The sequence below is a fragment of the Equus caballus genome, chromosome 7 (assembly GCF_041296265.1).
Source record: "Equus caballus isolate H_3958 breed thoroughbred chromosome 7, TB-T2T, whole genome shotgun sequence".
NCBI lineage: Eukaryota > Metazoa > Chordata > Mammalia > Perissodactyla > Equidae > Equus > Equus caballus.
The window spans coordinates 51385154-51936502 of NC_091690.1; the positions used below are offsets into that span (position 1 = coordinate 51385154).

The 551349-nt window shown below is 57.1% G+C and overlaps 21 protein-coding genes and 8 long non-coding RNA genes across 100 annotated transcripts; 14 read left to right on the forward strand and 15 right to left on the reverse strand.

The window, feature by feature from the left end:
* Positions 1 to 3365: 3365 nt before the first annotated feature.
* Positions 3366 to 43617, forward strand: DOCK6 (dedicator of cytokinesis 6). 10 transcript variants are annotated; one of them, XR_011440980.1, is made up of 50 exons: positions 3367 to 3519; positions 8408 to 8495; positions 9046 to 9221; positions 9462 to 9530; positions 9813 to 9942; positions 10718 to 10930; positions 12265 to 12350; positions 13844 to 13910; positions 14042 to 14191; positions 15026 to 15106; positions 15188 to 15341; positions 15800 to 15927; positions 16047 to 16140; positions 16533 to 16695; positions 19633 to 19750; positions 19828 to 19898; positions 20115 to 20253; positions 20340 to 20441; positions 21140 to 21226; positions 21507 to 21738; positions 21997 to 22158; positions 23106 to 23269; positions 24405 to 24509; positions 26394 to 26486; positions 26748 to 26843; positions 27509 to 27649; positions 29992 to 30105; positions 30213 to 30383; positions 30792 to 30931; positions 31019 to 31188; positions 33261 to 33421; positions 33558 to 33740; positions 34075 to 34201; positions 34539 to 34623; positions 34771 to 34867; positions 35002 to 35136; positions 35431 to 35583; positions 35720 to 35878; positions 35961 to 36061; positions 36916 to 37108; positions 37188 to 37331; positions 39578 to 39709; positions 39804 to 39818; positions 41143 to 41268; positions 41364 to 41453; positions 41648 to 41884; positions 42130 to 42352; positions 42437 to 42543; positions 42817 to 42978; positions 43388 to 43617. XR_011440980.1 is itself a non-coding variant. In XM_023645379.2 (50 exons), the coding sequence occupies exons 1-50, from the start codon at positions 3476 to 3478 to the stop codon at positions 43428 to 43430; spliced, it is 6342 nt and encodes a 2113-aa protein (XP_023501147.1). In that variant the 5' UTR covers positions 3368 to 3475; the 3' UTR covers positions 43431 to 43617. The 10 variants fall into 10 exon arrangements, 7 of the variants coding, with proteins under 7 accessions (XP_023501147.1, XP_023501150.1, XP_023501148.1 ...); XM_023645379.2 differs by having other exon boundaries at positions 3368 to 3519; positions 42209 to 42352; XM_023645382.2 differs by lacking the exon at positions 42130 to 42352 and having other exon boundaries at positions 3368 to 3519.
* On the reverse strand, positions 7480 to 14046 carry LOC138925157 (uncharacterized). Its single transcript, XR_011440983.1, has 2 exons — positions 13786 to 14046; positions 7480 to 10044 (listed from the first exon to the last, which is right to left on the reverse strand). It is a non-coding gene; the product is annotated as an uncharacterized lncRNA (long non-coding RNA).
* ANGPTL8 (angiopoietin like 8) lies at positions 16790 to 18481 on the reverse strand. The gene is made up of 4 exons (XM_023645384.2): positions 18151 to 18481; positions 17792 to 17953; positions 17157 to 17266; positions 16790 to 17067 (listed from the first exon to the last, which is right to left on the reverse strand). The coding sequence occupies exons 1-4, from the start codon at positions 18445 to 18447 to the stop codon at positions 17040 to 17042; spliced, it is 597 nt and encodes a 198-aa protein (XP_023501152.1). The 5' UTR covers positions 18448 to 18481; the 3' UTR covers positions 16790 to 17039.
* A 331-nt stretch (positions 43618 to 43948) lies between the features above and the next one.
* Positions 43949 to 67734, forward strand: KANK2 (KN motif and ankyrin repeat domains 2). Of its 4 annotated transcripts, none has more exons than XM_070274077.1 (13): positions 43949 to 44548; positions 45802 to 46023; positions 46948 to 47061; positions 47594 to 48761; positions 57525 to 57692; positions 57786 to 57888; positions 58753 to 58992; positions 59508 to 59595; positions 60002 to 60221; positions 61104 to 61246; positions 63199 to 63399; positions 63477 to 63566; positions 65853 to 67734. In XM_070274077.1, exons 1-13 carry the CDS (start codon positions 43964 to 43966, stop codon positions 65904 to 65906), a joined length of 3396 nt encoding a protein of 1131 aa, XP_070130178.1. In that variant the 5' UTR covers positions 43949 to 43963; the 3' UTR covers positions 65907 to 67734. The 4 variants fall into 4 exon arrangements, with proteins under 4 accessions (XP_070130178.1, XP_070130179.1, XP_023501154.1 ...); XM_070274079.1 differs by having other exon boundaries at positions 44473 to 44548; positions 47553 to 48761; XM_070274078.1 differs by lacking the exon at positions 45802 to 46023.
* Positions 67735 to 73066: 5332 nt separating this feature from the next.
* Positions 73067 to 79536, forward strand: SPC24 (SPC24 component of NDC80 kinetochore complex). 5 transcript variants are annotated; one of them, XR_011440985.1, is made up of 6 exons: positions 73078 to 73272; positions 76779 to 76923; positions 77309 to 77434; positions 77543 to 77619; positions 78431 to 78567; positions 78681 to 79536. XR_011440985.1 is itself a non-coding variant. In XM_005611936.4 (6 exons), the coding sequence occupies exons 1-5, from the start codon at positions 73113 to 73115 to the stop codon at positions 78535 to 78537; spliced, it is 594 nt and encodes a 197-aa protein (XP_005611993.1). In that variant the 5' UTR covers positions 73079 to 73112; the 3' UTR covers positions 78538 to 78567; positions 78681 to 79536. The 5 variants fall into 5 exon arrangements, 3 of the variants coding, with proteins under 3 accessions (XP_001490260.1, XP_014597402.1, XP_005611993.1); XM_005611936.4 differs by having other exon boundaries at positions 73079 to 73272; positions 77309 to 77413; XM_001490210.5 differs by having other exon boundaries at positions 73067 to 73272; positions 77309 to 77413; positions 78431 to 79536.
* A 5878-nt stretch (positions 79537 to 85414) lies between these two features.
* Positions 85415 to 115092, reverse strand: LDLR (low density lipoprotein receptor). Of its 2 annotated transcripts, none has more exons than XM_005611937.4 (18): positions 114834 to 115092; positions 106670 to 106792; positions 105625 to 105747; positions 104042 to 104425; positions 101657 to 101779; positions 100772 to 100894; positions 99130 to 99249; positions 98264 to 98389; positions 96391 to 96562; positions 96076 to 96303; positions 93462 to 93580; positions 93045 to 93184; positions 91667 to 91808; positions 91395 to 91547; positions 90771 to 90944; positions 88758 to 88835; positions 87696 to 87853; positions 85415 to 87105 (listed from the first exon to the last, which is right to left on the reverse strand). In XM_005611937.4, the coding sequence occupies exons 1-18, from the start codon at positions 114898 to 114900 to the stop codon at positions 87070 to 87072; spliced, it is 2589 nt and encodes an 862-aa protein (XP_005611994.2). In that variant the 5' UTR covers positions 114901 to 115092; the 3' UTR covers positions 85415 to 87069. The 2 variants fall into 2 exon arrangements, with proteins under 2 accessions (XP_005611994.2, XP_070130181.1); XM_070274080.1 differs by having other exon boundaries at positions 106670 to 106920; positions 114834 to 115047.
* Positions 112303 to 118624, forward strand: LOC138925158 (uncharacterized). The gene is made up of 2 exons (XR_011440986.1): positions 112303 to 112494; positions 117076 to 118624. It is a non-coding gene; the product is annotated as an uncharacterized lncRNA (long non-coding RNA).
* Positions 118625 to 133177: 14553 nt separating this feature from the next.
* SMARCA4 (SWI/SNF related, matrix associated, actin dependent regulator of chromatin, subfamily a, member 4) lies at positions 133178 to 219002 on the reverse strand. Of its 13 annotated transcripts, XM_070274086.1 has the most exons (36): positions 215728 to 215864; positions 215194 to 215330; positions 202438 to 202690; positions 200289 to 200421; positions 199129 to 199533; positions 198774 to 198872; positions 197584 to 197842; positions 195028 to 195154; positions 194286 to 194459; positions 192386 to 192559; positions 191108 to 191275; positions 190982 to 191032; positions 186106 to 186236; positions 185893 to 185950; positions 176955 to 177076; positions 175530 to 175680; positions 173708 to 173871; positions 170438 to 170504; positions 169378 to 169488; positions 167600 to 167842; positions 165593 to 165706; positions 164845 to 164952; positions 163704 to 163790; positions 162896 to 162942; positions 161215 to 161381; positions 158532 to 158695; positions 156246 to 156473; positions 155897 to 155995; positions 155584 to 155661; positions 154700 to 154918; positions 150152 to 150405; positions 136007 to 136112; positions 135595 to 135696; positions 134787 to 134919; positions 134493 to 134635; positions 133178 to 133674 (listed from the first exon to the last, which is right to left on the reverse strand). In XM_070274086.1, exons 2-36 carry the CDS (start codon positions 215220 to 215222, stop codon positions 133642 to 133644), a joined length of 5001 nt encoding a protein of 1666 aa, XP_070130187.1. In that variant the 5' UTR covers positions 215223 to 215330; positions 215728 to 215864; the 3' UTR covers positions 133178 to 133641. The 13 variants fall into 13 exon arrangements, with proteins under 13 accessions (XP_070130187.1, XP_070130182.1, XP_070130185.1 ...); XM_070274081.1 differs by lacking the exons at positions 215194 to 215330; positions 215728 to 215864 and adding an exon at positions 218924 to 219002 and having other exon boundaries at positions 136007 to 136115; positions 202438 to 202687; XM_070274084.1 differs by lacking the exons at positions 215194 to 215330; positions 215728 to 215864 and adding an exon at positions 217076 to 217240.
* LOC111774290 (uncharacterized) lies at positions 217056 to 254617 on the forward strand. Its single transcript, XR_002809223.2, has 3 exons — positions 217056 to 217193; positions 249836 to 253021; positions 253569 to 254617. It is a non-coding gene; the product is annotated as an uncharacterized lncRNA (long non-coding RNA).
* LOC111774291 (uncharacterized) lies at positions 252694 to 259422 on the reverse strand. The gene is made up of 2 exons (XR_002809224.2): positions 259298 to 259422; positions 252694 to 253006 (listed from the first exon to the last, which is right to left on the reverse strand). It is a non-coding gene; the product is annotated as an uncharacterized lncRNA (long non-coding RNA).
* Positions 256794 to 258550, reverse strand: TIMM29 (translocase of inner mitochondrial membrane 29). The gene is made up of 2 exons (XM_023645401.2): positions 258433 to 258550; positions 256794 to 258339 (listed from the first exon to the last, which is right to left on the reverse strand). Exons 1-2 carry the CDS (start codon positions 258524 to 258526, stop codon positions 257651 to 257653), a joined length of 783 nt encoding a protein of 260 aa, XP_023501169.1. The 5' UTR covers positions 258527 to 258550; the 3' UTR covers positions 256794 to 257650.
* On the forward strand, positions 258626 to 263927 carry YIPF2 (Yip1 domain family member 2). Of its 2 annotated transcripts, none has more exons than XM_023645397.2 (10): positions 258626 to 258764; positions 258916 to 258976; positions 259322 to 259479; positions 259570 to 259650; positions 260851 to 260938; positions 262100 to 262216; positions 262297 to 262463; positions 262535 to 262717; positions 262803 to 262934; positions 263012 to 263927. In XM_023645397.2, exons 2-10 carry the CDS (start codon positions 258946 to 258948, stop codon positions 263060 to 263062), a joined length of 1008 nt encoding a protein of 335 aa, XP_023501165.1. In that variant the 5' UTR covers positions 258626 to 258764; positions 258916 to 258945; the 3' UTR covers positions 263063 to 263927. The 2 variants fall into 2 exon arrangements, with proteins under 2 accessions (XP_023501165.1, XP_023501166.1); XM_023645398.2 differs by having other exon boundaries at positions 262568 to 262717.
* CARM1 (coactivator associated arginine methyltransferase 1) lies at positions 263107 to 301113 on the reverse strand. Of its 2 annotated transcripts, XM_023645395.2 has the most exons (16): positions 300817 to 301113; positions 278089 to 278214; positions 276516 to 276622; positions 275618 to 275722; positions 273427 to 273537; positions 272226 to 272403; positions 270282 to 270372; positions 270085 to 270166; positions 266212 to 266297; positions 265948 to 266037; positions 265464 to 265601; positions 265292 to 265381; positions 265104 to 265216; positions 264934 to 265011; positions 264643 to 264711; positions 263107 to 264518 (listed from the first exon to the last, which is right to left on the reverse strand). In XM_023645395.2, exons 1-16 carry the CDS (start codon positions 301034 to 301036, stop codon positions 264376 to 264378), a joined length of 1827 nt encoding a protein of 608 aa, XP_023501163.1. In that variant the 5' UTR covers positions 301037 to 301113; the 3' UTR covers positions 263107 to 264375. The 2 variants fall into 2 exon arrangements, with proteins under 2 accessions (XP_023501163.1, XP_023501164.1); XM_023645396.2 differs by lacking the exon at positions 264643 to 264711.
* LOC138925159 (uncharacterized) lies at positions 282494 to 283761 on the forward strand. The gene is made up of 2 exons (XR_011440990.1): positions 282494 to 282653; positions 283331 to 283761. It is a non-coding gene; the product is annotated as an uncharacterized lncRNA (long non-coding RNA).
* Positions 301114 to 302518: 1405 nt separating the features above from the next.
* C7H19orf38 (chromosome 7 C19orf38 homolog) lies at positions 302519 to 320397 on the reverse strand. Of its 2 annotated transcripts, none has more exons than XM_023645410.2 (8): positions 320250 to 320397; positions 312327 to 312572; positions 310986 to 311291; positions 309101 to 309193; positions 308392 to 308419; positions 307655 to 307698; positions 306453 to 306490; positions 302519 to 303154 (listed from the first exon to the last, which is right to left on the reverse strand). In XM_023645410.2, exons 2-8 carry the CDS (start codon positions 312355 to 312357, stop codon positions 303005 to 303007), a joined length of 690 nt encoding a protein of 229 aa, XP_023501178.1. In that variant the 5' UTR covers positions 312358 to 312572; positions 320250 to 320397; the 3' UTR covers positions 302519 to 303004. The 2 variants fall into 2 exon arrangements, with proteins under 2 accessions (XP_023501178.1, XP_070130206.1); XM_070274105.1 differs by lacking the exon at positions 320250 to 320397 and adding an exon at positions 320013 to 320169.
* On the forward strand, positions 316640 to 322202 carry TMED1 (transmembrane p24 trafficking protein 1). The gene is made up of 4 exons (XM_001491208.7): positions 316640 to 319594; positions 320261 to 320358; positions 320500 to 320683; positions 321319 to 322202. The coding sequence occupies exons 1-4, from the start codon at positions 319412 to 319414 to the stop codon at positions 321535 to 321537; spliced, it is 684 nt and encodes a 227-aa protein (XP_001491258.1). The 5' UTR covers positions 316640 to 319411; the 3' UTR covers positions 321538 to 322202.
* Positions 322203 to 322725: 523 nt separating this feature from the next.
* DNM2 (dynamin 2) lies at positions 322726 to 401333 on the reverse strand. Of its 20 annotated transcripts, none has more exons than XM_070274092.1 (22): positions 401120 to 401333; positions 374437 to 374510; positions 362464 to 362613; positions 361331 to 361534; positions 358715 to 358813; positions 354900 to 355060; positions 352334 to 352476; positions 349090 to 349225; positions 347638 to 347705; positions 345754 to 345892; positions 344701 to 344787; positions 343093 to 343163; positions 341662 to 341691; positions 339819 to 339870; positions 338925 to 338936; positions 335242 to 335355; positions 330492 to 330601; positions 328161 to 328272; positions 327605 to 327769; positions 325028 to 325260; positions 323948 to 324199; positions 322726 to 323395 (listed from the first exon to the last, which is right to left on the reverse strand). In XM_070274092.1, exons 1-22 carry the CDS (start codon positions 401278 to 401280, stop codon positions 323326 to 323328), a joined length of 2643 nt encoding a protein of 880 aa, XP_070130193.1. In that variant the 5' UTR covers positions 401281 to 401333; the 3' UTR covers positions 322726 to 323325. The 20 variants fall into 20 exon arrangements, with proteins under 20 accessions (XP_070130193.1, XP_070130194.1, XP_070130192.1 ...); XM_070274093.1 differs by lacking the exon at positions 345754 to 345892 and adding an exon at positions 346921 to 347059 and having other exon boundaries at positions 322726 to 323392; positions 401120 to 401332; XM_070274091.1 differs by lacking the exon at positions 345754 to 345892 and adding an exon at positions 346921 to 347059 and having other exon boundaries at positions 401120 to 401332.
* A 2239-nt stretch (positions 401334 to 403572) lies between these two features.
* Positions 403573 to 413665, reverse strand: QTRT1 (queuine tRNA-ribosyltransferase catalytic subunit 1). The gene is made up of 10 exons (XM_014741909.3): positions 412994 to 413665; positions 412686 to 412754; positions 412453 to 412591; positions 407057 to 407135; positions 406846 to 406961; positions 404582 to 404720; positions 404263 to 404338; positions 404039 to 404148; positions 403867 to 403954; positions 403573 to 403784 (listed from the first exon to the last, which is right to left on the reverse strand). The coding sequence occupies exons 1-10, from the start codon at positions 413234 to 413236 to the stop codon at positions 403632 to 403634; spliced, it is 1212 nt and encodes a 403-aa protein (XP_014597395.2). The 5' UTR covers positions 413237 to 413665; the 3' UTR covers positions 403573 to 403631.
* Positions 413666 to 413981: 316 nt separating this feature from the next.
* LOC138925160 (uncharacterized) lies at positions 413982 to 418192 on the reverse strand. Of its 2 annotated transcripts, XR_011440992.1 has the most exons (5): positions 417223 to 418189; positions 416886 to 417062; positions 416276 to 416428; positions 414668 to 414776; positions 413982 to 414113 (listed from the first exon to the last, which is right to left on the reverse strand). It is a non-coding gene; the product is annotated as an uncharacterized lncRNA (long non-coding RNA). The 2 variants fall into 2 exon arrangements; XR_011440991.1 differs by lacking the exons at positions 413982 to 414113; positions 414668 to 414776 and having other exon boundaries at positions 416038 to 416428; positions 417223 to 418192.
* Positions 418193 to 419840: 1648 nt separating this feature from the next.
* ILF3 (interleukin enhancer binding factor 3) lies at positions 419841 to 448896 on the reverse strand. Of its 10 annotated transcripts, none has more exons than XM_023645414.2 (21): positions 448556 to 448814; positions 437959 to 438056; positions 437588 to 437629; positions 436912 to 437141; positions 436581 to 436758; positions 434470 to 434617; positions 433116 to 433207; positions 432640 to 432735; positions 432018 to 432129; positions 431502 to 431599; positions 430822 to 430933; positions 430623 to 430733; positions 430102 to 430301; positions 429574 to 429741; positions 429073 to 429195; positions 428810 to 428986; positions 428560 to 428713; positions 428391 to 428444; positions 424831 to 425193; positions 423968 to 424096; positions 419841 to 423473 (listed from the first exon to the last, which is right to left on the reverse strand). In XM_023645414.2, the coding sequence occupies exons 2-21, from the start codon at positions 437959 to 437961 to the stop codon at positions 423337 to 423339; spliced, it is 2727 nt and encodes a 908-aa protein (XP_023501182.1). In that variant the 5' UTR covers positions 437962 to 438056; positions 448556 to 448814; the 3' UTR covers positions 419841 to 423336. The 10 variants fall into 10 exon arrangements, with proteins under 10 accessions (XP_023501182.1, XP_023501181.1, XP_023501180.1 ...); XM_023645413.2 differs by having other exon boundaries at positions 429073 to 429198; XM_023645412.2 differs by having other exon boundaries at positions 429073 to 429210.
* Positions 448897 to 457315: 8419 nt separating this feature from the next.
* On the reverse strand, positions 457316 to 481125 carry SLC44A2 (solute carrier family 44 member 2). Of its 4 annotated transcripts, none has more exons than XM_023645419.2 (22): positions 480974 to 481125; positions 468548 to 468596; positions 467017 to 467090; positions 466808 to 466892; positions 466139 to 466223; positions 465840 to 465950; positions 465661 to 465721; positions 465454 to 465577; positions 465252 to 465335; positions 465048 to 465160; positions 463579 to 463710; positions 463382 to 463481; positions 463205 to 463297; positions 462947 to 463031; positions 462187 to 462449; positions 462006 to 462100; positions 461207 to 461310; positions 461030 to 461103; positions 460871 to 460941; positions 460618 to 460706; positions 459401 to 459485; positions 457316 to 458956 (listed from the first exon to the last, which is right to left on the reverse strand). In XM_023645419.2, the coding sequence occupies exons 1-22, from the start codon at positions 481002 to 481004 to the stop codon at positions 458835 to 458837; spliced, it is 2130 nt and encodes a 709-aa protein (XP_023501187.1). In that variant the 5' UTR covers positions 481005 to 481125; the 3' UTR covers positions 457316 to 458834. The 4 variants fall into 4 exon arrangements, with proteins under 4 accessions (XP_023501187.1, XP_070130212.1, XP_001915871.2 ...); XM_070274111.1 differs by having other exon boundaries at positions 457316 to 458562; positions 480974 to 481124; XM_001915836.5 differs by lacking the exon at positions 480974 to 481125 and adding an exon at positions 468998 to 469192 and having other exon boundaries at positions 457316 to 458562.
* LOC138925162 (uncharacterized) lies at positions 472041 to 477802 on the forward strand. Of its 2 annotated transcripts, none has more exons than XR_011440993.1 (4): positions 472041 to 472253; positions 472758 to 472999; positions 474212 to 474312; positions 474430 to 477802. It is a non-coding gene; the product is annotated as an uncharacterized lncRNA (long non-coding RNA). The 2 variants fall into 2 exon arrangements; XR_011440994.1 differs by having other exon boundaries at positions 472060 to 472253; positions 472758 to 472985; positions 474430 to 477100.
* Positions 481126 to 487907: 6782 nt separating the features above from the next.
* On the forward strand, positions 487908 to 496180 carry AP1M2 (adaptor related protein complex 1 subunit mu 2). 2 transcript variants are annotated; one of them, XM_001491894.7, is made up of 12 exons: positions 487908 to 488084; positions 489087 to 489243; positions 489443 to 489510; positions 490796 to 490926; positions 491018 to 491165; positions 491255 to 491381; positions 491820 to 491962; positions 492044 to 492115; positions 493667 to 493825; positions 494664 to 494789; positions 495281 to 495356; positions 495749 to 496180. In XM_001491894.7, the coding sequence occupies exons 1-12, from the start codon at positions 488043 to 488045 to the stop codon at positions 495769 to 495771; spliced, it is 1272 nt and encodes a 423-aa protein (XP_001491944.1). In that variant the 5' UTR covers positions 487908 to 488042; the 3' UTR covers positions 495772 to 496180. The 2 variants fall into 2 exon arrangements, with proteins under 2 accessions (XP_001491944.1, XP_005612003.1); XM_005611946.4 differs by having other exon boundaries at positions 487951 to 488084; positions 491814 to 491962.
* A 778-nt stretch (positions 496181 to 496958) lies between these two features.
* CDKN2D (cyclin dependent kinase inhibitor 2D) lies at positions 496959 to 500107 on the forward strand. 2 transcript variants are annotated; one of them, XM_023645429.2, is made up of 3 exons: positions 496959 to 497658; positions 497930 to 498076; positions 499141 to 500107. In XM_023645429.2, exons 2-3 carry the CDS (start codon positions 497936 to 497938, stop codon positions 499498 to 499500), a joined length of 501 nt encoding a protein of 166 aa, XP_023501197.1. In that variant the 5' UTR covers positions 496959 to 497658; positions 497930 to 497935; the 3' UTR covers positions 499501 to 500107. The 2 variants fall into 2 exon arrangements, with proteins under 2 accessions (XP_023501197.1, XP_001491963.1); XM_001491913.7 differs by lacking the exon at positions 496959 to 497658 and having other exon boundaries at positions 497704 to 498076.
* Positions 500108 to 500533: 426 nt separating this feature from the next.
* On the forward strand, positions 500534 to 509372 carry KRI1 (KRI1 homolog). Its single transcript, XM_023645420.2, has 19 exons — positions 500534 to 500679; positions 500778 to 500851; positions 501550 to 501655; positions 501964 to 502072; positions 502402 to 502456; positions 502533 to 502579; positions 502842 to 502938; positions 503013 to 503090; positions 503602 to 503738; positions 504064 to 504190; positions 504294 to 504389; positions 504474 to 504644; positions 505866 to 505941; positions 506055 to 506143; positions 506223 to 506349; positions 506435 to 506565; positions 507332 to 507396; positions 507500 to 507598; positions 508477 to 509372. The coding sequence occupies exons 1-19, from the start codon at positions 500586 to 500588 to the stop codon at positions 508814 to 508816; spliced, it is 2118 nt and encodes a 705-aa protein (XP_023501188.1). The 5' UTR covers positions 500534 to 500585; the 3' UTR covers positions 508817 to 509372.
* ATG4D (autophagy related 4D cysteine peptidase) lies at positions 509011 to 514723 on the reverse strand. Its single transcript, XM_023645424.2, has 10 exons — positions 514359 to 514723; positions 513773 to 513856; positions 513518 to 513691; positions 512944 to 513220; positions 512806 to 512870; positions 511370 to 511500; positions 510459 to 510537; positions 510307 to 510383; positions 510096 to 510215; positions 509011 to 509570 (listed from the first exon to the last, which is right to left on the reverse strand). The coding sequence occupies exons 1-10, from the start codon at positions 514588 to 514590 to the stop codon at positions 509388 to 509390; spliced, it is 1422 nt and encodes a 473-aa protein (XP_023501192.1). The 5' UTR covers positions 514591 to 514723; the 3' UTR covers positions 509011 to 509387.
* Positions 514724 to 529697: 14974 nt separating this feature from the next.
* Positions 529698 to 534291, forward strand: S1PR5 (sphingosine-1-phosphate receptor 5). Of its 3 annotated transcripts, none has more exons than XM_023645427.2 (2): positions 529698 to 529989; positions 532179 to 534291. In XM_023645427.2, the coding sequence occupies exon 2, from the start codon at positions 532197 to 532199 to the stop codon at positions 533385 to 533387; it is 1191 nt and encodes a 396-aa protein (XP_023501195.1). In that variant the 5' UTR covers positions 529698 to 529989; positions 532179 to 532196; the 3' UTR covers positions 533388 to 534291. The 3 variants fall into 3 exon arrangements, with proteins under 3 accessions (XP_023501195.1, XP_023501193.1, XP_023501194.1); XM_023645425.2 differs by having other exon boundaries at positions 529748 to 530012; XM_023645426.2 differs by lacking the exon at positions 529698 to 529989 and adding an exon at positions 530339 to 530769.
* Positions 534292 to 536098: 1807 nt separating this feature from the next.
* LOC138925164 (uncharacterized) lies at positions 536099 to 537796 on the reverse strand. Its single transcript, XR_011440995.1, has 2 exons — positions 537661 to 537796; positions 536099 to 536376 (listed from the first exon to the last, which is right to left on the reverse strand). It is a non-coding gene; the product is annotated as an uncharacterized lncRNA (long non-coding RNA).
* KEAP1 (kelch like ECH associated protein 1) lies at positions 536366 to 546433 on the forward strand. Of its 3 annotated transcripts, none has more exons than XM_023645423.2 (6): positions 536366 to 536891; positions 538839 to 539524; positions 541762 to 542447; positions 543724 to 543929; positions 544469 to 544645; positions 544783 to 546433. In XM_023645423.2, exons 2-6 carry the CDS (start codon positions 538979 to 538981, stop codon positions 544947 to 544949), a joined length of 1782 nt encoding a protein of 593 aa, XP_023501191.1. In that variant the 5' UTR covers positions 536366 to 536891; positions 538839 to 538978; the 3' UTR covers positions 544950 to 546433. The 3 variants fall into 3 exon arrangements, with proteins under 3 accessions (XP_023501191.1, XP_023501190.1, XP_001492331.4); XM_023645422.2 differs by having other exon boundaries at positions 536881 to 537283; XM_001492281.7 differs by lacking the exon at positions 536366 to 536891 and adding an exon at positions 537814 to 538077.
* The last annotated feature ends 4916 nt before the right edge of the window (positions 546434 to 551349 follow it).

Consider the following 551349-nt stretch of genomic DNA (forward strand, 5'->3'; position numbering starts at 1 on the left):
GGAAGCCAGTGGCCTGCCCTGCGGCCCCTCCGGGTCCCGCCTTTGTCTTTGTGACTTAAACTCCCAAAGGCAGCCTGGACCCCCCGCCGCTCCCGCTTCCTTCCCCAGCTCCGGAAGCCACAGGAGCAACAATCTGCCAGGACCCCTGTGTTCTCTGCTCTCCTGACACCGCGCTGCCCCATCGCGGCCTCAGGGGGCACCATCCCCGCTTGACGGATGAGGAAACTGAGGTTCAGAGAGGCCCCCAGCCCCCCAGCCTGGCTGCGGCATCTGAAGCACCAGGGGGAAGGTTTCCTTGAACACGACTGACCCAGGTTCAAGGCCTGCCACTCGAAGGTCGTGTGACTGGAGCCTGGCGGCTGTTCCTCTCTCAGCCTCGGTTTCCCCTCCGGGAGGTCGAAGACCTGTGGGGTTAGCTGGAGCCTGCACACAGGAGGTGCTCAGGAGATGCTTGTGGACTGGATGTCCCTTCCTTCCTCTCCCCCTACCTGAGTACCCTCCCCATTCACCTGTCCTTGTGGCCAGAAGGTCCCCTGCCCGTGGGCAGGAGAGCTGGGGGCAGGGCGAGTGGCCTGGGCCACAGGTCCCCCCATCCCGCTGTGGGCCCCAGGGGACAGCAGGCATCTGCCGTCTCCCCCTTACCCACCCTGGCGCCCTCAGTTTGGGAAGCTGGCTTCTCCCAGCACAGGGGTGGTGGCAACAGTAGGTACCAGGGGACAGAGAAATGTCAGGGTCCCCCGGCCCCTGGACCCCTGGACCGCTCTGCCTCATTCATTCTCTTATCGAGCACCCACTGTATGCACAGCCCTGTGCTGAGCGCTGGGCAGGCGGCAGTGAACAAGGCGGAGAAAATCTTTGTCCTCGTGGAGCTGACACCCAAGTGGGGGAGACGGGCACCACGGAAGCCGGCGGTTATAAGAAAGGGGGTCGGGGCCATGGTGGGGAGACCCAGGGGCTGGGGAGGGGGCGCCCGACCCAGTTTGAACAGGGAGAAAGGAGCTAGGAAGCTTCCAGGAGGTGGGAGATCTGAGGACTGAATACAAGTTCGTTCAGGGAAAGAATGCTGTTCCAGGCAGAGGGCACAGCCTGTGTGAGGGTCTGAGGGCAGCTGCGCCCCCGACATACATGCAGAAAGAGATGAAAGCGGGTGATAACACTGCGCTGATTCAGACGGTGTGTTTCTGGAGCAAGCGCTGAGCCGCGGATCCGGAAAGAGCAGAGAGAGGCCGGAAACGGATACTGACAGAGCGCCAACGATGTGCCAGGCGCTGGGGACCTCCTGGAGACGGGCCACCAGCCCCTGGGACACGGCGTGACGGGGGCCATCAGGGGGACACGCGGGCAGCTGGGATGTCCAGGCTGAGGTTTAAGGGATGAAGGAGTTCCAGCAAAAGGAGCGGGTGGAACAGCATTCCAGGCGCAGGGAACAGCATTGGGCAGCGGCGTGGAGAGAGAAGGTCGTCAGCTCCCTTTCAGCGCTCGCACGTTCAATGTGACAGGGAGTCCGTCCACCCAAGCCCCACCGGCTTCTGGAATCTTCTCAGCCCCGTCTCCACCCAGCACAGTCGCCTCCCACCTGAACCGCACAGTCCCTCCTCCCGCTTCTCACCCAGCAGGCTGTGCTCCCACAGCAGCTAGAGGAGGCCAAAGTCCCCGCCGGGCGGGGCCTGTCTGAGCAGCTGCCGGGTCACCACGGCCCCACCCGGCTGAGGCCACCCGGCCAGACTCTGCAGAGGACCAGCCTCGCCCATCAGGTCCGGCGGCCGGGCAGGGCCTTTGCCTGGAGGCATCTTTGAAGTGGCGTCCCCACCAAGACGGGGCTCCGAGTCCCCTGGGTGGGATCTGATCCCACAGGGCCCGGAGCTGGGTGCTCCCCGGGGCCGCGCCCCCTGCTGTGACTGACCTCGAGCCCTCCTGGAGCAGCTGAGGGAGCAGAGACTCAGAGAGGTAGAGAAGTTTACGCTGGGTCACACAGCCTGGCCCGGATGGGGACCCAGCTGGTGTTTAGAGACAACCACTCTGGGGTCTGGTTCCTCAGGTGACAGATCTGACACCGTTTTGCTGGGTGAATGGGGCAAGCCGCTCTGCCTCTCTGGGCCTCAGTTTCCTCATCTGTCAAAGAGGAAGAGGATGGCACCCACGTGTGGGAAGGGGGACAGCGTGTGCAAAGGCCCTGAGGTGGAGCTGTGTTTGGAGGAACACTGAGGAGGCAGGCAGCTGGAGGGGAGTGATGGAGGGAGAGGGGGCAGGAGGGGAGGACAGGGAGGGGACAAGGGCAGAGGAGCCGGGAGACCCGGTTTGATGGGGGCTGGACCAGAAGGAGGCGAGGGGAGGGGAGAAAGCTGTCAGTCTCCAAGTTTCCTACCCAGCCTGGCTCCCAACAGCCCGAGAAGCGAACAGGGACTTTAGCCTGGGAGGCCGGGGTGAGGGTGACGCGAGTGACAGGCGGAGTCACACCTGGCTGGACCACTCAGGCAGGCGAGCAGGCTGCTGCCACACCTGTGCACGTGTCACAGGCCAGGCCGGGAGCAGCCCCGTGTGCCCTCACTGGCCTGGGACGAAGTGGCAGAGTGGGAGGGTTGCTCCACAATCCAGGCCTCGGTCCTGTGGGTTCAGGGTCTGACACTGCTCCAGGGGGCCGGGGAATGGGAACAGCATGTGCAAAGGCCCTACGGTAGAGCCAAGCCCTAGGATCAGGCAGCTTCAGAGTCTCCCAGGGACATTTTCAGAGCAGGGCTGACAGGGCCATCAGGATGGGTCATCTGCCCGTGTGGGGGCTTGGAGGTGACCAAGAGGTTGGCACATCCAGAGGATGCGTGGGGGCTGGGAGAGGTACAACCGGGCAAAGATGAGACCACACGTGACCCAAGACGTCCCCACCTCCTCCTGCCAGGGGAGGTGGCCCAGCCAGTCCAGCCTCCAGGACTGGCTCCCTCAGGTCCCACGACCAGGTCCTCAGTCACACCCCCCGGGGGCCTCAGAGCCCGACCCTTCCTCCTCCCTCCTCCGGGACAGGGGCGCATCCCCTGGAGGCCTCAGGGAACCCGGGGATCACTCAGGCCCAGACGAGCGCGCAGACACCCGTGCCTCAGTTTACCCATCTGTACAGTGAAAGACAAGAGCGCTCCCTGTGGGTGTCAGGGCCGAGCTCAGGAACGCGGGAGGTGCCCCGGATGGCGGTGACGACGGGGATCCCCCGGCAGAAGCGGCGCCCGCGGCCCGGGGCCCGCGCCTCTCCTCCCCGGCCTCGCGTGGGACCTCAGTTTCCCCTCCGGCCGGCAGGGGCAGCACGGAGCGGCCCGCGCCACCCGGAAGGGCCCCGCCTCCGGCCGCGCCCCGCCCAGCCGGCCAGCCCGAGCCGGGAGGAGGCGGCGGAGGCGAAGGCGAAGGCGGCGGCGGTGGGGACGGGGCGCGGTGACGGCGGTGGCGGCGGTGGCGGCGGTGGCGGCGGTGGCGGCGGGACGCGCGGGGCTCCATGGCGGCCGCCGAGCGCCGCGCCTTCGCGCACAAGATCAACAGGTACGCGGCGCGTCCCCGGCCGCCCCCACGTGTCGCAGCCCCGCCCCGGGGCCGCCCTCCCCTCCCGTCCCCTCCCGTCCCCTCCCCTCCGGCCGGGGCGCTCCCGGGCCACCCCCGTGCCCCCCGCGAGGGTCCCGAGCGCGGGGAGGGCGGCGGGGGGCGCGATGGCCGCGGGGTCCCCTCTGTCCCCCTCGGGGCCGGGGGCGTGGCCGGGGGCCTTCCCGGAGGCGGCGGCGGCTGGAGGGCGGGTGGCCCCCCCGCCATCTGCGCGTCCCCAAAGCGGGGACCCGGGCGTCTGCGCCTCCGCGCGGGCGGGGCCGGGGTGCTCGGGGCGCCGGGAGCCCCCAGCTGTGCGGGCGCGGGGACAGCTGGGGACGCCCCCCCCCCGCCCCCCGCCGGCGTCGCGCTGGCCCGGCGACTGCGTGGAGGCGGTGGGGGCGGGGACGGGGCCAGCTGGTGGGCGGCGGGGGAGGGGCGGGCGCCGGGCGCTGCGGGAGACTAGGGGACCTGGCCGCCGAGCCTGCGCCCCGCTGGGTCCGAATCTGCTCGGGGGACCTGCCCTGAGCACCCCCACCCGGCCTGTGGGTCCGGAGCTGGCTTGCTGGACACCCAAGAAGAGGGTCCCCCGCTTGGGGGACAGATAGAGCCGGGGAGACAGGCGGGAAGCTCCATAAAGTGGACGATATGGTGGTGATAGGTTATGGGGACGCACCAGACAGACAGAGACAGGAGAGGGGACACTTTTTGGTGGGGAGGCGGGTCAGGGAGGCCTGGGTGAGGAGGTGACATTTCAGCAATATCTGATGGAGGAGGCGAGGGAGCGGTCGGTGCCCACATGTGGGGGAAAAGCAGTTCAGACACAGAGAAGGGCGTGTGCAAAGGCCCTGAGGCAGGAGCAGATCCAGTGTGACCACAGATGGACCCGGGGAGGAGAAGGGGACGCTGGGGCAGATGGTGAAGGGCATTGCGGGTTGTAGGGTAGACTTTCACTTTGGCCCTGAGTGAGGCGGGAGCCATGAAGAGTTCTGAACGGACGAGGGACGCAACCTGGTGTCTGGGCATAGCAGTGGGCAATTTTACATTCTGTTATCTCTGCGTCTCTGTCTTGGACCTTTGGCATCTCTGAGCCTGTTTCTTGGCCTCTCAGTCCCTCTGTCGTTGGGTCCCAGCTTCCACTCAAATAAGAAAGAGGGGTCCTGGGTCCCACCTTGGGGAGCAGATGCTACAGAGCCCAGGGTGAGAAGACGAGAGGAAGATCCTGGGGCCCCAGTGAACCACAAGCAAATGGCTCCAGTCTTGCAGCCAGCCTCTGACAAGGTCTCCAGAGGTGTCTGTGTGCTCAGACCTGGGCCACTCTTCACCTCTGCAAAGTAGCTGGGTCCCTCTCGAGGGTCTGTCGTGGGGAGCCCAGGACATGGGCCCCAGATTCCAGAACATTCTGGGAAACCCTGCCTCTTCCTGCTCTCATATTCACAAACGCGTTTTTTAAAAATCTTTTAAAAAAATCGTGCTGAGTCCCCTCCAGAGAGGAGAGCACGACGTTTACAGAATAAGGATAAAGCGCCCGGGTCAGGGTGGGCCGGCCCCACCCTCCTGGGCTGCCACCGAGCTCTGCCCCTCAGAAGTGGGGCTGTTTGGGCTGTTTCGAATGTTCTATAAACGGAAGCTGGTGGGGTGTCGCGCATGGCGGCCCGGCCTTGTGATGTCGGGAGAGGGTTCCTCTGTGGTTAGCTCGTCCTTTTTCATTGCTGTATAATATTCCACCAGCTGTGTGTGTTTCCCCATCTTTCGTCAAGGAACATTTGAGTCCCTTCACTTGGGGGCTGTCGCAATCGGGGCTGCAAGAGACATTCTGGGCCACGTGTTGCCTCTTGAGCATCTATGCCTCAGAGTGGAATTGCTGGCTTGGCATAGCTTCAACTTTTTGGGGGGTTTTTTTGGTGAGGAAGATTGGCCCTGAGCTAACATCTGTTGCCAAGCTTCCTTTTTTTGTTTTCTCCCCAAAGCCCCAGTGCATAGCTGTATATCCTAGTTGTAGATCCTTCTAGATCTTCTATGTGGGATGCCACCACAGCATGGCTTGATGAGCAGTATGTAGATCCGCGGCCAGGATCCAAACCGGGAACCCTGGGCCGCCAAAGTGGAGCGCGTGAACTTAACCACGGCACCACCAGCCAGCCCCCGTATCTCTTCAGCTTTGCTTGGTAACTACACAGTTTTCCCAAGGATGAGGGTTCCCGTGGCTCCGCGTCCTCGCCGGCGCTCATGTTATCTGTCTTTCAAATTTTCTGCCTGTCCCAGAGCGGGAGGCTGGGGGATGAAGAGGAATCTCTTTGGGGTTTTAGGGATTCATATTCTTCCCTCACTTTTTGCACGAGTGGGAACACACGGCATCTGAGGCTTCTGTCGTTCTTGTTGCCAGCTCTCTCGTCCTTCTCCCCTGCGAGGATAGACCTCTGTTAATCTGGCCAGCCTTGGAGTGAGGGCTGCCGTGTCACATGAATTCCCAGTGGTGCCACAGCTTCGTCTTTCCCCTCTAAATTGTCACATGGTGGGGTCGATTTTTCATCTCCGGAGGGTTTGTCTCCTCAGGAGCTGAAACCCACCACGTCATGGTAATCCTAAGGTCGCCTCCTAGAAAAACCCACTCGAATCAGCTCAACGTTTTGCCTCTGTGTGGACGCGGATGCGCACTGCGGCAGGGCGTCTGAGAAAGAGAGGGGCCTGGGGGATGCCCCCGGGGTGGGTCCCGAGCTTCCGAGAGAGAGGGTGGGGCTGCCCTCAGTGACAGGGAAGCTGGTGGGAGGGCAGGTGTCCCTGGGGACGGACCCCCTGAGTCGTCAGTACCGAGATGCTCTTGAAGCCCCAAGACCCCTGGACCCGCTGTGGGGGTGAGTGTGGGGCGGGGAAGGTTCTGGAACCCCTGGTCCTGGCCCTGCTCCCTGTCATGGGCGCTGTGACGTGCCCAACGCCGAAGGGCACCGACTTCGACCACCAGCCGCCCAGGGTTCGGTTCTGGGCCCCACTGCGTTCGCTGTGTGACCCTGGGTGCCCCCAGGCCCTCTCTGAGCCTCACTCATCTCTGGTAGAAAAAGCAAGGCCAGAAACCCCAGCTTCCCAGGATCCTCTTGGGGGCAGCGTGGTGACAGCGAGCCTTAATTGAGCACCGACTGTGTGCCGGGTCCTCCCCTCAGAGCAGCCAATGAGGCGGGGGTGCTGCTACCTGCCGGGAAGTCCAGAGAAGGGGTGTCACCCAGCCACACCGTCCTTGTCCCGCCCTCTCCAAGGCCAGAGGCCCCGCCCCTCCCCTCCCCCTGCTCTGACCCCAGCAGCTGCAGAACAGCTGGCCCCAGGGCACAGCCGGGTCCCCTGTACCGGCGTCTCGGGAATCACCCCCTTAGCCCCCCTGCTTCCCGGCTCCCAGAGGAGGCAGCCCCCGCTTTGGGAGCTTGAGGGCAAATCTCTAATTTTGAACACCCTTGGAATTTTCTAGAAGCTCCTCCCTCCCCCATCCTCCCCGCAGCCTAGAGAAGCGACACTCAGGGGACTGTTGACGACACTCAGGGGACAGTTGACGAGCAAATAAGTGGAATACAGGGCGAGAGGAGAAGTGAGGCCGGGGTCTCAAACTGGGGGTCCCCGCGTCGGAGGGGCCAGGGGCGCCGTCAAATCCCATGTGTTCCACGTGGCTGTGACCTCGGAGGCTGCCCGGTGTCCCCAGTCCTCCGCCTCCATCTGGTCTCCCCGGACCCACTGCACAAGCCCATCCCGTGGGTGGCCCGGCAGCCCGCGGGCCACCCGGTTTGCAGGTTTGCGATCCTCAGTATAGCAGGAAAGTGGGGAGGGGGAGGGAGGGAGGCCCAGAAAGGGTGTGCCACCCGCCCAGAGCCACACAGCTCAGAGGTCAGGGGCCTCCCACAGCTCACAGTGCATTCAAGTAAGTGGGACCAGATTCACTCATTCCATCAGAAAAATGTTTATCGAGCTCCTGCTGTGTACAGGGGCTGGTGCTGGGGCCTCTGTGGGGACCACACGGTCCTCGCTCCTGCCATCCCGGAGGCCACCAGGAGCAGGGGTCCACGCTCCCAGCACAGGGGCTTTGCGCTTGCTGTTCCCTCTGTTGGGCACACTGTTCCCGCAGATTACAGCATGGCTGTCCCTCCTTCCCAGCTCAATAGAGGGTCCGAGGGGTCCCTGTCCCCCTGGACCTGCCCCCCCCCCCCCCCCCGTTCCTGTGCTGGCCCGCCCCCTGCAGATCTTGCCCCCTCACCCTTCTCCTCACTGCCTTCGAAGGCCAGCGAAGATACGGGCGGCCCGGGAAGGCCACAGCCTGACCTTGGTGACCGGGCGTGCTGGCCTTAGACACGGGCAGCCTCTGACTCCCTGAGAACGCGCACGTGTGGAGCGCCCACTGAATGCCAGGCCGCTGCTCAGCTCCACACAGCAGCCCGGGGTGGGGGTGGGGGTGGGGTCAGGGCAGCTCCGGGTGGGTAAACTGAGGTTCAGAAGCAGGAGGCACTTGTCCAGGGCTGGCACAGGGACACTTTCCGGATGGGGTGCAGGAAGCAGGGCCCGTGTGTGGGGGACCCCAGGGTGGGCCGAGGTCCCCGAGATGAGGAAGGGAGAGCCGGGCGTGGCCGGGCAGGACTCAGACCCCTGGCGGGGACCAGGGGGGATGAAAACAGGGCGCTCTGTTCCCCCATCGGCGCTTAGAGGGGGTGTCGGGAGGTCCCCGGCTTGGAGGCGCTGGGGGCCTGTGTCTGTCGCAGCCCCGGCCGCAGGCTGAGGTCTGCGGATCCCGAAGCCCCTGTTCCCCTGGCCCGCCGCCCGCGTTTTCCTCCCGCCGCCCGCGTTTTCCTGCCCCGACGCTCCCTTCCTGTCCCCGCAGGACGGTGGCCGCCGAGGTGCGGAAGCAGGTGTCCCGGGAGCGCAGTGGCTCCCCGCACTCCAGCCGGCGCAGCAGCAGCTCCCTGGGGGTAGGTGTTTCGGGGGCGCCCCCCCCCACCCCGTCCTGTGGGGAGCGTCCCCACTCCTGTCTCCCTGTGCCCTCCTCTCGGCAGCTGCTTCCTGGGGGGAGGCGGCAGCCCTGTGGGTGGTCTGGGGGGAGGGGTCCCAGCCCGATGTGGCCACGCCCCCTGCTGCCTGGACCACCCGGCGGGGGATGCGGGGAGGGGAGGCTGGGGGATGGGAGGACTTCCGGCCGGGGGGGGGGGGGGGGAGGGGGCGGGGCCGCTGGACACAGGGCCTTCGGGATTGTCGCTGTCAACAGGCCTTTCCTTCCACCCTCAGTCCAGGCCTCTCCCGGCACAGGGTGTGACTTCCTGCCTGGAAAGAGGGGCGGGGACAAGCCGAGGAGGGGGCGGGGCGGCGGCTGTCACCGGCATCCAGGGCCCCTCCGCAGCTCCAGCATCCTCCATGGCTCCCACCGCTCCGGAGGCTGGGACAGCACAGGCCCGCGTGCCCCCCTGCCACCCTTCCAGGTCCCCAGCCCCCGGGCAGGGGTCACAGCCGCTTTGCCCCGCCCAGGTCCCCCTGACTGAAGTCGTGGAGCCCCTGGACTTCGAGGACGTGCTCCTGAGCCGGCCGCCCGATGCCGAGCCCGGGCCCCTCCGCGAGCTGGTGGAGTTTCCAGCCGATGACCTGGAGCTGCTGCTGCGGCCCCGCGAGTGCCGGACCACTGAGCCCGGGATCCCCGAGGAGGGGTGCGTCCGGGCCCCGCCCCGCCCTCCGCTCTGTCCCCGAGCCCCCGGCGACACCCCGCTCCCCATCACGCTCCCAGCAGTCCCCACATTCAGCGCCTCGCTCGGCTGTGTGACCTCGGACAAGGCGCCCTCCCTCTCTGAGGCTCCATCTCTGCATCTCTGAATGAGACAGAAGGGCGGGCCCCTGGAAAGGTTAACACGGGGCCCTGCCTTAGTTTACCCCGATTTGATTTGGCGCAGGAAGCTGGATGCCCAGGTGAGGGCGGCGGTGGAGATGTACACGGAAGACTGGATTATTGCCCACAGGAGGTGCGTCTGGCTCGGAGCGGTGTGGGGGACAGGGGACAGGACAGGGGACAGGAGGTGGCCTCTGAACCCAGGAGAGCCAAGTGGGGGGGGAGGGGGTCGGCGTCCGGTCCTTCTGCTTATCTGCCCACCGGCCCTGCACGGGCAGGCGGAGTTCTGCCGTGACGCGCAGGCAGGAAGGATGGGCTGTCAGGCATCCCGCGGGGCTTGTGGGGGTGTCAGGCCACCTCGGGGGTCCCCGGGGAGCCCTCGTCCCCGCTCCCATCCCGCCCCGCCTCCTCCTAGGTACCAGCACCTGAGCGCGGCCTACAGCCCCATCACCACCGAGACACAGCGAGAGCGGCAGAGAGGCCTCAGCCGCCAGGTCTTTGAGCAGGACGCCTCCGGGGACGAGAAGGCCAGCCCGGAGGACGCGGTGAGGGACCCGGGCGGGGTCCCCCAGCCCCAGGGTCGCAGGGGTCGCAGGTGTCGCGGCTCCACATCTCAGTCTCAGGTGGCGAGGAAGGACCCAAACAGCCTTGAACCGAAAAGGCAGTGAAAAGTTAAGGGCCTTCGCTGGCCTGCTGGGTCTGGAGCCTGTATTTTGTCAGCTGACACTTATTGAGCGCCTACTATATACCAACAATAATCATCCGCAGAATTATTGTTTCCACTGTGACTATTTTGAGATGTAGGGGGGGAAACTGAGGCCCTTCGAGTGGGGCTCTGAGACCCAAGGCCACAGGGCTGAGCCGGGATTTGAACCACAGCCGGCCAGCTCTGACCCTAGCCCAGTCTCGGAGGTCAGAGAGGGCCCCGGGCCAGCTACAGCGCCGAGGGAAGAACTCTCCCGCCCCTAGCAACAGTGAGCAAAGCCCCAAGGAAGGCTCTCATTGGCTCAGCCCAGGCGAGTCCTGATTTTAGAGCCAATCCCTGGGGCCGCGGATGCTGTGTTCTGATTGGCCAGATGAGGGTCACGTGAAAACCAGAACTGGAGGCTGACCTCCCCCAACGATGATGGAGGGGGGCTCCCCAGACAGAAGTTTCTAGAAAGAGGGCCAGCAAAGCCCCCCCAGGTGACCCTTGTCGTGGTGACCCCAGACCCCGACCCTCAGATTCCCATCTGTAGAATGGGCCTGAGCACAGTCTCCCCCAAGGGGGATGAAGATGCATCCAGCTGGCGCTCAGTACTTGCGCATCCTCGCTGGCAGGATGACCCCCGGCACTGCTCGGGGTCCCCGGATGACACCCCGCGGAGCAGCGGCGCCTCTGGCATCTTCGACCTGAGGAACCTGGCGGCCGACTCTCTGCTGCCCTCGCTGCTGGAGCGCGCGGCCCCGGAGGACGTGGACCGGCGCAACGAGGCCCTGCGGAGGCAGAACCGCCCGCGCGCCCTGCTCGCCCTCTACCCGGCACCTGATGAGGTGGGTGCCCCCCGCGCAGGCTGGGAGGCCAGCACCCATTCAGCTGCCTCCTATCCCTGTATGTTATCCCACCAGCATTTATTGGGCGCCTACTGTATACTCTGCATTTTTATTCCCTGGCTTTTTATTGGATGCCTACTATAGACTCTTCTATTTATCCAACCAGCATTCCTTGGGCACTTACTGTCTATTTTTATATTTCTTCAACCAATACTTTTTGCACACCTACTGTATAGACATCTCTTTAATCAAATAGAGTTTGATCAACCAATATTGACTAAGCAGCTACTACATATGCGTATATTTATCCATCAACATGTATTGGGCACTTAGTGTATACCCTGTATTTTTATTCAATGGCTTTTATTGGATACCTACTATATACTCCTATATTTATGTAAGCAGCGTTTATTAGGCACCTACTGTATATCCTGTATTTTTATCCAATGGCTTTTATTTATTTTATACATACCCCTATATTTATCCACCCAGCATTTTTTTGGCACCTACTATATGCTCCTATATTTATTTAATTAATATTAATTGTATGCCTAGTATAGTCCTCTGTTCAAACAGCATTTCAGCAACTGGTATTTATTCAGCACCTACCATAGTGCCTATATTTATGCAGGCAACTTTTCTTGGGGGGCGCCTAATGTATTCACCTATGTTTTCATTCAGCCATTTATTGAGTGCTGACTGTGTACTCCTATTTTTATTTAATCAGTACTTGTTGGGTGCTTCATATATATGCCTACATATGTCCAATCAGCATTAACTGAATGCTTTCTGTATACATCTATGTTGGTCCAACCAACTTTTAGTAGGTACCTACTGTGTACCTCTCTATTCAGCTGATGTGTTTGGGTGCCCGCCGCATGGCAGGCTCCAGGGACACAGCTGTGAACAAGACAGAGCCAGTCCCTGCCTTCCGAGGTCATAGTCTGGTGGGGCAGAGACCCTCTACTGGGGAATGACAACCCAGACAGAGCAGTGCAGAGGTTGTCCCTCCCACGGCCCTCTGTGTCCAGCCGCAGGGCCCGTTGCGACAGGGCATTGTGAGCACCCAGGCGAGGTGCTGCCCAGGCCTTGGGGGTCGGGGAGGGCTGCCTGGAGGAAGTGCCAGCTAAGCCGCCACCTGAATGCGAGCAGCCATCAGCCAGAAAAGGCGGAGGGGCGAAGGGCATTCCGGGCAGGGGGAACCGCATGTGCAAAGGCTCAGAGGCAAGGGGCTGCAAGCAGTTTAGTCAGGCCAGGGGAGAGCAGGTCTCAGGCCGCGCCTCCCAAGCCCTTCTTGGAGGACGTGTCCCAGCCGTCCCCTTGGCTCTTGGCAGGACGAGGCCGTGGAACGCTGCAGCCACCCGGAGCCGCCCCAAGAGCACTTCGGACAGAGGATCCTGGTCAAGTGTCTGTCGCTTAAGTGAGTGTCTGACCCGCCGTCCCTCAGACGTGCAGGGGGCCACGTGGGGTACAGTGTGGCGCACACTTGGCGTTCACGCAAGCCATGCAGTCACTGTGCGGCCAAGACCCACGAGGCCACCTGCAGGCTCTTAGGCCTGAAAATAAGACTCCCTTTTCATTATTCAAAGCCACCAATCCTTAAGTGCCAGCTGTGTACCAGCTCTGCTCTCAGCCCCGCATGAACATTACTGCTCTGCTTCACCACAACCTTGTGAAGTGGGCGCAGCTGGGGAAACTGAGGCACAGAGCAGCGACGTCACAGTGCCCGAGATCACACGACTTGTGAGCCCAGGGTCTGGTACTCGCTCTGACGTGTGGACCCGGGCTGGAGGGGGTGCTGGGACCCTGGGCCTGGCTTCCAGCCGCCTAAGGCCCCTCCACACGGGCCTCCGGGGAGCAGCCCACAGTGCGTGGGAATGGAGCCGACAGGATGTGGCCTTGGCCCCCAGCCCGGCCTGCCCCTCCCCACCCTGGTTCCTGCCTGGACTGGGCTGGGAAAGGGAGGCCCCAGTCTGGCTCAAGCACACGGGTTGGGAACTAGCTCATCCAGTCACTCAACAAACACTCATTGAGCGCCTGCTGTGTACAGGACATAGAACCGTGGGATGACCACCCAGGGCCCTCTACGTGGGGAACACAACACACACAAAGGCCGGGAGACATCTGGAGAAGGGAAAATGAGGCCAAGAGGTGGGTGGGGCAGGCCACGCAGGATTTTGTTCTCAGGGCAATGGTGAGCCTTAAATTTTATGTTTTAAGATGCTTCCTTAAAAGGTACACGATGGGGCTGGCCCGGTGGTGTAGTGGTTAAGTTCCCGTGCTCTGCTATGCAGCCTGGGGTTTGTGGGTTCAGATGTCAGGTGTGGACCTACACACCACTCATCAGCCACACTGTGGTGTCGTCCCACATACAAAACAGAGGAAGCTGGGCACAGATGTTAGCTCAGGGCCACTCTTCCTCAGCACAAAAAAAAAAAAAAAAAAAGCATGTGATGGGTGGGGGCTGGTAAGGCCGAGTAAGACAGGGAGGCGACTGCAGGGGCCGTTAAGGTGAGCAAAGACGGGCCTCAGCCCAGGATGGCAGGGGTGGCGGAGACACCCCAGAGAGGGGAGACAGTGAGGCCCCGGAGTCAAGAATTTCAAGATGGGGGTAATTCTTGTGCCAAAAGCTGCCTCCATGCCACCTGAACAAGGGCCACAGTTGCAGGGGGAGCAGCTCTGCGTGAGTTATTTACTGAGAGAAGAAGGGGGGAAGAAAAAAAACCTCAGTGCCTCAGTTTCCCCTTTTGCAAAATGGGACAAGCCTTTACTGCAAGGCTTAAGTGGCGGTTCCATATGGCCCCATGGGAATCAGGTGACCCTCCACGACGCACCAAGGCTGGGCTGGGCCTCACCTGGGAGTGGGGTGTGTGGCCAGCACCGCCTCTGCCAGAAAGCCCCTTTCCCCTACAGGTTCGAGATCGAAATTGAGCCCATCTTTGGCATCTTGGCCCTGTATGATGTGCGGGAGAAGAAGAAGGTGGGAGCCCCTCCTTTTCCCTTCCCCCACCCTGCCCCCTCCTCGTCGCAGAGCAGCGGGCTTCCTGGAGGTGGTGTCCCAGGGCGGCGGGCTTCCTGGAGGTGGTGACCAGCTGCCTCTCGTGCCCCCAGATCTCGGAGAACTTCTACTTCGACCTGAATTCGGACTCCATGAAGGGGCTGCTGCGGGCCCACGGCACCCACCCCGCCATCTCCACCCTGGCCCGCTCCGCCATCTTCTCTGTGACCTACCCCTCGCCAGACATCTTCCTGGTCATCAAGGTGCCCGCTGGGGCTGGGCGGGGGGGTGATCATGGCAGACACCACAGGTGTGGTCCCTGCTCTCCTAGCGTGTCACCAAGGGGGGCAGATCAGGGCTGTCGTGGGGGAAGCACAGGCAGCTCCGGGCCCAGAGGAGGCCCCTGGCCCAACCCAGGTCGGGAGAAATCACCAAGGGCTTCCGTGGAGAGGTGGCCGCTGAGCCGAGACACGTGTAGGGAGCCCGAGGAGAAATGGCGCCCTGGCACATGCGGACCGCCGTCTAAAATGGCTTTTTAAGTTGAGAGTGTTCCAGTTTATCAGGAGAGGAAAGATCTCGTTGGCACATTTGTGTGGGATTTCTGTTTCCAGGAGTGAGCTCAAATTTCCTTTCCCAAAACATTCAGTCAGGTGACACCAGTGACACTAATGGAGCACATCCCGGCAGGCTTCACGGGGGTGTCTGCCTTTAGTCCTCACAGCAGCCCCGGGAGGTGGGGCTTGCCCTGGCCCCCATCTAACAGATGGGGAAACTGAAGCACAGGAAGGGTAAGAGACCTGTTCAGGATCCTACAGCCCCAGAGTGGTCAGGGTTGGGGTCCAGGCCTAGTGGCCTCTGTGCTAACAAAGGAAAAAGTAACTGTAGGGAAAATATATGGAGGCGTGGGTTGGGGGTGGGTTTCAAGGGTGGGTGGGGGCAGCCAGCTGGGCAAGTGGCTGGCAGTGTTCAATCCCAAGGACCGTGGGAGCCATGGGAGGCGCTGGCGCGGGAGCCCCAGCTGGACGGAGTGTCGGGGGTCCGGGGGCTTGGGGGGAGGGTGGGGTTCGCGGCATCTCACGGGCCTGCGTGCCCCGCAGCTGGAGAAGGTGCTGCAGCAGGGGGACATCAGCGAGTGCTGCGAGCCCTACATGGTGATGAAGGAGGTGGACACGGCCAAGGTACCGCGGGGAGGCTGGAGCGGGCCCCCGGCAGGGCGGGGCCTGGGGCGCTGAGCTGGGCGGTCGGGGGTCTCCCCTCAGAACAAAGAGAAGCTGGAGAAGCTGCGCCTGGCGGCCGAGCAGTTCTGCACGCGCCTGGGCCGCTACCGCATGCCCTTCGCCTGGACTGCCGTGCACCTGGCCAACATCGTGAGCAGCGCGGGGCCGCCCGACCGCGACCCCGACTCGGACGGCGGTGAGGGGGCGGGGCCGCCTGGGGGCGGGGCCTCGGGGAGGGTTGGGACCACCCGGGGCGGGCCGGGGGGCACTGGGAGGGGAGGGGCCATCTGGGGGGCGGGGCCGGGGCGGGGCCGCCGGGAGGAGAGGGGCCGACGGGTCGGGGGAGGGGCTACGGGGAGGGGAGCGAGCGCCCTCTGCTGGCTGGACTCGGTACAGGCTGAGTCCCCGCCTCTCATCTCTGTCTCCTCTATCACTGACCCCCCTCCCCTGGAGCACCGCCCCTCCCTCCCTGCCTCTCTCGTCTCTGTCCCCTCCATCACTGACCCCCCTCCCCTGGAGCACCGCCCCTCCCTCCCTGCCTCTCTCGTCTCTGTCTCCTCCATCACTGACCCCCCTCCCCTGGAGCACCGCCCCTCCCTCCCCACTTCTGTCTCTCATCTCTGTCCCCTCCATCACTGACCCCGCCTCCCCTAGAGCGTCGCTCCACCTGGACTGACCGCCGCCGTCGGGGGCCCCAGGACCGCACGAGTAGCGGGGACGATGCCTGCAGCTTCTCCGGCTTCCGCCCGGCCACGCTGACTGTCACCAACTTCTTTAAGCAGGTGTCGTGGCCAGGGGGAAGGGCAGCCAGGGACACCCCCCCATGACTCCTCTGTGGCCACACAGGCCCGGGGGACCCCCCAGCCCCTCAGCCCCGGCTCACGGGGTGGGTCTGGTGCAGGAAGCTGAGCGGCTCAGTGACGAGGACCTCTTCAAGTTTCTGGCTGACATGCGACGCCCATCGTCTCTCCTGCGGCGCCTACGGCCCGTGACCGGTGCGTGGCGCACCCATAAATAAGAGGTGTCACTCATGCTGTCACTCAACAAACCCACCCTGAGCACCTGCTGTGCAAGGCTTTGGGGATCCAACGGTGACCGTGAGAGACAAATTCCTGACTTTAGGGGCTGGATCGCTAATGGGGCCCACAGAGGACAAACAATAGATAAGATGGATGGGGGGTAAAATGGGGGATGGTGGCCACTGGGACGTGGGTCCTAGGGCAGAGCTGATCCAATATGGGGACAAGAGACACAAGTTGAGGGCATCTTCTGGTCTTAGCACCTGAAGGACAGAGCCACCAGAGGGCGTCTGACCCTGAAGCCCAGAGAGGGTGGGGCCCGGCCGGGGGTCACCCAGGCAGGTGCTAACCAGCTGCCCCCTCCTCAGCCCAGCTCAAGATCGACATCTCCCCGGCCCCTGAGAATCCCCACTTCTGCCTCTCCCCGGAGCTGCTTCATGTCAAGCCCTACCCGGACCCCAGGGGCCGGCCCACCAAGGAGATCCTGGAGTTCCCGGCCCGCGAGGTCTATGCCCCCCACACCAGCTACAGGTATGGCCTCAGCGGCCCAGCTCGGTGCTGGCATGGGGGGGTGTTCGGATCTCATGCAGAGGGAGGTCTCCTTTGACACACACAGACACCTGGGGGCGGTGCCACTGCTCTGCTTTAATGGGTGTGTGGGCACAAAGAGGTGCGTGGCCTCTCTCTGCCCCTCCTCGACGGGGCATGTCCTCTGCCTGCGTCCCCATCTGCTCCCATCTCTGCTCCGTGGCTGGCAGCGGGGCCGAGCGCCCTGGCTGACCTGCAGGCCCAGGTGGCTCCTCCCGTGTGGGGCCGCGTGGGGCCTGGAAGCATCTCTCGGCGCGTGAGTAGTCCTCAGGTCCGCCCAGGCAGGCTCAGGCAGGGAGCGCCGCCGTGTGGAGCCTGAGGGGGAGATGAGGCTCAGCCGAGGTGAGGGGGCCCCCGTCCTCTTGCCCTGTGCACCCCATGCCCCCAGCCCCCGCCAGGCTCACCTCTCCTGGATCTGTCGCAGCTGGTGCTCCTGGGCGGCCATCTCCTGCCTCTGCCGCTGCACATGGCCCGTGAGGACCCACACGATGTGGCTCTGCTTGTCGGCGCGGGCCTGTAGGGTCAGCACAGAAACCTCAGCTGGGGGCGCCTCACTTCCCATCCATCCCCCGACCCTGCCCAGCCCCCCCCCATTGTGTTGCGTGACCCTGCAAGTTGCTGCCACTCTCCGGCCTCAACTTTCCTGTCTGTAAAATGGGGATGAAATAGGACTAGCTTCATGGGGTTCTCAGGAGCATGATAGAGATTCTTGAGGAGTACCCAGTGCTGGGGACTTATCGGTACTCAAGAAACGCTGCCAGTTACTCTAATCGTGCGCATTTATTGAGTAACTAAGCGCATGCACCCTGCCCCAGGCTGACTGTTTTGTCTGCGTTGAGTCCTTGGCTCTGCTCTGATGTCTCACGTCAGTTGTTGTCCTTATTTGCAAATGGGGAAACTGAGGCATGCAAAGGGGTGTGGGTTTTGCGATGGCGCTGGAAGGCTGACCTGGGGGAGAGGTCTGTGGGCCTTAAGGTTCAGAAGCAAGTTCTGGCTGGGAACCGGGGTCTCGACTCCCCCAGGGCTGGGAGCCCCTTACCTTTAAGGCCTCCAGTTCTTGGCGGGCGTGTCCCAGCCGGGCGACCCTCAGCCGGGCATCTAGCCCCTGCATGCTCTCCCGCAGCTCCTGCTGTCCCTGGGCTGCCTCCCCCAGCGCCTGGGCTGCGGCCTCTGCTTGCAGCTGTAGAGCATTCTCCTCCGTCTGGTCGATAGTGGTGGGCGTTAGTAGATTGACCTACTTGTCTTTATTTGCCTGGGACTTGCCTGATTCTAACACTGAAAGCCCTCGATTCTAGGAATCCCCTCAGGCCTGGGAAAATTCAGACAGTGGGTCATCCTAGACATAACTCCACTGCAAGACTCCTACCCACCCCGCAATGCCCCAACTGCGATGCCCACCTGCAACTCTGACAGGCTTGCTCGTAGCTCCCGGGCTGCATCCTGGCCCTGGCTGACTTCCTGCCCCAGGAGCCCTAGTGCACGGCCATAGAGGCCCAGGCTGTGCCCGGCCTCCATCAGCTGTGCCTCCGTGGTCTTGAACACGCCGTTGAGGGCCTGGCCCAGCTGCAGGGCCCCGTGGAAGAGGAGGGTCAACTCCTCCTGTTGTGCTGGCTCCTGGCCGCCCCTGGGAGCCGCAGAGACAGGCCGAGCCACTGTTGCCAGGGCGCACAGCAGGCAGAGCATGAGCATGGGCATGGCTGAGGCTCCGGGGGCGCGGCCACAGTGCCACTGCCGCCACCTTTTATGTCCCTACAGCCCCCCCAATTCCTGGTCAATTGTTAACTGGACAACCAGGTGTCCGGTGTTGTGCAAGGGCCTGGTGGTGGCGCGACAGTTGCGTTAGGTGAATGTCCACTTGGGCCACGCTGGGATCACGCCGGCTGGGGCTCAGCCAGCTGTGGGCTGAGGGCACTGGGACAGCATAGCCCAGGCCCCTGGGACCCTGAGGCTCTGAGCCTCGGTTTCCCCCTGGTTTCCCCTGAGCTGTTCCAGCTGCCCGAATGGAACAGTTCCCTCCTACAAGCCTGTGACACTGGGGTCTTTGTTGGTCTGCTCGCGAGCTGGGGGAGCAGGTGTGGGTGGCAGACACTCCCCCAAGGCCACACGGCGTGACTCCAGGACCCACACATGCCCCAGGTCAGCGCTAACTACTCGTTTGCTTCCTGGATGACTGTGGGCTGGTGCCTCAGTTTCCCCGCCTGTCAAAGGAGGTGACGTTAGTCCTGCCTCCCAGGCTGCTTGGGAGAAGTCACTGAGCTGTTTCACGTCGAGTGCTTAGAACAGAGCCTGGCACACAGTCGGTGCCACATTTGTGTTTGGTGCAACTATTGTGGTCATTTACCATCGCTGGTGTTATGAAGGCCCGGTACAGAGGCTCGATGCCCTCATTGTACAGATAAACTGAGGCCCAGAGGGAGGGTGGGGCTGGCACAGAGTTGCCCCTGGGAGAGGGAGGCAGAACTCTGGCTGCAGCCCGGCCCCTACCGCCGACTCGGGCCTCAGTTTCCCCACCTGAGAGACAGGCCACATCACTCTAGTGGCCTCTCCTGGGGGAAGAGCGATCCGGCCCCTGAACCAGGTGAGGGTGCTCGGGCCTGACCGCTGGCCGCCTGGGTCACCTTCTTGGAACCCTGGCCCTGAGCACCCATCTCTCCCCTGCCCTCCACCTCGTCGTGCCCCTTCGTGCCCCCGGAGCCCCCCTCTTAGCTCTGAGGGTGCCCGTCTGTCCGCCACTCTCTGCCACTCCCGTCTCCTGCCCGGTGCCCATCCTCGCCCCTCACCCAGCCTCAGTGTCCCAGCCGCGTGGCCGCTGGCCCTCCCGCGTCCCAGGCCGGGCTGGTTCCAGGGACCTGCCGCTCTGATGCGCCCCCGTCCCCGCAGGAACCTGCTGTTCGTGTACCCGCACAGCCTCAACTTCAGCAGCCGCCAGGGCTCCGTGCGCAACCTGGCCGTGCGAGTCCAGTACATGGCGGGCGAGGACCCCAGCCAGGCCCTGCCGGTCAGTGGTGTGCCGGCCAAGGGGAGGCGGGCGGTGGGGGCATCCCCGGCGGGCCCCTCATGCCACCACCCCCTCAGGTCATCTTTGGCAAGTCCAGCTGCAGTGAGTTCACCCGCGAGGCCTTCACACCGGTGGTCTACCACAACAAGTATGCGCGATGGGGGGACACGGGGACACGGTAGGGACGCAGGGATGCGGTGGGGATGCGAGGGGCAGGGAAGAGGGGAGGGAGGGGCAGGTTCCAGAGCACTAATGGGGGATCCCAGGCAGGGGGCAGAGACAGCACTGGGGGAGCATGTGGCAGAGGGGCTGGGGCACCCAGGAGGAGCCCAGCCCCCACAGAAGCCCTGGCCCGGCTCCCCAGGTCCCCCGAGTTCTACGAGGAGTTCAAGCTGCGGCTTCCGGCTTGCGTGACCGACAACCACCACCTGCTGTTCACTTTCTACCACATCAGCTGCCAGCCACGGCCGGGCACGGCCCTGGAGACGCCCGTGGGCTTCACGGTAAGCCCACCCCCTGCCAGCCTGCAGCCCCCAACCCAGCGCTCCGGGCCCTGCCCGGCGCCCCCTGACCCCCAGCCTGTCCCCAGTGGATCCCGCTGCTGCAGCACGGCCGCCTGAGGACCGGCCCCTTCTGCCTCCCTGTGTCCGTGGACCAGCCCCCGCCCAGCTACTCCGTGCTCACACCGGACGTAAGTACCCTGGACCCCTGCCTCCCATTGCCGTGGCCCCCCAGGAGCACTCCTGCCGCATGGTCCCCCATTCACGGCCCCGCCTTGCTCCCATCAATGCCCCTGGGAGCCGTGCTGGCCTCCATTAGGGCCTCCAGGGCCCTGGCTGCCTCATCACCCCATTATTGCCTCTGCGTGTCCCACTGCCCCCCGTGTGTCCCTCCCTGTCCTCACCGTCCCAGCCTTGTTAACACCCCAGCTACTGCGCTCCCCTCCCCCCACTAGGATTCCCACGGCCTCTGGCTCCAGGCCTCTGCAGCAGAATGGCCTTGCCTGCCCCCCAGTCGCTGCCCCCCAGGAGTACTTCTGGGCTGATTGCCCCCATTCATGCCCTGTCACCCTCCCACTCGCCCTCGAGCTGTTCATTAATGCCCCTGGGACCTTGGGGCCTCCTGCAATGCTGTTCCCTCCAGGAACGTTTACCCCGGGTCTCTGGTCTCTATTCCCTGTTAGCGTCCTGGGCGTCCAGCCTGCCCACTGCACCCCCGGAGTGCTCTGTCCCATGTGCCCCCCCACCCTGGGCTGGGCCGGGGCCAGGGTGCCCGGCTGCTCCCCTAACGGGGCCGTGAGCAGCCCACAGTGTCGCAATGGCCAGCTGATCGGTCACCCCATCTGTGGGGGAGGACTGGCCAGCGCCCACCAGTGCGTCCCGCCCACAGGTGGCGCTGCCGGGCATGCGCTGGGTGGACGGCCACAAGGGCGTGTTCAGCGTGGAGCTCACAGCGGTGTCGTCCGTGCACCCCCAGGTAGTGGGGGAGGGGGCGGGAACCCCGGAGTCCGGCCCTGGGGTTGGGCAGCCATTCCTGCTCCCCAGGGAGGGCTGGCCTTTGGCCGCGGACATGACTTCGGTCAGCTGCTGGGCTCCCAGGGAAGCTGCTGACTCAGGCGGGGGCGGCCGTGTCCATGGCCATCCTGGCTGGGGCTTTGGCCCTCTGTGGCCCTCGTTCGTCCCTTGCCCCCTGTGCAATCCCCGAGGCCTTCCTGGACCCGAGGCTGGCACGGCCGCTCACCCCTGGTCCCCTCCAGGACCCCCACCTGGACAAGTTCTTCACTCTGGTGCACGTCCTGGAGGAGGGGGCCTTCCCCTTCCGGCTCAAGGACGCCGTGCTGAGCGAGGGCACCGTGGAGCAGGAGCTGCGGGCCAGCCTGGCGGCTCTGCGCCTCGCCAGCCCCGAGCCCCTGGTCGCCTTCTCCCACCACGTGTTGGACAAGCTCGTGCGGCTCGTCGTGCGGCCCCCGATCATTGGTGGCCAGATCGGTGAGCCCACATGGCTTCAGCCCTCAGTTTCCCCATCTGGAAAATGGCCCCTCAGTCTGTTCCTGGGTGACCACCTGTAGCCCATTTATCTCTCTGGCCTCAGTTTCCCCATCTGGAAAATGGCCCCCAGCAGCCGGGGTCCAGAGCGAGTCCCCTGGGACTCTTTAATGGCCATATGACCCCTTGAACCCTAAAGTCTCTTCCTTGGGAAGGTAGGAGGCCCTGGACCTTGACCTTGACCCCTGCTCTGCCCGGCAGTAAACCTAGGTCGTGGGGCTTTTGAAGCAATGGCCCATGTAGTCAGCCTTGTCCACCGGAGCCTGGAAGCTGCCCAGGATGCCCGTGGTCATTGCCCGCTGCTGGCTGCTTATGTCCACTATGCTTTCCGGTTGCCTGGCACCGAGCCCAGCCTCCCGGGCGGTGAGTATTGGTGGGAGACCCTGGCGGACAGGAAGTATCTCGGAGGAGATATCTTAGTCAAAAGGAATAGCATGTGCCAAGGCCCTGAGGCCTCACAGGCCTTGATTGGTTTGGACAACTTGTAAGAGACACGGTCTTGCTCACTTTTGCCCTACCCTAGGGGTCTGGTCTTTGTATGCTTGACTGACAGCTGATTTAGCCAGTCAACAAGCGTCTTGGGTAGCTTGAAGCAGGGACTCAAGCTGGGCTGCCTGAGTTTGAATCCCAGCTCTGCCTCCTACAAGCGCTATGACCCCGGGCAAGTGACTTTACCTCTCTGGGCCTGTTTTCCAGTTGTGAGAATGAGGATAATAATGGTACCCCCCCCCCCCGAGGGTACTGGTGATAGTAAATGACATAGTAATCTGTGTGATATGCTTCGTACAGCAAGCATGCAATAAAGTTGGATTTTTGTTTCATGTGCTACATAATTAATAATAACCCCTGGGGCCAGCCCGGTGGCGCAGCAGTTGAGTTCGCACATTCTTCTTCTCGGCGGCCCAGGGTTCCCTGGTTCGGATCCCAGGTGCAGACGTGGCACCGCTTGGCATGCCATGCTGTGGTAGGCGTCCCACATATAAAGTAGAGGAAGATGGGCACGGATGTTAGCTCAGGGCCAGTCTTCGTCAGCAAAAAGAGGAGGATTGGCAGCAGTTAGCTCAGGGCTGATCTTCCTCAAAAAAAAAAAATAAATAACCCCTGATCCCTGTGGGTCCTTACTATGTGCCTGGCACTGTTCTCAGTGTCCTTCAATCTCCCCAAAATCTCTGGGAGGCCACAGCCGTTGTCATACGCATTATACAGATGAGGAACCTGGAGGCTCGGAAAAGAAGCGTGACTCACCAGGAAGGGGCAGGGGTCATCAGGACAGGTGGGCAGGTGACTGACCTCATTCCCTCCATCCTAAGGGGCCCCTCCGGTGACAGTGCAGTCCACCACGCTGGCCCGGGGGCCTGGCCGCCCCGCCAGCCTCTACCTGGCCCGCTCTAAGAGCATCAGCAGCAGCAATCCTGACCTGGCCGTGGCCCCTGGCTCAGTGGACGACGAGGTCTCCCGCATCCTGGCCAGCAAGGTAGGGCAGGGGGGCCCTGGGATCTCCAGCCTCAGTGGCCGTGGCTGCCAGGCGGGTGGGTGAAGGATCTCAGTGTTGACGGAGGACAGGACACAGCACAAGCGACAGCACGGACGACAGCTTGACTCTGCAGCAGGGCTGTCACAGGCTGGGGGCTGCGACTCAGGCTCTGAGCGGGGCTTCACACTCCGAGGCTGACCCAAGGCTGGGTGGCCGGAGCGTGGCCTGGTTGAAAAAGAGCAGGGTATACGTAGTGCAGCAGGTGCATGTATGTGTGTACCCCATGCACGTGTGCATGGTGCATTTACACGTGCACTCCACATACACACGCACTCCATGTGCACATGTACATGGGCTCACACATGCGCACTCCATGCGCACGCATACACACGCACTCCATGTGCACGTGTACATGGGCACACACACACGCACTCCCTGTGCACATGTATACAGGCGCACACACACACACTCCATGCACACATGTACACAGGCACATAAACACCTGCACTCCATGAGCATACGGACATGGGCGCATATCCATATACTTGTGTACACGGGCGCATGTACATGTGCACTCCGTGCACATATGGGTGTGTATACACGTGCTCTCTGTGCACATCTGGATGCAGGTGCATATACATGTGCACTCCATGCGTGTACATACACAGGTGCATATATGCACGTACTCCATGCACATACATACACGAGTGGATATACCCGTGCACTCCATACGCATACGTACATAGGCGCATGTACACGTGTACTCCATGCATACACGCACAGGTGCATGTACACCTGCGCTCTGTGTTCATACCTAATGGGTGCGTATGGTGTGCATGCTATGAACATACTTATACAGGTGCATGTACTCTGTGCACATACAGACACAGGTGCATATGTGTGTGTGTCCCATGCACATACATATACAGGTACGTATACACGTGCACTCCATGCACATACATACACGAATGCATATACACATGCGTCTGTGCATGTGTTTGCACACATATTTCCCAGGTTGTGTGTAGGTGCCCATGTGGCACATGTATGGTCCAGGGCAGTGACCAGGCTTGGTGTTTCAGCTGGTTTCCCGCCCTCTGCCCATGGCTCCTGCCTCTTACCCGTGTATCTCCAGGGCATCGACCGCTCACACTCCTGGGTGAATTCTGCTTATGCTCCAGGAGGCAGCAGGGCTGTGCTGCGCCGAGCACCCCCTTACTGTGGGGCCGACCCCAGACAGGTGCCCACCCCCCTTGCTCCTGCACGCCTGTGACCGCACCTTGGCATGAGCTCTTCCACCTTCCTGGCTGTGGCCGACTAACCTAGGGGGGCTGCCTGAAGGAAGCAGCAGACCCCTCCTGCCTTTGTTTGGGGCTGTGGAGTCGGTATTATAGGCATCTCAGGGTCATCTTAATCACCTTTGGCTGCCACACAGACCACAGCCTCAGGCAGAGACAGAAGAGACAGGGTGGTATGCAAATAGCATGCAAATGATACTCAAATCCAGCCACTATAACCTCACTGCCCGCATGCCCTAATCTCTTTCTTTAATCCACTCTCAACTGTCCCCTTGACATAGCAAGGTGCCAAGGGGGCGGAACTGAGCCTCTGGGCTCCCCGACCCTGTTCCAGGCAGAGAGGGACCCTTCTGGGCAGCCCCCTTTCCTCTGCCCCTTCCCAGGCACCTGGCTTGGGGAGGAGCTTTGCCGACAGACCTGGGTCTGAGTCCTGGCTCTGCCCTGCGCCCCCAGCTCTGAATTTTCAGATGCGGGGAAGACTCAAAGTCAAGTGCTCAGTGCAGCGGTCCCGAGCCTGGGAGGGGTTGGGGCAATGAGGGCGGGATTTGCTGGAGGGGATGGATCCTCGGCCCAGCCTCGCCCCTGAGCGGCCGGCTAGTCAGGGAGATGGACGCAGGTCCAACACTCACGGGTGTGTAAGTGCATGAGTGAAAATGCTTCAAAGGAACAAGCGCAGGACCACCAGCCTCCCTCCGGGTGGTCTGGGGGGCCCCTCTAGGGAGGTGACATTTTTGCTGGAACCTGGAGGGTGAGACAGAGCCTGCAAGAGAAGAGTGGGTGTTTCAGGGAACAGCACGTGCAAAAGGTGGGAACAAACTTGGAGGCCCCTAGGCAGCAAGAGGGGCCGCAGGGGTGGCTTTGCTGCACACTTGGCACCCGGCCGTGTCCCAGCTCTGCACCCATCACCCGGACAACCTGCGCCGCATGGTGGCTGTGAGCAGTGTGTGCAAGGGGACCGTGGGACAGCCTTCTGGGCTTGCTGGGCATCCAGGCTCACGGGCCCTGCCATGCCCCCAGCAGTTTTAACAGGACTTGGCCTTGAAGAACAGATAAGGGGTGACAAGGTGGTAGGAGGGTGGGCGTTCTGGGCAGGAGGTGGCACTGATGCTGGCCTTTGCAGCTGATGGGCCATCTGGTGTGTGCCGAGGAGCCAGGGCGTGTGGCTGGGACCATGGGAGCGGGGGGGCCTCCGGGGTCGAGGCAGGGGCCTGGGCGGGTCTCAGGGCCGCTCCATCACTGGACTCCGCTCCCTGTTGGCGGCCTCACCTCCGGCCCACCAAAGGAGGAGAGGAGAGTGGAGCTTGAGCCCCTACCCATTGCACAGATGGGGACAGTGAGGCCCAGCGAGGCCCCACGCAAGGCTGGAGGGGGCCAGGCCTGGAACCCGGGGCCCGCTCAACTGTCTCACTGCCTCTCATCCCCGTTTCACCTCTGCTGTCCTTATCTTTCTTCCTCTTCTTTCTCCTCTTGCACCTTCGTGCCCTCTGCCTCCTCCGTCCACCCCTGAACTCACTCACTTGCTCACACTCCCCGCCCTCATCCACACTCGTGCTCACCTCGTCTGACCACTCTCTCTCTCCGCCGTCTCCTGTCCACATCCTCTTCATTGTGACTCTCATCTCATACATCATATTCTGCCCTCCATCCACACCCACTCACCTCTATCTTTATTAACACGGCTCCCTCTGTCTGTGCCCCTTCTGCCCGTCCACATGGACACGTCTTTCATCTGTCTCCTTCCAATCGTCTCTCTTCCTTGTCCTCACCACCTGCGCCCACACTAACGTCCCTCGCCATGCCATCCTCTCCATCCCATCCCATCATAGGCCATCGACCACTGTTCTAGCCGACCCTCCTCCTACTTCGAGGGCTCCTCCTTGGCCCCACCAGCCACCCAGCCGAGACCCACTGTGCAGAAGGTAGTGGGAGGCAGGGGGTGGGTGGCACAATTTTGGCCTAGCCCCCAGCAGAGGGGTCCAGAGCTCCGGTCCCCTCTGAGCCCAGCAGGGTCTGGAGAGCTGGGGAAAAGGCACGTCGACCCTTTCTGCCCACCCTCTCCTCCTGCATGGCCTCCCACCGCTCTAACCCCAAGCCCTCTGGCTGCATCCTCCGCTGTCATGGCTCCAGGGGGGTTCGGGACAGGCTCCTCTGCTCTCTGTGACCCCTGCCCCTGCCCCCAGCTGCTTCACGAGGAGCTGGCTCTTCAGTGGGTAGTCAGCGGCAGCACCGTGCGCGAGGCCATCCTTCAACACGCCTGGTTCTTCTTCCAGCTCATGGTGAGACGCCCTCGTCCCTGCTGGGAAGCATGAAGCCCCCAGGGAGACCCTGTTCTTGGGGAGAGAAGCCTCCTGAAATAGCCCCAAGACCCCAGAGAAATAGCCCCAAGAGGCGCCCCCCAAGAGAGAGAGATGAGGGCTACCTAAAGGGATCTCTCCCTGGAGAGACCCCCTCTACCAAGAGAAGACCCCCCCCCTTCCCTCTGAGACTGTCTGGAGTGAGAGACGGCTAACCAGCGAGGAGACCCCTCCAAGAGATATCCCCAGAGAGAGGCGGAAACCCATGTGATCAGACTTGACACCCCCCAAACTCTTCAAGAGGTACCTTGAATGACCCCTCCTGGCTACAACTCACCCTCCAGCCTGCCCACAGACATCGTCCCAGGAGGCCTGCTCTAGCCCCTCCCACACCCCCTCAGCCTTCCCACCGTCCACGCTGCCTGGGACCCACTCAGGCTCTGCCCATGGCCTGCAAGCCCCGCCCACAGCCATCAGGCCCCACCCTCAGCCCTTAATTATGGGGCTTAAGCTCCACCCAGGGCTCCTGATGCCCGCCTCCCTTGCTGCTGAAGCACCAATCAGGACTCCTCAAGCCCTGCCTCCGTCTGGCAGGCCCCACCCACCCACACTCCTCAAGCTCCGCCCCTGCCTCGCCCCACCCCCAGGTGAAGAGCATGACGCTGCATCTGCTTCTGGGCCAGCGGCTGGACACGCCCCGCAAGCTGCGCTTCCCTGGGCGCTTCCTGGATGACATCGCAGCCCTGGTGGGCTCTGTGGGCCTGGAGGTCATCACCCGAGTCCACAAGGTGAAGGGGCGGGGCCTCAGTGAGGGGCGGGGCTCGAGGGAGGATGTAGAGCCAGCCAGGCAGGGGCGGCAATTCTGCCCTGGGCCACCTGGCTGCGAGACCACAAAGCCCATTTGCAGGATCGGCCTGTTCCTTCAGCATCTATTTCTTGAGCACCTACTGTGTGCCCAGTCCTGTGTTTGGTGCTACAGACACAGCTGTGAATAAAAGAGACCAAAATCGTCATCCTCCTGGGGCTGACTTTTAGCGGGAGGCTTGAAGGAGGCGAAGGAGCAATCTAGGTGATGTCTGAGGGAAGAGCAGTCCAGACAGGGGGAACAGCAAGTGCAAAGGCCCTGAGGCAGGACCATCTTGGTCTGTTAGAGGGACAGTGAGGAGATGAGTATGGTTGGAATGGAGTGAGCAGGGGGAGAGTGGGAGTTGGTGAAGGCAGGGGTGTGACAGGGCAGATCCATTAGCCCTTACCACAGTGCCAGTATATAGTAAGTGCTCAATAAATGGACATAGAAGTTCAGAGACCTTGACAATTGTCCAGGTTCTGGATCGCTAATTCCAATGACCGTAGGAGTTAAGCAGGCATTAATAATAATGATAAAAGTAATAATATGGAGCATTTATTGAGTACTTTCTGTGTATCTAAACACTTTAGAGGGATCACATCATTAAATTTTCCCAACAACCCTATGAAGTTAGTGTTATTGTTACTTCCATTTGATTGATGGAGAAACTGAGGCAAAGAATGACTGAGTAACAACTTGAGACTACACAGCTGGGAAGGGGCAGAATGGGGTTTTGAACCCAAGCCACGAGCTCACACCCTCACCACCAGCTTCAGCTGGGAGAGTGGGGCTTATCGTGGCCCAGAGGGTGTGTGCCCATTAGCCGGGGTCAGAATGTCTGATTTTTAAAGAGAAATGGGACTTCTGGATTTGGTAGGAACTTTCTAGATCTTTGAAACACCAGTCCAGCCCCAGCTGGCCCTTGTGCAATCTCGCTCGACCTCTGGGCTGGTCTCTAAGGTCTCGACCTTGTTTCCCTGGAGCCTCCCCAAGGGCCGATATCCCCAGGGGCTGACCCAGATTGTGAGGAAACCCCCCGAGGAAGGGCTCTGGGAAGAACACACCCCCTGAGAAGCAGCATCGTGCAGCTGCTGGTGGGGCATCGGAGAGGGCCACAGCTGTTTCATTCCATCAATTGACAGTTATCCAGCACTGACTGTATCAGGCTCCATGCACAAGGCAGACCCATTCTCTGTCCCATGAGGGCTCAGAGCTCTGGTGGATTTTGTATTTTCTTTCTTGGGTTATGGGGAACTGAGGGCCACTGAGGCTGACTTGTGAGGCCATGGAGTGGCTCATGAGAAAGAACAAGTGCCAGCTAGGCCTTGAAGCCATAAGAGCCTCCTTGCTGTTCCTCACACTTGCCACACACATCCTGCCCCAGGGCCTTTGCACGTACTGTTCCCTCTCCTTAGAAGGCCTTTCTCCCCTCGGCTCTTTCTCATCCTTTGGGCTTCTATGTGTTCTGTTGTCTTCTAAACACATAGAACTGTCTGGAATCCTTTTGTTGATTGTCTGTCTCCCCCTACATGAGAATGTGAGCTAGCTGGACAAGCAGCAGGGACCACGTCTGTCCTATACACAGGGCTTGGTACATAATAGATGCTCATTAAAGGATTGCAGAGGGTGTTATCAGTTAGGGCAGAGGGTAATTTGCTCGAGCACCATCACAAGTGGTTTAAATGAGAGCAAAGTTTATTCCTGAGCATAAGTGGGCTGCGGGGCGCTCCACAGTGTGGGCCTGGCCATCGCGGTTCATGTGGCGGCAGCCACATCAGGTGTTGCAGGCAGTGGGAACCGGAGGACCTTCTGTTTAAGTGGCCACATCCCTTCTCCTTGAATCCCATTGGCCAGAATGTGGTCGTGTGGTTATTCTCAGCTGCAAGGGAGGCTGGGAAATGTAGTCTCTACCCAGCTCTGAGCTCTGGTGGGGGTTTCAATTCTCGGAGAGATGGGGAGAAAGGGTCTAGCAGGGAGTCAGCCCCGATCTGTGTTGTGTTACTGGAATCTAGTAAGAAAGAAAAGAAAATAGTTTCCTGAGCGAATTCCTGTGGAGTGTAGACACCTAAGTGTGGGGATGAAAGGGACAGAGGGAGGAGGACAACCAGGAAGGCTGGGGGTGTCCAGAGCCCGGAGATGGGGGCACGTAAAGAACCCCAGGGTTTTGGGGCAGGAATGCGGCTCCTGGAGGTCTCTGGGGACGCTGGCAAGAGCCAGGCCCAGGGCGGGGACTGAGGCTTGCCGGGGTGTGCGGGCGTGGGCTGACGGGCCCGGTGTCCCCAGGACGCGGAGCTGGCCGAGCGCCTCAACGCCAGCCTGGCCTTCTTCCTCAGTGACCTGCTGTCGCTGACGGACCGCGGCTTCGTCTTCAGCCTGGTCCGGGCCCACTACAAGCAGGTAGGGATGGGCGTGGCAGGAACGGCGCCCTGCGGGTGCCGTGGCGGCTGGTAGGCTTGGTGGGTGGACATTTACAAAAAGTCGCCCGTTGACCCCTTCCTCGGCAGGTGGCCACGCGGCTGCTGTCGGCCCCCAACCCAGTGGCGCTGCTGACCCTGCGCATGGACTTCACCCGTATCCTGTGCAGCCATGAGCACTACGTGACCCTCAACCTCCCCTGCTGTCCCCTGTCTCCCCCGGCCTCGCCCTCGCCCTCCATATCCTCTACCACCTCCCAGGTGGGCTGGCCTCACCCATGGCCCCTCCCCTTGACCTATGACCTCTCACTTTCAACCCATCTTCTAGGGTTTCCTCGTCTCTGTCCATTTCACAGCAAGCTACTGTCCAAGGGGCCTGACCCTTCACCTCTGACCCCTTATTCTTGGCAGTTTCCTGGGAGGACCAGCTTCTAACTTCTCACCCCTGAATCCTAACTCCCAGCCAAGCGTTCCATCTGCTGTTTCTCAGACCCCTGACTTTTGACCCCAGACCCTGTCCCCTCACAGATAGGTTGACCCCAGTCTCTCACCTCTGATCTCCAACTCGATATCCATGTCACCTCCAGATGAGCTAATCCCAATTGCTCACCTCTGACCCTTGAGCCCTGGCCCCCTGCCATTCCTGCTTTCTCGCCCCGCCCCCTGCAGAGCTCCACCTTCTCCAGCCAGGCCCCAGACCCCAAGGTGACCAGCATGTTTGAGCTGAGCGGGCCGTTCCGGCAGCAGCACTTCCTGGCTGGGCTCCTGCTCACGGAGCTGGCGCTGGCCCTGGAACCTGAGGCCGAGGGGTGAGCCCCGGCCCCGGCTGGCCCCGGGGCGGCAGGACGGTCCAGAAGCCACGTCCACTCCGTCCTGAGCACGTCCCTCTCCCGCAGGGTGTCCCTGCTGCACAAGAAGGCCATCAGTGCTGTCCACAGCCTGCTCTGTGGCCATGACGCTGACCCCCGCTACACAGATGCCACCGTGAAGGCCCGTGTGGCCGAGCTGTACCTGCCCCTGCTGTCACTCGCCCGGGACACGCTGCCACGGCTGCACGACTTTGCTGGTCGGTGGGCCGAGGCTGGACGGGGTCGCGATCCAGGGGCCTGTTAATCACACAAGGCTCAGGGTGGGAAAGGTGCGAGAGCAGGGTTAGGAACAAAAGCACGGGGGCTAGGGTCAGAGGAGTGGGTTCAAGTCCTGCCTCCTGGGGCTGGCCCAGTGGCACAGTGGTTAAGTATGCACGTTCCGCTTCTTGGCGGCCCAGGGTTCACCGGTTCAGATCCCGGGTGCAGACGTGGCACCGTTTGGCATGCCATGCTGTGGTAGGTGTCCCATATATAAAGTAGAGACAGATGGGCACAGATGTTAGCTCAGGGCCAGTCTTCCTCAGCAAAAAGAGGAGGATTAGCAGCAGATGTTAGCTCAGGGCTGATCTTCCTCAAAAAAAAAAGTCCTTCCTCCTGGCCCCAAGCAGACCATTCACCTCTCTGAGCCTCAGGTTTCTCACCTATGAAATGGGGACAGTGGTAGCACCAACTACATCCTAGGATTATGTGAAAATGTGGGGAAGTGTCGTACTGGGGTACTGTCAGCCCACGATAAATGGGAGATGTTATTATAACATTTATTATCCTCTAAGAAGAGAAAACATGAGGAGGGGTCGAGGGGGAACATCGGGGTGAGGGTGTTGGGAGCCTGGTGGTCATTCATTCGCTCGTTTGCACGTTCGTTGGCACAACTGAGGGACGTATGTCCAGTGCTCAGAAGCATGGGCCTAGGGTATGTGGATTGATGCCCTGCATCATTTGGGGGAAATTCTCAGTCATTATCTCTTGAATTCTTTTTTCTGCCTCGTTTTCTCACTTCTCTCCTTCGGGGACTCCAATTACACGTACGTCAGACCTTTGATGTCACACGTGTCTGCTGTACCATGTTCTCTTTTCTCTGCTTCATTTGGGAAACCTGTCCTGTGCACGTGTCTTTGAGTTCACTACTTCTGTCCGCTGCTGTATCCGATCTGCTGTCAACCGCATCCTTTGAGTTCTGAATTTCAGATGTTATATTTTTTGGCTGGAAAATGTCCCTTTGATTTTTTTTATAGATGCCAATTCTCTGTTGAAACTCTCCATCTTTTTACCCATTTTTGTGCATCTTTTTCTCTACTTTTGCTTTTAAAGTCCTTGTTTGCTAACTTTTGGCCGTCTCCGTGCTTTTTCCCTCTTATCAATCGTATTTTCCTGCCTCTTCCCATGTCTTGTAATTTTGTGTTGTATTTTGGACATCGTCTGTAAAAGAGCCTTCGGGATGGAAGCATTGTCATCTTCCCCAGTGAGGGTTCCTCTTTCCCTCTTAGGCAGATGGGATATGGGGCCGATCACCCCCATCCAGTGAGAAGCCGAGCTAGGTTAAGCTGGGCTGGAGCTTTAGTTAGACTCAGTCGACCTTTTGTTTCAAGAATCTCTAGGTGAGGCCCATTCTATATTGTTGGCACCTCCTCTCTCTGGTGAGACTTTTTTTTTGGTGGGGAGGTAAGAGGTACTCTTTTGAGATCATAGGTTTTGGATCCAGACTGTTTAGGTTAAAATCCTACCTCTACCATTTACTCACTGTGTGACCCCAGGGAAGTAACTTAACCTCTCTGTGCTTCAGTTTCTTCATTTGTGTAGTAGGGGGGATAAAAGTACTTATCTCATAGGGTTGTTTTGAAGGGTAAGAGTTAATATTTTCAAAGTGCTTAGAACAGCACCTGGCACATAGGAGATGCTCAGTGCCAATGGATGCTGTAATAATAGCAACATCATTTATTATTATTGCTGTTGTTGTTGTCATTGTCATCATCTTTACAATGACTACTCCTGTGGGCCAGGCCGTGTTGTAAGTGTTGAGCATGTAGCAGTGGGCAGAGCAGATACAGTCCAGGCCTCTGTGGATCTTCCCAACAATTACACAGTGAGGGTATCTAATTTCAAGGCCAATAAATGAGCTCTGGGAGTAAATAACTGGAGTCACATCCTGGTCTGGGAGGTGGTATCAGGGAAGGCCTCCCTGAGGAGGTGACATTTGAGCTGAAATTTGAGACAGAGGGATAGCAGTTACCAAGGCCCCATTCTTCTCTCCCTCTGCCCTTCCCCACAGAGGGTCCAGGTCAACGGTCAAGACTGGCCTCGATGCTCGACTCGGACACAGAAGGAGAAGGGGACATTGGAGGCACCATCAACCCCTCAGTGGCCATGGCCATCGCTGGTGGCCCCCTGGCCCCTGGCTCCCGGGCCAGCATCTCCCAGGGCCCAGCGACGGTGAGTACGGGGCTGGCCCCCAGAGACACCATCCACCCCGGTAATCGAAGTTACCCATCGGCCAAGTCTTCTCTTAATATGGAGTAAATGAAAATGGCTCTGTTGCTTCTGCGCCCTGCCCCCTCTCCGGCCCCAGGCTTCCCGCTCCGGCTGTCCCCTGTCTGCCGAGTCCAGCCGCACCCTGCTGGTGTGTGTGCTGTGGGTCCTGAAGAATGCCGAGCCGGCTCTCCTGCAGCGCTGGGCTGCAGACCTGGCCCTGCCTCAGCTGGGGCGTCTCCTGGACTTGCTGTACCTTTGCCTGGCTGCCTTCGAGTACAAGGTTCGAGGGGACAGGCAGGGGACCAGGGCGCAGGAGGCAGGCCGAGCATGCATCTGGGGCTCTGGGGTGCCGTGGGATGGGGCCAAAGGGGTGGACTGTCTTCATGCCCCAGTTCCCAAAGGGAAGGGTGTGGACTGTTTCTGTGCTGGGCCAAAGAGAAAAGGGAGAGTCGTCTTCACGAATAGAATTTGGAAGGTGCCGAGAGCTTGCAGTAAAGGGCAGAACTGTGTCTTCAAGCACAGCGTCCCGAGGTCGGAAAGGGCTGGAAGAAGCAGACAAGGCTAGCCACAGAAAAGGGTCGAGTCAGCCTTGAACCTGTTCTCTGCCCTCCCAGGGGAAAAAGGCCTTTGAGAGGATCAACAGCCTCACCTTCAAGAAGTCACTGGACATGAAGGCTCGACTGGAGGAAGCCATCCTGGGCACCATCGGAGCGAGACAGGAGATGGTGCGACGGAGCCGTGGTGAGAGGGAGACGTCCCCTGCGCATGTCTCCACCCGGCTACTCCCAGCCTGTGTCCGAGGGACCCAAAGACGGGGGCCCATCCCTACCTCTCTGTCCAGCTCACTTTTCTCGGAATGAAGTCCGTGTGTCATCCCCGTACACACGTGTGTCCGTGTTCCCTGTCTGTTGTCACGTGTCATTCCTGTCTGGCTGTGTGCATCCACTCAGCAAGCGTCCACGTCACCCAGGTCCTCACGGGTTATCCCATCTGTGTATCTCTGCCCCCGTGCGCCTCCCCTAATGACCCGCATCTTTATGTTTTTGCGCCTCTGTGGACATGGGCCTCCGCATCTCAGAGAGGAGCCCGTTTGGGAACCAGGAGAACGTACGCTGGCGCAAGAGCATCACGCACTGGAAACAAACCTCAGACCGCGTGGACAAGTGGGTGTGGGTGGGAAGTCATTCCTGGGTCACACCTGTTGACAGAGGATCAGCACCTCTGGGGCAGCCAAGGGAGGGGGAGAGACCTCAGCCGTGGGGTGGGGTCTGCTCCTGAGAGGGCCCTCAAGCCCCTCCCGTCCCCTCCAGGACCAAGGATGAAATAGAACATGAGGCCTTGGTGGACGGGAACCTGGCAACTGAGGCGAGCCTGGTGGTTCTGGATACATTGGAGATCATTGTGCAGGTAGGACTTGATCCAACATCTCCATGACCTCTGATGCTGCCACAGTGCCGTGTGGTCTCTGACTCTGTAATCCCCCTCTTTCTCTGACATCATAACCACCCTGGTCTCTAACGGCTGGATTTCTGACACCCCAGACGGTGATGCTGTCCGAGGCCCGGGAGAGCATCTTGGGCGCGGTACTGAAGGTTGTGTTGTACAGTCTGGGCAGTGCCCAGAGCGCCCTCTTCTTGCAGCATGGCCTGGCCACACAGCGGGCCCTGGTGTCCAAGGTGAGCACCACTTGCCAGCCACAGTTCTAGAAGAATGGTCGCAGCTCATTTATTGAGCAGCTACTGTGTACTCAGCAACTTCATGAGGCAGACACTCGCTCCTTAGCCAGTTTACAGAGGTGGGAACTGAGGATCAGAGGGGCGGAGTCGCTCACCCAGGGTCACACAGCAAGGGCTTCAGCCCACACCTGACTCCAGAGCTGTGCTTGGCCAAACAAGGCGGGACACAGACAGATGCCCCTGAGCCAGGACGGGGAGGGGCTGACCCGTGTGTGTCTCCACCCTGGGGGGCAGTTCCCAGAGCTGCTGTTTGAGGAGGACACGGAGCTGTGTGCTGACCTGTGCCTGAGGCTCCTGCGACACTGCGGCAGCCGCATCAGCGCCATCCGGACGCACGCGAGCGCCTCGCTCTACCTCCTGATGCGCCAGAACTTCGAGATCGGCAATGTGAGTGGGGGCGGGGCGTGGGGGCCCGTGAGGCCCTGGGAGGCCCCGGGAGGGCGGTGGCCGGGGGGTCCTGGCGTGGCAGACGGAGGGGTGAGGGGCCTGGCCCCCAGCTGCGCCCTCCCTCCTGCCCCCGCAGAACTTCGCTCGCGTGAAGATGCAGGTGACCATGTCGCTTTCGTCCCTGGTGGGGACGACACAGAACTTCAGTGAAGAACACCTGCGCCGTTCCCTCAAGACCATCCTCACCTATGCCGAGGAGGACGTGGGGCTGCGCGACAGCACCTTCGCCGAGCAGGTGACCCCGCGGCCCCCGCCCCGCCCCCTCGGCCCGCCTGTCCCCTCCCGGCACCCTCACGGCCGCCGCTGCCCCGCCCCAGGTCCAGGACCTGATGTTCAACCTGCACATGATCCTGACGGACACGGTGAAGATGAAGGAGCATCAGGAGGACCCCGAGATGCTCATCGACCTCATGTACAGGTGAGGCGCTCAGGGAGCAGATGTGTGACGACGTGAGGAGGGAGCCAGGACAAGAGGGCAGTGAGGGGGACAGGTGAAGAGGGGCCAGGAGAGCAGACTGGGGAAGATGACCAGGTGAGCGAGCACATAGGGGAGGGGGCGGGAGAGGGCAGGTGAGCACACAGGGGAGGGGGCAGGGGAGGGGGCAGGGGAGGGGGCGGGAGGGGGCAGGTGAGCAGACAGGGGAGGGGGCAGGTGAGCAGGCAGGGGAGGGGGCAGGGGAGGAGCAGGTAAGCAAGCAGGGGAGGGGGCAGGTGAGAGGGCAGGTGAGCAGGCAGGGGAGGGGGTGGGAGAGGGCAGTTGAGCAGGCAGGGGAGGGGGTGGGAGAGGGCAGTTGAGCGGGCAGGGGAGGGGGCAGGGGAGAGGGCAGGTGACCAGGCAGGGGAGGGGGCAGGTGAGCAGGAAGGGGAGGGGGCAGGGAAGGGGACAGGTGAGCAGACAGGGAAAGGGGCAAGGGAGCGGGCCGGTGAGCAGGCAGGGGAGGGGGCAGGTGAGCAGGCAGGGAAGGAGGCAGGGGGGGGCAGGGGAGGGGGCAGGTGAGAGGGCAGGTGAGCAGGAAGGGGAGGGGGCAGGTAAATGAACAGGTAAAAAGGAGGTCAGAGGAACACTTAGATGGAGATGACAGATGAGAATAAGGACCAGCGAGGGGACAGGCGGGAGAGACAGGTGAGGGGATGGACAAGTTGGGGGGCAGGTGAGGAATGGACAGGTGAGGAGATGGCCTGCTCAGTGGGGCAGATGGTGGGGGGACAGCATGGGGTGGGCGGGGGTCCAGGTGAGTCCCCCGACATCTCCCCCCGCCCACCCCGCTCCAGGATTGCCCGGGGCTACCAGGGCTCCCCGGACCTGCGGCTGACGTGGCTGCAGAACATGGCGGGCAAGCACGCGGAGCTGGGCAACCACGCGGAGGCCGCCCAGTGCATGGTGCACGCAGCCGCCCTGGTGGCCGAGTACCTGGCCCTGCTCGAGGACAGCCGCCACCTGCCCGTGGGCTGCGTGTCCTTCCAGGTGAGCGGCTGGGGGGCGGCGGGCAGGGCATGGCACTTGTGGGGCGGGGACCCAGCTCTGACGCCGCCTCCTGCCCCAGAACATCTCGTCCAACGTGCTGGAGGAGTCGGCCATCTCCGATGACATCCTGTCACCCGATGAGGAGGGCTTCTGTTCCGGGAAGCACTTCACGGAGCTGGGGCTGGTGGGGCTCCTGGAGCAGGCGGCCACCTACTTCACCATGGTGAGGCCCGGGGCTGCTGGGGACGCGGGGTGCAGGCGGGGTGACATCAGGGATCTGCTGATGGGGCAGTACCTGCCCCCAGAGGCTCAGGGTGAAGAAAAGGAGAATTACGGAAAACGAGAATTGCCCTCTTTACTGCCTTTCTCCCCATAAAACCCTTGCCACACTGCCAGGATATAGTAAGCTTTCCGTACATCTAGCTACTATTAAAAAGTGTTTTTGGGGGCCAACCCGGTGGCATAGTGGTTAAGCTCACACACTCTGCTTTGGCGGCCTGCGGTTTGCGGGTTCGGATCCTGAGCTTGGACCTACATACCGCTCATCAAGCCATGCTGTGGCAGCACCCCACATACAAAATAGAGAAAGATTGGCACAGCGACAATCTTCCTCAAGCAAAAAGAGGAAGATTGGCAACAGATATTAGCTCAGGGCCAATTTTCCTCACCAAAAAAAAAAAAAAAAAAAGGTTTTCTATTATAGAAAATTCCAAGCATATGTAAAAGAAAGTTGTACCCCCACCATCCCAACCCCCAGCACTCAAATTCAGCAACCACCTATATTTACCATCCTGTGTCATCTCCTCTTTGCCCCTGGTTTTTTGTTTTTTGTTTGTTTCTTGCTGAATTATTATTTTTTTTTGGACATCTAAAAAGACAAGATTCCGATTTTCATAAATTGATGAAACCGAACGTAACCATTCGGCTGGAGGTTTTTTAAGTCCTGGCTACTTGGTCTGAGGACCAGCAGCATGGGCATCCCTTCGGGGCTTGTTAGAAATGCAGTCATGAGGACCCCAAGTGCTCGGAACCCTGGATTTTCACAAAGTCTCAGAGATTACTGTGCGCATCAGAGTCGGAGAAGTCGCGGCTTAAAACAAATCCCAGATAACACACTGTCACACCCACAGGTTCCTCTCTGTGCAGCCCTGGCTGCTGAAGTACCTTTTATACAACTCTTATCCCGCCTGACCAAGTTTACAGGAATTCTTTAGTACCAGTCCATGCTTACAGGTCCCTGGTTAGCTTAAAGGAATTTTTTTTGTGGTTCGTTTGTTTGAATCAGGATCCAGAGGAGACCCACAATGGCTGGGATGGACAAGTCTCTTAAGTCTCTTTTAATCAAAAAAAGAGAATTAAGAAATGGGGCATCAGTTCCCCTTCTTTTTTTTTTTTTTTTTTTTGCTGAGGAAGAGTGGCCCTGAGCTAACATCTGTGGCCATCTTTCTCTACTTTGTATGTGGGACGCCGCCTCAACATGGCTTGATGACTGGTGTGTAGGTCCACACCCAGGATCTGAACTGGTGAAGCCCAGGCCACCAAAGCAGAGTGTGTGGACTTAACCACTGTGCCACTGAGCTGGCTCCCCAGTTCCCTTCTTTTTGCAAAAGCGGTTTTATGCATTTCTTGTTAGGTCGGTTCCCGGGGAATTTTATTTTCCACGGTTGTAAAGGGGTTTTCTCCTCCATTTTGCCTGTTTGTATGAAAGCAGTTGGTTTTTGTTGCATTTCACTCGCTGCAGAGCCAGGCTTTGTTCCAAGGGCTTTTCTGGCCTGCACGGGGCTGCTCTGTCCCTGTGGTGTCGCTTAGCCTGTTCCTCAGTTCCTTGCATTTCTGGGAACTGGTAGTTAGATCTGTGCCCCACTCCTATTCAGGGTCAGGTTTTCTCGCAAGATTTCTTTTCTGTGGTGCTGGTCCCCCTGGCCATGTTGTTTTCCTTATTGTCACCTGGCTGGAGTCTGACAGTAGACACAGACCTTCTGACAGTCGGTCAGCAAACATTGCAGGGCATCAGCTGTGTGCCAGGCTTGATACGGGCGCTGACGGGGGGCGAAGGGCACTTAGGAGAGGCCACTGCCACACACCAGGAGGCAATTGGACCTGGAGGTCTTGGGGATCAGGCCAGGAGGGCTGACATTCAGGTCCTGGCCCTGGAGGGCCCCTCTGCGTCTCTGAGCTTCAGGTCCCCCTCTGAGGAATAGAAATACTCCAGCTCTCCCCACCAGTGGGTATAGTACAGACACAGCACCTGGTCCACAGTAAGCGGGTAGAGACCACAGAGGGATCTGTAGGGGCCAAGTGGAAAGGCTGGTGCCCCATCTGGGTGGGGGTGGTCAGGGTGGGCTTCCTGGAGGAGGTGATAGAGGATGGCGCCCTGGAGGATGGCTAGGAGTGTAGAGGGAGGGCTGTTCCAGGCAGGAGAGAAGACCCGGGAGGCTGCTGGGAATCCTGACGCGCCCCCACCCCCAGGGCGGGCTCTACGAGGCGGTGAACGAGGTCTACAAGACCCTTATCCCCATCCTGGAAGCCCACCGCGACTACAAGAAGCTGGCCGCTGTGCACGGCAAACTGCAGGAGGCCTTCACCAAGATCATGCACCAGGTGGGCCCAGGGCACCCTCCCAGACCCCACCCTGCGCCCTCGCCCCCTCCCCCTCCCCTGGGCTCAGCTGACTTTGAACTTCTCTTCCCCACAGAGCTCCGGCTGGGAGGTGAGTCAGCCGCTGGGGCCACCTGCCTGGGGTGGGGGGGCCCCCACGACAGCTGGTCCGCCGTGGTCAGGGACCACCAGGGGGCGCTGGAGGAGCACGGCTGCCTGGCCACATGGGCGCAGGGGGCCGTGACGCACCCCCAATACTTCCCCTGGCCCCCCCCCCGCCACACCCCAGATCTGGAGGGCAGCCCATGACTCACCCGGCTGGGCGCTCCCGAGAGTCACCCCTCCCTCGGGCAGGGCCAGCTCGGTCCCTGCCTGCAGGGGGGGCTCCGACACCCTCCCTCTCTGTCGATTTCTCTTTGTCTCTCTGTCTCTTGGGCTCTTTCTATCTCTGTCTCTCTCTCTATCTAGCTCTGTCTTTCTCTCTATCTCTGTCTGTCTGCCTCTGTGTCTCTCTTGTTCTGTCTCTCCCTGTCTCCCCAGCTCCCCCCAGAATCTCTGCTCCCCCTTTCCCGCCTCTCCCCGACTTGCGTCTATTTTTAGGCATCTCCTAGTTTGGGGAGAATGTTCTGGCCAAAGATGGCAGGAACCCAGAGCTGAGGCGGGAGGGCTGGGGGGGGCTGGTGGGGCGGGCGGGTCCCCTCCCCCCCAGATCTCTAGGCTCAGCCCGTGGAATGGTTTCCAGGGGGCCACATAACCAGGACCCTGAGGGTGGGGGCTCTGACCTCTAACCTCTCCCATGACTTTGTCTCTCTGCCCCGCCCCACAATCTCCCGGTGCCCGCCCCTCCCTGCCCGGATCTGCCTTGGTGAGTGAACACGGAGCCCGCCTTCCTTTCTGGTGGTGGCATGACGGGGGCGGGGGGTGGGGGTCCCTCCTTCCCAACTTAGGGCTGTGGGAGGGAGGGGCTGCCCTGGAACAAGGGAGCCAGAGTCTGTCCCAGAGCAAGGACCGGCCGCGCCTCCCTTCAGCCACTCAAGCATTGTTTGAGCTCCTGCTGTATACCCAGCCTTGGGGGCATTGAGGACAGAGCTGGGAGCCACAGTCCTAATTTCACAGTGGGATCCAGACCCTGAAGAAGCACATGAAGCCGAGACGAGAATCAGAAACTGGGGGCTTGTGTTAAATGATAACAAAGATTTGGGGCAGGTGGGAGACAGGCTGGGGAGAGGGAGCGAGGGGGCGGGCAGCTGGCGGTCACCTGGGTCCATGCCCCGACAGTCTCAGGTCCCCTGCCTGTGCCTGTGATGTGACGTTCTTGGGGTCCCCCCGCCCATGCCCAGTCTTCCACACATGGGGCCCGAGGACACTTGTCTCCGGGGCAGGGGGACCTCCAGCGGGGCCCCCCCGGGCAACCACGTCCCTCCCCGCAGCCCCAGCGCGTCTTCGGGACGTACTTCCGCGTGGGCTTCTACGGGTCTCGCTTCGGCGACCTGGACGAGCAGGAGTTCGTGTACAAGGAGCCGTCCATCACGAAGCTGGCCGAGATCTCACACCGGCTGGAGGCACGGCCGGGCGGTGGGGGGGTGGCCGGCCGGGCCGCCCTGGGATGCCGCGGGGGCTGCCCCTGTGCGACCCTGAACCCGCCCTGTGTCCACAGGAGTTCTACACGGAGAGGTTCGGGGAGGACGTGGTTGAGATTGTCAAAGATTCGAACCCCGTGGACAAGGCCAAGCTCGACCCCCAGAAGGTGAGGGCTCCCGGCCATCCTCCCTGGGGGACCCCAAATCCTCTTCCTCAGGGGATTTCCAGGCATCCAGACATACGGAGACCCGGGAACCCCAGACCCGGGGAGCTCCAAAGCCCCTCTCCCCAGGGCCGGGGCCCCACGGGGAGGCCAGCGCGCCCTGGGCTGTGAGGGCTGACCCCTGAGCCGTGTCGCAGGCTTACATCCAGATCACCTACGTGGAACCGCACTTTGATACCTACGAGCTCAAGGACCGAGTGACCTACTTCGACCGCAACTACGGTCTGCGCACCTTCCTCTTCTGCACGCCCTTCACGCCCGACGGGCGCGCGCACGGCGAGCTCCCGGAGCAGCACAAGCGCAAGACGCTGCTCAGCACGGACCACGCCTTCCCCTACATCAAGACGCGCATCCGTGTGTGCCACCGCGAGGAGGTGGGGGGGACCTCATTCCCACGGAGGGAGGCCCAGGGACCCCACACCCGGGATGGGGAGGCGACCACCCAGTCCACCCTCCAGACCCTAGTCTGCAGACTCGAAGCTCTGCCTCCAGACCAGGCTGACCCCGGGCTGGACCACAACCGCACCAAAGCCCCCCAGAGCCAGACAAAGGCAGCTGAGCCAGGAGCCCCCACATCCTGGTCATTACACGGCCCCACGGACCCCTCTCCCTCCCCCAGCGGGCGTCCAGGCTGCGCTGGCTTGGGTCAGGACATCTTCGGGCCCCAGCCAGTGCGTGCCACCTGCCCCGCCCCGCAGACAGTGCTGACCCCCGTGGAGGTGGCCATTGAGGACATGCAGAAGAAGACTCGAGAGCTGGCCTTCGCCACCGAGCAGGACCCGCCCGACGCCAAGATGCTACAGATGGTGCTCCAAGGCTCCGTGGGGCCCACTGTGAACCAGGCAGGGCCCGAGGGGCAAGGCAGGCTGCCCGGGGTTCCCCCGGGGGCCGTGCAGACACCCTCACGAGCCCCTCTCACCCTGCAGGGTCCCCTGGAGGTGGCCCAGGTGTTTTTGACAGAGATCCCTGAAGACCCCAAGCTCTTCAGGCATCACAATAAGTTGCGGCTGTGTTTCAAGGACTTCTGCAAGAAGTAGGCCTGGCCCCCATGACACCCCCTCCCAGCCCCACCGATGGCGTTCTGCCTCCCTGACCCCCAGCACAGCCTGTCTATCAGCTTGACCCCCTATGGCAGCCCCTCTGTACACATCCCCCTTAGGGGGTCTCCTCCCTCCCTGATGCCCACTAAGGTGGCTCTACCCATCAGACCCCCCATTCTAGCTCTTCCCAGGGCCTCCCCCACCTTCCCTCTTGCCTTCCCCCCTGAGTGTCAGCCCCTGAGCCTCTCCTGCCATCTGGCCCCCAGGTGTGAGGATGCCCTGCGGAAGAACAAGGCCCTGATTGGGCCAGACCAGAAGGAGTACCACCGCGAGCTGGAACGCAACTACACCCGCCTGCGGGAGGCTCTGCAGCCACTGCTCACCCAGCGCCTGCCCCAGCTGCTGGCGCCCACTACGGCCAGCCTCAGGTGCCTGCTCGGCCCCCCACCCTAGAGAAGGCAAGAGGAGCCAGGCCAAGACAGGCCCATGGTGGGGCTGTTGTCCACGTACACATCAACACGTGCACTCGCAGCTTTGCACAAGCGAGTGTCTATGTGGATGCAGATGCACAGGCAGGCTCTGGGCAGCCCCTTTGGGTCCTGGTGGATCAGTTTCCAGATCATGTTTCTGAGCCTCAGTCTCCACGTTTGTAAAATGGGCCCAATGCATATCTTTGGTGGTGGATTCCAAGAGAGAATCTGAATCCACAGCTGCATCAGAAGGGATATGAAAGGAATAGGGAAGAGCCTAGAAGGATCTGGAGGAGGAAGAGAGCTGGGGAGGATTGTGGAGTTGGGGGCCCTATGGCCATGTTGACCCACCTCATTCATCCCCCAGGAACTCCTTGCACAGGGCAAGCTTCCGGAAGGCCGACGTCTGAGCCCACGGGGCCTGAAGCCACACCCAGAAGAACCAGCACCCTGGCCTTCCTGGGAGCTCCCCGCCACTGCCCATGCAGTTGCGGGGTGGCCACATTGCACACAGGGCTGGGCCCTCGGTCTGTCTGTTTCCGTCTGTGCGCACTGATCCCTCTTTCCTTTTTTAATTTAAAATGGTTTTTATAAGCAGCCTGTGTGGTGTGGTCCCTGGGGGCTGGGTCACATGGGCACAGTCTGCCCACACACCCTGATCATCGGGGGACAGACACTGAGAACCGATTGGGTGTCAGAGACACAGCAGTGACCACAGTCACAAATTCCTGCCCTGTGGGGCTGACATTCTAGGGGGGAAGGCAACACAAATGACAGTGTCACATGCTGGCATGGGGAATAATAGTAACATTTATTAAAACCCTGGCTGTACTGAATGGCTCCCGGAAAGACACCACCCCATTGATGGCCTTCCTGCCCCAGGGACCTCCATTAGGCCCCTGCCTCCCCGTGAGTCAATCTTGTCAACACCACTCTCAACGCCATGTTAGAGATGGGGAAACTGAGGCACCGAGCAGTTAAAGGCTTGGTGGGACTGCGACTGGAGCCCAGGCCTGAGCACCGCCTGTGCAGCCTGGCGCTGGCCCAGCCCCCGCCCCGCCCCGCGGCGGGCACGCCACCGTGGACCCGGCCTGCGCTGGGCCGCTTCCAGCCATGGGCCGGCAGGGGGAGGGTGACCTCTCGCCGCCGCCGCGCCCGCCCTCCGCGCCCTCCCGGAGCTGGGCCCTGGCCAGCCCCGCCCCCGCCCGCCCCCCCGCGGCGGCCCGGCTGCACCGGGCTGAGGAGGACAGCGGGGGAGACCCCGCCCCGGGGACCGGGGCACTGGGACGGGGCCGGACAGCCCCACGCGCGCGCGCACCTGCCGCCCAGGTGCAACCGCGAAACTCTCGCCTCCCGCTGCGCGGCCGGACCGCGGGCTGCCGAGGGGCGTGGCCGTGTAGGGGCGTGGCCTTCGCGGGGCGGGGCCTTGGGGGCGGGGCGAGCGCCGACGGCCCGGCAGCCGGGCGGCGGCGCGCGGAGGACGCCCGGGCGGCGGGACGCGGGGACGGCGGCGGCCGGAGCGCGCGAGGCGAGTAGGACCCGGGGCTGGTTAGGGGTTCGAGGTTCGAGTCCGGATCGGGGTTCGAGCGTGGTCCCCACCCCCCTCCCCCAGTTCGAGGCGCCACCTCGCCGGCATCTCCGAGCCTCCAACGCCACCGTCTGTGCCCAGACCTCCCCGACTTCGGGTGTCGCGGTGCCCGCGGCTCTGTCCCCTCCCCTGTTCGGACCCCGTCCCCGCTTCTCTCCCCCACCCCGCCCTCCGCGCCTCTGCCCTGCCCCTCTGCCCCAGCGCTGCCTCCCCGCTCCCCCCGCTCCGGCCTCCCCCCTGCTGTCCCCCGCGCTGTCCCCCCGCGCCCTCCTCCGCGGCCGGGCCGCGCCAGGCCCCAGCGGGCGGGAAGGCGGCCGGGCGGCCGGCAGGGCTGGGCCTCGGCCTGGCGGCTGGGCCGGCGTGGGGAGCCGCAGCTGTTTGCCATTAGCCGGGGACCCCCCCCCCCCCGCAGGCCCCGCCCCCTCCCTGCACGGGGCGGGTCGTCCTCCTCGTCCCCGTCTTTGGGGCGGGAAGACCCCAGACACGTCCAGGCAGGTCTGGGAGGGGGGGTTTAGGGAGACCCCGTCGGACATTCGTGTCCCGCCCTGACCCCGCGAGCCTTCCGCCTGTCCCCTCTTGGAGTGTCCTGGCTCCCTTTCTCTCCATCTCTCTCTGTCCTGTGGCCCCCTCCCCGTCCCCCAGAGGTCCCCTAGAGGGACAGGGGCCTCAGCCGCAGACATCCCCCCGCACACTCCCCTCCCCGGCTCAATCTGCTTTCTCCACCTGGAGTCCACCTGCCCACCCGGAGGGCGCTCCGACGGCTGGAGACCCTCAGACCTCAGTCTTTCTGTCTGGGAAATGGGCAGAGGGTTGTGCCGTGGGGGTGGGGGTGGCTGGGCCGGCAGATTCTCCCGCCTGCGGGGCTTACGTTCAAATCCAGGCCCAGCCACCTCCTCCTCCAGGGACCCCGGGAAGTCAGCGCGCATTTCTGTGCCTCCAGATCCCCATCTGTAAAACAGGGTGGTAGCTCGCCGCCTGGTGGGGTTGTCCTGGTGATTATTATAGTCGTTACTGTCATTCGCCCCACCCGTGTCCCTCCAGGGGCCCCCACAGGCTGTTCCAGTCCTGCTCCCTGCCTCCAGTCTCTCTCAGGTCCCCCGTGAATATTTTTTATCACGTCTCCGTTGTGGAGGAGTGAGCCTCCAAGCAGGTGGGAAACCAAAATCCCGATCATCGGGGACCGTGTGTTCCAGGCGTTGAAAGACAGAGAAGTGAGGACAGAGTCGTGGAGGGACGGGGAGAGAGACGTGGAGAGAGGTGCAGAGACAGAGACGTGGAGAGACGCAGAGAGACGTGGAGAGAGATTGAGCGGGAAACACGAGGACAGAGTGAGAGACGAGGACAGCCCGGCTGCCCCTGGAGCCCCCGCCCCGCCTTCATGCCCAGCAGGTGGCCCGCCTGGCCCATCCTCCCAGGTACCCGCTGCCCTGCACCGGCAGTCTGGAAGGGGTCCTCCCATGGTGGGATGGGCTGGGGCCTCTGCAGCAGGGTGTCTCAAGGTCAGACAGCAGAAAGGACTGGCGCAGCTCAGGCAGAGTGCTGGGGACAAAGTTCTGGCCCGACTCCAGGGCTGGGGTGGGGGGCGTAGTGAGAGGCCCTGATTGCCCCTCCCCTTTGCAGCCCCCAGGCGCCCCCTCTTACTTCCTCCCCCACCCCCACGACTTCCCGGGCCACCGCCTGCCTTCTATCTCTGCTGTGCCCCTGAGCCGGACGCGTCCTGGGGGGGCAGGAAGTTCTCGTGCAGCCCAGCAGCGAAACTGTTTATTTTTAGAGAAAATTGTTTCCATAAAGGGGAAAAGGCTTTGCTCCTCCCTGCCTCCCCCCAACTTTCCCTACCCCCCCCCCACCCTGCCTGGCCTGCCCCGGCTCTGTTTTGGGGTCCCCTACCCTGAGCTCTATCTCTCTTTGTGACCCTGGGTCTCTGTCGTCTCTGTCCCCCCCCCATTAGGACCCAGCCCCCTGCCCACCTCAGCCCCCATCTGTCCTCGGAGCCCGCTCATGGCTGGGGCTGAGCGGAGGGGGTCCAGGAAGGGTGGGGCCTGTCAGGCTTGGGGCCCCCCGGCCCAGGGCCTTGTGGAGGCGGGGCTGTGGGAACAGCTGGAGCCTGTCCAGGGGCTGGACAGATGTGCAGGCGGGCCCTGAGGTTGGGTTTCTTTGTTCCAGGCCGCGGGGCCCCCCCATCCCTTTCCACAGTCAGGCTGGGGGTGTGCCTCTGCGAGGGTCCGGGACTCGGGGCGGGAGGGGTTCGGGAGGGGGACAGCTGGGGAGGGGGTGGCCACGTCCCCTCCCATCCCCCTGCAGACTCCTTCTGACTCCCCGCTTGTTGCCCCTCTCCCCAGGTAAGCTGCAGCCCGTGCTGCAGGCAGTCTGACTCAGTCCCCAAGGTGACTCTTGAGGAGTGGCTGCACCCCGGAGGATGGCTCAGGTCCTGCACGTGCCAGCCCCCTTCCCAGGTCAGCAGTCTGGTGGGGATGAGGGCCCTGCGTGCAGTTAGGGGTGGGGGGGGACATGGCTCTGTCCTGGAGGCCGGAGGAGGGACACAGCCCTGCTCTGTGTGGCCTGGGGGAGGGGAGAGGGCTCTGCCCTGGGGTCTGGGGAGTTGGGGAGGGCTCCGGCCCTACCTGAGGATGGGACACCTGTGCTGAGGGCCTAAATGGGGACCACCTGGCTCTGCCCTGGGGGGTCTGATCCGGGAGACAGTCTTTCAGGGAAAGGGGTAGAGCTGAGCGGGGAGACAGGGCCCTATCTGGGGGCGCTGGGAGGGTAGGCACAGCCCTGCCCTCGGGGGTTCTGAGGGGGTGACAGGGCCTTGCCCTGGGTGGGGGACACAGCTGAGTGCCTGAGCGCCCAGTGGGCTCATTAACCTGGAGTCTCCCAGGGCATCCCTCTTGGCCCCAGGAGGGGACAGCAGCGTTCAGAGGCCCCGCATTTCCCCCCACCCCAGGGACCCCCGGCCCAGCCTCCCCGCCCGCCTTCCCTCCCAAGGAGCCCGACCACCCCCCCTACTCGGTGGAGACGCCTTACGGCTACCGCCTGGACCTGGACTTTCTCAAGTACGTGGATGACATCGAGAAGGGCCACACGCTGCGCCGGGTGGCCGTGCAGCGCCGGCCCCGCCTCGGCTCGCTGCCCCGCGGCCCTGGCTCCTGGTGGACGTCCACCGAGTCCCTGTGCTCCAACGCCAGCGGGGACAGCCGCCACTCGGCCTACTCCTACTGCGGCCGCGGCTTCTACCCGCAGTACGGCGCCCTGGAGACGCGCGCCGGCTTCAACCCGCGCGTGGAGCGCACGCTGCTGGATGCGCGGCGCCGCCTCGAGGACCAGGCGGCCGCGCCCCCCGGCCTCGGCTCCCTGACGCCCAGCGCGGCCGGCTCGACGAGCTCGCTGGTGGGCGTGGGGCTTCCCCCGCCGACGCCGCGGAGCTCGGGACTGTCCACGCCGGTGCCCCCCAGCGCCGGGCACCTGGCGCACGTGCGTGAGCAGATGGCAGGCGCGCTGCGCAAGCTGCGGCAGCTGGAGGAGCAGGTGAAGCTGATCCCCGTGCTCCAGGTGAAGCTGTCGGTGCTGCAGGAGGAGAAGCGACAGCTCACCGTGCAGCTCAAGAGCCAGAAGTTCCTGGGCCACCCCGCGGGGGCCCGGGGCCGCGGAGAGCTCTGCCTGGACCTCCCCGAGGCCCCCGAGGACCCAGGGGCGCTGGAGATGCGGAGCGTGGGCACCTGGGTCCGCGAACGGGACTTGGGCATGCCCGACGGGGAGGCGGCCCTCGCCGCCAAGGTCGCCGTGCTGGAGACCCAGCTCAAGAAGGCGCTCCAGGAGCTGCAGGCCGCGCAGGCCCGGCAGGCCGAACCCCCGCCCCAGGCCTGGCCACCGCCGGACAGCCCCGTGCGCGTGGACACCGTCCGGGTGGTGGAGGGGCCACGGGAGGTGGAGGTGGCGGCCAGCACGGCCGCCGGGGCCCCCGCGCAGCGGGCCCAGAGTCTGGAGCCCTACGGGGCAGGGCTGCGGGCCCTGGCGACGCCTGGAGGGGCCGAGAGTCCCCCCGTGTTCCGTAGCCACGAGGTGGTGGAGACCACGTTCCCAGCGCCCGCTGCGGCCCCCGGCAACGTCCACGTGGTGAAGAAGATCAGCATCACGGAGCGCAGTGGGCCGGCAGGTGAGCCCCAGCGGGCAGGGGAGGACGCGGAGGGTCCCTCCTCCTTCCTCTGAACGCCAGGGTCCAGCCCCGGCCCTGGCCTTCCACCAGGCCGACCACTCGGGCCCTCAGAGCCTCTGTCTCTTTCTCTGCATGCCGCCATCTCAATGCTGTAGGGACCATATGGAGAAATTGGATGTCTAAGTGTGTCTCCTCATGTCTAGCGCATTGTGGGTGGCCAGAAAACAGAAGGTTTTTGGGGGAGGGGTCTCAAGGCTGTTGGATTGCTGGGCAAAAACCCCTCGCTGTTTATTAACTAAGTGGCAGGAACAATCTCAGACCAGTTTAAGCAGTGAAAAGGAAATGTATTGTTTCTGTAACTTAGCAACAGCTTCAGGCATAGCTAGATCCAGGTGCTCGAATATCGGGACTCTTTAACTCTCTCTTTCTCCTTCTCTGCACCCTGGAGGCTTCTCCCTCAGGCAGGCAAAGGTGGCCCCACTACTCCAGGCATCTGTTTTTGAAGCTCAGTAGAAAGAGAGCCCCTCAGTCTAAATAGCACCAGTAAAAATCTGAGAGGTGGCCCTCATTGGCTGGTGTGGCCATCGCTGAGCCAATCACTGTGTCCCCCACTGCCTAGCCCAGCATCCTGGGGGCAGAGGAGCCCCACCAAGTCCTGTGGCCAAGTCCTGGGGAGGAAGGGGTGCTCCCTAGAGGAAGTGCTGAGTCCTCATGCCAGGAAAGGGGATGTGGAGTGTACAGAATGGCAGCTGCCCCACCACGACCGCCTGATGCCCCTGGAGAAGCTGCCAGAATGATTCATAATAATGATGACAGCTGTACTTTATCGAACACCAGCCTGGTACTGGGAGCTATGCCAAGTGTTTCACCCACAGAGGACCTCGAGGGGGTGGGCTGTGCAGCCAGGCGACCTGGGTTCAAAGTCCACTTCTTGCTGTGTTACCCTGGGTGAGTGACTTCACCTCTCTGGGCTGCAGCTTTGTATCTGTGAAGTGACATAATAATAGCCCCACGTCTAGGACTCTTGTGACTTAGCGCTCGCAGTAAGCGCTCCATCAGTGCCCGTTGCTGCTCCTGCTGATAATTTTCGGGTCAACTCTGTTGATAGCCGGGGAAACTGAGGCTCAGGGAGAAGTCACACAGCCAGGAGGGGGCTGAGCTGGGATCTGGACCCGGGTCAGCCTGAGCTGCAGGAGGCTTCATCCAGCCTCGAATGTTAGGTGCCAGGAGCCCCCCAGAGGGACCAGAGGGCACAAGCTGGAGGGCGGGCCCAGCTGTGTTTTTGCTTCCCCATGTTCCTGGACAGCTGCGGACACCGCCCCTCCGCTCCGTGTCCATCCAAACACCCCGCCCTGGGACTCTGGCCCCCAGCCAGGCGCCCCGCCCAGCAGCCTCCATTCCAGATGTGCCTCCCGGGGCGGCCAGGGGCCTCCTGCCTGCGGGATGCACGGCCGTAGCCATGTCCCCACCTTTGCAAGCCGCTGCCGCTGAAAGTTCTTCCTCGTCTCTCGCTTACCTCCTGCACGCTGTGGCCGACCCCGTCTCTGCCTGCTTGAGCAGAACTGGAGTGTGTGCCTTCATTCCAGCACCTTCTCGTTCCACGGAGGTTTGTCAAGTGCCTGCTATTTGCCAGACTCTTCTAGGCCCTGGGGGCAGAGCGGTGAATGAGGCAGACAAAATCCCTGCAATAAATAAGTGAAGAAATGGCCTTTCAGAGAATACGCGTTGGTGACAAACAAGGGCATGGGGTGGTTGGTGATTGGATGGGGTCGGGGCTTGGGTTAAAATTCTGGTTCCCTGCTCTCTGGCTGTGTGTCCTTGAGCAAGTTAGTTAACCTCTATGTGCCTCGTTTGCAAACCGGGGGTCCCGACAGCTGGATGTCACCAGATTCACATGAGGCTTCAATGCGTCAGGTCATGTCAAGGGTTCCACGTGGCACCAGCCATGCAGTGGGTACCCAGCGGTTAGCTCTTGGCTCTCTGGCCAAGATGTGACGGGAAGCAAGCAGCCAGGTGGCCAAGAGGTGGGAAGGAGACTGTGCCTCCCAGAGGGGGGCACAGCAGGAGCAAAGGCCCTGGGGTGAGGAGGGGCTTGGTGCATCCAAGGTGTGGAACAATCTGGAAAAGCATGAGGCCGGACAAGCGAGGTCTAGGGAGGCTGGGCATTAGGAGTGGGTCCCGCCAGGCTTGTAGACTGGGGAGGAGTCATATGGGAAAGGAAATGGATGATATGAGGACTTGACAAGTGTTGGGACCATGTGTTCCCTCAGCTGGGTCAGCTCCATGTGTGGGTCAGGGAGGCCTCCCTGGAGGAGGCGGCAAGGAGGAACCCAACTTCTCTGCCATCTAGAATTCTCTCACTGCAGCCAAAGCCTTCTGTTCCGGCTGCCAAAGTTGGGTGGGGCCACTAGAGGACCAGAGACCCCACCAAGGCCCGTACCCCACCTGGCCAAGGCACCGCAGAAAGATGAATGGGCGCGGGGCGGCTGGGCGCGTGCATCCGTACGATTCCTCCAGGCCTTTGACATTCCCTCTGCTCTTGCTCGAGGCATATTCCTGTGAGCGCAATTGATATTCTTCGTGGAAGGTTTGGGGAGGTGGAAGGATCTAGAACAACAGATAACCTGCCCTAGAGCCCAGCACCGCCCGCACGCAGCTGCCGTCCACACTTGTGCTTCTTTCCTTCTGAAATGTTGAAACGCATCACGTGTAGTTTCCAAGGCCCGCGACACAGAGCTGCAGGAATTTGTTCTTGGGCTTTGTTTTAGTTTTAAAAGGATTTCAGCAGCTCTTGCTCTGGGCCAGGGCGTTATTTGGCGCCCCTTTCATAGTTTAGTTCATTTAAATTCCTGTGAGGTGGGGGGTGTTTCTATGCCCATTTTACAAATGAGGAAACTGAGGCACGGGGAGGTTAAGGGGTTCGCTCCTGGTTTCCGAAGCCGGGACTTAAACTCTTTGATTTCTTGGCTTTCACAACATCCCAGCGGCATTTCTTGATGTTCTTAAAAGCTCTTGGGACGTGCTGTTTGCCTTTTAACCGCCATGTCACTCCTGACTGTCCGAGGTGCCACGCAGGCATCCTTCCTCGGGAGTCCCTCGTGTCCTCCGGTCTGTTTTCTCAGGACAGGTTTCTGGAAGGGTATTTTTTGTAGGATGGTGATGTCTGTCACCAAATGGCTTTGCAGTCGCCCTGTGGGCTCGACTCCCTCCCCGCAGTGGGTGGCTGAGTGATGGAATTTTTTTTTTTTTTGAGGAAGATTAGCCCTGAGCTAACATCTGCTGCCAATCCTCCTGTTTTTGCTGAGGAAGACTGGCCCTGAGCTAACATCCATGCCCATCTTCCTCTACTTTGTATGTGGGATGCCTACCCCAGCATAGTGTGCCAAGCGATGCCATGTCCGCACCCAGGATCCGAACCAGTGAACCCCGGGCCCCCGAAACGGAACATGCACACTTAACCGCTGTGCCACTGGGCCAGCCCAGTGATTGGAATTTTTTGAAACTTCTTTTGGACTTAAGGAGCCCAAACCTGAGTTAATCTAATTCTTCACTGATCTGTGCATGAAGGTCTTCACCTTCAGTGCTGAGGGCCGGTAAATATTTTAGGTTTGCAAGCTGGACGATTTTGTTGCAATGACTCCATTCCGCTCAGGTTTGTTCTTTCCAGCTTTATTGGGATATACCTAACGCACAAAAATTGCACATTTTTAACGTATATCTTTTGATGAGTTCGGTGGCTCAGTTCTGCCTTTATAGCCTGAAAGCAGACATAAACGATATATAAATGAATGAACGTGTCTGTGTGCCAATAAGACTTTGTGTCCACGCTGGGATTTCAAATTCATGTGATTTTCATGTGTCTCAAACGGAATCCTCCCTTTAATTTTTTTCCCCAACCATTTAAAAACATAACAACTGTGCCCACGGGCTGTCGTTTGCCAGCCTCTGCTCTATGCCATTCACACCCTCCCATCTCATTTAATATCATTCCTTGCAATCCACCTTCCAGAAGCTTCTTTAGATATTTGAGTGTCCTTGAAAAATATGCCTGGTGTGTGTTTAATTTCCTAAAATGGTATTGTGCTTTAGAAAGAAAAAAAAATCTCCTTCTGTTCCGTATTTTTTCCTCTCTACACACTATTTTTGAACTTCTCACCCTGACGTTCATAAATCTGGTTTGTCACTTTTAATGACCGTGTAGATTTCTGCCCTAGGTATGCGCTGCCCTTTTCTCATCTGATCCCCCCTTGGTGGGCACCTGGGTTACTTCCAGCTCCTGGTGGCTGTGAACTGTGCTGGAGCCACCCTCCTGTGTCCCCTTCTGAGGGACTACTGGCTCACAGGGAATGCACAACTTTGCTCCAAATTTTGACTGATCCTCTCCAGAAAAGTTCCCCGTGTCCACACTCCCACCAGCCACACTTGGGTCCGAGGTGTCCATTTCCCCACCCCACCCCCCCCCGACATATAGCTTATGTATCCTTCTGATTTTGTGTCCATCTGACACTGGGGCAAAGTGGTGTCTCCTTGTTGTTTTAATTTACATTCTTTGATTTCTGGTGAGGTTCATCCTCATATGTATTTAATAAGATCCCTTTCTGGGTCCCTTATTCGTAGCCTTCGTCCATTTTTCTTTGGGCAGAAGTTTCTGGCACATTCTAGAATAGCCACAGCCAGCCCGCTGCCAATTTTTATACAGCCCACAAGCTAAGAATGTTTTTTGTGTTTTTAAGTGGTTGAACGATATGAAAAGAAGAATAACATTGTGTGACATGAGCAAAATTATATGAAATTCAAACTTCTTAGGGCGCAGCCACGCCCCTTCATTTACATACCGCTGACGGCTGCTTTTCCACTCTTGGCGACTGAGACCTTTGGGCCCACGGAGCCAGAAATATTTACTATCTGGCCCTTTACAGAAAAAGTTTGTGACTCCTGTTCTAGAAGATAATCAATCCTTTACTCATGCTTGGTGTTGGAAATACAGCCATGTGCCACGGAACGATGTTTCTGCCAACGAGGGACCGCGTATGTGAAGGTGGTGCCACGAGATTAGTACTGTGTGGCCTGGGCGTGGAGTCGGCTGGCCCGTCTGGGTCTGTGTGTGTGCACGCCATGAGGGTCACACAACGACGACATCGCCTAACGACGCTCTGCTGGCAACTGGTCCCTGTCGTTAAGCGACGCATGACTGTCTTCTCCCAGTCTGTATTCTACCAATTAACTTTGTCTATGAAATTTTCAAAAATCAAACAGAGAGGCCAGCCCAGTGGCGCAGCAGTTAAGTTTGCGCATTCCGCTTCGGTGGCCCGGGGTTCACCGGTTCAGATCCCAGGTGCGGACATGGCACCGCTTGGCAAGCCATGCTGTGGTAGGTGTCCTACATATAAAGTAGAGGAAGATGGGCATGGATGTTAGCTCAGGGCCAGTCTTCCTCAGCAAAAAAGAGGAGGATTGGCAGCAGATGTTAGCTCAGGGCTAGTCTTCCTTAAAAGAAAAAAAAAATCAAACAGAAATCTTCATGTTGGATATAGTTAAACCCATCGTATTTTCCATTTCTTTTCATTTTTAATTTTTTCCAGTTTTATGGAGATATGTGACATATAACATTGTATTTGTTTAAGATGCACAAATTATTTGATAATTGTATATATTGCAAAATGATCGCCACAAAGAGTTTAGTCAATATCCGTCATCTCACAAAGTTACAAGTTCTTTTCCTTGGGATGAGAGCTTTCAAGATCTACTCTCTTAGCAACTCTCAAACTGACAGTACACTGTTATTATTTTTTTGGTGAGGAAGATTGGCCCTGAGCTGACATCTGTTGCCAATCTTCCTCTTTTTTTTTTTTCTCCCCAAAGCCCCAGTACATAGTTGTATATCCTAGTTGTAAGTCCTTCCAGTTCTTCTGTGTGGGACACCGCCACAGCATGGCCTGATGAGTGACGTGTAGGTCTGCACCCAGGATCCGAACCTGTGAACCCCAGGCCACTGGAGTGGAGCGTGCGAACTTAACCGCTCAGCCATGGGGCCAGCCCCCTACAGTGCAATATTATTAACTGTAGTCCCCATGCTGGATGTTACGTCCCCAGGACTTTGTGTTATAGCTAGAAGTCTGTACCCTTTGACCCCCTTCACCGGTTTCCCCACCTCCCACCTCTGGCGACCACCAGCCTGTTCTCTGAATCTTAGAGTTCTGTTTTTTCAGATTCCACATGTAAGCGAGATCATACAGTATTTTTCATATATGGTTTGTGCTTCGAGGAATTTTTAAAGGCCTCTTTCCCCTTCCTGAGGCCCCCCATATTCGGCTCTCTTTTCTTCCTGTAGCTTCGCGGTTGTATCTTCCTATTGATCCCTCACTTATTTTTGGTGTGAGGTGTGAGGTAGGGGTCCGACTTGAGTTTTCTTGGGTAGAGTAGCTGCTTTTCCCAACCTCACACCAGAGAGCCCGCCTTTTCCCACTGACTTGTGGAAACCCTGTCTCCCCGGGGTCCCCGTAGCCTGTGCTGGGCTCTCTCCCTCCTTCCTTCGGCCATGTCTTCTGGCAACAATGCCCGCTGTTTGCATTTGTCGTGGCTTCTGAATATGTTGTCTTCTCTCGTAGGCTGGGCTCCCCATCTCTGCCCTTTTTTGTAGAACTGTCTTAGCTGCTCATGGGCTTGAGTTCTTCTGTGCAAATTTTGGTATCGGTTCACCCCGTCCTCCAGTGGAATAACAATAACAAACGCTATCGGTTTTATTATTGTTGGTGTTATTTTAGCATCGCAGTGTCCGACCTTGACCTCCTCGCTGGAAACAGCCTCCAAGCTTTGGAGGCCGGGCCTGCTTTCCCTTTGGGGCGGAATGGTCCCTGTGCTGCTCTTCCTTTTTTTTTTTTTTAAATTATTTTTGTAATTATAATTTTTAAAATACATATAACATAAAATTGATCATCTTAACCATTTTTAAATGTCCAGTTCCGTGGCATTTAGCATATTCACGTGTTTGCACAGCCGTCCCCACCACCTGTCTCCAGAACTTTCTCACCTTCCCAAACTGAAGCTCTGTCCTCATGAAACACTGACTCCCCCCCAGCCCCAGGCCCCACCCTCCTCCTTCCCGTCTCTGTGGATGTGACTCCTCTGGGACCTCCTGTGAGTGGATTGCACAGTGTGTCCTTCTGTGACCGCCTCCCTTCCCTCGGCGTCATGTTACTCCACCTAATTTCTTGATGCTGACAGGTTTTTATGTCCAAAGCCCTGAGTTTGGGGCGACACTGAGATTCCGAGCTGGCCTGTCACCTCCTGACACATCCACTGGGCCACACAGGGGTATATTGGTTGATTGCTTTGGGGCGAATTTATTGACAAGGTTTAAAAAAAAAAATCAGGAGATTCCCATAAAAAGCCGGCGTGTGCTCATGGGTCCCCACGGATGGCGCTGGAACCGGCCTGGGACTTCATGGCCAAGTGTCCCGTCCATTCCACACGCTCTGCACACACTCTCTGTTCCTCGCTGGAGCCGCGTGTGGCCCTCGGCCTTGAGGAAGTGGTCCCGTGTCTGTCAAAAACAGTCTGAACCGTTGAAGGGCAGTCAGATGAGATTAGTCTGCAGAGCCCATGACCAGTGACAGGAAGGGGACGTCCTGGGGAAGTGGTGACACGGAAGCCACACGTGGCCTGGGGGGACCCGAGTGGGTTCTGAAACTCGGCCAGCCACGCCAAGTGGCCACGCGACTTTTGTTTCGGGCTGCTGGCTGGTGATCAGGGGCTGGAGCCCCCTGCCAGCCCCGCTCCTGGGTGGGCAGTGGGTACCCTCGGGGCCCGGGACCCACACAGTCGCCTTTGTCCTCAGATCAACCTGGGTGTGTGGGGTTTTTTTTTAAATTGTGATAAAATACATATATCATGAAAGTTACCCTTGTAGCCATTTTTAAGTGTCCAGTCCAGCGGCATTCAGTGCACTCCCATTGCTGTGCAGCCACCCCACCATCCATCCCCAGCACTCTTTTATCTTCCCAAACTGAAACTCTGCTGGGGTGCGGCTGAATGTCCATTTTCCAAAAGCCCTTATTGTTTATTTTTCCTGATTTTAAAGTAACACCTGCTTCATGTTAAGTAAAGAAGAAAAAAAATGAGGCTGGATATGAAATAACATCCACAACACAAGTGCAGTTTTACAAAAAAAAAAAAAGGTTGTAATATTGTCTTATTGAAATATAGTTTAGAATTCTCTGGAATTAACAAATGTGTCTGGAGCTCTTGATGCGCAGGCCTTGTTCTCGCCCGATGCCCCAGTTACTTTCTTGAATCTGCACAACTTGCCAGGAAGAAGTAAATGTTAGCTGCCTGAGGCACAGAGAGGTTAAGTGACTTGCCTGAGGTCACACAGCTCTCTCGTGCCAGATCTGAGTCCCTACCATGAGCACCACCCTTGGCTGTAATCAAACCTAGTTTCCAGACAACACTCAGTATGATGTTGGAGGGGGGTCACAAGCCAGGATTGTGGGGTCACAGGGCCCTCCTTGTCCCTCACCGGCTGTGGGACAGGCAACAAACCGAGGTTGGAATCCGATTCTGCCACGCGCTTGCTTGCCGGGTGACCTCGGCAGCCCCCTGTGCCTCAGTTTCCTCATCTGGAATAATCCCACTTCCTCAGGGGCTGGGAAGATTTAATGTGAGAATTAGCCCTCGGAGCTCCTGGCTCCCAGGGGTGGTTCCTAATACTGTCATTGTTTGCTGTTGTCACACACCCTGAGCGCCTCTTTCCTGCGCCTCCAGGGCTCCCACAGGCCCCCGCAGAGCCGTCCTTGTCGCCCCCGGGGTCCACAGCCGCCTCCCTGGCACAGCCCGAGAAGAACTCAGGCCAGGCGCCCACCCGTGACACCACCACCAGGGAGCCCTCCAGGCAAGCGGCCTCGTGTGTGTCGGAGGGGGCCGAGGGCGCAGGTAAGCAGGGTGGCCGCCCGGAGGAACAGGGCGCTGGAGGCCCGGGCACAGGGTCTGGCTTCGGTGACACTCACGACACCACCATCCCCACAGGCGGGCCCCAGGCAGGTGTGCGGTCCATCATGAAGCGGAGAGAGGAGGCCGCAGACCCCGCGGCGCACCGCAGGAGCCTGCAGTTCGTGGGGGTCAACGGCGGGTGAGAGGACCCCCCGACACCGCATGCCCTGCCCTGCGCCCAGCTTCCCCCTCCTGTCCGTTCCGTGGGTCACTCATGCCCAGGACACTCCCAGGACCCTGGGCTGGACCCCTCCCTCGGATCATTCCTGTAACCAAAGCGCAGTTGACAGAGGAGGAAACTGAGGCACAGAGAGGCCAGGTGCCTCGCTGGAGCTCACACAGCTAGTTGCGAGTGAACCCGGGGGTAACTACTGCCCCACACGACCCCTCAGGAGGTGCTAGAGCGCCTGGTACAGGGAGGCCCAGGCACAGACATGCGGGTCCAACCCCCTGGGGTAGGAGCAGTGACAGAGGACAATCAGACAGTGGGGGCCTCCAGGAGGTTCTGCCACCCCCAGGGGTGGCCCTGAAGGAGGGGACAGGCAGGAGCGAGCAGGCGAAGAGTGGAGGGCGCAGTGCAGCATGGGAGCGGGAGGCATGGTGAGCCATGGTCAGGGTGGGGCCTTGAATGCCAGGCCCAGAAGCCTCTGTCCCGAGGTCGCCAGAAGCATGAGGGTCCTCTTTGCGGGGGGGCGCGGGTCTGCATCCAGAACACCTGTGTCACGAGCAAAGCATAGGAGGCACCAAGGGGTGAGAAGGGAAAGCCGTGTCCCCCGTCCCTGGCCGCCCCCCCCAAGCGCGATCACAGTCACAGCTGGCATTTATTGAGCACTTACGGTATACCAGATGCCGTAAGCCACATCCCTGCAGCCCTGTTATCCCCATTTATCAGAAGGGGAAACTGAGGCCCAGAGGAGTCAAGTAGTCAGAGCCCCCCGCCCCTCCCCCACTGCATCCCCGCCCACCTGCAGCGTCTCCCCTACCCCACCCGCTCCCCTCCCAGGTATGAGTCCTCCTCCGAGGACTCCAGCACGGCGGAGAACTTCTCGGACAATGAGAGCACAGAGAACGAGGCCCCAGAGCCCGAGGAGAGGGTTCCGAGTGTGGCTGAAGCCCCCCAGCTGAGGCCCGAGGAGACAGCGGGAGCCAAGAGCAGCCGGGAGGAGTGTCAGCTGTCTCGGGAGTCTCAGCACATGCCCACAGCCGAGGGGGCATCGGGAGCCAACGCGGAGGAGGAGATTCCGTCAGTTTGCTGGGTGGAAGGAATTCAGGCTGGGCTCGGGGGTGACCTCTGCCTCAGCTCCCACCGTTCCTGCCCTCTGAGGGAACCTCTATCAGTCATGCACACTTTAGTCTGAATTAGCAAACAAGCACTTTCTCCTTCTGGGCCTCTGAAGGTCTGGAAGCTTGGATAAAGGGCCTGATAAGGGCAATTTGGGCTGTAGGGGTTAGGATTTAGGGGGTGGGCAAAGTTTGTCCTAAGCCACTCACCTTCTTTAGGACATTTGCCCCACCTGCCCATCCTGTTTATGTCTCTTTTTGTTCCCTGCTGAAAAATCTGCTCTGGGGAAAAGATTTTCCATCTGCCACTGGCCGCTTGGAATAAGCTTTGGGCCGTGCGTCCACTTTGTCTCAGGGTCTGTGTATTCCCCGTGTCTAGCCCCTGGGGTGCAATGTAAAATCGTGGCCCTGGTGGGCACCCAGGAGCCTGAGTTGGGTGCTCCCAAGATGAACTGCCCCCTCGTCTGTCCCTGGCAGGATGGAGCTCAGTCCTGACCTCATCTCCGCCTGCCTGGCCCTGGAAAAGTACCTGGACAACCCCAATGCCCTCACAGAGCGCGAGCTGGTACGTGGGGCCCCTCCTGCCCTCCACCCCACCCCGCTCCACTCGTCCACAGTGTCACCCCAGGATCCAAGCCGGGAGTTTGTGGGGTGCTCAAGTCCCGGGCCTGGGGCGGGGCCAGGAGGTGGGAGAGGGTGCCCCGTGTGGCCTTGGCTCCTGTTCCTTTTGGGGGGCTCGAGGGAAGGGGCTGCTGTTGTGCGGGTCACTTCCGGGATGGGGATGCCCGCGCCTGTCCCTGGGGGGGAGGGGGCAGTCCCTGGGATCGAGGGGTCCACACGCTCCTGCGGAGTCCCCGCTGGGGTGGGGATGCCCCACCTTTGACTCGTCTGGGGCGGGGCCGTCTGTCCCCACGCTCCCCGCCCGGGCTCTGTCGCCGCCCTCACGCCCTGTCCCCGCCGCCCGCGCGCAGAAGGTGGCCTACACCACCGTGCTGCAGGAGTGGCTGCGCCTGGCCTGCCGCAGCGACGCGCACCCCGAGCTCGTGCGGCGCCACCTGGTCACCTTCCGGGCCATGTCGGCGCGGCTGCTGGACTACGTGGTCAACATCGCCGACAGCAACGGCAACACCGCGCTGCACTACTCCGTGTCGCACGCCAACTTCCCCGTGGTGCGCCAGCTGCTCGACAGCGGTGAGCGCCGGCCCCAGGCTTGTGGTCCATGGGGGCGGCGCTGATCTCCCAGCCTGATGGGGGAGACCCTGCCCTCCCAGTCCAATGGGGGAGATGCTGCCCTCCCAGTTCTGATGGGGGTGACGCTGATCTCCCAATCTGATGGGGGAGACGCTGCCCTCCCAGTCTGATGGGGGAGACGCTGATCTCCCAGTCTGATGGGGGAGATGCCGCCCTCCTATGTGGGGAGGGAGATAGCGCCCTATCTGTGGCCGCAGTGTGCTGAAAACGGTAGGCATGGTATTCTAGAAAACACAGGGACCTTCCGCCACCCTCGCATACACCGTGTATAAAGAAGGCCGCACCTCTGGAGCTCTAGTCTGAGAGAGGGGTGTGCCTCCAGTCTGGGATGTGGAGAGAAGACGTGGTCCTCAACTGGGCAGGCAGACTTGCCCCTCCTCAGTCTGATGGGGAAGACAGCCTCCCAGTCTGATGGGGGAGGCAGAGCCCACAATCTGATGGAGGAGACACAGGCCGATCTGAAGGGTGATTGGCTTTTGCAGGTTAACAGGGGAGACAGCTCCCGCTCTCAGCCCTAAATGTGGGTGCCAGTGTCGGGGGCCCCAGTCTGATGGAGGAGGCACAGCGTCCACTTTTAGGAGCCCCTTGTCTAACAGGGTGGCACAATGGACATGGAGATCCCTGGGACAGAAGAGGTTGAAAAGGGAGAAATTAGGTCGCAGCAAGACTGATGGAGGAGACATGAGCCCCAGCACTCCTTTTGAGGGTGGGACAAGCTTCCAGTCTGATGGCAGGATGTGGCCTGGTCCTCGGGGCCCTCCGGCAGCCTGAGGTGGCCCAGCCAGCAGTGGGGTGAGGGCTCATGTGCTCCCGGCCCCCCAGGTGTCTGCCAGGTGGACAAGCAGAACCGAGCCGGCTACAGCCCCGTCATGCTCACCGCGCTGGCCACCCTGAAGACCCAGGATGACATCGAGACGGTCCTGCAGCTCTTCCGGCTCGGCAACGTCAACGCCAAGGCCAGCCAGGTGCGGGCCCTCCCCCTCGTGCGCCATGCCCCAAACCAGACCTCGTTCCAGGCCCGGGGGAGAGTCCCCCCTCCCCGGATGGGGAAACTGAGGCTCAGAGAAGCAGAGTCACTGCCCCAATGTCACAGTAGAGAAACGGGGACATGAACCCAGGGAGTGGCTCCAGGCCCCGTCCTTTTTTTTTTTTTTTTTTTTTTGAGGAAGATTGGCCCTGAGCTAACATCTGCTGCCATTCCTCCTCTTTTTTTTTTGCTGAGGAAGACTGGCCCTGAGCTAACATCCATGTCCATCTTCCTTTACTTTATACGTGGGAAGCCCACCACAGCATGGCGTGCCAAGCAGTGCCATGTCCACACCTGGGATCCAAACCGGCAAACCCTGGACCACCAAAGTGGAACGTGTGCACTTAACCACTGCGCCACCAGGCCGGCCCCTCCAGGCCCCGTTCTTGATGACCCACCTGCCAGGCTGCCTCTGAGGCGGGACCTTCTGGTGGCCAGAGGCCAGGGGTGTGGGATGACACAGGCCTCCGCCTTTCTTAATCTTGTCCCACATCCTCTTGGTGACTCACCAAGCAGCAGCTGGACGCTGGGGCTCCGAGGCGGACAAGCAGGCACCGTCCCCACCCTCCCGAAGCTCTGGCAGCTGCCAGCATCCCCGGCGGCACGGAGGGTCGGAGCGGGTTTGGACGGGGGGCTGTGGGACGCCAGCAGGGCAGTGAGAGGGCAGTGGCAGCCACTCCCGGGTTGGGAATCTCCCATCGCCTGCAGTGAGGAGCGGAGCTGGGGGACTGTGGAGGCGACCAGAGTGTGGACGGCTGTCTGGCCATAGGGGCAGCCGGGACTCCATGGGGACAGCAAGGGGGGTGGGATTTCCAACAGCCTCAACCAGTGAAAGAGAGAAGCAGGGCGCCGTGGTGGCGTCACAGGAGCAGACCCTGCTCACTTTTTTGTTCATTTCATTTTTCTTTAACAAAAATTGGCGGGCCTGCCCGGTGGCATAGTGGTTAAGTTTGCTCTCCGCTTCGGAGGCCCAGGGTTCGTGGGTTCGGATCCCAGGTGTGGACCTACACACTGCTCATCAAGCCATGCTGTGGCAGCATCACACATAAAATAGAGGAAGATGGGCACAGATGCTAGCTCAGCGACAGTCTTCCTCACCAAAAAAAAAAAAATTTTTAGTGGTTTCTATTTTTTTAATTGAGGTGAAATTCACATGAGATTAACCCTTTTAAAGCATACAGTTCAGTGGCGTTTAGGACATTCGCAATCTCATGCAACCACCACTTTTACCTACTTCCAGAACATTCCCATCATCCCAAAAGGAAACCCTGCGCCCGTTAGCGGTCACTCCCCATTCTCTCCCCCCACCGCCACCCGGTGCCTGGCAGCCACCAGGCTGCTTTCTGTCTGCACGGGTTTGCCTATTCTGGACATTTTGTATAAACGGAATGGTATATGTGGGTTTCTGTGTCTGGCTTCCGTCACCGAGCATCGTGTTTGCAAAGTTCATCCGTGCTGCATTTCTTTTTAAGGCTGAATAATCTCCTGTGCTGTACGTATACCGGATTTGTTTATCCATCCATTCACCGATAAACGTGGATTTAATTTTTAGGAGCTTTAACTGACGTACAGAAAAACATGCACATCTTAGCTCCATAAATTTTTACCTGTTTACCTCTGTGAGTGAGAACCTGCTTTAATTGGGCGTGGGGCGCACCTCCCCGAGGAGGGGACATTTAAGCTGAGACCCGAGGGATGAGAAGGAGACAGCAGGAGGAGGGACCAGGAAGTGCAAAGGCCCGGTGGTAGGCAGGATTGGGATACAGAAGGAGGCCAGCCAGTGGGGGTGTGTTAGCATCAGAGGACTTGGGAGCCATGGAAGGTTCCGGAGCAGGGATGCCATGCTTCAGGGCCTGCACGGTCCATAAGCCTGTCCCTTGCTCTGCCCAGGCGGGGCAGACAGCCCTGATGCTGGCGGTCAGCCACGGGCGCGTGGACGTGGTCAAGGCTCTGCTGGCCTGTGAGGCGGACGTCAACGTGCAGGATGACGACGGCTCCACGGCGCTCATGTGCGCCTGCGAGCAGGGCCACAAGGAGATCACTGGGCTGCTGCTGGCTGTGCCCAGCTGCGACATCGCACTCACCGACCGCGTGAGTCCCCACCTGGTGCACCCCCGGGAGGGCGGGAGTGGGTGCAGGGCATTGTCATAGCAATGGATGCCTTCCAGGACGGGAGCACGGCTCTGACGGTGGCCCTGGACGCGGGGCACAGCGAAATCGCGTCCATGCTCTACTCCCGCATGAACATCAAGTGCTCGGTGAGTCTCCATCCGGCAGGGCGGAAGGCGGGGGGTCTGGGGGTGGCCAGAGGTTATGAAGAGCTGATGGCATGTGGCGCCCATGCCGAGGACTTTACCGGCGTACCAGCCTCCACGTGTGGACCCTTTGTGCTGCCCCATGAGGAAATGAGGCTGCACGGTCATGGTCGGCATAACAGTATTCAAACCCGGATCTGTCTGGTTCCGAATGCAAACTCTTTTTTGTTGTTGTTGAGGAAGATTGTCCCTGAGCTAACATCTGTGCCCATCTTCCTCTATTTTGTATGTGGGATACGGCCACAGCATGGTGTGATGAGTGGTGCTGGGTCCACACCTGGGATCTGAACCTGTGAACCCCAGGCTGCCAAAGCAGAGTGTGCAAACTTAACCACTATGCTATCAGGCTGGCCCCTAAATGCACGTTCTTAACCGCCATTTGCTCATTTGAGAAATCTTTACGGAGCATCCGCTGTGTGTTTGGCGTTGTTCTAGGCTCTGCCATCACAGCACCAAACAAAACAAAAAGGTTTCTGTCCTCAGAGAGCAGAATTCTAATCAGAGAGACCTAAGCAAATCAGCGAATCCTAGGCAGGTGATGGTACGTGCTGGGAAGAAATATAAAATGGGGTAAGAAGGACGGCGAGTGTCCAGGCAGCCATTTTAGACCTTGGCAGAGAGGTGACAGTGGAGCCAACACCTGAGGAAGGGAGGGAGCAAGAGTGTGGCTGTCCAGGCAGCAGGAACAGCCAGTGCAAAGGCCCTGAGGCAGGAGTGTGCCTGGTGTGTTTGAGGAGCGTCATGGAGCCCAGTGGGAGGAAGTGAGGGCAGGGAGGTGATGCCACAGATTGTGCAGGGCCTCGTGGGCCCCTGTGAGGACTCTGGCTTCTACTCGAAGCGTGTCAGTGTATTAAAGGCCTCGAGAAGTCTCCCCGTAAGGAAATCCCACCCAACCGCGTCTCACCCAGCATGTCTCCTATTCGACCGCAGAGATCGGGGCCGTTAAAATCACGCCTGTTGGCCACTCTTCTGGAAGCATAATGGGGACAATATTGATAGGTGCTGTGTGCTAAGTGCCTGATGGAGGAAAAGCACATCCTGTCTGATGGAGGAGACAGGGCGCTCCTCATAGGTCCCCAAAACAATACCCTTGTCTGATGGAGGAGCCTATCCCCTGTAGTCTGATGGAGCATGCTGTCCCCTCCAGTCTGATGGAGGAGGCCATCCCTTCCAGTCTGATGGGGGAGGCCGTACCTTCCAGTCTGATGGCCTGTACTAAGTGCCCCCAGACCTGGTTTCTTAAACCCTCCACAATAACCTGATTCGGTTGCATAAAGTCCTGTTATTTCCATTTCTCAGGTGAAGCTTAGACAGGTTCCCTCCCTGGTTCAAGGTCGCACATCCAGGAAGGGTGGAGGCCGCGGGGTCCGTCTGACTCCAGACCTTGGGCAGAAGCCTCACTGCCCCCTCCTCCTCACCCCCACCTTGCACTTGCCCTGGCCTCCCCAAGGCCTGTCTGGGGCTGGGTTTGAGGGCGGCATGGTGGGTGTCATCCACAGAGGCTCCCCACAAGGTCCAGAGAGAGAAGGGCGCTGAGATACGAGCCGCCAGTCTCCTGCCTGCTTCCTGAGGCTCCGAGTTTTTCCGGCTTCATTCCTGGGGTGTCAGGATCCTGGGCCTCAGCCGTGGCGCTCAGGGGATCAGCTCTGGGCCTCAGTTTCCTCAACTGGAAGATGAGGGTGATGGGGCTGGGTGATGCCCTTCTGTCTGATCTGTGGTCCTGAGGGACGAACCCCAACCCTCCATCACTCGCCACCTGGCCCACTGCCATTGCCTCTGTCCTCGTCCCCTGGCCCCCATCCTCACTGCCCTCTCCCATCTGTTTGGAGAAAAAGCCAAAGTCATCCTTGGCACAACCAAGTCCTGCACAACCACCCACTCTCCTTCCTCTCTCCTCGCTCACTCTGCTCCCGCCTCTGGGCCTTTGCACTTGCTGTGTTCTCTTCCTGGCATGCCCTGCCTCCTCGGCTGGCCCCTTGACATCGTTCAGCTCAGCCGTCACCCTCCCCGCCCACCCGCTGTCCACTTTCATCCCCTTCCAGACCTTCCCGCCCAGGAAAATCCTCTCCCGCATTCCTTTGTGTGCATCTCCTCCACAGCATCGCCTTCTTGAGGCCAAGGGACGAGGCCTCTTGTTCACTCCCGGCGGCCACAGGGCCAGCCAACAAAGCTGGCGCCTCGCAGGCCCGGGAAAGGATGCCAAAGGAGGAATTCGACTTCTCGTTTCAGTTCGCCCCGATGTCAGACGATGAAAGTCCTGCCTCTTCCTCTGCAGAAGAGTAGCCGTGAGGGGGCCTCTCCGCGGGGACCAGCCAGCCCCAGCGCCAACCGTCCGTCCCTCCTCCTCCATCTCTCGTCCCCTCCCTGGCCAGCCCCCACTGGTACCCACCAAGGCCCCATCTCAAAGGCCAGTGGGATTTTCTTCTGCTTCCCAGGGGGGCAGCCCCCACAGCGACAACACGCCATCGTCCCGCGGGCTTTTCCCGGCACCCAGTTCAAAGCCGCCCCAGCGCCGGCGGAAGCTGCCTTCTTCCATGAAGTGGCGCCAGGGGCTGATGCTGGGGCGTGGGCTTAACCCTGAGAACCATCGACTGACAATTATGGACGGGGGAAAGGATATGGGAGTTCTGAATCATCGGGGGAGGGGAGAGTCTTATCACTTGTTGCCAGATTTGAAAGTCACTGGAATCGCCTCTATTCCTCTTAATCCTGAATGTTCCCGCGCGCAGGTTGTGTCTAGAGCGGCTTCAGGCCGCCTCCCCCCCCCCCCCAGCCCCGGCTCCCACATTTAATTGTCTGTAATCGCGTCTTGTCCCTCCCCGCAGCCGCCTGCCCCGGGGGGCTGTTCTTGTGGTGTCTTCACAAAACGCATTCTGCCCTGGTCAGCCGGGGCGGGAGCTCAGCGATTTCTGCCCTCCTGCTGCCACCACCCGGGTCCCCCCATTCGGGTGGGGGGCTCAGGACCCAGCAGCCGAGAGGGGCCAGCGTTTCCCCCCTGTCGGAAATTAACCAGAGAAATTAAAGGAGAAATTAACCAGAAACCGTGCCCCCCACCCCCGAGGCCCCGGCCAGGGCTCCCGTTCCTAGAAAAGCCTTCAGACGTGGATCCAGGGCAGCTGCCGAGTCCCCGGGCTGAGAAGCCTGGTGGCGGCCGTCCCTGTCCTCCCCGAGGCCTGTGCTGTTGGCAGAGCAGAGGGCGCCGCAGGCCCCACGTGTGCGTGATTAAAAGCTGGCCGTTCCCGAGGGCCCAGCGCAAACTTAAGGAGACAGGGCTTTGCCGGAAACCAAACAAGGGCCAGCTGGGTCCTTTAACCACCTCCAGGCTTCCTGGGGTTGCCTGGACCCCAGCCTGCTGGAAACGGGGCTCGCCAGACACACGCCGCCCCCCGCCCGGCCTGTCGGGTGCCCAGAAGCTGAGCGGAGTTTCTTTCCTGTTCCTTCCTTTTGTGAACCAAAAAGAAACCAGGGGTGGGTCTTGAGCTTGGACAAGTGCCTTGTGACAGGGGAGTAAGAGCCACTGGGAAGGGGGCCTCTGCCCTCTCTGGGCCGCCAGGGTGGCAGGCAGACCCCAGCAGGACGGAGCGCGTCCCCAGAGCCGCGTCCACTCAGTGAGGCGAAGTGCTGGCTTCTGTCCTGGAAAAGTGGGTTTCTCGGCTCGATGGAGGCTGGCTGTAAGAAGAGAGAGCTTGGATGGTCAAAGGAGACACCCTAGATGGTGTGTGTGTGTGTGTAACTGGAGAGAAAACCAGACCCAGGCTGAGTGACCACTGGTGTCTGACGGAAGGGAGAAGTTTTGAGAAGCGGTACAAGAGTCGTGTGCCCGGGTGTCCAGCCCCGGAGTCAGTGGGTGCGTTTCTTGGAAGCTTCTAGAAGCTTCTAGAAGGATCCCTGCATTCCCTTCCCCCTCGGGCCCACAGGGCTTGGCGTGGGAGGATCCAGGGAGGACCTGCCCCGTCCCAGTTCTCTTCTCACATGTATCCATGACCCTTGACCTCACTTTCTGACCACGGTACGTCCACAAAGACAGTATTACACTTAAATGAAGTATTCCTTTTTGTAATCGTTTTTAGAAAGTAAAGGAATTTAATAAAGCTGCCTTATGATAAGCTGACACGTCTGCATCTGGCCTTTGTCTCACTGTACACCTCCTTCAGCTTTGAAATGGATCTCTTTTTCAAAATGGACTTAATTTGGGCCTGGTCCTGTGGCGGAGTGGTTAAGTTCGCGTGCTCTACTTCAGCAGCTCGGAGTTCACCAGTTTGGAGCCTGGGTATGGACTTACGCACCGCTCATCAAGCCATGCTGTGGTGGCGTCCGGCAGAGAAAACCTAGAAGGACCTATAACCAGGATACACAACTTTGTACTGTACTGGGGCTTTGGGAAGAAAAAAAGAAAGAGGAGGGCTGGCTCCGTGGCCAAGTGGTTCACGTGCTCCGCTGCAGCAGCCCAGGGTTCGGATCCTAGGCGCGGACATGGCGCTGCTCGTCAGGCCACATTGAGGCGGCGTCCCACATCCCACAACTAGAAGGACCTGCAACTAAGATATACAACTATGTACAGGGGGTTTGGGAAGATAAAGCAGAAAAAAAAAAAAGAAGATTGGCAACAGTTGTTAGCTCAGGTGCCAATCTTTAAAAAAAAAAAAGAGGAAGATGGGCAACAGATATTAGCTCAGGGCCAATCTTCCTCACCAAAAAAAAAAAAAAAAAAAAAAAACACCACACACAAAACCAGACTTAATTTGAACAATGTTTAAAGCTACGGAAAAATTACCAGGCCAGCACAATAAACTCCCTTAGGTTCTGCCCTACACATAGCTGGTGGCTACTGTATTGGGCTTCAAAGTTAGAGAACATTGTCATGGTGACAGAAAGTTCTAACAAACACCCACCTTGAACATCTAGGAAAAATCCTTACTGATTTTTTTGCCTCGTGACAAAACAATTGATGCTAATTGTAAAAGGTAAAATTCAAACAATACAGAAACGTGTGGTGTAGCGGAGGGTGCCGTCGTCCCACTTGGTAGAAATGCCTGCCATTGTCAACACTCTGGAGTATCTCCTGCCAAACCTTTTTCTAATAGGTTGGGTCTTAAACGATCTCGTTTTGCTGTTTTATTTTTTATTGGGGCATCATATACATATATTTTGAGTACAAGCCTGTGTTCAAAAGTGTACAGCTCCACGGCTTTCCACAAACTAAACATCCCTGTGTCACCAGCACCAGGACAGGAAGTAGACCATCCTTGGCCCCCCCACCACTCCCCACAAGGGAGATCGATGATGGACGGTCGCCCTCCCGACTTCTCCCTTCCTCATTTTTCCTCTGGCTTTTTCCACCGGAGATGTGGGTGGGTTTTAGAGGTTATTGGAAGTCCCAGAAATTTCACACGAAGTTGTGTGTTTCTGAGCGGAAGGTCCAATGCTCTTGTCAGCTTCCCAAAGGGGTTTGTGAGCCAAGAAGGGGCTTTTGGGGGAAAAAAAAATTGTTTCTCACAATTGCCAGGACCATTTTTTCCTCATCTTTGTTGTCTTGTTCAGCTCAAGCTTAAGACCCCATGGGCCCCCATCACCCAGATTCTCACTTTGCCTTTTGGATGGAGATTTTTGTTTTTAATTGTGGTCAAATACAGATCCCATAACATTTGCCGTCTTAGCCATTTCTAAGCGTCCGGTTCCGGGGCATTAAGCACATTCACATGGTTGCGCAACCTCGCCCCCATCCCTCTCCAGAATTCCTTCATCTTCCCAAACTGAAACTCTGGCCCTGTTAAACAGGAACTTGGCACAGCCCTCCCCCAGCCCCGGCCCCCACCATCCTACGTTCTGTCTCTGAATTTAAGTCCCCTAGGAGCCTCACAGAAATGGAACCACACTGTATTTGTCTTCCGTGTCTGGCTTCTTTCACTTGGCCTAATGTCCTCACGGCTCCTCCATGTTGTAGCCCGTGTCAGAACGTCCCTCCTTTTAACAGCTGAATAATATTCCATTGTCTGGATGGACCCCATTTCGTTTATCCAGCATCCATCAGTGGACACTTCAATTGCTCCCACTTTTGCTTACTGTAAATAATGTTGGGTGTACCATTGTGTCTCCAAGGCCCTGCTTTCAATTTTGGGGGTACACACCCAGGAGGGAGACTGCTGGGTCCTCTGGGAATTCTTTTCTTAATTTCTTGAGGAGCCGCCATATTGTTTTCCATAGACTCTGGACCACTGGACACGCCCACCAACAGTACACAAGGGTTCCCATGTCTCCACCTCCTCTCCAATGCTTGTTATTTTCTGTATTGGGTGTTTTTTTTTTTTTTTTTTTTTTAAATAATAGCCATCCTAATGGCTGGCAAGTGGTTATTGATTTGTCTTTTGGAAGGGAGGTGAATGGCCTTTTTTGACAGAAGCGTTTATATCTGGCAGGCTGCGGTTGTGCAATCTCGCAGCTTATCTCTCGAATGTCCCACCCCAGCTGATAAGAGAGCTATCATTAGCCCACGGCTCAGAGAGGTTAAGAACTTGCCAAGGTCACAGGTACTGCAGAGCCAGACAGAGAACCCACGGTCTTATCTCCTCTTTATTTCACTCTGCACGGGTATATAGTCCACCACCTTCATGCACAGAAGATGAGCCCCTGGCACCAAAGGTCACTCTGCTGATGGTGACAGAGCCACCTCAGCCAGCAGGAGGGTGAGCGAGGCTCGCCTTGAGCACTGAGTCTGGGGAGCAGTCCCCACGCCCAGACATCGATATTTCTGCAGGAAACGATGAAGGTGCCATCACTTCTACATCCACTAGCCACGCCATGAGACAAAGGCCTGGAGCTTCTTCACCTGACAATCTGGGGGTGGCGTTCTGGGGGCCTGAGCCAAAAGCTGCACAAAACCCAACAATGTGTGGATGTTGGGTATGTTTTTCAAGGCAGAGCCTCTCTCATTGCTTTTGTCACATTTCAAAGGGATCTGTGACCTGGAAGAGACTAAATATATGAGTCTTAAGGGTGTCCCCAGCTACATGATCACTGTAAAAATAGAAAAACACAAGCAGCTCCGGGGTCTTGGGAAGAACTCTCTCCTGGAAGCAAGCCCTGAGGAGGAAGGGGCCCCAGGCCTGGGGTTGAGGACTTGTCCGATTCCTGATGCTCACCGAAATCACATTTTCCGACGGCTCCATTGTAGCTGCTTGTCTCCCCCCACTGGCTGTGCCTTCTCAGTCTTGCTGGCTTCTGCTCGTTTCTATGACTTCTACACTTGGAGGGTGCCAGAGCATGGTCCCTGGACTTCCTCCTCACCATACTGTCCCCCAAGGTGATGTCATCTGATTCTGCCTGCACCCCGGCAACTCCTGGATTTTTATCCCCAGCCCAAATGTCTCTGTGGACTCCTATAGCCGAGCAACCACCACATGGACAGCTGCATGTGGCCACATCTCAGGCACTGGGAACTGCCCCCAAATTCCATTTCCTGCAGCCCCTCACCTCCAAGCCTGCCCCTCCCATTCTCAGCCACCAGCACCACCACCCATCCGGGGATTTGGGCCAAACACCCAGGAAGCATCCTCTTCCTCTTCCTCATTCTGTACATCTGGTTTGCCGGCAAGTTCTCTCAATTCTGGATGAGCTGGAGTCCGTCCACTCCCCAGCTCTCTCCTCCTTAACGCCTTCCAGTGCCTCCCGTTCCACCAGAACCAAGCTTCAGCCCTTGGCAACCCTCTCGCTCACTCTTCTCCAGCTATGCCAATCTCCTCTCTATTCCTTAAGCTAAACTCCCTCACCTCAGGGACCTTTGCACCAGCTCTGCCTTCCTCCTGGAGCTTTGTTTCCCAACATCCTTTCATCACTCAGGTCCCAGTTCATATGTCCCCTGCTCAGGGAGGCCGTCCCTGACCACTTGACCTAACGTCACTTCCCACCCCACCCTCTGACACCAACTCTAGTGGCTCGATCCTATGACCCTGATTTCCCACCTTCGTAACAGGTGTTCCTGTCTAAAATGATCCTGTTCATTTGTTTCCTCGATTATTGTGAGGTCTTGCCACCAAAGCAGTGGCTTTCAACTGTTTTTTGTGTGACTTACAGTAAGATACAAATTTCACATGTGATCCAGCAATCCAGATGTTACAGCTGCGTAACAAATTTCCCCCAAATTTACTGGCTTTCAACAATGGCATTGATGTTGCTCACAAACGTGCAGTTTGAGCAGATCTTGCTGGGGACAGCTCGTCTCTGCTCCTCTTGGTGGCAGCTGGGCTGGCTCAAAGGCTGGCGGCTGGAATCATCTCAGTGCTCACTCACTTATTGTCTGGTGGTTGATGCTGGCTTCCGCTGGGCCCTTATCTGGGAGCCTCTTCACATGGCTGGGCTTCCTCACAACGTGGCAGCTGGGCTCCAAGAGAGGGCATCCTGAAACTGAGAGAGAGGGAGACAGCGAGCTAGCACCTGCAAAAGATGCATCCTAGTTTCTGACTTAGGCCTGGAAGTCACACAGCATCCTTTCTGCCACATCCTATTTGTGGCACAAAGTCCTGCTCAAGTTCAAGAGGAGGGGAATGACAGTCTGCCCAAGGATGGGGAGTGGCAAGGTTGCACCTATTTCTGTAGCCAATTTTGGGGAAAACAACCTGCCACTCCCAGGACGCAGACGCAGAGTTGGAGTTTCCCAAAACAATCCTTAACTTTCCATACACAATGCAGTGATTTTTTTTCCCATTGTGTTTTGTAGAAAACGCTGGTCGTGATCTGCTGAATTGATTTCTGCACCTCAGTTTCACAAACATGTCACAAAAGTGAGCCCTTTATTTTCCACTGTTGTAACCCCGAACACAGCATGCTGTTGGGTGCGAGGTGGGCACCTCACCGGCTGGCATCCTATGTGTGATTCACTGAACGCCTATATAGGGCATATTGAATACCGGGTACTGTCCTCACTTAATCCTCACGCCCACTCTAAAGGAGTCACTACTATGGCCCTCATTTTACTGAGGAGGAAAGTGAGGCGCAGTAATTTGCTCACGTAACGCAGCTATTAAGTGGCAAAGCTGAGATTCGAACTCCATCCACCTGGTTGCAGACTCCATTTTGCTATGCGGCCTCCTCTGCAATTTACTTATTTATCATGTTTATGGTGAGACCCCCATGCACTGCAGAACGTTAGCTCCACGAGAAGCAGCCCCCATCTTCGCCCCAGAAGGCCACCTTGCACGCCACCCGCAGGCGCTGGACCTAAGCAGAAATAAACAGCTCCGGCCTCTTGCATCCGCTGACCACCCTGCGCAGGCGCAGCCGGCAGGCCTCCCGGGCGCGCCCCCTACCAGCGCCGATTGGCCGTTGCCGATGACTGACAGAGAAGCCGGCGCAGGCGCACCAGGCCAGACCTGCCGCGGCTCGCCCCCATGGCTGATGACTGACGGAGGATCAAGCCAATGGAAGCGGGGCTCCCCGGGAAGGGGGCGGGACCCCCGGGCAGTTGAATTCGCGCGGGATTGGCCCCGCGTAGTCATGGCGGCTTTCCGAGACATGGAGGAGGTGAGCCAGGGGCTGCTGAGCCTGCTGGGCGCCAACCGCGCCGAGGCGCAGCACCGGCGGCTGCTGGGGCGACACGAGCAGGTGGTGGAGCGGCTGCTGGAGACGCAAGACGGTGCCGAGCAGCGGCTGCGAGGTGAGGCCGGGGCCCGGGCCTCGAACCCCACCCCCCACCCCCGCCGGGCCCCCGCATCCCCTGCCCTCATCCCTGGGGGGACCGGGAGGTGCGCGCTGCCCCCGCTGAGCCTCAGTTTCCCCGCCCGTGAAATGGGCTTCAGGGCACCAGCCGCCTCCCAGGGGTTTAGCGGTGATAGAGGAGCTCCATTCTGGCCCCATTCTGAGCATCCCGCGAGCGGGGGCTGGGGGACCCAGGGTTGCAATTGGGGTGGGGGCTGGGGGACCCAGGGTTGCAATTGGGGCTGGGGCTGGGGGACCCGGGGTTGCATTTGGGGCTCAGGGATCCCAGCATCCCCGATTGCTGAAGTTGTTCAGATGTTCTCCTGAGCACCTGCTGCGTGCCATGCAGAACGCCAGCCCTGGGATGGCAGCGGGGACGAAACAGACAGAAGACCTTGGGGGGTGCTGCTTTGTTGGGGGAGAGGAGAGAGGCTGAAGGAGAAGAATGGGTATGTCGGGGGGCGATGGGCTGCGGAGAAGAGCGAGGCTGTGTAGGAAGGAGCGGGGATGTTTGGGGGCGGGGTCAGCGAAGGCCTTGTAAAGGACGCGGCTGTTGTAGCCGCAAGTCGGAGGTGGGGGAGCCGGCGCTATGTTGCGGGTTAAATGTAAGACACCATCAAATGTAAGACTTTTAAAGGGGAAAAAAGCTCAGCTAGTAAATGTCTTAACACTGAGAGGGCTAGACCCAGCCTCTCCCCAGGGCCTCCAACCTGGATTTCAGCTAATTTATGAGCCCTGTGGTCCCAGCCCAGTGGCGTTAAGTACGCTCCCACGGCTGTGCAGCCATCCCCACCATCCGTCTCCAGAACTTTCTCATCTTCTCAAACAGCAACTCTGTCCCCGTAAACTCCCCATCCCCCTCCCAGCCCCGTGCACCCACCATTCCAGCTGCCGTCTCTATGAATTTGACTCCTCTAGGTTCCCCCTGTAAGTGGAATCAGGCAATGTTGGTCCATGGTGTCTGGCTTCTTTCACTTAGGGCTGTATTCTCGGGGTTCCTGCATGGTGTAGCCTGTGTCCGAATTTCTTTTTAAGGCTTGCTAATGTTCCATTGTATGGAGGACCACCTCTTGTGTATCCGTTTATCCATCAGTGGACTCTCAGGTTGCTTCCACCTCTGCATATTGTGAGTCACGCTGCTGTGAACACGGGTGTACCAGTATCTGAGTCCCTGCTTTCAATTCCTTTTCGTATTTTCCCAGAAGTGGCTCAAATGGTAGTTGGATGTTTAATTTTTGGAGGAACCGTCATGGAGTTTTCCACAGTGGTTTTGTGCCAGGAGTTTTAATGCCTTACATTTTACGAGGACGTGCCCTCTGGGTTGAAACTCGCATGACCTGGGGGCTAGCCCTGGGGTAGCTCAAGAGAACAGTGTTCCTGGCAGAGGGGACTGCAGAGGCAGAGGTCGGGAGGTGAGGATGCGCCTGAAGACTCAGGAGAAAGTGGTAGAAGGTGAGGTCAGCGGGGCCAGACCCTGCCTGGCCTGGGAGCCCCAGGAGGAGTTCGGAGGTAGAGTAAGCATGATGAGTGTCCCCGTCAGAGTCTTCCCCTCTTTTCTCCTCCTCCTCCCTCCTTCTCTCTTCTTTCTTTCCCCCTCTCTCCATCCTTTCTATGGTTGAGGAGAAGATCAGCATGACCCAGCCTGGGTTTTAGCAGAACAGATGGATTGAGGCTAGGGGAATTAGAGTCAGTGTTCTAGGGAGCACGGACTTTGATCAAAAGGATCCAAATTTGAGGGCTGGACCGGTTGTGTAGCAGTTAAGTTCACATGCTCTGCTTCAGGGGCCCAGGGTTCATGAGTTCAGATCCTGGGTGCAGACCTATGCACTGCTCATCAAGCCACACTATGGCGGCATCCCACATACAAAATAGAGGAAGATTGGCTCAAATGTTATGTCAGGGCCAGTCTTCCTCACCAAAAAAAAAAAAAAAAAAAACCACCCCCGCATCCAGTTCAGATCCCAGCTTCGCAGCTCAGTGCCTGTGGAGAGGCCACTGAACCTCCTTGGGCTTCTGTGCTTCACCTCTCAAAGGGGGGGTCTGGGGTTAAGCCACCCTCAGAGGGATGTGGGGGTGCCCTGGGTAGGGGCTCCCAGGTCACCCCGCAGCACCTTGAGACTTGCTTGTCTGTCGGGAGGGTGGGTGGGGAAGGGGCAGGAGGCTGCGGCAGAGAGCCAGACCCTCGCTCTCCCAGCAGGAAGTCAGCAGGCCCCGGCTAGAGCAGACAAACCGAGAAATAGCAGCGTAAGCAGATTATGCAGAAATATGAAGGTCGTTGCCAGAGAAAACAACGAAGAGTTGAAAGTGGCTGCTTCAGGGGCCAGAGAGCCTTCGAGAGGGGCTGCGTGTGTGGAAATTTGCACAACCCCATACAGGCGGTGCTTCGATTGAACATTGACTTCGTGGAGGTTCGTAAACAAGTAAATGCTGGCCCTTTGGGGGCGTTTTCATCTGTGTCTCCTCTGAGGTGGCAGCTTTCTCTGACTCCGTGGGAAGGAGCACGGTGACCTTCTTGCGGTGTTTGCGATCTTTCAGGATGTTTTGTTCAACACGTGTTTATTCTGAGGAGGTGCTGGCGGTGTATGGCGGCTGTGAGACGGCATCTCTGACTCGAGGGAGAAATAGTTGACTGTGGTAGGGGCCGTCATGGAGCAGAGTCCTGCCCCAGGAGGGAGGAGATGCCCCACTGCCTGAGTCGGGCATCTCCCAGGAGGTCTGGAAGGCTGGGAACAGTGTGCTGGCCGCCAGGAACCCCAGGGCGTCCCATAAGGAAGAGCCAAGGCCCAGGATGTGAAAAACGTGGCCTATGAGGCGTCTCTGTGGCCACAGCGGAGAGAGAAGCACATGGTGCGGTGACACAGAGGCAGGAAGGAGGCTGGCGGGGACGGTGAAGTGCCAGAGGTGCCCGGGCCTTGTCCTGGAGACCCTGGGGAGCCATGGCAGGTCTCTGAGCAGGGAGTGACATCACACTGGGCCTCTAATGCAGCCACTCGGGGGCAGAGAGCAGAGAGGGTTGGCAGGTTGGAACCAGGAGAGGCCAGAGAAGCTCTCCGAGGGGGCTGTTGTTGGCTCTGCAGGGACAAGGACTGGCCTCAGGAAGCAAGGGGGACCTGCCAGGCCTGGTGACCAACTGGATGCAGAAAGTGAGCCAGTCCCAGGCTTCTTGCTCAGGCAACAGGCTGGTCTGTGACATTGTGGATGAGACGAGGTGTGCGCAGAAGCACTGGGTTCTATTATCATTATTTTTTTGGTGGATTCAGATGTGTTTCGTGAAATGGAAGCACTCAGGCGAGGTTGGGAGAACCAGCCAGTGGGCGTTTGGAGACCGCACAAGCAGGGCAGGGAGCTCATGGGGACACTGCTGTCGACGGGGTGGTCTAGGCTGCAGGGGGCTCTCCTGGGGCAGGGACAGCCTCTAGGGGGCCTCCCGGGGCGAGGGGTCTCAGCCTTCTCTCCGGCCTGCAGAGATCCTGGCTACGGAGAAGGAGGTGGCCCAGGGCCTTCTGGATGCGAAGGAGCAGGCGCACCGGGGCGGCACTGAGTTGCAGCAGCTGGAGGCCGAGCTTCAGAAGGCCAGCGAGGAGGACTCCCGTCTGAAGGCCAGCCTCCTATATCCTTTCCCGTGCGCACGCAGCCGCGAGCCTCAGCCTGCCCCAGGGGGCGAGAGCTCGTTCACACTGGAAAATGTGCTTGGTGGGGCTGGCCTGGTGGTGTAGAAGTTAAGTTTGCACACTCTGCTTCAGCGGCCCAGGGTTCACAGGTTTGGATCCCAGGCATGGACCCACACACTGCTCATTGAGCCATGCCGTGGTAGCATCCCACATACAAAATAGAGGAAGGTGGGCGCAGATGTTAGCTCAGCGACAATCTTCCTCACCAAAAAAAAAAAAAAATAGAAACGTGCTTGGAGCCGGAGGCCCTGGGCCCAGTGAAGTGGTGGTAGCACAGGGGTAGCCCTCCCTCCAAAGCAAGGGCTCCTTAACTGCCTGCTGCACTCAGCTCACCAGAGAGCTCGAGGAGCTCAGAGACATTGAGGCCGACCTGGAAAGACAGGAGAGGGACGTGGACGAGGACACAACGGTCACCATCCCTTCAGCCGTGTAGGTGCCACCAGCGCATGAGTGAGTGCATGCCCGCGTGTCTGTGTGTGTGTTCATTCCCACAGCTTTTTGTTGGAGTGGACACTGGGGTAACTTTCTCTCCTCCTTTTTGTTTTTGTCCTCGTACAGGTACGTGGCTCAACTTTATCACCGAATCAGCAAGATCGAGTGGGATTATGAGTGTGAGCCGGGGATGGTCAAAGGCAGTATCCTTTGTGGGAAAAGTGGGCCCCTGTGCATGGTGGGCGGGCGTGTAACACGGTGCGGCCGCTGTGGAGAACAGCACGGCAGATCCTGCACATGACACGTGGGATTACCATATGGTCCCACAATGAATGCCACTTCTGGGGATAAACACCCAAAAGGTCGAAAGCAGGGACTCGAATAGCTGTTTGTGCTCCCACGTTCCTAGCAGTGTGGTTTCACAAGAGCCAAAAGGCAGAAGCAACCCAGGTGTCCACCAGCAACTGTGGGGATAGACAAGAAGTGGTCCGTCCAGGCAGTGGAATATTACGCAGCCTTAAAAAGGAAGGAAGTCTGACACATGTTCCAATGTGGACAAACCCTGAGGACATTAAGCTAAGTGACAGAAGCCAGTCACAAAAAGACAGATACTGTCTGATTCCACCCACAGGAGGTCCCTAGAGGAGTCACAGTCATAGAGACAGGAAGTAGAAGGTGGGGGAGGGGGAGTTGGTGTTTAATGAGGACAGAGTGTCAATTTGGGAAGATAAGAAGGTTCTGGAGACGGATGGTGGTGATGGTTGCACAACAATGTGAACGTGCTTAACGCCTCTGAACTAGACACTTAAAAATGCTTACGATGGTAAATTTTACGTTATGTATATTTACCACGATTTTTAAAAAAATAGTGCATTACCAGAGTTGAACTTTGGTTCACCAAAGTTTGTTTGAGTCTCCAAATGGCTGAGGAAAACTTTTTTCAAGGCAGTCTCCCCGCCCGCGGGGCCACGGGGAGGGCCGCGGGGGCTGGCTTCCTTACATCTGTGCCCTCAGTCCATCACGGCCCCAGCGTCGCCCAGCCGCTCCACCTGGATGGCACCCAGCTCTCCAAGAAATTCGTCAGCGACTATCTGTGGAGCCTGGTGGACACCGAGTGGTAGCCAGCAGCCTTGCACGCGGCAGTCAGCACGGTGGGTGCTCGGTGCCTCCGTGCTGGGACCAGCTTAAAATGAAATATTTACCCGTCAATGAGCTTTTTACTGGGTTTCTCCCCCCCGTCCCCTGCTCCCGATTTCGCCCTCAGGCGCTGCCCTGGCCTCGTCTGGGTGACCAGATCGAATGTCTTAACTGTCGCAGGCCCGTGACTTCCCGTCTCTGACAAACACCGGACACACAGCACCGCAGGAAACAGTGACAGCTAGAATCTAGGTCTTGATCACTTGCGATTCAAGTTCGGCCCCTTTTTATCTGTCCCGGGCACATGTTTCAGCGCCACTGTGTACCCAGGACTGTGCGAGGAACCCCAGACACAGAGGCAGGGCACAAGGATCCCCTCGGCCGGGGCAGGAGTCAGCAGCGATCAGGTGCCGCCCTGGAGCCGGAGCGAGTCCAGCGTGCGGGGGACCCTGGTCAGGAGGATCTCAGGGCAGCTTTGGGAAGGATGAATCAGTCGTGAAGAGTGTAAGGGCCCACCCCTGGCTCCAGGCTGTGTGTCAGAGACCACTGGTCACCTCGCTAATATTTGTTCTCCTCCCTCCTTACTAAGGAGAGAGTAACACTTTTAGCTGTTCAGTCAAAACACAACAGTTCCCAGCCTCCATTGCAGCTAAGTTCAGGCCAATGAAATGTAAGTGGAAGTGTTTTGAGTCTTCTAAAAGGATCCTTAAAAGGCAAGGGAGTACACTCCTTTTTTCCCCTCCCCTCCATTTTCTGGAACTTGGGTGTGATGGCTAGAGCCCTGGCAGCCATATTGCCACGCTTAGGGAGGGCACAGTCCTCTAGGGATGATAGGAGCCTGATTCCCTGATGATTGGGGGAGCCGACTATCAGCACTGGACTTTTTGGGGGCGGGGGTCTAAACTATCTTGTGTGTGCTGTTGTTATTTTGTTATTTTCTGTCACAAACTGCCAAAGTAAACCCTCACTGATTCACCACGCAACCCAGGCCTGCGCCAGCCAGTTGATGTGTTCACTTATCCTCCATCCTCAGTGATTGGGGTACGACCAAGAGTGAGAGGCTCGGAGCTCGCCTGCCTGAGGGTAGAGAGTGGGAAGTAGGGTCCCCTCAACACCACTTGCCTCCTGGATACAGCCTCGCCTGAAGCCAGCAGCTTTGTTAGTTATGTGAACCTCTGGGTGTTGGGTTGTGTGCACCTCTGTACAGCTGAGTTGTTCACAGTAAGTGTGATCAGTATTTTTCAGTCAGGGGCATTCTAGGCCGGGGGAGCAGTAAGTTCTAGCAGCACCTGAGCACAAGTGGGCAGTAAAACCAGTCCATTCCGGTGACCCTTGGAGGTCCTAGGGCCAAGAAGGCTGCCTGTCAGGCTCTGGGGAGATGGCCCCCCAAAAGAGAGGTCATTAGTCCGTCTCTGAACTGTAAGAAGCCCAGTCCATTGGGCTCCTGAAGGAAGATTCCAGAACTTCAGAGGCCCTGCTTTCACACCACAGACCTGGCTGTACACGGTCAAGTCAATGTCCACAGAAGGCTTCAGGGGCTGTTTTCATTGTCAGGGTCCACAGAGTCTTTTGTGGCGCGAGATGGGAGCAGAGCCCCCGCTTCATTCCATCGGCCTCCAAAAAGACCTGACCTGGACCAGGGCTCCCCCAGCCCTCGGGCCCTCGGGGCCGGTCATCCTCTGGGGGGGCTGTCCTGGACATCGTAGGACATTTAGCAGCAGCCCTGGCCTGCATCCTCTAGAAGCCAGGAGTGCGCCCCTATCGCCACAACCTGGGGGCCACACACCCCAAGCTGCCCCCCCGCCTTGTGGCTGCAGCCAGAACCAGTCATTCATGCGCCGTGGTCAGCTGGCAGCTGCTGTCACCTTGGTGGCCATCCCTGAGACACAGCCGGCCTCCAGCTGCTCACCCGCAGGAGTGAGGGTGCCGGGGTGGACCTGGCCCAGCTGGGGGTCCTAGGATGGGCGAGGGGCAAATTTCTCTCCAGTTCAAACAAGCTTGCAGGCGCCGCGTGCCTGGCGAGGACACAGGCCTGGGGCTGCTGCAGCCTCCCTGGACCTGTACTCCCTCCCCAGCAGCCCCCCCGCTGTGTGCTGGGCAGGGGGCCAGGGAGGAGCTGGCCTGCTTGGTGCCCGGTCTCCCCAGGAAGAGGGGGCTCCAGGGGCTGCATGAAGCCAGGCTTGGGGGCCGGGTCCGCATCCCTGTGGGCAGCCCCGGGGACTGAGCAAGTGGCTGAGGAACGCGGTGGGCGGCTCAGGGAGGCGCCGAGCCCACAGGGTCGGGAGCGGCCAGGCCCTCGGCATGCCTGCGCCCTGACTCACTGCCTGGCTGGCCGGCCGCCCGGACAGCCTGCAGCCTCCCCACGCCCCGCCCCCGCCTGTCCCCCTCTGAGGGCCGGCCCTGGGGGTGACCAGCTCTTCCCTGGACCCTGGAGGCTGGCCAGAGGCAGGCCGAGCCCTGGCCCAGCCTGCAGGGGTGGGAGCCAGAATCACATCCCCAGCACCGGGGTGGGGGGGGAACCAGTCACTGGCCCCGTGCCTGCGGAACTCAGCCTGGGCCCCACGCCGACCCCCGTTTCTCCTCTGCACCCCCTCAAGCCAGCACCGGCCCTGCGCTCACTGTCCAGCACCATCCCAAACCAGTGAGGAGTTTCCAGTTTACGGATGGGGAAACTGAGGCACAGCATGGTCCAGCCACTCGCCCAAAGTCACAGGACAGTGATGCCCCTGGAGCCTGGGCCTGGCAGGGGGACCCTGGGCTCTGTGGCGGAGCATCTTGACATCTCAAATGAGAAACAGCCCTGGAGGCGGCTGCCCTTGTCCAAGGTCACCCAGGTAGAGAGAGGAAGCGAGGGCTGGAATTCACGCCCGCCCCTGGTGGGGCCCCAAAGGGTGACGAAGGGCCCCAAAGGGTGACGAAGGGGCTGAGGCCCCGGTACTGAAAGTCACTGCTGAGCAGGGGGTGGGGTCAGAAATCCATACCCCTGGCCCGCCTGCTGCCAAGGGGGTACCTGCACAGTGCCCCTCCCCCAAGTGTGGCGGGGAGAGGCTGGGGGACTGGTCATGGGGCACTGACACGATGCTTGGATTCCCGGGCACCCTCTGGGTGTGGCCTGCGCTGGTGCCCCCTCAGGGAGGCCCCAGGCCCTCTGGCGGCCTCCCCTGAGTGACTCAGAAATGTGGACTGGGCGTCTGAGCCCTGCCAGGCCCCACTTCAAGGAGCCACACTCCAGTGGAGGCCATGACGAACTGGGGTCACGTGGGTGCCGTGTGCCCGGTCTGTTTCCTTACAGGGGACAAGACTGAGGCACAGAGAGGTCAAGCTGTTGGTATAAGGTTTCGTAGCTGATGGTGGCAGAGCTGGGGTTTGAACCGGATCCAGAGGCTGTCTCCTAAGCCCGACCTATGAATGAGAGCATCTGTTAGCCATCAACGCTGTCGCTGTTTGTGGGGAGACCGTAGGAGGCCTCAGCCCAGACCTGAGCCTCCAGGGGACAAAGTGTGGAGAGTGATCCAGGCAGAGGGAACAGCAAGTGCAAAGGCGGGCAGTGAAGGACAGCAAAGAGGCCAGCACGGAGGGAACTGCGAGGCCATGAGGCTGGATCACGCCAGGCCTGCAGTCCACAGTGAACCATGGGAGGGTTTTCAGATTCCAGGGGGGCCCCAGAGTTGGGGTGCAGAAAAAGGGAGGCTGATGCCAGCCTCTTGACACAGGTCAGTACAGACGCCCTGCCTAACTAGGGGACCTCCCGCGATGAACCCCCAAGCTCACCCCTCTGTCCAGAGCACAGCTGGGAGGGGAGGCTGGGTGAGCGGAGCAGCCGGGCGGGGAGGGTGGGGCTCGGGAAGGAGGGAGCCCCTCGGCCAAGGGCAGGAAGCCGCGCTGAAACCCGAGCTGCCGGGAGAGGGGCTGGACGGGACCCACGAGTCCTGGGGGCCGAGCCCACTCCCAATGCGCATTCAAAACCCTGGGCGGCTCTCAGGTCCCTGCATGTGCGGGGGGGTGGGGCGGGTGGAGCGGACCCCACCGGGGGAGGGGCGGGCGGCGCAGGGCTCGGGGGGGGGGGGGGGGTGGGCCGCCCCCCTTTCCCCCGCGGACCTGGGCTCAGGCCCCGGGCTCCAGCCTGACTCGCCGCAGGCAGCTGCGGTTTGGGGGGGGGGCCCGCGGAGGACACAGTGGGGGCGTCCGACGGGGGAGCAGCTTCCTCCCACCGCCCAGACCCTGCCAGAGGCGCTTCGCCCTCGGAGACCACGTCCTGGGGGGGGCAGACTGCCCCGCCCCGCGGGACCAGCCCCTTCGGGTGGGCGCTGGACCACGTCCAGGGGTCGCATCTCACCCGGGTGCCATCCGCGCCTTTCACTGGGGACCCCCTACGAGCCCAGGGGACCGCAGCCCGAGAGGGGACCCGCGCCCGGTGGCCCTCCCAGGCCGCCCCCTCCCCTCCGCCCGCGCGTCACACGGCCGCCCTCGCGACCCCGCGCCTGGGAAGGAGCCCAGAAGGTTCTCCGCGGACACCGGACACCGGCCCGCCCCGCCCGCCCCGGGCTGTGCCGCCTTTGCCGCGCGGCCGAGCATGAGCGCGGCCCATCGCCCCATTATCGAGCGCGCGGCCGCCCCGGGCCTGCTGGCCGCGTCCCAGGACCCGGCGGAGGGAAGGACGGAAGTGCCACCCTGTGGCCACCGAGCAGACCGCAGGCCCCGCCGCCTCCCCCGCCCGCGCTCCCAGGGCCCGGAGGGGGAAACTGAGGCTCTGAGGGGCCCGAGCTCGCCCAGCTCCACCCGGCGGCCCGCCTCCCTGTCCCCGCGCCCGGTGGCCGGCTCCTCGGTCGGCTCCTGCTCTCTCCTGATGCGGCCTGTGAGGCAGGGGCCCGGGTCCCGCCGGTCCAGCAAGTGGGGGGCGCTGGCGGGGGCCCCCGGGGAGAGGCTGCGGTCTTTCTCCCTCTCTCTGATAGTGGATCCTCCGCGGCTGCCACACCTCCTGGCTCCAGGAATGTCCCCGCTTCCTCCGCTGCTGCCTATTTCTGGCTGCCTCATTGACCTCCGTTTGCTCTTTTAAAAAGTTATCGTTATTTAGCATTATTTTTAACCGTGGGCCAATACGCATAAAAGGTACCATCTTAACCATTTTTCAGTGCAAAGTTCTGTACACTTGGCATTAAGCACATTCACATGGCTGTGCCACCATCCCCACCATCCATCTCCAGAATGTTCTCATCTTCCCAAACTGAAGCTCTGTCCCCATGAAACACTGACTCCCCCTCCCCCAGGCCCCGGCCCCACCTTCTCCTTCCTGTGTCTGTGGATGTGGCTCCTCTGGGGACCTCCTGTGGGTGGAATCACACAGCATCTGGCCTCCTGTGTCTGGCTTATTCCACTCAGCATAATGTCCTCCAGGGTCATCATGGTGTGGCATGGGGCAGAACTCCCTGCCTTTTTAAGGCTGAGCAAAATTCCCCTGTCTGGCTGGACCACATTTGGTGTGTCCATCCATCCGTGGGTGGACCTCTTGGCAATTGGGGGTCACGCTGCTGTGGACACGGGCGTACAAGTGTCCATCTGAGCCCCAGCTTTCAATTCTTTGGGGTGTATGCACCCAGAAGTACAATTGCTGGATCTGATGCTAATTCTGTTTTCAGGTTTTCGCGGGACCACCACGTTTCCCACAGCGCCGGCGCCCGTTTGCATTCCCCCCAACAGCGCGTAGGGTTCCGATGTCCCCACATCCTCACCGGCACGTGTTATCGTGTTGTGTTCTACGTTACCGCCATCCCAGCAAGCGACAGGTGCCGTCTGGTGGTCGGCCCTATTTCCCCCTCCAGACTTAGTTCCCTGGATTCGGTTCTTTGTGTCCAGTGACCTGCCATGTCCCTGACCCGACCCCACTGATGCGCCGAGACTGTGTGTGGTTTCACTCACCTCCCGACGGGCGGGGGTCCGAAACGCCCGCAAGGCCCGGGCCCGGGTAGAGCTGGGGTGCACGAGAGGACGGGGCGGGGGGTGTGCTGGGTGGCCTGCAGGGCACGGACACCCGTGGCTCTGGCCAGATGTTCCCACGACGGAACCTGGAGCCAGACCCGCAGGCACTTCCGGTTCGTGCTGAGAAATGTCTTCATTTTCTGTATCTTAGCGATGAATTCAATAGCCCCATTTTCATCCTTTGTCTTGTTCTTAAAGAACCAACCACTCCACACCAACCACTCCGGGAGGCCCAAGGTTTCAAGGGGAAGAGTCCTTAGAAAGATTGCTTACAGGCTGATGGGGCCGGGGCGGGGGGGGTGGGGGTGGGGGGGGGTCCCAGCCCCAAATCGCTCTTTCTCCCCCCAGATCCTCACCCGGCCAGTTCTTATTCTTCTGGACTCAGCTCAAATGTCACCTTCTTAGAGAACCCCTCCCTAAATAAAGGAGTCCCCCCCCAGCCTGTCACTTCTCCCTCCCATTGCCGTTTAATATTCTTCTAGAACATTCTTCGAACATATAGTAATTGTGTGTATCTGTTTCCCCTTCCAGAATGTCAGCTCCTTGAGGGCACAGGCTCTCAGGCACTTTGATTCACTGCAGTGTCCCACGTGCCTAGAACAGGACCTGGCACACCACAGGTGCCCAATACCTGTTTGTTGAATGAATGAATGAGCGAGATCCAACAAAACCCTAACTCAGTGAGGCGCCCAGCAGAGCGGGAGGGAGGAAGGAACATGCCCCTAGCTGAGCATGGTGTCACCCCCCGGGGAACTGTGGCGCCCGCCCTGGGAGCCTGCAGCCTGTCCTGAGCTCTGGGGAGACATTCCATTTCCAGATCTTTCTGCGGGGGAGTCCAGCCCATTAACAGACGGAGGAAGGGAGTGAACAAAAGACAAAAGCAGGTTTAAGCCAAATGGTTCATTTAAGAAATTTCATCCCTCACAGGAAGACACTCAGGCTATAAAAACATTCTATACAGCGGTTCCAAAAGCGACACCCACGCCCCCAGCAACCATATATACAACACGGACCCGATTCTCCGGAAAGCGGGGCGCAGGGCGGCACGAATAACCTTTGTACAGAAAGACGAGGCATCTCGGAGACAATGAGCCCCGGGGGGGTCGGCAAGCCAACGCAGCAACTGGGGTTTGCAAAAATAAATAGCTCTTTTTTTCATATATATATAAGTGATAAATGTTTCAACCAATATACAAAGTGCAAATATCACAAAACCCGCCCCCTGCTCTGGACACGGTTTATTTACAGCTTCAGACAGACAACAGGTTTCACAGTTTCCCTCGGTGGGGGGGGGGGCACAGTGTTTCGTGGTTGGGTAGTGAATAATTGACAATCTCCCCCCACCCCCGTCTCTTCGGTCATAAATGCAGCCACACAGGTGACACCTGCAGAAAGAATTTTGGTTTCAGAAGTCCCGTAAAGTAACGGAGCCAAGGGACATGTGGCAGGGCTGGACCGCTGTGCACGGTTCAGATGGTCACCCATCCATGACAACAGTCGTGTCGGGGAAATTAATGGCTCGAGGGCATCTGCATAGACGTGGTGACACTAGCCAGCGTCTCGATCTTGGCTTTGAAGCACTGGGTCACTGGCCCGGGCCCGTCCAAGCAAAGGGAAATAGTGCCAAGCAACCACACGGACGTCGGCTTTACACAGTGTGCGACTCTGGGCTGAAAAGTGCAAGGAGGCCCGGAGGGAGCGGGAGCGGGGCCGGGCCTGGCAGCCCCCCGGCTGGGAGGATGCTGTGGGGGCCGCAGGCTGCCGTCCCCAGCGCAGGGACCCGGTGTCAGGCACTTCATAGAAGATTAAGAGCGATCGGTGGCTCAGGCTGTCTCTGGAAACTGTTGAGGTTTTGTGAATGGCTGGGGCTTAGCCGGCGCCACCCCCAGAAAGCGGGACTCAGCCACGTCGCCATCGATGCTGGAGTCCCCTCCCGGCTTAAGGGGAGGCCACAAACCCGGCTGGATCTTGACCTAGGGGTGGCAGACGAGCAGCAGACTCTGGCCATCCAGCAAGACGTGCGAGGTGGAGGTGGACACGCTCACTCCTGAGTTTGGGGGCTCCGGCTGGAGAAAGGGGGCGCAGTGGCCGCCTGGGGCCCTGTGGGCAGCACCTGCTCCCCGGCGCCCGAAGCCACTTATTTCTCACTCTGTGTCCCTCCGCCCATCAGTCCCTCAGCTGGGGCCAGTGGGAGAGGCTGGAAGGTCAGACGTCCCCGGAGAGGACAGACACGCACCCCAGCTCACTCGGTTTCTCCTCTTCTCCCTCAGATGGAAAGACAGACAGACAGAAGTCCCACCCCAAGCCGTCCCGTGGGCGCCGTCGGAAGCCGTTCTGCCTCCCAGACGAATAAATATATAGAACAAAGTTCTGGCAGGCAGCGCGGCCGCCAGCCGTGCTCTCGGTCGCATCCGTCGGTGAACGAACAGGAGGGCGTCGGGGTCTCAGGAAGGGCTGGGGCAGGTCAAGGGTCCAGGGAGAAAGTCTCTTCCTGCCCTTGACCGATGGCGGTTCCGGAGGCCCGGACTCCAGGCCGAGGCTCACGCCACGTCATCCTCCAGGCTCACCATCTGCCTCTGCCAAGAGGACCAGGAACAGCGGAAGCCATCAGGCCAACAGCCGGTAAACAGGGCCAGAGGCCACCCACGCCTCCCGCCCTGCGGCCCCACCCAGGCCTGGTCCCCTGCCCCACAGTCTGATCCCCTCACGGCCACCAGGGGGCGCTGGTGAGCACCCGAGTCAGGCCACCTCCCTCCTGTGCCAGAACCCTCCATGGCTCCCACCTCACTCAGAGCAAAACCAAGGTCCTGCGGCACCTGCCCCATCCCTTCCCTTCTCTGGTCTCCTCCCTCTTTCTGCTTCAGCCACACTGGCCGCCTCCGTTCTCCTCACACAGTGGGCACAACCCAGCCTCAGGGCCTTTGCACAGGCTATGCCCCGGGCACACCACACACGCCCTGCTCAGGGAGGCCGGCCCCGATGCCCTTATCGACAACTGCGTCCCCGCCCTCCCAGCCCGCAAACCGCTGTCTGACCCCCTTCCAGCTTCTTGTTCTCTGTCAACATCTGGCCTAGGATCTCGTGGCTTACCCACGGTCCCTGTTCCCCCCCCGTGAGAGCACCTCTGGGGGCCTCACGCCCGCTCAGGGCAGACGTGGCCTCTCACCGAGGGGTAGGTGTAGCCGTCCTGGCTGCGGCAGATGTGGACCTCGTCCTCCGTGGTCTTCTGGTACACGGGGTTGTCAAAGTGGATGCTGTTGACGTTCTTCAGCCGCCAGTTCTTCCAAAGGAGGAAGGTCCCGAAGCACAGAACGATGAGCAGCGCTGTGGGGAGGGGTGCCAGTCACCCGCTGCTCGGGGCCCCGAAACCCAGCGGGTGCCCTGGCCTTTTTACTTGTTAATATTCTTTTTCACTTCCCTTTTTTTTTCTTCTTTTTTTTTGGTGAGGAAGATTGGCCCTGAGCTAACATCTGTGCCAACCTTCCACTATTTCATCCATCGGATGCTGCCACAGCGTGGCTGATGAGCGGTGTGTAGGTCTGTGCCCGGGGTCTGAACCCGTGAACCCTGGGTGGCTGAAGCAGAGGGTGTGAACTTAACCGCTAACCACCGGGCCGTCCCCCGTGTTAATATTTTTGTTATGAATTTAAAGCAACATTAGCCCATTGTAGAAAACCTACCTGTGAGCGTAATGCGCCTCTACCTTGAAGACTATGGCCTCGCCCCAAAGACTCCTGATGACCGAGGGTCCCCCAGGTCTCCCCCTAACCACACCTGGGCTACGACTTTTCCAGAAATGGAGTTTTTCTCTAAACACAGGGCCACGACTCACTCTTTCCTTCTGTGTGGACGAGGATGGGGCCGGGTCGCTCTGTGTCATTTAGGGCGGCCCTCAGGGCGGCGCCCCCTGTCCCCTCCCCCCGGGTTCGGACAGGCCCGACGTCCCCCATCGGACACATCAGCTGCCTCATGTTGCTCCCCGTCAGCTGCGAGGGGGCAGGATGGCTACGTCTGTCACATCCGTGTCCCCCATGCCCAGAAGCGGGCTCGGTACACAGCAGGCGCTCAGCTATGTTACATGAGTGAGGCTGGAAAGAGGGGCGCCGTGATGATGAACAGGATGCGCAGGGCTGCCCCGTTCCTGGGAGGAACGGTGGGCCAGAGCCCATAGGCGGGCAGGCGGTCCTTTCTTGGGGACCATGGACCGGGGGAGGACCAGCATGCTTACCGATGGGGAGCACGATGGACAGGGCCCCCACGCCCCGGGGCCTCTCCTCGCCGCCTCTGCCCGCAGCGTCGCCCAGGGCTGCGAGGGAGAAAGGACAAGGGGCGCTCAGATCCAGAGCCAGGGCCACAGGCCACAGAAAACACTGGACGCTTCTCATCGTCCTTCAAAGTTCAACGGAATGTGGAGCGTCCCCCAGATCTGAGATGTGTCACACTGGCCTCCACCAGGGCCTCATTCGTTAGCAACGGGGTCATGGGGTTTGGCTCAGGTTCCCAATGGTTGGTGAGGTCATGGGTGGGATTTTTCAACCTGCTTTTTTTTTTTTTTTTTTTTTTTGCTGAGGAAGATTTGCCCTGAGCTAACATCCATGCCCATCTTCCTCTACTTTGTCTGTGGGACACCGCCACAGCATGGCTATACCACCAGGCCAGCCCTATCAACCTGCTTCTGCATCTGAGGAAAAGGAGCCTGTTCTGGATGGGGCAGGGGCCACCCTCTGACCTGTGATGCTCAGCAGTCCCAGAGCCTGGGTTTGATGGCACCAAAGCCCAGTCCTGTGCCAGCTGTCCCTGGTGGCTGAGAAATACTGCATGTGGGAGGGCGGGGGACCTTGTCACGGAACCACACGCATGCATCTGGGCCAGACAACGGGAGGGTGCTGCCCGAATGAGTTTACAGGCCTCCCACGTGGCCCGTGGGCTGGGCAGCCTGAATCAGCTGTTCCCGGGCCACCCGCACACCGGCGGGCTGTGACTGACATCGCTGGTGATATTCAACCCCTCAGGGTCCCATTCAACCGGCTGCTGTCACTGCGTGTAAGAAGTTTATACCCAGTCCTCTGTTTGCACATATTTAAGAAACCACGTAATAAAAACACTTTCGGGCGGCAGTAGGGTCCTGAGAAGTTTTTCCCTTAAAAGGGCTCCTTGGCGAAATTCGAGAAGCCCTGGATGGGCTTGTGTGTGAAATAGTTGTGTGAGCAGCGCCCGCCCCAGCGAGCAGGGCTCCAGGCCTCCCTCGACCAGGCAGCTCCTCTTTTATCTCGTTTATGGTTGAACAAAGGCTTCAGCCCAGAAAAAAAATTGTCTGAAAATTGCTGATGTGCCTTTTTTTTCTGTCTGGAAAAGTCTATGAACTCTATTTCCGGGCTGCTGAAAAAACAGGTCGCGCGCCCTCTGGTGGACAAAGAGATGAATGGTGGGTCTTCCATTAATTGACTGAGAGCCCAGCTCTGACTTCCGTCCAGGAGGTCATGACCTTGAGGGTGTAGATCATGACCTTTTTTTTTCTTTGCTGAGGAAGATTGGCCCTGAGCTAACATCTGTGCCCATCTTCCTCTATTTTGTATGTGGGTCACAGCCACTGACGAGCAGTGTAGGTCTGTGCCTAGGATCTGAACCTGTGAACCTGGGCCGCCGAAGCAGAGCCCACAAACTTAACCACTACGCCATGGGGCTGGGCCCGAAATACCAAAATTTTTAGGAACACAGGATTCGGACTCTACACTTCCACGATCCTGCCTCATTGGACCGTGGCTTTGATCAAAACAGTATTTATGAGACCAGGGGTTCAGCCCTGAAGGCTACAGTTTGCTGATTTAATTTTTTTTAAATATCACATTAAAATATGATTTGAGCCCTGGATTTTGTAGTTCCCGCTCAGAGGCTGCCTGGAGGGAGGAGTGCCTCACCGGCCTCACCCTGGACCTGGCCCGCTGGGCAGCAAAGGGGCTGTGGTGACATCTCAGATTCCCAGGACGGCGTCTGGAGGACTGTGGGCTAAGCCAACACTGTGCACTCAGGCCCTTCACCCGGGTTAGCCCGTGCAGCCCCGCTATTCCCGGGGGATGGGCAGGTGGGGAAACTGAGGCTGCAGAGATGCACAGGCCCGGGCAGAGACAGTCAGCACAGGAGCCAACAGTAAACCCACTCCACCTCTACACACCAAAGCCTCTGAAGGGGCCCATCTAGATGCGCATCCCGATGAACCCAGCCAGGTGTTCCCAGCCCTTACCTTGATGGGACACCGTCACCGTCTCAGCCGTGGTGAGCTCAGGGCTAGCCATGGACCACGAGCTGGCTGTGTGCTTCGGCCCCACCACCGCCGAGCTGCCCGTCGGCCTGACCGTCGAGCTGGCCACGGGCCTGGCTGTGGAGGGCCCCCGGGTGGTCGCGACAGCTTCAGTCTCTGAAAGAACAAACGTTTCCTGGGTGCCCCAGGGCCCCAGTGCCACGCAGACGACCCTGTGCTGCTCATGACAACAAGCAGGAGGGGAGAGCCATTGGCCACGAAGAAATAACCGAAAACAAATGCAGTGAAAATACAAACCCAGCAATATCTACGTCGTTATTGGATTATCTGTGGCTCAAAAGGGAGATCTGAGTTATGGACACGCTGGCCCCCAGCCTGGACTGTCCCCAAGGACGAGAAGAATCGAGAAGAGGGCCGTCTCCTTGCTCGTTGTCTGTGTCTTAACAGTCACCTCCCGGCGTTCAAGAAAGGCCGACTACGGTTACCCCAGCTCATGAGTCCCCATCTCGGCCTCCCGGGGCCTCGATCCCCCATTGAACAGATGAGGAAAGAGAGGCTCGGGAGGGTCCAGCCGCCAGGGGGACGGAGCAGGACTTGCGCCCTCACCTGTGTGGCAGCTGCGCATGTCCTTGGCCAGCACCAAGCCGTCGGGGCAGGCGCAGGTGAACTTGGGCGAGCGGGGATTGATCTGCGGGGCCGGGAGACACAGGTACTGGCAGCCGCCGTTGTGGAGGGCGGTCCTCTCACACCAGTTCACCCCTGAAGCAGAAGAGGTGGGAGTCAGGGTGAGACCGAGGTCAGAAATTTCTAGAAAATTCCATAAAAATCCTAGGACACCGGCAGGAAAGTGGAGGTTGGGGCGGCCACCTCGTCTTTACCTCTTGGCTGCGTGAGGTTGTGGAAAAGGACAATGTCCTCCGGGGACAACAGGTTTTCTGCCATCAAGTGAATGTCTGAGCCCGTGAGGCGGTTGGCACTGAAAATGGCTTCGTTGATGATATCCGTCCAAAATACTTTATCCTGCGTGGGCATCAAGGAAGACGATGGATCTCATTAGCCACGGGGGTGGGACACAGACCACTGTCTCCCCGTCACCCCGGTCTTTGGGGTCCTCTGGGAAGAAACAGCACTAGGTGGTGGCATCGTTTTTTCTTTCTTTTCTTTTGCTAAAATTTTTAATTGTGGTCAAATACATATAACATAAAATTGACCACCTTAACCAATTTTAAGTGTCCAGTTCAGCGGCATTAAGCACATTCACATTGTTGTGCAGCCGTCCCCACCATCCGTCTCCAGAACTTTCTCACCTTCCCAAACTGAAGCTCTGTCCCCATGAAACACTGACACCCCACCCCCTCCCCCAGCCCCTGGTGCCTCCATCCTCCTTCCTGTCTCTGTGGATGTGAGTCCTCTAGGGACCTCCTGTGAGTGGATCACAGAGTATTTGTCCTTTTGTGACCATGAGGTTCATCCACGTTGTAACGTGGGTCAGAATTTCCTTCCTTTTTAAGGCTGCATAATATTCCCCATGTCTGGATGGACCACATCTTGGGTGTCCATCCGTCTGTCAGTGGACACTTGGGTTGGTTCCGCCTCTTGGCTATTGTGAATCATGCCTCTTAACCCAAAATTGTATTTTATTTTTTGGTGAGGAAGATTGTCGCCGAGCTAACATCTGTGCCAATCTCCCTCTATTTTTGTCTGTGGGTTGCTGCCGCAGAGTGGCTTGCTAAGCCGTGCATAGGTCCTCGCCTGGGATCTGAACCTGCAAAGCCCGGGTCACCAAAGTGCAGCGTGTGAACTTCACCAACACACCACCGGGCTGGCCCCTGAGTCACGCCTCTCGAACACGGGTGTACGGATATCCTGACTGTGGCGCTATTTGGGGCCAGACGACCCACTGTGGGGGGACCCTCATCTCTTTGGAGGGTGTTCAGCAGCATCCCTGGCCTCTCCCCACTGGAGGCCAATAGTAACCCCACTCCAAGTGCAACGAGCAGAAAGTTTCCAGAAGTTGCCAGAGGGCTGCTGGGCGGCAAGATGGTCCCTGACTGGGAACTGCTGCTTTGGACCTTTCAAGACTCTTTTGATAAGAAAATGGAAGTAACTCTAGGTCTAAGACCTCGTCAGAGGCACAGGCTTGAACGAACTGGACAGCGTGTCCCCAGTTAGTGGGACACGCGTGGCGCTCAGTGAACAGCACCTGGCGTGAACTCCCCGGCTCGGAGGCAGTGACCACACGCTCCCAGCCCCCACCTCAAAGACGGCCAAGGAGAAGGGGTGCGCCAGCTTCTTCTTGTCCTCCAAGATGGTCTTCCGGTCCCCGCCGTTGACGTCGATGCTGGAGATGGAGTGGAGCTTGGAGTCAACCCAGTAGAGGCGGCCACCGGAAAGATCTGGAACCCACAGGGGGACGAGGAGAGGTCACGTGTCGATGCCAGAATGGCCCGGCCACTCCATTCCCCGTAGGAAGGAGACCCCGAAGGCCCCAGGGCAGCCGTGCCCAGCAAAGCAGCTCAGACACACAGACAGCACCCCCCGGGCCAGGGCGGTGTGGTTCCAGACGGTCAAACCCTCAGGGGGCTGTGTGGCCTGGTCCAGGCGCGGCCCAGACACTGTCCCCTCTCCTGCAGCCAGTGCCCGGCCCCCAGGGACCACCTCCTGCGAAAGTACCCAGGGTGATGCCATTGGGCCACTGGATGTCCTCCGTCACCAGCGAGTAAATGTCCACGCCGTTCAGACCCCCCTTCTTGATCTTGGCGGGCGTCCCCCAGTCCGTCCAGTACATGAAGCTGGTGGAGAAGCAATGAGAACAGAGGGCATCAGTGGGGAGGGGCCCCCCGCCCACACCCGAGAGCCGCCACACCAGGACCCGAAACACGCCCTCGGGGAGACCCCGAATTCGTCCCCATGCTCCCCCAACCGTGCCTACCCCGGGGCTGCCCCCTGAGGAGCCCTGGCAGGATTCAAGAAGCTTCGTGAACAGATGGAGGTGTTCACCCCAGTGTCAGGACCAGGGCTGTGGAATCTGCATGCTGAACACCGCTTTCCAAGGTCTTTTATGAATTTTCTGTAATTTTTTTTTGCTCTTCAGATATATATATAAAAATTGTGGTAAAATGCACAAGATGTAAAATTGACCATTTAACCATTTTTGGGTGTCCAGTTCAGTGGCATTTCGTACAGGCACACGGCTGTGCAGCCATCTCCACCCTCCGTCTCCGGAACTTTTCCATCTTCCAAACGGAAGCTCTGTCCCCATTAAACGCCCCCACCGGCCCCTGGTCCCAGCAGCTGCTTCCTGTCTCTGTGGCTGTGACTCCTCTGGGACCTCGTTATCAGTGCGAGGACAGTGTCCGTCCTTTTGTGTCTGACTTATTTCACTGATCGTGATGTCCTCCGGGTTCAGAGGCTGTGGCAGGTGTTGAGTCGCCTTCTTTGAAGGCTGAATAACATTCCCCTGCACGGAGGGACCACAATTGGTTCTCCACTCATCCTTGACGGACGCCCGGGCCGCCTCCACTTCTGGGCTATTGTGACTGAGGCTGCCATGAACACAGCATACAAATGATCTATTTATGTCCCTGCCTTCAGTTTTCTTGGGTCTAAATTTACAAGCCTGTCTCCAAGGGCTTTGAAACCTCGGGAGGGACGCCAACGAGCCCCCAGGTAGCCAAATCCCAACGACAACCACATTGAAACTGGCTCAGAGGGACAGCCCACGGGTGGGGTGTGGGAGGACGGGCCCTCGGGGGCCCTCTGGCTGAGGGTCCGGTTTACAACATGTGTTTGGAAGGACAGTCTGATGCTGTGTCGGTGCATTTGCTCCCCGAGCTAGTTATCCAATTTCTAGAATGTTCTCCTGCTGATAAACTGCAACAACTCACTTCAAAGGATTCCCAGCTGCTTTGTGACGTAGGGGGAAAAATACTAAATTTCCATGTGCTGGATAGCAGTTCAATGAATCATGGCTCAGGGGCGACAGGGGGCCAACCCCAGGTGCCAAATGGAAGAGACAGGAGGAGAGCAGAGGGTCGTGGCGGGCAGGCATCCTGGGGAAGAGACACCAGACAGGCCACACACACGCACACATGCACACACACACATGCACACACACACACACGCACGCACGCACATGCACACACAAGCACAGAGTCCCCACCACTTGTGTCTAAGTGGATTTTTTCTAGGCGTCTCTCTCTCCTGGCAGTTGTGGGCTGGTTCACTGGACTGCGTGTCCCTCCACTGGATGATGGCATTAGTCCTGTGGGGGGGGACCTGCCCGGGGCCCATCTTCACCCCCAGTTCGATCCGATCTGACAAGACTGAGCCCTGGATGCCACGTGGAGGCGCCAGATGCGCCTTCTCTCACGTTCCCTCCCAGAAGCCAAAGCTCCCTTTTCTCCAACTATTGCAGCCAGAATAGGCTATCCGCCCGGTTGTCTGCACGCCTCTGGAATTGTGAAATTCCACATGTGACGTGCTGAGGTGGCAGATGTGGTCTGACAGGTGCAAAGTTCGTGGGAGGGAGCCAGGCTTTCCACAGGCCACACTGGTCCCTGTGGGTCCTGGAGCTGCTGAGTCAGCCACAGGCCCCTGCAGACACCCTCCTGGGGGCTCCACGGGGTGGCGACCTCGAAACAACTGTCAATCGACTAACGCTAGACCTGAGGGTTTTTACTTTTCTCCAGTCCTGTCCTGGTAGACGATGCTCTGCCCTTAGATACTCAATCAGAATTGAAATTTCTAATTTCTAATAAGAATTAATTTCTTTTTTCTTTTTTTTTTTTTTGCTGAGGAAGATTGGCCCTGAGCTAACATCTGTGCCCATCTTCCTCATTTTGTATGTGAGTTGCCACCACAGCGTGGCTGATGAGTGGTGTAGGTCCATGCCTGGGATCCAAACCCACAAACCTGGGCCACCGAAGTGGAGCATGTGGAACTTAACCACTATGCCATGGGGCTGGCCCCCAGTATTAATTTCTAATACCGATTTCAATCAGTAGTTTGATTTCTGATTTTGGATTCTCATTCCAAGCCCAGGACTTTTGAGGCTCCGGGTCCATCTCAGGTAACGCAGACATCGAGAGGGACCCACATCCCCCACGACCCCCAAAGCGTGGGTGGGGAAGGCCCGCCCTTCCAGGCCTTGTTCTTTTTGGCTCTGCGGCTCCGGACAGCACCCACCCCACTTGGTCTTGCCCACCTCAGGCACAGACCTTCCACACCACCCGGAGCCCTAACTGGTTCTTCAGCCTCTGAGCCCCTCAGCTTTGGGGACACTCACCCGTGAACAGGGTCCACCACGATGGCCCTCGGCTTTGAGTCCTTCTCCTTGAAGAGTGTCTTTCTCTTCAGCCCCTTGGTGTCGGCCACGGAGACGGTGCCCAGGACGGAGTCGGTCCAGTAGATGTTGCCATGGATCCAGTCGACTGCCAGCCCATCGGGGGCCTGCAGGTCCTCGCCGATGACGGTGTCGTAGGAGGAGAAGCCGGGGGCTCTGTCGATCTGGGTGCTGAGGAGGGAGGAGGGGAGCAGGAATGCGCTGGCACCAAGGGCGCTCATTTCACCCCCGGGCGGCGCGACGTGGGGCCGGGCTCACCTGTAGATCTTTCTCTGGGACAGGTCGGACCAGTAGACCCTGTTGCTGGCCACCTCCGTGTCCAGGGCGACCACGTTCTTCAGGTTGGGGATGAGGCTGGTGTACTCGCTGCGGTCCAGCGTCATCTTCCTCACCTCGTGGCGGTTGGTGAAGAACAGATAAGCGATGGTGCCTGGGGACCCGGGAGGGATGCTCAGGGGCGTGCAAGGGACCCGCACGCCCCCACCCGTCACCCTGTGAGGTCCGGCTGAAGCAGAGATGCCCAACACGGCGTGGAAAGGGCCTCCCTGTGTACGAACTACGAGCTTCTGATGCTCTGACACGCGAGGCCACGGAGACCCCGGAGGGAAGGCCCCTCCCGGGGGCGAGCTGGTTCCTAGACATAGTCAGCGACTTCAAAATGCAAACTAACCAGCCACTGCCCCTGCCTGGTCCCCTCAGGGCCAGGGACCTGACAACCAGGGACACGCCCGGCACCCCAGAGCCGGCTGAAATCATTCCAACCAGCCAATCCCAACGGACACCCTGCCACCTCCGTTGCTTCTGGTGGAAACCACGACAGGGGCTCCTGCCCACACGTCGCCCTCAATCCTTCTGCCTTCTGCTGGTGCTTCCCCGTGTGGCCCTGCGTGGCGCCCCCTCCTCCCGGGAACCGTGAGTGACAAGCTGGCTTGTCAATGGCTGTCGTCTCCTGATCTTTAAAGCCTCACTCTAGCTGAATAATAACACCTATACTTTGAGCCACGTGGGCCCCAGCATTTTACAACTAGAGGATAAGGATCATGTCTCATACGTACAGAGCAAGTCCTAAGGGCAGGGAATTCTGCTTGCTGCTTTTCCTACTCATTTTTCCTCACTGATCCTTACACTCCGATAATGCAACCCCCCTTTCTAGATAAGGGGATTGAGGCTCAGAGAGGGGAAGGGACTTGTCCAAGGTCACACAGCGAGTGAGTGGCAGAGCCAGGACTCGAACCCGGGTTGCCCCAACACTGGGGGCTGAGCTGTCACTCTGACACCAATCTTGACCAACAAACGGACCACTTCTACAACTGACCTCACTCCCAATATCGCTTCCCAGCCCCGGGGTTGAAGACCGTATAGACGCTGAGCCCTACAGACTGGAATGGCAGTGAAGTCTCAAACCCTGGAGGGTTTTATGAACTCAGTCCCCACTTTGCCCCAGAACCGGGACACACACAGGGACATGACGGAGGGAGGCCAGGCAGCTGTCAAAAAGGACGACAACAGGGGACAAAGACTTATGGCCTAAGGGGCCCTTGGGGAAACGGCAGCAGGTTTAAAATATTTCTGCAAAATTGGCCGTCACGGGAATCACACTGCAGGAGCAGAAGATGACACAAAAAGGGGCATTTGCACGACCAGAAAACCCCGCCAGGACGACGCCTCCAAAATCACGGGGTCCTTTGATTTAGCTGATTGTAAGAATTAGCCCTCCGTGGCAGTTCCAACCTAACCTTCAGGTGGCAAAGAGACTCAGCGATTTCCACTCTCTCGTTTCATTACGAGCTCTTCTATTCTGGTCTCTCTTAAATGCACTTGTTTTTGGGGTGTAAGTGCCTTTGGTTAATAACAGCTGGGGGGGTGTGGGCTGTTTGGGGCCACAGCTTTCCACTTCCTGACCCCCGAAGCCCACGGCGGGGCTGGGGGCTGCCAGCTGTCCCCTGTGGGGCCACCCTGGGTCTGTGGAGAAGCAGGACGGTGCGGCAGCCTCCTAGTAAGGCCGCGTCCTAACTGGGCTGCCCTTTCGGGGCCAGAGGCCTCGGCGACAGCTACCCCCGGGTCACTTGAGTCCTTGCGAAGTTCACATGGTGAAATCCCCGTGGCATGGCGCTCCCCTCCCCGTGCTCACCTGTGGCCTTGCAGGCCTTGGTGAGGGGGTCCAGCTGGAAACCCGCCTCACACTCACACTTGTAGCTGCCCTCGAGGTTCACGCAGAGCTGGCTGCAGGCGTCAGGGTCCTGACACTCGTCAATGTCTGCAAGTCGGGACAGAGAAGGGGGTTGGGGGCATCTCCCCCTCTGGTGTGGATGGAGCGGCGCACTCCAACCAAAAGCCGTGCCCCGCAGTGGCAAATGGGGGACAGCACGCCCTCTCTGGGGAAGATCTGAGGCCAGGGTCTCGGTGACCATCGGGCTCAGAAATGGAATCGTGGAAACGGACAAGCGTCATCTCCAGCAATGACCTGACCTCACTGTTCACCTCAGGGGTGCAGCCAGCAGGGCAAAAAATCTTTGGTTGCAGTTTCTTTAATTATTAACCTCAAAAGGCAAGAACCGAGGCAGCCCAGTGGCATAGCAGTTAAGTTCGCTTTGGCGGCCCCAAGGTTCACAGGTTTGCATCCTGGATGCAGACCTACACACCACTCATCAAGCCATGCTGAGGTGGCGTCCACAGAGAAGAACTAGAAGGACCTACAACTAGAATATACAACTATGTACTGGGGCTTTGCAGAGAAAAAACAAAGAGGAAGATTGGCAACAGATGTTAGCTCAGGGCCAATCTTCCTAACCAAAAAAAAAGGGGAGGGGGGAAAGAACCAAGTGCTTCTTCAGGGTCCACTAGACATCCTGTGCATTGGGCATCTCATTAAATCCTCCTACTATGTGAGGTGGGGACTGCTTTCACACCCACTTGACAGGGAAACTGAGGCACAGAGGGTTTGGTCACCACATCCGGGGAAAAGGCTGAGGAGGCCCAGGGCCTGTCAGGAATCACCTTCGCATCTCCGCTGGTCCACCAGCCGGAAGCCCTCGGGACACAGGCACTCGTGGCCGATCTTGAGGTCGCTGCAGATGTGGGAGCAGCCGCCGTTGTTGTCCAGGCACTCGTTAGTCCCTGCACCGGGCGGGGGACACAGATCGGTCACACTCGGGCCTCCAGCCACCCCTTCCCCATCACCCTGTGCTATTTCACCATCTTTATCGCAGTCACAGCAATGACTTGGAGGCCGGCGAAGTAACATGACCCCTAAGAAGACTGAAAATAACTCTTGTCACATGAACGCCATGGAGGAACCTGGAGGACATTCTGCCGAGTGACAGACGCCAGTCACAAAAGGACAAATGCTGTCTGATTCCACCTGGAGGAGGCCCCTAGAGGGGCCAGATCCACAGGGACAGAAAGGAGATGGTGGGCCCGGGGGAGGGGGAGGGGAGGGGAGATGGTGTTTCATGGGGACAGAGCTTCAGTTTGGGAAGACGAGAAGGTTCTGGAGATGGATGGTGGGGACGGCTGCACAGCAATGTGAATGGGCTTAATGCCACTGAAGCGGACACTTAAAAATGGTTAAGATGGTAAACTTTGTTATTTTTTTACCACAATTAAAATTGTTTTTAATTATAAAAAATTAAAAGCCACACACTACTTACTACAGTTACAAATATTAACTAATTTAATCCTCCCTACAATCGTAAAGACAGTTGAACTGCAGCTGGGGAAACTGAGACACGGCCACGTTATATGACTTGCCGAAGATCACACAGCTGGACCGGAAGCCGGGGGGCCTGGCTGCGGACTCTGCCCTCGCCCTCCTCGGCCTCTTGCCCACCTGCCACCTGTTCGTGCACTGCCCGAAAGCTAAGGATGGTTTTTACACTTTTAAATTATTGAAAAGAAATATAAGAGTCAGCCCTGAGGGCCTGGCGGTTACGGTTCGCTGAGCTCTGATTCGGCGGCCAGGGTTCGGGCCCCGGCACAGAACCACACCACCCGTCTGTCAGTAGCCGTGCTGTGGCAGCATCCCACACAGAAGAACTAGAAGGGCTTACAACCAGAATATACAACTGTGCACTGGGGCTTTGGGGAGGAAAAAGAAAAAAAAGAGAGAAGATCGGCAGTAGATGTTAGCTCAGGGCGAATCTTTCCCAGCAAAAAAAAAAGAAAGAAAGAAAAATAGTATTTCAGGACATGTGAAGTTCGATGAAATCCACATTTCCGTGTCTGTGACAGAGCTTTCCTGGGGCAGAGCCACACGCATTTGGTTGCATCGGTATGCGTTTCTATGGCTGTTTTCTTGCTACACCGGCTGAGCTGACTATCTGTGACAGAGCACGCGGCCTGAAAAGTCCAAAGCATCTACACAGCCGTGGATCACAGAGCACCAATGACACTTCCCGGGGGACCCACCGGCCGATCCCAGCAGCCCTGGGACGTGTGAGCAAGGCTGCCCCATCCTATGGATGTGAAAACGAGGCTTAGAAGCGGATCCACTTACCCTCATTGCCCTCACCACCATCTTTCCCCAGGGCCACAGCTCTTATGGGCAGCGGCGGCAGCTGGACCCTCAAGGGACCACGGCACCCATGTCTGGTCCTACCCCCCCCCCAGCTCAGCATGAGCTCTGCACCCCGAGGCTCACCGCATTGCCTGAGGGGCTCGTCCGACCAGTCCTCGCAGTCCCTGGCCGAGTTGCACACCTTGTCCAGGGGGATGCACTCGCCGCTGCGGCACTTGAACTTGCTGGGGCCCTCGCACAGGGTCACTGAGGAGCCAAGAGGAGCGTCAGGCGCCGCGGAGCGCCAGGGGCCTGCTGAGCGCTCGGCAAGAGTCTAATACTGAATCCAGCCAAGAATGTCCGCTGATGGACTCACGAACCAGACATCGCAGTGGCTGACCCCCGTGAACCCCCACCCAGCTTACAAACCGGAACATCGCCAAGAGCAGATGCTGGCCCCGCCCACCCATTTGCACACTGTCTGTGGCTGTTTTCATACCACAAAGCGGAGTCGACAAGCTGCACCTAAGATGTGGCCTGCAAAGCCGGAAGTATTTACTATCTGGCCTTTTAAGGGAAAAGTTTGGGGACCCCTGACCTAGATCATTTTCACAGCCTTTGCTGTCCCATCTGCCACCCTCTGCCATGCCCCCAGAGGTAATGATAATTCTGAATTTGGGGCTTATCACTTCCTTATTTTGTCATTAATAGTTCTATCACACATCTTAATGAATTGCATTAATTATATGGTTGAATTCTCTTCACGTGGAATTGTATTGTACATAGAACTCTGAGCTCAAAGATGTGAGCTCTGGACGCTCGACTTCGTTAAATCTCATAGTCCTGAAATAGGTGCTTTCATTATGCACATTTTTCAGATGAGTGGAAGTGAGGCTCAGAGAAGTCAAGTAACTTGCCCAAGGACACACAGCTGGTGCGGGGCTGACCTAGGAGGCTCCTGCCTCGCCTGGGATGCACCGTGCTCGTCCCCCCAGGCCCAGGACCCCCTCGGCATGGAGCGCAGCTCACCATTGACGCAGCCCAGCTCGTCACTCATGTCCTTACAGTCATACTCCTTGTCGCACTGTCGGCTGCCATGGATGCAGGTCCCGTCGGAGCACTGGAACTCGTCAGGCTGGCACGTGGCCACGGCTGGGGAAAGACAGATACGTGCTAGTTTTTCTCAAGGAGCTCCTTGAAAATTCACTCAAAAGCCACAGACCCAGCCGCCCATGCTCAGCAGACAGCAGTGACGCGGCCCGACCTCGACAGAGGCCGGCCAAGCACATGATGAGAAATGAGAGCAATGCCCTGAGTCTGACACAGCCGTTCAAAGGACAGAGACTGCGGACAGGAAAAGTGGCTATAAGACGACGGACGTGAAAAAAGACATTACAGTTAAAGCTCGGGGCCGCACGGGGTGACTGGATTAGGTCACTGCTGGCCACGGTGCACACGTGGACCTCACGCAAGTTTGTGGAAATTAATAAAAGAAACCTTAACTAACTAGAGCCAGGAAGGCCTGCAGGGGGAGCTCTCATGCCCTGTGACACATCGTCAATTGCACCAAATGGGAAGAGAGGACCTGCTTGCACCTTAGACGCAAAGTAAAACTACTTTACTGGGGAAGGAAGATTTCTCTCCTCACCTGGCAACAGCCCAGCCAATGAGAAATGCTACAGCCCAGCCAATGAGAAATGCCACAGCCCAGCCAATGAGAAATGCCACAGCCCAGCCAATGTAAATAGCACAGCTCAGCCAATGAGAAACACTGCAGCCCAGCCAATGAGAAGCTGTTGCCACCCTGAACTGTTACTTTCCGCCAATGGACTTTCATTTAGAAGAGCCTCCCTCCCCCTTTATCCCTATAAAAGCAGCTCCCCTTCCCTATTTATTGTATTTGCCTATGCCTTGCCTTAGCATGCACGTCCTAAGTTGCAATTCTTTTGGCTATTCCTGAATAAACTCATTTTGTGCCTTTTCAGATCAACAGGTTTTTGCTTTATACTAATTCGTTAAGCCGAAAGTTCACATTTCATGCACTTTCCTGTGGGTCATATTTCACAATAAAATGTTTGCAATTCAAATATTCGATTTCAGGATGTCAGCGAAAAGAGAGAATAAATCTGTGGGCTGAACCATCCCCCCTTCTCCTTTTAAAAACCATGCACATTTTTGGAGCTCTGCGAGTTCAAGCCGAGACTCGCTCAGCAATGATATAAGTAAAAAGGAGAGCAATCCTATTTTGAATCTTCGCACGTGTCTTTGCATTGAGGAAAAAGACAACTGGATGCAACTCTAGCATAACGAGAACTCTGATGACAGCTAAAAAGCAGAGAATGATGAAATTTTTAGTTTTCACAGATGTGTCCTCAGAAGGGCACACAGCCTTTCTGTGCCTCAGTTTCCCTATCTGTAAAGAGTGAGGGAAGCCTGGTCTAAGTTATGGGGATGAAATTAATTTCTGCTAATTTTTAGTATGGATCACATGCAAAGTTATCAATTGTTTTTAAAATGTGACATTTAAAAAAGTTTAATTAGGGGGCTAGCCCTGTGGTGTAGTGGTTAAGTCTGGTGCACTCTGCTTTGGTGGCCCAGGTTCATGGGTTTGGATCTCGAGTGTAGACCGGCATCACTCAAGCCATGCTACGGTGGCGACCCACATACTAAATAGAGGAAGACTGGCACAAATGTTAGCTCAGGGCCAATCTTCCTCAAGTAAAAGAAAAGAGGAAGATTGAGAACAGATATTAGCTCAGAGCAAATCTTCCTCACCAAAAAAAAAAAAATCTAATTATATCTGCATAGTAATTACAATTCTATGAACACTGTGTATGTGGACAAAGACACCAAAGAAACAGGAAAAGGAAAGCATGTTCTAGATTCACAGTGGTTCTCTCTAGCCAAGCGACAACGACGCTTGTTCAAGGAACAGTGACACGGGGCCAATCCAGGGCCACACCTTTTATCTGCACTGTCCCCAGCACAGGCACCACTAAGCATGTGTGGCTATTCAACTAATCAAAATTCAATAAAACTACCGACCCTGTTCTTCACTGTGCCTGCCACCTTGGTCAGCGGCTACTGTGGGGGCAGCACAGACGGGAAACAGGCCCCCATCACAGAAAGTTCCATCGGCGGCCCTGGACTTTCCCAGGCCCGCAGAGGCCAATGCTGTTGCCCATGCTACAGGGGAGAGGACCACAGCGCAGTGAGGTTGGGTCCTTGGCTGAGGGTCACACGGGCCGGATGTCACCAGCCAGGCCTGGAGCCCAGGATCTTTTCTGGAGCAAAATAATACAGGCAGCTGCGCCTTGCGCCCCTTGTGGAAAAAGAAATGTGACTGGAAATGGTTTAACCCCCTAGAGGGGCTATGGGTCCCACACCCGGGACGCACAGGGACGGGGGCCCTACCGCAGTTGTCCTCGTCGGACTTGTCCCTGCAGTCGGGGTCGCCGTCGCAGCGCCAGCTGGAGTGCACACACTCGCCGCTGCTGCAGTGGAACTCGAGGGCCGAGCAGGGGCTGTCGTCGCGCGGGGGCGCCGCGTCCCGGGCCCCGCAGCGCTGCGGCCACTCGTCCGAGCCGTCCTTGCAGTCGGGGTCGCCGTCGCAGGCCCAGAGCTCGGGGATGCAGGCGGAGCTGTTGCACTGGAAGCTGGCGGGGCCGCACGTGGGCGCCGGGCAGCTGGCCTCGTCCGAGCCGTCCAGGCAGTCGCGGTCCGCGTCGCACACGAACTCGCGCGCGATGCACTTGCCGTCGAGGCAGCGGAACTCGTCCTGGGCGCACGTCTTGGGGGCTGCGGGGCACGGGGAGACGACAGCGGCGTCACCGGGCAGCCTCCAGCGCCGGCCCCTCCGCAGATGGGGACACCCAGCCCAGCGGAGGCCCCACCCGGTTAGCAGACCCTGGAGAGGCGGTGCGGGTGGCGGTCACGGGTCCTGGACTGGGAACCACGGCCCCTCCCTGCCCTGCTCTTGTGCCCCCTCTGTGCCTCAGTTTCCTCATCTGTACCGTGTCTCATCATGTTGTGAGGACTGTTGAATTGACAGGTGCAGAGAACTCAGGTTGGGCCGGGCACACGGGAATCACTATTTAAGGGTCTGCTTATGATTAATATTAAAAGAACCCAAAAAGGCGCCCGCTGGTGGTGTTAGCAGTTAAGTTCACACGCTGTGGCAGCCCAGGGTTCGCAGGTTCAGATCCCAGACGGAGACCTCGTGCTGCTCATCAAGCCACACTGTGGTGGCATCCCACATGAAATAGAGGAAGATGGGCATAGATGTGAGCTCAGGGCCAGCCTTCCTCAGCAAAAAGATGAGGATTGGCAACAGATGTTAGCTCAGGGCCAATCTTCCTCACCAAAAAAAAAAAAAAAAAAACAACCCTAAAAGAAAGTGATAATTATAAGAAGTGATGGAGGCACTAACTCACCTTATTGTGATAGTCATTTCGCAATATGTACGTGTATCAAATCATCACATCCTCCACTTTAAACTTACACAAGGTTGTATGTCATTATATCTCAATAAAGGTGGAACGAGAAAAAAGAGTGGCTGGAAAAGAACACTAACCTATTTTATTCTATAACAAAGGAGTGGTTTCATCAGCCACTCATCACGCTGAGACGTGCATTTCTAACGCAAATGAAAGCAAATACGCTTGTTTCTTAAAGACTCTCTTATGGGCTTTTGTGTTTTGTGAACTTGAAGGGTTGATATGATCTTACTTATTTAAGTTTTTCCCAGTTTATTTCTTTTGGAGAGGCTTACTCCATTAAAAAAAATCTACATAGTTGAAAAAATAATAGTAATAATAAATAAAATCAAAGCGCCAAGACGGACACCCCGCTCCGAAGTGCCAGGCAATGGAAGAGCAGCTGATACCCAGCTCGGGCAGGACTCGTGGGGAACAGACTGTGACTGCTGCCCGGAACCTGGTCGGGCCCCACGGACGCGGCCAGGGCGCGCGGGCAGCCAGGCGAGGAACCACACTTACGACAGCCCTGCTCGTCCGATCCGTTCTCGCAGTCCACCTGGCCGTCACATCTCCAGAACTGAGGAATACAGCGGTTGACACGGCCGCCACAGCTGAAGTCTCCCGCCATGCAGGTGACGGACACTGTGGGAGAGACGGGAGCGGGTTGAACTCCAAGGGAAGACCCAACTGCCTTGCAGGTCCTCGCTTTGCAGAGAAGACCCCAGAGAAAGAGGGTGTCCATCCCAATTCCACTTTTCTTGGTCACAAGGAAGGGCATCTAATGGAGCTTGTTAGGGGCCGACCCCATGGCCTAGTGGTTAAGTTCGTGTGTTCCACTTTGGTGGCCCAGATTCACGGGTTTGGATCCCCGGCTTGGACCTACACCACTCCTCAGCCATGCTATGGCACCAACCCACATATAAAATTGAGGAAGACTGGCAACAGATATTAGCTCAGGGCCAGTCTTCCTCAGGGGGAAAAAAAAAGAGCTTATTAAAAAATCAGATGTTAGGTGATATAAGGGTTTTGGAATGAGAAAGAGGTAGTGGTTGCACAGCACTGTGAATGTATTGATGATACTGAACTGGCCACTTTAAAATGCTTAATTTTAATGCTTAATTTTAATTTTAAATGGCTCAGCAGTTAAGGGCACACGTTCTGCTTCGGTGGCCCAGGGTTCACTGGTTCGGATCCGGGGTGCGGACATGGCACGGCTTGGCAAACCATGCTGTGGTAGGTGTCCCACATATAAAGTAGAGGAAGATGGGCATGGATGTTAGCTCAGGGCCAGTCTTTCTCAGCAAAAAGAGGAGGATTGGCAGCAGTTAGCTCAGGGCTGATCTTCCTCAAAAAAAAATAAATAAATAAAATGGTTAATTTTATATTATATGAATTTCACCGCAATTTTTTAAGAAAGAGCCATTAAAGGACAGTTCCAGTAATATGTTCTCTCCCCATCTCCCAGTTCCTGGTTGAACGCATCCATGCGCTGGCCGTTTTCCCCCTCGTCTGTCTCCCACCATCGTGAAAAGGCTGGGGTCCTGTCACGTCCCAGGGGACTCACTGCACGTCTCCGGGGCCTCGTCGGAGCTGTCGCTGCACTCGGCGCGGCCGTCGCAGACCCACTTGTAGGAGATGCACTTCCCGTCCCGGCACTGGAACTCGCGCCTCCCGCACTCGCCCTGCGCTGGATTGCGGGGTGGGGGGGAGGGGGGGCGGAGTCAGACGCGGACCGGAAACGGAAACTCATCTCCGTCTATTTCCCGCCAACCGACAGACTCCAGGAATAGAAACCTATCCGGACCCTCCAGTTCCCTGGAAAAGAAACTCACACCGTAAATTCAATTCATGACCCAGAAGGACAGAGGAGGAGGCCAAGAATGTACCGGAAAGCGAGACGTGTCGACAACGTGTAAGACTTTGCTAGAACAGTTGCTGAGTCCAGAGTCTGGGCCCACGGGGATATGGGAACAACATGTCCGAACTTCCGTGCACACAGATAAAGAAAATTATTTAGCATGTTGCAAACCCATGTTGGAAATAGGGATGAGGGAAATTGACCCTGTAAAAGCATGAAGCTGAAGGAAAACTTGAGCTGCTCTCTCTAGTAGGTAGAGAGAGAATATAAAGAGACAAAAATTAACAGAAATTAGGGGCCGGCCGGGTGGCACAGTAATTAAGTTCGCACGTTCCACTTTGGCGGTGCCGGGTTCGCAGGTTCGGATCCCAGGTGGGGACCTAGCACTGCTTGTCAAGCCACACCATGGCAGCATCCCATATAAAATGGAGGGAGGCTGGCACAGATGGTAGCTCAGGGCCAATCTTCCTCACCAAAAAAAAAAAAAAAAAAAGTTATTTTTTAAAAGTCCTTGAAAGATTACATACATTAGAACACCCCAGTTCTTTAAAAGGAACAATGAAGGGGAATACAGATTTGTGGAACCTCTGGGGGTGAAAAAGACTTTAGGGCTTGAAGCCACGTGAAAGCAAGACCTTAAACTGATGAAGGAAGAGCTATGAGTCTCCAGCTCACCCCATCTTTGGCCCCAATGGAAGAACTGTGGTGTCCACCTAAGTCACTGCCAAGACTGAAGACGGCGGAGAGGCGAAGGGGGCCCACGGCCAGAGGGGAGCAGAAAGAACGGGCCTAGAAGCTTCCATTCCAAGCGTGTGAACCCACGGCCGCGCTCCTTCCTCCCATCCCGTCTCCTCTCTGCCTGTCGATCGAAAGCTTGTCCACAAGCCAGGACATGAGAGCAGCCTGGGGCACTGGATTTCCCCAGCTGCCCCGCCCCGCAAATCCGGTGAGTTACAACACGGTCCAGGCAGCATTCTGCTGCCCCTTTCGCAATGACCCCCGAGGGAGACACATCCTGCCACTGGGCCAGATCCCTTAAACGTTTCACAACCTCAGACCCCAAGTAGTTGCAGTTCCCTCTGCCTGCAGGGCCCCCTCCCGACTCCACCCCTCTGAGGCTGACCCGCCGAAAAACCGGGTTTGGGCCCCCGACCCTGTGAGCTCCTGAAACACTCCTCCTGTCACTCCTGTCACACTGTTTGGAAATCAGCTGTTTGCCCGTGTTCCTGCCAGTCTAGACTTAAACTCCGGGAGGGTGAGGAGTGTCTTTTTAATCCTTTCTGCCGACACAGCCACAGCCCAATGCCTGACAGTCGTTTTGTTCAAGAGGTGGGCGAAAATCAGGGAGGGTCCAGCACCTCGATGGGCAAAGATTCCAGGAAACGGGAGCTCTTCCACCCTCTAGCCTTTAGGAGGGTAACAGGGCAGAACCTGTCAAAATTTAAAGTGTGTGGGGCCGGCCCCGAGGCTTGGTGGTTAAGTTTGGTGGGCTCCAGTTCAGTGCCTGGAGTTCGTGGGTTCAGATCCCGGTGAGGTAACCTACACACCATCAGCCATGTTGTGGCAGCAACCCACGTAGCAAGTGAGGGGAGGAAGATTGGCACAGATGTTAGCTGAGGGCTAATCATCTTCAGCAAAAAAAAAAAAAAAAAAAAAAAGGGACTAAAGTGCAAAGTCCCTGGGACCCGGAAGAAATACTAACACGTGCATCCAGCAATGTTAAGTTCAGAGAGGTCCAAAGTCTTCCTTATAACAGAGAAAAGGAGGGAACAGCTGGTGGCAAGTTAAAATATGACTGCAAATTCTGTGACACTCCCTTCAAAAGAGGAGCCTAATTCACCACCCTTGGGATGTACTCTGGACTTAGTGACTTGCTTGTAAGTGGTAGAAAAAGGCAGACGTGATGAGGTGTGGCTTCTGAGCCTGGATCTTGAAGGCACCGTGGCCCCCTCTGTGATCTCTCAGATTGGACCCTCTCTGGGGTCACTTGCTCTGGGGGAAGCTTGTGACGAGGAGCCCTGAAGAGCTCCAAGCAATGAGGACCCTCCCCCACAAGCCATTGAGTGCACCATCTTGGAATGGAGTGTTCAGCCCCTGTCAAGCCTTCGGATGATGGCAGCCCCTGCAAATATATATGTATATTTTTAAAGTTTTATTTTTCCCTTTTCTTCCAAAGCCCCCTGGTACATAGTTGTGGGTCCTTCTAGTTGTGGCATGTGGGATGTCACCTCAGCATGGCCTGATGAGAGGTGCCATGTCCGCGCCCAGGATTCGAACTGGCAAAACTCTGGGCAGCTGAAGCTGAGCGCATGAACTTGACCCCTCGGCCATGGGGCCAGGCCCCCCTGCAAACATTTTTTTCCCTGCAGTCATCGGATTCCAAATTCGCGAGAGCCTCTGCACCAGAACCGTCTAGCTGGGCTGCTTCCGAACTCCTGACCCGCGGAAACTGTGGGAGGATAAACGCGCGTTGTCTTCAGCCACTCCGTTTTGGGGTAATTTGCTATGAGCGAGAGATCATTAATACACAACCTGAGATGGTGTGTCTGTATCTAAATGTAGATATACAGCTGCGTGTGCAAAATCCATGTACAATGAGGACGCAGCTCCCCTATGGCCAGTGAAAAAGATGTCGGTTATCCTATGTTGTGACATGGAAAGCTGCCCAAATTACCTTGTTAAGGGGAGAAAAATGCGAGGGGCAGAAGAGTTTCTATAGCTGTGTGTCGCATAATGATGTTTTGGTCAACAGTAGACTGAATACACAACAGTGGTCCCTTAAGATTAGGACCAGACAGGGGCCAGCCGGGTGGCGCAGCGGTTAAGTGCGCACGTTCCGCTTTGGTGGCCGGGGTTCACTGGTTGGGATTCCGGGTGTGGACATGGCACCGCTTGGCAAGCCATGCTGTGGTGGGCGTCCACATATAAAGTAGAGGAAGATGGGCACGGATGTTAGCTCAGGGCCAGTCTTCCTCAGCAAAAAGAGGAGGATTGGCAGCAGATGTTAGCTCAGGGCTGATCTTCCTCAAAAAAAAAATAAAAAAGATTAGGACCAGACAACCCAGGTGCGTAGTAGGCTATCCCACCCAGGTTTGGGTAAGTACTCTCTCTGATGTCCCCACAACAAGGAAAGCACCTAACGATGCCATCGCCCAGCAACGCATCGATCAAATGCATGCCCATGGTTAAGCGCTGCACGACTGTCATAGTTTTCAGTGGGTCCTATTTTTCTAAGAAACAAAATCTTATCTGTGTTTCGGCCTAGGAAAGAGTGGCAAGGCGCTCCTTTCATTCCTTTCGGGGTTGTGTGGTTTTCTTCTCAGAATGCTTCGTTCTTGAAATTTTTAAAAAGTAAAGAAAAAATAACGAAGTTCTCGAATACACACGGACAGAGGGGGAAACTGACTTGGCATTTCTGGTAAAGGGGTGCAGGGAAGAAAGCCGGCCCCCTCATTCATTTCTGCTTTGATGGTTCAACCAGCACTTTCTCGGAGCTTCTCCAAGAGGCAGTGTTGTGAGGTGGTTAGACGTGCAGACCTGGGGGTAAGTGACTTTGCAGGCCATGACACTAGGACTGAGCCACTGAATTAATCCTTCTGGGCCTCAGTTCCCTCATCTGGAAGATGGGGGGGAAGGGTGGGCCCTATTCCCAGGAGACTGTTGTTGAGGATTAAAGAACAGAACAGAAAAGGAGCAGGTGACGTGTTCGTTCGATGGAATACAACTCTGCGACAGAAAGGGACAGATGGCTGATAAAAGCCACAGAGGAATCGCTGAAACACTGTGTCTGTGTGTCTGTCTGGCTTCTGTTGCTCAAGAGTCCGAACTCTGATTGCGTTTATGTGAAGTTCTAGTTCAGCAAAACTAATCCAAAAGGATCGAAGTCAGGTTAGTGGCTGCCTCTGGTGTGTGACGCTGGCGAATGAACTAGAAAAAAGCGCAAGGGAACTTTCTGGAAGGCTAGAAATATTCTATATCTTAACGGGAGGCGGTTACACAGAGAGACATTTCATAAAACTCACTAAACTGTTGTTCCCTTAAATATCTGTCCATTTTATAATATGTCAATTAGACCTCAATTTAAGAGGGACGTTCTAGTCCAATGGTCCTGCCAGAGGTCAGGAAACCAGTCAGGCGAGACTATGAGAGATATGAGGGGGGCCAAAAAGGAGGATAGAGCTGATAAAGATGGAGGAATACAGAGTGTTTAGGAAAATCGACAGAACTTGGTAACTGAGTTACGGGGAGGCCGTGCTCCGGGGGCCACAGTGGGGAGCCGAGTGACGAGGAGGATGAGGACACAGAGAGCGGGAGGACGGAAGCGAACGGGTCGGGCTTTGGAATGTGCTGTGTTCACACATCCTGATACCTGCATTGCTCAACTACCGATCCCAACAGATATCTCCCCCCCGGGGGCCTTAGCATACACCCCACGCCCCATTGACTCACAGCTGAATCATAATTGTGCCAAATGGGGGAAATGAGTCACTTCTCTTTGCTGCTGGCACACGGGGTGCGCAAAAAGCGAGTGAAATTGGAGGCCTCTCAGAAAAAAATCAGAAGGAAGTTCAGGCCGGGGGAATCTTGGAGGAGGGGCTTCTGTCATCCCTGTCACCTCCCGCCTCGCCACCACCAGGTGATCTCAAATCTATTGGTCTCATCTCTCAGCCTTTGCAAAGGATCCATCTTAAAAGCAAAATGTGCCACCGGAAATATTGATAACATCTTAAAGACCTTTGAAGAGGGGTAAAGATAAAGAACAATGACTCTTTCCTGGACACCAAGCCTTCCCCTGGCAACAGTTCGCCAAATATTTGCCAGCCACGGGTGACTGAGGGACTCACCAACAGGAAGAGGCTGCCACTACCTATTTTCATCAGAACAGGCCTGCCCACAGCTGCCAACGGCTCCAGACAATGTTTGTATGAAAACTGGGTGGATTTTACTGTTCCGGGCGCAGCCAGACAGCAGTCGGCTGAGAAGTGAGCCTTGCTAGGTGCAAGGTCACTGGGGACAGAGATCAAGACAAGTGAGCGCCGAGTGACAGCACATCAGACGGGTGTGCCCACAGCAGGCAACACCATCCTGAGCAAGGGGACAGAGCTGGTCCTGTTTCAACCCCACAGCCCAAGAAACCACACATTGTTCTCATTTCCTCCCTGTTGTGAAGCAACTTTGGGTGTTCCATGTCACTTTCATTTGAATTTCAGCAAAAGCAAACCAGAGCCCCCTCCCATATGTCCCCGTGCTGAGGACGCTTAAAACGACCTAAGCACGGCACCACCTCAAAATAAATCTCTAAACATAGCCCTTAGATCTCTCGTTACAAGTAACCTGTCAGGAACAAGGTTATCGAAACAGAAAAGGAGAATACACATTTCTGCTTTTTGGCCAGCACACAAATGAGGTGGTAAACGCTTTCGATGTTTTCTTTCCCACGCTCCCGAAGACACTGGTCGTCTGGGAAAATCAAAACTGCAGAGAGAATCTTTTCGTTGAAAACAGAAGTTTACCAGACGCGGCTGGAAATGGTGAGAGATTGATTTACCCGTGCTCTTTTCCAAACTAGGTAACATCAAGGTCACCCCGGGGGTGACCTCCACAGTAGATTGTGCTGCCAGCTGCTGTGGGGAGGGGTGGCCTGTCTCCGACACTGGTCACTGCTAGACAGACAGACAGGCAAAGTGTGGGTACTATGAACGTACTCGGTGTGGCTTGTGAAGGGCCGTCAGAGAGCCGAGCCACAAAAGCCTCTAGAAGTGGGTCTTCTCAGGGGAGGACCCCACAGATCCCAGCAGGACCAGCCTGGAAAGACAGAAGGAGGCATGTAACTCTCCTTAAAGTTTTCAGTCTCAAAAAAGCTCTCCTTTCTTTGGCCCGTGTTGCCCTGGAAGGAAAGGATGCCTTGCAATGTCTGGTGAGCCCCCTGGGGCACATTGCCGAAGCTGACGCGACTGCCAGCAGGAGGCTGTCCTGTCGCTAAGTCTGGGTGTGCCCTTGGCATAGTGGATACCCCACACACAACTCTTCGCTGCTTTTGATCTGGCAAAGGAAAGGCATGGGGTTCAGAGTCCAGCCACTTCCATTCCCTAAGGAAAGGGACATGACGCCCCTCCCCTGCTGCTCCGGGAAATGCTTTGAAGGAGCAAGCCGGAGCGGCCAGGGCTGCCACAAATACACAACTCTGGGGGGAATGACTAGCCGCCAGCTCAGGAGTCCGGGGACGCATCAGGACTCAGAGCCTCCTTGAGCACAGAAAACCGATCACGTCCTCCACCACCCAGCAAGAGAGGAAACTAAAGCAGGCCACCCATCGTGCTCCAGACGTCCCCGCCAGGATTCTCTCTTAGGGAAGGTGGCTGTGAGCGTGTGAAGTACAGGTTAATCCGCTGTCTCTTGACCCAGCCTAGCTCCCTGCGCCTCACACCCTTGGGCAGCCCAACTCTTAGAATAACCGGCTCTGTGGGCCCACCACCTCCCTTCCTCCCCTCCCAGGGGAAACGGATGTGTCACAAGGAGCGATTCCAGTTCAAAGCCACCTCCGGGCCAATGAAGAAAGCTTCCTGCCATTCTGTTGAGCAGCCAATCCCAGGCTGGGCCGGTTCCGAGCAGGAAAAGGACCATTTATCTGTTTTCCAGGGCGAGGTCAGATGCCGCGGGCGGTCACTTACAGCCCCGGGACAACTCAGGATCGCGCACCAACCAGACTCTTGCCCGAGTCTGAGTTTGAAACGCCCTAAAGTGAGAAATCGCCCTGCGGGACCCACTGAGCCTCTGAACCCACAAGACGACCCTCAGGGGTCCCTCTGCTGTCGCTGTCCCGGCCCGGCTGGAGGTCTCCGCGAAGTGCCATTCGCGTCCGACCGAGGGGCGGGAGTTTTCGGAACAGTGTTTCAGCTCAGAAGGAACCGAGGCCCCGAGGGTGGCCCGGGGACCCATCTGCGAACTTGCCCCGGGCGGGTGGAGCGAGGGTGGCCCCGAGGACACAACGGGGACCAAGGCCTTGTCACCGATCCGGGAGGAAACCGGGATGGGGGCCCAGGCGCTCGCCGGCCGCCTCATCACGCTCGCGGAGGCGGCTCCAGGGGACCGGGACGTGTCGCCGCTTTTGGTGACAGGTGCCCGAGACGACACGACGCGTCGCCTTCTTCGCCTCCCGGAGAACCAGGTGCGGGGCGAGTGTCGCGCCAGCCCCGCCCCACTCGTGCGCAAGCCCCGCCCACACCGCGCGCGCCTCCGCAGTTGCCGCCTCCCATTGGCCAAGGGGAGTGGCTCGAGGCTCGCCTGTTCCAATCGCGCCCAATAGGAGTTCGGGGGCGGGGCAGGGGCGGGGCCGGAGGCGAGGCCAGGGGCAAGGCCGGAGGCGGTGGCTCCCGGCAGAAGCGCGCGAGGTCCCGGTGGCGGATGCCCTCCGCCGGGGCCCGGGAGCCCGCGGCGCCCTCGGGAGGCACAAAGCCCGCTTGGCCGCCGCGGGGACAGCCGCCCGTGGACGCGCGCAGGGGAGCGCCCGCTGGGCCCTCCAGGCTGAGCAGCCGGGCTTCGGGTCACCCTCGCCCCTAGGATGACTCCAGGAGGGGGTCCCACCTTCCCCAGAGCTGGCTATCCCGGTACTCCGCTCTGGGGGAGACAAGGGAGACACCTGGGGGGACAGCCGCATCCCGTTTCCCCTGCCTGCCCCAGATCTCCCCCAAACACTCGCGCCCCGCTCTGCGCTCCCTCCAGCCGTTTGGGAAGGACTTCGTGCCATTTTCCCACAAGTCTCCCCAGGATGGAGTCGCTTTTCGCTCTCTCCCCCCAAAAATTGCCAAGGTGCTCCCCGAGTTCAGGAGGCTCATCCCAAACTTGCGCGGGCGCCTGGAGCCAGCCTTACCTGCAGCCCCCGCCGCGACGAGGAGCAGGGCCATGGCCCAGCGCAGCCGCCAGTCCGCGAGCCTCATGCTCCCAGCCTCCGCCAGTAACGCCCCGGCCCGGGTCCCTGTCTGCTGTGTCGGCGGTGGAAACCCGGGCTTCGCGCGGCCCAGCAGCGACTGCACGCGGGGGCCCCGTCATTTGCAGCATTTCAATGTGAGGTTTCTCGCAGGGGGAGGAGTTTGCGGTGGGGTGATTTTCAAATATCTTCGCCTCACTGCGGGAGGAGGAGTTTCGAGAGGAGGAGTTAGGAACGGCCGATGTGACATGGGCCCCTTAACCCCTGAAACCCTGACTCAGATTCCAGCCGCTCCCGGGCAGGCTGCCTCATTTGTCGTTTTGTACCCCAGGAGAATAGGAGTCGTCCCAAACTGGAGCTGCGTCTCCTGAAAGCGCTCCCTTAAATTTTTTTTTCCTTTCTAGGAATTGTGGATAGATTTTCACCGAGTTTAGTCGTATATAATTTGTAGATGGTTCTTCCAAATCACCGTATAAACAGTCATCAACGAGGCATTTAAAAAAAATCCTCAAAAGTCCAGCCCCAAATGGATTTTGTTTTGTGCGAGCCAGCGCTTGAAGGAGGAGCAAAAACGTTTCTAAAGTCAGTTGACCCGATACCTGGAGCCTGATGTAAATACTGATTTCTCCTTTTACGAGAGGGAGTGAAACAGACAGAAAGGCTGTGTCCTCGCCCCAGAGCAAAATTAAAACAAAACAGGGGGCTGTCCGAGTTGGTCCTGATGCTGATGCTCAGGGCCGACGGAGAGCAGCTTTGGGGGACCAGGGAGAGCCATGTGGAATTCGTGAGGTCGCCTGCCAGAAGCCCCTGCCCAGAAGGCACGTGTGCGGATCTTGGCTGAACCCCACAAAAAGTCTGGCCGTCTCGGAGGGGTCCCCCAGGAATGAGCAGAGTCTCTGGGGTCTTACAAACTGAGCTGGGCCAGCGGGGTACTAACCTCTCAGCGGGCCGATGGGGAAGCCCATGAGAGAAGGCAGAAAAGAGGCAGAAAGGGGACAATTGAACCCATAGAAAAAAAACTGGTGATTAATCCCGAGGAAGAAATTTATGAGCACACTTTGGCCCTGAAGAGCCTCAGGCGTGGAATCAGACAGACCTGGGGCGAGCGGATTAGCTTTCAAAGAAGATAATGCCTGTTCCCCTTACTTGGCAGCTTCAGTGTCAGGGTCAAAGGAAATATCAGCCACCGCCTGGGGAAATTGACGAGGATGGGCAAATTCTGGGAGTTGCGACATTTACAAAAGTGTCAGCACCGCCTTCCGCTCCTTCTACCTTGTGCTACATTTTTTTGTGTCTGTAAGAGTTCTGGGTTTGATCGCCCTTCGGAAAAATTACAAGACCGGACAAGCTCAGTGTCTGTTGTGAGTCCAACATTCTGGCCCCAACAGGCCTGGAAAGGATTAACAGAAACGTTTTCCTCCGGGAAGGAACTTAGCATAAATAAGATGTCTACACAGCTAGCTCGACAGAGATGTAAGGGCAGACCTGGAACAGGGCCACAAAAACTCTGCAAGGAACATTCCTCGGGTGCCAAGGCCTGCACAGGGTCTCTGGGGCAGCTGTCCTCAGTTGTCCCTTTGACCTGCCTGCGGAAATCTCCAGGTCCCTTCTGTTCCTGCCATGTGTGGACACGGTGACATGTTGCCCTGAGGACGGGGTCACGCTGTTTCTCCACTTCTACTCCTTGGAGCCTCCGTTTCTTCTTCTGTAACCAGCTCATAGGGCTGTTGCGAGGATTAAGCAAATTGATATACACACAGGCATGCCTCGGGGATGTCGTGGGTTCGGTTCCAGCCCACGGCGATAGGACAGATACTGCAATAAAGCGAGTCACTCGAATTTCGTGGTTTCCCAGTGCGTATAAAAGTTACCTTTACACTCTCCTGTAGTCTATTAAGACTACAACAATATTATGTCTAGAGAAATAATGTGCATCCCTTAATTAAGAAATATTTTATTGCTCAAAAATGCTACCCACCCCTGGAGCCTTCAATGAGTGGTAATCTGGTTGCTGGGGGAGGGTCTTGTGAAAAATGCATTATCTGTGAAGCACAATAAAGCGAGTGCAGCCTGTATATAGTGATTAGAACCAAGCCTGGCACATGGTACACACCATATATGGGTTCGCCTTTTTTTTGGCTGTGTCTGTGTTGCAGCTGCATCTTTTCTTTTTTTCTTCTCTCAGGGAAGACCTTTTGCCTCGGAGGCACTGAAAAATAATCCTTTCATTTGAAAGTTCCTGAGCTGGCAAAGTCACCTGAGACAACCCAGGGTGAGCGTCCTCCTCGTTCTAATGGACGGCCCACCGTTTTGGCTCATTAATTCACCAGGAGGCTCAGAGCCCAAAGGAGTCCAGCCTTTGGGCAGAGGTGAGTCATGGCAGCTGCGATCTGGCCTGTGGCCCAGCAGGCACAGAGAGAGGGTGAATAACTGCGGGAACCTTGGAGCCTTCCGGTAGGTTCGATTAGGGACCCGCCTTGACCTCGCTGCCTTCGATCATCTCCATAAAAACACCCATAAGCCACACGAGGGCAGAGATCATGGTTGCATCTGCAGTGCCTACCTGTGGTAAAGGTTAAATAAATAAATAGAAAGAAAAGAGATTGTTGGGGTGATTGCAACAAGAGCAGAGATGCACTCTCTCTGAATTCCACTTTCGTTGGGATTTTGATAGTTTGGAACTCAAATTTTCTGTTTTTTTGGTGAGGAAGATTTGCCCTGAGCTAACATCTGTGCCAATCCTCCTCTATTTTGTATGTGGGATGCCGCCACAGCATGGCTTGATGAGCAGTGTGTAGGTCTGCACCCGGGATCCGAACTGGTGAACTCCGCGCGCCGAAGCAGAGCGCGCAAACTTAACCACCACGCCACTGGGCCAGCTCCTAGAACCCAAACTTTCTCCTGGGCTGCTAGTCCTTCTTTTGAAACAGAACACCAGACTGGAAAGCAAACCCGTATTGAGGACACGGAGAGAGCCCTGTCAGTGGTGGGGGGAGGGTCAGAATTGACCGAGATGCCACTGTGTCCTCGAGAGCTCCAGGAGAGAGAACAGGGCAAGATGTGTCCTAAGCAATGGGCCCATGCTGTGCCTGAGGATGCCGAGGCCGCTTCCAGTAGGAGAAGTGGAAGGCCACTAGAGAAAAAGGCTGTTTTCACTTAGTTTGAATACTTGAAACATTCCCACAGTTCAAAAGTTAAAAGCCTTTTTCCCAAGATCAGGAACAACACAAGGATGCCCACTTTCATCCCTTCCATCAACATGGTATTGGCAGTTGTAGACAGCGTAATTAGGCAGGAAAAAGAAATCAAGGGTATGCAAGTTGGAAAAGAAGAAGTACGAAAGAAGTTTCATATGTAGAAAACCCTACAGAGCCCACATACACAAAAAACTGTTGGAATGAATAAATGAATTCAGCAACATTGCAGGATATGAAATCAACACACTGGGCTGGCCTGGTGGCGCAGCGGTTAAGTTTGCACGTTCCGCTTCGGTGGCCCAGGGTTTGGAACCCAGGTGCGGACATGGCACTGCTTGGCACGCCATGCTGTGGCAGGCATCCCACGTATAAAGTAGAGGAAGATGGGCACAGATGTTAGCTCAGGGCCAGTCTTCCTCAGCAAAAAGAGGAGAATTGGCAGCAGATGTTAGCTCAGGGCTAATCTTCCTCAAAAAAAAAAAATCAACACACTAAGACAAGTTGCATTTCATACCCTATCAAAGAATAATCCAAAAAGGAAATTAGGCAAACAATTCCATTTACAAAAGCACCAAAAAGAATAAAATACTTAGGAATAAATTTAACCAAGAAGGTGAAAGACTTATACACTGAAAACTAAAAAATGTCCTGAAAGAAATGAAAGAAGACGCAAATAAATGGAAAGACAGCCCACGTTCATGGCTTAAGACTGTTCAGATGTCAATAGTACCCAAGGCAATCTTCAGAGTCAATGCAATCCCCATCAAAATCCTAAAGATGTTTTTGGCCGAAATAGAAAAATCCACCCTCAAATTTATATGGAATCTCAAAAGACTCCAAATAGCCAAAAGGATCTTTTGACACAGGTGCCGAGGCCATACGGTGGGGACTGGACAGTCTTTCCAACAAACGGTGCTGGGAAACGGTGATCTAAGTGCAGAAGAATGAAGGTGGACCCTACCTCACACCGTATACAAGAAGGAACTCAAACTCGATCAAAGACTTGAAGAGCTTTTGAAAGTTTCATAAACTCGTAGAAGAAAACATATGGGTAAAGCTTGATGCCACTGGATTTGGCAATGATCTCTTAGTATAAAAGTATAGGCAATAAAAGAAAAAAGAGATTAACTTGGGCTTCATCAAAATTAAAAACTATAGTGCATCAAAGGTCACTATCAACAGTGTGAAAAGGCAACACATGGGATGGGACGAAATATTTGCACATCCTGTATCTGATAAGGGATTAATATCCTGAATATATAAAGAACCTCTGTGACTCAACAACAAAAAGACAAACAGCCCGATTAAAAAATAGCAAAAGACGTAAATACACATTTCTCCACAGAAGATAGAAAAAATGGCCAATAAGGGCATGACAAGATGTTCAACATCACTAATCATTAGGGAACTGTAAATCAAAAGGACAACAAGACGCCACTTCATACTCGTCAGGATGGCCATTATTTGAAAAAAAAAAAAAAACGGAAACAGAAAATAATGCGTGTTGGTGAGGATGCCGTGAAATCGGAATCCTTGTGCATTTCTGGGGGGATGCAAAATGGCGCAACCACTTTGGAAGACCGCTGGGCAGTTTCTTAGAAAACTAAACATACTCTTACCACGTGATCCAGAAACCTCACTCTTTGGTATTTACCAAAATGAGTTGAAAACTTATGTCCGTACAAAAACCTGCCCACGAATTCCTGTTGCCAAAAATGCGGACTCCCAGCAGTGAATGGATAAGCAAACTATGGTCCATCCAGACAATGGAATGTAAGTCAGTGTAAAAAGAGATGAGGCGCTACTCAGTGGCGCAGTGGCTGAGTTAGCGCTCTCTGCTTTGGCAGCCAGGGTCTCTGGGATTCAGACCCCAGGCACGGACCTACTCACCGCTCATCAAGCCATGCTGTGGCGGCGACCCACATAGAAAAGAGACGAAGCTGGGCACAGATGTTAGCTGAGCGACAATCTTCCTCAAGCAAAATAAATAAATAAATAAATAAAATAAAAATAAAAAGAGATGAGCTCTGAACCCATGAAAAGACACGGAGGAAATTTAAATGCGTGTTACTAAGTCAAAGCAGCCTGTCTGGAAAGGCTCCATACTGTGTGATCCCCACTTGACGACATCCCGGAAACGGCAAAACTGTGGAGACCGCAAAGAGATGAGCGGCTGCGGGGGGCTGGGGAGGAGGGAGGAACAGGTGGGGCAGAGAGGATTGTTCGGGCAGTGATATTGTGATGGTGGACGTGTGTCATTCTACATTTCTCCAGACTCATAGGATGTATGACACCAAGAGGGAACCGGAATGTCACCTGTGGACTCTGGGTGCTAGTGACGCGTCAGTGTCGGTTCATCGATGGTAAAAAGTGCCCCGTCCATAGCGGGGGAGGCTGCGCGTGCGCTGGGCAGGGCCCTGTGGGCGACCTCCGCATTTGCCATTCAGTTTTGCTGTGACACTAAAACTGCTCTAAAAATAGCGGGAGATGCTGAGGAAGAGATGGGGGGAAGCTGGCTGAGGGCGGGGCGCGCGTGGAAGGGGGGGTCGAAATAAAATCGGGACAGACGCCTGAGGCCTCCGCGCCCTTCGAAGGGAGGAAAGTATTTGGGGGCCGCAGAGACCGGGTGTGGCAGGATCCAAGTGGTAAACTGCGCAGATGACTCACTCTGAGGCCTCGGGAAGGGGACCGGAGAGTGGCAGTGGCGCAGGAGTGAAGTGCAAGGCAGGGAGCTCGAGAGCTTGGGAGAGGTGACATCTCTCAGGTTATACTTTATATTTAGCTCACCGGCTGCTTATTAATCGACATGAATCCCGACATAAAAAGTTTGGTCACTAATGGTCCCCACCTTGTCGTGGGTCATGAAATACATCCATGCGAAGTGCATCACTTACAGCCTGCTCCCAGTTGAAGGGTTTCCTGAAGGGTCTGGAAATATCTGGAATGATCTGGAAGACCCCGGAAAGCTTTGGAGGTGTGGGAAGTCTGGCCAGAAGCGGGAAGGGTCGGCTCTCTGTCCCGCTGGCATCACTTCTGTGACCTTGGACACGTCACTTGTCCTTTCTGGTTCTTACTTCCTCATATTTCTTCTTCATTCAACAAACTTTCCCTGAGTGTCTGCCATGTCTCCGGAACATTCTAGGTGCTGAGGACGCCGCAGAAACAAAGATCCCACCCCTGCTGGAGGCGACGTTGTCGTGGGGGAGACAGACAGGGAACAAATCAACCAGATGGTTTCCAGGCATCAAATTCGTGAGACCCTGCAAAGGCGCGGCTCATGTGGGAGATGCCGATTTTTATGATTTTTTATTGAGATTCAGCACACAGACCAGGAAGCACAGACACTTAGGTGTTCGCCTCCAGAGACTTGTTTCATGTTGTCACCTCTGTGTAGCCACCACCTGGAGCAAGATAAAGAATGTCAACAGTGTCCCGGACGCCACTGGGCTGACCTTAGAGTGTGGAAAGGAAGGGGCTTCCCTGGGGATGCGGACATTTCAGGTGAGACCTGGACAGCCAAGACGTGGCTGAGGGAAGGGCACCGTGACAGAGGGAAGAGCAACAGCGAGGTACCTGAGTGGGACTGAGGTTGGAACGTTCCAGCAGGAGGCGGCTGTGGCTGCAGGGGAGTGAGAGGGGCAGGCGAGGGCAGGGAGGGGACGGGGGCAGGTCGTGCAGGGCCTGGTGGGTGGCAGGAGCGACTTTGGCTTTTACTCCAAGTGAGGTGGGAGCCATGGAGAGTTCTGAGCAGAGCAGGGAGGGGGCCTGACTCGGGTGCTCACGGGCGCCCTCTGGCTGCTGTGGGGGGAACAGCCTGAAGGGGTCCAGGACACGAGCTGGGAAACCCGGGAGGAGGAGGTGACTGCTCTGGTCCAGGTGGGACCAGGGTGGGGCCCTGGAGGTGAGGAGGAACTGCCAGACTCGGTTTACCTTTTGGCTGGGCAGCCATGCGAGTCCCAAAGGCCAGGATCAGGTTCTCATTTACCAACAACCTGTCCTTGGTTTGCAAAGCTCTGGGCTGCGGGGCCTCCCAGGCACGACCCCCGGGGGCAGAGCTGGGCTCGCAGCTCCCCGAGTGGCAGGAACAGACTGTACGTCCCTGAATTTTCACAACTGCTGAGGGACCAAAGTTGAGAGACCGATGCGGGCAGAAGCGAAGGTGGCGGGAGGTCTCGACTCCCGTCAAGACTGCAGGTCAGCCATCGGGGTACGAGGAGTCCCCCCGAGGGGAAAGCTGAGCCCCGCATTCCAATCTGAGGAGGCGAGCGGGAAGCGATGCCTTCGTTCTGCGTCCTCCTGGGATGTTGTCTTACAAGGCTGTGTCCCATTTATGGGACCCACTGCTTGTGGGATGAAGAACACAGTGAAATAAACGAGGCACAGAAAGGGTGTGATTCCACCCACAGGAGGTCCCCAGAGGAGGCACAACCACAGACACGGGAAGGAGGATGGAGGGGCCAGGGGCTGGGGGAGGGGGAGTTGGTGTTTCATGGGGACAGAGCTTCAGTTTGGGAAGATGAGAAAGTTCTGGAGACGGATGGTGGGGATGGCTGCACAGCACTGTGAATGAGCTTCAATAGCCAAGACGTGGGACAACCCAAGTGCCCATAGACCGATGATTGGATAAAGAAGATGTGGTGTATATATACCGTGGAATACTACTCAGCTAGGAAAAAGGCAAAATTGCCCCATTTGCAGCAACATGGATGGACCTGGAGGGAATTATGTTAAGTGAAATAAGCCAGACAGAGAAAGACACACACCCGCATGATTTCACTCATATGTGGAAGATACACTCAAGGACAAAGAGAACAGATTAGTGGTTACCAGAGGGGAAGGGGGTGGGGGGTTATGTGAAAGGGGTAAAGGGGCACATATATATGGTGACAGGTCACCACTAGACTATGGGTGGTGAACACGACGCAGTCTGTACAGAAACGATAGGTAATAATGCACACCGAAACTTACACAGTGATATACGCCAATATGACCTCAATAAAGTTTAAAAAAATGGAAGGGACAACAAAAACAACGAAAGAAAAACCATGTGACTGTGCTTAATGCCACTGAACTGTGCACCTAAAATGGATGAGACAGTTCAATTTTATGGTTGTATTTTGCTTGGATTAAAAATAAAAAAAGAGGGACCAGCGGGTGGCGCAGCGGTTAAGTGAGCACGTTCCGCTTCGCGGTGCGGGGTTCGCCAGTTCAGATCTTGCGTGCATGGCAGCGCTTGGCAGGCCACGCTGTGGTAGGCGTCCCACATATAAAGTGGAGGAAGATGGGCATGCTGTTAGCTCAGGGACAGTCTTCCTCAGCAAAAAGAGGAGGATTGGCAGATGTTAGCTCAGGGCTGATCTTCCTCAAAAATAAATAAATAAAAAAAGTACAAAGAAAAAAATGAAGAGGAAGAAGGGAAGGAGGGAGAGAGGGAGAAAGGATGGAAGGAAAAGAAAGGAAGGAAGAAGGAAAGAAAAAAAAAGAAAGAAAAGAGAGGGAAAAAACCCTCCTCCGAAAGCTGGAGCTCCCCCCCCCCCCCCCCCCCGCGCAGGCGGCCTGGGCTCGCAGCGCCGCCTGGCGGCCAAGTGGTCAGTGTCGCTCGGTGGCGCTCAGTGTCGGTCAGCGTCGGTCAGCCTGGTGCGCTCACCCCTCCTTTCCAGGAACCCAGGGCTCCAGGGTGGGGAACCCCGTCGGAAACCCCCCGGGCCCGCCCGCCTCCTGCGCCCCCGCTCTGCCCGGAACTGGGCTCCCCCTCGGCCGGAGGGGCTGGAACTCAGGGTCCTGGGTGGGGGGACCAGACGTGACACCCGTGTCCCAGGTGCAGGTTCCCTGGCCACCGCCAGTGGCGTGCACCCGGAGGGCCCTGCTTTTCTTCCCACAAAACGCAACAGCGACCCTCTTCTCCTTCGGATGCTGCGAGTCAGCATCTTCATCCTCCGCCTCAGCTCGAGGCCGTCCTGACAAAGCGCCCCCCGGACGGAGCAGAAGGGCCTGGCGGGGCAGGGACTTCCCAGGATGCCGCCTCCCGCTGCTCCTCCGGGGGCTGGGGCTGCGGCCACATCCGAGCTCGCGGAGGGGACCACGCTGCGGCCTCTGGCATCCACCCAGGTGGGCACCGGCCACCTCCGCGCGCCGGGCAGGTGGGACCCGCGAGCCCGCCTTCCTCCACCCGCGCGGGCGCATGCGCACGGGGCCTGGCGGGCAGCGCAGGGCAGCGAGCAGGCACGTGGCTCCGGCCTGTGGCCCGGGTGGCGGACGTGAGCCTGGACTGGTCGCCTGGATCTTGGACCAGGAGCAGAGGGTACGACACGGAGCTGGGAGCTGCTGGGAAGGATGGAGATGAGGCTGGGGGCTGAGGCGGACCAGAGACATCCCGGATGGCAGCGCGCAGACGAGGAGGACGTGGACGTGACGACGGGCATCCAAACGACGGCCGCCTGCCCTGTGCCTGCAGGGCGGGGGGCTCCGAGCCGATGGGCAGCCCCTGGGGACAGACGGAGGCGGAGGCTGGCACGGGCGCTGCACAGAACATCTGGGCGTCCAGCGTGAACATCTGGGCCTCCCAGCTCCTGCTGACCCCCTGATGGGCCGGCTCACGGCGGCCTACAGACAGCCAGGCTGAGCTGCTTCAGGGGACGCCCGGCGCCCCAGGGACAGCCCCGGTCATCTTGAAGTGTCCAGCACGGTGGCATTAAGCACAGTCACATGGCTGTGCAGCCATCCCCACCAGCCGTCTCCAGAACTTTCTCATCTTCCCAAACCGGAGCTCTGTCCCCATTGAACACCAGCTCCCTCAGGCCCTGCCCCCACCGTCCTCCGTCCTGTCTCTGTGGACGTGACTCCTCTGGGGACCTCCTGTGAATAGAATCACATCTTGTCTTTCTGTGACCGGCTCATTTCACCTAGTTTAATGCCCTCCAGGGTCATCTGTCGTGTGGCCTGTGTCAGAACTTCCTTCCTTTTCAAGGCAGAGTAATATTCCATTGTGGGGATGGGCCACTTCTTGTTTATCTGGTCGGCCATCAATGGACAGCAGGGTTGCTTCCACCTCTTGGCTCTTGTGAATCAGGCTGCTGTGAACACGTGTGCAAGGACCTCTTTGAGTCCCTGCCTTCAATTCTTCTGAGTTTATACCCAGAAGTGGACTTGCTGGATCATGATGATTCTTTTTTCTTTCCTTTTTTTTTTTTTTTTTTGCTGAGGAAGATTGTCACGGAGCTAACATCTGTGCCAGTCTTCCTCTATTTTATGTGGGACGCTGACACAGCGTGGCTTGATGGGTGGTGCTAGGTCTGCGTCCTGCATCTGAACCTGCAAACTCTGGGCTGCTGAAGCCAAGAGCGTGAACTTAACCACTACCCCGCCGGGCTGGCCCCTGATGATTCCCTTTTTAATCGTTCGAGGAAGCTCCGTGCTGTTTTCCACAGCAGCTGCACCAGTTTACATTCCTTTTCTTTTTTATTTAGAGAGTTTTATCCTGTTTCCAGCTCTAATGAGCCCAGTTAAAGCCACTTTCCCAGATGCCCTTGCAGCCGCCAGCATCCCTGAGACCCAGTTCTGCTGCACGGAGCAGGCGGGCATTTCTGCACCCGTAGGACGACCTTCCCTGCGCCTGTGCAGCCTCGGGCAGGTTCTCCGACTCCCCTGGGCCTGACTTCCTCCTCGGTCAAGTGGCCATGAGGACGGCTCGCTGCTTAGGACAAGCATCCAGATCAATTGAGTCAAGGGCGTTCGCTGGTGTTATTGTTATTACTGTGCGGGGCTGCCAGCCGGTCCCCCGGGAGACCGGGCACCTCGTCCCGGCTTCAGGCCTCCCGTCTCCTCTCTCAGCCTGAACTGAGTGCTGCACACTCGGCCTTGGTGCATGCTGTTCCCTCTGCCAAGAACGCCTTTCCTTCTACTCCCCTCATCTAAATTTAGTGGGCCTTTTGGGGACTTTGCCTGCCCAGCAGCCATTCTCCTGACTTCTGGTCACAAAGGGGAGGGAGGGACCATCTCTCCCTGATCCTCGGGCCATAGCCAGGTCCCTGCCTGCCAGTCTCAAGGGATTGGCCACGTGACCCTGGCCTGACCAGTTAGAATAGTAAATCACCCTCAGCCATAGAGATGGACTCAAGGATGGGCGTGTGACTCAAGCCAGCCAATGAGAGGACAGGGAAAGAGGAGCTCTCTTTCTGTCAGGGTAGCTGAGTTGAGAAGGATGGAGCAATGGGAATTCATTCCGTTTGGGACCACTAGGGGAGGTCCTGCCAAAAGGGAAAGCCCTGAGACAGGGAGGGACAGAGCCACGACATGGAATCCTGACCTCATGGCTAGACCTGAGTACCTTGATACAGCCATGCCTGAAGGCATCCCTGGGTTTTCCAGTTATATATTGCTTACCCCAGGTTGGGTTGAGTTTCTGCCACACTCAACTGAAGTCCCTGGCAGATGAACTCTTTTCCTCTAAGGCTCAGCACAGGTATCACACTTCCCTAAAGCCCCACCGGCCTCTCCTCCTCTGCTGGCAGCTTGGGTGTTCCTCCTAGGCTCTCCCATTATTCCCCTGTGCATCAATATGGGATCGATATTTTCGGTGCCTTTTCCCATCACTAGACTGGGACCTGGTTGAGGGCAGGGACTGCATTCTTGTTCCTGTCAGCATCCCAGCTCCCAGCAGGAGCTCAATAAATAAGTGAACAAATGAACGAATCGTACATGCAATACGTCCTTGAGAAACCTCATTTGATGGTGGGGGTTTCCAAAGGCTACTCAAGAATCCCTTAAAGAATGAAAATTGTTATTTTTATTCATTTAAAATCTCTTGAAAACAAATGAAACCTTTGGCATTCATGTTCATTTTTGTTCTGGAGAAAGGGGCTCTCATTTTTTGTTTTCTTTTTGTGTGTGTGTGAAGATTGGCCCTGAGCTAACATCCGTGCCCATCTTCCTCTACTTTATGTGGGATGCTGCCACAGCATGGCTTGACGAGCAGTGCCAGGTCCACGCCCGGGATCTGAACCTGCAAACCCCAGGCCACCAAAGTGGAATGTGCGAACTTAACCTCTAGCCACCAAGCCAGATTCTCATTGTTCCTTTTGATTCTGAAGTCACCCAAGCTGGTTTGTGCCATTTGCCAACAAGAATCCTGCTTGATCAAACATCTGTCAGATTAAACCAAACCAAGGGAACCCATATCTGAGGCTGGAAAAGCCACAGGTGCCACATCCGCAAACCCTCAGCCTTAATGATCTATTACAACATTCCTCAGAGGTCCATCTAAACGCCATCGTTTTCTTGGATGACAGCACGGGCTTAAATCTGAAAACCTCAGAAGTAGAAAACTTAGAAATTACTGGGAAGCACCAGACACCCAGCATTGATTCACGAGCGTCACTGGTTGTATGTTATTTCTTCCAGTCTCTCTACTCATATACATGTGACGTGGACGTTTTTATAAAATGGGATTATTTTCTCTGCACAATGTGGGAGTCACCAAACTTGTCCTTCTAGGCCCCCCAAATTGCTCTTTTTGTCCCCAAGTGAAGTTCATCGTGGCCAAGGATATCAGGCGGAAGTGTCACCTCCAGGGGGATGCTCTAAGTGTCACTTTCCTGTCTTGGGGACCGTGGTGACGCACATCAAGACAGGGCCTCCACGTTCCTGGGTCCCTAAGTGACCCGAACTGGTCACGTGTGAAGAAAAAAATCACCTTTTGTTGATTTAAACCACTTGTTCGATGGGGCTGTTTGTTACGGCAGCACACACCCAGCTTGTCCTGACCGATACCATTTTTTTTCAACTTTTATTTTGAAATAATTATTGGCGCAAAAGGAGTTGTAAAGATAACACAGAGGTTCCCTGGGCCTTCCCCCGCTTCTCCCAAGGGTGGGGAACATCGCCATACCCATAGTGCTTTATGAGACCAGGAAACTGACGTTAGCACAACACAGTTAACAAGGCTGCAGACTTTACGCGGATTTTATTGACCAACACTAGTTTGTAGCCCATTTCTGCCGCATCTGAGCTCTTCCTGATGCCCACAATATGATGTCTCTTCAGGATGGAACAGAGCAGGTGTCGCCACTGCCTTATTGTCGAGCTCTTTCATCCCCACCCGAACCACGGAAACGATACCCATTCACGTGTCTTCGATGGGCTGACAACCTCCTGAGAAAAAGGTCTAAACATTTTTATGTCACCTTGTCCAGTTGCTGTTTAGAAAGCCGGATCTGTGTGCAGCTGTGACTGAGGGCCCGCCGTCCCATCGCCTTGCCAACAGTGTTATCACTGAACAAGCCTTCACCGATTTGCTAAGAAAAATACTAATGATGAAGTATTTCCTCAATGTTTTAGTTTGCATTTACTCGGTGGTTATGGGATTAAACCTTTTTTTCATGAACACGCTCGTATTTCTTTTCCGGACCTCGGTGGGGCTTCTAAAGATAACAGCAAAGAGGAAGCACTCCTCCACTGTCAGCTTCTTAGTGCGTTTTTTCAGCCAACGAGCTGGTGTTTCTTTTTCGGTTTCCATCCATTCATCTCTTACCCACATCCGCCTCCTGCTGGTTGCTTAGCAACCAGCCTTCAGGGTGTCATGGAAATAAGCTCCGGAAACACACCTTTCTGGGTGCTCCTAGGGAGGGCTACACGCTTCCGCTCCCAGCTTATCAAGGAAGGCGACGAGTGTGGGAAGGTGACATTGGAGACGAGGCTCAGAGGAAGGAGATTCGCAGAGTGAGGCCTTTGGGGAGGGATGCGCATGTGCAAAGGCCGGGAAGTGAGCAGTGTGCATTTCAGTAAGGCGATGGCGGGAGGGCTGCCAGGCTCACGTGATCAGGGCCCCACGTGCACGTGGGAATCGCGAAGTTCAGAAGCTTCTGGCGCGCGGGAAGGCCAGCCTGGTGGGGAGTGAGGGTGAAGGCGGGGAACCAGGGAGGAGCTGACCACAGTGGTCCAGACCAGCGATGGTGGCCCAGGCGGGAGCCAGGGATGGAGCGGCAGGTGGACAGATGGGAGAGGTACTTAGAAAAGGCTCAGCTGGGAGACTGGCTGGGTGGTGGGGCCTGAGGGAAAGGGACAACAGCGGACTTGGATTGCTGGGGCCACTGGGGCCACCTGGAGGTGGGGACATGGGATCAGAATCAGGTGTGGGAGGAGCGTGATGAGCTGGGCTTTGGCCACCTTGTAAGTATCAATGCCCCAGAAGGCAGGAACGGCCTCATTGCAGTAGAAATCTTTTTTTCTTTTCTGCTTCATCTCCCCAACACCCACCCCCCCCGTACACATTTGTACATCTTAGTTGCATGTCCTTCTAGTTGTGAGAAATATTTGAGACCACGAAACAAACTACAAACCAACTGTTCTGTTGAATTAAACACCAGTGAGGAATCAAGAAATGGTTCTTACAATGGACGGACAAGTGTCAGGGCCTCACCAGCTCCCAACTCCATCCACTTATCCCTCGCCCCCAGCGATAATGGCTGTGTGGGATGTGGTGTGTTTGGGGTGTATCCTGATGGACCTTTCTCTAAGTTTACATGGCAGTGCATGGTCCAGAGCCAACATCCAGGGTCTGGTTTGTGCATCAAAAACGGCATCTTGCTGGGCATTTCACTGTGCAGTGTTTTTCTATGCTTAGCAACGCTCTAAAGTTCTTTCCATTAGTTTAATTGGACCTATGTCACTCGAAAAATTATTTTGGGATGTTCCAGTTACAGTTGCTACGTAGTCAATGACCCCACAGCTCAGTGGCTTGAAACACTCAGTTTATTCTCACTCATGGTTCCTGTGTGTCAGGGCGGGTGGAGCAGTGGGGGGTGGCTGGACGCCCCCTCTCCACCGGTGGGCTCGGTGGTCTCTCAGCACGGGCTTGCTTGGGCTTCCTCACAACATGGCGGCCTCCGGGCAGTGGGGCTGTGAGATGGCGGCTGGTGGCTTCAAGAGTGAGTGTCCCAGCGAGCAAGGTGGAAGGGGTGACCCCCACTGGCAGCCACACTGTCACCTCCAGACTCAGGGTGGGGCCCAAGCCAAGCTCAAGGGACGAGAATTGGACTCCAGGTCTCGACCTGCAGCTTCCAGAAGTGCGTGTGGGAGGGAGGGCAGTCCTGTGGCTGCTCGTCACATGTGACACCCCACGCTCCTCCCGACAGCCCCCAGCGCAGCTCCCTCTCCTGCGTGCGCTGGCCCTGCGGACACAGACCTGTGCCCCACTGTTCGACCCTCACCCCCCAGGGGCCTGTGGCACGTCCTGCACCCGGGGCCTTTCCTCCAGATCCAAGCAGGTGCCAGCCCCTGAGGTCGCCTGTGCCCCCAAACCCAGGCTCACCGCTGTGTCGGCCTGGGCGAACGCCTCGTCCCCTCTGAGCCCCCCTTGTGTCATCTGTGACAAGGGAATGATGTCGCCCGCCCCTCGGGGTTGCTGGGAGACATGGGGGAGGGGGGCAGTGGCCGGCAGGGCAGAGGGAGGAGCTGGCTGCTGTCACCAGGAGCCGCGGAGTTGGGGCTGGTGGAGGCCCGTGGTTTGTGGCCTGTGTCACACAATGGCCCCACTGGTTCCAGGACCTTGAGCTGAGGTTAATGTGGGAGCCGAGCCACGTGGCTTGAGGCCCCAACCTCTGACCTCACTCACCATGGCCACGTGGTCCTGGGTCACCATGACGCGCAGGGCTTGAGAGGCACTGGTTCCAGGCCTGGCCACGCAGCATCAGGCAAATGTGTCCCTTCTCTGTGCCTCGGTTTCCTCATCAGCAAGTGAGCTGTGAGCTCACCCCTCGCTTCCTGTGTGTCAGGCCTCATGAGCCTGCTTCTCGCCTGGCCCCTGGTGCCCAGCCCCTCCTTCCAGAGCAACAGCACAACCGCAGCTGGGTACAGGCACCAGAAGAAGGCTGCGTTTCTGTTCCCCGTGCAGCCACATGTGTCATGTGACTGTTCTGGCCAATGGGCACATGAGAGAGACCAATGTGTCAGTTTCCAGAGAGGGTCTCTAAGGGGTGGGTGGGCCTTTCTTCCCCCCCTTTGTTGATGGCTGGAATGTGGAATGGATAGATGGAGCACCAGCAGCCATTCTGGGCCATGAGGTGATCTTGGACATACAGGTGGCACATACTATAGCACTAAGACAGGAGCCTGAGGCCCCAACTCCAGACTCTGACATGAGACAGATCTGAATTCATGTCTAATAAGTCAGTATTATTTTGGATTTTGCTGCCATTCATCAGAAACTATCTCACACACACGCTTTTGTCATTTTCAAATTCCATGTGTATTTTTCGTTCCCTCCCAAGGAACTCATTTTTAAATTGGCCTCATCCTGAAATCAAGGATTTGGTGAGCTGGCTCTCTGTAAACATTAACATAAATCCAAATCTCTGAAAATAAAGTCGAAGCCATTCAAACAAAAGAATGTGCGTTTCCACAATTACGGGTGAGACTCTTAGCAAATCCGCTCCCTAAAAGCAACAATAAACTAGAGGAGCTGTCGGAAACAACCATTCCGGGATTCTGGAGATTAAGCAAAGGCATCTGACAATTAAGAAGCGTTTATTCACAAAAAACGCCTGGGTGGCAGGCACGAGCGGTGGAGTTGGCGGGATGTTCTGCCTGGGTTTTTGGTGCCTGCTGGCCAGGCCAAGCCCTGCAAACACGTAGGCGACCGGACAGGAGTCCAGGGAACGAGACAGCCACAGCCGGCCCCACACAGGCCGAGGTCCAGAACACCGTGTGCACACTCGGGAGAGCCGGAGAGAGCGCCCTGCATGCAGAAACTTGCGCAACCTGCTCGACGGGAGGCCGTGTGCCAGGCTGAGGGACGGGCATGAGCAAGGCAGGTCGAGGGGCAAACCGCCCAAGGGAGCCCAGGGCCACATGCCGGGGCCTTGGACACACGGATTGGAACACAGGCTCCTAGCCATCAGCGGCTGACCGCGAGGCCAGGCCGACCCAGGGGCGATTCGCAGAGGAAGCCACATCAAAATAAAGATGGGAAACAGAAGATGCTTCAAATAAAGGAATGACCCTCCACAACTAATCAAACCAGAATCAACTCTTTACTATTTAAAAAATAAATCAAGGCAAGAAGGGAAACCGAAACCCAGAGATGGGGCACAGTCACCATCAGCTGCCTGCCGTGGGGCAGACAGACCGACTGTCAGTCTGGCAATTACCAAACCAGCAAACCAACCCAGCAGCAGCACGGGTCCCTGTGGGGATTGGAGGTCAGGGCTGCTACAATCTGTTCCTTAAAATGTCCATTTATTTTTCTTTTTTGAGGAAGATTAGCCCTGTGCTAACTGCTGCCAATCCCCCTCTTCTTGCTGAGAAATACTGGCCCTGAGCTAACATCCGTGCCCATCTTCCTCTACTTTATATGTGGGACGCCCACCACAGCATGGCTGCCAAGTGGTGCCATGTCCACACTCAGGATCTGAACCAGCGAATGCTGGGCCACCGAAGTGGAACATGTGCACTTAACCACTGTGCCACCGGGCCAGCCCCATAAAATGTCCATTTTTTGAACAAAAAAGCTGTAAGACATCAAAGGAAAGTGCGACTTATGCTGAGGAAAAACATAGACAATTGGACCCTCTGAGGGGGTCCAGATGTTGGACCTTAGAGCCACCATCATAAACGTGTTTACAGAACTCAAGGTGACTGTCTCTGAAGAATTAAAGGCAAGCATGACGACAACAACTCAGGAACAGAAGACCCTAATGAAGAGCCAAAAATTACAGAAAACAACCCAAAGGAAGTTCTGGACTTGGAAGCCCTGCCCCCCGGGGCCACCACACTGCCCTGGGCTTCCCACGTCACGGCCCTGACCGCTGTGTGTGGCACCTCCTGTCTCCGTGCCCATCTCCCCACCCCGCCTTGGCTGCGGGCAAGAAGGGGGCCGAGCTGCTCGTGCCCTGTGTGACAGGGTCAGGGGACAAACGGAGAATGGCAACAGCCCTAGGAGGGCCAAGAGCCGGAGCTTGTGGTCTGACGGTCCCTCCCTTTGCCTGGGCCTCAGTGCCCTCCGTGTGACAGGAGGACTGGCCCCCACGGGGCTCTGGGGCCCTGAACCGCCACGGCACAGGAAGCCAGGAATGAATCCACCAGAAGGCGAGGCTGTGAGTTTTGCTGTCGGTTTAATTTATTACTGTTTGACATCCAGTGACATTGACATAGCCCGCCGGGCCTGTGGTGCCCGGGCCCCGGCGAGTGTGACCTGTCCAAAAAAATACAGTACGAGGAGTGGACGGCTACAGACATGCATCCACGGCTTCAACTACAGTGACCCCAAACTGCGGCCGCATCAGCACTGCCAGGGAAGGACAAGGAAAACAGGCGTCGCATGGGCCCCGCACGGTTCTGTCTCTCGTTCAAACACTTAATGCGTGACACGCGCTAGCGAGGCCGGGACAGGGCCGGACACAAACAGTCCCAGTCTTCTCTGCCGTATAAATATGGAAGATTCACGTTTATACACTTTACCCCGGGCGGAAACTACCTCTGCTGCTACCCGTTACTGCTACTGGCTATGCTGCCTCGGCCCCGGAGCGACGGGCTCGCGGTCGAGACTGGAATGTCGGCGCTCAGTCTTCCTCGCTGCCACTTCCTGAGCGGTCCTGGAGGGGCGACAGGAGGGGAGCGGTGAGCCGGCTCTCCATGGGTCTATTAACTGAAACCCTGACGTGGGCAGAACCGCCTGCCCGGGTGTAAGTGAGCGCACAGGCTGGAGCCGGGGGGCCTTGCCCTCAGCCCCTGCAGCCAGGGCCAAACCTCAGTGTCACTCAGCTCCTGAGGACGGGTCCCTGGGCCTCCCTGCTCCCTGCTGTGTGTCTGTCCCTGTGCCCCTGACCTGCGGCTGCAAAACCTCCTTGGTCACTCCTGACCACGGAAGATCCTTGCTCCTCCAGATGAACATTCTATTGTTTTTATTTTTATCATCTTTTTTGGGCGAGGAAGAGTGGCCCTGAGCTAAGATCTGTGCCCATCTTCCTCTATAATGTGTATGTGGGACGCCGCCACAGCGTGGCCTGATGCGCCACATGTAAGGTCCACATCCGGGATCCAAACCTAAAAACCCCGGGCCACTGAAGAGGCACACACTTCACGGCTATGCCACCAGGCTGGCCCAGGGGGTCGTGGGATTTGTTGACGCCACCTTGATAAACACCCAGCCCGCCAGGCCTCAGCACGGCAGCCCTGGTGTCTTGGGCTGCTGCAGGGGGAGCAGGGTGGGAGGCCCGTCCTGTCCCCAGACGCCCGCCAGTGCTAGGGGCACTGGCTCAAGGGACACGCGGACTTGGTTTTAAGCCACAAGCCATGTGATGCTGAGCCTCAGTTTCCCCATCTGGGGAGCAGGGCAGTCAGAACGTCTCTCCTCCAATGAGCAGACCTCCCCCGGCCCCCTGCTGCCCCTGCCCGGGACTCAGGGCCTCACCTCCTCCTGCTCCTCCTCACTGTCGTCGTCGCTCACCACCGGCTTGGCCCGGGACCCTCGGCTCGGCCGCCGCCGGGCCCCCTTCAGCCGGTCCTGCGCCTTCTCCTTCCGGCCGAGCTTGATCTTCACCTTGACCGAGCGGGCTGCAGGGGGAGAGAGAAAGAAGGCGGGCGTGAGCTAGGGAGAGCGCGGGGGACGATGGGGCTGTGCGGCCACGGGTCCCCTCCAGCGGGCGTGCACGCCGGCCTCCTGGGCCGCCCCAGCCCGAGCCCCTGGCCCGGCCCCGGGACTCACACTCGGACTCGGAGCCTTCCTCCTCGCCCTCCTCCTCCTCCTCGCTCTCCTCGCCTTCGCTGTCGTCCTCCTTCTCGATTTTCTGCCGCACGCTAGTGAACACGGACTGCAGGACGATGGAGTCTTCATAGATCTGGGCGAGACACGGGGCTCGAGTGGGCCGCGGCTCCAGGGGGACTGCCCGCCCTGCCCAGCCCAGCCTGGAGAGCCCGTGTGGGGCGGGGGTCCCAGACCAAAGGTCAGGTGTGTGCATTAGGAACAGCCGTAGGTTCCTCCCTCCCTTTGAAGAATCACAGGGAGCATCCAGTTTTAAAGGCTCTGACAAGGTCTGCAGTAACATCATAAACACATGTCCCTTGTTTCAGCCAGCAGCCCCCCAAACTATGGCCGTATAATCTCCTTCCCAGGAGGCACCTGTCCCAGACACACTCGGGAAAACTTCGCTAAGTTGAGGTTGCGGGTGTGTATGTGTTAACTCCATCAGAAGGCACATGGCCATGCAACTCCTTTCCAGGGCATCCCGAGGGAATTCACAGTAAAATTCCCACAGATATGCCGATGCTCACAGGGTCCTCCTGGGGCAGAGGACGTGAATGGGGCCGAGCCTCCTGCCTCTCATTTGCTTGTTGTGTTTCTGGTTTCTGTCAGTGAGGACACACACTTTTGTAACTGCTAAGATACTCCCAGTTGTTGGGATTTGTTAGAAATCAGTCAATTCAAAAGGGAGCCAGGGTTTGGGTTGGTTTGGGGCGCAGCCGTGAGGGTGGCGAAGGCTGGCAGTGGGGCCCTGGCCCAGGCGCCTCCTTACCAGGGAGCCCTCCAGGTTGAAGGTCTGTGCGTTCTGGCAGAGCAGCATGACGTCCTTCTCCAGGTCGTTGAGGCTGCGGTACTTGTGGTTGCGGATGCGTTCCTGTGGGCGCGGGAGGAGTGGCCTCAGCTCGGGACCCGCCTCGGGCCTGGGGACCCTGGGACAGGAGGCCCTCCGCCTCACGAGGTCACAGCCGGGGCTCGGGGACCTCCGTGCAGACTCGGAGGCCCAGGAGCCCTGAACACAAGAGGCGCAGGACGAGGCCTGGGCTGTGCGTGACCTCGAAGGAGCCCCAGATGCCGGCCACCCACTGACACATCCCTGGGACCCTCGAGGCCACGAGGAACCCCAAGATCCCACAACCGGGGCCCGGCCAAGGGCCCCCCCCCACGCCGGCATGGCCCTGCGGTACCTTTATCTTCTTGAAGTCCACGGGCTTGCGGATGAGCTCGTAGTACTCGGGCAGCTCCTTGCGGGATGGCAGCTGGATGAAGACCTCGCTGAGCTGGCGTCCACTGCTACTGCAGGGGGACACTGCGTGTCACTCGCGGAGCCCCCGCCTGGGCCGCCCGCCCCCGTTGTTTGAGGGCAGAGAGGGCAAGAAATTCAAAGCAGACCCAGGAGTTATTTCCTGAACACGTACTGTCCCATGCATTCTGGAACCTTCCTGAGAGGCAGCCGTGCGCACAGAGGCCCAGGATGCATCTGAGCCAGGCTCTGCGCTCCCCTGCCCGCCACCCAGGCCCTGGAGGAAGGTCGCATGCTGAACGCAGCCAGCCAGGGCCTCAAAAGAGGTGGCACCACAGCCATCTGTTCAGGACTTCAAAAGCGGGCCATGTCGGGAGCGGTCGGCACTGGGGCTCAGACACCAGTTTGCACAAGCACGTGGCGTCTCTTGCGGGCGACACTCAGGAGCAGCGAACTTCCGAGAATTGGGCAAAAACTGCGGGAGAAAGATGTCTCCCAGCAGGACGCTGATGAAGGACCAACGCTGCTTTCTAGGCCTTTCCACAGGGAAAGCACCTGTTCTGCACAGGAGCAGAAATGAGACACAACTGCCCTCCCTGTTGTGGGCACCTGTGCGCTCGGCCACCAGGTCGCACCACCTGAGCCAGGCTGTGCCAGGGTCAGGAGCTCAGAGGCCTCGTCCCTCCTGGGCCTGCCCGAGGGAGGGAGCAGGGCTTTACGAGCCAAAAGCAGCAGCCTCAGTTTCTCTTTCTGCTCCGTCAGCCTGACGGAGCCTGGTGACCTCGGTGGCTGCCTTGCTCTGCGGGTCCCCATTCACCCAGCCCCGCATGCTCTGGCCATGGTGGCCACGGCTTGACCTATGGATGGCTGGCGCAGCCCAGCGCCCATCCCGGCTCTGTATCCGGGATGCACCACTCCCGCCTTGTTTACGGTCCCCGAGGGCGGCAGTGACAACACGCTGCCAGCCGGGCTTGTGCTGGACGCCCCGATTTCACAGAGCTCCGCTGGGACCGCCTCCTGGAGGCAGCAGCGCGGGCGGTGTCCGCTTGCTGGCGTTTCTGCGCATCCTGAGGCGGGGCTGGACCCGGTCCCGGCTCCCGACCTGCCTCGGCCAACCTGACGCAGCCTCTCAAACTCTGTTACTCCAATTGTTGCGATGAGGAAACTGAGGCTCCCCTCAGGGCTCTGGCGCCCCGTCCTTCCAGGCTGCCTCTTCCGCCACATCTTGCCCCCTGGGGGACCCGAGCGGTCACAGACAAGGGAGGGCCTGCCCCCTTGAGGCCACCACTCCCGCCCCCTCCCCTCCCCAGGGCACAGGCTTCCTTTCGCTCCTGAACACGCTGGTGGGTGGTTTGGCCACAGACAACTGGAATTTGCTGCATTGGTTCCAGAAGCGGACGTGGTGGCTGCTCCACTTGGGAGAAGCAGACGCGGGGGGACGGGAAAGACGTCAGGCCCCTCCGCTCCGGGGTCTCTGTGCCTCCGGCTCAGGCAAGGCCTGGGCCACAGCCCGCCCGCTCCTCACAGCCTGCCCTCCCCGGGAACCTTCTAGGCATAGAGCTCTCGGCTCTCATCCAACGGCAGTCACCCCACTTTCCCGCGGCGCCGGCGGCACTCATTTCACCCCGAGCCAGGACACACCCCCGCAAAGGTGACGTGACAGCAGCTCCCTTACGACTGCAATGCACTCAGACGTTTCTGCTCTATTCCCACCAGAAAGGCCAGCTGTGACCCACTCACCTCACTTCACAGCACGCTCGCGGGCGCAGACCCCCAGCTGGTAAAGCCCTGGCCGCGGCGCCAGGCCAGGCTTGCCCGCTGTGTGCCCCGTGCTCATCCACATGAGCGGCCGGGACTCAGGGTGCGGGGGGCCCTTACAACAAAACTCCCTCTCCAACAAAGAGGTTGTTGGAGAGAGTGAAGCACGGGGGACAGCAGGCTCCTCTTCTAGGCCTCTGGGGGACTCGCGTTCTGGAGGGAGGGGGCCCTGAGCCCTGCCCAACGGCCCTTCCTGGTGACATGAGCCCCGTGCGGCCAGCCTGGAGCTGGGTGCGTGGAGGAGGCCAGGGTGCCAGGACGCAGGGCTTGAAAACTCTCCCCGGAGACAGTGAAAACCCCTTGGGAAGCCACTGCTTTTAGGTGCCAAAGTCTTCAGATGTGGTTTTTTTTTTGTTCGTTTCTTTTTGTGAGGAAGACGGGCCCTGAGCTGACATGTGTGCCCATCTTCCTCTACTTTCTTTGGCTGTGGGTCACTGCCACAGCACGGCTGGTGAGCAGTCTGTGGTCTGCACCTGGGATCTGAACCTGTGAACCCCGGGCCACTGAAACAGAACGTGCAAACTTAAACACTCAGCCATCAGGCCTGACCCCAGATGTCATTTTTAATCCTGGGAAGTGCCCTGGAGAGGTCCCCCACGCACACCAGGGGTGGCTGTGACCAAGAGCCGCCCAGGCCTGCTTGCCAGCCCCTCACGCCCGGGATTGGAGGTGCAGATGCCACTGCCCCCCACCTCACTGGGAAGAAAACCCTAGTCCTCCCGCTGGCTGCCCAGCCCTCCGCCCTCTGCATCCCTCTCTCCACTCCTCAGCCTCCTCAGGGACTGGGACGCCGCTCCCCAGAAGCCCCAGCTTCCGGACACAACGAGCACAAGTGCCACCTCTCCCCGAGGTCCCTGAGACCCGCCCGCCTGCGCACCCCTCATACAGACAACACTCGAGGGGTCAGACAGGGGCGCGGGCTTCCACGCCTGGCGCCCACGCCTCCCAGGAGCACTGGCCTCTGGCACCTGGCTGGCTTGGCCTCTCGAACTTGATTTCACAGGTCCCCAAGGGCTGAGCTCGCAGGCTTGGTGGCCCCTCAGCGCAGTCTGTGAGATCTGCCCGTCAGCGTGCGGAGCAGCAGCACAGGGTCCGAGGCTGCCTCACGCCCGGCTGTGGATACTATAAGCGAGTGGCTGCGGACACTCGTGTCCAAGTGGGGGCCTCGCGTCTCCTTTGGGAAGACACTTGAGGGTGGAGTGCTGGTCACCTCGGGGGACACTCCGCTCACTCCTGGGTGGTGGCGAGCCTTCCTCGTCCCGGCTCTCCGCAGCTGCCCTGCTGCTGTGGCTCCCCCTCGATGGGGCCGCCCCACACCCTGGGTGTGACCTGGGACCTCCGTGTGGTTTGAATCCCCATTTCCTTGGTGAGCGGTGACACTGGTCGCCCTCTCCCAGGCAAGCTGGTTGTCTGAGGGCCCCCTCCGGCAGTGCCTGCTCCGTCGTACTCCCCCTGGAGCGCTCCGTCGGACCCGTTTATTGCCAACACCTTCTCCAGTCTGTGGTGTCTTTTTCCTCTCTGCACGGTGTCTTCTGACGAATGGATTTTAGCTGTTCGTGGGTTTTTTTGGTGAAGAAGATGGTCCCTGAGCCAACCTCTGTGCCAATCTTCCTCTAATTTGTATGTGGGATGCTGCCACAGCGTGGCTGACAAGCCATGTGCAGCTCGGTGCCCGAGATCCCAACCCACGAACCCCGGATGAAGCGGAGCGCTTAACCGCTATGCCACGGGGCTGGCCTCTGGATCTGTTTTCATCCAAGTCCAACATGTCAGTGTTTCCTTTCATACTTGGTGCTTTTCCTGTCCTGTTAGAGAAATCTTTGCCTACCCAAGGTCACAGCGGTCTTCCGCTCTCTTCTAGAAGCTTTGACGTTTTAACCTTCTTACATTACCAGATAGCAGGCTGGTCACCTTGCTTAGATTTTGCCCATAGCAGCTGCACTGCCACATCCTTCGTGTCTGTCTGTCTTCCCCCTCAGAACATGAGCCAGACGCCAGAGGCGCTGCCTAGTTTATTCGCCGCTCCGTCTTGGGCGTCGGAAACAAAGCCTGCTGGACAGCGGTGCTTAATAACCACCTGCCGACTGAAGGCAGACTAGCTCAGGGTGCAAGTCGTGGGGTCACGGAGCACGGCTTGAACCCGGTCTCACCAAGGTTGCCTCTGGCCAAGGGTGCTTCGTCGCCCCCACCCCGAGTGGCACCACCTGGGCCAGAAGACTCCGGCAGTGACTCCGAGGAGCCCGCTGCCCAGAGCGCCCCGCGTGCCCGCAGCACCTCCTGTCTTGGGACACCTGCTGTGGAGAAGCTGACGGGGCAGGGTGGCTTGGACTCCATCTGCAAGCCCTGGCCTCGTCCGGCGGCCCGGCAGGGGTGAGGACGGGAGTGCAGGAGCCAGGAAGGATCCTGAGCTGTCAGGATGAGCCCAGGAGCCCAGTTCAACACGAGGGGAGTGCCCGCCCGGCCTCACGCCTCCAGCCCGGCTGCCCAGGGCTGGGCAACAGCAGCAACACGACGAGGATGACGATGAGGACGCCATTCTCCCGCGCCTCCACGTGAGCCCCCAGGGCAGGCCCTTCCCTCAGCCTCCTGCACCACCCTGTCCCCACCACCACGAGGGGCCAGGGGACATGGGGCGGCTCAGAGTGACCGAGGCCTTGCCTGGAACCTTACTTCCGCCCCCGACTAGCCTGGCGGTAATTTCTCACGGAAGGAGCTTTGTGGCAGTAGTCTAGCCCCATGGGCGGGGGCGCGCAGTGGGGGGCTTGTCTAGTCTTAGAAGACCTTCTCCTTGGGGCCCGGGGACCCTGCTGGGGACCCTTATCATTCACCCGCCCCAAGGGCGCTTGCCTCTCACTGGCAGGGCGCCCTCCCCCGTGCCAGCCCCGGGTTCTGGTGGGGCCGCCCAGCATCGAGCCCCCACCTCTCCCCAGGACTTGGGCCGGACCAGGCACAGCCTTGAGCCCGCCTGGCCGCAGTGACTGGTCCAGGCAAGGGCCTGGGACACAAGCCAGCCAATCGGAGCCCTTCCCTGGGACTTTCCCAGGCGCTGGGATCACAGAGCTGCTCCCCTCTTGGGTGTGAGGCCTCGAGGATGGGGCCCAGAGCTGGTCTTTGGTAAGTCCTCCCCGTGCCCCCGACCAAGGAGTCCCCATTCTGCCCAAGGGGCCTAGAACTAGGTTCCCGACATGCACAGCCCCCAATCCAAATGGACGTGTCTCTTCAATTAGATTACCGGGTTTGTCCTTAAAGCAAAAGCACGACACGCGGAGGAGGAGCAGAAAGAAGCAGGAGGGACTGAGAGCGCCCTGCACAGGACAGAACAGCTCTCAGTACCTAAGGGACCAGCCATCCACAGCCCTCTGTAAGAGGGAGAACCAGAGAGGTTCTGAGAGCTGCCTACAGACACACAGCAAACGCGAGGCAGGCAGGACTCGAGCACAGGTCCCCGAGGCTCCCGCCTTTCCCACTCGCTGCTCCCAATGCAGGTGAGCCAGCTTTTTCTTGAACAGCCACTGTAAATGTTGTTGGCTTTGTGGGTCACACCACATCTGTCACGTCTACTCAATGGTGATATTGTTTCACAAAAGCAGCCACAGGCGATATGTAGGCAATGGGCCTTAGCTGTGTTCCAATGAAACTTCATTTATGAACAACGAAATCTGAATTTCACAATCTCGCGTCATGAAATCATCTTTAATTTTCTCAAAATCATCTGAAAAAAACATTCTTAATTCCCAGGCTGTACATACAGGCGGTGGGCCAGATTTGGTTTGCTGACCCCCGGTGTGAACCCTAAAAACCACAGAAAGGGCGTGTGTATGGGGCAGTGGTAACCTGCTGCCTGGGGCCCTCAATTCCTAATCCTCTGACCAGGGCAGACATTGCAAACGGATCACAGCACCAGCCCTTGAGCCCCAACAGCCTCAGGCAGGCAGAAGCAATCAAGTGAAGATGGCGCTCCAGATGGACCCTACTTGTGGAGCATGGAAGTGGTCTCCACCTGCCTGGAAAGGCTTCCTCTTCGTCCCTCAGCCCTGCTCTCCTGCCCAGAGTCCAGTTCAAACCATCTTCCAATGAGATCTCTCAAGGACACCGGTTAGTCCCGGGGCCATCATCCCTTTTAACTCCCTGCCCGTGAATTGGGACAGCAAATGTCCTAGATAGAAGCAGCTCGAGATTTCAAAACTGCCTTAGCAGAACATTGATCTGAAATGGAAGCTCAGAAGGTCCTGCAGACAGCTGAAAATGAAAGAACGAAACACGTCCAAAAGGTTCTTTATGAGCACAAAATGATTTCCAAGGTGCAATTTTTTGACACATTACAAAGTCAGGGCTGTCTCGAGGGTTAGAAAACTGCGGAATCTGGGGAAGATGCACTCACTTAGAAATGCACAGAGCCTCCGCTCGCCAGGCGTCAGCCCTAAAATGCCAGTCAGAGTGTGGGATTTATGACTGTGCGGTACAGAAAAAATTCGGACTCACGGGCGACTGAAAGAAAACGACATCCACCAATGAAGCCGCCAACGACACGCCTGTGGCCGTCAGCCCTGTGCTCTCAGCGCTCTTCTGGCAAAGGAGCAGAGTGGGGACGCCTCACTGTGGGGTCACTGTGGGGTCAGCGTGCCAAGGAGCCAGACGGGCTGCGGGTTACGACACTGACTTAAGTTTCTAACGAGCCCATGACACATCTCAGAGCGTGTTTCTCAACACCGTCCAACAAGGAAACCCAAATCTCATTCTTCAGAGAGCGTGACATCCCCTCAACCTAGGAGACCACTTAGCCTGAAACCCTCCTTTTGGGGGTGAGACCCTGAGCTTTGGAGAAGGGAGAGGCCCGGCCCAGGGTCACATGGGAAGCAGCAGAAGTGAGGTCACAACCCAGGTATGCTCCCAGCTGCGGCAGCTACTCCCCGTGCGCCTGCTGGCTTCCCCAAGACCCGGAACGCCCCGAGGCTGGTGGTGCGGCCTGCTCTGCTGCGGCAGGCGCTCAGGACACATGGGCTGTGGTGACCAGCACAAAGAACAGTGCCCGTGAGCTGCTCACGGCACTGCGAAGACCATTTCCAAGGACCAGGGAGAAGGGCGCTGGGCCTGCTGGTCTACCCGGAGGAACGGGTCGGGGGTGTCCGGGGGTTGGCGAGCTGGACACTGGGCTGCGGCCGGACAGGGCCACCCACCCCCTCCGCATCTGCCAAGGCCACACACCCACTCTCTGCCTTCCCTCCTGCTAATTGTTAACCTCAGTTAACTTACACCTGACTTATTATTTAACTCTTAACTGATTTCCAACTGGTTTCACCTCACAAGTCCGACGTTTCTCAATTCACCTTTCTATTCTTTTATGTATCTCTTGGCTTAATTTTACATATCTTTTGTGATTTCTCATTTATTCAACCTTGGTTTTGGACCTCTTTCCCCATCCTTTTCCTCTTTCTTGTCTTTTATTTTTAAGCCGTTTTGACTTTTGCGTTTCATGCCTCCTGTCTGAGCTGCTGTCTTCTCTTTTTGTGAACGTTCCTTTACTGCTTTCCCTGTGTGCAGAGGAACAGGCGCTTGCTGAAATGCACGGCACGCTCTAGAAGGATCTCTCCCAGCCTCCGAGGGAGGCAGAGGGCAGAGTGTCAGGCGTGACCCGCTCACCCAATCGGCTCGTCCCCAAGTACAGGTATCCGTTCCAGAGCCATTTTAAGGTTTCATGGACTCCTGGTGTTAAGACCCTTCTAGCCCAGCGGCCCTGCTGTCCTTGGCGTGATCCATCTCTGCTGTGGTGATCGATCCCCAGCAGGGAGGGCAGCCTGGGGGTGGAACCGGAAGGATGACAAACAGGCAGGAGAAGCTGCTTCCAGCAAATTCTGCAGCAGGCTCAGAACCTCAGCCCGGCTCGAGAGCTGCCTGGGCCAATCCTCCCTTGGCCTCGAGCCCCACTGGGCCCTCCGCCCCTGGCATCCATGTTCAGGCCAGCCCGGGCTCGGTGACAGGGACCAGCACACTCACCAGGGCATCTCACCTCGTTGTCCTTGGGCCAGAGCGGGGCCCGGGCAAAGAGTGTGACCCCAGACCTGAATCTGCAGGCGGAGGGCCTTTCTCCTCCCGGAGTGGGCTCCGCACCCAGGGCCACCGGCCTCAAGGCTGGGAAGCGAGGCCTCCCGGGCCCTCAGGAAGGGGCTCCCAGACCTGCCCCCGCCCTGCCCTCCCCTCCTGCAGGAGGGGCCGGGAGCCACTGGAGCCCTTGCGGGGACCTCTACTGCACAAGGCTTGAGGCCGCCGACCTTCCCTGGGGCCGCTACATTGCCCCAGTTTTTCCTGAAAATCAAGGTACAACCTTTCAACCCTGAAGAGCCAAGTGCTTCTGATTTTACCAGGAGTGCGGGGCTCCCGCAGGGCACAGGGACGGTGCTGCCACCACAGGGCTGGCCATGCCCTCTGTCAGCCACAGCGGATGCTGGGGGGTCTCCGGGCTGCATACCTGGCCCACGTTCTCTCATTTGGGGGCTCCTCACCCCACGTAGGGCCTTCCACCTCTGTGCTGCAGAGATGCGCGTGGAATCCAGATCTCTCTGACGCTCAAGGCCCTTAGCCGCTAGAGTCAGCGCCTCCCGGCAGGGGAAGGAGGGCCCCAAGGGGCGGCCTGCACACACCACCACCTTTCTGAGCATCTCCTGAGAACACAGACGCTGTCTTCCGGGACCTGGGCGCCGTGGGGCTCAGGCGACTGGCGCAGACACACCCCCACTGCCAGATGCGGTCCGCACGGCAGCCACAATCCTGCCCCGGGGCTGAGAAGCGCCGAGCTCTCCACCCCGGCCTCGTGAGCAGCCTGAGGGTCCCAGGAGGTCCTGAGGCGCCCTCTTCCTGCAGATGCACTCCTCTGAGAGCTTCCCAGAGGCGCCGAGGGGTGTGCCCTGGAGCATACTTGCCGACTGGCATCTGGACACAGTGCCCCAGTGCCTGGGTCACCAGCCACCGCCCCCTAAAGGATCCAGGGACGAAGACACCAACTGGCGGCACGCAGCCCTGTGACAAGTTCCCAGCCTGACCCAGGAGCCTGTGCCCAACGGGTCTACAAGTTTGGATCTGAAAGTCAAAATCTCTACTTCCAACTTAACTTCTGGTTCCAGTTTCAACTCTGGCTGGTGCCCCACGGGTTTCTCGAGGCAATTTGAGATTTCCAACCATCCAGGAGAAGGTGCCCAGAGGCCCAGAGAGCAGGCTCGTTCCCCCTTGCACATGACCCTGCTCGGCTGCCTGGGGTCCCGGGCCGGCTGTGCACTGGGTCTGCAGGCCTCCGCGCATGCTGTCCCCTCTGCCTGTGCTCATGCGCACTCTTCCTGGAGGCCAGGCCAGACCCCAGGGCTGCCTGTGCCAGCACCTGTCAGTGGCCCGGTATCGGGGTCCCACAGCAGGAAGTGCATTCTCACAGAGGCGACAAAGGCGGAAGACCCAACTCTGGGGGGGGCGCCACTGCCAGGGCACATGGGGCCCCGGGGAGGTGGGCGAGGCAGCCCTGAATCTGAACCCACGGGAAGGGAGCGAAGCTTCCTCATCAGGACATCGCGGGTACGTGCAGGAGGATGGAAACACGAAGGCAATATACACAGAAGCCCTGGTATCTCGACACAACACGGCGGGAAGGAGGTGGAGGTATCTTGAAACGTGCAATCAAAAGCAACATTTGGAGTGGGGCCCGGGGAGGGAAGAGGAACAGGGCAGCAGAGCCGGGCGGAGGCCTGCAAGCCCACTCTCCCCAGGGCCACGGGGGCGCAGACAGCAGCACCACGCCCCCTGCTCGGCCCCCCTCCGAATCCAAGCGATGCCCCCGGCCTGTGATCATTCCTGGGTGGGCAGGAAGAACCGGCTGCAACAATTCATTCTTCCTCGGGAGCCACCGTGAACTCAAATACAGAGTCCAGAGAACTATGGGGTGCTGGAAGGATGGCATTTTTTTTTTTAGATCCAAATGTCTCATTTCCTCTTCTGGAAAGGAGCCACTGGAAGTGTGAGACAAGCAAGGCCACATCTGCTCCCTCCAGTTTGATTCCACTCTGGGTCCCTTTGGGGGAATGGTGGCCAGTTCCTCAGAACCTTCCAGGGGTGTCATACAGAATTTAACCTGGCCCAGACGGAGGCCTGGCCTCTGGCCTTGGCTCCTGGGAGCTGATCTCACAGCCCCTGGAACGTCCTGCCTGACGCCCGGGCGCCTGTTTACCTGGAGGCCTTGCACCGAGACAGACTAAAACTGCGATTCAGGGCAGGGTCGCTGGGCCCCGTGGGGTCAGCGCAGCCCACAGAGGGGCTGGAGACCAGGTGGGCCACGTGGGCACTCAGGCGCGTCCACATGACCAAGTTCCAGTAAGAACTCCGGAAGCCAAGGCTGCCCTGCCTGGCGATGCTCTGTGCGGCTGTCTCACCACGCTGCCAGAGAGCCAGCACTGCGTGCGACCCCGTGGGAGAGGACGGCGAGCTGTGAGCGGAGCCCTCCTGGATGCTGCCCCGCGCCTCTGCCCTCGGCTGACTTTAACCTGTCTCCTTCTGCTGTAATAAACCACAATCGTGAGAAGAACAGCTTCCAGAGAGTTCTGAGAATCCTTCGAGAGAATTACTGAGCCTGAGGGTGGTCTTGGGGACCCCTGAACTCTGCGGTCGGCGTCAGAAGTCAGGGTGGTGTAGGGACTCGCCTAAAGTCACACACTTGTTTTCCTCGTGGTTTCAAGTTTTGTTTGCTAATGTCAAACTGCCCATGAAACAGGTCAACCTTGTGTCCAAACATCATCTTTGAAAGTGTCTGCCATGAGGGAACTGTTCACCCAGGACAGTGCGACTGTTGTCCTGAGTTTCTGTCCTCTGATCTCTTCCTGAGCGACCAGCGGCAAAGCAGAGAGCGAGGGCTGCGCCAGCCTAGGACCCGACACTGCTCAGAGCCGGACGTGGGCGCTTCCTCCGACGGTCTACTTGCTGGCCCACCTGCCCTCCTCCACTGCCCCTCCCAGCCTGAGGAAGGGCTCAGCTCGGCAACGCCGGCCATGCCAGGAGGACGTGCGGCTGAATGGAACCACGCATCCAACCCTCCATCGAGGTGTCCACCCCGTGGCTGTGACCCCGGCAGGGGTGCGCTCCTCAAACGGGGTCTCAGCATCCTGCAACAGAACAGTCTCCACAAGAAGTCATGGACCCCTTGGACATTTGTTGTCTGGTTTACGACCCGGTACTGCATAGGCTGGAAGAACGGTCGCTGGCAGCAGCTAGGGGAGCCGTTCTCTCTTTTGTCACATGACATACAGCTAAATATGCTCAGAAGGCCTTTTCAGTAAGTTGTAGGATGACTGAGAAAGTGGACTGACACTTGACATCTTTTTTAGTGGGAAAATATTCAAGGCCTTCTCAACAAGTTCCTGATGCTGTTTCCAAGTGTCTTTTTTTTGTTTGTTTTTTTGGTGAGGAAGATTGGCCCTGAGCTAACATCCATTGCCAACCTTCCTCTTTCTTTTTCTTCCCCAAAGCCCCACTTCATAGTTGTATATCCCAGGTGTAAGTACTTCTAGTTCTTCTATGTGGGGCACCGCCACAGCATGGCTTGATGAACGGTGCATAGCTCTGTGCCCAGGATCCAAACTGACAAACCCCGGGCCGCTGAAGTGGAGCACGCGAAGCTAACGACTGCCACCTGGCTGGTCCCATGTCTCTGTTCTTTAACCACGGTGTAACGTCATACAGGGAAGTGCACGTATCTTCAGTGTACACCTCGCCGAATGTTTTCAGGCACACACCCAGATCCACAGATGGAATAATCCCAGCATCCCCTCCCTCATGCCCCTTCCCTGCCATCCCCCGTCTCGAGGGAACCACTGCTGGATGCCCATCACTGTGGGTCAGCCTCCGAACCCCCTATAACTGGAAGCACACAGTAGGTACTGATTAGTGCCTGGCTTCTTTCATTCAACAAAAGCCTGCAGATTCTTCCATGGGGCAGTAGCGTGTCTGTTTCCGTTGCTGTGAGAACTCTGCCATCTGATTAGGCCACCACAGACCCATCCTCCGGGGGTGGACACGGGGCTGCTCCGTCTGGGGCCGTCATGGCCGCGGCTGCAGTGAACCTGCGTGTCCCCGTCTTTGGCAGATGTGGGCGCTCGGCTCTCTGGGGTTTGCAGCTGGGACTGGAGCTGCGGGGTCAGAAGCTTCTCTGTCTGGAGGGCTTCAGGGGAGACTGCCAAGAGCTCCCGGAGGCAGCGTGCGGCCCAGCGGCTCCGGCCCTGCCGACACACAGAGGAACCTTGGCCATCCTGGCGGGCAGCGAGGGCACCTCCTCCTCATTTCACAGCGCATCTCCTGATGCTCTGACGTCGACGGAGTGATCCCGAGCTCCGTCTCACGCGCTGACTGGCCATCGGGCCATCACCTGGGAGCTGTCTGCTCACGCCTTTTGCCCATTTGAAAGCTGGGCTGTCTTCTCCCAGCCTGCGGCAGTCTTCAGGCTCTTCATGACGGTGTCCTTTGATGAACACATGTCCTTAATTTTATGAAGTCTAATTGAGGAGTCTTTCATGGCTCGTGGCGTTTGCGTCCTGTTGAAGTCTATGCCTACTTCGAGGCCATGAAGATCTTCTCCCACGTTTTCTTCTACAACTCTACCTTTCACACTTATGTCTAACATGTGTATGGCGTGAGGTGGGGTCAGGGTCACCTTCTCCGTGTGGATATCCAAAAGATCAGGACTTTCTGAAACGTCCCCCGCTCCCCACTGACTTGCAAGGCTCCTCTTCAATTGGATCATTTGAAGGTCCCCTTGCAAGGATATCATTGGGAAAGAAACATCAGGGTCCATCGTTTCCACTGAAGTTTTGCACACTCCGTACTTTAAACAACCGTTAGTCTACTTTTTTCCTTGTGGAATTTGCCTTAAAGGTGAAGTCTGAATTAGTGCAATATCATTTCCTCAGTACTGACGCTAACTACGTTTTTAGACCTAGCAGTTGAACTTGAATGTGTCTTTTTCACTCCGTCATTTGTTTCTCTTCTCCTAATAGAAGACTCTTTCTTTCTGGTTTGAGGAAGATGGTCCCTGAGCTGCCATCTATGCCAGTCTTCCTCTACTTTATGTGGGACGCCACCTCAGTGTGGCTGCCGAGGGGCGCTAGGTCCGTGCCCAGGATCCAAACCCACGAACCCTGGGCTGCTTACCCAGGGCCGAGCACACAAACTTAACCATCATGCCACCAGGCCGGTCCTAAAAGATGCTTTTTAAAGGGCCATCTGCATCTTTTATTTGAGTACAATCGTCACCGCCCCAAAGTTCCACGCTTGCTAAGCGTCCCTCCAAACGACGAATGTGGGCTCATGCCTCGACGCCTTTCCGTCCGACAGACTGAAACTCCCCCTTCCTTTGCTTCTCGACCAACTGCAAAGCATTAGCATCAAATCGATCTGTAAACCCTCCGGTTACGGGGACAGCCATACAGCCAGTATGGACCAGAAAGCGGACTGAGACACCAGGGAGGGAAGGAGGAGCCGCGTGCTGGGCAAGGAGCAGCTGTGCCCCGGCCACCTCCCGCAGCCCACACGTCCGCCCTGTGTGGGCGGAAGGCACACTTGGCCCCTTGGGGGCTGCAGGACAGCCAGCGCTTCCTTCCTAGCATTTCCGTGGCCCTTGTGATCCGGAACTGGATCCACGGCAGCCGACAGCATGGCGTGTCCTGTACTCAGCGTGTGTGAGGGCAGAGACCCAAGGCCTGGGGCGGAGCCTGGCCTGTCTTCTCAACGTGTGGCTGCCCCGTGATGGCCAAGGGAGACCAAGAAGGCTTGTCACCCGAGCGTGGGGAGAGGGCACCAAAAGTGGGAGGGTCAGAGGAGGAGGCCGCTCACTCTCTGCACCAGCCACGCCGCCTCCCCACCACGGCCACACGGGCGCCCATCACAGCACAGACTCTCCTCTCCTTCCAGCCGCCCCGCCACTGGCCGAACCCACCGGCCCCACTCTCCCCGCAGCCGCTCCGCCACTACGCCCCTGCTCGAGCACACCTGCCTGACCTCGTCCCTCAGGGCGCCTCTCCAGCGCCACATTCCTGCCTCGACCTCCCCACCATGCTTTATTTTCCCTCCCCACAGCCGACACGGCTTGTATGCTTCTAGAACATGAATTCCACGAAGGCAGGGGCCCTGAGAACAGAGACTCAGCCACCATCTGGGCAGCAACCGAACCGACAGGGGCCCACGGGCAACGGAAGGCTGGGCAGGTCCCCCCAGGACCCCCGGCCCAGCTGCCCACCCCTCGGCTTACCTGTCCTTGTACTTGATCACGGCATCCACGATCTTCTTCATCTTCTTGGTGAGGTTGGGTGGGTTCGGGGAGAGCTTCTCGGCGGGCGGCCGCCCACGCTTCTTCTGCTTCTTGCTCTCGTCGTCCTTGTCGCGGCTGCGGGTGCTGGTGGTCGGGGTGGAGGAGCCGGCGTCACTGTCCCGCTTGCGCTTCCGCGACGACTTCTTCTGCCGGACCTCCTCTTCGATCTCCTCCAGCGTGCCCTCCTCGATGGCCTTCAGGGTCAATAGTGGTAAAATAGGACAGCCAGCACCGAGGTCGACAAGCAGAGGCCGCGGCGCGAACCCGGGGGCCCGGCTGGGGCGGGACGCGCACGGGGGTCCCCTGGGCTCCGAGAGGGCATGAGAGGCCAGCTCTGCGCCCCCAGCACACGCCGCTCCCCCCCCAAGTCAGTCCTAACACATAAATGGGTGCACTTCACAAATCAAGGAGTCACATCCTCATGTGCGGAGCCCGAAGAGTGAATCCCGCCAGCCCTCCACCTGGCAGTGACACTGGCAGCACTCCCACCCTAGACCCGCCGCATCTTTTTAAAACTGCGGCAAAACACGTAACAGAAAAGTGGCCACTGTTAAGTGTGCAGTTTGGTGGCATCAGGTCCATGGACACTGTGTGCAGCCATCACCGCCATCCACCTCCGGGGCTCTCCCCTCCCCCCATGCCACGTGCACAGGGCAATCAGACCCACGCACCCATCGTGACTCATGTTTTTGCTTACTATAGCCTGGGGATGTTTCCTGTCGTTCTTCTGCAACAGAATTTGTAAGGTCTGTTTATTTCATCGCATAACAGGCCTTAATGGAACCTTTCCCTGTTCCTGAGCATTTGGGTGGGTTCCATTGTTTTTTGGGGGGTGGGGACCATGCTAAATAAAGCCACAACCAACAGCAGTCTTTCCTGCAGAGAGATTCCAGGAAGTGAAACTGCTGACTCAAAAGACAGGAATGGGAACAATATTAACTTTAAAATAATCTTAATTGACTAATTCTCAATGATAACTAACTTGCACGTTTTATCCCTGGAAACAAAGGGACGGGCAGCCAGGTCTCCCTGGGAGCGTGGAATCAGGAAGAAGGCAGGGCCCAGTCCTGAAGGATGTGCCTCGCATTCAGTGGCTGTGACTATCAGCCGGGCACAGGGCTGGGCACCGAGGACACAGGGCTGAGCGGAACCAGATGGGCAGCGATCACACGGACACGCCACAAATATGGTGACAAGTGGGTCAAGCGCCAGGAGGGAGGCTCTGATGGTGGAGCCAGTGTGTCCTGGTCAGGGATCGGGGAGAGCTTCCCGGAGGAGGGGGCACTTAAGCTGAGATCTGGAAGGCAGTGGGAGGGAACGGCAGCCGGGTCAAAGGAACAGCATGGAGGTCACACGGCAGGCAGGAGGGACGGAAAGAATCGACATGTGGGAGGGCATGCACTGTGAGCCCAGGGGGCACAGGGGGTCGAAGAGTGTCCCCCAAACTCACATCCACTTGGAACCTCAGGATGTGATCCTACTGGGAAACTGAGTCTTTGCGGATGTCATGACTTAAGGATTGAGATTAGACCACCCCGTATTAGGGTGGGCCCCAAATCCAATGAGAGTGCCCTTAGGAGAGGCAGAAAAGGCCACAGAGACGGGGGGCGAGGCTGCTGAAGACGGAGGCAGAGACTGGAGCGATGCTGCACGAGTGAAGGAGCTGGGGCCACCACAAGCTGGAAGAGGCATGGAAGGGTCCTCCCTTCGAGCCCTCGCAGGGAGCACAGCCCAGCTGCCACCCTGACTGTGGACTCTGAGCCTCTAGAGCCAGGAGAGAACTAATTACTGCTGTTCTAAGGCCCCAGTTTGTGGTAACTATTAGAGCAGGCCCAGGAATCCACACCAGTGTCCCTGGATCTGTGGCCCAGACATGCAGGTCAGGCAGCAGGACAGGAGCCTGGAACATTCTGACGGGTTTTGGTACATACGACATCAGGGTGGCTGCCAGTTACACATCCACCGCTAAGATAGCCTGTCTGGGCCAAATGCATTTCCTTTTTGCTGAGGAAGATTGGCCCTGAGCTAACATCAGTGCCCATCTTCCTCTATTTGGATGTGGGTCGCCGCCACAGCATGGCTGATGAGCAGTGTGTAGGTCCACCAAAGTGGAGTGCGTGAACTCAACCATTACACTACTGGGCCAGCCCCACACATATTTTTCAACTAATGTAAATTCCGTTGAGTATGACATACAAAAAGGCATGTGCTCAATGGGGAAAGGAGAGTCTTTTCAACAAATGGCGCTGGGACAACTGGACATCCACATGTGAAGGAATGAAGTTGGACCCGACCCTACACCATCCACAAAAATTCACTGCAAAAGGATCACGGACCTAAATGTAAGAGCTGAAACTCTAAACGCTTGAAATAGAACACAGGGGTGAATCTTCATGACCTCGGACTTGGCAATGGATTCTCAGACATGAGACCAAAGCAGAAACAAATAGAGAAAAACAGATAAACTGGACTTCATCAGAATTAATCACTTCTGTGCTTAAAAGGACAATATCGAGAAAGTGAAAAGACAACAGGATGGGAGAAAATATTTGCAAATCAGACCTCTGGTAAGAGACTTGTGGCCAAAAAGCATGTGAAAAGATGCTCAACACCACCAGCCACTGGGGGAGTGCAATTCAGAACCACAATGACGGACCACTTGATGCAGCTAGAATGGCCACAACTAAAAAGAGAAGTAAGGGGCTGGCCCCGTGGCGTAGGGGTTAAAAGTTTGGTGCGCTCTGTCTCAGCAGCCCAGGTTTGCGGTTCAGATCCCAGGTGTGGACCTACACCACTTGTCAGCCATGCTGTGGTGACGTCCCACATACAAAATAGAGGAAGACTGGCACAGATGTTAGTTCAGGGCCAATCTTCCTCAGCAAGAAAAAGTAAAAAGACAGATAGAAAGTACTCGCAAGGAATGTGGAAAACCCTCCTATGCTGCTGGTGGGCATATAAAATGGTGCAGCCACTCTGGAAGTCTGTTAGTCCCTCAAAAGGTTAAATGACAATGACCACTGGATCTGCTTCTAGGTATATACCCAAGAGAAATCAAAAAGGATGTCCTCACAAAAACCCACACACGGATGTTCACAGCAGCACTATTCACAATGGTCCCGAAGTGGAACAACCCAACGTCCATCACCTAATGACTGGTAAACAGAACATGGTCTGGCCACACAAGGGACTATTATTGAGCCAGCAAAAGGAACGAAGTTTTGATACATGCTACGATTAACCTCTAAAACATTCTGGAAAGTGAAGGAAGCCAGACACCAAAGGATCACATGACGTGTGACTTCATTCATACAAAATGTCCAGAATTGGCAAGACTCTCGAGACAGAAAAGGGCCCACTAGAGGCCGAGGGAAGAGGCTGGGAAGGGAGCTGAAGGGGACAGGGCTCCTGTGTGGGGTGTCAGGACGTCCTAACGCTGATCTGGGGTGACGGCAGCACAAGTCTGTGAAAATGCGAAAACCAGTGACCTGTACACCTCAAATGGGGGACTTCTGGGGTATATAAATTACATCCCCAAAAAACAGAAGTGTGCACAAAAATTACTACATTGTTAGCTACTTTTGAAAAGGCACCTGCTGTCTCTAAAACGTAGGGTTGGTGACACCCCGGGAGCTGGAGTGGCGGTGGGGCCCAGGTTCCTTGGGAAGAACAGGGGTGTTCTTCCTGGCCCTGGCGCCCCGGGCTGATGGCTGGGGAACGGGACACCCCGCCCGCCCACCCCGTGGTTCGCGGGGCCCCTGGCACATTGCAATGGCCTCCCTTCATGCACAGCTCAGCAGGCGCGCGAGTCGGGGGCTTCGGAGCTGCCAGCAGGGGGCTGGGGCCACCGGGCCACGCAGACTGAGGCGGCACTGGGGCCGCACTTGGTCCAGAGGGGGCCCAGGCAAGCACCACCGCTCATCTGGGTGTGGAACTCAGCAGGGCAGAGCTGCTTTCTGGGAAGTGTGGCTTCAGGGACCACCCAGGGCTTGGTTCTTACTTATCACCTGGGCGCTCGGAGCCCTGAGCAGGGGAGGGTCTGATTCGTCACGTGACCCCATGCTGACCCTGGTGCCAGGCGCCCCGCAGGGGCAGGGGAGCAGGGATGAGGCGGGAGGGCCTAGCGGGCATCTGCAGCCCTGTGTCAGCTGTGTGCCGCTGTGAGGCCGGCTACTAGCTGCTGGGGACGCGCTTGCGGCCCCCAGAGTAGCCACAGCCCCGACCTTGGGGGGCTCCCTCTCCCTCCACAGCCGGGTGGGTGTCCAGCTCACGGGGCAGCTGCCGGCTGTCGCACCCCTGGCAGGGTGACCTGGCGGTCACCAACTGATCACTGTGCCTTCCCTCTCACGGACTCAGAGGTGACACCGAGCATGGTCCGTAGGCACCCGTCCCTATGTTAGAAGCCTCGCTGCTGTTCGTGAGAACGACCAAGAGAAGCGGCGGGCAGAGGCCCGGTCACGCAGCCCCGCCACGGCCCTCGCCGGCATGTACCTTGAGCCACTGCTTCTCGGTCAGCGAGTCGCTGTAGTCCACCTCCTTGCGGTGGCGGGAGCCGCGGCCAAACATCTTCTCCTCCTCCTCCTCGCAGGTCAGCCGCTCCACCTCGGCGTCGTCCTTGATGATCCACGAGGGCAGCTCGTCCTCCTCCATCAGGCGCGGCTTCCGCTTGGGGTTGCGCGCCTCCTCACGCCTGCGGTCCAGGTCCATGCGCTGGGGCGCGGGAGGGGACAGAGGGAGAGAGGCGTCAGCACAGCACAGCCAGCGGGCACATGAGGGGCACGTGGACAAGGGGCTGCGTCCCTGCCGCGGGGACCGACGTGCAAACAGCACTGGGCAGTCAAATAGCAGCCCTGGGGTCTGTGCTGGCCGTGCCGGCCCGGCTTCGACAGCAGACCCCGGCTAGGGGAAAATGGGAAAGGAGGGGAAGGTCACAGAAGAGGAGCCGAAATGGGATGCGGGCGCGAGGCCTGCCAGGGCAGAGAGCCCCTCTCTGACCCCATGCCGCCAGTGGCTTGCCCCGCAGGGAAAAGGATCTCTATGACCGAAGCCCTGATTTGCCCCTTGGACTCGGCCAGTGTTAACTCCCCATCAGCCATCGGACCCGGGAGGACAGGCAGTCGGTGGGACTGAGGGCCACAAACGGGTCAGGGGATGTGTGCATGCTGCACATGAGCACACGTGTGTAAGAGTGTGTGTGTGTGTGTGCGTGTCCCGCCATCTCTACGACACGCCAGGAGGTGGCGGCCAGGGAAGGAAGACGGGGCATGAGGAGGGCTGGTGGGGCCACCCCGAGGGCTGCCCCAGGTTCCGGGACCCGCCACGGACACTCGCGTGGCTAGGAGACCGCTCGGCTGTTGCCAGGGCGGGGCGCTCACCATGAAGAGGTCGAACTCCTCCTCGTGCCGGGCGATCATCTGGTTCACCGTCTCGTCGTCCGGCACCTCATCTTCTTCCTAGAAGACGGCACAGGGTTAGTGCGAGGGCGGCGGGCCGGGCTCGGAGGCGAGCGGCGGCGCTCCGTGGGAGATGAGCTGGCGGTCCAGGGCGGCTGCGGTGGACGGGAGCCACGCGGCAGCGAGAGGCACACACGCACACGCACACGCACGCTCCGTGGGGTCGGGCCCTGCTGGCCGTCTCAGCCGAGAAGCCGAGGATTGAATGGGCGTGGAGACTGAACGACCCTCTCACCTTTAGAGGTGGCTCCTCCAGGTCGGGGTTGACGCCCGCCGGCGGAGGGGCAGTGTGGGCGAGGCTGGCACTGCCGCTGCCCGCGCTGCACTGTCTGCTCTGTGGATAAATAGAGGACTTCAGTCTCCAGGGCTGTCAATCCGGCGTCTTTCACCAGCAGTTTAGAAAAAAAAAACCACTTCAAAGAAAAAGCAAGTACTCATCCTCTTTCCTTTCAGCCCACACTCCCTTTACTCCAAAGGGATGCAAAAAAAATAAGAGTGCAAAAAAGGCAAAAAAACAAAAATGAAAGCCGCTCATGCGTCCACCACTCACGCCGGGGAGGGGTCGGGGCCGGCGCTGCCCTCACCTCGTCCTGCTCCTCGTGCTCGAGAATGGCCTGCAGGAAGGCGCGCCGCTCGTGGCTGGAGGACTTCTGGTCGAACATGCCGGCCTGGATCACCTTCTGGTCGACGTTGAGCTTGTACTTGGCGGCGGCCAGGATCTTCTCCTCCACGCTGTTGACGGTGCAGAGCCGTAGCACACGCACCTCGTTCTGCTGCCCGATGCGGTGGGCGCGGTCCTGCGCCTGCAGGTCCTGGGGGAGAGACGCCTGTCAGTCCCGAGCGGCTCTTTGGGTCTTTAAGGGGAACTCGACCTCGCGAGGCCATCAGGAGGCGGGGACCTTCCGCTTCTTGGGCGCCTGCCTCGGGCCTGGCCACTCCACCTGCCCCACCAGCAGCTGCACGGGCTGGACGCTCGGGGCCATGGCCTGGAGGCTGCGCGGGGACCATCTGCCCTGAGGCCCTCCAGCCCAGCTGTCTCAATGGGAGTCAACAGAGACTCGGGACAAAGCGCAGGTTTGGAGCGCAGCCCAGGGGAGCGCACTGCCAGGCAGTTCCTATCACGACTGCAGGGGCCCCTCGCCCGCCCAGGAGGGCCCTGTGCTCAGCGCCGCCGTACCCCAGGGAGGGCAGCCTTTACAGGATGGGACCAAAGCTACAGCAGCATGGCAACTCCTGGTTCGCCATGCTCGCTACTTCCTCACTGTGCAACCCAGGCCTGGGCCGAACCTCTCTGAGCCTCAGGATTCGCTCTGGGCCCCCTCGTGGCCACGGTGTGCATGAGAGAAGCGGATGGGCGCTGGGTGCTCGGCCCAGGGCCTGGCGTGGAATAAGCTCTGACAGTGGGAGCCGTGTGCCACCACCTGCATCATTGCCCAGCACAGAGCCAGGAGGGCTCCCGCGACATCCTTTGTCAGGGCCCAGCAGGTGTGTGGGGCTGAACTTGAAATTGGCCCCCAGTGGGGGCGGCACAGGCCACACCTGGTGGGGGGTACAGGAGTGCCTTGTGTCCAGGCTGGGCCCAGGCTTGGCCAGGGGACTTCGTGGGGGGGCCAGCGCCTGATAAGGTGCCCCGGCCCTGAAGTGAGCTTAGTGGCCTGAAGCCTCCTAGTGTGGTGGAGGCCAGGGGTCCTGGGGGCCTCCGCCTGAGGTCTGCCTTCTAATGGGGGAGGCATGCCTGACCACCGCTCAGGAAACTGGCCATCACATGGTCCAGACGGGACCCACTCCCCATGTTGACGGGAGGAAGGGACACTAGCAACCACCCGGGGCATGCATCAGATGGGCTATAGTTTACATGCTGCTCATCAGAGCTGCCAGGCCACGTGGAAGGGCACGCTCGCACCCTGTGGATGGCAGAGAAACCTCAGGCAGCCCGCTGGAGGTCACTTCAGTAGAAGCAACCAGAGTATGAAGGGCGCACGCTGTGGGCTGAGCATCCCACCGCTCAGGGGTGACGTGGCTGGGAGCTCTCCGAGGGGCTAGTGGTCATCCCAAGAAACAGAAACCCAGACGCCCACCAAGGGGGCTACGGAAGAAGTCTGGGGGCCATAACGTGCCAGGACAGCTGGCAGCTGCCGAAATGGCTGGTGGGGCCCAGTGTGCTCACACGGAGAGGCGAAACACTTCGGCTGCTAAAGGGAAACGACGCGTGCCAGAACATGCCATCGTCGTGGCAAAGGCAGGACACGCGTGTGCACACAGGCAGAGGTGGGGTAGCTCAGAGCAGAGCAGGACTGGTGGGAGGGAAAAGGGACTCCAGCTCGCGCTACTCCGAACTGTTAGTATTCGCATTTCTTAAAGAACAAGAATGTATTACTTTTATGATAGAATGCACGGACGGTTAAAAACGTACTTAAAAACTGCTGTATCTATAAAACACCGTATTCTGTGCCTCCTGGCACGGAGCCCCGTGGAGGGCATATGGATAAAAAACAAGAGAATCAGTGCACGAAGTATGCTCTGAATGTTGTTTCAGAAGCGCCCGTGGGAGCGAGCTGGCACAGAACACAGCCCACAAGGACCCGGTCACGCAAGCAGCGACCACGCCCTCAACCAATAGGACCGGGTCTTGTCCGCTTTCTTTACGCTTTTACGCTATCCAGGCCTTTTTTTTTTCACATAACAACGGAATGTATTTTTTTCATAATCAAAACAAAAATTATTTCGTTTTGAGAGCCAGAGGAAGGGAACCCTCTCTGGGCTTCTCTCCGAGGCTCGGGGGCTGGGGGTGCTGCCACCACAGGCTCCAGGGAGCCGCGGGCATGACAACGTGGCATGGCCCGAGGCTACAGACCCCGGCCCGCTCCTACCTGGTGGGGGTTCCAGTCGCTGTCGAAGATGATCACAGTGTCGGCCGACTGGAGGTTGAGGCCGAGCCCGCCGGCGCGCGTGCTGAGCAGGAAGATGAAGTACTCGGAGCCCGGCTCATTGAAGGTCTTCAGCAGCATGCCCCGGTCCTCCGCCTTCGTGGTGCCTGCCAGTGCGGGGGACAGGTTCAGCAGGGCGACCAGGACGGGCTGGGGGGTTGGGGTGGCAAGCAGACAGCTTCGGAGAGCAAGGACAGTGCTCACATGGGTCCCACAGGGGCCACCTGAGCCACGGCCACACTCGCTCAACACGCAGCCATGAGCTTCCATGAGTGAGCAACTTGGATTAACAACAGTGACACAACTGACGGCCACTCCCCCTACCAGGAGATGACACTGAGCCCCAACTGGCCAGCTGCATGTCCCCATGTACAACAGGGCCACAGTGGGACTAAGCAAGGCGGGCACTGGAGCACAGCGCCTGAGCCCAGCCGACGCCCAGCCAACAGGGCCGGCCCATCAGTGGTGCTGTCACCACCCCTGCCCGGCTGCTCCCCGGGAGACATCGGTCCCCACACCCCGCAAATACATGGAACAAGAACCCAGCCAGCGGCCGAGCGCCTGCCCTCGAGCCTCCCGTGACGGGCCCTCTGGGTTCACTGAGAAAACTGCCCTAGGCAGACACCCTGGTGTCTGGGATCTGGACTCGTGTCCCTCTGGGCAGGACCAGCTCCCCTGCATTGAGTCGTGGGGACTCACATGTGACAGCCTAGGACACAGTCCTCAGCATCGTGAGCATCACAGGGACAACTAAGTTTCTCGGGCTGCCATCAGTTCAGAGCAAAGGGACCTCTGGCAGAATCGGGCATCATTTTTGGTGATGAAACGCCACTCGCCTACACACCTGATGCACCGTGCAGAGGTCTGATGCCCACCGGACCCCAGGCTCCAGATGCGCCCGCAGCTGCCCCAGCCCTGAGGAGGGGCCGAGACCTAGAGGGGCAGGGCGAGGCCAGGTGGAGGGGCCCGCCTCCCGAGACGCCCGGGCTGCGCCCTCACTCTTATCCCTCTGCCACTTGGTCTACTACACTGTCACGGAGCCCCCACCCTGCGTCGCTCTCTATCGCACCTTCTACCCACATGGCAGCGACCGTCAGAGGCACCAGGGACGCACCGGTGGCCACCAGAGCCCCCCTCCTTAAGGAGAAAACCCTCGTCATAAAGAGAAGCGGAAAGACGGCCAGCGGACAGGCGCTGGGGGAGAAGGGAACGTTCTCCCCTTGAGGCCTCTCCTCTGGGGGCTGGGCGGTGACACGGACAGGGACTGGCACTCCTAAGGGCCGAGCCCCGAAGGACGGGCGAGGCAGCCGGAGAGGCCCGGCCATGCCGGCCTTGGCAGGGCTGTGGTTCTCAGCACCCAAGCTGCAGGAAGTACCTGAAGGAGGCGGGGGCGCAGGAGGACCCCCGAGCAGGCCTGTGTTTGGATGGCGCGCCCCGGACGGAACCCCAGAATGGGCACAAGGCAGCCAGGAGGGTGGGGGCTGGCCGGGGTTGGGAGGGCAGCACCCAGAGAGAGTCAGCCCAGCAGCCACAGGCCCAAGGGCCAGGAAACCGCAGCTCCCCAGGACAGCCAGCGAGACACAGAATGGGGCCCAGGGGCTCGGGGCACCTGGCCATAGAGCCACACCTGGCTGCGAGCCTAGAGAAGGCTGAGAAATCAGGGGGAAAGGAAGCTGTTGACCCGTGTCTACCTCAGCGGCTCCCACGCTCACCGTTCTCCCCAGCTGTCTGAGAGGGAGGGAGGGGACACCCTCCAGGCCTTCCTGGCCCGGTGACACGTGTGGGACCACGTGTGCTGCCTGCTGCCAGCGTCTCACTCAGCCCCTCCTCCCCAGAGCTCTCACGCACTGGGGAAGGCAGAAACACAGGACTTTCTGGGAAAGCACAGGGTAGCAGCCGGTGCTGTCCCCAGGGGAACCGTCACCCCCACAGCAGCTGCTTCCCGCCCTCTTTCCTGTTACTCCCAGTGCTCACGGTCCCGGCACTGATAAGCCTGACCACTGACAGCTCCACAGCACCCCCGGCAGTGGAGAGATAGGCACGTGGCTCACAGCAGCCTAACGGGAGCTAGCCCCCCCCGAGCTCTGGTGGCAAAGGTGGGTTGCCTCTCTGTTGGGGACACTGAGCGGGGGAAAAGAAGCCTGGAGAGGATGCCTGACAATGAAGCCAAAATGGAGGACAGTGGAGCCAAGAGCTGGAGAAAAGCCCCTCCAACAACATCTGGACACCTGGATCCAGCTGTGTCTGAAACCTGAGGATCACTGTGTTTTGCTTTATGCCCACAGGATATGGGTTCCTGTCATTTCTGATCAAAACAGGGCTGTCGGATACTCCTTAACCATTGGTCCCACTGGAAAGACCACAAGCCACGTGTTGAGGAGACCTGTGTCAGATTCAGCTCGGTCACTCTCCCAGGCTGTGGGCCCTGATCCAGCCTACACACTCCCAGGGCCCTCCCTCCCAGTCCTGCAAGCCTGTCACTGAGCCTGCTGCCCTGCTCACTCCTGCACCAGCCCTGGAGGCTCTGAGCCTTGTCCTGCCTCGTGACGGAGGGCTCACGGGCCAGAAGCTTGGGTAGCAGTGGGTAACGCAGCCCCTCAAACGGCCCTCTCTCCGGCACACTCACCATCGAGCCTGAGGTATTTAAAGCCGCGATACGCGAAGTAATCTTCCATGATCGTCATGAGGGAGGTCATCTGACAGAAGAGCAGCACTTTGTGGCTGGTGGCACGGAGTTTCGGGAGAATTCTGTCGAGCAGCTCAAACTTCCCCGAGGCTCGGTACAGGTCCAGCCTGGCAGGGGAGGGTGGGGGAAAGCACCCAGTGTCACCCACGGGACTGTGTCAAGGACGAAGCCCCCCCCACCTCAGGCTGCCCTGAGCTGGCCGGGTGGCTGTCCTCAGGCTCCAGGGGCCCTGAAGGGGCTTCCTGGGCGGACCTACACCCCACAGTTCCAGCAAAGCCGTTTCAACCCAAGTGGAATAAACAGGCACCCCCTTGAGATGTGTGGCCCCCTAATCATCGTCCCACTCGGACACTTAAGAGTGAGAGGACACGCGATTTCCATGACTCCAGGCCAAGCGGCGTGGACGGGGGCTGCCCCCTTGTCCCCTCCTATTACAGAACTCCCAGGAGCAAAGGCTGCCCCTGGAGAGAGCCCATCATGCACTGCACGCAGGGCCGAGGGCCACCGCGGCTTCTCTCATTCACTCCGGTCAGCCACCCCAGTTGAAAGATGTAGAAACTGAGGCTGGACGACAGTGGGACATGGCTGCTGACATGCCAGGGCCAGAACTCGAATCCAGGTCTGTGGGGTCCTATTAAGCAATTTGGTATGAAAAAGACAGCAAAAGGGGCTGGCCCGGTGGCATAGTGGTTAAGTTTGCACACTCCACTTTGGTAGCCCAGGGTTCACCAGTTCAGATCACGGGTGCAGACCTACGCACCACTTGTCGAGCCATGTCGTGGCAGCGTTCCACAAATAGAGGAAGATGGGCATGGATGTTAGCTCAGGGCCAGTCTTCCCGCCTCCCGCCCCCAAAAAGAAAAAACACCACAGCAAAAGACCTTTCAGTTCCTTCACACGGTGCCTCTGCTCTGGAGAATGCTTTAACGTCCCAGAGAAATGACGGTGGCACAGCCACAGTGCTCTTAGCAAGGCCGCCTGAGGTGGTGACAGTGAGAGGCAGCATGCACGCTCAGCCCAGGGCCTCAGCACAGCCTGTGCTGCACTGCGTAAGCAACTCTGGGAAAACTTGCTTAGGGCCAGGTGGGCAGCAGGCCACACAGAGTGTCCCTCTGTTAGCAGACAGGGCTGAGGCTCAGAGTAGTCAAGAAAGCAGTCAAGGGTCACAGAGCCCGGAGGTGGCAGAGTGGGGGCTGGGAGCCAGGTCTGCCTCTCGGGGTTAATGGCGGTCAACTCTAAAAGGTAGAAGGTTTTTATTCTCCTCTGGGTTGTTCATATTTTCTAATTTTTCTGCCAGCAATATAGTTCCTTTGAAATCGCACAAATGGGGGCCGGGCAGTGGCAGAGCAGTTAAATTCGCGTGCTCCCAGCATGCTTTGGCAGCCCAGGATTTGAGGGTTCAGATCCCAGGCACAGACCTACCCACTGCTCATCGAGCCATGCTGTGGTGGCGTCCCACATACAAACAGAGGAAGATTGGCACAGATGTTAGCTCAGGGCCAATCTTCCTCACCAAAAAATAAAAGAAATCACACAAATGTAACTAAAACCATCCAAAAACAAGTGAGAACCACTAGAACGTGGGCCATCTGCCCCCCCACCCAGCCGGAAAACTTCTCACCCTTGGACGATGCCGCCGGTAAACCCCAAGTGCTCGGAAAAGGACTCCTGGAACAGAAGGAGAGATGAGTCAGCTCGGGGCAGCACTGGCCACTTGCCTTGCGCCCCTGAGCCCTCTCGCCAGTGCTCAGCCATTGCCCACTGTGGCTCCGAGGCCACACAGGCGCTGAACGCAGCTTTTCTGTTTCTCGGCCACGCCCTCCCTCGTGCTCCTCCAGCGAAGGAAAGGAGTCACAGAACAACGCTCTGAACCACCAAAACGAGCACGAGGACGGCGTGCACCAGAGCCCGTCCTTGGAGCCTGAACTGGGATCCCAGGGGCATCGGGGGACTTGCAACAACCCCAAACGGCCATGCCAGAACAATACGGACACACATGCCTCTCAGAAGCAAGAATCCAGATCCCCAAAGGGCAGTGTGGCCCGAAAAGGTCCTGACCCAGGGGCTTTATGGAAAATCGAGGCTGCTTTCGACACACTGATCCAGGACGGCCCCCACATCCCCGGGCAGGGAGAGCTCGTGCAGCGAAGAGGCAGCAAGACCCCGCCCGGTGGGAAAACGACCCCAAAAACAGTCTGGATGCTTCCGTGGTTATCTGAGGTGGGCTTCCACTTCTGTCCCCTATTGCCCTATGCTGTTTGCATTCTGTATGGTTAAGTACTTGCAAACAGAAAATCAGTACTAAGAGACAGATGTGCAGACACCAGCTACTCAAATACGAAAGGTGCCGTGTGGAGGCCACCAGGGCGCGGCGAGGCGCTGTCTGCAGGCTGGGCAGGAACGGCTGCCCCGAGGGCCCACAGCCTCACCTCGATGTGCTGGAACATGTAGGGGTGGTTGCAGATCTTCCTCAGCTGCATGATGGTGTTCATCAGGGTCTTGGTGCCGCCCTTGCCCTGGGGAGGACAGAAGAGAGGCTCCCAATGGGCTCTTGTCCCAGGGGCGGGTGGGGGCAGGCGCAGGCGGCAGAAGCTTCTGGGGGTGTGGTTGGAGGCAGAGAAATCAGGAGGAGGGGCAGGCTCCTGCGGGGGCTGCAAGGCCCGAATCAAGCCCTGGGGGAGCAGAGACGGCCTTGCACCCTGGAGGGGGCAGGGTGGGGAGGGCCCGTCGGGACTGGCAAAGAGCTGAGGCTGACCCACGACTGCCTGGTGAGGCCAGCGTCGTCCTGGGCAATGGGAACCTAGGGGACCGCGGCCGCTGCACCATGATGACTTAGGAGGCTGGCTGGTGACAGGGGAAGGGAGGACACAGGCACGGGTGGGGACCAAGGGCCAGAAGTAAACCAGGCATCAAGCTGCGGCAACAGCTCAGGAGAGAAAGGGCCCGAACGAAACATCGAGAGGAAATGGGGAGGCAGGGCCAAGCTTGGGGCTCGGGGCGCAGGCCTGAGGGACCTGAGGGGACAGTTTCAGTCCTGGCGAGGGGAGCTGGGCCAGGGGGGCCTGGGACCTCAGATCAGCCCCCCTGCCCCACCCCTCTCCATGGTAAGCACCCCGAACTTCACTTGATAACAAGGTGAAGGGGGTCGGGGGCCGCGGCTGTGGAAGCAGCTCTTTCCTGGCTGGGCAGGTGGGCTCACTAGAACATTCTAACACTGCCGGGGTCGGCGCTGGGCTCCACGCTGCCCAGTGACACACACTGAGAAGCCAGCATTTCATGAGCACAGAGGACACCAGCCAGTGGCTGACTGGGAAGGTCTGGGGGACTAAGTGGCCCTGGAAACGGGCCAGGAGCCTCTGCCCCCACAGCAAGGCCGAGCCTGTTCACACCAGCTGTGACCGACGCCACGGCTATCCAGTGCCCTCGGGGTCACGACCAGATCGGGCCTCGACTGCAACCAGGACCCCAAGCAGGCAGATGGCCCGATGGTGACAGCGTGCTCACGACCGCACACCCGGCTGCCCCCAACCCGCCCTCCTCGGATGGCCTGGGGGGAGGGCCTAGACCGACCTTCTTGTCCTTCTCGGAGCCATCGGTCAGCAGCACGCCCTTGGCCTGCATGTGCCGGTAGAGCACACGCTGCAGTGCCGACATGTCACACTTGATGACGTACTCCACCTGAGGGGACATAGCACCGGTCAGCGCGGCTGGGGGCCCTGAGCCGAACCCCACCCCCCACGGGCTCTGATCTGCGAGCCTCTCAGGCACCCTGGGACCCGGGCTGGGCGCTGAGGGGGCACAGGGAGCGACAGTCAAGAGCCCCCACGGCAGGGCTGTGGTGCTACACCAGGGCAGAGAGCATGGAGAGCACCTGGGCCCGAGGGGCAGTCGGGCCCCTCCCGGGGCCTCTCCACAGAAGGCCAGGAGACAAGGGCAAGGACAGCTGCAAGGGCAACTGTGGCCAGCGGCCTCAGCCCAGTCAGCGGGCAGGGGACGGGGCCCTGGGGGCTGCTGGGTGGCTGAGTCGCTGAGCAAGAACCCAGAGTCAGCCTGCGGTGGGGCGCAGCCCAAGCGAGCCACGGCATCGGGCCCACGATGAGAGCAGGTGGGATTCTGTGCTCCAGCCTACACGCCCGACTTCCGCTTTAGAGACCTGGTGGGTGGGAGGCCGTCCCCAAGCTGTATCACCCCAGAATGCCGAGGCCAGGGCCAAGACACCATGGGCCCTGGGCCAGCAGAGAGCCACCCGCTGGACCATCCTGGGGAAGCCCCGCGCACGCAGCATCGTGGCTCCTTCCGCTCATAACTGCCCCCTTACCTTTTCGGGCAGCTGAGCCTCGACTTCCTTCTTGAGCCGCCGGAGCAGGAAGGGCCGCAGCACTTTGTGGAGGCGCCGGATGATGAGGATGGTTTCCTCCTCGTTCAGGTCCACCTGGCGGCCCGAGACACACAAACCGAGCGTCACCTCCAGGGCTGGGAGGCGGGCACGTCACGGGGGGGAGGTTCCTTTCTAGACTGCCTTCTGCTCTGCGGGCCCTGGCAGGGCACCCTGTTCCTTCCAGACCTGCAAGGATCTGGGACCTTCCAGGGAATTCCTGGGACGTGGAGCTGAAGGTCCCAGGACGCCATGTTTCATAGGCCTTACACAACACAGCAGGACGCTGTGTCGCTTCCCCCAAAGTAACACAGACTTGTGTGTCTGGAAACGCGCCAAGGTCCCAACGACAGCTGGACAGCACGGGGGGCCCTGGGTATGAGACATTTGGGATAAACTAGATGGTTCTCATGGAGGACTCTGTCACTGGGAGCCCCATGACCTCTCTCATTTCAGCCTTGGTGGAATGGAGAGAAAAAAAGACCGTGCTCCCAGCTTGCCTGCTACTCTGATAAAAAGGTAAATTAAAACAAAATTTGTTTCTAAGTGAAAAATAACAGGACATCTGAATTTTTCTTCCATGGGCCCCTGATAATTTCTTGGCAAAGCTTTCACTCAACTTGAAAATAATGAAACTACAGCACTTGCTCCCAGCTCTCAGGATGGCGGTCCTGGGAGGCTAAAAGTGGGACTCCTTTCTTAAGAAACTCTCAGAAAGGCCTCAGTCCCTTCAGGAGGGCTTCGGCCTCAACCCATGCCAAGGAGGGGGTGGCTCATGGAGGATGCTGGCAGAGGCCCCCCTGTCACATAGTGTGGTGGCCGCAGCTGTCCTGCATCTGTCTAAGGAAAACCTCGTAATTGGAACTCGCTGGCTGGGGCCCATGGATCAGCAGCCCCAGGCGGGCTCAGGCCACTTAACCTCTTTCAACAAAAAACGCAGCTGGCCTGCTGACAGTGCCACCCACCGTCACACAGACATCAAGGGACACTGACCACAGCACTCTTTGAAAACAAAATATACAGGGGCTGGCCCTGTGGCTGAGGGTTGGAGTTCTGTGTGCTCTGCTTTGGCAGCCTGGGTTCGCCAGTTTGGATGCCCAGCACAGACCTACACCCCTCATCAGGCCATGCTGTGGAGGCACCTCACATACAAAAAATAGAAGAAACTGGGTCAGCCCCATGGCGTAGTGGTTAAGTTCATGTGCTCCACTTCGACAACCTGGGTTTGCAGATTTGGATTCTGGGTGTGGACCTACACCACTTGTCAGTCACACTGTAGGAGCCCCCATATAAAGCAGAGGAAGACTGGTGCAGACATTAGGTCAGGGCTAATCTTCCTCAAGTAGAAAATACAAGGAAGATTGGCAACAGGTGTTAGCTCAGGGCTAATCTTCCTCAAGCAAAAAGAAAAAAGAGGAAGACTGGCAACAAAGGTTAGGTCAGGGAGAATCTTCCTTGCCAAAAAAAATAATAATTAAAAAATTTTAACAAACAAACAAACCCCAAATATACAGAATCTGGCCATGTTGTTCTCTTGACTGGAAACTTCCGAGCCTCCTGCGGCCGTGAGAGTGGAATCTGAACCCCCAGAAAGGACTGCCAGCTGCATCTTCACACCCTTGCTCCTTGCTGGCCCCACAGCTGCCTCGGGGTCACATTCCCGGAGGTGGCCTCCCTGTGCCTGGGGGCTGGAGCAAGGGAGTCCTGAGTATCCCCTGGGACCCACTCATCATCTCCGCCCTTCTCTGGGGCCCTCGTGGCTCCTGCAGCCTCGGGCGCCAGGCAGCCCCGCTCCATGAAGACATGGCCTCCAGCCCCGGCCTGGCCCACTGGGGTGGGCACTCAGCGCACACCCGCGAGAGATGCCAGCTGACCCAGGCCGCCCATCAGGCCCGGCTCCTCCGCAGGCAGCCCACGCCCCCGGCTTCCCACGCGGCCCCGTGCTCCCACCTTCTCCCCGGTCATGGCGAAGGGCGCGTTGAACCACTGCTCGAAGGTGCTGCAGCTCTTGAAGATGGTGGGCAGCAGGAAGTTGAGGAGCGCCCAGAGCTCGGGCAGCTTGTTCTGCAGCGGCGTGCCCGTCAGCAGCAGGCGGCGCGGGGCCACGTAGTGCGTGTTGAGGACCTGCGTCAGCTTGCAGTGGTGGTTCTTCATGCGGTGGCCCTCATCCACGATCATGTACTTCCAGCGGATCTGCGGGCCCGAGAGCAGGGTCAGGGGTGGCGGCCGGCCCCCGCCGAGCGGGACGCACACAGCCATGGGGGGAGGGCAGCAGGCGGCAGAGCGCATGGAGATGGAAAACATGGGTGTGACCACGTCCCCTGACAAGGGACTGGCTGACTGAGGGACAGTCACATCACGTGGCCTCTATATAGCACAGGATGAGGACAGACACACAGACAGGGAGACGCGTCCGGAAGCTGCTGTCAGGCGTTCACGGTGCGGTGCAGAAAGCACTTTGGTTTCCCCCCAAAATTATATGTACTAGTATACTGCACAGAAAAACACGCCAGATAACACACCTCTCGCTGACCAGAGACGGCCTGGGGCTGCGGCCCAGGGCCTGTCGTCGGCTACGTGTCAGCTGGACACGGTGCATGTGAGTGCGCAGGCGGGAGCCCCAGAGTTAAAGCCGCACTGAATTGGGGTGACGAGCCCCAGAGACACCCTGCGCTTCCTCTCCCCCCTCCCAGGGACGCGGCGAGGCCTAAGTGATGCGGTGCCCGTCGGTGCCCCGGACGGAAAGGGCAGAGCTGCCCGGAGCAGGGGCCCAGCAGCCACTCCCATGAGGAAGCCCCATCGCAGGGCGCTGATGTACATTAAAGCCATGGTCAGAGAAGCACGGGATTGTGGGAGCCCCATCCTTGGGCGCGGGATGGGCCCGGCTTTGGACCAAGTCAGAAGGGTGAGCCCAGAGCGGGAGAGCCTGCACATGGGACGCCAGCTCCCTGGTCTCGGTTTTCCCATCCATCAGCTCGGGGATGCATGTCCAGCACCCAAAAGCATCATGACAAGCCCTGAGAGGCGTGGAAACGTGTACACATCTCCTCTATCCCACATCACAGACCGCGCCCCTCCCCACACCAGGACACGAGCTTTTGGTGGGAAAGGGACCATGCCTGCTTTACACACGGGTCCCAGCACATGCTCAGCAATTCACTGATGGCCTCACTAGAGCTGCCTGCACAAGTGTGTCCGTGAGAGGCTCCCAGGCCTGCGCAGACCCCCAGAACGTGCTGACCCGGCAGCCCCGGGCAACAGCGCATGGGGCCTCGGAGGGCCCGGCCCCCAGTGCTGAACTGCTCTTACTACATGGGCTGTGGCGGGACACACCCGCCAGGGAGGGAGGGCTGGGGCCTGGGGAGGGGCAGAGACGAGGCGGGATGGAACACTGCAGGCAGCGCAGACGGGCCAGCAGGCACCATGGTGACAAGGCTCTTTGAGTGAAGCCCGGAGAGGAGCTGGTCCCCTTGCGGCACAAGACAGCCCCATCTCTGGAACCGGCCCGGGAACTGTCAGAGAGGCACACTCGGGTCAAGCCTGGGCCGGGTCATTCACATGCCCCGAGCGGCCGTCTCTGCCACACAGGCATGAATCACTGAGAAATGACTCACAAGGGGCTTTGAGAAGACGGGAGGCATGATGCTCACAGGACAGTGCTGGCTTGGGCGGGCCCGTGGGCTCCCTGACAGCACTGGCCGGGCAGCCATGCACACGGGGACACTCACCTTGGCAAGGATGTGCTTGTCTTTGATGATGTACTCGTAGGTCGTGAGCAGCACGTTGAACTTGCCGCTGCGCAGCTGCGGGACGAAAGCGCGTCTGGCTGCCGGAGAGCCCTGTAGGGAAGACACGCCCGGCTCAGCTTCCAGGCCAGTGGCTGGGTGCTGGGCTGTCCCCCAACCCTGACGTGCCGACTGCTAACCGCAGCGAGTGGGGAAAGGCGTGTGGGCCACTGGGCGCTCTGGGCTGCTGCCTGTGCCACGTCCGCCCCACCCTGCTGGCTGTCAGCTCCCCTCCTGTTCCTGGGCCCCATCTCAGGCCCCCACACGAACGCAGGCCACAGGGAGCGCTCCCCGACGGCAGCTCCAGCCGCTCCCCAACTCGCCCTACCCTGGCCCTCCCCAGCTCCAGGCCCCGGGCTGTGAGCCTCCTCCAGGCTCGTGTTCCAGGCAGACTGATCTTCCTGGGAGCCCGAGCTCCTGCCAGAACGACTTTCGGCTCCTCGAAGGTGGCACCAAGTTCTCCCCCCACACGCTGCTCCCCATGCTGGGACCCCCTGCTCCTCGCCATGGGCTGAGAGCCTGGACCCCCAGCCCACGGCCAGGGCCACCGCCCAGCTCTGCCACCTTGTGGCTGGGTGAGGCCTCAGTTTCCCCACCAGGATAACAGGCACAATTAGCCCCATTTCACAGGGTGACCTGATCTAGGCACGGCCCTCAGAGCAGCCGTGCACAGGGTCCACGTCCCCTGTCACAAAGCGGCCCATAGGGGACACTCAGCAAGTGCCTACATGTGAACAGCTGTTCACCAAAGGTCAGATGAGAACAGCATCTTCTAGTGAATGCACGAATGTCCCCATATCCCACAAACTGAGTCCATGACTCTCTCAAGAAGCAAGCATCAGTCCCAACAGGAAATCAAATGAGCGATCTGGAGGCCGCATCCCCAGCACAATCCACGTGCACACACACATGCTCATGTCATGGACGCCAGCCACGCCCTCTGTGCCCAGCCACGCCCTCTCCCGCCCCCCAGGCCACGTCCCTCTCCCATGCCAGGACCTACCTTGTAGGACACCTTCACCACAGAGGGTGCCCACTTGTCAAACTCGTATGCCCAGTTTGACAGCGTCCTGTGGGGACAAGGAAGGGATGGTCAGGTTCCAGCTCTGTGGTCAAGAGCTCAGTGTCCACACCTTGGTCCATGGGGAGGAAGGCCGATGTGGCTGTGACCCTCAGAGCTGGCAGAGTAACTGGCCGCCTGAGCAAGGAGGGAAGGTGCCCCAGTGGGTGAACAGGGACGCGCAGAGGAGGCAGTGGGTTCAGGGACAGCCATCGTTGGGGGAGGAGGCTGGGTCGCCTGGGACGGAGCTGGGCCCCGTAGACCAGTCCTGTCACCACGCGGGGTGACAGGCCTGTGAGAATACGTCATAGGCTGTGCACCTGCTGCCAGGGAGAAGGCACACACTCAGTGCCTCGCGTCAGGGTCCGAGCCAGGCTGGGGACAATGCTGTGGAGCCCTGGGGATGCAGGAGACACCACAGGTTCTCTGTGCCACCTCAAAATGGAATGGCAGCACTGCAGGCCCTGCCCAGGAGGGCGCCCGCCCCGTGGGCTGAGCAAGGCCAGGAAGAGCGCGGAGAGACAGGCAGTGCTGGAGGTGGGGTGGGCAGAGGGCAGGTGACGGGGGACAGTCACCGGGACTATGTGACAGCCTCAGGAGAGGGTGACGGTGAGGAGAAAGCCCAGCTCAGAAAGGGGTGGGCTCCAAAGGGGTGGGACGTGGAGTTTCCGGTGGGGGAGGGAACTCGCTCAGGAAGCCTGGACTGGGGGGTTTGTAAACAGAGGACTCAGCCTAGCGGGAGACACTGCTCGTGGCTCAGCCAGCTCCTCCCTCCGAGACACTACTGAGTCCGGTGCTGTGTCCACCTTGCACCAGAGCTCCCAGGCTCCCCAGCAGCCAGGGCCAGCCAGGTGGCCACAGTGGGAGCCAATGAGATGGAAGCATGAGTTGCACAGGGAAGCTCTGGAAGGGGGGTGGGGAAGGTGGAGACTCAGCTGCCAGATACTCCTGCTGCCCCTGGCTGCCCATCTCGCTGGGAACCCAGATGAGATGACGGATGCATTGCAGCCATCTTGCAACCATGAGGCTAAGAAGCCTGAGGGCAGGAGTTACATGCTAAAAATGAGCAGAAAACTGCAGAAGCCTGGGGCTCGGCACCCTGAAGCCACTGGGCCCGCCTCAAGTAGCCTGGCTTTGGGCTTCCCCTTACTGAGGATCAGCAAGATGGCCCTGGTTCAGCCACTGAGGGCTGGCTTCTATCGTAGGGAGCAATGGGGGACGGTTGGGGCAGCAGAGGGAAGCTATCTGGGACTTGCCACAGTGATCCTTTCAGGCAAGATTCATCTGACGGATGTGGCAAGTGCTGGAGACAGGATGATGAGAAATGGGATACTGACAGTTCCTAATTGCCTTCCCACAAGACACTGACGAACTGCGAAGGAACACTCAGGTTTACGTGGGGAAACCAGCAGGCACCACATAAGCAAGAGCGCAAAGTTACTCTCCCCTGTGCTGGGGCCTCCCAGCGCCTCGTGCCTCCTGAGGCGAGGCCCCAAGAGGGCACGGCACCCCTGCTCGGGATTCTTACCAGCATGGCAGAAGCAGCATGTCACACAAACACAATCTGAGGAACAGCCTACCAATGGCCTGAGTAGAACTCAAGTGGCAAGATCACAAAGGGTGAAGAAGGACCGGGGAGCTGTCAGAGCCGTGGCACAGGGATGTGACAACAAGAGGTAACGTGGAATCCGGGGCCAGAAAGGGCCATGAGCGGGGAAAGGGACAAGACCCGAATCAAGTCTCCAGGCTCGTGAACAGCGTGAAGTCACTGTTACTTTCACGGCGTTGAGAACTGTCCCGGGCCTAGGAAAGATTTGGGAAGCCGGGGGAAAGCTACAAAGGAATTCTTTACGCTGGTTTTGACTTATTTATAAGTCTGAAATCATTTCAAAATGAAAAGTTAAAAAACCCCCGGCTGCATAACGACACGATGGAGAGCCATTCAGGGGGTGAGACGGAGAGAGGGGACTTGGGCCGTGGGAAGGCTGGGGGACACCACACAGACAAGTGCAGTGGGCGAGGAGGCTAGGCCACCTGTCACCGGGCGTGGGACCTGCTGTGACAGGGTGGACACAGCTCTCTGTGAAGACCCAATCCTACCCAGGCAATCCACTTTACATTATCATGGGGAAGGGAAGGCAGGAGGAAGAAAGGCCCTTCTCCAAGTAAGTGCTGGGAGGGCCTTTTCCCAGGAGGCAGGGCACAAGCGCCCGGCTTCCCGGTCTCCCCTCCACGGCTGATCTGAGGCTGACGTGTCCCCGCTGAGCACGGGTCCAACATAAGGGGGTTCCCCTCGGTCAGGCCCAGTGCACACACAGGCCTGGCCCCACAGGAACAGACCAGCCCCCAGGCCCTGGACGGGTTTGGTGCCTAACTTGAGACCTGGGCTAGGTCAGTGAGAGCCAGCCCTGGGGCTTCCAGAACAACCTGGGGCACGTGACCCATTTTGTGGCCCATCCTGAGCCGGGAGGAGGGATGCCCAGAGCGGCCCGACGAATCCTGGCCCCTGAAGTGGGGCCCACTGGGAAGAAGAGGCCAGTGGCGCCCAGAGGTGCTGAGTGAGAGGCAAAGTGGGAAGCGGAAACGGCGTTCGCTCACAGCGGCTTCACTGCATTCTTCTACTGGGAGGTTATCCGGCCCCTGCAACAACCTTGTGTGGAACAGGCTGGCTGTGGGGCTTGCAGAGGACCCCGAGGACATCCTGCGAGAGCTGTCCCAATGGGGGTGACGGATGGGCATGCTGTTGCCCGCCCTTCTCCCACCCTGCCCCCTGAAAGCAGAGGCAGGCTGCTCTCGGCTGACCCGTGTCTCCCGCAAGTTCACACGAGGAAGCCCTCACCCCCAGGACCTCAGGATGTGTTTGGAGACGGGCAGTAAAGAGGTAATCAAGTTCAAGTGACGTCACTAGGGTGAGCCCTAAGCCAACACATCTGGGCTCCTCATAAGGACAGCAAATCGGACAGAGCCATGCACAGAGGGAAGCCGAGGTGAAGATGGGGGAAGGCGGCCACGTGCAGGGCGAGGCGGGAGGCCTCAGGAGAAACCAGCCCCGCTGCCACCTTGTCCTAGGACTGCGGCCTCCGGGAAAATGCCACCTGTCACGGAAGCCACTCAGGCCTGGTGCTTGGTTAGGGCAGCACGACAGACTATACACAGGCGTCAGAGCGAAGGCTGGGGTGCGAGGGAGCCCGGGCCCGGGGGAGGGCGACTCACGAGAGAGGCACTATGATGAGGAAGGGCCCGTTGATGCGCTTGTGCTCCATGAGGTACGTGATGAGGGCGATGGTCTGGATGGTCTTCCCCAGGCCCATCTCGTCGGCCAGGATGCCGTTCAGGTTGTTGTTGTACAGCGACACGAGCCACTCCAGGCCTTTGATCTGTGTGGACAGAGGCAAGCGGCTGGGACTGAGGCCCGGGGCGACTCCAGAGCACCCCCGGGCTGCAGAGACTCGCAAAACCAGACCCAAGTTCTGCCCTAGTCACCAACCGTGCGCGGCCATCTTCATTTGGTATTTGGCTCTGACTCGGCCCACTCCTTGTCTGCCTGAGGCCCCTCCTCAGCTACCATTCCTATGAAATCGCAGGGCTGCTGTGCTAATAATACATGTATATACAATTTCTTTTTTGGGTGCACATTTTTTTTTTGGTGAGGAAGACTGGCCTGAGCTAACATCTGTTGCCAATCCTCCTCTCTTTGCCTGAGGAAGATTTTTGCTGTGCTAACATCTGTGCCCATCTTCCTCCATCCTGTATGTGGGACACCACCACAGCATGCCTTGAAGAGCAGTGTGTAGGTTCTCGCCTAGGATCTGAACCTGCAAACCCCGGGCTGCCGAAGCAGAGCGTGCAACTTAACCAGTATGCCACCAGGCCGGCCCCTCCAGTGCACATTTAGACAGCTAAGTTTCTAAATGTTAGAATGTCCATCTGCCTGACACCAAGCCATGCTGCACTCAGGGACAAACCTGCCTGCACCACGGGACAGTGGATGTGGGAAAGCATTAGGCTTCACGACTGCCTCCAAACACCATTTCAAGATTCATGGAGAGCCTGCCAGAGCCGAGGAGCTTTCAGAAATACAGGCAATTAGAAGACTGTTTTCAAACTGATATGACATCATGAGGGAAAACTCGGGAATTTTCGTAACAGATTAAGGAAGTAAGTTCTGGCCAAGTTCTGATTCCTTTGCTTACACTGGCCTCCCGAAATTTCCACTGGTCGCTGGATTCACCTCTTTGGAACCTGGTATCCACGTGGAGGTTCTGAGAGTTCTTTCAAGGGAAGTCATGGCACAGGAGTCACAAGCACAGGGGAACCAGGGAGCCATGGTCTCTGGCTGGACATATCCCAACTGGCTCCTGGGAGCTGATGAAGGAGCTTGGCGGCAGTGGGGCCAGAGGAAAAGAAATTTCTACCACGAGCAGCTCCACTTCCTGGCTGTTCTAGGCCAGGCCCTGACGAAGAGCTTTAAAGCCATCGTCACTTCAGCCTCAAGAAGGACCTGCCGGAGCGGTCGCTGCCCCACTTCCCAGAAGAAATGGCTGAGTCCAGGGCTGCTGGCTCCTGACATCTAACCTCTCACCCTTTGCTGCATCACACTGCACAGAGCTCAGGGAACAGGAATGAGCACACGGGCCCACACCTGGGGCCCGTCCTGGCATGGCCAGTCCCAAGCTGTGTGATTCTGAGGCATCGCTGCACCTCTCTGTTCCTTAGTTTCCCCCACATAAAATGCAGAGGACGGTGGCGCCCACTTCAGAGTAGGTGGGGATTCAGAGGCTAACAGCTTAGAAAGCGCTCCTGCTCTACCTGGCACCCAGCAGACACTGATCTCTTGCAGTTTCATTTCCTCCTGGTGACTAACCTGACAGTGTCTCTGCCTTACAGATGGGGAAACTGAGGTTCCGAGGGAAGAGCGACTTGCCCAAAGACAGAATGGAATGAGAACTCGGGTCTGCCTGACTTCCACAGCCACCCACCGCCCGGGAGCCCCTCTCTCGAGACCGTGACGTGGATGTGGCCCCTCCAGCCTCACCTGGTACTGCTTCAGAACGCCGTTGACCATGAGCGCCGACTGCTTGTCCACTCTCTCAGTGACAGCATGGGCCACTGCGTAATAGGACTGTAGGCCGCGAGCGAGGGCCTGGGACACACCGTACTCATCATCAACATCCTGCTTGGCATTCCTGGAAGCAAAGAGGACCGCCGTGTGAGGACACACATTCCTATTTCTAACAGTGTGCTTCTGACACAAGGCTCCTCAGAGCGGCCCTTTGTGCTCGATGGCCTGTGACCCGAGCAGTAAGGGGACAGCCTGAGCACAGGCAAGACAGCAAATACTGATCTGAGGCTGGCCTCCCAGGCACCGCGGGTCCCTGCTCCACCTTCCCAGAGCAGGAACCACGTCACTGTCACATCACAGGAAGAGTGTTACTTGCGGCCAGAGGCTAGTCACGGGGCCGGTTCTCTCTACTGAGAGTTCATGAGTCCAAGGGGAAAATGCACTGACGGCCTCACACAAACCCAGAACCAGTTCTGCTTTGGCTGGTTTGTGATCCAAAGAGGAATTTTTAAAAAAAAAGGGCTGTAAACCGTTTACGTTTACTGACGTGACAGACACACGATCCCACTCATGTCACACTGCTTTATGCCGTGCTGTGCTTTCTGGTTTTACGTCTTCCTACAAATCTTTCACGGCGGGCTCTGCGTTTTCCCAGCTCAGTGGGGTTTCTCCTGCGCATCTCTTCTGATGGACAAAGGCCCGTGGCTGTTCCACTGGGCGCCTTCACGCCCACAGCTTACAGCACACCCTCCATCCTCTGTTCAGGGGCACCCACTATCCGTACACGAGCCACGACGAGATCAGCCTGTTAACTATAACTGTGCTTACAGAGCACGAGGTAAGAAATAAGCTACCCGGTGCCCGCCACCAGGCACAGGCCACACAGACAGGGGTGTGACAGGCAATGCCACACTGCCAAACGTGCAAGAGTGACAACGCTCTCCTGACACAGTGACACAGGATGGCCCCTGAGAGAGCATCCGGTGAAAAAAGCAGGGGGCAGAGCAGTGTGCTGGGACAACTGTGCAAGTGAAAGACAAACAGATTCACGTGATGCTTACTGATGCACAGGATGTTTCTGGAAGACTATGATGATGGAAAGAGCTTCCTCCTGGGAGGCGCGAGGGTGGGGCGCCTGGGGAACTGAGACAGGCAGCCTTTTGTGGTGCCCCCACTACCTCTGAAGCCCAAGACGAACCATGTGAATGGAGGGAATATTACTAACTCCCTAAAAATCCATGCCGTTTGAAGCACAGCTATTTGGGCTGTTTGTGGGCTCACATTGGCTGCCGGCTGGATGGTGCAGATTGCGTCCAGAGAGAGCCTGGGGTTCTAAGGATCCCGCCGGTGCCACTGCAGGGAGCTGGCGGTGCAGGAGGGAGTGGAGGGGTGGCTTACTCAATGATGTGCCGGGCGTCCACCTCAGAGACGTCGTCGCTGTCTGGATCTGGAATCTTCTTCTTCTCCTCCACGGGCAGCGTGGGAGGCTGGGCCGGCTGCGGCTGCTCCTCCTCCTCCTCCTACCAAGAGACAAGACCTGTCACCTCATGTCTCCCACAGGGACAGGCAGAGGACTCCCGGTGGGGGGACAAACTTCTGGGAGCAAGTGATGCTTCGACAACCCTCACATCTTCTTCCCGTCCCCGAATGTGCTGTGACTCTTAGCATCTTTTTTTAATTGCTCAGGATGCTACTATCAGTTTCCCTAGCCCAGATTCCAGATGCTTCCTTTTAAGGGTATTTTGTACTTTGTTGCTCCCGGTAGATTCCTCATCCTCCTGCACCCATTACGCAATTACTACACGTTTATTCAATATTCACCCAACCTACTGAAGCAGTTTTTCACTTGATTCTCATGGATTTCTCTGAGTATTAAACATTTTAGAGCCAATTTTCAATACCCATTGCTCCCCATTTACTTTTTTACTAACATGGCTAAAATGGCTAAAATATGTCGAATAATACTGGTGATAACAGGCATCCTGGTTACTAAGAGGTTTTCTATAAACCTGTAAATTAAGTATGAGTGCTGTGTTTCATTAAAAGGAGTTTTCTGCATTGACCAAGCAGATGATACAGAGATTTCACATGACATATTGATAAAATACTCATGAATGCATTTCCCAATCAATATCAAACCATCCTTGTATTCCAGCACAAATCATACAAGATGCCAGCGGATTATTTTCTTTATGTATAACGGAACTGCCATAAAACTAAAAACAAAAGTATCTGTAATTAATCTGCTAAATAATTCTAATAAAAATCCAGTGGGATTTCTCTTGGAGGATGTAATATCATTTTATAGGTCATTTGGAATAGTGAACAAGTGATAATAGCACAAACATTTTGGGCAAAATAACATATAACTGGTACAGGCTTATCCTAACTGATATTACCACGTCTGGGATTAAAACAGAGGTGGGACTTCTGGCTAAATCCAAGTGGGGAGGTCAGCCAATTCTCTCCTCAAAAGGCAACTTTAAAACTGGACAAGGGCCAGCCCAGTGGCACAGCGGTAAAGTTCACACGTTCCGCTTCTCGGTGGCCCGGGGTTCACTGGTTCGGATCCTGGGTGCGGACATGACACCGCTTGGCAAAAGCCATGCTGTGGTAGGCGTTCCACATATAAAGAAGAGGAAGATGGGCATGATGTTAGCTCAGGGCCAGCCTTCCTCAGTAAAAAGAGGAGGATTGGCAGTAGTTAGCTCAGGGCTAATCTTCCTCATAAAAAAAAAAAAGCTGGACAAAATTGGCAAAAGTAACATTTCACAGCTCTAAGAGCTGAGAAGCATTAATGCTAGAAAGACCTCTGAACTTCAGCTATGAAGAGTGGGAGCTGGCAGTGTTCCTCCTTGGGGGGCTTCCATCTCTCCTCCTCCCAGCTCCGTCATGAAGGTTCTGCCAGGGTGGGCAGGCCATGAGGACAGGCAGCTGAGTCAGACAGGGACTCAGTTACTTCGTAGCAGTGGGCGATGCCCATGTCAGCAGGACTGCTGGTGGAGGTGAGGACCTCAGCCGTGGCTGGGAAAGCACACCATTGGCTGTAGCTGTGCACGTGTGCAGAGGGAATGAGAAAGTGCCAGGCAGAAAGAAAAAGCCAGGGCGGACTTGAAAATGGCGAAACTTGCAATCTGCGCCCCTGGACCCAGCAATCCATCAGCAGGAAACAGAAGCCTCGCTGGCTCTGGGTGTCTGAGCACAATCTCTGCCCGCTCTCTGGGTGACTACTAAGTTACGAAGAAACAGGGCCCACTCCTTGAGAGCCAGGACTAAAAGCAAAAACGACAATAAAACAAAAAAATAAATGGAGCAGAGAAGTCAAAGGCAGCACACCCCACGGGCAGACAACTGCATGGAGTTAGCCCAGGCAGGTTACTCAACACACACCACCAACAAAACCCCTGCGGGAGTCAGAATCCAGAGTGGCGAAAATAGCCTGCCACCAAACATGACGAGACAAGCAGAAGCGGAAGAAAGCGTGACCGGTACTCAGGTAACAAGCAGTTGAACCCGTCTCTGTTCCCAGATGCTGGACTCAGCATAGAACCTTCAAAGCAACTGTCACCACAAATATGTCCAAAGAACCCAAGGAAACCATCTGTCAGCACGATCCATCAACACGCAGAATCTCAACACAAGACTGAAAAGATAAACTCCCCACGCTCGATGGAAAACATGAAACAGTCAAGAAACTGAACAAGCACCGAGGAGAAACACAAAGAGAAAGTTCACAGCCAACTGCGAAAAGCCAAAGACGAATCGAAACGCTTGAAAGCAAGAAAGCGGAAAGCGAGTCCTCAAGCAGAGGCACAGCAACACAAGCAGTGGCTCCATCCTCGCGAAACAAGAGGCCAGAGGCAGCAAACGACGTGCCCAAAAGGAACAAGGCTGCCAACGCAGCATTCCGTGCCCAACTAAACTATCTTCCAACGTGAAGGCTAAAGAAGTACATTTCAGCCAAACAAAGAGAATTTGCTGCCAGCAGACACATTATCATAAATGCTGAAAGCAAGTCGTTCAAGTTGAAAGGAAAGGAGAGCAGATGGTAACTCAAATCCAGGAGGGAAAATAAAGAGCAGGAGACGGTAAATACATGGATCAATATAAAAGACTCTAAAAATAAGTTTTCCTTCTTTCTTCTCTACTAACTTCTTTGGAAGTCATTACATTATATAAAGGATTAATTAAAAGACTGTACTGTTGGGTTTATAACATACATAGATGTAACGTGACAACAACAGCACAGAGGAAAGAGAGCAAATGAAACTACATTGCAGTAAAGTGTCTATATTTTACCAGAATGGAGTTAGCAATAAATTAAAATATATATTGTAATCCCCAGAGCAAATACCAAAAAAAAAAAACACTAAAAAAGTATAGTAAAAATAAAAACCTACAGAAAAAATAGAATGGTACAACAAAAAATATCTAATGCAAAAGGCAGTAAAGGAGAAAGAGAGGGACAAAAAAGACAAAGGAAAGAAAGAGCGGGGGCCGGCCCGTGGCCGAGTGGTTGAGTTCGCGGGCTCTGCTTCGGCGGCCCAGGGTTTCGCCGGTTCGGATCCTGGGAGCGGACATGGCACCACTTGTCAGGCCACAGTGAGGTGGCGTCCCACATGCCACAACTAGAAGGACCCACAACTAAAAATACACAACTATGTACTGGGGGGCTTTGGGAGAAAAAGGAAAAGTAAAATCCTAAAAAAAAAAAGCATTTAAAAAAAAAGAGCAAAACGGCAAATGTAAACCAAATCACATCAATAATTATATTAAATGTGAAACATCTGAAACTTAAAAGGCAGACCCTGTCATACTAGATAAAAAAGCAAGATCTAGTTTCTGCTGTTTCACATTCAAATGAACAGATAGGTTTAAAGCCAAAGAATGGAAAAATATACACCACGCAAATGGTAATCATTCGAAAGCTGGAATAAAGAGCAGGAGACAGTAAATACATGGATCAACATAAAAGACTCTGAAAATAAGTTTTCCTTATCAGACAAAACAGACTTTAAAAGAAGAAACATTACTAGTGACAAAGACAGATATTTAAAAATGATAAAATATAAAATACACCAGGAAGATATAACAATGAAATCTACCTACTAACAGAGCATCAAAACACGTAAAGTAAAAATTGACAGACAATTCAACAAAACTCATTAGGATTTTCCTACTTCATTCTCAACTGACAAAATCAGCAAGGACACACACACGTGACCTGAACAACCCCATCCACCAACTCAACCCAACCACTGTCCACAGAATGCTCCACCCAAGGCTGCAGAGCTCTTTAAACATGAACATGAAACATTCTCGAGGATGCTAAGCCATAATGTGAGTCTCAATAAATGTAAAATTATTAAAATCATACAGGGGCCGGCCCCGTGGCCAAGTGGTTAAGTTCGCACACTCTGCTTCAGCAGCCCAGGGTTTCGCCGGTCTGGATCCTGGGTGCAGACATGGCACTGCTCATCAGGCCATATCGATGTGGCGTCCCACATGCCACAACTAGAAGGACCCACAACTAGGATATACAATTATGTGCTGGGGCTTCAGGGAGAAAAAAAAAAAAAATCACACAAAACATCTTATACCACAAGAGAATTAAGTCAGAAATCAAAAGCAGAGAAAAATCTGGGAAATTCTCAAACACTTAAAATTTAACAAAACACTTCTAAATGACCCAAGGGTCAAAAAAATCATAAGGGAAATTAAAAAATATTTTCAACTGAATGAAAACAAAAACAACATATCAAAATGTATGGGTCGCAGCTTAAGCAGTGCTCAGCAGGAAACTTACAGCTTCAAACGCCTACAACGGCAGAAAAGAAAAGGTCTGCAATCAATAACCTAAGCTTAGACTGACCTGTAATAAATGAAAGACAAATCACTAAACTACCAACATGAACAATGAAAAAGGTATCACCACCAACCCCACAGAAATACAATAAGGAATTACTATAAAAAACTTTATGCCAACAAATAACTAAGAAGAAGCAGACAAATTCCTAGAAAGACACAAATTACTAAAACTGGCTCAAGAAATTTAAAAATCTGAACAAAGCCTGTAACAGCTAATGGAATTAGTCATTAAAAATCTTCTCACAATGAAAAGGCCAGGCCCAGATGCCTTCACTGTTGAACTCTATCAAATATTTTAAGATTAATACTAATCCTTCACAAATTCTTCCAGCAAACAGGAGGAGGGAACTTTTCTTAATCCATTCTATGAGGCCAATGTTAACCTAATATCAAAGCCAGACAAAGACATTACAAGAAGAGAAAACTACAGCCCAGAATCCCTCAAAAATACGGATCTAAGATCAGAAAGGCAGGGATGTCTGCTCCTGACACTCCTACTCAACATCATACCAGAGGGTCTAGCCAGTGCAATAACGGCAAGAAAAAGAAATTAAAGGCACAGAGACAGGAAAGCAAGTAGTAAAATTGTGTTTATATACAGATGACATGATCCTGTATGCGAAAATCCAAAGGAATCTATCAAAAAGAAGAACCCCAAAACCTATCAGAACTAACAGTATGAGTATAAAAAGTTCACAAGAGACAGTATCAATATTTTAAAAAATCAATATAACAAAACCTGTATTTCCGTGTAATGGCAACAAAATATCCAAAGATCAAATTAAGGAAACAATTATATTCATAGTAGTATCAAAAAGAATAAACTATTTAAGAATAAATTTAACAAAAGAAGTGCAAAACTATATACTGAAAACTACAAAACACTGCTAAGAGAAATTAAAGATGATCAAAATAAATAGAGAGACATTCCACATTCACGGGTTGGAAGACTAAATATTATTAAGATGCAATTCTCCCCAAATTGATCTATAGACTCAATGCAATAATCCCAACAAGCTTTTTGTAGTAACTGATGTGCTGATCCTATTTACACAGGAACGGAAAGGATCTAGGACAGCCAATAAGAGCAACGAAGGTGGAGGACCAACGCTTCCTGATTTCAAAACTGGTCATAAGCTACAGTAACCAAGATAGACGTACAGACCACTAGAACAGAACTGAGTGAGAAACAATCCCTTACGCTCACAGTCAACTGATTTCCCACAAAAGTGCCAAGACTATTCAAAAAAGAATTTTTTCCTCAATTGGTGCTAGGTAAAGTGGATATCCATGTGCAAAAAACTAAACTCAGACCTGCACGTCAAGACCATACAGAGATATCAACCAATTATGACCCTAAGTGTAAGAGTTTAAACTATGAAACTTCTAGAAGAAAACATAGGAGACAAATTTTCGTGACTCTGAGTTAGGCAAAGAGTTCTTAGATATAACACAGAAAGCACAATTCACAAAAGAAAAAAATTGATAAACTGGAGATTATCAAAACCTTTTGCATTTCAAAAGACGTTGCTGAGGGAAAAAAGGCAAGCAGCCTGAGAGAAGATATTGCAAATTTTGTATCTGATCAGGGACATGTACTAAGAATATTATAAAGAATTCTTACAACTCAATAATGAGATGACAAACAACCCAATTAAAAATGGGCAAACGGGTTGAATAAACTTTCACCATAAGCACATGAAAAGATGCTCAACATCATTATCTACTTGGAAAATGCAAGTTAAAGCCACAATGATGGGGCCGGCCCTGTGGCTGAGTGGTTAAGTTCACACACTCTGCTGCGACAGCCCAGGGTTTCGCCAGTTCGAGTCCTAGGCACAGACGTGGCACCACTCATTGGGCCATGCTGAGGAGGCATCCCACATGCCACAACTAGAAGGACCCACAACTAAAGATACACAACTATGTACCGGGGGGCTTTGGGAGAAAAAGGAAAAATAAAATCTTTAAAAAAAAAAAACCAAAAAAACCCACAATGAGATACCAGGATGCACCCACCAGGATGGCTATCATCAAAAAGACAGAGAATACCAAATGCTGATGAGGACGTGGAGAAACTGGAACCCATGAAATAGTCCCAGCACTTTGGCAAACAGTTTGGCAGTTCCTTAAAAAGTTCAACTTACCATACGACCCAGCAATTCCATTTCTGGGTATCTACTAAGAGGAATGAAAACACACATCCATATGGAGACACGTAGGGGAACGCGCACAGCAACATTCTTCATGAAACCAGACAATGGAGACACCACGAAGGCCCATCAGTCAGCGAAAGGACAAACTGGTCATCCAGACATGGAACACAACTCAGGAACGCAAAGAACGAACTCCTGATACACAGGACCATGTGGATGGACCTCAGAACACACTAAGTGAGGGAAGCCAGACACAAAGTACCACAGGCTGTATGACTCCACTTATATGAAATACCGAGAAGAGGAAAATCAGTGGGGACAGAGAGCACACCAGTCGTTTCCTGGGGCTGGGGGAGGGGGCTGCTGGGGTGACAGAAATGCTCCAAACCAAGTGTGGTGAAGACCGCACAGCTCTGCGAATTCACCAACAATCACTGAACTGAATATGGGCATATCTTAACAACGTAAATTATACATCCATAAAGCTGCTAAAAAATACAACAAAAGGTTATTGGCCTAAGAATCAGCAGAAGGTTAAAAGAAACTGGGGGCTGCCCCATGGCCGAGGGGTTAAGTTTCCGTGCTTTGCTTAGGCGGCCAGGGTATCCCTGGTTTGGATCCTGGGTGCAGACATGGCACGGCTCATCAGGCCACGTTGAGGCGACGTCCCGCATGCCACAACTGGAAGGACCCACAACTCTAATAAACAACTATGTACTGCGGGAACTTGGGGAGAAAAAGCAGGAAAAAAAAAAAGAAGATTGGCAACAGTTGTTAGCTCAGGTGCCAATCTTTGGGGGAAAAAAGAAAAGAAACTGAACAGGCAGTCCTAAAAAGACTCCAGTGGATATAAAAATTGAATATATCAAGTTTAAAAAACATCACAGTCAACGGGGAAGGGATGACTAATTGGTCTGCCAATTCTCTTAGTCCCACGGCTGGGGGGTCTGGTTAGAGCTACACCCCGTGCCTGACACCAAATAAATTCTGATGACCTAAAATGGTAATAAAGGGGAGCAAAAACAGGAGAAACCAAGAAAAAGATACAGGTGAACACTAGAGCGCTTAAAAATTCAGTTAACGGATCAGCCCAGTGGCTGACGGTTAAGTCCAGATGGTCTGCTTCAGCAGGCGGCCCAGGTATGAGGGTTCAGATCCTGGGCGTGGACCTACACCACTCATCAAGCCACGCTGTGGCAGCAACCCACATACAAAATGGAGGAAAATAGGCAAAGACGTTAGCTCAGGGCCACTCTTCCTCAACAACAACAACAAAAACAAAACAGTTGAAAAACACAACTGATTAGAAGTGTGTAAATGAAACAAACCATTCACAGAAGAAATCTAAATTATCAGCAGCCCCTGAAAAAATGTTTAACTTCTTTTTTAAAAATGTATGGAGGCAGCAAAGGTTTTTAAGGAACTTAAAACAAAACCTTTTTTTTTTTTTTAGATTGGCACCTGGGCTAACAACTGTTGCCAATCTTCTTTTTTTTTTTTTAAAGATTGGGACCTAAGCTAACAACTGTTGCCAATCTTTTTTTTTTTCTTTCTGCTTTATCTCCCCAACCCCAACCGCCTCCCCCCCACCCCCACCCCCGGTACATAGTTGTATATCTTAGTTGCAGGTCCTTCCAGTTGTGGGAAAAAGAAAGCCTTTCAAGACACTCTCGCCCCAGCTGAAGGAGGCGTGAAGGCGAACACCCTTCTGGATGCTAACCGTGTGGCAGGAACAACGCCCCGGGCATCGACGCTGCATCCCGGGCTCCCTGAGTCCTCTTTCCCAAGGATGCGATCCAGGACGGAGGCGCAGGGAGGAGCAAGGCCCTGCAGCAGAGCTTTGTCAACCAGGGACAAAGCAGCTCTCACCTTAAGGTGGCAGATTAAGTGAGTCACAGAAACGCACAGTAAACGCGACCATTTCTGCTGTTTGGCAGCACGGGCCGGAACGGGTGGACGTGCACGTGATCTAGCGTTCAGACCGCAGGCCGACTGTCTTAGGGGGCCGCTGCTAAGCACTTGAAATGCAGCTAGTGTGACCGAGGACTCGAGTTCTAAGTCTATTTAATTTGACTAACTGAATTTCAAACAGAAACAGGCATGCGTGGCAGAGGATACTGAACCGGACAGCGCAGGCCAAAAGCACAACTTCCAGCCGGGCCTGGGGCTCGGCTGCCCCTGCCCCCCTGCGCCACCAGACGCCCAGCAGCCAGAGCGGGCGAGGGTCACAGAGCGCAGGCAGGTGACAGACACAGGGGGAGGCCACCACAACAGAGCACCGGGGGCCTCGAAAGCCGGACATGGACTCTCACCTCCTCCTCTTCGTCAGAGCCGCTTTCCTCACTGTCAGATCTCGGGGCCACCTCATACCTGGAAAAAACGTTAGTGTTTTAACAGACGCCTCCCCAGAACAGGCATGATTCACCTTCCTTAGCAAACCGGCCAGTTTCTAGATGCACGTGAGGTCGCCCCCCAGCCAGCTCCCCGGGACCCAGGCGGCGCAGACCCTGGCAAGGCCCACTCACCCCGGGTTCATCTCGAGCCAGGCCTCCAGCTGCCCGGCTTTGGGGGCGTCGGTGCCCGTCAGGATCTTCCCGCTCTCCACGTGGATCACTTTCACGGGCAGGTCGCTCATCTGGCTGGTCTCGTCCAGCGGCTGCAAAAGAGTCGAATGTGTGACTCGAGGTTCCGGGGTCTCCAGACCTCGGGCATCCAGAAAAGAACAGAGCTCACCATGGTCAATGAGGGACATGCCCACCCAATGCCACACCTGGAAATCGGCGCAGGAATGTGGCCAGTGGTTATGAAAACGGGTCAACTGCATTTCAGTAAAAAGATTCAGTCAAAATCTACAGCCCACTGACGACAGCTGTGTCTCTGAAGTAACTGACAGACACGTCTTCCTTTTCATGTAGATAAGACACTCACAAAAATGCAAATTCGAGACTACAGGGTGTGGACACTCCGCCTCCGTCCCCCAGCCTGCCAGCTGCTCTCACAGGCGTACCCTTCCAGATCCATTCCACGCATAAGAAACCAGGACTGGTTTTCCTCTTTTTTACACAAATGATTATACTATTCACATTCTTCTGGCCCTTGTTTGTCCATTTACACAGTATTTGTCGACTTCATCAAGGGTGCTCACTGTTTTTTGGAAAAGAGCTAACTAGACTATTTGAAAAATAAGACTGCGAACTGCCTCCTAGCAACGAATATGGAATTCCTCGATTTCTCAGTTTCCAACTTTGGATGAGCATTTCCCCCTTCCAACTTCCTGGAGAAAACCTTCAGGGTGAGGATGACGTTTTTGGTTTGAACTTTTGTCTGCATCTTCCAGGAACTTATACCTCGCTTCCTCCCTCCAAGGTGTCACGGTCCACACCGCCCGCACAGCAGAATGGGATGGGTCAGCCTCCCCCAGCAGCGGCCCCCGTGAACGGTGACAGCGACCCCACCGCACACGCAGGCTCTGTGGACTGCCTCAACCCCTGACTCCCACCCCAGGCTCCCTGGGAGAGTTAAGGGTGCCGATGCTGCCACCCCCCACCCCCAGAATTCAGATTCAACTGCTCTGGGGATTTTTACAAGCCCCCCAGGGGGTTCAGATGGCCAGCCAAGGGTGAGAAGCCCTGGCAGAGAGCAAGGCCAACGGACAGCCACCACTGATGGACGCTCTGTTACTACACTGGAGCAGCAGCCACAGCGATTGCCCAACAGAATTCCCTGAACAGCACGTTCCTGCTGCACGACGGGCCCGGATGGCCTCAGGAGGGCTTTGCACTACAGTTAAATGCCAACTCACATACTTCTGAACTCAAGATAAGGTTCTAAATAAATCACACATAATACATGTGTATTTGAGCTCATCACCAATCATCCACCTCCGGGAATCTGGCCTCCAGGGAAAAGTGTGCGTCAGCTATGGACTGGACTGTCCCTCCCAAACGCAAACGCTGACGTTCGACTTCTCAATGTGACCGTATTCAGGGGGCCTTTGGGGGTCACTGGAGTTACATGAGGTCGTGAGGCGGGGCCCTCACGATGGGATTAGTGCCCCAAAACACGAGACACCGGAGCTCGCTCTCTCCCCCAGGTGAGGACAGAGAGACGGCAGCCATCTCCAAGCCAGGAAGCGAGCCCTCACCAGGAAGCCACCTTGATCTTGGATGTCCAGCCTCCAGAACTGTGAGCACCAATGTCTGCTGTCTGAGCCCCGGCTGTGACACTTTGTCACCGCAGCCTGAGCTGAGTCAGACAGCACCAAAATGTCACGTCCCAGGAGGCTCACTACAAAGACGTGAGCAAGAGGCAAAAAGGAGGGCAGAGAAACAGCCGCCAGGGGAGGAGGTGGACGGCGGTGCGTGGGAGCCGCTCAGGCAGGATCTTTCTAGCAGCCGCGCCTGGGAAGCGGCCTTAAGCAGCTATCAGTCTGCATGACAAAACAGAGTCTGACACATCAACACAATCAAACCAAAAGAGAACTAACGGCTGGATGTGGAAAGTGGCCCAAGACGTTCCACATGGGAAAAGTCTAGCGAACGTCTACACTGACTCAAACGGTTCCAAAACCAAACAAAGAGGAGAGAAGCATAAAGATTTCTGGAAGGACAGAGCAGGCATCAGCCAGGGATCACATGCGTGCCTGTGAGGGGAGCTGCCAAGGGGACTTCAATTTTCACGTCACCGTTTAAACGTTTTGTACAAGTATCACTTTTCAGTGACGTTAGAAAGAGTAAGGTTAAGTGCACATGAGCTAACGTGGGCAGATGTCAGAGACACAATGCAGGGTTGGAAAAAGAAAACCATCGGGTGGGGTCCAGCCCCGCGGCTGAGTGGTTAAGTTTGTGCATTCCACTTGGGCAGCCGTGTTCATGGGTTCCGATCCCAGGCAAGGACATACACACAGCTCATCAAGCCAGACTGTGGTGGCGTCCCACATACAAAATAGAGAAGATTGGCACAGATGTTAGCTGGGCAACAATCTTCCTCAACAAAAAAAGAAAGAAACAAAATCATCAGGTGGCACGTGCACAGAAAAAGCCAGGAACAAACACCCCCACGGTTTCACGGTCTAATCTGGGAAGTGGGGCTGAGGAGGGTTTGGGGAGGTGGCAGAGGAAATGCTTCTCATTCACACACCTCACTTTTATATCTCTTTCTTTCAAATGAGCATATTGAGAATGGCTGCCCTCAGGAGGCAGGCAGGAACGCTGCAGAAAAGATGGGCGAGTGGGGACAGCAGCCCCGCTCTGAGGGGCCACTGTGGACGGTTTTAACATTTGGAACCAGGCTAGTGCTTCACATACTAAATCAATCAGTGACGAGTAAATAAACACAAGCAAGAAGATGGGGGAAACCATGGTAACGGGGCGCTAAAGGGGAGAACTAACCCACCTAACTCCTGTGCACAGTATTTGGAGCACAGACCCTCGGGCTGAAGGACCCCCACAGCCCGGAACCCTCGCCAGGAGGCTTCTTTTGCAGACGGTAAGCATTAGCGACTCCGAATGTACATTCGTGTTCTAGGATCGAGCAGACAAGAAACTGTGTCACGGGCCAGCCTCAGTGGCTTAGTGGTTAAGTTTGGTGTGCTCTGCTTCGGTGGCCTGGGTTTGATTCCTGGGTGCACACCTACACCAGTTGTCTGTTAGCGGCCACGCTGTGGTGGCGGCTCACATAAAAAAGTAAAAAAAAAAAGGAAGATTGGCAAAGGACGTTAGCTGAGGGCAAATCTTCCTCAGCAAAAAAAAAAAGAGAGAGAGCGAGAGAGAAGCAACTATGTTGTAGGTAACGGGAACCAGGTTTCAGGCTGTTACAAATATGGAAAAGAAGGACAGAGGAACCCTGCGGTACTGGATTAGAATTGGAGGTAGAGTGTGACCTCATGGTTTTTTAGGACATAACCAGCAACGCGGATGTGATGCACACATATGTCTACCTCCTAGGGCCGTCTACCGAGAGGGGCTCGTGGCAATGAGCACGCCTAGATCTTGGTTTCTAAACACTCCTTTCTGATAAAAGGAACAGGGCTCCTTGGAGAAACGGCTGACCGGGGGCTCAGGCAGGGAAAGCAGATGAGACTGGGCCAGTCTGGAGTGCGAGGAAGTCAGGAAGCCCTCCAAGAACAATGGGGACACACCAAAAGGACACAGGAGCCAATATGGAGGGACCCCTGCTGACCCAAACTGGAATAATGTGAGCATCAAAACAAATAAGGATAGTACAGGATTAAACTAAGTAAATCCATTAAACTAAGGAAGAATCCACGAGTAGGTACCCAGAGTTGGCAAACTACAGCTCACAGGCCAAACAGAAAGAGAAAGGTTTTCCCACCTTAGAAAGCCAGCTAGTAAGTGCAGAAGGAATTGCGGGGACAGATTGTCACTCTGTCACCAGGCTGGCAAACCTGCCGCAGGCGGAGACCACCAATCCGGGACGCTGAGCCCAGAGGGCGGGGGTCTGAGCAGCTGCGCCGCGTTCACATGGTCTCCCGTACGTCCCCAAGAGGTACTCATGAATTACAAAAGGAAAACCTGTAACTGCATAGCGGAGACGCCCTGGCGGATACCGAGGGATCAAGGTCAACCTCACCAGTGACGGAAGAAATGTCCCAGGTTCTCCTGATGTGACGCACGGGGAGGGACACAGCGTCATGTCAGGGTCTTCCCGCCAAAAACACGTAACATGCCCGAATCTAATCTAATCCTGAGGAAACATCGGTCAAGCCCGCAGTGAAGGCCAACGTCGGAGATGCCAGGCTGTGCTCTGCAGAAATGCCAAGGCCAGAGGGCAAAGACAAAGCGAGGAGCTGCTCAAGGTCAAAGGGGACGGAAGGGAGCGTCACTGAGCGCCACCATGAGCCGCGTTTGCTGCTGTGAGGGACGCTGTGGGGACAGGCGGCCAAACCTAGTGAGGGCTGCAGATCGGCCCACAGTGTCACATCAACGCTCATTCTTGGTTCTCACCATCGCACAGCCACGGAAGAGAATGACCTTGCTTTAGGAAACACACACTGAGACACAGAGGAAAGGCCCTCACGTCAGCATCTGACTCTCCAGTGGTTCAGGAAAGAATGATGTCGCGTGACAAGAGGGAAGCTGGGTGAGGAGCATGCGGGGGTCTCTGTACTGTCCCCAGACTGCTCCCATGAGTCTGCACTGACGTTAAACTACAAACTGGAAAGTAACATCATGCGCATAGAAAGAGGTCTGGAAGGAACCACTGCTGGTCAAGAACATGCCTCCAGGAGCAGGATCGCAGGGGGCAGGGGAGGCAACACCTGGATTGTCCATGGGCGTCCACGGCCCTCGTAACTTACACAGAAAATGAGACTTACAGGCAAGAGAGCTAAGCGATGGGGCCGGGGCTGGCCTTCCCCGGGAAGGAACCCCGCCTCCTCACCTCGCCGTCGGGGCCGATGGCCGGCGTCTGTCCTTCTGCGTTCTCCGCCTTCTGCAAGGAAAGACACACACGGTCACCCAGAGCCGGCCGGGGGTGGGGTGGAGGGCGCATCCGGGCCCCACGCACCTTCTTCCTCTTCTTCTTCTTCTTCTCCTTGGCCACCTGCGCGGCCTTGTGCTGCCGCACGAGCTCCGTGAGGTTGGCCACGTACTCATCCGTCTGCTGCAGGAGGTAGGCCAGGCGCTTGTCCTTCTTCTGGTCGATGAGCTTCCGGTATCCCTCCTCGTCCTCCGCCTGCAAGAGCGTGCGGTTGCGGTGCCAGCTCGCGAGACCAAGGCCGGCCAACCCGGGCTCGAGGCACCCACTGTGGTTGTCGCCAGCCAGCCAGCGGAGCCGCGGCAAGGGAGCCACTGTGTCACACGCAGGCCCTTCACATAACTATCGACTCCAGTCATACTTCCCAACTCCTACCCAGCGCCAGGGCCCACGGGGACCAGCTGCACAGAGGTGGGCCTGCCAGGAGCCATTTAGAGAGGCCAAGAGCAAGTCCTGGTCCCTCTGGCCACAAACACATCCCAGATCCAGATGCTTCCCTCCACCTGGTCCAAGCCATGTCGTTCCCACAGACAAGCCCCTCCCAGCTTTCTGAAAAGAATCAACTGGGTCACATCACCGCCCCCAGCACCCAGCCTCCGACAGCTCCCCACAGGTCCAGAACGACATCCAAGGCCATCCCTGTGAGCTGCCCGTGGGACTCCACCTCACTCCTGCCCCACACCACGCTGTCACAGGGGTCACCTGCTGTGCCCTGCCCTGGCTTTCTCCCACCTCAGCCCTGACCCTAGGTTCCTCTCTGCCTGGGAGGAGTTCCCGATATCTGCACATCCGTAGTCACACCCACCCTTCCAACCCCCACCCCACCCTCAGCCTGCGGCCTTCTCTTCAGTGTACCTTCCACCATCCCAAACTGGCCTGTTTCCCCCAGGCACCTGTCTCCCGGGCCAGCACGAGCCCCAGAGGGCAGGGACTGCATCCTCCTTACTGCTAGGGCCCCTGTACACATGGCAGCTAGTGGCCCAGAGCGGCTGTCACTATCCACCCAATTAGAGAACCATCACAAACAGTCGCTAGACACATGGGGTGGGGGTGGGGAGTGGGATCACATCATCAGGGGCTCTCCCAGCCAGGAGGGAGTGCCATCTCCATCTTCCAGAAAGAGCAGAGCAGCCAGCTCAGCGGCCGGAGGCCACACGCTCACTCTGAAGGTTGGCGTGGCCGGGCAAAGGGCTGCGGGCAGGTAGGCCAGATCCCCAACCCGTTCTCTCTCTCTGTCCCACCTCCAACGCCGAGCACGACGCTGGCGCCTGGGGCACACGCAAGGGCCCAGGCTGGGGGCAGAGTTACCATGAGCCTCCGCATCCTCTCCTTCTCGATCCTTTCGTTCTCCTTCTTCTGCTCCCGCTCCGTGTTGGCGTGGTAGGTGGCCACGGCCTTCGTAAGTTTCTGGATTTTGCCAGTGACGGATCGATGATACTCTTTGAAGTCCTTGGCGTGCTGAAGAATGCTGTTGAGGTACTCCTGCAGGCACGCACACAGAAGGGCACACTGATGACCCACAGGAGTCACCGGAACCTTCCCCGGGGGAGACAACACCTGAAAGGCGGCTTGTTTCTAATCGAGAGGACACACTCAAAACAACCCCGACACACTGTCCCTGAGGCTAGGAGCTCTCTGTGTGAGGAGAGACTCGGGGCCGGCGACTGCGTGGTGAGAAGGGGCCACCTCGTGCCCAACACATGGAATGGTCACCTCGCCGGGACAACCCAGCCCCAGACATTAATGCCTCAAAATACTCCCACCCTCCAACCAAGTGATTCCACTGCCAGGAACTTATTTTAAGGAAACAGCAGAGATTGGCCCCAAAACTCAAGGATAAGAACGCCTAGCCCAGTGTCTTTTCTTTTTTTTTTTTTTTAGCTTTTTCTCCCAAATCCCCCAGGTACACAGTTGTATATTTTAGTTGTGGGTCCTTCTGGCTCTGCTACAGGGGACACCGCCTCAGCATGGCCTGACGAGCGGTGCCATGTCCACGCCCAGGATCCGAATCAGCGAAACCCTGGGCCGCCAAAGCGGAGTGCACAAACTTAACCACTCGGCCACGGGGCTGGCCCATCCCAGTGTCTTTTCTAACAAAGAAAAGTCGAGACTGGGCCACACATGGCCAAACAGGGCCCTGGATACATAAATTACCAGAAGCTGGACGTGCTGAGATGGAAGACAACATAGACGTTAAAAGTCACACGTCAACAACACTAAAAAACAGGTCAGTGTGCAGGTATTTGTGTGTGTGTGTGTGTGTGTGTGTGTGTGTGTGTGAGAGAGAGAGAGAGAGAGAGAGAGAGAGAGAGAGAGAGAGAGAGAGAGAGAGGGAGGGAGGGAGGGAGGGAGGGAGGGAAGAAGACTGGCCCTGCTGTCACCAATCTCCCTTTATTTTGTGTGGACGCCACCACAGCATGGCTTGATGAGCGGACCCCAGGCCACTGAAGTGGAGCATGTGAACTTAACCACTATGCCACCAGGCCAGGCCCACAGGCCTTTCTTTTAAAGGCAGCTTTTTAACTTTTGATTACTTATGTATACAAAAAAAAGTTGGAATGACATACACCAAAATGTTAACCATGGTTAACAAGGAGTGTTGACATTTCTTATTATTTTAACTAGACCTGTAATAGATACTGACTGGAGGAAAACTTTAGAAAATATAAATGAGCAAACAAGAAAAAGAATCATCCCCAAATCCTACTTGCGTAGATTCTGGTCTCCTTGACAGATCTTGTAAAAACTTACGTTGGATCAGGCCCTCTTCTACTCAGAACCCTCTATGGCTCCCAGCTCACTCAGAGGGAAAACCCAAGTCGTCCCCTCAGCCCACAAGGCCCTGCTTGCTCTGCCTGTCACCTCCCCATCCTCACCTCCTCCCACTCTTCCCCTTGCTGCACTCTGGCTACACCGGGATCCCTACTTTTCAGAGGACACAGGGGCACATTCCAGCCCCAGGGCCTTTGCACCTCCCTCCCTCGGGTCTTGGACCTTCCCCGACCATCCTATGTGAACAGCTCCTCGCTCCATCCCTCTCTGTCCCTGTTCTGTGTTTCTTCACCTCCCCACATGCTGTATGTGCATCTGATTGTGGCCTGTCTCCCCCCACCGCTTGGTTTTGTCCACTAACGGATCCTTAGTGCCTAGAAGGAACACAGACCAGACCCGCCAGGGGGCGAGCCGTGACCACCCCGGTGCGCCGCACCTGGTGCTTCTGCCGGCGCTTGCGCTCCTGCTCGATCTTCTGCTGCTTCTCCAGCTTCTCGGTGATGCGGGCCTCGCGCAGGGACTGGCGCTTGCTGCGCTTGTAGGCCTTGGCGTTGAGGGCCGTCTCGAGGGCCGTGTCCCTCCTCATGCACACCACCACCTCCTGCCGCAGCTGGAGGAAGCAAAAAGAGGTCAAAGTGGTTGTGTGCACGCCTCTCTCGTCCACACAACACGCACGATGACGCAGCGCAAGCTAGGCAGCATGCCGCTGCTTCCAGACAGGTCCGTTCGAAACGCCGTAAGCACAAAAGCCTGTGCGGAGGGTGACTGGGAGGCACCATGGGCGGGGACAAGCATGGCCAGGGACAGCTGCTTCTGGACACCCAGCAGAAGGCCCTCACAACCCTCGCAGGCCTCCAGATTAGCCTTAACCTCAGCCACACACAGGACATCTCTCACGGGCCAGTCACGAGTGCAGCGCCCTCAGACAGACCTTCTCACGTCTGCCCCTTCAAACTGGCAACTGCCGTCTTCGGGAGACCCTCACTTGCTCATCACAAAACCCGCACGTCCCACCACGGTGCAGGATGTGGGGAGAGAGGAGGGGACAGCGCGCTCGTGAGCGTGGGAGGGCGGGGCTGCTTTTACGGCCGAGGGCCACTTAATAAGGGCCCGGCGAGCAGCTCGGAGCCCAGGCAGCCGCGGCAGAGGGCCCTCCCAGAGCCTCGGCGCGCACCCACCTGCCTCTGGAAGTTCAGCAGCCTGAGGGCCTTGAGCTCAATGGTCGCTTTGGTTCGCAGATCCCCGGCCAGGGAGCCGGGAAGGTTTTCAAGTTCCTGAATGCGGTGTGCGATGCGAGCCTGCAGCCTGGGGCGGGGAAGCAAAGAGGACAGGTGACGAGAGGTCTCTGTTTACGAGGAGGCCCCTGCTCCCTCTCCTGGGGCGGGGAGGGAAAGAGGACAGGTGACGGGAGGTCTCTGTTTACAAGGAACCCGCTGCTCCCTCTCTTGAAAGACGGAGCCTCAGAAGAATCCAGGCCTGAGGGAGGCAGACGCTGGTCAGGAGGCAGGCGACGGCTCTGAGAAGGACGGCAGCCACAAGGCGGGATACATACAGAAGGCACGGCCCCAGAGGACCCGGGGACACAGCCTACAGGACACTGAGAGGGCGGCGCTGCTGGCTTATGCCATTTCAGCAGCGCAAGGCGGCCCTGGAGTCGGGCGGGCCAGGGTCTCCATCCCAGCCCTGGGGATCTACTTGGCCCGTGAGCTTCAGGGGCCTCACTTATAAATGGGGGAGAAACCTCGGGGCTCCCTACAGCTTGGTCTGAAGTTCGTATGGGCTAATGCCCTTACTGAGTCCTTCCACGTGTAGTTATTGAGCGCCCACCATGTGCCAGGGGCCGTTCCAGGGGTGCAGCCTCAGCAACCAAAGGACTAACAGGGCTGTTTGTTGCTCCCATGGAGCTAACAGTCTTTTCAGGAAGACGGGCCATAAGGGAGTGAAAAAATTAAATATCTATGGTAATTCCAGAGTGGCAAGTACTTTGAGGAGGGAGCTGAAGGGGAGAAGGGTGGGCAGGGCCTCTGTGAGGAGGTAACCTCAGCAACGAGGCCTAAATGAGCACAGAGTCATGCACAGCCTGTGCAAAGGTCCTGGGGTAGGAACAAGCCGAGTCTGTTGAATGAAAAGAAAGAAGAGGGGCTGGCCCAGGGGCGTAGTGGTTAAGTTCGCACTCCGGTTTGGCAGCCCAGGATTTGCTGGTTCAGATCCTGGGCGCAGACCTGGCATTGCTCATCAAGCCGTGCTGAGGCAGTGTCCCACATAGCAGAACTGGAAGGACATACAACCAGGATGTACAACTATGTAGTGAGGCTTTGGGGAGAAAAAAAGAAAAAGAGAGGAACAGTGAGAGCAGGGTGAGTGAGGACACAGTGTTGGGCAGGGGCCGAAGAGAAAAGAGGTTACTGGATGGATGATGAGAAGCCAACAGCGGGATTTGACCCGGGGAAGAGATCTAACGCAAGTTAACTGCAAAGAGACTTCCAACTGCTGTGTAGGAAACCGCGCACAGGCAAGGCTGCGAGCAGGGAGCCGGGAGGAAGTGAGGACCAGGTGGCAGGGTCAACAGTGGGGACAAGGGCAATGTTCCCGGGTGGGGAGAGGGGAGCAGAGAGGGCTCACCAAGAGGACACAGAGGATGAGGGAGGGGGAGCAAGGGTCACGGGCTGTAAGGTCTGTGGCCCGCTGAGCTGCTGGCTGACAGATGCATGGGGACAGAGACAGGAGGGGAAAGCGGCGGACATGAGGACATCTGGACAGGCCACTTCAGGCCTGGAGGGGGCGCCCGGGTACAGAGGCTGGAGCTCCGGGGCCCGTCACAGTGGAGAGCCCTCTGGAGACGGTCATCAGGCCACATGCTGCATCTGGGGCCATCCGGGAACGAGGCACGGCCCTTACCCTGACCGAGGGAGGCCGGCCACAAGCAAGGTAGTGCGGAAGTGGAGGGAGGGAAGGTGCTCAGGGACAAATCCCAGGGCCCCAGCAGTGCGGGACAGGGGTACAGACCCATGGTGCGCCAGGCGGCTCGCCAGCGCCTGGCGCCCAGGAAACCTGGGCAAAGCGGCCAGCAGCTAGCGATGTCTGAGAGGGGTCCACTGCGAAAAGTCCCCGTTTCAGGGCTGGTGTGCCCAAAGTTGGGTGACACGCGGTGTTGGCGAGGAGGAATGGCACTTTCAGTCCACCCCCACCCGTGCGACGTCCGCTGAGGGCGGGTGCGCAGAATCCACAAAACTTCCCGGGCTCGGCCCCCGTCCCTTCCAGGGCTTTAATTCCGTGTGCACACACACACGTGTGAAATGAGAGACATGCAAGCGTATTCACCACGATGCCGTCTGAATGAAAGATCAGGAAGAACCTGACGCCCACTCAGCCAGGCCCGGCTAACTAAACGGCGGTATGGGCACCGGGTAGAACGCCCTGCAGCCTGAAGAAAGGAGAGAGAAGCTCTTTCTGGATGGAGGGTGATGCTCTCCAAGACACGTCGCTGAAGGAGGAACAGTGCACACGTCATGCACCACTTGGGGACAATGCGGCCACCTGTAGCTGTCTGCCTACCTACAAACAGACGGCAGTTCTCTGAAGGATACACACCAACTGGGGACCCGGGAGTCTGGGGACAGAGGCGGGAGGGTGACTGCTTGTGGTGCACCCTGGTGGCCTTTAGAGCTGTGAACCACACTGACGTGTGTCAGGGCTGGCCCAGGGGAGGCCTGGAGCGGCACTGGCGCCCTCACCTGTACTCCCGCTCCTGCAGGATCTCCACGGGGTCCAGGCCCCGCGGCTTCTGGATGGGCGTGATGCGGCTCTGCTTCTGGTGCAGCGGCACCATGGGGGCGGGCTGGGCCGGCTGCCCCGGTGACTGCGTCTGGGGTGGCATCACAGGGGAGGCGGCAGGCGGGACGGCGGGGGGCGCGGGCGAAGGGCGGCCCGTCGGCTGGGGGGGGATCAGCTTCTGAGGTGTGCTCGTAGGGGCAGCAGCGTTCGCCATGGGCCCTGGGGGGAGGCAAACAGGCACAGTGGTGAGTTCTGGGTCAACTCCAGGTGCAAATGAGAAGCCTGCTGGGTGCTCACTGCCCCAGGGACAGACAAACTTGTCCTCAAGGCTGCGAGGCTGCGCTGGCCCCCTCCCACTGAGCTGCCACGCAGCTTGTCACTCAGGGGTCTCGGGCTTCGAGCCCCCTCTAGATCTCAGCCTGCGTAGCCCCTCCCAGAAGCCCCCACTCATCCAAGGCATTGGCTCACAAGTCTGCTCAGCCACAGCCCACCTGGGTTTGGTCTTTCCGGGCTGTGGCCTCACCGGACCAGCACTTTTTTCCATCTACCTTGTTTCCAACCAAATCCTGTTTAAGTGGCTAGCTCATTAATGCCCATCGCTAAAACTCAGGCTCCAAGAGAGTGACGAATGAGTCCCAACAGACGTGGCCCTCACATACCTACCGACCACTATGCTGTACCCTGAGCACAGAATGCACACGGTCAGATGGAGCCCTGAGCCGCCCTGCCACCCTGCCTGCCTCCCACAGCCTTGGGCGTCTTCTCAGGAGGGAAGTGGGTCTGCTGCGACCTCCAGGGCAGAGGCCCCGTGTCCCGAAGGATCGCGTCCTTCACGCCCTGCCTCACAGCCCCTCCTGTGAGTCACAGAGACCAGCTCATTTGGATCCTTCTCTGCTTGTCATTGGTTTTAAAGACACCCCAGGATCACCAAGACCCACAGGACAAGGGGAGGCAGGAATCGCAGACTGGAACCAAACCCGAACCTCTGGGAAGCGACCAGGGACAGGTGAGACCCCAAGAAGACAGGAGACAGAAGCGAGGCCTTGTCCTTGGCCCTCTCTCTCTGACCAGGCGCATCTCAGGGTCTGCACAGCACAAGCTCGTGACGGGACTCAGGGCACAGATGTGTCACCGAGACCGAGGGACGTACCTTCAGGCCAGGGCTTCGGAGGGCCTCCGGGGGGCTGGCCCGGCATCCCCGGGGGCACACCTGAGGGTCCGGGGGGGGGCATGTTGGGCCCTCCCATGCCTACACACAGGGAGAAACACACAAGAGGAGAAAATGCATCCTGTGTTCGCACCTGCAACCACTGCCCTGGGCAGCCCTCCCAGGGGCCACCCCCAGAAGCCCCTCCGTGTGGCATCAGGGGACAGGGCGGCTGGAGAAACAGCGTTCACCACAATGGCAGCCAGCTCTGCCCGACACTGCTGCCCAGACGCTAGCAGTTCACCCCGCCCCCCCCGCCCCCCCGCCCCCCCGCCGGGCTGTGGACAGCGGGCCTTACCGTGAGGCCTGCTGTAATTTGGAGGTGCTGGGCCAGGACCAGGCCCGGGGCCGGGGCCAGGGCCAGGGCCGGGTCCCGTGGCGGACACAGAGGGTGGAGGTAGTGTTGGCATCTGCTGCTGCATCCCGGGCATGGGCCGCTTGCCCTGCACGGCCATCTGCAGGTGATCGGGGAGGGGCTGTCCCCTGGCCAGCATCTTATACGCCATGATCTGAGCTCGGAGCTGGTGCAGCTGGTTCTGGTTAAACGGGGTCGGGCCCCGGGTCTGCTGCCCCAAAGCCTGTGGGTCAGCACCATCCAGCGGGGCCCCTCCGGGCCCAGATGACATCTGTGGGCCCGAGGACGGGCCGCTGGCTGGAACCGGACTGGAGGCATGCTCGGAGCCACCCAGCGGCGAGGGGTAACCTGCAGGGAAACAGGTCCCGGGGTCACTCAGCAGCACAGTGCAGTGATTTTTAAGGCCACGATGGCAGCCTTCCCACCGGGCTTACACCAGCTCCTATCCTGAGACAGGGGACAGCCAAACCACTCCGTTCTCATGATTCAACCCCGAGGCACCCGGAGGGCACCCACTTGCAGCCTGACCAGTGGGGGCGGGGCTGGTTTGGTTTGGCCCAACTTCAGAGTAAGATGCCGACGGCCAATGCTGAGATGGTCCACAGATCCAGGCCTTCTCAGGACTGCCCTCCTGCCCTCAGGAAGGCCAGGCCCCCTCCCTCTTTCCGTTCCCTGTGGGGCCCCAGGGCTTCCACTCCCTCGACTCCACCACTCCCCAAACCTCCCCCCTGGGAAGAGCCTCTGGAAGGCTTTAAGGCCGAGCCCGGGGCCCCAGGCCGAGCTTCTGACTCAGCTGCTCTGCAGTGGGGCCCGGGAGTGTGCACTGCCAATATGCTCCTGGGTGGCCCAAGGAGCTGCCCTGCCCAGCCCTAGTCTACACCCGGCGCTGAACACGGTTCCCCTCCACCAGTGTCCACTTTTCTGGGGCTGCTCCAAGCCAAGGCGGCCTGAACAGAGCACAGCCAAAGCTCAAGCTCAACAGCCCGTCGTGGCAGGGTCTCCCACGGGACTAAACGCTCCCTGGTCCCCTCTGAATCCATCTGTGGGAGGTTCGATCAGGAAAATGACCCCAGGACCCCCAAGGAAGGGAAACGAAACAATACCTTGGGAGTGCTGGTCCATGGGGCTCGGTGGGGGCCCCATCCCGGCGTGGCCCCCCGGCCGCAAGCCCATCCCCTTCATCTGGTTGTAGCGGGGGTCATCCGACATGCCCTTCTCGTGCATGGACTCCATCGGCTGCGAGGGGAGAGCGACAAGGCAGGATCAGCAAGGTGGACGGGAAGAGGCGGCAGGGCAAAGCGCTGCCCGAGAGGAGTTCAATGTCACCGACATGTCCGCCCAACGTCACCACGGCATTTACTGAATCGCCAATACGACCATGCGGCTTAGCCTCAAGCTGTGGTCCTGACGTCTACTTAGGAGCAAAGCAGAGACATAAAATAATGCCACCCAGTGGAGGGTGATCGCCTGCAGGACTGGTGGTCGGAGGCGAGGGGACAGCTGGACCGGGGCGCCCCAGGAGGGCAGGGAGGCAGTTTCAGACTGCCAAATCCCCAGCAGGAAAGGATATGAGCTCCTGGTGAGGGACACGGGGCTCCCTGCTCATCGTCACAAGAAGGATCAGGGATCCTCTTTGGATCAGGGATCAGGGATCCTCTTCTTTGGGGGCTGTAAATCAGGGAGACAGAAAGAAACTGCTGCCCGGGAGCATGGTACCAATGTCAGATGTGCTGGGACTGGACATGGGCCTCCAGCATGCTGGCTGGGAGGGAGGCTGTCCTGTCCCTCCTGAGAGGCACTGTCAGACCCTGACGGAAGGACGACATCGACTGTCCCTCCTGAGGCTCAGCACTCCCCCTAAGGGAACGGCTGGTGACAGGGACACTGTCCCAGACCCTTCCACGGGCACTCAGCTTGGCCCTGGTTAACGCCCATGTCCGGACATCTCTGGGGACCTACAGTCTAATGGGGGTCCAGGAAAGAGGAGTAAGAGGGGCCTGGCTGGAGCATGAGGGGCAGCGGCACGGGCAGGGGAAGGGGGCCTAGGGTGCCGACCCAACCCCTGGGTGGAACCTGCCCTCCGCTTGCTCTTCCCTGGGCTGGAAGTGCTGCCCAGCCGGCCTGCCTCCATGCGGGTGGAGCTCTGTGCAGGCAGGGGTGTCTCGCCACCTTGAGACCCCGCTCCAAGGCTCCTAACGCTGGGCCAGGCCTGCGGCAGGCGCCTGACAGGTATGTGTCAAAGGTGTGTGAGCGATTCCAGGAGGAAGAAACAAAATGGGCAGAGAGGGAAGGGTGGGGGGTCATCAAGAGCTCCCAGGAGGGAAGTGACAGACGGATACTGTACTGAAGCTGACAGGAGTATACGGGAGGAGGGAGAGTGGGGGCCGCCCTGCTGTGCTGGGGGCCGCCGAGGCGGCCCAGGCCTGGGGCATGGGGAGCGATGAGACGGCTCTGCCACCCCCCACTGAGGGGCCATCTCTCCGAGCCCCTGCTCCTCGTCCGTACAGTGAGCACTGTACCCACCTGTACCTCACGGCTGGGGTTGGGGAACAGCCAGTGGAACTGGGTGCTGACATGTGGACAGCCCTGGCAGCGGGGTGGAGGGTCGGCAGACCCACTCCCCCTGCAGGTGCCCCGCCCACATCTCCCACCACAGGAGCCTCCCAGGGTCCCGGAGGCTTGCAAGTGTCCCCTTTTCCTGTAGATGCTAATACATAGAAGAGGGTACGACCTCGTTTCCTCCAACCACCTCCCAGGAACAGAGAGAGACAGGAAAATTATCTGCAACCCTGCTCAGCTCAGCTAAGTGGTCAGACGGTGGGAAGCGGCTGCAGGACGGAGCAGGACGGAGCGGGGCAGAGGGTGAGAGTTACGTGGGAGCGCAGAGCAGCCTGCGTGGAAGACCACATGCCCCGTAAGCCTTCTGTTAGGGATTTAGACATTTAAGGCATGAATGAAAGCACACTTCAGAGTCACGTGACCGCAGCGCCCACGGAGAATCGGGTGCAGGAGACGGGACCGGCGGCTGGCCCGCAGCAGGGCCCAGGACGTGCCCTCGGCCTCTTGCCTCTGATGGTGTAGAGCCAGCTGGTCAGAGCGGTGGGCACGGGGGTGGTGTGTGAGCCAAGCCAGGCCAAGGGGAGGTCTCCGCAGGCCACCTCCAGCTAGGAGGCCCTCAGGCCAGAGGCCACCCCCGGCAGCAGGGCTGGGGGCAGCAAGGCGCGCAGGGGAGAGGGGCGCAGGGCTCCCTACCTTGTGCATCTGGTGCATGTTGTCCTGAGGGTACCCTCCAGGCCCCTGGGTCGGGATGGGGTGTCCTGCTGAGGGAGGCCCTGGGCTGGGCCCCATCATGCTGTGGGCAGAACCTGGTGAGGGACCAGGGCTGGGGCCCAACATGGCTCCAGGGGAGGGGCCGGGGCCTGGGGAAGGGCCCGGCCGAGGAGTTCCGCCCAGGGGTGGGTCTGGAGTGGACATCTTCACGGAAGCTGCAGACAGTGGTCTCCTGCTGGAAAGAAGCCCCGGTCAGTCTGGGGGTCAGGGCCATCAGGTGGACGGGTCAGGGCTGGCGCGGGATGACCGCACGGTCAGGTCAGAAGCACCCATTTGAAGGGGAGCTGGTGTCTTTGACACGTGACCCTCTGCCACCCAAACCTTTCTCCTCCATTCCTCTGGGTGGAGGTAACACATCAGGCACATGAAACCAGATCCAAGTCCCTGGGGAGGGGAGGGACTCGGAGGCGGGGGGGGGGGGGGGGGCACAGATCAGGCCCGGGTGATACTGCCCCACCTGGGGCTTCGCTTCCCCTACTAGCTTTCTGCTCACAAGGTCCACGCAGCTCTAATGCTTGCTCACATTCCCACCCAACAAAAAAGCAGAGCAGGACCGAGGCTGGAAGCCTGTGCAGCAGGCTGGGCCTGCATGGGAGTGGGCCTTCCCAAATTCAGCCCAGACACAGACTCACAGCAAGTGACGCTGGTTTTCCTTTAAGGCAGTGAGACCAAGCTTCCTTTGAAATAAGTGCATTTAAGTTTAAAAAGCAGGCTCGTTCACAGAGAAGTATTACATAAGAACAGCACCCCGATATCCCAGCTACTTCGAGAGGGATACTGCAGAGTCTAAAGTGTGACCAACATCGCAGTAGGCTAAGGACGGACCCCCAGAACTATGGCCCACAAGATCCATGAATAAGCTAAAAAGCATCTGGCAATGTTGATAAATTAAGCTCGCTCTGCCGGGACGGTGAGCAGATGCACTTTATGAATGCTCCTACGATAAGGTGCAGCGTTGAGGGGACCCTTAGTCTGCTGGGCAGTCAGATGCGGCCTTAAACACAATGCTCTTTAGGTTAAGAACCTCTTCTACGAGGAGGGAGTGATACATTCTCAGTGCTGAAATCTGGAAAACACAGAGAGAACACGGAATCTTCAAACCAGCCATCATCGCATGGGACACGGAGCCCCATTGCTCGCGGCCCCACGGAGTCCTGGCCTCCATGCGCCCAACAGGAGGCGTTGGGGGGAGGGTGGGGGCTCCTCACAGGTGCTCAGAGCCCCCCAGAGCCGTGAGGATGGAGCCAGCCACCCCGGCAGGCGCTCAGGATGGAGAGCTGCCCTGGGTTGCCGCTGGGACCCCGCCACAGTCAGCGCCTCCCTTCCAGGCTGTTCCACGCACAGACAGACGCTCAAGAGAATTACTCAGCACATTCTAGGCGAGCTTTTCTTCACAGCATCACACCTGTGATCATTTTCATCATTTAATAGTCTTCAAAACACGAATTCTAGCGGCTCCACAGCGTTCCCTCATCCTGATTCATCCTGAGTTATTTAAAAGCCCCTCTCTCAGTGGCATGTCACAAATCTGGTTTTTGTTTCTGTGGCCTTTTTGATTTTTGGAAGGAATCTCTTTGCCCCTAAACTTTACTGGGCACTTCTGGTTGTAAGGATAAATTCCTCAAGTGTAGGAACATTTTTAATTCTCCTGATTAAGAATAAAAAAGACTGAATTTGCGGCCAGCCCCATGGCCGAGTGGTTAAGTCCACGTGCTCCGCTTCGGTGGTCCAGGGTTTCACTGGTTCGGATCCCGGGCGTGGACCTGGCACCGCTCATCAAGCCATGCTGAGGCAGCGTCCCACATGCCACAACTAGAAGGACTCACGACTAAAGAAAACACAATTATATACTGGGGGGATTGGGGGAGAAAAAGCAGGAAAAAACAAAAAAAGATTGGCCACATTGTTAGCTCAGGCGCCAATCTTAAAAAAAAGAAAAAAAAAGACTTCATTTGAAAGGTGGGAATATTTTCCTGGAAAAGAGATCAAAGCCCACACTTCCTTGTTCCAGTTTTCTGACTAAATAATTGGGGCAGAGGATCAGAAACCTCAGCAGGGCAGGGACCGCTGGCCGGCGCTCCAGCCAATCCTTAACAGAAGGGACAGCGGCCCAGCCAGGAACAGGCCAAGCATGCGAGGGCGCCCCACCAGCCCCTGGGCGTCCCCGACTCCCTCCGCAGCTCCTGGAGCCTCCGTGCTGGACGTTAAATAAACCCCAGGGGCGCGGGCAACTGGCGTCTGCTCGCAAGCCCCGCCCCGCAAACCCCAAACCCAATAAGCTCAGGGTAAATCACACTTTAAAAAGAACAAATTCAAGGCAAATTCATTTGGGAGCACACTCGGACCTGACTCAGCTCCACGTGCAGAGTCACACGTTTTGCTACAGAAAAAGGATCCTGCTTGATCCCCAGCCGCCGCCGGGTCCCATCGGCCTGGGCCCCCAACTTCCCTCACTACAGTGCTGACTCTGGAGTCTGAAACCTCTGGTCCAGGGCTGTGTCCCCGGGGAGGACACACCTGCAGTCACACTTCACAGGTGGCAAGTCAAGTGACACGTCTGAGGACACGGCTGTGGCCGGGAGGGGGACACGGCTCCTCGGGGCTCCCCTCTGGGGCCACAGAGCACCACAGCAAGGTGGGAAGAGGGCCGATGCCCTGCAAATACTCAAGGAATCATGCAGCATCCGGCGGCTTGTGGTTTCCTTCTCACCTGGCGGGCTCTAAGCCAAGCCAGTGACACTGACAGCAAATACAATCCCGCCACCCAGGGAGCAACACCTCCCACTCTAAAGGCAGCCATGCTGACACACAGACACTGGGAAGTGACTTTGGAATGATGGCTCAGCATCCTGAAGGCTTCGTGTCACTTCACACTTCGTGTCAGACCCTCTTCCAGCTTCTTCCATCACACCTCGTGGTGCCTCCAGAATTAAGTGCCTCCGCTTACAGAAGCATGAACTTCATCACAACATACAGAAGCTCACCCAACACACGAGAGGGCATTGAAAAAAACTTTCATGCCGAAATCCAGCAACGACCACTTCTGAGAAGCACGGGGTTTCACGACTTGCTTATTTAAATTGCATTTGCTTGTGAAGCTGCAGGCTGCGCCGAGGCAGGTAAGTGTGCAGAGCCACTGTCAGTAAACGGATTGAAAGCTCAGACACACACGGGGAGTGACAGTAAAGGGGACCCAAAAAGTGCAGGCACAAAGCAAACCGTCCGTGGGGGGCACAACAGAACCGGCTCTCAGTCCTCGGCACAGTGCAGAGGAGGGAAGTCCCACTGCACTGACTTGCACTAGGCTGTGGCACAGCTCAGGCCCCGATTGCAGGCACAGCCCACGACTCCTAGAGCAGACACGGCACTCACACCACCCCAGGAGGCCCCGGGCCCCCACCAGTCAGGACCACCCTCCCCGGGGACCTCTGTCCGACGACTGCTGCAGATCAGTCGCACCTGTCACGGAACTGCATCTGAAGAGAGAACCACACAGTACTGTCGTCTGGCCCATCCATGTTACTGGGGACAGCAGTCACTCCTCCTCCTCTATGTGACTGTGCTCCTGCTCATGGACGTCGTGCTACCAGGTCTGGGCTGGCGCACAAAGGTGCTGAGAACAGTGTCACTCAGTGGCGTGGGTGCTCCTCCTCTTGGGGCGTCCGGGGTGGAAACGCTGCTCTAGGCAGACGTGAATTCAGCTCTGGGAGACGCTGCCAGTTTTCCACACCAGGAGCACAGCCCTACACGCCCGCCGCCCCAGCTACAGGTGGGCGTTCTGGGGGCTCTACATCCACACCGACCCTGGGGTGCTCAGTCTTAACCTGTAACCGTCTGGTGAGTGTATAATCGCCTCTTTTCATGGCTTTAGTTTGCACTTCCCTGTGACTAATGGAGATGAGCACCTTCCCACACGAGGACCGGCCACTGAGCCCCCCAGTCAAGGCGCTCCGTCTCCACTAAGGTTTTCCTGGGGAAACGTGGCCGCAATTACCGTCTCCCAGGCTGGCTTGCCTTCACGCTCTCTAAATGGGGTCTTGGGATGAAGACACGTTCTTTATTTTAACGACGTCCAACTTACCATGTTTGTTCTGTTATGGTTAACGGTTGTGGGGTCCGTTGAAGAAACCTCTGTCTACCTGGGACGTAGTAAGAAACAGTGATTCGGTCTCCGCTTTCAGTTCCTGACACAGAGCTTCCAGAACCCTTGTAACTTCCTAAGTGATGGGGTGACTGAAGCGTCTTACACTGAGCCCCAAAACCCCTCTGAATTTGCCGGGTGACTGGAGACAAGAGCGTCCTGTTTTAACGAGGCGACTCTTGCCGGGCTCCTGGATGGCTTCAGGATGGGGGTTGGTCACCAGGGCAGAGCCATGGTGAGAAGCTTGGAACTTTCAGCCCCACCCTCATCCTCCGGGGAGAGGAGGGGCTGGAGATGGAGCTAATCCATAGTGCTTATGAGAGGAAGCCTCCATAAAAACTCTACACCACGGGGTTCAGAAAGTTCTGGATTGGTGAACAAATCCACAGGCCCGGAGGGTGGTGTACCCCAAGCCCATGGAGACAGAAGCTCCCACAGTGGGGACACTCCAGACGCCGCCCATGTACCTCTTCACCTGGCTGCTCATCCATATCCTTCATAACAAACTAGGAAACACAAGGCAATGTCTCCTTGAGTTTTGTGAGCTGTTCTAGCAAATCATCAAAACTGAGGAGGGGGTTGTGGGAGCCCCTGGCATGCAGCCAAGCTGGACAGAAGAGTGGGGAACCTGAGGGCCCACTACTTGCGACAGGCATCTGACGTGGGCCCCGGGAAGTCCAATGGGACTGAGCCCTTCACTGTGGGGTCTGCACCAACTCTGGGTAGTTAGTGGCAGAAGTGAACTGCTGCACACTCGGTTCACGTCCACAGAAACTTGGAGAATCGCGTGGTGTGGGAAACCCACAGGTTCAGCATCAGAAGCAGTGTGAGCAGAGGAAACAAGCTTTCCTTTCCTACCTCCAGGTCATGGGACAGAGGAAGAGGGGCTGTTTGAAAACCCAGGGGGACTGTCACTTGCCCCTGCCTCCGAGTGAGGGACACCTGCTGAGGATGTACCAGTCACAAAGAAACCACAGGGAGCACGACCCGGCCGGAGAGGGGAGCAGGGCTGAGGGCCCGCTGGTGGTGAGGACCCGGACCGACTCCACACGGAGGGAGCATCCTTGGCCGGCCAACAGAGGGGTCCCTGAGGCTCAGAGGCCACATGGCGGGTCAGCAGGCCACCGCCACAATGCCACTTGCTGCAGTGCAGCCCGGACTCCGAGCACAGACTGCCACCTGCCACCGACATGATGCAGAATGAGTGACCTACCCTCCTCTGTTGGCTGGAGTTGAGGCCGTCCGACCCTCAGGGTCACAGCCAGCATCACTCGAGCCAACACATGCGAGGCCCGTAGAGGCGGGAAGCGCCACCACACTGTCGGTGAAATCAAGGTCCCCATGCTGACTGAGCAGTTGCTTACTGATTGTCACCACTGTCCTAGAAGTGTCATGTAGATTAAGTCCTTCGCTCCTCCGCTCCCCAGAGAGATGAGCAACCTGGCCACACGGGTAACCACTCTGGAGAATCCGCTTCCTAAACTTAGCCTCCCATGGGACAGACCTCAAGGAATGCTCATGTCCCGCAGGGCTCGCTCACTCGCTGGGGATCCCAGGCTGCTGTACCCCGAGGCAGAGGTGGCACAGGCTGCTGTGCTGAGGGGAGGAGCAGCGGCTGCCCGAGACCTGTGCAGCCACGGCCCACGAGGAGCAGCTGACAAAGTCACGAGGTCCAGCCTGGCAATGGATGGGCAAGATCTGGACTGCTGCAAACTCTCCCTTGCCCTCTGGGTCCCTCTGCCACACAGGCGGTGTCTTAGCCATCACCAAGCTCCTTTCAGCCGTCACCCTTCCTGAGGGGCGGGGGGTGGGCCAGGCCCTGCGGAGAGCTGCAGAGGCTGCGGGATGGGTACCACCGCGCTCAGGGAGACGCCTACCCAGGAGGGCCGGATAGATTCTGCCTGGAATTTCAGGAGAGGTGGGATGGGAGGCAAGGAACGCCCTTCTCTCTGGCCCCTTCTTCCCCCGTCACCAGACACCCCTACCCTTTCTATACAGGAAACTAAAGATCTGGCATTTTCAGCAAATTCCTTGGGTCCCCAAGGTCATCCTAAGGCCTTGGGGATTTCAGGGGGCTCCCGTGGCGCTGCCTGGACTCCCCAAGAACACTGAAACCCTTCTCAAACCAGACAGCCACCTCAACAGACAAGGAATATGAAGGACAAGGGCACGCAGAGGCCAAACCAGTATCACCACCAGCGCATGTGTCCTTGTCCGGGAGCCTAAGCAAGACGCATGTGGCCGTGGGTCAGTGTGTTTCGGGGGAAGTTCCATGAGGAGAGGGCGGAGCCTGGAACCAGGACAGTAACGGGAAATAAAACGACCCCAAGGCAAGAATCGAAAAGCCGAAGGTGAAGATGTTCAGGAGGCCTCGAGATGAAAACAGACTCCCAGGTTCCAGGCGCACAAGGGTCTGCAAGTGACCTGGCCATGTCACCTCGATTTCTCTGAGAAGCACCCCAACTGCCGAGCAGTCAGAACCGCCACAGGATCCATGCGGCAAAAGTTGTGGCACCTCTGAAAATGAATGGGGGGGGGGGGGCCAGCCTGGTGGCGTAGTGGTTAAGTTCATGTGCTTCACTTCAGCAGCCAGGGCTTCACAGGTTCGGATCCCAGGCATGGACCCACACACTGCTCATCTAGCCATGCTGTGGCAGCATCCCACAGACAAAATATAGAGGAAGACTGGCACGGATGTTAGCTCACTTTCCTCACCAAAAAAAAAATTAAAATTCGGGGCCAGCCCGGTGGCGCAGCGGTTAAGTTCACACGTTCCACTTCTCGGTGGCCCAGGGTTCACTGGTTCGGATCCCAGGTGCGGACATGGCACTGCTTGGCACGCTGTAGGCGTCCCACATATAAAGTAGAGGAAGATGGGCACAATGTTAGCTCAGGGCCAGGCTTCCTCAGCAAAAAGAGGAGGACTGGTAGTAGTTAGCTCAGGGCTAATCTTCCTCAAAAAAAAAAAAAATTAAAATTAAACAATGAATGAGGTAGCTCCGTGCACACGGACATGGAAGATGGTCCAAAATGAAGCCGGGGAAAGACAGCAGCATGAACAAGAGCTGTGCTTGGCTTGAGCCTCACTTTGTTCAAGATAATAATAACATACATGTGCTAAAGTGAGCACAGAAACCAGCCCAGAGAAAACGCACCAAACGACCGTGGCAGTGCCACAGCTCTGTCTGCAGGCAGACGACGGGGAGCCCGCACTCTCCACATCACAGATGGGGGTGTTTGTGACAATAAACATCTATTACTTTTGTCATCAGACTTTTAAAAAACACTTTGCAAGAAAAGAACCTAGGTCAGAAAAACACCCAGCAAGGATGCCCAAGAAGTGCCTTTATGGAAATAAAAGAGAAAGACGAAAAGGATTTAGGACTGCATTATTTCCCATGCAACTTTCAACTTCATCAAAATGATCATTTAAAATAGAAACATCTGTCGATGTTAGAATGCGGAACCAGAGTGCTGGAGGCCCACAGGTCTAGTTTCTGCTTTCATACCACTCTTTGCGTTTCTCTTATCACAGAGGACGGCAATGGCCAGCCACTGCCACGGGACAGACAGCTAACAGACAATCAGGACCGTGGGAAATCTCCCTGCTGGGATTATGGGTTTGTCTTGTTTTCATCTTGCCTGAACCCAGCATTCTACTGCAGTCTGGCCCCAGGATATCTGCTATTTTGTTTTTTGGGTGTGGAGAAATTCGCTCACAGACATGTCACATGGGCAGATACAATGCTGCGGTCAAGTCACGGCAGGGTGCTCAAACCGGTCAACCGTCAGAGGTGTCCGTGCAGGACAGCTTTGCCAAACCAGCCCTGTTTGTTACATTTAAACTACAAAAGGAAGGGCCGCCCGATGGCGTAGTGGTTAAGTTCACACGCTCCACTTCGGCTGCCCGGGGTTCACAGGTTCAAATCCTGGGTGCGGACCTACATACTGCTTATCAAGCCATGCTGTGGTGGCATCCCACATACAAAATAGAGAGAGACTGGCGTGGAGCTTAGCTCAGGGCCAATATTCCTCAAGCAAAAAGAGGAAGCTTGGCAATGGACGTCAGCTCAGGGCCAATCTTCCCCACCAAAAAAAAAAAAAATTTTAAAGAAACCCTACAAAACGAGACCCTCCCAAACACACACCCAATACTCTACTAAGAAAACCCTCCACGCCTGGTCTGATGGTGAACCTGGAAGGCCGTGAGGGGTGGGGCATCTGTGGGCTCAGGGAAAGTGTGGAAATGGCTTAATCAATCCAGAAAAGGCGCTCCCCCAACTCTGGCTGCTCTGTGGCATTTTCCTCGCAATATAACTAAGTAGCAACACTTTGCCCTACATTTAAAAGGGAATACATTTCAGAAAGGAAAAAACCTGTCATGATGGTAAATTACAATGTCTCCTCCCTACACCTGGGAGGCAGGAGGCAAACTGTTAGCAAGTATCATTTTTAGCCCTGGGACTATGTATCATTTTATTCATTGATTTCTCCCCTCGCACCCTTTGTAACATTGTCACTCCCTGGAAACCACTGGAGAGCACCTCCCTGACAACAACCAGGTTCTCTGCCCTTGGGGAGTTCGTGCTCTAACCCAGGAGGGAGATGGAGCGTCTACACCATGAGAATACGAGCACTACCCTATCTAGCCACTAGACAGCTGTTTTTCAAACTCTTTTGACTGTGATCCAGAGTTGGCCCAACACAAACACACCTCAGGTAGCTGTAACCAGTGTGACAAATCTGTCCACACGCCTGCAAGTCACAGGAACCCTGGATCCACTCTTCCCCTCTGTGGAGGCTGGGGCCGCCCCACAGGACGGATGTCACAGCCCACTGCCAGGGCTGTCATGGTGCCTGCTGTACCCTCGACACCAGCCCGTGGAGAGGGCTGGAGAGAAGCGCCCCACGAGAGGCACGCACAAAGTATGGGAGCAGCCAAGGGTGGGCGGGGAGGCGCCGCCCCCACACCTGCCAAGCATCACCTGCGACAGGCCCGCCCAGCCACCGCCATGCCAGCCGAGCACTGACTGTGCTGAGCAGGGCTCCAGGCGCCGAGCAGCCCCCAGAGAACAATGAAGTCCCTGCCTGGTGGGACTGACAGCTGAGGGACAGGGACGAGCACACAAACAGGACCCGACGTCATGCGGGGGGCAGAAGTACTATGAAAAAATAATCCAGCAGGGTTAACAGTCCAGTCGACAAGAGGCACTCTTTCAATCACGGTGGACAGGGATGGTCTCAGTGACGGGGACAGAGCAGAGACCTGAAGTGAAATGGGAGCCACATGGCTACCTATGGCCAGAGGGACTGGCAAGTGCAAAGGCCCTGGGGTGGGACCCTGCTGGAGTGCAGCAGGAGAGAGGGGTGTGGCAGCAGATGAGGTCAGACATGGGCCAGGGCACGGATCACTGGTGACAGGGGTGAGGAGGTAGGAGTCTACTGAAAGGCAATGGGAAACCACTGGAATGTTCTGGGCAGGGCAGTGACACGGTCTGATGAAGGTTTTCAAAGATTTCTCCAGATAGGCTGATGGAATGGACATGAGGGTGAGAGGAGGAGAGGAGTCCAGGTGACAAGGTGATTAGCAGGGCCTCCGCTGGCACATGCCGTGTGACATATCAAAGGTCTCCCTTCCCTGGGGCTCAGGGGCCCTGGAGCCAGGCTTGGCAGAGCCCAGTGGGCTGCACTGCAGCCCCAGCCGCACCCCCTCGGTTCACTACTGCCATAGAGGTGCCGACTGGGGAGACGACGAGAGGAACGGGGTATTTTCTGCTCAGAGAGGTTAAATCACCTGCCTCCAGTCTTTCTGCTCGGCGGCCGTCGGAGGCAGCTCCCAGGGCGTAGCGAGAGGCCCCTGGGCTGCAGCGCCGCATCAAGACAACGAGACCACCCCCTGCGCCACTTTACTGGTGCTTTTGCGGCAGGTCAGGGTGGCACACACCAAACCCTGCTCTGAGTCTCCGCCTGCACCAGGTGAGGGAGCAACTGCCACGCGGGCCACCTGCTTCCTGAGCAGTGGGGTACGACCTGCCGGCGGAACTTCAACCACCCCAGGGAGCCATGGCGAAGGCCACGGCTACTAAAAGCGGGGCTGTCCGCCTTCACCACACTCACGGCTGGTGCCCTGCAGCCTGAGCGACAACTCAGACTGTTCCCAGGGACAAGCGTTCCCAGTCACAAATGAACGTGTGGCCCTTTGGCAAAGTAACCCAGGCCCAAAGCGAAGCTCTGGAAAACAGTGTGGGGCGCAGAGGCCAGGACGGGGCCAGGGCTGGTTTATGCTTAGCTACCATTGACCTGTGATCTTTTCTTTTCTTTTCTTTTTGCTGAGGAAGATTCACCCTGAGCCACCATCTGTGCCAAGCTTCCTCTACTTTGTATGTGGGGTGCCACCACAGCATGGCTGACGACGGAGCAGGTCTGCACCCCGGATCTGAAGCTGCAAACTTGGGCCACTAAGGCAGACCATGTGGAACTTTAACCACTCGGCCACGGGCCGGCCCCTTACCTGTGTTCTTAAGAAAGCCCCTTCCTGGAGGGAACTGGAGGGAAATCAACGCATCCCCTCTCTTCCCTCTGCCCTGCGAAGTCTAACCCCCCAACAAACCCAGCTACACTGGCCTGCCCTCCAGGCCCTGGCCTGTCCACGAAGATGTTCGAGGCCAATTTCTCATACCCCACAATCCACAGCCTGAGGAATTAATACCAGCAGCATACAGCTAACAGAAAACTCCAACCAAGACGTCACCAATTGTCTGAATAAGCCTAACCCTCCTCCTTAGCAATACCTGCAACCGACAGCAACGGCAGCTCTGCTGGCCTCAGACTCCATCCTGACACCCTCGCCCTCTGACATGCCCCCACCAGGCCAGCAGCTGCCACCTTCCTTTCAGAGCAGGTTCTGCACATCCCTTTAATTCTATTTTTTTTTTAACTTTTATTCTCTCTTAAGTCTTCCACCAGTGTTAGTTACAGGTGATGAGGGAAATATGTGAAACAGAAAACGAACATTGGCTGGGAGCCGGCCCTGTGGCTGAGTGGTTAAGTTTGCGTGCTCCGCTTCAGCGGCCCAGGATTCACCAGTTTCGCTCCCGAGCGCAGACCTACACACTGCTCATCAAGCCACGCTGAGTTGGCTTCCCACATAGAAGAATTAGAATGACTTACAACTACATACTGGGGCTTTGGGGAGGGAAAAAAAAAGGAAGATTGGCAACAGATGTTAGCTCAGGGTCAATCTTCCTCACCAAAAAGAAAAAAAAACACCTCCCATCCTATGGAGGTGAGGAAAAAAAAAAGAAAACAAACATTGGATATTTTTCAAAACTCATGCCACCAAACATACATCCTTCTTTCCAATGCCTTATGGTGAAATTGCAAAGCACACAATTTTTAAATATTAAGGAGAAAATGGAGGACTTGATTCCTTTGCTCCCGCTTTGAAAACATAGACAACTATTGCAAGGGGGCAAAAATAGATTCTGTATGTCACCCCGCCAGGGTGTTGCAGGCACCCTCATGACAAGAGCTACCAGGGGCTCAGCCCCACATGCCAGGCACTGTCCTAAGCGCTGTGCCTTCGTCATTTGTCACTTTGTCGTTGTTGTTTAGTCCTTGCAACCATCCTCCGAGCTGGGTACTATTACCATCCCCCTTTGCAAATAAGGAGACGGACATGAGCAAAGGAGCACAGGGCCTTGTCTGCCTGGGTGCAGCCGCCCCCCCCCCGCCCCCAGCAGAGCCGGCTCCTGGCGGGCACTCACTGCACACTGGTTCACTATGTGAACGGGGAATGCGCAGCCGGGCCTTGTCTTGCACAACTCCAGGGGGCGCCGTTCACGTTGTGTTCTGTCTGTGGTCGGGGTGAATGGGTCCTGCTGTGCCATGGCAGCCCCGATGACCAAGGCCAAAATCTGCTGGCACATCTGACTATTTACTACGGGCCGGGCACTGTCACCCCATTTCTCTGAGGCCCCAAAAGGGAAAGTGGAGAAGCCAGGAGTCCAACCTGGACAGCTGACTGGAGAGCCCCTGGTGAGGAAACGTCCCGGACCTCAGTTTCTTCACTGGCAGAACGCTGTTCTCACCAGACATTCACCCAAAATACCTATCCTCCCACGCTCCCACATGCGACATCTGCTAAGACCCCGAGCTGGGCTAGGGTTCCCTCCCAGTGTTTTGAGGGTCCACCAAGAGTGGCAAAGGCATATAAACAAGGATGCAAACATGCTGGGGTGCTTTCCACAGACAGAAAGAGTCTGGAGACCATGGCACTGCCCTCTGCCACAGCTCTGATGACGTCCGTCACCCCTGGCTCAAAACCCTAAAAGATCGACGTCTCCTGAAGGTTGGACACAAAGTGACTTCAGGTGGCACATGGAGGAACATTTACTATTGTCATAATTATGTATGCACTGATTTTAAAGAAAATCAGAAAAATATATGTAACTGGCACATCAAACCTGGGCTTCCTAAGATATCAAATGACTGTAATAAATTTTTAGTTTAAACAGATTATTTAGAAATATACATACACACACAAAATGAGGAATGTTAACTTCATCCAACGTTATCTCGCTCAACCCTCTGGACAAGAGTGTGGAGCGGCGTCACTGTCACATCTGTCTCACGGATGTGGGACCTCCTGGTCAGTGCCTCCACGGAGGTCAAGCTAGGATTGAGAGCTGGTCGTGAACCCTGAGAGGTGATTCCAGGACAAGAAGTCCCCACCGCCACCTACACCAACCGCCCCCCAACCCGGGGGGGATGAGGTGTGGCAAACGCCGGCCTGGGAAGTCAGAAACCCACAGCAGCAACCCACGGCCACTGCTCACGACCCAGCCCCAGTCCTGCACCAGCACTTCAGACCCACATCAACTCGATGCTCCAAGGCCCCTGCTCATTCGTGCAACGATGTCCGCCAAGGGCCTACCGTGGGCCGGGCCCAGGGTGCACTGTGAGAGGCCAGGGAGACACCAGCTCTGCTGCCGGCCCCCCGAGAAGAACGGATGCGTAATTACAAACTGGGGTAACTTCTACATGGGAAAACATCACGTGATGGCACGTACAGCAGAGACGAACAACATGGTCCTGGGCGGTGGAAATACAAGCCGGGCCATCCTCCCTGATACTGAATAAAGGCCCTCTCTTCCATGCAGCCTCCTTGATTTCTGGTCCCTCCACTCCCACCGGCATCCACTGCGTCCTCTCAGAGAGGGGAGGGAGAATTAAATGACAGGGCGAGGGGAGTGGTTCCCACATTTACAGCCTGTTCCCCTATAAGACTGGAGGGGCTCCACAGGCCTCCAACCCCCAACCATCTCACACCCAGTAGGGACTCAACATATATTTGCTGAGCAATGACCAGACAGTAAGAATACTGTTTCCCACTCGCCAGGAACCATTTTACAGGCTTTCACCAACTCCCGTGGTGATATTATCCCCATTTCACAAAAGAGGAAACACAGAGGTTCAGAGAGGTCAAGCTATTTGCCTAAAGTCACACAGCCAAGTGACGTACGATGCCGGGATGCAAACTCGAATCCTGTCTCAATGCAAACTGAAAACTTGTTTCAAATTCCTCCCAAGTGGCTCTCACACCTCTTCCCTACTTTCCCCAGGGATTCACTGGGGGCGGGGGGGGGGGGAACCAAAACTAGTGTTTTCAAGCCCGGCACAAAACACTCTCCCAAAAGGTCCACGTTTTAAATAACAGCCTTAATCTAGAAAATCAACCGGGAGGAATGGGAAAGGATGCAAAATAAAAACAATGCTTTCAACAGCCAACAATTTCCCCCCTGCTTTCTCCCCCACTTGCTGCCCACCCCCCACTTCAGGGCAAGCATTTTGAAGTCACTACTTGCAAGATTCCGGCAGTTATTTCTCTTTCCTTGAAAATATTGACTATGTGACTTTTTTAAAATAAAATTTTAGGGCAGCTCATGCTCGTGTCCAGTTGATGCTGGACACACCCGGGGTTCTTCCTCCCGAACCCCGATCGCGGCCTCGCCAGAAAGGCAACGTTCGCGTCGGACCCGGGACAACGCAGCCAGCAAAGCCCCGAGGCCGGGCTGCTGTCGCGGCCGCGGCGGGGACGGCGACCGGGGGCCGGGCAGCCGAGGGGGCCGCGAGCTTTGTCCGGCACCCCCGGCGAGAGCGCGCACGGGGGGCGCGCGGCCTCCACGCGGCCCGGGCCCCCACCCCGCCGGCCCGCGGATACTGCAGCCGCCGCGGCCTCGCGACGCTGGGGCCTGCCCCGCGCGCGCCGTCCCGGCCAGGCTTCTTGACCCTCGGGCGCCGCCGTACCCCGGCCCCGCTCCGGGCGCCAGCGGCCCCCTCCCCCCGCGGCGCCCCGGCTCCATTCAAACCGGCCTCCCGGCCCCGCGCCGCGCTCCCCCCGCGGCCCGCCTTCCTTACCGGGAGCTGCCGGCGCCGTCGCCTTCCCAGCGCCGCCCCCGCCCCTCCGCGCGGGGCCGGGGGCAGAGTAGGCGTCTCGCCTCTCCTCACGAAACAAAGAGGCCGCCGCCGAGCGAGGGTAAGCCTCGCGCGCGCGCCCGCCCGCCTCGGCCGCCCCCCCACGCCGCCCGCGCCCCCGCTGCGCGCGCACCCGCCGGCTCCCCTCCCCCCACCGCCGGCCGCTCCCGCTTCCGCCGCCCGCCCCGCCGCGTGCGCGCGCGCGCCCACCCTTCCGCTCCCAGCGCGCTTGCGCGGCCGCAAGGGGCTTGGGGGAGGTGGGCGGGGCGAGAGAGGGCCTGCGCGCCCGACGCGCCTCCCCACTGGGTCCCGGACGGTCCTGCGCCTGCGCCCCGGGGTGTCCGGCCTCCGCACGCCGCGCGTCCTCACGCCGCCGAGCATGCGCAGAGCGGGCGCCACTGCGGCGGCAGTGGGAGATTGGGGGATGGGGCTGGGTGGCGGTGGGGTCTGCGGGGAAAGGATGGCGGAGGGGCCTTGAGACTCGGCAGCGAGGACGGGAAGCTGGCGTGAGGGCGGGAGGCGGGCAAGGTGGGCCGGGGATGAACACGGGCGGGCTGGGCAGCCGCTTGCATCCCTGGTTGGGGGGGTGGCGAGGCCCGTCCGGCGAGACCGGGCGGGGCCTGACTGCGGCCGCCTTTTCTGCACAGCCTACCGGAGGCCATTCATTAGCTCAGCACGTGGTTATTGGCCTGCTGCGGTGGCCCAGGCGCAGGTGCTGGGGCCCGAGCAGACGCATCGCAGCCGCTGGGGCGCTCACGATCCGGTGGGGGAGACAGAGGGGAAGGAGGGAAAATGCATTGTGTTGAGATGGCGACTTCAGGGTCGTGGGCATTCTCAGTGGGGCAGCCAGGGGAGGCCCCGTGCGAAGAAGACGTTGGAGGCAAGACAGAAAGCTGTGCGGGAGAGAGCCTTGTTGCAAGTGTGGAGGCCCTGTGCCTCCGGGCCTCTTCTCTGTGATTTGAAAGTGTCGCCAGCACCCCATGGGAGAGCAGCACAGGATGGAAAAGCGAGGCCAGGGCAGCACGGATGTTCTCGTGAGGTTAAAGAGAGAGGGTCCACGGACGGGCCAGATGAGTGCTCTGAACTGCACGAAAAGGTCCCAGAGGAAAAGGCGGGAGAGATTCTCGAAGGGGTCTCGTCCTCGTGTCCAATGCTGTTGAGATGTCAAGGATGAGAAAGACAGGGCAAGGACACTGGGCCCAGGCACTGGTGACCTTGGCCAGCTGGGTTTTGGCAGCAGGGGTGGAGGAAGAGGTCAGATTGCAGAGCGGAGCGCATCCGAGAAAGCAGAAGCGTGTCAGAGGTAGGGACAGGCCTCCAGGAGCAGCTGCCTGGGGAGGGGGAGAGAGAGAGGGCTCAACACCTCCCCCTTCTTGCCACCACCATCAGCCTGGCAGTGCAGCTCCAAGCCCCTTGCAGCACCCACAGCACCCTCCCGGAAGGGCAGCAGCCCCAGTGATGCAGCCGCTCGGCCACCTTCCTTCTTCCCTGCGCCCCTGGCTCCCAGAACAAATCACTGGGCCCCTGAGTCTGCAGCCTTTAGGATGTTCTCATGTGGTCATCTGGTGTGCAGAAACCTTTATGAGACCCAGGCTGCTGTCCCACAGGATACTCGGAAGGGAGAAAGGAGCACATTCCAGAATCTCCCACATTTTCCACCGCCGTCACCTTTAGTCCCGCAGCCAGACAAGCGCTCCCCGAGGTCAGGCCCCACCCCGTGTGACTGTCTCTCCCGCTGCTTCTGGCCGGCCTGCCTGCCCTTCCTGATTTCTCAGGTCGCAGCTGACTCACCGCCTCCTGTTTGATCACTGCCTCCTTTTTCCCCTTCCTTCACATTTCTTGGGTACCCTCTTGATCGGCTGTCTTCCTCCCCTCAATTTAAATGGCAAAGATATTGTCAGTTTTAATCACTAGGGATCCCCAGCATCTGGCGTAGTGCCCCCCTCCGCCACGTACTAGATACTTTAAATTTTTTCATTGAAAGAATAATAGAGACCGACTGTCTGGTGAGTGTGTCCCACACTTGCGTCAGCAGTTGAATCTACCCACGTCCAAGGTGAGTGAGTCACTTGAAGCATAGAGCAAAGATCTGGGTTTCAAACTTGACTCCCTTATTAGTATCTGGGGGATGCCGAGCAAGTCTATGGGACTCGTCTACACGTCTGTTTCTTCACCTGTAAAATGGAAACAATAATGGCACCCGCCTCCCCTGGTGGTTATGAGGAATCGGTGAAAGCAGGCCACCTGGAGTTCTCTGAACCTTGGCTCCTAATGTGATGCGCAGTAAACGGGCACGTGGGATCCAAACCTCGCTCTCTGTCCTTCATTCAAGTAATATTTCTTAAGCGCCCTCACCACGCTCCGCACTGAGCTGGTCCTAGGCCTCCAGTGATGCGCCGAGCCGGCAGCGTTCCTGCCTGTGGAGCAGACAGTCCATGAGTTCAGTTGACTGTCTCCCGTATTGATCACACTAACACATGATAGGAAAATCGAAGTTCAGTGGAAGAAAAGCCCAGGGGGCAATGAGATCATAACATGGGGCCTTCCTGGGATGAAGAAGTCAGCTCATCCTCTCTGAGGGAGAGGCATTTATGCCAAAAGCCAAAGGAGGAGGGCACTGAGTAGAGGAGACAGGATGTCCCAGGACTCTAAAGAGGAAAAGAGCCTAGGGACAGAAAAAGGCCTGTGTGGCTCAAAGGGGGAGGCCAGGAGCAGCCACACTGGGCAGGGCCCTGTGGGCTGTGGTGAGGATCTTGAGCTTTTTCTGGAGCACAGTGGGAAGCAGTTGAAGGGCTGTAATCGGGAGAATCCCATGGCTGCAGGGTGGAGACTGGGCTAGTGGGGAAGGAGAGGAGGTGGGGAGTCTCTTTGGGCTGTTGCAGTGGCCCAGGGTGCAGAGGGGGATGGCCTGACTAGCACGAAGGCTCTGGAGGTAGAATGGATGAAATGGGAGGAGTGGACGGACTCCAGCTTTCTCTGCAGCTGGGCCAGTGGGGACATGGATCCTCTGGCAAGAAAGTATCCAGAGTCCTGTTTGGACAACACGTCTGTTGGGAGTAACCCTATAGGCTGGCCATTTATGGCTATATGTTGAAATCCCTGTTTAAGCAAAATTGATGCCTTTAGTGCTTATGTTTATGTCTATGATACATTGCAAGTTAATTTTTTTTCCCTCTCCAAAGCCCCAGTACACAGTTGTAGATTCTAACTGTAAGTCATTCCAGTTCTTCTATGTAGGATGCCACCTCGGCATGGCTTGATGAGTGGTGCTAGGTCCATACCCAGGATCCAAACCAGTGAACCCCAGGCTGCCCAGGCAGAGCACACAAACTTAACCACTAAGCCACGGGGCTGGCCACATGAGTTAATTTTTGTGTAAGGGATGAGGTAAGATTGAAGTTCATTGTTTTCCATGGGGATATCCAGTTTTTCCAGCACCAGTTGTTCCAGACTGTCCCCAGTGAATTATCTTAGTGCTTTTGTCAAAAGTCATTTGACTGTTTAAGTGTGAATCTGTTTCTGGAGTCTCTGTTCACTAATCAATGTGTCTCCCGATATGCTAAGACCACACTGTCTTGATGCCTGTAGATTTATGTCATCTTGAAATCAAGTAGTCCTCAAACTTTGTTCTTTTTTTTTTCACTGTTTTGGCTACTCTAGGTCCTTGGCGTTTCTGTGTAAATTTTAGAATCAGCTTGTCTATTTCTACCCAAAACCATGATGAGATTTTGATTGGGATTGCATTGAGTCTGTAGACCAGTTTGGGAACCATCTTAATAAAATTAAGCCTTCCAATCCATGAACATGGTATATCTCTCTGTTTATTTAGGTCTTCTCTAATTTCCATTAAACGTGCTCTTTTCGGGCCTTTCGTACTCCACTGTAGGAAATGACAAGTGACTCGTGTCAAGGTCACGGGGACCTACGTGTTGCTGGCTCTGGGGGTCAGTTGGCAACAGTGGACACATTCCCTCTTCAGCGCAGTCTCCTCGCGTGGCTTCCAGGGCACCACACACCCCTGGGTTTCTTCCCACCCCTTCACCGGCTCCTTCCCAGGCTCCTTTGCCACTTCCTTCTCTTCATACTGACCCCTTAGCAATGAACTGCCCCAGGACTCAGACCTGGGGCCCCTATCTACAGTCACCTCCCTGGCTTCCAGTCTGATGACCTTAAAAAATCATCTGGCTCCTAGGTATCTATCCAAAAGGATTAAAGACAGGTACTTGAAGAAATACTTGTAAACAAATGTTCATCGTTGCTGCTATTTATAATAACCAAAAGGTTGAGTCCAAATGTCCACCAGCAGACGAGTGGATAAACACACTGCAGTCTCTCAGTCAGTGGAGTCGTCACCCATCAAAGGCAGCGACGTCCTGACATGGGCTGCAGTGTGGGTGAACCTCGAGAACATGCTGAGGGAGTGGAGTCAGACACACAAGGCCACATGTGTGAGTCATGTCCAGGACAGGCAGATCCAAGCAGATTGCCAGGGACTGGTGTCGGGGAGGACTACCTAACGGGTACAGGGTTTTATGTGGGATGGTGAGAATAGTTTGGAACTAGACAGAGGTGGCGCTTACACAGCATTGTGAATGTACTGAATATCACTGAATTCTTCATGTTAAAATATTTAACTTTATGTTATATGAATTTCACCTTAATTAAAAAAAAATCTCCATGCTGGCCAGCCCAGGGGCATAGTGGTTAAGTTCCCGCACTCCGCTTTGGTGGCCCTGGGTTCAGTGGCTTGGATCCTAGGCACAGACCTACACATCACTCATCAAGCCATGCTGTGGCAGCATCCCACATACAAATAGAGGAAGACTGGCACAGATGTTAGCTCAGGGCCAATCTTCCTCACCAAAAAAATAATAATAATAAAATTAAATAAATAAATCTATATGCTGAGGATTTCCGAATCTTTCTCTCCTGTCTGGACCTTACCCTTGAGCTCCAGAAAACTGCCTCTCAGACACCACCACTTGGATATTTAATAGGAGTTACAACTTCGGTTCTATCAAGTTCCTCTTCTGCTTAAAACCCTCCAGTGACTCCCATCTTGCCAAGAATAAAAGGCAGAGACCACGAAGAGAATGAGAAGCCAAGCCGCAGACTGGGAGGAAACACTTGAAAAGGCACATCTGATAAAGGACCATTATCCAAATATACAAAGAGCTCTTAAAACTCCGCAAGAAGAAAATGAATAACCCAATTAAAAAATGGACAGGGGTCGGCCCGGTGGCGTCATGGTTAAGTTTGTGGGCTCTGCTTCAGCAGCCTGGGGTTCACAGGATTGGATCTTGGGCATTGACCTACATACCACTCATCAAGCCACGCTGTGGCAGCATCCCGCATACAAAGCAAAGGAAGATGGGCACAGATGTCAGCTCAGGGCCAATCTTCCTCACCAAAAAATAAAATAAAAAAGGACAAAAGACCTGAACAGACACCTTACCGAAGAGGATGTACAGATGGCAAATAAGGGTATGAGAAAATATTCCACATCATATGTCACTAGGGAATTGCAAATTAAAGCAACAATGAGATACCACTGCACACCTATAAAAAAGGGAGAAATCTAAAACTGGAAACACCAAATGCTGGTGAGAATGCAGAGCAGCAGGAACTCATTCATTGCTGGGTGGGAATGCTGATGGCCCAGCCACTTCACAAGATGGTTTCACCATTTCTTACAAAACTAAACATACTCTTACCATGTGACCCGGGAACCCCACTCCTTGGTACTTACACAAAGGGGGAGGAAAGATGTCCCCACAGAAACCTGCACGGGGACGTTCTGATGGCAGCTTTCTTCATAATTGCCAAAACCTGGGAGCAGCCAAGACGGCCTTCAGTAGGTGAACGGATAAGAAACTGTAGTCCACCCAGAAAATGGGATATCGGCGCTAAGAAGAAATGAGCTCACAAGCCAAGAAAAGGCGTAGAAGAACCTTAGATGTACATCAGTAAGCAGAAGAGGCCCATCTGAAAAGGCTTGTTTGTGCTGGATGATTCCAGCTCTGTGGCCTTCTGGAAAAGGCAAAGCTAGAGACAGTAAAGAGATGAGTGGTTTCCAGGGATGGGAGGTGAGGGGGGAAGACGGGCAGAGGACAGAGGGGTTTCAGGGCAGTGAGACTGTTCTGTGTGACCGTGTGATGGTGGACGCGTGTCATTCTCATTTGTCCGAACTCGGGAACCCGAGCGTCACCTGTGGACGCTGGGTGATGACGCGTCCCGGGTTCATCAGTGGTCACAAGCCGTCCCCTCCGGCGGGGATGTTGACGGAGGGGGAGGCTGTGATAGTGGGCAGGGAGTGTGTGTGGTAACACTCGACGTTCTGCTCAGTTTTGCTGTGAGCCTAAAACCACTCTAAAAAATAAAGTTTATTAAAAAAAATATAAACAAATTTAAAAAGCCAGAGCCAGTCCTCACAGAGGCTACAGGCCTTCGCTCCCTCCCGGACCTGATCTCCGACTATCCTTCTCCTGGCTCATCCCTCTCCCGTCACTGGCCTCTTTGCTCACTAGTCTTCAGACCTAGGTCCTGCCCCAGGGCCTTTGCCCAGGGGCTCCTGACACCTGCCTGGCTCCTAGAGGCCCCGTGTAATGCTGCAGACGCCCCTCCTGCATTCCCATTTATTTAGTCTGCGCTATTCGTCTGCCCTGCTGGACTGTCAGCTCTGGGTCTGTCTCCATCACCCACACCTCCCCAGCACCTGGGACAGCACCTGGTGCCTGGTGCGCGGAAGACAGGATGAGTGAGTGCATGGGCACCACGGAGGGAGTCTCAGGGTGACTCAATGCTGCCTCCTCGTACGGAATGAGGGTTTCCATTGACGAGATGCTTCCTGAGGCCTCGGGGTTATCCCCCAGCCTCTCAGATGCCAGGAGGGAGAGTGACCAGGCCCTGGCCTGGAGTCACATCGTCAGGCTCATCTCATGCGCAGCGCCCAAGGCACCTTCCGATTGGCTGCCTGGGGCAATGGCAGCTGCCACTCCGCCTTCCCAGGTGGGAAGCAGACTGTGAGGTGCGGGGAAGGGTGCTGTGAATGCAGGGGGTGCGGAGGAGACCAGAGGTTTGCGACATCCCTCCCCACATGGCGAAAATAACCTTCCCAGTTGGTCTTAGCCCTCTCAGAGCCTGTGTCCACGTCCACGTCCTTGTGTATCTGTCACCTTGTTAGGTGGGAGTTTGTCATATTTTTTGGGTGGCTCAGAGGACGTGTTAGGGTTCTCCAGAGATACAGAATCAATAGGATGTTGGATATACATATATATGCACCCTATTGATCCTGTTTCTCTGGAGAAACAGAACATATATATATAAATAGAGAATATACATATATATCTGATAGGTAGGGAGAGCTTTATTTTAAGGAATTGGCTCATGCGATTGCAGAGGCTGGCAAGTCAGGGAAGAGTTGATGTTGCGGTCTCGAGTCCGAATCCTGCAGGGCTGGAAACTCAAGCAGGGTTTCTCTGCTACAGTCTTGAGGAGAATTGCTGCGTCTTTGGGAAACCTCAGTCTTTGCTGTTAAGACCTTCAACTGATTGGATGAGGCCCACCCAGGTCATGCAGGGTCACCCGTTTTACTCAACTGGTTTCAACATTATAATCACATCTAAAAATCTACCTCCACGGCAACACCTAGGCTGGTATTTGACCAAACAACTGAGGGCCATGGCCTAGCCGAGCTGAGGCATAAAATGAACCATTACAGAGAAGAATGGTCTTCTCTCTTTTGACTCAGTGTTGAGGGCTTGAAATAAAAAGCTCACGCATGTCTAGTATGTGCAAACGTAAAACGCACCCTCTTCCTTTGCTGCTGTAAAGTGAAGACTCTTTCAATAATCTCTTCAGATCTTTCTTGGAAAATGAAATCATTTATTAACCAAATGTGTATTTATTCCACAAACATGACCTACTGCCCTGAAAAATGGGCCTCACAAGAAAACGATTTCCCCAGATGAAGCAATGAGATGTGTAGTGTGGAAAACAGGAGGAGTCCTGCTAAATTACAAGCCCAGAGCAATGGCAGGCAGCCCTGGCTGTAATTCAACACAGTAGACAACTGGCATGTCACATAACGCTTGCACTAAAGCATGCCACTGCCGGCAACCACAAGGAGAAGGCTAACCACCCACATTTGTCATAATTTTATGGATGTTTTATTCTTACTCCAGGATGTTTTATTTTAGGTTGAATTTATTAAGCTCTTCTAGGACACTAGTCCTGAATTGTTACACTTTGGGCTTCAATCAAGAGTAATCAGGGGCCGGCCCGGTGGCACAGTGGTTAAGTTTGCACATTCCACTTTGACAGCCCAGGATTCGCTGGTTCGGATCCCAGGTGCGGACATGGCACTGCTCGTCAAGCCATGCTGTGACAGGCATCCCACATATAAAGTAGAGGAAGATAGGCACGGATCTTAGCTCTGGGCCAGTCTTCCTCAGCAAAAAGAGGATTGACAGCAGATGTTAGTTCAGGGCTAATCTTCCTCAAAAAAAAAAGTAATCAACAACAATGGTTTATATATATACACGCACCGTACATATAATTTGGTCTAGGCTTCATATATTTAGACATTTCACCAAAGAGGATAGACAGATGGCAAATAAGCACATGAAAAGGTGTTTAGTTAGTATCACTAGCCGTTAGGGAAATGTACATTAAAACCACAGTGAGAAATCAGACCTCTCAGAATGGCTGGAATAAAAATCAGCGACAACACCAAGGCTGGCGAAGATGCAGAGAAACTGGACCACGTGGGAATGCACAGCAGGTGGGGATGTGAATGGTCAAGCCGCTCAGAAGACAGTTGAGCACTTTCAGAAGAAACTAAACAGACAGCTATCACACGGCCCAGTAAGTGTACTCCTGGGCGTTTATCCTAGAGAAACGAAAACGTGTTCACACAAAAACCTGTGCATGAATGCTCACAGCAGCTTTGTCTGTAACAGCCCAGGAAGAACCGGAATCAGCCCGGGTGTCCCTCACAAGGCGCGTGGTTAAACAAACTGCGGTCCGTCAGCACTGTGGATACTACTTGTCAATCAAAGCAAGCGAATGCAACAATCTGGACGAATGACTCTCTAGGGAATTACGCTGAAAAAAAAAGACCAATTACAAAAGGTTACATACTGTCTGATTCTGTTTCTGTAACACTTTGAAATGGCAACATTTTTTCATGTTGGAAGACACATTAGCAGTTGCCAGAGGGAGGTGGGTGTGGTTGTAAACGGGCTGAACTAGGGCTCCAGCGGTGTTGGAACTGTTTGCTGTCTTGACTATGGGGGTGGATACGCAAACCCACACGTGATAAAATTGTTTAGAACTTAATACACAGGTGCACACAAATGAGTACAAGGAAACCTGAAAGAATCGGAACAAGAGCAATGAATTGTCTCAGTGTCAATATCCTGGCTGTTATACGTCAATAGACCTGGGGGAAAAAACATAGCAGAAAAGTATATGTAGATATCCTGGCTGTGAGACTGTATATCGTTTTGTATTTGGGGATTCGAATAGATATTTGCACACCCATTTTCAGAGCAGCCTGTCTCTGAACATCTTGTCTACTGTAAATGTACAGCCAATAGCCAGTATATTTACAATATACAAACATACTCTAAATATACATCGACAAAATGTGCAAGTAACCCAGGTGTCCATAGACAGATGAATGGACAGTGTAGTATATACAGACAATGGAATATTATTCAGCCGTAAAAAGGAAGAAAATGCTAGGGCTGGCTCAGCGGTGCGGCCGTTAAGTTCTCATGTTCCACTTCGGTGGCCTGGGGTTCACTGGTTCAGATCCCCGGTGCGGACACGGCACCACTTGGCACGCCATGCTGTGGTTGGTGTCTCACATATAAAGTAGAGGAAGATGGGCATGGATGTTAGCTCAGAGCCAGGCTTCCTCAGCAAAAAGAGGAGGATTGGCAGCAGATGTTAGCTCAGGGCTAATCTTCCTCAAAAAAACAAAACCAAACAAAACAAAACCGGGGGCGTGGGTGGGAAAGGAAGGAAATGCTAACATGTTACAACATGGATGAACCCTGAGGACGTGATGCTCAATGAAATAAGCCAGACACCAAAGGACAAATAGAAATTGCAACATGGCTACCAGTCCTCTGGGGATGTTGATAGTTGGGGGTGGGGGTGGGGGGTGGGAAATCTCTGTACCATCTGCTCAGTTCTGCTGTGAACCTAAAGCTGGTCTAAAAACTAAAGACTATTAAAAACTAGAATGTGCAACCCCAAATGAACCCTAATATAAGCCAAGGACTTGAGTTAATCATCGTGTATCAGTATTGGTTCTGTTGTAACAGATGTTCCCCGCTAACACAGGACGTTACTAACGGGAACCTGCAAACTGTAGGGCGGGGGCGGGGGCAGGAGATATTTGGGAACTCTGTACTCTCTGCTCAATTTTCTGTAGTCCTACAACTTCCGTGAAACCTAAAGTCTATTTATTTATTTATTTATTTATTTATTTAGTGATTGGCACCTGAGCTAACATCTGTTGCCAATCTTCTTTTTTTTCTTCTTCTTCTTCTTCCCAAAGCCCCCCGGTACATAGCTGTATATTCTAGTTGTGGGTCCTTCTACTTGTGCTATATGGGACACCGCCTCAGTATGGCTTGATGAGCCGTGTCATGTCCGTGCCCAGGATCCGAACCCGTGAAACCCTGGGCCACCGAAGCAGAGCGCACGAACTTAACCCCTCGGCCACGGGGCAGCCCCCTAAAGCCTATTTATATATGTTCATGATCCTCACCACGCCCTATGACGTGTCTCCTCCCATCGCCCACGTTATTGTTGGACTGAGGCACAGAGGGGGTAATAATCCACCCCAGGTCCACACAGCCCTGGCAGAGCTGGCATGATTTGCACCAGGCAGGTGATCACTGGTGTCTGTGCCCTTCACCCTGCGCCCTGCGCCCTGCCGTGTGCTGCAGAGGACCGAAGGAAAAGCAGAGCCAGAGACGGGGCAGGAGCCTGCCCTGTCTGCCGGTGGCATGGGGAGCCATGGAGGGGAGCGGACCCTGGGTGACCGTTGTCACTGTGCAATGGGCTGTGACAGGCAGTGCTGGGCGGGGGTTTTAGAGGGTCAGTCAGCGTTCTCCCAGGAGACAGAGCCGATCGGAGGAGCATATAGAGACGCGCTGTGGACTGAATCGTGTCCCCCTGGATCATATGGTGAAGCCCTAACCCCGAATGTGACTGTACTTGGAGATGGGCCCGCAAGGAGGTAATTAAGGTTTAGTGAGGTCGTGGGGTGGGCCTCGACCTGCTAGGATTAGTGTCCTTATAAGAGGAGACACCTGAGGGCTCCATCTCTCCATCTCGCTCTCTCTCACTTTCTCCAATCCCCCCCCCCCCCCCCCCGCTCTGCCCTGTGAGCACACGGCAAGGAGGTGTCTCTCTAGAAGCCGTGACTATGAAAGTGAATTTTCTGGCACCATGATCTTGAACTTCCCAGTCTCCAGAACTGTGAGAAAATAAATCTGTTGCTTCAGCCACCCAGTGTATGGTGTTTTGTTAGAGCAGCCCGAGCTGACTGATACGAGCTTGATTTTTAAGGAATTGGCCCAGGTGACATGGAGGCTGGCAAGTGCAGAATTGGCAGGCTGGAGGCCCAGGGAGAGCCAGGGCTGTGGGTGGAGCCCCAAGGCCGCCTGCTGGCAGAATCCCCTCTTGCCTGGGGAAGGTCAGTCTTTTGTTCTATCCAGGCTTTCAACTGATCGGACGAGGCCCACCTTTGATGAAGGGCAGTCTGCTTTACTCAGAGTCTACTGATTTAAATGCATCTCAACCAAAAACACCATCAGAGAAACATCTGGAATCACGTTTGACCAAATATCTCTGGGCACTGTGGCCCAGCCAAGTTGACACATAAAATTAACCCTCACATCACCAAAACAGACTGGAAATGTGCAAGCACCAGGGCGTAGTTCGCTGGACACTCTCTGAACATCTTTGGTGTGGAGATGCTGACAAATTCAGTCTTCGTCCCCGGGCTGGCAGAGGGCTCCGCCTTCTCCCCTTTGCCGGGGTGCAGCTGGCCACAGGGGGTGTAGTCTGAGAACGTCCAAACTGCAGCCCCTCTCCCCCGTCTGCCTGGGGGTAAGCAGCAGGTGGAGGTTGGAGTTTGGCCCACACGGACCCATTTTCTCAAGGGCTTCTTAGAAGACGATCTAAGGCTGAGGGTCTCAGCCGCAGCGTCCCTGACGTTTGGGGTCGAATAGTCCTCTGTTGGGAGCCGTTTCATGACTGGGGGGGCTGAGCAGCGCCCCTGACCTCTAGCCACCACTGAGGGCCGCAGCCTGGGCTCACTCCCAGGTGCCACCTGGGGGCTCGGGCCTCTGTGTGGCCTTCCCTGCAGAAGCTCGCTCGGGGCCGGGGCCCTAGGCTCCTGTTCTTTCTCTTCTTTTTGGTGCTTTGCTGTGGCTGGCCACCACGTCACTGACCATCCCACCGTCCGGCAGCTGCTCACATGATGGTTTGGGCGGCAGCCTTGGCCACAGCAGTCCCCTCCAGCCTCCAGCGGGGGGTCTAGGAGCAGCGAGGACCCTTCAGAAACCTCTGCCCCCTTCCCTGGCCCTGCCCTGCCCTCCCTGCATCCCCTGGGTGCCAGTTCTAGGCTGTGACACCCCCCACATCTGGAGATCTGCGCACTGATGGGGACAGAGGCTGGGCCGACCGGGCGGGACCATCTTTGCGTGTTGAACTTTCAGGACTTTATCCATCTACAAGACAAACTCAGGAAGATTCACTGACTCGTATTTAGTGCTGAGCTACTAGTGCAAAGTGTTCCATGTTTATGTGACTTCAGAGACTTTCGTGTGAAAAACAGCACCCTCCCCCCAGCGTCCAGCATCCGGGTCCAGCCCCGGGGGGCGGGGGGCAGAGTTTGTTATTTATGCATCTGCTCTGTAGGCTTATAGGTCCCGAATCCTGGGCAAGGTTTCAGGATGCCTTTAATACTTTTTGAAATAGAAGTACTTCCCATGAAACAAAAATCACCCCCCCCCCCCCGAGTTCTGACAACCAAAAAATGTCTGCAGACACGGCCAGATGTCCCTTGGAGGACAAATCATCGCCCGTTGAAGAGCACTGATCCGGGCAGCTTCTAACCATCCTCTGCCTTCACCTGCTCATGGCCAGACCATACGGGAGTGACTCGTCACCCCAGCCCCGGGGGTTTGTACACACACACACACACACACACACACACACACACACACACGCATGGCCAGTGGACTCTGCCCCAGGGCGTGGGGGTGACAAAACCCCAGGTGGTTGTCCCACTGGCGCTCTCCATCCGCCTCCTGTCTGCCCCTCCCCTCCCTTCTCCTCCCATCGTCCGCTGCCCTCATTCTGCAGCGCAAATTCAGCCTGGGAGTGGCCTCGGCGGGACTGTGGCAGAACAGGTTGTCCAACCCTGAACTGGAGAAGGGACGACCTGTCTGCCCAGGGAGCCAGTGCTGGGAACCCACCGCGCGTGCGCTCCCGCCAGCAGGGTGACCTTGGGGACACTCGAGGGTGGGGCCTCTACGCCTCTGCCTCTCCCAGGGGAAAGGTTCCCCTGTCCGGGTTTATCGGCCTCTTAGTCTCGCTGGGGCTGCTCCAGTGTCTTTGTGAACTGGTGACACACTTCCAGGAAGGCAGAGCGGCCTCTTACCACTCGGAAGTGACAACCGGCTCACACCCATTAGCGTGGCGACTACCAAGACAACAGAAAACGATGTGGGCGAGGATGGGGGGACATCGGAGCCTTTGGGCACCGTCGGTGGGAAGGTAAAATGGTGCAGCCGCCCTGGAGAACAGTGTGGAGGTTCCTCACAAACCGAGAAGTAGAATTACCACAGGATCTAGCAATTCTACTTTGGGGCATATAATTTAAAAAGTGGAAAGCAGGGGCTCACAGAGATATTTGTACTACCATGTCCACAGCAGCGTGACTCCCAATTGCCAAGAGGTGGAAACAGCCCAGGCGTCCATCACAGATGGATGGACACGCAGAATGCAGTCCAGCCAGACAGTGGAAGTTTGTTCAGCCTTAAAAAGGAAATTCTCTGGGGGCCGCCCCCGTGGCCGAGTGGTTAAGTTCGTGCACTTGGTGGCCCAGGGTTTTGCTGGTTCAAATCCTGGGAGTGGACATGGCACTGCTCATCAGGCCATGCTGAGGCGGCGTCCCACATGCCACAACTAGAAGGACCCACAACTAAAATATGTAACTATGTACCAGGGGGCTTTGGGGAGAAAAAAGGGGGGAAAAAAAAGGCGGGGAGTTCTGCCCCATGCCACACCATGATGACCCTGGAGGACATTATGCTGGGTGGAATAAGCCAGACACAGGAGGCCAGATGCTGTGTGATTCCACCCACAGGAGGTCCCCAGAGGAGCCACATCCACAGAGACAGGAAGGAGAAGGTGGGGCCAGGGCCTGGGGGGCGGGGGGGCGGAGATGGTGTTTAATGGGGACAGAGCTTCAGTTTGGGAAGATGAGAAAGTTCTGGAGACAGATGTGGGTAGTGGCTGCACAGCAATGTGAATGCACTTAATGCCACTGAAGTGGACACTTAAAAATGGTTCCAACGGTAAGTTTTCTGTTATGCATATTTTACCCCGATTAACAAAAAACCCTCATACGCCGTAAGAAATGCAGATCGAGGGGCCAAGCTCAGCCGAGCGCAGCCCGGGTCCCAGGCCCAGCGTGGTGCCTGCTGAGACGGGCGAGTCCGTGCGCAGGGCCGCAGCCCTGGGTGATGCCGACGGCTCCCATGGCCCCGGGGCATCCTGCAGACTGTGCTCCGGCTGAGATCACGACAGCTGTGTTTGCAGGGGACGTGCAGGTCCCCATCACGAGGCTGTCGTCACCGGCCCTTCTGGGATCAGTGCCGAGTCCCACAGGACAGGATGGGTGTGAAAGCCCCGCGGTCCTGGGTCAGCGCTCACTCACGGTGCCACCCTGGAGCCGGCCTACTGAGAGCGGCCCACGGCTGGTGTCCTTTCACCATCACCTGCTGGGCCCTGTGATGTGTTGTTATCAGACATGGCCAAGTGGCCTGCCTGGGCCCTCCCAGACTCCCCAGCGTGGCTGGATTTAGATGCTTTTCCGAATTTAAATCTCCTAGGAGAATAAAGTGGAAGAAGCCATGGATTATTTTTGCCCGGCAAGGTGAACACAGCGTTTCTTGCTTCTGAAATCAGAGCCTCTGGGATCTTCTTAGGCTGGAAGGACTGGACCAGTGGCTGCATTCACCCAAGCTCAAGTCCTTACAGTGGCCCACAAGGCCCGCTGCCCTCACCCCCGCCAGTCCCCACTCACTCGCTCACTCCAGCCACACTGGCCTCCTAGCTACTTCTCCAGCCTGCCAGGCACAGCCCTACCCCAGGGCCTTTGCACCTGCTGTCCTTCTACCTGGAGCATTCTTTCTCCAGATGGCTGCTCCTCCAGCTCTTTCAGACCTTGGCTCCAATCTCACCTCTCTGGACACCAGATTTAGTATTACAGACCCTCCCAACTCCCTTACCCTGCTTTTCCATTCCTCCTAGCACTTCTTCCTTCCTGACGCACTCTCTGCTTTCCTTATTTACTCCGCCTGCAGCCCGTCTCCTCTGGCCCTCATGCCCCCTCCACCAGCACTTGAGCCCTGAGAGCAGGTGCTCGGTGAACACCAGTCAAATAATTCACCTGAGCCACCATCCACACCTAGGGTTAGGATTTAAAAGGTGTTTGGCAGGTGAGAAGGATTATCAAAGTGTGAGTGATTTTTAATTAGTTTGAAGTTCGTACATTATATAAAAACAGAACAGGCTGGCCCGTCAGTCAGCTGCAGCACCGCCCTCCGTGCTCAGGCCGCACGCTCAGACCCGTCCTCACCTCCTCGGTGTCTCCCACCTGCTCCTCCGGTTCTTCTGGAAACTGTAGTGGTCCTGTCCTGGGATGTTGTGACGCACAGTAAGAAACACACGTTGGTCTTCCCCGTCTCTGGCAGAGAGCTCCTAGGACCCTTGGAATATGCGAGAAGATGAGAGCGATGAGAGAGTCTTGATATTCAGAGCGAGCCCCTTTCCACCACCCCTGAGTTTATGTTAACGAGGTGACGAGTCGAAAGCCCTGAGGGATGGGGCTGGTTGCCATGGGAACCCTCCTTGTGACTAGAGGGTTGGAACTGTCAGCCCCACCCCCTCACCCCCGGCCTCCCAGGAAGGGGACCCGGCTGGAGGGTGAATCAGTCCTGCCTGAGTAGTGAAGCCTCCTTACAAAGGACGGGGTCAGTGGGATTCTGGGGCGGTGAACCGATGCAGCCCCACACTCCATGGGGACAGAGGCGCCTGCGTTCAGGACCTCGCGCCCTGTGTGTCTCTTCACATGGCTGTTGGTTCATATCCTTCCGTATCCTGTAATCAGCCAGGAACCTAGTGAGTGAAACGCTCCTCTGAGTTCTGTGAGCCACTCTAGCAAATTAATTGAAGCTGAGGACACGGGCCCGGGAACCTCTGCTTTACAGCGGTCGGTCAGAAGCACAGGTGACAGCCTGAACTTGTGATTGGCATCAAAGGGACGGGGAGGCAGTCTGCTGAGACAGAGCACTTAGCCCATGGGGCTGATGGCATCTCCAGGGGAGTGGGGAGCGCTGTGGGTCTTGTTCTCAAAAAACTGAGCTTGTGTCATGAAACGACGTTCTACGTCACTGATCATCAGGGAAATGCAAATCAAAGCCACACTGAGATTTCACCTCGCACATGTTAAAATGGCCATTATCAGCAAAACAAAAAATAACAAATGTTGGAGAGGGTGTGGAGAAAAGGGAACCCTCATCCACTGCTGGTGGGAATGCAAACTGGTGCAGCCACTATGGAAAACAGTATGGAGACTCCTCAAAAAACTGAAAATAGGGGCCAGCCCGGTGGTGCAGCGGTTAAGTGCACATGTTCCACTTTGGCAGCCGAGGGTTCGACAGTTCAGATCCCGGGTTCAGACATGTCACCGCTTGGCAAGCCATGCTGTGGTGGGCGTCCCACATATAAAGTAGAGGCAGATGGGCACGGATGTTAGCTCAGGGCCAGTCTTCCTCAGCAAAAAGAGGAGGATTGACAGCAGATGTTAGCTCAGGGCTAATCTTCCTGAAAAAAACATAAAACTAAACTAAAAATAGAACTACCATACGACCCAGCTATCCCACTACTGGGTATCTACCCAAACAATTTGAAATCAACAATCCAAAGTAACATGTGCACCCCTATGTTCATTGCAGCACTATTCACAATAGCCAAGACATGGAAACAATCCAAGCGCCCACTGACTGATGATTGGATAAAGAAGATGTGGTGTATATACACAATGGAATACTACTCAGCCAGAAAAAAAGACAAACTCATCCCATTTGCAATCACATGGAAGGACCTGGAGGGAATTATGCTAAGCAAAATAAGGCAGTATGAGAAAGACAAACACCAGATGATTTCACTCACATGTGGAATATAAACAAGTACTGGGACAAAGAAAACAGTTCAGTGGTTACGAGGGGAAGGAGTGGGGGTTGGGCACGGGGGGTGGTGAGGGGAACACTTATGTGGTGACAGTCAAGAAATAATGTACAACTGAAATCTCACATCGATGTAAACTGTTATGAACTCAATAAAAACAAAACAACAACAAAAATGACATACTGGAAAAAAATCAATCAAACACAAAAGAAGGCAATCATGGAGGAGTTAAAGAAGAAAAAAACATAGAAAATACATAGAAAAAAGGAGTCCTCTGCATCTCTCAGCAAACGTTTCTCCAGCGTTGACCGTGGCTGACACGGGTTAACTTGCAGAAGTTTCTGTCGTCCTCGGGTGCATCGTCCTCCCGCCACATGGACCTGCGACAACACGCACAGATTATCGCCAACCAGGAAAGTGCACCCCGTTTCGGTGCTCTGAGTTTGTCCTGGCGTTTCACTAGTAGGAGGCATTAATGGAATTGTTCCATGATTGATTGAGTCATTGCCCACGTGACTCGATCTCCAGCCCCCGCTTGGCCCAGGCCCCATCCAGCTGATCAGTGGTTGGCCTTCCTGGCGGGGCGATCACCCACCCTGAGTCATGGCCTTGGCATTACCATCCTGGGACCCACCGTGAGTCATCGAGTTGGTGTAAACTGTCGGGTGTGTTCCAGGGGGCCCACCGTGAATACCCATTCCTGTCACTCAGGAGTCCCAGGGGTGAAGAGGCCGCCTCCCAGGAGCCAGGACAGAGGCCAGGCCTCCCTGTGGGTGATTCCGCCCTGTACCGTGTTGTACCTCAGTTTACACTTTATCCCAATAACAACTTCTCCACTAGATCAGCTGTCATAAAACTGTAGGACATCAAAAACAGAGAGGACTGTAAGAGCGGCCAGAATGAAAACAACAATCACACTGACCACGGACATTGCGAAAGTGACACTGGAGGCCAGAAGACGGGGAATCCTGTCTTCAAGGAACTGATTTTCAAAAACCAAAGTCAAGGGGCTGCCCCGTGGCCGAGCGGTTAAGGTCACGCTCCACTTTGGCAGCCCAGGGTTTCTCTGGGTCGTATCCTGGGCACAGACATGGCACCGCTCATCAGGCCATGCTGAGGCGGCGTCCCACATGCCACAACCAGAGGCACACACAACTGGAATACACGGCTATGCACTGGGGTGGCTTTGGGGAGAAGAAGAGAAAAAAAAAAAGACTGGCAACAGATGTTAGTCCAGGTGCCAACCTTTAAAAAACAAAAAACTGAAGTCAACTTTGTGCTAAAGACAGCTTTTCAAGAACACAGTGAAGTCATTTTCAGGCAAATAAAAACTGACAGAGTTTGCCACCAGCAGACCTTCCTCCAAGGAAATTCTAGGGCCAGCCTTGGTGGCCTGGTGGTTAAGTTCCGTATGCTTCACTCCGGGGTCCCAGGTTCTGTTCCCGGGTGTTGACCGACACCACTTGTCAGAGGCCAATCCGTCGTGGCAGCAGCTCACATACAAAAAGAGGAAGATTGGCAACAGATGTTAGCTCAGGGCGAATCTTCCTCAGCAAAAAAATTTAAAAAAAAGAAATTCTAAAGGGTGCTGTTCAAGCAGAAGAAAATTGATCCCAGAGGGAAGAGCTGAGAGCCAAGAAGATATGTTGAGTGAAAAAAAGTGGTAAATGTGGGTAAATCAAAATGAATGTTGAATTTGAAATACTAGTAATAATGCAGTATATTTTGAGGTTGAAAAATAAACAGTTTAGTTTTTTGTTTTTGTTTTTGTGGTGAGGAAGATTGGCCCTGAGCTAACATCTGTTGCCAATCTTCCTCTTTTTGCCTAAGGAAGGCTGGCCCTGGGCTAACATCTGTGTCAGCTTTCCTCTATTTCGTATGTGGGACCCCACCACAGCATGGCTTAGCGGTGTGTAGGTCTGAACCCAGGATACGAACCCACGAATCCCAGGCTGCCAAAGTAGAGTGCATGAATTTAACCAGTATGATACCAGGCCAGCACCTGGAACTAATTTTTTTTAAAAAGTCCTATCATAGCTTGAGTTCACCAAATGTTTCTCCAGCAAAGGAGACAGAGCACGTCCCGACGTCTCTGTGTCAGGTTGGAGATGCGACATGAGGGTCCCAGTGGAGGAATCGCTGTCGGGCCTCCTGTGACAGGTGCTCTGAAGGCAGTGTCTGACGAGAGGCTGGGCCCTGGGAGGGCTCCCCCTTCGAATGATGCTGCAGGTGACAGCTGTAGAAGGAACAGGAGTTCAGGCAAAGGTGGGGACCCGTGGGGGCTGTGAGAGGGGACCGGCCTCAGCACGCCGCTCTCTGGGAAGATGAGAACTCGGAGCGTCCGAGCTGTCGAGCGTCAGGAGTGGGCTCGCAGCTGGCCCCCCTCTTGCCCCGGCTGAACCCTGTGTCCGGCCCCGGGCCAGCCCATGTGCGCAGGTGTGTGGCGCTGCCTCGCGTGGCTGAGCGTGTGTGCAGGGGAGCAAGCCGTTTGTTTCTGTTTTAAGAAGACAGATGTCGTGCTGGAGCACAGAGCGTGGAGAAGAACCAGCTTGAGCATCGCTGCCGCCTCCGAACATGATACCGTCTGCCGTACAATTCTGGATACTTCCTCTGTGGCCTTGAATAATTTTTTTTCTTTCTTTTTTTTTTTTTTTTGAGGAAGATCAGCCCTGAGATAACATCTGCTGCCAATCCTCCTCTTTTTACTGAGGAAGACTGGCCCCGAGCTAACATCCGTGCCCATCTTCCTCTACTTTATATGTGGCATGCCTGCCACAGCATGGCTTGCCAAGAGGTGCCATGTCCACACCCGGGATCCGAACCAGGGAACCCTGGGACACCAAAGCAGAACGTGCGAACTTAACCGCTGCACCACCGGGCTGGCCCCCAATAATTTCTAATTTAACAATATGTTCTCAACAACACCAGTCATTAGGGAAATGCAGATCAAACCCACAAGAAGATACGACTTCACAAGCATACTTTTCTCTTAATTGTGGTGAAATGCACATAACATGAAATTTGTAATCATAATCATTTGTAAGTGTCCACTTCAGTAGCATTAAGCACATTCCCGCTGTTGTGACACCATCCCCACCATCTGTCTCCGTGACATTTTCATCTTCTAAAACTGAACCTCTGTCCCCAGTAAGCAGTCACTCCCCATTTCTCCTCCCCCAGCCCCCGGCCTCCACCTTCTACTTTCTGTCGCTATGGATTTTCCTGTTCTACATATTTCATCTAAGTGGAATCAAGCAGTATTTGTCTTTTTGTGTCTGGCTTATTTCACTCTGGGTTCATCCATGGTGTAGCGTGGGTCAGAACGTCCTTCCTTTTGAAGGCTGCATAATATTCCACCGGATGGACGGTCCACATTTTGTGTGTCCAGTCATCTGTCAGTGGACATTCGGGTTCCTTCTACCTTTTGGCCGCACAGGTTCAAAGCAGCATTATTCGAGTCCCTGCTTTCAGTTCCTTTGAATCTATACCCAGCAGTGTCATTACTGGATCATCCAGTAATTCTGTTTTCAACTTTTTGAGGGACCACCAGCCTGTCGTGCACAGCAGCTGTCATCACATCTGTTTTTGTTGTCTTCTCATCAGAGCGAGTGATGCTGGCTGCCACGTCTGATAACGATAGAGATTTCCCTTGAGATGGGTGACAGTGAGCGCACAGAAATGAAACTCAAATTCTGCTCAACAGCCTGGGTTTATAACCCACAGCGGCGTAGCCCCCTGCTCTGCCTTTACTCCAGGTTGGTTTGTGGCCCAAATATGAAATTTCACGGTGGGCTTTTTCTCTTCTTTGCTTTATTTGTTTTCTTTTGCATTTATACTTAAAACTAAGGTGCAAACATTTCTGCTTTATCCTGCTGTTACTCCAGAACAAACATTCAACAAGAGGGTAGCCTGGAAGGTTTGCTGACATCCTTTCTGGTGATTTTGCATATTCCCTCTTCATGATGGTTCCAGGAGATATTTGCTGATCTGGCAGTGGAAACACAAACTAACACAGACTTTTTGGCAGTCACATATCCTAGGAGCTGCTGGCATGTTAATTTGTACACTCTTTTCGCCAGGATAATAGCTCCCATGACTGCAGCTAATAGAACCAGGCCCAGCCGTCTCCATGGTAACCTTGCACCGTATCAATGTCACATGCATCCCTCTGAGATCATGGTTCATAGGACCAGTCTCAGTCGTCTCCATGGTAACATTGTACCCTCTCAACATCCCAGCATCCCTCCAAGAACGTGGTTTCACAGGGACCAAGGTAGAGCCGGGGTGGGAGGAGATACTGGCACATTTTCTATCTCCATTTCAACAATTTCCATCTCGGTAGGTCAAGTTGACAATGTTTGAAGAACAGAAAGGCTCATATTGGGCCTTGACTCTTTTGCAAGGCAGCCTTTCAAAGCAGAGCTTCAGGGAGCAATGGCCTGAAGTCACACAGGTGAAGGGACCTTCCGCTGACCACATGTCACCGTGGAACAGCCTGCAAGCTATGGTCGCAAGAGCAGAAACAATTAGGAATCTTACTCTTTGAAAAAGTAGCACTGTGATGGCAAGAAGCCTAAATATAATCTACGGCCACTGGGACCTAATGCCTGGCGTCTAGTAGGTGCCAACTGTTGATAGTGAGTGGGCAGGATTTGCTATTTGCATCAAATCGGGCTGTAACTGTGCGGTCACCTCAGAGTCCTCTCTACAGAACATAAGGGGCAGGACGTAGATTCTTTCATTTAGCTACAAATAATGACTGTCTCAATCCGTTCGGGCTGCTCTAACACAATACCAGGGACCGGGGGACGTGTAAACAACAGAAATTTAGTTCTCACAGTTCTGGAGGCCCGGAAGCCCAAGATCCAGGTGTTGGCAGCTATGATGTCTGGTGAGAGCTCTCTTCCCAGTTTATAGAGGGACATCTTCTCGCTGTGTCCTCACATGGTGGAAAGAGAGGTAGAGAGACCTCTCTGGGGTCCCTTTATAAGGTGACTAATCCCGGTCGTGAGGGCTCCACTTTCCAAAGGCCCCACCTCCAAATGCCATCACATTAGGGGTTAGGATTTCAACACATGAATTTGTGTGTGTGTGGCGGGGGGCACAAACATTCAGTCCATGACATTGACTGCATGTGTCCTGTGTGCAGGGCACTGGAGAGGTGGTGGTGGACAGAGAGACAGACCCCGTCCCTCAGCTCTTCGTCCATTGCGGGACATGGACAGAGAAAACATCAATGAGTACTGGGAGCAAAACAAAGCAGGGCAAGAGACTGGAGAGTGATCTCAGACAGCGCGGTCAGGAAACATCTTTTTAAAGAGGTGATGCTGAGCAGGGCCCAGAATGAAGAGATGGAGCCAGGCAGGTATATGGGAGGTGTGTGTGGGGGAGCTTTCAGGCAGAAGAAGCAGCAAGTGCAAAGGCCCTGAGGTGTGACTGCACTTGGTGTTCTTATGTTCAAGAAGAGCTGGAAACTCATGAGCAAGGGGTGGGGAGAAGTGGGAGATGAACCAGGAGGGGCTTACAGAACACTGTGAAGGCGTTCATGGTTACTGGACAATTTGTGCTGCACTCATAAACACCTGGAAAGCACTGAGCAAGTGTTGAGGGCTGAAGAAAAGGAGACCATCTTGGCTTTTTTCCTCTAATGTAGTATGTGATAAAAACTAGTTACCTTAGGGGCTGGCCCTGTGGCCTAGTGGTTGAGTTCAGTGTGCTCTGCTTTGGCAGCTTGGGTTTGGTTCCCAGGCATGGACCTACACCACTTGTTGGTGGCCATGCTATGGTGGGGACCCACATACAAAATAGAAGAAGACTGGCACAGATGTTAACTCAGGGCTAATCTTCCTCAAGAAAAAAAAAAAAAAAAGATGGGCTGGCCCAGTGGCACAGCGGTTAAGTTCACATGTTCTGCTTCTCAGCAGCCCAGGGCTCACCGGTTTGGATCCCAGGTGCAGACATGGCACTGCTTGGCAAGCCATGCTGTGGTAGGCGTCCCACATATAAAGTAGAGGAAGATGGGCATGGATGTTAGTTCAGGGCCAGTCTTCCTCAGCAAAAAGAGGATTGGCAGCAGTTAGCTCAGGGCTAATCTTCCTCAAAAGAAAAAAAAGAGGAAGATTGGCAACAGATGTTAGCTCAGGGCAACTCTTCCTTGGCAACGAAAAAAAATTAGTTACCTTAATTGCTTTCTGAACAAGATGGAGAGAGGTTTTTGTTGTTAAAGTTTTCATTTCAGGAGTTTTTTTGTTTTTTACTTTTTAGGCTAAAACGCATGGTCTCACTTTAACTCATGTCATCTGACGGAGTCTTCCTCCACCTACCTCCCACCCCCAACCCTTGTATCTTCTTAAGTAACTTATTAACCAGGAAGCCCCAGGTGATGTGCTCTGTAGAGGGTAACTAATGTAGAAGCATTGCCAGCGCAAGCAGGAGCTGTGGTTAAGACCTCCGGCTCAAACCAGACTATCTGGGTGTGAGTTCAGGTCCTGCCACTTGCCTGTAAGATGGGGCCAAAGGGACAGCAAGAGTACTTGTATGAACAAAATGGGAATATCAATAATAAAGAGATAGAAAACCTAAAAAGAAACCAAAAAGAAGTTCTAGTGCTAAAAAGTACAATAACTGAAATGAAAAAGTCACTAGAGGGATTCAAAGGCAAATTGGAGCAAGCAGAAAAAAGAATCAGCAAACTTGAATATAGGACAATGGAGACAATTGAGTCCGAGGAACAGAAAGAAAAAATATGGGAGAAAATTGAACAGAGCCTAAGGGGTCTGTGAGGAACCATCAAGCATTGGGCCAACATACTCACTGTGGGAGTCCCAGGAGGGGAAGAGTGAGAGAAAGGCGCAGAGAGAATATTTGAAGATATAATGGCTGAAAACTTCACAAATTTGATGAAAGAAATGCATATAGACATCCGAGAAGCTCAAGGAACTCCAACTAGAATGAACTCAGAGAGACCCACAGCAAGACACATTATCATGAAACAGGTGAAAGACAAAGAGAGACTCTTGAAAGCAGCAAGAGAAAAGCAACTCGTCACATACAGAGGCTCCTCAGGAAGATCACAAGCAGACTTCTCATCAGAGAGCTCAGAGGCCAGAAGGTGGTGGCCTGATACACTCACAGTGCTAACCGAAGAAAACTGTCAACCAAGAGTCCTATATCCAGCAAAACTGTCCTTCAAAACTGAGGGAGAAATTAAGACCTTCCCAGATAAACAAAAGCTGAGGGAGCTCATTACACTAGACCTGCCCTGCAGGAAATGCCCAAGGACGTCCTGCAGAATGAAATGGAAGGGCACAGGCAGTCCCTGGAAGCCATATGGAGACATGAGGGTCCCAAGAAAGGCAAATACATGGGCAATGACAAAAGCTAGTATTGTTGTAACAATGGTTTGTAACTCTACTTTTGTTTTCTACATGATTTATGAGATTAGTACATTTTTGTATATGTGTGTGAGGAAAATTGGCCCTGAGCTAACATGTGTTGCCAATCTTCTTCGTTTTCTGGCTTGAGGAAGATTGGCCCTGAGCTAACATCTGTGCCCATCTTCCTCTATTTTATGTGGGATGCCACCACAGCATGGCTTGATGAGTGGTTCTAGGTCCACGCCCAGGATCTGAACCTGCGAACCCCGGGCCCCAGAAGCCGAGCGTGTGAACTTACTCACTATGTCATCAGGCCAGCCGTGAGATTAATACATTTTTTAAAAAGTCAACTATTAGTCTAAAAGCTGGTATTATTATAATGTTGATTTGTAACTCTATGTTTTGTTTTCTACATAATTTAAGAGACTAGTGCATTTTAAAAATTATCAGTTTATATTTTTGGACACACAAGGTATAAAAATGCCATTTTGTGATGTCAACAACTGAAAGAAGTAGGGATGGCTATAAAGGAGCAGAGTTTCTGTATGTTATTGACGTTAAGCTGGTATAAACCCAAATTACAGTGTTCTAACGTCAGCATGTTGAATGTAACCCCCACGGTAACCACAAAGAAAACTATAGAATATACATGAAAGGAAATGAGCAAGGAATTTAAATATTTCACTGCAAAAAATTAGCTAAACACAAAGGACAGTAATGCAGGAAATGAGGGATGACAAGCTCTAAGGTATATAGAAAACAAATACCAATGTGACAGAAGTAAGTCCGTCCTTATCAGTGAGCCTTCAGAAGGAAGGAAATTCTGACACAGGCTACAGCATGGAGGAAGCTGGAGGACACTGTGCTGAGTGACAGAAGCCAGTCACAAAAGGACAAATACTGTCTGATTCCACTCACAGGAGGTCCCTGGAGGAGTCACATCCATAGAGACAGAAATTAGAAGGAGGGGCCAGGGGCTGGGGGGTGGGGGGAGCTGGTGTTCGATGGGGACAGAGCTTCAGTTTGGGAAGATGAATAAGTTCCGGAGATGGATGGTGGGGATGGCGGCACAGCCACGTGACTGTACTTAATGCCGCTGAATTGTGCACTTAAGAACGATTATGACTGTGAACGTTATGTGTACTGTATGTCACCACGATCAACAAAAAGTATGTGAGAAAGAAAAAGAAAGAAGATCTGTCAAACCATGAAAAGACATGGAGGAGCCCTAAATGCCTGTTGCTCAGTGAGAGGGGCCAGCGTGACGACACTGTGTAGCATATGATTCCAACCACATGACGTTCCGGGAAAACACAAAACTGGAGAGACAGTAAAATGTCAGCAGTTGCCAGGAGTTCAGGGGGAGGGAAGAATGGGGGGAGCACAGGGGACTGTTAGGGCTGTGAAACTATTCTGTGTGACACTGTAACAGTGGATAGACATTGCTATTTGTCAAAACCCGTGGGGCACCAGCCCGGTGGTGCAGCGGTTAAGTGCATACATTCCACTTCAGTGGCCCAGGGTTCACTGGTTCGGATCCCGGGTGTGGACATGGAACCACTTGGCAAGCCATGCTGTGGTAGGCGTTCCACATATAAAGTAGAGGAAGATGGACACGGATGTTAGCTCAGGGCCAGTCTTCCTCAGCAAAAAAGAGGAGGATTGGCAGCACTTAGCTCAGGGCTGATCTTCCTCAAGAAAAAAAAAGAAAGAAACCTGTGGAACTGTACACCACCAAAATGAACCCTAGTGGAAAATGTGGGCTGTAGTTAATAGTAATGTCTTGATATTGCTTTGTCACAAATGTCCCACACTAGGGCAAGATGTTAATGATTCGGGAACCTTAGGGGGTTGGATTATATGGGCGATGTCTGTACTTCCTGGTCTATTGTTCTGCACATCTAAACTGCTCTAGAAAATAGTGCATTAATTCTTGCAAAACGCAGGTCCCACCCCAAATGTCCAGCACCAAGTCCTGCTCTGTAGCAGGGCCCCAGGTCACTGACCTGGTGGTCTCAGCCCACACTGTTTCTTCCCCCCGGGATACCCCTACTTACCCTTGCTGCCTCTCCCACCCGGGCTGTGCTCCCCAGAAATCTCCCCCTTCATGATCACTGGGCCCTCTGCTTCTGGAGGCAGCTGGTGATCTGGGCGAGCTGTTGTTCTAGGGTCTGGGGAGCCCCAGTGTCATGGACGTGGGCAGGAGCTGGAATTTTTTTCCTTGTTTTTTGGTGAGGAAGATTGGCCCTGAGCTAACATCTGTTGCCGATCTTCCTCTTTTTGCTTGAGGAAGATTCTCGCTGAGCTAACATCTGTCCCAATCTTCCTCTATTTTGTGGAATTTTTTAAAGTCCCCTTTTGGGTCAATTTCTCTTGGCCCAGCCTGCTCTGGATTCACCAGAATGAGCTGATGTCATTTCCCTTAAAAAGAGGTGAGCGAGAGAGACCAGGAAATAAAGAATGAAAAAGACTTAAAAGAGTTCCAGCGTCACTCAGGTTTCCATGGAGACACTTAAATGGCTTTAAATGCCTGCGTGGGAACCCACCGGGACCCCTCTGCTCACATCGGAAGGCAGCTCCCTCTGCCGCTGGCAGCAGCCGCCCAAGGAGATGGCGAGACGGAGACGGCGCCCTCCCTAGTGGGTCCCTCAGACCAGAACGAAACAACACGATCCCCAAGCCATTGCCCCTCCTGCTGGGCCCTGGCTTCTCACCCAGCCAGTGACAAGCATCCTTGGGCCAGGGACGGTGGCACCAGGCTGCTGGGAGATCAGCCTCGGGCCCTTGTCCCCCCTGCTCCTCCCACCACCGCGCTCGTCGCTGGGGATCCAGCGGGTGCTTCGGTTAGTTTCTTTGGGGGCAGGATTCTGGACAGACCCCATCAATGCCGAAGCAAGAAGACTCCCTGTCAATTCAGGGGAAACATCTAGTCGTGAAACGCTGGTTTTTATTCCAAAGGAAGCAAGTCCAACTTAATTTGCCCCACGAGGTTTCCAGATCAGTCCTAGTTCGGGGCAAAGACCAGATTGAGCCTCGCGCAGGCAGCGGAGGGTCAGAACACAAGGGGAAATGGCCAGGCGGCCCGCGACAGGAGAGGGACCTGGCGCCCTCTGCTGGCCACCACGCCACCTGCCGTGCCCGGCCGAGGCAACTCTGATGCCACCGGGATGCCCTTCAACAGGCGAATAGATAAACTGTGGTGACCCAAACAATGGGATATATGTACTGACAAAACATGAGCTATGAAGTGACATCAAGACACGGAGGGAGCGTAAGCGCGTATTACTGAGTGGAAGATGCCTCCTGACCCCAGCTCTGACGCTCTGGAAAAGGCAGAGCTGTGGCGACAGGAGAGCCCAGGGGTGGCGGGAGGGATGAGAGGCGGAGCACAGAGGGCTCCTGGGGCAGTGGCCCTACTCTGTGTGAGACTGTGGTGGGCACACAGGACCCTACGCCTTTGTCCAAACCCAGGCAAGGTGCAAGACCAAGAGCGACGCTCGTGTCAGCAGGGGGCTTCAGTCAGTCATCGTGAGCCACTCTTGGCTCATCGGCTGGAACCAATGTTCCCACTGAAGCAAGAGCTTAACAGCAGGGAAATCTGGGCGCGGGGAGAGGGCGTCTGTGGGGACGGTCTGTCTGCTCGGTTTTACTGTAAACCTAAAACTGGAGTCTATGGAAAAAACCCAGCTCTATTGGGGTGTAACTGACATAAAACCGACACAAAAGGACGGATACTGTATGACTGTGCTCACAGGAGGTCCCCAGAGGACTCACATCCACAGAGGCAGAAAGGAGAAGGAGGGGCCGGGGGCTGGGGGAGGGGAGGAGGGGGTTGGTGTTTCATGGGGACAGAGCTTCAGTTTGGGAAGATGAGAAAGTTCTGGAGACGGATGGTGGGGATGGCTGCACAGCAGTGTGAATGTGCTTAATGCCACTGCGCTGGACACTTAAAAATGGTTAAGATGGGGGCCGGCCCCATGGCCAAGTGGTTAAGGTCACGTGCTCTGCTTCGTCAGCCTCGGGTTCACCAGTTCGGATCCTGGGCACGGACCTGGCACCGCTCATCAGGCCATGCTGAGGCGGCGTCCCGCACAGAAGAGCTAGAATGACCTACAACTAGGATATACAACTACATATTGGGGCTTTTGGGGGAAAAAAAAAGGAAGATTGGCAACAGATGTTAGCTCAGGGCCAATCTTCCTCATACACACACAAAAAAAGCATTAAAAAATGGTTAAGATGGTAAATTTTGTTATATGTATTGTATTTTACCACAAATTTTTAAAAAAGCTTTGAGGGGGGAAAAACAGAAATCTTACAATAATTTGAAGAAACTATGGGAAAATCTCTTTCTGAACCCTGCGTGGGAAAAGCCTTTCTAACGATGGTTCTAAAGCTAGAAGATAAAATATTGATAAATTCATCTACATAAAAATAAACTGTGTCCAACATAAAAAACTACCTGGAAAAAATATTTACAGCTCCGGCCACAGGAAAGGCCTCACATATTCGTGTGAAGAGATCTCATCAAGAAGGCAAGAGTAACAGCCCCAGAGGGAAAGGGCCAAAGGATGTGGCCGGTCATTTCACAGAAAGTGAGTCTAAGCCAAACCCCAAAACACAGGTGACTGTCAAGCCTGTGAGGAAATGCCCGACCTCCCTGTAAAAGAAATGCAAGATGAAACTACAATGAGCCACCAGTTTTCAACCATCACGTTGGCCAAATCCAAAAGCCAATCTTAACCATTTTTAAGTGTCCCGTTCAGTGGCATTAAGCACATTCCCATTGTTGTGCAGCCATCCCCACCATCCATCTCCAGAACTTTCTCATCTTCCCAAACTGAAGCTCTGTCCCCATGAAACACCAACTCCCCCTCCCCCAGCCCCTGGCCCCCCATCCTCCTTCCTCTCTCTGTGGATGTGACTCCTCTGGGGACCTCCTGTGAGTGCGGTCACACAGTATCTGTCGTTTTGTGCCAGACTTATTTCACTGAGCATAATGTCCTTAAGGCTCGTGGTGCTGTAGCGTATCGCAGAATTTCCTTCCTCTTTAAGGCTGAATAGTATTCCATGGTCTGCATGGACCACACTGTATTCACCCATTCCTTTGCAGATGGACCCTTGGGCTGCTTCCGTCTTTGCTACCGTGAATAACGCTCTTATGAACGTTAGTATACAGGTACCTGCGTGCCTGCCTTCAGTTTTTGGTCACACACCCAAAAGCGGAATTGCCCGGTCGTGTGGTTCTTCCACACTTAATCTTCTGAGGACCCGCCCTGACTTTCCACAGCAGCCGCACCATTTTACATTGCCACCCACAGTGCACCGGGGCTGCAGCTTCTCCCCATCCTCGCCGACACTTGACGTTTCCCGGTGTGTGGATTACAGCCGCCCTAACGGATGTGAGCGCACACATCTTACAACCCAGCAACCCCACTGCGGGGGGCCGATCTTCACCCTCTTCCGAAACTAGCTTTTGTCAGGTCATCGCACGGCCTCGCCACCCCTGCCGGGGGCTGCCTCTCAGTCTCGCTCTCTTGTCAATGACCGTGGGATTCCATAGGGAGGATGGACCTGGCTTTATCTATTGTTTCCTCGTGGGCGTTTACACTGATTTCAAGTTTCAGGCGTTGCCACACTGCAACAGTGTACCCTTTATGTGGCTATTCCAAGAAACACAGTCTTCAAAACCTACTTGGAGAAAACCAGCGCTCACTCTTTAATTTGCTAAGCGCCACTAAAAGATCAGGGTCTGGCTATTTGCTCTCAAATCATGGTTGCATGAGGGCTCTTGCAAAGACACCTGGTCTCTGAAAACTCTTCTCCAAAGTAATAGAGCTTTGGTGCCTGGACCCAAGATCCTGCTTTAACGTATCCACTAAGAGGATGAAGGTAGTAGCATCAGGCTCATCTTTGACTCCAGCCTGTGGGTCCCCAGCGCCCCCGGGCTTGGGCAGCGCTGAGCAGCCAGGGGCCGACCTCCTCGGGGGGAACTGCGCGGCCGGCCAGTGACTTCGCTGTGTTCCCTAGAACTGCTCCCAGTTTGTCTGATGTTCTAGATTTTACTGTGCAAAACTTAAGCGACGCAAATCGTATAAAGACTAACGCAAGCAACACCCGTGTACCCACCACCCAGCTTTGCCAATATAGCTGGTCCCCAGCGTGCCCCGGCCCTGTGTCCTGCCCTGCACCCCCCAGGGACAGCGACTGTCCTGGTCTGGTGGGTAGCAGCCCTGGCTTGCCTTTGGGTCATTCCAAAGAATGGGTTTTGAATGGGTTTCAATTTTGTGTTTTGAATGCGAGGCTTTCTGACTTTATTGATCCTTTCAATAACATGATGTTCTCTCTAAAACAAACAGAACCCTGACTGCGGGAGTGAGTGAAATTTTAACGTGAAAGGGCTGGTTCCCTCCACATATTCTTCAAGGCTCCCCTGTAGACCGCTCGGGGTGACGACCTGGGGAGGACGTCGTCCTCTCCTCTCAGCTGTGTGTTGGCTTGTCCCTCTGATGTTGACAAGTCCATTCATCACTGTCGTCCGTGTGTTTGGTTGTGTTCTGTTTCTTTCCTTTGAACATTTGCTGTCTTTGGTGCTGTTTGAACATGCTTTTAACTTTGGATAAAGCCATTGTGCCACACGCAGTAACTTCCGCTTGCCTTTATTTGGGCCCGTGTCCTGTCGGGTCAGGTGCAGAGGCATGCGGACCGGGTTCACTTGTCCTCACTGCCAGACAGCGCCTGCTGCTCTCAAGGTTTGTGGCCCCTGCAAATGCGTGTGGTGGAGTGCTCGCCCCCAAAGGTGATGGGGAGGCCTTTGGGAGGTGACGAGGTCATGAGGGTGGGGCCCTCAGGAATGGGATTAGTGTCCCTATAAAGGACCCCCCAGAGAGCTGCCTTGTCCCCCACCATGTGGGGACACAGTGAGAAATCTACAACCAGGAGAGGGCCCTCATCAACTGTGCTGGCCCTCTGAGCTCAGACTCCCGGCCTCCGGAACGGTGAGAAATCAAATTCTCTTGTTTATCCATCCCCGGACTGTGGTGTCTTATTAGAGCAGCCCAGACGGACTGACAGCACCCAGTGTCTGGATGCACTGCCCGCTATCTAGCCTCAGCTTACGGACACTTCAGCACTTGCTCTGGACAGTGCTGTATCCGGGCACACCCGGGGCTTCTCCAGAGACGCGTGCGCATGCTCCCAGCAGCTGAAGATGCACGCGCCAGAGCTGCCCGTCCACCCTGTGTGCACGGTCCCCAGGCAGCTGCACCGGCTTACACTCCCCTGGCTGTGAGAGCTCCTGGTTCTCCACCACCCGCCCCGCACTGGGGATTGTCAGATTTTTACTGGTTGCCAATCTGATGACCATGCGGTGGCATTTTTGTCGGGAGCCCCGGGCTAGTTTTCCAAGCTGACCCAAGTTGGCCTGGTGCTCAGGGGAAACTGACTGAAGAGTCAGGACAGGGCGGCCCCCGGCCTCCGCGTCACCAGTTCCATTGTTTCATCTGGGGCCACCAGAGGCTGGGAACTGAGGCCTCTCCCTCCATCAAGAACTCGAGGATCCATCACTGAACCAGCTGTTGGAAACCAACTGATTGTCTCTTAGCGTTTCTCGTGACATCCTATCCAGCGACAGCCTATTGCTGGGGGCCTACCTACCAGCTTACTTGTGTAGATTTTGTTCCGTTGATTTCCTGCCTTTAGTTTTATTAAACAAATATATTTTGAAAAGGCTCTGGTCAAAGTCTGGAAGAACATGTTAATGGGGGGATGGGATTATGGGGCCTAATTTCTTTCACTAATTTCTGTATTATTTTGATTTTAGGCAGCAAGCATATTGCTTTGGGGAAAAAGGAGAGTTAAAAAAAAAACTTAATGGAAGAGGATAGCAAGGAAATGTCCTACACGAGCGTTCACAGCAGCACCGTGCCCAACAGCCCAGAGCGGGAAACGAGCCAGATGCCTGTCCGTGGACACATGGGTAAACCCGCTGAGGCACATCTGGACCATGGAATATTCTTCAGCTGTAAAAGGAAGGAAGTTCTGAGACACGCTACCACATGCACGACCCTTGAAGACATTATGCTAAGTGAGAGAAGTCAGACACGAAAAGCCACATATTGTAGGCTTCCATTCATGCGAAATGTCCAGAATCAGAAAATTCACCGAGACAGATAGCAGACTGGGGGCCGATGGGGCTGGATGGACGGGGAGCAGAGTGCCTGCTTAAGGGGCCGGGCTTTATTTTGGGGTGATAAACACGTTTTGGAAGTAGACAGAGGCGGTGGTCACACGGTGTGAATTCTAATTACCACTGGATCCATCGCCCTGTGGTTAATTGGATGTTATGTGAATGTGACTGCAATAAAAATAAACAAAAAAGGACGACTTGCAGCCTCACCAGCGCCGACCACCCGAGTATTTTTCCTTATTCAAAGCGAGTCGCATAAGGGAAAAGGGGAGGGGCGGCGGGGGACGCCTGGGACAGCTCTGCCAAAGGCAGCAGCTCCAGGAATGCTTGGCGGGCCCTCCTTGGCGGCCTAAGACGTCTGCAGTGCCCCTGAGAGTGTCGGTTCCAGCTGACCCCAGGACACGTCCCGGCTGCGTGCCCCTGATCGGGTCTCCCCTGGCCCGGAGGTGGCTGTCCCCACAGGTCCCGTTGGTAATGATGAATGGCTGTTCGGAAGAGCCGTTCTGGTCTGCCACCAGCCGGGGAAGGGACACGGCACCCTTGCAGCCACCCTTGGGGAAATCTCAACAGGGCCAGTTGGGGACTCCTCCCGTGGATGGCGGCGAGTTCTCCAGAAGCTCCACGTGCTGGGTCTCGCTGAGTCAGCGGCAGCATGTGTGGGACGCCCGGGTCTCACCGGTTCCGAGTAAGATGGCAGCACAAAGGCACCGGGCTGCATGTCAGGGCCCCTGATGCCATGACTGATTCACGCATCGATCAGCTGACAAACCTCTTAGAAGAAAGCTGACAGGAAACCTAACGGGACGGACAGTGGGACAACCAGACATGGTATTTGTCCCGACGTGACGCAATCGGAGGCAACGGCACCCACTAGGCAGGAACGTGCTGGAGCAGTTGAACACGATCCGAATCAAGACTCTGGAGTAGTGGTGCTCAGACTGGAATGTATATGGGCAACACCTGGCGACATCTGAAACCTGTGGTTGCCTGGGACCCAGCCGGCGACATGGACTTCACGGCCTGGAGAGTTCAGGTCCCCAGGCGGCCCCGATGTGCATTCTGAGCTGAGACCTGATAGAGGGACCACGGGGCTAGAGGGACAAGTTGCATGTCACGAGCTGCCAAATCCAGTGTGCACATCTCAAGGCGACCGCACCCATTTCTGCAACAGGTCAAAGGTACGTGTGCGGGGACCGTCTCTAGATGAAAAGGGACTTAAACGACACAACCACCAAATACAATGTGGGGACCTCGTGTGGATCTGGATTAAAACAAAGCAAAGTGTAAAAAGACGTTTTTGAGACTATCGGAGAAATGTGATCATGGACTGGTATCAAATGACACTGAAGAATTATTGTGAATTTCGTTAGGTGTGACAATCACGTTGTCATTACGTTAAAAAATGATACTGAAATCATAGGGGTGAGAGGACATGATGTTGGGGATTTGCTTTAAAATGCTTCAGCAGGGGCTGACTCAGTGGCACAGAGGTTAAGTTCATGTGTTCCACTTCAGCGGCCCAGGGTTTCGCTGGTTCAGATCCCAGGTGCGGACGTGGCACCGCTCGTCAGGCCACGCTGTGGTTGCGTCCCACATAAAACAGAGGAAGACTGGCACCAGATGTTAGCTCTGGGCCAATCTTCCTCTCAAAGATAAACAAAAAATAAAAATACCTCAGCAAAGAAAGGAAAAACTGAGACAACTGACACCAATGTGGCACACTCTTAATTGTTGAATTGGGTGATGAGTTATGGGAGGTCAGACATCCTTGTGTATGTTTGAAACTTGTCATACAAAAGAGTGTCAGAACGCTGTGAGCTGTCCCCAGACCTTACAGTCCTACGGGTTCGGCCTCTTCTTTCAAGTGTCTCCCAAATAAGTACCTGTCACATGACCAAACCTGGAGGATGGCGATGGGCTGAGAGTCAGCAAAACGCCAGAGCCTGTCGAGGCCCCTCCACCTGTGGCCGTGAGCATCACCTGCAGAAGCGCTTGTGGCATCAGCAGGGATCATGGCCGGGGCCAGGGCAGGCGGCGAGGTGAGGCCTGATGCAGACTTTCAGGAGGCCCCTCTCAGGGCAGCCCCTGCCCTGCCTGGCCCTGGGAGCGAGGGTCTCCTTAAGTCCCAGCCCTGGGCACTTGCCGCCATCCCCTGGTGCAGGGCCTAGCGCGCTAGGCGCCTCAGGACCACTCCCAGACAGTAGGGAGCTGGGCCAGCGCCCAGGCCAGCCAGGCGTCCGGGAAGCAGCAGGGGACATCTCAGGGGACAGGCCACCTCTGCGGACGGCAGGTGCAGGCCCACAGATGCATGTGGCCCCTCCCTCGCTGCCAGGACCGCGCTCCTCCCGCTGCCCAGCGCACAGTGGGCCTGAAGCCTCTGCCCGCCTCGAGGGGCACAGCAGCCAGCCCGGAGTGCCCACCGGGGCCCACGCCTGGAAAGCTGAACCGATCCAAGCAACTAAAGAGAAAGTTTAAAGAAAGAGAGGCCTGAAAACGTTCGTATTCAATCCAAGTGTCTTTTGGCTCCAGGAGATGGGCACGCTCTGCTCCATGGCTTTTCTCCTCCACGTCCTGAGCACTCCCCCTGGGCGGCCCTGGTCCCCGCAGTTCCCGCGGCCGGGTTGCCCATCTTGCAGAGCACAGCCCGTGGGGCGTGCATTCTGGGCTGGCGTCTCCGCACACCGCGGACCGTGATGCCCACTGGGTCCCACGTGCTCATATGTGCTTCCAGATTGTTCTTACAACTCGAGCGGAATCATCGCCATTTACAGAAAAGGAGCTTGGGGCGCGGAGAAGCTGCTTCACCTGTAAGTGTGAAAGGTGAGATTCAAACATTTTCAGAAAATACACAATACAGTATTATTAACTACAGTCACTATCCTGTACGTTACACCCTCAGGACTGACTTATCCTCTAACTGGAAGTTTCTACCTTTTGACCCCCTTCACCCATTTCGCCCACCCCCGAGCCCAGTAGTCTGGCAACTACTAATCTGCTCTCTGTCCCTGACCTTGTTTTTCTTTCTTTAGATTCCACATGTGAAATCTTTTGATATCTGTCTTTCTCTGTCTGACTTATTTCACTTAGCGTAATGTCCTTAAGGTCCATCCATTGTCACAAAGGCAAGCTTTTGTTCATTTTTATGGCTGAATGATATTCTGTTGTCTATGTAGACCACATTCTCTTTAAACATTCCTCAGTCGCTGGAGCCTTAGGTTGTTTTCGTGCTTCATATGTATAGTAAATAATGCTGCAAGGAACATGGGGGGCATGTAGCTTTTAGAGTTAGTGGTTTTGTTTTCTTCAGATAAGTATCCACAAGTGGAATTGCTGGATCATATGGTACTTCTTTTTTTTATTTTTTTAGGAACCTCCGTACTGCTTTCCAGAGTGGCTGCCCCAATTTACACCCACCAGCGGTGTATGAGAGTTCCCTTCTCTCCACATCCTCACCAACACTGACTTCTTGTCTTTTTTTTTTATTATTAATGTTATGATAGATTACAACCTTGTGAGATTTCAGTTGTACATTATTGTTAGTCATGTTGTGGGTACACTGACTTCTTGTCTTTTTGACAACAGCCATCCTAACAGTTGCGTGAGCTGAGATCTCACTGTGGCTTTGATTTGCATGTCCCTGATAAGTGATGTCGAGCACCTTTTCATATACCTGTTGGCCATTTTGTATGTCTTTTTGGGAAAAATGTCTATTCAGAGCCTCTGCCTTTTTTTTTTTTTTTTTTTTGCTATTGGGTTGTATGAATTCTTCATATATTTTGGATATTAACTCCTTAACAGATATGATTTGGAAATATTTTCTCCCATTCTATAGGTTGCTTTCTCATTTTGTTGGTTTCCTTTGCTCTGCAGACGCTTTTTAGTTTGATCTAGTCCCACTTGTTGATTTTTCCTTTGTTGTCTCTGCTTTTGGTGTCAAATCTAAAAAATCATCACCAAGATCAGTGTCAAGGAGCTTACTACGTGTTTTCTTCTAGGAGTTTTATGGTTTCAATTCTTTTTTTTTTTTTTTTTGAGGAAGATTAGCCCTGAGTTAACATCTAGCCAATCCTCCTCTTTTTACTGAGGAAGACTCGCCCTGAGCTCACATCCGTGCCCCTCTTCCTCTACTTTATATGTGGGACGCCTGCCACAGCATGGCTTGCCAAGCTGTGCCATGTCCACACCCGGGATCTGAAACGGCAAACCCTGGGCCGCCGAAGCGGAACGTGCGGACTTAACTGCTGCACCACCGGGCCAGCCCCAATATGGTTTCAATTCTTACATTCAAGTCTTTAATCCATTTTGAGTTAGTTTTTGTGTACGGTGTAAGATAGTGGTCTCATTTCATTCTTTTGCATGTGGATGTCCAGCTTTTCCAACACCATTTATTAAAGAAACTTTCCTTTCTCCATTGTATGTTCTTGGCTCCTCTGTCGTAAATGGACCATATAAACGTGGGTTTATTTCTGGGCTCTCGATTCTGTTCCATTGATCTGTGTGTCTGGTTTTGTGCCAGTACCATGCTGTTGTGATGACTATAGCTTTGTAGTATATTTTGAAATCAGGGCGTGATGCCTCCAGCTTTGTTTTCTCAGGATTGCTTTGGCTATTCATGGCCTTTTGTGGTTTCGTACAAACTTTAGGATTGTTTGTCCTATTACTGTGAAAAATGCCATTGAAACTTGATAGGGATTGTATTGAATCTATAGATTGCTTTGGGTAGTATGGACATTTTCATAGTATTCTTCCCATCCACGAGCACGGAGTATCTTTCCATTTAGCTCTGTCTTCGATTTCTTTCCTCAATGTCTTAATAGTTTTCAGTGTCCAGGTCTTTCAGCTCCTTGCTTACATTTATTCCTAGGTATTCTTTTTGATGTAGTTGTAAATGGGACTTTTTCAATTTCTGACAGCTCGTTATTAGCGTATGGAACACAACAGCCTTTTATATACTGATTTTGGATCCTGCAACTTTACCGAATGTTTTAGTTCTAAGTTTTTGGTGGGGTCTTTAGGGTCTCCCATATATATCACGCCACCTGCAAAAAGTCAGTGTGTTACTTCTTCCTTTCTGACCTGGATGACTTTTATTTCTCTTTCTTGCCTAACTGCCCTAGCCCAGCTCAGTCACAAAGCCGCTCAGTGTGACAGCTGAGATTCAGACCCTACGTGAAGGCACAGTTCTTCCTGCCCAGACCCGGCCCCTACGGCAACGGAGGCAGTCTGTCCACTCTGCTGTCTCCGGCACTGGGCAGGGCTGGGAGCAGGGGCCTCTTCCCCTGGGTTGGCCAAAGGATGGGGAGCCAACCCCAGACTGCTACCTCCTCCCCAGCAGGACAGACCAGCTCCCACCCACCCACACTGGGCATGTGCAGTCCTCATGTAACTCCTCCAACATCTGCTGATGCTGTGGGGTGTCTGCAGCTCAGAAATGAACAAGGAGACCTGGACCCGACCTTTGGGAGCCGTCTATGTCCCAACACTGCGGGCCCATCTGACAGCTTTTGTTTGTGCCTTACACCAAACTCAGGAGACCAGAGCTACTAGAGAGGGGAGCAAAAATATAGCAGGATTCTGAAGGGAAAGGCTGACCCTCCAACCAAACATAAAGCCACGTGGGCTTCAGGCCTATCCTACGCCCCATGATTCCCATGAACACACTGAGAGCTGTTTAGTTTTTTGCCAACCACCGTTCTGAGCTTCACAGCCACAGGGAGGCTGCACGGACACACCCTGGCTGAAAGGCAGGAGGGGCCCTGAATAACGGACTCCAGCAGTGAAGGTGTGCAGTCCTCTTTCCATGCTTCTGATCGCAGCAAGGAACAAGTCTCACGCTGATGCCAGTGTGTCTCACTCCTTCCCTTGCAGTTGGTTAATCTGTCTCTCTTGAACAAAGATGTCAGGATTTAGGTCCAGAGCCTTTGGCAGGTAACGGTATAGGATTACAATTCAGTATCATTTGGCTGTTTTCATTGCATTTTTTTTTTTCTGGCGAGGAAGATTGGCCCTGAGCTAACATCTGTTGCCAATCTCCCTCTTTTTCCTTGAGGAAGACTGTCACTGATCTAACATCTGTGCCAATCTTCCTCTATTTTATATGGGACGTTGCTACAGCGTGGCCTGATCAGTGGTGCTAGGTCCATGCCTGGGATACGAACCTGTGAACCTTGGGCACCTGAAGCAGAGTGCACGAACTTAACTACTATGCCACCGGGCTGGCCCCTGCATTTCTTTTTTATATTCACTTATTTCTGTATTCAATTTTATGTATGGCTACCGATAACAGCATTTAATAATTTGTGGCAGGATGTTGTTAGGATCAAAGATAGTGCCACGAGTCTGAGGAATAAGTCACAGGGCTGGGAGTTAGTTTGAATCATGGCCCTGCCACAGCCTTGGAAAAATAAGGGACTTTTTGAACCTCACATTTTCCTTTGTAAAATGCAGATCTTAACTTATAAGATGCTCCCTTCCCCCAAAGGTAATGCTATGAAAATTACCATGTGTCCAATATACCCATAGTATGAATGAACAGTCCAGACACCAAAAGTTAATAGCAAAACGCATGAACACAAGCATCACAACAAAGATGGCTGTTTCACCTCCTGGTTTTATTAAGTACCCACGGGCCACCTAGGTGACAGAGATATTTCATTCCTGCAATATTTTAGTTTCAAAACTATGATTACCATAACCTAGCTATGTATGCTAACATTCCCTTACAGAGGATTCCGTTTTCAGGGTTAAATGTAACATAACCAGAATCTATGATTCCATATAGAGTTCCACATCAGAAAATGCTTTATTCCTCCAAGTCACTTTAACATCACCCTCAATACACACATGGTAAAAGCAGGCATTTTCTTTTTTTGCAAAAAGTTTCCCTTTGAAACCCACGTAGTCATACCAATGTCCATCTCTTGGTTTGGTATTGCTTATGTAACACGGTTCCATTTCGGGGAAGCCAGCGGAAGGGTACCCAGAATGTCTGTATTATTTCCCCAGTTTCCTCCGAGACTATAATCATTTCAAAATAAAAAGTTAAAAAAAACCCAAACATGTTACTCATAGGAATAAATAAACATTTCAGCTCCAATTTTAAACGGAAATCGGAAAGGTCTTAGGAGAGCTTGGGAGTCCCCCCACAAATAGGACACCTCAGTCGGGGGGACTGTGCGGCCAAGCAGTGACAAAAAGGCTCAGTTATGAATAAGGCTCATTACTGACTCCGGCAGTGGAAAACACACGGCCACGCCACTCCGCTCCGCCCAAGTCCTCGACCCAGACGGCTCTGGACCGGCTTCAGGGAACAAGGAACAAGGGGAGAGCGAGAAAGGCCCCTAATTTGGGGAACCCAGCGAGACCACACTCCGCACGTAGCTGATCTCCGTCGCTGCCTTCGAGGCGCCCTCCCACCAACTGCCCCATCCCGGGGTCTCCCCCGGGGTCTCATCTCGCGCCCTCCGGCGGCAGCAGAGAGTCGGCCTGGCTCAGGGCGAGCTGCTCCCGCTTCTCCTTCTGCAGGACCTGCTCCTCCCACAGCGCCTGGTCCACCTGATCGTCCGTGAGCACCACCGGCCTGTACTTCTCGTCGAAGAGCCGCTCGTTGGCCTCGGAGCGCAGCTGCTGGGGCCCGATGACGCGCAGGTGCGCCGGCAGGTGGAGGAACTCGTCGTCGTTGATGTCGCAGTCGCGCATGCGGGCCCCGAGCACCCACCAGCGGCCCGCGAAGCCCACGTCCAGCACCCGGGCGGGGAAGTCGGCCCAGCGGGGCTGCAGGTAGCGGCAGCGAGCCTGGTAGAGGCTGGTCTGGGCGTCGAAGGGCGCCTCGTAGACCAGCGAGCAGAGGCCCAGGCTGGCGTGGCGCAGGCGCCCGCGGCCCCGCAGCCAGAGCAGCCGCTGCACGTGCGCCTCCGAGGCGCGGTTGCGCGTGGCCGGCGCCAGGAGCAGCAGTGTCCCCGACGCGTCGAGCAGCGCCTCCTCAAAGGCCGCCTCGCCCGGCGCCAGCGCGCAGCAGGCCGCCGCGCCGCCCAGCAGCCCTGCGTACGCGGCCGCGCGCACCGGCCGGGCCCGGGCCGCCGCCGCCGCGTCCCCGCAGGCCTCGGCGTAGTCCCGGAGCAGCGCGCGCGCCCAGGCGCCTGCGGGAGAGACGCGCCGTGAGAGCCGCCCACCGCCGCAGCCCCCGCCCCGCCCCGCCCCGCCCCGCCCCGCCGCCGCCTGCCGCTACTCACCCAACCGCGCCCACACACCCGGCTTCGCGGCCTCAGTGCCGCCCGCCTCCCCGCGGCCTCGGGACCACAACCTCTTCAGAGCGGCCGTCGCCATCCTCTTCCGGCTTGGCGTCCGTGTTCCGCAGAGAAACGCCAGGGAGGCGAAGGAAAAGGCCCGGGGAGTCTCTCCTGCGCAAGCGCCGACATTGCCGGAAGTGGCTTCCCGCCGGAAGAGGATAGGAAACGGACCGACGCCGGATGTTGCTGTCCGGTCCGAGAGCTGACGACTGCTGCGGGCAGGCGGGCCGCGCAGGCGCAGAGAGCCGGGGCCGCGCCGGCTGGAGCCGCCGCAGGTGAGCGGGGCGGGGTGCACCTGCGGGGCGGCGGCGCGAGTGCGAGGCCCGGTGGGCGCAGTTAGCCGCCAGGCCGGGCGGGCCGAGGGAGACACTCCAGGAGGGGCGCCGGGCGGGGCGGGGGGCGGACCTGATTGACCTCTGTCCTCAGAGCGGGATGCGGTGACGCCCCCGAGCGACCATGGCAGCTGCGGACGAGCTGGCCTTCCACGGTGAGTGCGGCCGCGAGCCGGCCCGAGCCCCGACCCCGGCCGCTGGCCACACCCTCCCATCCAGGGCCCACCTCGGATCTAAGCCGGACCCCAGGCCGCTGTGAACCCGACCCAGGCAGGAAACCCATCCCCAAGGCGACCCCCGCTCCAGTCCCGAGCTCCCATCTCTAACCCGAGCCCAGATCTGATCTCTCCCAGAACTAGCCCTGAGTTGCCGTTCCCTGATAGGAGGGAGGGGACACACCTTCCCGCTCCCCAAAATTGAGAAGCCACGCCCCCAGAGGCGCTGTGGGCCAAATTGTCTTGACCCCCCAAACATACCTGTGTCCCGTTACTTCTCCATAGAGTTTGAGGAAGCCACCAATCTGCTGGCCGAGACTCCAGAGGCAGCCACCACCAGCAGAAGTGAGCAGCTGACTCCGCAGGGACACGTGGCTGTGGCCGTGGGCTCAGGGGACAGCTATGGAGCTGAGGACGAAGTGGAGGAGAGTGACAAGACCGCGGTGAGTCACGGAAGCCCCTGTGTCCTGCCTCCGTGCAGCCCCCGGCTGAGCCCGGCCGGCGGGCGGGCACTGAGAGCCGGCGCTGTGCAGCTCCTGCAGGAGGAGAAGCAGCAGCCCGGCTTCTGGACCTTCGGCTACTATCAGAGCTTCTTTGACGTGGACACCTGGCAGGTCAGGCCCGGGAAGCTGGCGGATGGGGCTCCGAGTCCTGCTTGGGGTTCAGCCACTGTTCACTGATCACCAGGCCCTGGACAGGGTGCTGGCGATACCCGACGGAGAAGAGTTGCTGCCCAGGCTGGTAGAAGGAACTGGTGCGCTGTGAGGATTATGGTGTGACTGGGGCTGTTGGGAACATGGGGGACACATGTGATCTGCGGGGATAGAGAAAGGCCTCCTGGAGGAGGTGAGGAATTTGCTGAGACCTAAAAAAGGAAGACTTAGCCGGGCAGAGTGGAGGGAAGCATGAGTATGTTCCGGGCACAGGGAACAGCATGAGAGAAGATGATGAGAGAAGGTGTGAACTGTCGCAGGAGCGATCTGTCACTCGATCTGGTTGGAGGTGTGGTGGGGGGGGGAGACCGGCAGGCAGAAGCCAGGTCAGAAGGGGCCTTGTGAGCAATGGGAAGGAGTTTGGGTTTTATCCTGAGCGTGCCAGGGAGTCATGGAAGGGTTTAGAGTGGGCGAGGACTGAGTGGAATGAGCAGACGTGCATCGTGGAGCGTCGAAGGTGGGTCGGAGGCCCCAGGCTGAGGTGGGAGATGATAAACCAGGGCTGTGGAGCAGGGACATGTTGGAGAGAGGTGTAGGGAGGGGATGCCCAGGACCTGTGACTGTCCTGGGGCTGGGAGGGGAGGCAGTAAGGACAGTCTTGGGCCGCCGAGCCAAGAGGAGGGGGAAGCGAAGAGGAAGGTGGCAGGACCGGAAGACTCCTTCGGGGTGGGACACTGGGGTAGTGAGTGGGGACTAGCCAGAGGGAGGGGCTCCAAGCCATGGGAACAGCTCATCAAAAACCCAGAATGGGGCCAGCCCTGGTGGCCTAGTGGTTAAGTTTGGCACACTCCACTACGGCAGCCTGGGTTTGGTTCCTGGGCGCAGACCTACACCACTCATCTGTCAGACGTTGTGCTGTGGCAGCAGCTCCCGTACAAAAAAAAAGAGGAAGATTGGCAATAGATGTTAGCTCAGGCAAATCTTCCTCAGCAAAGGAAAAAAACGGGAAGAGCTGAGACCTTTCAGGCAGTGTGGAGAGAGGCGGTGGGAAGTCAGCAGAGAAGGAGCCTTTAAGGTCCTCCCAGGAGCATGGCCCCTTTCCTCTGTGGGCGGCGAGGAGCCCTGGGTAGGCTTCCATCCTGGCCCGACCTTGCCCCCCAGGTCCTGGACCGGATCAGAGGCTCGCTGCTGCCCCGGCCTGGCCACAACTTTGTACGGCACCGTCTGCGGAATCGGCCGGACCTGTATGGTGAGTGAGGTTGCGCATTCAGCTCATTCGATTATTCAGTCAGCAAACGTGGACCGAGTGCTAGGCCCAGATTTCCAGCTGAGGCGAAAGCAGAGATGCTCACGGAGGCTGTAGAACTTCCATCATGTTCAGTGACATCGAGACACACGCGGTGGCAGAGGGCGACAGGGCCGGGAAGAGAGGCTAACAGTTCTGAGGAAGAGAGTTGCCGTTTTGCGTGGCTGGTGGGGGAAGGCCCCTCTCAGGAGGGTGAGGGAGTGACCCTTGCTGGTGTTGGGGTGGAAATGCAACTGAACTGCAGGACAGCACTGCCCCTGGGGCAGAGCGAGCTGCTGGGAGGTGGCAGAGGTGACAGGACAGTGGCGCAGGCTGTGGTGAGCATGGAGAGTGCTCTCAGGGCCCTCTGGCTACTGTGGGGGTGAGTGTGGCAGCAGGGGCCCCAGGAGGGGCAACGCTGTGTGCAGGGCGCCCCGGGGAGGCCGCAGACGACGAGCAGGTCTGGAAGTTTCCGTTAGCAGGACTGGCTCATGAGCAGTGGCCGGTGGGAGGAGAGGTGCCGAGGGTGGCCCCCAGGTTCTTTGCCTGGACTGCTGGCAGGAGAGAGCTGCATTTATGATGGGAAAAACTGGGCAGGTTTGCGGGGAGAGGGCGCCTGGGGGGTGGCGTGGGAGACGCCCCCATGGAAACGCTGACTGCGAGCCTGCGGTTCAGGGCAGAGGCCCGGCCTCGGGGTTTGGCGTCCTTGGCACAGAGGCGGCACGAAGCCCTGATGCTGCACGAGATCACCCAAGGGGGGACAAGGCAGGAGGAGGGCGGAGGGCTGCCCTGGGTGGTTCCCCGTCACAAGAGGGGCCGGGGAGTGGAAGGGGTCCAGGACCTGCCAGTGAGATGAGACAGAAACCAGGTGGAGAGGTTTCCAGAAGGAGAGGGATCATCCAGCCACATCAAAGGCTGTAGAAAGGCCGAGAAAGATGAGGACTGCTGAACACCAGCACTGGATTCAGCCACCACGTCGTCGCTGGGATCTGGGCAAGCGTCGGGGTGATAGACGGTGCAGGAGGCAGCCTGAAGCTCGGGAAGAGGCTGGGGTTCCAGCACGGTTGACGTGGGACAAGTCTGCTGTCTGCGGAGCCCGGGGCCCCTGACCACACCCTCCCGCAGGCCCCTTCTGGATCTGTGCCACGCTGGCCTTTGTCCTGGCCATCACGGGCAACCTGACGCTGCTGCTGGCCCAGAGGAGGGATCCCTCCATCCACTACAGCCCCCAGTTCCATAAGGGTGAGTACCGCGGGCCGGGCACAGCCCCTGGCGGGGTCAGAGCTGCGGGCCCGGGGCTGACGGCCCGCCTCCGCCCGCAGTGACCGTGGCGGGTGTCACCATCTATTGCTACGCCTGGCTCGTGCCGCTGGCGCTGTGGGGCTTCCTGCGGTGGCGCCAGGGCGTCCGGGAGCGCCTGGGGCCCTACACCTTCCTGGAGACCGTGTGCGTCTACGGCTACTCCCTCTTCGTCTTCATCCCCACCGTGGTGAGTGGGCCCGGGGTCGGGGGCTGGGTGCCCTCGGGAGCACCTGGGAGCCAGCTGCGTGTCACCCCCAGGTCCTGTGGCTCATCCCTGTCCCGTGGCTGCAGTGGCTCTTCGGGGTGCTGGCTCTGGCCCTGTCAGCCGCCGGCCTGGTGTTCACCCTCTGGCCTGTCGTCCGCGAGGACACCCGGCTGGCGGCGGCCGTGCTGCTGTCTGTCGTCGTGCTGCTCCACGCCCTCCTGGCCCTGGGGTGTAAGGTGCGGTCCGGGCTGCTCTCGGCCAGGCCTTGGGGTGGCGGGTGGCTCAGTGGTCCCGACGCTGACTCCCGGGGTCTCGGTTCAGTTTTACTTCTTCCAGCCGCTGCCTCCGGCGCACGTGGCACCTCCACCCCGGGCCACGGCTCTGCCCCCAAGCATACTGCTGCCACCCACCTCGCCATGGTCCGTGGCTACCCCGGATGGCTGGAGCCTGCAGGTGAGGGGCTGTTCCCAGCGGGGGCTGGGGGCTGCCGGTCTCCCTGAGGGGCCACTCCAGGAGTCCCTCTCTTCCAGGCCCAGCACGAAAGGACGCTTCTGCCTGCCCTACCCACCCTCAGACCATGAATGAAGGCCCCCTTGACACCTCGAGATGACTCCGCTCCTTTCCAGACTTTTCTTACAAAGCAAACACTTTTATTTTCTATGCAAAGGTGATTCAGAGAATTGATATAAAGGCGGGAGGGGGGCAGCCAAGCAGGGAGCGTCCAGGGCACTGTCACCCGAGGGCCACCTGCTTCCCCTGACAGGCAGGGCAGCTCCTCTGGGGCGCCAAGTGACCAGGGCCTGGGGACTCACCTGAGCGCCACCACACGGAGTTGGGGGTGTTAGAAACGGGGCAGGAGAAGAAAATGGCCTGTGCTGAAACATACATTTCCTTTTTATTTCATTTGGAGGGACAGGTCCCTGCCAGGCCCCTTCCCAGGCTGGGGGGGCCCAAATGCCATCTTAGTAGTGGGGACTGGAGCGTCTAGGAAGGTTGAGGGAGACACACAGGCCTGACATTAGCTACAGGAAAGAGGACGCCTTCCACAACAGGTCCATGAGGTTTCTGTGTCTGCCCCGGGCCGCCACGGTGGCCCTGCCCGCCAGGCCCGGGGCCGCCTGCTCTCGCTCTTGGCGGGGTGGGGGTAGGGGTGGAGGGTAGACCTGCAGGGGCTCAGGGACAGGACAGCAGCAAGAGGCGGGGCCTAGGACGGAGGGCCTTCCCGACTGCCGGGCTGGGTTGTACATTCAAGTGTGAGGTGAACCCTTGGGGGAGGGGGCCCGGCCTGCAGACCCGGCAGGGCCGCCACCCCCAGAAAGCCCGCCCCCGACGGAGCCTCTGGGTCAGGAGGGGCTGCTGGCTCGGCCCGGCCGGCCTGCTTTCTCAGAGGGGCTGTGGATTGACACTGGTTCTTTTCGTAAAAAAATAAAATTAAAAAAAGCAGCACGTCACGCCCATGGTGACCAAGGCCTGGGAGTGGAAAGGGAGGCCCCGCCCAGCCAGGATGGCCCTCCCACAGGGGACGAGCCAGGGCAGGCGCCCAGGGGCCAGGCGGGGTGACAGCTGTTCCCCCACCGCCACCGGCAGCTGTCAGGCCCAGATGCGGCAGATGTCAAACCCAGGTCAGGGTGGAGAGGGCAGGAGGGGGCCGAGGGCTCCCACGACATGATCTCGTGTAAAACATGGCAGCGACACGCACTCAGGGCCAAGAGGTGGGTGGGCAGTGGGGTGGGGGCAGCGGCGACAACGACATCGTGTAAAAAAGTGTCCGAGTTCCCATAGCAAAGAGGGCTGGGGCCGGGGGTGGGGCTCCTCCAGGACGGGCGCGCCGCCGCGGGGGCGGCTGGCTTCATTTGGTTTCCTGGTGCTGGCAGTCCGTCTGTCCCGCGCAGGTCTAGCTCCCGTAGTGCATGGTGTTGGTCGGGATGGACATGGGTGAGGCCATGGAGATGGCGGGGCCACCCATGGTGAACTGGCTGTTGACCGCGTAGTGGGCGCTGGAGCCGCCGCCGCCGCCGCCCTGGGCGCCCGACGAGCCTGTGGGGCGGCCGTGGGCACTGAGCGGCCGCTCTGCCCTCCCCGCCTGGACGCGCCGCAGAGAGAGAGAGCGAGCGAGCGAGCAGGCGAGAGGGCGGCGGCCCGGCTCCCCCGCCCGCGTTACCTTGGACAATCCCCGTGCTCATTATGGAGCCCATCCGCGAGTGCGTGTGATTGACAATCCCCGTGTTGGCTGCGCAGCGAGAGGGAGAAGGAAGGAGGGAGACAGGTCACCCGCCCGGCCTGCCCCAGCCCCGCTGCACGGTGGGCACCCCAGGCCGGGGTGCAGCGGCGGCAGAGCGAGGCAGAGAGCAAGGGACAGGGGCCTGAGCCGGGAGCCCCAGGAAGAGGAAGAGAGGACACCAGCGACCGTATGCAGACCCAGCCCCGCCGCCCCCAGCCCCGGGACACTCACCCAGAGGAATCAGGTTGTTGTGGCCCACGCTGGAGCCGCCGGCGATAACACTGCTCAGGTCGTAGGCGGTCGGCATCCCTGTACCCGGAGAGGGAGGTGTCAGGGGTGGGGACAGTGGCGCACTGGCAGGGGTGACCCAGACATGGCCCGCGGTCTGCCCGCCCGCTCACCGGCCACGGCCATCCCGCTGCTCAGGTTATAGGTGCTGCCCGTGTTCCACATGTTCTCCGACGGCGACGTGTAGTGGGAGCCGGGTGGGGGCGAGGGCGTCGTCCCTGTGTATCTGCGGCAGAGACGGACCGTGGGTAGGGCCGGCTGCGCCGGAAGGGCGCCCCCCGAGCAGGCGCGCCCCGCCTACCTGAAGAAGGGGTTCTTCAGGTCCAGGAGGTTGCTGGATTTGGAGCCCGTCTGGTCCACCTGGGCCACAATACTGATGTCGTAGCTCTGTCTGCGGACGGGGCAGGGGAGGCGACCGCGAGTCAGCTGGCTGGACGGCCCCCGCCTCCCCCGGCCCCGGCGGCAGCACGCACCTTTTGTTGGCAATAAGCAGACATGTCCCTGAGAGCGTGTCCCCAGCCTTGGCGAAGAGTGGCGACTGGAACAGGCACCGGACCTGGTACCAGTGGGTCAGTGGCTCCGTCGGGGCCGTGGACAGCCACACGGTCATTCTGCCAAGCAATGACAGGCAGATGCTTGATGGGGCCGGAGCCACCACCCTGTGCACCTTGAGCTCTCTCCAGGTGCCTGCCCCCTCTGGCCGGTCCCCTGGGGCCCTGGAGCTGAGTCAGGCTGGCCGCCAGGCTGTCCCAGACACACGGCCGCATGCATGCCGCCCTCCCCGCCCCCCAACACCCTCCCCAACAGTCTTGCTGGAAGGCGAGCTCGCACTGTCTTTTGGAAGGGACAGGGGAACCTGGAGGAGTCATGGCCCGCTCTCCCAGCCCCTGGCTCGGGGTCACGACTGCAGGGAAGTCCCCAGGCTGGGCCCAGCACGCTCTGCTCGCCCACACTCACATGGAGCCGATGAAAGCGACGTCAAACCAGAAGGCCAGGCCGTGCACCAGCCCGGAATGCAGCATGTGGAATTTGAATGGGATTTCTATCCTGGGAGCAAAGGGCAGCATGAGCCACAGGGGCTGCCAGGCGAGGAGGGGTTAGCTGGGGGCAGGTCCTGGGGTACCACCCACATGCCCGGGGGTGGCAGAGTGCCCCGGGGAGCCAGAGGCCCTGACCCCTGCACAGCTGGGCCTGGAGGGCAGGCCTGGGCGCCATCGGTACCTGTGCAAATCTCCTTCTTTGGCTTCTAAGAAGTTCACCGTGTACTTGACAGACTTGGCCATCAGGATCCGGATGTCAAATGTGTCCTGGGAGAGACCACAGGTGTGACCTGGCTTTGGGTGCAGGGGCCAGTGAGGAGGGGAGAGCCCGGCCCCTCCCTGAGTCTGGCCATGGCCGCTAGGCCACTGGGCTAAAACCAGCTTGCCCTCGCCAGACCTGCTGGGGGAGGATGAACTGGCACGACACCACAGAGGGCAGTGGGATGGCAGCTCTCAAGTGACAACTGTTTACACACACTCAAGACTTGGCACTTCCACTTGTGGGAGTGTAACCTACAGATGAGTGTGGATGTGCATAGGCTTACACGCGTAATCACAGACTAAGGAGCGACACGTGGGTACCGTAGAATTAAGCCAACGGTGGCCCGTCTATAAAAGCCGGTGTGCGCGTGCAAAGGACGAAGAGGCTCCTTATGAACAGACGGGGAGAGATCTCTGAGAGGAATCATTAGCAAATTCACAAAAAAAGCAAGTTGGAGAACTGAGTGCTGACGTCCACTCGCAGCTACGATGGAGATTTTAGATCAGACTACCACTCCTGCCAAGAGCTACACGAGCCGAATGAAACACAGAGGAGGAAACAGCCCCAGCTGTGTGAAGGCGTTGGAGAGCACCTGCAGCAGCCGCGGCTTCGGGGCCAAGGTCCTAGAGAGAAGGGCGATGCTTCTGGCTCGAGCCTTTCCCCTTGGGGTGGGCCCTTGCAGGGGCCTCCCTGGGTGGGGAAAGCAACATGGGGCGCAGGGGGCCAAGACGCGAAGGAAAGAGGAAGTGTGGAAAAGGAGGTGGACATTCTGCATGCCATCTCACTGGGCGGCATCTGCCAATGTCTGGGGTGGGGTTAGAGAAACCCAGCAGAGACGGCTCTCAGACGCAACAAAGCCACAGTTGAGCAGCGTGTTGCTGCTGGGAGGCTGGGACGCGGGGCCCTGTGGACCACTGGGCGAGCTCACTGCGAGCGTGAGGGCCACGCCCTAAAGTAGCGGTTCTCAAAGCGCGGTCCCTTCAGAGCAGCCTCAAGGCCAAAACTGTTCATAACACTAAGATGTTTTCTGCCTTGTTCATTCGTTAAGGCAAAGCTGACATTACCACAGACTGAATGCGGAACAAATCCAACTGTCTTCTATTAAGCCAGAGATTAAAAGATTTGCAAATTAAAAATGCAACTATTCTCACTGGAAAGTTTTGGAAAATATGTATTTCTTAAAAATGGTATTTATGGGGCTAGCCCAGTGTTGCAGTGGTTAAGTGTGCATGTTCCACTTCAGCGGCCCGGGGTTCACCAGTTTGGATCCCGGGTGGGGACATGGCACCTCTTGGCAAGCCATGCTGGGGTAGCTGTCCCACATAGAAAGTAGAGGAAGATGGGCACGGATGTTAGTTCAGGGCCAGTCTTCCTCAGCAAAAAAGAGGAGGATTGGCAGCACATGTTAGCTCAGGGCTGACCTTCCTCAAAAAAAATGATAAATAAAATAAAAATTTTTAAAAATGCTATTTATGTTAACATGTAATGGGTTTACTGTTATTTTTAAATGAATTAAAATAAGTCAAAATGAATAAATGAATAAAAATATGTCTTTTTAGAGCCAGCCCTGATTGCCTAGTGGCTAGATCTGCATGCTCCACTCTGGTGGCCCAGGTTCGGTTCCCGGGAGCGGAACCACACCACTCGTCTGTCAGTAGCCATGCTGTGGCAGCTCACACAGAAGGACTTATAACTAGAATATACGACTGTGTACTGGGGCTTTCGGGAGGAAAAACAAATACGTATTTTTAAGTTTTTTGGGCTCAGTTTTTAATACCAATAGATACTAACGGTATATCAATAGATATACTGGATTAGATATAATGGTATACCAATAGGTATATCAATAGATATAACACACATTCACGAAAGTTCTTTGGGATCCTCCATTTTTAAGAACGCAAAGGGGCCCCAAGACCAAACAGTCTGAGAACCCTTGCTCTACAGGGAAGCTGGAAATAGACCAGCCAAGCGGAGCCTGAAAGCAGCCCCCACACACCTCAGTGCCTGCCAGGCCCGTGTGCTGCGTCCATGTGGCCGGCACTGCCTGAAGCACCGCCAGCCTGGGAGGGAGCCTCCTGCAGGGCTGCTCCAGTGCTCGGTACCAGGCACAGCGAGACAGAACCAGAGATGGAGAACCAAAACCCAGAGGATGAACAGAAGACGGGTACACTTACCATTTACCCAGATACTGAAGTCATCAGAGACTTACAATTACTGTGTGCAAGAAAAAAGGTGGAAAAATGGAGAATTTCAAGGAGAACCGAAATAGTGAAAAATACACAAAATGAAATTCTATAACTGAAACTAAGAAAATCAGATTAGACACAGCGAAAAGAGGACTGGAACTGGAAGGTGCATCAGTAGAAAATAAGAAAATGAAGCAACTGAGAGAAAAATGGATGGAAGATACAGAAGAGAGTGTAAGAATCATCTGAGACTGCTGAAAAGGTCTAATGTACACGGAATCAGAGTCCCAGAAGGAGAAAGAATGGGGCACGGGGAGGGTTTAAGGACATACTGCCCAAGAGCTTCCCGAAACTAATGAGAGACGTCAGGAGGGGGAAACAAGAATATATACCTCGTTAAAACAAAAGAAGGCAAGAAAAGAGTTAAAAAGAAACAACAGTCAGAATAAACAGAAAAATGGTAAGATGACAGATTTATACCCATATACAGACCAATAATTACATTAAATGTAAATGGTCTAAATATTCTAATTAAAAGATAAAAAACATCAATCTGGTTAAAAAACAGGACTCATATATATGCTGCTTATCTGAGAGAAAACTTAAGTAATAAGGATACAAAAAGGCTGAAAGTAGAAGGATGAAACAATATATTGTACAAAGGTTAACCAAAAGAAAGCCAGAGTAGCTGAACTACTATCAGAAAAAAAAGGAGACTTTAAGGCAAGAAGTACTCCTAGAGATAAAAAGAGGCACTTTTCATAATGACAAAAGGATCAATCAACAGGAAGATATAATAATCCTAAACCTGTATGCGCCTAATAACATAGTGTCGAAAAATATAAAGCAAAAACCAGCAGAACTAAAAGGAAAAATAAGTTAGTGATAGGACAAGTAGATCAAAAAGTCGGCAGAGAGAGAGACTGGACCGACACAATTCCCAGCTGTGACCTAATGGCATTAATACCACACTGTTCTCAACAAGTGACTAATACACTTTTTTCTCATGTACACACAGAACACACACCAGAGAGACTACACACTGGGTGTAAAGCAACTCTCAACAAATTTCAAAAGACTAAAACCATACATTGTATGTCCTCTGACCACAGAGCTAGTAAGAACTGTATGCTGATTATGCTATCTTTTGAGAGGAAAAAACGTCCAAATATCTATCTATTTGTATATGCACATTTAGGTAGAAAACTTCTGGAAAGACAGACAAGAGATACTGTTTGCCTCCCAGAAGGAGGACTGTGTGGCTGGGGACAGAAGTGGGAGGCTTTCCCCTTGTAAGTTTTTGGTTTTTGAACCTTGGTCTGTGTATCACTGTGAAAACCTCAATAACTAAAAATCCATCACCATCAGTCCACAGGCTGATCCACGTGTCTGGGGTCCATGTGTCTGGTGACAGCTCGCATGTACCGCGTGCTTCCCATAAGCTGAGTGTGTTACCTCCAGCATCCTCTGTGCTGGGGCGGAAGTGAGAGCTCCGAGAGGGGCAGTGGCTTCCTTAGGGATGCACAGCTTGCTCCCCTCGCCTCACCCCAGAGGAGGGCCATGTCCCACACGAACTGCGACAACGCCCGGGCGCCCCACTCACCACCACAGGCTGCCGGAAGTACTCGTCCACCGCGGCGCCTCGGAGGGCCGACAGGTCCACGCCGTGGAAGGAGGGCTGGTACCTGTGGGAAGGCCCGCCCATGGCGAGGTCACCGGCAGCTCGTCCGGCCCGTGTCTCAGGCCCCACGGAGGAGGAGGACAGGCGGCCGGCCGAGCAGGCGGCCCCGGCGCACTCACCAGAAGTTGGCCTTGGTGAACTGTTCCATGTAGAGCTGCTCGTCCGTGAAGGGTGCCAGGTGGACGTCACCGATGGTGGGGAACATGTTTCCTGGGAGCGAGGGGCAGGCAGGGTGCCAGTGTCAGGGTGGGACATCCCGCAGGGCCTGGGAGAGCCTCTAAGGGGCCCAGGACCCCCCACCCTGGGCCTTCCTGGCCTCTCATTCATTCATTCATTCATTCATGTGACACAGAGGTCCTGAGTGCCTGCTCGCCAGTGGCCCCAAGGAGCACATGACCTGCAGCACCTCCCTCAGCCTGGACAGCCAGTGGGGAGGCACGAGGCCCGCCGTGTGGCCCATTACCGGGGCAGGGAGGCGGGAAGGCTCCCCGAGGCTCGGGGGAAGTGAGTGGCGCCCAGGGTGTGGCCAGGACTTGGGGGCCTGCCATCCACAGGGCAGTGCCTCCCAGGCACTGTTTCCCTTGGACACCCGGGCAGCCGGGACAGCGAGGGTGAGCCCCAAGCTACGCCTGCCGTGACCTCAGCTGGGGCCACAGGCTGGTGGGGATCTGGCCGCACCCCCACCACAGGGACTGCCCAGGCTCTGGCAGGCAGGCGGGGGCCGCTTGGGCCTCCATCAGTGTGACTTAACGCACAGACAGATGAGTCCGGGCCAGCGGCGGGAGAGCCAGGCTTGGGAGGCCCCGGTCACCTGGCCACCAGATGTGGGCCTCCCCGTCCCTCCCTCCTCTCTGCGGGGGAGGGCCCTGAGGCACTAGCGGGAATCCGCCTTCTCCTTGAGCCAGAAGCCTGGGCTGCAGCCACTGCGGAGGATGGAGACGCTCCCTCTGGCTGGAGGCCCCCTGCCAGCCTCTGGGGCAGCCCCCAGCCCTGAATCCCCCCAAAGAGCTTTCTGAGATTGACTGGAGCCACACTCCCGCAGGCTGGGGCAGCGCAGGCCTGGGCCTCATCCTGGGCAGGCTGCTTGACCAGCAGGGTCTGTCCTCACATCCTGTGAGGAGCAGGCCACTCTGCTGGGGCCGCATCCCCGGCCCAGCCTGGCCCACGGGCAGGGTGGGATGGGAGGAGAGCGAGTCCAGGACAGTCCCCGGGCGGCCTCACTTTCCACACTCACGCCCAGGACGCAGGACACAGACACAGCACACAGCCGTGGGGAATGGCAGCCACCAGCCCCCCCAGGGAGGCGAGTGCGGGCAGGGCCCTGCAGCCTGCATCCAGGAAGGCTAGAGGGCTGAGGCGGGGGCCCCCCACAGACCCACCCACCCCCGCCCGCCACATACCCCGGCGGGAAGTCTGCCGGCTTCCCACGCTCTGCCCCTGCTGCTGCCCTAGCCAGTGACCCCGTGCCCCATGCACACACGCACACACACAACTCCTTGCTTATACATTAGTACTCAGACAAACCCAGAAGCGAGCAGAGAACCGACACACACCATGCAGATGCCCAGGGCTGTGCAGACACCCAGGGCCGTGCAAAGACCGCCCCTCCCAGTGACCCAATGGCCCAGGAGCACAGACAGGCAGGCAGCCACAGATGGGCACACTGGACAGCTGCCCCCAACACACGAGGACCCCCACCCCCGTCTCCCTGAGGGCCAGGTCCACAGCTGGGGATGAAGGGAGAAAGACGACAAGTCAGCCCCTCGGGAAGGGGCCCCCACGACTTCCCTGCAGCTTCTATACCACCACCTTCCTGCCAGACACTGTCCCCCAGACACCAGGGCACGAGATGGCAGGGGTGGCCCGAGGCTCTCTGGAGGCGTGAGCAGCCCAGGCAGGAGGCTGTCTGGCCTGCTTTGGGGTAGGGAGCGAAGGCCCAGACGACCCTTGCACCGCAAGCCGCCGCCGAGGCCAGCAGGCAGCCGGACCACAGTCGTGCCGGAGGCGAAGCGCCCAGGGCCTCTCCAAAGGTACCCTGGGCCCAGCAGCCAAGGGCTACTCACCGCCAGGCCGCAGGTACTTCTTGGCGTGGAGGTAGCTCTCGAGCATGCGCTCGTTGAAGAGCATATAGCCCATGGGCTCCGAGATGATGATGTCCACCTGCTCGGGCAGCGAGACCTCCTCCACCTTCCCGGGGATGACCACGATGCGGTCGGTGAGGTTGTTACTCTTCACCAAGACCTGCGGGCGGGCGGGCGGGCCAGGGACATCACTGGGAGTCCCTGCGCCCACCCGCCATGGGGCCGTCCACATGTGGCCACCAGACGCCCTCTGCCTCCCTCGTCGGATCCTAACCACAGCTGCGATCAGCCGGGCGCCCTAGGAGCTCGCGGCGGCCCCAGCCCTCTCCTGGCTGCCCTGCCGCGGCTGCCCGCCCCTGACATCAGCTTCACCCCGCGGGGACAAGTGCTGACGGGAGCAGAGACAGGGGCGGGAGACTTTGCTCCAGCCACCAGAGCAGAACCTGGACACACCGTCCCGCCCAGGGATTCCAGGGCCAGGAACTTGTCCTGGGGACAGTCACGCAGGGCAGAGGTGACAGTGTGTCAGCATTCAGTACAGCGCTGGTCTGCAGAGACTGCGAGCAGCCTAAGTTCGCCAACACTCTGTGTCTACACAAAAGATGCTCTGCAGCCACGGGGAGGAGCGAGGAGGCTCCATACGCGGCAACACAGTGGAGACAGCAACGCGGGGCCGAGACGGCAGGTCGGCTGGGAGCCGGGGCAGGGTGCGTGGGGGGCGTCTTCACTCGTTACCCTTTTGTAGCTTCCAGGTTTGGAACCTTGTGGATGAAGGTTTCAGTGCATTTTTCCCCAAAGAGAAATGGAAATGACAGCGGACACCCATAAAATGAAATCCTGAGGTGAAATGCATTTTGCAAACGTGGGAAGTGGGGTGCAGAGAGGGTGACCGCTGGCCCGGGGCCTGTGTGACTGCACAGTCTACCCCCTGTAGGCCCAAACCACCCCTGAACCCCGTGGGTGACCCCCAGTCATGGAGGGGACATGGCCCCAGGGTCAGCAAGCCCCTCTCCCTCCCAAAACCATTCAGTTTGGGGGACAAGAAACTCAAGTAGAGAAGTGATGTCCCCAGCCTCCCCTGATCTGGGGGCAGGTCTCCTGGGGCCTCCCAGCAGGGCTGGCTTCCCCAGGCTGGGAGAGGACAAGGACGAGGACGGGCCGGGAGGCCCCGCAGGCCGCTGACCTCGGCATGCTGGGCCATGGTGCTGGCCTCCACCGCATAGATCTTCCTTGCTCCGGCCTGGGCGGCGAAAAACGACAGGATCCCAGAGCCACAGCCCACGTCAAGGACGATCTGGGGAGGTGGGGTGGTGAGAACAAGACGCCAATGAAGGGACAGACATCACCAGTCTGAGCCCTGCCAGACAACCCCACTGGGTGTGCCCCGTGCTGCGAGGAGCACACGAGCCCCAGCTCTGGGTCTGAGGGCAGCAGAGCGGGACTCGCACAGACGGCGAGGACGGGAAGCCCATTACACACTCTCGGACCCGAGAAGGAATGGTTTGGGCTGTGGGTTGATGCAGCATGGGGGACAGGCTGTCACTAGTGTCACGGTGCCCAGAGTCTCTCTGGGAACAAGCGCTTGCTAGGTAAGGGCATTCTGAGCCCGGCTGTGTGACCACTGAGGCTTGGCCCGACCAGGCAGGCCCACCTGGAGGGCACCAGGTGGGCAGGCTCCGGCTCCAGGCCCCACAGGGCGTCAGCACGCTGGGAGGGGCCCCCGGGCCTCTGGGTCAGCTGGGCTGAGGACCAGCTTGGCAGCTGAGTGTGTGCTCCCGGGACCTCTGCAGCCCTCGCAGGGACAAAAGGGGCCCAGGGGCCGTGGGCGGAAGCATCTCCTGGCTCCGTGCTGACCCTGCCTGCAGAAGTGGCCAGTGGCTTGGCTGGGCGCCCCCTGAAGAGCTGCCGGCCCCTGTGCCGTGGGCTCTTGGAAGAGTCCAGGCCGGGGCATGGTAGACTGTCCCACGTTCTGGATTCGTCGGATTGCTTCCTCACAAGCAGCATCAGGAGAAAAGTTTCTGGGGTGACAGGCACGCTCTAACAGAGAACTGCTCTAGGCGCAGAATGAGCGCCCGGGGGTGCTGGGACCGTCACATGGGGGCCTCGGGGAGCCCACTGGAGCTCTAGGTGAGCCAAGGAAGGGATGTCTGTCCTGGGGGAGCTCGCAGGGACTTCGCTGAAGGAGCGTGCCCCTCCTGGGGCTCAGCGTGGCCTGCTCAGGAGGCCACCCGGCCCGGCGAGGACAGTGCCTCCCCAGCTGTGGGCTGGGTCCTGAGGGGATTCCAGCACTGCTGGGGGCATGACCAGGGCACCGGCTGCTGAGGGCGCGGACCTGTGGAGAGCCCTGACACACGCTGGGAAGGCACAGGCTCCCGGGGGGTCCAGAGACTCCAGGCCGTGGGAAGAGAGGGAGTAATCGCTCACCTCTGATCACGCATACTCTGCCCTGCTCGCTCCTTCTAGTCACGAGTATGCGTCACTCGGCAACGTTAAGATTTTAAAAGGAACCGGGGAAATAACTAGGTAAATTACACTACATTCATGGGACTCAATAATAAGTCCCAAGACGTCCCACTAGGCGGGGGAGAAGTATTTTGCAAGAAGAGCACATAAACTACAATCCCATTTTGTGAAAAAAAAAAAGGTTGAATGAAATAACTCAAAAATATATACACTGGCAGCCAGCCCGGTGGCGCAGTGGTTAAGTTCGCATATTCCGCTTCTCGGCAGCCGGGGGTTCACCGGTTCGGATCCCGGGTGCGGACATGGCACCACTTGGCGTGCCATACTGTGGTAGGCGTCCCACACATAAAATAGAGGCAGATGGGCACGGATGTTAGCTCAGGGCCAAGCTACCTCAGCAAAAAGAGGACTGGCAGAGTTAGCTCAGGGCTAATCTTCCTCAAAAAAAAAAAAAAAAAGCTGGTACAGTCATGCACCGAATACTGACATTCGGTCAATGACAGACCGCGTATCTGAAAGTGGGCCCATAGATGAGTCCCACGGAGCCTGGGTGTGTAGGGGGCTGTCCCAGCCAGGCTGGCGTAAGGACGTGCTGTGATGTTCACACAAAGACAAAATCACCTAACACATTTCCCAGAACACAGCCCCGCTGTTAAGCGATGCGTGACTGCATACAATGGGGAGAAACCTGGAAGCGACCTTCACTGCTGCCCGCGGTCATTCTGGAGGGAAAGGACAGACCTTCCATGGCTGTATTAGACACCCTGGGTCCCGACACAAAGATTTTGCTTTTGTAATCCGAAAAAAGTAAAAATAAAGTCAATGAGCAAAAAAAACCTGGAGACAACTGACAGCGAGGTGGGCACGGCGGGCAGAGGCGTGGGGGGCGGGGCGCCTGCGGAGCCACTCACCTTGTCCTTGAAGTCCGTGTGGTTCTGCAGGATGGCGCGCTGGTAGGTGCCCGTGCGCACGTAGTCCTGCATCATGTTCTGCTGCTGGGACAGGTAGCCGTAAAACTGCAACAGACAGGCACCAGTGGCACAGGGCGACAGACACAGGTGGCCGAGGCCCTGGCCGGCCAGCGACATGGGGGCCGCCTCGGGCAGAAACTTCCATCTAGAGGCCGTCTCCCCGCTACCGCCAGCCTGGCCCCCAGGAGGGACACCGCCCACCGTCACCGTGTCCAATGCAGCCTGGAGCTGGAAGCCAATCGGGAGAACTCAAGACTTGCCCTGGGCGGGGTTCTGAGATCAGGGGCCCCAAAGAAGCAGATCTGACAGAACCCAGAACTCAGAGCACCAGGTGAACGGGGTGCTGGGGTCTCTGTAAGACGACAGGCACTGGGAGGCGGTGTGGCCTGGGCGGAGGCCCGGGCCTCGGCATCGGGCAGACCTGGCCTCCCACCTTGGCTCTTGTGCATAAGAGCTGTATGACTTGGAACAAGTCTGAAGCTCCCTGAGCCTCAGTTTTCTCATCTGTAAAATGGGGACAATAAGAGTCCTTCCCTCCTCGAGTTGTCGGGAAGGAGGCGAGGCCTCCGTGTGTCTGACGCGTGTGGACCAGCGCCGGCCGCCCCACCCGCTGCGGACGTTCCGGCCACACTCGCCTTCCGCACAGTGCTCTCGGCTCTGAGCAGCAGCTGCACTCTGATCCTTGCAGCAGCCCCTGGGCAGGCACTGGCGTGTCCATTTCACAAACACGGAAACTGAGGCCCAGCGAGTGGAGGAGCCCTGCCCGAGGGGACGAGCTGGTGGGGGCAAAGCCAGGCTGGGCAGCCGGTGGCCCTGGGCCACGGCCGCAGGGACCCACCTGGAAATACTGCACGGCGGAGGACTCCTCGGTGCGCTCGCTGAACACCGAGCGCTCCAGGGTGTGGCCCCGGCAGGTCTTCAGGATGTTGTAGAAGGAACAGAAATCTGCAGGGGAGAGCTGGGTCATGCGCAGCCGTCGCAGGGGCACGGGGACCAGAGGGACCGGGGACCCTCTCTCCAAAGAGGTGCACACCCGACTTTTCCACCTTGAGCACATGCGACATGACGATTTCTTTTTCCCAAATATTTAAATTTGGACAAGAAGAAGGGCAGCCGAGCCTGCCATGTGGCTGCTGACACGGGAGGAGGCAGGTGTCCGCACTGGGGGCCGGGGTGCTCCACAGGGTGGGTGGCGGCGGGCCTGGGCGCTTCCTTGTCAAAGGAAGTGCGGCGAAGCCTCCGGAGGGCACACGCCCGCTGACCCGGGCACAGAACCTCTGGGCTTCGTCCCAGCAAATAACCACTAGCCCACCGAGCGGCTCACAGCGTGTCTGTGCGTGGCAGTGGACACAAGGGACGCCATGCCTCGGTGACAGTAAGAGGGGACTGAGAAACAGTCAGAGACGCCATCACCGTGGGTCTGCAGGACTGATGGTATGCGGCCCTTTAAAAGGAACTGTGTTTATTAACACAGACGATGGCTGCTGAATTGCATCAAGCAATTCAAAATCCAGAGAGACAGGAGGAGGTGGGGCCAGGGGCTGGGGAGGGGAGGGGGAGCTGGTGTTTAATGGGGACAGAGCTTCAGTTTGGGAAGATGAGAAGGTTCTGGAGCCGGCTGGTGGGGACGATTGCACAACAATGTGAATGTCCGTAATGCCACTGAACTGGACACTCAAAAAGGGCTCAAATGGGAAGTTTTTTGGTACGTATACTTCACCACAATTTAAACAACAGATAGGATCGAAAGGGGAAAAAGCAAAATGCAAATATTCACACAGTAGAAAAAGACTAGAGGGGGCCAGCCCCGATGGCCTCACGATTAAGTTCGGCACACACTGCTTCGGCGGCCTGGGTTCAGTTCCCGGGCACAGACCTACATACCGCTGATCAGGTCATGCTATGGCAGCATCTCACATACAAAACAGAGAAAGATTGGCACAGATGTTCACTCAGGGCCAATCTTCCTCAGCAAAAACAAACACATACTAGAGGGATCTAAGCCACCAACTTCCAATGGTTAACCCTGGTGGTGTTTCCTCTCTCTTTTTTTTAACAATGAACTTAAGTTATTCCTGGAGGAAACGGGCTGTAGGGCTCAGGTCCCTTCAGGGGTCTCCAGCCCTGGTCGTCCCACTGCCCCCACTGCTGCCCCTGCCCCATGCCACCAGCAGCGCTCGCTGGGGCTCGCCAGCCCCTCCGTAACCTCATGTGTCCACTCGTGTCCCGTACGCGCGTCTGCTCAGCACCTTCCGGTGGCTTCTCTGCGCTCCGCCCGCCCCAGCCCCTCGTCCTGCCCATCCTCCAGTGTCGGCTGGGCCCGGCCCAGACCCTGACGGCCTCCTCCAGGGGCCGGGGCTCTGGGAGGAGGGAACAGGGGCCAGGCCCGCGGGGCGGGAGGGGCATCGTACCGTTGGGCGTGGCGAACTGGATGAGGACGCTGTTGCAGCCGAGCGTGATGATGAAGGACTGCTTGCCCACGCGGCTGCACTCGGTCTCCCGGGACACGGAGCACTTGAACACGCACACGTCTTCATCTACAATGACAGAGGCGGCGTGAGCCACAGGTCCCCGGCCGGCCACGAGGCTCTGCTCAGCCGCCTCTGCCTGAGCCATGTCCCTGCCACCCTCACCCACTCCTCTCGGCTCCCAGATTCTTCCGGGTGCTGTGAAACCGCCCTGCACGCGCTGCTGCGTGCCCTGCCTGTCAGCCCTCGCTGAGGACGAGGGGGTGGCCGAGCAGGCGACAAGGACGCAGGAACAATGCCTGCGGGACAGGAGGCCGGGTGTGCCAGGGCCACCAGGGCTGTGACGGGGGTGCCAGGCGCTGTGCGGCCCAGCGAGGCCTCTGGGCCCAGGGGCGCCTCTGCCAGGACACTGCCTCCTGGTGCACCTCCTGGCGCCAGGCCCCTGTGCACCCAGCGGGCACTGCGGTAGGGAGACATAGCCGCCAAGGGCAAGGTTTGCAGGGTCAGAGGGTCATGGGAGCCGCTTCCCAGCTGAGGGAGGCGGGCATGCATCTGCCAATCCTTCTGGGTCACATGGGGTATCACTGGCCTTCATAGCTGGGGGAGGGTCAAGAGGGAATTCCCAGGGCCCTTTCTAGGTTCTCCGGCTGAGCCCTTCCTCCCTGTCCTGGGGCAGCATAGTGACCGTGAGCCTGGCCGCTGGAGGACAGCCTGGGCTCATGCCCCGTCCACGCCACTCAGTGTGTCCCTTGACCTCCCTGAGCCTCGGTTTTCTCATCTACCAAATGGGACTGACGGGGGGGGGCAGGCAGAGGGCCCAGCACATGACAGTCCTGCATCCCGCGCGCGCCGCCACGACTGTTTCCAGTCATTCCTTCAACGAGCACGTGGTGTGCCCAGCTCACCAAAGCGGGGCACTGAGTGCCAGCAGGAACAGGATGAACCACACGACGCTGCGGCCCTGAGGCAGTGCAGCGGGCAGACGCCGCGTTGGTGTCGTGTTCTTGGCAAAAACGTTACCCTGGTCCCATCACAAGGGGACAACAGCCATGGCCAGGTCACGGGGACAGTCTGCAAGACAACCTGGCTTGTCCCCTCTAAACGGCAATGTCAGGAAAGACGACCATTGCTGGGAAGGGTTCCAGAGTGAGGGAGACAGGAGCCGCGCCCGTCACATGCTGAGTGACCTGGGACTGAAGCCTGACGAGACGCTCTCCAAAAGCTACGGAGGCCACGTGGAGAAATGTGAGCGTGGACTACAGGTGCGGTCATTTTAAATGATGTGATGACAGCATTGTGGTCTGCAGAAGAACACCCTTATTCTTAGGAGACTCGCGTGGAAGTATGTAGAGAGAATTCTCGTGATGTCTGCAACTTATGCAGACAATGACGAAATAGATGCATGGAGAGAAGCACGTGTACAGATGGGCAGAAGTGTTCCCAACCGCCCCAGGAGAGCCAAAGCAATCTTGAAAAAGAGCAAAGTTGGAGGACTCACACTCCCAGGTTTCAAAACTTACTACCAAGGTGCAGTAATCAAAACAGAACAGCATGGCCAAAGAGAGACAGAGATCAGTGGGACGAACTCAAGAGTCCAGAAGTCAGCCCTGTCGTTTACAGTCAGTTGATTTTTAACAAGGGTGCCAAGAGCATCCAACAGGGAGAAAATATTCTCTCCCACAGCTGGTGCTGGGACGAGCGCTCTCCACGTGCTTCTGCAGGGACCCCTACCTCACACCACACACACAACCCAACTCAAACGGGTCAGGACCTAAATGTACGAGCAGCAACTGTAGAACTCCGAGAAGAAAGCACAGGGGCAAATCTTCAGGACAGTGGGTTTAGCAAAGGACTCCTAGATTCGACACCCAAAGCAAGAGTATCAAAACAAAAACTCGATAAATTGGATTTCACCAAAATCAAAAACTTTTGTGCATCAAAGGACACTATCAAGAAAGTGAAAAAACCTACTGGACGGTGGAAAATGTTTGCAAAGCACATACCTGAGAAGGATCTAGCATCTGGAATATATAAAGAACTCTTAACAACAAAAAAGATAAACAGCCCGAGTCAAAAAGGGGCTAAGGGGGCTGGTCCCGTGGCGTAGAGGTTGGGTTCGGGGCACTCTGCTTCAGCGGCCCAGGTTCACGGGTTCGGATCCCAGGCACGGACCTACACCACTCCTCAGCCACACTGTGGCGGTAACCCACATATAAAAAATAGAGGAAGACTGGCACAGATGCTAGCTCAGGACGAATCTTCCTCGACAACAAGGGGCAGAGGACTTCAACCGACATTTTTCCAAAGAAGACACACAGATGGCCGAGAAGCACGTGAGAAGATGCTCACCATCGCTAATCAGCAGGGAAATGCAAATCAAAACCTCAGTGAGCTACCACTGCACACCCACCACCATGGCTGTAATTTAAAACCAAAAAGGGGAAAAGAACAAGTGTCGGTGAGAGATGGGGAAATCGGAACCTTCACACCCTGCTGGTGGGAACGTAAAATGGTGCAGCCGGCATGGAAAACAGGTGGTTCTTCAAAAGTTAAACATAGAATTACCGTTTGACTCAGCAACCCCACACCAAGGTACAGACCCAAAGAACTGAAAGCAGGTACTCAACACACACTCGTATGCAAATACTCAAAGCAGTGATGTTCACAAGAGCCGAAAAGTAGAAGCAACTCAGATGCCCACCAGCCGAGGAGCGGCTAAACCAAACGTGGTAAAACCATACAAGGGCATACAATTCAGCCACAGAAAGGCAGGCAGTCCTGACACTCGCTACCACGTGCATGGACCTCAGAAACACGCCGCCAAGGGAGAGAAGTCAGACACAAGAGGTCACACATTTGTGATCCCACTTAAATGAAACATCAAGAAATCGGTAAGTCCACAGAGACAGAAAGCAAATTGGCGGCAGCCAGGGGCTGGGGAGGGAGAATGGGAGCGATTGCTTCATGGATACAAGGTCTCCTTTTGGGGTGACGACATGTTTTGGAACAGGACAGAGGTGACGGTTACGCAATACTGTGAGCGCACCAAACAGCACTTAATTACACACCCTGCGCGGGTTTGTTTAACACTATGTAAATTTTATCTCAATAGACAAAGATCACCGTTCGATGTGTGAATCTGGAGCTGAAGGGCCTCAGGCTGTGCACCGTGGCCTTGCTCTCCGCCTGTGTAGTCTGAGCACTGGGCCGGGGCCAGGCCGTGGAGGAGGGCTCCTGGGCCACAGCGGGGCACGGTCACCCTCCTGGCCACGGATGGGAGGGAAGCGTGTCCTGGCCACCACGGCCCCAGGCTCACCCACAGGGGACCCAAGATAAGGGGCTGCCAAGTCCAACAATAAGCAGGTCCCAGGAAGGGACCCCACACCCTGGCATGGTGGCCATGCCCACACCCCTCCTGGGGCAGGAGATAAAGCCGATCTGTTGGCTGCGCCAGGGTGACAGTGAGACCAGAGAAGGCCTCTGTTTACGAAGCAGCCTGGCAACCCAACCAGTTGCCCTGGGCGCCCCCTGCCACCTGGCGCCGGGCAGGCGACCACAAGAACCTGTGGCTGAGCGCAGGCTGGCTGCGTCCAGAGGGGCTGGGCTCAGGCCAGGGAGGCCAGCGCCGAGGGTGACCTGACCCGTCCAATCACGGCAGGGGCACCCACCACCCAAGGAGGCAGGCTTTCGTAAGAGTCACGGCTATGCCACCCCCAGGCCAGCCCCAGGCACCCAGGAGACGCTCGGTAAATATCTGACAAACCAAAATGAAAAGCTGGACCACATTCCTAGAGCTTTTCAAAGCTTCAAGAGAAGCCCAAGCTCTGGGGCTGGCAGTGCAGGCCTGGCACGACCATACTCCTCGCTCATCAGTCTCTCCCCTCCCCAGCCCTTCCCTGCGGGCCAGCTCCGGCCTTTGCACATGCTGTTCCCTCCCGCCGTCCCCCCTTTTGCCAGGACGAGCTCTCAGGACGAAGGGCGGTGGTGCCCCTATCTGCCAGTGGACAGCACGCACAGGGCTCTGCTCACTCAGTGGCCTGGGGCCCCCGAGGCCGGGCAGAGCTGGGATGCACACCCCACCTCCTGGCTGTGGATGGCTCCCAGGGGAGAGAGCTTGCCCCCCAGAAAGTGCCTAGGGCCCAGACCCCACGGGGCCTGGACCCAGCAGTGGTGGTCAGGTCCCCCCAGCAGCGCGGCCCTGGGGGCCAAGAAACCGCCTGGCAGCCTGGAAGGTGGGCCCCTCCCTCTCAAGTCACCATGACATTCAGCCATCAATGGGTGACCCTGAAGAGGCGGGAACTTGACTGTGTCCGGACTCCAGGAACCAACCAGAGAGCACCCCCCTATTCTGGCAGCCGGCGTGTCAGGAGCTGTGGACACACGGCCGGCCCAGGGAACCAGGCAGCAGAGAGGGGCTGGCGGGCCACTGGACCTCGAAGGGGGTTGTGGGCCAGAGGCTGTGCCAGGCTCCCGGTTCCTCTCTCTGCAGTAGGACGCACAGGCTGGAGGTGGGCAGAGCAGAGGCTCTCCTGAGGCGGGGTCCAAATGGGGGGCAGGGAGAAAAGGACTCCAGACTGGGAGCATCCATCACGCCAGGACTGTCTGCCCCACTTCCAGACCCCGCCGGGTACCGTGAGCTGGCCTCCCACCCGCCACGCTGCCAGTCTGTCCTGCAGAGGCTCTGGGTGGGGGGTGAAGGGCCACCACGGCCAGGGCCAACCCTGCAGGGTGAGCAGTGCTTGGGACCCCGGGAGGACAGGAAACCACCCCACCTGGCTTGCTCCCGGGAAGCAAGGCTCCCGAGCACCCATGTCATGAACCCCAGTCCCCATGGGGAGCTGGGCCCGGCACTCGCCCACACTCCGCTGAGCCTGGGATGGGGCTGAGATGTCAGACCATGAGGACCAGCACTTTCCAGGGCCAGGCTCTGTTCCTGCGCTTTCCCCTGACTCCTCATAGCACCCCTGGGAGTATCTACTGTTACCGCCCTGTTGGCTCGAGGAACCGGGGCTCAGAGAGGTTAGGTGTTTCACTCAAGGTCACACAGTGAGTGAGTGGCCGAGCTGACTGCTCCAGGGTTTGGGCTCCTAAGTAACGTGCTGGACAACCTCTCTGTGCTTCCAGGAGTGGGGATGGCCAACTTTCTCTGTAAAGGACCAGAAGGTAACTATATTTGGCTTTGCAGGCCATATAATCTCTGCTACCATGACTCAACTCTGCCAGAGGCAATAAGTAAAGGAGTGAGCGCGGCTGACTGCCAGTAAAACTTCGCTTACCAACGCGGCCGAGGCATCTGGAACCACAGGCGCAGAGAGGGGGGCACGAAGCTCCCTCTGCACGCGCTTCCTCATGTGCTCACCGGACACTGGGAAGCGGAGACGCCCTCCCCAGCCCAGGGGAGGCGGGAACAGCCGGGTGGCCCGAGTGACAAGGATCCCCAGGTTAGGGGCACGGAGCCAGGGGAACACGGACACTGCAGGGGGCTCGAGATGGCACCTGACCCAGCCCGGGGGAGAGACCAGGAACAAACTCTCCAGTGAGAGGGAACAGCACGTGGAAGGCAGAGGGAAAAGGGGGCTGTGATATTCACATTTATAATAAAAAATAGGTATTCGGTCTTCGTCCCAATTCCTGGCATGGAGCTCCTAAAACTCGGGGAATTTCCTGCTAAGAGCCATGCAGGTGTCTTTTGTGACTCACAACGAGCCCCCTCAACCCTCAACCACTGCAGGTTGCTCAGAAGCACAGGTGACAACCCAGACTTGCGATCAGCGGGGGTGGGGGATGGTCCTGCGGGACTAAGCCCTCGACTGCAGGATCCGACGGCCTCTCCAGCTAGTGTCAGCACTGAGCGGAACCGTAGGACACCCAGCTGGCGTCAGACAAGCGCGTGGTGTGGGGACACCCCCAGCGCCTGGTGACAGTAAGTGTTCTGCGTGAGAACTGAGAGTAAGGGCGACACGCAGGAGGAGCGTTGCCCTGGAGGGGCCCAGGAGGGAGGAGGGAGCAATGGGAACAGCGGGGCTGGGAGTCTGCCCCACAGCCACAGGCAGCACTCTGTGGGACCCCCGTGCTGGGTGACAGGAGGGTGCTGGGTGACAGGCAGGCGATGGAGACAGGGCAGGCAGCAAATGAGTGAGGCTGGGACACGGGCGCCTCTTGGGGACAGACTGCCTGCTCCCCACCCACACAGAACCAGCCCCCCGCCATCCCCTCCTGCCCATGGGATCCAGGACAACAAAACTGGCGGACCCTGAGGCACAGGGGCTCCTAGGTCCCAGGCTTGAAGGAAACGCCCTGCTCGCCACCCCACTGCTGGGCCTGACCTGGGCGAGGCACCCAGGTGGGCTCAGCAGAGCTGGCTGACTCGGAGAGGTGGACACAGGGCGCCCTGTCTCAGGCCCTGACCAGATGGTCCCAGGGGATGCGCCGAGCCTCCAGTCACCTCCTAGCCACAGTGTCTGCTGCGGTCTCCCACCTGCTCACACCCCTCCATGGTTTCCCAGAGCCTTCTGGAACAAGTCTAAACTCCTTAGAGGGTTCAGGAGCTCCCTGCCAATGTCTGCAGCCTTGTCATGCCCCGTCATCTCTCTAGCCAAGCCACATTGACTTCGCCATGCCCCGAGACCACGGACAGAGGATGTCTCTCCAGGCTCTGTGGCTCCTGAGACCTGGAACACCCTTCCCCTCTTCTCCTGCGTCCCTGTCACCTCCTCCAGGAGGTCCTCCAGCACCCACCCTTCTCGCCCCCCGACGACCAGGTGAGGCACAGACGAGGGCTCTGCATGCGGCCCGCACCTGTGGGATGCCGACCCACATGGCGGCCTCGGGGCCCGAGGTATGGGAGGCCAGCCCCTCCCCTACAAGCAGGAGGCAGCCAGCAGGGCTCCAGGTGCGCAGACCCTGACGGCGTGGTGGCCTAGGGAAGGTCACTAACTACTCAAGGCGCTGGGCACTGGGGGGGCCGCACGCTACCGTTCCCCCTCGCTTCTGGAAAGAACAAAACAAGGGCCCTTCAGGCCGGGCAGACCTGGCTCAGAAGGGCTCAGTGGAAAAGGACAAACGCTGGAGGCAAACTCTCCTCCCGCGGAGCCTTCCATCCTCGCGCAGGGTGAGAGCCGCTCCTGGCCTCGTGGGGAGCAGAGGGGGAGGGCCTGACGGGAAAGGAACCCCCGGCTCCGGAGGGAAAAGGAAAAAAAAAGGCCACATTTCAAGTCCTTGCCTCTCTGGCGGGAAAACAAGCAGTGCCACCAAAGGAGGAGTAATGAAAGCTATTTATCTTGGCAGACCTGGGGGGAGTCAAAGCGCTCGTGCGAATGGGAGGTCTCTTACTCAGTCGCCTCCTACCGCCAAATAAAACATGGCTGCTCAGCTTCCAGAGGAAAATATTCCACGGGAGAGAGGAGGGTCAGGTGAAGCGGAGGACGAGGCATGGAAAGATCTAGATGCTTCCCTCTGCCCACCCAGCGGCATCCTCTGCTCGGGGCCATCGGCTCCCCAGGCAGCTGTGTGCCGAATGTGGGCTCTGGGGCCAAGCAGCGACCAGACTGCAGGGTGACAAGAGCTGGAAGGAGGGAACTCGGGAGTATGGGGGCGACAGACTGCCCCGGGGAGACGGTGACATCCAAGTGGAGCCAGGCCCTGGGGGATGGAGGGCTTGCCCTCCGGGAAGGGCCCGTCTCCCCGAGGCACAGGCCCCACTGCCCTGGGTGGCAACGTGTTGTAAACTCTGCGCAGGAAGCTTCCTCTGTCCCTGTGAGGCGTGCGCCCCAGGGGCCAGGACAGGGAAGAGAGCATCCCGGCTGACCCAGCAGGCAGGCCAGGCAGGCCAGGGGCTGGATGATGGGCCTCCAGGAAGGCCACACCTGCCCTTCTTCAGCTGTGTGGCCCTGGGTCTCGGTTTCCTCATCTGTCCAATGGCAGTCATGACACAGCCCCGGGGCTGAGAGGACACACCCACGCAGAGGGCCTGCCTTCACCTCTGAGCTCAAGAGCCCGTCTGGGAAACGGGGACCAGACCCCTCGCTGCCGTGAGGGTCCCCGGAGATAACGGAGGCAGCAGGAAGTGTACTGAGTACTTGGGGACCGGGAGCAGCCACTGTCCCCGTCCTCAGATCAAGGCCAGTCTCCGTGTCAGAAGAGACTCCCACCCCGGGAATCCTCACCCCGCCTGGCCTCCCTCGCCGGTGTAACCCGAGCCGGCTGCTCCTGCGCTGTCCTGGGAGATGCTCTGGGCAGCAGCTGCCACACACTGCCCAACCCCGGGTACTGGGTGACCATGAGGTCACCCTGGGCTCCTCTGCCCGGCCCTGGCCAGGTGAATCCCAGCCCCTGACAAGCCCCTGAGCCCGTGTACTGTGGCACCTCTTCCGGGCAATCGGTTGGTCAGACCTCCGTCCAGAAATCCCCTTGCGGGGTCTTACCCTACAGCGCTGCTTGTAAAGGTCATACGCAGACACAGGACCCCTCACAGTGGCAGAAAACCTATATCCCCTGCGAAGGAGCAAATGAAGGTGCGGCCAGTGAAGACACCGACTGCCCCGCTGCTAGGGACAGAACATATGCACAACAGGCACAAAAGCGACAGAGGTCGGGGAGGGGCCAGGCGCACTGTGTGCCTGGGGCTTGTCTAGAAAGAAACACAATAAAATGACTTGGGTGGCTGCCCCTGGAAGGTCCTTCTCGGTGGGCATGCTCCTCTCCCACTGTGCAAACTGCAGAACTCAGAGCCCGGTGGGCTCCTGGGGAGAGATTGATGCACGCATGCCTGAAAAAACTGTGCAGGAAGGTCACACCAGAGGACCAGCGGGGTCGGGGACAGGCCGGGATCCAGAGGGAGGAAGACACGGAACTTTTGCACTTCTGCCCTGTACACGAAAGATAACCAGACAAAAGGCACTCGGGACGGGCGAGGCCTGGGGTCTACTCAGGCCCATCTGGTCCTCCTAGTGAGCAGGTCTGACTAGGTGCCCCCCCAACCCTGCTGGATGGTGGAGGGTGGTGGCAACATGCCTGTCCTCTGCTGGGGAGGCTCTGTGACCAAAGGACCCTCCGAGGGCTGGGATGGAGGAGGGGCAGACAGCCAGGCCAGGGTTCCCAGGGCCACCAGTGGCTCAGGTTTCTTCAAGCCCGGGGCATCACAAGTCCACATTCCAGGCAGCTGTCACCCGGGAAAGCCCTGTCCTGCGGGGAGGCCACCGGGAAGGGGGAGGTACCGCTCTCAGAGTGAATCCAGGCTCTGCCACCTGGGCCCTCACCCCCCGGCCCCCAGCCTCCTCTTCCCTGTCTAGAAAAACAAAATAATAACGCATCGTTCACTGCTGTCATAAGACCTGACACACCGCGGGGCCAGCCCGAGAGCCACGAGCGCACAGGGCCCCCATCTCCGCAAGGCACCCCGGCCAGAGGCAAAGACCGAGAGAGGAGTCCTGGAGAGAATTCTGGACACAAGGCCACACTGGACCCAGACTGGGAGTCTGGCCCTGTCCCCCAGCTGACAACTGGACCAGCACAACTAGAAGGCTCTCGGGGGCCTCAGGGACCCAGGAGGAGCCATCTGGCCCAGCTGGAGAGCCACCAGCTTCCCACAGCTCTTGGGAATGTCTTGTTTTGGGCTCCAAAGGCTCCTGGCTGGGTCTTCAGGTCGCCTCAAAACGGCCCCTTCTGAAGGCGGAGCACCAGCGAGTGGAACACGGGACCCCCCTAGGGGAGACGAGCTGGGAGGGGGCAGCGTTCTCTGGGCAATGTTTTATTTCTGAAGGTGGGGGTGGCAGCGCACAGGCCTTCGCCACTCTACCCTTCATTCCTTTAAAACTATTTCACAACAGCTCCACAGCCAGCTGCCTCTGCTGGCACGTTGGGGTCCCGGGTTGGCAATTTACGGGCAGCTCACAAAGTCAAAAAGTTCAATCTACTTTAAAAGGGGCCCTGCGAATACAGGTTTCCCAGGAGGACGAGTCATTTCCAAAGTCACCCAGTGACAGGGTGACAGGACACGGGGGGGGGGCAGGGCCGAGGATGGAAGAGGCCCCCAGTCCCAGAGGTAGCCAGGCAGCCATCTGGGGGGGCAGGGACCCCTCCAGGGTTTCCTGTTGGTATCTGGGGAAGGTCCCCAGCACAACTGGGGCCACAGGCCTGCCTGCCTACTGCAGGACCTGAACTTGGAAGCCAGCTGGAGCTGCTTCTGGGGGTGGCACCCCAGGAACGGCCAGGCAGGCCCTCTGCGCAACCCCGGGGCTGACCCCAGGCTGGAGGAGGGCTGGCCCCCTCCAGCACTGGAGAGCCCCAGAGCTCATAAATCAGCAATGGCTTCGGGAGCAGAGGCTGGGGGGTATCCTGCAGGGGGCCTCTCCGTGGGGGACCATGGGGGACAAGGAGGCTGGCTCTGCCTTAGGGGATTGAAGGCTTCAGGTCCTGCAGGCCTGGTCTGGAGGGGCCTGAGGGTGAGTCGAATTGTGGGGTGTGCGGAAGGGCAACCCCGAGGACAGGTGGACCAGACAAAGAAGGCCTGGCTTTGCTGGAAAGCCTACTGGGGGCGCCGGCTGGGCGGGAGCTGTTACATGCAAATGCTCCCCGTCATGCTAATGAGCGCAGCCCAGGCCTTTGTGAGCCACAATAGGGCCAGCAGATGTGTCGGGGCCTCGCCCTGCACGGGGAGCTTAGCGGATAATCATGGGGGGCGGGCAACAAACCGGCCGCCCCACTGGCCTCCATCACCCAGTCTTTCTTCTCTGGCCGTGACTTTGAAGCAAACAGCTAATGCTGTACAATGCTCCCGGCCACCTTCCAGGGCACACTTAGCTCGGTTTCAAGAGGGGAAACTGAGGCACACAGAGCCGACATGCTGGGAGCAGCTAAGCCTGGGGAACCGGCAGCTTGGGGCAGATTGTGCCCCAGCCTTCAGGAGGAGAGCTGGGCCCGGGAGGCTGTCAGGGCTGCACTAGGGCGCTGGGCAGGATGTGGGCTCTGGGCCCGGGCACAGCCAGGCCTGGCTGGCTGACCACGGCTGGCAGGCGCGTCCCGGTGAGCCTCACCACCACAGGGAGGTACTGATTCTGCTCTGAGTGTCAGCAGGGTCCCCACCACCCGCGACACATGGCAGGAGCTGAGCAAGCCGAGGCGGGCAAGGGAGGCCCCTGGCAGAGGGGACGCTTCGGGAGGCCTGGGGGGCCGGGTTGGAATGAGGCATGTCCGGGAGCAGCAGGAGGACCCCAGGCTGTGCAGGGGGACCCAGCCTCAGAGCAACCAGTTGGTCCCTCCATCTCTGGCTCCTGCACTGTTCAGTGCCGAAAGCAGAGCTGTTCACAGGTCTGAGCATCTTGAACGTGGCTCCCAGGACGGGGCTGCCCTCGGCCAGCTGAGGGGCCTCAACCTGGGGACCGGGGTGGCTTCAGAGAGCCCACACGGGAAGAGGTGGGGGGACGGGGCAGGGTCAGCCTCGGTGGAGACCGAGTGATGCAGGAAACCAGCCTGGGGGCTGAGGCTGACCTGGGGCCCGTCTTCACAGAAAAGTTTTGACCACTGGCCCAGAGGTGACACAGGATGTCCTGTGGCTGCGGTGCTGCCGGAAGGGCCTCCGCCAGGCCCCTGGGGCTCCGGGAGACCCTCTGTGCCCGAGGCCGGCCTCGGAGAACAGGATGTTTGAGTTAGGAGGACGGGCTGCACCAGATGTGACTCCAGATGTGGCACAGGCGGGAGGGGACCAGAAGGGAATCAGCAACCAGACAGGAATGAGGAAAGACTGGCTTTGGGTTCCAGAGGAGGCCAGCAGCGTCACTGCCCTGATACAGGACAAGGACCAGAGGGGCGGGGGGTGGGCCCCTCCCCACGCCAGGGGCTGAATCTCCGTTTACAGCACTGACCCCTCGGCAGGGCTGAGTGGAGGCCCAGAGCCCACAGGGTTGGCATCGTGACTATGCCACCCACCTCTCAGCGCCTGTTTCCTCGCTTATAAAATGGGCAGGGAGCTGGAGCCACTGCGCCTCCCCGCGGGGCATGTGTGGCTTGGGTGGCAGAGAACGGGCTGGTCCCACCCCGACTGGCACCTCCACCGAGCGCCCTTGTGCCAACTGTGCGCAGCGGCCAGGTGCCCCTCGGGGCTGCTGGGATGGGCAGGCGAGTGAATGAACGTAAAGCCTGGCGCGGCGCCCCAGGCACACGCTCGCTCAGCGAACAGCAGTGACGGTCGGCCCTGCAGGCGGTAATAACCAGGGCATGGGGGGGGGAGGTGTGCGAGGGGACTCAGAGCCAGCGTGCCTGCCCCCACATAGGGACCAACCTCCGGTCACATCAAGGGCTCCAACTAGAGCCAGGCTCTGCGAGGACGGGGGACCCCCCCAGGGCACACGTGGAAAGTCTGGAAGTTCGGCCTGCCTCTGCTCTCCCCTCCAGCTCACAGAAGAATGTGGCAAATTCTCTGGAATGTCCCTCTTGGGTCTGCAAGAGGCCCCCCAGTCTGTCTTTGATTATTTATTCCCATGCCCGGGGTGGGGGTGGGGGAGGGCGGGCAGGGGTCACAAGAGCACCCTTTTTCATTAGAGCACCGATCAGCCAGGGTCCTGCCTCCATCCCCCCCCACCCCCGTCTCCCCGTGCTGCGCTGTGGGGCAGCTTTCCGAACGTAAAACCACTCTGTTCCGACACGGGCACCGCATCCCACCTCCAGCCACGGAACACAATTAGCGGGGGAGCAAAGCCAGCAAGGATCTTAAAGAAAAACAGCCCTGAGCCACTCTTGCCAAAGCCGTGGGTGATGAATCGCTTAAAAGAGACAGACAAAAAGAGGGCATAAAGGGGGCTCTCCCCTCTGTGCAAGGACGGGGGGTGGGGGGAGACAGCCCCCCCACCTTGACCAGTCTGGACCTGTTTTTGAGAATGTTCCGCCTGGCAGAGGGGACAGACCGGCCTGATGGGACAAAAACTACCCAGAGGCCACGGGACAAGTTCTAGGTCTGGCTTTGGGTGGCGGTTACGCAGGGGGACACAATTGTCAAATGCACCGAACGGCACACCTACGACCTGCGCATCGGTGCGTGCTGACAAAGCAGCGATTGAAATAAATAAGTCATCAGAAGAATAACCCACCAGAGGAGACACATGGGGGCCAGAGTCCCCACATCCAACCCCTGCAGGCCTGGGTGGAGCCTGGGCTCAACTGTCTCCACGTAACTGGTTTTCGGGGAACAAAGGGAGGGGGGTTGGGGAAGTTGGGGACTCCGACTCTTCAACCAGAAGTCAGAGCTGCAAAGCATGACAAGCATCCTGGCAGGTGCCGTGTTTCTCAGGTCAATGGCAAAGGTGCCAAGGGCCCGGCCCCGCACTGTTACCGGGACCCTGACCCTCAAGCTTCCCAAGCAAGTCCCGGAAGTGAGAGAACGGGAGGGCCACCGCACAAAGCCGCAGGGGCTCCCTCCTGAGTCATCCGGGACCAGAGGAGGCTCGGGCAGGCTCTCTGGAGGCCACCTTAGTACCCTCCCCAGCTGCAGCAGAACCTGTCCCAGGGTTTAGGATCAGCCCCTGCCCTGGGCCACATCTTCCCTTCCAGACCTCACAGCAGTTCAGGAGACCAATGACACATCACACCGTGTGCCTGTCACCATTGTGTGCGCTGGGCCAACACCCGCCCTCAAGACCGCCAGGAGGAAACTGAAGTGAGAAGCAGGGTCACTCAGCCAGGGTCACAAGGTCAAGTCAGGGCCAGGCCCCACAGCCCAGGCTGCTCCTGACCTCCAGCAGCTTCTGCCCCACCGAGGGCTGCTGTGCTCTGGGAAGAGGAACAGAAGACACTCCAGCCATGGAATGCCAAGTGCCTGTCCCTCGGCCTGCCGGAGAGACGGGGGACCAGGACAGCAGGAGGGACGACCTAGAGACACTGCCGACCCCAGCTGCCCCAGGAGCAGGCTGGCACCCCAGCTAAGCCACTGCCTACTTGTCCCCACAGCTTCCCTCCTTCCCCCTCAACTCTCTCTCTGGCGGAGGGCCTCCTGTCCCCGCTTAGCTCCGCGGCTGCCACCCTCTCCTTGCTGCCTCCGGGCCACTGCCCATCCAGGGGCGCCATGGGGTTCTGCGGCCGCCCCCTCTCTGCTCCCCAAGACCAGGAGTGTGCTGGGGTGGGGATCGCACCTGACTTGTGCAGGGCTGTGCCCACAGTCCAGGCACAGGTGTCCGCCCTCGCCAAGGCCACCTGGCACCAGCTAAGACCCTCCATGGACCCCACCGCTGCCAAGGGAGCTAAGAGTCGGGAGACGAAGTCATTCACCCAAGATCACCCCGCTAGGAAAGGAGAGGGGACAGATGTGGGCTTGAGCCAGGACACAACCACAGGTGTCACCTCCCTCCCCAAGACCCTGGAATACACGCCAAGCCCATTGCTGGGGCCGCCCCTCCTCCGGGCCGCCCTGCTCCAGCCCTGCTGGCCGCTGGCTGCCCTTGACCGCGCTGGGCCCACAGGCTCACTCCAGGAGCGGCTCTGCCCGCCTGCCGGCCAGGGGACGTTATTTTAAGCACTTTACTTCCACTAGCTCACAACTCACGCTGACTCTCCAAGGTAGATGCTATCAAGATCCTTGTTTGACAGTCGAGGAAACTGAGGCACAGAGAGGACACGCAGATGGTGAGGCATGGAGGTGGGACTTGGCCCCAGGCCCCACTGTGCCTTCTCCTGGAGGCTCCAATGCCCGACCCTGAGCGGGGGGCCACCTCTGACCACCTCCCACCCCGTCCTCCCCCTCTCCCACCCCTCCCCCAGCATCCTCAAGCCTCAGCTCCTACCACTAAGCACTAGGTGTTCAGGTGACTGCTGACAAGGCCAGTCACACCCCTTCCCCTCCATAAATGGGGGACCCTGTGCTCGTCTCCAGTGTCACTGTATCCCCTGCTCCTAAAACAGTCTCTGGCACCCGGCAGACGCTCAGCAAAGCTGTGCTAACTGTTTCAAGTCAGAGGAGCGGCATCCACCGCAATAAAAAGATGCAAGTCCACTCTCCACCCGTGTTTCCAGGTGAATGAATGAAAAGCGGGGTCGGGTCTCCCCATCCTTGAAGAACTGATGGTGGGCCTTGCTGCCCTGGCTGAGGCCGGCTCCCCATCCTCCCCCAGACCTGCCATCTGGCCATGTCCCCTCTCCCAGCCCAGCCCTCCAAGGGGGCTGCCCCTGCGGATCAGAACCCACTGACCTCCCCTTGGCTCTCTAGCTCGCTCTGACCTTCCTCTCACTCCTGCCCTTTCAAAGCCCATCCAGGCCCCGCCTCGCTCACCAACCACCCCCGCCCCTTACAAGCCAGGGCATCCACTTCACCCCGCAACCTGGCGCTGTCCTCCAGAGCTGTCAGCCCTGCTCTGCTCAGAGAGCCCTTCGAGGGGAATCAAAGGTGGGGGATCTTCTTCGGGGGGGCTACGGCTCGGTGAGTGGCAGCCCAGGGGCCCCAGGTCCCGTGGGATGAGGGCCAGGCCCTAGAGCCTCCCTAGACAGCTGGTGAAAACATTTTCCTAGCATTAAAATGGTTTCCATAACAACAACAAAAAAGTGGGGGAGCCATTCCCCAGAAAAACGCATAGAGAACCAACAGCAACGCCACGCACAGTTTACGGGGTGCACACGGAGCCAGACACACAGAGGGAAGCATCCTACGTGCTCCCTTCAGAGAGGGGCCACTGTCATCCCTTTTCTACAACCAAGGGAGCTCGTCCGAGGTCATAGCCACCGACTTTTGTCCTATGCAAAACTGCATACAATTTCAGGGGCTCATGGGACCCCCTAGGGCCATCCACAACTTCAGGTTAAGAGCCTTTGCTCTGAGGTGCCTGACCCCCCCACCTGGAGCAGCTCCGCCTGGCCCAGGCCTGGCCCTCCACCTGTCCTCCTGGGATGGGCATCTCCCCGGTTCCTGAGCAGATCCAGACATAGTTCCCTCACCGCCACCAAGGGCTCCTGGGCTCCCCAACTCTGCACCATCTGACCCAGGCCAAGGCCTGGCACCTACAATCATGTACGAGCTCACGCCACACTCCTCCTTCAGGCAAAAGACCCTGCACGCCCACCTCGTCCAGACCCCCACATGTCGTGCCCGCGCCTGCCCACCAGGCACCAGCCCCTTTCCACCTGCGATCTCACAGATGGGCCTGCAACAACCCCAACGGGGCTCCCCGTACCTGAAAGACACGGGCCCAGAGTGTTTCAGAAACGAACCTTCTGGATTTTTACAGAGGCAACAAGGTACAGAGAAGGCAAGTTATCCCCACAGAGCACGGGCAACCCCTGAAACCAAGCCCGCTCTTGCATGAAGTGTGTTGACTGTCCTATGACACTGGGTACGCAGAATTACGAGGAGCCCCGCGCAGCAGCTCGGGTGGGATTCCGCTGACTGAAGAGCTAGATTTTACTATCAAATGAGTAGCGAGTCCACTCATCAGAACTTCTGGATCTCCCAATTGCCAGTGAGGGGCTGGGAGCCTCGGGGGCGCAGGTGGAGGTGAGAAAGGGGAGGGGCCTGGAGGTGGCAGGGGCGGGGCCCAGGACTGGCGGCCAGGCCAGCTCAGGACCTGGTGGTTCATAGACATGCCTTTCTATTTTAAGATATGAGACACCACAAGTCAGAGGACAAATGGCCACTGGCGAGAGGCCTCTGTGTCGGGGTGGCGGCAAGCAGGGAGGGGACGCTGGCCAGCTGGGGTGGCATGCCCCTTCTGAAGGCGGCACCACTAGCCAGCACAGCCTCAGGGCTGCAGGCCCAGGGTTGCCAGCCCTTCTGATTTTTCACAAGTACAAAGTCAGATTTTGGTGTGAAATCACCCGATTAAAAAAATATCAGGAGTCTACTTTTATTTTCACCACATAACCAAGCAAACCCTGCAGGCAGGTCACCCACGATACCCGGCCACGGGTCAAGGCCTCTGCCACTCTGTCCCCAAGGCCCTGGGCAGAATTCACTTCTTGTTCCATAACACAACTGCTGGCCCTCCGACACGCTTCTGAGGCAGGCTAAGGTGAAACTACTCGGTTACATGCCTGTTGTGTTCTCTAGTCTGGAAGCTTCCACAGGCTTCTCGCTCCCTGCTCCTGTCTACACCGTAATGTGCTGCTGGAAGAATCTTCAGAAATACCATTTTTATCATGTCAGGCAGGCAACACCTGACCATATACAGGAAAAGGCCCTGTCACTTGTAAAATGTGACTCGTGCCCAACCTTGTCACAACTCCCCTTGGCTGCTGCTCCACTCCTAAGAGGGACCCCTCTGCTCCAGGTCAGGCTGCTGTCCTCACCCCCACCCATGTAAGCACCTTTCCACAGACCAGGAATATCCCTCCCAACACTCTGGCTACGTCCTCAGCCTCCCCACTGTGGCCAAGGCTACCGTCTCCCAGTGTCCATTCTCCCTTTCTCCCAGAAAGAGAAACCCTGACATTAGCTGAGCACATGGTCCCTTAGACTAAAAAACTACATTTCCCAGCTTCCTTTGCAGCTGGTAGTGGCCATGTGACTGCATTCTAGCCAATGAGATGGAAGCAGACGCACCCAAAGCCAGCTTCTGGGAATCTTCCTCACCAGACACCTGGCCTGTGCCCTTGGCACTCTGTCCCTTCCTTTACTCCGCTGTCTGGAAAGCAGGGTGCAATGGCTGGACTCTAGCTGCCACAGTGATCCTCGATGACAAGAACACAGCCAAGGAACGGCAGAGAGGGGTTAGCTGGCAGGACCTGGGTCCGTCCGAGGACGTCCTGAAGCAGAGCCTGCACACAAGCCCTGTCTGCCAGCCTCCAGACTTCAGCATAAGAGCAGAAGAAAGAAAAGGCCACCTTGTTTAAGCCATTGCTACTCTGGGTCCCTGTTATGCACAGATCAGTGGAATCCTGACCACCTTTTGTCGCTGAACCACTCTGCAGTAAGACAGCGGGTCCAAGAGCCGCGAACGCCAAAGCCAGCTCTGCTGCCTGCCAGCACGTCGCCTGGTGGAGCCCTCCCGCCTCTGTTTTCCATGAATAACACAGGACTGGAGTCCCTGACCTGCCAGGACTGTTCTAAGGACTAGCGGTAACACACAGCCAGGGCCACACCTGTCAGGCTAACTGGCCACACGGTCCAGAAAGTGTACTCGACCTGGCCTGAGCGACCAGGACACGCCACCATCAAAACAAACATGGACACAGAGAAGGGCTGTTCCTTTCTCTTGAAGCTGTGGCGGGTCTGGCAGCCCGGGGGGTCAGAGGGGGGCGGCTCCACGTCCCCTCCCACCCCTGCCCGCTTCATTCACGGACCCTGGGGGCCGCGGGCTGCTTCTGTCGGGGTCAGAGCCAATATTTTCGGTTTTGCAGGACACTATGGTCTCGGTGAATATTCTTCTTTGGGTTTTTGGTTTTTTAAATCAACCCTTCAAAAATGTCCAAACCTCCCTTAGCTCTTTTTAAAAATAAGCTGCAGCCCCGGTTCAGCCCATGGGCCCTGATATTTCCTGTTATCCTTCCCCCAGCTGCCCCAGGGTTGAGCATTTGAGTCTGTGAACACATGTATGCAGAGCCTGGTACACAGTAAATGCTCAATAAATGCCAGCAGCCAGGAGCAACCTGCAGGCCACTGAAAGGTGACTGGCCTTCCAGTGGTACCAACTTTCTCGATTGTGGCCCCAGATTGACGCTGAATGTCCTAAAGGCAGGACCCACGACAAACTTCTGTCCCCCTCCCTGGCCCCTGCATCAGGGGGGTCCCAGGCAGGTGAGTGAAGGAAGTCACGGGCTCCCGATCCTGCGGCAGCCCGCCATTCTGCACCTTGTCTTCACAAAGGGTTTTTCTCTGGGGTTTCCACAGCCTGGCACGCCCCCCCAGACTGAAATTTAGCCCCTGTGGGAGTCGGCCCTGCTGTACGTCCTTCCCAGCCAAAGGGGTGGGGACTGCAGAGAACCAGCCAAATCGACTCACACTGACCAAGAAAGAAAAGCGACACAGTCATCTCCAGAAAGGCCGCCACGGACTGGGGAATTGAGAGTCTGTGCTGCTCTCCCTCCACAGTGGGCTTGCCGGAGAAGCTGCTTTCTTCCGGGGGTGGGTGGGCAGCCCATGTCCCAGAACTCCGGAGGCCGTGCCAAAGCCTCCTCGGGCCCAGGTTGCCTGCACCTCTGCCCAAAGAAGACGGCCTGGGTTTGGGAGCTGCCATGTGGCCAATGCCATGGACGCAGGCCAGGGTGACTCCAAATGGCAAGAAGGGCTGGGGGGGGTTACCGTGCCCTGCGGGGTGACTGGGACAGAGACTTGCACAGCTGTCCTTTCCCACGTGGAGGGCAGACATCAAGGAACAGGGCCTGTGTCCGGCTCCTCACACCCACCTCCCGGCGCTTCTGCAGGAGACACAGGTGGCAGCTCAGGGGTCCCTCTCCCACCTGCTGGGGGTGTGAGACAGCTGCACAGCCCTGCAGCATAAGGGGCTCCCTTCTAGAAAAGCCACTTCACCAGTCCACACCAATAACATTGCTGTCAATAATACCTACAGAGGGGCCGGCCCCGTGGCGTAGTGGTTAAGCTCGGCACACTCTACTTCAGGGCCAGGGTTTGCGGGTTTGGATCCTAGGCACAGACCTACACCACTCATCAGCCACGCTGTGGCAGCGACCCACATGTAAAGTGGAGAAAGAGTGGCAGAGATGTTAGCTCAAGGCTAATCTTCCTCAGCAAAAAAAATAAAAAAAGAAACTATAGAAATACCTACGGCTTACTGCCAGGCACTCTGCCCCACACCCCCATGGTCCACTTCACCCACCTTCCCAGGCCCCCAGAGGCACGACTCTCATGGCCGACAAGGAAACCGAGGCTGTGTACAGGTGAGTGTTGCCACAGGTAAGGATACAGGCTCAGGAGGTGGAATGCTAGTTCAAGCCCACATGGCTGGTGCACCACTCCAGGCAGGCTCCACATTCAGAACCCTCGCCAGCACCCAAGGGCACCTCGGGCTCACCTCCCACACGGCAGGCACCGGGAGATCCCTGCGGGTGTCCTGGCCAACCCTCCTGTCCCCACCCACACAGAGACTCGAATCCCGGGGTTCTGGAATCACAGGCAGCACACAGGACCCCACCTTGCAAGGGGCAGATGAGCAGAACATGGCTCCTAACCAAAGCATTCGGGTCCCAGAAGGTTCCAGGTTGGAAAATGCTGAGGCCAGGAAAGGAAGCTCATCCTGAGGGAAGATCTCAAGCCCCTAGCAGCCAGGTCGCCCCCTAGTCATGAAGGGGTGCTCCTCCCTAACCTGTCCAGCTGCCACATCCCCGTGCATTGCCCCTGTGGCTGGACCACCTCTGCCCTTTCCCAGGGGACTGTCAGCCAGCACCCAGCGCTCTGGGAACCAGGCGGGAGCCACACGCCCCAGCCAAGGGACTTTGCACTCCCCAACCTTGGCACACTTGAGAGCAACCCCTCCTCGTGCACCGCGTGCTCCAGGCCGCTCAGGAACCAGGGCCGCCTTGCCCTGAGCAGTCACCCAGCCAACCTGGAGGCCATCGCCAGCTCGTAATGGGAGCAGGTGTTCCCGCCAAAGACGCGTTCGTTCATTGAGCAAACACGCTGTGCCACACAGTCCTGTCATCCGCCCATTCCACCAAGGGGGAAACTGAGGCACAGAGACCCACAGCGCCGGACAGGGTACCGGTGTGGCCCACGTTGTAGACTCTAAAACATATGCCCAAGCCCTAACCCCCTAGAACCTGTGAAAGTGACCTTCTCTGGAAAAATGGTCCCTGAAGATGTAATTAAAGCTCTGAAAAATAAGATCATCCTGGATTTAGGGTGTGCCCTAAATGCAATGACAGGTGTCCTTAGAGGAAAAGAGACAGAGGCACAGGGGAGGAGCCATGTGGAGACAGAGGCAGAGATGGAAGACCTGCTGCCACCAGCCACGCGACGCGTGGAGCCAGCGGAACCTGGCAAAGGCAAGAAACGCTTCTCGTCCAGGGCCTCTGCAGGGAGGGTGGCCCTCGTGACACTCATGTCAGACTTCTGGCCACGACTTGGGAGAGAGTACATTCCTCTGGTTGGAAGCTACCAAGTGTGTCCCGGCGGCCCTGGGAAACACACACAACCAGCGTCCGCCGACACTGGAACTCACACCAACATTATCCGAGCATAAAGGGGAAAAATCCTTCAACTTCTGAGGCTGGATCAGCCCAGACGGAGAATCGCAGTTTGGGAAATGCAGCCTTTCTCCTCTTTGCGAACGCGTCAGTTATGAGTTATCTCGAGAAGTGTTAGCTTTCCCACAAAACAAAGACACAGAAGCCAAAACTCTCCTGGAGAAAAATGTGAAGACTCAGGGAGATGAGGTGCGGAGTCTACGAGAACTCTCTGTCCTGTCTTCCCAAGAATTCCATAAATCTAACGCTGGTCTAAAATCAAAAACAGTTTATTTACAAAAGAATAACTGACCCTCCGGGAACTCCTTTGAGGATCGGCCCTGGGACCCTGGTTTGAGAAACGCGGCCCGACTTTACCCTGTTCCCTGCTGACGGTGGCCGGCTGCTGGCCATTCTGCGGATCTGGGGGAGCCTGCTGAGAGTAAGAGGCTGCTTCAGCATCTGTCCTGGGCCCTGATGCCCGCCCGGCACACTTCTCCCCTCTCCACATCTGGTCCCAGAGAACCAAGCTCTGCCCCAGCAAAAGACACAGCTCCTTTAGTTGAAATTTCCCAAGTTGAGGTGGGGGGAGAACCCTGTGTGAACAACGGCTCCGCGCACTTTCCTTCCAACACTGCGTTCTCAAAGCAGCCAAATATTCACCCAGGAAAGGCCTCCTCTTGGCCCCCAGAACATCAGCGTAGGAAACCCTGAGCCACACAGCTGAATGAAACAGAGTAGCAAAATGTGAACGGAGAACTCGGGCATCAGAGAACAGATCGGCGAGAGGAACAAGAGAAAGAAAAAGGACCAACTACAAAGACTCGGGGTCGTTGGCCAAGCCACTTGTGATTTCTTTTTTCCACGGAAACGTCAGTTGTGAAATTAGCTTGTGAACAGATACCCAGCTTCTCACATCCCCCAAAAGGAAGATCGGGGGACCGTGGCGGCGGAGGGGGCTGGGTTGCCTCTTACTCCGGAGCCAGGCATCAAGACGGGGCCCTCCCCGCCCACGTTTCCACCAGGGGCCCTCTCCCCAGATCTAGAAGTTTCCCAGTCGGGGGGTCCGCAAAGCCAAGTCCTCCAGATGGGTGGAACCGGGTCTTCCAAGCCGCCCCAGACTGGGGACCACGTTCTGACTGTCCGTAGCCGTCCAGGGGGCCCCTGAGATGACCAGAGGCTGCCCACGCCCCCCTCCTCCCCGCTGGGGCGGCCACACCCGACCCCCCGACTCCCACCTCCCGCACACCCCGGCCCCCTCCCCTGCCCATCCCCTCACCCCGGCTTCCTCCCGATTCACCTTCCACTCTCGGCCCCCCACTTCCTGCCCACCCCTCCCAATCTCGGGGCCCTCACTCCCCGTTTCCCGCTTCCCTCCGTACTCCGGCCACCTCCGGCCACCACGCACGCCCTCTTTTCTCTCTGTCCCTGACACCGTCTCCCCGCACCCCTCTCTTGGGACCCCCGCCCAGCTCCCCGGGCTCGGCCCCACGGACCCAGGCGGGCCCCCCGCTCCGGGCGCCCCGCCCGCCGGCCTCGTGCGCAGCCCCCGCGCCGCCGCGCCCGGGGCCCCGCACTCACGGCTGTAGAGGGCGATGCCCGCCGCGTCCGGGCCGGCGCGCACCTCGAGGCGCAGCGCCTGCTGCTCCGCGTGCCGCTGGATCTCGCCGTTCGCGTCGCCGATGGTGAGGAGGCGGGCGCCGGGGAACACCGACACGGCCGAGCAGGGCCCCGCGCCGACCGGGCCCGCCACCCCCGCGCCGCCCGCGCCCGGGCCCGCCGCCGCCGTCGCCGCTGCCATCTTAGATCCGGCTCCAGGCCCCGCCGCCGCCGCCGCCGCCGCCGCGCCCGGGCCCAGGCCGCCGCCGCCGCCGCCGCCGCCGCGCAGGCCGAGGCCGACGCCGAGCCGGGCAGCGCCGCCTGCCGGCCACCCGCGCCTCGCCGCCACAGCCACCGCCACCGCCGCCGCGGCCCGGCCCCGCGGCGCTGCGCCCCCTGTCGGCGGCCCTGGCGCGGGGCGGAGCGCGCGGGGGGCGGAGTCGGCCCCGCCCCGCCCCGCCCCGCCCCGCTCGCACCGTCGCCGCTTTGTGAGGTGGCGCCGCCGCCCGGGAAGAGCGAGGGCGGAAGCGTACGTCAGGGGGCGGAGCTCCGCCGCGCGGACACGCCCCTCGGCCCGGGCCCCGCCCCCAGCCCTGCGCGGCTCGAACCGCTGCGCTTCGTAAGGTGGTGCGGCTGCGGGGTTCGGAGGCCGCGGGGCGAGAGCCCGCGTCAGGGGGCGGAGCTAGGCCGCGAAGACACGCCCTGGACCCCGCCCCGCGCCAACGGACGCGCTTCGTGAGGTGGCTCCCGGGCCCGGGAACCGCGGGGCGGGTCTGAAGCGCGCCGGCTCCGACACGCCCCCGAGGCCGGGCTCCGCCCCCTGGCCCCGCCCGGCTTTGTGAGGCGGCACGCGGAGGGGCGGGGCCCAGCCGCGGCGAGGCCCCGCCCCCATTCCGGTCCTGCTCCCTCCCATTGGGCCTCGCTTTGTGAGGCACCTCACTCTCCGGGAGGGCCGGAGAGAGGGGCGGGGCCAGGAGCTAGGGACACGCCCCCAGCCGGTGGCCACGCCCCCAGGCCGCAGGGCTGGGAGCGCAGTTTGCGGTGGGTCTCCGCCTCTTGCGGGGCGTGAGCCCCCTGGGAAAGCCCCCTCCCCCGCGCTGACCGCGCCTTCTCTCTTCGGCGTCATCTCTGTCCCCTTCCCGCAGTGCCCTCCTCCTGCACCCTCGGCCTTCACTGTCTCCCCCACGGAACATTCTTGGGCCCCTCCCTCTGGTCCCCTGGCTTAGCCCCTTCCCTCCCCCAGTCACTCTCCCTTCCCCCGAAGATGGCTGGCCAGTGAACCCAGCAGCAAGGCCGAGTGCCCCTTTGCTCCACACACACACTCATCTTCCCTCCAAGTCCCCCTCCACTGCTCCAGGCCCCATTCCTTTTGCGGGGACGCAAAGAGGCTTGCGGCCACTTTCCGTCTTGCCCACCTCCTGCCCTCCCCTGGACCTCCTCATTTTCTACTCCTCCCCGGGTCTCTCTGCGCCCCCATCCTCATCTTTCCACCTCCTGTACCCACCAATGCAGGGACTTTAGCAGAGTCCGGGTGGCGCTGCCCCCCTCCCCACACCCCGACGGCCCTCCCCATACACCACCCTGGCTGCGGGCAATGGAGGGGTGCTCCCCTCGCCCCCAGGCATCCAGCGATTGGCCCCCGAGGTCCCGGGCTTGAAGGATTACAGTCCACAGAGGCCTTGGGAACAGCTCAACACGTGTTTTAGTTAATAACTTAGGCAGACCAGCAGGGCAGACACGCAGGACACACCCCCAGGTACCCCATGCTCCAAAAACCCAGTCGGGTTGGCCAAGTCAGATGTGGGGGCGGGGTGGGGTGGCAGGGTGGAGGGAGTGGGGGGGGCGGGATGGAGGTGGGGGGCGGTGGAGGGGATGGATATGTGTCCTTCCCTCGTCGTCTGAGAAATGGGGAATCCAAAAAGATTTCCTGCTTTCTGTCCAGCCTCCAGGCCAATGCCGGTGCCCCGGCTCCCACTCCTGCTCCTCTGTGAGGTAGGTCCCAAGGCCAGGGGTCCCCTTCATCTCCTCTGTTCAATTCCCTGAGAAAGAGGCAGACGGAGCCCTCCAAAGTAGGTGGAGGGACCTCGGGTGCGGCGCACCGGCCAGCTGAAGGGAGATGGCTGAACGGGGGGCGCACAGATGTAAAGAGACGGAGCCCCGATCCTCGGCCTCACTGGCAGCCCCGGAAGGTGCTGAATTCTCGGGGCTCCGGCGAGGATGACGTGGAAGAGGGCCTGTTCTGGGACTCAGAGTGGCCAGGCGTCACAGCAGAGCCTGGGCGAGCATCCACGGTGGCTGCATCTTCTTCTGAAGTCATTTTCTTTGTTTGTGGAAGAAAAATAGAGAGCGAGCTGATTTGGGGTTTCAGGATCTAGGGTTTCCCCGTGTCGTGGCCTGAGACTCCCCCAGGCCATCAGATCTCATCTCACCCCCCAGACACAGGCACCCACAGCTTCAGGTCCCTGATCCTGCCTTCTGTCCTCATGCCTCCCTCGCTGCTGAACAGGGGACCAGACACCCTGGGTTCAAATCTCAGCTCCACCTCGTCCTAGTGGTGTGACCTCAGTCGAGTGACTTAACTCCTCTGTGCCTCAGTTTCCCCTTTTGCACCATGGAGAGAAAGTTAGTACCTCTCTCCTGGGGTTGCTAGGAAGCATGAAGGAATTAGATAAAGAGCCAAGTGTTAAGTGAACAAAGCGATCACTACCATCTCCTTCTCTCCCACTCCCTCTAAACCTTCCTCAAAAGTCCACCCCCACCTCCGCCGTGGAGCCTCTGGCCCTGAATGCCGAGCCAGAAGTGATGAACTTGATAACACTGAACTCAGCTGATGAGAGCAGCCTGGGGTTCCACTCCCAGTCCCGCCCGCCCCTCCCCAGCTGGGCAAGCCCAGTGAGACCCATAACCAGCTTCAGTGTCCTTGTTCGTTAAAACAAACAGTCAAGTCCACCTCATAGGGTGTCATAAAGTGACTAGAAGACTTTCAGTGCAATAACACAGTACAGCTGCTTCGTTTCTGTTGTCTCAGCCGACAGCACAGCTTTCCGATGCTTCAAAAAGAAACTGGAATTGAAAGCAGGGACCCCAACAGATACATGCATCCCCATATTCAGAGCAGCATGACTCACAATAGCCAAAACGAGGAAGCAACCCAAGTGTGCACCAGCAGACAACTATGGTCCAGACATACAGTGGAATATTACGCGGCCTTAGAAAGGACTGAAATTCTGACACGTGTTACAACACGGATGAACCTTGAAGACATTATGCTGAGTGAAAGAAGTCAGTCACAAAAGGATCAAAGTTGTATGGAACAGAATAGACAAACTCATAGAGACAGGAAGGAGGAGGTGGGGCCAGGGGCTGGAGGCGGAGGGGGAGTTAGTGTTTAACGGGGACAGAGCTTCAGTTTGGGAAGATGAGAAAGTTCTGGAGACAGATGGTGGGGATGGTTGCACAGTGAGGGGAATGTACTTAATGCTACAGAAATGGACACTTAAAAATGGCTCAAATGGTCAATTTTATGTATATTTCCCCACGAGAAAAAAGGAAACTAGAAAAGATGACTAGAATTTACTGTTAAGGAAAAGAAACACTGTGCGTAACCGTGTGGCCGGCACGCTAGCACGTGTGTTCAAGGCTGAGGATAGAGACGTGCTGTTTTCACCGTGCTGGCATTTTCGAGAAGCTCCCAGGTGGTGGGGAGACCAGTGGGTGGAGAGGGCTTAGTAATCAAAGAAAACTTTACTGTATATACATTTTGACATATGGATGTATTTCATCTTCAAAAAAATTTTAATTAAAAACATATTTTTAAAGTCACCAAGACTAATACTGAGAAATGTTATTTCTCTCCTTGCTGTTCTGATTTCCATTGTTTCATGCTTTAAAAAAAAAAAGGAAAAATCGCCAGACTGGTGCCTTGAGCAGTGTGGCTTCTCAGAGAAAGTTTTAGAATTTGCCCTGCCTGCCGGGTTTTTCTTGACAGCTCAGGGTTTGTTCCCGGAGCTGAGCCCTCAGAAGGCTGAGCAGGCGGGAGCGAGCCCCTTCGCTCCCACCTTCTGCGGCCCAGCGCCTGGGGGCCGATCTGAACGTCCCTGCTCCCCCGCCGGACTCCACACTCACGGCTCCATCCGCTCCTGCGCATCCCCGGGGAGGTGGCCCGTCACCCGTCCCTCCGAGCCGGCCCATTCCCAGGCCTCTGCCACGCCGCCTCCTTCTCCCTCCGCCCACTCATCCAACCGAAAGTCAGCGCATCGTTTCCCACCCGCTGAATCCACCCGACCTGCATCCGGGGTTTCCTCCAGCTCCGCTGCCGACTCGCTGGATCAAACCACCCGCCGCTGCGCGCGCCTGGACCAGCGCTGTCGCCTCCGCCGGGGTCCCCCGGCTCCACGCCTCCCACGGTCTATCCTCCCCGACGCCGCCAGAGGGCGCCCGGGAGCACCTGACTCGCGTCACAGCCTCCTCGGCTCCCAACCCTCCTGGCTCCCACCTCCTCCGGGGTAAAAGGCAAAGTTCTCCGCGGGGCCCCCTTGATTCCTCCCCCTGTTCCACCCCAGCTCTACTGGGCCGGGCCAAGAACGTGTCCTGGTTCTGGATCAACCCTCCGCAGCCACCTCTGGGACATCCTGGATCTCCCATCTAGGTGACAAGCGAGCGTCCCGGTCCCTCCCACCCAGGCTGGCATCGTCTGTCTCCTGCACAGAAATCACAAGCTCTGAGGAAGGAGGGGCCGCGTCTGGTTCTGTGCAGACCCCCAGAGAGGGGCTGGTGAACCGGTCCCACCCTCCCCTGGCCCCCCATCATGGTGCCCCGAGCCGACTCCACCCCAGGCTCCCTGATGGCAGTCCCGAAGCATCCACGTGTCCAAACGGGACCTCTGAGGCCATCGTGAGGGAGGCCACCTGCACCGCAGACCGATACCCTCCTCTCCGTGGAGAGGAGCTGGCTGGTCAGTTCCTTGATCCGTGGTCTCCAGGGGTCACATATCTCCAATTTAGTAAAAAAAATTATAATAAAGTACAAACCCTAAGTCCACCCCACGATGCGGCTGTGCAGCGGAGTCCCAGAGACCCAGGTTCACATCCCAGCCGGGACACCGTGTGATCGGGGGAGCAGCATCCCTTGCCGAGGGGTGGGGATGTGGTGAGACCCCGCCCCCCAAAAGGGAAATGCACAACTGGGACATTCCAGCGGAAGTCCTTGAAACTGAAAACCACAGTAGGCTTTTCTTTCTACCAGGAGGGGACCACAGTGTGCATCAGACTGTCACAAATCTCCATGACCCCAAAGAAGCCACCAGGTTGCCCTGAATCCCCTGGTACCATTCTGGGGGGCTGGCCTGAGTACAAAGCCGGCGCTGACCCCGACAGCAAGCACCCCCGGGGGGCCTGCCCCTTGCCACACGAAGGCCTGGACAGCGTGGCCACCTGCGATCCCCGGGGACTTGTCAGAGCCACCTCTCAGCTCGCAAACCATCCCTGCTCAGTGATTCCGGGCTTTTCCCGGTCCCCGAAGCTCAGAGACAACAGGTCGACCCAGCCGGGGGTGGTCCGCGCCCTCCCGTGGTGAGGACAGTCGGCAGAAAACCAGGACCAAGAAACGGAAAGACTCACCGACGAGATGGCAAACAGGGAGTTATCAAAGGACATGTCTGCAACAGAGAGAGAGGTCAGTTTAAACTCCCTGCTCACCGCCCGCGCCGGCCCCGCTTCCGAGCCCACGGGCCGCCGGTCCCCCGTCGGGAAGGGCATGGGGTCCATCTCCCAGCGTCCTCTTTGCTCCTTCCAGCCTGATCTGCAGGGAGCACCTTGCACCGCTGCAAACGGAACCGTGTACCTCTTCCCCTCAGAGCCCTTCTTCAGGGGCCCCTCGCTGCCCCCCGGAAAATGGGTGCCTTGTCCCAACTCCAGTTTCTGGAACACCCCTCAGCTCCTCCCCCGCCCCAGGCTCTCCCCGAGTCGCCCACTCTTCACCCAGCCCCGCCCTGCTCCTCCCGCAAGTCTCTGCTTAAACATCACTTCCTCTGGGGACCACCCTCCCAGCCCCAGACAGGGTCCGGCCCCCCCATCAGCTGTTTCCCTACTGGAATACGGGGCTTGGCGGCAGAGAGCGCCTCTGTCCTGGTCATCGCGAGAACTCCCCCTGCCCTCAGCTCTTAGCACATAGTTGGTGCTCAATAAATGTGTGAGCCAGCGAAAGAAGTACAGAGAATGGAGCTCCTCCGCTTGGGGTCCCTTCGCGAGCATCGCACATCCCCGACTGGCTGCCTCCCTCTCGCCCCCTGGTGGAAGCCTGCAGAACGACACGCTCGGGACCACAAGTGGGGCCCCATCTAGGGCGGAGCCTGGGGGACCAGACAGGCGAGGTCTGTGCCCCGTGGAACGGACCATCCAGCGGTGGAGGCGAGTATGACGTATACAGCAGGCAACGATAACTTCAGTGTGTTTCTACTGGGGGGTACGGAGATGCCAGGGTGCTGGGGACCTGTGGCTAGAAAGCGCAGAGCCTGCCTAGGGAGTCAGGGAAGGCTTCCCGGAGGAGGTGGCCTGTAGCCTGAGGCTGGAGGGAGGAAGAATGTTCTAGGCAGAGAGCAGAGGGAGTGAAAGGCCCGAGGATGAGGCAAAGAGAGAAGGCGAGAGGTCAAACCTGGGGGCGAGGGAGGAGGGGAGAGAGCAAGGGGAGGACGGGGTGATCTTGACCCTCGGGGAAGTGAGCGGCCCCAGAAGAGGTTCGGTAGCCAGAAATGAGACCCCATACGGTTCTGAGGTGGTGACCCTGCCCCGGCGGGGGACCGCAGCCCCGAGGAGACACAGACCTGTGGTGTCGAAGTTCATCTGGGCCCAGCAGGACTCTCGCTCTCTGCAAAGGGATGGGAGAAGAGTGACGGCCCGCCCACTGCCTGATCCCGGGGAGCCCTGGCCCTCAACTTGGCCTTGACCCTCCGCCCACCCTCGCGTCCCCCCTGAACCCCCTCAGATGGAAATTCTCTTGCAGGAGCCCCACAGCCAGCTCAAGTCTGTCCCCAGGGCTGCTGCGGGCTCTCTGCCACCAGACAGCGGGGTGTCCACCCCTCTCTCAGAGGGAGAAACTGAGGCTAGAGCCAGCTGGGACATCCTGATGCCCAGCAGCCTGCAGGCTGCAAGGTGGGCCCGGCACAGCCCCCGGGGACGCCACTTGCCTCCTGCCACCGTGGATTTCTGGAGTCATTACGATCATTTGGGGCAGCTGGTGGTCAAGGGACGTGGGGAGGGCTCGGCCACCTGCTCCCTGTGTGATGGCCTGAGCCTCGGTCTCCTAGTCTGTCAAATGGAGCTATTTAGGGTGTCTATTCCCAGGCCCGCTGCGAGGATAACGGGAGCCCCGGCCACAGAGTCCCCCGCATACCATAGGCGTCTCATAAATGGCACCTGTCCCTCTTGAGCGGCCCTCCCACCAGCGCCTGCCTGTCCTGGGACCAGGTGGCCCTGTCTGGAACCGCCTTCAGGAAGCTCCTGCGCCGGGCCTCTTTCTCTCCCCAAAACACCCTGGGAGGGGCCCCAAGGCCCGGCTCACCTTTTCTTCTGCAATTTTTTGACTTTAACTGGGAACAAAAAATAAATAAGCATTTGTTAGATTTTGGCCCTGGTTGCAAAGAAGCCCAGAAACCACCACCTGCCCACCACCTCCCCCCCACTTCCTCCCCCCCACCTCCTCCCCCCGATGCTGGAAACTTCTCCCGCTCAACAGGGAGCCTGAAAAAACATTTCCCCCAACTGCATGAGCGATGGGTGTTGCTAAGACCTCTGAATAAGGCTGTGCATGTAAAGTTGTTTTAAAAAAATCTATTAATAAATTATATAAGTATTATATTAATTGTATAATTAATTAGTTATATTAATTTCAGGGCGTGGGCGAGGCCGATGGGGAGTTGGTGTTTCAGTCTGGGGAGATGAGAAAGTTCTGGAGGTGGATGGTGGGGAGGGTGGCGCAGCCACGTGGCTGAGCTGAATGCCGCTGAGCGGCCGCTCAGAAAGGGCTCAAATGGTCAATTTTATGTGGTGTAGATTTTATCACAGTAAAAAGTGTCTATCTCCATTTCTGCTGCCCACCACCCTCATCGCACTTCTGGAGGGTTCTTCCTTACTAAGTTTTGGAGTAAGCCCTTCCCAAAGGATACGCCTCCGTGTTCCTAAGGCACGGGGTGTGAGTGTGAGGGCATTTTCACACCCCAGGGGTTGCACACTGGCAGACCGTGGGCCATGCTTTCTCTGCCTGCTGTTACCTTTCCGGACCACCACGGCCAAGGTCACCAGCCCAGCGAGGAGGAGGAGGGCTCCAGCCAGGCTCAAGGAGAGCACCAGGATCCTAGTGGACCCTAGAGAAAAGTGGGGAGACAGAGAGTCAGCAGGTCATGGAGTTGGGGGGGGGACACCTGTCGTTCCTCCAGCCCTCCCCCCGTACCTCCAACCATTTGGCTTCAGTGTAGCTGGACCCTGGGGCTCTAGCAAACCTTGTGTCTGGCCGGTTAGCATAGTCCCTCCCCCTAGCCATTGTGATTGGTTCAGGGATGGGCATACGGCCCGAGCTGAGCCAATGAGAGCTAATTCTGGGACTTTGGTTAGACCACTGGGAACAGAGTTTTACTCCTCTGGGCAGCATTACAAAGCTGGAAGGATATCCATCTGAAGCTGCTGGGCATGATTTTGACACCGTGAGTGGGGAGGCCTGCCTGAGAATAAGACACAGAAAAAAGCAGAGCTGAGAGGTAGTAAATGATTCCTGACATCTTTGAGCACCTGGATCCAGCCATGCCTGAAGCCAGTGCTGTCAATTAACTTCAATTCAGTGAACCAAGAAATCCCCTTTTGTTGCTGAAGCCAGCTGGAGTCAAGTTTTCAGTTCCTTGCAGCCTGAAGAGTCCCGCTGGTTTCAGCCTGGGCACCTGGAGGTCAGATGACATCCATGCCCAGCCACAAAGTGGACTCTGAGGCCCACACAGAGGTCAGCCAGAGGAGCGTAAAGCCTCACTCTACAGTTTACTTCTCTGCCAAAGACCCGGCTGCCCCCTCCTGGAGAGCGAGGGGTCTCCCGGGGAGCTGGGAGGAGGCGCCCTGACCCCAGTGGAGGTGAGCCCGGCGGGGACACAGACACACACTGTATTCTCACAGTGTTAGTACTTGTTCATTCATTCACTGGGGCCAGGACGGCTGTTGTCGCCTCCCCCCTCTGAGACCACAGGACCCAGGTGGGAGAAGAGGCCCTTTGACGGTGGAGCTCAAGGACACAGAGACAGTTCTGTCATCACCACCTGGGGGCCTCTGCTGCTGGCAAAGCGCTCTTTGCAGCTGGAAAATTCTGATGGATGGGGACACAGAGATCCTCGGCGCCAGCTCCCTGCCCTCGTCTTCCCTGTTTTCCTCCTTGCTCACTATTCCTCACTATTCCAACGGCTGTTGGGGGCACCTCCGTGTTGCTCAAACACTCTGGGCGGGCTCAGCCTCAGGGCCTTTGCACAGCCTGCTGCCTCTGCCCAGAACACTCCTCCCCAGACCCCAGGTGCCTGGCTCCTCGTCATTCAGGTCTTGGCTCTAAGAGAGGCCTTCCCTGGCCACGCTCCTCTGTCTGTAAAATGACTCCCTTCGCCAGGCCGTGTTTCATCCCTGCCACTCTCCTTGTCCCCTGCTGGCAGACTGAATATGTCTCGGACTCCTCGTTATCGTCTGAGCCCATCTCCCCGGAATGTCCGCTGTGGGAGGGCAGGGACATCATTGTCTGTTTCATTTGCTGCGGAATCTGCGGTGCCAAGGACTGTGCCCAGTGCCCACGAATGTTCTGTGGCCGGGAGGGGAGGGTGCAGCCATGGCGAGGTTTAATGCCTGATTTTGGAGGCCCATGGAACCCCAGCTCTGCCACCTGCCAGCTGTGTGACTTTAGCAGGTCCCTTCATCCCTTGTGCCTCAGTCTCCCCACTCACAAAATGGGGACACTTGTTGTACCCATCGCACTGGATGACCGTGACGATTAAACAAGGAAAGATGAGGACGTCCTGGCCAGTTGGAAGCCTGGCTTGTCCTGTGACGACTTCCAGGCGGGAGGAACAGCACGTGCAAAGGCTCGGCGGTGAGAAAATGGGGCCCGGGGCAGCGGGGCCCCTGGGAGGGCCTTACCTGGGGGGATGTCCACGGTGTCGCTGTGCTCCGACAGCTGGGGCCGCATGTGTTCGCCGAGCACGCCATACTGGCAGTTGAAGGGTCCCCGAGAAGGGTCCCTGCTGCTGCCACTCAGGTTGAAGGTGACCTTGAACTGGTCCGCGGGGGCCTGCAGGAGCTGGACCACATGCTCCCCTTGATACAACGTGAAATTGGCCCCTGGGTAGCCCTCGGGGGCCTCGCACTCGATGTAGATGGGGTCCTCTTGGCTGCTGGGATGTGGGGACACCAGCAGAATGGTCGGCGCTGGGATCGCCAAGGAGCCTGTGAGATGCGATAAGGGAGGCCAGGTGGCTAGGTGTTTAGAGCGGAGGCTGACCTGGCTGTGCAGCCTCGGGCAAGTAGCTCACCCTCTCTGGGCCTTGGCTTTTATGTACCCCTGGAGGCTAGTGGTCCCTACCCCACTGAGATGCTGAGAGGATGGAGTGCCTGGCACCAGGTGAGGGGTCGCTGCGGACGAGTCACTCTAGGATCATCACAGTGGTTATTACACAGCAATGCAATGACCCTCATTATTTCAGTCCACAGCACTGACTACAGGCCAGGTCCTGTTTTAGGCGCTGAGGATGGAGCAGTGAATGAGACAGACAGACAGACACGCCTGCCTCGGGGAGTGGACGCTCTCGAGGAGACGAGGAATGCTGTGCTGCGCCGCAGACACAGTGATGGGAAGGCTGTGCTGGGTGGCGTGTCCTGAGGAGGTGACAGAGGCAGAGTGGGGGACAGCGTGCCAGGCAGAGGGAACAGCATGGGCAAAGGCCCAGAGGATGGTGGGGTGTTCAAGGAGGCCGGGGTGGCTGCAGGGAGGAGCGGGGGCGGGGGGGAGAGGGGAGGAGGGGAGAGCAGAGGGAGGTCTGTCTTGTTTCCCAGGCCGGGATGAGGAATTTGGGGCTCGGGGTACAGCTTCCTGCAGGAGGGACCAGCGGCCCCCGCGCTCCGGGGCACAGTGTCTGGTGCAGGCGAGGGTCCTCCAGCCTTCCTGGCCCAGACCCCACCTCGCCTCCAGCAGATCGTCCTGCGGCCCCAGCCCCAGAGGCCAAGTAGCGCTGAGTCACAGGGCGTGGGCCCCGCTGTCACCTGCGCGGTGGCAGTTCTGATGCCCTTGACCCGGGGGTGACAAGGAGCCGGAGCGGAGACAGCCGGGCTCCTTGGGCCTGTCCGAGGCCCTGGGGCGAGTGGGTCAGGGCTCCCTCCTCCAGGCCCCGGGCCGGCAGCCCCGCGCTGGTTTCTGCCCCCAGAGCGGAGGCCAGGTGGGGGGAGTGGGGAGGGGGCCGGGGGTTCCAGGGGGTGACAGCTCACCGGCTGCAAAGAGCAGGACGGTCCAGGGCATCTCTCCTCCAGAGTGTGGCCAGGCGACCTGGCTGAGGCCAGCTCCTCCTGGGCCAGAGCAGCGAAAGCAGAACCGGGGCGGATTCAAGGGTTTCCTCACTGGCAGGAAGTTGCACACACACACTTGGGCATCGACAGGGACACTCTGCTGTCCCCACCCCTTCCACGGCCGCACAGCAGATCCTGGCGCCTCTCTGCGGCTTGGTGGCCACGGCTCTGCAGATGGGACGGAAAAAGGGGCCAGATGGTCGGGGGGGGGGGCATTTATTTTTTTCTCCCCCAAGAGAACTCCTGGGCATGAGGAAGAGTAAGGACTGCGGGCTGTTTGAGATGCTCATGCCCACGACACTAACCACGGCCCACCCAGGGCCAAAGTTGAAACTTGTGGGGTGGAGGTGCTTGGGCATGGTGTTTACGGCTTGGCCTCTGTGATCTCAGGCAAGACATGGTCCTTCGTTAAGCCTCAGCTTGCTGTTCTGTAGAATGGGGCTAAGAGTAGCAGATATTACATCCAAAGGACTCATGAAGTGCAATGCTTAGTGGGGAATGAACGCTCCCAATGTGAAGCCACAGGGAGGAAAAGCTTCAGGTTCCAAGAGAAAAGCTCCTTTCAACCTCGGGTCCTTTGCACATGCTGTCTCCCCTGCCCGGGGCACAATGCTATCAACCTGGTCAAACCCCACTTCTCATTCGGGTCTCAGCTTAAATATCACTTCCAGGAAATCTTTCCAGATCCCTCTGGACTTAGAGAAATCCCCTTGCTGAATTCTCCCCTGGTGCCTTGTCCCTTGCTTGTATTGCAATTAGCATGCTTGTCTTTTCAAGGAATTTGTCCATTTCATCACAGCTCTTGAGCTTATTGGTATAAAGCTGTTTGTGTCCCCTTGCTAGCCTTTTAATGTCTGTAGGATTCGTAGTGATGTCCCCTCTTTCGTGCCTCGTAATAATAATTTGTGTTTCTTCTCCTTTTCTCTTGATGATTCTTGCTAGGGGTTAATCAGCTTTATTAATCTTTTCAAAGTACCAACTTTTGGCTTTGTTGTTTTTCTCTATTCTCTGTTTTCTATTTCTTTGCTTTTGGCTCTCATCTTTATTTTTTTCTTTCTTCTAGTCACCTTGCATTTCATTGGCTCCTCTTTTCCTACCGTCTTAAGGTGGAAGCTTAGATCATTGAGTCTAAACCTTTATCTTCTAATATCAGCATTTAAAACCATACATTTCCCTCTAAGAACTGCTTTACCTGCACCCCACACGTTCTGATATATTGTGCTTCACAATCATTAAATTAGAAACATTTTCTTATTTCCCCTGTGAATTTTTTCTATGACTCATAGAATATTTAGAAGTGTATCACTTAATTTCTAAACATTTGGGCTTTTTTTTAAACATTTTATTTTATTTATTTATTTATTTACTTACTTACTTACTTTTTCTCCCAAAGCCCCCCGGTACATAGTTGTGTATATTTAGTTGTGGGTCCTTCTAGTTGCGGCCTGTGGGACTTTGCCCCAGCGTGGCCTGATGAGTGGTGCCATGTCCACGCCCAGGATCCAAACTGGCGAAACCCTGGGCCGCCAAAGTGGGGCGCACGAACTTAACCACTTGGCCATGGGGCCCGCCCCCATATTTGGGCTTTTGTGATAGCTTACTATTCATGGTTTTTAATTTAATTCCTTTGTGGTCAGAGAATACATGCCAGTATTCTCTGACCACAAAGGAATTAAAACGCCGTATAATTTCAATGCCTTAAAATGTATTGGTACTTTTCGTATGGCCCAGCGTGTCTGGGTCCACATTCTCTGAACACGTGAAATGAAAGTACACTCTTCAGCTTGTTGGTACAAATCCAGTAAATATGAACTCGATAAGTCAAGGTTGTTCACAGAACATGCTGGAATTTATTGAATTCATCCAGCTCGTCCTCTAGGAAGGGATGGGGTCTGTCTGGTCTCCTGCAGCTTCCCATTGCCCACCACTGAGCTTGGCACACAGCGAACCATAAATATTTCTTTTTAAATTTTTTAAATTGAGGTCACATTGGTTTATAACATTATAAATTTCAGGTGTAAATTTCAGGTGTATATCATATTCCGACTTCCGTATAGACTGCACTGTGTTCACCACTGAGAGCCTAGTTGTCACCCGTCACTGTACATATGTGCCCTTTTACCTCTTTTGCCTTCCCCATCCCTTTCCCATAAATATTTGTCGAGGGTCTGACTTGAAGGCTGAGAAGCACACATTGGGTCTATTTTTTTTTTTTTTTGAGGAAGATCAGCCCTGAGCTAACATCTGCCAATCCTCCTCTTTTTGCTGAGGAAGACTGGCCCTGAGCTAACATCTGTGCCCATCTTCCTCTACTGTATATGTGGGATGCCTGCCACAGCATGACTTGATGAGCGGTGCCATGCCCGCACCCAGGATCCGAACCGGCGAACCCTGGGCCGGCAAAGCAGAACATGCGCACTTAACGGCTGCGCCACCAGGCCGGCCCCGCTCCAGGTCTATTTTTGTAGCTCTGTCTTGCATGTGTAGGAGACATACTCCTGGATTATTTATTCCACTGACTGTTTACTGAGTGTCACCAGGAGCCCAGAACAGTGCTGGGTGTCAGGGACGCCGTGATGCATGAGGCAGCTCCCTTCCTCCAGGACTCCAGAGTTTGGTGTGCAAGTCAGACAAGCAGCCGAGAGTCCAGCTGGTGAAGCGCTACGATGGAGGCAGCCACCGAGGCGGCTCTGAACCAGCTTCAGCAGCTTCCAGGAAGGCTTCCTGGAGGAGGTGGTATTTGACTCTAAAAGCCTGAGAAGGAGATTCTGGGCATTCTAGCCAGAGGAATAATATGTGTGAAGGGCTTTGGATGTATGTGAGGACTTCGTCCTGGGAGCATCTAAAATGGGGCAGGAATCCATAACCTGGAATTTCGGATTCAGAAAAACAGCCACACAGACCTGTACCGGTCAGCTATCACCGAGACGCACCCTTAAGAGGCACGATGAGGAGTCAGTGGCAGGGGGAAGGGAACTCAACAAGGGGTGGGGACTCCCTGGGGTCCAGGAGCCAGTCTGCAAACTCCCCATGGTTGTTCGAAGCCCAAGCTGCTGTGAGGCCAACGCTACAAAGGGAAGGGGGATCCCACATGATGTGGCCTGTGCTGAGCGCTCCCCACCCCATCTCCCTTTTGCCCCTGGAACCCTCGGAGTGCCTCTGACCTCAGGGCACTGTTCTCTCTGCTGGCCTCCTCTCCCTTCTACTTCGAGTCTCAGCTACCATGCCACCTCCTCAGGAAGCCCTCCCTGATTTCGCCCGGGCAAACCGAGCCACCCCCCTGCCACCTAGCATTTACTTCTTAGTGCCTACAGCTTCCTGAAATCCTCTTAGTGCTGACCTTGCTTGTGTCTGGTCTGGCTCCCACACTGAGATGACAGCTCCACGAGGATGTGGACAGTGTCTGTTTTATTCACAGTGTCAGTAAACATTTCTTGAATACTTGGAGAGTGTGTTTGTTTACTGGAGAGAAACAAGAATCACCCATTCAGAATCCAGACTTCAGCGAAAGTGGCGGAGTCTGTAACTCGAAGGGCTTGTCCCTCCAAGGAAAAATTGACAAATCGAGCAAAAATGGTCAGAATCAACTTTATCGGAACTCAATAAAACAGCCAAAGGGTTACGCCAGCCAAGCGAATGCTGAGTTGAGAAGAAGGCAACGTGAACACGGCAGGAAAGGTTCGCCGCGTTCTCCCCGCTCTGCCCTCGTCTCCATCCAGCAGGGCGGATGGAGGTCTGTGCTCCCAGGATGGGGCCCTGGTCCCCGGCTGCTGAGGGAGCAGAGCGGCCCTCATTCTCACAGGATCGTGTTCCTCTGTCCTGACATGTCTGGGGGCTGCTGCAGGACTGTTTGAGACGCCCATCTGTTGAACTCAGAATGCGTTCCTGCCAAACACCGTAAGGCACAGGAGGAACCCACAGTTGCCTGGGACAAAAGATGGCAACTGCGGACAACGACAGACGTGGCAAAAGCTGGAAGAAGAAGTTTCTCTGGGTAGTTAGGGCATTCAAAAGCACCCATATATACTGAGGAGTTTAGAATGCAATATGCATGTCGAGGGCAGGACAAATGCTCAGAGGAGGCCCGAGGAGACCCTAAGCTTTCATCTCTGGCTGATTTCCAGGCTTGGTGCAAACAGGAAGCGAAAGCTATGGCAGAGTTGTAAACGCCCGGGCGAAGCATTGAAGAAACACCGGCTTAGATCTGTAGAGAGCATAAGAGGATCTTCTTTCTTCTTTTATTCTTTTTTTTAATTATATGAGTTGCCCTTTCTTTTATGCTTTTTTTTTTGGCTGAGGAAGATTGGCCCTAAGCTAACATCTGTTGCCAATCTTCCTCCTTTTTTTTTTTTTTCTCCCCAAAGCCCCAGTGCATAGTTGTATATCCTAGTTGTAAGTCATTCTAGTTTTTCTATGTGGGATGCCACCACAGCATAGCCTGACGAGTGGTGCGTAGGTGTGGGCCCAGGATCCGAACTGGTGAACCCCAGGCCACCAAAGCAGATTGTACAAACTTAACCCCTTGGCCACAGGACCAGCATGAGGGGATTTTCACTGTTCCTTGTTGCTTTCTTCCTTTTTTCTCTCCCTAATATATAAATAACTCATAACTCAACAACAAAAAGACAAACAACCCAATTTTAAAATGGGCAAAAGACTTGAATAAACCAAAGAACACACACAAATAGGCAGGAAGCACATGAAAAGATACTCAACATCAGGGAAATGGAAACCAAAACCACAATGAGATGCCATTTCACACTCCTCAGGATGGCAATAATAAGAAATACAACGGAAACTAACAAGCGCTGATGAGGATGTGGAGAAAGTGGAACCCTCATACGCGGTTGGTGGGAATGTAAAATGGTGCAGCCACTGTGGCAAAGATTGGCAATTCCTCAAGAAATTAAGCATAGAATTATCATGACCCAGCAACTTCCTTCCCACGCACAGAAACAGAAGACCAGAAGCAGACACTCACACAAATACAGTCATGAGCCGCATAACAACGATTCGGTCAAAGACGGACCTCATATATAGGGACTGTGATCCCATTAAGATGAATATCTTGTAGCCTGGGTGTGTCGGAGGCTGGACCGTCTAGGTTTGTGTAAGGGCACTCTATGATGCTTGCACAAGGACAAACTGCCTAGCGACTCATATCTCCGAATGTATCTGTCACTAAGCGATGCATGACTGTACATGTACACACGTGTTCTTAGCAGCACGATTCACAACAGCCCAAAGGTGGAAACGACCCAAATGTCCATCAACAGGTGAATGCATAAAATGTGGTCCATCCATCCAAGGGAATACTATTCAGCCATAAAAAGGAACTGCGTGTTGATAGATGCCAAGGTGATGAAACTCGAAACATCATGCTAAGGGAAAGAAGTCAGACACGGTCACATCTCCATTTATACAAAATATTCAGAACCTACTGGATTTACTAATCCACAGAGGCAGACTGGCGGTGGCCAGAATCTGGGGTGAGCAGGACTGAGGAATCACTGCTTAGCGGGCACAGGGTTTCCTTTGGGGCGGGATGGAAATGTTCTGGAAGTGGTGGTTGCACACCCTCGTGAATGTACTAAATGCGCCGAGTTGTCCACTTAACCGTAGTTAATTTCACGCCACGTGACTTTCACCTCATTAAAAAAAAAAAGAATCACCCTTTCTCCTCGGCTACTTCAAAACGTCGGAGGACAAACACCTGGAGAGAAATGCAGTACGCGCACGACCTCACACAAACGCTGACATTACGAAGTGGTGCTGTTTGCCCAAGTTCTCGGGCCGCGGGAAAGAGCTGACAGCCACCAGCTGTGTTTGAAGAGTCACTGTCACCAGCTGCCAGCTCCTCCCCGGCCTATCTTTAAAGACTCAACATTTCCGTCTAAATATTTTTTCTTGCCTTTACATGGAATCACCAGGTAAAGCCCATTCCTCCAAACTTCTTTGCCTGTCTGTCCGCTTCCCCGAGGGAGGTCGCCTCCAAACCCTCTAAGCACCTGCGGGAGAGGTTAACTGGGGGGCGACGAACCTGGACCCTAACACATGATATTCACTGAGCGCCCGCGACGTGCCAAGCACTGAACCAGCATCCTCTCACTTAGTCTTCACAGCAGCCCGATGAGGCGGTTGTAGCGTCACCCCCATTTTACAGATGAGAACATCGAGGCCGGCAGGGTGACTGCGAGTAAAGGGCGGGGCGAGGCCACGTGGCTCCCAGGCCCACACTCTCCGCGCCTCGCTTCTCTGCGGACTCTGAGCACCTGGGCTGTCGTGTTCCTCACCCTGGACCGCTCCGATCACTCTGTTTACCCGCCGGCCCCCGAGTTTGAGACCCTTGCGTGAAGGGTGGGCCACGCCCCTCTGCGGACTTCCTATGGGCCAGGCCTCGTCTCACTCAGTGCTCACCATCCCCAATTTACAGACGAGGAAGCACATAAATGATGGTGGTAAAGCGCAAAAGCAATGAGGCGTCGACCTCAAATCTGGGCCCACGTTGATATGAAAGGTCTCCGCCCCGCCCCACCTGAGCCTTTTTATAGGCCGGCCCTACGGGTCGCGCGCAGGCCCATGCCCAGCCGCTATTTTGGATCTGCTCCATCCACACTGCATCGCCAACGGTCGTCGCGCGCGGCGTACCATGGGAAAAACCGTAGAGAGGCGCCTTAAAAAGACTCGGCCGCTTCCACCTTAGTTGTCTTAACTTTTGCCTGAGAAGAATGTACCACCATGGTACTTATTTTTGTCATTTTCCCCCACCAGCGGTTGAGACCAGAAGTGGACATCTGTCAGAAAGACTTCCCTAGAAGGTTGAGTGTTTTTAGGCGCATCAGGCATTCATTCGGGCAGCTAGACTCTCAGGGGGTCCTTCACTCTTAGCTCTGCTGGTTTCGCACGACGGGCAGAAGCGGCTGCCAATGAGCTCCGCCGAGTAGCAGAGGGGGCAGGGCTAGCCCTTAAAGGAGCCGCGACCCGTTAGCAGACCGAGGGTGACCCGGATGATGGCGGCCGGCGCGGCCCTAGCCTTAGCCCTGTGGCTACTACTGCCGCCAGCGGGGGTGGGAGGGGCAGGGCCCCCGCCGATCCAGGACGGCGAGTTCACGTTCCTGCTGCCTGCGGGGAGGAAGCAGTGTTTCTACCAGTCCGCGCCGGCCAACGCCAGCCTCGAGACCGAGTACCAGGTAGAGGGTCGCGGGCCCGAGAGCGAGCGGGGCCACGGAGAGGGGGCGTGGCCACGCGGCCGAAGCGAGGCGGGCACTCCAGAGGGAAAGGGGAGGAGCCCGTGCGTAGGAGCGCGGGGGCGGAGCCAGGGGAGCGCGACGGAGGGGGCGGGGCCAGCGCGTGGGAGCGGAAGGGGTGGGAGCAGTGGAAAAAGGCGGGTCTAGAGGGAGGCCGCCCCAGGGGGCGGGGCCACCGGAAGGAGAGGGAGTCTCCAGAGTGGAGGCATCTCGCGCGTGGGCGTGGCCAAAGAAACGGGGTTGCGTGGATTGTGGGAGTTGGTGGGCGTGTCCAGGACGCGCCCCCCGAAAGGGCGTGGCCAATATGACGCTTTCCCGGGGGTGGGGCTAAGGGAAGAAGGCGGGGCCTCTTTTGCCTTACTTTGGGCGTGGCCAAGTCAGGGCGTGGCCAGGTAAACGTCGATCGAGAACTTCGGACAGGGACGTGGCCAGATGAAAGAGCGGATCCCGAAGCTGTCTTATCAATGGGCACGCGGCCGAGGCGAGGGGCGGGGCCAGAAGGACCGGTTGGGGCAGGACTGGGTTCCAGGGGTAGGTGTCAGGCTCAGGTAGGCCCCGAGTCCCGCCCTTGTTCTACCGTAGCCCTCCGCCCTCTTACCTGCCACCCAGGTGATCGGAGGAGCCGGGCTGGACGTGGATTTCACGCTGGAGAGCCCTCAGGGCGTGCTGCTGGTCAGCGAGTCCCGCAAGGCAGACGGGGTGCACACGTGAGTTCAGTCCGCTGCCTGCCCTGCTCGGTTACAGCCCTGCCCCGCCCCAGCGGCCTCGGATTACCGCCCTGCCTGCCTCGCCAAGTCCGCCTGGCTGGCCGCTCAGGGTCACGTCTGTGTGTCTGTCTGCCTGCCCAGGGTGGAGCCCACGGAGGCCGGGGACTACAGGCTGTGCTTTGACAACTCCTTCAGCACCATCTCGGAGAAGCTGGTGTTCTTCGAGCTCATCTTTGACAGCCTGCAGGACGATGAGGAGGTGGAGGGCTGGGCAGAGGCCGTGGAGCCCGAGGAGATGCTGGACGTCAAGATGGAGGACATCAAGGTGCGCCAGGCACAGCCGGGGCCACTCCTCCCAGATGGCTGGCATTGGGCAGCAGTGTGCCCCTGCCCTGCCACCTTGACTTGGGTCCCCCTTGGCCTGACCCAGCCTCCCCTACATATTGGTGCTCCCAACTTAATTCGAAAGTAGCAGCCCCCAGTTAAAATTACAGCACATTTCTAGGTGTAAACCTTGTTTTAAGGGCTTAAATAACTCCCTAAATCTCCATAACCACCCTATAGGTAGTGTGCTCTAATTATTCTCCATTTACAGTTGGGGAAACTGAGGCACAGGATGCCTAAGTAACTCTCCAAAGTCCACACAGCCAGCAACTGGCAGAGCCAATATTTGAACCCAGACAGTCTTGCTTCAGCAGCTGCTACTTATTAACCACTAGTAAATACATTCCTTATACTTATTTAAGCATTCAATTCTCACAGCAATTCTGAGGCCCAGAGAGGTTAATTAACTTGCTCACAGTCTCACAGCCAGGGAGTGGCAGAGTGAGGATTTAGACTCAGGCAGGCTGGTCACAGAGTCCGTGTTCCCAGCTGTCTCTGCCCCGTCCCCCCAAACACGAACTCTCACCCCATCCCGCAGGACAGAGGCCTGACCCTCCTTCTCTCTCTGCCCCCTAGGAGTCCATCGAGACCATGAGGACCCGGCTGGAGCGCAGCATCCAGATGCTGACGCTGCTGCGGGCCTTCGAGGCGCGTGACCGCAACCTGCAGGAGGGCAACCTGGAGCGGGTCAACTTCTGGTCGGCCGTGAACGTGGCCGTGCTGCTGCTGGTGGCCGTGCTGCAGGTCTGCACGCTCAAGCGCTTCTTCCAGGACAAGCGCCCTGTGCCTACGTAGCCCCCGCCCCGGAAGGACGACCAGGAGACAGGAGGGGAGCGGGTGCACGCGTGTGAGATTTGGGGTCCCTTCCCCAACTTAGTCTCCCATGGGCCAGGAGGCTCTGTGGTCTGGGCGTGGAGGGGGCCCCCTGGCAGGCCTGGCCCTCCGGGAGGGGGCTCAGCGGCTGCGTCTGTGTTCCTGGAGATGGTGCGTGGGGGCTCCGCCGCGTTGGAACGGACCCCGTGGATCTGCCGGCCCTGCCCCTGTCCCCTCCTGAATGTGCCTTAGCCCGAGTCTTCAAGGGGCACCGGCCCTGCTCGGTGCGGGACAGGCCTAGGAGGCAAATGCCCTTCCCCTACCGGCCCTGGCTGCTTCTGGGCCCCGCGCCTTCCTTCCTCTCTGGTGGCTGCTGCCTGGGCGCCTGCTCGTGCCAGGGGCTGGCAAGAAGATGCGGCCGAAGTGTTCTCGCCAGGATGGTTGCTTTATTCACAGGAAGGGCCCGGGTCCCTCGGCCCAGCGGAGGGCAAACTGGGTGTGAGGTCAGACCACCTGGCCCTCCCACCCTCCAGCAGGGGCCCCAGACAGGGCTGAGGGGTGGCCGGCCAAAACCTGCACAGGGCTCATGGAACAGAGGGCGGTCTGGCCTGGGCACCGGAGTCAATAAATTATGGTCAAAAAATCCCAGAGCTTGGTGACTGGGGCTCAGGGACACCAGCCGGGACAGCTCTGTCCCCAGGGGGCAGCCAAGCAGGCGGGAGGGGTCTCCACGAAGCTCAGAAGAAAGGTTGGGCAGGAGCCGATGGAGGTGGTCGCCTGGGCACAAGAGAAAAATCAAAAAGCCAACTTCAACCGTGTCCCCAGCTGGGCCAGAAGGCCTGGGCCCCTGAGAGGGCAGAAGGGGACCGGGGGCAAGTCCTCAGGACTGCGGGGGTGGGGAGGGGGCCTGCCGGCCAGCGCAGTGTCTGGGACACAGCCAGGCCTGTGTATGTGGGGGCAGTGGGGGCGCAGGGAGGACCTGCCCCCACTAAGGGAAGGAAGTGGCCTCCCCTGTAGAGCATGGTTCCCTCCAGAGGCAGCAGAGCCCCCATGAGTGAGGGGTGGGGACCACGTGGGAGGGACAGGGCCCTCCGCAGAGGCCTGCTGGGGGCCGGTGCGCAGCCCACGCCCTCAGTCTGAACGCAACACAAAAGGCCCAGCAGCCGCCGCCAGAAGCTTCTTCCCTTTATTTTAGTTTATTAATAGGACAGAGTGCAGGCACTTACAGTGGTCAAACCGAGCGAGGGGTGAGCGAGGAGGTCTGCTCAGCGAGGCCGCCTGGGGCCCACCCCGCGGGGAGCCCAGAGGCCCCACCCACTCAGCCCTGAGCCCAAGAAGCCCTGGGGACCGGGAGGAGGGGCTGAAGGAGGGGAGAGCGAGGACGGCCAGGGCCGAGGGTCGCGGCCCTGGCAAAGGCACCTCCGGCAGCCAGGGCCAGGCTGTGCTCGGCCCAGGAAGGAATATGTACAACTCGGGCAGGGCCGGCGCCACCGTGGGAAGACCGGGCACAGGCGCCCCGGGTGCCCAGGGTCAGAGGCCTGGTCTACGCGGGCTCTCCCGGCTGGAGAAGCGGCCCACCCCAGCCCGGTCCTCGTTCAGGATGGCTCTCGGGGGCCGCTCCCTCCTCGGCTACCCGGGCCCCCCTCCCACAAAGTGCAACGCCCGGCTCCCGGCCCCGCCCGGTGCCGTCCAGCTGCGGGGAGCCGCAGGGAGCCTGGTCCTGGGGGCGCCCAGACCACCGAAGCTCCTGCCCGAGCGCACGCCCATGGCCTAGTCGAGCAGCGACGGCTCGGCGGGGCGGATAATGGTGGGCCGGCTGGGCGCAGCTGGGGGTCTTCTGCTGCAGAGAGAATACAGACACACAGGGAGGGGAGAGCAAGTGAGGCCGAAGCAGGGCAGGCCGAGCACCCAGGCCCCCAGCCCGCCCCAGGGTGCCCCCGGTGCTGGATGCTCCGAAGCCTGCGGGGGCTAGGAGGGAGGCTGCCAAGCCCAGGCGTTGGCCCCCGTGGTCACTTGCTTGCTCCGCGACCCTGAGCAAGTCCCCCACCCGCTGTGACCTCAGAGGCTGTGACCTCAGGTTCCTCGGGGGAGAAATGCGGAGAAGAGCCCGGCCCGCAGGGCGGGGTGAGGTGGGGCAGGGGGAGCCATGGCTGAGCATGTGTGTCCTCAGGAAGGAACAAGGGTCAAAACCAGAAGGGGCCCCGTGTGAGGGGTCCCGAGCTGTGGAGGAGCCACCTGCTCAGGCAGAGGACACCCCGACTCCGCTGCTCTGTGAGTTTGGGCAGGTGACTTGGCCTCTCTGGGCCTCAGTTTCCCCACCAGCCCACTGGGGATGCGGTGGCAGGGTGCAGGCTGCTGGCTCTGGAGGCAGGTGGTGGGGGGCCAGGCTTACCTGGGCACTCCTGGGGGGATGCCGGGTGGGATCCGTGCCGGCCGAGATGGGATCTGAGGCGGGGCCGAGAAGGGGTCATTGTTGGCGAACACGCTCTGGGGGCCTGGCCGGGACGGGATGGGGGGTGCCGAGAAGGAGGCTGCTGCGCCCACGGGCACGGGGATGAGGGGGGGCCCCGGGGTGGGGCCCCTCACTGCGGGGGGCCGGCCCGGGGGGTGCATGCTGGACACGGGTCGGCGCTGTGGAGTGGGGCTGCGGAGGAAGGAGACAGTGTGAGCTGGCCGCGGGGGCCTCCTCTGTGATGCGGGCTGGCATCCTCCATCCCCCCAGACCTACTAAGTGACGGCCGTGCTCCCACCCGAAACCTGAGCCAGGGCCCGGCACCTGTCCCATGTCCCTCTGCCCTCGCTCCCACAGGCATCGCTCTCTCACAGATCCTTCCAGAGTCCAGCCCCGCCCTCCAAATCAAGTCCAAGTGCCCTCAGAGGCTGCAGGGCCCGCGGCCCCATGGCTCCCCCTGGTCTGGGCGCCCCACTCCCCACGCTGGACGCTGTGCCCCCTCCCTAGGGAACTCCATGGCTCAGAGGTTTCGGCAGGGCTGGCACCCTCTACGAGATTTTCCTGACCGACCCTCTCCTGCCGCCACCTGCCCCGTCACTGGTTAGGGGTCCCCGCTCGATGCTCTGAGCTACCCGCACCGGTCTCATTTCCATCTAACAGCTCTGGGGTGGCCGTGGGGAGGGAACATCCTGGTTAGGGCCTCTGGATCCTCCCCACCCCCACCTCTGGCGGGGCTCTGTGCTCCAGGACCCGCCGCTGGCGTCCCTGGGCCTCCTGCCTTCTCTGGTTTCCATCTGGGCTTAACCCATGGAAGGCACCAGAAGACAGCCGAGCCTTAACCCTTCTCTCTGGGCCCATCAGGCCTAGGTGGGGCAGCAGCTCCCCCTGGGGGTGGCCCGGGCACTGCGCCATCCGGGGTCGGGCTCCTCCGCCCCACCCACATCTGGGGGACACACGGCGGGAGTTGGGGCCCCGCAGGCGGCAGCCCCTGCAGCACACGGGTGATCAGGCTGTCCGGACCTGTGGCTGCTGGCGCTCTGGAGCCAGGTGTCGTCGACGGGCGGGGGCACGGGCGTGGACACGGTGCTGGTGCTGATGTCCCCGATGATGCTGAGCGCCTCCTTGAGCGCGTGGTACATGCGCAGCATGTCGTCCCGCCGCTGGGCCTGGTCGGCCGACTCCTCCATGAGGCTGCTCTGGTCCGACGACGAGTACAGGTAGGCCAGCAGCTCGTGGTGGATGAAGGCCTTCGTCTGGGGGAAGGGGCGGCGAGGTCAGCGCGTGCCCCACACTGACTGCGGACCCAGACGGCCACGCGCCTGGCTGCACACTCGGGGGTGGGGCGCTCTGTCTGTGACTTACTGTCGCGCACAGACGATGTTTAGGACATCCCACCCAGCTGTCTCCCGAGTCCCTCAGGGGCACTTTCAACTGTTCTTCCAACCTGTCTCCCGAGATGCTTACTACATTTATTCCGAGACTCTTCCCTCTTTTGTTGCTATCTTTTCTCCTGTTGTATCTTCAAAACTGGCTTTCTTAAAAAACTACTAGTTTCTGTTCATTAATCTGATCCTTTGTTCCTTCCTGAACCCTCCTGCGGCGTATGGTACTTTCCTGGGGTTTCTAGTACCCGTGTTCGTAAGTACACAAGCTCCTACGAACAGGGACAGTGTTTCCCATTCGTTGTCAGTGTTCACGCCTCTGAATTATTTTTCTTGTCTGCTTTGGTCAGTAACTCTATGAGAAAGTTAAAGGAAAGTGGAGACGGCCCCCTTGTCCCTGATTTTAGAGAAGATGCTTCTAGAACCCCACCATTAAGCTTAAGACCAGGGCTTTGAGACCCACGTGCACAGATTCAATGGCTGTGTGACAGCCCATGACAGAAGGCCCCTGCTGGGCCTGGCCTGGTGGTTCGCCGGTTCGGATCCCGGGTGCGGACATGGCACCACTTGGCAAGCCATGCTGTGGTAGGCGTCCCACATATAAAGTAGAGGAAGATGGGCACGGATGTGAGCTCAGGGCCAGGCTTCCTCAGCAGAAAGAGGACGATTGGCAGTAGATGTTAGCTCAGGGCTAATCTTCCTCAAAAAAAAAAAAAAAAAAAAGGCCCCTGCTACAGTTGCCTTTTTAAGAACATACTGTCAGCATCTGCCAAGATGACCATGCTCGATAGTTCTTGATGTGGGAACCATGTGAATGCATTAGCAATTCAAACACTTAAATTCTGAAAAACCGGTAAAAGGGAAAATAAAATAAAATCTGAAAGTACCAAAAAGTACAGGGAGAACGGCTTTGTCTGCTCTGGCCTCCTTTGCCCTAGGTTCTAGGAAGCAACTGCTCTTGCCAGGTGCTTGTGCAAACTTTCAGAGATTTCTATGCATGTATAATTTACACATATATATATTCTCCTCCCTTCCTACACAAATGTATATTCTGTTACGCTCCACACCTTTTCCACTTAACAATGAAAGTTATTACAGACCTGGAGACATCCCTCATTCTTTTTCTTTTTTTGCAATAGAATGGATATTAATTAAATGGATTCTACTAAATGGCGCGATTTCCAGTCTTTGGCCACCACAAAACAATGCTTAAAAGAATAACCACGCACGTGCTCATTTTGCATGAGGGCAAGTGTCTCTGGGGGAAATTCCCGAGTGGAGCCGCTGGGTCGAGCACAGACACGTGAAATTTTGCAGTTGCAGAACCATATGCATCATGACTCCCACCCCTGGGGGAGGCCATGCCAGGACACCCGTGAACCCTAACACTGAGGAGGAGACGGCGAGGAACGGAGTGGAAGGGACGAGACTTGGGTTTTTGCGTGACATCCTGCCATATTTACAGGGTTGACAGTCCCAACACAAACCCAACCTGGTCTACAGGCTTTCTAAGTGCCTGGTGCCGAGCTGAGGGCCTCAGGGGCGAAGCCCTGAACCCTCCCAGCAGCCTGGAGCCGAGACATGAGTGCAGCTGTGTTTCACCACAGAGGAGCCTACAGCCCTGAGAGGCCGGGAGCCCTGGGGGAGGAGGTAATGCCCTGAGTGAAGGCGGGCTGGGCCGCAGGCCACCAGGAGGCCACAGCTCGGGGCGGAACCAGCCTGGGGTTGAGTGCCACCTCCCACTCTTCTGAGTGACTCAGGGCAGGTTTCTTGACGTCTCTGGGCCTCCATTTTCCCGTCTATAAAATGGGGATGAGAGCAGTCCCTCTCTCAGGGTTATCATAAGGCTGAAAACATTTAGAGAAAGCAAACATACATGGTGTTTGCTTCAACTAACTGATGAAATGGGAGTGCAAGCCCCGTGGGGCCTGCACTTCCAATTTCCCAGCAGGCTGGGAATCCTGATTCTGATGTTTAAAATGTGGTGAGTCTTTTTTTTTTTTTTTTTCCTGAGGAAGACTGGCCCTGAGCTAACATCTGTGCTAATCTTCCTCTATTTTGTATGTGGGTCGCTAACACGGCATGGCCGCCAACGAGGGGTGTAGGTCTGCAACCGGGATCTGAACCTGGGCTGCCAAAGTGGGGTGCACCGAGCTTTCCTACGGACTGTGTGGGGGCAGCTCTGGGCCGGGTCCTCCCCAGGATGGGCACTCACGTTGTTGATCATGAGGTGCATGATGGTCTTTGGCATGAGGTCGCGGATGGACTTGTTGATGATGGCCACGTACGAGTCCACCAGGTTGCGGATGGTCTCTACCTGCCGCTCCAGCTGCGGGTCCATGGAGAACGTGTTCTCCTGGGCTCCGTCCTCGTTTTCCGCCTGCACAGGGAGCAGAAGCATGAGGGGTGACTGGCCTGAGGCGAGCAAGGGGACCCCCTTCTCTGGGAACTGCTTGCGCTGTCCCACCCACAGCCGACCCGTGGGGCTGGTCCCTGACGGCCGCGTGGGCACTGTGGGGCCCTGCCGGCCCCTGGACGAAGCGGATGGGATCCCAGGCCCTGTGCCTGCCTGTCCTTGGCTTCAGCTGCAGAACCTTCTGGGCCCCGAGAACAGGCCCCACTCCCACTTTTTCTGCTTCATGTGCTCAGGAGGGTCTGGGCCACATGCCCTCAGAGTTCTGGCAAACACGCCTGGAAATGACCCACCCCTGCCTCTCGCAGGTGGGGTGAGCTCCAGCCGAGGTGAGTCAGGCGGGTGGGCAGCCCCTTACCTGGTCCTTCTCGGGGTAGACCCCGGCTCGGAGGAACGAGGCCTTCCAGCTGTCCACGTCCTCCTGGGAGTCACAGGCCAGCTCAATCTGCCGCAGGTCCTTGTAGACGTTCCTGTGGGGGGGGCGGCACTGCTGACCCTGCCTGTGGGCCCGGCGGGCGCAGGGAATTCACGCCTGACCCAGGCACTAGTGCCCGGGACCCCACTGGGCAGATGGGAGCAGTGTGTTGGCGCCCACAGCACCCAAAACCGTGCCGAGAGCAAGGCTCACGCTCAGCAACGTCGGATCTAGCAGCATCCGGGCTGTGTCGATTTTGTGGGCTCAGGCGACCCCTCTCCTTCCCCTGGGAGCTGCCCGTTCCCGCCTCCCTGCTCTCCTGTGGGGGCCCTCCAGAAGCGGCAGGTGTCCCATGACACCCTCCCTGGGTGGGGGCTCCCATTGAGGTGTTTTCAGAGAGGCCACAGCGATGTCCAAAAGAACTTTGCGGGATGGCGGAAACATGCTCTGCCTGTGCTGTCCACCGTGGTGGCCACAGTCACAGGTGGCTTCTCTCTGAGCACGAGGAAGGGGCCAAGGGCCAAGGAAGTCAATTTAAAATTCTAATTTCCATCAATTCCTATTTAAATAGCCACACACACCAGTGGCTACTGCCCTGGACAGTGAAGGTTTAGAACGTGTCAGATTCCTGGGGGCTGGGGGTGTTGGGCCGTACAGGGATGGGACCTGGACTCCCAGCAAAGGCTTCTGAGATGCTGGGCAAATGTGTCTGTGGGCCCAAGAGGGGTGCGGAGCCACAGGTTGGAGGAAATTGGATGGACAGTAACCAGAGCTTGCAGACAGTGTCCTACAGGCCAGGAACCGTGCCACACGCACACTATCCCGATTCACAGGGCAGGTGTGGCCACGCCATCTCAGCCTTTGAGCAAGACCTGGGTTTGAGGTTAGGCATGGCCTCACAATGGGGCTCTGGCGAACCAGTAGTCAGTGAGTGGCTGCCCTGAGAGACTTCTAGAAGGAGTCACTTGGAGAGGGGCATGCCTTTGTTGCTCCTCTTCCTCCTTCCTGGAACATCATCATGATGGCTGGAGTTTGGGCAGCCATCTTGGACAAAGAGGAAGAAGGCTGAGGAATAAGGAGGGGCGCCTGGGCCTGGAGGCCTATGGAGCTGCCCCCCCTGCCCTCGATGGTAAAGTCTAAACTTGATTTACATAAAAATACCAAACTCTGATCTTGTTTCCACTACTCTTATTCCTGGTTTCCTGAACTCACTCCTAAATGATGTATCAGGTAGTATCTTCACCCCCCTGCACAGTGGCTCACAGGGCCAGGAAGGTGGGACAGCTGCTCAGTCACACAGCCAGGAAGAGCTTCCCAGCAGGCTGTCCCACCTCAGAGCCCAGGGTCGCCAGTGCACCATGGGGGGTGGGGGGGTGGGGAAGGAGGAGTCTGAAAGAGCTATAAAGGGTTTTGGAGGCAGCAGGTGGCCAGCCTGGGGCTCAGAGCTTTAGGCCAGGACAGAACTTCTCTCATGCAAACCAGGAGGCTCGGCTGGAACTGGGGGGTGGGGATGGGCAGTGGGGCAGTTGGTCGTGGGATCAGTGGTGAGGACGTCAATGCCTGCTGGCCGGTCCTTAAAAGTCACCAGGCCTGGGCTGACCAATACCCCTGACTCTGTGGTCCCGGTTCCTGAATGGGGGCAGGTGTGAGTCCGGGCAGGGCCCCTGGTCCCCGCTCGGCTTCCTCCTGCTCTCGGACCAGCTGCCACCCAGGTCTCTCCCTGAGCTGAGGAAGGCGTCTTGGCTTGTGCTCGTGTCTCCCACCAGTGCCCCACGGATGGACTCACCAAGGGCCTTCTGGGTCCTTCTCTTCTCTGTCTACACTCGCCCAGGGATTCGGCCCAAACACCAGACCCCTGTACCACCCAGCTGCCTCCCTGATGCCCCTGGTGTCCCAGCAGAGCCCCACCCAGCCTGACTGTCCCAGACCTACCCTGCCTCCGCCCTTCCCACTTGCGGGAGCTCAGGGTCGCCGGTGAGGCCTCTCACCCACCCCGACCAGGCGGAGCTGGGTCGGCTCTGTCTGAGTCTACCAGAATCCCCCACTTCTTCCAGGGCTCCCTTGGGTCCAGCCCCAGCAACATCACCCTGGTCTCCGGCCCCCCTATTCTGCCCAAGGCCACCAGAGGGCGCCGTGTGCACAGAGCCGGGTGCCCCCTCCTCTGCCCAGAGCCCTCCCTGCGCACCCCCTTTCTGGAAGGTGAGCCCCAGGCGGGGGTTGTCCGAGGCGGAGTCTGGCGGCCTTCACACCCTCCCCTCTGGGCCCGGGGCCCACCTCTGCTCTGTGTTGAAGATGGCGAAGACGTGCTTGTTGGACATGAAGCCCTTCTCCACGTCGCGGATTTTGAGGTTGTCCAGAGGCAGCATGTACTTCTTCTCTTTCTCCTGAGGGCAGAAAGGGAGTGGTCATGCCGGGCTGTTTCACTGAGGACCTGCGATGCCCCGGATGGGACCCCACCTTGAGGGCCATCACCAACGCTGGTTACTCTACTTGGATTAACTCACCTGCTACCACCCTCCCTCTTGATTGCGCTGCCTTGGCCATGCTGGCCTCCGTGATGCTCCCTGCACATCCCAGAGGGCTTCCACCCCAGGGCCTTTGCACAACTGGGCCTCTGCCTGGAGTGGCCCTCCCCGCAACGCGCCCAGGGCTCCTTCCTGGCCTCTGTCACATCTCTGTGCACAGGGGACCCTCCTGGCACGGCCCGCCCTGACCCCACCCCACACGCTCTCACGTCCCTCCTTCCCTGACATAACACAACACACCACGTAGTGACCTGAGTCACCCTCTGTCACCCGGACTGACTCGTCACTTCCTGAGGGCAGGGCAACTGTTTTGGTCACAGCTGACACATGGTGGATGCTCAGAACGGGCCAGTTCTGACTACCCCGAGTCCAACCCCTTCTCCCCTCCAGGCCGAGCAGATGGAACCGTCAACTCGGCTATGGCTTCGCAAGGAGCCCGAAAGCGAGTCACCACTGCGATCCCGCTTCACAGAGAGGGAGACTGAGGCACGGGGGGCGGGTGGCAGATGGGGGCGGCGCAGGGATTTACGCCTGGGCAGCTGCGGACAGTCCCGGAGCTGGACAGCAAGGCCCCGCTGAGCCGATGCCAGAGCCCCAAAGCTGCAGAGGGGTCCCTGCTTCCCAGGGGCAGCCGCGTTCAGGAAGCGCCCAGCGAGCATGGGGCAGGGCGGCCCTGATGGTGAGTGCAGGGCTGGCAGTCGTGTTCCAGAGCCCAACGCTCACCCACCGCCATTGGCTTGGCACCACGGGGCTGGGCCTGCAAGCGCATCACTGCTAGTCCTCACAGGCGCTGTGTGTGTGTGCGCGCATTAACCAGGTTTCCTAAATCAGGAACGAGAGGACAGCGTCCGGGCCCCCTGCCCCCCATGCCCACCTGGCCCACAGCAGCTCTCAACGACCACGCGCAGCTGCTCATCCACCAGCTCACGGAACTGCCCCCGGTCGCCGCCAGGGAAACGTCGCGCACAGAGAGGGAAGCTGGCTGCCCAGGGCCACACAGTGGGTGCACTGGGCCACAGCAGACCTCCAGAAGCCAGGCATGGGGGACCCACCGCCAGGGTCTCTGCATGGCCCTCTCTTTCACCTCTGGGGTGGCTCTGGAGGGGACACGTCTGCCCCTCAGTCGGCAGCTGGCTTTGTCGTGTGTGTCCTGTCTCTGTCCACTGGAAGGCCCAGAACGCAGCCCCACATGGCCGCCACCTCCACAGTCAGGAGCAGACCCGGTGACCGAGGGGAAGTGGCAGGGGGTCCTGGTGGGGGCTGGCTGAGTCTCAGGCCCATGGGAAGGGAGGGGGGAGCGGCAGCCGGAGCTCACCCGGTCTCGGCACCTCCGGCCATGTGCCCTTGGGGGCGTCACCGCCCCCGTGTGCCTCAGTTTCCTCATCTGCCAAAGGCAGACAGGAGTCCTGCCCCCAAGTGCAGAGTGAGGATGGAGGTGAGCATAAGAGGTACTAGGGTTTTCTTTTGTCTGTCTTTGTCTGTATGTCTCGGCTCCGAGGTCAGCCCATCGGGCTCTGGGCAAGCACGAAGGACAGAGTACTTCCCCAGGTTGAGCTGTGATGATGCAGGGACAGGGGCCCGGTGGGCAGAGAGGTGGGAGTCCTAGGGAGGGAGGGCAGCGAAGGAAGGGTGGGCCCAGATCCCTCTGGCCTCGGGAAGTTTCGGGGGGCTTTAGAAGGGGCCAGGGCAGGGGGCAGGGGGCGGGCTCCCTCCCCGGAAGTCGTGCAAGGGACTTGGCTGCCCCCACCCTGTGGCGTGCGGAGGCAGGAAGCTTCCAGCCGGCTGGCCGGGCCAAGGAACTGAGTCACGGTCCTCTTGGGCCCCAGCGAGCCGCCACATCTGGAACTGTTTACAGAGCGATCCCGCCCCGAGCGTGGCGGCCGCCTTCCCGATGCTGCCGGCACGCACACCCGCACACCCAGGGCACAAACACACCCCGGAGACACACACCGAGGCGTGCATGCGCCCTGCCCAACCCCGACCCCCAAGGGGCCCTTCTCCTGCGCACAGAGGCCAGGGACCTGGGCCCTGCGGCCCGCCCATCCCACCCGCCTCCCCCACCCCGGGCTTAGGATTTCCTGAAAACCCACAGCTTGCTCCAGATGCGAGCAGCCCTGCCACGTCACAAGAGCCGGAGCGACGGTCGCGAACGGAACAGCGGCCTCCTCGCCCGCTCGGAGGTGGAGGCGCAGTGGCCCCGCGGGGGGCCACGGATGGACAGCCGGCCCCGCCCGCCCAGTGTTCAGACTACCTGTTCAGGGGGCTCCGAATGTGTACAGTAGTCTGCACATTGGTTAGGCTGGGCCTGGGCAGCGGCGCGGCGACGGCCCCCCGAACTGGCCGCCGCCCCACGGGGAGGCCGACCCGAGGTGAGTGCCCTGGCCCAGCACCCCGTCCCCCGGGCTGGAGACGTGGATGAAAGATCTGGAGTCAAGACGGGCCTGGGGGGAGAAGAGGCTCTGGGATGGGCGCACGGAGCCCTGATGTCCGAGTGGGGGCCCCGCCAAGGGTTCCCCTCTTCCTGGCCCCCGCTGTGCCTGCCTCCCCACAGTTACTTTTTAAATAAAGGAATACAGACACCTGGCCTCTCTCTGAGAAGTGGGTCTGGCCCCGGGGGCCAAATGTGTGACTCTGAGGCCCCTGTGGGCATCCTGCCTGGGGCAGGGGGACAAGACTGCGCTCCTGCCCCCTCCCATCTTCACCGCTTGTGTCGGGGCCATGGGGCCTGTCATGGGCATCTGATTCTTACAACCCGGCGGGTGCTTGACCCTCCTCCCAGCGCCTCCCCTGCCTCTGGTCTGGGGCCCAAGGGAGCGTCGGGGGCTCCCACTTCCAACCCTCAGAGGAGGGAAAAACGAAGGGCCCCTCCTTAAGTGAAAGAAGAGAAGCTCCTAGAACTGAGTCGCAAGGGTGTCGCGCGGCAGACCAACCACAAGCCCCTTGACAGCTGCCCAAGGCTGTCGCCAAGCTGGCGCTCCTGCCCTGGGGACCCCAGCGCCCAGAGGCGGGGACCAAACCTCAGTTGCCCAACAGCTGACACCCCACAGAGCAGACTGGGTTCCAGACTGTGGGGGCAGAAAGGGGAAGACGTGTGGCAGCATCATCCCCACCCCAACTCCGGCCATTTTGAGGAGCAGATCGGGCCACCCGGGGTCCTTGAGGAATGCCTGGTCTCGCCACTCTATATCCCAACCCCCTGAGGCTTGCTCGCTCTGGGGTCCTAGACACCATCCCCCGCACGCCTCGTTTAGAAACAGTCACCCAGGCAGGGTCTCTCGGTGGCTCAGGCCCGTGAGGCTCTAGAAGGTTCCAGGGATGAGTCTCTGGCCTCGTGTGGAGCGGGATGACGACATTTCACCCCAGGCACCCTCCGTCGTTGGCTCCACATCTGGCCTGGCCACGGGGGCGTGGTCCAGGCCGGGTCTAAGGTGTCTCTGGGATCAGGGAGTGCACGCCCTGTACCCCCCACCTGGGGACCCTTTCCCGCTCTGTGACACGGGGCAAGTCACTGCTCGGAGCCTCAGTTTCATCCCTGACAGACAGAGTGTCAAGATTTCCTGAGGAGGGGGAGGAGGGTGCCCTCCGCGTGAGGCCTCAGTGGGCTCTCTCAGCCAGAGAGCCTGGTGCAGGGCAGGGGCTTCATAAACCTGAGGGCCACCCTGGGGTCCCCACAGAGCTGTCCCGGCCTCCTCTCCAAGCCTGGGTGGAAATTCACCCGGTTGGGCTGGGGCAGTCTCAGCTGCCAGGGAGACCCTGGGTGTGGGCCTCAGGGGCTCCCCCAGACCCCCAAGGGGAGGAGAGCCGGGCAGGGTGGATCAAGGTGTGAGCACGGAACCTGGCTCCTCCTGTGAGGGCCCCAAGGCCATGCTGGTGGCTGTGCCATCCCAAGTGAGTGACACACAGTGGCCAGGTGACTGGACTCTGGTTGGGGGTGCGGGAGCAGAGCCCTCCTTCCCTTCTCTGGACAGCGGGGGCGAGCCCCTGCCCACGGGATCCTGGAGCCCCCATCACAGGGCGGCAAGCGGTGCTGCCCCTCCAGATACAATTCCTGCTCCCAGGGACCTCCTCTGACAAGGACAAGCACATGTGAGACGTTCCAAAGACAGACATGAGAGCTGCGCACCTCACAGGAGGCGGGGGCCACTGCAGATGGGGAAACTGAGGCCCCAGGAGGCTAAGGGTCTGGCTGAGCCCATGGAGGCTGCAGATAATGGAAGCCCTGCGCCCCAGCAGCCTGGCTGTGAGCCTGAGACCCTGACCCAGGCAGTGCCCCCCTGAGAGCCATGGCCTCCCTCCCCGTGACTTTGCAGGCTGGACCCTGCAGGGGGCTGTGACGGGCTGGGGCGTGATGTGCGTGCCTGGCCCAGCCTCCAGCCCCCGCCCGTCACCATCCCCACGGGGAGATCTGAGCACAGTGGCGCTCAGGGAACCTTTCTGGAAGGAACGAGGGAGCACCCGCCCGCTCTCTCCCGAACACCCCACCTCCGCCGGCCACTCACCTCCTCATCCTTGTACCAGGACAGGGACTCGGCCGTCAGCACAAACCAGTACTCCTTGGAGCCGCCCTTCATCAGGCTGATGTTGTTGATGGTCAGCCAGCCCCTGCGGATCACCTGGAGGAGAGGGCGCAGCTCAGCGGGGATGGCGCCCACCGCCCAGCCCAGCCGCCCCAAAAGCAGTGCACAGCGCCCCAGCCAGCTGGGAAGCCAGGGACCACGACAGACACCTCCAGGCTCCCCAACTCCGCCTTGCCCCAAGCACCTTCTGCTGGAAGCCAACACCCAGCCAACTTCCCATTGGAAACCAGCAGCCATCACCAGCCCACTCCCAGCCCTGGGGTGATGGAGAACCACCCGGGAGCCCACAGGGGCGCGAGGATAGGCTGAGTCAGCACAGGCAGCAAGAGGGATGCCCGGCCCAAAGGGGCCCGGAGGAGGGGTCCCGGCTGGAGCCGCCCACAGTGGGGCGGCTCTCTCCTGTCCCGGCTGAGAGGCACAGGCTCCACATGAAGCCTCGACTCTGCTGCCCGCCCCGGGGCTCCCTGCCCCACAGGCTCTTTTCCGAGTATAAGCATGAAGACGCGCCTCGAGGAACCCACAGGAGGTCCCGCTTCCAGCCCGGCGGGCCCCCTTTTCTCTGACTGACACGTCGGGGTTCTGGGCTGGGAGACCCCGGGTGGGGCTCGTCCGGCTGTAGCTGTCATCTGAGGGGGAGGCAGAACCCAGGCCTGCACGGGGGACTCACCGGACAGCTAAATGCAGGCAACCTGGGGACCACGCTCCCCTGTTTCCTGGGCCATGGAGACACGTGGGGGCCAGAGCCCCCACCGCTCTGCACTGGGGACCCCGGGGCAGCGGGAAGCACGAGGAGGCACAGACACAGCCGCCTGCGGCCAAAGCAGCGACACACTGTGCCAAGCTACACGGTGTGCTTTGCGTGGCCACGGACAGCTGGGAAGGGCTGGCGTCGACGCCCCAGGGCGGGCAGGGCAGCAGCATCGGGGATGCCTCTGGGGCCCCCGTGCCTTGCTAGAGGGTGGGCCTCAGCAGCGGCTTCAGCCTGCCTACCCCGACCTGCCCCAGGCCTCTCAGACCTTAACGGCCACCAGCCGGAGGCCCTGTCTCTCCTGGGGCTGGACATGGGCTCCGAGCCTCAGAGGCCATGAAGGCGGAGGTGGCCAGAGAACCTAGGGACCCCTGAGCTGCACTGAAGGCCCTGCCCAGGTTGGCAACAGCATGCGATGCCACCTGGCAGCTCGTTAAGGCCAAGGGCACAGCCCACCCCTCCATGGGATGACGAGACAGGACTGGGGAGTCTCACGGTCTTTGGCACCTGCCGGACCATGGCTGCCTGGCAGGCGAGGTCAGTCTCTTTCCTGGCAGCGGGGGACCAACTCAACCCCAATTGCTCAGGATGCCCAGGGTTACCACTTAAAGGTTCGAGTCCTGGGAAGGCCCCCGTCCATGAAGCGGGATGCCTGGTCACGCCAAGGGCAGGGCTGGTCCCCAGACTCAGGCCTGAGGCCGGCCCTCGGAGCAGCCAGGAAGGAGCCCCTGCTTCTGGCAACTACTGCAGCCCTAGGCTGCGCGAGTCTCTGTTCGGGTCTGCTCCTGCGCTCCCCCCGGGGGCCGGGGGCTCACCTTGTCCCAGCCCACCCCGGGCACAGAGCGGATGCTTCCCAACGGCAGTCACTGAGCAGGGGAGGGAGGGCAGAGGTGGACAAATCCTCCCACAGCGAGGCCTCTGCACCCCGGACCCAGCCTGCTTCCTGAGGGGGCAGAGGTGCCCTGACTAGCCCTTGGAGGCCTGGCTTGCCAGCGGCCACCCTCGGTTAGTAGCAGTCAGAGCTGGCGGGTGGGCTCCAGCCATGCTGCGGGGCGTGTGGCCATGGGGTGGGGGCTCTGCAGAGGCCACGCTGGGAGTGGCACACCTTGGGGCAGGAGGCTGCTGGTTAGGCCTGGAGGAGTCCTGAAGTCCCCTTCCTCTCAGGCCATCCTGAGAGCTGGCCATGTGGAAGCCCAAGTGAGGTCAGAGATGAAACCCCACCTGGGGGAGGGGCCGGCTGGGGGCGGGAGACCCAGGGGCTAGTCCAGAGGAAAGTGAAAACCAGATCTGTGCCTAAGGGCACTGAGCTTAGACGGGAAGACTGGGGGACAGAAGAGGCAGGCGGGGCCCCGGTGCTCCAGGATGCACAGCGACAGGCACACAGGCACGCTGCGGGCAGGCAGGAGGGCCACCGGGGCAGCAGGAAGCGGCACAGCTGGGCCCCCAGCAAGGGAGGCCGGCCTCCCCCCTGGGCGAGTGTCCCAGCCTGAGACCCCAGGCAGGGGTGGAAACCACGGCTGGGACACCAAGGGACCACAGCCACGCACATGGCAGGGCTGGGCTTTGTGGCCAGGGGAATACAGAATGACCAAACCTCTCAGGGTGCAGGGAGATGCAGGCCCCTGGGCTGCTAGAAGGGAGAACACTCCTCAAGTTCAAAGGGCACTGGGGACGACGCAGGGGGAAAGCAGGAACCATGGGCCCAGGGGCCGGTCATTCCTCCCGCCAGCACCCCCCGCCCCAGCAGGCCCTATCCGCAACGTCTGGGCCCTGTCAGAGGACAGCTGTGGGCCACCCAGCGCCTCGGGGGCTGGCAGTGAGAACATCCTGGAGAAGGGGCCTCTGTCAGGGCTGCGGGACCAGGCTGTGCTCTCCGAGGAGGAGAGCTGGGGCTGAAGCCAGCTGCACGGAGGTGAGCCCTTGAACTGAGCTCAACTCTCAGATGCGAGCAGCCCCTGCTCCCCACAAGGTGGGGCCACCCAGAGAGAAGTTTCCTACAGCAGGGATGGCAAATACTGTTCATGTGGGGAGGAGCACGCCCATCAATGGACAGGAGCTGCCCGAGCACCGTGAGAATTCCGGGCACAGAGGGACAAGGATGCTGGGATCAATTAGTGATGTCTGCCACTGGTAAAGGAGAAGGGAAGGGGAAAGTGGAACAGAATGGCCTAATCAGTCATCATATCTGCCACAGAGGCAGCAGAGAGTGGCAGCATCCGGGAGTGAGTTCCCTAACCAATTTGTCACATCTGTCATGGGTATAGGAAAGGTGTTACATGCAGAGCTCTCTCGTGGAAAAAAAAATTCCTTGATCAGTTAGTCACGTCTGCCACAGAACGGGGAGTGGCTGCATGCTCAGAGAAGAGTGCCAGGATTGATTAGCCATGTCTGCCATGGGCACAGGACAGGCGAGAGGCACAAGGGAAAGCGAGCTGGATCAATTAGCAATGTCTGCTGTGAGCACAGGTGGGGAAAATTTCTGCATGGTGATGTCTGCATTGGAGACAAATTGGTGGCAGTGGCAAGAACAAGTTCCAGCAGGGCTTGAGCAAAATTTTCCCTGGCCAGGGATGTGAGGAGAGGGAGGTGGGGGGTGTTAGCTGAGTATTTGCCAACCCTGACCTACAGGAAACTAGGTCACTCTGTCAGGAATGGGCCGCATGGGAGGTTAGTATCTGTCAGTCTGCTTATGCCCAGGCACAAGCCATGCCCAGCATGGGATGCAGCACGGGGTTTCCAGTTAGCTTGACTTTTAGTTGTTCTGTTAATCTGGGGGGTAGGGAACGTTACGGGGTGGCGGGGTCTCCACCACCACTAAGCTGTCTACCATTTGCTACCACGCTAGGTGGGTACTTACCAAGATCTCCCCCTTTGAAATGCAAAGTTAGGATTGTGGGTAAATCAAAGAGGAGCAGGCGGAGGAAAAGAGACGTAAGGGACGTGAGGGGACAGAGAAAAAGCAGAGGCACAAAAATGGGAGGAGAGAAGAGCAGGGGGGAAAAAACAGCAAAAGAAAAAAAATTACATGCTATTAATTATATTCATGGTGTTAATATTTAATTCATTATCATCTCCCGAAACAAAAAAGCAACAACGTATGTATTACCTATGGCAAGCGCAAAATAACCATGCAGGGGCTGCGTCCTTCGTTTCTAGAGGGCTCTAGGATCGTGTGAGCTGAACAGCAGGGCCCCCGCCCCCACCCGACGGGGAGAGGCAGGGACGCTGGCAGGAATTTTTGCAGAGATGACGTGTTTTCTTACAGAAAAATCACAGGCACCTACTGCTGGCATATATAAGGCTGTTCGTGTTTCACGAGGCCTCTGGCGGGGGCATGACATCAGGGGAGAAAACTCTTTGCATGGCTCTGGCTTTCTCCAGGTTTGGGGCTCACAGCACCCCCAGGCCCCCCAGAAGTGCCTGTTGCCACACAGCCTCCACCTGGCCCCTTCCCACAGGCTCCGAGTCTCTGGGGCCAGGACCCCATTTGGCTGCAGAAACCATGGGGGCTCAAGCTGCGCCCCTGCTGAGGTTCACGTTCTAACTGTCAGACCGGGCAGGCAGAGGGGTGAAATCTGCTCCGTGGCCTGCCAGAGCTTCGGCTCAAAGACCGGTTTCCTGGAACCTCCAAACCCGAGGGGCCTCGAGAGGCTGGGGCGTGGGGAGCCGGTGGGGCATTGCACTGGGCTCAGGGTCCCTCCGTGCCCTCCCGCCCCCAGGGTGGAGCTGCGGGCCCTGCAGGGGGCGCTACCTGGTTGGGGATGGCCCTCTTCTTGTTCAGCTGCGTGCTCCTCTGCTGGGCGCTGAAACCAAAGCACAGAGAGGGCTCATGCGGCGAGACGCCGGGAGGGACAAGGAGCAAGCGGCCCTCGAGGCCCAGATGGGGGTTCTGTCCCTCGGGGGCCCGAGTGACCAGCTACGGGCAGAGGTGGAGAGAAGCTGCCTGCACACACAGGCCTGCCCCAGGGAAACAGCTCAGGCTCATGGAACAAGCAGAGGTATCGAGTCAAACGGAGGCTTCCAGGCCCTGATCTTGGCCGCTCCTGAGGGTGCCAGCCAATCCCAGGGGTCAGTGATCCTGGGGCCTCCAAGAGGGGGCAGGATTTCCAGGTAGCTGGAAGGCTGCCCCAGCGGCTACAGGGCAACCTGGGTGCCAGGCTGTTTGTGGGGAAGACTTGAGGCTTTTTCCCGCTCTCCTCCTATCTCTGACCCCGGCACCAGGTGCTAAGTGGCTCTGACCACGGGGTCGTCAGACCCGGGAGAACAGACGTGGGACAGCTGCTCGCCATGAAAACACCATGGCCTCATCTGGGATGGCTCCTGACCCAATGCTGAGAACACTCAAGGTCAACAGGGCGTGTTTCTACAAGCTCTGTTATTTGTCTAGTCCTGATCTCTTTTCTTCTCATCTATCCTGTTTCCTAGCTACGCACATGAAGGCCACGTATTTTGTACGAGGCACCTACAACCTCCCTTGTTCATCCTAATGTATTTTCTACTCGGATGACCCTATCTCCACCTGCAAACGACTGGTGTCTCCTGGGACTCAGACGTCCTATTTTCTTTTCTTGTCGTATTGCATTAGATGGAACTTTCGGAACAATAGGAAAAGGCAAACCACTTTGTTTACTCCTTTACTGACTGCTTCTGGGGACTTACTGTTGGATATGGTAGTGTGTGTGTGTGTGTGTGTGTGTGTGTGTGCGCGCGTGCCTGTGCGCATGTGTAAGGAAGCAGGCTTCTGGTGTCTGTGTGTGTGTGTTAAGGAAGCAGGCTTCCGTTCCTGGATCAGTAAAGGCTGGAACATTAAGAATGGAGGCAGAATTTACCCGACGGTTTCCCCAACATTCACTGAATTTATTTCAGGGCTTTTTCCCCGGGCCCTGTTTTCCGTGTTTAGCAGCAGTGAGAAGCACCCCAGAACAGCAAAGCTCAGGAAGGAGTGTGGTCAACAGTGTCTGAAGCAGACAGGACCAAACTATGCCACACACAGCGATGGCTGGGTGCCGCTGACATCCTAGGGGCTTCCTGGCTCCCACCCTCACTGGGCAGCCCACACGGCTATCCCTGCCCTTGCCTGGATCCTATGGGGGATTTCCTGCTGCCTGGCGGGGGCAGTCCTGGGTCCTCCCCGGCCTGCAGGGCCCTCCTGGGATGAGCCTGGCCTCGTGCCTCCACCATGCCTGCTCTCCCATACTCCTCAGCCTTCCTTCTGCCTCCACCGCTCTCTAGGGTCCTCGCCTGTCACCTGGCTGGCACGACTTCCTCAGGAAGGTCTCTCCAGGCCACATCCCTCGATCCCTTCTCACAGACCCGCACCTATCCTCCTTTCCAAGTCTCATCTTTGTGACAATCTGCTCAACGACAACCTGTCCGCCACCTCTGGGCTCTGAAGGGGCAGGGCCCAAGGCTGGCTTGTTCAGTGTCCCGGTCCAAAGGTTCCATGGCTATTTGGAGGGCCCCTGGACGTCCCCCCAGGGCTGAGGCCTCAGCTTGTACCTGGGCCGGGTGGAGCCTGGCACCTGGGGCCCCGCCCCCAGCCAGGGCGCCCCGCTCACACACCAGGGAGAAGGCACACAGCAGGCAATACCCACCCGGTCACCAGCTGCTCAGTATAGTAACAGCTGGGGGAGGTGGGAAGGCCCAGGAGTCCAGAGGAAAGAGTGGAGTGGTCAAAGGAAAAACAGGAGAGATTGTGAGAAGGAACTGCGGATGAAGTGTGAGAAGCAGAGACATCGCCGTGAGGAAAACAGCAGTGAACCAAAGAGGGGCCCGGCGTTCTCAGCCCACGCACACCCGGCTGTGGGGGACAGGAGCGTGGGGCATGGGGGCCCAGGCTCTGAGAAGCCCGCCTGAGGGGCAGCCCGTGGCAAGGAGCCTCCCCCTCCCCTGACGAGAGAGCCCAGCCGGGGCCCTGGCCTCAACTGGGCTGGGGGGGGGAACTCCTGATCATGCCCCCATTCGCTCGCTCACTCACTCACTCATTCATTCATTCATTCCACTCACCTACCAAGCGCCCAGCACAGAACAGCTGCTTAACCAACCGTGTTGGTGCACTGATAAATGTTCCACTCCGGTAACGACTTAACCCAGCAGAGACCCCCGATAGAAAGACTCCCTTGCCCCAGCCTGCCAGCCCAACACTGGGCTCTAGCAGGTTCCGCCTCAAGGAAGGCAGTCCCAAGGCCAGGCCACGAGGCCGCCCTCTGGACCCCCACAGGCCTGCCCAGCCCCCGCCCCAGCACTAACCACTCCGAGCCTTAACCGCCGGGGTGCACGTCTGTCCCTGGCACGGGGCCTTCCTGTGAGCTGGGGACCCAGGTGAGCGCCGGCTCACTGTGTCGGGGCAGGGAAGGCGCACCAGGAGTATGTGCTCACTAAGCACCAGGAAGCTGGCGCCGACAATCTGTGATTCTATGGGGCTCAGGCAAGAAGGCCTCTGTGAGCGGGCAGGACAATCTGTGTGACACCCAAGGCCTCTGCGGGGAGGGGCCGATGGAAGTGGGCAGTGGGCCACGCCAGAGACCACTAGCACTTCTGCCTACATCCTCCAAAGTCTGAGCTCCCTGCTCTGGCCCTCCTCTGGGGCTTTGGAAGGTTCCGGTTTTAATCTACAGTGCACGGATGGAAGCCATGGAGATCCGGCGGCACTTCCCAAAGAGGAGCCCTGGAGCCCTAAGCCCGCGAGGCGCTCTGTGAGAGGCCAAGTGTGTGCAGGGGGCTCTGGGAAAATGAAAGCTCTGAGAAGTCCTGCAGGGAAGGAGGCGCCAGATGCAGGCTAGCCTCTCCCTTTGCCCACGAGTGTGATACAGGACTGCACTTGTCTCCTTAAACCAAGCACTGGGGATGGGGCCACTACTGGTCCAGGAAAGCTTCCAGAACTCTCCGATGCCTCCATGCCTCACCCCGGGACCCCTGACAGGGAGCCCCCCAGGCCGCTGAGGGAATCCCGACTGGACTGCCTCCCTCGGGGCCTGGTGGCCACCGGGGCCGCCCCGCCAGCCGTGGTCCCGAAATGCACATACTTGGCGAATCCGATGAAGTCCTCGTGGTTCGTGTTGATGTAGGACTGCTCGATGTCGATCAGGAGAAGAATCTGGGGAGCAGAGATCGCCGTGAGGAGCGAGCGAGCGGGGCAGGGAGGGGGAGCCCGGGCCCATGCTGCGTCCCAGGCAGGGAACAGACGCCACCCCACCCCCCCACGCACCCTGGGGGCATCTGTGGGGATCATGGGGGCTTCCAGACATCAGGGCTTCCCAAGGAGGGGAGACTGGGTCCACCGAGCAGAGCCGGCAGCCTGGCGTGCTGGTCACGGGCACGGCCAGTGCCCAGCTGTGTGACCCAGGGGCTCGTGTCACCAAGCTGTGGAATGGGGCAACGAGAGGTCCAACTGCAAAGGGTCAAATAATTCCCACTAGGTAACATGTTTATAGAGCTGTGCCTGGCAGGTATTACTGCCTCATTAAAATGGCAAAGGCAACTTGGCCTGGCAAGGACAGGAAAATGAAACACACACACACACACAAGCCAGCTGGGATGTCATTCAGATACAGGACAGGCCTCTAAATGGCGCGCTGCCCCTTCTGGTCACCTCACTGTGCCTCTGAGCCCTCAAGCATCAGAGGTTCCGGCATCCGGACCCTGTGGGGTTGACAAAATAGCAGGTGCTCCGTCTGTGGGAGCTTTATGAGGTCCAGGTCCTGTTGTCCCGGAGCCCGCAACCAAGCCTGGCGGTGTGGATGGGGGCCAGCAGGGGCTGCGGTGTGGACGGAGGGGACAGAGCATTCCAGCCAACGACAACAATGTGAACTGGAATCTCTCGAGCTTTCGAGAAAACAACCAGGCGTCGGAAGCTATGAGGGCAGGAGGCACAGGCTGACTGGGGGACCTTCCGAAGGTCAAATGAGCTGCTTCCTTCTCGTCAATGTCAAGGGGAGAGGGACCGTTCCAAACAGGATGACACCACAACAAACAGAACACATCGGCTTGTTTGGATTCTTGTTTGAGCCAACAGCCGCCCAGAGACCACAGCGGACAGCCGGGGACAAGTGACTCGGAGCAGGTGTGGGGCCGTGTGAAGGTGGAGCGACGGCCCCGGGCTCGGCAGGTGACAAGTGAGACTGGCGCTGTGGCTGCACAGGGGCGTCCCACCCTCTGCCCCTGTGTGTGCTCAGACAGTCTGTACAAGAAAATGTTAAAATACAAAAGCATCCCAAACGTGCTTCAGCGGGCGGAGGGATAAAGAAGTTGGGGTCCACGGTATGTGGACCGCCACTCAGTGGTCAGAGCCATGAACCAGCACACAGCCCAACAGGGAGGACTCCCCAGGGTGTGAAGCCGCGTGACGGAGGTCAGAATCAAGAGGCCACAAACCGCAGGAGACCATTCCCAGAACATTCTGGAAAAGGCAAAACTGTAGGGCCAAGAGCAGCTCAGTGGGTGCCAGGGCCTGGGGGCTGGGAAAGGAGTGACAACAACGAGGACAAAGGACTGGAATTGTAGGGGTGATGAATGTTCTGTGTCTTGACTGAAGAGGGGGTTACGTCACTGAACCTGTTTGTCAAGACTCCAAAACTGTACACTTGAGATTTATGTGCGGAAATGAAACGTGAACATTAAAACAAAGGCCCTACCTGGTCCTTGGTCCTCCCCTCCCGTTCCCGGATGTAAGTGGTGACAATTCGCTCCGTCTCCTCTCGCAACCGGGGGTAGGAGCTGAGCTGGGGGGAAAGCAGAGTGGTGGCAGCGTTGGCTGGGTCCCCACGGCCTGGGAAGCCACGTGAAGCACACAGAGGATGCAGGGGGAGAGGGTGACGTGGGGTGGGCCCACCGAGGCCCCACCTCCTCCTGTCTCAGAGCTGCTCCAGCTGGGAGACGAGGGGGCCGGTGGGGGCTGGTGGGCCGGAGTGAGCGATGGGGGCCCAGGCACGAGTGCAGACGCTTTCCGTGGATGCGATGACCGCAGGTGGAAGGTGCAGAGAAAGCGGGTGGCGTGTGTGCTGCCCGGCGGGGAGGCCAGCCCCTGCCCGCCCAGCGCTGGGTGACAGCGAGGACACGAGGTGTAATGAGAGCCACGGGGTCATGGGGCGAGGGTCCTCGCAAGCGCATCGCGCCTGCTCTAGGGTGACGGGGCAGCATCTGGGCATCTACCTCGGAGGGACCCCCTCGCGGGAACTCTTCCCCCATCATTTCATCTGTGGACTCCACTCCTCCAGCACCCCCAGTGCGTCAGCCTTTGCAGCCACAACAAACCGAATGCACAGTTTGGGGTACATCCCTGAGTTGCAGGAAATTGTGCAGAGTCAAAATCCACCGGGGAAAGCGTCTCACGTGCCCTGTCACAGCAGATCACGCAGGTCTGCACGCTGCGTGAGGTGATGGTGACAGGTTGGAAGCCCCTTCTCGAAGGGGTCCAGGAAAGGGTGCCGACTCTCAGCCCCACTGCCTGTGTAGCTAACACATTGGCGACATCAGAGGCCTCCCAGCCCCGCCAGCAAAGGTGGGATATGCGGGCGGGACCACTTTCTCCGTTTCGCCTGCGGATGTAAAGTGGCAATGTCACTAAGTGACAACCGGCCCACGGAAGGGGGTCCGGGCGAGGCAGTGTCCCAGATGCGCAGGTGAAGACTAACGGAAGGAGGGGACGGCGGACAGGTGCGCGGGTGGAAGAACGAAGCCTCCGTTACCTTCTCGGCACACTTTTTAATGACCGTGGCCAGCTCTGAGACCACGAGGTCAACACACTTCAAACTCGGCTCTTTGAGTTTTACAATCTGTTTTTTCACAATGGCTTCAAAGGCCATGTCGGGGGTGAAGAGCCCCGTCCTGGGTCGGGTGGAGGGCGGGATGAGGTAGGAGGACACCCAGGGACAGTGCAGGCCACACGCGTGGGACGGCAGGCAGAGAGAGAGAAGAAACGAGAGTCAGCTGGTTAGTGGCATGCACGAGGAGCCTGGCCCGCATTTGCCCCACAAGCTGCTTCGGATCAGAGGCGTCCTGGGCCCGGGGGGCCTGGTGTGGGGTTTCAGGATAGACGTGCTGTGGGTCGCTGTCATCAGACGGACGGCTAAGGGGGTGCAGGGGCCCTAAAATGTCGCATCTGTGACACTGGGTTTGAAAACGCTCATCTCCAATCCAACTGGGGTTTTGTCCCCCTCCCTTTTCCATTCGAAGAAGCTTAAGAAGCAAATGTGGGCTTTGCCAGACTGCGAAGGGGAGGCTCAAGCAGCAGCCCCCTGCCTCGGAAGGCCGCCCAGAGCCCCGCGGCTGAGGGCGCGCAAGCAGACCGCCCAGCGAGAGGCGCCTCAGCTGCTTGGCCAGAGGGCTGCCCAGGACCCGGGTCTACCGGTGGACGGCAGCGGCCCGTGAACACTGTCACCCAGGGGTCGTGACCTAGAAGATCTGAGGACGGGCTGCCTGGCAGGACGGCAGGGGAGCCGCCTGAGCCAAGACGCCTTTGTCCACGTGGCACCCAGGACAGACAAGTGGTGGCATTTGTCAAGAAGGGGTGACAGCCAGAGAGGCTCTGGGAGTTTGGCCTCCAGCAGCTGACGCGGGGTCCCCCTCTGCTTCCCAGAAGGCAGCAAAGCGACAGCCCAACGAGACCCCCACTTCCATGGACACATGCTAGGCTCGGCATCAGGGGCCCAGGGAGCCCTGCCCAGCAGTCTGGCGAGTTCTGGAGGCCTGGCACCCCCGGCCTCTGGGCAGAGGCCACGTTCTTGGAAACTGAGGCAGTGTGGGGGGAAAGGCACCAGCGGGCACAGGCTGAGGCAGCCCCCTGGGAGCCTGATACCAAACCCCTGTCCCCCGATTCCACAAGGCCAGGAGTCCCCCTGCCGAGGGTCCAATACCTTACTGGTACACTGCCTAACTGTATTGATTAGCTCCTGGATAACCAGGTCGACACATTTCAGACAGGGCTCTTTCAGCTTGACGACCTGCTTTTTCACAATGGCCTCGAATGCCAAGTCCGGGGTGAACAGCCCGGTCCTAAAAGCATCCGTACCCAGGGGCGGGGGAGATAAGTCAGAGAGAAACACAGCAAGGTCAGCATCTCCAAGGCGCGGGCTGGGCCCCGAGAGCGAGCCAAGGGCATGCAGGACTGGCACTGGCCGCCTGCGTCCCCTGCCTGGAAAGCCCAGGGGGAGCTGAGGACCCTGTGGTGAGACGAGGCTGGATGGGACCGACCACATTTGGTGGAACATGGAGCAGACCCAGGAGGCTCACGGGGGGCCCGGGATGGGGGCAAATGCTGGCTTCCTGTGATCGTGACTCGGCTCGGGCTCCCTCCGACCCCCCCAGGGCAAACACACAAGGAGGCTTTAGCTGACCACGGAATCAGGGCACACGCCAATCGCCTGGGTGGTTTAACCAACTTTTAACCCAAGGGCGGTGGACAGCCCCGTGGCAATGACAGTCCACACAGGATGGAGCATGGTGCCCTCACTGGCCCCTGGAGACCCACAGGGAGAGACTGAAAGCCACCCAGAAGCCGCCTCAAGGCCTCACAATCAGGGGCCCCCGAGGCTTGGGGGGGGCAAGGGCACGGCCCTCCCCGCGGAACCTGCCTGACTCCGTGGATGTTCTTGATGGCGTAGCTGATCTCCCGTCGCAAGTCCTTCTCGTCGAACTCCATCTGAGGACAGACAGACGGACGCATGCAGGGAGAGCCTGGGGCTGCCCCACAACACGTCTGTGTTTGGGGACTGTCACCTCCTGCGGGCAGTTTGGGTTCACGTGACAGAATATTTAATGGGTCAAAAAATTTAAAAATCTTAAAACCCAGTTCCAGCAAGGATGCTGTGAAACTCACACTCTGGCTCTCTTGGAGGGAACATGAATTCCCATTACTTATGATGGGCTGCCTGGCAGTGCAAATTAAGCACCTCCCAAAACATACCTATACTGTCATCTGGTAGCTCAAATGAGCTAGAAATTTCTCTCGAGGGAGAGATAAAGAATGAGCTACAATCAGAACTCTTCACAACAGCTGAAACATGTGACAACAGCCCAAATGTTTCAACAAAGGGAGACTGGTTAAATGATAGGACATCCAGAAAACAGGATGTCACTTGGCCATTAACAATGCAGGGAATGGGGGCCAGCCCCGAGACGTAGCAGTTAAGTTTGTGCAAGACGCTTCGGTGGCCCGGGGTTTACAGGTTCGGATCCTGGGGGCGGACCTACACACCGCTCATCAAGCCATGCTGTGGTAGGCGTCCCACATATAAAGTAGAGGAAGATGGGCATGGATGTGAGCTCAGGGCCAGTCTTCCCCAGCAAAAATGAGGAGGATTGGCGGCAGATATTAGCTCAGGGCTGATCCTCCTCAAAAAACCCCAAAAAACACAGGAAATGTGTATGACTAGTTTGGAAAGATGGCCACCATGTGAAAAAAGCAGGGTACAAATACATTTATGTGCACACGAGAATGGGCGAACATACGTGTTGTGTGCGTGCGGGGGGCTTAGCCATCTGCAGAGAAAAAGCTCTGAAAGGACTCACGTCCAGAGCTAAGGGCGTTGTCTGTGGGCATTAGGATGATGGCTGTTTTCTCCATTTAGGTTTTGTTCTTTTATGAAAAAGAATTTTACTGGTTTTTATAAAGAGGGTATGTGCTCGCTATAAAACGTCTAAACTTCAAGCAATTAAAAACAGAGAGAAATCTCAAATCCCAGGGCCTGGAGCTGACATTTTTGCGAACATCCTTGTGGATCTGTCTTTTGCAAAGATGCACATCTAGAAACACGTGTACGATTTCATACGAAGGATGTTACGAATGTCTATATGTCACGTTGGACGTGCTGGCTTCATAATCCGCTTTCTTCCCATCAACATGCTGGGGGCACTTCCCACGTGAATTTACCTATATTTTCTATATATTTTGCAAAGAACGTGTACTGGTCTCAGTCAAAGGAAAGAAATGGGCCTGTGCCCACAGTCCTGCCTGCTGGGGGAGGAAGCCCCCTTGGGCCTGGAGGGGGAGCCTGGGGCCACGGGAGGCCTGGCCGCGGCGCTACCTTCACCAGCTCGAAGGGAAAGCGCTCGTGGAAGATGCGATTGATCCGGGCGCCCCCAGAGAGCTCCAGCGTGTCCACTTGGTCTCCGGAGCCCTCAATCCGCTTTTCGAAGTCCACCCCGAACTGCTGGACCATCCTGCAAGGAGAAGGAGAATCCGCACGTCAGAGCAGAGCTTCCCACAGCCCGGGAAGCAAGGCCCGAGTCGAGCCACGCCGACTTCCCTCCTCATTTTTCAGCAGCAAGATCTACATGGGGGTCAAAATAAAGAAAGAAAACACAGGAGCCGCCACCGCCAAGCACTTGCCACCCGCCGGGCCTGCTCTCTAGGCCCATCACGATGACTCCTTCATCGAACTGAGGGGCAGAGAAATTACTCCCACTTCTTGGATGACAAGAGCGAGCGGTGGGGGCCCCAGCTTGGCACCTGCGGCCCTGAGGCTTGGCCTGGCCCAGTGGGACCACGGGGTGACAAGACAGCCCCCTCACAGTTCAGGTGGCTTCCGCTGGTTCCCACCACCTCCCAGCCTGCTCAGGTGGGGCCTCCGGCACTGATGAGCCGGGAGGCCTGGGACAGGTGGCTTTGTCCCGAGCCTCAGTTTCTTCATCTGCAAAGTGGGTGGCCCTAACAGCGCCGCCACACAGGGTCATTGTGAGGACTCACGGGCTTTCTAGGTTTCGTCAGCTCTAAGAAGGCATCTATCCTCGAGGCACTAAGATCAGTCCATGCTCCCACAAGAAAAAAGGCTGCCAATTAATGGTAGTTCAGTTAAAACGTCTGGATTCAGCGAAGTTGAAATGTTCTTTTTTTAAAGCGCTCACGTAATTGACGAAATGTGGTAACGGCACATGTGGCCCCTTGGAACCCAGCTCAGCCCTTAAAAAGTGTCTGTAAATGTTACTGATCATGACTGTGATGACGTGAGCAGTGGAAAACGAAAGCGTTGATGAGCGTTTCGGTTCTCTCCATTTCTCATCACTGCCCTCAGTCCCCGGTGCTGTCTACCTTCATCACTTCCTCACTGCCGCCCCAAGTCTGTCATCTCCTCCAGTACTGCGTGGAGCTTCCCCTGAAGGGGAGCTGCGCCAGTCGGGCGTGGCCCTGCTGGGCCTGTAGCGTGGGACCCGCGGAGCCTCCGCACAGGGAAGGCCTGCTCCTCTGGGCAAAGGTGGCTGATGCCCACAGGCTGCTGGGGTGGCCGGGCTCAGCCGCGGACGCAGAGGTCCTCCCCAAGCCGCTGGGGAGGAGGTGGCACGAACAGCGTGTCCCAGACCCCAGGAAGCCCTTGGCCCACATGAAGCGGATGGTGTGCAGACTAGATTTCTTTCCTGGAGACACACAAAGGCCTATGTTGATGCCACACCTGCAGTGGGGGCCTTGAATGGTGGGCCAGACCGGGGCCAAGGCTGGAAAAGGCACAGGCAAGGACAGACGGCAGAGCAGCAGAGCGGTTCGGGACCAGGATGGAGACCCTGGGCCACCTGCCGCCAGCCTTAGAAGGGAAGAAGGCAGGGCACGTGGGCGCTAGCCTCCTGGGGCCCTGGGTCCCAGCTCCGCTCGCAGAGCATCCTCACCGATGGTCCCCCAAAATTCTGTCAATGTCCTCACCTCTGGCATTGCAGACATAATTAGTTAAGAAAAGGTCAGACTGGATGGAGGAGGGTGGCCCCAGACCAATGTGACTGGTGTCCCTTAGAACAAGGGGCAATCTGGACACACACAAAGGGGGAACGCCATGCGAAGATGAAGGCAGCGACGGGGAACACCTCAGACTGCCAGGACACCACCACAAGCCCATGGAAGGAGCCGACCCTGCCAACACCCTGACCTCGGACTGCTAGTGGACAGACTGAGGGACAATCCATTTCTGCTGCTCACACTGTGTCACAGCAGCCACAGCAGGTGCAGAAATGCCCGCAGGTCCCCTGTGGGTGTTGGGTCACGTGAGTAACCCAGGGGCTCGGCCAGGCAGCCCGGGAGATGGAAGGCTCTGGATGCCGCTGTAATAAGGGCACGAGAGCAGAACCGGGGAGAGTGTGATGTCAGTGTTCCCACGCCCTTGTCCGGCAAGCCCGCGAAGACAGCAACTGGGGCGCAGAGGAGTGAGGCACTGAGGGCCTCGGCCGACCTGGCACCACGTGAAGGGCACTGCTTTTATCCTAAAGGCCAAACGAGAAGTCGCGCCACCAGCCATTCAGGGGAAGGCGGGAGCAGGGCCCTTGGCTTGCCTGCGTGGCCTGCATGATGCAGAGGACCCGGGGCCCGCAGAGAAGATGCTGAGGAGGCAGGCCCAGCCCCACTGGGGGCCGCAGAGGACAGCAGCGCCCCTTCACTGTGATGGCAAAACCCCGTCCCTCTGGTGTGCCCCTGGGAGGGGTCTCCCACCATCAGCCATATGAGCTGCCAGGGTTTCCCCAGCCCACCCTAGGCAAGCCCTTCAGTGCCCAGCATCCCTTGCAGGCCAGAAAGCGGGGGTCCAGAGGCAGGAGGAGCGCCGAGAGGCCCTGGGATTGTGCGGCACACCCGCTCCCCACCACCCAGCTGGGTGGCAAGCACCAACCCAGAGTCAGGAGCAAGACTCCAGGAGACCCAGCGGACACAGCTGACACAGGGCCAGCTCCCACCCCCGCCCCCCGTGTCTGTCCTCCTCGCAGCAGCCAGAGGGCGCCCAGGAGAACCCGAGTCAGGTCAGGTCCCTCCTCTGCTCAGAACCCTCCATGGCTCCCATCTCACTCAAGAGCAAGACCAAAACCTGCCTCCCGCTATGGTCCACAGGGCCCTGCACACTCTGCCCTGTCCCCTCCCTGCCCTCACCTCCTTCTCTCCTCTCGTTCACTCCTATCCAGCCATCTCTTCCAACATGCCAGGTACAGTCCTGCCGCAGGGCCTTTGCATGGCCAGGCCCCATTCCCCAGGATTCTGCATGGCTCCTCCCTTCCCGCAGCATCCCTTCCTGATCACTCTATTTTAACTGGCACCTCCACGCCCACCCGGCACTCTCTAGCCCCTCCCCCACTTTGATAGTTCGCCCTTTAACACACCCTACATTTTCTTCCTGACTTCTTTCCTGTCCCGTCCCTGCTGGCTGGCCTTTCTGAGCACAGGGGGCAGGGACGGGCAGCTGTTCCCAGTGCTCAGGACAGGGCCTGGCGCACAGGAGGAGCGAAGGGATGGAAGAGCGAAGGGACGGCGGAGCGGGGACCAGCACGCAGCAGAGGCCTGGGCACCCGGCTGGGGACACGTACTGCAGGAGCGCCTTGGTCTTGCGCGTGGGGTCGTCGGGCCGGAAGTTCTTGTACTCCTCCACCTCCTTCTCCAGGGACAGCAGCTGGCTCTGCAGCTTGCTGCGCAGCGTCGGCAGGGACTCCCGGATGTGGTTGGTCAGTTGCTGCGGGAGAGGCCAGAGGTCAGAGGGCAGCTCTGGGAAGGGGCAGGCCTGCTCTGCCCAGTGAGGGCGCACAGGCCTCGAGGTCCCGAGCCCAGCACACCCCAGGCTCGAGGGAAAGCCACAGAAACAGCCCGCAGGAGCCACACTAGCACAGGGGCGGCCTCGGCAGGGCAGACCCATAGCGGTGTCCATGCCATGGGCACACGCAACTGGGAGCAGCGGCTGGTGTGTGAGGAGGAGGGGGGAGGCAGACAGACAGCATCAGCCTCCTGGCCCTGAGACTCTCAGAACAGCTCAGGTTCGGATCCTGGGCACAGACATGGCACCACTCGCTGGGCCATGCTGAAGCGGCGTCCCACATGACACAACTAGAGGGACCCACAACTAAAAGTATACAACTGTGTACTGGGGGGCTTTGGGGAGAAAAAGGAAAAATAAAATCTTTGGGAAAAAAAAAAGAGAGAGAGACAGAAAGAGAAGGAAAGCACAAGACAGAAGCGACAAAATCACTAACACCCCAAAAGAGAAAAGCAGGCATTGCTGCCATCGTCAGCCTGGGGATGAGGCGGGAAGGAGGCCCACACTCCCGCACGGATCTGACGGTCCCCCAACATCCTGTGTGACCCGGCAGGTCTCAGGGTGGGGGGCTCGGCTCTGGCCTCCACTGGCACCCAGAGCACTGGAGTCGCCCCGGCTCCTGGAGGCACCACGAGGGGAGGCCAGGCCCCCAGGAGGCCCTGCCGCCTGCAGGGAGCTCCACTCCCCCCAGCCCAGGCAGCCCCACTTCCTCCTCGGGCCCTCCCACAGGACACTTCCTTCCCTCCTCCGCCTCCCACTCTGCGCCGGCTCCCTCCGCGGCCCTGGGCCCCACCGACTGCTTGAGCCAGCGTTATCTGGTGACCTGGACTGAGTCTGTCCCCCTGATTAGAGATATGCAGGGACAGGGCCCTGCTCTCCTGATGCCACTGTGTCCCCAAGGCGTGCATGAAGGCAAGACTCTCGGACTGTCGCTCTGAGGCCCTGCCACCATCCAGGAAGTACCCTAAAGCATGGAGGGGGGAATGCCTTGCAACCCCGGTCACCTCAGACAGGCAAACCAGGACAGCTCCTAAGGACGGCCACTGCCTGTAACTGTGTGGCCACATAATCCCACATCGGGGCTCTGCTCCCCAGAGAAACTGGCACATACACACAACGGGGTTAGCCAGATGAGGGCCTGGGTGCCCAGGGACTCCTACACAGCCAGGAAAAGGAGTGGGGAGGGCCCTCTGGCACATGGACGGAGCTCCAGGAGAGACTGCTGAGCAGAAAAGAACAAGTGCACCGGGGAGCACCTGTGACTACGTCATCATTTATGCTAAGAAAGCGAGAGGGGCCAGCCCGGTGGCGCAGCAGTTAAGTGCACACGTTCCGCTTCTGGGCAGCCTGGGGTTCGCCAGTTCAGATCCCAGGTGTGGACATGGCACCGCTTGGCAAGCCATGCTATGGTAGGTGTCCCATATATAAAGTAGACAAAGATGGGCACGGATGTTAGCTCAGGGCCAGGTTTCCTCAGCAAAAAGAGGAGGATGCTGGTGGCAGATATTAGCTCAGGGCTGCTCTTCCTCAAAAAAAAAAAAGAAAAAGAAAAAAAGGATGCTTTCCTTCTGCCAGAAAATTCAAAAAAACATCTAAAAAACAACAAGAAAAGAAAGGGGATTCTGGAAAGTCCTTTTTGCTTTTACGGGCAGAACGAAACTCAGCGTGACTAACAGTGGTGCCCTGTGGGTTGGGTCACGGGGCAGGGGACGGTGCTTCACTCTTTGCTTTTTAAAACTGGTTTGGTTTATGAACGCTGGGAATACGTTACCGATAGAAAAAGGACGATGGGAAGACAACGAACTCCCGGAGCTGCTGGCATTTGAGACGAGCTGCGTCTCAGGCAGCACGCGCTCTGAGCACCCAGCAGACACCCGCCCCAGGGGGCAGGGACGGTGACGATTCGTGACTGACGGACAAGGGGAGGCTGGGCTCCTGGCCAAGGGCCACCTGGGCAGAGGCTGGGGCGGGCTTTTGGACCCAAGAGGGTCAGGCTCCGAAGTCCTCTCACTTAGCTGCTGTCTAGTGCCGCCAGCTACCCTACCCTGGTTCAGGCCAGGCATTCGGAATCCAGGTCACCAACCTCAGGAACCATACGCAAACTTCTGGGTATGTGATTAAATAATTATAATAGTAATTAAAGTAACAGTAATAAATAATAGCGATGGTAATAATAGTACTGGCACCAACTTATTGAACACTCTCTTTACCAGGCCCTGAATCAAATGTGGATTGAACTCATTTTGCTAACACAAGAGCTGCTCTGGACCAAGGCCAGCACCATTGCGGAGGGCAGCTATTGTGCAGTGCACAGCCTGTGCAACTGCACAAAACCCTGGCCATACCTGATTCAGAGTCTTCTGCAGATGCGGGGTGCCCATGCGGTCAGCCATGTGCCGGTAGGCTGGGTGGGAGAGGAAGAACTTCCTCTCAGCCGCCAGTGCTGCACGGATGTCCTTCTTGCCCTCGATGTCCTTCTGGCTGCGGTTCACCACGCCAATGTAGCCTGTGGGGAGAGAGGGTTGGGATGGGCCAGTGTCGGGCAAGCCACGGCGCCTGGCGCCCACTGCGGACCAGGCACAGGGCTGGGCAGGGTGCAGGCGTGGACATGGATCCTGTCCCCACAGCCTGGGTCACGAGCCGTACGCATTACTCAGAGACAACACAGAGGACGCAAACGCAGAGTGCGATGCCAAAGAGCAACGTCCACGTTGGGAGGAAGGAGAGATTACATCCGGCCTGGTGTGAGGAGGGGACAGAGCAGAGCTCTGGGCAAGAGAAGATCCAAAAGCTGAGCTTTAGGGGCTGGCCCGGTGGCACAGCGGTTAAGTTCACGTGCTCCACTTTGGTGGCCTGGGGTTCGCCGGTTCAGATCCCGGGTGCAGACAGGGCACTGCTCGTCAAGCCATGCTGTGGCAGGCGTCCCACATATAAAGAAGAGGAAGATGGGTACGGATGTTAGCTCAGGGCCAGTCTTCCTCAGGAAAAAAAACCCAAAAAATGAAAAAAACAACTTTAAAGATAGGTAAGAAAAAAATCTCAAAAGGAAGGGCAATAGGGGCCAGCTCATCTTGCCCAGTACTGACAGCTACTGTCAAGCTCTCATATTTGAAGTTTGGGTATCCTGGGGCATGTGGGTCCAGAGAGATGAATGGAACAGAACGCAAAGTCCCAAACCACGCCCAGTGGCAGGCGGGAAGGACCGGTGAACACTTCACATTCAACAGGAAACAAACTGGGTTATCCCACAGTCGCTGCTGGCAATGGAACGAAGTTGGGGGCCCCCCAAAATTAATTCTCGAGGAGTCACAGGTTTACACAGAAAACAAGGCACTACAGAAGTACCTGAAGAAAGCGCGGGTGAGTTTTGAAAATGCTTGTATCTGGGTTAACATTTTCTGAAGGAAACCAAGGAACGGTTAACCGTGAGGACATGAGAAGCAGGGCCTGAGGGCGGGGGCCGCCTAATGACAGCCGTGGGGGAAAAGTGTGAAATGTTTTTTAAACACGCAAAACAATTTTTAGGATAAAAGCACTAGTCTGAAGAAGATTTGCAGTATTTGGTGATAAAGGAATTGGGAGAGGACAAGCGGAGGGAGCAGTGTTCAAAAAGCCAGTAGAGCCAGAAGCCCCCGAGCGTGGACACGAGGCACCCAGCGTAGGAACGGGGACCCTGGGCAATAAGTACTTCGCCCAGTGGCTGACGCATGGCAGGTGCTCAGAAAACAGATGTGGTTCCTGTTATTCATATAATTAGCACCTGCCTGCCCTTTTCCTGGCAAGTCTGGTGCTGATATGATTGTTTTTCATCCTCTTCATATCTATCATTATGTCCTCTTTTTTTTTGCTGAGGAAGATTCGCCCTGAGCTAACATCTGCTGCTAATCCTCCTCTTTTTGCTGAGGAAGACTGGCCCTGAGCTAACATCCATGCCCATCTTCCTCTACTTTATATGTGGGAACGCCTACCACAGCATGGCTTGATGAGCAGTGTGTAGGTCCGTGCCTAGGATCCAAACTGGCGAATCCTGGGCTGCTGAAGCGGAGCACACGAACTTGACCGCTACACCACGGGGCTGGCCCCTCATTATGTCCACCACCAGTATCACAGGGAGCAGAAGGAAACAGCAGGGGAGGGAAAGGTGAATGGCTTGGGGTTTGGTTCCTTTAAAGGTGAAAGAGTTTTGTGTCTTTTGTAAACCAAGAAAAGGGCTCCAGCTGGCGGGATTCTGAAAGTCACAGGGCGAGAGGAGAAACCAAGGACAAGAGAATGTGAGGTCCTAAGACGGTAGCAAGCGTAATGGCACAGAGAGAGGAAGAGCCGGGTTTCCCGGAAACAGGAAGGCAGAGGAAGGGGACGGTAACAGCGAGTGGAGAGGAAGGAAGCTGAGGCGCTCTGTGCCATCGGGACACTTGGGTGGCAATGCTGAGCCCAGCTCATGTCCCTCAGGGTCTAAGATGAGGGTCTAAGATGAGTGCAACGGAACATGGGGTCAGGGTGGCTGAGGAGGGCTTGGGGACGGCAGGGTCTGCTCCCCTCTGTAGCACCGACCCTTCCTTCTTAAACCTCTGACACGATTTGCTCTTTACCCCCTGATCCTCACAGCCAAACAGGTTTTGGGGTTCTGCCCCAACCATGCATCTCTCCTGATCAGGGCCACCTCTGACCACGGGATGGCCCAGCAGCACGGGCGGAAGGTGGTAACCAGGGTCTGAATGCTTTCCCCATGGCTAGCCCAGACATCGACAAGGGCACCCTGGGAGCAAAAAAAAGATCTAAATGGTGCCAGCAAGATGTAAGGGCCAGAAGTGCCCACAGTGGAGAGCTGATCCCAGACGGAAGGGACAAGAAAAGAAATGGAAGCAATCAGGAAATAAATGGCTTTAAAAAAAGCAAATAAAAACCTAGATGGACATTCAACACGGCACCACAGAGAAAAACGGGAACCAACCTAAGTGTCCAACAAATGGGGATCAAGTAGCAGCCCATGCACGCCATATAAGGGACTCCACAGGACCTTCAGATGTCACCTTGAAGAAGGTTTACCTGTCACGGGGAAGCGTGCTGATATTCTAGTGAAACGGAAAAGCAGGTCAGACAGCAGCAGGTGCTGGAGAGCTGGCGTTCAAAACCAGCTCCGCCACTTGCGAGTTCTCTGAGCGGGGCCTCAGTCTCCTCCTCCATCAAATGGGGATGAGAAGAGAGCCACTGGGTTGGACTGTGATCAGGATTAAACGGGCTCTTACACATCAGGAGCACAGAACAGTGCCTGGTACAAAGCAGACACTCACTCAATATTTATTCTCACTTTTTGAAAAGAAAAATATTTAGGCTACTCTTGTCAGGAGACCTGAATGTGCACGCGAACCGGAGCCTACTCAGGCCTCCGTCCAGATCCGGCGATCCGTTTACAGGGACCCACCACTGGCCAAACCCTGAATGGGGGCCTGGTCTGGTTTCTTCCACAAAAAAATGGTATAGAAGGAAACGAAGGAGCTGTGAGGGGAGTGGTTTGGACAGAAATGTAGGTATAGGAGACGAGGCCTGGGATTTGTTCTATAATCCCCCATGAAGAAAACACCACCAGGAGGGGAGGTCACGTGGGCGTTCAGGATCAGCCATTTGTTGGTAAGCACCGAGGCTGGGTCCACGGGGGCCCCTCGCATTGTTCCCTCTACCTTCCAGAAGGTTTGAAAAGCTTCATATTAGAAAACAAGTAAGAAAATTAGTGCAAGTTACAAATCCCAGAGAACTTTCTGGAAGGAGGGCCACCAAGTATTAAGCAGTGGTTCTCTGGGGGAAGCGAGGCGGATTCTAGTTTCTTCTTTCTATGTATTTGTTTTCTGATGTTCCAAACGTGAGCAGGTGTGAACTGCGTAACTGAAAACCAAATAAACACAAATCAGAAGAGAAAGACACACAGTTCACTAAGAGGGAAAGTGAGAGGATGCAAGCGGAGCAGGGAAGCCGTCACTTCTGGGCGGTGGGGAAGCGGGGACGGTGACCGTGTGGGAGCACTGGCCGGGCTTCAGGAACGACAAAAACAAAAATATTCTTCTCAAAATATGCTGCTCAAGTCCACCCACCAAGAGTTGCTGCCTCCCTGGCCTGCGTCCCCCAGGCTGCCCCTCCCGTCCCAGGGTCCCAGCCCCCTCCGCACCTCTCCTCAGGGGCAGCAGCTTGTTCTCCAGGATGTCCCTGGCATCGGTGCCTTCATCCATCAGGTCCAGCTTGGTGATGACGCCGATGGTCCGCAGGCCTGAAAGAGCCCAGAGGTCAGAGGGCGCCGCCAGGAAGGAGCGTGGGCCGGTCGCCCCAGGACACCTGGGCCAACTGGGACCCCATGTCAAGGCTGTGTGGCCTGGGACAAGCCAGCACGGCACCTGCCTGGAGCCTGGTCTCCCTTGGGGGCCTGTCCATGAGGATAAACCTGGTGCGTGGCAAACATTCCATCAAGAGATGCTGCCACCGTCACTGTCATTCGAAGGACCTGCAATAGCATCTTGCTGCTGTGGCGTCAGGAGAAAACCTCACGGAGCCCCGATCCTGGGCATCCTGCACACTCTTGAGCTGCGTGCAAAACCCCAACATGACACACACACTTGTGGCGACTGTGTCTAACGTCACCTTTCACCTGAGTGACCAAAATTCCACTCTGGAAACCAGCCCATCGAAGTCATCCTCTCCCCAGGAGCCCTCCCAGCAAAGCCATGCGGCTGCAGATCCACGGCTTCTGCGGGGTTGAGGGCCGCCGTGTGCGTGTGTGTGACACAGGGGACAGAGGGAGGCCCAGGGAGACCTCTGGGGGACACCAAGGTGGGCAGCTCTGCCCCCTCCAGGCCCCTGCCGTGAGTGTGAGCTGGCCTCACCGTTGCCGAGCGCACGGGAGCCACAGCTCGAAACACCACGACGCCGGGGTGGGGTAGGGAGGGGACAAGCAGGGGGCAGAGGGACGTGCCTGGGGAGGGGGCCTAGGGGTGTGGACTCTGCTAGGAATGTCCGATCTCACCGGAGCATTCTTCATGAAAGACGAGACGCAACTCTGCTTTTTAAGAACAAAGACAAGGCAGGAGTGGGCCGCCCGGGGCGCAGCCATGTCCCTAGGTCCTTATGGTCACAGACAAATGCACGTTACAGAAAAATAAAAAAAGATCACCCCTTTATTGAAAATGTGAACAAACTCTGAAAGAATATTTGCCAAGAATGGCCACTAGAACCTCTGTGGGCAGAGGGGCTGTCATTTTTAGGTTCTATGTTTTACATTGGTGACAAATATTTGGGGGCAATGATCGGGAATACTTTTGAACGCAGAAAAATACTTTTTTAAGAAAGAACGCCAGCATCGAGTTCACGCGCGGCGCTTAACTCTACTCACTCAGCTTTTCTCACTGCCTGATCAAGCCTCTGCAATCTGTCACGGTTACACCCCATTTCACGGGACCGGCCTGGGGGGCAGGGAGGCAGTTGGGGCTGTGGGCAGGGGTGACCCCTCCCGGGAAAGCGCACCTGGGATGACCCTGGGGAGGAGCTGCCACAGCCTGTTGGTTGCAGGACAAAGATGCTGGGTGCACAGCCCGGGGCTCTGAGGACCTCACGGGAAAGGGCCACCAGCAGCCACCCTGTGTCAACTGTCCCCAGGCCTGAGCCAGGGCTGGAAATGGGGTGCGTGAACCACAGAGCTCCCTCCAGCTCCCTCCAAACCACTCTGGAATCAGGCAGTTCGAGCGCATTTGGCAGAATGTATTTTCACGTGTGTGATACTCTGCCAAACCTGCACCGCGCCCCACGGCAGCCCACAGGCCTCGCTGACCGGCCCGGCCCCCGCTGCCCTCCCCTCAGCTCGCTCTGCTCCAGCCACACCATGCCGGTGTCCTCGCTGTGTCTTGGGCACCTCAGGCCCAAATCCCACCCAGCCTATTTAGCACCCACTGTCCATTTTCTTGGATTTTGCCTCCTTTCCTCATTCCGGTCTTGCCTCAAATCTCACATCTTCAGAGGCCCTTGACCCCCTCCCACAGCAGTCACTCTAAAGGGCTCTGTTTTCCTCCAGCGCTTACCTCTCTCTGAAATTACCCCACTTGCTTATGTCCTTGTTGGATTCTATCTCCCTCACTGGCATATCAGCTTCCCAGTGGCAGGGACTCTGTCAATTTTGTCCCCTGCAGGGTTCCCAAGGCCAAAACAGAGGCTGGCACACAGCAGGTGCTTAACTGACATTTCCTGAATAAACAGCCACTGGAAAAGTTTGACCAGGAATGCCCTGAGCCAGAGATGCCACAGTCCCCACTACTCCCTATTGCCCCAACTTGCTTCATTCGCTTGTCACTTTTTCTCCTTCCCTGCCCGGCCCCTGAGCTGTTATGGAGATCTCTCCAGACTGCTCAACAGCTCTACAGGCTGGGCTTGCTGCTCCCGTTTCAACAGAGGGCGGGCCAAGAAGTGGGGAGGGTAAGTAACTTCTGGAGGCGGGATCTGGACTCACACCTGTGCCCCGAGAGGGCTGGCCTCTTCCTGGTCCCCTAGACTAGGTTCCTGCACAGGCAAAGTGGGGGCCACCGTGCCTGAGGAGGAATGCCCAACTGCCACACAACAGCCTCCTGGGGGATGCCCTCTGGCACTGTCAGCCCTCCCGGCAAAGCTGTGTCCCAGGAGGACTTTTCCCAGGGAGGCCACATGCAGAAGAAAGCCAGCATGACTTGGAATCAGGGACGCTGAGCAAGCCGCAATGCCCGAGGTGCCCACAAGGGGGCGCCGCTGCGCAGGGCCCGGCGGTTACCTTGGGGGTCAACCTCCTTGGCCAGTTTGAGGGCGTCCGAGTTGGCCAGGTCCATGTTGGCAGGGGTGACGGCCAGGATGAGGCTGCTCTCCCGGCTGATGAACTGGAGGATCATGTCCTTGATCTGGTACTCGATGTCTGGGGGCTGGTCCCCCACAGGTACCTTGGTGATGCCCGGGAGATCGATGAGGGTCAGGTTCAACACTGGGAGGAATCAGAGGGCAAGGCCGTCAGGGCCAGGGTAGTGGAGGGGAGGCCCGCACAGCCCGCAGACCAAGCTCAGCCCCCAAGTGCGGGGGAGGGGCTTGGGCAGGCCTCAGGACATTTGCACCTGCAGACCACAATCACTCTAAATGGCTAAATAAACCTCAGCCCCTCCATGCAGCCAATACCAAGGAGCCGCTAAACTTGTTTTAAAATGATGATACTCTGATAAGAAATATACTCTGAGATGCATTCATACAAAAAAGAGGCACAAACCATTTTTATATTATGCTCCAATTTGAGTCAAAGTGGTGAAACATACATACATGATCTACACATGTATGTATTCATAACTGCTTATCTATGCATTATATGTTATTTGCAGAACTTAAAATATATTTGCAATGTGTGCAGCCAGGTAGGGTTTTGCTGTATATTCTTTCGTAATTTTTTAATGAGAGCCAAAGATAGGCATCATTTATTCAAAGACAAATTTTAAAACTCATCACAAGGGGGCCCTATTGAGGAGTTGAGAGTCTGCTGGAATATTCCCCAAGTGCTATCTGAGCTAGCCATCTGTGCCTCTAGGCCAGAGGCCGTCCACGGCTGCAGGCTGCTCTGTTGAAATGATGTGGTTTTAAAATCAGGATATTTTGCAGACAAGGCTGGCTTCCTGGCTCCTCTCGAGGAACTGGAAGACCTGGCTGTCTTGGGCTGTGTCACTATGTAGCCACCATCACCCAGGAGTCAAGCGGGGGCTGCCCCTTTCAGAGGAGCATACAGTCGCACTTTGCCCCAGTCCCCACCACTCCCAACAGTCTTGCTGGCAGGCTGTTATTATTTGTGAGTGTGAGACCGACCCAAGCCCCGAGAGGTCCAGTCAGCTCTCCTCTGCCCCAGACATGACGGGTCACGCCTGTGCCGCCTACCGTGTGGCGAGTAGACCCGCAAGTTGATGGGCACTGGGGAGATGCCTTTGTTGGTCCCCGTGACCCTGTCGGTCTCTGCTTCGATCTCCTGTCGGACTTCATCAAAGTCTGTAAACTTTTTGGACTTGCAGTGCAAAAACTCGGCATATTCTGAAACGAGGAGAAAGATGCTCAATGAGAAAGAACAGGCTCGCAGCGGGCGGGGAGCAGACGGCCTTCTGGGACAGGCGCTTGGTCAAGCAGAGTGAGGAAGCCGTCACGGTCGCTCCAGGAATCTGGGGACCAAGAGATTCCTTCTCGTGACAAGTACTGGGGGCGCTCCAGACCTCGGGGATCCCAAAGGGAACGAACTGGCTAAGATCCCCGTGGAATGGATACTCTCCAGAAGCATTTTACAAAACGACATGTCGTGACATATTGTGAATCCAAAAACATATCAACAGGTGAGTGTGACTAGCACTTATTCTTTGTTTTGTTTTGTTTTTTTGAGGAAGATCGGCCCAGAGCTAACATTTACCACTGATCGTCTTCTTTTTGCTGAGGAAGACTGGCCCTGAGCTAACATCCGTGCCCATCTTCCTCTACTTTATACATGGGACACCGACCACAGCATGGCTTGCCAAGCGGTGACCCGGGATCTGAACCGGCGAACCCCGGGCAGCCTAAGCAGAACGTGCGAACTTAACTGCTGCACCACTGGGCCGGCCCTATTCTTTGTTTTTGATGAACAGAATACAAGAGGAAACATCAGCATCCATCACCCACTGCGTGCGTGACGTCTGCTGGACGAAGCTTCTGCGATGGTGTTTGTCATACGTGAGACTGAGGCCTGGGTCTGAGGGACAGCCGCCCTCGCTGTGGGTCATGGTCAAAAGACACAAGCCGCTGTCCCAGGGGGATCCTGAGCCGCCAGCGATCTCCAGCTCGGCGACATTCCCGGGGGGGGGGGTCCCGGGGACACATTCACCATGTTCCCTAAGGCGCCTGCACAGGGTGGGGAATGGGGCCACTGCTGGCCTCACCCAAGCCTGTCTCACTGTCCCTCCTCCCCTCCTGGATACTCAAGGGGTCCCCACATCTAGACACGAGTCCCTCAGGAGAAATGCTTTCTGGGCAGGGCCCGAGTGGATGTACGAGGCCTCTTCATGCCTCCTGAGCCCAAGGTGTCTGAAAGGCGTATTGATGCTGAGATGAAAAGCATCAAAAAAGTAACTAATGTGGAGCCAGCCCAGTGGCTGAGTGGTTAAGTTCACGCACTCCGCTTCAGCAGCCTGGGTTTCGTGGGTTCGGATCCTGGGCACAGACCTATACACCGCTCATCAAGCCACGCTGTGGTGCATCCCATGTAAAATAGAGGAAGACTGGCACAGACGGTAGCTCAGTGACAATCTCCCTCAAGCAAAAAGAAGATTGGCAACAGATTATCAGCTCAGGGCCAATCTTCCTCACCAAAAAAAAAAAGGAACTAATGAGGTGGTGCTGGCCCTATCATCAGGCTGGAGAAATTCCAAGCACAGATATGGGATAAGGCAAGAATAGGAAATGTCCATTGTAGGACGTAGGTGCTGAGCTGGCGTTCGCTGTACAATTCCTCAACTCTTCCCCTAGGTTTGAATTCTCACAGTAAATGTTGAGGAAGGGGGACCTTCTAGGCTCAGAGATCAGGGCTCCTGAAGGACGCTAAAAAGAAGAGGGAAGTAAGTCACGCTGGCAAACAGCCCAAAGAACCAGACCAGCACAGAGATGCAAAGATGGGCACGGCCGCGCCGTTTCTGCGAGTTAAAAACTGGAAATCGCCTCGATGGCCAGCAGGAGGAGACCTGGCTCCTTGAATGACAGCACGGACACACCATCAGCTGCCTCCAGAGAAAGGGAGGAGATGGAGGCCCGTGACACAGAAAACCCGGCAGGTCTAGACTCTCCCCAAACGAGTAACGAGACAGAAAGAAATGTGGGCAAGGCGGCTCGCCACCCCATGGCTGTCGTCCGACAGACTGCGCTGACCTTCGGCCCTGGCTCGCTGTGGCTCAGCCCTGCACATGGCCTGTCTGCTCCTCACAAGTGAGCGCCCAGGCGGGCAGGCGCCTCCGTGATGCCTGTATCACAGACAGGAAACTGAGGCCCGAGCTCAGCGGTGGACCTGCCATTCAGAGCTGAGATCCTTTGTCCCCAGGTGGTGAGTCCCACGGCCTTTGCGAGGCCACCAGCAGTCCTTTAGCCTCTCGGAGCCTCTGCTGCGGGGGTTGGGGGCTTCGTGGGCTCAGACCACTGAGGACCTAGTCCAGCAGGGGGCCCGGCTGCTCAGGAGCAGGGGCAACAGGGACGCGGCTGGCAGATCCAGGCTCAACCACCCCACCCCCATCGGCTGACCCCGTTCCCAAGGACAGTCACGCTCCAGCCCTTCACAGGGACAAGAGGAAACACTCGGCTGCTCTTCCTGCAGCAGCCACCAAAAATGGAACAGTCCTCCACCCCCCGCGGCAAACCTCAGCTCTCTTCCGGCTCAGCGCCCGGGCTCAGCGCCCACGAGAGACCACCGCCCTTCCAGGAGAGCAGGGGCTCTGCGACAGGAAGGCGCTGGGGGCCGTGGCATGGGACCTCTGCGCCCCCAGGCCTGGTGCCCGGAAGGCCTGGCCCCACTGCCTCTTCCAGGAAGCCTTCCCTGACTCCATGCCACCCGGCACCCATCCTGCATCTTAGGCCTCCTCACCCGTCAGACCCAGGCCACCCTGGATCACGTCTATGGGACCAGGCCCTGCCGGCTGTGGCCCCCAGAGCCCAGTGTGCACCGGCAGCCTGCGTCTGTGTGGGGGAAGGACATACAGGAGACAGTGTGAGAAACCGCAGCTTCTTCCCCAGCAGGTCAGTGCACAGCACAAACCACATCCTCTGTGCCAGACAGGAGGGTTCAGGAGCCAGCCAGACCCACCCCTCACCTCCTGCCTTCTCTGCTGGGCTCCTTGTCACGTGTGCTAGACTCCAGGGTTATTGCAAAGTGAAAAAGTGTCCACCAAGCCTGTTTTCCCCCGGTACCGACCCTCTTAAAGCCAGGCCTCGGTCCTCCTCTCCTCAGAATCCTCCATGGCTCCCACCTGACCCGAGAAGAAGCCAAAGGCCTCACCCCAGGCCCCAGGGCCTTACAGAATTCTCTTCCCCAACTTCTGACTGCACTCACTGCCCTCCAGCCACGCTGGCTTCTTTGCTCGTACTCCAGGCTCACTCCTGCCTCGGCCTTTGCACTAGCTCCTCCCGCTGCCTGCAGACGCCACCATGGCTCCCTCCCTTGCTTCCTTCAGGCATCACCTTCTCTGGGAGGCCTGTCCTGATCCCCACCTGAGACGACAAACCTCCCTTTCCTTATCATCCTTGTCATCCTCAAGCACACTAAGATCATTTACCTTGTCACCCTGTGTCTTTTCTCTGGTTCCCCGCTAGAAGGTCAACCCCACACGGCAGGGAGCCGAATCCATGTTGTTCACTCTGTGTCCCCAGGGCTCCCTCTGGGTATACAGTAGGTGCTCAATAACTACGTGCACAATTAAATGACTCCACCGGACAGATAATACCAGCCCTGCTTCAGCTTCCATGAGGTGACCCATCTTCAAGGCCACTAAGCTGGATATACGGGAGGCTGGACAGGGAGCGGGTCTGGCGGGGCCACCTGTTCTCCCCTCCCGCCCTCCCTCTTCTCCAAAGCCAGGCTCCTGATCTGATGGGGAAGATGCACACTGCACGAGCGTGTCACAGCAGGTGCCACAGGCACTCAGAAAAGAGCCCAAACACACCAGGAGCCAGGAGGGATCTCCTGGAGGGGCGGCGGCCCAGCTTCAGCCCCGGCCCACCCCAAGATGAGGGAGCTAGGCAAGGTGGGTGGCCAGAGAGCCCTGCCCGTGCCATCTGTCTGAAGTGGCGACCTTTCCCAATGCCCTGAGCATGACCCGGGGGAGTCTACAGGGAAGGAGAGGGGTTGTCCATTGGCCGGGGTCCCCTCTGTGCCTCAGTTTCCCAACGAGAATAAAAACATGAGAAATTGAAGGGAGAGCTCAGTCCGGGGCTCCACAGGCCTATACATGCTGGAGTACTGGAAATAATTTTTTTTCTTTTTTGTGATGAGGAAGATTGGCCCTGAGATAACATCTGTTTTTTTTTTTCTCCCCAAAATCCCAATACATAGTTGATATTCTAGTTGTCAGTCCTTATAGTTCTTCTGTGTGGGACACCACCACAGCATGGCTTGATGAGCAGTGTGTAGGTCTGTACCCAGGATCCAAAGTAGAAAACCTAGGCCACCACAAGCTTAACCACTTGGCCATGGGGCCAGCCCCAGGAGATAATTTTTTTTAATGATCCACTGTCTCAAAGAATAAGTCAGAGGCCTGAAGGCTGAGCTTGTCACCTGCGACACCTGGAGAGCCCCGTCAGCTGGTCCCCAACAGCTAACACCAAGCCATGGCCTGCTCTGCCATCCAGGTTCCCGTGTGGAACTGCACCCCTCTGTCCCCGGCCCAGCTGCCGTGTCCGCAAACCGTCCCTGCCCCTGGCCCCGGGGCAGCCACACGCACCCCCAGCGCCGCCCTGCCCTCCGAGCCCGTGGACTCCCCGGGAGCAGGGGCAGTTGTGTGACCAGGCCCCGGGCCCTGCGGGACCCAGCCCAGAGCCTGGTGCCCAGCAGGAATCGACGACTAAAGTGGGCCCTCGGCCAGCGGTCACGCTGCCAACCCGGGGTAGCCGGCACCCTCCCCCACCACAGGCCCCTGCCCGCACCCTACCTGGGGGTCCGTGAAGGCACTTGCAGGGCTGTTTCTAGAAAGAGGTTCTGCCCTCCCTTGAGGACTTGCTCCTCATTCAGGTCTTGGCTCTAAACGTCACTCCCCGGGGAGGCCCACCTGACGCCCGGGCTCCAGCAGCCCCGGCCCCTCATTTTACGCTCCTCACACTGGCGCACCACGTGCTCAGGTGTCGCCTGCTGACACCGGAGCTGCAAGAGAGCTGACACCCAGTTTTGGGGCCTGGTCCACAGCAGCTGCGCAAAAAACTTAATGACGAGTGACCCACTGCAAAGCATTAGGGGCTGCAGCCTAGAAGGACATCACTCCCCTGATCCCCAAGTGGGTCCTCACTGTGCTAAACAGCCAACCCCCACCTCGGGCATCCCCTGGACCCTTCGACATGGTGCCCTCAGAACGGAGGCGACAAGTGCAGGCCGCCACCTCCTGGGGGTCGGCACCCTGGGTACCAGGAAGCAGCCCCATGACAAAGGCCAGGGTGCCCTCAGGCCTGGCTCCCCTCGAGACCCGTTTTGAAGGAGCTTGCAGAAGGCAGTGTCAGCGCACCCTCCCCAGCCCAGAGTCACAGCAGGTCATGTACCCGCGGCCCCTGCGGTGTTTCTCCAGAATTGTGAAATGCGAGGCTCTACTGGGGCAGCCTACCCTCAGCCCGGCCCTTCGGGCCTGGAAAGGGCAAGTCGGGCACCACAACACGATTCCAGGAGGTGACAAGGAGCAGAGCAGGCGGTGGGAGCGCCTAGCCAAGCCAGCTTGGTTCCAGCCTTTCCCCCCGCGCCTCAGTTTGCCCACAATGAAATGGGACAACACAGAGCCCACGGCAGGAGGATGTGAGAAAGCAAGCAGCTTCCGCAGTGCCAGGCCCACAGGGGACACACAGAGATCATGTGCCCATCTTCGGGGCCCTCGCGGGCTGTCTGGGGTCTCAGGGCTCTTCCCGGAGGCGCTCTGCCCTGACCTGCACGGACACGGCCCACCCCCTGCTCCGCTCTCAACCCACAGAGCGCAGCGGGAGGCGGCGTCTGCCTTCCCCAAACCCAACGGTGACAGCTTGCAGTCTGGTTGACGAGACCCAGGAGGCTGTCTGGGGGCTCAAACACACTGGGAGACCGTGAGGGCCACACGGCCGGTCGGATCAGACTGCGAGGGACCCTCCAGAGCCTCCAGCCGCCCAGGCAGCGGCACAGCCCATGACCGCTCCCCAGTCTGTGGGGTCCGCGAGCTCCCTCTGATCTGAGACTAGCTGTGAACATCTCTGATTTCGGGACACGCTGCCACTGGGCGGGTGGGATACTGTGATGGACAGTAAGAAACACACGTTGGTCTTCCCCGCCTCTGGCAGAGAGCTCCTAGGACCCTTGGAATGTGCGAGAAGATCAGAGCGATGAGGGAGTCTTGATATTCAGAACGAGCCCCTTTCCACCACCCCTGAGTTTATGTGAACAAGCTGCCTAGGAAAACGCTTGAGGATGGGGAGGGTTGGACCGTTCAGCCACGCCCCTCGACCCCCGGGGAGGGCACGGGGCTGGAGGTTGAATCCACCACCTATGGGGAAGGATTTGAGCACCCAAGGGTGAAGAAGCCTCCATAAAAAGCCAAGAGGCCGGGCTCAGAGAACCTCGGCCGGAGAGCAGGCGCCGGCGGCGAGCGCGTGCTCAGAGGGCTGGGGGCTCCGCGTGCTCTAGCCCCGGCCTGCGCATCTCTTCCATGCGCCTGCTCCCGAGTCAGGTCCTTTTACAATAAACTGGGAATGGAGTGAGTGAAATGTTTCTCTGAGTTCTGGGAGCCGCTCCAGCAAAGTAATGGAACCTGAGGACGAGACTGTGGGAACCTCCGCTCTACAGCCAGCAGGTCGGACGCACAGGTGACAACCTGGACCTGCGGTCCTGTGGCTGGAGCCCTCACCCTGTGCCATCTGACAGCAGCTCCTGGCAGGGGGTGTCAGGACTGGCTTAAGTTGTGGGACAGCCAGTCAGCGCCCGCCAAGACCTGGCAAACAACTTAGTGCTGCCGGAAAAACACGCGTGGAGAAGGCGCCAGCCCCCAGCTCGGTGCACACCGGGACCTCTGCGGAGTCTATGGGCTTTGCAGAAAGGGCCTTGCCAGGGCCAGGCTCACGGGGAAGGTGCTGGACAAAGAGCCGCTGATACTCCCGCCCACAGGCGAGGAGGGCACAGCAGCAGCCCCGAGGGCAGCCCCAGGTACCTGGCCAATTTGGATGAAGCACCTGTGGGAGCCAGGCCCTGTGCTGGGCACAGGGGAGAGTGGTGGGTGGACAACACGCCCCCACCTCCCTGCCCCCGTGCCACGGAGGTTCACGCAGTGGGAGAGAGACCATTAAGAGAGTATAAGACGGGGCGGCCCTGTGGCCAAGTGGTTAAAGTTCAGTGCGCTCCATTTTGGCACCCTGGGTTCGCAGGTTTGGATCCCAGGCATGGACCCGCTCCACTCATCCACCATGCAGTGGAGGTGACCCACATACAAAGTAGAGGAAGACTGGCACAGATGTTAGCTCAGGGCTAATCTTCCTCACCAAAAAAAAAGAAAGAAAGAAAGTATAAGAACAGGACGGTGTCCTGTTAGGAGGAACCAAGGCAGCAGTGACTAGGGGTGGGGGGTGGGGCTCGCCCAGGGGAGGAGGAGGAGGGGAAGGAGGATGAGGAGGAGGAGGAGGATGGGGCAGGTGTTCTGGGCCAGGAGCACAGTGAGGGCAAAGGCCTGGAGGCAGCAACAGATGAGCTGGTCTTGAGGATGAGGAGAGAGACTGGCTGCAGCCGGGAACCAGGAGGAGGTGAGGTCCCAGGTGCCAGCAAGGCACTGCGTGGGCCTCAAAGCCACGAGAAGGAGGCTGGGAACCAAGTCCTGACATCCCCTCTCTGGCTGCTGCGAACACCGGCCGAGGTCAAGGTCAGGAGGGGAGGCCCCAGTCATCCACATTCCACACACGAATGGTCCCCAGCACCAGGATTACCAGGCCCAGGGTGGGGGTGGGGGGGCTCCCAAGGAGGTGCAGGGTTCACTCCTGAGCCACCAAACTTCCTGGTGGCTGCAATCTGAGGTAACTTTTAAACTAAGCCAATTAAAAGTACTGGCTGGGGCCAGCCTGATGGCACAGCAGTTAAGTTTGCACGTTCCGCTTCGGCAGCCCAGGGTTCACCAGTTCAGACCCCAGGTGCGGACATGGCACTGCTTGGCAAGCCATGCTGTGGCAGACGTCCCACATAGAAAGTAGAGGAAGATGGGCAGGGATGTTAGCTAAGGGCCAGTCTTCCTCAGCAAAAAGAGGAGGATTGGCAGCAGACGTTAGCTCAGGGCTAATTTTCCTCGAAAAAAAAAAAGGAAAAGGGGTCGGCCCGGTGGCCAAGTGGTTAAGTTCGCGAACTCTGCTTTGGCGGACCAGGGTTTCGTCAGTTCGGATTCTGGGCACAGACATGGTACCGCTCGTCAGGCCATGTTGAGGCAGCATCCCACATGCCACAACTAGAAGGACCCACAACTAAAATATGCAACTACGTACCTGGGAGCTTTGGGAGAAAAAGGAAAAATAAAATCTTTAAAAAAAAAAGGAATGGCTCCCTGAGACCTGTCTGGACGAGGAGAAGCCGGCCCATGGGGCCTCTCCTGCCAGAGAGGAGGACCAAGGCCCAGCCTCCCAGCTGTGTCGTGGAACTCTGGACCCCACAGGAGGGGGCAGCCATGCCACACCACATGGGGTGCTGTGGCCATGAGGGGGGGGCACCACCATCACCCCATTTCACAGATGAGGAAACTGAGGCAGAGAGAGGGAAGCTCCTTGCCCGAGGCCCTGGATGGTGAGGGGTGGCAGCCTGGCTCTGGAGCCCCGTCCCTGAGAGCCAGCTGGACGAAGGCTCATCTCAAAGAGCAACACAGCTCCACGTCACCCCCAGAGGGCTCGTGAGTGCCAACCAGCACCGCGTCCCCGACAGCGCTCAGCATCCCCCCTCCTGTTAGTGAGGCGTCTCCCCATCCCCCGCCCCATCTCCCCAACTGTTCAAGGCCTCTGTGATCCGTGCCCCAACTCCGCACCTCGGGGTTACTCTAGACCGCCCTTACCCCGCTGGCACCACCCTGGGCCAGGCCCACCACTGCTCCCTGGTCTGCCTACGAGTCCCCCTGTCCCTGCCTGTCCTCCACCCGCAGGCGGTGGGCTGAGCCGGCTCTCCCCACCCCACACGTCTGAATCCCGCAGCACGGTCTGCCAGGCCGTGCCACCCGCCTCCTGCCGCCCGGCCTCCCTCCTCCCCAGTCTCCCTCACAGCCTCAGACACTCTACTGCCCCTACCTAGAACGTTCTCCCTGGGCCCCTGGCCCAAAGTAGATCCAGGCTCCAAGATACTCTCCCCTGGTCCCCTGTGCTTTCCCCTCTCGACCTGACCATAGTGATCCCACATCTGCCACCCCCACCAGGCCAGGGCTCAGGGAGGGCCGGGCCCCTCAGGGTGCTCACATGGCCTTCCTGGCACCCAGCCAAGGCCCGGCACTGGGAATGCCAAGGCCAGGCAGGGGAGGGGGAGTAAGCGAGCTTGGGACACAGCAAGGGCCACTCCCACGTGGGACAACCCAGGCGCCTCTCCCCCACCCCCTCCCCGCCCCGAGCCCAACAGGATCCAACTACATCTCTGTCTCCATGGCTGCCACCCTGTCCCCTCCTGCCCCCAGGTCGCCCTGCCCCTGCGCTGGTCCCTGTGATCTCTTCTCCACCAGTGGCCACAGGATCTGGTCAAGTCATACCTGGGCCACACTCCCCAAGAGTGAGTCTAAGGGTGGGATTTCAGATGACCCCCCGTGCGCCCTGAGGCAAGTGGCTTCAGTTTGGAAGCCTCAGTTCCCTCAAGTAAGGTGGGGCGGACAGGAATGAGACTTCCACGTTAGTCCGCGTCAGGCACTGGGCAGAGGCGCCCTCCCAGTTGCTGCCCTCAGTGTGCCCGCAGCACTGTCACTCATCATGTGCTTCTCTTCTCCCCTAGGAGGAATTTCAGTTCCTCCGAGAGGCCGTGCTGGGCATCGCCCCTCGTGTCCTCACACACTGCTCTCTGCTGGGAAGCAGAGTTCCCCTTCCCCGACACAGCCCAGTGCCCCCGGCAGCCCCAGCTCAAACGTCACTTCCTGAGAGAAGGCCCTGGACACCCACCCTCCTGTGTGTCTCCTTCCTGGTCTCACCCCAAGTCTCCGCCTTTAGTCCCCTGGCGCTAATGGGAGCCCAGGAAGGCAGGCGGCAGGTGGTGGCAGCAGCCCTGGCCCAGCCTGTGGCATGCAGTGCTCAGTGGACCACCGCTGGGGGACGGCCATTGTGGAGCTGATGGGAAGGGCCTCCCGCCATGACACGGTCCGTGAGCTTTCAGGGCAGGAAGGCAGCCAACCTGTCTCCCCAGCAAGCTGTCCCCAAACAGGCCAGCAGCAAGCACAAAACTGCAGCCGCAGGGACAGCATCACTCAGCAAGGGCCGCACGCGTGCCAGCCACCGTTCTACAGGCTGTACGTGGATTGGATAACGAGGTCTTCACAGCCACGGACCAAAGCGGCACTATAATTATCTTCACTGTCCCGACAGGAGACACGGCTGTGTGCGGCGGTCCCTCCCCAGGGGCCAGACAGGCAGAAAGCTGCAGAGCCAGGATTTGAACCCGGGCAGTCTTAGCGCCCAGCCCCCACCCACGGGGGCAGAGGTTTTCCGGGTGTGACCAGAGGCCAGAAACCTGAGCATCGCCTGGGAACTCATTCAAGATGCAGACTCTCAGGCCCCACCCCCCGCCCTCCTGCTGAATGGGAAACAAAGCCAAAGGCCTGGCCCAGCTGATTGGACAGCTGAAACCAGAGAAGGCAGCCCACTGGCTCGCCTGTGGCCAATGACATGGCAGAGCTCAAAAAAGAGGAGCTGCTGGGCCAATCGGCTGCCGCGTCGCACTGGAGCCACGCCCCCCGTGGGCTGGGCGGAGTCAAAGATGAACGGGAGAGGGTCAGACCCTGCACTGCTGAGAGCTGGGTCTGAGGCCGACCTCCGATCCCAGATCTGGCGCCGTCAGAAAGGCAGGCAGGCAGGTAACCTGGCTAGGCTTCAGTTTCCCCCTCTGTAAAATAGGAGCGTGTCCGCTGCCTTCGCAGCGTGGGGGTGTTTAACCCGGCCGGGAGGTGAAGCTGACGCACATCAGTGCTGGAGCGACCAGGGCTGAGACTGCAGGTCTGTGGGGAAGCAGGACGGAGACCCGGGGGCTCCGGAGAGAGAGGCCCCGTCCCCGACGGCTCCCCTCTCCCCTTCCAGCCTTAGACCCCAGACGCTCTCCGAAGAGGCCCACGTGGGTTTCCAGCTGGGAGATGTGCCCAGGTCATGTCAGACTTGTGTGGGAAGAACAGAAATAAAGTGAGGCCACCTAGGGGAGGACAGAAAAAGTCCACATGTGGGCCATTCTGTAGTCAATGGGTAGGTCTCTCCCAAAAGTCAATGTCGTGATTTAAAAAGAAATGAAAGCAGGGGGCCTGCCTGGTGCCATAATGGTTAAGTTTGCATGCTCTGCTTCGGCAGCCTGGGGTTCACGGGTTTGGATCCCAGGCGTGGATCTACACACCACTCATCAAGCCACACCGTGGCGGCATCCCACATAAAATAGAGGAAGACTGGCACAGACGTGAGCTCAGGGCCAATCTTCCTCACCAAAAAAAAAAAAAGAAGAAGAAGAAGAAGAAACGAAATGGATGCTGGAAAAGGAGACGCAACAATGGAGCGTAGCATGGGACTGATGAGAGCAGCTGTAAAACCGGCCTGGAAAGCTCTGGAGCACAAGCGGCAAGGCGAATATGGACTGGGCATTAGATAACACACAGGAGTGGGTGCTCTTCCTGGGTGTGGCTCTGTGCGTGTAGGAGGGTGTCCTCATTGCAAAGGGAAGCACGCTGAAGCATTTCAGGTTGACGTGTCACAGTGTCTGCCACTGATTTTGAAAGTGTTCAGCAAAAACGTGTGCTCTACGACACAGCAAACACACATGGCACCTGGCGGCCTGGTCATGGTTAAGGATGCTTGGGGTGGGCGTGGGGGTCACCGGATTGGGCTTCAACCTCCCTGTTCCCGTGGAAACCGTGAATTAAACCCCAGAGCCCAAGACGCGGGACCCCAGCTCCAGCCCCTGACCTGCACTCACTTCCCACTGCAGCTCCGAGGCGCCCAGCGTACCTGTTTTTGAGTAGATGAGTTGCAGAATGAGAGGCCGCCGGGTGACGATTCCTGAACCTCGGGGAAGGAAGTCCCTGTGGGAGGGGAAAGGGACAGAAATTACTCATGAGGCCAGCCTATGGGGCAGCAAGTGTGACCACATGTGGTGGCGCAACCCCCGCTTGCAATTTGGGCCACCTCGGCAAAGACACCGACGCCATCGGGGCACTGGGGACGGCTCCAGCCTTGGAGGGTCCCGAAGCCACGGAGGGGCGGGGGAGGGCCTGGACTGAAGGCTGGTGCCTGTGCTCCGGCCCCAGCACACCCAAAGGGCCCTGTCCTTGACAACTTTTTGTGTCATCTCTCCCAGACCCAAGAGAGATCAGTACATTTGCTACACGTTTTAAAGTAACGTAATGCTATAAAGCAAGCTATAAAGACTAAATAAAAGGGAAGAGGTTGATGGCAAAACAGGACCTGTTTCATGGCCTGAAAAGATAAATCGACAGAGGCAGGAAGTGCATTAACGCTTGCCCCGGGGGTGGGAAAAAGAGAGGACAGAGCTTTCTGGGGCGGTGGAAATAATTCTAAAACTAGAGTGTGGTGATGTTGACTAATTATTTACTATAAGCTTATTACAAACCACTGCATCGGAAATGGGTGCACATCCTGGCATGGAAATGGCCCCTCAATAAAGCTGTTTAATAAAAAATACATGCTGTGTATTTCACTACGGAAACACTCAGGCATGACCCACCCCGGCTCACCCTGATCCCCTGGACTCGCGCAAAGCGGGAAGACCGGAAGCCACCCCGGACCATTCAGAAAGGAAAGAAGATGAGCAGGGCTCCAGGTGGGCCCCCAAGCAGAAGCAGCATTTTTAGAGATTACTAAAGTCGTGCAAAGGACTCTGCTGTTTCCTGTAAAATGGCAAGCTGCCAGCAAGCACCAGAGCTGGAGTGGATGTGCCCAGAGGGGCGGGGGGGGGAGGGGGTGGGGTGGTGCCGGAGATCACGGTGAGGCTGGTCATCGTTCTTAGAGCGAGGCCACCAGATAGGGTTTAGGGACAGCCAGATTATGGCCATGTGTGCTTTTAAAGGTGCGTCGCCTTAAAAGCCCCCTCTGGGGGCTCCAGAGGTGAAGGTGGGGGTCGAGAGGCGGGAAGGAGGCAACCGCATTGGTCCACACGCACAATGACAGGGGCTGGACCCAGGATGGGGAGGGACATAGAACACAGTGGACACATACTGGACAGAGCCCAGAGCAGTTCGGGAGATGGCCAGCCATGACCAGGCACCGGCTAGACAGAGAAGGACCTCGGAGGCCGGGAGGGGCCAGAACAGAGGAAAAAAGGCCCCGTGGACAGGTAGGAATCCTGGAGGGTGAAGCCCGCAGCCCCTGGCGGCACAGCCAGCCCTCCACACTGAAGGTGACACCAGTGACATCAGGGTCCCGAGGACGACTCAGAGCCCGGGGCCACGCCTGCCCTGCACGGAGCATCTCATGTCCACTTCACGCCATGTGACTCCGAGTGGTGTCCCATTCTCCCCTCTGGCGGATAAGGGGACTCAGGTGGAGCTGCTATGTGACGCGGCCAAGGCCACACGCTTGTTCACTCAAGTATTACGCACACCTACTGAGCACACTGGAGATGCTGGGGACCCCAGCGCTGACATCTCATGGAGACCCCGTGAGATGGGGGTGGGGACAAAGAAGACACACTATGGGGTAAGAGGACTTAGGGGCTGGGATGGTCGGGCAGGTCTCTCTGAGAAGGCGAAATGAGGGGCGAGCCACATGTAGGGGTGCAGAGTGGGCAGGCCTGGGAGACAGAAAGGGCCACATGCTGGTCTGCAGACTCCAAAGTCAGCTTTTCACCATGGCCCTCGCCACAGGGGGCACCCGCCGTCTCCAGGAGAGCAACGCCCCTTCGCAGGGACGCCAGGCTCTCCCAGGGACACGGTGGGCCTGCTGGGGCTGTTAACCTCTCAAGCATCCACGTGGCCGGGGCCTTGGCTCACAGGCAGGGACCTGAGAGGCAGGGACAGGAGGCACCTTGCCCACCAGAGACGCGGCATCTCAGATGCCATCCGACACAGAACCACCAACAGCAAGGGTGCCGGTGTGCACGTCCTTCACAAGAACACCACCCCCCCAGGCCCTGCCTCTTTGACACAGCGGAACATGTCAGCCACCCAAGAAGACAGAAGCAACGTGCGAATGAACCCTGACCCTGCTGGGCGGGAGGACAGCTAGTTGTCATCGCTGACCTGTGTTCCCCAGCACAGATGGACCCCAGGGTGTCCGTCCGCTCTCGCTCCAGTTGATGGGACATCCCCAGTTTGGGGCCAGTACGAATCCAGCTGCCACCAACATTCTCATAGGAGGCTCTTGGGGACACATGCCCTCGTTTCTCTTGCTGAGTCATACAGACGAACTTGACCAGACAAACTGGTCTTGGCGATAGAAATCAGAGGCATCAGTTCGCTCTGAGGGAAGTGAATAGAAGGGGCAGGAGAGAAGTTTCTGGAAATGATGACAACATCCTCTATCTTGACCTGTGCTATGTGCGTGCATCTGTCCAACAGCTCAAGGTGTGTACTTAAGATGGGAGTGATTTCCTGGATCTAAGTGAAACCTCAGTAAAGGTCCCGGGAGGCCAGGCTCAGGAAGTCTGCGGTCGAAAGGACAGCAAACGCTCCATTGAAACGTGCCCACAGAATTCTCACAATCTTGTTAGTTTCCCAGTCAAAAGGACAGTTCAGATGGAAGGAACTTTAAAGACTAAATAAATACATTACGGCTCATCCATGCCACTGTGCAGCACCCCCCAAAAAAGGGAGAAAGACCTTTTGAGGTCCTGACATGGAACTTCCTTCTGGGTGGACCAAGTGAGGAAAAACAAAGGATGCAGACGAGGTTTTTCTGTGTTTTCTGACTAAAGAAAACGAAAAAGCAACAAAACAGAGCCCAGGGAGGCTGGGGCCTGTTGGGAGGGAGAATGATCGAATGTTCTGGAACATCTCTGAATTCTGCACCAGCCATGTGGATTAGTGACGGCAGAACGTTGTGTGTTTAGAGAGTAGCTAACAGCTGTGGGGTGCTCAGGAGTGCCAGGCAAGGAGCTGAGAACTTTCCATGGATTTCACTCGTTTAACATGACAAGATCCAGCAGACAGGTCTGCGAGCGCCACTTCATGGTTGCAGCGAGGCCCAGAGGTGGGCACCTGCCCAAGGTCACCCGGCGTCCGGGAGTTGACAGCAGTGAGGACTCAAAGCCATGGGGTCTGAGCCCCTGACCACAGGTCACCAGCCTCTGGGTCACACGTGTGACTTGGAGCCGCTGGCATCTCCCCTGCGAGGGACAGGCCTTCGGCCACTGGGGTTGGCACGGGCTGTCCTATGACTGCTCTGGGCGTGTCTGGGGGACCAGGCACTGTGAGCACAATGGTGACAAGGGACAATGACAGCCTCAGAAGAGCATGAGGGCCAGCGTGATGCCCGAGAGAACCCGAGAGCGCCAGGCGCACGCAGGGGAGGCAGTTTTCCAGGCGGGGACTTGGTGGCGAGCGAAGGAGGAGTGGGGGGTGCAGGCCGGCGGGGGAGGCAGAGCCCGGTGGGAGGAGGCTGAAGGACGAGGCTGGACAGCGTGCACGGCCTTGCACACCAGGCTGGGAGCGCCCGGAGCCCTGAGTCTTGTCCCACTGCGCTTCCAGGAGCTTCCGACTGCTGAGCAGAAAGGGCATCGACACCCACCCTCAGCTCCAACAGCCCCCCAACAGCAGCCCCCAGGACTCTCCCAGGGCTGCCGGGAGGAAGGGCCTGTCCGGCTGTGCCCCGAGGCCACCCGCAGGGCTTCCTGGCACACGGAGCAGGAGCGCTCTTGGGGCCTTCCTGCCTGCCTGGGGGAAGGAAACCGAGTCCCCAGTGGCTCTGCCCGGAACGCTGACTGTCCACGTATCTGGGGGCGACATCAAGCCTCAGTCATCTGCTTCCTCCTCCCTGACCCCACGTGCCACAGGGTCACCAAGTCCTTCCCTGTGACTCAAAGCGCCCACCACTCTCCTCATCTCTCCTTGCCGTTGCTGCAAATGACCACTGTGCACCTAGGGTGGCCTGCGTTCTGGTCCTGGCTTGGCCGCCTCTGTGCTGTGTGACCTTGAGCCGGCTTCCCTGCCTCTCTCGTCTGGGCTTCCTGATCATGAAGACAGGGTAACTCCACCTACCTCGGAGGGCAACTGGGTGCCAAACACGACAGGCGCCCCATGCCTCGCTCCCCACAGCTCTGGCTCAAATGACCCCTCCCTAGAGAGACTCCGCCCACTCTTATTCACAGCTCCAACCGCCTCCCTCCTGGCCACCTCCATCTTTCTCCAGAGCAGTAACTGTCACTTATCTGTTCCTCCCCCAAAGTCAGCTCCCCAGGATAGGATCTCGGGTCTGTCTTGTTCCCTGGCACACAGTAGGTGTTCAGTGTTAAATGTGATCATTCCAGCCCCTGGCCTCCTTCCCACCCAGCCTGCTCCTGGGTTATCTGTTATTAGCTTTCTTTCTTTTTTTAAAGATTGGCACCTGAGCTAACAACTGTTGCCAATCTTCTTTCTTTTTTTCTTTCTGCTTTTTCTCCCCAAATCCCCCCAATACATAGTTGTATATTTTAGTTGTGGGTCCTTCTAGCTGTGGCATGTGGGATGCCGCCTCAGCGTGGCCTGATGAGCGGTGCCATGTCCGCGCCCAGGATCCGAACTAGCGAAGCCCTGGGCCGCTGAAGCAGAGCGCGCGAACTCAACCACTCAGCCACGGGGCCGGCCCCTGTTGTTAGCTTTCTAAATCAAAGACCTGAGCCCCAAGCCTTCCTCCCACAGAGCCCACAGGACCAATCCCAGGTCTGACAGGGTCCCCCACCTGCCCATCCCACCCCCCAGCACCCCCGACCCGGCACCCCAGGCCTCTGGGATCCCTCCTGCAGTTCTGGCCTCCAAGCCTTTGCAGGAGCTGTCCCCTCTGCCAGGAAACCCTTCCCCGCAGGCCCTGCCCACACCCCGTGGGCAGATGCAGTGGATGGCACCCCTCCCTCCCAGATGCACGCCCCTCCCGCTCCCACCAACGTGGCCCCCAGCAGAGGTCTGGTCTGGGGACTTCTGCGAGGACTTCTGCACCCGGCCTGGTCTGCTCCATCTCCAGCTCCTAGAACAGAGCCTGGCATACAGCAAGTGCTCATTAAATGTTTGTGGAATGGCCGGGAGCAACAAGGACTCTGGAGCCAGAAGCCTGGATTCAAAGCCCAGCTCTGCCTCCATGAGCTGTGTGGCCCTGGGCAGGGCTCTGCCCTCTCTGGGCACTGGCCCGGCCATCTGTGGGATGGGAGGACACCACCCACCCACATGGAGGGCCCGGCTGGCCGTGTAACCTGGCGCCAGTCCCTTCAGCCCCTGGCGCCTCAGTTTCCAAGCTCTAAAATGGGCCACCTCCCCCTGGAAGCTGAGGGCGCTGTCGGGGGCAAGGAGAGGCGGGCATGCCAGGAGGCAGCACCACGGGCAGGCCGGAAGCCCAGGCTGTTTATTTACTGTCTGTGGACAGAGTACAGGCCCCACCAGGAGCCCTTTGACTGGCTTCCAGCCCCGACTAGGGCGGACGCCTGAGTGCAGGGAACAATGGGGGCCAAAACCCCAGGGGCACGGGTGGGGGGTGGGGGAGGGAAAACAAACAGACAAGGCAGCAGAGGATGAGTCCGCTGGAAGGCTGACCCTGAGCTGGTGAGGGCCCAGGCCACCCTGCGCCAGGGCAACCTGGTGGCAGGAGGCCCGGCCAGCACCTTGGGCTGGATCCCTTCCTCATCACCATATACTCGCGGGGTCACTCAGAGCCCCAGTGTGGCTGGGAGGCCTCAGCACAGTGCCAGCCACAAGAGGAGTCCCCAGCAGGAGCCCCAGGCCCCAGGGCCCGACCACACCTGGCCCGCTCTCTTGGCTCTGACATGAGCCTATACAGGAAGCACCAGCCGCCTGCCTGGCCCGGCCCTAACCCCATCTTGGGCAACATCTCGGGAAACTCAAGCGACACCAAAGGCATGACGTAGGGCCGATGCTCCCATTTCACAGACAAGGAGACGAAGGCTCGAAGTTTCAGGACTGCCACAGGCCACTCAGCAAGGAAGGAGCAGGGCTGGGATGGGAACACAGTGGGACACCAACGAGGCAGAGGCCCCAGTCACCCCCACCCACCTGGGGGGCCTCCTTTGTGGTTTTGCTAGAATAGAAGCAGAGCTCATCATGCAGCCTCGACATCCAACCGCACACCCCACTGGGTCCCGGCCTCATCCCTGCCTTGTCTGCACCCCCTCCTGACACCATCAAACAGTAACCACTGGTCCCCTGGAACCCAGCCCACACTCAGTGTCACCGGGCAGATGCCACTGCATCCTTGTGGCCACTCCAAGGGTCAGCAGAGTGGTTATGCCCCTGATTCGGACCACAGAGCCGGGCTCCTCCCACATCTCATCCCGACCCTGCCCAGCAGCAAGTCCCGCTGGCTCCACCTCCAGATGGAGCCTGAATTGGCCCCTTCCTTGCCACATCCAAGGCCATGAGGCCTGCCCACTGGCGCCTGCCTGGACCAGTGCAGGGAGTCCTCTCAGGCTGCCCACCCTCACCTCCCACCTCTGGTCTCCCCAGGGTGGCCAGAAGGCCCTGCATGGTCACCCCAGTCACCTCTCTACCCTCCCTCTTCCTATTCTCCCTGTCGTTCACGTTTCTGCCACACTGGCCTCCTCCATGTTCCCCAAACACAGCAGACATAGTCCTGCCTCAGGGCCTTTGCACTGGCTGTGCCCTCAGCCTGGAACCCTTGCAGCATTCACATGGCCAGCTGGCAACTCCCGGCCAAACTGTCTCCTCCCTACGCCCCAACCCCAAGAGGAAGCAGCTCCCTTCTGTCACACACCATCCAGCTCAGTCCTCAATTCGACTCATAACCGGCATCTTCCACTACACTGGCTGGTTCACGTGGCTGCGGTGTGTCCCTTCCCACCCTCCCACCCACACAGAGTGGCAGCCTCATGGGGGCACGGCCCTCTGCCTGGCACGTTCTCGGGGCTCTTCCTAGCTCCCAATACGGAGTCAGGTGACCGAAACTTGCATGATGGAGGCCCAAACGTGCCACTGTACAGGAGAGAAGACTGAGGCAGCCGGGGCGAGACAGGATGGCGCCCGGCCGGCTTGCACAACCCCCTCCTGGGTGCCGCCCCTTCACCAAATTCCCAGCAGGCCCCTCCCTGCGCAGGAATCTTGCAGGTTCTGAAGTCAGCCCCACCCCTGGCACTCAGCCATAGTGTCACCTGCTCTGTGGTCTCATCTGGCGGCCAGGCCAGGGGCAGAAGCAGGAAAGTGGCCCATGGCGACAAGCCGCCGGGCCCTGGGCCTCAGACCCCAACCAGAATCCAGAGGCTGCCATCTCCTTTCCGGACAATCTGTGCAGGGCAGGTCATCTCTTGGTGCCTCGGTTTCCTCATTTGTTAAGTGGGGGTCACGTCACCTGCCTCAGAGGGCATTTGGAAGGGTTTGCAAAGTTCTTTCCACGGGGCCCAAAAGAGACCATGTGCCCCATTCGATCAAAGGGAAACTCAATACAATTTAAGTCTGATCATGTCCCTCCTTTTCTCCAAAGTGTCCCCAGGGCCTCCGAGGCCCTGAGCAACTGTTGCGTCACCTCCCTACCCTCAGCCCCCACCTCCACCTTGCTCACTCCCTCCAGGCATACTGGAGGTCAAGGTACGCAAGGAGGCCAGACCTATTCCTGCCTCAGGGCCTTTGCACATCCTGATGCCCTGTCTGGAATGATCGTCTCCTCTGAGCCTTTCCACAATCCTGGCTTCCTCTGGTCACGCAAGACTCAGCTCAGAGGGCACCTCCTCCGAAAGGCCTGACTGTCCCTGACTGGACCCCCCCCGCCCCACGTCACCCTGTTTTCATTCTCCTGAGTGGGTCTGCAAGGACGGCCAGTCCCTGCGGCAGTGCTGCCTGGAGTGAAAGCCATGAACCCCCCAGCTGCCCACCAGCAGAGAGCGGGCCACATCAACCCCAGAGCTGGCCCAGGAAGCAGGCCAGGCCGCGGGGCTGAAAGCAGAGTGCGTGCGCAGAATCGATCAGGACCCCCAACTCTGACTTTTTTAATTCTTGTGCACACTGCCTGCCTGTGCAGGGACAACAGGCGTGGAGGTGACGCCCTGAGCCCTGGATGGGGGCTGTCTATGGAGCGAGGACGAAGCCTTCCCATTTTATAGTCTCCAACGCCATCTGAACGTCGCTCTTTTATAACTTTCATATGCCTTTACAGCCGGCAAATATTAACCTGCAACTTTCCGGGTGGACTGACAAGCCCAAGGCCAGTGGTCAGCCAAGCAGCACGGCCCAGGGTGACGTGGAAACCGCTGGTGTCTTGGGACCTGAGCCCTCAACTCTGCCCCCCCGGGGGTCCCCCGAACGATGTCCTCTCTGCTCTGCCCTGCAGCAGAAGGCTTGAGCCACACTGTCACCTTGGCGACAAGATCACTCCCATCCTGGGCTCTGTGTCCTCAGCTGTAAACAGGGTGTGGCAGGGACGAGAGGGGACAGCGCAGGTGCCTGTACGGGGGCTGGCCACACATGCGTTCCCAGCTCTGCGGATGTCACCACCCTGAGGGCCAGCTGCACCTGGAGGCAGGACGTCGGTAAAAACCCAGGCAGGAAGCCGGGCGGCGCCTCATCCACTCCCAGTGTCCTCGGACCATCCTTGCAGGCTCCTCCCTTGGAGCAGGAGAGTGGGCAGTGGCCTCTGGGGACAAGCACAACACCCCCGCCTCCTTCCCAGAGCCTCAAGCAGCATGATAGGGTGCCACCACGAGGAACCATGCAGGAGCACCGGGCGCAGTGGCACAGGACCCGGGATGGCCCATCTCCCGGCAACTCCTGTTGGTACTGCCTGGCTCTGCTGTCACTGTGCCCTTCTCCCCTGCTCGGTCCCAAGCTCCTGAGGCGAAGTCCCTGGTCACAGCCACACTGCTGCCACCTTGCTGTCCCTGCCGCATGTGTTCACAGCCCAGCAGCCAGGCAGAGCTTTCCACACTGTGAGTCAGACCCCGCTGCACATGCACTGAAAACCCACCCGTGGCTTCCAGCGTCCTCCCTGAACCCACAAGGCCCTGCACCAGCATCCTGTCACCACCCTGCCACTCCCTCGGCCTGGGCTGCTCGTGCCATCAGATGCCCCACAGTGCCCTCCATTCCTCCTTCGCACCCTGGCTCGATGGCGCCTCCTGGGAGAGAGCCCCCCACCCCACCTGCCCCCAGGCCCAGCTCTGTCCCCTCCCCCTGCACGCCCTCTGCTGTCACCCCAGCATCTCTGCTTCCTTCCTCCTCCTGGGCCCCTTCTGGACTGTCAGCCCCGCGAGGACAGGGATTCTTGTCTGCTTTGTTCACTGCTGGGTCCCCAGCACCCAGCATGGTGTCTGGCACACAGCAGGTGCTCAATAAATGCCTGCTGAGGCGTGAACAGCAAGAGCAGCTGGCATATGACACACAGGCCACGCGCAGAGCTCCGTGCACATGAGGCCCTTTTTCACCTTCGCAGGGGCTCTTGCCAACTCCATTTCTCAAACGGGGAAACTGAGGCAAGAGAAGCTAGGTCACCCGGACCAAAGCCACACAGCTAACAATGACACACAGACCCAACCCACCTCATTCCTGTCCCCATCTGCCGGCACCATCCCGGTCACCGCACCACATGTCTGGGAACAAAGACAGAAAGGAGCCCTGGGCTCGGGACAGGAGGGCAGTCACGGCCCTGTCAGGACAACCTGGAGAGCAGAGCCTGCGGCCAGACGGAGACCTGGACAAGGGCCGTCATGTCCTGCACCTTGGTTTCTCCGTCAGTAAAACGGGACAATAACAGTGCCTACCTGTCAGGGTGTTGGCAGGACTAGGGGACGAGTCACGTGAAGGCCAGCATACACGGGGCCCTATTCCACAAGACAGCTCACAAGGGTGACAGGGAAAGGGCACCCTACCCTGGGCACCTCGAGAAGGACCCTGGCACAGCCTTTCCTGGCAGGACAGGCAAGATGATTCTAGATCCGCCTCCTCTCCAACCCAGCAACCCCCTTCCAGGGTCAGCCCTGGGCCCAGCACACGCACAAGCCTCCTGGCCCCAGGACTCTGTCAGGAGGGGAAACTAGAAATGACCTAAAAGCTCATGGAGGAGTGACCAGACCTAGTGGGACAAGGAATACTACACAGCCATAAAGCAAGCACAGGGCAAAGAAAACACAGGCAACTCAACGGTGATAGCTGGAGACGTCAACACCCCACCTTCAATAGTGGATCGAACAGTGGACGAAAGGTCAACAAGGAAATAGAAAACGTGAACACCGCCATAAACCAACAAGATCTAACAGACACAGAGCGATCACCGCGCCCAACGCCAGCAGAACACACGCCCTCATCAAGGGCACAAGGAACAAGCTTCAGGAGAGGCCGGATTTGAGGTTGGGCCATAAGACAAGATTCAATAACTGGAAAAGGGCTGAAATCATACAAACTATGTTCGCTGACCACAATGGAATAAAGTTAGAAATCCACGACAGAAGGGAATTTGGGGAAATTCACAAGTATGTGGAAATTAAACAATCATTCCTAAATAACCAATGAGTCAAAGAAGAAATCAGAGGGAAATGAGAAAATACTTTGAGATGAGTGATGAAAACACAACATACCAAAACTCATAGGCTACAGCTAGAGCAGTAGACAGAGGGACATTTACAGATGTAAGCACCTATATTAAAAAAGAAGAAAGATTGCAAGTTTTTGTACATCAATTCTACCTCAAGAAAGTTTTTTTAAAAAAACTTTAATTAGAAACAATTTTTTTTTGAGGAAGATTAGCCCTGAGCTAACATCTGCTGCCAATCCTCCTGTTTTTGCTGAGGAAGACTGGCCCTGAGCTAACATCCCTGCCCATCTTCCTCTACTTTATATATGGGATGCCTATCACAGCATGGCTTGATGAGCAGTGCCATGTCCACACCCGGGATCCAAACCGGCGAACCCTGGGCCACCAAAGCAGAACGTGCAAACTTAACCGCTGTGCCACCAGGCCAACCCCAGCAACAAATATTTTACTTTTTTAAAAAGAAGAGAGATTTCAAATCAAAATTTAACCTTCCATTTAAGAATCTAGAGAAAGAAGAGCAAGACCAATAAACAAAAATCAGGTATATTATTACACACCAGCAGTGAACAATATGAAAATGAAATTAAGGAAACGATTCCATTTACAATAGCATCAAAAAAATAAAATACGTAGGAACAAATTTAACAAAAGAAGCACAAAACATTTACAATGAAAACTAAGAAACACTGTTGAAAGAAATGAAAGACCTAAATAAATGAAATGGCATCTTGTGTTCATAGACTGAAGGACGTAATATTGTTGAGATGGTAATAATTCCCAAATTGATCTACAGATTTAATACAACGCCAATCAAAATCCCAACAGCATTTTTTACAGTAACTGATAAGCTGATCCTAAAATTCATAGGGAAATGCGAGGGACCCGAAATAGCCAAAACAAGCTTGAAAAAGAAGAACAAAGTTGGAGGACTCACTCCCCAATTTCAAAACTGATTACAAAGGCAGAGTAATGAAGATGGTGTGGTACTGGCTTCAGAGTAAACATAAAGATCAATGAAATAGATTTAAGAGTCCAGAAACATCCTCTTGCACTTCTGGTCAACTGATTTTCAAACCAGGTGCCAGGACCATTCAATAAGGAAAGAAGAGTCTTTTCAATAAATGGTGCTGGGCACCTGGATAGCTACACGTGAAAGAATGAAGCTGGACCCCTACCTCACACCATATATAAACTCAAGATGGATCAGAAACCTAAATGTAAGAGCTAAAACTACAAAATACTTAAAAGGAAATTGAAAAGTAAATCTTCATGACCTGCATGGATTGGGCAATGGTTTCTTGGAGACGACACCAAAAGAAAAAATAGATAGATGAGACGTCATCAAAACGTAAAATGCTTCTGCTTCAAAGAAAGTGAAAAGACAACCCACATAATGGGAGAAAATATCTGCAAATCATTTATCCTAGAAAGGACCAATCTTGATACCAGACATAAAGAACTTTTATGAATCAACAATAAAAAGACAAATAACCCAATTAAAAAATGGACAAGGGATGTGAACAGACATTTCTTCAAAGAAGAGATACGAATGACCAATAAAAACAAGAAAAGATCATAGTTAGTCATTAGGGAAATGAAAAAGCCAACAAGGAGCAAAATACTACTTCATACTCAACAGGAGGCTGGATTTAAGAAGACACGTGTTAACAAGTGTCGGTGAGGATGCGGGGCAAATGGAACCCTCCGCCGCTGCTGCTGAGAATGTAAAATGGTGCAGCCACCGTGCAAAACAGGCTGGCAGGTTCTCAGAAGGTTACACATAAAGATTACCACATGACTCAGCAATTCAACTGTACGCACATCCCCAAGAGAAACGAACACACACGTCCACACGAACACTTAGACACAAACGTTCACAGCAGCGCTGTTCCTAACAGCCAGGGAGTGGCAGCAACCCAAATGTCCATCAACAGATGACTGGGAAACAAAACACGGTCTAGCCACACGATAGAGTATTATTCAGCCATAAAAAGGAAGGACGTTCTGATACGTGCTGTGATAAAGAGGAAGCCTGAACACACTCTGCCAAGTGAAAGAAGACAGACGCAGAAAGCCACCAGGTGTGCGAGTCCACTTAGATGAAACATACAGAATGGGCAAATTCCTAGCGAGAAAGACGAGTGGTTGCCAGGAGCCGGGGTGGGGAGTGACTGCTTACCAGGCAGTGTCTTTGGGGACATGAAAATGTTCTGAAACGAGAGAGTGGTGACGGTTGCCCAACTCTACGCATGCGCTAAAAACCACTGAGTAGTCTACTTGCCAAGGGTGAATTTTATGGTGTGTGAATTATATAAAGATGTTATAATAAAAGAAAAGTTTTAAACTGCACAGATGCAACCCATGTACCAGCCGGGAACAGGTCCATCAAACGTCTTCAAGATAAACCCACTGCGGAGCCACATAAACCAGCCGGCTGCCGGCGGCCAGCCCTCAGCCTGCCCTCCCCAGCCTCGGCCCCTCTGTGACCTGGATCTTAGCCGAAGCCTCCACTTCTCTGCGGCATGGTTGATGAGCGTGTGACCACCCGCCGCGTGGCAGCCCAGGCTTGGCTGTCTCTGCTGACTGAGTCCCGCTAAGTGACTGAGACACAGGTAGGGGAGTTGACATGGAGAGGGGGACGGGGTCTGGAGCATCTAATACACATGAGGCACCGTGCCAGGGGCCGGGGCCGACCCAGGAGCAAGGCCCCGCCATCAGGCATTCACCTTCTACTGGGTGGAGACGGTCAATGAACCAAATAAGCAGGTAGGACGATGACGGGGAGTGACAAATGCTTCCTACAAAAATTAAACAGGACAAGAGGATGGGGTAACAAGGTGGGGGCATGTTAGCAGAGTGGCCACGGAGGGCCTCTTGAGGATTCATCTGAGCACAGAGGCCTGATGGAGGTGACAAATGAGCCACAGGGCTATCTGAGGGGAATAGCTTTCCAGGCAGTGGAACCAGCTTGTGCAAAGGCCCTGAGGTGGGACTGTGTCAGAAATGTTTGAGGAACAGTAAGGAGCCCAGTGTGGCTAGAAGAGAGCAAGTAAGGCAGGAGTTGGGGGAGAGGAGGGGAGACAAGTGCTGGGGTGGGGAGGGGAGAAGGAGACCATGCAGGGCCTTCTGAAGGCAGTGAGGACTTTAGCTCTTACACTGAGGGAGCTGGGAGCCATGGCAGGTTCTGAGCAGAGGGGAGGCAGGTTCTCAACAGGCTCCTTCTGGCCATCGTAGGGAGAACGGCCCGGGGTAGGGGGGAGTGACTTAGGAGGAGGCGACTGCACCCGTCCAGGTGAGTGGCAATGTCGGACAGAATAACACAGTTATAAAAACTAACAGCGAAGCTCTCCACGTACTGACACACACAGATCTTTTTTGGAGAAATCAACAAGCTGACGCTAAAATTCACATATAAGGCAAAGGAACTGGACTAGCCAAAACAATTTTGTAAAAGAAGAACAAAGCAGACTCACCCGGCCTGATTTCAAGACCTACTATAAAGCCCCAGTAATAAAGAAACGTGGCTTTGGCCAAAGGTCAGACACACAGAATGGACCCACGCAAATACGGCCAACTGATTTCCGACGCAGACAACTCCACGGAGAAAGAGGGGTCTTTGCAAGAAGTAGGACTTGAACAACTGGACATTCACACGCAAAAAAAAACAAAACTGTAAACCTCAACCTACACCTCCTAAGGCGTACAAAATGAACTCAAAACGTCTTTCTGAGCCACACGGGAACCTGCACATGAATGTTTATATCAGCATTGTTCATAATCACCAAAAACTGGAGACGACCCCACGTCCTTCAGGGGGTGACGGTGAAACAGACAGCGGTCCAGAAATACTGCTCATCTATAAAAAGGATCGAACTGTCGATGCCCACAGCCTGATGGCTCACAAACGCATCATGCAGAGAGAAACAAGCCAGACTCAAAAGGTCGCCTGAGTTCATTTCTGGGACATTCTGGAAAAGGCAAAACCATAGGTGGAGAAGCGATCGGCAGGTGGCAGGGGCAGGAGATGGGAGAGGGGTGACTACAAAAGGGCACAGGAGGATTGTGGGGGGTGACGGAGGCATTCTACGTGCTGATGGTCGTGGCGGTTACACAACTCTCTGCATTCGTCAAAACCTGCAGAACTGTGTGCTAAAACGGGCGGTGTTTACTGTATGTAAATTACACCTCGAGGGAGGGAAAAAAGATAAATGAGCTCTCTGTGTGTGGATACCGAAGATCCCCAAGAAATACTGTGATGTAACAGTGGAAACTGGGTGTAAAGCTGTGTCCGGGGGAGGGAAGGAGAAAAACACACACTCGAATTCTCTTTATTTGCACTGAGCACCTGGGAGGATGCACAGGAGACGAGGAAGAGGCTGCCACCGGGACTCTGCAGGAGCCGCCGAAGCCTCCTGTCTGAGAGTCTGGAACTCGGGGCCATGTTGCACATATTTCCCAGTAAACAATTACATTCAAAAGAACCCTCGAGGGGCCGGCCCGGTGGCGCAGCGGTTAAGTTCGCACATTCTACTTCGGCGGCCTGGGGTTTGCCAGTTCAGATCCTGGGTATGGACATGGCACTGCTTGGAAAGCCATGCTGTGGTAGGCGTCCCACATATAAAGTAGAGGAAGATGGGCACGGATGTTAGCTCAGGGCCAGTCTTCCTCAGCAAAAAGAGGAGGATTGGCAGCAGATGCTAGCACAGGGCTAATCTTCCTCAAAAAACAAAAAAAAAACCCTCGAGGCTTTCAAAGGATAGTGCAGGAAAAGGAGAAAAAGTAACTCAGCACTGGGGAAAGCTGGCAGACGCCACCTTAACCCAGAGACCAAGGTCAACGGAGAGACCAAGGTCAGCATCACCCGCGATAAGCCTTGTTGATGTCACAGACCCCTGAAAGGGGGCGAAGAGAAGGACACCTCATCTCCGTGGTCTTCTTCCCGAAACCCCAGAGCCTCGGTCTAACCATGAGAAAATACCAGATAAACCCAAACTGAGGGACATTCTGCGAAACAGCAAGGTCGTCAAAGCAAGGAATGACTGTGGCGCTGCCACAGATGAGCAGAGACTGAGGAGGTGACGATGACATGCAATGTGGGGGATCCTGGATGGGGCCCTGGGACAGAAAACCGTGGGAGAGCTGAACAAAGTCTGGCTGCCGTTAATGATGACAACATTCCAAGGTTCACTTCTCAGTTGTGAGAAACAGGCCACGGGAAGGGGTTGACATCAGGGAAAGACAGGTGGGGTATACGGGAGCCGTCTGTTCTATCTCTGCAACTCTTCCGTAAATTCAAAGCTTATTTACTTTCTGTAAATCTACAATTATTCCCAAAAAAAGGTTTACTGAAAACAAAATGAAGGCAGGGCCAGCCTGGTGGCGTAGTTGTTAAGTTCTTGCACGCTCTGCTTTGCTGGCCCAGGCTTCGCCGATTTGGATCCTGGGTGCGGACATGACACGGCCTGACAAGCCGTGCTATGGCAGCGTCCCACAGAAAATAGAGGAAGATGGGTACAGATGTTAGCTCAGAGCCAATCTTCCTCACCAAGAAAAAAAAAAGAAGGCGGCAGCAAAACCCCTTTTGACAGTAAATAGCAGGGATTTGGCACGAGGTGGTCACATTCTGCTGAGACTTCAGAGTGCCAAAGATGGACTTATGGAGGCATTGGGGGGGACAGGGGACACTCACACACAGAAAGCTGGAGGAAGGATGTGACAAGAGCCACAGGCTGATGGGAGTGGCTCTCGCAAAGGGCAATAGGAAGCTCGGCCTCGCTCTGTGCCCGTCCTGCAGAGGGGATTTTTTTTACAATGGGTCAACAGTTGAATAACTTGTAATTCACGAAAGAGTTGAAAAATCAAGCTGGCATGTCCTTTCTCATCTGGTGCTGGCAGTGTGTTCCAGTGGGACCTCCCAGCCTCGGAGAGCGGCCTGCCCTGAGCTCCCTTGTGACCTGTGCCAGGCGGGGCCCCAGGACAGACGCCACGGGAGCTGGCCTCCGTCGCAAGGGCTTCCGCCCAGACAAGGGGAACTGGGTGTTGCGAGACAAGCAGGCATGCCAACCCAACCACAGGAAGGCTCCTCCAGCTGAGTCGGGGGCTCACGGCCTCCAGTCACAGGCCCCTGATCTTGATTTAGACATCCCTGGCACCCCAAACCCCACCCCATAGAAAACTTCTGAAGGCCTTGTCCTCAAAGCCAGCTGGGGGCCTCCCGGGTGAGGAGGCTGGGACCCTCCAGAAGGACCCTGCCCAGCAGCACAGAAGACAAGGGCCCCGCAGCCTGGGACAGACGGGCCCGTGTCCCCGACCTGCCACAGGGCTTCCTCCGGGAGTGGCCTGGCCGTGCCAGGGCGTATCACCCGGCAGCCGGGTGTCACCCCAGCTGGGACTGCTCCTGCCTGCTCCACTCGGCTGCCAGCCCCAAAAGACTCTTATCACTGAGAAATGTGTCACGGGGCAGTCTCCGGGACGCCGCCTGCCACGGCTGGGCGTGGGGGTGCCCCCGGGGCCCTGGACGGTTCTGCCAGCCGCCCACTTGTCCACAGCCCACGTCTGCGGTCCAAGCAGGCTCAAGTTCCCTGGAGCCGCAGTGCTCCACGCCGCGGCCCATGGCTGGAATCCCCCGGAGTCTGAGGCCGGTCTAGGAGGGTCTGGCACTGGGCTCCGGCATTTTATGACCACTCCCTGTGGTGGATCCGAAGGGGCTGCCAGGGCTGAGAAGCAATGACCCCCAGCACCTCGTTCTTGGTCCGGGAGGGCACCTGGCATCCATGGGAGGAGGGGAGGCCTGAGACCTCGGGGATGCTCGAGGACCCGGGCCGAGCAGGGCTCACTCCTGACCGGGCTGCCTGGCACCAAGGCAGCAAGTGAGAGTCGGGGGCCCCCACTGGCAGCTGGACGGGGCATCCGTCACCGCAGCCTGGGGAGGGCCCCCTCTTACAGCTGGGGAAGCCAGCCCAGAGGGACACCCATGCCAGGCCAGCCTGGGGGTCTTTGTCTAACACGGTTATTCCTCCGTGTCAGCTGGGCGAACCACAGCCCTCCCCGGAAAGAAGATGCACTGGCTGCTGTCCCCGGAGCACCCCTGCCCCTCGGCTGGCCATGGTCCTGCACGCCCCGGGCGGGCTGTGAGCCCCCAGGGCCGAGTCTGGGGCCGTCTTCCAGCCCCTTCTCCATGACCGTGAGTGCAGTGAAATCAACCCAAGTCTGGTTTCTACGGACATTCATTCAACAAACACACGTGCTCCCACTGTGTGTCAGGACAGGAGGAACATGGAGAGCAAACTCTGCCCGTGAGGACTGACGTTCTGGGGGAGCAGGGAGGCAGAGAGGAAACAAATAATTCACGATCATTTCAGGCGTGAAGAACGCTGAGGCCAACATGGCGAGGCCGGCAATCAGGGGGAGGGAGGCGATCTCAGAGAGGCAAGGTTTGAGCAGGGACCCGAGAAGAGAGGGGCTGGTCGGCTAGAACTCCGGACAAAGAGGAGCTGCAGAGGAAGGAAGAGAAAGGCCCCTGGTGGGAGGGAGCCTGGGGAGTGTCGGTCGTGGCCAAGAGGCTGGAGGGATGAGCAAGAGGGAGAAGGGGTGGAGGTGTTGGGGGCTGCAGGAAGACATAGGTGGGCTTGTACCCTAAGGGAGGTGAGAGCCATGGAGGGTGGTGGGCAGAGGAGGGTGACCTGTGGACGCTGTGAGGGCAAGAGTAGGAGGCAGGGGACCAGGGCAGAGGCGACTGCACGGGTCCCAGCCGTGGAAGAGGTGGGGAGGAGGGGAAGCGCGGCCAGGACGTGCTGATGCGGGAGCATCAGAGAGGACTCTCCGAGCAGTTCCAGACCCACTCTTCAACCCCAGTGAAGCCGCTGCTTGGCGGTGTCCTGGCCACCACACCTGGGGAGGTGAGGGCCACACACCCAGGGTTGGCCACCAACCTCCCCACGTCCTCCTCTCCCACATTCTACACAGAGGTCCCATGTCCACATGCAAATTGGGACTGGATGACTGGAAACAGCCTTAACGTCCCCCACCAAGAGGCAGGGAAATAAACAAAGGTGCCTTGTGCCGTGGAATACTACGCAGCCATGAAAAAGAAAAGACAGCGCCCTGTGAATAACAGGCATGAACCCCAAGCTGGTGGGTCCCAAGCCAGGTGGGGTCTGCTTCCAGCCAGCTCCTGCCCAGCCTCCTCACCTCAGCAGGAAGGCCTGCCGCCTCCTCCCAGAAGCATTCCCTGACCACCATTCCTGCCCCGAGGCTCCCTGTGGGGGCCTCCATCTTCCACTGGCCTCCACCCACTTCTCACCAGCACATGCCTCCTGGGAGGACAAGGACCTCTCTGGCCTCGCTCACAGGGACATCCCCATCTGAAGCAGCCTCTACCACTTGCTGTGGAGGCGCCATTCTCCACCATGGACAAACCCTGGCTGAATGAACGAGTGGGTAGGACAGGGGTTCGGAGGTCGCCACCTGCCTGCCCAGCCCTGCCCTCAGCTGCTTCATCCGTAAAACAGGCCTGCCCTGAAATGGGGTACAGGCAGGTCTCTGCCTGGCAAATGGCAAGGGCACCAAAGACACAGAAAGCCCACCCAGTTGCCCCGGAGTGGCTGAGGTGCCCCGGTGAGCACTGTAAGGACCCCACAGGGTTTAGAGTATTAAGTCAGGGTGGGTGCGCTCTCTGGGGACAGGCCAGCAGACCCGGGGCAAGGCTGGCCACTTGAAACCCAGCATCCTTGGGGAAGCCTCTGCGTCTCTGTTTCCTCATCAATAAAAGGAATCAACGGACCGGCCTAGTGGCATAGTGGTTAAGTTTCTGCACTCCACTTTGGCGGCCCAGAGTTCGCTGGTTAGGATCCCAGGTGCAGACCTACACACCGCTCATCAGCCACACTGTGGTGGCGTCCCACATACAAAATAGAGGAAGATGGGCACAGATGTTAGCTCAGGGCCAATCTTCCTCAGCAAAGAAATAAAAAAATAAAAAACGGATCAAGCCCTGGCCTCAGAGTGGGTGAGGCCCCTTGTGCCAAGGCCCCAGCGAGGATCACGGTGCATGGACAGAGGGTGCTGTCCCCTCTCCTCAGGACGGCCACAGCAACCCCCCCACTGGCCCCCGCCTCCACTCCTCACCCCTCTGGGCAGGTCAGGAAGCTCTGAGCAGCAGGTACAAACATTCCAACATGGAAAGACCTCCAGGATGTGTCCAGCGGTTGGAAAAGAACGAGGTTCTGGAAAGCAGACACATCACAAAAGCAGCAGCCCCTCACGGCGCTGGGCACTTTCTGGAGGGCCCGGCATGGACGCGTGTACAGAAGCACACGGGGGTCAGGCAGCAGACACCCCAAACTGACGCGGGGGGAGGGAGGGGCGGGTGGGCGGTGCGTTCTCCTCATGGGTCACGGTTTCCTTTGTACAAGAACCCTGTCTTCAGGGTCCGACTTGAAGAGTTAAAATTTTGGAAAAGTGGCATCTGAGGGCAGCTTCCTGACCCCCACGTGCCCACCGGCTCTGGCCTCCGTCTTGGCCCCCTTGCCACGTCCGCGGCGGGCACCCGCAGGCTGGCGTGCACGGGGCCCTCTTTCTGCCTCCCCTCTGCCCGGCACGCTCCTCTCTGGAGGCTTCGAGGGGCAGGCTTCGTGGCGAGCGCCCACCCCACCCGCCCCATCGGAAGCAGCCCCAGCCACTCTCTCCCCCCCATTTCCACTGCGCTTCTCCATCTTCAGAATGTCCTTGCTCATTTAATCGTTTACCCCGTCTCTGTCCGTCCCAGTCCCTGCTGGTCCCCAGCGCCCAGCACAGAGTAGGTGCCACTTCAGGCATGCCAGTCAGATGCCCAGCTACCAACCTCGAGCGAGCCCGAGAGCCGGGAGGCACTGCATCCGTGACCTCAGCCCCAGCGCCATGGCGTCCACTATTCACCCTAGTCCCCAAGCCACGGCCACACCTTCCATCCCTGTGTCCCCAGACGTCTGGCTCTGCCCCCTCTCTGGCCTCAGTTTCCCCATCTGCAAAGCAGGGATGCTAAGAGAGCACGTGCCCCCCAGGGGGCTGGGAGCCCGGGGTCAGGTTTTAGCCCTAAGTCCCCCAGGGGCGACACAGGACGCTTCTCCACAAACATCAGCTCTTACTGTGTCACAAACATCAGGCGAAACTGAAGGGGCCACCCAGCTCCCTATTCACACTGAGGCTGACGCCAAAGGAAGAAATCCGCCCCCCAGCAGAGACCTTGCCGCCCACACTAACAGGAGCCCCAGACGCACCCGGGGACAACAGTCTTGTCTCCCCGGGGCCACCCTGCTTCGGAGGAAGGGCGATTTTTTCTTTTATTCGGATCGTGGCTAGTGCCCTATCAATATCTCATTATTGGCTTGATTTTTCCAAAGCTTTAACACAATGAGAGCTTAATGACAGCATGCAATTGGCAACCCTCGTAAATTACGGGTTAGCTGCTGTTTTCCTGCAGTCGAGGAGCCTGTGATTTCGGCATTTTCATTCAAATCGGGCAAAAGCTTGGCAGCAGCGGCTCCGAGCCAAAGGCGAACACCCACAGAGACGCGGGCTCCATGTGGCGCCCGGCCCCTTCCACCCGCGCTGCCTTTGAAAGCTCTCCAGCGAGAACCGTCCACGAGGCCGTCCTCTGGCCTCAGCCAGGAGCGACCCGGCTTATTACCAGGGCATTTCAATCTGCGGACCTCGCGAGGGCCATTATCCCCAGGCGAATAGCTCTGAAAACGGCCCCGAGCCGAGCTCTAGAGAAATCTGTCTTCCTGGGAATAAAGAGAATCCACAAAAGCGAACCAAGAATCACGTGGGGAGACAACCCACCTGTGGGGATCCGGGGCGCACATCTTCCTGGGCGTTTCAGTACGAAAAGACAACTGTTTTGAACAAGCTGGCGTCACAAGTCCGCTGGGTTTGGGACCCAACAGCCCTTCCACAGCCATCTGGCTCAGTCAACCCTCTTCGACATCACTCTGTGCGGCTATTTCACAGTCGGGGGTCTGGATGCGTTGTTATCTAGCCATTTCGCAACTGCTGGGCACTCTGGCCCCCAACTTCCCGCCACCACATTCAACATGGGCATAAAGAGCTCTCCCGGCCAAATATGCGTTCGCAGCCACCTTGCCACTTAGAAACGAACCAGGACCAGGCTCCTGCCAGCATTTCAGGCCCTAGGTCACAGCTGGTTCCGGCTGTGTCCCCAGAGTGAGGGACAGAGCAACCTGCCCACATGGACAGGCACTGGATTTGCATTGATGCCAGAGGAGGTGGCACTGATATTAAGAGTCATCAGGGGTTCCTTTTCTTTAAGGGAAAAGAAATTAACACCGCATGTCAAAGTCCTGCCCCAGGGCTACCACCACGCAGGGGCCTATTATTTCACAGGGATTATCTCATTGATCCTCAGCCCTCCCAGGAGGGAGGGACCATCACGCCCCCATTTTGCAGATCAGGAAACTGAGGCCCAGAAAAGTGAGGTCCTTCAGCTGACATGCGGCACCGCCACACACCTCTGGGCTCTCCCCATTCTAGCTGGCCCAGGGACTTAGACTACACAGGCAAAGGCACTTCAGTTTTGCCCAAAAAGGGTAATAAAAATGGGAGCTGTCACTTCCAAGTGGCTTTGAACACCTAAGATGTGTGAAGGGACAAACCGGCCCAAAGGGCCAACCGCATGCCCCTCAGTGTGGCAGGGACACAAGCCAAGGGTCTGGCACCTGCTGTGTGCCAGGTGATAGCCCTGGGGCACAGCCACATCTCCCTAGAAGGACATGCCACCATCACCAAATGGCAATGCAGCTGGAGACAGGAAAGTCCCATGGGCAGCCGTTTCTTGTCAAAAGAAAAATGGCACCAGGCCCCTCCATGCGTTCACAGGATTTGTTCACTGAGAAAATCTAGGTAAACCTGAAAATCAAAGGCAGCAGCCCTCAGCTTGCCCAGGACCAGGTCCAGAAAGACAGTAACAGTGTCCCTGGCGGCTTTCCCTCTGCTCAGAGCCTTCCCCAGCCCCCAAGGCTCTGCGTGGCCTGCACCCTGCCCCACCGCAATACCTCCCTAACCTCATCTCCCCCACTTTCCCGCTATACTGGCCTCCATGCACACTCCTGCCCCAGGGCCTTTGCACTGGCTGTTCCCACAGCCTGGGACCTCTTCCGGCAGATCTCCACTGGTGGTTCCTCCCTCATCTTAAGCGACCCTCCCCAGGAGGGCTTCCCTAACTCTTCTATTTAAAACTGACGCCTCCCCCCAATCCCCCACGCCCTTTCCAGAATCCGGCTCTTTTTTCCTGTGACAATCTTCTACCTTCCTTCTTCTTTATCTGCCCGTGCTGGAATGCCTCCTCCCCCAGGGCAGAGGTTTTGAAATCTCGCTTGCTGGGGACTCTGTCTGCAGCCCTGGAACAGGGCCGCCGGGCACAGAGTGAACGGACTCAGAAAACAATTTCAACGAGCGAATGAAAAATGCACAACATTTTAAACACTTTTTCTGCACCAGACACGCCTCGAAGCACTCGAAATGGTCTCACTTAATCCCTCACTCCATCCTCAATGACAGGCGCCTGTGACTTTATCTGCCCTAAGAGGCGAAACACACCCAACCTGGTCGCCTGAGTGGGGCCCATGAGTAGATACTGTTGACAGCCCCACTTCCCAGCTGGGGAAACCGAGGCACAGAGAGGCGAGGCTCATAGGATCAAGCCAGCGCCTGGGGTCTTGGAGCTGGAGGCCTCAACCTCAGCCTCCTCCTGCTCTTCTCCCAGGGAAAAATTTCCCAAGCCCTTCCCTCGTGCCAGCTCCTAAAGCTAAATGACACGGTTCCGAGGGAGCCACATCCTCCCCTCTCCTCAGGGCCACAGGTTTATCTGCTGGCAGAGGGGGCACAATCCAGGAGTCCTAAACTCAAAGGTTTCCAGGGCCAAGGGGCTCCGGGCAAATGTGAAATGGGCCTGGGTGAGCATCAGGGAGTGGTGGGGTCTGTGGCAGCTCGAGCAGACTGCTGGTCTGACGGGGCAGCCAGCAGCTGCTGCTTCTGAGATCCAGGCACTAAGTACCAAGCGAGACACCTGCCCAGGGAGGCCAGAGCATGATGATTTCAACAACAGCCATGGGTACAGGGTCCACGCCCCAGGGAGGGTCTGGTTATCACTCCCATTTTACAGAAAAGGAACCTGAGTCCACTTGGCCAAAGTCACACAGTCAAACAGGGAGCCGGACCTTGGGCCCAGGGCCTGTGCTAACCACTAAACTCGAAAGATCCTTGGGTGTTTGCTAACACTACAAAAACCCAGATTTTGATGCAAAACCTAATTTTTCAATGTTGGCAGCTAATTTTTTTTTAAACACCATGCAGGTGAAATCAAAGACGCAACAAGAAGGCTTGGGCCCCCAGGGCCACCGACATGAGTTGACTAGGCCATTCCCACTTGGACCACATTCTTAGAAAATCCACAAGGAGGAGGCAATGAAACGGAGCGGCCCGCACTGACCCTAAGCACAGGCCCTTGACACGCGCTTTCGTCGGCTCCCTGAGACCAGCGGGATGTCCCCCGCACAGGTCAGCGATGCACAGTTGGGCCAAAGTCACAGAAAGAAGTAGGGGCTGGGATTCCAAGTGAGGCCCACCTGCCATGCCCCTGGAGCAGGGCTCCATAGCTGAGAGGCCTCACCCACGTTCCAGAAAGAAAAAGAAGACAGCCCTGTGCACCCCATCCCCAAAGAGAGGCCTTTTTACAACGCTGGTCCTCGGGCCCTGAAGGGATCTTTGTAACGACCCAGGTTGCTTTGCGGGCTTCTGGGAAGAGGCTGCCACACGGGCCAGCTCGGTAGTAGCTGGCTGTCGCCAGATGCCAGGGTGGGCAGAAGAGAAAGGCCAGGGGCAGAGGGAGTGAGGAGAGGTGGGGAGAGGAGAACCAGGGCTCCCAAAGCCAGAGCCCCCAGTTCGTCACTGAACAGCCTCAAGTAAGCGTGCTCAGCTCCTGGAGCCTCAGTTTCCCGCTCTGTAAAATGGGAGCCCCAGCACTGCCAGCCTCGAAAGGCTTCAGTGAAGCCCAGTGTGTCACTTGAGAACCCTTCGTCCTAATTAGCTTGTGTCATCGATAGGAGAGGGACCAGCCCGGTGAATAACAGCCCCGTCCATGTAGGCCTACTGTGTGCTACAGAGGCGCTTTCAACACATCATATCGCTGCAACCTTGCAACAGCCTTGTTGAGGGATCATCACCCCACTTTTAGGAGGGGAAACTGAGGCACGGAGAGGTCAAATAACCTGTGCCAGGTCAAAGGCAAATGAAACAGACAGAGCTTTGCAGACGCCCACTGGAAGCCTGGGCGGGCAGGAAGATGGCCACATACAGGAGCCCACGGCCCGGCCTGAGGACCAGCCAGCCCCGGCTGACCCCAGGTCCACAACTTTCCGCCACAGTCGACAGAGGGCAACTTGCCAGAGGCCAGGCAGCAAAGGAGGAAATTCGTGACACTGAGAGCAAAACCTCAGGCCTCTGGGAAAGCAGGGGCGGGCTGGGCACCCGGCTGGGCTCCAATGAGCGCCAGCCTGGTGGCCTTGGGCAGACGGCGAGTTCCTTCTGAGCCTCCCGCCTCATCTCTAAGGTGGGGGTAACAGAAGCCTGCACCCCACTCGCTCACCGATGGATTCAAGATACTGAACCAAGAAAGAACTCAGCCCTGGGCCGGCTGGACGAACGTGACCCCTCAGCACGGCTAACAACAACAATAACAATAACGATGAGAATGCTGACTATGTTATCGTTTGGCAGCCACAGTCATAAACGGAGGGCTTCCCAGAATGGAGAAGGGGCCGCCCATCTGGGAGGCAGAAGGGCAAGAGGTGGGGGAAGGGAGGGGGCGAACCAACCGGGCTCGGCAGCCTCCGGGCCGCTTCTCATTCATTAGCTTCCTGAATTCTCGACACAGCCCAGAACAGTGGGGTTCACCCACTGGACAGATGGGCAAACTGAGGCTTCTCAGGGCTGCCCAGAGAAGGGTGTATTCCAGTTTTCCCCACTCAGGCCTCATCAGGCAAGAAGTTCCTTCTCAGGCCCCAAGGAGGGCCCTCAATTTGCAAGCTTTAGCTTGGGGGCTGGCCCCTGTGTTCTGGGGCCCCGGAGCACCCTGACACGGGCCAGGAAAGAATGCTGGAGAAAGTTCCCCGGAGTCCTCCTTCCAGCTGAGAAGGGGGAGTTCAAGGATCATGCTTCCACTCCCTTCTCCTCTGCATGCTGCCACGACCCCTCCCCCCCACAGAGGTTGTTAGACAGTCGGGGGCTGCCAGGGCACTGATGGACAGACCAGGAGAAGGACAGACAATTGGACACAGAGACAAAAGCAGCCACTTGGAAGAGAGGAGCCAGCGTTCGCCAGGGACCACGCTGAAAACAGCCCCAGGGAGCCAGACTGCAGGGCCCCTTAGGGCAGAGGGCAGCTGGGGTAACCCCACAGACGGCTGGCTAAGTGGTAAAGCCTGTGAGGGGCACGGATGGACGGCCAGACAGCACAGGTCACCCTGGACAGCGAGCTAGACAGCAGGGGGCTGCCCTGCGGGACTGGCCAGATGGACAGCCAAATGGTGGTGGCAGGGAGGCCGACCCAGGACAGAGAGACAGCCAAGCAGACGGCGGCGGCTGCTCCAGATAAAGAAACAGCCAGCCAGACCGCAGGGGTCGGCCCGATGCAGATCTAGGCAGCACGCTGCGGACAGACAGAGCAGGGGGACAACCCCCGACCCCCAGGCCACCAGATGGGACATTTCACCCACTCAAGCCGGGTCCCCCGCAGTCCGGGTCCGCGCCCCGCAGCCCGCGAGACGCCCCCGGGGCCGGGGCCGGGGTCGGACCGCCAGCCCCCGCAGGGCCCGCCTTCCCGTCCCCGTCCCCGTCCCCGCCACGGGCACGCAGGCGCCGCAGTTACGCCGGCGGCGCAGGGCGCGCCATTCCCGGTCCGCCCTCCGCCCTAGGCCGCCGCCCGCCCGCCGCCGCGCCCGCTCACCGGCCCACGAAGTTCTCGAGCACCGAGCTCTTGCCGGCGCTCTGGCCGCCCACCACGGCGATCTGCGGCAGGTCCAGGTGGCAGCTCTGGCCGATGGAGCTGAAGGCGTCCTGCAGCTTGTTGACCAGCGGGATCAGCTCCTCCATCCCCCGGTTGCCCATGGCGCCGGCGGCCCCCGGCCCGAGCGCCCCGCGCTCCCCGCCCGCCCCGGCCCTCAACGATGCGGCCCCGCGGCGTCCGCGGCCGTTGCTCCCCGCCCGCCCGGGCCTCGGCGCGACGCCCGCTCCCGGCTCGGCCTCACGGTCGCCGCCTCATCCGGTTCTCAGCCGACACCCGACCCGAGCGACCTCCCGCCCGGGCCCCGGGGCTGCGCCCAAAGCCGTCGCGCCGCCCCCAATTGGCCGGCCGCGCTGCCACTCGTGCCCACGAGCCAATGAGAGCGAGGCACGGGCTCACGAGTGAGTGAGTCTTCCCCCTGGGGACCTTCTCGCGGACTGATAGGACGCAAGAGCTGTCGCTATTGTGTAAGAGCCAATAGCGGCGGGAAGTGAGTTGTCAAGGCTGGGAGGCGGTGTTTCGGGAAAAGGCGTGTTGGCACCGCCCACTGGGGGAGTTCCCGATGGGGGCAGAAAAATCCTCCAGTCTTATTGGCAGAAAGACACGCCAGTCAACAAAGCTGGCCAATGATATTAGGGATCGATTCTTAGACACTGGTTTGTCACTTCAAGCTACCTAGTTCCCTAAAAATTTCCCATTGGTTTATATAAATATCACTCCGTTCCATCAGCCAACAAACCGAGAGAGGGCGGGCTTTAACCTCCGAATCCTGACTCTGACTGAAAACTATGTTTGTCAATCAAAGAATCCCCCGTTCTGACTTGTGATTGTTGTCTTTCGGTACAGGGTAAGGCCCACCGTACTCGCTGCAGGGCGCCACTTCGTGGTGGGACCCGGTGGTGACCGTCACCTGTGAGTTTCCGGGCTCTAGAGAAAACTACAAGTCCCAGGATGCATCTCGGCCCCGGGCTCGTAAACCAGCTCTCCGCGCGGGGTCCTGCCGCGCTTTCAGGGTGAGAATCAGGCGATGTTAGCGATTCTCCCGGAGAGGCGGACTAGCGCTGCACCGTTGGCTCCCACCTTCCTTCCCATAAAGTCACGCCTCCACGCCTTTGCAAATGCCGTGCCCTCTCCTAGGAATACTTTCCGCTCACGCCCCGTGTTGATGCGGCTCACGCTCCGTTGTCGTTCCCCGGCCCCTTGAACCTTTCTGAGTTCCAGCGAAACTCAACGGATCCTCTCCCCCGGAAAAGGCACGTGATTATGCAGGCAACGGTGGGGGTTCTGGGCACTGAGACCCTTGACCTCTTGGAAGAGAGGCGGGGCTGGGTAGAAGAATTTTAAGAAAAACGACCCACAAGGTTTGGCATTGCAGCCTTGACCACAATCACAGACCCTGGAGACACCTAACTGCCCGACATGGAGCTCGTAAATACTATGCAACAGCTGCAGAAAAGACTGAGGAAGTCTTTGTGTACTGATGTGTAAACAATCTGAGATATACTAAGAAAAAGAAAAAACTAGCAAGGGAGAATACTGTTTGTGAAGGACGCTGCCATTCATGAAAAGAAATGTACCCATGGACAATTTCTGGAAGAATACACAGACTGATCAAAGTAGCTGCATTTTTATGCTGTTTGAATTGTGGATCCTACAATCCTATTACTTCTCAAATGAAAAACCTTTCTTCTAAGAGGACTCGGTCTGTAATTGGCCCTATCTGGGTTAGATCCTGGACCTGTGTATTTTGTTGGGTGATAATGACCACGTGACTTCATTCCTCTGAACCTGTCTCCTCATCCGTAACATGGGAAACGTAGCTATACCTGCATCATAAGGTGGCAAAACTTAAATACACGACAGCTTTTGAGAACAGTGCATTGCACTGTCATCATCCCTGTGTTTACTGACAGGACGATGAGGCCACATGTGCCAAGGGTCAAGGCAAAGAGCATGAGCTACTTCTTCGGTGGTGACCTTGGGCAAGTGACTTCCCCTCTCTGGGCCTGCTTCCTCACCCGTAAAAAGGAGAAGGACAAGGGGGTCAGCCTGGTGGCACAGTGGTTAAGTTCGCACGCTCTGCAAGCTAACAGATGTTAGCTCGGGGCCAATCTTCCTCACCAAAAAAAAAAAAGGGGGGGGGAGGAAGACAACAGTGCCCACCCCCATGGTGGCTGGGGGGGCTTGAGCCACAGGAACAATGCAGGTCCCACTCTGGGGTACTTCCTACATGGTGACATGCATGCTGGGCTGTGCCAGGTGATTTCCAGATACCAGCTGCTGCTATAGTTACTTGTCATTATCAACCAGAGGGGGAAATATCAGCCTCAGTGACACTCAGACCAGGAAGGGGACCAAGACAGGCCACCTCCCCAAGAAGGCACAGACACACTAAGTTATAATAAAAAACGCGAATCCTTCAATATCTTCCATCCCCTCCCTCCCTCAAGCCGGGTCACGCCAGCGTGATGCCCACAGAGGCCAGGGCTTCCGTGGCCCAGGTGGGACAGAGGGTGGGGTCACCGTACATGGTGCCCATGAACTGCCGCACGAAGTCGGGGAAGCGCTTCTCCACGATGCTGGCGCGCACGGCGCTCATCAGCTGCAGCTGCAGGGCGGGAAAGGTGTCAGCGTCGCCGCAGGCGCCCGGCCCGCCACCCCCCGCCGTGCCCGCCCGGCCACCCGCCCACCTGGTAGGCGATGTTGTGGACAGTGAGGTGGTGCAGGGCGGCGGTGTTGTCGCTGTGGAGCAGCGCGTGCAGGAAGGCCCGGCTGTGCCTGGGGACAGGAAAGGGGCTCAGCATTACAAGGGTCCTGCCCCCTCCGCGCCCTCCCCCGACCCCCAGTCCCCATCCTCCCTACGTCTGGCAGGTGGGACAGGCACACTCGGGGTCTATGGGGCGGAAGTCCTTCTCATACTGCTTCTTCTTCAGCTGCAGGTTCCCTGTGGGGACCAGCGCGGAGCCGAAGCGCTGCGGGGGAGGGGGGCGGGGAAGGCGGGTCAACGGGGTCTTGGCCCCCCCAGGCCCCCCCCCATCTTGGCACCTAGGCCCCCGCCCCTGTCTGCCCCCTGCCCAGGGCCTCACCGCCGTCCGCGTGGGGAAGACGCAGTCGAACATGTCGCATCCAAGAGCCACGCAGACCACCAGATCGGTGGCATAGCTGGGGGTGGGGCCGTGGGGGGAGGGGAGCAGAGTACCTCAAGCCCTCATTGCACACCCAGCGCCCACCCCCAGACTCCCCCACCCCCTCGGAACCGCCCTCAGGGGGAGGACCTGTCCTCTGTCCCCTCCCAGGCAGGCCTCCATCCTTCCCCTCCCCCAAGCCCGGGGTGGGGGTTTGGGGGTAGGGGTGCCCAGGAATCCGCTCCCCAGGGTGGCGCTGTCTCCCCTCTCCCCCACATACCCGACCCCCATCAGGTAGCGGGGCTTGTCCCTTGGCAGCCTCGCTGTGCTCAGCGCCACCATCCTCCAGAATTGGTTCTTGCTCTCACCCCCGCTCAGGCCCCCAATGGCGAAGCCAGGCACGTCCCTCTTGGTCATCTCTGCGGGTACAAGGCAAGGTGAGGGGGACCAGGCAAAAGGCACGGTGTCCTCCCCCTTGCCCAGGGCAGACCCTGCCCACCCAGTCCTCCCCAAGTCCCTCAGGAGGAGAGAATAGGACTGTTTGTGTCAGTGAGTGAGTGTGTGTGTGTGTCGGGGGGGCTGCCACCCAATGAAGTGCATTCCTGGGTGATCCGGATTTTAGAAATGGGCCACAAGGGGCCAGCCTGGTGGCCCAGCGGTTAAGTGCGCACGTTCTGCTTCTCGGCGGCCTGGGGTTTGCTGGCGCGGATCCCGGGTGCGGACATGGCACCACTTGGCAAGCCATGCTGTGGCAGGCATCCCACATATAAAGCAGAGAAAGATGGGCACGGATGTTAGCTCAGGGCCAGTCTTCCTCAGCGAAAAGAGGAGGATTGGCAGCAGATGTTAGCTGAGGGCTAATCTTCCTCTAAAAAAATAAAATAAAAAATAAAAATAAATTTAAAAAAAAAAACAAGAAATGGGCCATCACGCTCAAGTTGCAGAGAAGGGACGGCAGTTTTCATCTAGCCTGAGGCCACATATGCCAGAGGCTGGATTCAAACCCGGGTCTGGCCTCAAAGCCCAAGCTTGTCCCTGGCCCAGGGGCCCAGTTCAACCCAGTGGAGGCCCCAGCACCCAGCAGGCAGGCCTGGTCTGGGGCCGGCTTTTTTTGTTTTGTTTTCTGGTGAGCAAGACTGTCCTGAGCTAGCATCTGTGCCCACCTTCCTCTATTCGGGCCAGGTGTTGAAGCCTGAGTGCGCAGCAGAATCAGCTGGTTCAAATGCAGCTTCCCAGGTCCCCCTCGCCCCCCAGGGCCACCCGGTGGTTCGCAGCACTGTGAGAAGCGCCGTGGGGGCAGCGAGGGGCACTCGTCACACCACAGGTGGCTGAGCAGTGAATTTAACGGGGCTCGATGGGGTGGTTGTTTTTTTTTAAATGAAAGAAAACAGAAAATACCAGAAAGCAAAAAGTCTGTCGCGTATAAGGGTGATGTTTCACGGAACCTTGGTTTCTGCTGTCATCTATGTCCATGCGGACGGAGCAGCACGTGAAATGAATCTCTGACTGTGGGACTCCGTTAAAAAGACTTTCTGGACTGGGGAGCTGGGTGGGGGGCGGAGTACAAGGACAGTCATCCCAACGGCACACAAGGTGCCAGCTGCAGGCGGGAGGACGCTTTGAAGAGTTTCCCAATTATTCCTCCCTTTGACCCCATGACACTGGGAGAATGTTCCCATTTTACAGAGGGAGAAAGTGAGGCTCAGAGAGGCCAAGCCACTAGCCCAAGGAAGCACAGCCATGTGGGAGCAGATCAGAGGTTTGGATCCAGCCCGACAGACTCCAGAATCCAGAGTCTTGCCCATGACACCTCACTTTCTTTGAGCCCCATCTCTGCCCCCACCTCGTCTCCACGGCCACAGCCCTGGTTCAGGCCTCACTGTCACCCTTCTGCTGGGCAACTAACTCCTCCAGTCTCCTGCTTCCGGTCCTCCTGGGATGGTCCTGTGATGCTCCTTGGTTCCTGTCACTCTCCCACTCAATAGCGCTCCATGGCTCCCCAGCACCTCGATGTGGGGTCCCAGGGCCCCCGCTGTCAGCACAATGTTCCGGGCCCAACCCCTCGCTCCTGACCCTGCGTGTCTTACTCCCCGGGGAGAGAAGAGGACCATGAATCGGTTAATGCCGTAAGTTCTAGAGCCCAAGGCCTGGTTCAAATCCCACGTCTGCAACATCCAAGCTGTGTGGCTTGGGGTAAGTGGCTGAACAGCTCTGGGCCTCAGTTTCCCCTTCCGTAACCTTGGGAACCTCATAGTTCCCACCTTACAGGATGGTGATGAAAAGCCAAGGGGTCGACCCGTGCCGGGCATTTGTCACGGAGCCTGGGGGACACCTGAGAACAGAGAGCTACTGGAATTACTGATATTCTGCACTCTCTACTCCATTCTGCCTCCAGGCCTTTGCTTCGGCCGCTGCTCCTGCCTGGACGGCCCTTTCGCCCATTAACAACCACTGTGTGAGTGCCAGCCCATGCCAGGCCCAGGTGGGGCCCTCTGCGACGGAGGAGCCCCGCTCCACGGGGGCTCGGGGGGCACATGGCTCTACCTTCGAGGCAGGTGGTGCGGAGATGCGCGTCCAGCCCACCCTGGATGATGGCAAAGAGGTTCTGCTGGTCCGGCCGCCGATGGGCCGCGATGCACCGGTCCAGCCAGCGGATCGACCTGTAGGAAGGCCTCAGTCACGAGCCCTAGTGGCCTGGCGAGGGCTGGGGGGACACGGCTCCAGGAGCAGGACCCCTCCCCTGACACGCACACACCTGAACATGGCCTCCTCCACGCGCGGCCCCGTCACCGTGCTGCTGACCACATCGTCCAGCTGCATGATGATGTCCGAGCCTGGAGGGGGCGGGTGACATAGGAGCTCTGTCACTGGGAAAGGCCCCCTCCTAATGGGGACAGGCTGGACCCCAGAAGTCCGTCACCGGGTCCTGCAGTCTCCCACGCAGCCCCCAATCTGGCAGCCAGTGGGAGCTTTTCCAAACGCACATCCGATCTTGCCTCCCTCCAGCTGAAAAGCTGCCTGGGATACAGACTAAAACCCCACTCCATGGGGCTGGCCAGGTGGCGCAGCGGTTAAGTGCACACGTTCCGCTGCTTGGCAACCCAGAGTTCGCTGGTTCGGATCCCGGGTGCGGACATGGCACTGCTTGGCACACCATCCTGTGGCAGGCATCCCATGTATAAAGCAGAGGAAGATGGGCACGGATGTTAGCCCAGGGCCAGTCTTCCTCAGCAAAAAGAGGAGGATTGGCGGCACATGTTAGCTCAGGGCTAATCTTCCTCGGGGAAAAAAAAAAAAAATGATGTGTGTACCAAGTGCTTCATCGCACTGTAGCAGCCAAAGCACAGTGGGAGCCTGAGCATCTGGCAACAGGGGTCTGGTTAAATAAACACAGTCCAGCCCTTCACGGAAGGTTCCTTTCCCATATTTCCAAAATCCGGGAACTTCTCAAATTCAAAGGCTTTTTCTTATGCCTATGGCACACTCATTTGGCAGGAAAACCCAAGCCAGTTCTGATCTTTTTTTAAAATTGGATTTAGTATGAAGATTCATAAGTGTTCATGCGATAAAAGTGAAGTGTAGGCCATATGATCCAGCAACCCACTTGTGGGTGTACACCCACAAGAATTGAAAGCAGGGTCTCAAAGAGGTATTTGCACACCCATGTTCATAGCAGCGTGATTCACAAGAGCCAAAAGGTAGAAGCAACCCACGTGTCCTATGGCAGATAAGTAAAATGTGATATGGACATACAGTGGAATATTACTCAGCCATAAAAAGGAACAAAGTTCTGGCATATGCTACAACATGGATGAACCTTGAGAACATTATGCTCAGAGAAATAAGCCAGACACAGAACGACAAATACTGCACATTTCCACGTATTCGAGGCCCCCAGAGGAGTCAAATTCAGAGTAGGACGGTGGGGCCAGGGGCTGGGGGACGGGGGGAGGGAGTTAGTGTTTCATGGGGACAGAGTTTCTGTTTGGGAAGATGAGAAAGTTCTGGAGACGGATGGTGGGGATGGTTGCACAACAATGCGAATGTCACAGAGCTGGACACTTAAAAATGGTTAAGATGGGGGCCGCCCCCATGGCGTAGTGGTTAAAGTTCCATGCACTCTGCTTTGGCAGCCTGGGTTCGCAGGTTCAGATCCCGGGCACAGACCTACTCCACTCGTCAGCCATGCTGTGGATGTTACCCATATACAAAACAGAGGAAGATAGGCACAGATGGTAGCTCAGGGCAAATCTTCCTCACCCAAAAAAAGAAAAAAGTTAAGATAATAAATTTTATGTTATGTGCATTTTACCACAATCTTTTTTTTTTTGCAAGTTTTTTTTTTCCTGAGGAAGATTAGCCCTGTGCTAACATCTGCTGCCAATCCTCCTCTTTTTGCTGAGGAAGACTGGCTCTGAGCTAACATCCATGCCCATCTTCCTCTACTTTATATGTGGGACGCCTAGCACAGCATGGTGTGCCAAGCGGTGCCATGTCTGCACCCGGGATCCAAACCGACGAACCCCAGGCCGCTGAGAAGCGGAACATGCACACTTACCCGCTGCGCCACTGGGTCAGCCCTACCACAGTCTTTAAAAATGTGAAAAAATGGGGGCCGGCCCCATGGCCGAGTGGTTAAGTTTGCGCGCTCCGCTGCAGGCGGCCCAGTGTTTCGTCGGTTCAAATCCTGGGCGCAGACATGGCACTACTCATCAAACCACGCTGAGGCAGCGTCCCACATGCCACAACTAGAAGGACCCACAACGAAGAATATACAACTATGTACCGGGGGGCTTTGGGGAGAAAAAGGAAAAAATAAAATCTTTAAAAAAAAAAAATGTGGAAAAACAAAAGTGAAGTGTGAGATCACAGGGTGTTGCCCCAGACCCCACTGGGGTGCTGTGTAACAAATGGTATGTCTTCCTAAAATAGGAAAATTCTGAATTCTGACCCCACGAATTTCAGATTAGGGACTGTGGACTTATATGCTATATGTCAGAAAAGCTGAAGGAACTATTGCGAAGATGTATCATTATGGGAAAAAAGCACAGTGTACCACGCTAGCCAAAGATAGGGCAATCTGAGAATCAATAAGGATTTTAAGGGCCCAGCCTGGTGGCATAGTGGTTAAGTTTGTGTACCCCGCTTTGGCAGCCTGGGGTTTGTGGATTTGGATCCTGGGCGTGGACCTACAGACAGCTCATCAAGCCATGCTGTGGTAGGCGTCCCACATAAAACAGAGGAAGATGGGCATAGATGTTAGCTCAGGGCCAGTCTTCCTCAGCAAAAAAAATAAATTAATCAAAAAAATAAGGATTTTAAGTGCAATGGGACACATCAAATATGTTTAAACCCATGAGTCACGGTGATTCTAAAAAACTAAACACTAGCTTGTCACTGCTCGACGATGCTATGTAATCAACCCATGAAAACTGGTAAAAAAAAAAAAAAAGGAAAAGAATGAATCCCACTTTTCCTATATGAACAGAACTACTTGTTCTCCCAGGAGTAGGTGAGGGATGTTTTGCTTAACAGAAGTAATCTGGCTAAGAAATGAAAAGACAGGGGCTGGCCCAGTGCACAGTGGTTAAGTTCATGTGCTCTGCTTTGGTGGCCCCGGGGTTTGCCAGTTCGAATCCCGGGTGCAGACCTACACACCACTCATCAGCCATGCTGTGGCAGCATCTCACATACAAAATAGGGAAGAATGGGGACAGATGTTAGCTGAGGGCCAATCTTCCTCAAGTAAAAAGAAGATTGGCAACAGATGTTAGCTCAGGGCCACTCTTCCTCACCAAAAAAAAAAAAAAAGAAAGAAAGAAAGAATGACACAGTTAGAACATCATCATTTTGCAACTCCTGATCCTGGTCTGAGGCAAGCAGCAGGATGGCTCAACAGGAAAGACAGATACTAGGCGCCCGATGGAAATACACACTGTGGCGACATCTCGCCAAAAGGAACAAGAACTTGAATCTGGCTTCAAACCTCTAGATCCAAGTTCCAACCTACAGGAAAGCTGGAGGGCGGGGAAAACTGTTACACGACACATGGGGTGCGACCAGCAAAAGTCAGGCTCTGTGAACCACCACAGGGCAAAGGAACCATCTTCCTCAAGAAGCAAATTGCCTCCCCGCCTAACAGGGGGTGGGGGGAGAAACTATATATTTAATGTATATAATATATATTAAAAGAGACTTCAAAGAGCTTTCAAATAATTGCAGTATCTGCACATTATTTGGATCCTGAAACAGATGGTAAAGAAATTCTGACATCCATGAAACAACTGGAACTTTGAACACTGGCCAGGTGTTTGATGATGTTAATGAATTATTGTTAATTGTTTTTGGGTGAAATGATGGTATTGTGGTTATCTTTTATTTTTTTACTTTTATTATTATTTTTTTTTTGGAGGAAGATTAGCCCTGAGCCAACTGCTGCCAGTCCTCCTCTTTTTGCTGAGGAAGACTGGCCCTGAGCTAACATCCATGCCCATCTTCTTCTACTTTATATGTGGGACGCCTACCACAGCATGGCTTGCCAAGCGGTGCCAGGTCCACACCCAGGATCCAAACCGGCAAACCCCAGGCCACCAAAGCAGAATGTGCACACTGAACTGCTGCACCACTGGGCCGGCCCCATGTGGTTATGTTTTAAAAAACCAACTCCTGGGGCTGCCCTACGGCTGAGTGGTTAAAGTTCCGTGCGCTCTCCTTCAGCAGCCCAGGTTCGCAGGTTTGGATCCCAGGTGTGGACCTACACCACTCGTTGGCCATGCTGTGGCAGCATCCTACATACAAAGTGGAGGAAGACTGGCACAGATGTTAGCTCAGGGCCAATCTTCCTCACCAAAAAAAGAAAGAAAGAAAGAAAGAAAGAAAGAAAGAAAAAATTTAAAAGTAGAATATTGTGACCAACTATATGCCCCGAACATTGAAATAAAGTTCAAGGAATGATCAAATTCCTTCAAAACTCCAACTTTCCAAATCAGACACAAGATGAAACACAAAGTCTGAATAGCCCTATCAACATGTTAAATAAATTGAATTCGTCATCAAAAATCTTCCCACAACAAAACCACAGGCCAAGGGCTTTTACTGGAGAATTCTACAAAACATTTAAAGACGAAATGACACCAACCTCAGACAAATTCTATCGGAAAATAACACTGGAGAAGAAAGTGGTCTGAGACACTGATGAGGCATGATGGCCGTGACCTGGTGGTGGGTGATGCAGGGTGACAGGTCACTGGGGTTGGATCCATCCTGGTATATACTTGAAATTTTCCATCATTAAAAAAAGTGCAAGTACAGAAGAATGTGCCATAAATAACACACTCTCCGAATGGGAAAAATCAGAATAGATTTGAACTTGCTTGGATTTGCATAAGCTCTGGGAGGATATAGAAGAAACCAGATACACTGGTAACTTATGAGGGTGGAGGAGATAGATAAAGGATGAGCGTGGGAAGGGCATGGTTTGCAGTCCACTTTTTTTTTTTGGTGAGGAAGATTGTTGCTGAGCTAACATCTGTGAGCATCTTCCTCTATTTATATGTGGGATGCGGCCACAGCATGGCTTGATAAGCGCTGTGTAGGTCCGTGCCCAGGATTGGAACTGGCGAACCGGGCCACCGAAGCAGAGGGCACAAACTTAACCACTCAGCCACCCTGCCGGTCCCTTTTTCCCCTTTGTAATTGTGACATTTTCACCGACGCCTGTCTCCCTCATAGCCTGGAAGTCCCGCGGATGGCGCACACCAGCATGGAGCCCAGAGCTGCAGCGGAGGCCACAGAATAAACGCTGGGGCAGGGCTGACCTGTGTTTCCAGAGCCCTTTACCAGACTGAGAAAACCTTCATTGTCACCATCGAAGCTGCCCCATCGCCCTTGTCGCCTCCATTATTTCAACATGTTTGCTCAGTTACGAGGCTATTTAAGAGAAATAACAGTAATAACAATACTAATAAAAGCTCCGACATGCCAGGCGCCTTGCGAAGAGATTTACCGACGCGACATCATTATCCGTGTGGACTATCCGCCGACGCTCAGCGAGGAGCAGTGACTTGCCCAAAGCCACGCAGCACAGGGGAGCGGGCCCTCCTCCCCTCCGCGCCGGGGGCAGGGGCAGGGGCGGCTCCCGCATGCGCTCACCCAGCGCGTTCTGGATCTCCACGGACCTCTCGGGGCTCAGAAGGGTCTCCTCGCCGTCGTAGGGGGAGCGGAAGCGGACGCCCTCCTCGGTCACCTCGGACAGGGACACCAGGGACACCATCTGGAAGCCGCCGCTGTCCTGGGGGGAACCCCCCGCGGGGCTGTCAGCGGGGTGGGGGAGGATCTCCACCTCCGAGAAGTGCCCTCGGACCCCGGCCCCGACCCCACCTCACCGTCAGCAGATTGTGGGGCCAGTTCATGAAGCCGTGGAGACCGTGGGCTTTCTGGATCAGCTCGGGGCCCTGGGTTCGGGGAAGAAAGGGTCAGGTTACGGTTGAATGCGACCCTGGGGCTCATGTTAGGGGACAGGGCTGAACAGCTTCGCTCCCCGCCGTTCCCTCACGCCCAGCGCAAGGCCTGGGCCACCGGGTATGCTCAGTACGCGTTTGTTGACTGACTTTGGGAGGCAGGCCCGGGCCCAGGGGCTGCCCCAGGGCCCCGCACCCTCCGCCGCCGCCCCGCCAGGGCAGAGCCCACCCACCGGCCTCAGACCCAGATGGTAGGTGTTGCCCAGGCAGATGCGGCAGCCCAGCGCATCCAGCTGCTCGGCCGTGATGCCTTTCATGGTGGCCTGCGTGCCCACTGGCATGAACACCGGAGTGGCCACCGGCCCGTGCGGCAGCCGCAGCTCGCCCGCCCGGGCCCTGGAGCGGCTGCATTCGGCCACCAGCCGCATGATCCGCGGGGCCGACTCCATGGAAGAGGGGCTGGCCGCCGCCGCCATCTTGGCTGCCGGAACCACGTGGGCAGTGAAGCACCCTGGGCGGCGCCATATTGGCTCCGGTCACGTGACGCGCGCCGCGGGCAGAAGCTCCGGGAGAGCGTCCGAGGGACCATGGCAACGGACGGCGGCGCGCTCGTCCCCGTGGGGCGTCCCGCACGCTCCCACCGCCTGCGCGCTCCCGCGAAAAATCAACAGGGTCGTGGGTTCGAGTCTCACGCCTGCCACTTCTCGTTCTGCCATCAAAGCCTCTCGAAGCCATCATTTGCTCGTCCATAAAATGGGGCGAATAATAGTATTTGGGCACAAGGATGTTATGAAGATTGAATGAGAAAGACTGACGCAGAGATCTTCCCTCGGCGCCTGGCACAGCCGTTTGGCTTGTTCATTGCTTTGTCCCAAGAGCTTAGAACAGGACCTAGGACCAAGTACCTGCTAAATAAACATTAGTTTATTTCATGAAAGAAGGAATCCCAGATTGACAGAAGGGGAGACTGAGGCCCAGAACCTGGCCACATTTCTTCGTTCATTCATTCAACGTACACCTACATGTACATCCCCATTAGTGCCGGCCTCCATGGCGCACCGGGATGAGAGAGGCTGACACACGGATTTATTGAGCGCTAGTTGTGTTCCACGGAATAATAATATAAAATATTATATATTATAATAGTATGTAACATACAATAATAATCGTTAATATTGGAAATGGAGCTGATATCTGTCCTGGCCAGCAGAGGGCGATATTGCCCAAGAATCCTTCCTTTCAGGACCACTGGCCTCAACTGGGCTGATGTGAGCAAGAGTCTGACCTTCTGTGATCCTTGGGCTGATGATGCCAACTTCTCAGGATGGTGAAGAGTCCTCATTGAGGCGGCGTCTGGAAAACATCCACGCAGGAGGCCCACCTCAGGGCCTTTGCACTTGCGGTTACCTTTCTCTACAACACGCTTCCTTTCTGATTTCCCCACGGCTGGCTCATATTTTCACCGTCGGTTGCTCCTGACTCCCCCAATCTTAGGAATGCTCCACCTCCCATCATTCTATATCACATCGCCTGGAACTAATATTACTTTTTTACAAACCTCTACACATTCTCAATTTTTATTCTCAGCAGAGTCCACTCTCGTTGAACTCCCAAATCCTCTACAGAAGCCTCCTTGACATTCCCACTGGGTGTCTACAGGCAGCCAAACCCTACATGTCCAAGCAGAGCTCCTGAGTGTCCCCCCACCTCCCCAAGCTTGCCTGTCCCCCTCCACCTTCCCCTTCTCAACAGTTAGCAGCTCCATCCTTCCAGGAGCTCAGACCAGAAACCTCGGGATGGTCCTTGAGCTCTGGCGGCTCGTCTCTCCCTCCCTAGATCTGATTTCTCAGCAAACCCTGGCTGCCCTGCTTTCAAAATTCATCCCGAATTGACCACTTCACACCCACCTCCAGAGCTCTCACCCTGGTCCAGAAACTGGCATCTCGTGCCTGGATTATTGCAGGAGCCTCTTCAGTTGTCCCCTGGCTTCTGTCCTTTACACCCTACACTATATACCTGTAGGCATTTTAAAAGAAACGCTTTCAGCATTTCACCCCATGTATGCTGTCTGCTGTATGTTTTTTGAAGATGCACCATATCAATAAAGCAAGGTGCTTTCAATTCCTAGTTTGCTCAGAGATTTTTAACACAAATCGATGTTTATTGTGCACTTTTTCTGCACCTATAGACATAAGTATCTAATTTGTCTCAGTTAATTAAAAATGCCAAATCACATAAATTTATCTTCTAATTTATTATATAAATTTGATTTCCATCCCTGGGATAAACCCAGCGTGGTCATAGTATCTCTCTCTCTCTCTTTTTTTTTTTTTTTTTTGGCTGAGGAAGATTCGGCCTGAGCTAACATCTGTGCCAGTCTTCCTCTATTTTGTATGTGGGACTTCGCCACAACATGGCCACTGATGAGTGGTGTAGGTCCATGTGGGGGAACCCAACCTGGGCCACCCAAGAAGAGTGGCCCAAACTTAACCACTAGGCCATGGGGCTGACCTCCCATAGTATCTTTTTACATATTGTAGCATTTTTTATTGATATTGTATTTAGAATTTTTGCATCTCTGTTAGAAATTATATTGGTCTATAATCTTCCTTTCTCAAACTGTCTTTGCCTAAGTCCAGCGTTCAAATAATGCTCACCTCATAAAGTAAATTGAGGAGTGTTTCTACTTTCAGGGAGAAATTGTGCAAGATTGGAATGGAATGATCTGTTTCCAGAGTATTTTATTGACCTCACTTATAAACCCACCTGGCTATGTTGTTTTCCTTGTAGGAATATTTTTAACTACTGATTTAAGTTCTGCAATGATTATAAAGGACTATTCAGGTTTCTGTTTCTTCTCAAGTCAATTCAGGTAAGTAGCATTTTTCTGAGAATTTATTCATTTTGGCTAAGTTGTCAAACTTATTGATCTACAGTTGCTCCTAATATCCTTTTTATTATTTTATTTGTTTTAGTATTTTATTCCCCTCTTTGTGGATCTCAATGCAGAGGCTTGAGTTATTCTAGTCCTTGACTGATGGCAGTCAAGATGATTATGATCTCAGGAAGCCCTCTCCTTCCTTCCTTCTGTTTAATCCCCACTCCCCCATCTCCACAGCCTAGGGGCTTATGTATATCTTTTTGACATTAAAATAACTACTCTAGCTTCCTTAGGTTACAGAAACCCTTAAATATTTTTGCATACCCCATGACTTTGAAATTTTCCACCTCGTTTAAGCTGTGTCTTTAAAAAGCAAGAAGGAGGTAGATTTTGGACTTTTTCACCATTCCAATAATCTGTGCCTTTTTATTAACAAGTTTAGTCCATTTACATTTATAATACCTACTGATATATTTGGATCTGTTTCCATCTTTTTACAGGCTATTTGTGTAGTTCTTTGATTTCTTCGTGCAAACAGAAGCAAATACAAAGCAAAATATTCCTATTTATCCATTTTTACACAAAAGGAGGCTTGCTGGTTACCCTGGTGGGACACACTTTGCATTTTACCTACACTTCAGAGACCATCTCATGTCAGTACGAAGTGTCCTTGTTCTTTTTAACGGTTGCCTCGTTTCCCAAAGTATAAGTGGAGCATCATTTGCTTACAAGGTCTCCTCTTGATTCCGCTTGAGTTGTGTGTAATCTTTTGCTTCTATGAATAAGGCTGCAAAGAAGCATCTTGTATTTAAATCATTTCACATGGTATAAGGATATCTTTATAGTTAAACTATATCTAAGTATATCTTTAGGGAAACTTTCCAGCAGCTGACTGGGTCCAAGAGTATAATACTGTAAGATCTTAAAGATTTTATTTTTCCTTTTTCTCCTCAAAGCCCCCCAATACATAGTTGTATATTTTCAGTTGTGGGTCCTTCTAGCTGTGGCATGTGGGACGCCGCCTCAGCATGGCTTGATGAGTGGTGCCATGTCCGCGCCCAGGATATGAACCAGCAAAACTCTGGGCCGCTGAAGCAGAGCATGCAAACTTAACCACTCGGCCAAGGGGCCGGCCACGATACTGTAAGACCTTACCAAATGCCCTCTACAGGGCTGTGACATTTGCATCAGCACCAGCAATTAGTGTCCAGAACGTGCCCCTGGAAGGGGGAAGCGGTACATACCTGTTTCCCCACAGCCTCTCCAACGCAATGTCGCCTGCCCACCTGACAGGAGAACTGCAGGAACTCCGTGCCAGTTTTAATGTGCATTTCTCTTGTTCCCAGTGAGGTCTGGCATCTATTCTTCACTCCCACCTTCTTGCAACATTGTGTTCCTATAGCTTTTCTGGCCTCGTTCTCCTGATTTAAAAAATTTTTCAGGTGCCAGTGTGTGCCAGGTGTCTGTCTGGTCAGCCCTCCACTGTCATTGCCTCATTTGACTCGCACAGTACAAAGAGGCGGGTACGATTGGTATCCCCACTTTGTGGATGAAGAAACTAAGGCAGAGATATTTACTGACCTGCTCATGGTCACATGGCTAGTAGTCAAGGGAACAGGAACTGAAACCTAGTGCTGTCCAAGTGCTGTGAAGCCAGCCTCCTATACACTTTCTTTCCCGAAGGAGAAGGCAGTATTAGGGATTACAGCACAGAGCAGGGGTGAAAAGGTTATAGCCAGAGGAACCTGGGACAGGGATTCAGGCTCTGCCACTCAGAAGGCAGGTGACCTTGGTCAGATGAGGGCCATTCTGAGTCTCAGTTTCTTCATCTTTAAATTGGGGCAGAGGGTCATTATGAAGGGACACTGGGCCTGGCACACAGTAAGTGCCCAAATACACACACACATACACATGCAATAAACATTACGGAGTGCCCGCTCTGTGTCAGGGTCTGTCCTCACTGCTGGCAACACAGCGGTGAACAAGCAGACAGAAATCCATGCTCTGGAGGGGTCAACAAGAAAAACTGGGAAAACTTGTGTCAGGTGGTGATGAGTGCTGGGGAATAAAGAGGGCGGGGGAGGAGAGGAGGAGTTGGGAGGTGACTGTTTTAAGCAGCCACGATGAGATCTGAGAGAGCATTTCAGGCAGTGGGAGGAGGAGAGCAAAGGCCCCGAGGTGGGAATCCGCTTGGACGGTTTGCGGTGCGGCCGGGAGGTCAGGGTGGCTGGAGCGAGGGAGGCGGGGAGAGGCAGATGAGGGTGGAGGGTCCTGCAGGGGCTCTGGTTTCGGAGGCCTTTGGCTTTCGCCTCAGCTAGATGGAAGGGCGGAGGCCTCTTAGGGGAGCGTGGAGTGAAGCGAGCTCTTTCTATCACCAAGAGGTCAAGTGGGGGCTGGCGGTGGAGTGCAGCCGAGGTTCAGTGGCGTCTGTTTCGGGGCTCTGGTGCCGCTCAGCAGGGAGGGCTGGGGGCGCCATGAGGCCTTCCCTTGAGGAGGCGCTGGTTCAGCACAATGGACAGCGCCACTCCTGTTGCCTGGAGACCAGGGAAGCGGCCGCCCCGGGGGCGGAGCCTGAGACGTAGTCCAGTAACGGGCGGCACGCTGTGCGCACCCTGTGGGCCGAGCCAGCGGAAGCGTCCAATTAGAAGCGCTTGCTACGCCACAGTGACGCGGCGGGGCGGCCGGGGGCGGAGCCTGCGAAGCGCGCCTATGCGCAGCGCAGCCCCACTGGGAGTGGGCGGGCGGCTCGCAGCCCGCGGGCCCAGCGGCGGCCACGCGACGGTTTGCAGAGGCGGGTTTCCGCGCCCCTCAGCTGGAGGCCCGCGCTCACCCAGGTACGTGACCCAAATGCGGGGTTCTCAGTAAATCCCCCAACCTCTCCTTGCTGGGATCGCTGCAGCTGCCTAGGGGAGCCCCCAAACCAGGGAGTGGGCCTTAGGGAGTGGGTACCGAGGTCCTGGGACCCAGAGGGCAGCAGTGGGATTTCTAGAACCTCGGTGGGAGAGCTGGGGGCTTCCAACACCTCTGCCATTGAAAAGAGGGGTCCTTGAAGCCCTGGGGTCGGGCGGTTGTCCCAGGAGCCTGGAGGATGTTTTCTCTGGTTTATCGAACCCGCGGTAAGGGCTCTCCTGTGCTACTCTCATCCCCCACAGTCCGAGTGCCAAGAGGCTGAGCCTAGGAGCCAGCTTTTCTTTATTTTTATTTTTTGTAAGGAAGATTATCGCTGAGCTAATGCCTCTGCCCATCTTCCTCTAGTTTGCATGTGGGTCGCCACCACAGCGTGGCCTGAGGAATGGTGTGTAGGTCCACACCTGGGATCTGAACTGGGGGACCTGGGCCGCAGAGTCGGAGTGCATGACCTTAACCACCATGCCACTGAGCCAGCCCCAGGAGCCAGTGTCTTGGGAGACACTGGGAAGGCCATAGGCCCAGGACTTGCAGCCTTGGGGGAATGATCTCTGGGGCTACTCCCTGGACATTTGCTTGTCTGCCCCAGACAGAGGGCAGGGCCATGAGGCGCCCCTGTCCGTCCTGTGTGCTGAGGCAGTGCAATGCTCCTCTCTGGCCCATCTGCTGTCTGGGACACGCGGTGTTTACCTGTCTTGGGGCTGGGAGCTGTTCCCTCACCAAGGCCAGTGGACCATGCCACCTAAATCACTCTGAACCTCAGCTCAGATGTTCCCACCCGCAGCCCCTCTGCTGGTCTCCCAGCCTCCATTCTCCCCTCTCCTGCACATGTTCTCTGTCCAAAGACCAAGTGGACTGTTCTGAAGCACGACCCCGCCAGGTTCTCACAATCCTGCCCCCTGCCCTCCGGAGGAAGGTTACAACCCCTCTGCTGGGCAGCAAGGCCCTCACTGGCTGGCCCCCACTGATGTCCGGCCACACTTCTCCCATGCTGCAACCAAAATACTTCACGCACTGACTTCAGCTCCTTGAAGTCCATTCCCACCCCAGAAGGAATTCTGCCAGCACTGTTCCCTCTGCATGGCACACCCTTCACTCACCCTCCTCACCCACTCCTGGGTCCAACTCCTCCCTCTCGTCTCACCTGACTCCCTGGCCCCCTGGGACCGGCCCCTCTTGGTGCCTGAAACCCCCTGAGGGCAGGGACCAGGCTCGCTGCCGTATTCTCCCAGTGCCCCATGCACGACTGAGACATAAACACCCAATAAATACATGTGGAGTGAACGAAACAATGAACACATGAAGTTTCCATTTATTCTGGGATGGGTTAGAATGAGCATCCGGGCCAAGAAGGCTGGTTGCCTTCTTGCCCCAAATCGTGTCCAGAGGTCTAGGACGGGCCTGCAAAAGGAGCAGCCTAGGTGACCAGGCCTGAGTCCTTCGGGGCGGGGCAGGCCGTGCCAACTACACAACGGTCAGCGGTGAAAGGGAGAGTGAAAGTCCCCCTGCCCAGGTGGAGGGTAGTCGCACAGCCGGCTGGTGACTTCCAGGTCAGACTGGACCCCAGCGACACTGCTAACCCTAGAGGAATCCTGGATCTGTACCCCTCTTTACTGCTCTGAGGTGCCCTTTGGTCCTAGGTCACCAATCCCCAATACTGCCCCCTGGAATCAGTCCAAATTCCCTGCAAGGCCATGCCCCTCCCTCTGACGTCACCTCAGCCCACCATGCGCATATCCAGCTGTCCTCCCAAGTCAAGAAGACTTTCTCCCCTCCAAAGGGATCCTGAGCCCTCTGGGTGGAGTGTCCAGTCCCAGGTCACTGACCCCCAGGGCCTATCCCCAAGTACCCTGTCCTGATCAGCTTGCTCAGTAAGTGTGTGGGCCGCTGGTCCTTCCTGCTGACACTCCTGGTGATCTCTGCTGGCGACAAAGTCACAGGACACCATCCTCCATCAGCACATGGGCCACGGCATCTCTGCTGTTCATCACAGGCCTGGCCCAGGAAGGCCTCGCTCAGCCATGAATGGGTGACATGCCAGCACCCAGGCCCTCTCCAGGCTCGAGGTGTCTGCCACATCTTCCTGAACACAGCGTCCTGGGTGGCAGGTCCTGAGGGCTGGGATACTGCTGCTGGCCAGCTGAACCACATGTCCACCAGCACCAGGGAGGTCCCCAAGCACAGTGAGAAGCCCGGAAACCTGCGCTCATAAACTGTCACCTCGAGACAGGGACCCACCATACTGCCGGCTCTGCGCCGTCCAGACCCAACCACGAGGAGCCTGCCTGTGGCTGACCAACTCCCAGGGCGGTGCCAACTGGGAGTAAAACCCTCACCCAGCCCTGCAGTGGGCCGAACACTGTCCCCCCAAAAAGGCGTGTCCCAGTGCTAACGCTGACACCTGTGAACGGGACACCGTTTGGAAGCAGGGTCTTCGCAGATGTGATTACAGATCTCGGGACGAGCTCCTCTTGGACCGGGCGGGCTCTAAATCCAGTGACTGGTGTTTTCAGAAAAAAGAAGAAGATCTGAGACGCAGAGACTCCCAGAGAGGCCGTGAGCAGATGGAGGCAGATCTGGAGAGGTGCTGCCACAAGTGAGGTGTGCCCGGAGCCGCCAGACGCTGGCAGGCAGGAAGGATGCTGCTCCCTGGACGCCGCTCTGTGGCCTTGGCCGCGGCCATCTCTCAGATCAACACCAGTCATCCTGGCCCAGGGAGCGACTCCAGCATCCACTCAGAGACAGGCCACGTGGGGCCCTGCCCTCCCTCACGACAGGGACTCCCAAGGCCCGGCTCCCTGAGCACTTGTCTCCACATCCGGAAGGCCGGGGACAGCGTCTCCACTGTCTTCTCCAAGATTCCATCCCTCATGGTGGGTCTGCCTGCGGAAGTCCGAGTGTGGAGGTTGCTGCCTGGGAAACTGATGGTGAGGAAACGAGCTTTCAAAACATAGTAGAGAGTGAAGGCATTTGGCAGGTGGGCCAGGGCATCGTCCTCGTGGGTTTCTGAGGGCTGCAGGTCCATCCACAGCCTGGATCCTCTCATCTCAAGCACAAGATCCCAAGGATCTCAAGTGGGTCTTTGTCCTGGCCCCCGGACATGTCCGGGAGAGGAGACAGGTCATGGCCACTGCCCATCCAGGTCAGGGCAGGGCTGCGTCCCTCAGGTCTCTCTTGTCTGTCTCCTCTGGGGCACACCGAAGGGAGGGACCCCAGGGCAATGCAGGCTGAGCCAAGCGTTCGCACCGTGTCACCTCTCAGCTGAGCCCCACACGGCCTCTCTCCCTGGGCTGGACTGGGTGGTATCTGGGGCCTCCTCTGCTCCAGCAGCAAGCCAGTCTTGAACGCTCTCTTTTATGGCGCAGAACACCTTTTGCCTCTCCAAGAGAGCAAATCCTCGTCCTCTGAAGGCACACTGGATTTTCTGCATCAGCCGTGTGATTCTGAGTCAGTGGTTCCCACCTCTCCCAAAGGCCGTGGTGAACCAGGCCCAGGAGGCCAGCGGGCGGCCAGAGGACGGAGAAGCACCGAACAGGGAGGCCCTGTGAAGGTGCCGCCCTCCACCCGGGCTGGGCCAAGCCGATAGGGGCTGCCGGGGAGGGCCCTCCGCCTCCGCCCCGCTGACTGAAGCGTAGACGTGGGCAGCATCCTGGCCTCTGCCCGCTAGATGACAAACATCTCCCGAACGCCGCCCAGTTGTCCAGGATGGAGAAGCACTGCTCCAGGGAAGCCCACCGGAACCGGGCAGGGCCGAGCAGAGCCCCAGCTGCACGCCGCAAGCCCCGGTGGGTGCCCAGGAGGAGGGCTGGCACGCCGGTCCAGCATCAATGGTTCTGCAGCCGGGCTCTCCCAGATCCGGGGCTTCAGCCAGACGCAACTGGCCATTTTCAAGTTAGGTGACAGGTACCAAACCCACGACGACATTTTACTCCATGGTGATGTGAAACTGCACTGAAAACTACCCCAGGATTCAGGGAGCAGCAAGCCAGGCACGCTGAACAGTGCGAGCCCCCCGGTGCAGCAGCGTGGGCCGCCGGGAGCCGCTGCGCTGACCCGGGGAGCCCACTGGGTACCACGGCCCTAAGACCCCAGGACCGGGTGCTGGCCTGGCCAACCTCGGAGGAAAGGCGTCCACAGGCCCGGAGCTGGGCCTGCTCTGGTGACCAGGGACCATCCTGCCACCCCACCCTGCTTTCCTGGGCTGGGAACAGAGTGGAGGAACCTGCCTGTCGCACTGCTGGCGGGTCAGACACCCAGGCCTACGACGGGCGCAGAGTTTTGTTTCTCTTTATTCATCTACATTCAGCTGAATTCAGATGTACTGCCTGAATGATCCAGACATACAAAACCCCACTCTTTCCCACTGGTTTTTAAAATAAAATCTTCACTTATAAAACTGAAACACTAAAGCATTAAAATACAGAAAGCTGTTGAACTCACTTCACAAAAGCAGGAAGAGATGACGCATCCCCTCCGGAACTATTTAGAGACAAACCGAGTTAACACTAACACCAAGTGTAAATAGACAGAGGGAGACCGAACTGCGAGAACTCAAAACTACTCAGACAAAGTGGTAATGGCCACTAACAGACCACTGAAGACACACAGTCCCAAACACGGCTAGATACGGGTCACAGGACGGGCCACGGGCGTGGCCAGCTGTACCTCACGACACGGCAACGTGGACGGGGCGGGGCGGAGGGACCGGCTGACATGTTAACTGTGGTGCGTGAAACTGGATCTTCCAACGGGGTGAGTGCAGACGGACAGACGCAGGCGCCCGCGGCTTTATCTGTACTGGTAGCTCATGCTGTGCTCTGCGTTCCTGCCGTAGCCGCCCTGTGAGGACTGGTAGGAGCTGGGGGGGCCGCTGTAGCTCTGGCCGGAGCCAGGGGAGGTGTAGTTGGACTGTGACGAGTAGCCTCCTGGCGGAGAGAGGGCGGGTTAGCAGGGAGGCCTGGCACAGCCAGCACCCGGGCCGAGTCCCGCAACAGCGGCTCAGCTCTACCTGACTCTGCTAAGTGCCTTCCGCGCCATTGGGCCTGGCTGTCACCCACACCCTGTGCAATGGGACCGTGGGAAGACGGGACCTGGGCTGAGGAAGGGTGGGCATCCACCCAGGCACGGAGCACAAGGCTGAGCCCGCGCCTAACTGGAGGCCCCACGCCAGGCTCTGCAGGGCCGACTTCGTGAGCGGTTTCGGGATGTGGGGCTGCAGAAAAGCTGAGGAGGTGGAGGCTGCGTAAGGCTGCGTCCTCGCAGGCTCCTGGGCCCGCCTGCGCCTCCCACTCCTGTTGTCCCACACGTGGAAGACACGTGGCAGCTGCCACTGCAGCTTGCCCCCTACACGGCCTCTGTGCACCCCGCTGGCTCCGAGCTTGGGCCCCCCGTGCCTTGCCGCCTGCCGCCTCAGGCCCACCTTGTTTGCCTTGGTATGACGAGCCGCCCCCAGAACCGCTGCCGTAGCCCCCGTGTGACCCTGGGTTGTAGGATGACCCGCCTGAGCCGTAGCTGTTCCCGCCGCTTCGGCCTCCACTCCCACTGTAGTCTGGGGGAGAGAAGACAGCAAGGTTATGGGGCCCAAGCCAGACGTGGCTGGGGCGGTCCAGGGTCCTGGAGCTGCGGCCCTGGAAGCGGGGGCCCTTGGCCGAGACTCTGGGCCTTTGCAGATCGCCCTATCCTGAATGCTTACATTCAGCATACGTTGATCAACCACCGAGTGCCGGAGCTAGCCAGAGCCCCTGCAAGGTCTCCGTGCCCCGGGCCAACCCAGTGCCCAACTTCTGAAGCCTGTTCCACCCCTGGCATTCCGGCAGTTCAGGAACCCAGCAGCAGCCTCCCCACGTCCCTCCAGCAGCCAGCGCCGCCCCTGCCGACAGCACAGCTGCTGCTGCCTGCAGTCCTGTCATGGAGGGCCAGGCACACCCAGACTCGCCCAGCTGGGCCAAAAGAGCAGCCGCGGCCTGCTGGGTCTGCGCGTGGGGCGAGGGCGGCAGGGCAACACATCTCGCTCTTTTAGGGGCTGGATGCAAGTGTCCAGAGCCCATCCCTGAGGTCCCCTTGCGGCGGCGGCCCCAGGCCCAGACTCAGACTCTACCCTTGGGCCCCAGCCTCAACCCACAGCCTGCGGGGCCTCCACTAGACCTGCCTCAGAAGAAGGCGACAAGAAGGGACAGCAAGGACCTGGGCCAGGGGGACTCTGCCTCCAGGTGTTTCCCACGCCCGCCCTGCAGCCAGCACCGGACTGCTGGGGTGCAGGCGTGGTGCGCCCGGCCGACTCACTGAATTTGCTCTCGTAGCTGTAGTCGGCGCCGCCGCCGCCCCCAGGTGAGCTGTAGGAGTTGGAGTAGGAGTAGCTGCCCTGCCCGTGGCTGTAGCCCTTCTGCTTGCCCTGCGGCGGGCCGTAGTTGCTGTACTGGCTCTGGTTGTAGGGCTGCTGCTGGCCCTGGTGCGACTGGTAGCCCGAGCCATAGGAGGGCTTCTGCTGGCCCCCGTGGGGCTGCTTCTTCCCAGCGTGTTTCGGGGGCACCGGTGAGTTGTAGTTGTCGCCTTGGTAGTAGGAGCCGTAGCCGGAGGAGCCACCACCGCCCCCACCGCCGCCACCACCGGCATTCCCAGAATGCCCTCCGTTGCTGTAGAACTGACCTAGACAGGAAGGCAGCAAGTCAGGCACAGGGTCAGGAGCTGGGGCGAGGAGCAGAGGAATGGCAGCTGTGGGCCCTGAAGGCTGACCCACAAGCCGGCAGCGCGGCCGGGACCAAGGGAGGCGGCGGGAGAGAGGAGCAGGTGCTCTGGTCCTTGGAGCAGCCTGGTTCGGGCGGCCCAGCCTTCAGCTCCACTCACCCATCAGCTGACGACAATGGATCTTTGCCAAGCAGCGGCACCACAGCACGCCGGCAGCAGCGTTTGCAGCGGATGTCAACATGACAATGAGATGGGCTCCGAGCGTGGTAGGACATTCACCACTAGCTGACTGCTACCCAGATGTCCCCAACGGTGACAGGAAAAGCGAAGCCCCAGAGAAGCAGCCAGCCCCCTCCCCCGCTATGCTGGGAAAACGCTCTGCAGCCACAGACCTGGGTGCCCCGAGGAGATGCTCTTTAATGAGGCCCCTAAAACCCATGTCATTCCTGAAGACCAACTGGTCTGAGCTGGTCTCGGAGGAGCCACACGGCCTGGCCGTCTCCCTGGGGTGACTCGTGCAAACGCCCGGCTTAAGGAGTGACTCCACAGCCCCGTGGGAAAAGGAGACTGGCTACGGCTGAGATTAAAACGTCCAGGTGGGGCCTCAGGTGACAGCCTCAGGGGTCCCCCAGGATGGCCATTCCTTGTTCCCAGCACAGTTGCCGGGTGCAGGCGGGACCCAGCAGCAGGACTGACAAGCGTGCAGCGAGGCCGCCACATCCTCATGCCTCGAAGCTGCGAATGTCATGGTACCAGGCCCCCTCCAGGCACTAGGTAAGGGACCCCGAAGACAGGGTGGTCAACACCCGGCCTCCACCAGACATTCAGGCGGACTGACGGGGGTGGGTCAGCTGAGGCGAGGTGAGGCGAGTGCGGGGAGGATGGGCCACAGAACTCCTGGCCTGGAGGAGGCAGGCCCGGGCACACCATGACTGGCTGGCGGGGCAGGTGCCCAGTCGCCCCGGAGACCCAGGGGGAGGGGGAGGACAGAGGACCCTCCCACACAGCCTGTCCTCACGTCCCGTGTTCAGCACCTGGGGTCTCCCGGCTCTTGGGTGCAGTAACCTGGCACTCCCCACGCGCCTTCCACCCGCTGGGGATGTGTGCCCACACTGGCGGCCCTGGGCCCCCCGAGCAGTGATTTGGATAGAAGTGACCCGCCCCATCAGTTTCTCTTCTTCAGGCGGGCGGCCCCCACCCCCCCCACCGCACCGGCCCGTCACGCGCCGTGGAGGCCGTCCCCGCCACCTGCGCTGCCCCGAGGCCCGCCCGGAGCGCCTCCTTGGCCCTCCTCGCCCGTGGGAATGAATGAAGACGCCAAGTCCTGGGGGCTTCTTACTTTAACATGTATTGATTAAAAAAAAATAAAGGGCAGGGGAAGTTTTCAACGTCATTCAGGATAACTATTTCCTGGTAGAAAAAGACATTATTCTCAAACAATAACTTTCTAAAAAAAAAAATACACCATGCAATCAAAGTTTTAAAAAGTTTCACTGAATGTTTCAAACCTCTGGGAACAAATTATGTAGTAACCGTTTGGACCAGTTTTTGCCTGAATAAACGCAAAATCTTGCAAGTCAATGCAGAGACAGGCTCTGCTGCAAAAAAAACTCTGCTGACGAGAGCCCAAACTCTACTCACGTCCGAGGGCTCCCGCCAGGACACGGGAGTCTCAGTCAAGACCAAAACGCCTGCCCAGGCCTCTGCACGCAGGCAGGGGCCACCAGCTCAAGTGTGCACGCTCAGGTGAGAAGGCGCAAGCTTCTAGGCCTTCTGGAATGTGCTGCGGCCGCGCCAGCGACACAGGCCTGCGAGGCCACCTCCTCGCTGGAGAGATGGGCTACACGGCAGGCTTTCTCTGCTTGATTATTTTTAAAGCCCCATTTAAAAACAAAACACAACAACACAACACAACAGCTCTCTAGACTCCCGTGCATCTGTTGCCGTGAGCAGGACTTGCAAAATTCCACGTTCTTGCCCTCAAAGCCTGTCTGCGGCGTGTGCTGGCGATGGAAGCCCAGCTGTGACACCTTTGAGAGGTCACCTCTAGCCGACCCAGCACAGGGTACCGCGTCCCCACACAACACCCACCAGAGCGTTTACAAAAAGGCGGGACAGGTTCACTTCGCACAATGTACAGTTCTCCAAGGTTCCCAACATTTTACATGCTTATAAAAAAAAAAAAGCCGGTTGCTCTGGATTCGGATGTGGTGAAATCGTTTTCGTTACTGTCAAAGGCATCAACCAGATTGGGAATTTGTTAAAAGGTTAAAAATTCATACAAAACCTGCTGTAAATTAAGACAAAGGTAGATTAAAATGCGTCACTGTCTCTTAAATAAAGTAATGCTTTCCATAAAAAGCAAAGGTGGGCTTTTGCCTTGATGCTGACCACGCTGGCGCTAGAATTCTGTGCAACTCTGCACAAAAAGGCATTCTCTGAAAACTGTTTTCCACTTATTGTGAACTTCAATGTGACCAAGTTCAAAGGCAAATCACGATAAAAACTGCCATTGTCTTAAATTCTGCAGGCTAAGAGTTTCAGACAAGCTGCGGTGACAAGCCACGGTTGAGAAACCCAGTGAAGCAGAGGGGCACAGCACGGACACTTTGGGTTTTGGAGTTCGAGAAAATTGGAGTAAAAAGTTGATTTTGTGTGCAATACTTTTAGATGTTCTAGGAGGACCCAAAATCATGATAGCCGTAGCAGTCTGTGAAAAAGTCACCTACAAAAGGGGGAGACAGAGCAGAGAAAACAAATTAGAATCCTTTGGAAAAAGGGCACAGAGGGCCACATTTGAAATTCATGTTTTAGATTTCTCTGCTCCTGTAACCCCCCAGTGAAGGCTCCTTCTCAAGACAAGAGCTGTGCACTGTCCACAAAAGCATTTCACAGCACTGGTGCTTCGCACGGCTTAAAGCAGAGAAATTTAAAATTTTGACTTCTAGGGCACTTTCAAGTCCCACGCGCGTGCGTGCTAACATCTACGGAGGACAGCGCGCTTCTGCAGGACGGGGGGGCTGGAGGACTGACTGACCCCTCGCCGGGAGCAGGCGGCTCAGGGAAGCTGCTGCGGGTGGGCCGCCCTGCCCTAACTCAGGCCCGGGAGCTAAGCTGCAGCTTCTTCCCCAGTCAGACAAGGAGAAACGCACACTTACTGTAGCCGGCGGTCGCCGAGTTGCCTCCATACCCGTAGCTGCCATACCCGGCGCCTGGAAGGGAAGAGACAGGGTTACCGGGGCCGAGGTGGGTGTGCCCGGCCCTGGGGCCCCCCACACCCTGAGAGCAAGCTGGGCCACGGGGCCAGCGCAGGACAAGGGTCCTCACCAGCATTCATGTAGCCTCCGTGGTTGGCGCCACCGAATCCTCTCCCTCTCCCTCGACTGCGGATGTTCCCTCCTCTGCCCCGCCCTCGGAGGTTTGGGGGCGGGGGCACTTCGTTGTGCATGGGGCCCCCCATGCCAAACCCAGGGTTATGAGGCTAGACGGGAGAGAAGACAGACAAGTCACCTTCGCCTCACACCCAGGGCACGGGGGACTTCGCGCCAAGGCCAGAGACAGGAGGGGGGCCGCTGACCTTAGCAGCAAACTTGGGTCCACCTCTGACAGGCACAGGGGCCCTCTTCTTCTTGTTGGCCTCGAGGGCGAGTGGGGCGTCGGGGAACAGCTTCTCGAGCGCAGCCAGGGCAGCATATGCTTTGGCCACCTTTTTGTTCGAGCCAGCACCTTGAAATTTCTGCCCATCCACCTCGACCTGGGAAGAGTGGATGTGCGTCAGGGGTGGCCAGATGCCTGCCTCCGGGGTGGGGGCCACTGCGTGGGGGCCGCCCCACCGCTCACCTCCATGACGAAGCGCTTGTCGTGGCTGCCCCCGGTCTCCGAGATGAGCTCGTATTTGAGGCCCCGCCTCTTCTCGTTCAGCTCCATGACTGGGTTCTTGCCATGCTTAGTGAGGATCGGCCCCTGCTGTTTTACGTTCTCAGGGAAAACAGAAAAGAAAACCAACGACCTCAGTTAAGGGCTCACGAGCCCGCCTCACACCTCAGGCCCTCCACTCTGTCTGCCCTGCTGTCCTGCGCCAGCCTCGCCTCTGGAACTCATGTGTGGGCCCCTCGAGGGGACCACCTCCACCCACACCCTCTCTCTGGGGGACAGGCTGTCTGACTGAAGGCCACCCTGTGCAGCCCGGGACACTGGGCCATCAGCAGCCGGGCCCTCTCGGCAGTGGCGCAAAGGCTCACACCCAGCTCCTGGACACAAGGACCACTAGCTGTCCCAGCACCCAGGACACAGCTGCCTGCTCCACCCTATCGGGCCCTCCAGCGCCCACCACACGCTCACCTCAGTGGTGGGATCTGAGGGGAAGGCCGCACTGGGGGTAGAGACGGTCTCCACCACAGGGGGCGGGGCCACCACAGCCGGCTTCGCCTCCGTCTCCTCGGCCGAGTCCTCGCCCTTGCTGGAGTCCCTGCCCTCGGCACCAGTGGGCAAGCCCATGTCCTGCAGCACCTTCAGCAGAGATACCCGTAGGGCCAGTCACCACGAGGGCTTCCAGCCCGGGGTCTGAAGCTGGAAGCTCCTGGGGGGTTCCCGGCAATTGGGAAGGTGTTTTGCCCGTTAGCTCCCAGGAGACCCACTGCCCAGCCGGGTCTAGGGACACCCTACGTGTCAGCCACAAGGACCAAGGCATCATCTCCACGTGTGACCTGGCAAACATTTGAAAGTCTAACGGTTGCAGCGCTCGCCCGCCTGGGCTCCTACCCCAGGCCCTGTGCTGTCTGCATTGAGCGCCTCACAGGGAGTCGGGGGCCGGGGGCACTCTTGCTGTTTGGAGGACATGTCCCATCGCAGGGCCGCGGCCACACTCACCTTGACGGCCACGTGCAGCTTGGCGGTCTTTTTGGATGGGCCCGAGGCCTCGAACGAATTGCCATCCACCTCCACAGACATGGTGAAGATGGGCGCGTGCACCGGCCCAGTCTGGGAAACCAGTTTGTACTGCAGCCCCGGCTTCAGCTGGTTGAGCCTCATCAAGGCGTTCATCGCCTGGGGCGGCTCTGCCTTCTCCTCTGGAGAGAGAACAGCGACACTGTTCTGCAAGGTCGGTCAGCTGAGCCGGGGAGGGGGCACGTCTGCCGGCCTCCTGCCCCACGGCACAGTGGCCCGGGTGCTGCGCGCACCACGGCCTCCCCGCCCTTCGCAGGCATACCCACCCCACCTGTGTTCCCTGCCCGCGCTGTATTTAGTCATTGAGAAAAAGGACTTCAGTATCGCGTCCGAGCAAACGCAGCAACAGCAGGCATCTTGTGCACGAGGAGGTGGGGGATGGGGGGTGCTAACCCTCCCTGGAGCCAGGGCAGGGAAGCTGGGCTGGGACCGAAGGCCCGCACCTTTCTTCTGGATCTTCTTCTTCTTTTTGCTGGGCGACTTCTCCTCCCCGTCCTCCTCCATCGGGCGCTTCATGGGCGTAATGGCGTAGGTGGTACTGGGGGGGATTTGAACTGAGGGAAGAGCGGGACAGGGCGGCTGAGTGCAGCTGGCCTCTGCTGCGCGTGCGCCCTGCCGCGCCGCCTGGCCCTGTGCGCTCACCCGTGTAGTCCACCGGAGTTTCGTTCTTTGGTTTCTTGGGCATCTTAGAAGGCAAAGGGTCCATCCCCAGGACTTTATGGAGCTGGCCAAACGCAGCAAGTCGCAGAGCATGCTGGAGAAGGGGAAGAGGACTCTGACTCGGCCGCCCTGCGCTCCCAGCTGAGGTGTGTGCGCTTGCTAATGCCTTCTGGAAGGGGCGGGAGCTGGGGCGTGCTAACGGTCTCCCCTACTACAACAAGGGGTCCCCCAACAGCCAGGGGAGGGCCTGACTGCCAGGGCCCAGCCTCGCTGTGGGGGAAGGCCAGCCTGTGACCACCCCCCGAGAGGAGTACAGGAGACCCCATCCTGGGGACTGGTTGCCACACGGAGCCACGTGGTAGGCCTGCAGGGGAAGGAGCCCCAGAGCTGTCCACACAGCAAGTTCGTCTCCCCGCTAAACTCGGTGTCCGAAAACAGCACTCGAGCCGGCCGAGGGGGCAGGCGACAACCACGCGTGGCGCCAGGGGAAAGAAGCAGCCCAGGCTGGGGCACCCTGTACCGGGCGCGAGCCCTCTCCTGCAGTCCCCGACCTGAGCCTAGTGTCCGTGGCGGCCCTGAGAACGCCCAGTAACGGAACTGAAGCCGGTGATTACACACTGGGTCAGGGCTCGCGGTGGCAATGGCAATGGCGGCGACTATACCTGCGCACTCTGTGTGATATCTTCCCGTTGCTGTCTGTCTAGATGCCCAATAGCATCAGTGGCTTCTTTTTCACAAGGGTCATAAATGCCAGAACCATCTGAAGGCAGGAAACAAGGAAGATATGCAGAGGATTATCTTTTAGCATCTCGGAAGAGCTGTGCTGGCTGAGGGAACCAGGTGCGTTACCCCCCGCGCCCCATCCACACCCAGCTCTGGAAAACACGCCGAGCTCGGTGACCCACTCGGCGGCCAGCCCATGAGGGCAATAATCCATGTGTCTCAGAGCAAGGAGCTCGCGTGGGAGTGGGCCACCACTGCCCCGGGTCCGCCCTGAGTCACACTGCGGAGCCGGCACAGGGCTGGATATGATGGTGCAAGAGGGTAGTCACATGCTTCAGCCCTAGGGGGACACGGGGTTGCTGCTGCCCTAACCCGGTCAGGGGACCCGCCAGGAAGCGGCCTCGGGGCCTCAAACCCTGTCCTGTGCCTGTGACTTGCAGCGCACAGGGCCCCACCTGGCATCACGATGCCCGAGGCCAGGCACTCCAGCACTCTGCGCAGGGCCTCGCCGGCGCCCATGGGCCTGTTGGCCGTGCCGATGGACTTCTCGCACAGCAGCTCGAGCGGCTGGAAGGCAAGGGGCACGGTGAGCCAGCGCGCAGGGCACAGCCGCTGGGGCCACACCAGACACCGGACCTGTCTCCTTAAAGAGCTGGGGGAGGCCTCTCGGCTCTGCAGGCCCAGACGCAAAGTCGAGGCCATATTGGAGATACTTATATTTAAGATGCAGCCATTTGAAAGCATGAAAACCCTCCTAAGTCCAGGCTGTCAGAAAGCAGGCAGCTGGCCAGGAGCAGCCACAAACACTGCTTCCTGGACGGACCCGTGAGAGGAAGCACACGGCCTGGCCCGCACTCCCGAGGCTGCATGGGCTTTTTCCACAGCGGACCTGGTCTCGCTTGCACCCCTACCCAGGGGGTGGCACACAGTAACTGCTCCACAAGCCGCCATGACAGGGATGCATCAGCCACACCCTGAAGGACCACTGCAGCCCGGACACCATGATACATGCCCGGGATACGGGAGGAGGGCTCTGTGCACACAACCCCTGGGGGCCGAGGCTACGAGGCGCCTTACCCATCCTCTGAGGGGACCCCAGGTGGGCACACGGGTGCACAGGTCCCTCAGGACCCGGATGACAATGACACACGACTTCAGCCCGTTGGCTCTGGCCTAAAGGAACAAAGCACAGGCTCTTTACCCAAGGCTGCTCCGCGCACACAGGCACACATGAACACGAGTCTCAGGGCGCTGCTTTGTCCAGGGTACCTGGTGAGCGTTCGCCACCACGAAGCGCGTGGTCAGTGGCAACGTCACTGTGCAGACAACAAGGACAGTACTCGTGGCACAAAGCAGCAGTGGCCCACCTACTAGTCACAAGCCTCCTGGGGGTGTCAAATTTGTGCACGCGCGCTCCTTTAGCAACCGCACGCCGGCGGCTGCTAAGTTCAGCACGGTGGTCTTCATGGTCCCGAAACTTTACGGTGCAAGTTAGCCAAGTTAAAGCTTAGGAATTCTCTACCGAAAGACAAATAGAAGAACAAAATGCAAACCTGGAACCACTTGGCGTGTCGGAGGGACGCCAAGGCAGCAAGGCATTTGTGCCTGTCCAGAACGTCCGGGGGGTCGTTGACTGAGGGCGCTTCTATTCATGGGCGGAATAAGAAGACAAGGCAGTTTGACCAAGGGGTTTCTGTCGGGTGGGAAGGGGTGTGGCGGCTCCCTAAGGGCAGCCGAGGCTCCCGGGGTCTCAGGGCATCTCCGCCCTGGGCCAGGGAAGGAGAAGCTGGAGTGCGTCTAATTCTGCCCTGAGAGGAAATCAAAAAAATCAGAGGCCCCTCCAAAAAAAACCAAAAACAAAACCAAAGGTGGGAAGTTACTCTAAAAGGCACCATCCCATGGGGGAGGGGACAGATAGGTGGCCCCTATCTTCTAAGAGACTGTTACCTTGCTTCCTCCCCTGGATCTCCCAAGAAATGAGCTATGCTAAAAATTTCAATAGAAAAAAAAAAAAAAGCAAAAACAAAAAGGTGCGGGGAGTGGAAATGAACTCCCTCTCTGCGCCCACCAGGCCGACTGCCCTGCCCCAGCCCTTGACAGAGAGAGTCCTGTTGGTCAAAGGTCCAGCGTCCCTAAATGGATACACGAGAAGGGCTCTGCCACCCGGAAGCAGACATCAGAACGGAAAGGAATGCAGAGCGCCAGCCGGGCTGCGGTGCCCGCGCTGCAGCAGAAGCGGCCGTGTCCCCTGCCACGCCAGGGCTTTGGGGAAGGCCCACGACCCTTCCTCCATGGCATGAGGAATGTGATTAAGACACATCGCGTGAAGAGCCGCGTGAGGGGCCCAGGGTGGACCTCGAATCGAGAAAGCACTAGTAACGCTTGAGGTTTTGGTTTGAGAATCGCACAAGTGCTTAAAACTTGACCCAAACTCCGCACCAGCTGGGTCCCTCACCGCGGCCGATCAGCGTGGCCAGGGGAAGAGGACACACAAAGGAGCCCTCGGTTCTGCTGCAGCACAAGCAGTCGGCCCCACTCCAGCGTGATGTTCACGCAGAAACCATCTGCTGTCTTCATACTTGAAAAACCACAAAATCACCAGGGACACGCTTGTCCAAGGCCAGAGAATGGCTCAACCGAAGAACCCAGTTCAACACGAGAACATTCCAGGATTACGAGCAACGCCAATGGTGCAGCCCTCTGTGAAAAGTGCTACTCACTTTCAGTGTGAGCATTGTGTGAAGCTCCCTGGGAGCGACACCGCAGGGAGCTGCGATCTCGGAGCAAAGGTGGCCAAAGCCACACCGAGCGCCTTGCCTCAGAGCACTCTAAAACTGAATAGCACATTTGAATGGCGAGGGAACACCCCGTCTCTGAGGTCCTGCAGGCCTGCCTCAGCCGCCCTACCTCCAGCTAACACCTTCTCCATTTCTTCTCTGACAACAGGGGACGTCAGGTGGATGGTCAGGGACAATGGAGGCTCTTTCGTGTTTTTTATCACAATCGCAGCGTCATCGACAGACTGGAGGATTTCGTACTTGTCTTCTGTGACAGCCTACAAAAGAAAAGGCAGCCTGCAGCACACTTTCTTTGCGGGGTAATCGGCAGCGCTGGGCGGCCTGCTGGTCACTACGGTCGAGGCCGCCTTCTTGGGGGTGAGGTGACAGCAGTACCTTCCCCCCAGGGGGTCAGGACCTCCCTCTTGCCATCCAGGTCTTTGTCACTTTGCGGGCACTGCAGAGAGGAGGGGACCAGCTCCGCAGAGAGAGCAGTGACTGCCACAGGAAGCTTTAGAAGGCGACAGGAAGGGCTGAGGGTCTGGGGAGGAGACTAGGGCCCGAACCCTTGTTTTCTCCCTTGCGACTCGCGTAACTTTAGGTAAGTCTCTTGATCGCACTACGATCCTGGTTTCTAATCCGTGAAATGGACAAAGCGATGTGACCTCTAGCACAAGGCTGCAAGAGGCTTGCGTGGGCCCTGTGGGTCCAGCATGAGGCCCAGCAGCGGGCATCCAGACACCGCTATTTCCACCCCAGGAGGAGCAGCCCTCAGGGTGGAATGACAACCACGGGGAGTGAGAGTGTTTACAGCCTACGAGGCACATAAGATCATGGACTGGCTGCCGTACACACGTCTATAAATGGATGTTCCCAACAGTCTGACCTCCTCTTCCTTTATCAGTTTACACGCCTTGATGAGGCAAATTCCAGCTCTTAGGATTTTTGTTATGGAACGCACAGTAAATATCATGCCGGGGGGAGAACAAACGCGCCCCAGCAAATCAAAAGTGCGCTTTCTCCTCAGCACTCCGGGCCGGACTGCGCCTGCTCGCGGGGCTGTCTGTGCACTCTAAGATGTTTAGCAGCATCTCTAGCCACGGAGTAGGAGCCAGTAGCACCCAATTCCCCCATGGTGACAACCAAAACTGTCTCCAGCCAAATGTCCCCTGGGGGCAAAATCAGCCAGCAAAGCACTAATCTAAAACGATAAAATACACTTTATTCGCATCTTTCTTCAAAGACGGACTCTGCAGAAATCATCTTTCCTTTAGAAACATTTACATCAACTTCATTTCTTCAATTAACATACTTCTTATAGTTAAGGATTAAAATTAGCTTAAAAATTACCACGAAAACAGAAAAGTTTAGGGCTTCGTTCCCCTTAAACTGCCCCTGAAAAGAACCTCTGGCCCTGCGTCAGCACCACCTCTCAACGCCGACCCACCAACCCCAGACCGTCACCGCACAAGACGGAACGCGTGTTCCTGGGTGAAGTGAACACTGTGTCTCCCTCGAAGGAAGGAGATTTGTGCCTTTGTCTTTACTTTCTTCTTTCGCTGATCCTGTCCCTAAATGCAGGGTGGACCCGTCCCAGGGAGGCAGCATGTGGCAATGGGGCATGGAGGCTCTGAAGGCGGAGAACTCGCCAGCCGGGGATGCTGGGGTCATTACTCAGCTCCCTGAACCTCGGTCACATCTTCCAGAACACTGAGATGATAAAGCCCTACCTCAGAGGGTCGTTACGAGGATGAAATGATTCACGTAAAGAATGCGTCTGGCCCAGAGCCTGGTGTAGTCAAAGCTCACGAAATGTCAAAGGCTAGTATTTATGCAACACTTTGGTAACGAGACAAATCAACTGGTTTTAAAAAAGCTTCTCTGTCCAGGTTCGGATCAGGAGGAGCGTCAATAACTGTACTATCTAGTCATCCATCCACCCGACGCCATGTGGATGTGAAGGCCACACCCACTGCGGCCCTGGCACAGTGCAGCTTGGCGCCTGGCAGGCACGGGGTCCTTCCTGGCTGCCACTGCGGCCAGCAAGCCACCGTCCACAGAACTTCATTGGCTCCGTGGCATCCTGCCCATTAGCCATCGAGAATACCAGAAGGCCTGAGCACAGCAGGTGCAAGGTGGGTCTGGAGGGTGCCTCGGCGCCCTGCACAGCCGGGCGTGGCCCCCTCTGCCCTGCGTCCTCCACAAGCACCCGGACCCCGTCCCAGGGGGCGCTGCACTCACAGCGAGCTGGATGGCCAGGTTGTCGGCTACTTTGTCCAGGAGGGCGGTCGTGGGCTTCTCCTTGCACAGCAGCACCAGCTCGAGGTCCAAGTCCCCCTTGAGCAGCAGGCCCTTGGCCACAAGGCCAACACGCATCACCCCACGCAGGGTTCTGGTCATGTGCTCCGTCTTCTGCTCCCTGAGGACAGACCACCCGCCTTCAGGGAGGCATCCAGTCCGCCCAGAACCCAGAGGCCCTAGAAAGGCTGGAATCCCTTAGAAAAGGAGATGCTCACCTACACTGGCCAGTCTCCCCAGGAAAGCAAAAGGACCCCAGAGCTCTCCCACTTACCCGGCGCCTTCTTTGCTCTCATCCTCTGGGGGTGCATCCATGCTCTCCGACTCGGCATGCTCGCTGCTGCCTTTCTCCTGCTCATCGATCCAGTCGGATACGGCTTTGAGAGCCCGTTCCGTGTGCGACACCATGTTCTGCACCGCCTCCAGCTCCTCTTGGGTCGGATAAACGGACGAATGCTTTGCCATCACGTGGCGATCATCATTCACAAAAATTCGCACTGGACGCTGGAAATCCAAAACCTCAGTCAAAAACAACGCAGAATCCAGGCAACCCACCGCTTATCTTTTAAGCTGCACAACTCAGAATTATGTATCAGCATTTGTGTGAAAATAAGACTCTGAACATGATGGAGGGTTTGCGACCAGGACAACCAAACCTAACAGTTGTGCCTTCTCTAGGCAGTGGGAAGGGGGCACTTGCTTCACACATTTCGATGTACAGTAGTCCCCCCGGATCCGTGGGGGTACATTCCAAGACCCCCAGTGGATGCCTGAAACCGCGGATGGTACCGAACCCTAGAGACACGCTGTTTTTCCTACACAGACGTGCCTATGACAAAGCTTAAGTTAGAAATGAGGCACAGTAACAATAAACTAGAGCCACTCTACCACCGCCGTAAGAAGTCATGTGCATGTGGCTGCTCTCAAAGATCTTAGTGCGCTGTACTCACCTTTCCTCTTCTTCTTGTGACGATGTGATGATGACACAAAGCCTACGTGATGAGATGAAGTGAGGTGAATGACTGCATCACGCTACTCAGAACGGCGCGCAATTTACAACTTAGGAAGTGTCTACTTCTGAACTTTCCATTTAATATTTTCGGACCGCAGTTGACCGCAGGTAACTGACACCGCGGAAAGCAAAACCACGGATAAGGGGGGACTACTGTATTTGAACTGTTACACTATGCAGTATTTTATAATTCAAAACCTCTCAAGAGAGTGGTAATAGAACCAAACGCTTAAAAAGGGCAATGCTACAAACATTTTTGTACATAAACGAAGAAACAGTATCTATGATTTAAAAAAAAAAAATTCTTACCATTTTTACTTCTTTTTCTGTAGTGTCTGGAAATCAAATTTTTGCTTATCTTTTCAAATTGTGACAGATTTCCTTGGTGTTATCAATACTTCAACTATCTACAAGATCAGAAAATCTTTTTAGTTTCAAATATTTCACAGCTGGATGAATTTTATCGCCCAGACAGCCGGCAGTATGCAAGCCGGGGTGCCGCCTCCCGAAGGAGCCCGTTGACACAGCAGGACGCATCTGTACTTCCAAGTAACCACACTAAGCCAAGGCACAAACAACTACAAAATCCCCTCAACATGACAACAGCTGGTTTCTAGAAGCCACATCTGATTTCAGGCCCACGCTCATGTAATTTTTACTTTTTCTACCTTCTTCCATCAATTTTTACATAAAGTATGTCAATTTTTAAAAATATAAAAAATAAATATATTAACAAGCCTCCAAAAAATGGTACAGGCAGAAATATTTGGCAAAATCTTGGTGTCTGGAGAAGGGAGAGTGAGTGAAGGAACTCTGGACCCTGAGGGTAATGAAGAGATGGAAGGAAAGCAGCAGACAGAGGACCCCAAAAGACTTCTGTAACCTGCACAGGTAAGAACCTTCTGCAACGTCAGGTGGACATGACCACTGCGCCACGTGGATGGACAGACCTGTGGGTTCAACTCCAGAGACGCTGAGACAACTGAAATGTACCACAGAAGTCTTCAGGATACATGTGGTTATAACTACAATTTTGGACTCATTAAATAACATGCCAACTACAACCTACTCAATTCCCACTCTGTGCCAACAGTCTGGTCCACACTGAACTCTTCCAACTGAGCCGACAAAACCCCCATCCGAATGTGTGTCAGATGAATCCACCCATTCCATCCAACCACGTAACAGCCAGCCCCCTCAGTCTACGCCGGGTACCAGCCAGAGCAGCAAAGGCACCCGCTTCAAGAATAAACATTGACATGATTGGCCAAAACAAGAATTTTCCACAATGCTTCAGGACTACCTAGCAATCTAATTGAAAATTTAAAGGTTTCAAAGTAGAACTTGAAAATCTAAGGGTGGAATGGGAGGTGACACCCCCGCAGAGCGCGGAGAGAGGACAGGCGGGGTCAAACGCTTCATGGTGGGGGAGGGGGAGGGAAGGGAGAAGGGGAGGACCAGGCCCTGGGCTCAGCTGCGGGCTGGGCGTGGGCCCTTGGGGAGCCACCGGGTTGTCACCAAGTGGAGCCTGAATCCTGCCTGCTCAGCCATGCGGCCTTGAAGTTTCTTTGGCGCTTCCTCCTCCTAACCTGCAACATGGCAGCTGTCCCTCTAGCTCTCAGGGACACTGTGAAAATTCGAGTCAACCCATGGGAAGCATGCAGCACAAATCCCACAGACCCTCAAAGTTGACACAGACTTCTCCTACATCATCGGGGTGCTGTGGGGCCCAGTGATGAGTGACGTGCACCCACAGTGCACCCCGTATTAAGGAATGAGCATTCATTCAGTCAGGAATGAATGATATTGCAGCTGTATCTGAAAATAACAGCTTTAGCGGTATACCTTTTTTTGGGGGTGAGGAAGACTGGCCTCCAGCTAACATCTCTCGCCAATCTGCCTTTTTCCGCCCTCCCCAAAGCCCCAGTACATAGCCGTATATCCTAATTGTAAGTCATTCTAGTTCTTCTATGTGGGACGCTGCCACAGCATGGCCTGATGAGCAGTGTGTAGGTCTGCTCCCAGGATGCGAACTGGGGAACTCTGGGCCAAAGCAGAGCGCCCGAACTTAACCACTATGCCTCTGAGCCGGCCCCAAGAATGTCTTTATCTGTTGGATACACAATGAAGATAGACTTATAGCTGAAAGTGCATGTCTGGTAACTGCTATACAATACTCCAGTGAGGCGGGGAGTGGGGAAAGAACAAGGAAGGAACAACATGGCAAAATGGTGACAGCTGTTGAAGCTGGGGGTGGGTATAGTGGGACTCACTTGTGCGTGTTTGAAAATTTCCATAATAGTTTTTTTTAAACGCATAATACACTTACGCACTCTTCAAAATGGCAGCCATAGCAGGCAATCTAAAAGTTAAACCAAAGCTCAGAAACCCAATTCTAACCCGACAAGAAGTGGGCCATCAGAAATCACAGCCTCACAGCAAGGAGGAGCCTATGAGAAAGAGCCACCAGTCCTGGCCATAGCTATGCTGGGACCCCGTCAATCTGATAAGGAAGGCGGACGCTGAAAGCCACATTTACTGATCCGACCAGTATTCAGTGTACACCTCCTGTGTGCCAGGCGCTGGCCAAGATGCTGGGACACGACAGACATGGCAGGCAAGCCCCTGTTCCTGCGGCCCAGGCCAGCCGGTGTGCTCTAAGCAAGGCCAACCCTCCCGGTCCACCATGGCACAGGAGCAACGCCCGCTCACTGGACACCTGTCAGTGCTCATCTTATGCTGCCCCCGCCACAAAGAGCCAACGAAGAGACTTCACAGTCACACAGAACCGAAGCCCCGGCCCCGGGGGCCACAGCCTTCCCACTAAGGGCTCTGCCAGACGGGCAGTGTCGGAACCGACTACAGGAGCTCCTCGGAGAGGCGGTGGACTTGGCACCTGACAAAGGAGCCGCACCAGGTGAGCCCGGGCCACGCTGCGCGCCAGCCAGCAAGCACGCGCTCACAGACTGACGCAGGCTCGCACAGAGGACGGGCGCTGACTGTGAGGGCTGCCACTGGCCACACTTGGGGCAATGGAGTATCCAAAGAAATAATGCTTCCACCTCCATGAAGTTCTAGAACAGGCGAAACTAACCAACGATGGGAGGGAACTCAGAACAGCAGGTGCCTCTGGGGATGGTGGCGGGACACCTGAGAAGGGGCCCAGGGAGCTCTCTGGGGAGAGGGCCAGCGGCTCCACCTTGGTCGGGGCTGGACGTACGCAGTGGTCAGAACTCCCTGAACGGTATGCTCCAGACCTGCGCATTCCTTCAAAGAAAAGAACTAACGGTAGGCAAATGCTGGACTCTAGCTCATATTCAGAGGGAAAACTGCAACTTTCTGCTACTTACTTTGAAACCCATCTTAAACATAAAGTGGACTGAAGGAAGAAGAGAACAGGTGGATGGACAGATGTGTGACACAGAAGAGTCAACCGTCAACGACAGCACCCAGGGAGGGTACACGAGGTGAGGCGGTGTTCCCCGCAAAATTGTGTCACCTTTTGTATATTTTGAAAATATAAGTGTTTCAAATATATAACTAAAATTAATTCAGCACATTGAACTTACACAAATCCACGAGTCCATAATGATACTTAAAAAAAAAAACCAAAAACCCTAGTTTGCCACCCTCGGAGCTGGCTACAGCCCAACTCCACATTCAAAATCATTCATAGGACTGAAGTTCACCCAGCTGACGTGGGGAATCTACCAAAAGCGCCATCTGACAGAGAGAAGTGAGGAGCCAAAACCCTTCCTTCCATGGCTGGGGAACAAGATACTCATTGTGTCAAAACATCAGCCCATCAAAAGTGCCTCAAGGGGCCGGCCCAGTGGCGCAGCAGTTAAGTTCACATGTTCCGCTTCCACAGCCCACGGTTCCCCGGTTCGGATCCCAGGTGCGGACCTACACACCCTTTGTCAAGCCACGCTGTGGCAGGCGTCCCACATATAAAGTGGAGGAAGATGGGCATGGATGTTGGCTCAGGGCAAATCTTCCTTAAAAAAAAAAAAAAAAAGTGTCTTAAGGACGTGCACAGGTCCCCAAACACATCTGTCTTCAGCCAATGCGCTGCATGTAGGTTTCCATCTACTGTCTTCACTGTTTATAACGTGGAAACAGGGCGGGGCCTTGGCTCCGGGGCTGCCTCACTTGCTGGACCTCTGCTCGGAGGCACAGGCCCCAGGAGGGACCTCTGCTGGGACTCATTGGGCTGTGGCCAGTCTGACCACCACACTTGGCCCGAGTGGCCCATTCATCCCCAGGCCCTCCTGAGGGCAGGCCTTGGTGGCGACGCCTCCTGATCCAGGTGAACACGAGCACTAATTATCTGAACTAAAGCAACTGTTGGAAAACTGGTGTCAACACTCCCTTCCAGGGCAACAAAACTGGCCTTGCTTGTCTCTAGGGAGGCCAGGTCTGCCATCCAGGCCTCCGGGAAGCCAGCTGCCCTGGTCTTCTGGGTGAGCAGAAACCTCCTTCTAAAGATTTCTGGGGGGACTGGCCCAGTGGCACAGCGGTTAAGTGCACATGTTCCGCGTCTTGGCAGCCCGGGGTTCACCGGTTCGGATCCCGGGTATGGACATGGCACCGCTTGGCAAGCCATGCTGTGGCAGGCATCCCACATATAAAGTAAAGATGGGCAGGGATGTGAGCTCAGGGTATGGACATGGCACCGCTTGGCAAGCCATGCTGTGGCAGGCATCCCACATATAAAGTAAAGATGGGCAGGGATGTGAGCTCAGGGCCAGTCTTCCTCAGCAAAAAGAGGAGGATAGGCAGCAGATGTTAGCTCAGGGCTAATCTTCCTCAAAAAATAAAAATAAATAAAAACAAAGATTTCTGGCGAAGAGCACAGCACCCGACGCGCACCCTGCACCGCCCCTGCCAACCTAACTCCAGACAGAAGCTGTGCAAGGCTGCACAGTTGCTCCTACAGCTATGTTCAGGAGTCAAACGTGGGCACCAGCGGAGCCCAAGTTTTACCAGCCCAGCCTCTGAAAAGAAACCCCAGGAAGGAAGGAGCGGAGACAGCAGGATCAGGATTTTGACTGAGCCCTCCCTGAGGCCTGGGATGATCTAACATGCAGGGGTCAGGTTTCTGTTCTTTGTTCTCGAAACCAGCCCACCCACAGCATGCAGCGGTAAAGGAGGCAAAGCCACAAACATTCTGCCTGCGGTGCGATGACCATCTTTCTGACCTCTCGCTAATTACACTGACGTCCAGGGCACTTGCTGCCAGGAAAGAAAGGCCCAAGTTAGCCTGTGTGGACCAAGAAAGGTTTGGAGCATGAACACCGGTGGAGTGGCAACACCCTAAGAGGGATGGCCCCATCTGTCTTCCAGGGTGGATCTCCCTCCAGGGTGCTCCGCAAAACCTTACAGCTGTCCCCACCACTCTGGGGAACAGTCTGGAGAACTGGCCTGATGCAGACAGACGATAGAGACCGAAATCACGCTCCAAAATGTACCAGGACCCAGCCGAGCTCCTGCTCCCCAACCTCTGCAGCTCCCAGTCCGGGTGTGAAGTGACGTGAGACGCACGCTACCCTTCAGTGACCCCTTCAACTTCTACTGATTCAGACTCACGTCATCAAGGACTCATGGACAATAATCTTGACAAGGCAACCCAGCCAGAAGATGCTCCTCGAAAATCTGGTTATGGACGCCATGCCGAGAAACTTCTAAACTCAACTCAAATCTAAAGGCTAGAGCAACGGGTCCTAGTTCTGTCTGCAGGAGTGTTTTAACTGGTCCACAGGGAGGTGTAAAGTTAGGAATAAAGACTTTCACAAATATTTTCAATTTAAAGAACTGCCCTTTAAGCTTATTTTCTCCCTATATTTTCAGCATTAAAATATCCCTTTTTCTTATGAAAAGGTGGAAATGGAATACAGTGACAAAAGGATATTTTCTTTGACAAAATAAAAAGTCGACAAATACAGACTGTTTCTCAAAATGCTTCTGGAACTCCACCTGGTGTGGGAGACCCAGGACTCCAGGCCCTGTGGTACGTGGAGCACCCATGGGTCTTGGGGACAGAAACCCCAGGTGTGTGTCCCACCCTGGACCCCCCAACCTGGCAGCTGTGGGACCTCCAGGAAATTACTTACCTGTTCAGAGCTGGGTCAAAAATGAGATGAAAACACCAGCTAGGCCTAAGAGTTGCAAACAGTCAGGATGAAAGGTGACTGTGGGAAAATGCTCTAACTGTGAAAGCGTACTACACTGCAAACGCAACGTCTTAGGGTAATCTCAGCTACTCTGGGATGAACCAACAGAAGTGCCTTAAAATCTGCCCGTGAGGGCGCACTACCACAGCACAAGGTCCAACGCGACTCCAGGCGGGAATCCCCAAACCCTCCTCCCAGCATGCTCTTCAGGCCTCGGACGGGGCAGGGGCAAGCACGGGGACCCCCCACACCCAGTGAGGGGCAGAGGCACCTCGCCCATGGAGCCCACTAGGAAGCCTTCAATTTTTTTTTTTAACTTAGTGTACAATTTAATTTGTTTACTTCTCCCAAAAGTGTTTTCTCCGTAGTTAAGGGGGGAAAAAAGAGACAGTCCCTCAAAGGCTGTTAACTATGAACACAGAGATATATGATTTCTTTTAGTGGCTAAGGATCCCTTTTTAAATGAAACTTTTTGCTTTGAGATTAACTGCAGCCCCGTGTACAGCTGTAGGAAATCACAGATCCAATATACTCTTTAGCCAGTTTCCCCAATGGCAACATCTTGCCAGCTAGAGAACAATATCATAAGCACAATGCTGACGTCGATGCAGCCGGAGACAGACCACTGCTGTCACAAGGATCCCTCGCTCCTGCTGCCCTTGGAGAGCCAGTCACCTTCCCAGCAGCCAGCAGGCCTAACCCCGAGCAATCGCCAACCCATTCGCCATGGCTGTAATGTTGGCATTCCAAGAATGTTACATAAACGGAATTACCGAGCATGTAACCTTTCCGGATTGGCTTGTTTCATGCAGCGTAACTGCCTCAAGATGCATCCAAGATGTGTAGCAACGGTTTGTTCTTTTTTCTCGCTAAGTAGTATTTCACCGTGCGGGCATACCATTGCACGTTTAACCATTCGCCCGCAGAGGGACAGCGGGGTGGGTTCCAGTTCTCGGCTCTTACAAATAAAGCTGCTCGGAATGTCTGTGTCTAAGTCTTCGTGTGAACACAGACGATCACTTCTTTGGGATAAATGCCCAATGGAGAAACTACTGTGTCATATGGCACGTGCCTGTTTCGTTTAAGAAACTGCCAAAATGTTTTTTCAGAGTTGAAGTGTTAGATTTTAAAAAACTCACTCAAGTCACTTCAGTGAAATTGACCTAATCCCCCTTCTCTCCACCCTCTGCCCCACCCCGACTCTGTGGCGTAGTGGTCACTGGTGAACTCTCCCTGGGCAGCGCACAGACCTCCCTGTTCACAAGGCAGCCCGCCTGCTCTCCTGGAAGGATTTTGCACAGGTCACCCACAGGACAAATATTTAAGTGCCACTGTGAGCCATGGGGCTGGGCTGGTTATTTCCATATTGCTGACATTTAAGCTTTTTTTTTTTTTAATTAGGAATACATAGCAAGGATTATTAACCTGTAAAAAATCTCAACGTACTACTAAGAAGCGAGCCTAACTTGCAACGTTTCATTCTTTAAACAGACACACACACACAGACAGATAAGAGAAAGAAAGCAGCTCAGAGGCAAGCAGCAGAAAAGCAAGCGCCTGGAAGATGATCCCAGTAAGACCTTATCCTTGAGCTTGAAGCACAACCCTAATGAAAAAAGCAAGCAGCAAGGCTGTCTGGACCGTTCAAGGAAAATTATCCTGGATCTCAAAGAGCCAATAGCACTTCTTCTCACAGATCACCTAACATTATCAAAATCATGTGTAACAAATTCAGACACTGATAATAAAAGCACGCACATCCAACTCCGTAACTAATGATCCTTGGTGATCAACATGTGGCCCACAAGAAGACGGCCCTTGGATAGTAAACCCCCTTTCCTGTTAAAGCTAGCGGCTATGTTTTCAATTTCTTCATTATGTGGACAGTCAACGAGAAGAGAAAACAAATTAAATTTCAACTGGACATTGCTTTCTCAAGATAGTCAGAAAATAGCAGATGTTAGCAGTCTGTCTGAATTTCCAACTGCAACTGATAATGGGCTCACCTATAAGGTGCTGCCCGGGAGGAATCTCTCAGGGATCTAACAGAGCATCAGCATGGCAAGGACCCATTCAGCAAGTCAGTGCGCTGACAAGGCTCCCCGACAGCCACCTGGCCACCGCGCTTCTACTACCCACTCTGTGACGCTGCCAGCACCACGGAGAGGCAGCACCGACTCACCCTAAGTTATAAACCTCAGGCAGCGAGTCGTCCACACAGAACTGTCACTGGCTGCAGCAGGTGTCTGAAGCCGCCTTGTCCCTTCAGGGCCACGCCCCCTCCACGAACAAACTGTGTGTCAGCTGCGGTCAGATTCCTACTTGTCTCTAATTCCCAGCCCGGCTGCTGGAAACAGAAATCAAATCTTCCTCTCCCGGGACTTCGCTAAGATAAAAAGGATCCACCATACAGAGCCCAGAGCATCCTCACTCCTGAAGGTGCAATCAAAGCAGGATGCAAATCAGGGTCACCACTCGGCGACACACAAGCCAAGACCAGATGGTGACATTCACACAGCTTCTGAAACTAAACAAGGTCCATCAACTCACTGACGAAACGCGGCAGGAGGGCAAGGCCACACAGGTGCAAACCCGAGTTTCTTGGGGAAAACAATAAGTCCTCTGGGCCATCAAATGCAATCAGGATGGGGGCGGCAGTTAAGAGGGCGCTGTCCCAGGCCCAACTCCCCAGACCTATCCAGAAGCGAGCGCACTTCCACCCTCACCTCTTGCTGAGGTCCACAGACGGACAAGATGGTGCCCGCTGTTGACCCCAAGGGAAGAGGCCCATAGACTGCAGAAGGCTCCTTCCTCCTCACTGGCTCCACCTGGAAGACTGAAGCAGGGGAGCAGGAAAATGAGCACCAGATAGCAACAACAAAGTAGCAGCGGCCTCTGGCCAATGTGGCATCTCCACAGGACGATTTTAAGAAAATAACAGACACCTAGGAAGATGAGCCTCCAAAATAATTCTAAGTACTAAAGGAATTTTTGCCAATAGGCAATACTCTAAGTTCAATCAGGGCAAAACAAACAAAAACTGCAAACAATTAGGCACCTCTGCTCCAGAAAGAGGGTGATTCCCAAGCTCTCCCAAGCTCCGGAAGGTAGAGAGACTGATAAGTGAGCATCCAGTGCTGGCAAGGCCAAGCCTGGCAATAATTGCCAGGCTCCAGACAATACTAGGGCCTGCACAGATTCCATTCACAAATCCGAGACCAGGACCTGCCCACATGGCCAAGAGACAGCTCAGGGGCAAAGACCTGAGGACTAGGGACCGGAAGAGTAGCACCTGCCTGGGCCCTGGCGCCTTTTGCCCCTTTTCCAGCTGTGAATGAGCCTCTGGTTCCCACACTTCATTCACAGCCTGAGCGGCTACTGTAGCTGCGTCCCACGAGACCACACACAAAGCATCACACACAAAGCATAGTGGCAGCACTGTGAGCCATCCGTGGAGACTCCCAACCACAAATACCTGAGGAAGACTCAAAAGTCCTAAATTTGAATCCTAACTTCGGGCGGAACCTGGCGTTTTCCGATGGACCCCAAATATGCCACCAGACCACTTATTTGAAAGACGGCAGAATCCTAAGCAAGCAGAAAACCAGATTCAGCATCGCTAGAATACCTGAGTCCAGAAAATGTAGGCTTATCACGGAAAGTGATGCTTTCTTGCTGATCCATCATGCCCCCTAAAGCAGAACAGCAAGCCACTGTCACTCAATTTTGGAGAGACAGCTTACTCTCCCCCAAGCTGGGGGAGGACATGTTGATCACTGTACACCCCAAACAATTCATCCAGGCGGAGGATTGAGCAGGGCAGAACCTCAAGAACAAACCCAAGAATCTCGGCTACTCAACCACTTGATGAAACCAGCTAGAATAGGGTTTCCAGCGCTCATGTCTGGATCTCAACCTTGGAGACCACAGTGTACCCCAAGATCGCACCACATCACCGTTTTGGGGGAGCACGCAAAGCCTAAGCAATCTGGAAAGAAGATCCAACGTCTGTAACCACCTGGACTAAAAGAAAGAGCAAGCCTCAACCCTCCCGCAAGTTTGGATCCTGATCTGCGGGGAGGCCTGGTGGTCCAGAGATGCGGGAACCCCGTGAAGCCACAAAGCCCTCCAGTGCCGTTCGCGTAGAGACGGGATTCCAGGGAGGGGGTCCACCTCCCCGCGCCACGTAAGGACAAAGGAGGCGACATTTCCCGCCTCGGGAACCTGGGACCCTCCTGGAAGCCGGGGAGGGCCGGGCACAAAGAGGAGGGGGCGAGCAGGGGGGTGGCCGCGGCCGCGCAGGCCAGGATGCTCCCGGCCCGAGGGGGTGTGTGCTCCCGGCACGTGCGCGCCGGGCGCCGCAACAGACAAAGCGCGGCCCGCGGGAGGCGGCGGCGGGCCCGGTGCGCGCGCACCCCCCGCGCGAGGCGCCGCCGGCGGCGAGGGGCCGCGAGGGGGGGCGGATGCGCGCGCACCGGGCCTCGCCGCCGCCGCCGCCGCCATTTTGTTTCCTCGGCACAATGGGGGAGAGTAACGGCCGAGCGCGGGAGCGAGGCTGGCGGGGGAGGAGGGAGCCGGGCGCCGGGGCGAGGGGCCCGGGCGGAGGCGGGGAGCGCGGGGCGCCTCCGGCCCGGCCACCCCGACCCCTCCGCCGGGCCCGCGCAGAGCGGGAGGCCGGGCGGGGGAGGGGGAGAGGCGGGAGCGGGCCGGGCCGCCGCCACATTGACGCTTACCTTGTCGGCGTCCCCTTCCCCGACCGCAGCCGCCGCCGCCGCCCTCCTGCCACAGCCTGCCGGGGTCTCCCCCCCTAAAAGCCACGCGGTGCGCACCGGGCTGCCGAGTCCCAACTGCAATGGCGAGAAGAGGAGGAGGAGGAGCCGGGGCCGGGGGCGAGCGGGCGGGCGGGCGCGCGCCGGGGAGGTGCGGGAGCACGTGACCGGCCGGAGCCCCGCCCCCTCGCCGCCGCGTTGCCGCTCGACGCAGGCCCAGCCCGAGAGGGAGGGAGGGACGGAGAGATAAGGAGGCGGGCTCTGGTCACGTGACAGGAGCGTGGGCGTTGCGTGTCCCGTCACGTGGCGTCGGAACGCGTCCCTCCCCTTCCGAGGGCTCCTCTGGATCATGTGATGGTGGCGGATTCTGAGTCCGCCTTGGGCACGTGACCAGGTCCTTGGCGCCTTCCCTTTGCCGTATTGGGAGGCCTGCATCACGTGACCACGCCGCCGCTCTTTTTTTCAATGGCGGTTTCGGAGCGGCCGTGACCACGTGACTCCGGGCGAGGGGCGGAGCCTCCGTGCGGCTGCGACGGTGTGCGCCTGCGTGGGCGCCATCTTACCCCCGTCGCCATGAGGACGTTGGCGGAAACGGTTCTGACAGGCGGGCGCGTGAGCGGCTTCCGAGCGGCCGGATCTCGGTCTCGGAAGTTCGGCCTCTGTCGGAGGCCGCCCCGCGGGGCTTTCTCCCTCCTGCCCGCATCTCCCGCGAGAAGCCGAGGGGACCCGAGAGGCGCGTGCGAGGAGCGGCCGGGCCGGGCTCCCCGCTGCCGCCCGGGGCCGGCGCCGGAGCCTCGGAATGGCAGAGCCGGGCTGCTCGGGATCCTCCGGCCCCCTTCACCCACATGGAGAAACTGAGGCCCAGGCAACACAAAGACCTGCGTCGAGGGCTCACGGCCCGGGCCCGGCGCCTGTCGGATGCCCGGCGTGCGGTCTCCCTCCCCCCGGGGTCGGGGTCGGGCCGCTCGGCAGGCGGTGCGCGGGGGCGAGGCTGCAGGTGGGAGCAAGGGGCTGTCCCGCCTCCCGAGGGGTGGGAAGGCCTGGAGACTCACGGCTCTTCCTGTCGCGGAGCTTCCCCGCCTGGCGCGGGGGCGGTGCGCTCGCGTGTGAAGGATGCAGGATGCTGAGCCCTGTTTCCGTGTCTGCAAAACGGTGATGAGCTTTTTAAAGGAGCGCTCGGCACGACTCTTTGGGCGGAAGAAATGCCCCCAAATGATAGCTATTATCCGGGAGGTAAGAGGTGAAAATGTGGTTCCAGGAATGAGTGCATGCCGTGCGTCCCGATTTTCTTTTTCATTTACGCTTTACTTAGGATTTTGAGCCGATCAGGTATTGCCATGATGTAAATGTCAGATGTGCAAAAGGATGTGAAAGGACAAAGTCAGTCTCCCTCCTTGTCTACGTGTCTACGCTCCTCCTTGGCAGCCAGCGTCAAGGTTTTTGTGTCTCGCTGCAGAGATGTTTTACGCCTAAAGATGCTAAATTGTGTTTTTATGGCCTTTTTTCACGTAAATAAGACATTCTGCATCTTACTGTTTTTTCCCTTACTTGCAGATCTGTCTTAAACGAGTAGAGGTTGAGATTGAAGAAGGGTTTGGTAAAAGTAAGGGGGCGTGTGTTTAGACGAGATTGGCTAAAGTAAGTTTCGGTGGTTCAAGGTCACCGTGACTGTGAGAATGATAACTGGCTTTGACATTTAAGTTAGAGCCCAGCGGTGTCTGTTTGACACACGAGGGCCGGACTCAGAGGCCGGGCAGCTTGTCTAAGCCCACAGCGCTGCCAAGTGGCAGAACAGGGACAGTCCCTCGTTTCTGACTCCAGGTCCACAGGCCGTCCCTGGGAGGGGCCCTTGCGTGCATTCCTGAAGAACCTGGTTTTGAGGCTCTCGCTCCTCTGAGGCAGCGCTTGTCACATCCGTTTCGCAGGCACAGATAGGATGGTAATGACAGGCATGAGACTTCAGATCAAACCACGACCTCCTTGGAGGAGCCCAGGACGGACTTGGACAGTTTTTCAACCTCAAACGGTTGCCGGTGTGGCGGGCGTGTTGCGAGGGCTGGAGCAGCGGCTGTGGACATGCGTGTTGCTTGTTGGCCTCGTGCCCGTCCAGCCTGGCTTAGAGTGAGACATCCGTGGGGCTGCAGTGGAAATGTCAGGAAACCAGAACTCCCTTAGAGGTGCCCTCTGTGTGCACCCACCCCTTCCCCACCCCCCGGGAGCTGCTGGAGGAGACGTTTCCAGCTGCAAGCTTCTGCCTTCCTTGTCCATGCTCTCTCTCGGGGCGCCATCCAAGATGGAAGACCCCACATGCCATCTGCTTTCTCCCTGCGTCTCCGCTCTGGCCCAGCCTCCCACCTTTCCTCTCCACTGCTCCCTGGTTAACAGCTCCGTGTGTGCACAACCGCACTCGCACCTCCTTGCCTGACTTGACACCCCGCATCGTCTGGCTGTACCCCTCTTCTCCTCATTCCACAGTCCCCCTCACTGGGTGAAGACTGAGGTCTGTCCTCGCCTCTTGCAGTCCCTCTGTCCAAACAGGTTCCGCCATGCTCTGGGATGTCAGTGTCCGCAGGGACTTGCTCTGCCCTCGCCTTCCTCATCTGCAGAGACTTCTCCCCCTAGAGCACCCCTCCCCAGACGCCCCTGATCACATCCAAGAACTCCTCCCCTTGAAAGCTTTCTGACTGTGTCTGCTGTCTCCCCCTCAGTGGAGTGGCATTTGGTTGACCACAGTGCTTTGGGGGACCACCCATCTCCCTTGCTTCTCTGTAGTTGAGTTGGCAGGTTCCCACTGCCTGATGCCAACACTAGTCACCAAAATCAGGCAGTCGGAGCAAGTGAGCATCAGGCCTGGGCCTTTGGGGCAAGAGATGCCCTCATGTCTCTGATCGTCAAGGCAGGTGTGGTCGGAAGACAGGGTGTACCCTGATGAAAAAACGTCATAGAGAATGAAGCAGTCTGGAAGAAACCTGAGCCAAAAGATGGAGTGAGAACAGTGTCGTGGTTCTTTGAAAGACTAGGCAGAGAATTACCATATGACCCAGCAATTCTGCTTCTGGGTGTGTGCCCAAAAAGAAATGAAAGCAGGAACTTGAGACACTGGTATCTCCATATTCATAGCAGCATTACCCACAATGGCCAAAAGGTGGAAGCAGCCCAGTGTCCACTGATGGATGAACGGGTACACGAAATGTGCTGTATATGTACAGTGGAATAGTATTCAGCCTTAAAAAAGGAAGGGAATTCTGCCAAATGCTATGATGTGGATGACCCTTGAAGACTGTGCTCAGTGAAATAAGCCAGTCACAAAAGGACAAATAATATATGATTCCACTCACAGGAGGTCCCTAGTGGAGTCACATTCACAGAGACAAAGTGGAATCATGGGGGTCAGGGGCTGGGGGAGGGGTCTTTAATGGGGACAGAGCTTCAGTTTGGGAAGATGAGAAGCTTCTGGAGACGGATGGTGGGGATGGCTGCACAGCAGTGTGAATGTGCTAAATGCCACTGGACTGTATACTTAGAAATAGTTAAAATGATAAATTTTGTGTATTTTTTGACACTTTTTAAAACTAAAATAAAAAGATGGAGCAAAAGTGAAACCAAGGCACAGCCACATCATTTGAGCCCCAGGATGTTGCGACTTGTGGGGGAAACATGCACATAGCCACAAACATTGAGGCTGTCGTTCGGGCCATGCGTAGGACCCCAGGCCCCTTGAGTCGGTCATCTCTGCCTGCCGGGACCCTTGTGCCACCCTCACATCCCTGCTGCTCTTGCTCTTCCCATGGAGCAGTGTCTGCAGCTTTTGCCTGTTGGGCCTCCACTCCCTCTTTGTTCTGAGGACCAAGACTTGCTTTTGGGGAGCCGCCTCTCCCCCGCTTTATTCCTGCCTCCCAGCGTCTGCCCTGGGCCTCACCCATCAGAACCCCACTTCTCCCTCGGCCCAGTGACTGGTTCAGCGATGGCGTTTCACAAAACGGGCCCAAGGAGAGGCAGCTCTGGGACTGCTTGTGATCGTCTGAGAAAGAGCTGGGTCTTTCTGCTGGGGCCGCTGGGCTGGGAGGATGTAAGCCCAGGGTATACAGCTCGATGTGTCCTTTCACGTTACTCCACTCATTCATTCAAGCGCCCTCACCTCAGGGCCTTTGTGCTGGCTGTTCCCTCTGCCTGAAACGCCCTTCCCTCAGTCTTCACAGCTCCCTCCCTACCTCTCTCAGCTCTCTGCCCTGTGTCACCTCCTCAGAGAGACCCACCTGCCCTAACCACCATGTTCTATTTCTTCCAAGTGTTTATCACTACCTACTCTATATTTAGTTATTTGTTATGTCTCCCTTACTCCCTTGGTGAAGTCTGAGATGGGGAAACACAGTTCTTGTTCACTCCCGTATATCTAGCCACGAAGTGCCTGGCTTAGAGGCCTGGGAAAATCAAGAGTGAATGAGTGAGTGGACGTGTCAGCCACCACACCTGCCCCCCACTGTACCCAAGGCAGTCCGGCCTCATGGATAGGTGAGCCACAAGGGAGCTCCCCCCATTCCCCTTAATCCACTTTGAGGTCTAGCATCCGCAGTCCTAAGTGCATAGCTTGGTAAATGCTTACAGAGTCTACATCTGTGCAAGCACCACCCCAGTCAAGGTAAGGAACATTGTCACCACCCCAGAACGTTCCCTCTGCTCTCTGTAGCCAATTCCCGGCCCTCTTGTTACATCACCAGGATTCACTTTACCTATTCTAGAATGTTCCAGAATTGGAAGCATCCAGCATGAACTTCTTTGTGTCTGTTAGTTGCCTGGGCCACTGAGCTTTCTGGCGGCCTGTACCTGGCCAGCACGCCTGTGCCTGCACCCCTCGTTTCTAAAAGGGCAGCGGGGCCCCTCCTGGCCTGGCTTCCCTCCACATTCTCTGGATCTGTAGCTCTCAGAGTAGCAGACCACGAATATGGACGCTGGCCAACGCAAGCAGAAAAGAATTTGAGGACAGCCTGCTGCTAACAGACCTCCAGGAGGGCCGGGAGGAGCTGGCCTTGAAGGCTGGGCAGCCCGAAGCAGCTGCCGGGGACACAGCGACACCACCATGCCCTGGCCCTGCCCTGGGGAGGCGGACAAGAATCAAGCAGAGTGTGTGCTGTGTCCCATGGTGGCGAGTGTGGTGGACGAAAAGAAAACCAGGGCTGCCGAGCTGGGGCAGGCGATTTTAAGCCAGGCGGCGCCCGGGAAAGTCACGGGGAGCTGAGGGACTGAGGCCAAGCCGACTGCTGGGAGAAGAGCCTTCCAGGCAGAGGAAACAGCCGGTGCAAAGTCCCACAGGTGGGACCGTGCTTGTGGACGAGCAGCAAGGAGGCCCCAGGGGCTGGAATGGGGCTGGCGAGGGCAGAGGGGAGAAAGGGACATCTGGGAACGGGCGGATGGGTCCTGCGGGGACCCTGGACCCACGTGGAGACTGGCTTTCACCTGAGTCTGTTGAAAGCTGTGCGAGACCTCGGGCAGCAGAGGGAGGGGATCGCTCCGGCATCGTGCCCTTGCCCAGGGGACTGCTTGAGTCCCTACGCCTCTCCATCAGCCCGGCCACGTCCAGTTCTGCCCGCGCCTCCTGCAGCCCAGCGTCCCTGTTTGTGGGGCGCTCTCCCACGCGGTGAGCTGGTTTCCCACGCTTTCTGTCTTCTCACAGCTTCCACCCTCTCTGCATGCTCCGCTCTGAGCTGCTGGCCGCCTGATTTCACAAGGAGATAGTCACTCCCAGCCGTGTCCTCCCGCCACCACCACCGCAGCCACCAGCACCTGTGGCGCCTTCCACATAGCTCCAGGCACCCCCTGTGGCTCTCTCCTCCCCAGGCCTCACCTCGCCTCTCTCGACACTCACCCACAGGCGACCCCAGCCAGTCCCTCGACTTAAGGCCGTCAGAGCACTGAGCCCTTCCGTTGCCTGCCTCCCGCCTGGCTTTCCCCCCTGAGGTCCAGACGCACGTATCTGACCATCTATGTCACAGCTTCCTTTGGAGATTTTGTATAAAGTGGGTGCAAAATAAACCCACCTGCCTGGATCCCTTCCATCCACATTATTGTTTCTTTGCATCTCTACAAGCATTTTGTCTGCTTTTGCACAAGCGCCGGCACCTGCAGCTCTTTTCAGAGAACCTCCCCTGGGCTCTGGACCACGTGCCAGCATCCCTTTGCCTGCCCACTCAGAGCATCAGAAGGGCCTTGGAGCTTACGTTCCCCCAGGGCAGCCTTTAGGCAACGACTGACGGGTGCGGACAACTCGGAGATGGAACAGCCTCCAGAGCTCCCTGCGGGATGGACTATGGGCCCTGGCAGGACTCCGCCTGAGCTTGCTCCCTCGCAGCCCTGCTTCCCCAGCGCCTCTTTCTTTCACTTCACACATGCAATCCATCAGGTCAGCTCCATCTTCAAATTATATCGAGAATCTGCATGCTTTCGTCACCTTCACCAAGACCACCTGAGTCCAGCCCACCATCAGCACGGACCCGGACCAGTGCGGTAGCCTCCTCATTGGTCTCTGCTTCTGCTTTTGTGTCGTACAGTTTCTTTGTGCACAGCAACCAGAGGGCTCTGAGCATGCATAAAAGATTGGAAACCTAAATGCTGGTGAATACTACTTTTTTTTTTTTTTTGGCTGAGGAAGATTCACCCTGAGCTAACATCTGTTGCCGGTCTCCCTCTGTTTTGTATGTGGGTCACTGCCACAGCATGGATGCCCACCAGTGGTGTAGGTCCACGCCCAGGAACCAAGCCCGGGCCGCCCAGCAGAGTGCACTAAACTTGAAACCACTAGACCACAGGGCTGGCCCCCCTGATAATAGTCACTAATACTGTGCACGTTGCCAGGGCCAGGCACCATGCCAAGCTCTTTATATTCATTTGGCTGTGCTGGGCTGTATCCTGGGTGCCTGCTGTGCACCAGGCACTCTGCCCTGCCTGGGGTAACGGGGTAAAGAAGAGGAAGATCTTCCTCTGTGAGCTGACACACTGGTGAGGAGGCTGACAGTGAGCAAGTGAAATACAAATAAATAATGACAGGTTTGACAAGTGCTATGAAGAAAATCAACAGGGTGATGCGGTCATCAACAAGAGAGGCCAACTTTAGATGAGCAGGGAAGGCTTCCTGGAGGAGACCCCTGAGTGGAAAGCAGAGGATGATGAGGAGCTAGCCACGCAAAGAGCCAGGTGGAGTGCATTTCAGGCATAAGCGCTGGGGCCGGCGTGGTGGGTGAGTCAGCGAGAGGCGGGTGGCAGGGCGGATAGGCCAGGGCCTGTGGGCTGCAGTGAGGACTTTGGCTTTTACTGAGTAAAGTGGGAGCCATGGAGGGTTCTTGAGCAGAGAAGGAGTGTGAACACACTCAGCTGTTCACAGGCGTCCATCTGTGCCTTTGGGGTATGACCGAGGGCCTTCCTGGGCCCGTTCAGCTGACCCCATCTTATCAACAGTGTAATTAAGAGTGGTTTTTCAGGAACTGAGAAACGACCTCTCATCCAGTTCAGGCCAGTCGAGGCCACCAACCCATCAACTGGGCCTGCACAAATGCCGGAGAAGTGACCCTTTTGACATCAAGGGGCTGGAAACTCCCCCCTCAGAGCATACTAATGTACCTATATTGTGAACATGCGTCCTGCGAAGAGCCACGGAGCTCGACCACGCTTGCGCAGACCCTCAGTCACCTCACCTCTCTCACCTCCAATCATCTGTCTCCACGCTTCAGACCGCCCTGCCCTTCCTCCCACAAATTCGGATCGGGGAGACAGACCGGACAGCACGTGCCCCCGGCTCCTTACCGATCCATATAGCAATAAAGCTGATGCTGTAATAGTTGGCTTTTTTAATGCACATCGGATAGGACCCCATCTTCGTGCGGTAACGGGGGAACAGTGGAGGAGGGGAGGGAATAGCGAGGGCCAGGGACCAAGGAAAGAGACTGCACTGTCCAGATGAGTGACAGTGGGAGCTGAAGACAGGGGAGAAGTGGGCAGGTTTAGCGGCTATGTTGGAGGCGGGGCTAACAGGAGGTGGGGCGGGGGGCGGGGTGGCAAGGAAAGAACAAACTCAGAGGGTGGAGGTGAGCGGGGTACCCAGAGGGCATCAGCACAGGGTGTGGGATGAGGGCTTCAGGGTCAGAGACCTGGATTCCAGCGCCTTCTCTGCCCCTTTTCCTCTGGGCAACATTCAGACACATCACCCAACCTCTCTGCCTTAATTTCCTCCTCGGCAGAATGATGAGCGTCCTGGAACGCGGATGGAAAAGACTCAAAACAGCAATGGCTAATTAAGAAAGAATTCCGGGGCGGGGTGCGGAGGGAGGAGGGCAGTTAGCATGCAAAGGCGGGCAGCCGGCACCAGGGGGCAGCCGCGAGCCTCGGGGCGGCCGCGCCCTGCTCTGCAGCTGGGCGGCTCCCAAGTGGCTGGACTAGACTGTGGCGCTCAGGTGCCTGGGCCCGGGGACAAAGCAGGCCTGGTGGCACGTGTCCAGCCGTGTGACCGAGGAGGTGGGCGGCCATCACCGCCTTCTGGAGTCTGGGGATCAGAACCTAATAATGGACAATTGTTCGAAAGAAATCTGAGCTGCCCGCGCGCTGGAATTCAGGCGCAGACGGGGGTGCGGGGAGCAGACTCCTAGGGGAGTCGCCCGGACTCAGAATCCCAGAGCAGTGGAAGCTGGGGTTCCCCCTCCCAGCCTCCCACTCCCTCACAAACAGTCCAGGCCCCGCTCTGTTCAATAGGCACTTTATTAGTGGTCGGAATGCAGTTACACGCAGGGCTGTGTGGACAGAACCAGGGGCAGGAGGGCTGGGGCAGGCACAGGAGACACAGACCCCAGGCTGGCATTTCTGCCTCTCCGGGATCGTGGAACGGTGCCGACGAGCAAAAACGAACTCGGGGATGTTGGGATATGGCGAAGGGGGACCCGGCAGACCAGGCACCCTGAGTTCAACAAGTTTGGCAAAAGAATCCTCAAGGCGAAGTGGCTGGGCCGGGGGGGCCCGGGCTGGCCGGCATCTGCTCCCCACTCCTTCCCCTGAAATCCTCCCCTGGGTGGATTCAGTTTCTTGTCTCTTACAAAGAGAGCTGTGTCAATAACTGGCAGAGGAAGGGCGAAATTCGGCCGACTCCTCCAGCCAGCCAGCCAGCAGGTTTCCATTAAGCAGCCATTAGCGGTCTCCTCCCCCTGCGCTGGGCGGTCCGCACAGCCTGCTCCCGTCTGCCTCCCCCAACAGTCTCTCTCTCCCCTCCCATGCCAGGAGACACCCCCACCTGGGCACCTACGGTCCCACACCAGCCATGAAGGCGCTCCTCAGCGGCCCCCTCGACTGCGGAGACAGACAGAAAAGGCTCATAGACCCTTTAATGCACGTCCAGGTTAAAAAAAATAATACAGAAATGCCCGTGGCAGCCGCGAGCCAGTTGTTCAGCCATGAAAAGAGGCTGGGGCCTGGCCGGAGTAGATGCAAGTCACCGGGGCCCTCAGGAGCTGGAGCTTACTGCAGCCGCCGCTCCAGCCGACACAGATGCTGTCCCGTCGCGACAGGGACAGGAAGCGTGGGGCAGCCCACAGAGGTCGGCCCCGTCGCCTGCCAGACATCAAGGGACCTCAGTGGACTTCTTCCCACGCAGGCCAGTCACCCAAGGCTGGAATGACCTGCACAGTCTTGAAAAATATGACTGCCCCTTGGCATGGGGAGGAGATGCCCCAGGTCCTCTAGGTCCCTGGAAACTGGTGGTAACCAGATATCGGGGCATGGGGGCGGCAGTGATAGGATTTGGGGTGAGCCCAGTGGGCTGGGGGTTCTGACCCAGCTGCTGAGCACCCAGTGTGAGATTTTCCAGGGAGGCGTGGGAGGGTGGGGCCTTTAGGACTCCGCCGGCTACTTGTTGGTCTTGTTCAAGAGCTTCTTGAGGTTGGAAGACATGAAGTAAGGCCTCTCGGCCGAGCCATCATTCCTTTCCAGGTCCTCCACTGCAGAGAGAGGTCCCAGAGCAGGTGGCATGAGGGGAGCCCCGGGACAGTGGCCTCTGGGGACAGGGCGGGCGGATGGGGGCCACAGAGAAGCCTCAGAGGGTTAGGAAGCAAGACACGCTGGGACCGGAGAGGGGCAGACTGTGGTGGGCTCAGAAACGGGACACACACTCGCTCCCCACTCCCAGGCAAGGAAGAGCCCCGCATGCACCCCCCACCTACAGGGAGTTACCGAGGAGGCCTGTGGGCCCCCCAACCACCTCCCTCCCTCTCTACTCCTCGACTTCCACCCGCTTCCCCTCCTCGGCACTCCCCTTCAACAGGATGTCTCTCAGCTCGGGCGACATGAAGTAGGGTCGCTGCTGAGAGCCGTCATTTCTTTCCAGGTCCTCACCTGGGCTCCCCCCAGGAACCAGCAGGGGGAACATGGGGTGGTCAGGAAGGGAGGGAAAGAGGGAGGCAGGGAGGAACAGGGAAGCCAGCAGGCATGGAGGAGAGGAAGAGAAGAGAGAGAACAAAAAAACAGACAGATGGAGAGACCAGAGTTAGTGGCAGCCACGGATCCCCCCGACAAAGCCAGAAACTCCGAAGCCGAGGGCCCAGGGGCAGAGTGCGTCCCCGCTGCAGCCTGGACCAGGGGACGCAAGGATGGAGCAGCTCTGAGCGCAGGAGGAAGCCGAGAGGGCATGCCGGGGCGCTAGGACGAAGGACAGCCAGTCCCTGGGGAAGCTGGGGGCACCGGGCAGGTGACTATGTAGTCTCATTGGAGGGAGATGTTCTGCCCAGAGGGGAGAAGGGAGTCAGGGCCCCGCCAGGGTCGGGGGGAGGGGTCACTCACAGAAGCAGAGGAACAACGTGTCCACACACATGCCATAGACGCTGAAGAAGCCATGGGCAATCAGGTAGGAGCCAACGATCACTGTCTGGGCGAGGTGAGAGGAACTGTTTTCACCCCAGCGTTTGCCCTGGGCAATCCCCACCCACCACGGCCCTCCCTTGCTGGGCTCATGTCATTCCCCTGCTGATGAGCCCTCCTGAGAATAACATCTGACCTCCTACCATCCACTCCTTGCTCTCTTCAACACCAGGGCCTTTGCACATGCTGCTACCCTCACTTAGTCTAGTTTACACCTCCTTATCTTTCTGCTTTCAGATCAACCATCAAGTCCTCAGGGACCATCTCCTCCAAGAAGCCGCCTCTGACATCTAGACCATTTTTTGCTCTCCTAGCACCACGTAGCCCTCCTCTGAGGCCTTAGTCCAGCTGCAATTTTATGCATGTTTAGGGTGTTACAGATTTAATGCCCACATCCCGGCTAGACTATGTCTGCCCCCTTTACTGCTATACCCTCAGCAATTTGGAGACTCACAGGACCTTGGCAGGTACCTGATAAACACTTAGGGACTGAAGTGAGTGGACCTTAGAGAGATTAAATAACTCGCTGAAAGTTACTCATCGTAGAACTAGTGGACAAAGAACCAGATAAAAATCTAGGTCGTTGGGCTCTGAGGCCTGCACTCATATAGGTACCACACTGCTCTCAGGGGATGACCTAACCCCTCTAAGGGCCCTGTCACCTCCTCCCCCCTTCACACCAGCCATACTGGTTTCCTCACTGCTCCTGTCAAAGCCCTGCCTCTGGGCCTCCGTACTTGTTATTCCTTCTGCCAGGATGTGGCCTGCATTCCTTCAGACCTTAGATCCGACATCACTTCCACAGGGAAGCCACCTGGATTCCCAGGCCTGCCCCCATCCTCCACCACAGGCTGGAAGAGTTCCCTGTCATTCTGCCCTGTGGCACCTACCAGTTTGCAATCGCACGTCCACCTATATCGTTATTGGTCAATATCTATTTACCTCTGAACTGTAAGGCCTCTAGAGGGACACCCCCCTCCCCGTGTCTGTTACACAGTAGGTGCTTCATAAATGTTTGTAGACTGAATAAATAATCAACCCCCCACCTCTGACCCCCATCTGCATCTGTCCAAAGGAGGCCAGAAGAGTTCCAACACCTCCTTCTCCTCAGACTCATGCCCATCCCCAAAGGTCCATACCAGTATAGGAACCCAGTAATAATTCAGAGGCGGTGCTGTGTCCTGCACGATCCTGATACGGTGGGTGAAGAAGAAGAAAGCCAGGATTCCTGGAAGAGGGGAGGAAACTGAGGGGGTTGAAGATTCTGGCTAAAGGAAGTACCCGCCCCCAAGAAGATGACAGTCATCACAGAAGACATGGGGCCCAAGAGCAGTTCACAAGTCGCCCCCAACAGGCTCCCACAGCCCAAGAGGCTGGGTGAGCGGCACTCACCCACGCTCCCCACGATCAGAAGTTTGCCCAAGAGGAAGAGGAAGTCGGTAACTTTGTCTAGGACCGCCACTCTGCAGGGGAGGGTGAGAAGCAGGTGTGAACGCGGGCGCAGGGACAGTGGGAGGAGGGAGGAGATGAGAGGATGGTGTTTCCCCTAACCTGATGATGTTTCTCATGAGCAGGAAGAAGGCGTTCCTGGCCGAGGTGCAGAAGTTGGTGCCGTAGATGGCAATCTGCAGGGAGGCGGGAGGGAGGGGTCAGGGCCCGGGGGTGGGAATGAGGGCTCCTCCCACTCAGCAGGAGCTGCTGGGTCGGTTCCCTCCTGGGCCTGCTCACCATGATATAGGCATTCCGGTTGAGGAATTTGATAAACTTCTCCAGACACCAGAAGCAGCATTTAAGACAGGTCATGAGGAACTTGGCAAACCTGTTCTCTGCAGCTGGGAGAGAAAGGAGGGATGCAGAGGTGAGGGGAGACCCGCCCAGCCGGCTAGGGACCTCCCACCTGTTCATTACACGCACTTGCCAGTCCCGGACTCCCAGAGCCCACCTTCTCAAAGAGAAGGGAGAGGAGACCTATCAAGGACCCTCGGGGTGCTACCCACCCCCACCCAAGTAGGACACAAGTTGGCCCAAGACCCTCAGCGCCGCCCCCAACCAGGGACCAAATCTTGGAGCCTTTGAGACCAGCCTCCAAGACAGGAACCAATCACAACAAGCACTGCTGCCCTGGCCCCGCCTCCCAGGCACAAGCCAATCCTTGCTGCCGCCTTGGCCCCACCCCAAAGCACAACCAATCCCAGCCCCACAGCCCCTGCTTTGCAACTACAAAACTAGTCTTAGCCCCGCCCAGGTCTTGCTTCAAGAACCAACGGTGGCCCAGGACTCTTGGCCCGCCACCCCCACCCCCCCCCCCCCCCCCCCCCGCCCAGTGGTAAGAACTCCGCCCAATAGGCTCTCGGCCCCTCCTCCATCGCAGGAACCAATCACCCGAAACATTCTCCCTGCACCACAGTCGGAAACCAATCACTGTTCCATCACCTTAGCTCCGCCCCCCCAAGCAAGAACCAATCCCTGTCTCCCCCTCAGCCCCGCCCCCTGGTGGGAGCCAATGCCAGCAGCGCGCAGGCCGCACCTTTCAGGCGCTGATCCAAGTACTCCAGCATCACTCGGATGATCTGCACAATGGCCAGAATGAGGGCGCCAAAGGCCAGGGAGCCTGTGTGGTACCTACGGGCAGCAAACACGGTCAATGGCCCGGCCAGGCCTCCTCCACCCCATCTCGCCCCCACCCCCCAGCCCACCCTGGGTCCCACCTGAGCGCCCGGCCGAAGGCGGAGAAGAGCGGGAAGGCAGGCAGGTCGTCTGGCTTGTTGAAGGCCCAGTAGTAGGAGGCGAAGGCCCCAGCCAGCGTGACCTGGCCCAGGGCCAGCACGAAGTTGGCCAGCCAGAAGAACATGAAGACATTGAAGACCTGCAGGCCCAGCAGGGCCCGGTGGTAGCCCGACTCCCCGCCATAGAAGGCGAACTGGCAGTGGGCGCCGGGGCACAGGTGGGATTCGTTGGAGGAGGGGAAAGTCTGCGGGAGGGACACAGAGCTGGATCACAACATAGGGGCCAAGGGTTCAGAGTGGCTCTGGGCATCAAGGCCGGGTCAGATAGACCATGGTGTGGGACAGGAGTAATGGGGATCAGAATTAAGTCAAGAAATTGGGGGTTCAAAATAGGGGCTTATAAGAGGGGTTCTAGAAGCAACGGTAGGGATCGTTGACCAGAGGGGTCAGGATAGGGGCTTGTGAAAGGCAAAGAAGGGGTTCTAGTAGCAAGAACTGGCCATCATGGGGTTACAAGAGGGGTGGGGGGTCAGGAAATGAAGTCAGAGGAAAAGGGTGGGTGGTTCAGCACTGGGGGGTGCTGCCAAGTTGGATCTCTTCCCTTCCATGCTCCCCACATCCAGCACCTGGCATACAGTAGGCGCCAAATATTTGTCGAATGGTTCCCAAGTCGGGATGAGAGGTTTCAGATCATCTGTGGGCTGCTGGGGAAACACTTGCCCCCCCACCTCCAGACGCTCACCTCAGGGTTGCAGGTTTTCCCAGCAAGTGGGCAGGCGCTGTCATTGAAGATCTTGTAGATGGCTTCGTTGGAAGTGGACAGGAAGCTGGAAGCTCGTTAAGAAATCCGGGGATCTGGGATTAGGGCCCCCAGGGGCTTGTGGGAAAGGATCCATCCCCCCACCAGCTTGTGGCCCTGCCCCCAAGTGCGGGTCAGTTCCAGGCAAGTTTGGCCCTTAGCCGCCCCCAGGGTCGAGGATCAGGGTGTGATGGTGGATACACAGCAGTGCTAGCCCAGTAGGCGATGCAGAGGCACAACAGGAAGAAAGTGACCAGCGGGTACAGCAGGGAGCACATGACATATCCCACGGCCCTGGGGAGGAGCAGAGACACAGGCGTCAGGGCCCGAGCAACCCTGGACCACCCCAGCCGGACCCCCTGGCACCCTGGCACCCACCTGCTGGCCTCTTTGATGAGTGCAATGGCAATGAGAATTCTCTTCCGTAGGAAGATGAGCAGTAAGATGATAATTACCTCCAGGATGCTCAGAATTATCACTGTAGGGGGCAGAGAGTGGCTGCATCTGCGAGCTGCTGGGGCCCCCCACTCCCTCCCAGGCCTCACTGGGGGCAGGACTGGGGGGCTGGGACTCACTGAAGGCCTTCCAGGTCTGCCGCAGGTGCAGGTAGACGCGGAAGTCCGTCTGGAAGCCGAGGTCCATCAGGGAGACGTCGGAGCCAGCCTCACCACGCAGTCGGGCGTATTCCATGTAGCAGTGGAATATTCCTGCACAGAGACACCAGTATGCCACGACTGACCTCAACCCGCCGGCTGCTCCCCCAATGTTACAAAGGAGGACCGACCACCCCCATTTACCAGAAGCAAAAAACGAGGCTGAGAGGGGCTGCCCTTGCTTGCCTCTGCCCCAGGACCTTTGTACTTGCTGTACCTACTGCCTGGTCCATTCTCTCCTGACTGGATCCCTCACACCCTCCAGTCTCTGCTCAAATATCACCTTCTCATAAGACCTTCCAGATCCCCTGCCCGAATTGAGAATCACACCCTCTCATACTCCAGCTTCGGATTGCCACTCTCTACGTTGACATCCTAGAGGGCTTTTCTGGTTTATTTATTTCTTGTCCATTTTCCCCACACCCCCAGGAATATAAGTTCCATGAGAGCAAGGATTTGTCCTGTTTTATTCATTGCTATAAGCCCAGCACCTGAAAAACTGCCCAGGACACGGTAGGCACTCAATACATGTTTGATGAATGAATGAGTGAGTAAATAGGGGTCAGGATGCTGTGTGGCCTGAGGCTTTCCTCTGACCCCCTTTGCCACTCTGTGACAATGATTCACGGGTGGAGAGGGAGGACATGGGTGTTACCATTCAGTGGGGTAACATTACAGATTTTCAGCATTCTTCGCTTTTTGCAGAATAAAATTGTAAAATACATATAAAGTGAAAAAACTAGTCACCTAAAATGCTGGCACCCAGCTAGAAACCACTATTAACATGAATATTTTAATATCTGTGTCCTCAGATTGGGTCCCATTTCAGGCATTTTCCTCCCAGAAAGTTTAAGCGAGTCATCAGAATATGAAACCCTGGATTTCAAGAGTTGCCTCTGGGTGCCACAGGCCCTCCTCCCATCTCATCTGCACCCTGTCTCCTTCTCATTCAGCCTCCTACCAGTAAACACTCATTATCCCCATTTTATAGAGGAAGAAATGAAGGCACAGGGAAGTTGAGTCACCAGCCCAAGGTCACAGAGCGAGGAATTGGCAGAGCCAGCATTTGGATCCCCGGCTTCCTGGTGCCAGAGCATCCTTAACCATGGAGCTAAGTTATCTACTTGAGAACGCCTCTCGATGCTGATCAAACACAGATCCAGGCCCCGGTTTGCAAGACTACGATTAAGCCATCCCCGAGGGGTGAGCACTGAGGTTGTTTCCAAGAGTCTGCTCTCGTAAACAATGCTGAGATGAACATCTTCCCCCGAAACACACCAAGTAAAAGACAGTGGCTGCCTGATGGCTTCGGAGAAGATTCTCGAGGCGCCATGGCCAGGTCAAAGAGCACTGGCATTTTGCAGACTGTGGGGAGGGGAGGGGAGACGCACCGTAGCCCAGCACGAGAATCACCATGACAATCATCACCCAGACCATGATGCCAGCCACGAAGCGGAGCAGGATGATAAACAGGAGGCTCATCACCATGGCGATGACCAGGCCGCTGGGGGATAGAATGGGTGTGTGAGCGGACCCCAGCCTCCCGCCAGCCTCAGACTGCGCAGCCTGGGTCGGCCACCTCCGACCCCGCTTACATGATGATCCAGTACCAGGAGACCGTGTAGTCTTCAAAGATCCTCATGGCCAGCTGCCGCGCCTCCAGGACCCCGTTGGCCTTCCTGGGGGACGGCGGACATGGCTGGAGTCACAGCCCCTCCCCCGATGGGGCCAGCCCCAGGGGATGCCCCGTCCCACCCAGGGAAGCGCGACGCCAGCGTGATGCACAGTGGTCCTCACTTGGCGCCCTCCACCAGCTCCGTGATGTTTTTCCGAGAACCAAGCCCATCCTCATACGTGGTCTCGTTGCCCACCATGAGGACCCCCTTGTGGGCGTGGATGGCTGGGAAGCATCTCCGGGCCACTGCGGAGTGGGGGATGGGACCATCAGGCTGAGCCCGAGACCTCCCCCCCGCCCCGCCCGAGCTCACGGGACCCCAGACTCACGGGGTTTGCTGGGAGTGAGGACAGCCGGGCAGTCGCCATCCCGAAGCAACTCAGGCACACCCTGCAGAGGGAGAGGAGGGCGGGGCTTCATCCCCAGACCAGCCCCTGCCGCCTGGCCCGCCCGGGCGCCCCCGCAGCCCGCCGCCCGCCGCCACTCACCTTGCTCTTCTGCCACTCACCTTGCTCTTCTGTACGCCGGGCACACAGAACTGCTTGTAGTAGGTGAAGTCCTGGGACCCGTAAGCGCTCAGGAGGGTGAGGTAGCGGTCGGGACATTTCTCCACACAGATCTTGGGGGGCAGGAAGCAGGGGTTGTTGGGTGGGATCGAGACAGACGTTCGACCCCACTCAGGACGGGGGTCCCACCTCCCGTTTGCCAGGGAAAGAGGAAGGGCTGGAAGAGGAGCCGTCACTACAGGGGGAAAGGACCTGCGGATGCAAAGCGGGAATGGGAAGAGGACGGGAGGGAACGCGTCACCTGGGGGGTGGGACACTGAAATTCCAGCAGGACCAGGGGGCTGGCACACTTCACGATGTTGAAATAAAACAGGAAGGATTTGTTCCTGGGGTTGGGGAAGGGAGATGGAAAGTGTCAAGTCTTCTCAACCACCCATATAAAAATATCTTAATGAAAACGACAACTATAATGGTAATAATGACAGCAGCAGCAACTCCATCCAGGCACTGTGCTAAGCTCTGTGCATATATGGGCTTGTCTAACCATCACGACAGCCTCGTGAGTGTGAGACAGTTATGATTCCCATTTTAGAGATGAGGAAAATGAGGCCCAGAGAGGTGGAGACACTCGCCCTAGGTCACACAGCCAGGGAGGGGCACAGCCCGCACTGAAGCCCCTCTTTTACCTCACCCACTGTTTATCACCACCTGACTTCAGATGCGACATTGTCTCTGCTCTGTCTCTGCCCTCAAACATGGGCCACCAGGGGATAAGACGCAATGTCTCGTTGAGTGCAGTGTCCCCAAGGCCTAGGACAGAAACTCGGGCATGATGGGACTTTTATACATACCTGTTGACTGGACTAATGGACGGATGGAGGTGGGAGAAGCCTAGAACCTTCTCAGTGCTCACGAAACCCTCCTGTCCACTCCTCCCCAGCCCTGCCAGGCCCCACAGAGCCAGACTCACGCATTTTTTGTGCCCTTCTGCCCGCAGAATTCGCCTCGGCTGTCAGTGGGGTAGATCACCTTTCGAGGGTCCCCGTGGGTCCAGGCTGTGGAGGGAGCCAGGGAGGCGGTGGCGCTGCCACGTCTCAGCACCAGCCCCACTCCTGCCCCAGAGGCTGTGGCTTGCCCCCCACCCTGGACCCCCCAAGTCCCTTCCCCTCCTCCACTCACCTATGATGCCTACAGCCACGTAGCCCACGATGGCCAGGAGGAGGAACACACAGCAAATGACATCTGTGCAGCCCCTGGGAGCAAGGGACAACATGAGGATGGAGCCTGGTACCCGGGTATCATGGACCCATTCTGCCACACACACAGACCCACATCCATGTGCATGTGGACACGCACTCCTGAGCGGTGTTAATGCTGTGCCAAAGGGCACAAGCAGTTTATATTTTAATACCTAACGCTACGCTGTCCTCGAAGCAGGTTGCAGCAATGTTCAGCTCTCTTTTGACTGAGTGCTCATCTCCCCACATCCTTACCAGCATTACGTGTTCATGGTTTTTAAAATTTAAACTATTTTTATTATCATAAGATTCAATACAAACATGGTAAAAATTAAAACCACATGGGAACATATATAATAAAGAAGTCACTCTGCCACACAAGCCACTGCACATAAGCAACCTCTGGTAGTGACTTCCTCTGAGTCCTTTGGGTCATTTATTAGGTACAAATGTTTTCAAAACAAATTTTTTTTGTTAACGCAGCTGTGATTATGATACACTCACGGTTCTGTGTCTTGCTTTTTCCACTTAACATATTGAGAGGGACCCATGTCACTAATTAGAAAGGTTCTCGTACATTTTAACAGCTGGGTAATATTCCAACCCAAGGACACACTGTAACTTGTCAAACGAGTTCCATGGGAGGGACACGCAAATCGTTGGTTTTCACCTTTTCCAAAAAGGCAGCAACATCGTGGATTTTTGTCCATGTGTGCAAGCTTTATTGGGAGAATTTTTTCCCTAGAATTTAAGCTTTTGGAACAAAGAGACACACATTTAAAAAAAACTCCTATTTCCGGGCCCGCCTAGTGGCACAGTGGTTAAGTGTGCACATTCCACTTCGGTGGCCCAGGGTTTGCCAGTTTGGATCCCGGGTGCGGACACAGCAACGCTTGGCAAGCCATGCTGTGGTAGGCGTCCCACATATAAAGTAGAGGAAGATGGGCATGGATGTTAGCTCAGGGCCAGTCTTCCTCAGCAAAAAAAAAAAAAAAAAGAAGGATAGGCAGCAGTTAGCTCAGGGCTAATCTTCCTCAAAAAACAAACAAACAAAAAAAACAACAAAAAAACAAACTCCTATTTCCAAATTCCCTCTGGAAAAGACTACCGCAATTCATTCCAGAGTAGAATAGGTGTCAATCTTTTTAACCTTTGCTAATCTGTGATGGGGAAATTTCTACTTGGTTATTATTTTAAGTTACATTCCTTTACTTTCCAGTGAGTTTGAGCGTTTTTCCAGACCTCATCGTCTACCGTATTTCTTGTTCTATAAATGATCTGTTCCAATCTTTTGCCCGAATTAAAAGAATCCATTTGTAGGACTTTTTCTGTATTAAGGAAATTAGTCCTTTCATCATCGGTACACATAATTATCACTAGTTTGTTGGAGAACAGATTGGGGGGGTGAAGAAACAGGGATGGGGACAGTATTAACAGAGATAACCTCCCCCCAGGCACCCAGAAGCCCTTACCTCTTGTAAATGGGTCCCTTGAAGGTGGGGTCATACTTCTGTGGCGTTCCTGCAAATCACCAAGAGTGAGCTGGGTGGACCAAGAAGGAGCCGGGAGACCACCCACCCCCAGATGCCCCCCAGGGGTGTCTCTGGCCACGGGAGGAGTAAGATTGACAGACCTCGGGGAGTTTTCTGCCTCATCCCGCCTCCAGGCGACCACCCCCAATCCCCCCCAGGAGAGGCAGCCGGGCGGCTGCGCAGCCGCCAGGGCGCCCGGTGGAGACGCTGGGGGTCCAAGGTGGGATCTGGGGGAGAAGATTCCCGCAGGAGACCCGGGGAGGGGGCGACGGAGACAGGCCCTCCGGGTGCAGGGGTTTGGAGGGACGCTGCCCGCGCTGGGGGGGGGGGGGGGGCCAGGCTGCGATCCGCGATGCCCCCCGAGTCCCCGCGGGGGGCGACCCTGCCCACCGTGCTTCCCGTAGTAGTGCAGCCGCTCGTCCCCCATCCCGCGCCCCCTCGGCCCTCGGGTCGGACGCGGCGTCCGGTGGAGGGAGGGACGGACGGACGGACGGGGCGGCTCCTCCCCGCGGAGAGCGGGGCGGGGCGGCCCAAACCGGTCAGACCGGCCCCAGCCCCGCGGCCGGACGGAGGGCCGGGGAGGAGGGAGGGAGGGAGGGGAGCCGGGCTGGCGGCAGCTGCTCCCGTCACTCACCCGCGGCCCGATTTAGCCCTCCCCCCGACCCCGGGAGCTCGGCCGCTGCACCCCGTGCCAGCGTCCCCACCCACCCGGCGACACCGCCCGGAACACCTCTCCGCCCTGGAAGGGCGCCTGATGTGGGCCCCCGTTCTCTAGGGTGGAAACTGAGGCACGGGGAGGTTCGCCGCCAAACCGACAGATGGCTGAGTCCAAACACCCAATTATAGTCTCTGAGCTGAAAACTCGCCAGCCAGTGGCTGAGGTTTATTCTGGTCCGCATTTTTTAAACATTAAATGCCAACAGTTAAATATTGAGAGTGATATAAAAATCCACACAGCCAGTCTCTTGAGAAGGGGCGCATGGGGACAGGCAGCCCCAGGCCACATCCCTGCCTGGCTCCCCCCCACCCGGGTCCCTTGGTGGCCCCCAAAGCTACACACCTGAACTGTCATCCCATTCACACTCTCACAGCTGCGAATCCTAAAGCCATTGTCCTTGTAGAACAAGCATTTAGCGCCCACTGGGAGCAGCTGGGAGAGACCCCACTTTGCGGTCCGTCCCTGTGGAGCTGATGTCCTACTGGGTGGCCCTGGATTCAGATGTTCCTTCTGCCTCATGGGAGCCAGAGGACACTCACACCAGCGCCTCGCCTTCCTGAGCCTCAGTTTCCCCATCTGTGAAATGGGGCTAAAAATCTAAAACCAAGACTGGCCTCAAAGTCCAGACACCAGGAGGCATACAGTCGGCACGGGGTGTACGGTCGGCATGACGTACTGGATTGTCAGGGTAGGGGTGTCCAACAGACATCGGGGTATACAGTAGGTGCAAGGGGACCGCCAGCAGGGGGCATACAGTCGGTGTGGAGCCATTCAGGTGACAGTGAGGTACACAATTGCAACATGGTGTTTTATCCGTGTGGGGTATGCAGTAGGCGTGGGGGTACACAGCTGGTGGGGGGTATTCAGGCAGCAGGGAGTTGTACAGCCAACATGGGGTACACCAACCCAACTGGTTGCACCCCCATGCCCAACCATGCACACCAACACCAACCATCCACCCCCATGCCGACTGTATACTCCCTCGGTCTTGTGCCTGTTAGCATTGCATCTCCCAACAGTCCTTGGGGCCAGCTGTATACTTTACGGTACAGCCAGCTGTACACTTGACGTGGCGTTAGACAGTCGGCGTGGGGGGAAGTCGGCAGGAATATATAGTCAGTGTGGAGCATCAGGCTGCCTGGGGCTCAGCAGTGTGGTCATATACAAGTGGTGCTCAATAATTGTAGCTGCTGCCTCAGCGTCAAGCACCAGCCCCCAGCTCCCCAGGGCTTGGGTCACTAACTCAGCTTGTCCCTCAACGCAGCCTCCCCACAGTGGCCTCCAGCTGCAGGGGCCCCGCCTGACCCCTGGCCCACAGGCTTCAGCAAACAGGCGAGGTGGAGGCGAGCCATGGCCTTAGGGGACCCGGCCACCCAGAGAAACCCCGTGGTCCCGGCCCCTCCCAGGCTGCAGCCGCTTCTCTTCCCAGATCCACAAGGTCCCTTGGGGACACTCCTGCAGACTCAGGACTGAACTACCAGCTCCACGCTGATGGGTCCCAAATGTGGGTCCCTGGGGAGGGCCCAGCCCCAAGCTGCACCCCCCATAACGCCTGCCCCCCAGCGCCCCACGTGGGGGTCTCATGGGCAACTCACACCCGGCACAGCCATATCCAAGCCCCAGAGCGACCCCCAGCCTGACTCAGGACTGGCAGGCCACCCTCTGGAGCGCTCAGGCCAACTCTGCCCTCTGAATCTACCCGGGAGCCAACCACTTCTCAGCCCTCCTCAGCCCCTGACCCTTGTCACATGGCCATCACCTTCCACCTGGACCAGTGCAGGCCCCTCCACCCTGGTCTACCAGCTCCCCCCCTCACCCCCCGCTGTCTGTTCCCCCCACAGCAGCCAGAAGAGCCGGTGAGCACCTGAGTCATGTCAGGTCCCCTCCCTCCCCTGCCCAGAACCCTCCATGGCTCCCACCTTCCTCGGAGGAAAAGTCCAGCGCTTCCCCGTGACCCACAAGGCCCTGCACGCTCTGCCCCATCCCCTCCCTGCCCTCACCTCCTGCTGCTCTCTCCTTCGCTTGCTCCATTCCAGTCTCACGGGCCTCCTCGGTTACACGGCAAACTCACCAGGCATGGTCTCACCTCAAAACCTTTGCACTGGCTGTTCCCTCCACCTAGAAAGCTCTTCCCTGAGATGTCCATGTGGCTCCACCCCCTTCACGCCTCTGCTCAAACATCACCTACTCCGAGAAGCTTTCCCTGACCATCCTATTCTGATGGATTGAATTGTGTCTCGCCGCCCCCGTGCCTGTCCCCTGCACAAGGACAGGGATTTATGTCCGTTTGGTTCACAGCTGTGTCCCCAGTGCCCAGCATGGCTCCCGCCATAGAGCAGGCACTCCCTAAGTGTTTGTTGAGTGAATAACCACAATATATAATCCCCGCATATATAGCTAAGTCTGAAAATTAAAATGCGTTTTCCAGGGGCACGTATTTAAAAAATTAGTTTATGACTTTTATGCATAAAAGAACGTAACACACGCTAAACATGGAACGTCCAGTTGACAGAGAAAGGAGAAATCGATCCGCAGTCTGGACTGTCCTTTTGGAAGAAAATAAAGTTGACTCCAACCTCAACACATAGCAAAACGAATTCCACGGGGCTTAATCACCAAATACATAAAACCTCAAAACTATGACAAGTATGAAGGGAAAACTCAAGAGCACGTTTCTAGCATCTGATAGGAGGTGAGACCAGTAAGGTGGGCAGAGGAGAGAAGTTTCTCGGACAGAATGGGGAGCAGCCACAGACTGGCCGGCGTTGCCCAGGCGTGCAGTTCAGACTCTGGCCTGGTGCTCTTCACCGCCCCGGAGGTCCCTTCATCAGCCCTTTTTACAGCAGAGGAAACTGAGGCGCTGGAAGGGCAAACGGCCTGCCCAGACACCTAGCAACAAGCGATTGGTCCCTATGTCAGGTTCGATGGGTGAGTGGGAGCCACGGAGGGTGTTTGAGCAGGAGCATGACCAGGCTTGGGAGGGGAGGAGACATGGGCAAGTCTCAAACAGCTCTCAGGGAAATTGGTAGCTGTGGATGGGATAGCCGGGCATGACCTTGCTGTGTGAACTTGAGTCACCCCTCTGGAAGAGGGAACTAAAGAGGCAGGGGGTGCCTGGCAGAGGCGTGGCTCAGGGCCCGGCCTGGTGACCTCTCAGGAAATCCAAGAGGAACCACTGGTACTGTTTCCTGATGGGTTCCATGAGCTCTCATGAGCATCAGGCGGTGGGGCTGGAGGGAGGGGCGAGGCCAGGACTAACGGTTTCTGAGTGTGGAGCCTGATCAAGATCCTGGGGGACGGACCTTGCTGAATCTTTGCAACAATCCTGCAAGACAATAATAAAAACAGGAGGGACGCCCCCACGCCTCTGTGTCACCGCCCCGTTCACCAGGTACCAGGCACGCTTCTAAAACGTCACTCGGTTTCCCTCAGTTACAGCAACTGCGTGAGGTCGAACACATCATTGCCCCCATCGGACAGATGCAGAAACTGAGGCCCAGAGAGAAACACCCTGCCGGTGGCCACAAAGACGGTGGGCGGCCGAGCCGGGATGCCCAGCCCCTGAGCTGGTGTCTCTACGCATTTCCTGTGGCTGCTGTGACAATGACCACCAATGTGGAGGCTTAAACAATGCAGATTTGTCACCTTTCTGTTCTAGAGGTCAGACATCCGAGGTGTGTCTTCAATGGGCTAAAATCAAGGTGTCGGCTGGCCTGCCTTCCTCCTGCAGGTTCTCGGGGGGAATCTGTTTTCTTGCCTTGTTCCAGCTTCTAGAAGCCGCCTGCACTCCTTGGCTTGCGGCCTCCTCCTGAATCCCCGAAGCCACCATTCCTGGCAAGCCCACATCCGCTTCCATGGTCACATCTCCTTCTCTGACTCCCCTGCCTCCGTCTTCCTTTATAAGGACCCTCACCCTCGGGCCCACCTTATTCTCTCCCCATCCCCAAGTCCTTTACTTCATCCCGTCTGCAAACTCCCTTTTGCCACGTAAGAGGCAACCTATTCACGGGTTCCAGGAATGAAGACATGGACATCTTTGTGGGGGGAGGGACCATTAGTCTGCTCACCACAGCATCTTAACCATCTAGGCCAGGGGTTGCCAAACTGTCACCCGTGGGACAAATCCCTTCACTGCCTGTTTCCATATGACCCAGAGCTAAGAATGGTCTTCTCTCTCTTTTTCTTTCTTTCTTTCTTTCTTTTCTTTTTTGGTGAGGAAGATAGGCCCCAAGCTAACATCTGTGCCAGTCTTCCTCTACTTCGTATATGAGACTCCACCACAGCGTGGCTTGATGAGTGGTGTGTAGGTCCCCACTCAGGATCTGAAGCTTTGAACCCCAGGTGCCAAAGCAGAGCGCACGAAGTCAACCACTATGCCACTGGCTGGCCCTGGTCTTCCCATTTTTAAACGTCAGAAACACATTAAAAGAGGAAGTCTATTTTGTCATGTGAAAATTATTGCAATTTGGGCCCAGTGGCACAGCGGTTAAGTGCATAGGTTCCACTTTGGCGGCCTGGGGTTTGTCAGTTTGAAACCCGGGTGCGGACATGGCACCGCTTGGCAAGCTATGCTGTGGCAGGCGTCCCACATGTAAAGTAGAGGAAGATGGGCACCGATGTTAGCTCAGGGCCAGTCTTCCTCAGCAAAACGAAGAGGATTGGCAGCAGTTAGCTCATGGCTAATGTTTCTCACACACACACAAAAAAGAAAGAAAATTATTGCAATTCAGGCGCCAGCAGCCATCAGTCAAGTTTTCTGTCACGGCCGCGCTGGTTTTCATGCTGTCACTGGCTGCTGTCATGCTACGATGGCAGAGTTGAGTAGCATGGCCAGAGATTGGACGTGGCTGCAAAGCTGAAAATATCCACTCCCTGGCTTTTTACAGAAATTTTCCGCCTCCCGGTCTCTAGACCATGAACCCACACGTGCTGAGCCGGACACCAGGCCAGCCAGGTCTCCTGCGCGCTCCTGTCACAGCCGGTCGCGGTAAGGCCTGTCATTCATTCCCTGCCACCGGGTGGGGAAATGGACCGTGCCTTTCCCGCTCCAGGTGGCTCTTTTCCTGTCCGGAGTATGGGACTGACACCTGCATTTCCTTCCTAGGTGCTGCCAGGACTCCATGCTCACAAAGCGCTTCGCACGAGTCTGGCGTGGGTCCCAGGCTTCCACGGACCCCCAGCAGGAGCGGGGTCCCGTCTCACAGAGGGGCAAACTGAGGCTGCCGGCTCAGACCGCACCAGCTGTGGGACAGAGCTGCGAAGCGACTCCAGGCCCCTTGGCTCCAAGCCAGGCCTTTGCTGTGGGGACACTGGGGTGGGGGGGGGCGAGGCACGGGAAAGCCAGGCCATTAGACCAGGCAGGGGCGAGGGAGGTGGCCTTGGGGTCCCCGCCTTGCTGGGCACAACGGCCGGCCCATCCAGCACCGCGTGCGTGGGAGATAAGGGAACCATCTTAGGCTGCCAGTCATGATGCCGGGGCAGGACATCCAGCGCCACCCAACCCCCTGGCTCCCGGCCACCAGCCAAGTCCCCAAGGCCTCGCCCATGCAGCCCGGCCCGCTCGCCCCCCGCCTTCCCAGAAGTCCGTGCCTGGGGAGTGGACTTCCTAGTCCCCCAGCCAACTCCCTTTGATAAAAGGCTCAGCGACAGCATCTAGGTGCTAAAGCTAAAAGCGATTCTACGGTCATCATGCCCAAAACAAAGATAGAGCGCCTACTGTATGCAGGTTGCTCAATCAGACACTCGCTTCCAGGACCTCATTTAACCCTCACGACAAGGCTGAGGGCAGATGGCACAGGGAGGCACAGAGATGCTTCACGACTTGCCGGAAATCACACAGCCAGCGGGAGCTGAGTTTGAACTCTGTTCCTGACACCACCTCCCGAACCGGATGCTCCGTGAATGACTCCGATTTACCAGGGACCCAACTGTGGGTTAAGTGGCAAAGCCGAGCCCGAGCATGGAACCCTCAAGGCAGCCACGAGAGGGAGCCCATACTGTTGTTAACCCCATTTTACAGGTGGAGAAACTGAGGCTCGGTTTCTATATAAATGAAAGGTACGGGGATACGAAAGGTAAACGATGGCGCAGAATGAGGAAGAGTGGAGCTGGGACCGGAACAGAGCTGGCTGAGAGGCAGAACTCTGGGGTTCGCCTTTTTGTAGCTGTGCTCATTTTTTTGCACCTTGGTTCCCAGTGACCGATGCCCCTCAACTCGTGCTGTTGCCTCTGTCCTGGTCTCCTGGCTTCCCCCTTGCAGCCCATTAAGGCCAGATGGCACCTGTGATCACCTGGGCCAGGCCAGGTCCCTCCCCAGCTTAGAACTCTCAATGGCTCCCATCTCTCTCAAGACAAAAGCCCAAGTCTTACCCATGGCCCACAAGGCCCTGTACGCTCTGCTCCATCCCCTCCCTGCCCTCACCTCCTCCCATTCTACCCCTCCATCCCTCCACTGCAGCCACACAGGCCCCCTGGCGGCTCCTCAAACCCCAGGGCCTTTGCACAGGCTGTGTGCGCTGCCTGAAACACTTTATGCAGCTTCCTCTCTCATTCCTCCAGTCACCTCAGGCTGATCTTTTCTGATCCCCCTATTTAAAAATGTTAAACCCCACCTCCAATCCCCGTAGATTATTCCCACCCCTCCTTCATGCTTGATTTTTCTCCAGGGCCCTTCTCTGACATTCTAAGAATTTTTCTCATTCGTCTTCATTTCTTGTGAATGTCAGCTTTCTAGAATGTCAGCTCAAGCACCGCACCTGCTGTGCCTCCAGGGTCCAGAACAGAACCTGGCACACGGTACCTGCACCGGCGATGTCTGCTGCGGGAAGTTACAAATGAACTTGTTTATAGGAAGTAACCCGTATGCTTATCAAGATAAAAAACGTCAAGGAGAACAAACTTTTGGACTAAAAAAAACACTCTCCCTCTCACCCCTGGCCCGGAGCCCTCACTTCCTCTTCCTGGGGACAGTTCCTCTGACCGGTTTCCTTTTCCTCCTTCCAGACACTGTCTACAGGACACATGCATAAGCAGATTGGTAGCTATTTATTCCCCAGTTCTGTCACACTGGCTGTTCCTCATACTCTGCGATTTCACACACTAACAATGTTTCCCATGAGCGAGTTTAGATCTACTTCATCTTTTTTACAAGGCAACATAGTGTCCAACACTGGGAACGGTACCATTTTTCATTAAAGCAGCCTGAGGAGCTTTAAAAAGAGACAGATGCCACACGTACACACGAAAATTAGTAGGCTGGGTTCTCAGACAGACTTCTTGGCTGGGCCACCTCTGGGGTGGAGGCAGCTGGCCAGGGTGTGTGAAGGGTTCTTTCACATGGAAGACTAGAATCTTCTGTGTGGTTGAGGGCTTATTTTTAATTTTCAGCTCCCCCCCTCCCAAAAGAGAATACATTAATTTTGTTACATAAGAGTTTAAAGTCCTACGTAAAAATAACCCTCCCTTTGAGGATTGACTGGGAAGGGGCATAAGAGAACTTTCTGGGGTGATGGAAATGTTCTCACCAGCAAATTTTTTCTGATAAGGGCCAGATATTAAAGATTTTAAGCTTTGTGCTTCACATACTATCTATAGCATATTCTTTTTCTTTTTTTAACAGCTATTTACAAATATAATAGCCATTCTTAGTCTGGCTTTACAATAGGCCATAGCACAATGTGAATATACTTAACACTGCTGAGCTGTACACTTAAAAATGGTTAAGATGGTAAATTTTGCGTCATGTTTTTTACCACAAAAAAAAAAGTAAAATAAAATAATAATAGTATTAGGCCCTCCTTGGTTATGAGGGGCTGCCAGGCTACTGGTAAGGTTTGGTTTTTGTCCTCATCTGAGTGCTGGTTACATGGGTGTATCCACCTTGTGCAAACTCCTGGACACTCGCACATCTAGGATCTGTGCCCTTTTATGTATGAATTCTGTCCTTCAATAAAAAGTTTAAAACATTCCCCTTGATTGGTTAAATACAGGATGGTCCGTCCACCAAGGGGCTACTTTACGTAACTGTCAAAAAAGACGGAGAAAGCTTTCCAGGCGCTAATGTGAGAGACCGTCTCCAAGATATATTAAGCGAAAAAGAAGCAACACGTGAAACAAACACCTTTTCATTCAACAAATTTTTGCGGAGTGCCTTCAAACCAAACAGACATGCATTCCTGCCCCGCGAAGCTAGCCCTCTAGGGAGTTGCTGATATTTTTGCAAAAGGCAAAAAAAACCAGCCACTAAATAAAGACTATGTATATGACTGCATGTGCAGATCTGAGGCCTAGATTCCATCTGGAAGAAAACACAAGATGTTGTAACACTTACGCTCTGCAAGAAAAGAGTGTGGCGCTGGGAGACGGAACAAAAGGGAGACATTTCAGGATAAAGCTGTAAAGTCTTTGTACCTTTTGTATTTTGAAGCATGCGAGTGTTATCTCTTTCAAAAAGAATAAACTTGCAATTAACAAGTAAATACCCTCTCCTAACAATACTTTTTTATATATTTTTTAAAAGATTTTATTTTTCCTTTTACTCCCAAAGCCCCCTGGCACATAGTTGTGTATTTTGTTAGTTGTGGGTCCTTCTAGTTGTGGCATGTGGGACGCCGCCTCAGCGTGGTTTGATGAGCAGTGCCATGTCCGCGCCCAGGATTCGAACCAACGAAACCCTGGGCCTCTGGAGCGGAGCGTGTGAACTTAACCCCTCGGCCACGGGGCCAGCCCCCTAACAGTATTTTTTAATGCATCTCATGCCAGGGCCCCACTGCCAGCTGAGTTGGACTCTCGCAAATGGAGCCATGGAATCTGCTTTTTAAATGAGCACCAGGGGCCAGCCCGGTGGTGTACTGGTTAAGTTCACATGCTCTGCTTCGGTGGCCCAGGGTTCACAGGTTTGGATCCTGAGCATGGACCCACGCAGGGCTCATCAAGCCACGCTGTGGCGGTGTCCAACATACAAAAAGTAGAGGAAGATGGGTACAGATGTTAGCTCAGCAACAATCTTCCTCAAGCAAAACGAGGAAGATGGGCAACAGATGTTAGCTCAGGGCCAGTCTTCCTGGCCAAATAAAAAAACAAAATAGATAAACAAATTTAAAATAAATAAATAAGCACCATCACTTTTTTCTCCGTTTTTTTCACCCTTGTCAGAGTCTATTGTTTTAGATTCTAGAATCTTTTCCCATGCTGCTCATGCCAAGGCTGGGCTAGGAAGGATGGCAGTGCCCATTGCTGACATCCATCGGGGCCAGGAGCCATTTCATGGTTTCCCCTGCAGCTGCTGCCACCCCCTAGATATGTGTCTGCTGAGGAGGGAGCTTCCTGCCCTGCCCAGTCCAACTCTATGTGTCAACGGAGAGGGCTGTTTCTCCATCAGCTCACGGAAAATCTACGTCCCCAGCCTCACCAGCCCGAGTCCTCCCGAGCACAGAGAGCTCACCAGGAACCTGACAAAACACTTCCCACCATTAAGTGAGATCTGCCCAGTCTGACAGATTAGGATACAGAGTCTCAGAGAGGTCACCAACTCGCCCAGAGCCACACAGCTCCTAGGTATCAGAGCCAGGATCGGAGCCTGCGTCTGTCTGATGTCACCCGTTGATTCACAGAGGGCATTAGGGCACAAAGGAAGGATATGTGAGCCACTGTTGCACACTGTTCCCAGAGGAAAGCTCTCCAGTATCTGGCAGGGACTTCACGGGGCAGCCCGAGTGCCCTAGGTTTTGGGCTCTGATAAGAAGGGGCTATTTACAAGCTCAGCAAGACCCCCACTTCAAAGAGTCGACCCACATGGCTCCTCTAGAGGTGAGGGCTTGGCAGCAAGACTCCACTGGTCTCCACCTCGGGCTCCCTGGGCCTCACGGTGAGAAATAATTAAGCAACTGTGGTTTGTTTGCTGTTCCCTCTGCCTGGAACACACTTGTCCCAAATCTTCCCATGTCCGGCTCAACCCCCAGCCCTTGGTCACCTAAAATAACCCCAGATTCTAGCCCCCCCCAATACACACACACACACACACACACACACACACGGTGTCCTGTTCTTTGCTTCACAACACTTACAACAACCTAAAATTACATATTTAGCCAAAGATTTTCCGTTTTGTTCACCACTGTGTTCTCATGTCCTCACCTCGCCTGTAAGATGCTCAACGAATACTTGCGGATGGCCTGTGGTCCCAGCACCCAGCACAAGGTCTGAGGGGCATGGAAGTCCCCCGTGCCGGGCGTGGGCCTGGCAGGGCCCTGCAGAGTCTGCTCAGGCCCATCCATGGCTGGCTCCCCTTTGCTAAACTCAAGGCTGGAGCGAATCCTATCATTGTCCACTCTGCCCCCCGACTCCACCCCAGCCTGGCCTGGGGGAGCCCAGAGATTCCTCAGGTGTCGCTCACAGGTGGGCAGGACCTGGCCATGACCCCAGGCTGAGATTCCCAGATCAGAGACAGCCACACCCAAGGGACAACAGAGCACCAGCAGCCGGCTGCAGGGTCTGGGGCTTAAGCCAAAATCCAGCCCAAGGGGGCCTCTCAGCGGGTCGGGGCTGGCAGCTCCAAGCAAGGAAGGGAGTGGTTGGGTGGTGGCCAGAACCCAGTGCCTCGCTCTGAGCAGGGAGGGTCCCAGCCTCCCCCATCTCTCTCTCTGCAGCCTTCCGAGGCCACAATCCCCTGGGGCGGGGAGGGAGCGCAGCTCTCGTTGGCTTGTTTTTCTTGATTCTTTTTGAGGCGTTTCCGGCCCCCTCCCCAAAGCCCTTTAGCCTCACAGTTTCCAGGAAGTCCTTGTCACACAAGGCGGGGCTTCAGGGCCCCTTCACCCCAAGGCATGCCTCGCAGGTGTGTGCCCAGCTCAGGACCCAAAATGGAGAATAGAAAGGAGAAACTGAGGACCGCACCCCCCACCGTGGGAACCAGAGAAAGGGACGCCCCAGTAGGGCGTGTGTGGGGAGGGGGGTCTCTTCTTGGTCCCATCCCCGGGGCCCAGAGGCGAAGGCCGCCCTTAGAGGGTCGCAGGAGGGGGTGCCAGTCCCCGGGACGCCGTGAAATGCGAGCCAGGAGCCCCCAAGCCCTTGCACAGGCCGGGGAAACTTTCTCAATTGTTTCCGGCTTCCTTCCTGCCCCCTCCCCGGAGGCGCCCTTGTTTCTGCCCTTCCACGGCGGCTGGCAAGACCCGATGGGCTTGCACTCCAGCATCTGGTCTGCCCCAGGCTTGCCTCAGTTTCCCCATTTGCCCGAAAGCCCGGCACGGCGACTTCTGGGGGATGTGGGCAGGAGGAAGAAGTGGTCAAAGGGGACTGGAAGAAGAGGGGGTTCGGGGGAGGTTCAGGCCCTGTCCCTTTTCCGAGCCCCGGTCGCCGCGCCTCCCCTCCCCCGCCTGGCATCTGAGTCGCCCAGATAACGGGACCTCCCCGGGCAGAGCATGCGCCGTGCGTCCCGGCCCATCCGCCGGAGGGGGAGCGGGGGCTCCGAGGAGCGGATGGGGGGTGACCTGGTGGGAGCAGGGGGCGTGAGCTGGACGCAGAGCGAGATGTAGGGCTGGGGAGCAGGAGCGGGCCCTCCAGCTGCAGCGGGGTGTTTACGATCTCCGGGGCCCCCCTCCCCCCAGGCACCCCCGACTCAGCAGAGGCGGCCGCAGGCCACAGGCGGCTCCTACCGTAGGCTCCGTCCTTCCGCTCGTCCTCCATGGCCGCGGCGGGCGGGGACGGGAGTCCGAGCCGGCGCGACCCCAGCCCCCGGCTGGCGGGCGGCTCGGCGGGCTGCAGCGCCCCGCCCCGCCCGGCCCCGCCCCGCGGGCCTCGTCCAATAAGAGCCAGGAGCGGGGCGGGGGCGTGGCCGGGGGCGTGGCCGCGCTCCGGAGGGGGTGGAACCCTAAGCATTGTTTCCCATCTGGGCGCGACTAGGGCTTCCCGGGCGCATTCGGGGGGCCAGGAGGGGCCGTCACTCATCCCCCATCCACCCACCCATTCCCTCGCCAAACAGATGCTGAGCGCCCGCTGTGTGCCAGCGAACAGACAGCAAGATGCCGTTTTTCATTCATCCGGTTGGATCATTTTAGAGTTTGGTTACATCAGGTGGCGTGAGCAGGTGCGGTGGGTCAGCCTGTTTCCTGGCGGAAAGGTGAGATCCAAACCGTGTTCGCTCTGTGCGCTTCCTCTCTGCTGCGGACGCTGGAGAAGCCATCGCAGGCGTGTGTGCACGCAGAGTCCGCGCCAACGGGGGTTCCCTGAAGCTTTGAGAGTTATTGCAAAACGCGGAGGAGATGGACGTGTCCGCCAGCAGAGGGGCGCGTGCAACAAGATGGGATGGTCGCAGGGGAGAACAGCACACAGTGGATGAAAAGAATGGAGTCGTCAGGACACTGCAAATTATAACCCAATGGGACACCTCTACGCCCCCGCCAGAATAACCAGAACTCAAAAGACCGATGGTAGCAAGTGTTGGTGGGAATCTAGAGCAAAGCGGACTCTCCTATGCAGCTGGTGGAAGTGTTCTGCCCTTTGAATGACACAACCACTTGGAAAAAGTTCTGGTAGTTTCTTATAAAGTTAGACGGTCACCTACCATATGAGCACCCAGCCGTTCTACTATTAGGTATTTAGGAAGGAAAAAAAGCCACCCACAAAAGGAAAAGAGCCGCAAAGACGTGTATACAAACGTTCGTAGCAGCTTTAAAGCAACTTCATTTAAAATGGCCCCAAATTGGAAGCAACCCGACTTCCATCAGTGGGAGTGGGTGCATGGTTCAACAAACTGTGGTGCGTGGAATATTTCTCAGCAGGAAAATGGCATGAACAGGGTCTGGCCCGGTGGCGCAGCGGTTAAGTGTGCACGTTCCACTTGGGCGGCCTGGGGTTCACCAGTTCTGATCCCGGGTGTGGACATGACACCGCTTGGCACACCATGCTGTGGCAGGCGTCCCACATATAAAGTAGAGGAAGATGGGCACGGATGTTAGCTCAGGGCCAGTCTTCCTCAGCAAAAAAAAAAAAGAGGAGCATTGGCAGCAGATGTTAGCTCAGGGCTAATCTTCCTCAAAAAAAAAAAAAGACATGAACTGTTGGTAAGTGCAGCTGCGTGAATGAATCTCAAAAAAAAGCATTCTGCGGAGTGAAAAAGGCCAGACCTTTCATGTGAACTTCTAGGACAGGCATAACTGTTCAAGTTATGGTAACAGAACGTGGATCGGCGGCTGCCTTTGCGGACAGAAGTGACTGTCAGGGTCACAGGGTGGCTTCTGGGGGGTGGAAACAGACTGTGGTTACACAGGTGGGTTTGGTTTGTGAGTCACTTGACTTCTGCCCTTTCTTAATAAAGGTTACTCTTCCTTTAATTTTTTAAAAGTTGGCACCTGAGCTAACATCTTTTTTTTTCTTCTTCTTCTTCTTCTCCTCAAAGCCCTCCGGTACACAGTTGTAGATTCTAATTGTGAGTCCTTCTAGTTGTGGCATGTGGGATGCCACCTCAGCATGGCCTGATGAGCACTGCCGTGTCCGCACCCGGGATCCAAACCAGAGAAACCCTGGGCCACGGAGGCGGAGCAAGCAAACTTAACCACTCGGCCACAGGGCAGCCCCTACATTATACTTTTTATTGATTTATTTATTTTGAGGAAGATTAGCCCTGAGCTAACATCTGCTGCCAAGTCTGCTTTTTTTTTTTTTTTTTTTTTTTTTTGCTGAGGAAGACTGGCCCTGAGCTAACATCCGTGCCCATCTTCCTCTACTTTATATGTGGGACGCCTACCACAGCATGGCGTGCCAAGTGGTGCCATGTCCGCACCTGGGATCCAAACTGGCAAACCCAAGGCTGCCAAAGTGAAATGTGCACACTTAACCACTGTGCTACCAGGCCAGCCCCACGTTACACTTTATGAATGGAAAATTTTAAAATTGTTTAAGAAAGAAGGAGGTGGTTATTATAAGCGTGAACCTTTATGGGGAGCTTACTCACCGTCAGGCAAGGTACTAAGTGTTTTATATGAAAACTTTATAGCTGTTTTCCAGTCAGGGAAAGTGACACAGAGAGGTTAAGTAATTTACCCATAGTCACACAGTTAGTGAGCACGTGGCTGTATAAAGATTTGAACCCACGCAGTCTGACTTCACAAGCCACACACGCTCCACACCCTTCAGCCATAACTATTGTCGAGTAAAAATAGCAAGTTGTATTTAGCTGGTTAGTTGTGTGTGGTATGGGGAAAAGAGAGAGAGGGAGATGTGACAGATCACAGACACACACACACACACACCCCTGCCTGTAACTTAACAGAGAAAGATCTGACCATGCCAGGGGCTGTCGGAGGGACCAGGATGTAGGAAGGGGCAAAAGGGATTTTTTTCTCCTGATCTATAATGTTCTCTCCATCTTTGACCAGAGAAAGTACTCACGTATTTCTTGGGTAATGAAAACTGTCTTTCAGAAAATTGATTTAAACAAGCCAGTCACAAAAGGACAAATTCTGTCTGATTCCACCCACAGGAGGTCCCCAGAGGAGTCACATCCACAGAGACAGGAAGGAGGAGGTGGGGCCACGGGCTGGGGGAGGGGGAGGGGAAGTCAGTGTTTAACAGGGACAGAGCTTCAGTTTGGGAAGATGAGAAAGTTCTGGAGACGGATGGTGGGGATGGCTGCACAGCAATGTGAATGTGCTAAATGCCACTGGACTGTGTACTTAAAAATAAAGATGGTAAATTTTATGTTATATATATTTTACCACAGTAAAAGTGTTTTTTTTTTTAAAAAAAATATGGAGCCACACCGCTGTGACAGGAGAGCAGGGGGCCCCTGGGAAAGCCCAGGGCAGGGATCCGACCTAGACACGGGTGGGAAGTCAGAGAGGCCTCCGCAAGAGGGGACCCCAGGATGAGGCGGAGAAAGTGAAAAGGGCAGGCGCTGGAGGAAAGAGGGAAAGAGAAAGAGGAACTGAAATTAGGGAAGTCAGAGTGTCTGGGGCAGGACCCATGGGAGAGGTCAGCAGAAGTTTAATTGCCGGGCAAGGTCGCTCAAGGGCAATGGGGAGCCATGGGGGATATAAGAGTGAGGGAGGACCGTAGGAGCTGTGAGTCTCAGGGGGATGCCTTTTGGGGTGTGGAGAAGGGATGGAAGGGGGTGCCTAGAGGCAGGGTCCCCGGTAGGAGGCTGGGCCAGGCTGTAGGCATCTAGGAGGAACTGGGACAAGGCCACAAGCCCCTGGGGATGGGGGAGGTGGCAGCTGAGGCAGGGCAGCTGGGCACACAGGGCTCCTCTGTTCTCTGACCCCACTGAAGCTTTCGGGCTCATGAATTTTTCAGTCAAACAGGCCTTGAGTGTCAGATTCCAGGGCACTGGGCCCAGACTCTGGGGTTCCATTTCCTGTCTGAAAACGTCTCGGGGCCCGGGAGAAGGACCCTTCAGGGGTTCAGTGGTCCTGGGGCTGGGGCGGGGCCTGGCAGGCAGCACCCGAAATCCCCCTGGGGAGGGCATCGCGGAGGACACCCCTCTTTCAGGCAGAGGCAGCATAAACCCTTGCGCTTTGCAGGACTGGAATTCTAGCTCCGGCCCCGCAGAGCCTCGGTTTTCCCATCTGTCAAATGGGCACATCGGCTTCCCTAACGCGGCAGAGCAGCCGGGAGCAGGCTGGGTCCAATTCTGGCTCAACTGCCTCCCCGCTGTGTGGCCTTTAGCGAGTGGCTTCACCTCTCTGTGCCTCTGCTTCTTCCACCCCAAGAAGACAGGAAGGTCTTTCCCTTAGGGCTTGAATGAGTTGGGAAGACCCGAATCGAATCAAACGAGGCCAAAAATAGCAAATGGGGGGGAAAAAAAGACACGAGGAAGGGTCGGAACATAAGAGCTCCGGGCATGTCCTTGTGTTACTGCGGGTGTTAGATACGCGGAGAGGGGAGTGGCGGTGCTGATAGCTGTGGTCCTCTCCCTCCTGGCCCACAAGCCAGTCCACTCCCAGGGGCTGATAAAGGGCTGGGCCTGGGTTTGGGGGAAGAGGGAGGAGGGGATGGGGGGCGACGCCTGGGAGAGCTGAGTGGCGCCCTCTGTGGAGCAGGAGGGGCCCCACCAGGCTGAGGCTGAATTTCCCTTCCCTTCCTTTATTTCCCTCCCCCCAACTCCTGAGGTCGCTAAGATGGCAGGCAGCCCTGGGGTGGAACCCGGTCCCGACAGCTGACGGACGGGCAGGGGGCCTAGGCCCTGTGACTCAGAGATCCCAGCCCCAGGAGGTGACACCATGACTGTTACACCCATTTAACAGAACGGGAAACTGAGGCATAAGAGGGACAACCACCTAGCCCAGCACCTCACAGCCGCTGGTGGAGTCAGGATTGAACCCCAGCACCTGTGTTCTTTTTCTCCCCAATTTTAATAATATATTTAATTTAACCCAATATACCCGATTATTATCATTTCAACATGGAATCAATATTAAAATTATTACCTGGATTTTTTTTCTACTAAGACTTTGGCATCCTGCGTGTATTTTTTTTCATGTTTTCTTATTTTTATTTAAGATCAAAAAGAAACAGATCGAAGTCTCTCCTGTCACACGCATTTCCAATGTAAACGATTTTTGTTTTCAACAATGAGTTTTTGGAAGGAAATATTCACACTGTCCCGGTCTATTTCCAGGAGGAGGTTTTTATTTTCTAAATTAAACTCCTTTGTCCCCGTTGGTAGGGAAACATAGTTACAAGGCAGAAATCCAGAGTTTTTTCTCTCGTAGCCAAAAGCCAAAATGAGAAAATTCATTTTATCTTCAAGAACAAAGATTTAATATGATTTTGTTTTTCGGTTTGGGATTTTTTTTTCCCCCATTTGATTTGGCTTCCCTGCCTTAACTTTTCCTAACTTTAGGAATGTTGTTGCTAATTCAGCAGTGTCTGTGTTCTCAACCACCACACAGTAAACAATAACGACAACAAATAATAATAACAGGAGTGTCGACTGTTCCAAGCACCACATTGTGTCTAGTAACTCACACTATCTGCACTGTAGCTTAATCAGAGGGGCAGGCCTGGTGGCACAGTGGTTAAATCCACACTCCGCTTAGGTAGCCCAGGGTTCGAAGGTTCACGATCCCGGGCATGGACCTACAGGCCACTCATTGAGCCACGCTGTGGGAGCATCCCACATACAAAATAGAGGCAGCTTGGCACAGATGGTAGCTCAGCAACAATCTTCCTCACGCAAAAAGGGGAAGATGGGCAACAGATGTTAGCTCAGGGCCAATCTTCCTCACCAAAAAAAAAAAAAAAAAAAAGCCCAAAACTTAATTAGGAAACTACAGTTACTAACCACATTTCACAGATGGGCAAACTGAGATCTAGGGAGGGGCCACAGGTGCCAAAGCCACGCAGCTGGAGTGTTGCAAACCCGGGACTTGAGCCCAAGCAGCTGCCCCTAGAGCCTGCACGCTCAACCAGCACACAAACAAACGACAACAACAGAAACAGTATTAGTACCAGCTCTGAGCCAGGCTCTGCACAGAGACTTTCTCCTGGATTGTCCCGCTCATACGGTCGTGGTGGAAATTTTTCAAATGTCAGCCCCTTCCCTGAGCTCCACGCTACACAGCCCCCCATTCATTCTCCAACACACACTCCCAACGCCCCCAGGCCAGTTCAGTTGTCATCGGCACTCCCGTCCCCATCAGGGATCGTTTTGTTCTTTGGTTTTTATGCTGTGTGCCTCTCAGCCTCCCTAGAATGAGAGCAGCGGAGTGGCTTTGTCGGTGTCGCCATCCACAGCGCGACAGACCACGTCACTAAATCTGCGCGCAGTGAGCCGTCACCAACAGTGTGGATTATCGCCACCACCACAGTGAAAGCAGCTCCCATAAGTCCACTTTGGCACACAGGACGTGCTCCAGAAATGTTGGTTGGGTGAATAATACGATAATTATAGTCATCATCCTAATGACCATTTCCCTTTTCAACATTCTCTCACCATCTCAGTGTCACATAGTAGGAGCTTATAAATATCTTTGGCGGGAATGAATAAGAGTAACAGTAGGAATAATGATAAAAGCAGGTACAGTGGTCCTGCTCAGGCTGCTCCCCACAGTTCCTGAGTGCAAGGACTTACTAGTGAGTAAATATTTGAGTGAGAGAATAAATTAATTGGTAAATATTTATTGCCTGAATGAGTGAATTAATGAACGCATGATTTGGACAAATATTATTGAGTGCCCAGTGGGGGGCACTGGGGACACAGATACGAACAGGACAAGTCCCTTCAGACAAAGGGAAACAATGTGAATGGATGGGTGGATGGATGATGGATGGATGGATGAATGGATGGATGAATGATGGATGGATGGATGAATAGATGGATGAATGGATGGATGAATGATGGATGGATGGATGAATGGATGAATGATGGATGGATGGATGAATGGATGGATGAATGGATGGATGAATGATGGATGGATGGATGGATGGATGGATGGATGAATGGATGGTGGGTGCACGGATGGTCTGGGGTCTCCATCCACCAGCACTCCCAGGTGCAGAGGGAAAGCGAGTCGGGGCCGCAATCCCACCCGAAGCTCCGCCCCTCCCAGCCCCCGCAGCGTCTTCTCGTCGGCCGATTGCGCCGCTCACCTGGCGGCCTCCCCTTTAAGACGCGCTCACCTGGGCGCTCACCTGCGCGCGGGCGCTTCCGCAGGAAGAAGGAAGCAGCGCCACCATCTCCAACCGGCGCTCCCTCCCCGCCTCCCGGGTCTGCCCGCCGCCACCATGTCGGCCTCGGCTGTGTTCATCCTCGACGTCAAGGGCAAGGTGAGGCTGGGCGCGGGGGCTGGGGACCGACAGGTGACGCTGCGCTCCCCCGGACCCGGGAGCGGCCCCTCCTCGCAGGCGGGGAGGCCCCAGAACGCCCTGGGGACTGGGGACACCCCCTCCCCCAATGCCTGGGAGCTCGTGTCGAATCCCACCTCCACTGTTTCCTACCCGCGCTCCTGGGGCCGGGGCCTTGGCCTCTCCCAGCCTCAGTTTCCCTCTCCGTAAACACGGACATTACAGGCGTCCCCACCCAAAAAGAGTTAATACCACCGGAGGCGCGTCAACCACTTCGCAAACATCAGGCATGCAATCAACTGAAATTGTCATGCCTACCACCGTCCTCACCCCCAGTCTTAATCCTGGGGGCGCACAGCAGGGGCAGAGAGCTTGGTTCCCCTTTGGGGCTGCCCTGCCCCTTTCTGGAACCCTCTCTCGTTCATCTGGTTACTCAATAGCAGTAACAACGGTGGTGACAATAACACCCCTGATAATAATCACGGTGAGAGCGAGGGTGTTGGTGGACCTGCTGTGAATCCTTCAGGGGCTAAACCCTGGACCGCACGATTTTACCAAGTCGGTCCTATGATCATTGACTGCTTGCCGCCCGCCAGGCAGAACCGTAGGAGCGAAAAGAGATGCACGGGGATCATCTTTCATTTCTCTTGCTTTCTGTAATCTTCCTCCCTTCGTTCATTCAATCTCCAGTTTCCCTAATTGTTATGGACGCGGTTCGTACCTCAGTTTCTCCGTCTGTAAAATGGAGATGTTGGTACCCACCGCCTCACAGGGCTGTGGTGAGAACTCAGAGGGAGCAGCCCTCCAGGCTTCAGTGGAACACAGCCCAGTCCTCAGCGAGGGCTCTGCCCCACTAGCTTTTATCACGTGCCCGCTTTACAGTTGAGGAAACTCAGGTCCCAAGAGCCAGAGCCGGGCCGAGGCCCCTCAGGTGGAGGGTCCCCGGATCCCCGTGGTGACTGGGTCTTCTCTGCCCACCCCCAGCCCCTGATCAGCCGCAACTACAAGGGCGATGTGGCCATGAGCGAAATTGAGCACTTCATGCCTCTGCTCATGCAGCGCGAGGAGGAGGGTGTCCTGGCACCCCTGCTGAGCCACGGCCGCGTCCACTTCCTGTGGATCAAGCACAGCAACCTCTACCGTATCCGGCCACGGATGGGCCCCTGGGCGCCTGGGGTGGTGGCAGCTCAGGCCCAGAGAGGGTGGGGTGAGGACAGGAGTTGCACAGCACATCCGTGGCTCAGGCTGGAAGTGGAGGGGGGACAGGGTTGGGGTTCAGGGTCTGGGCTCCATCCGAGCCCTCCCAGATGGCACCGTTTCCTTAACCTGGCTGCCTGCAGTGGTGGCCACCACGCTGAAGAACGCCAACGCCTCACTGGTGTACTCCTTCCTCTACAAGACCGTGGAGGTAGGTCCTGGCCTCCCATTGGCTGGTTGCTCTGTCCGTCCACCTGGCTGCCCGCCTCTTTCAGGAGCCATTTCTCCTCAGATGCTTTCCCACACCTGCTCTGTGGTGGCTCACCAAAGTCCCATCACCTGTCCTCATTAGCTGCCATGGGGTCATCTCTCCTTACTGGGCAGGGGCCAAGGGGGCGTACTGCTCCCGTCTGAGCCTGAGGGAACCGGGTTCCAATCCCAGCTCCCCTGCTTCCTGGCTGTGTGACCTTGAGCAAGCCAGTTCCCCTCTCTGTGCCTCTAAAGTGGGAGTTAGAACAAGGCCTACCCAGGGTTCTTGTACAGATTAATCAAATTCGTACCTAAAAAGCGCCTGAAACAATACTCAGTATACACTAAGTGCTCAATCAAGGCTTGCTATTGTTCTCAGTATTATCACTAATGCTATACAATCGCGTGACAGTTTATTGAGCACTTTCTATATTCCATTCTCAACGACGGAGAAAGAGCTCAGTAACTACTTTTCAACAAACAAGAAATATTTATTGATTTGTCTCCTCTCTGCCAGGCACTGTTCCTGGCTCTCCTGAGGAGTGAAAGGGCATGAAGGAGATTCAACAGGATGTTATCTGGTGCCTGGTGTGCTGGTCTCACAGTGATACTTAAGGGGCCTGGAGGATAGTGGTGGCTTCATTGAGGAGCCGACATTTGAGCTGAGGCCTGAATGCCAAGGAGGTTGCTGTGAGCAGAGTGTCCCAGGCAGAGCAGACAGCATATGCAAAGGTCCTGAGGCAGGAATAGAAAGCAGGCCAGTGAGGCTAGAACAGAATAAGGGATGGAGAGGCTTTCAAATTTTGGATGACGGACAGGTTCTCTGCTGTGGTTGTGCCTCCTAATTCCCAGGGGCCCTTAACTTGGGGTCCCCAACCTCCCAGGGGCCTGTGGATAGAATTCAGGGAGTCTGTGAGCTTAGATGCGTTTCTAGATAGCAGACTTCCTTTGCCATCCTGTGTATTTTATTTCATGCATTTCCAGACCTTATTCTGAGGTGAGTCTGTAAGCATCACGGAGGCACAGGGACCCATGGGCCACAAAGCCGGTTCTGAGCCCACGCAATCTGTCCTCGGGGGCCAGGATGCTGTTGGTTTTGTTAATGGTTAACCATTACTTTTCCAGCACAGGCATACAGTAGGCGCTCAATAGTTGCTCGTTGGCTGGCTGGGGGAATGAGTGGGGACTCCCAGCGCCAGCGGCCACACCTCTGTGGGTGTCTGCCTCCCTCCCCGCCCCCACCCCAGGTGTTCTCCGAATACTTCAAGGAGCTGGAGGAGGAGAGCATCCGCGACAACTTTGTCATCGTCTACGAGCTGCTGGACGAGCTCATGGACTTCGGCTTCCCCCAGACCACCGACAGCAAGATCCTGCAGGAGTGAGTGGGCCACGGGTCGGGGGACGTTGCCCGGGGAGGGCCAGGGGAGGGTCCCTGGGTCCAGCTGCTCGTCCCCGCCGCCCTCCTGCAGGTACATCACGCAGCAGGGCAACAAGCTGGAGACGGGCAAGTCGCGGGTGCCCCCTACTGTCACCAACGCCGTGTCCTGGCGCTCGGAGGGCATTAAGTACAAGAAGAACGAGGTCTTCATCGACGTCATCGAGTCGGTGAACCTGCTGGTGAGGCCCCCCCGCCCCCGCCGCAGCCCGGGGACGGGAGAGGGAGCCCCTGCACACCCCGCGACCCCGCGCCCCGTGTGCATCCGCAGGTCAACGCCAACGGCAGCGTCCTGCTGAGCGAGATCGTGGGCAGCATCAAGCTCAAGGTGTTCCTGTCGGGGATGCCGGAGCTGCGGCTCGGCCTCAACGACCGCGTGCTCTTCGAGCTCACCGGCCGTAAGCGCGGGGAGGGGGGCGCCCCGGGGACCAGCCACCGTGGACCCCAGCGGCGCGGCCGGTTCCGGAGCCAGCTCGTGCGCGCCCTCTGCCGGTCAGGGCCGGCACTGCGCCTGCTGGGTCCCCCAGTGCCAGGCGCCAGGACGGGGAGGGTGGGGAAGAAAAGGATGGATCCCGGCCCTTTTGCAGCGGACATCCTAGGGGACAGGATAGCATGGAATTTGGAAGCCTGACCGGGAGAGCCAGACTCCCCAGGGCCGCATCCTTGCTCTGCCCCTGGCCCGGCTGAGTGACTCTGGGCAAGTGGCTCATCCACTCTGGACCTCAGTCTCGTCATCTGTAAAGAGGGGCTGATGGAGGCGGCAGGCGGGGGCGGTTGGGGTGGGGACTCGGCCCCAGCCCCCAGGGTCACCCAGCGCGCTCGGGCCTGAGTTTCAGGGAGCAAGAACAAGTCTGTGGAGCTGGAGGACGTGAAGTTCCACCAGTGCGTGCGGCTCTCTCGCTTCGACAACGACCGCACCATCTCCTTCATCCCACCCGACGGTGACTTCGAGCTCATGTCCTACCGCCTCAGCACCCAGGTGAGGCGGGGTCAAGCCCGGAGGCGCCGGCTGGGAGCTGACCCCAGGGCGGGCGAGGACTCCCCCTTCCTCTGTCTGCAGGTCAAGCCGCTGATCTGGATCGAGTCGGTCATTGAGAAGTTCTCCCACAGCCGCGTGGAGATCATGGTCAAGGTGGGTCCTGGGGAATCCTTACGCACAATGCGTCCTCTGCCCCGCCCAGCCGGTCACCAGGCTAACCTCGTCTGCCTCCTCCCTCCCCGCTCCTCAGCTCCTCACATCCTTCCAGCCACACTGGTGTCCCGGCTGTTCCCTCTCCTGCCATCACTCCATCCCCACCCACCCAGGTATCCACATGGCTCTTTCCCTCATCTGCTTCAGCTCTTTGCTTAAATGTCACCTCCTCCAAGAGGGCTTCCCGGATTTCTCTATTTAAAATTGCAACCCCCTGGCATTCCCCACCTCCTTTCTTTGCTCAATTCCCCCCCCCCCCATTATCACCATCTGACATAATCTATTTTACTTATTTATTGACTTTCATATTAAATACATATAAAACTATATAGCATATTTGTATGGTTTAAAGGATAATGAAGAACCACGCAGCTTATTCGAATGGGCTTGACCAGAGCTTCCGAACCCCTACATGTCCCTCCCCCGATTCCAGCCTCGCCCTTGCCCAGAGGGAACCACCATCTTGAATTTTATGCAACTTACTTCTTTGCTTTGCTTTACGATGTTGCCACCCACGGGAGTAACCACAAATATTTCGTGCTGTGGGTTTCCAACCTTCATGTCGGTGGACTCGGGCTGTATGACTCCCTTTATTCACGTCACGTTGATTTTAGACTGAATCCCAGGCGTTGTAACTTACTGCATCCATTTCCGCGGCTGCAGAATCTTCTATCACAGGAACCTTCTACATCTGTCCATCTGGTTGTTTGCGGTTCCTGGCCGCCCGGTCCGCAGCCCTGTGCGGGTTCCTCGGTGCCCCAAGCAAGAGTTTCTCTCTCCAGGGCTTACAGTCAGCTCTTTTTTACTGATGGGGAAACTGAGGTCCCAAAGGATTAAGATGTCACTCATCTCGGAAGGAAGGGCGGCAGGCTGAACTCGGCTCTGCCTGGCTCAAGAGTCTGTGCTCATCCATCTGACTGTCCCCAGTCTTGGGGTCTCAGGGGAGCTGGGTTGTGGGGCGGATGGTCACCAGCAAGGGTCTCGACACTCCTCAATGTCCCCGTCTCTGCAGGCAGAGAAAGGGGGAGGGGCCGTTAAAGTGGGGGGCCTTCCAGAAAGAACGCCTGGAGGTCCTCTGCCCCATCCCACCTCTCAAACTTCCTTCCCCAAATTAATAAATAATAGCAGTAATCATAGTGCCAACTACCACCCATGGGACGCTTAGAACCCTTGTGTTAAAAGCTTGTCCTGTGTCACACAGCTCCAGACACAGCCCGAATGCCGTAACTTATGCATTTATTTGTAGGGAGGGTGGGTGATGGTTGAAAACGCAGGCTCGGTTCCAATCTGCTGGGCCTGTTCCCTGCTGTGTGGCTTTGGCAAAGTGCCCTTTGTCTCTGTGCCTCTGTTTCCTGATCTGTAAAATGGGCAGGATAGTGGCCCCCTCTTCACGGTCGTAGGGCTCTCGAGATGGCGCATGGAAGGGGCTGGGTGGATGTTTGCAGAATGCACAAGCGAGTTCTTCAGGCCCCACACTCTCCCCCCCGACAGGCCAAGGGGCAGTTTAAGAAGCAGTCAGTGGCCAACGGCGTGGAGATTTCTGTGCCAGTGCCCAGCGATGCTGACTCGCCACGCTTCAAGACCAGCGTGGGCAGCGCCAAGTACGTGCCCGAGAAGAACGTCGTGATTTGGAGTATTAAGTCTTTCCCGGTGAGCACCGGGGGCGGGGGGCATCTGGCGGACCGCCCGCGCTGCTTGAGGGCAAGGCTGAGGGTAAATGGGAGACCCACACCTGCATGCACATGGCTATCTGTGGGGGTAATAAAGCTGGAAACCAGGGGCTGGCCCTGTGGCACAGTGGTTAAGTTCATGCGCTCTGCTTCAGTGGCCTGGAGTTCACTGGTTCAGAAGCTGGGCGTGGACCTAGACACCGCTCATTGAGCCATGCTGTGGTGGTGTCCTGCATAGAAGAACTAGAATGACCTACAACTAGAATATACAACTATGTACTGGGGCTTTGGGGAGGAAAAAAAAAAGGAAGATTGACAAGAGATGTTAGCTCAGGGCCAATCTTCCTCGCCAAAAAGAAAAACACAAAAAAACCACCAAAAACCTGGCAACCAGTCAGCCTGGTAGTTAAGCTCTCCTCCTTGCAGGTCTCAAGGAAACCAGCCCTGGGGTCAAATTCCCTTTCGTCTTTGAGCCAGATGGCCCTGGGAAACCCACTTCCCCTCCTGGAGCCTCAGTTTGCCCATCTGTGAAATAGGCAGGCTCATGCTACCTGCATCCTCAGGCTGCTGGAGGATTTGATTGGCCCCTGGGATGGGGTGGGGGGGTAGTTCACCCGGGCTTGACAAATGGGAGACGGTCACTAGAAGGCCCCCCCACCCCAACCAGACTTTGCAGCCAGAAGCTTCGGCTGAGAGTCTCGGCCAGGAGCCTTTCATTCTCGTCTGTGAAATGGGCTGAGAGTAGAGCCCATTCCCGGGGCTGATGGTCCGGGGCAGATGGGGGCCCCTCGGGGTGTCTGACGCCCGCCTGCCCACAGGGCGGCAAGGAGTACCTGATGCGTGCGCACTTCGGCCTCCCCAGCGTGGAGAAGGAGGAGGAGGAGGGCCGGCCCCCCATCGGGGTCAAGTTTGAGATCCCCTATTTCACCGTCTCTGGGATCCAGGTGAGGGAAGCGGGCGGGGGGATCCTCTCCTGGACCTCAGTGGGTTCCCCTCTCTCCCAGCTCTTGGCTCGGGGCCCCTCCGTTCCCTGGCCTGGGTCCTCCACTGTCCTGCCCCACACAGTGTTGCCTCTTCTGCTCTCAGCCTGGGTCCCCTCTCCCCCCACCTCTCACTGTGGCCTGTGCCACCTCGTCCCCACTAGCTTGTTCACTTCCGTCCCTTCCTCATTCGCAAGCCATTCACCATTCCCTTGGCCTGTGCCACCTCGTCCGCCCAAAACCACGCTGTGTCTGTCCCCGTATCCTGTGCCATCTCTTTCCCACTGGACCCCCTTCCTCCCCACACCCACTGCCATGCCACATCTTTGTCCCAAGCCATGTCACCTTGTTACTCCCAGCCTGTGCCACCTTCGCCTCCCAACGTGGCACATGGATCCTTTTGGCCCCCGCCAGCTCTCCCCCGGGCCTGGCCACCTCCTTTCATTCCCTGCCAGGTCCGATACATGAAGATCATCGAGAAAAGCGGCTACCAGGCCCTGCCCTGGGTCCGTTATATCACCCAGAGTGGCGGTAAGCGCCCGGCTCCCAGCACCACGCGGTCCAGGAGAGGAAGGGGGCCATCTCGGGGTTTTGACACAGTCGAGCTTGGAGGGCTCCAAAACTCACCCGGCCTGGCCCCAGACCTACCTCGTCTTTGTCACCATGCCATTCTGGGCCTCGGTTTGCCCATCTTTAAAATGGGGGGTGGCGGTGGGGTTTGGACCACGGCCAACACAGAGAACCCCCATCTGCTGCCCCGAAACAGGCTTGTTGCTATGGTCCCTGTCACTCTGCTTGACCCCATCCTTGTTACATCCTCGGGGGGTTGATCATGAGCACGGGGGCCCGGGAGGGATGGGGGGCTGTCCCGCTGTCCCCTGTCCACAGTTCTGACATGGTCCCTGCTCACTGTTTCCCCGCAGATTATCAGCTTCGTACCAGCTAGAAGGGCCCAAGCATGCGCCTCCCTCTCCCCAGGCCCCACCTGCGGACTTTAGACAGGGAGGGAAGATGGGTGGGTGGGCGTGCGTGAGGGCAGACCCCTGCCTTGGCAGTTTCTGGCTCCCAGCTCCCACCACCTGTCGGCCTTTTCCTCTACCCATAGGCTGGGAGGGATGGGCCCCATCCCGTCCCCCCTGCCTCCCGTCGTCGTCCCCTGTCCGGTCTCCGGGCTTCCCCCCTCCTCCCATTTTATATGAAGAAATAGAAAAGGGACTTGAAGCCCCCCTCATGAGTGCCTTCTCGCGGTGATCTGCCTTAGGGGGTGACGGGGGCCCCTCCTCCACAGCTGCTGAGCCCAGAGGCCCCCCTCGCCCACTCCTCTGTTTTAGGACGCCATTAAAGAGATGAATCTAGGCGCTGTGTGTGTGCTTCTCGGCTGGGGACTGGGGATGCCAGGGACGTCCCTGAAGTGCTGGGATGGGAGTGGGCAACACATCGCCATTCCTCAGCCCTGGGCATCGCTCCTCTGGGCCAGCGAAGTCGCCTGCACCTCGGTCCCCAGGCCCGCCTTCCCTTCCCTTCAGTTCCCCTCATGGCTGCCAGAGGGCGCCTGTGAACTTCTGCGTCCGATCCCGGCTCCTCCGCTCGGAACCCTGCCACGGCTCCCATCTTGTTAAAAGTAAAAGTCAAGTCCTTACCGCAGCCCACAAGCCTGATCTACACTCCTCCCCGCCCCCACCTGCCCTCACCTCCTCCCTCCCTCCCCCTCGCTCTTCCTGGACACGCCAGGCACGCGCCCACCTCAGGGCCTTTGCATGTGTAGTGCCTTGTACCTGGCACGCTTTTCCCCAGATATCCAGATATCCCTCCCCTTCAGGCCTCTAATCAAACGTCGGCTCCTCCGGGAGGCCCTCCCTGACCTCTCTGTTTCAACCGCCTATCTTTCCCAAGAGACTACCACTTATTCTCTTTTATCAGCACCAGAGCGTTTACCACTCTGAAAAGATTTAATGATTGTCTCTCCCGCCCTAAACGGTAGGCATCCCGCAGCACAAGCAACCCCCGCCGCTCGCTCTCCAATTGGGCGCCTAGTACACAGGAGGCGCTCCATAGATGCTTGAATGAAAGCCTGTGCCAAAGCCGCCTCCGACGGCGACGCTCGCCTCCCGGGCTCGCCCACGTGGCAGCCCCAGCCTGGGCCTCCCTCGCCCTGCGCTTGCTGTGCCAGGCCTGGCTCAATCTGAGCCAGCACGTGATTCCTCCTCCGCTCACCCCAATTTCCCTTTTTATTTTCTCCGCGGGACCTAACGCTATCTACAGTCATTGAGTCGCTGGAACGTGCGTTCCCCGGCGCCCGGAACGGCCCCTGCGCCCAGGGGGTGAATGAATGAAGTGAACGGTCTGCGCCTAGGAACGGCGAATAAGTGCCCATCGCGGGACTCACAGATAGCACCCCGGCCTGGGCGGCCCCAGCCCTGCCTCCCTTCCCCCCGGAGGTGCCGAGGGCCCGGATCTTTCTCCCCGCGGTCAGTTAAACCGGCCCTCTTTCCCGCCCACCGGGCCAGTTTGAAAACCGAAAACCCCGCCATAGCCGGCGGGTCACCGGTCGCGGCGCCTCGGCCAATCAGGAGAGGCACAGCCCATGCCACCACCCTAAACCTCCCCGGCGACGCGTCGCCATTGGCTGCGCCGGCCCAGGGGGCGGGGCGCCGCAGGGTCGCGCCCCGGGCAACGCGGCTGGGCTACAATGTAGTGAGTTCGTAAGAAAACAAATCGGCGGCGCCCGGGGGCGGGGCCTCGGCGCGCTTGTTCCGCCCCCTGGCGGCCGGCTAGGCGGCGGCGGCGGCGGCGCCGGCTCAGAACAGACCCCGCCCGTCGCGGAGGAGGGAGGGTGAGTGGGGGCGATGCCCGGCCCCCAAGGGGCGGGCGCCGGGCCGGGCCCTGCGGGCGGCGGAGGGCTGGGCCGGGCTGCCAGCCCCTCGCGACCCGCCGGCTGACAGTGGGAGGAGCCGGCCTCGAGGGCTGGGGTCGCGCCGGAGCCCCCGACGGGCGAGCCGGACCGGGAGCCTCGCGCAGGCCGGGCGCGCGGCGGGAGGGCTGCTGGGGCCACGCCGCCGGCTCCCCGCACTGATCGCGCCGCGGTGGGGCGGGGGGCTTCGCAGGCCGACATGCTGCTGGAGGAGGTCCGCGCCGGCGACCGGCTGAGCGGGGCCGCGGCTCGAGGCGACGTGCAGGAGGTGCGCCGCCTTCTGCACCGGGAGCTGGTGCACCCCGACGCCCTGAACCGCTTCGGCAAGACGGCGCTGCAGGTGAGGCCCGGCCGGCCCCGGGCGAGGGCAGGGTGGGGGAGCGGGGCAGACGGGGGCCCCAGACCCCTTCCCTCTCGTGTCCTGGCCTCAGTGGTGGCCGACTGGGGTCCGATGCCCCATCTCCGGGCTGACGTTGCTCCTTGAAGTCCCCTTTCTTTCGTAGGTGATGGTGGATGGGCTTAGGTTGGGGGAGGGGAGGGCTTGCCATCTTTTCTGGAGGATTCCTTGTTCTCTTAGTGCGGACAATTCAGTTGCCCTGGAGAAGCTCTTATTCCGTGGCTGAAGGTTCGGTTTCCTTGGGTCTCAGTTTCGTTGGGGTGGCTGTGGTTTCTTGGGGCTTCTAGGGGGGCATGTGATCGCTGGAAGGAGGAATTTGTCTCCAGGGCGTCCTCATTTTCTGGAGGATTCTCTTAGAGGGATCCAGTTTCCTGGGGAGAATCTCCATTCCTGGTGGGTTTTTTTTTTTTTTTTTTTGTGTAATTTTTTCAGATGCATGGTATATTATGCGGGGTCCTGATGGGGGAACAGTTACAGACTGCATGGGAGCTCCTATTCCCTAGGGGGCACTTTACAGGGGACCCCCATTTCCTGAGGGGGTCAGGTACCCTGGGGAGCATCCTATTTTGTGGGAGGGGGCTATTCCTTGGAGAAGGACTTTCAAATTCCCTGGGCATCTGCTTTCCCTTGAGGGGGCTGTCAAGTTCTTTGGGGACAGTTTCTCACTCTAGAAGGCCTATTTCCTGGTGATTTCCCATATCTTGGGGGGGGGGGTCTCTGGTTCCTTGGGGAGGGTCTTAGATTCCTTGAAAGTTTCCCAGGGGGCCATTCCCTAGGACGGGTGTCCTATTCTTAGGGGGCGACCAGTTTCTTGGAGTCCCTATTCCCAGGAGACCTTGTTCTCTGGGGTCTCAAACAGCCGCCCGGGGGCTTGTGTTCCCTGGGGCGTCTTCATTCTCGAGAGCCTCTCTTCTTTGGCGTTCCCTATCCCTGAATGACCCCTCTCTCCAGGGACCTCTTTTCCTGGAACCCCTCCCTTGAGGACCCGACCCTCTGCCCCTGCACAGGTCATGATGTTTGGGAGCTCCGCCATTGCCCTGGAGCTCCTGAAGCAAGGGGCCAACCCCAACATCCAGGACGCCTCCGGCACCACTCCGGCTCATGACGCGGCTCGCACTGGATTCCTGGACACCCTGAGGGTGTTGGTGGAACATGGCGCTGATGTCAACGCACCTGATGGCACAGGCGCGCTCCCCATCCATCTGGCGGTGCGGGAGGGCCACAACGCTGTCGTCAGCTTCCTGGCTGCTGAGTCTGATCTCCATCACAGGGATGCCAGGGGGCTCACCCCCCTGGAGCTGGCTCGGGGAAGAGGGGCGCAGGATCTCATGGACATACTGCAGGGGCACACGGTGGCACCGCTGTGACCCGGGGCCAACCTCTCCTCCGGCATCAGGACCCAGCTGCGTTCTATGTCAGAAGAGGAGGAAAGAAACACTTTCTCCCCTAGCTCCTCCTGACCACTGCCGAAGGGGAGGGGCCCCAGTTTGTGGCTTGTTGGTGTTGATTTCTGGAGTGTGTGTGTTCGAGGGCCATTTCTCATTTCTTTTTCTCACCCCTTTTGGTGTATCGAGCAGAGAAGGGCTCCTGCAGGCAGCAACAACGTAAACGGTTCAGTTTCCTCCACGCCCCGGGCTGCTGGGGCCGCAGACGAGGCCCAAGGGCAGAGCGTTTAAAAGCCCAGCCCGAGTGAGGTCATCGCTTCCAGGGCTCCTGGAACCTGGCGACCTTGGCCGGCTGCACCCAGAGAGAGACCTCAAGTGTGCACACTGCTTTCGGGCATCGGGGGAGGGGGGTATTCCAAATCAATAAAAGGGTAGTATGAGTTCATTCCTATTTTGTTGGAAGCTTGTTTTCCAGTCTCTTGTACAGCGTTAAAAAAAAGAAAAGATTCTATTTATTAAGCTTTATGGAAAAAATTGTTGTGTGTGATAATTTAATGTTTTTACCCATTAAATTAAGACTTGTGCCTGACCACAGCGCCGGCGCCTTGTGATTTTTGAGTCTGCAGTGGGGAGTCGAGCGTCCAGGATGTCGGTGGTGTGGGCCCGGGGGTCGCGGGTCGGCGATGCTCTGGGGGAGGGGAGAGAGTGGTAATTCCCAGGGTGCCAGGGGTGGGTGAGCTGGGTGGGGCAGCGGTTTGCGCTGTCGGAACGGAAGGGAGGCAGGAAACCGCGAATGGAGAAAGGGCCCCCAGATGTCAGCTGGGTGCCCGGAGCCCCAGGGGTGGGGTGGGGGTGGGCGGTGGCCGCAGCCTTCCCCGCAGAGGTGTGACCGTGGGCGGGGACTGAGGGCACTGGGCGTCAGGGATCCCGGAAGGGCCGGGGGCGGGGCTAGGCGCGGCCCGCGAGGCCCCCCGCCCTCTTTAAAGCTCGTGGTGGGCGGGGCCCATGGCAACCCCGCCCCCTCCAGGGAGCTCGCCGCGCGCGTGCGCAGTGGGCCGCCCGCCGCCATGCCGGAGCCGCGCGGGTCCTCGCCGCTGCGGGTGAACGCGGCGTTCGCGGCGCGGTACGGCCGCTACCGGGAGCGCGAGGAGCTGCAGCGGCGTGAGTGCGGGGCGCATGCGCGGGGCTCTCGGGTAGTGGGGGCTGATCTAGTGCCCCCTGGGCTGATCCGCTGGGGGGGGCTCTCCTTGTGCCCACAGTGAAAGATCGCTACGGGGACCGGGACAGCGGCGGCGACTCCAGCTCCGAGTCTGACTCCAGCGACGAGCGCGTGGTGAGCTTCCCCGCTCCGGCCCGGACGCGCGGGAGCCGGCCGACCCCCAAACCCATTGCAGCCTAGGGAGCGTCCAGCCCCCGACCCCCAATCCCAAGAGGGTCGGACAGCGCCTTCCCATGGTGGGGAGGGCGGGCACTCTCCCCCTCCTTCCCCTTCCCCGCCACCTGCCCGTCCTGACGTGTGAGGTGCGACCCCTCTGTCCCCCTTGCTCATCCCCAAAGTCAAACCATTTCTCAGTGTCCGACTGTCCCCCGTGCCACATGGGGCACCCAGCTTGTGCCCACATCAGCCTTGATCTGCTTCCTGGCCTCACCGTGCAGCCCAGCCCCTGCTTGCTGCCCCGCTGTGTCCTCTCTGCCCCACGTCAACCTCTTGTCGTCCCCAGGAAGTACCCTCTCCTTGCCGGCTGCCTTCCTCTGTCTCATATCCTTTATCTGTGTGTGTCCCGCCCCTGCCCACCCCGAGAGGGTCCCTCTCTCTCCCCCACCTGTTGAGCGGCACAGACTCACCCAGCGCTCCAGCTGTCTTTCCCCGGCGGGATCCCCCCTCCTTCCTCCTAAGGGAGCCCCTACCCCCGCCCCACTTCCCAGCCCTCAGCCCACCTGCCCTGGTTGCTTTACCACCCCCATCACAGCCCCGACCAGGGCTCTCTCCGCCTCCCTTCTGAAGCCTCTCCATCCCTCTTCCTGCCCTAGGAGTTTGACCCCCAGCAGGAGCGTGACTTCTACACGACTCTCTCCTTGTTGAAGAAGAAGGACCCCCGCATTTATCAGAAAGATGCCACCTTCTATCAGAGAACAGGTCTGGGGCTGCTCCTGTCTGAGGCCCAAGTTCCTCCTCGCTCTCTGGGCTGTAGTCACTATTTACTGGATCGTCACACAGCAGAAGTGCTTAGCAGAGTGTCTTAGACTATCACCTGTTGTTAATATTGGCTGTTCCGAGTGTGAATTACTCACCGAATTGTCACCGCCTGGGGGATACCTGCTACACAGCCGGGACTGGTGGCTTGGGGCTTTGAAACCTCGATCTGGCCCAGCCCAGTGGGATTCTCGGCCTGGGGAATGCAGGGGGTGGTGTCTGATGGCAGGTGTCTCCCGGTGGCCCCACAGCGTCGTCCTCGGAGAGCGAGGAGGAGCCGGCCGCCGAGCAGAAGCAAAAGAAGACACGGCCCATGTACCTGAAGGACTACGAGAGGAAAGTTATCCTGGAGAAGGAGGGGTGAGGAGAGCCGGGCCCCCCCAGCCGTCCCCGGCGGGTGGACAGGCAGATGGTGTTAGACTGGGAGAGGGGAGGACGGCTAACCCCCAAATCCTCACACCCTCTGGGAGCACCCAATCCCTGTCCCCAGTCCCGAGGGACAGACGGCGCCCTTCGCATCCCCTGGGGTGGCCACCTGGAGGTCTTAGGGGCAGAGGTGGGAGGGAGCCGGTGAGTCACCAAAATGGAGGACACCACGTACCCAGCTGCCGCTCGTCACAGCCCCCCCACCATGGGGACAGACGGGCCCTGGGGAGTCTGTTCTGAAGCCCCCATCCTTCCTTGCCCAGCAAATACGTCGATGAGGAGAATTCCGACGGGGAGCCCTCCCATCAGAGACCCCAGGTGGGTGCGGTGGAGGCTGGGTGGGGCCGGAGGGGCCCCGGGCTGAGCCTGAGGCCGGCCTCACTGTCCGCTGCAGGTCACGTCAAAGAGTTACGTGGACGAGCAGAAGCAGCTCAAGGAGAGGTGAGCACGGCCAGCCGAGCGGCCGCGTGGAGAGGAGCTGAGGCTCCTAGGTTCAGATTGAGCTCTGGCACTTAATGGCTGTGTGCCCTTGGACATGTCACTTGCTCTCTCTGGGCCTCAGTTTCCTCATCTGTTAAGTGGAGCCTCTGTGTCCCAGCACCACTCCAAGCTTGTCGGGGAGCGCTCAGGGCTTCATAAACGGGGTTACCGTTAGGCCAGCAGGCAGCCTGTCCGTCCTGACGCTTGTTCTCTTGGCGGGCAGCTTCCGGGCGTTCGTGGAGGACAGTGAGGATGAGGACAGCGCTGGGGAAGGCGGCTCCGGGTTGCTGCAGAAGCGCGCTAAAACCAGGGAGGAGAAGGTGGGTGCTGGGGCCCAGCTGGACCGGGCAGGGGCCAGGGCTCCCACAGACCCTCAGCACTGGCCTTCCTCCAGGCCCAGGAGGATGCCGACTACGTGGAATGGCTGAAGGGACAGAAGGAGATTCCAAACCCTGACGCCTTGAAAGAACTGGTGAGTTCCCGTGCACGGTTGCTGAAGAACAGAATCCTGTCCCGTCTATCCCACCTTTTTCCAGAAACCACCTTTGAGGGCATGGCCAAGAGCACACACGCTGAGGACGGGGTGTGTTCCTCTCTGGGTCTCAGTTTCTTCATCTATAAAATGGGGATGGGGCTGGCCCCATGGCATAGTGGTTAAGTTTGCATGCTCCACTTCAGCAGCCCGGGGTTTGTGGGTTTGGATCCCGGGCGCAGACCTACACACTGTTCATCAGCCATACTGTGGAGGTGACCCACATACAAAATGGAGGAAGACTGGCAACAGATGTTAGCTCAGGGCCAATCTTCCTCGCCAAAAAAAAAAGAAAGAAAGAAAGAAAAGAAAAACTGGCGATAATGCCACTAACCTAATTCATAGGTTGGCTGTGAAGTTTCAGTTACTTAAACCTGCTTGGTGCCCATGTCCCCTCTCCTTCCCTGCTCCCAAGTCCCTGACCTGGGTCCTGTCACCCCCTCACCCTCAGACTCACCTCAAGGAATATTGGAACAACCCAGAGCTGGATGAAGGGGAGCAGTTCCTTCGGGATTACATCCTCAACAAACGCTACGAGGAAGAGGAAGATGAGGAGGAGGTGGAGGAAGATGAGGAGGAGGAGGAAGGGTGAGCTGCCACGTCCCCCAGGGGCCTGGAGCCAATGCTGGCTGGAGAGCACAGGCCTGGGTGTGTCCTCTTTCACACAGATGGAAGTGGAGTTAGTTGCTGGTGAGGAGGAGCCGCGGACTGTGGGCTCTGGAGCCAGGGGGCACTAGTTCAAATCCTGGCCCTACCGCCAGGCTTCTGTGCCTCAGTTTCCCCATGTGTAAAATGGGGGTATTGGCAGCCCCTGACCGTAGGGTTCCCTTGAGGGTTAAATGAGTTAGCATGGCTGGTATGCAGGGGTGCAGGAGCTCAGCTGACCCCAGTCTTGTGCCGTCTTGTCCCTCAGGATCCCCGGCCCCCCGGTCCAGCTGGCCGTGGACGACTCCTCAGACGAGGGGGAGCTGTTTCTGAAGAAGCAGGAGGACTTCGAGCATAAGTACAACTTCCGCTTCGAGGAGCCGGACTCAGCCTTGGTGCGTGACTAGGGCCAGGCTGGGGACGACCCGGCCCACAGGCCCAGGCCACGGGGGCCCGGAATCATCTCTGTGGCCCTTCTGGGCTCCCTGCTGCCCACAGGTCAAGACCTACCCTCGGAGCATTGCGTCCTCCGTGCGCCGCAAGGACCAGCGCAGGAAGGAGAGGAGGGAGGAGACCAGGGAGAGAAAGAAGAAGGTGAGTGTGGGGGCAGTGGGAGGGGAGGCCCCTGGGCCTGCTGGGAGAGCCCACAACCCTTCCCCCATGGCCTGCCTCCCACAGGAGAAAGCGAAGAAGCAAGAGGAAATCAAGCAGCTGAAGAACCTGAAGAGGAAGGAGATTCTGGCCAAGCTGGAGAGGCTGCGGCAGGTCACGGGCAATGAGACCCTGGGCTTTGAGGAGCAGGACCTCGAGGAAGACTTCGACCCCGCCCGGCACGACCAGCTCATGCAGGTATGGCCCCCGAGGCCCAGCGCAGGCTTGCGGCCAAGTGCTGGCGAGTGTGGCTCTGGAATCAGCAGTCATTACTTGGCTGTGTGGCCTCAGAGAAGTGACTTGACATCTCTGAGCCTGTGTCCCTGTCTGTAAGGTGGGTCCAACCGTAGCAGCTACTTCAGGGCTGTTGTAAAGATAGCCTGAGAGGAAGGCACATAACAGTTGAGTTGGTAAATGCTCCAGAAACAGTGGGTTGCTGTATTTCCTTTAAACTCAGTTATTGAGCCGTTAATATTTATTGTGGTAATTGTGGGAACATAGCATCAGGCTGTGGAAACAGGCCATGAGAGCTATGTGGGAGAAGCAGTAGGGACCACTGGTGCCCCAAAGAGGCCTCTGACCAAGCCTGGGAGGTCAGGAAGGAGATTGCAGGTGCGTGGATAGGCCAGGTGTAAATGGGAGTGAGCGGGTGCTGTGTAGTAGGAGTTCAGCCTTCACTTTCTAGAAGCTTCTTAGTCCTGAGCTTCAGTTTCTCAATGGAACGGAGGTAGTTTCTGTCTCTCGGGTGCTTGCAAGAATGCAGTGAGATGCAGCTGAGCACTGGGCATACAGTAGGTGCTTCATACATGACACACTTAGCAATATCTGCCTTTGCCAGGCCCCCTGGGTGCTGGAGTTCCAGCACAGTCTCAGCCCTCCTGGAGCTCACAGAGTGGCCAGAACCGGTCTGACATTCATTGAGCACCTGCTGTATGCTCAGCTCCAAGCAGCATAGCAGAGCCTGCCCTCCCAGAGCACCCGGTCTAGCAGCAAGCACTTAACCAACCCACAGCGATCTGAGCAGTGATGGGGACGCGCAGGGGGCGCTGGGGTCCTCGAGGAGTCCCCTGACCGGCGTCACCACACGCGGTGGTGAGCTAGTTAGGACAGGCAGCTCAGATAAGACCTGAGGCCCGAGTAGCTGTCAGCCCGTCAAAGAGGGAGGGAGTGCGCCAAGCGGGGGTAGCACAGGGGCGAGGCCAGGAGGAGGGAGAGAACTGGGTCTGTGGGACTGAATGGGGGACAGGGGACAGAGGACGGGGGGGCAAGACCAGCCCAAGAAGGCGCGGAGGGGTCCCGGCACACAGGCCTCCTGCCATCAGGAGCTGACTCCGGGGGCACTGGGGAGCCATGTGCGATGCGGGGGTCAGATCCCTGGGGGTCGTGGGCCTGCTGACCCTCCCGGCCCCGCCCCTGCAGAAGTGCTTCGGAGACGAATACTATGGCGCGATGGAGGAGGAGAAGCCACAGTTTGAGGAAGAGGAAGGGCTTGAAGGTGAGGTCCCCTGGGGCCTTGGCCTTGGGGCTGCTGGGCCTGAAGCCTGTGGTCCCCGCCTGACCCCAGGCCTGACCCCGCCTGACCTCTGTCTATCCATCCTCTGGGAGCAGACGACTGGAACTGGGACACGTGGGCCGGGCCTGAGCAGGGTACGGCGTGGAGCCAGGAAGAGCTGCACTGCGAGGACCCCGACTTCAATGTAGGTGCCACGGGTACGCGGGGCACTGTGGACGATCCTGGGGGCCCCCAGGGCCGGCCTGACCCGCGTGTCCCGGCAGATGGACGCCGACTACGACCCCAGCCAGCCTCGGAGGAAGCAGCGCGAGGCCCCCTCGATGGGCAAGAAGAAGCGCAAGTCGCCCTTCGCCGCCGCCGTGGGCCAGGAGAAGCCGGTGTTCGAGCCGGGTGAGGCCCCAGGTGGGTGGTGGGTGGCGGGGAGCGGGGCCCGCGGGCCTGACACCGCCCGGCAGCCTGGCTGTGTCCCCCGCAGGGGACAAGACGTTCGAGGAGTACCTGGACGAGTACTACCGGCTGGACTACGAGGACATCATCGATGACCTGCCCTGTCGCTTCAAGTACCGCGCTGTGGTGCCCTGCGACTTCGGGCTGAGCACCGAGGAGGTGGGGCCCTGGGGGCGCCGAGGAGGCAGGAGGACTCCCATGGGGCGGGGCCCAGAGCTTGTCCCCATCATCTTGCTTGTCGTTCTGGTCCTGGCTGTCTGTCTGCAGCCAGGGGCTGTGACGACCTGGGGGCTCTGGAACCAGGTGGCCCAGGTTCACATCCTGGCCTGGCTGCTCACCAGCTGTGTGGCCTTGGCCATGTGACTTAAGGCTCCATGCCTCAGTTTCCCCATCTGTAAAATGAGCCTAATAACGGCCCCCGCCTCATGGCTGTGGGGGTGCCTGACTCCTCACGGTCAGGAAGAACAGGCAATATTTATAGAGTTTATACCACATCTTCCCGACGACGTTCCAGTAGGTTCTGAGGGGATGCCCACCTCTTAAGTGGGGAAACTGAGGCCTGGAGCCTGGGCCTCACCTGGGATTGGCAAACCCCGTCCCTGGCAGAGAGACCCCTGCCCTGTCCTGAGGCTTCTGGGGCCATGGTGCACGGATTGGGGCTCCCGGGCCCAAACTGGAATGAAATCAGCCGCTTCCTGGCCGGCTTGGGGCAAGGATCCACTCTCGGAGCCTCAGTTTCCCCATCTGATGCCCCCTGCAAAAATCATCCAGCGGGCTCCGCGGAAATCACTTCTTCCCTACCATCGTGACGTCCTGCTGAGTGGTCCTAGCATCGCCTCAATTTGCCCAAGGAGGGGACTAGGGCTTAGAGTCAGGGTCCCCCGGGGCTCAGGAATGAGGACCCCCCCAACTCCGTTCCCCTCAGATCCTCGCAGCTGATGACAAGGAGCTGAACCGGTGGTGCTCCCTGAAGAAGACCTGCATGTACAGGTGACGGGGGGTGGGGCCAGGCGCCCCAGGAGGAGGGGCGGCCGGGCGAGCTTGGGCACCCCTGGAGCCCCCAGTGATGGGCGTGTCTGCCGGGCGCCCGCAGGTCGGAGCAGGAGGAGCTGCAGGACAAGAGGGCGTACAGCCAGAAGGCCCAGAACGCCTGGAAGAAGAGGCAGATATTCAAGTCGCTCTGCCCAGAGGAGTGAGTGTCGCTGGCTGGGGCAGGACGGCCGGGAGCTGCCAGGCTCAGGGTTGAGTCTTGCTCTGCCGGCCATTCCTTGCATGACCTTGGGACTGGGGCTTCCCTTCTCTGACAGCTGGCTTCAAATCCTGGCTGGGCTATAGCTGTGTGACCTTGGGCAAGTCACTTCCCCTCTCTGGGCCTGTTTCCTCATTTATAAAATGGGGATAAAGATGGCTTGTTTCTTGGTGGTTTTTTGAGGATTAAGTGAATTAATTCATGGAAAGTGCTTAAAACAGAGTATATGCCATATAGGTATTAGCTATCGTTATCATGTTGTTATTTCCTGATCTATAAGGCGGGGGTGGTGGAAGCTCACAGGCTTGATTGAAAGGTGAAATGAGTTAATTTACATGAATAGCTTAGTGTAGGCCTGGGCACAGATACGGGAATTACTGGCAATACCGTCCAGCCTCAGGTTTCAGTAGAAAACTCTGGGGGCTGGCCCGGTGGCGTAGCAGTTAAGTGCGCACGTTCTGCTTCTTGGTGGCCCAGGGTTTGCAGGTTCAGATCCTGGGTGCAGACACGGCACCGCTTGGCAAGCCATGCTGTGGTAGGCGTCCCACACATAAAGTAGAGGAAGATGGGTGTGGATGTTAGCTCAGGGCCAGTCTTCCTCAGCAAAAAAAAAAAGAGGAGGATTGGCAACAAATGTTAGCGCTAATCTTCCTCAAAAAAAAAAAAAGAAAAGAAAAAAGAAAACCCAGGTTTTGAGCCCCAGGCAGGCCCCTCTTGGCTGCCCCTCTGAGCCTCTCCTTTCCTAGCTGAAAAATGGGACGTGAGCCCAGGAAGTGGTAATCATGCTGGGCCTGGGTTGAGCGCTGACTTTCCTCCCCCAGGACGGAGATGCCCACGGAAGCCACAGGGAAGCCACCGAGAGACAAGGCCGGCCCGCAGGGGCAGCTGCCAGCCCCCGATGGGGCCTGTGGGAAGCAGCCACGGCCTGGGAGCCCCCCAGCCCAGGAAGAGGCGGCCCCTGGATCCAGCCCGGAGAAGCCAGCCCCCCCAAGGCGGAAGAGGGGCAAGAAGGCCCGGCTCCTGGGCCCCACTGTGACCCTCGGGGGCCACGAGTTCAGCCGCCAGAGACTACAAGCTTTCGGCCTCAACCCCAAACGGCTGCACTTCCGCCAGCTGGGCCGGCAGCGCAGGAAGCAGAAGGGGCCCAAGAGTGGCCCCTGACCTCCACGGAGCAAGTGGGGGCCCCGGGGTTTCTCCCGCTCATCAAGACCCCAAATGCACCCCACTCTGTCCACTCTGTGGACCCTCTTGTCTACCTGTGGGTGAGGGGGCATCCCCATCTTACAGATGTGGCAGCTTCCCCGGGGTCTGCCTTGGCCCCAGCCCTCAAATGCTGGGTCCAGCCGCAGCCAAGGTCAAGTCCAACGGCTTTATTAGCCCCCAGCAGCCACAGTTCCCCCCTCCCACCGCCACCAGCCCTTAGGGCAGGGGGCTTGGGGACCAGGGAGGGGCGCGGGCGTCCAGTGCAAACTACAGTACTGAGTCAGGCCCTGAGTGGGTGCCGGGGCCCTCCCTCCCCGCCGCGCGGAGGGCCCAGCTGGCGGGAGGCGGGCAGACGCGGGCTGGCTCTGGCTGGGTGGCCCCGCTCGGAGGTTTCCTGGACTGGGCTGGCTGCGCTGGTCCAGGCAGCGTCGAGAAGGGGCAGTCATCCCAGCCAGAGTGCAGGATCCCACCCCCAGCGTGACATAAATAGAAAAATAAATAGTGTCGCATCTTCTCCCCATCCCTCCCTCTATAAAAACACAAAGTCCTCGGAGCTGGGGCGTTTGGCCTTGAGGAGCCGCCCGGTGCGAGGGAGCCGCAGTGTGGGCTGCGAGAGCTGGGAGCAGAGGTCGTCCAGGCTGTGGTCCTGAGCGTGGCCCTCGGCCAGCGTGAACATGGGGTACCGCTCCGTGGCCGAGGAGGAGCTGAGCACCTGGGGAGGAGGGAGAGCACTCAGCCCCCACCACGGCCGCGTTAACCATTGTAGCAAGCAGCTCTATCAGGTGCTTCCCTGACTCAGACCAGCCAATCAGCATCCTCCATCCATCCCCGGACGGACAGGGATTGGCTCAGTGAAGAGCACGTGACCCAGCGCAGCCAATGAAAGGCAACCCTGGGGTTTTTGCTGCATCTGCTGGGAAAGTGGGACTCCCTTTCCACTGCGCTGGGAGGCGGGTGCCCAGAGAGGCTGGTGGCCACCATAAGGGTGAAGCCCTGAGGGGACAACAGAGACAGGGAGGGGACAGCCACTTGAGCCAATGGATGCAGCTGTCCCCTAAGGCAGTGACGCCTGTAACTTTTCATTTTATGCCCCTTTTTTGATCTGATCAGTTACAGCTGGGCTTTTGTAGCTTGTGGGCGGGGCAGTCATCTTGACAGCGCCGCCTGGAGGCAGCTCCCCAGGTCTGCTGGCCTCGAGGCCTCTTCCTCTTGCCCCCCACGCCCCCGTCTTGCTCACCCTGGTCAGCTCCGAGCAAAGTGTCTCAAACTCCTTCCTGTCCCCAGCGTAGAAGCCCACAGTGCAGCTTGGGTCCATCTTGGTAAAGGCCATCTTGCGTGGGGAAGTGCAGTGGAAGGACTGGGGCAGGCAAACAGAGAATCAGGGGGCCTGGCTCCCTGCACACGTCCCGGCACCACCCCCCCGCCCCCCCCACAGGATCCCAGCTCACCTCTAAGGGGAAGTCAGCCCGGCTGACATCCACAGTCGGCTGGCAGTAGTGGGGGTCCAGGTAGAGCAGGAAGTCATCTGCAGGGGAGGAGGCGTGAGCAGGGGTGTGGAAGGGGAGGGCGGGGTGGGATGGAGCAGGACGGGCGGGCCTACCCTGGTAGCCGATGAAGTACAGCGAGTGCCGAGGCTTGCCCCCCATGATGCCCAGGCACAGCTCGGAACGCAGGAGCTCCTGCAGGGAGGACAGTGGGTGAAGAGGACGAGTACTATCAGGCAGTCACTCAACAAAACGCTTAGCAAAGGCCCACTGCCCTGGGGGGCAGCAGTGACCAAGACACACAAAACTATAGTTCCTCACAGAGCTGAGATTCTAGTGTGGGAGACACTAGATGAGTGAGCTTTGTCATGTGTCAGAAGGTGATGACACTGGGAGAAGAATAAAAGAGCAGGGCTTTGCAGTTTTAAATAGGGAGGTCAGGAAAGGCCTCAGTGAGAGGGGATGTTGCAGGGCATCTTGGGAAAGAGTACTCCAAGTGGCAGGAACAGCAGGTGCAAAGGCCTTGAGGCAGGTGTGTTCTGAGAACAGTGAAGAGGCCCATGCGGCTGGAGCAGAGCGAAGTGAGGAGAGTGGGGGCAGATGAGGTCAAGGAAGGGACGGGGACATGGTGTGGGACCCTGTGTGCTGTGGGGAGAACTTTGGCCTTTACTCTGAGAGTCAACACACCAGGGTCTTTCCAGCACGCCTCTGGCTCCTCACTTGCCCCTGGCTGGAGAGGGACTTTCCTAGGCTGTGCAGCCACCCCCACCTGCCCTTCGTTGTTAGTTTTGATTCCTTTAGAGTCCAAACTGTCCCAGCTGTCACTTTGCTCCCAGCTCCACTGCCTGTCATTCCCCCATCAGAATGTCCACTCCCAGAGGCATGAATTTTTGCCTCTTCTGTTCCTCTCTGAATCCCAGCGTAAAGTGCTACTGAACACACAGATGAAGGGATGGAAAAGGCAGCCCAAGCTGGAAACATCTGGAAGCCTCCCAGGGGAGGCACAGTGGAATGTGGCTGAGCCTACCTTCACGCAGGGCACGTACACGGGGTTCAGCGTCTCACCACCCAGCCGCACGGGCACCAGGATGACCACAGACTTCCACTCGGCTGTGGGGTCTGGCCTGGCCACCAGGCGTGCCACATCCGCCTTGTACACTGGAAGGACAGGGCTGCGGGTCACCTTCTGCCCGTCCTTCAAGCCTCAGAGGGTGGCCCTCCATGCCCAGGGGCCCAACCGTCATCAGTGGAGAAGGATGTCTTTCCAGTGCCCCCAAATGTCCTCAGACAACCCCAGGGCCTCGGGCAGGTGTGGACACGCCCATTTTACAGAAAGGGCAACTGAGGCCCCGCAATTTGGACAAAGCATAAAGCCGGGAAGACAGGAAGTGCCTCCCGAGGACCAGGCCTGACTGGTCCTCACCGACCTGGCGCCTTGGTTTGCCAAGAAGGAAATGGGAGCGCCAAGCGGCTGCCCCTCGCGAGAACGTCCCTGTGTGTGCCTTCTCCTCAGTTCGCCACCGCCTCCTCACCATGTAAACCCCTTCCCTGCTCCCAGAGAAGCAGCTTCAACCGGTTCTGGAGACACAGCTGCTCTATCTGAATGTTTGTGTCCCCACATTCATGTGTTGAAACCTAACCCCCAAGGGGATGGGTGGGGAGGTGGGGCCTTTGGGAGGTGATGAGGTCATGAGGGTGGGGCCCTCCAGAATGGGATTAGCGCCCTGTTAACAGACCCCAGAGAGCCCCCTCCCCCCTTCCGCCCTGTGAGGACACAGCAAAACGATCCAGGAAGCAGCCCCGCCAGATACTGAAGCTGCCAGGGCCTTGATCTGGGGCCTCCCGGCCTCCAGAATGATGAGAAATAAACTCCTGTCATTCAGAAGCCCCCTAGTACTGGTGTCAGAGCCCCCCTAAGCAACTACCACACTGGCTGTGAAAATTCAACTTGCCCCCAACTGCTGCCGTTTCACATAAAAACGTACAGATTTTGTAGATTCCCTGATTCCAACCCATGAAGGCTCCTAATAATCAAGACCTTTTCGAAACTGACTCGGAGGATAGCAAGGAATAATAACAATAATAGCTAATAGCTAGTGTCACGCTTACTATGTGACAAGTGCTAAGGATTTCACTTGAATTACTGACTTACTGAATCCTCATGACGACCCTACGAGGCAGAGGAGCTCAGACTTTTGTGCACGTTAGAACTGTTTGCAGAGTAAGAGTGCACGGGGCCTGAGAGAAGGAAATCCGACGTCCTTCATTCTCTCACGCGGGGAGACGCTCCTCAAGTTTCTCCTCCCGGCTCCCAAGGGAGTGGAGGGACCCTGAGCACCTCCCCTTGTGTGGGCCTGGGATCCTTTCCAAGGGTCCCTCTGTCCCAGAGGAAGGGGGCTCCTAAGAAGCAGCAGAAGTAGTGAGCAGCTCAGGGTGAGGACCCTGAGACCCTGGTCCCCTCACCTGTGCAGTCCTGAGAAACGTACACCACCAGGCGGGTGACCTCTGCGCAGCTCTCCACTGCTTTCCTGGGGGCGAGAGGGCAGGCCTGAGTTCCTGGGGGCACACAGCGGCTCCCGTGGCCCCTGTCGCGGCCCTCACCTGAGTATATGCGCCACCAGGGACGGCCCATACCAGTCGCCCGCCTTCTTGCCTGAGCTCTGCCCGAGCTCCACCAGCTGGTGGAGGCCGAAGGGGGCCCGGGGGTGGTCGGCGAACCAGGACACAATCTGCCGGTGGCGGCGTTCCTGCTCCAGCTCGGGGGCGCCCTGGGCCCAGTGTGGGGGCATCCAACGGGCAGGCCCACGGTACCGGTTGGGAGAAGACAACCCCACCGGCTCAGGGGGGCCCAGGCCCGCGCCCTCGGCCCATGTCCAGTCTGGGGGGGGATGGAGTACACGGTCAGACCATGCCGCTGTGGGGGGTGGCGGGGGCCACAGTTCCCATTTCCAGATGCTCTGCACACAATGCTTATGCTCCACGTACTGTGTGTTGGACAATTTTCACGTTTTTGAATCTTACTTTATAAACCACTCTAGCGCCCCACACCCCCAAAGTTACTTTACCCACAATCCTAACACGACTTTAAACTCTTGGTTTACAAACAGTTTTGGCCCTGCTGGGCCATGTGGTTGGCACTGTACTCCCAGCGTGCCCTCCCCTCACCTCGGCTCACCTCTGGGCAGGTAATGCAGCAGCAGGCCCTGCGCCAGCATCATCTGCCCGCTGCGTAACATGCATCCCCAGCCACAGTCGGAGGTCAGGCAGCCCCCCGCCAGGGGCGGGAAGTCCCGACGGTAGGTGAGCCACAGGCGGGAGGCGAAGTCCCGCTGGAAACGCTGGATGTCACCTACAAGAGCGGGCTTGTCAGCTGCCACCAGGAACACCCCTGGGGGCCTTTCCCAACCCTGGCCTGGGGCCACCAGCTCACCCTCGCTCTCGAAGCGGTAGCGGCGGCCGCAGAGGTGGACGCTGGAGATCTTGCTAAAGCTGGTGCGGCTTTTGACTGCCCAACCTGGGGAGACACGGGGCAGCGCCCCCGCGAGATGAAGCACGTGCTTTGCAGACACGCAGCAGTTACAAGAGGCTTCCATTACCCCATCTGTGCAACGGGGACCTCCTAGTTCCTATCTCAGGGTGGCACTGGGGATTCCGAGTCACAATCCTCTTAGATGGAGGTGGGGCCCCTATTAACAGCCACACGAGTGTCTGCCGCTAATTCTGCAGGAATTAAGGCAGATCTGATGATTGGACCCATTTAACAGGGGAAAAATGGAGGCACGGGGAAGCAAAAAAACTTGCCCAAGGTCACACCGGGAAGGACAGGACCTGCAAACACCTTCCCCGTTGGACCTGCCCCTGGGCCGCCCTGGGCAGGGCAGGGTGGGGACCCGCAGGTGACTCACAGGACAGACAGTGGAACGCCCGGCAGGGGCAGGTGCTCCCGGACTCCCGCCCCCGGCCCGGCCGAGCCCCCGGCCCGATCCCCTCGGACCCCCGGGCCCGCCCCTCCTCACCGTACTTGACGTTGTTCCAGGCGGTCAGGAACTTCGCCTTAAACTTGTCCACTTCGTCCGGCTCCCCGGCCGCGGCCCCGGGCGGGCCAGCAGCGGGCGCGCCGGCTCCAGGGGCGCCCAGGCCGTTGGGGCCCGGGGCTCGGGGACCGCGCGGCCTGCGGCCCTCGGGGCGGCGCGCGTCCTCCGGGCTCCCGCTGCGGTACTGCGCGGCGGCCGGCGACACGGAGTTCATGGGCGCCGGGGCCGGGTCGGGGCCGGAGCGGGCGCTAGTGGACGCCCGACGCGAAGGCCAGGCCCCCGGGCCCCGCGCGGGACGCTGTCACCGCCGCCGCCGCCATTTTAGCGGCCCTGGGCCCGGGAGGGAGGCGGGCGTGACTCGGCCGCACGCCCCGCCCCGGCCCGGCCCCCAGCCTGGCTCCCCGGCCCGGGCCCCGGGGGCCGCACGGGGCCTGCAGACGCGGCGCCTCCCCCCGGCGCCCGCCCCACGCCTGCCGCCTTATCGCAGCGGCCAGGCGCGCCCAGCCCCGCACGCCCTTATCCGGGGCCCCAGGCCGGGAGCCCCGCCCCCGGGCCTGCCCCGCCCACAGCCCCAGCTCGACCGCCCCCGGCCCCGCCTCCACACCGGCCCCGCCCACAGCCCCAGCTTGGCTCCCTCTCGGCCCCGCCCCCGGACAGGCCCCGCCCACCAGCCCGAGCTCGGCCCGCCCCCCCCACCCCCCGGGCCGGCCGCACCACTGCCCCAGCTCGGGTCCCGGCCCCGCCCCCGCATCGTCCCCCTACGAGCTCAGCTTTGCCCACCCCCCGGGCTCCGCCCCGGCCCCGCCCCCAGATGGGACCCTCCCACCAGCCCCAGCGTGGGTCCCCTGCCCCTCCCCCAACCCAGCTTGGCCCCGACCCCGCCCCCGGCCCCAGCTCCCCCCATTCCCCGCCTTGGCCCCGCCTCCCGCCCCTGGCCCCAGCTTGGATGCGTCCCCAGTCCAGGCCCCAGTTTGGCCCCGGTCCGGGCCCCAGCTTGGCCCCAGCTCGCCCCGGCCCCGCCCCCAGGCCCAGCTCGGCCCCGCCCCCAGTCCCGGCCCCAGCTTGGCCCCCCTGGGCCCCAGCCCCGCCCCCGCCGGTGCCCCTGTGCTGGCTGCAAGCCCAGAACCCGCGTCCGCCTGGGGCCAAACGTGTTTGACACCCTCTCCCCACCTCTACTCCCTCCTGCCAAACCACACCTCTGTGAGCCTCAGTTTCCTCGTGAGTCAAAGGGGGCGCCATCCACAGCACAACATAGACGAATCTTTCCGATAATTTTGCTGAGGGAAAGGGGCCAGACAAGAAAGAAAAGGATGTACTCTCTCGTTATATTTGCATAACGCTCTAGAAAATGCAACCTCATCTCTAGTAAGGGAAAGCGGATCGGTGGCTGCCCGGGGGTGGGGCGGGGAGAGGGGGGCGCGACGGAGCTAAAAAGGGCGAGGGCATGCTGGGCGTGGGGTATCGGTTTAGGACCCTGATCGTGGCGATGGTTCCCAGGACGTGAAAACTGCCGGATCGTACGCTTTAAACGTGTGTGGTTACTGCATGTCAATTACACTTCAGTAAAGCTGTTGAGACACTTCGATGCGTCTCACTCCGGAATGTTAGGAGGACGAGGGGAGCTCAGCCGTGTGAAGCGCTTAGCGTGGCATCTGCGGCACAGTTAGGGCTCCGCGGAAGTCAGTCACCACCCAAAGACGGGAGGAGGGTGCAGCGACCCTGTGAACCACAGGGAGGGTGGCCTCTAGTGGCCAGCGCAAGGGCTCTGTCCGCAGCCGGCTCAAGGAGGTGGGGTGAGGATTTGGATGAGGGTGGGAGATGTGAAGAACACACGAAAGGACCACGACTTTCTCCCCTCGGCTCTCCCGTCACTCACTTCCCTTCAGGCACACCGCCCTCCTTTCTCAAACTCAGCAGGCACCATCCCACCTCAGGATCTTTGCACTTGCTGTTCCCTCTGTCTAGACCTTTCTTCCGGGAGATATCTGCATGGGTCTCCCTCCGCCTCCTTCAGGACTTGCTTCAAATGTCACCCTCCCCAACGTGACGCCTTCAAAATTCCACCCCCCCAGCCACCCCATCCTTCGATGCTATATGTTTTTTCCAGAGCAGTTACCCCCACCTGATTGTCTGAGTCAGCTGGGGCCTCAATAACCAATACCACAGACGAGGTGGCTTCAAGAAGACATCTCTTTCTCACAGTTCTGGCGGGAGGTGGGGGAGTGGAGTCTGACATCAGGGTGCCAGGATGGCTGCAGTCTTGGTGAGGGCTCTCTTCTTGGTTCTGTCCTCTCACCGCGTCTCCTTGGTGTCTGCACAGAGAGAGAGAGAGAGAGGGAGGGAGAGAGAGATCTCCTGTGTCTTCCTGTCTTTCTGGGGGCATTAATCCCTTGGGGGGGGCTCCACCCTTATGATGTCATCTAACCCTCATGGCCTCCTCATACCACCGCATTGTCAGGCAGGGTTTCAACATATGAATTGCTGGGGACACGCGACATTCAGACAATAGTGCTGATTATACGTATATAGTGTCTGTGTTTATTACCTCTGTCCCCACCAGATCACGAGGGCCGGGGTCCCTGTCCATCCGCATCACTGCTGGGTCCTTAAGACTCAGCATGTGGCCTGACACACAGCCGATGCTCCCAACACAGTAGGTGCAATAAAGACTTGTAGAATGGAAGGGGGCCGTGTTGCCTCACAGGGGACAGAGGTGCTGTGGGGGCCAGAGAGGACCCCCTCCTGTTTGATCTGGTGGCGGACCCGCCCTCATGGCCACAGCTGGCTCCTCCCTCAGGGAGGCTGTTTCATGATGTGGTCCTGGATTCCCTGCCCTTCCCTCCCCTCCCCCACGAGGACAGCCACAACATCAGCTCCCCGCCTGGGTCTCCATCCCCAGCCCAGGGTCCAGCCACCACCTGCGCTCCCCCCGGATGTCCCCCAGGCTCCCCAGGTTCGGTGCATCCCGAATTGATCTTGCATTTCGCCCCACTGGCTTCCCCCCACCCATGCTTTTGGTCCCCCACCGGTCTCCATCTTATGAGGGTCGGTCCATCCTCCACTTCCTAATCTGTCCCCACTTGTCCTCATCCTCCCAAAGCAGCCCAGTCGTCATGGCCACCTGGGCAGACGCTGCAGCCAGGTGTGTTGGACAGTGGATCTTGCCTCTGTATGCCTCAGTTTACCCAACTGCCAAATGGACTTGTAATAGTGCCTCCTCCCTAGGGTTTGGGAGAAGGATGAAATGAAGATGCAAAATGCTTAGAACACTGCCCGGCACGTAGCGACGGCCACTTTTAGAGGGAATTCTTACTGTTATTTTGTCATTCCTATTTCCACCTCTGCCCTCCCAGGGTCTGGCCGCCATCACCACGTTCCTGGCCTCCTGGTTGCCACCTGTGACCCCTCCAATGCACATGACAGTGGGAAGAACCTAGCTATAAAATTTTTTTCTTTTTCGGGGGTCGGCCCTGTGGCCGAGTGGTTAAGTTCCCTCGCTCTGCTTCGGCAGCCCAGGGTTTCGCTGGTTTGGATTCTAGGCACGGACATGGCACTGCTCATCAAGCCATGCTGAGGCGGCGTCCCACATGCCACAACTAGAAGGACCCACAACTGAAAATACACAACTATGTACTAGGGGGCTTTGGGGAGAAAAAGGGAAAATTTTAAAAAATCTTAAAAAAATTTGTTTTCCTTTTCAAATGATGCTAAACATTCACTTTATTTGTGGGGTTTTTTTTTTACATTTTTAATTTTAAAAATAGTTCATCTTTTTGAGGTATAATTGACATATAACACTATATTAGCTTCAGGGGTACAACGTAATGATTCAATATCTGTATATATTGTGAAATGATCCCCACAAGAAGTCTAGTTAACAATCATGAACTGAAAATAAAATATTTGTTCTAAATTTAAAAAATATTTTATAAAGATAAAATTATTATTATTTTTTTTAAAGATAAAATTATTTTTATGCACAATTTCCACCACACCAAAAAAATCTAGAGCAGGACTGTCTGATAGAAATATAATGTGAGGGACCGGCCCAGTGGTGCAGTGGTTAAATGTGCATGTTCTGCTTCGGCAGCCTAGGGTTTGCCGGTTCGGATCCCGGGTGCAGAATAGCACCACTTGGCACGCCATGCTGTGGCAGGCGTCCCACATATAAAGTAGAGGAAGATGGGCATGGATGTTAGCTCAGGGCCAGTCTTCCTCAGCAAAAAAAAGAGAAGGATTGGCAGCAGATGTTAGCTCAGGGCTAATCTTCCTCAAAACAAAGCGAAAAATCCGATGTGTGTTTTACACCCACAGCACATCTCGATTTGGACCGGCCACATGTCAAGAGCTCAATAGCTGCATGTGACCAGTGGCTACCGGGTGGGACAGTGCAGGAAAAATAACCACTACGCAGATGCAGCTGCCCCCCCGGGGCCTTCCCTCTTTGTTCCCAGATACTCTTTGCCTGAATCGGGGTTGACCCTTCCAGGCTGGGGGGCTGGTGCCCGGTCTGCACCTCCGTTTGGGCTGACTCTCCTCTTTCAACCCAATATCGCCCTCTTCTTCTCTCCTTTCTCCTCCTCCTGCAAGGTCCCACCCCCTTAAGCAAACCAGCCACCAGGCACCCCCACTCCAGGAACCCCCACTGGGCCGCCCCACGCTTGTCTATTTCCAACTGTGGCCACCACCTCAGGTCCCAAACACCAATGATTGTCACGAGCCAGCCCGCGTCGTGGGCTGTACCATTTCTCCCAGATGGCTAAGTTGAAGTCTTCGTCCCAGGTTCCAAATAAGGCTGTGACCTTATTTGGAAATAGGGTCTTTGCAGATGTAATTCGCGATGATGAGGTCCCACTGGACAAGGGTGGACCCTGAACGCAAGATGACTGGTGATCTTTTATTATGAGAAAAGAAGACAGAGAGAAACGCACACACAGGAAGAAGGTCACGGGGCCGCGGAGATGGAGATCCCGGTGCTGGAGCTGCGGATCAAAGAATGCCACCGGCCCGCAGAAGCCAGGAGAGAGCCCAGGAGCCCTGAGAGAGGGCATGGCCCTGCTGGCACCTTCACTTTGGACTTAGCTCCCAGCACTGTGGGAGAATCCGTTTCTGTTCCAAGCCCCCAGCTTGTGCTCATTTATCACGGCAGCCCCGGGAAGTTAACACAGCCTGTCCATGTCTCCCCTGCTTTGGGTCACAGCCTGCCCATCACCAGGCCCCTTTATGTGCCCTCAGGCTCCCCTGACCCCAACTGTAATAATCCCCAGTCGACTGTGTTATTGCTTATTAATCCTGGTGTCCCCTGTGAGAGCCACAGCCCCACCAAGACGCATGACAACTGTCTGAACTCCCGTTGTTCTCTTCAGAACATCCATTGTCACTTGCAGCGTGTCTGCACCAGCAAAGACAATGAGAAAACCAGCCACCCCTACTTCCTAGGGCCTCTCATGTTGGAATATGATACATATATAACAACTGTTTGTTGAATGACTAACTGAATGATTATGAAACTTAGCATCCTCAGATGCTAGCTTCTCCTTAGCTCTTCCCAGCTGTGTCTTAGTCTCCACAGCTGGCTTCTCAGATCCATTTGCCCGAGCCTTGCCCTACTGGCTTTCTCTCTCTTAAGCCATTTAACTGCCTGAGCATGACCTAGAAAGTAGGAACAACTATTATCCCCATTTTACAGATGAAGAAACAGAGGCTCAGAAACAGAGGTCATACGGTAGGAGAGCAGCCATCATCCCCAGCGCTCATCTGCATAGTCGCGATGCATTTAAAACTCAGAAAGCAACCCAATAAAAACACCAGCGAGGGGCTGGCCTGGTGGCATAGTGGTTAAGTTCACGTGCTCCACTTCAGTGGCCTGGAGTTTACTGGTTTGGATCCTGGGTGTGGACCTACACACTGCTCATTGGGCCATGCTGTGGTGGTGTCCCACATCGAAGGACTAGAAGGACCTACAACTAGAATATACAACTATGCGCTGGGGCTTTGGGGAGGAAAAAAAAGGAAGCTTGGCAACAGATGTCAGCTCAAGGCCAATCTTCCTCACCAAAAAGCATAACTAAAAAAAAAAAGAAAGAAAGAAAAGAAAAAGACTGACCTTACCAAGTGCTGGTGAGGAAACACAGCAACTGGAACATTGCAAGTGCGTGCAGTTTCTTGTATGTCAATGACACGTCAATAAAGTTGGAAACAACCAACCCATATGGTAACCTCAGGGCTCAGACACAAAAGCGCCCTGGCGTGGATTTCACTACGGGGGGACAGTCTTCCGGTGACTGTCTCTTGACGTCAGTGCGTGAGCTTTGTCACGGGTCCCTCAGCCGTTCCTAGAATGTTTTCGGGCCTCTCCACTCGTTTCCCAGGCTCCCGAGTGAATAAATCCTGTGCTGGGACTCCCTCCCGGGCTGAGCGGCGGCTAGAATAAATTACACCCTCTTGAAGAAAACATAAATAGCCGGAGAGATGCTCTCTCACGATAGATCACTTTCCTTGTCAAGCCTCGTTGCTTCCTTGGAACCACCCTGTCCGGACTTGCATGCCTTTATTACACTGAGAATTGTGCGAGAGAATGTTCTAGAAACGAGCTGTGCTCATTGTTCCCTTTTTGGCTGAAAGAAGGCAAAAGTCTTCTTTCTTTCAACAAATGTATCCTGGGCTACGGCCGTGAATAACACAACACTGGTGTCTCTCCTTGAGGTCTTTGTGGTGGGATGCAGGAGATTGACGGGGAACTCATTACTCAAATAGTTACATAGTTATGATTTTAATAAGGTCGCGTAGGAAAACACAGGCTTACAATAAGGGGAAGCAATCCAGGAGGACTTCTCTGAGGAAGCCACGTGTGAGTTGGGTCCTGTATTCGTCAGAATAGGTCAGGTTTCGCTACAGTAACACACAAGCCCAAATCTCAGGGGGTTAACGCAACCAAATCTGTTCCTCCCTCATGTTCGCTCATCCTAGCTGGTCTGGCGGGGACTCAGCTCAACACACTCAGGCTGAGGAGGCGCCCACCACCGTGTGACAAAACAGGACAAGACGGAGACTGGAGAAGCGGCCTTGAGTCTTTCGATGCCTCCACTGAGAAGTGGCTGACAGCCAGAAGTGATGTATGTCGTGCCCACTCCCTTTTCAATGGCCAGGACCAGTCAAGGCAATGACTTCATTGAATGTACTTCTCCACTCAATAGCTATTGTGCTACCCTAGAAACGTCTACACAGCATCTAAAGGATGAGTAGGAACGAGCCAGAAAAAGAAAGGAAGGAAGTGCATTCCTGGCAGAACAAATAGCACATTCAAAGACACTGGAAGCAAAGAGACAATGGGTCTATGACAGAAAGGATTTGCAACCCAGACCACTGTCTCCAGGCAAAATATTGATCAAGGGTGAGGAGCAAGTCAGCACATTTCAAAACACGGAAGGGCTCAAAAATTTTACCTCTCATGTTCTTATGTTCCCAGAAAGTTACTGCAGGATGCACTCCATCAAAACAAGGGGGTAAACCAAGAAAAAAAGAAGACATGAAATTGAAGAAATAGGGGTCCCAGCACAGGAGAGAGATGAAGAGAATTCCAGGGAGGGTGGTAGGACAAATTCCTAGGCAGAAAGAACGCAAGAGGAAAACAGAATGCTACCTATCGATTATCCTGCAGATCTGATCATTTGGAGAGTTAAACTGAGATGCCCTGCCAGAACTTTTAAGAAAGACAACTAAAGAAAAAGGAAAATAGGCAGTTAAGTCCAGGTGGAGAAATTATATATCATCATAATTACACTTCTCCACTGTGTCCTTCCAAGGGAAATAAAATTATATTTCCATAAAAGCAATAAAAAGAATGTGAGCCACCAAGACGCCAAGTAAATGTATGTCTCATAGGGTTGATGACTCAATGGCACCCTGGATGGCCGGGAGGCATCTCAAACTCCACTGGCCCCAAACTGAACTCCCCAAATTTGAGTCCTGACCTTTCTGTGGCTCCATGGCCTTCCCAATTCAGGTGTCTAAACACAACCTACCAAGGTTTGGGGACTAACAACCGCCCGGGTGAAGGTGCTCAGACCAATTTGGTGTGACCACTCCCACATTCTCCAACCTGACCAATCAGAGCAGTCCCTCCCCCAGGCCAGGTGGTTGGTTGTTTATGACCCGATCCTGGCTGGACCAACAAAATTCAGTACTGGGACTTCTGTTCAAACCCTGGGGCAGTTGTTGTCTCTTTCCAAGTGGCTACTGAGTGGGAATGACTGGTCTATAGTGCCAGGCAGAACTCTGCCACCCAAAGGGGAGCTTGAGGACATGAAAGCCCAGCCGAGCCCAGTGAGTTAGATTCCTGGTGACATTGGAGCTTCTTGATCCAGCCATGCCTGAAGTCAACACAACTCGTAGACCCCTAGATTTTCAGTTCCATGAGCCAATTCATTCCCCCCTTTATTTCTCTCACGCCAGTTTGAGTTGTTTTTTAGCTGACTTAGTTTTTACTTTCCCTGGAACTTCCAACTAAGCGAATCCTGATAAATACAGGCCCGACTCACTGCCAGCCATCGCACTAAAGAGTTGACGTGAACTATCTCATTGAACCCTGCGGGAGAGGGAATAATTATAATTCCCATTTAACTAATAAGGAAACTGAGGCTCATAGAGGGGAATCTATCTGCTCAAGGTCATCAGAGCCAGGATTCCAACCCACATCTGTCTGACCCCAAAGCCCGCTTCTCTTTGACCGTGAGGAGCAGTTGCCAGATTTGGAGGTTCAGAAGCAGGAGATATGGCATGGAGGGGGGGCGCTGGGAGCGGGCAAAAGCCTGATGCCAATGGCCAGAGCTCCTGGAACTTTCTGCAAAGGGCACCAAGGAGTTACGCAGGGTTGCAAGCAGAGGAAGTCACAGGAGGAAGGATGGACGGCCGCGTGGGCAGCGGGATCAACGAAAATAGCAACAAAAAGTAAAAACTCTCCAAACCACAATGCAATACCACTTCAGTCCCACTAGGATGGCTGAAATCAAAAAGGACAGAAGATCCTTCGCAAGGATGTGGGGAAATCGAGCGCCTTCTCCATTGCTGGTGGGAACGGAAAATAGTCCAATCAATTTGGAAGACAGCCTGGCAGTGCCTCAAAACAATAAAAATAGAATTAGCATAGGACGCCATCATTCCACTCCCAGGTATACACCCAGTAGAAATGAAAATGTATATCCACACCAAAAATCGGTACACGGAGGTTTATAATGGCATTTTTCCAACTAGCCGAAAAAGTAGAAATAACCTAAGTGTCCATCCACTGATGAATGGAGAAACAAAACATGGTATATCCATACAATGGAATATTAGTCAGCCGTGAAAAAGGAGTGACATGCTGATCAGGCTCCAACATGGATGGACCTTGGACGTCCTGTGCCGAGTGAAGGAAGCCAGTCACAAAAGACCACCTAGTGTATGATTCCATTCGCAGGAAATGTCCAGAATTGGCAAATCCATAGAGTTAGAAAATAGATTAGGGTTCCTGGGGGTTGGAGGGAAGGAAGAAATGGGAGTGACCGCCAATAGGTACGGGGCTTCCTTTTGAGTGATGAAATGTTCTAAAATTGTTTGTGGGGACTGTTACACAACCCTGTGAACACACTAGCAACCAGAGAACTGTAAGCTACAAACGCATGAATTGTATGATCTGTGAATCATTTCTCCCAAGAAAGCTGTTAAGAAATATCTGACATTTATTGAGTGGTTGGCTCTGGCCAGGCGATGTGTGAACCTTCTCCACCCATGAGCGAATTCATATTCACATGCTCACTGAGAAAGGAAAAGACTCTCGTGACTCCTCTTTTCAGTGGGGAGACTGAGATCAGAAAGGTTAAGCGAGTCACACAGTGAGGCAGTGGTCAGACCCCAGAGGCCTAGCATTTGAGGTTCCACCAGACCTGATCCTTGCACCCCATCCCCCATTTCACCTCGCACCCCTGCTTCTTCCCCTAAAGCCAAGCTCTTGCCCGATGGAGCTGATTTTAGTTTCTTTTTCTTTTCTTTCTTTTTTTTTTTGGTGAGGAAGATTGGCCCTGAGCTAACATCTGTTGCCAATCTTCCTCTTTTTTTTCCTCCCCAAAGCCCCAGGACATAGTTGTATATTCTAGTTGTAAGTCCTTCTAGTTCTTCTATGTGAGATGCCACCACACCCAGGATCCGAACCCGTAGATCCCAGGAGCTGAAGCACAGTGCGTGAACTGAACCACTACACCGCCCGGCCAGCCCAGAAATGAAGTCCTGATGCCAGCCACAGTGAACCTTGAAACACGATGCTGAGTGAAGAAGGCAGACACAAAGTCACACATTGCACAGCTCCATCGATAGGAAGCCTCCAGAGTCGGTACATCCATCGAGACTGAAGGCAGATTGGTGGCTGCCAGGGGCCGGAGAGGGGAAAGCGGGGGACAACTGCTTAATGAATGTGGGGTTTCCTTTGGGGTGATGAAACTGTTTTCAAACTAGAAAGAGGTGGTGGTTGCACAACATTGTAAATACACTCAGTGCTACTGATTCGTTCCTTTAAAATGATTAATTTCATATTATGTGAATATCACCTCAATTTATTTATTATTATTATTATTTTTTTTTTGGTGAGGAAGATTGGCCCTGAGTTAACATCTGTGCCAATCCTCTTCTATTTTTTTTTTTTTTTTTTGTATATGAGATGCCGCCACACCATGGCTTGACGAATGGTAAGTCACCGGGGATCTGAACTCACAAACCCCAGGCCGCTGAAGCAGAGCACGTGAACCCAACCACTAGGCCACCAGGCCGGCCGCTCACCTCAATTTAAAAAATAAAATGAAATAAAGTAGGCTAGGCCTTTGCTCACGCTGATTCCTCTGCCAGGAACACCCTTCTCTCTGCCTTCTTGTTATTCTGAGCCCAGCTCCCCTCGCCTCCTCAAGGACACATTTCCTGGTGCCCCGGATCTGAACGAGCCCCCAGTCGTTCTCCTACTACACGGTGGGGGTTCATTTGTTTACAGCACACACCACTGTGTGGGATTATCTTAGTAACTTGTGTATGGACAGTTTTGGTTCCCAGCAAAACTGAGCAGAAAGTATGGAGAGATCCCGTGATACACCCCCCCCGCCCCCGGCAGCCTCTCCTACTGTGGATGCCCCACCCCACGTGGTACATTGGTGCAACTGATGAAAGTCTGAGGTTGACGTCACAGTTCATCCTTGTTGTTGTACATTCTATTAACTTTGACCAACGTTTAATAACAGGTATCCACCATTATAGTATACTAGAATATTCTAGAAACTAGAATTGTTTCACTGCCCTAATAATCCTCTCTTTTCCCCCTATTCATCCCTCCCCACTCCATTAACCACGGCCAACCCCTGATCTTTTTACCGTCTCCATAGTTCTGCCTTTTCCAGAATGTCACAGAGTTGGCATCAGCCAGTATGGAGCCTTTTCAGACTGGCTTCTTCCACTTAGTAATAAGCATTTAAGGTTCCTCCACGTCTTTTCAGGGCTCAAGAGCTCATCTCTGTTTAGCGCTAATATTCCATTGTCTGGCTGGACCACTGTTTTTTTTTGGTTTTTTTTTTTTTTCAAGATTTTATTTTTTCCTTTTTCTCCCCAAAGCCCCCCGGTACATAGTTGTGTATTCTTCGTTGTGGGTTCCTCTAGTTGTGGCATGTGGGACGCTGCCTCAGCGTGGTCTGACGAGCAGTGCCATGTCCGCGCCCAGGATTCGAACCGACGAAACACTGGGCCGCCTGCAGCGGAGCGCGCGAACTTAACCACTCGGCCACGGGGCCAGCCCCTGGCTGGACCACTGTTTATTCATCCATCCACCTCCTGAAGGCCATCTTGGTTGCTTTCCAGTTTGGACAATGCTGAATAAAGCTGCCAGCAGATTGTGTGCAGGTTTTTCTGTGGACCTTACACTGTTCCTTAGGAGGGCACCAAGTCCATCCCTCAGGAGGGGATGAGGATGTAGCCCCACCCCTTAGAGGAAGGAGCATGGGGAACTTGACAAAGATTAAGGCCACCAAGGTGATTAGGAAATACTTGGGGGGGGGCTGGCCCCGTGGCCGAGTGGTTAAGTTTGCGTGCTCCGCTGCAGGCGGCCCAGTGTTTCGTTGGTTCGAATCCTGGGCGCAGACATGGCACTGCTCATCAAACCACGCTGAGGCAGCATCCCACATGCCACAACTAGAAGGACCCACAACGAAGAATATACAACTATGTACCGTGGGGCTTTGGGGAGAAAAAGGGGAAAAAATAAAATCTTAAAAAAAAAAAAGGGAAATACTTAGGGAGAGAAACTTTGAAGCCGTGCCAATGTCTTGTTTCTCCTTAAAATTTTGCTCATGAATTTTTTCGTGGATTCTGGCTGCAGCAACAATCACAGTGGTATTGGAATTGCAAGCTTCTGTTTTCATCATTGACTTACATTTATTCATTGGAATTCTTCCGTCAGGAAGATTTCTCCCTTCCCCTCATTTTAAAATTGCTTCAATCATGTATTTAAATAGGTATAAATGCATGGACATTTATTTTGTCCTTTGGGTTATAACCCATTACTACTACAACTTATTTTGTATTCAAATTGTTCCAGCTCTGGCCAGCAGGAACTCTTTTAGGCTGACTCCTCTGTCCTTTTAGCTTTTTTTTTTTTTTTAGCATTTTCTGATGCTGCAAGACGTTCCAGTCTCGTTTCGTATTTTCTCTGCCCCAGAACCAGCCATTTCTCCAAGGAGCCCTGGTTCCTCGTATTGGAAAATGGTATTTAGAGACCAAAATCTGGGTGCTGAGTGTTCTCATTGCTCGTGGGGTGTCTCAGCTTCTGGTCCCTCAGCAGACAGACCTAGGAAGCACGTGTGTACTAACCCACGTATGCACACATATCTATGTTTATTTTTGTGTCTACCTATTAAAGATAAACATGTCATACTGATAACCCTGGTCCAGCAGCACGGGGCTCATTTATAACTTCTTTCTCCAACAGCTGTCTGTATCTATGACATAGGTACTTATTTGTTCAAAACTAGCGTGTAATTGTTCCAGAGTTAACCTGTTCCCCTGGGAGAAACAAACAGAGCGACTGGAGTTCAGTGTTTCAGTACATGTCAGACAGATCTTTGAATGGGAAACCTCTGCGCGAAGCCCTCAAGCCTTGCGACTGGGAGCCAAGTCGGCCCCGGGCCTCCAGTTTGAGACCCTCCCAAACCAGGACCACTCTGGGCTCTGGCTTGGGCAACCGTCAGCTGGCAGCTCTCTGCAGCCATGTGGGTGCCTCAGGGCTGGTGGGAGGGGGCTGGGGGGAGGGGAGGCCCTGCTGCAGCCCTCTGCCTCTCTGGGTTAGGGGGGTCTGAGGGGACCCCAGTGGGAGGCTCTTTGCCCTTTCAGAGGCCCGGGCACGGCTCAGCGAGAGTGAGTGCAGACGGGGCGGGGCGGCCCCGGTGGGCGAGGGCCTTGGCAGCAGAACTGGCCGTGCCGGTGTGCGCCCGGGCACGCAGCAGCCGGGCGGGCTGTGGCAGGAGCGTGGAGGCCAGGGCTGCCCTTCCCCTGGGAAAAGACCCGGCTCGCCTGGGAGGCAGGGGGTGGGGACCGCTCGGGATGCTGGTGGGCCCTGAGCCGAGTCCCCACCTAATCCCTCCACGGGGATACAGTGGTGACCAATAGTCCCCTAGCTAACATTTCTTGAGCTCCAACTGTATGCCCCAGCTCTGTTCCACTTGTTCCTTTCATCCCCGACGACAGCCCTCAGAGTGGACACTGTTATTATCTCCATTTTACAATGAGGCCACCGAGGCCCCAGGGGGGCACCACTTGCCCAGAGTCTTAGACTGTAAGGTAGTAGAGCCTGGCTCCAGACTCCAAGCCCTTCACCTTTACCAACCACTGGGCAGAGGGACAGACAGAGTGTCCACCTTCTTGGATCTGGGGGTCTAGGGCAGAGGCACCCCATAGGCCAGATGAATAAATAAATAATGGAGGTAATTTCAGATGGTGCCAACTGCCATGTGAGATTGGGGAGATGGGGGACAGATCAGGGAAGGCCTCTCTGAGGAGGTGACTGGTGGGAAAGGCTGGGGGAATTTTGTTCCAGGCACACTGATCTCCAACTGCCAAGGTCTTGAAGTGTGTGAGGAACAGGGGGGAGGCCGGTGGGGCTGGAAGGGAGTAAGGCAGAGGGCGAGCGGGGGAAATCAGGAGAAACATGCAGGGCCTTGTGGGCGGTGGTGAAGACTTGGATGTTTTCTCTGAGGACATAGGGAGCCATGGGAGAGTTCGGAGCAGGAAAGGGAGTTTGAAGAACTGTTTTAAGGGCCGACCAGTGGTGTAGTGGTGAAGTTCAGTGCATGCTGCTTGGTGGCCGGGAGTTTGTGGGTTCGAATTGGGGGCAGGGACGTGCTGTGGTGGCCACCCACATACAAAATAGAGGAAGATGAGCACAGATGTTAGCTCAGGGCTGATCTTTCTCAAGCACAAAAGAGGAGGATTGTCAGCAGATTTTAGCTCAGGCTGCAAATCTTCCTCGGCAAAAAAAAAAAAAAAAGAATTGAATTTTGAGAACAGTTTTAAGAACTGTTGCCCCGGGTGTGGAATGGCGGATAGGGATGGAAGCACAGAGGGGTCTAGGAGGCTCCTGTCATCTCCCCGAGTCGCCAGGGTCCCAGTCTATGGAAAAGGGGCGGGGAGGTGGTAGGAGGAGGGGACGCTGAGCCGGGACTGCGGCCGGAAGAGCCTGCCTCCGTTGCGGGGGGCCCGCGCGGGAGGTGAGATTGCCGCCCCGGAGGTGAGAAGGTTCCCACTCCGGGGTGCGGCTTCCCCTTCGCAAAAGGGGTCATTGACTGAGTGCCGGCTGCGTGCCAGGCGTGCCCTCGAGCGTTTGGAGAATCGTCCGGGCTCAGCCCAGCGGACTAAGTCGGCGCGGCTGTGGGGTGCCCAGCCTGGCTGCGGGGTGCCCGCCCCGAAGCGTCAGGGCTCCCGCGCCCCCACGCGGGCCCCGCTGGCTTCGCTCGGTCGCGCGCATCCTTGGTGGCAGCAGCAGCGCGGGCAGGAGCATCCCCAAGGGGCTTCATGGGGGCGCGACCCGGCCTGGGAACCCCTGGCCGCCCCTCCCCCGGGGGCGCCCCCGGATCCGCCCGCATCCCCAGCCTCCCGCTCATCGCCCCTGGGGCGCCCTCGTCCCACCCTCGGCGGGCAGAGCCTGAGGCCACCGGGACAAAGAGCAGCCCGGCCCAGCCCCCTCCCCGGCTGCGGCCCTGGTCTGAGGGTGGGGGAGCTGCGCCGGGCCAGGAAGTCCCTGGGAACGCGGGGTGGGGGTGCGGGCCAGCTGGGACTGGCCCGTTGGAGAGCGGAGGCCTGGGAGAGGCGTGGGAGAGCGACACCGCCAGAGCGAGACAGCCAGCGGCTGAGAGAGACGCACAGAGAAACAGGGAGAACCAGAGACCGACCCTGAGAGACCCGAGGAGAGAGATCCACCCAGAGACACTCATTCATTCATTCATTCATCCATCCATTCACTCAGCGCGCCCGGCAGCGCCCAGGCCAGAGCAAATTCTTGCCCCCGTGGGGCTGACAGTCTCTTGGGGACAGAGCGCCAAAACGCGATAAATGAGTCAGTCACTCATTTATCCAGTGGTAGGAGTGATGAGGTGGAAGACATGGGGTGGGGGAAAAGGGGAACCGGGAGGCAGGCGAGCCAGATGCTCCCTTCTCGGGGGAAAACGAGGTTCCCACCAGAGTCCTGCCCGTGCCCGCCCTTCCCCCACTCGCCCCAAGCCGGGGGTGGGAGCGAGGGAGTGGGGAGGGGCCTGCGCCCAGGAGCCGCCGGGACCTATCTGCCGTGGGGGAGGGGACGGAGGCTGCGGCCGCCCCTGCTGCAGACGCCTCCTAGTCGGTGCTGCCGGGGTCCCTCCCCCGACGGGGCGTCCTTGGGGTGCAGCCTAGGAGGGTAGGTTAGAAGGTAGGCGCAAAATGGGGAGGGACCGGCGCCCAGGAACCGGAGGCCAGACAGGACCCCTCTGCTGAGGGGGAAGAGGCGCAGGCCGCGGCCGCCCCTGCTGAGAATCCCCCTGTCCCCGCGTCTCCGGTCTTCCTCCGCCGCGACGGAGCGGCCCTGGAAGGGCAGCCCAGGCCCGGAGGGGGGAGCCGAGGGCTCTCCGGTGCCAGTCGCCGCCGGGGCGCGCTCCGGTGCCGCGGCGGGTGGCACAGGCTGGCAGCCGCGGGCCGGGTGCCCGGGCGCCGAGGGGAGGGGGCAACTGCTTGCGACCGCCCGCGGGGCGCCGTGCGGGCCCGCCCCCTCGCCTGCCAGCTCCAGCCCCGCCCCCCCCAGCGGCATCTGCTCACTCGGCTCGAGGCAGCGCGACTGCCGAGGGCGCAAGACCAGGACGCAGGGGTGAGTGTACGGCTCTGGGTCCCTGGGGGCGCGGGACTCGGCCTGGCCCGGAGGGGATTGTCCTGGCCACCACACCGGCGCCCTAGCTTGGGTTTCCCGGGCCTTTCCTAGAGGCCTCTAGGGAAGAGAAAGCCGCTGACTCCTGGGCTGGATACCGAGCCCGCGATAGGGGTGGGGGTGCCTGGAATCCCCCTGCCTCGCCCTCTCCCGGCCACGCCGCTGCGAGTTTCGCTACCTCAGTCCTGCCTCCAGGCAGGCGGAGGCGACGCAGGTGGGGCAGAGGCTCTGCGCCTCTCTCTGCCCGGTGTCGCCATCAGAGCGAGTGTAACCCGTGTCTGCGTGTATTTGATGCCTCCCTCCCCAGCGTGGCCGAGTCCACACCTCCCTGTGGATCTGTCTGTGCGCCTGGCGCCCTGTGTGCCTCTGAGGCCGTCTGCGGTGCCTTGGTTCCTGCCCTCTCCTAATGCGTCCCTTCCCCTCCCTGGGCGTCGGTTTTCTCATCTGTTAAGTCGGTCTCTCGCCATTGCGTAACCGAGTCTGCGCAGCTGTTTGTGTGGGAGCGTGACAACCTCTGTGCCTGCTTCTTTGGGAGATGCTTCTTCTGAGGCTCCGTTGCCTTCTCTGCGAAATGGGCCTAAGGGCACTGAAGGCCGCAGTCACAGCTGGGCAGTATCATTATACCCTGATGACATGTGTGCCCCTCTGCCAGGGCCTGTCTGTGCCATGTGGATCCTGCCTGCTGCCCTTGGGCCCTGCTCTGCAAAATGGGTGGCCCGGCTCAGCTTTCTCGCGGCGTTTTGCGGCGGCTGAAGGCGTTGGGGCAGGAAAAGCAGTGTGTGCAGCGAGGCGTGGAAATTGTGGGGCTCTGGGCTCCAGGCTGGCTGTGGGTGGAGGTGGTGAGATTGTGGCCTTTGTCACTGGGTGTGAGACCCCGTCCGCCTGTGGCTCCATTTGTATGTCTCTGCTGTGTCGCTCTATCCATGTGTGAATGTATTTCCGTGTTTGGGCCCCGACTGCGTATTTTTGCCCTAGTTTGTGACTATGTGGCCACGTGTTCTTGTCAGTGTGTCATTGTATTTGTGAGTCCCTTCCTGCATGTGGCTGGATTTGTGTGCATTCCTGTGCCTCTGGGTACTTCTACTTGAGTGTGAATTCTTAGTGCTCCTTTCCTGTGGGACTGGTGTCACCCTGTCCCCTCGGGATGTTATTTGTGTGTCTGTGTCGGCCCATCTCCATGGACACCCCCCTTCCATCCCGAATTCCCTCTGGGCCGCAATGTGCGTGTCTGGGGTGGTGGGTAGGGGGTTGGGGCCCGTTTCCCAGGGCTGCGAGGCCCCGCCCGTGCCCGCCTCCGCAGGCCGCGGGGTCGCTGCGCTCCCGGTCTGACACTGCACCCGACCTCTCCGCAGACTTGGGGCGGGCGGCCCATGGAGCCAGGGCTGCTGCGTCCGGCGCCTGTGAGCGAGGTCATCGTCCTGCATTACAACTACACCGGCAAGCTCCACGGTGCGCGCTACCAGCCCGGCGCGGGGCTGCGCGCCGACGCCGCCGTGTGCCTGGCCGTGTGCGCGCTCATCGTGCTCGAGAACTTGGCCGTGTTGGTCGTGCTCGGACGCCACCCGCGTTTCCACGCGCCCATGTTCCTGCTCCTGGGCAGCCTCACGCTGTCCGACCTGCTGGCAGGCGCCGCCTATGCCGCCAACATCCTGCTGTCGGGGCCGCTCACGCTGAAGCTGTCGCCTGCGCTCTGGTTCGCGCGTGAGGGCGGAGTCTTCGTGACGCTCGCCGCGTCCGTGCTGAGCCTCCTGGCCATCGCGCTGGAGCGCCTCCTCACCATGGCTCGCCGGGGACCCGCGCCCGCTGCCCGTCGGAGGCGCATGCTGGCGCTGGCGGTCGCCTCCTGGGGCGTGTCGCTGCTCCTGGGGCTATTGCCCGCGTTGGGCTGGAATTGTCTGGGCCGCCTGGACTCCTGCTCCACGGTCCTGCCGCTCTACGCCAAGGCCTACTTGCTCTTCTGCGTGCTTGTCTTCGTCGGCATCCTGGCCACCATCTGTGCGCTCTACGCGCGCATCTACTGCCAGGTGCGCGCCAACGCGCGGCGCCAGCAGGCGCGCCCCCGGCCTGGCCCCCTGAGCCGGGCGCGCCGCACGCCGCGCTCGCTGGCCCTGTTGCGCACACTCAGTGTAGTGCTCCTGGCCTTTGTGCTATGTTGGGGTCCCCTCTTCTTGCTCCTCTTGCTGGACGTGGCGTGCCCGGCGCGCGCCTGCCCCGTGCTCCTGCATGCTGACCCCTTCCTGGGTCTCGCCATGGCCAACTCGCTTCTGAACCCCATCATCTACACCCTCACCAGCCACGACCTGCGCCACGCGCTCCTGCGCCTCGTCTGCTGCGGCCGCCGGCGCTGCGGCCGGGGCGCGGGCGCTTCCCCGCCGTCCGAGAGTGTGGCTGAGGCTTCGGGCGGCCGGCACCACTGGCTGCCCTCGGGCCTGGACCGCAGCTCCAGCCGCTCCGAGCGCTCGTCGCCCCAGCGGGACGGGCTGGACACCAGCGGCTCCACCGGCGGTCCCGGCACGCTCACCACAGCCCAGACCCTGGTACCCGCACCGCCCGCAGACTGACGCCCTCTGGCCCGCCACTGCCTTCCTAAGAAACTGTTTTGCAGACTTTTTCTTTTTAAATAAAGGGATTTGTAGGAAAGGCAGTAGAAAGGAGGCAGAAGAGACGCAGGGAAATGTATTTTATTGACTTTAAACCCCACGGCGGTTATCGCAACAGACACAAATCGCTGCCCTTGTGGAACCCATTTTCTGGTGGGGACACAGGCAATAATGGAGTGAAGATAAAATGGGAGTAATTCCAGTGACAATAAAATGATGCGATGGTGGTCAGAGTGACAGATGATGTGAGCTGAGATGTCATTGTCCTGGAAACAGCGGAAGGAAGAGCATTTCAGGCTGCCGGAACAGCAGGTGCAAAGGCCCTGGGGCTGGAATGTGCCTGTGTGTTCTATGAAAAGCATGGATCCCGCTGCAGCTGGAGCAGCGATGAAGGGGGAGAATGGGAGGAAACAAAGGCAGAACAATGATGGAGCAAATGAGGCAGGGCCTTGTGGGCTCAGGGGAGAACTTTCCTTCTGCTCTGTGTGAGATGGGAGCCATAGAGGGTTCTAGGCAGAGGAGGGACTTGACCTGGCTCAGATGTTGACAGATCTCTGTGTGGGGTGAAGGTAGAAGCTAGAACAAGGTGAAGATGACTGCACTGACCCAGGGGAGCGATGATGGGGACTCAGATGGTGGGGCTTCTGGATCGATTTTGGAGGTAGCGCGACATAATTCCTGAGGAATTGAGTGTGGAAATGACAAAAAGAGTGGAGTCAAGGTCAGCTCTCCAGTTTAGAAGAGAGGACCGCCAAAGACAGGGCCCCCTAAAATTTGACTCTGGGAGACTCAGCCAGTTCCTCTCTGAGTGTGGTGTCAGACCCCTCGTAAAAAGTAAAAATAGAATAAAATCACAACAATGACAGCCTTCCTGCCTGACTGGTCCCCCCGCCGTGACAGGCCCAGAACACACCTTTGTCCTCCCCTCAGTGCAACCTTGCGAGGTCGGTTTCCCACCCACATTGTGCCTCCTCCCAGTGTCCGAGCCAGACTCCCAGGCCTGTCGCCTGGCTGCTCCGGAGGGGTCTGGCAACGCCCCCTCCCTCGGGGGTCTGCATTTTCGGCCGGGGGCGATACCAGGGCTCCGTTTATGCCCATAAAAGGCTCCAGGCGCGCTGGCCGCGGCCCCTGGCTGTCCCCAGGCGCATTCCTGACCCCCGCGCGGTGGGGCGGCCGGGGAGGGGCGGGGGGCTCCGGGCGCGGGCTGCCGCGCGCCACCTGCCGGGACACCGCGGAACTGCAGGCGGCCGCCGAGACCCGGGGGGATTTGGGGGCCCCCGACCCGGCCTGGGGGTCTGAGTCCCCGCGGGCCACACGCACGGGAAACCAGCCTATTTCCTGGAACACAAACACACCCGAGCCGGGGGGCACGGTCCCAGGCCTCTCCCGGGACTGGACCAGGTTCCCCACCCGGCCTGGCGCCCCGCCCCCAGGCTCTTGAATCTTCGAAGGAACCTGACGCCCGCCCCCTGCTCGGTTGTTTGATGGTGTGACGGTAGGAGACGCGTGCACTTGTCCACATCCTACAAAATTCGAAAAGCACCAGTTCCCCTGCTTGGAGTCCGTCACCGTGGGAATTCAGGGAATCTTCCAGAACTGCTCTGCGGATGAAGGGGGCGAAATGTAAGTACATCTTTTCGCGCAGCTTTCGCGCTGCTCTGCACCTGGCGCCGTTCCCTTCCGAAGGCATCTTGGAAACGGTTGCCCGCCCGCAGATTTGGTGCTGTCCTTCCGTCTTAGTCCGCTCGGCTGCCGTAACAAACAGCATGGCCTGGGCCGTTCCAACCACTGAAATTTATTTCTCGCCGTTCTGGGGGCTGAAGTCCGGGCTGAGGGGCCAGCGCGGGCAGGCGCGGGTGAGGACTCTCCTGCGGGCTTGCAGACCGCCCCCCTTCCTGCCGTGTCCTCTCGAAGTGGAGAGGAAGCAAGAAGACCCTCCCTGGCATCTCTTATAAAGGGCGCTAATCCCTTCACGGGGGTCCCACCCTCAGGACATCACCTAACCCTAATTCCCCCCCCCCAAGCCCCATCTCCAAATACCATCCCGCTGGGGGGAGGGCTTCAACATGGAATTTTTTTCTCTTTGAGGAGGAGCACGATTCAGTACATAACACTTGGGGTTGTTTTACATTTTTAAAAATCGAGGGAAATATTCGTCCAGCAAATGTCTTGTCCTTTTTAATGGCTGCATAGTATTTCACAGCATGGATGTGCCACGACTTATCACACCAGGGCCCTAGGGAGGGACATGTGGGTTGAGTCCAGTCCTTTATACACAGCTTTGCCGTCCACATCCGTCCTCCCGCACGTGTGGGAGTGGACCTTGGATAAAGCTCTCCAAGTGGCACCACGGGGTCCCAGGGCCTGTAGATGGGATGTTGAGAGACATGACAGGAGGTCTTCTGGCGTGTTCGAGGAGGGTGCGGGTGTCCCCACGGCCTCGGCCCCTGTGTGCATTCGCCGCCGACGCTGTGGCGCCCCCTCTGGAGCGGCCCAGAACTGCAGCTTCACGTTGCAGAAACGGGGCGCGCGGGCAGGACCCCGAGACCCCGAGCGGGGGCGTCCAATCCTCCACATTCACCCCGAAGGTGGGCAGAACCCTTTCTTAGACCAACATCTGTTCAGGCCAGCGTTTTCTGGCTATTATTCCCTCAATTTTCATATAGATGGGCTTTTCAAAAGAAACTTAAATACATTTATTTAAAAGTTAACTTTACAGGACAAACGGCAGAAATGGCAAATCAGTATCCTTTGCCACGAATAATCATCGATCATAGTTATTGGGCGGCAGCATTCGCGTTTCGTTCCCCCGATGGCCGAGCAGGGCGGTGCTGGGAGTTTTACCAATTTACAGGTCAAGCCACGGACCCACCGGCCCAGAGCTAGAGGGTGGCAGAGCCGGGTTCGAACCCCCGCAGGCGAGCGCCACGCGCCCCTGGATCGGAGGGACCTAAAAAACGCAGACACCGGAAACCGAACTCAGTAGATAATTCTAGCTGGATCCAGCCGGACCCTGAGGCCTGCATTAAAGGAAGCGCAGCTCGAGGGGCGCAGCCGTGCGCAGAGCCGGCGAAATCGGGCGCATGGAAGGGACGGTGCGAAGGGGGCCTGGCAGTGTGCCCGCGCCCGACGCCCCGCTCCTCGCCCCGGGGCGCCGGGCACCTGCGGGAAGGGCGGGACATCGCGGCTCCTTCCCCGCCGCGCCCTCTCCGCCCTCTTCCCGCCTCCTTCCCGGGAGTCCCGAGGCCGACCCCCACCCGACGGCCGCGACCCCGCAGGCCCAGCTGCCCAGAGGACGAGGTCCCCCGACGGCGGAGGCGCTCGCGGGTCCCCGACAGCGACCATTAAGCGGGAGCCGCCCCTGGCCGGGCCGCGGCCCTTCGGGCTTCCCGGAAGCGCGGCGCGCGGGTGGCACCACGGAGCATCCCCCCGCGGCGGGAGCCACGGGGGCTACGCGGGGTCGAGGTGAGCGCGCCGGCGGCGGCGGCGGAGACTGTTGGTCACCGATCCCGGTGCGCACAGGGGCGCGCGGACTGCGATCCCCGGCGCCTCGGGCCACGCGGCTGGGTGCGCCGAGGGCTGCGGTCCCCGGCTCCGCCGCGCCACCAGGACGGGCGCTGTGGCGGCCGCGCCCGGGCTGCGCAGCTTGGTGACAGCTGGCGGGGGCGGGGGTGCGGCCCCTCTGTCGTCCCAGCCGCCGGAGGCCCGGGGCCGCGGGGACTTTTATTGTGACACGGCCGGCGCCGGGCTCTGCTTAGTCATGGTGACCTGCGCGCTCCGCGCCTCCCCCCGCGCGCAGCGATGGAGGCGCCCGGGCCTGGGCGGCGGAGGCGGAGCCCGAGCGCGGCCATGGCGGGGTGAGTGAGGCGGCCTGCGCCCGGGCTGCGGGCACGGCGGGCCGCGAGCGCCCCTGCGGCGGGCCCGGGGGCCGGGGATCGGGGCGCCGCGGGCGCGGGGGCCTCGGGGTGCCTGCGGCCCCGCGGAGGGCCAGGAGGGCGCGGCCGGGTCCTGTCCTTTTGTTGGACGGCGCGACCGGCGGGGTGGCGCGGGGGCCACGCCAGCCGGGCGGGAGGCCCAGGTGGCACCCTCCGAGGGAGGCCCGGGGACCCCGGGGCGGTGGGGGGCTCGCTGTGCGCCCTGGGGGCGGCCGTGGAGAGGCCGCGGCGGGGTCACTTCCTCCCTCCTCCGGGCCTTGGGGGAGGCTCCGACGGGGCATGCGCAGTGCCCCACTTACCGCTTCGTGGGGGGAAGTGCCCAGGGCCCAGGGGGCACCGTTGACCGATCGGTGGCCAAAGACCAAGAGGCAGGCCCGGGCCTCCACCGGGGGGAGGCGGCCAGCGGCCGGGTGCAGGAGGGCGCGCTGGCAGGCGCAGGGGGCGGGCAGCCGGCCAGCCACACGCTCACTGACCCCTGCGCGGTGCCAGGCCGCAGGCGGGACGTGGGGGAGGACCAGGCCGGGGTGGCCACGACCCTGACCTACCCGCCCTGCCCTCCGAAGCCCTGGGGTTGAGGCCAGAGAGACGGGCCAGCCCGCAACAAGTAGGCACAGGAGCTCCTTTCGGTTCCTGACAAGCGCTGGGATGGTAATAAACAGGCCCGAGGGGACTCTGCGCTGAGCTGGAAGGATAAGATGGAGACCCAGGGAGCCTCTGTAGGTCCCCCCTTCGCCCTGCAGGACCTTTCACAACACACCTCCTGCCCTGGCGCTCCCTTCACGGGTCATTCTCTCTCCTTACACCCCTCCCTGATTCTCCCCACCGGCTCTCTCATTCTGCCTCTGAGCCTTCGCCCTTGCTGTTCCCTGTGCCTGGAAAACTAACTCCCACGGCACCCCTTCCTCTGTTCATGTCTCTCAGCTCCAACAGAGGCCGGATTTAAAGTAACTGACCCCAAGTCACACTGTCATTTTATTTATGGCCCTTCCTTCCCCCAGTGTCTGTTCCAGGGGGCACAGTTTATGTCTGTTTTGTTCACTGCTGGGTTCCCGGTGCCTAGAACAGGGCCTGGTACACAGTAGATGCCCGATAAATGTTGGTGGGGTGAATGAAGGAAACAGCTGGATATACTCTAGGAAGGGAAGGGCCACCAGATGGGGGAACAGAGTGAGCAAAGGGAAGAGGTGGACAGGGGCCAACTTCGGAGGGCTTTGCAGGTCATTGAAGAGTTTGGTGTTACCCTTCATGGCACTGGGAGTTGCTGGAGGGATTCTGAGCAGGGGAAGGACATCATCTGACCTATGTTCGCTTTAAGATGGATCCTTGGGCTGGCGAGGTCGTGGGGCAGTTGGCGAGCACAAGCGGACGCTGCTGCACCTGGGCTTGGGGAGGAAAACAGGTGTAGGAGTGGCTTTACCTTAAAAAGCGGCCTGGCTCCAAGCCCGGCCCCCAGCCCTGTGCTCTCTCCCTCCTCCAGGCCCCTGAGTGCCAGTGGTGGTGTTGTCCCTTGTCACCTGGAACCCCATGCAGCCGGAAGCCAGGCCTAGCGGGGCTGGGGCCCGCACCTGATTCCTGCCCTTGCGGTCACAGCGCCCGGAGGGGGCGGGGCCCACGGTGATGTTCGCGTCCACCGAGTGCAAGGCGGAGGTGACGCCCTCGCAGCACGGCAACCGCACGTTCAGCTACACGCTGGAGGACCACACCAAGCAGGCGTTCGGCATCATGAACGAGCTGCGCCTCAGCCAGCAGCTGTGCGACGTCACGCTGCAGGTGAAGTACGAGGACGTGCCGGCCGCCCAGTTCATGGCCCACAAGGTGGTGCTGGCCTCCTCCAGCCCCGTCTTCAAGGCCATGTTCACCAACGGGCTGCGCGAGCAGGGCATGGAGGTGGTGTCCATCGAGGGCATCCACCCCACGGTCATGGAGCGCCTCATCGAGTTCGCCTACACTGCCTCCATCTCCATGGGCGAGAAGTGCGTGCTGCACGTGATGAACGGCGCCGTCATGTACCAGATCGACAGCGTCGTGCGCGCCTGCAGCGACTTCCTGGTGCAGCAGCTGGACCCCAGTAACGCCATCGGCATCGCTAACTTCGCCGAGCAGATCGGCTGCGCGGAGCTGCACCAGCGCGCGCGCGAGTATATCTACATGCACTTTGGGGAGGTGAGCTGGGGGGGACATCACCGTCCCCCTGCAGGTGGGCGGGGCCGAGGAAGGAGCTGGAGGAAATGGGGCTCTGAGAGCCTGGGCCACACATCTGGGGGGGGTCTGGGAAACAGCTGGAGGGGGGGCCTTTCTGGGTGTCTGGGCTCCCTGAGGTCAAGACGGGGCCAGCGGCTCAGCCCCGGGGGGCGCTGAGCAGGCCCAACCCGGCAGGCCGTTCCTGAAGCCGCGGGCGCGCTGCCAAGGGCCAGCGTGACCCTTCGCCGGGTTCCCTTCGGTCCACACAATCTTGTCCTTCGGCTGCTCTCGGTTTCATTTTCGCTTTGACGTGGAGGAAGTTGGGAGCCCAGGTTATTGATCTGGGGGAAAAGCAGGGCCCGAGAGCACCTGCTGGGGGCCGGCACCCCACGCTAGGCCCTTTCCATCCTTCTGGTCCCTGCAGCTTCCCAACTACCTCAGGAGCAAGCCTGTGCTGGGGGGCCTTCTGGAACATTTCCAAGGCCGCCTCCAGGGCCCGCTGGACACGACGTGGTCCCCATTTCTCTCCTTCCTGCTACGCCACGTGTGGGGCTGACCAGATGCCCCCAGGAGCTCTGGCATTAGTCCCAGGGCCTAGGGCTCCCCCACTGGCCTGCCCAGCATGGGGTTCAAGGGGTCGCATGGATTGGGGTGCCAGGACGATGTGACCTGCTCATGTGGGGTGACGGCAATGGGGCATATAAGCTGCTGCCTGACAGATATGTCCCGGGGCCTGTACCCCTAGGAACAGGCCTGTGATGAGGTAGTTACAATAGCATCCCCCTTTCACAAAGGGGGAACACCAAGGCACAGAGAGGCAAACACTTGCCCAAGGTCACACAGACAGTAGCAGGTCAAAATGGCAACTCAGAGGGCCAGCCCCTGTGGCCTAGTGGTTAAGTCTGGTGCATTCTGCTTCAGTGGCCTGGGTTCGGTTCCTGGGCACTGACCCACACCACTCGTCAGTGGCCATACTGTGGTGGCAGCTCACATGCAAAAAGAGGAAGATTGGCAAGAGATGTTAGCTCAGGGCCAATCTTCCTCAGGGAAAAAAAAAAAAGCAACTCAGGCCTGCAGTTTTGTCTTCTAGAGTATTCTATTGCTATTCCTTTTTCCTTGAGTCAGTCTGCTGTTTTGAAAAAGTAACTTCGTTTAAAAAACAGGGTAATATTCTTAGAGTTCAGACACAAAATGACACCAAGATGTATGCAATTGAGGCTGGCCAGTGGTGTAGTGGTTAATTCCACACACTCTGTTTTGACAGCCCGGGTTCGTGGCTTCTGATCCTGAGTGTGGACCTACACCACTGTCAGCCATGCTGTGGCGGTGACCCACATATAAAGTGGAGGAAGATGGGCACAGATGTTAGCTCAGGGCCAGTCTTCCTCAGGAAAAAAAAAGAGAGAGACCACTCAGGCTGCTTTCTTCAGAGCTTGCACTTTTTCCCCTAGAATAGTCTATTGCTATTATTTTTCCTTTTGAGTCAATCTGCTCTTTTGAAAAAGTAACTTCATTTTTTTTTAATTTTTTTTTTTTTAAGATTTAATTTTTTCTTTTTCTCCCCAAAGCCCCCCAGTACATAGTTGTATATTCTTCGTTATGGGTCCTTCTAGTTGTGGCATGTGGGACGCCGCCTCAGCGTGGTTTGATGGGCAGTGCCATGTCCGCACCCAGGATTCGAACCGACGAAACACTGGGCCGCCTGCAGCGGAGTGCGCGAACTTAACCACTCGGCCACAGGGCCAGCCCCAGTAACTTCATTTTTTAAAAAACGGGTAATATTCTTAGAGTTCAAACACAAAATGACACCAAGAGGTGGACAGTTGGGGCTGGCCAGTGGTGGAGTGGTTCATTCGGCAGGCTCCACTTTGGCAGCCTGGCTTCGAAATTTGGATCCTGAGCACGGCCCTACATCACTGTCAGCCATGCTGTGGCGGTGACCCACATATAAAGTGCAGGAAGATGGGCACAGATGTTAGCTCAGGGCCAATCTTCTTTAGCCAAAAAAAAAAAAGAAAGAAAAAAAGAGAGTTCCCTGGTCCGTTGTCCCTTTGCCGTTTCCCTGAGTACCTCTGTCCTGGCGCGCGGCCTGTGGCATGAACTCACTGAAATCATCCCCAGCGGGGCTTTCGGGCGCCCAAGGGGGGGCCGGCCCACCCCAGCCCGCAGTTCACGCAGGCGCCTGGGGCCGCCCGTCACGCCGCCGCCGTCCCCCGCAGGTGGCCAAGCAGGAGGAGTTCTTCAACCTGTCGCACTGCCAGCTGGTGACGCTCATCAGCCGGGACGACCTGAACGTGCGCTGCGAGTCCGAGGTCTTCCACGCCTGCATCGACTGGGTCAAGTACGACTGCGCGCAGCGGCGCTTCTACGTGCAGGCGCTGCTGCGGGCCGTGCGCTGCCACGCGCTGCCGCCGCGCTTCCTGCAGCTGCAGCTGCAGAAGTGCGAGATCCTGCGTGCCGACGCGCGCTGCCAGGACTACCTGGCGCAGGTGTTCCAGGAGCTCACGCTGCACAAGCCCGCGCCCGCGCTGCCCTGCCGCGCGCCCAAGGTCGGCCGCCTCATCTACACGGCCGGCGGCTACTACCGCCAGTCGCTCAGCTACCTGGAGGCCTACAACCCGAGCGACGGCACGTGGCTGCGCCTGGCCGACCTGCAGGTGCCGCGCAGCGGGCTGGCGGGCTGCGTGGTGGGCGGGCTGCTGTACGCCGTGGGCGGCCGCAACAACTCCCCCGACGGCAACACCGACTCGAGCGCCCTGGACTGCTACAACCCCATGACCAACCAGTGGTCGCCGTGCGCGCCCATGAGCGTGCCGCGCAACCGCATCGGGGTGGGCGTCATCGACGGGCACATCTACGCCATCGGGGGCTCGCACGGCTGCATTCACCACAACAGCGCCGAGAGGTGAGGGGCGCGGCGCGGCCGGCGGGCGGGGGAGGGGCCCGCGGCCACACAGGTCCCAAGCCAGCGGCTCCGGGAGTCGCCCCCCGCGGCTGAGTCTCTCTCTTTGTCCCCCGCCTTCAGGGAGTGGAAGCCTTCCCGGGAAGCAAAACGCCTGTGTGATTCATGGTCGGGACCGTGGATGGTGTGTCTGGGCCTGGGAACTGCTTCCAGGGCCATCCCAAACGGACACGGCCACTTTGTGCAGATTCGGAGAAAGTTCCATGAGTTTGAGAATGTCAGACGCTAATTGGGTTAGAACGTGACGCCTTGCTGCCGGCTGCCCCCCCAAATTGTTATAATAAACAGAGGAATGAAACGTGTTCCGCGGGAAGATGCCCCCTTAGAGGGGGCGCCCTTGTGCAGTGCACAGTCCGCACAACCGTGCATGGTGACCCTGTGTTTAGAGACCAAGCATTTTGGGCTTTTGGACTCTTGCATAGCCTAGTCCTCTACCGTCTTTTTGTCTAGAAGTGTGATCTAGGATTCAGTTCTCACCCGGAACTTGTTAAATAAACGCCCCAGCCCCCACTGGAGATCTGGCATCAATGGGTTTGGAGTGAGGCTGGGGAATGGGAATTTTAAATACAATCCAGAGGGTCCTGATGCCCGTGATCTGTGAATAGGACCAAGAGATGGTGTGTCACCCTCAGCAGGTCACTTTCAGGGAAAGAAAGGGCACTGTTAGTGACCCCAGGAGCACAGGTGTGAACTAGATGTGCCTGGGTCAAGGGGACTTCTGGTCACCCCAGTGCTGAGCATCACTCTCGGAGAACAGCCGTCTTGGGTGGTAGCCTGGTTGTTAGAATTGGGGTTCTGGTGTCCGAGAGGGCTGGGTCAGCCCAACTCTGCCACTTCCCCAGTGACCCTGGACATGCCACGTCCCCCTCTGTGCTTCTGTCTTGTCCTCGGTGATTTGGGGGTCAGTAATGACCACCTGGCCCGCCAGGCTGCGTGGGGCTTCAGTGAGATAAGACCCCGAACCCTCAGCACAGGGCCTGGCAGTGGTATGATGGAGCCACCGGGGTCCAACACATGCGTGTGACCTTGAGCTCGTGACCACTTTGACCCTCAGTTTCCTCATCTGGAACACGGAGCTACTGCTCAGTGGCGCCTTGGAGAACAACTGTGAGGACTAAAGCGCTCCAGGGTAGAGAGAGCTGGCCAAACACGGGGCCGCAGGAAGTGTCCCCGAAGGTCCACTCTGATGGCCCTTGTCATTGTCATTATGCCCTCGCAGGTATGAGCCGGAGCGGGACGAGTGGCACTTGGTGGCCCCGATGCTGACGCGGAGGATTGGGGTGGGCGTGGCCGTCCACAACCGGCTGCTCTATGCTGTCGGGGGCTTCGACGGCACGAACCGCCTCAACTCGGCCGAGTGTTACTACCCGGAGAGGAACGAGTGGCGAATGATCACACCCATGAACACCATCCGGAGCGGGGCAGGTGGGCAGGGGCTGCGGGGAGGGGAGGGTGGAGGACCTCCCACCCTGGGGTGCATCCCAGCCCAGCCTCCCGTTTCACCTTGACCCCTGTGGAAGACACAGGAGAGCTAGATTCTTTCTTCTTCTTTTTTTTTTTTGGTGAGGAAGATTGGCCCTGAGCTAACAACTGTTGCCAATTCTCCTTTTTTTCCTCCCCAAAGCCCCAGTACATAGTTGTGTGTCCTAGTTGTAAGTCATTCTAGTTCTTCTATGTGGGACACCACCACAGCATGGCCTGACGAGCAGTGCCATGTCCATGCCCAGGATCCGAACCCATAAACCCTGGTCCGCCCAAGCAGAGCATGCAAACTTACCCACTGCACCATCAGACGCCCATAGAGCTAGATTCTGACAGTCTCCAAGCTCCTCTCTCCCAGTTTTGCTTCTGAGACGGTCCCTTGGGAGACGGGAAAGGGGAGGGTCCCCCAAGAAGGCGGTGGCTGGGGCCCCCGAGGCCACGTCACCCCGGGGTCACCCTCTGTGCTGTGCGTTTGTTTTTAGGAGTCTGCGTCCTGCACAACTGTATCTATGCGGCGGGGGGCTACAACGGCCAGGACCAGCTGAACAGCGTGGAGCGCTACGACGTGGAGACGGAGGTGTGGACGTTCGTGGCCCCCATGAAACACCGGCGCAGCGCCCTGGGCATCACCGTGCACCAAGGCAGGATCTACGTCCTCGGTGAGGCCGGGTGCGGGGACCTCCGCGGGCACAGTGACCTGCTCATCCCATCTTGGGGGCCCCGGCGGGCAGGCTGCTCGCGGTCCCCGCCTCCTCACCCTTGGAGGCAGTGACGGTCCCCTCTGCTCTGCCCCCAGGCGGCTACGACGGCCACACGTTCCTGGACAGCGTGGAGTGTTACGACCCGGACGCAGACGCCTGGAGCGAGGTGACCCGCATGACGTCGGGCCGCAGTGGGGTGGGCGTCGCGGTGACCATGGAGCCGTGCCGGAAGCAGATCGACCAGCAGAACTGTACCTGTTGAACCGCCTCGGTTCCTCGGGCCAAGAGGGGCCGCTGGAGAGGATGGTCCTTTTTATACAAAAACAGGGACAAGAGAAAAGGCGACAGAGTGGACGCTGTCCCCGGGATGGGAGGCTGGGTGCCTCCGCGTCCCGTGACGACTCCAAAGGAAAGAAGCCCAGATTGGGGCCCACGCGCTGCCACAGGGTTCCGGAAACGTCCAGGATGGCCTGCCTGGCTCCCGGGACAGGCCCCCGCTCCCGCCACCCCCAGACTCGGCCAGGGTCCCGCGCCAGCAGCCGCCACCTCCCTCTGGGCTGAAAGCGGGCCCCGAGCTCCGGCTGGTTTTGCTCCCGGGCCTTGTGACGGGTCCTGGAGGCCTGGCCGGGAGCCACCTGAGGCTCCTCTGGAGGTGCGGACCCGGGAGGGCCCGTCCGTAGAAACCTCTGGATCTCTCTGCCCTGGACGGTCGTCCTGTTGATAAGTAACCCTGTAACTTTCCAATGAAAATAAAGAACAACTAACTAGTGTCTTCCACCGGGGCTCTCGGCCAGAGGGCGTGAACCTGGGCCCGAAGGGACTCTCCTGAAGGGTGCTCCAGCCTTTGCCTCAGAGCTGGAACTTGAAACCAGTTCGTTGTCTCTGCTCAGCACATCTTGATATGTGGGGCATCTCTCTCCCCATAGACAAGCCACACGGGGCTCCTTTCTCTATCACTTTTTCCCCCTTTTTTTTGGTGAGGAAGATTGGCCCGGAGCTAGCATCTGTTGCCAGTCTTTTTTTTCTCCCCAAAGCCACAGTGCATAGTTGTATATCCTAATTGTAGGTCGTCCTGGTTCTATGTGGGACGCCGCCACAGCATGGCCTGACGAGCGGTGCGTAGGTCCACGCCCAGGATCCGAACCGGCGAACCCTGGGCTGCCGAAGCAGCGCACACGAACTTAACCACTCAGCCACAGGGCCGCCCTTCCCTATCACTTTTGCTCCTTTGAAGACAACGACCTAACTTCTATCACCTCTCCCAGGGCTCCTCGAGGCTAATGTCACAGAGGCGCACAGCTTATATTTTAAGGTGAACCGTCCCCGACGCACCTTCCGACTTTGGTGACCGTCTCTCCAGCCATTTTCATGGGCTGCAGGAACACGGCCAGTTTTTTATTGAGGTGTCTGGGGATGAAGAGGACAAAGGGGCTCTTGGGGATCTTCTTAGGCTCCTGTGAACCGGTTGTGTGTGGCCTGGAGCTCTCCCGCGAGTCCGCTCCGTTCGTGCTGGGGGAGTGGAGGAAAGAGGAAGGAAGTGTGGTCTCGACGACTGGGGAATTCACTGGTTCTTCCAAGGAGCTCAGAAAGGAAACGATTCCTTCCCTTCCAGGGACAATGGTCCCTCCCATCTTGACAGCGTCCCTCACTCAGTTCCCTGGAAGTCTGTCTTAATTGAGCCCAGCTGTCTGGTTCTCTGAAGGTTTGTGTGGAACAAGAAAATAAATCTATGCTGGCCGCATTGAATGGATGGGGTGGACTAGGAATTGTCAACAGAATATCTACGTAGCCTTTTGGCATTCACAAAGTCTTTTTGCCTGAATTTTTTTGTGTGTGTGCAGGGGAAGATTGGCCCTAAGCTAATATCTGTTGCCAATCTTCCTCCTTTTCCCTCCCCAAAGCCCCAGTACACAGCTGTATATTCTAGTCGTAAGTCCTAGTTCTGTGTGGGATGCCGCCACAGCATGGCCTGATGAGCGATATATAGGTCCGCACCCAGGATCCCAACCAGCAAACCCCAGGCTGCCTGAGCAGAGCCCGCAAACTAAACCACTACGCCACCAGCTGGCCCTTACATTCACTTTCTAACTCCACAAAACAACTTTTTTTTTTGGCAGTGACCAAGCCCCCAGGGGTCCCTGCCCTCGTGGAAATTACAGCCCAGCAGGGGAGGAGGGTGGCCAACTCGTCCTGGTTTGTCTGGGACTTGTCCAGTTTGAAGACCAAAAGGCTGGTGTCCCTGGAACCCCTCCATCCCAGGGAAACCAGGACCCTTGGTCGCTACAGGTGCCCAGATGCTGCGGCCGTATTGCAGATGTGCTGAGTGACAGGCAGAGGAGGCACGGTTCCATTCACAGTCCAAAGTCGATGGCTCTGGGGGCTTGGTGGAAATGGCTGCGCTGGGGATAAGAATGGGTGGGGGAAGGCTCGGGCCGGTGCAGTAGCAGGTAGAGAGGATGGCGGGTTTATCAGGCGGGGGCTGTGGGAGTGGCGAGGAACAGAATGTACCAGGGAAGAGGCTGATTAGATATGGAGGGCGCAGCCTTAGGAACAAGCCTGGGTGGTTTCAAGCTCAAACAGCCAGGAGCTGGGAACCTTGGAGGAGCCTGCAGTTAGAGAAGAGAAGTGACAATGGGGGGTCGGCCCTGTGGCCTTAGTGGTTAAATTCGGTGCACTCTGCTTTGGTGGCCCAGTTCCGGCTCCTGGGCGCAGACCTACACCACTTGTTGGTGACCCACATACAAAATAGCGGAAGATTGGCACAGATGTTAGCTCACAGCAAATCTTCCTCAGGCAAAAAAAAAAAAAACAAGTGCCAATGGTTCAGGGCATGTTCCATGTGAAGCGTCAAGATAGAATTGTTTTAGGAAAGTGCACAGATTTTTCTAGCCCTCAGTCTTTAATGCTTCCAACAAACAGTACTCGATTGGCTGTTCTGCGCCAGACATGAAGTGGGGTGTCCAGACACAATGAGGCACAAGCGGGACACTGTCCCTTTCTCATAGAGCTGGTGTTAACAAAAGATTCATATGATCTACATAATTCTGTTTGACGGTAGCTTTCCGAGGGACAGGAGCTTGACCTAGGTCAGAGGCCCCAAGAAAGCATTCTTGAGGATGTGGTTTTCTCACGGAAATCCAAAGGAACTGGTAAGTGTAAACCAGGTGAGGGAAGGAGGGGCGAGATTCTGCAGAGAGGAAGCATCACGTGCAAAGGTCCTGAGGCACTGGGAAGCAAGTCTAGATGAAGCTCTGAGGGGGAGAAACATGATCAGAAGAGGCTGAACAGAGGTAGTCAGGGGGCCAGACCATACAAGCCCTGTGGGCCTCAAATACTTAAATACATAAGTATCTTTTTAAGAAATTAGAACATTATAGGTAAAGCTGAAATCTCATTCTCTTGCCATTCCAGCCTTCTTTAAATCTTAAAAAAATAATTTGCAGTCATGTTCTATGTGTCTCCTTACAAAAATGGGATAATGTTGCCTGTATTATTCTCCAACTTGTTTTTCTCCCCTCAGTCAGACTTCTAGGTGTTTTTGTCTGTGATGTCACATTCCTTTTAGCAGCTCCCCGATGTTCTGTTTTCTCTCTTCCACTGTTGACACCCTTAGGTTGTTTGCAGTTTCTCAGAATCACAGATGAGGCGGCCACGCCCACTCTTCACGTGTCTCCGTGGGCACAAGCGTGTATATTTCTCCGCGTGGAGGCTGAGAGGGGAACTGACTAGATCACAGGGCAGACAGACCTTTACTACATGCTGCCAGATCGCCCTCCAAACTGGTGGTCACAAATCCTATTCCTGCTGTTTTCTAGAAGTTCCTTATGAATTTACACACAAATTTATCACTTTTTCCTGGATAGTTTTTCCCTTTTGTGTCATATGTAAGAAAGAGTTTTGGTTCTTGCCAGTTCCTCCAGCTTGCTATCCATTTGTTGTTATCGTCTCCTGCCCATAAATTAACTGTCTTGCCTAAGGTAATCAGAGTTGGGTTTTTTTGTTTTTTGTTTTTTTTGCTGAGGAAGATTGGCCCTGACCTAACATCTGTGCCAGTCTTCCTCTATTTTGTATGTGGGTCACCACTGCAATGTGGCCACAAATGAATGGTGTAGGTCTGCACCTGGGAACAAAAATTTTAAGGAACAACACTAGGAAATACAAAGCGGTTCCAAAAGGCTTTCAAATGCCCACTGGATTTGCTAATGGGGAAGGAACTTTACCAAGAGCCATTTCAGAAGAATCGTGAGGGTGAAGCAAGAGATTCCTTCCATAAAGACTTATTGAGTGCCTCCCAAACAGCCACTGTCACCGAGGAGACAACATGGAGTCAGTGAAGGAAGCTGAGGAAGGGAACACTTTTGAGACATTTGGGTGAAAAGAGGCAGAGAAAGCTCAGATCACAGCTGGAGAGCCACGAAGGGCTCGGGGGGGGGGGGGGGGGGCGGTGCTGGGAGTTTGCTTTTAAGATTCAGAAGACATGGGGCTGGCCCGGTGGTGCAGCAGTTAAATGTGCACATTCCATTTTGGTGGCCCGGGGTTCGCTGGTTCGGATCCCGGGTGCGGACATGGCACCGCTTGTCAAGCCACACTGTGGCAGGTGTCCCACATATAAAGTAGAGGAAGATGGGCACAGGTGTTAGCTCAGGGCCAGTCTTCCTCAGCAAAAAGAGGAGGATTGGCAGTGATGTTAGCTCAGGGCTAATCTTCCTCAAAAAAAAAAAAAAAAGATTCAGAGCACAGAGTGTGTCTATAAGCTGTTTCCAGTACAAAAAGAGACAGTGAAGATGGAGGTGAAAGACGGCCTGGACCACAGTGATGGTGAGAAAGGATCTTCCCACCCCCAATTAACTGGACAGGGTCTGAGGTACCGTTCAGCTCCTTGAAGGGCGCTGTTGTCCTGGATGCTGGGCTACCTTGCTTGGCCCAATACAACGTGCCTTCAATTCAATGACTCTCTTCTCCTTGGGACTGTGTTCTGGTTTTAAAATATAAACGTTAGTGGAAATGTATATTGCGGAAGATTGGATTTAAGAAAATAAAATTAGGGAGCCAGCCCCATGGCCTAGTGGTTGGGTTTGGCACACCCTGCTTCTCTTCAGTGGCCTGGGTTCCGTTCCCGGGTGTGGACCTACACCACTCGTCAGTGGCCATGCTGTGGCAGTGACCCACATACAAAATAGAGGAAGATTGGCACAGATGTTAGCTCAGGGCCAATCTTCCTCAAGTGAAAAAAAAAAGGAGGAAGACTGGCAACAGATGTTAGCTCAGAGCAAATCTTCCTCAGAAAAAAAAGAAAGAAAAAATTTAGAAAGAATACCCTAGAGAAAACAGAATAAATTTGAGACCCATATCTGGCACGCACTTAGTGCAAATCGTCTGTGTGCGTCACTTTCCTCGTCTGTAAAATGGGGATAATATCAGTACCCAGCCGCTGGCAAACACAGTGGGAATACCACAAGTGTAGTATTATCAACTAGGAATGAGGTCAGTACTGGAAATTTGAAACGCTGACATTGATCTGAATGATCAAGATTGTTAAAGTCAGAATGATAACATTTAATGACCTGAGAGCACTTTATCCGATTTACGGAAAATCTCCCCCTGCCTCTCGTCCCCCGTGGAAACGTCCTTCCACCAGCCCGGCTGTCTTATCTTCCGCTGGTTTTCTTGCTCTCCACGCCCCTCGGGGTAAGACAGGAAGTTGGGTCTAAAAGGAGCGCAGCACCCTCTGGTGGGCCTCTGGGTAAAAAGCGGAACTATTTCCAGAGAAGGAAAGTTCCAAAAAGAACGAGATTGGCCGATTCCCAGGTGTAGGATGCTCTTGACCTTGACTTGTTCTCCGCTTTCCAATGAGCATTCTTCAAAACTTCCGGGCAAACGATATTTTGTATAAATCAAATACCACTGCAGGTGCCTCCAGGAAATTCCCTATTTAAAGGACTGGGAGCCCCAGCAGCACACCCAGGGTTGTGACTTTGATTTTATTACGCCGCAATTTAACCAGGACACCCGGGAACACTTTCCAGACTACATGTCCCGGGATGCCCCAGGTTTAGGAACACTTTCCAGACTACATATCCCAGGATGCCCCGGGTTTAGGAACACTTTCCAGACTACATATCCCAGGATGCCCCGGGGTTTAATCAGTTGATCTAGACAACTTGGTGGGAAATTTGAAACGGAGCAGCCTGATGCTGATTTCCCTCTTTGGCTTCACTTGCTCTCAGCTTCAACGAGCTGGTGTTTCCTCCTTAAGTCTCAGCTGCGACACGTGGGGTCCCTTTTCTCTCTACCCTATGTCTTCCCCTTACTTATTATGTTTCCCCCTCCCTGGCTATCTCTGTTCTAAGGATTCATCAAGCGGGTAGGTACAACTGGGAGCAGACGCCATGGTTTCTGCCCTCCTGCTGCCTATAGTCAACTAGGGAGACAGCTATTTGCATGGTTGTTTATTAATGTACACCCAGAAATCCTGAGAAGCGCTCCAGGAAAAAGTAGCTTGCAGAAGCAAGGTATTTGTGGATCCCGTATTCATAATTATTCTCCTATTCTTCTGTCTTGTTCATCATTTTATTTGCTGGCACATAACAGAAGCTTCGCACATATTTGAAGGTTCAAATTCTCATTATTGCATCGTGTTATTGACGAATTATTGTACCTCA

Excerpts from the sequence above, each read along its gene's own strand:
- SLC44A2 (XM_014741802.3), bottom strand. The coding sequence starts at position 469,034 with ATGGGGGACGAGCGGCTGCACTACTACGGGAAGCACG. Across the intron at positions 463,032-463,204 it reads TACTGGGCTAGCACTGCTGT|CTTCCTGTCCACTTCCAACG; the intron begins GTATCCACCATC and ends ACGAGCTTCCAG. Across the intron at positions 462,450-462,946 it reads GGAAAACCTGCAACCCTGAG|ACTTTCCCCTCCTCCAACGA; the intron begins GTGAGCGTCTGG and ends TCCCTCCCGCAG.
- S1PR5 (XM_023645425.2), top strand. The coding sequence starts at position 529,986 with ATGAGTCAGTCACTCATTTATCCAGTG. Across the intron at positions 530,013-532,178 it reads AGTCACTCATTTATCCAGTG|ACTTGGGGCGGGCGGCCCAT; the intron begins GTAGGAGTGATG and ends ACCTCTCCGCAG.
- ATG4D (XM_023645424.2), bottom strand. The coding sequence starts at position 514,590 with ATGAACTCCGTGTCGCCGGCCGCCGCGCAGTACCGCAGCGGGAGCCCG. Across the intron at positions 510,538-511,369 it reads TGTACGTGCCCTGCGTGAAG|GAGCTCCTGCGTTCCGAGCT; the intron begins GTAGGCTCAGCC and ends TCCTCCCTGCAG. Across the intron at positions 509,571-510,095 it reads TTTGCTCGGAGCTGACCAGG|GTGCTCAGCTCCTCCTCGGC; the intron begins GTGAGCAAGACG and ends CCTCCTCCCCAG.
- DOCK6 (XM_023645379.2), top strand. The coding sequence starts at position 3,476 with ATGGCGGCCGCCGAGCGCCGCGCCTTCGCGCACAAGATCAACAG. Across the intron at positions 19,899-20,114 it reads CCGGTGGTCTACCACAACAA|GTCCCCCGAGTTCTACGAGG; the intron begins GTATGCGCGATG and ends CCGGCTCCCCAG. Across the intron at positions 37,332-39,577 it reads CGGCCACCTACTTCACCATG|GGCGGGCTCTACGAGGCGGT; the intron begins GTGAGGCCCGGG and ends CCCCACCCCCAG.
- KEAP1 (XM_023645423.2), top strand. The coding sequence starts at position 538,979 with ATGTTCGCGTCCACCGAGTGCAAGGCGGAGGTGACGCCCTCGCAGCAC. Across the intron at positions 539,525-541,761 it reads TCTACATGCACTTTGGGGAG|GTGGCCAAGCAGGAGGAGTT; the intron begins GTGAGCTGGGGG and ends CGTCCCCCGCAG. Across the intron at positions 544,646-544,782 it reads AGGCAGGATCTACGTCCTCG|GCGGCTACGACGGCCACACG; the intron begins GTGAGGCCGGGT and ends CTCTGCCCCCAG.
- SPC24 (XM_001490210.5), top strand. The coding sequence starts at position 73,113 with ATGGCGGCTTTCCGAGACATGGAGGAGGTGAGCCAGGGGCTGCTGAGC. Across the intron at positions 73,273-76,778 it reads TGCCGAGCAGCGGCTGCGAG|AGATCCTGGCTACGGAGAAG; the intron begins GTGAGGCCGGGG and ends TCCGGCCTGCAG. Across the intron at positions 76,924-77,308 it reads CGTCTGAAGGCCAGCCTCCT|TCAGCTCACCAGAGAGCTCG; the intron begins ATATCCTTTCCC and ends TGCCTGCTGCAC.
- CARM1 (XM_023645395.2), bottom strand. The coding sequence starts at position 301,036 with ATGGCAGCGGCGACGGCGGCGGCGGGCCCGGGCGCGGGCGGCGCGGGG. Across the intron at positions 266,298-270,084 it reads ACTTCCGGCAGCCTGTGGTG|GACACATTTGACATCCGGAT; the intron begins GTGAGTGGGGCG and ends GGTCTCTCCCAG. Across the intron at positions 264,519-264,642 it reads GAGCACGGGGATTGTCCAAG|GCTCGTCGGGCGCCCAGGGC; the intron begins GTAACGCGGGCG and ends GCCGCCCCACAG.
- C7H19orf38 (XM_023645410.2), bottom strand. The coding sequence starts at position 312,357 with ATGCCCTGGACCGTCCTGCTCTTTGCAGCCG. Across the intron at positions 308,420-309,100 it reads GGCCGTGGTGGTCCGGAAAG|TTAAAGTCAAAAAATTGCAG; the intron begins GTAACAGCAGGC and ends TTTTGTTCCCAG. Across the intron at positions 306,491-307,654 it reads GATGAACTTCGACACCACAG|ACATGTCCTTTGATAACTCC; the intron begins GTCTGTGTCTCC and ends TCTCTGTTGCAG.
- LDLR (XM_005611937.4), bottom strand. The coding sequence starts at position 114,900 with ATGAGGCTCGCGGACTGGCGGCTGCGCTGGGCCATGGCCCTGCTCCTC. Across the intron at positions 98,390-99,129 it reads GGACCAGCGGAGATGCGAAG|ACATTGACGAGTGTCAGGAC; the intron begins GTGATTCCTGAC and ends CCCGACTTGCAG. Across the intron at positions 91,809-93,044 it reads TCTCCTTGGCCGTCTTTGAG|GATAAAGTATTTTGGACGGA; the intron begins GTGGGGGCTGGG and ends ATGCCCACGCAG.
- SMARCA4 (XM_070274083.1), bottom strand. The coding sequence starts at position 215,222 with ATGAAGTTAACATTCCTCATTTTGTGTGT. Across the intron at positions 191,276-192,385 it reads AGAGGATGCGGAGGCTCATG|GCGGAGGACGAGGAGGGATA; the intron begins GTAACTCTGCCC and ends ACGCTCTTGCAG. Across the intron at positions 150,406-154,699 it reads CCGAGAAGCAGTGGCTCAAG|GCCATCGAGGAGGGCACGCT; the intron begins GTACATGCCGGC and ends TTGACCCTGAAG.
- KRI1 (XM_023645420.2), top strand. The coding sequence starts at position 500,586 with ATGCCGGAGCCGCGCGGGTCCTCGCCGCTGCGGGTGAACGCGGCGTTC. Across the intron at positions 506,144-506,222 it reads GCGAGGACCCCGACTTCAAT|ATGGACGCCGACTACGACCC; the intron begins GTAGGTGCCACG and ends GTGTCCCGGCAG. Across the intron at positions 506,350-506,434 it reads GAAGCCGGTGTTCGAGCCGG|GGGACAAGACGTTCGAGGAG; the intron begins GTGAGGCCCCAG and ends TGTCCCCCGCAG.
- TMED1 (XM_001491208.7), top strand. The coding sequence starts at position 319,412 with ATGATGGCGGCCGGCGCGGCCCTAGCCTTAGCCCTGTGGCTACTACTG. Across the intron at positions 319,595-320,260 it reads GCCTCGAGACCGAGTACCAG|GTGATCGGAGGAGCCGGGCT; the intron begins GTAGAGGGTCGC and ends CCTGCCACCCAG. Across the intron at positions 320,359-320,499 it reads AAGGCAGACGGGGTGCACAC|GGTGGAGCCCACGGAGGCCG; the intron begins GTGAGTTCAGTC and ends CTGCCTGCCCAG.
- KANK2 (XM_070274077.1), top strand. The coding sequence starts at position 43,964 with ATGTTAGAGATGGGGAAACTGAGGCACCGAGCAGTTAAAGGCTTGGTG. Across the intron at positions 47,062-47,593 it reads CGTGCCAGCCCCCTTCCCAG|GAGCCCGACCACCCCCCCTA; the intron begins GTCAGCAGTCTG and ends TTCCCTCCCAAG. Across the intron at positions 63,400-63,476 it reads ACATCGCACTCACCGACCGC|GACGGGAGCACGGCTCTGAC; the intron begins GTGAGTCCCCAC and ends GATGCCTTCCAG.
- CDKN2D (XM_023645429.2), top strand. The coding sequence starts at position 497,936 with ATGCTGCTGGAGGAGGTCCGCGCCGGCGACCGGCTGAGCGGGGCCGCG. Across the intron at positions 498,077-499,140 it reads TCGGCAAGACGGCGCTGCAG|GTCATGATGTTTGGGAGCTC; the intron begins GTGAGGCCCGGC and ends GCCCCTGCACAG.
- QTRT1 (XM_014741909.3), bottom strand. The coding sequence starts at position 413,236 with ATGGCGGCGGCGGCCAGCCCCTCTTCCATGGAGTCGGCCCCGCGGATC. Across the intron at positions 412,755-412,993 it reads ACCATCTGGGTCTGAGGCCG|GGCCCCGAGCTGATCCAGAA; the intron begins GTGGGTGGGCTC and ends CCCCGAACCCAG. Across the intron at positions 403,955-404,038 it reads GCCTGTCCCACCTGCCAGAC|GCACAGCCGGGCCTTCCTGC; the intron begins GTAGGGAGGATG and ends TCCTGTCCCCAG.
- TIMM29 (XM_023645401.2), bottom strand. The coding sequence starts at position 258,526 with ATGGCGACGGCCGCTCTGAAGAGGTTGTGGTCCCGAGGCCGCGGGGAG. Across the intron at positions 258,340-258,432 it reads GGGTGTGTGGGCGCGGTTGG|GCGCCTGGGCGCGCGCGCTG; the intron begins GTGAGTAGCGGC and ends TCTCTCCCGCAG.
- ILF3 (XM_023645412.2), bottom strand. Across the intron at positions 434,618-436,580 it reads ACCTGGCCATCCAGCTCGCT|GCTGTCACAGAAGACAAGTA; the intron begins GTGAGTGCAGCG and ends TTTCTTTTGTAG. Across the intron at positions 425,194-428,390 it reads CTCGGCGACCGCCGGCTACA|GTCAGTTCTACAGCAACGGA; the intron begins GTAAGTGTGCGT and ends CTTCCTGTCTAG.
- ANGPTL8 (XM_023645384.2), bottom strand. The coding sequence starts at position 18,447 with ATGCCCATGCTCATGCTCTGCCTGCTGTGCGCCCTGGCAACAGTGGCT. Across the intron at positions 17,267-17,791 it reads AAGAACTGGAGGCCTTAAAG|GCCCGCGCCGACAAGCAGAG; the intron begins GTAAGGGGCTCC and ends CTGACCCTACAG. Across the intron at positions 17,068-17,156 it reads CTGCGACAGATCCAGGAGAG|GCTCCACACGGCGGCGCTCC; the intron begins GTGAGCCTGGCG and ends TCTCCCCCTCAG.
- YIPF2 (XM_023645397.2), top strand. The coding sequence starts at position 258,946 with ATGGCAGCTGCGGACGAGCTGGCCTTCCACG. Across the intron at positions 262,464-262,534 it reads TCGTCTTCATCCCCACCGTG|GTCCTGTGGCTCATCCCTGT; the intron begins GTGAGTGGGCCC and ends TGTCACCCCCAG. Across the intron at positions 262,718-262,802 it reads TCCTGGCCCTGGGGTGTAAG|TTTTACTTCTTCCAGCCGCT; the intron begins GTGCGGTCCGGG and ends GTCTCGGTTCAG.
- AP1M2 (XM_005611946.4), top strand. The coding sequence starts at position 488,043 with ATGTCGGCCTCGGCTGTGTTCATCCTCGACGTCAAGGGCAAG. Across the intron at positions 489,511-490,795 it reads TCCTCTACAAGACCGTGGAG|GTGTTCTCCGAATACTTCAA; the intron begins GTAGGTCCTGGC and ends CCCCCACCCCAG. Across the intron at positions 491,382-491,813 it reads GCTCTTCGAGCTCACCGGCC|TTTCAGGGAGCAAGAACAAG; the intron begins GTAAGCGCGGGG and ends CTCGGGCCTGAG.
- DNM2 (XM_070274092.1), bottom strand. The coding sequence starts at position 401,280 with ATGGGCAACCGGGGGATGGAGGAGCTGATCCCGCTGGTCAACAAGCTG. Across the intron at positions 345,893-347,637 it reads AAGAACATCCACGGAGTCAG|GACGGGGCTCTTCACCCCCG; the intron begins GCAGGTTCCGCG and ends CACCCGACCCAG. Across the intron at positions 328,273-330,491 it reads ATCTTCAACACAGAGCAGAG|GAACGTCTACAAGGACCTGC; the intron begins GTGGGCCCCGGG and ends CCCCCCCCACAG.